The sequence below is a fragment of the Triturus cristatus genome, chromosome 10 (genome assembly GCF_964204655.1).
Source record: "Triturus cristatus chromosome 10, aTriCri1.1, whole genome shotgun sequence".
Taxonomy (NCBI): Eukaryota; Metazoa; Chordata; class Amphibia; order Caudata; family Salamandridae; genus Triturus; species Triturus cristatus.
Genome location: NC_140593.1, coordinates 72,774,437 through 73,351,152, shown reverse-complemented (window position 1 = coordinate 73,351,152; position 576,716 = coordinate 72,774,437). Strand labels below are relative to the sequence as shown.

The 576,716-nt window shown below is 45.9% G+C and overlaps 1 protein-coding gene across 4 annotated transcripts; it reads left to right on the top strand.

The window, feature by feature from the left end:
• The first annotated feature begins 151,867 nt into the window (after positions 1–151,867).
• SATB1 (SATB homeobox 1) lies at positions 151,868–466,196 on the top strand. Of its 4 annotated transcripts, XM_085630449.1 has the most exons (11): positions 151,868–153,474; positions 155,485–155,720; positions 159,138–159,314; positions 160,045–160,171; positions 160,882–161,005; positions 212,130–212,241; positions 220,678–221,132; positions 308,045–308,257; positions 324,303–324,458; positions 455,454–455,657; positions 464,425–466,196. In XM_085630449.1, exons 2-11 carry the CDS (start codon positions 155,510–155,512, stop codon positions 464,971–464,973), a joined length of 2,328 nt encoding a protein of 775 aa, XP_085486575.1. In that variant the 5' UTR covers positions 151,868–153,474; positions 155,485–155,509; the 3' UTR covers positions 464,974–466,196. The 4 variants fall into 4 exon arrangements, with proteins under 4 accessions (XP_085486575.1, XP_085486577.1, XP_085486578.1 ...); XM_085630451.1 differs by lacking the exon at positions 155,485–155,720 and having other exon boundaries at positions 152,152–153,474; XM_085630450.1 differs by lacking the exon at positions 308,045–308,257 and having other exon boundaries at positions 152,250–153,474.
• The last annotated feature ends 110,520 nt before the right edge of the window (positions 466,197–576,716 follow it).

The window sequence follows — 576,716 nt, the reverse complement described above, 5'->3', positions numbered from 1 at the left end:
GGATGTCTAGTTTTCAAAAATGTATAGGTTTGCTAGGTTTCCCAAGGTGCCCGCAGAGCTAGGGTTCAAAAACTACAGCTAGTCATTTTGCCAAAAAAGGGTCATTTTTCACTGCGAAATTGAGGTGTGACCACGTTGCGTTTTGCACCGTTTCCTGTTGCGGGCAATAGGCCGACCCACACAAGTGAGGTACCGTTTTTCTTGTAAGACTTTGGGGAACGCGGGGTGGGTGGAAATTTGTGGATCCACGCAGATTCCGGAACTTTCCACCACAGAAATGTGGGGAAAATGTGTTTTTTTGGACAATTTTTTAGGTGTGCAAGGGATTCTGGGTAACAGACCCTGGTGGGAGGCAGTCAAGTCACCCCATCCTGGATTCCCCTGGGTGTCTAGTTTTCAAAAATGTATAGGTTTGCTAGGTTTCCCAAGGTGCCCACAGAGCTAGCGTTCAAAAACTACAGCTAGTCATTTTGCCAAAAAAGGGTCATTTTTCACTGCGAAATTGAGGTGTGACCACGTTGCGTTTTGCACCGTTTCCTGTCGCGGGCACTAGGCCGACCCACACAAGTGAGGTACCGTTTTTCTCGTAAGACTTTGGGGAACGCGGGGTGGGTGGAAATTTGTGGATCCACGCAGATTCCGGAACTTTCCACCACAGAAATGTGGGGAAAATGTGTTTTTTTAACAATTTTTTAGGTTTGCAAGGGATTCTGGGTAACAGACCCTGGTCGGAGACAGTCAAGTCACTCCATCCTGGATTCCCCTGGGTGTCTAGTTTTCAAAAATGTATAGGTTTGCTAGGTTTCCCAAGGTGCCCGCAGAGCTAGGGTTCAAAAACTACAGCTAGACATTTTGCCAAAAAAGGGTCATTTTTCACTGCGAAATTGAGGTGTGACCACGTTGCGTTTTGCGCCGTTTCCTGTCGCGGGCACTAGGCCGACCCACACAAGTGAGGTACCGTTTTTCTCGTAAGACTTTGGGGAACCCGGGGTGGGTGGAAATTTGTGGATCCACGCAGATTCCGGAGCTTTCCACAACAGAAATGTGGGGAAAATGTGTTTTTTTGACAATTTTTTAGGTTTGCAAGGGATTCTGGGTAACAGACCCTGGTGGGAGGCAGTCAAGTCACCCCATCCTGGATTCCCCTGGATGTCTAGTTTTAAAAAATGTATAGGTTTGCTAGGTTTCCCAAGGTGCCCGCAGAGCTAGGGTTCAAAAACTACAGCTAGTCATTTTGCCAAAAAAGGGTCATTTTTCACTGCGAAATTGAGGTGTGACCACGTTGCGTTTTGCGCCGTTTCCTGTTGCGGGCAATAGGCCGACCCACACAAGTGAGGTACCGTTTTTCTCGTAAGACTTTGGGGAACGCGGGGTGGGTGGAAATTTGTGGATCCACGCAGATTCCGGAACTTTCCACCACAGAAATGTGGGGAAAATGTGTTTTTTTGGACAATTGTTTAGGTGTGCAAGGGATTCTGGGTAACAGACCCTGGTGGGAGGCAGTCAAGTCACCCCATCCTGGATTCCCCTGGGTGTCTAGTTTTCAAAAATGTATAGGTTTGCTAGGTTTCCCAAGGTGCCCGCAGAGCTAGCGTTCAAAAACTACAGCTAGTCATTTTGCCAAAAAAGGGTCATTTTTCACTGCGAAATTGAGGTGTGACCACGTTGCGTTTTGCACCGTTTCCTGTCGCGGGCACTAGGCCGACCCACACAAGTAAGGTACCGTTTTTCTCGTAAGACTTTGGGGAACGCGGGGTGGGTGGAAATTTGTGGATCCACGCAGATTCCGGAACTTTCCACCACAGAAATGTGGGGAAAATGTGTTTTTTTAACAATTTTTTAGGTTTGCAAGGGATTCTGGGTAACCGACCCTGGTCGGAGACAGTCAAGTCACTCCATCCTGGATTCCCCTGGGTGTCTAGTTTTCAAAAATGTATAGGTTTGCTAGGTTTCCCAAGGTGCCCGCAGAGCTAGGGTTCAAAAACTACAGCTAGACATTTTGCCAAAAAAGGGTCATTTTTCACTGCGAAATTGAGGTGTGACCACATTGCGTTTTGCGCCGTTTCCTGTCGCGGGCACTAGGCCGACCCACACAAGTGAGGTACCGTTTTTCTTGTAAGACTTTGGGGAACGCGGGGTGGGTGGAAATTTGTGGATCCACGCAGATTCCGGAACTTTCCACCACAGAAATGTGGGGAAAATGTGTTTTTTTGGACAATTTTTTAGGTTTGCAAGGGATTCTGGGTAACAGACCCTGGTGGGAGGCAGTCAAGTCACCCCATCCTGGATTCCGCTGGGTGTCTAGTTTTCAAAAATGTATAGGTTTGCTAGGTTTCCCAAGGTGCCCGCAGAGCTAGGGTTCAAAAACTACAGCTAGTCATTTTGCCAAAAAAGGGTCATTTTTCACTGCGAAATTGAGGTGTGACCACGTTGCGTTTTGCACCGTTTCCTGTCGCGGGCACTAGGCCGACCCACACAAGTGAGGTACCGTTTTTCTCGTAAGACTTTAGGGAACGTGGGGTGGGTGGAAATTTGTGGATCCACGCAGATTCCAGAACTTTCCACCACAGAAATGTGGGGAAAATGTGTTTTTTTTGACAATTTTTTAGATGTGCAAGGGATTCTGGGTAACAGACCCTGGTGGGAGGCAGTCAAGTCACCCCATCCTGGATTCCCCTGGATGTCTAGTTTTAAAAAAGGTATAGGTTTGCTAGGTTTCCCAAGGTGCCCGCAGAACTAGGGTTCAAAAACTACAGCTAGACATTTTGCCAAAAAAGGGTAATTTTTCACTGCGAAATTGAGGTGTGACCACGTTGCGTTTTGCGCCGTTTCCTGTCGTGGGCACTAGGCTGACCCACACAAGTGAGGTACCGTTTTTCTTGTAAGACTTTGGGGAACGCGGGGTGGGTGGAAATTTGTGGATCCACGCAGATTCCGGAACTTTCCACCACAGAAATGTGGGGAAAATGTGGTTTTTTTGACAATTTTTTAGGTTTGCAAGGGATTCTGGGTAACAGACCCTGGTGGGAGGCAGTCAAGTCACCCCATCCTGGATTTCCCTGGGTGTCTAATTTTAAAAAATGTATAGGTTTGCTAGGTTTCCCAAGGTGCCCGCAGAGCTAGGGTTCAAAAACTACAGCTAGTCATTTTTCCAAAAAAGGATCATTTTTCACTGCGAAATTGAGGTGTGACCACGTTGCGTTTTGCGCCGTTTCCTGTCGCGGGCACTAGGCTGACCCACACAAGTGAGGTACCGTTTTTCTCGTAAGACTTTGGGGAACGCGGGGTGGGTGGAAATCTGTGGATCCACGCAGATTCCGGAACTTTCCACGACAGAACTGTGGGGAAAATGTGTTTCTTTTGACAATGTTTTAGGTTTGCAAGGGATTCTGGGTAACAGATCCTGGTGGGAGGCAGTCAAGTCACCCCATCCTGGATTCCCCTGGGTGTCTAGTTTTCAAAAATGTATAGGTTTGCTACGTTTCCCAAGGTGCCCGCAGAGCTAGGGTTCAAAAACTACAGCTAGACATTTTGCCAAAAAAGGGTAATTTTTCACTGCGAAATTGAAGTGTGACCACGTTGCGTTGTGCGCCGTTTCCTGTCGCGGGCACTAGGCCGACCCACACAAGTGAGGTACCGTTTTTCTTGTAAGACTTTGGGGAACGCGGGGTGGGTGGAAATTTGTGGATCCACGCAGATTCCGGAACTTTCCACCACAGAAATGTGGGGAAAATGTGTTTTTTTGGACAATTTTTTAGGTTTGCAAGGGATTCTGGGTAGCAGACCCTGGTGGGAGGCAGTCAAGTCACCCCATCCTGGATTCCGCTGGGTGTCTAGTTTTCAAAAATGTATAGGTTTGCTAGGTTTCCCAAGGTGCCCGCAGAGCTAGGGTTCAAAAACTACAGCTAGTCATTTTGCCAAAAAAGGGTCATTTTTCACTGCGAAATTGAGGTGTGACCACGTTGCGTTTTGCACCGTTTCCTGTCGCGGGCACTAGGCCGACCCACACAAGTGAGGTACCGTTTTTCTCGTAAGACTTTAGGGAACGTGGGGTGGGTGGAAATTTGTGGATCCACGCAGATTCCAGAACTTTCCACCACAGAAATGTGGGGAAAATGTGTTTTTTTGACAATTTTTTAGGTGTGCAAGGGATTCTGGGTAACAGACCCTGGTGGGAGGCAGTCAAGTCACCCCATCCTGGATTTCCCTGGGTGTCTAGATTTCAAAAATGTATAGGTTTGCTCGGTTTCCCAAGGTGCCCGCAGAGCTAGGGTTCAAAAACTACAGCTAGTCATTTTGCCAAAAAAGGGTCATTTTTCACTGCGAAATTGAGGTGTGACCACGTTGCGTTTTGCACCGTTTCCTGTCGCGGGCACTAGGCCGACCCACACAAGTGAGGTACCGTTTTTCTCGTAAGACTTTGGGGAACGCGGGGTGGGTGGAAATTTGTGGATCCACGCAGATTCCGGAACTTTCCACCACAGAAATGTGGGGAAAATGTGTTTTTTTTGACAATTTTTTAGGTTTGCAAGGGATTCTGGGTAAAAGACCCTGATGGGAGGCAGTCAAGTCACCCCATCCTGGATTCCCCTGGGTGTCTAGTTTTCAAAAATGTATAGGTTTGCTAGGTTTCCCAAGGTGCCCGCAGAGCTAGGGTTCAAAAACTACAGCTAGTCATTTTGCCAAAAAAGGGTCATTTTTCACTGCGAAATTGAGGTGTGACCACGTTGCGTTTTGCACCGTTTCCTGTTGCGGGCAATAGGCCGACCCACACAAGTGAGGTACCGTTTTTCTCGTAAGACTTTGGGGAACGCGGGGTGGGTGGAAATTTGTGGATCCACGCAGATTCCGGAACTTTCCACCACAGAAATGTGGGGAAAATGTGTTTTTTTGGACAATTTTTTAGGTGTGCAAGGGATTCTGGGTAACAGACCCTGGTGGGAGGCAGTCAAGTCACCCCATCCTGGATTCCCCTGGGTGTCTAGTTTTCAAAAATGTATAGGTTTGCTAGGTTTCCCAAGGTGCCCGCAGAGCTAGCGTTCAAAAACTACAGCTACTCATTTTGCCAAAAAAGGGTCATTTTTCACTGCGAAATTGAGGTGTGACCACGTTGCGTTTTGCACCGTTTCCTGTCGCGGGCACTAGGCCGACCCACACAAGTGAGGTACCGTTTTTCTCGTAAGACTTTGGGGAACGCGGGGTGGGTGGAAATTTGTGGATCCACGCAGATTCCGGAACTTTCCACCACAGAAATGTGGGGAAAATGTGTTTTTTTAACAATTTTTTAGGTTTGCAAGGGATTCTGGGTAACAGACCCTGGTCGGAGACAGTCAAGTCACTCCATCCTGGATTCCCCTGGGTGTCTAGTTTTCAAAAATGTATAGGTTTGCTAGGTTTCCCAAGGTGCCCGCAGAGCTAGGGTTCAAAAACTACAGCTAGACATTTTGCCAAAAAAGGGTCATTTTTCACTGCGAAATTGAGGTGTGACCACGTTGCGTTTTGCGCCGTTTCCTGTCGCGGGCACTAGGCCGACCCACACAAGTGAGGTACCGTTTTTCTCGTAAGACTTTGGGGAACCCGGGGTGGGTGGAAATTTGTGGATCCACGCAGATTCCGGAGCTTTCCACAACAGAAATGTGGGGAAAATGTGTTTTTTTGACAATTTTTTAGGTTTGCAAGGGATTCTGGGTAACAGACCCTGGTGGGAGGCAGTCAAGTCACCCCATCCTGGATTCCCCTGGATGTCTAGTTTTCAAAAATGTATAGGTTTGCTAGGTTTCCCAAGGTGCCCGCAGAGCTAGGGTTCAAAAACTACAGCTAGTCATTTTGCCAAAAAAGGGTCATTTTTCACTGCGAAATTGAGGTGTGACCACGTTGCGTTTTGCACCGTTTCCTGTTGCGGGCAATAGGCCGACCCACACAAGTGAGGTACCGTTTTTCTCGTAAGACTTTGGGGAACGCGGGGTGGGTGGAAATTTGTGGATCCACGCAGATTCCGGAACTTTCCACCACAGAAATGTGGGGAAAATGTGTTTTTTTGGACAATTTTTTAGGTGTGCAAGGGATTCTGGGTAACAGACCCTGGTGGGAGGCAGTCAAGTCACCCCATCCTGGATTCCCCTGGGTGTCTAGTTTTCAAAAATGTATAGGTTTGCTAGGTTTCCCAAGGTGCCCGCAGAGCTAGCGTTCAAAAACTACAGCTAGTCATTTTGCCAAAAAAGGGTCATTTTTCACTGCGAAATTGAGGTGTGACCACGTTGCGTTTTGCACCGTTTCCTGTCGCGGGCACTAGGCCGACCCACACAAGTGAGGTACCGTTTTTCTCGTAAGACTTTGGGGAACGCGGGGTGGGTGGAAATTTGTGGATCCACGCAGATTCCGGAACTTTCCACCACAGAAATATGGGGAAAATGTGTTTTTTTAACAATTTTTTAGGTTTGCAAGGGATTCTGGGTAACAGACCCTGGTCGGAGACAGTCAAGTCACTCCATCCTGGATTCCCCTGGGTGTCTAGTTTTCAAAAATGTATAGGTTTGCTAGGTTTCCCAAGGTGCCCGCAGAGCTAGGGTTCAAAAACTACAGCTAGACATTTTGCCAAAAAAGGGTCATTTTTCACTGCGAAATTGAGGTGTGACCACGTTGCGTTTTGCGCCGTTTCCTGTCGCGGGCACTAGGCCGACCCACACAAGTGAGGTACCGTTTTTCTCGTAAGACTTTGGGGAACCCGGGGTGGGTGGAAATTTGTGGATCCACGCAGATTCCGGAGCTTTCCACAACAGAAATGTGGGGAAAATGTGTTTTTTTGACAATTGTTTAGGTTTGCAAGGGATTCTGGGTAACAGACCCTGGTGGGAGGCAGTCAAGTCACCCCATCCTGGATTCCCCTGGATGTCTAGTTTTAAAAAATGTATAGGTTTGCTAGGTTTCCCAAGGTGCCCGCAGAGCTAGGGTTCAAAAACTACAGCTAGTCATTTTGCCAAAAAAGGGTCATTTTTCACTGCGAAATTGAGGTGTGACCACGTTGCGTTTTGCGCCGTTTCCTGTTGCGGGCAATAGGCCGACCCACACAAGTGAGGTACCGTTTTTCTCGTAAGACTTTGGGGAACGCGGGGTGGGTGGAAATTTGTGGATCCACGCAGATTCCGGAACTTTCCACCACAGAAATGTGGGGAAAATGTGTTTTTTTGGACAATTGTTTAGGTGTGCAAGGGATTCTGGGTAACAGACCCTGGTGGGAGGCAGTCAAGTCACCCCATCCTGGATTCCCCTGGGTGTCTAGTTTTCAAAAATGTATAGGTTTGCTAGGTTTCCCAAGGTGCCCGCAGAGCTAGCGTTCAAAAACTACAGCTAGTCATTTTGCCAAAAAAGGGTCATTTTTCACTGCGAAATTGAGGTGTGACCACGTTGCGTTTTGCACCGTTTCCTGTCGCGGGCACTAGGCCGACCCACACAAGTAAGGTACCGTTTTTCTCGTAAGACTTTGGGGAACGCGGGGTGGGTGGAAATTTGTGGATCCACGCAGATTCCGGAACTTTCCACCACAGAAATGTGGGGAAAATGTGTTTTTTTAACAATTTTTTAGGTTTGCAAGGGATTCTGGGTAACCGACCCTGGTCGGAGACAGTCAAGTCACTCCATCCTGGATTCCCCTGGGTGTCTAGTTTTCAAAAATGTATAGGTTTGCTAGGTTTCCCAAGGTGCCCGCAGAGCTAGGGTTCAAAAACTACAGCTAGACATTTTGCCAAAAAAGGGTCATTTTTCACTGCGAAATTGAGGTGTGACCACATTGCGTTTTGCGCCGTTTCCTGTCGCGGGCACTAGGCCGACCCACACAAGTGAGGTACCGTTTTTCTTGTAAGACTTTGGGGAACGCGGGGTGGGTGGAAATTTGTGGATCCACGCAGATTCCGGAACTTTCCACCACAGAAATGTGGGGAAAATGTGTTTTTTTGGACAATTTTTTAGGTTTGCAAGGGATTCTGGGTAACAGACCCTGGTGGGAGGCAGTCAAGTCACCCCATCCTGGATTCCGCTGGGTGTCTAGTTTTCAAAAATGTATAGGTTTGCTAGGTTTCCCAAGGTGCCCGCAGAGCTAGGGTTCAAAAACTACAGCTAGTCATTTTGCCAAAAAAGGGTCATTTTTCACTGCGAAATTGAGGTGTGACCACGTTGCGTTTTGCACCGTTTCCTGTCGCGGGCACTAGGCCGACCCACACAAGTGAGGTACCGTTTTTCTCGTAAGACTTTAGGGAACGTGGGGTGGGTGGAAATTTGTGGATCCACGCAGATTCCAGAACTTTCCACCACAGAAATGTGGGGAAAATGTGTTTTTTTTGACAATTTTTTAGATGTGCAAGGGATTCTGGGTAACAGACCCTGGTGGGAGGCAGTCAAGTCACCCCATCCTGGATTCCCCTGGATGTCTAGTTTTAAAAAAGGTATAGGTTTGCTAGGTTTCCCAAGGTGCCCGCAGAACTAGGGTTCAAAAACTACAGCTAGACATTTTGCCAAAAAAGGGTAATTTTTCACTGCGAAATTGAGGTGTGACCACGTTGCGTTTTGCGCCGTTTCCTGTCATGGGCACTAGGCTGACCCACACAAGTGAGGTACCGTTTTTCTTGTAAGACTTTGGGGAACGCGGGGTGGGTGGAAATTTGTGGATCCACGCAGATTCCGGAACTTTCCACCACAGAAATGTGGGGAAAATGTGGTTTTTTTGACAATTTTTTAGGTTTGCAAGGGATTCTGGGTAACAGACCCTGGTGGGAGGCAGTCAAGTCACCCCATCCTGGATTTCCCTGGGTGTCTAATTTTAAAAAATGTATAGGTTTGCTAGGTTTCCCAAGGTGCCCGCAGAGCTAGGGTTCAAAAACTACAGCTAGTCATTTTTCCAAAAAAGGATCATTTTTCACTGCGAAATTGAGGTGTGACCACGTTGCGTTTTGCGCCGTTTCCTGTCGCGGGCACTAGGCTGACCCACACAAGTGAGGTACCGTTTTTCTCGTAAGACTTTGGGGAACGCGGGGTGGGTGGAAATTTGTGGATCCACGCAGATTCCGGAACTTTCCACGACAGAACTGTGGGGAAAATGTGTTTCTTTTGACAATGTTTTAGGTTTGCAAGGGATTCTGGGTAACAGATCCTGGTGGGAGGCAGTCAAGTCACCCCATCCTGGATTCCCCTGGGTGTCTAGTTTTCAAAAATGTATAGGTTTGCTACGTTTCCCAAGGTGCCCGCAGAGCTAGGGTTCAAAAACTACAGCTAGACATTTTGCCAAAAAAGGGTAATTTTTCACTGCGAAATTGAAGTGTGACCACGTTGCGTTGTGCGCCGTTTCCTGTCGCGGGCACTAGGCCGACCCACACAAGTGAGGTACCGTTTTTCTTGTAAGACTTTGGGGAACGCGGGGTGGGTGGAAATTTGTGGATCCACGCAGATTCCGGAACTTTCCACCACAGAAATGTGGGGAAAATGTGGTTTTTTGGACAATTTTTTAGGTTTGCAAGGGATTCTGGGTAGCAGATCCTGGTGGGAGGCAGTCAAGTCACCCCATCCTGGATTCCGCTGGGTGTCTAGTTTTCAAAAATGTATAGGTTTGCTAGGTTTCCCAAGGTGCCCGCAGAGCTAGGGTTCAAAAACTACAGCTAGTCATTTTGCCAAAAAAGGGTCATTTTTCACTGCGAAATTGAGGTGTGACCACGTTGCGTTTTGCACCGTTTCCTGTCGCGGGCACTAGGCCGACCCACACAAGTGAGGTACCGTTTTTCTCGTAAGACTTTAGGGAACGTGGGGTGGGTGGAAATTTGTGGATCCACGCAGATTCCAGAACTTTCCACCACAGAAATGTGGGGAAAATGTGTTTTTTTGACAATTTTTTAGGTGTGCAAGGGATTCTGGGTAACAGACCCTGGTGGGAGGCAGTCAAGTCACCCCATCCTGGATTTCCCTGGGTGTCTAGATTTCAAAAATGTATAGGTTTGCTCGGTTTCCCAAGGTGCCCGCAGAGCTAGCGTTCAAAAACTACAGCTAGTCATTTTGCCAAAAAAGGGTCATTTTTCACTGCGAAATTGAGGTGTGACCACGTTGCGTTTTGCACCGTTTCCTGTCGCGGGCACTAGGCCGACCCACACAAGTGAGGTACCGTTTTTCTCGTAAGACTTTGGGGAACGCGGGGTGGGTGGAAATCTGTGGATCCACGCAGATTCCGGAACTTTCCACCACAGAAATGTGGGGAAAATGTGTTTTTTTTGACAATGTTTTAGGTTTGCAAGGGATTCTGGGTAACAGACCCTGGTGGGAGGCAGTCAAGTCACCCCATCCTGGATTCCCCTGGGTGTCTAGTTTTCAAAAATGTATAGGTTTGCTACGTTTCCCAAGGTGCCCGCAGAGCTAGGGTTCAAAAACTACAGCTAGACATTTTGCCAAAAAAGGGTCATTTTTCACTGCGAAATTGAGGTGTGACCACGTTGCGTTTTGTACCGTTTCCTGTCGCGGGCACTAGGTTGACCCACACAAGTGAGGTACCGTTTTTCTCGTAAGACTTTGGGGAACGCGGGGTGGGTGGAAATTTGTGGATCCACGCAGATTCCGGAACTTTCCACCACAGAAATGTGGGGAAAATGTGTTTTTTTAAACTATTTTTTAGGTTTGCAAGGGATTCTGGGTAACAGACCCTGGTCGGAGACAGTCAAGTCACCCCATCCTGGATTCCCCTGGGTGTCTAGTTTTCAAAAATGTATAGGTTTGCTAGGTTTCCCAATGTGCCCGCAGAGCTAGGGTTCAAAAACTACAGCTAGTCATTTTGCCAAAAATGGGTCATTTTTCACTGCGAAATTGAGGTGTGACCACATTGCGTTTTGTGCCGTTTCCTGTCGCGGGCATTAGTAGGCCGACCCACACAAGTGAGGTACCGTTTTTCTCGTAAGACTTTGGGGAACGCGGGGTGGGTGGAAATTTTTGGATCCTCGCAGATTCCGGAACTTTCCACCACAGAAATGTGGGGCAAATGTGTTTTTTTTGACAATGTTTTAGGTTTGCAAGGGATTCTGGGTAACAGACCCTGGTGGGAGGCAGTCAAGTCACCCCATCCTGGATTCCCCTGGGTGTCTAGTTTTCAAAAATGTATAGGTTTGCTACGTTTCCCAAGGTGCCCGCAGAGCTAGGGTTCAAAACCTACAGCTAGACATTTTGCCAAAAAAGCGTCATTTTTCACTGCGAAATTGAGGTGTGACCACGTTGCGTTTTGTACCGTTTCCTGTCGCGGGCACTAGGTTGACCCACACAAGTGAGGTACCGTTTTTCTCGTAAGACTTTGGGGAACGCGGGGTGGGTGGAAATTTGTGGATCCACGCAGATTCCGGAACTTTCCACCACAGAAATGTGGGGAAAATGTGTTTTTTTAAACTATTTTTTAGGTTTGCAAGGGATTCTGGGTAACAGACCCTGGTCGGAGACAGTCAAGTCACCCCATCCTGGATTCCCCTGGGTGTCTAGTTTTCAAAAATGTATAGGTTTGCTAGGTTTCCCAAGGTGCCCGCAGAGCAAGGGTTCAAAAACTACAGCTAGTCATTTTGCCAAAAAAGGGTCATTTTCCACTGCGAAATTGAGGTGTGACCACGTTGCGTTTTGCGCCGTTTCCTGTCGCGGGCACTAGGCCGACCCACACAAGTGAGGTACCGTTTTTCTCGTAAGACTTTGGGGAACGCGGGGTGGGTGGAAATTTGTGGATCCACGCATGTTCCGGAACTTTCCACCACAGAAATGTGGGGAAAATGTGTTTTTTAAAATATTTTTTTAGGTTTGCAAGGGATTCTGGGTAACAGACCCTGGTGGGAGGCAGTCAAGTCACCCCATCCTGAATTCCCCTTGGTGTCTAGTGTTCAAAATTTTATAGGTTTGCTAGGTTTCCCAAGGTACCCGCAGAGCTAGGGTTCAAAAACTACAGCTAGTCATTTTCCTAAAAATGGGTCATTTTTCACTGCGAAATTGAGGTGTGACCACATTGCGTTTTGTGCCGTTTCCTGTCGCGGGCACTAGGCCGACCCACACAAGTGAGGTACCGTTTTTCTCGTAAGACTTTGGGGAACGCGGGGTGGGTGGAAATTTTTGGATCCTCGCAGATTCGGGAACTTTCCACCACAGAAATGTGGGGCAAATGTGTTTTTTTGACAATGTTTTAGGTTTGCAAGGGATTCTGGGTAACAGACCCTGGTGGGAGGCAGTCAAGTCACCCCATCCTGGATTCCCCTGGGTGTCTAGTTTTCAAAAATGTATAGGTTTGCTACGTTTCCCAAGGTGCCCGCAGAGCTAGGGTTCAAAAACTACAGCTAGACATTTTGCCAAAAAAGGGTCATTTTTCACTGCGAAATTGAGGTGTGACCACGTTGCGTTTTGTACCGTTTCCTGTCGCGGGCACTAGGTTGACCCACACAAGTGAGGTACCGTTTTTCTCGTAAGACTTTGGGGAACGCGGGGTGGGTGGAAATTTGTGGATCCACGCAGATTCCGGAACTTTCCACCACAGAAATGTGGGGAAAATGTGTTTTTTTAAACTATTTTTTAGGTTTGCAAGGGATTCTGGGTAACAGACCCTGGTCGGAGACAGTCAAGTCACCCCATCCTGGATTCCCCTGGGTGTCTAGTTTTCAAAAATGTATAGGTTTGCTAGGTTTCCCAAGGTGCCCGCAGAGCAAGGGTTCAAAAACTACAGCTAGTCATTTTGCCAAAAAAGGGTCATTTTCCACTGCGAAATTGAGGTGTGACCACGTTGCGTTTTGCGCCGTTTCCTGTCGCGGTCACTAGGCCGACCCACACAAGTGAGGTACCGTTTTTCTCGTAAGACTTTGGGGAACGCGGGGTGGGTGGAAATTTGTGGATCCACGCATGTTCCGGAACATTCCACCACAGAAATGTGGGGAAAATGTGTTTTTTAAAACATTTTTTTAGGTTTGCAAGGGATTCTGGGTAACAGACCCTGGTGGGAGGCAGTCAAGTCACCCCATCCTGAATTCCCCTGGGTGTCTAGTGTTCAAACATTTATAGGTTTGCTAGGTTTCCCAAGGTGCCCGCAGAGCTAGGGTTCAAAAACTACAGCTAGTCATTTTGCCAAAAATGGGTCATTTTTCACTGCGAAATTGAGGTGTGACCACATTGCGTTTTGTGCCGTTTCCTGTCGCGGGCACTAGGCCGACCCACACAAGTGAGGTACCGTTTTTCTCGTAAGACTTTGGGGAACGCGGGGTGGGTGGAAATTTTTGGATCCTCTCAGATTCCGGAACTTTCCACCACAGAAATGTGGGGAAAATGTGGTTTTTTTTACAATTTTTTAGGTTAGCAAGGGATTCTGGGTAACAGGCCCGGGTGGGAGGCAGTCAAGTCACCCCATCCTGGATTCCCCTGGGTGTCTAGTTTTAAAAAACGCATAGGTTTGCTAGGTTTCCCAAGGTGCCCGCAGAGCTAGGGTTCAAAAACTACAGCTAGTCATTTTGCCAAAAAAGGGTCATTTTTCACTGCGAAATTGAGGTGTGACCACGTTGCGTTTTGCGAAGTTTCCTGTTGCGGGCACTAGGCCGACCCACACAAGTGAGGTACCGTTTTTCTCGTAAGACTTTGGGGAGCACGGGGTGGGTGGAAATTTGTGGATCCACATAGATTCCGGAACTTTCCACCACAGAAATGTGGGGAAAATTTGTTTTTTTGACAATTTTTTAGGTTTGCATGGGATTCTGGGTAACAGACCCTGGTGGGAGGCAGTCAAGCCACCCCATCTTGGATTCCCCTGGGTGTCTAGTTTTCAAAAATGTATAGGTTTGCTAGGTTTCCCAAGGTGCCCGCAGAGCTAGGGTTCAAAAACTACAGCTAGACATTTTGCCAAAAAAGAGTCATTTTTCACTGCGAAATTGAGGTGTGACCACGTTGCGTTTTGCGCCGTTTCCTGTCGCGGGCACTAGGTCGACCCACACAAGTGAGGTACCGTTTTTCCCGTAAGACTTTGGGGAACGCGGGGTGGGTGGAAATTTGTGGATCCACGCAGATTCCGGAACTTTCCACGACAGAAATGTGGGGAAAATGTGTTTTTTGACAATTTTTTAGGTTTGCAAGGGATTCTGGGTAACAGACCCTGGTGGGAGGCAGTCAAGTCACCCCATCCTGGATTCCCCTGGGTGTCTAGTTTTCAAAAATGTATATGTTTGCTAGGTTTCCCAAGGTGCTCGCAGAGCTAGGGTTCAAAAACTAGAGCTAGGCACTTTGCCAAAAAAGGGTAAATTTTCACTGCGATATTGAGTTGTGACCACGTTGCGTTTTGCGCCGTTTCCTGTCGCTGGCACTATGCCTACCCACACAAGTGAGTTACCATTTTTATCGGGAGACTTAGGGTAATTCAGATTTGTAAAGGAACTGTTATTATCTATTGACTTTCAATGCATTTCTGCCTTCCAAATGAAAGATATTGTGTAAAAAAGAAAAAATGACTGATAATTCTCATGCTAGTATGAGTATTCCCAATTTCAGAAATGTGCAAATATCTACTGTTTCTAAACTCTATATTTTGTTCCCATTTCAGAAATACATAGGTGTCTCTCATACCGATTTTTCCATGTACACATTTTTACAGAATAATTACTATATACCCGGTACATAATAAAAAAACATTGCAAATTGCTGCTCAGTTTTTGGCTCTGGGTTCGTCAGGTTCTTGGTGAACCTACAAGTCCTATATATCCCCACAACCAGTAATGTCCAGCGGATGCAACGGTATATTGCTTTCAAAGAGATGTCATAATTAGAAGAAGTTACAGGTGAAAACGTTGACACAAAAGGCTGTTTTTTTCAACTAATTTTCAATTTATCCTATATTTAACTGTTTGTTTCTATAAAAAAACCTTGATGGATCTACACAAATGATCCCTTTCTGAATTCAGAATTTTGTCTTCTTCTCGAAAATGTATAGCTGTCCAGGATCCATTATTGCTTTTGTACCCATTTCTGCCATTAACTGGAAGGAGGTCAAAAGCACAAAAAATAGCAAAAATAGGCTCTGTCCCAGAAAAATGCCAAAACTGTGTAAAAATGTTGGGTTTCTGACAAAAGTCTGGTATCCCCGAAAAGCTGGGAAAATGGTGATTTCAACCCCACAAACCCTTTTTTGATAACATTTGCAGGGGAAAACCCAGATGCTTTCATTTGCAGCCCGTTTTTCCAATTTTTCCGAAAAAAAACCAAAATTTTTCTGTATTTTGGCTCATTTCTTTGACCCCTCCAGGGGAATCCACAAACCCTGAGTACCTTTAGAATCCCCATGATGTTGGAAGAAAAGGACGCAAATTTGGCGTGGATACCTAATGTGGTCAAAAAGTTACAGGGGCCTAAGCACGCACTACCCCAAATAGCCAAAAAAAGGCTTGGCACAGGAGGAGGAAAAGGCCTGGCAGCGAAGGGGTTAAGTAAGCTGCAACTGGCGCCATGCATTTTGTGAACACCCTTGGCGCGGATCTGAGGCCGAATGGTAACACTTTGAACTGGTAGTGGCCCCCTGCCACCATGAATCGTAAATACTGCCTGTGTTTGATGTGAATCGGTATATGAAAATAGGCATCTAAGAGATCTAGGGATGCCATGTAATCTCTCCTGCGCAGCATCAGGAGGATTTCGGGAGGGACAGCATACGAAACGATATTTTTCTTATGAATTTGTTCAAGCCTCTCAGGTCCATTACCTGCCTCCATTTGGAGGACTGCTTATTTCGCATCAAGAAAAAATGCGAGTAAAATCCTTTCCCTCGATGTTGAGGCGGAACTTCCTCTATTGCCCCTTTCACAATGAGAGACCAAATTTCTGCCTTGAGGGCTGACAGATGTTGTTGCTCCCTGTGAACAGGTGGTTGATTCAGGGGGTTTTGTGTGAATTCTAGGGTATGGCCCTGAAAGATCACGTACAGTACCCATCTGTCAGTTGTTATTGACAGCCATTTGCGATAAAAAAGAGAGAGGTAATGGTCCTGTTTGAGGTATGACGAGGTGGTTGGTGCCTTTACATCGTCACTGTCTCCAATTGGAGTCTTGTGATTTTCCTCTTGCAGCAGACTTCCTTCTGGACTGCTGCTGGAAGGACGTGTTTGAGGAACGATACTGCTGGTTGCTGGAAAATTGACGGTACCCCTGTTGATTGTAAGGCTGGTACCTGTTGGACTGGTAGGAAGATCTCTGATTACACTGGCCTCTAGATCCTCTTCTACAAAAGGACTGGAACCTATTTTGCTGCAGAGAACCTAACGTTTTCACTGTGTCTGTGTCCGATTTTATTCCTTGCAGGGTATCATCGACGTGTTTACCAAAGAGATTTTCCCCATCAAAGGGCATATCTACAATTCTTGCCTGGACTTCTGACCTAAATGAAGCAGCTTTAAGCCAATATTGTCTGCGGAGTGCCACTGCTCCACCCATCTGTCTGAATGCCACCGACGATATATCCATGGCGATGTCTATGGAGTCGGAGCTGCCCTAGCCACGTCCTGCAAAATGACTGTTGCTTCTTCCTTTTTGTCTTCTGGCAGATGGGATAAGAGTGGTGCGATGTCTGACCACATCTGCCTATTGTATCTGCTGATAAGAGTTAGTGCATTTGACGCTCTAATTGAAGCTGCTGCCATCACTGCAAAGCGCTTTCCTGCGCCATCCATCCTTCTTCCTTCCTTGTCGGGAGGGGCTGAAGTAGCAGGGACCGGATTTTTGGAATGTCTCTGTGCCGCCTGCATTACCACAGATTCAGGGCATGGATGCCCAATCAAGCACGCTGGGGAGGACTCAGGCGCTCGATATTCTGGGTTCTTCATGATCTTTAAACCCTCGTCCCAGATATGACTGATTATTGGAATTGTCCTGATAGACTTCCTGGATGATTCTTTGAAGTCATAGAGGAAACAATCTGTTTCCTGTACTGGCAGAGGAAAATAAAACCTCTTGGAGGTGATGTCGTGGAATCATCCGATGTCCTCCGGCGGGGAGTTTGCCAGGGATGGCGTCGGCGACGGAGTAGTAGGTAAGATATATTGATCCCATTCGTCTCTGTTACATCCTGCTTTTCCTTCTTCTCTGTCCTTCTTCTGTGTTTGTTCTAAGCCCCTCAGCTTGTATCTGTGATGTCACCTAAGAGTTCCTTTTGTGTATGTTTGATTCTACTGCCAGTTAGATCTGAGGCTGAGCAGCAGGGCAGCTGCTCCCGGTGGGGCTTTAACTGGGATTTAACTGGATCCTAACTGGGGCCTTTACTGATTTAAATTCCTGCTTGTATCCTGTACATTGATTCCTGATTAATGAGAATAAACCTACATCTGGATGCAGCAACCCAAGGATTCATCTTTTATTTTTATGAAATGTTACACTGGTGACGATTGGAAGGAAGAAACCACGCGTGATCAAAGAAATTTTACAAGAGAAGCTACAAGAACCTCATGTCCAACCCCTTGATTGCCCCACCGGTGTCTACAACAACTGACAGCCTGAAGTAAGTTGGGTTGGGGACATGTTAAAGTACGCCTAAACATTAGATGTCACCTGCTTTTTTAAATCTACTTTTACATGGAATTTGCACCTTGATTTTGAGACTCACACATCTTAAAAAAGGAGGAGATTTGATTTGATTAACCTTGGATCTTACTGCCACGTGTTTAAAAGGGTGTGTGTTACCTGAAGTCTGTGCACTCTCCTTTAAGTGTTTGTACTTTAATCGACTTTCTGGAGACTTTTACATATCTGGAAAAAGAAAACTGTACCTGCAGCTGGAAAGTCAGTCCTATCTCAACTTTAAATTAAAAGAAAAGGAGAAGACAAACTGCCGGTTTTACACAGGACGTGCGATATTTGTTTGGACGTGTTTGTGCAGTGTTTTCACTATGAATAACTGATAGAAAGTGAACAGTGCTTGATTCACACAGCGGAGGTATTTTTCTAGCACCGGTAAGCTAAAACAGGTGAGACATTATTATTAGTTGAGCTACCTTCAAATTCTACAAACTTTTACTTATCTGGGAACGAGATCGCTCATTTTTATTAAGTGTTCGCAGACAGCATGAAAGAAAGCTTTATTTGGTTTTGAGAACTGTTTGCTATTTCGCTGGTGAGCTCCTCATTTCGGCTGAACTTCCTCAGCACATTTTGGGCAGATTTTGCAACATTTAAAATAAGAACAAAAGAGCATCGCTTGCAGTATATTGAATAAACAATGCTCTTACCTCATGTAGTGACGGTTGTTACATCCGGAGAGAAGATGCATTTTTTGAGTAGTTCCAGCGTTCTGAAAGTTGTCCTGCTCGAGCTCCTCCATGACGTCTTTATTCTTCCTGGAATGCAATTACGTGACTGCACCGCAAGGACTCGTCATCGCGCAAGGTCACACAGCGTGAACTTGCGTAGCAGCCATCTCCTTTTCACTTTTTGTAGTGTTGTTGCCTGGTACCATAGCAACATGATAATTTCGCCCACATTTACTCAAAGAGTGTCTGCCTTTCTCCCGACGTTGGAGGTATTCATTTTGCTTTCGCCAAGGCGAACAGAGCTGTGCATATCATTATGACTTCTTCAAGTATGACTTTACTTTTATCTTCCTGGTGCCACGTATCAGAGGAGTAGCTCTCTCCAAAATTCAGACTACGGTGACTACCTTTATTATTTTAGTTTGTTATGTTTTAAATGTTGTGGATTTCATTATGCATATTTGTTAAGTTATGCAGTGTGTTGTTTGCGCTGTAATTTATGCTTGCGTACAATTTCCAATAATTTTGTGTGATGGGTTTTGAGGGAATTGATTCTATTATTGCGTACTTTTCTGGAGCCACAATTGTGCTCAACCTCGTTGAGGTGCTCATTTGCTTTCATTTTGTGATGCGTTTTGAGATATTTTATTTAATTTAATGTACATGTGTGCGGAGCCAGTTTCATGCTCATTATTTATTGAAGTGCTCCATTTGGTGCATTTATGCGGAACCACATTAGCGCTCAAAGTGTTTTTGAGGTGCGGAGCCACATCGGTGTTCATTTTTGAGGTGCTCCATTATTTTCGACTTTAAAGGTAAAGCTGGAGATTGTTTGCTCCAGTGTTTGGATATGTATTGTCGGAGCCACATTCGGTGCTCAATTTTTTGAGGCGCTCCAAGCTTTCAAGTTTAAAGGTAAAGAGCCATCGTGTGCTCAGTTAAATTCTTGCTCGCTTTCATGAGAGAAGTCTTAGGGCTTCATTTTTTCAAGTTTAAAGGTAAAGAGCCATAGTGTGCTCAGTTATATTCGTGCTCGCTTTCATGTGAGGAGTCTTAGTGCTTCTTTGTTTATATATGAACCACGTATGTGCTCTAATGTTTTAGAGGTGTTCATTTTCAATTGATGAGGAGGTTTTGGGAGCAGTGTTCTTCAATATTTTAAGAAGTTTTGGAACTTGAGTCAGAAATGTTTTATTGGATTTTTCCCAAGTGAGGGGAATGGTGATCATTTCATCTAAATGGTGTTATATTTGAAAATGCTAATCCATTGTGCCATGGTGATTATTTCATCTAAATTGCATTATATTTGATAATGTCGTTATATTTATGAATATATTGTAAATGTTTCCATTTGATCTCTATCCTCTTTCACTTACTTGGGGAAGAGGGTTTTCTTTTATGTGCTGTTTGTTCTATCATTTACTTTTCTTCTTTCTGTCGTTTCCGTATGTCTCCAATTTCTTTTAAAGGTGAAGTTGTGTTAATTTCATCCCTGCTGTATGTTCTATTTCACATCTGTCTCTTATTTCTGTCAAGGAGGGAGATGTGTTACATCCTGCTTTTCCTTCTTCTCTGTCCTTCTTCTGTGTTTGTTCTAAGCCCCTCAGCTTGTATCTGTGATGTCACCTAAGAGTTCCTTTTGTGTATGTTTGATTCTACTGCCAGTTAGATCTGAGGCTGAGCAGCAGGGCAGCTGCTCCCGGTGGGGCTTTAACTGGGATTTAACTGGATCCTAACTGGGGCCTTTACTGATTTAAATTCCTGCTTGTATCCTGTACATTGATTCCTGATTAATGAGAATAAACCTACATCTGGATGCAGCAACCCAAGGATTCATCTTTTATTTTATGAAATGTTACAGTCTCCCACTGGATTCTCCTGAAGAAGTTCCCCTTCTTCTGGTTGTTCCTCCTCATCACTTTGGGCCATATGTAGGTAACCTAGAAATACCGATTCCTAAATACCGAATTTTACCGAATCGGTATTTAGAAATCGGTATTTGCTATGTACCTAATTTTTCGATAACTTTTACCGATTCGGTAAAAATCGGTAAATGTTTACCGATTCTACAATACCGACCGGTGTTTCCGAAACGGTATTTACTGAATCAGTAGATACCGATTAGGTATTTTACGATTCGGTAAATACCGAATCGGAATTTACCGAATCGGTAATTCAAATGAACAGCAATTGAGGAATCAGCCAATCCTGTGCAAACCACACCCCACCCAACCAGGAAGTGGCCACACCCAGGCAGGTGCACACAATCAGCAGACTCTGGAGAGGCTGGGAGTGCAGAGGAGAGCAACAGAGCCAGTGGCTGAACTTGCACAGGAAATCTGACACAATGGCCAGCCAGGACACAGAGAGAGATGGAGGGGAAAGGAAGAGGAAACTCAAATTCAGTCCAAAGGAACTGCAGGTACTTGTGGAGGAGGTGGTGAAGCAGCACAATAAGCTGTTTGGAAAGCAGTCCCTGCAAGTGGCTGAATCAGAGAAAAGACGGATCTGGCTTGGAATCCAGGCGCAGGTAAATGCCATCGGAGTGACCCCCCGGGACATTGATGTGCTGAAGAAGCGGTGGTACGACATCCGTATCATCACAAAGAGGAAGATGGCTGATCTGAAGAAAGAGGCCAGCTGGACAGGAGGAGGAAGGAATAGTGCACCTGCCCTGACTGAACTGGAGGAGCTTGTGGAGTCCACGATTGAGCCCGAAAGTGTCGTTGGGATTGGGGATGCAGACAGCTCTGCCAGAGCTGCTACCAAACAAGGTAAGACGCATGCACAGCAGTGTGCCCCCCCTTCCCCTATCCCAAATCCCCAATTGGGCAATGTGAATCCCACTCCAGTACAGGGGTTTGTGCATACCAGAATTGCATTATTGGAGATGTAGTCTGTGAAACCCCTATCATGACAAGATTCGCACAGAACAACAAGGCATGTGACACACATAAGCGATAAGCAGGCAGAGGACAATGAGATACTGATGCAGAAATTTATTATGATGTAAGCAATGCAGGGCTGCAGGTAAACTGAGCTGATGTTGAATTTCTGTCCACAGGCGATACTTCGCGCAGAACTGCTCAGGAGAAAGGAGAGAGGGCACCCCGGAAGGACAGCACAGAGAAGGCCACCACGATTGCTGGGCAGACAACAGCACCACAGCCAGCATCACCACCACAGCCAGCCACACCACCACAGCCAGCCTCGCCACCACATCCACCCTCGCCACTCCTGCTGGCCTCACCCGCATCAACACCACCTGCATTGGTCAGGTCTAGGAGGCGTGCAGTTGCCAGACTGCATGTGTCAGAGTCCTCATCAGAAGACTCGAGGGGGGAGGAAACATCCACTGTGCCACTGGATGGTAGCAATGCCGGTTTGCCCTCCGCCTCTGAAGGAGCACACACAGGTGCCAGACGCCGCCGCAGGGCTCGGGTGCGCAGTCCACCTCCACAGGGTGAGAGCCATGGTGTGTTCTTAGGGCTGGAGGCCACCATGGTGAAGGTGCAGCGCCTACAAGGCAAGGCAATCCAGTCAGTACAGCGCCAGATGAAGGGCCTAAATGACACAATGGGCAACATTGACAGGGGCATAAGCTCAATGGCTGAGGGCATGAGGGAGATGGCTGCGGGCATGCGGGACATGTCCCAGTCCGTCATGCTGCTGTGCACAAAATTCGATGAGGACAGAGCAACACGGCGGAGGGAGAGGCAGAAAATTGATCACCACACAAGGGCAGTGAACCGCCTAGCAACTGCCACTTCTCTGCTCTGCAGGCGCTCCGTGGCAATGCAGGAGGGTCTTGCGCACTGCAGCAATGATGTGTCAAGGGGGCTGGTGAGGGTGACCAGTGCACTTGAGGGGCTGCTTACAAGCCACTCTGCCACCACTGGTGCTGTGGATGCTGGGGACAGCGAGGACACCACCAGTAGGAGCAGCATTACCCCCCCTGTCACAGACACACGGAGGAGCATCAGACCGCATGGGGCTGCCACTGGTCCCACAGCCAGTGAGGACACTCAATCACTGGCATCCCGCACTGTAGTGCGTGGGCGCAGACGCTGATGCAGCACACAATTACAGGACACAGTTGGGTGAAGGAACCCTTGACTTCCAACTATGGATGTCACCAATTTGTTAGGCCAGTTGTGCCGTTGTGGTGTGGCGTAGTGCCGCATAATTAAAACTACGTCATAGCATCCAACTACTGGCTGTGTCCCCTTACTTACTTAGAAATAGTTGCATGTGATCTCTGCCCGTCTCACTCTCCCATCTCTTACTGCTGCCACTCCTGCTGCGTTGGGCTCTGGCTGTGCAAACTCATCATCATTGTCCTCAAAATCTGTTATTTCCACCTCTGTACCTGTCTTCGTGGCAAGGTTGTGCAGCATTGCACAAGTGGCAATGATCTTGCAGCAGATGATGGGTGTGTACTGGCGTGCGCCTCCGCTTTTGTGGAGGCAGCGGAACCTGCTTTTCAATAGTCCAAACGTGCGCTCCACCACGTTGCGTCTTGATTTGTGTGCCACATTATATCGTCTCTCACTCAGGGTTGATGGGTGTAGGTAAGGAGTGAGGATGAATGACCGCACGGCATATGCACTATCACCTAGGTGAGTAAGAGAGTACCATTAGTCACATACCTCAATACACATTCATATGCGGTAAGTTTTAGGGAGTGTCACAGTGATTTACCTAGCAGGTATCCTTCTCCAAATTCTCCGGCAACCAGGCGTGTGTAGATCCCACTGTTCTGGAAGATGTAGGAGTCGTGGGTGCTCCCAGGAAACTTAGCTACGATATCAGTGATTATGTTGCCTGCATCGCAGATTACCTGCACATTTATGGAGTGGGTGGACTTTCTGTTCCTGTAGATGTGCTCAGTGGCTGCTGGTGGGCAGATTGGAATGTGTGTGCCATCAATACAGCCTATGACATGCGGGAACTGTGCCATCTGGTAAAAGTCGGTCTTTGTTTTCAGCAGTTCAGCCTGTGTGTTTGGGAAGCTAATGTAGTGTTGCATTCTCTGCAACATGGCATCCAGGAACTTCCTGAAGAAACGGGACAGGCAACTCTGGGATACCCCGCCTACCGCAGCTATCACCCCCTGGTAACTGCCAGATGCGAGTAGATGCAGGCTACAGAGCACCTGCACATGTGGTGGTATGGCATGCGCCCTTGTTGTTGGATGGTCCAGGAGTGGGTGCAGGTCCCTTATCAGGTCCATGATGGTTTGGGGGTGTAGCCTATACCTTTCATGTATCTCAGCCTCAGTCTGTTGTAAGAGTGTGATGCGCTGTCTGTAAATGCGTTCCTCCCGTCTCCAAATCCTCCTCAGACCTGCTGCTTGTAGACGTAGGCGCCTTGCAATCACATACAGAGCCGCCATGGTGTTCACGCTGTTGCATTTTGGGATTGCTTATATGCACTGTGGCTGATTACCACCTGCTTTCACTCAGTGTTAATTACGACTCTTAAATACCGAATTTGATGGAATTCGGTAATACCGAATTTACCTACATCTCTTTTCTCGTTTTACCATTTCATATTTACCGAATCGGTAAATATGAATTCGGTAAATATGCATCGGTAATTTAGAATTCGGTAAAGATGAATCGGTATTTACTGATTCATAATTACCGAATCCTTCTTTTTGGACTCCTACATCTCACTTGGCTAAATACCGGTCGGTAACGGGATATTTACCGAATTTCGCCCGTTACCGACCGGTATTTAGCTACTTACATATGGCCCTTTCTGCGAAGTCATCTCTGATTGTAATTGTTGGAGGGGTGCGCAGTTTCTGGACCGAAGGTGGAGGCTGAACCACCGAAGGCTGAGCCGCAGATTGCGACCCACCTGAGGTGTCTGTGGTCGGGGCGTTAGCATCCGGGAAACGACGATAATAGTCATTAATCATGTGTCATAAGTTAGACACTAGCGAAAGAGGCATAGACATTGTCTCTTCTCTCACATTAGGATTTGTGTCTTCTTACTCCTCATAATCATACGATTGTTGGAAAGACTCATACCTATTGTAGCCGGATACTGGGCGGTCTTTAACAGAAAACTCTCATTGAATTTCTTGACCTTCATCCTCATCTGTATCTTGGCTTTTAATCTGCAATTGTGATGGGCTATAGGCCACTCCATATGGTCCTTCATCTTCCGACTCTTGTATCTCCAGCAGATTTGAAGGAGGAAACGGTGAGATTTTTGTCCATGAGGTAAATTCCGTGTTCTTCTTGTCCATCGATGAGCCCATCGATGGCGGAAACCTTTTTATAGAGATCGTCGTCAGCGATCTTGCCATAGGAGACTTGAAAGCCGTCATCAACAGAGCTGCCGTCGTTGACAAAGCTCGTAGATGGAGTAAACAGCATGGTCGTCATCGAGGTCTGAATACTCGTTGTCATCGGTGCCGTCGACAATTTTCCCGTCGATGGGGTCTTCGTCGATCCTGCCTTTGACAACATCGTCTTCATAGATGTCGTCGACGACGTTGCCGACGAGGTCGTTGACGTTCTCGTAGTCACAAGGTCCGGAGACGCTCCAGTTTTCGTCGACAGTGCGGACGACACAGCTCTAGTTTCTGAGGGCTTTTTAAGAGGCGTATGAGGCAGAGAATAGGAAGATGACTCCTTGTCTTTTATCTTCTCCTTTTTTGTATCCACTTTCTCCTCAGATGTTTCTGTTTTCTGTTTTTTAGAGGAGCGTGCCTTAGAATCATCCTCTGAATCAGTCTCTGAGGTGGCCTTGTTTTTCTGAAGCAACAACAGTAAACGAGCCTCTCCATCCTTAAGAGTCTTTGCAGAGAAGGTTCGATAATGCTTGCACTCTTTAGGTACATGCTTGGGATGAAGGCAATACAAACAGTCTTTGTGGGGGTCTTCAGAATATAATATGGCCTTCCCACAGGACCTGCAAGGTCTGAAAAGCCTCTTTTTAGAGCTTTCAGACATTTTGTGACAAGAGAAGTAAAGAATACCTCAAATCCAGTTGAAAGACTGCAGTGAGAAAGTTCAAAAGTACACCAGGGAACAAACTGAGCAAGGCTCAGGGAGACTCCTTCTCACACGACAGAGGTTGGAAATCTGAGGTATGGTGGCTCTACTGGGGAGTGTGATATCAGGGCTGGCAGCTGATTGGATGGCATTTGGACCACATAATACTGATGACAGGCTACCAGAATCTTTACTTCCCTATGGGTTTCTATGCAGTTTTTTCTTCGCCTGCTATTGTTATTAATTTACCGTGAGTCTCTCACCATGACGACGGGGAAGATACAAGCATCTATGAAAGATTCAATACTGGAAAAAAACCATGTACGGTTCCTTGGAACAGAGCGCCTGAATCTCGCTCACTCTACGAGCTGAAATAATCGCCACCAAAAAGACTGCTTACCATGTAAGGTGCTGAAGGGTCGCTTTGTGAAAAGGCTCAAAGGGGGGACCATCAGCTTAGAAAGAACCAGGTTCAACTCCCAAGGAGGTGAAGGAGGCCGTACAGGGGAAAAAACTTTCTTTAAACCCTGAAGGAAATCCTTAACCACCTGGAGCCGGAAGAAAGAAGGTTGATTTGGAGACTTTCTGTATGCCATAAAGGCAGCCAGGTATACTTTTATGGAATCAAATTTAAGACCTGACTTGGCTAAATGGAGGAGATAGGGCAAAATTACCTCCTCTTGCCCCTTGGTAGGTTGGAAACCATTACCTACACACCACAAATAAAACCTTTGCCATTTAAAAGAATAGGAATGTCTTGTGGACGGTCTTCTGGACTCCCTCAAAATGTGCATCCTGCGGAAAAGTTGAGGTGGCTGTCCTGGAGGACCTCAGGAGCCATGCTGCTAAGTTCAACGAGGGAAGGTTGGGATGATGAATCCTCCCGTTCATTTTGGCCGGAAAGTCCGGTCTGCATGGAAGCCTCCTGTGTGGACACTCCGAGAGATGCCGAGGGCCGGGTACCACCACTGCTGTGGCCAATCTGCTGCTATTAAAATCATCCTCATCCTGGAAAGTGCGAGTTTGGTTAAGACCTTCGGGATGAGAGGAAGAGGCGGAAAAGCATAAACAAAGGTTCCTGACCAGTCGATGATAAGGGCATTCCCTATCGATCCTGGTCGGTAAAACCTTGACGAGAAGGCGTGGCATTTTTCGTTTGACTCGTCCGCAAAGAGATCGATGGTTGGACGATCCCAATTGTTGAAAAATGTCTGCCACCACTTCGTCGTGTAGAAAGCAGTCTTGTTGATCGTCGAAGTGAAGACTTAGAGAGTCCGCCTGAGAATTTTGCCCCCTGGCAGATGGACTGCTGTGATTGAGAGCTACCTGGCCAGGAGCTAATGACAGATCGCTTGAGCCTGCTGCAACAGTGGGCAAGAGCTAGTTCCCCCTGCTTGTTTAGACAGTACATGGTGGTTGTGTTGTCCATCTGTACTAGTATGGACTTGGACTGTATGGACAGATAGAACGCCTTGAGGGCTAGATGCACTGCCCGTAGCTCCAGCATGTTTATGTGATATGATTGTCTTTGCTCATCCACCTGCCCTGAGTCTGAAGAAGACCCATGTGTGCTCCCCATCCCTGAAGTGAGGCGTCTGGGATCAAAGATTGTGTCAGAGGAGGTTGGTGGAAGGTACTACCACCAAGTAGTGAATTCTTTGAGTGGGCTGAGGGATTGATTTCTCCCAAACGTTGTTGCAAGCAGATTCGATAGTGGTCTTTCACCGTTTGAGGAGATGAGCTCTTTAGAAGCCAGTCGTCGAGGTATGGATAGACGAACAGACCTTGGTGACATCAAGCAGCGGCTACTACTGCCATGCATTTCATGAATACTCGAGGTGCAGATTTTAGGACTCTGTACTGATAATGCTTGGAGCTTACCATGACGCACAGAAACTTCAGGTGTCGTGGAGTCGTGGAGCAATTGGAACATGAAAGTACGCGTAGTGGAGGTCTATCGAGCACATCCAAATTCCTTTCTAAAGATGGAGATATATTTGATGGAGCGCCAGCATACGAAACCTTTCTTTTAGAATGACTTTGTTGAGGAAACGAAGATCCAGAATAGGTCTGAAACTCACTTTTTGACCCTTTTTTTGTACCAGGAAGTATCCGGAGCACACTCCTTTTCCTCGTTGTGATTTAGGAACCTCTTCTATGGCTAATTTTTGTAAGAGAGTGGCTACCTCGTGATGCAACAATGCCAGTTGGTGAACTCTTGTCTTTACTGGAGGAGTGCACTTTGGAGGAGAACGAAAACTTAGCGCATATCCATTTTGCAGTATATTCAGCACCCATTGATCGTTTGTAATGCTACGCCACTCTTCTTCATGGCCGGCGATACTTCCTCCCACCGGAATGGGTAACGGCGATAGAGGAAGTGAATGTTCATTGTTTGCCAGTATTCTTGGCCATGAAAGAGGGCTGTCGGGAAGCACCTCTACCCCTGGAAGGTCGACGTCCCTGATAGTGAGACTTGGACTGGTGGTACTGCCTCTGGGACCAATGAGGGGCTTGAACCCTCTGATGGAATGGTCTACGATCATAAGGCCTGTACCGGCATCTGAATTCCTTCATTTTTTCCAAACCCACAGCCTTAAGAGTGTCCAGGTCCGATTTCATCCTGGCCATCTGTTCATCTGTGTGAGAACCAAAAAGAAAATTTCCAGAAAATGGAAGGTTCAAGATGCGCTGTTGGGCTTCCGGCTTTAAGGCTGTAAGCCATAACCAGGAGGATCTTCTTGCACATATGCCATGCGAGTACGAGTGGGCAGCAAGAGATGCTCCATCAGCTGCCGCACTGATCATTTGATTCGCAACGAGGGCTCTCTCCTGGAGGATCTCCCCTAAATCCTGGCGGTCCTCCTTGGGTAGTTTTTCTTTGAAGCGCTCTAGTGAATCCCACAAAGCCCAATCATAACGTCCCGAAAGGGCTGCAGCACTAGACACTTTCAAAGATGCAGCTACAGAGCCACAAGCTTTCCTCCCTAATGAATCATGGGGGCCTCTTCCTCTTCCACGACGGGCCTCTTCCTCTTCCTCGAGGACCGTCGAGGAAAAGGCTACTGCATGGGTCTCCTTTGCAGCAGCAATAATCACTGAATCTGGTGGGGGGGTCTGACCTGAACAAGGGATCTTGCTCTGCTGGTCTATATATGTTTTTAAATCCTTGCCAGAGCCGTTCTGAGCGGCCATGACTGGTTGCAAGAGCCCAGGAACCAATGGCAGCAGAGGCTTCGACACAGACCTCTGATGCAGAGTCTCAAAAATGACACACGTAGACGTCTGAGGTGCGGACAACTCAATGTTCAACGTTTGTGCCCCTCTTGCCAGCACATCATAAAACATGTTAATGTCGTCCACAGGTGACATTCTGGAGGGTGGACTGTCCATTATTGTGGGTGAGTAATCCCTCTTGGAGGTATGAGTGGAGGATGACGACCAAAAAGGTGATCTTCTTCTCCTGTGACGGCCATAGGAGGTGGATTTACGACCTGATGGAGGTGGAGACCTGTCCCTTTGGCGACCCCTGGATGGAGTAGTAGGTGAACAATCCACTGCCTGCACCAGACGAGCCAAAGGAGATCTATGGAGAGTACTTGAATAATCCAAAGGCTGTTGTACCTGTGCAGATGTCGTTTTCTACCACGATGGACTGGGAGGAGCCGCCTGGGAGAAAGAGGAACAGAAGGAGATCTGTGGTCTTCTCCTCGTTGTGTAGGAGGAACAGTGATCTGTGGAGTGGATTTTTGCACTTTCCATTTTTGAGACAGAGAAGAGGAGCTTCTCGACGTAGTAATAACCTGTGGAGATCCTGCCCTTGACACTGAAGGCTCAGAGAGGCCCTTTGATGCAGAGCGGTGCCTCACCGAGGTCAAGTGATGTGTCGACATCGAAGCTGAGAGTGTCCCGACATGGAGCGTCTATGCGCCACTAAGACCTGTGAGTCCACCAACGGAGATCTTGGCATTGTGTAGACTCTTGTTTCGACGTCAGCCGATGTCCGGATAGACGGAGTGTGGTCGGGAACCCTCGGTCGTCCCTTACTCCCTCCCCTCCTTGTCCTTAAAGTAGTCCCAGGCAGAGAACGATATGCGAGTTTTTTTGTTTATTTCCTGATTCAAGAAACTAGTCAATAGACAGTCAACAGTGCGGGACAACAATGCAGGTGTGGGACCCTTCACGTCCGACTACTCGTCTCTCTTCTCTGGCTCTGCTCCCAGCTCCGTTTTGCGATAGGCGAGCGTGGACCCAAAACAAAAACAGAACAAAAACTGGTTTTAGGCTTCTGTATGTGTGAAGCAACATATACAGGGGGGGCAAGTGTACCGTCACCAGTCCCTAGTGTTTGTGCCTAACGTGGGGGAAACAACAAGTGGTGACCTTTAGTGACGCCCCTTTAAGCGAGCCCACAGCCCCTGAATAAGTCCCGACTGAGTTGTAGGTACTTGCCTCCTTCCACGACCCTCCAGGGCCGTGGCGTTGGGAGACCAAGGCTCCTTCTCGTCGGGGAGTGCAGTGGTCCCGGATGCAGTGCTCCTGGAGCTGTTATCCCTCGCTGTCTCCTCGGTGCTGGGTTCTGGGTCAGTTCCTCCGGCTTCCAGCTCCTCTGCTTCTCCCGTCGTTCTCCTCGTCGTCGGGATCCTCCGGTCTTTCTGTTCGGCTTCGGTCGCGTCCTCCTCCAACTCCGATTCTCCTGTGGCCCCCTTCACCTGTGTTACGAGCCTTTTCACCGCCTCGTTCGCGCGGTTTCGATCAGACGCTAGAGCGTCGACTTCGCTTCCGGTTTGTGCTTCGGCGGTGGCCATCTTGGAACGGTCGGCACCGCTGTCGAAGGGAGGTTCGTCACACGGAGACTTGTGCTTCGACGTCAGGAGAGGAGTACCCAACGGAGTACCAAGCCTCGACGTCGTACGAGTAGAAGGTGATGGTTAGAGTCTTCGTGACATCGAACCTCTTGACACCATCGACCTAGGCCTCGACTTTGAGCACTGTCTTGTGGGCTGTAACGGAGGAGTCTGCCTCGACGTCCTACCCCTTCTCAACGTTGCAGACGATCTGGGCCTCGACATTGAGTGCCGTCTAGTGGGCTGCAATGGAGGAGTCTGCTTCCATGTTGAACCCCTTTTCGACATCGTAGATGATCATGGCCTTGACACTGACCGCCGTCTGGTTGACGGCAATGGAGGACTGCGCCTCAACATCGAACGCCATAACGACGGCGACAACAGGGAGCAGTGTCTCAATTTTGGGCGATGAACCCGCACCAACAGAGAACAACTCCTCGATGGCAACCGTCGCCGAGTTTGACGGTGGAGGAGGATTCGACGCTGAACTTGACGTACCTCTGTGCTTGGAAGTCTTTGAAGATGACCGATATTCTCTTAACGGTGATACCGCCGCCAAAGGGTTTGTCATCGTCGTTTTCTTCGCCGGAGGAGGCATTTTGGACGCCAAGCCCGACGCCAAGGAAGAACAGACCGGTACTTTGCTTCTGGAAATCGACCTGGGCCTCTTCTTCTGTCTCACAGGAGACCTGCCTCTAGAGGTAAAAGTTTTCCTTTTCTCAGAGAGACCAAAAAGATGAATCCTCTCTCTGTCCTTGAGAGTGCGTCTTGATAAAGTTTGGCAGTGTTGACAGGTCTCTGGAACATGAGAATCTGGAAGGCAGAGAATACAAACAGAGTGAGAATCTGTTTTAGCTTCTTTTTGCCAGAGGAAGGGCAAGGATCAAACAGAGAAGGCATCTCTGAGAGGAACAAAATGCCAAACTGCCAGATAAAATGTAATATCTTACTCCAACAGGTGTTAAATGTCGAAGTAAATGAATTTTAGCAAAAAAGTAGAAGACCAACTGACCACCACCCTCGCCCAGAACCCACCTATCAACCCCACCTTCCCTGACGCCGCAGCCCGCAACCTCAGACAGTGGATCGACGACTGCGCCAACACCCTCGCCCCACTCAAGAGACCATCCAACAGCCACGCCAGCAGGAGAGCCACCTGGTTCACTGACGAGCTCCTGACCCCCAAATGCGCCTGCCGTAAGCTGGAGAAGAAATGGCTCTACAAACGAATGCCAGAAAACCACGCAGCCCACAAGGACGCCACTCGCAGACATCACCACCTCATCAGACTTGCCAAGAGATCCTCCTTCAAAGACCGCCTGGATAACAACGCACACGACAGCAAAGAGCTCTTCCGCATCGTGAAAGAACTCTCCAATCCCGACGCCAGCGCCAACGACATCCCGCCCTCACAAGAACTGTGTGACTCACTGGCCATCTTCTTCCACCGCAAGATCGCTGACATCCACGACAGCTTCAACTCCACGACCGCAACAACGATGCACGACTCCTCCCGCCCCGCGATCACCAACAGCGCCAACCGCCTGACCTCCTGGGCCAACACCAACGACGACGAGACACGCAAGATCATGAACTCCATCCACTCAGGATCTCCGTCAGACCCATGCCCACACCACGTATTCAACAAAGCAGATGTGGCCATCGCACCCCAACTACGGAAGGTCATCAACATCTCCTTCAAAAAAGCGACATTTCCGGAAAGCTGGAAGCACGCTGAAATCAACGCCTTCCTCAAAAAGCCCAAGGCGGACCCCACGGACCTCAAGAACTTCCGACCCATCTCCCTGCTCCCGTTCCCGGCAAAGGTCATCGAGAAAATCGTCAACATTCAACTGACCCGCCACCTCGAAGACAACAACATCCTGGACCCGTCCCAATCCGGATTCAGACGTAACCACAGCACCGAGACAGCCCTCATCGCTGCCACAGACGACATCAGATGCCAACTGGACAACGGCGAAACATCAGCCCTCATCCTCCTGGGCCTGTCAGCTGCATTCGACACGGTCTGCCACCGCACCCTACAGACACGCCTCCAAGAAGCCGGAATCCAAGAGAAGGCCCTTGACTGGACCACGTCCTTCCTCTCCGGCAGAACACAGAGCGTCCGCCTCCCACCTTTCCGGTCAGAAGCCACCGACATCATCTGCGGCGTCCCCCAGGGCTCATCCCTCAGCCCGACGCTGTTCAACATCTACATGGCCCCCCTCGCACAAGTGGCCCGCCACCACAACCTCAACATCATCTCCTACGCCGACGACACCCAGCTCATCCTCTCCCTCACCAAGGACCCTCACACCGCCAAAACCAACATTCACGAGGGCATGAAGGCCATCGCCGACTGGATGAGGAGCAGCCGTCTGAAACTGAACTCGGACAAGACGGAGGTCCTCATCCTCGGACCCACCCCCTCAGCCTGGGACGACTCCTGGTGGCCGACCGCCCTGGGGACAGCACTGATACCAACCGACCACGCACGCAACCTAGGATTCATCCTCGACTCCTCCCTCTCCATGTCCAAGCACGTCAACGCTGTCTTCTCCTCCTGCTACAACACTCTACGCATGCTCCGCCGGATCTACAAATGGATCCCGACCGAAACAAGAAGAACAGTGACACAGGCCCTCGTCAGCAGCAGACTGGACTACGGCAACGCACTCTACGCAGGAATCCCAGCCAAACACCAACGGCGGCTACAACGCATCCAAAACGCCTCCGCCCGACTGATTGTCAACGCCCCCCGCCGCAGCCACATCATCCCCGTCCTGAGAGACCTGCACTGGCTCCCCATCGACAAGAGGATCACCTTCAAGCTCCTCACCCACGCACACAAAGCACTCCACAACGCCGGACCAGCCTACCTGAACAGCAGACTCAGCTTCTACACCCCCACCCACCAGCTCCGCTCCGCCAACCTCACCCTCGCAGATGTCCCCCGCATCCAACGTACGACCGCCGGCGGCAGATACTTACCTCGCCGCCAAAACCTGGAACACCCTCCCAACCTACCTACGACAGACCCAAGACCTACTCGCCTTCAGAAGACTCCTCAAGACCTGGCTCTTCGAGCAGTAGCGGCACCCCCCCCCCCCCCCCCACCCCTCAGCGCCTTGGGACCCTCACGGGTAAGTAGCGCGCTTTACAAGTACCCTGATTGATTAATTGATTGATTTTTCTGACAAACACAAGGAGTTGCCATGGGGGCCAGCTTCTCCCCCAGCTATGCCTGCCTATTCATGGGTTGGTGGGAGGAGCTGGTCCTCATGAGGCGACATGAACATACATTTTCAACGCAGATTGTTAGCTGGTTAAGATTTATTGACTATTTATTTATCATATGGAAAGGAACTGAACAAAGTGCTATGGATTTTATCAAACAATTGAATGTGAATGAAGTCAATCTTAAACTTACATATGTCATAAGTAAAACTGAAGTTACATTTTTAGATCTGTGGAGCTGATTAACCAGGATCCTGACTGAAGGAACCGGATAGAACAACTGACCTAACTGTCACCCCTGAGGCATGATGGGAAGCTAGGGGTCATGGCTGCCTTAAAGGCACGGTGCCAGTTTTTGGGTTTCTACATTTGCTTTCAGTTTCTATGCTGTTGAAGTTCCAATGCAGCCTATGGGCTAACAATGCCTGCCTGTTTCTTTGCAGGGCTACTTTTCTGCTGTTCATTAAAAGCAGTTCAAGTGTCTTTTGGTCTTCTGGGTTGGTTTGTGTATGTGCAAAGACAAGGTCTCACAGCGCTGCTTAGCCTATTAAGTGTTTTTTTTGGGGGGGGAGGCTGCATTGATTGGTTAAAAAATTATTATATGTATATATATATATATATATATATATTTATAGAGCTGTATATATATGTTTTCATATATAATTTTTATATAATTTCCGGGGTCCCCGCACATGGGCGGGAATATTCAAGTGCTTATGACTATTGATGAGGATCACCTGGAAGAGAACAACATGTTACTTATCTTCGGGAACGCTTTTTCTGGTGGATACAGTATGTGCCTGTGGATTCTTCACCTTATGAATTACCCCATGCACAGCATTCCACTGTAACCTTTCTCTATAGATCTCCCACGTCGACGAGGATGTCACAATGGAACGGCTCTGCATGCAACTCAGCGTAACGTCATCGGAGCCATAAGAAGACCTCGTTGGCGCGCTGATGTCAGTTCAACCCATTTTTTCCGTGCCTTCGAGGCAAGCGGGTGAACCGACAACATTTCCACAAGTATACACAGAATACAGAAACCAAGAAAGAAACTGGAAATTCTAAAATATAGACATTTCCTAGTGACAAATATCACATTATTTCAAATAAACCATAATAAAATATATAAATGACATGTCAATTGTTTTTCAGTGTAAACTGGCAGGCAACGGGGAGGCGGGTGGGTCAGTGAGGAATCCACAGGCAGATACTGTATCCACCAGAAAAAGCGGTACCGAAGGTAAGTAACTTGTTCTTCTGATGGATACATATGCCTGTCGATTCCTCACCTTATGAATTAAATCCCCAAGCAGTCCCACCCATGGAAGAGGGTGCCTACCTATACCAAAAAATCTTGCAGCACAGGGCATGCAAAGTTGCTGTCCCTCCTCTCCTCCGAGTCTAAGCAATAACGCTTCGCAAAAGTGTGGAGGAAGGCCCAAGTTGCCGTCTTGCAGATGTCTACAACAGATACAACTCTAGCTAGAGCTGAAGAAAAAGACTTAGCTCCGGTGAAATGAGCTCGAATACCTCCAGGAAGCTCCTTCTTGGCCAAGGCGTATCAGATCTTGATGCAGAGGCTGATCCACCTGGACAGCGTTTTCTTGTGGACAGCCTTGACCTTCATTTTGCCAACATATTCAATTAAGAGTTGATTGTCCAACCTGAAGTCTTTAGCCCTGTTCAGCTAGAAGCTGACCACCCTATTGGGGTCAATGTGGTGAAGTCTCTCCTCCTCCTTAGAAGGATGAGGGGGAGGATGGAAAGGAGTGACCACCTTAGGCAGCACAGCAGCTCTGGTCCTAAGAACCATCGTATCCACATGAAATGAGGTAAAAGGGGGCTTGGAGCTAAGGGCCTGCAGCTCACTAACCCAAGGACATCTATGCAAGGGTTAAAAGGAAGACCCCATTAAAAAAGTAAGAACTACATTCAAATCCCACTGAGGCATGATAAAGGGAGTGGGAGGAAACGTATTAGTGAGACTCTTAATTAAACTCATGACTATGGGAGATTTAAATGAAGAGGGTTGGCCTGTCAAACAGAGAAAAGCCAACAAGGCAGACAAGTAGTCTTTAACAGTAGCAGGGAAAGAGAGAAACTCAGATTATCACACCACTTTACAAACTTGGCACACCCACCAGTATAGAGAGATTTGGTGGAGTGTCTTCTGGCCGATAAAATAACATCCACCACATCCAGCGGGAGAGAAAAAAGAACTCAGGTTGCCCCATTCAATCTCCAGGCATAAAAGTGCAAGCTCTGGAAGTGGGGGTGTAGAACCTGCGACTGCGAGAGGTGGTCTGCCCTGAGAGGGAGATGGAACGAAGGGTGCTATGAGAGGTAAAAGAGGTTTGTGTACCACACCCTTCTTGGCCAATCCGGGGCGATCAATATGACTTGGGCCCAGTCTTGATGAATCTTCCTCAGAACCGGAGGAATCAAGTGTATGGGGGAAATGCGTAAAGAACCTCTGAGCCCCAATCCAACTGAAATGCATCCCCCAACACTCCCTGCATCGGATACTGGAGACTGCAGAACAATGGGCAGTGCGAGTTCTCGTTAGTGGCTATTAGATCCAACCGAGGAAACCCCTACATCCTCAAAATGCGATGAACCACCTTCTGATGGAGTCACCACTTGTGATCGGCCGAGTACTGCCAACTGAGACTGTCGGCACGCACATTCAGCACTCCGGCCAGATGATTTGCAATCACGCAAATTTGATGGACCTGAGCCCATGACCAGAGTCGCAGAGCCTCTCTACAGAGACAATACAACCCTCCTCCCTATTTGTTGAATCGCAGTAGTGTTGACCATCAGGACCTGAACCAACTGACCGCGAAGGGAAGGAAGGAAAGCCTTGAGCGCCAAACGTATTGCACGCAATTCCAGAAGATTGATGTGAAACAATCTTTCCTCTGGAGACCAAAGGCCTTTGACCTCCAGGTCTCCCAGATGAGCTCCCCACCCTAGAGTGGAGGTATCCAATATCATTGTGGCCACTGGAGAAGTAGGTTGAAACGGCTTCCCTGGAGACAGGTTGTCCGAAACACTCCACCATAACAGTTCGGCTGCAGTGTCTCTGGAGCTTCTGACCACCTTCCTGAGATCTCTGTTGTGTTGAAACCACTGGCTCCACAGGAATAGTCGAAGATGCTACGGCGATACCGAGTTGGAGCCGGAGCTGGACAGAGCCGGAGAAGACCCATCCAAAGGCACTCTTCCCTCCAGGGATTAAACCGGTGTCAAGTGCCTCGGCGTCGGGAGAGGCCAACTCCCGGGGGTCATTGGCCTGAAGGACATGAAAGGTGCCTGTGCAAAGTGAGGTGGCAAACCTCCAAGGTAGTATGAAAATGGTCCCATGGGGCCAACAGGCGCACCAGCAGGATTAGCCGCTCTGGCAAATTTCGCATTCAAGAAATGCGAAGGATCCATACCTGGAGCTGGAAAGGGTGGGTATGGATCTGGTACCTCAGGTTCAGAGCCCGCTTGAGGAGGCAGTCTGACTGGCTCCGGTTGCGGTGCTGGAGTTACTGGAGCCAGGTGGGGAGTTCTATGTGTATGAGAAAGGGTTCCCCTAGTTGCTTTTAGGTCCAAGAGGAGGGGAGAAAAACAAGTAAAGGAAAAACCTCTTATCTGACCTATTTTATTTATGCAGTAGTAGTCTCTTATATTTTAAGAAGTCCCCAGAGTACAATATCATTTCAAAAACAGCTTACTTTTTCATCTTTCTATTGTTTTCTTTTTTATAACAAAACATTCATATGCTTTCTTTTAGTATGTACTTTATATATAATTTGTACAGTTCCACAAAGATGTTTCCACATTAAATTGGATTACAACAATTTGTAAAGTTAAGAGACAAAACAGTTTAAAGAGACATTAGAGCGAGACCCCCAAGGAAAACCATCACACTGTCATTCTCACCTGTCATTCTACTCTTACATACCATCTGTCATTCCACAAAAAAGGGTTTGTTTTAATTAAAAATGAGAACCACATCTGGTGTGGGATCCTGCTTGTGTTATGATCCAAAAGTTAGTAGAGTTCTTGAAAAATCATGGAGTGTTTTAGTCAGAACATTGACATATGATTCTTCTATGGATCTCCCAGATGTATGGTTATTGGTCTACGCACGTTTTGGAGACTACATACAGATTTCACGTCTCCTTCATCAGGACCAGTAAATTTTTAGAAATGTCTTTATCGTCTGAGCGGCGATAAGCAGGGGTTCTCTCTAAATGTAATAAAGAAATTACATATAAAAAGCTGTATATACAAAAAACTGGGGAATATCAAACAAATGTTTTTAATTGTAACTTTTATGTGGGTGCTCATACTAAATTAGAGCTCCTGCAGCCAAAAACAAATTTAAATAGCATAATTTTGTCATTTCCAATAGCAGTATTTCAAGCAAAAAGAGGGATAGTGCCCAAGATTTGAATAATCCGAATGTGCTCCAAGAAAAAAGGGGCAGTGCCATGTAAGAAGCCAAACTTTTAACCCCTTCAGTGCCCATGACGAGATAGTCTCGTCATGGAGCGCGGTTGCGCTGTGCCCATGACGAGACTATCTCGTCATGAACCCCGCCCGCTAATTCAACGCCCGGCACAGGGCGTGGAAAGGGCGGGGCACTGAAGAGGTTAACGGACTGCTCAAAGAGAGTTACCCGTAAGTTCTTGGAATAAAGCTTGCACAGAATCAAAAGAAAAAAAGAGAGTATTAAAATAGAATTTGCCTACATGTGTAATATGTCGTGGGATGCCCTCTAATTGCAAAGGCACCTGATCCGTGTTTCAACTTGCGTCATATAAATAGACACTTCTAGGGATTAACTCTGTTGTTAAAAATAGAGAGAGAGTTTAGTATTCTGTATGTAGTTTTTTTAAATATTATTTTTAAACTTACTTCAAAGAGGAGAGGATTAATAATGTCTTACCCTCTATTGGATTAGCAAATACTGAGAGTTATATGTCCTGATCTGTTGGACATTTGATTATTCTTATATTCTTTTTACTATTTCAAAAGAGAAGAAAGAAGGAGGGCCACACTTTCTAGAGCACTATTCTGATTCCATCTGAAAACAAACAAATTAGACAATGTTTTTGTCAAGGGTCAAATAATACGATGATCATTGGACATTGTTTATTTTAGGTTGCCTCTAGGGTCTTACCTAGATGGTTTGAATATGTGATTCCACAGAGGGATAGGCTTCGTCTTTTCCTCTACAGGAAAAACCAGTGTGGAGACGTGCAATGTTCAAATTTTCATTCTGTAGTGGAGAAAACCAAAACCTAGTCATTCAAACTTGATGGATTATAGGTGGCAACCATATACATATATCCAATAGACATTGTGGATGTCAATAGATTTAGTGTGCACATTTTGATAATACAAGCAGTGTATTAAGTTGTCATATCTTATCACAGATGTCATAGGGCTAGTATAAAAATAATCTGAAGCATTAGACAGCTATTTCTATTGTGCATCTGTGAACACAAAGTATTTTCACGCCGAGATTGTGAATGCGAGGGATATATTTAGTACGTCTATTCAAAGCATTCTTCTCACAGTGTTGGGCAAAATTAGTGCCAGAAGTGCTACTACCTTTAGATAGTGAAAGCGTAATTGTTCTATATGCCTTGCTGTGGGTGGGGAGTTGCCAGAGGCAAAGTCATCAGTTCTCTGGGCACCGGTGAGACTCTCAGAGCTGGAGAGTGTACCGGAGTCACCTGAGGCAAAGGGGAAGGAGAGACTTCATCCTTGCGGTGACATCGGAGTACCGGGGACCCCGACTTCGGTGTTTCATCCTTCGGCGACCGACATCTGGATCCATGGTGCTGCTTCTTCTTGTGCTTCCTCAACGACTTCGAGCTATGCGGGGTCGGTGACTTGGACTTGGATGTCATCCTCCTCTGGCCCCTTTTCTGTTTCCCTGGCCATAAACAGCTTTTCCTCCCTCTCTTTCAAGGCCTTCGGATTCATGTGCCTGCATGACGAACACCCCTCGACATCGTGGTCTGATGAGAGGCCCCATAAACAATCCTCATGGGGTCAATGATAGACATAGGACCCCCGCATTCTCTGCAAGGCTTAAAACTGGACTTGTTCTGGGTAGCCACGACTGCTACAATTTCAGGAAGAATCTGCAACAATGAAACTCCAGAAATGGAAAGCCCTGGAAAAAAAATGGCACGTGTCGACAGCAAGTAAAAAAGGGAACTGATGTCAGCACGCCTACGAGGTCTACTTATGGCTCCGATGATGTCACACGGAGTTGCATGCAGAGCCGTTCCATTGTGAAGTCCTAGTCGATGTGGGAGAGCTATGGAGAAAAGTTTCCGTGGAATGCTGTGCATGGGGTAATTCATAAGGTGAGGAATCCACAGGCAGATGTATCCATGTCCCTAAGCCTACGCAAAGGGGCATCTGCATGGGCACCAAACAAATGAACACGATCAAACGGCATGTCACTTAAAACTGAATGGACTGCCTCTGAAAATCCAATACAACAAAGCCAAGCTCACCGTCGTAATGCCACAGGAGAAGCCGTGGCTCGACTAATTGAATCAGAGTTGTCCATTCCACACCTAATGATTAATTTAGCCCCATGTTGTACATGACGAAATCAACTGACTCAGTTTGTTCCTAATGGCCCCCGGAAACAATGGCAATACCTCGTATAACGAATCCCATAAGGCATGAGAAAAACGTCCAAAGATGCAGGTTCTGTTAATGGCTCTGCGCTTCTAGCATGGAAGGTCGTGACAGAACTGATGTCAGCGCGCAGGGGCGGAGTATAAGTAGGCACCGTGACGTCATTCCAGCGACCACGATGACGGACGCAGAGTCGACCGATGCCACCTACCGATGCGCAGGGATACTGCTGAGGAAAACATTCTCTGGATCCAGTCTGATGCCTGGGGGTAATTCTGAGGTAAGGAATCTATAACTAATAGTCTCTTTCAGATCATATGTTTTCCATAAGAGTCTTGCTTTTGAGAATCGTTGTCAATCGGAGTATGAGGAAGACTATCCACATTGTGGAAAGCTGTAGCGGCCTGAACCATGAAACTGTGGTGTGTTGATTGACGAAGAAGGCAAGCAGGATCAGCTGGGGGCAAGGCGGTGCTTGTGGGCAATAGTACTGTCTACAGAAGCACCAGTATCAGGTCCAGCCCTTGCTCCCAGTAAAATATCATATAATGCCTCACAAAATGGTAGCACTGGCTCAATCCTTGACTGACCCCTATGAAGAACCTTCAATGAGGGGGGTCTGTAGATTTCTCCACTAAGGCAGAGTCAAATGTAGAATATCAGCTACCCTTCTTAACATGTCCGACAAGGAAGAGCTGGCTTTCAAGGCAAGGCCATGAGGAGATAGTAGGCCGGAAACCGGGGATGATTCTAACCTGCTTGCTTCGCCTAACTCAGAAATCCAGCTATCCATCATAGAAGGATGTGTAGGCACTGGTTGCACAAAAAGAACCCCTTCTTTATTTCCTTCCAAAAACTGTTCTTGTGAAGCTTCCACCGAACCATAAAATATTGGATCTGTAAATTATGCCGATTGATGTCAACATGGCGCTGTATGGACCTCGGGATGAGAAAGTGGAAGGGTGTAAGATGGCGCCGACGGCGATGGTAACAAAACAAGTCCAGGGGATGTTGACGCCTCAAGACTCTCAGCGAGGTCATGCACCGACTCCGGTTCAGAGCCTTCAGACGCCATCGGAACATATCCCGTAGGAACAACCGACATTGCTCCGGAGTCAGTCGGCACCACAGGTGTAAAGCCACAAGGGCTACGCACCGGCGTCACTGTGTCTAAGGGCCTAAATGCAGCTGAGGATAAATCAGTCAGCGAGGACGCAGTCGGTGCACCCATCATCTCCTTGGAGATCGGAGGCGCTCCTGGGGAAGGTGATGACCGAAATATAATATGAAGGACATCATAATGCTCTTTCATCTGGGCCCGAGTTGCCTCGGCTCCAAGAAAAGTGGGAAAGATTAGAAGCGACTCTTGTGCGGAGTCCGCTGCACGAGGGCATGAGGAGCTGCTTGAAACCACGGCATGAGTCGAAGAAGGCCCGGAATGCTGCGACTTCAATCGCTTACAATAATGTTTACTGTGGGATGTGGATGGGGACTTGGACAGCTTCCGGCATTCACTGGCCGATGCCCACAAGAACGGCCTCTGGAGTGGCTCCGTTGCCGAACCAATGCTTAAGAGAACTGGAAGTCGTCGACAACCGTGCCATCAGGAGCTTCATTTGTCGCTCCCGCATCGCCCTTGGTTTCAGCTGTTGGCAGGGGTCGCAGTCTTCGGTGTCGTGGTGCTTGCCAAGGCACCACATGCATATGGAATGAAGATCCGTACCCGACATCTGTTGAGCACAAGATGCACACGATTTAAACCCAGAAGGCATAGAGAGCTGGCACCCTGTTTCAGATGGAAAATTGTCACAGCAGGATGAAAAACGGGCAGAGATACACTTCTACGGAACCGCGTTACAGCGTGGAAAAGAAGAAACTGCCGTCCACGCACGAGAGGAGACTTATATGGCTCCACTAATGTCACAACTGGAGTCGGCATCATCACGGAGCCGTAAGATGCCGTCCCCCGGAGCGCAAAGCAACTGCAGAAAAATGTCCGGATCCAGTCTGATGCCTGGGGAGAATTCAAAAGTTAAGGAATCTGTGGCTAGATGTCTTTATCAGATGTGCTGGACAATCCTCCAAGTGTTGAGGAGGATACACTGCTTTTGGATGAGTCGGGTCTTTGCAACTGTCGAGATTCCAGCAGTCAGGCGGGGCTTGTTCTAAGTTCAGGGTAGGTCCTCAGTTCTTGCGGTGACGGCTCTTCTCAGTCCTCCTGAATCAGTCTCTCTGGTGTCGGGGGTTCCCTAAATACTCTATTTAGGGGCGTTTAGGGAAGTATATGGTAGAAGCCAATGGTATACCTACCACGAACGAGACTACACCCCCTATATGACCACTTCCTTGGGGAGTGGGCATAACCATGACCCAGAATTCTCTAAATTTACCAAAACAAGATGGTGAAACCCTTCTCTGGCTGTCCAGTTCAGATAGCTCACCTTAGGGTTATGACTAGCCTGTAAGTGAAATACGCCTCCTGAAAATCTAATTTCCCACCTGCTCTGGTGCCAAATGGGCCTCAGGGCAGGTGGTGACGTTCATCAGGCCTGAGGGGAAGCCGTGGTCACATATCAAAGGCGGCATTGGTTTTGAAGCCTCTGTCCTTGATATCCTAAATTCTTTAGCCATCCTGCTGGAGGCGGTGTAAACACCTCCTACAGAGCAGGTATTGGTCCTGTCCTCTGAGAGCACGGGCTCTCACCTGCAAGCTGGATGATACCAGTCGGCCAACACAATGCCACGGATCTCCTAACTTTCAGGAAGGACCTAAAAACCTGGCTATTTGCAAAATAAATACTCTTTCCTTCCGTTTCTTGACCTAAGGAGTTGTAACCGTTGCGCTTTAAAAATATCATTAACATAACATAACACTGACTAGTAAGGTGCCCTCTGAGTGCATGTCTCAATAAATCTGACACCGGCATCAGTACAGATTTATTAACACAAGATGTTTAATACCAAACATCAGTATTTTCAGTGAAGTCAGTATGTAGCTGGGTAACTCTTAATGACCAGTGCCCAGTACATACCTTTAAAATGGCGTCCTAATCACTTGCAATGTCTCGCAAGGGACCTAGACATCACAGAGGCACATCTACTCAAGCAGACGTGACCTGTAATAATAATGCACCCTGCCTTAAGACTCCAAGACCTGCTGTAGGGGTGACTTACATACAATACATACGGTATACTTGGGCACTGCACACAAGGAGCAAACAATGCCGTGATTTCGAAATGGCTTGTACCATTTCACACATCCTGCCAATGCTGCAATGGCAGCCTGCATGCAGTTTGTGTGTGGGTCCCTGTGGGTGGCATAACGCATGCTGTAGTCCTTAGGGACCCTCTTTAGTACCCATGCCCTGGGTACAAGGGATACCATTTACCAGGGACTTACAAAGGGTGTAAAGTCCTTGCCCATTGGGTTATAATTAAGCATTTGTCTTGTTTTTAGGGAAAGAGCACTGACACTGGGGCCTGGTTAGCAGGTACTCAGTGCACTACCAATCAAGCGCATCAGCACCAGTGAGCAAAAAGTGGTGGTGACCATGTGAAAAAGTTACACTTTCCTACACCCAGATGAAGTGGCCCCCGCATGAGTAATTCCTAGCCAAAGATAGGATACTTATGTACCATCATCTGGTCAGAAACTGGAGGTGGTAAAGAAGACACAAGATGGTCAACAGGGATATTGCACAGAGACTCGGCCAGAATGTGAGCAGTGACTCTGCCACTACCAACCACATGCCTCAGGTGGCCTTGATAGGAATCTCAGTGGTGTGACAATGTGATTGGAGAGAATCAGACAACATCACACTGATTAAGCCAAGTCTTAACATAATCTGACAATACTTGTTTCCATTGCTTGGCTACAAATTTCAAAGGAAAGTAGGCTGAATCAGATAGATTCATTAAGAACTGCTTGAGCAACATTTTCAGTGTCTGCTTTTAGAACAGCTTCTGAACTCAATAAGGCCCTCCGGAAGGCCAAGACAAGTGAATGTATAGCATGCACTGTATCTTTAAGTTGGCAGTCAGTCAAAGGATTACGAGGGAATCCAAATGGCGGGCACTTGGCTAAAAGGAGTCCAATTTATCCATCCATAAGAAGGAAGAGATGGTCGAGGTCTAAGGACTAGGAAGGCTGTTCCAATTGAAAAGTGCTTCAGAGTTATCAGAAACCAATGAGTGGCATATCAAAAGGCACAGTTATGCCACTTTTCCTGGAGGGAAAAGAGTTCTTATCACAGATCAATTGTGATGGATTCATGCAATTGAAAATAATTCATGGTTAACCAGCTCAACTACGACAAAAGAGGGTTCTTTCTGACCATAAAAATGTTATTATTATTTTGTGTTTCTCTGCCAATTTAACACATAGCCATAAACTTTAAGTGTGATATGAAAGTGAAACTTGTGGGAAACAATTTTCTCTGTTAATCCTTCCTGAACACCAGGAAGATGATGACTTTAGAGCAGAAAACCTTTTATTAATGCCATTTTAAGAAAAAAAGACACTTTTTCCCCAAAAGCCTAAAAATAAAGCGATATTTTACCCTTTTTCTCAGTCCCCTCCACGGGAATTCACAAACCATGGGTACCTTTAGAATTCCCAGGATATTGGGAAAAAGGACAAACATTTGGTGTGGATGCCTTATCTGGAAAAAACGTAATGGAAGCCTAAGCACAAAGTAGACCAAATAGTTAAAAAAAAAAGCTCAGTACATGAAAAAAAGCCTCAGCAGTTAATGGGTTATTAACTACTGTTTTCATTTTTGTGTACCAAATTGACCAAAGCATAAAGTGTGCACCTGTGAGCAACAGGATTTGCCCAAATTACGAAACCTAATTCTGCTTCTGAATTCTGCAACTGGGTTAACTAGAAAATGAAACTGTACAAACCTGTATCTGATTCTAGCAGCATACTTCCTATAAGTACTTTTGTGTCTTGCCCTCATTTCATATAGCGCCCAGATATTTATTTTTTTAAGTAAGCAAGATGTTTTAGATCCCCAATGTTGGACTTGGCCCTCTCTGCAGGGTCACCCCAAACCTTTTGTCTTCATCCCTCCTGCTTTCTGAATATGTTTCTGTTGACATTAGGACACTTGCCCTCTACCACTGCTAACCAGTGCTAAAGTGCTCTCTCCCCAAAGCATGAGAAAATTTGCCTACACCTGATTGACACATTTATTTTACTTATACGTCCCTAGTACATTGTACAACATGGTAATCAGGGCCTTAAATTAAATGCTACTAGAGGGTCTGCAGCACTCATTGTGCCACCCACTGAAGTAGTACTTTAACACTTATCTCAGACTGGCACTACAGCCTGTAGTGCAGTTTCAAACTGCCATATCCTAATGGAGAAATAAACCTGCCTACATGCATTTAAGTCACTCCTAACGTAAGTCCTAAAGGCCCACAGGGTAAGGTGTATTGTATTTAAAAAACAGGACATATGAGTTTAAGTTTTACATGTCCCGGTAGTGAAAACTCCCTAATTCATTTTTCACTACTCTAAGGCCTATCTCTCCCATTAGATACTGTTTAAACTAAAATAAATTGTAATTTCAAATCAAATCAAAATATCTTTTTTTGGTTTTATGAAGGAAACCATACAAGTCCTCAAAAAAACATACAAATTCTGTCTTACATTTAAAAGTTTGATGCTTAAGAACAAAATCACGTATCTCAATACCCTCTCCTGATGGCTAATAAGAGTTAGTTTAAATATACTAACACAGACTATATAAATCCATTATACTCTTGATTGTTCCGGGCATTTCATATCTAATAATGTAATAGTGAAACCATAAAGATTAAGAAAGATAAAACATTAAGAACAATTCATCCTTTATAAATATTACAAAATTACTTTTCTTGCAGCCAGATGTTAAAACTCTATACTTGAATTCTTTCTAAATTGTAATCTCTAACGACAGTCGCAGCCTCACATGTTTTAAATAGAATGCATAGTTCTGCGTGATCGGACAGCAGCAAAAGAAAGCGAATTAGAGCAACACATGTTTCATCGTTTGAGATACCTTGCAATGCAAGAATGGTTTGGGCACAATATCTTATGTTTCTCGCTCTCATTAGTGGGACCAAAAAGCTTTTAGAGCATATAAATAAATTAATTTCCACTGCCTTCCCCTTCTCCGCAATCACTTTAAGTACGTCTGCGAAACAACAAATAAATTGGACAAACTTCCAAGGTTATGAAAATGCATACACATACAGAACTACATGGCTTCTTCTTGCTTGAACATTTAAAGGAAGGCACCATTCCTTAGGGCCTTCAAGTAAAGAACACTCCAGTTATCTTCACAGACGACCCATAACATAAGAAAGGCTTCAGCTTTATAAACATGAAATGCAGTTGAGATCTTATGGTTCATTCCATAAAAACAGCGCAAAAGGATCAGTAGGAAACATGCAGAAGAAATATAAGAACAAATTCAGGCTATAAAAGGCAACCCATACAACATCATAAATTAAGACTTTTGGAAAAAATAGATAATGACATGTCTACATTTAAGGACAACACTATAAATTTCAAATTGACCAAATTTTAAAAGGACAATTTTTTTTAACATTGAGTCTGTTTATCCATATCTCAAAGATGACTTATATCAAAACTGACTCAAGGAGAGTACTATCGGAATATCAGGGAAGATCCAAAACTAGATTTTAGACATTTTCGCAAACCTCATCATCTGATTCCACTGCTGATTCAAACCTAGGAGAAGGACCCTATAATCAAAACCAACAGAGGCAGAGTTCTTTTTTAGACAGAGGCCAGCAAAAAAGTACAGTACGGTTCAAACCCCAACCGTGGGAGATGCGTACAAGGCACCAGTTTTACAAAAACTAGCTGCACCCTCTATAGTAAATCTGTCCACAAAAACAGTTTTGGAACTAGGACTAAAATTCGTACCCAACAATCATACTGATTTTGTCAAACTAAATATCGAGAACATGAAATTCTTCTTAAAAATTCAACTAAAAGCATTCTTTTTCACAAAGTAAATTAGCTTGACTAAAGAGCCATCAGGGTTATGCAATAAATCAATGTTTCTCTCTCCTGCCCACATCATTCCTGAAGAAATAATTGCATTCGAGCAGGTGGTCCTTTCTTCCCTACATCAATTGGTGATGAAAAAAACGTATATTATGAACAAAATAACATCACAACAAAGAAAGGCTATTCAAGATCTAAAAATAGTCAACTCAATAGTCATCAAGCTGGCCGACAAAGGTGGTGAAGAAGTTATCTGGTCGAAGGAATCCTACTTGACGGAATGAAAAGTCAGGTGTATAATCAGACTTGGAGTCGACAAATTACCAATGATCCAACTAAAGGAGGACATAGTTAAGATCCTAAAGGAAGCATTCAAAGCAGGTATTCTTAGCCTGAAGGAATTGGAATATTTGATTTTAAAAAATCCAAGGATTCAATTCATTTACTTTTTGCCAAAAATTCATTAAAAAAGAAAAACAACCCCTGGGATGGCCGATTGTGTCAGGATGTGACTCATTAATGGAATCCATTTCTCAATATGTGGATATTTTCCTAAAACCCTTCCTAGAAAGAGTCCCCTCGTATTAACGAGACACCATGGATTTTATAAACAAAGTTGAAGGTCACCAATTTAATTCCTCTGAACATTGGTTAGTAACGTTGGACATAGTCTCACTCTATACACAGATTCCTCAGGATGAAGCACTTCAAGCCACTGAGTTCCATTTGGAAAGCAGAACATGACCACGTCAAGTTTCCAACTGATTTCATTCTAAAACTAACCTCTATAGCACTAAAAAACTTTTTTTTCAAATTCGAGAATACATTTTTCTTTCAAATAAAAGGGACTACTATGGGATATCCCTTTACGCCAGAAATGGCAGCACTCTTCACGGCCAGATTGGAAGATAAGGTCATTCACACTGACAATCCATCTGCAGAACACCTGGTACAGTGGTACCGTTACATTGACGATATATGGTGCCTGTCGAATGGTACTGAAGGAGACCTTGTGACATTTCACGACTGGCTAAACAACAGACATCCAATCCAATTCAGTCTGATGAAAGGCAAAACAAACCTTATGTTTCTAGATGGTGAAGTAAGAACTTTTGAAAATGAACTGATTACAACACTGTATAGAAAGCCCACAGACAAGAATACTGTACTTCATTATACGAGCTTCATCCTCACAATCTGAAAGATCATTTGCCCTATGGACAATTTCTAAGAATAAGACGGAATTGCTCTCAGAAAGAAGATTATGAGCTACATGCATGAACATTGAGGGATGAACTAAAAGAAAGATGATATCCAAATAAATTACTGAAACACTCCATGGTACACACCTAGGGATCATCTCCTTGTAAAAAAAAGAAAAACAGCCAATGGACAAACTAGATTGTGTTTTCACATATGGTTCCCATACTTATACATTTCGACAAATCATTTGCAACGATTGGCACCTTATAAAAAATTCAGAATGTACCCTAGAAGCACCATTATTTGTGTTGAAGAAAAATGCTAGTAATGGACAACAGATCGTAAGGGCTAATGTTTTCCAGGAAAATAAACCTATCAACTTAAGTCTCAATGGAATTTCAAACCTATAGAAGGCCACCATAAGTGCGGATATTACTCTGTTTGTAGCTGCACGATTGAAGGTTCTCAAATCACGAACAGCAACGTTACATGGAAACATAAAATGAATTTTCAAATTGTAAAACAAAAAACCTGGTTTATGCCATCATTTGCTAATGTCAAAAATTGTACATTGGGAAAACTAACCTTGAGGTCAAACAGCGTGTGGTGCAACATCGGTTTATAAAAACAAAGATTACATCTGCGCCAATGGTTAGCCACTGCATATAAAAGAACCACACTGAAAAAGATCTACAATGGACTGTTTTGAATGTGCGCAAATTCAACCCAAGAGGTGGCGACCTTGAGGCTGCCCGTATGAAGAGTGAAGCCTACTTAATTCTTAAATTTAACAGTACTATGAGAGGCTTGAATGAAATGTCAGAGCTAGGCAGATTCTGAAAATAATAAAATATAATGAACCTATTTTATAATTGAATGTTCGAATTGAGCAAACTCCAATGAGATGGAACTGTCATGACACTGAAAACAGTTTTATTACAGTGGTGTCTTGTTTTGGTTGATGTGTTTATTCTGCAGTCACCAAACCTCTTATTGGCCCATACATGATAGAATGACCATGCCTAGGCTACTGGGGTCTCCATATGCAGCAATTAATCCAGGGACCCCCCGCAGATTCAGCAGAAACTATTCCAAAATGACAGCCGGGAAAACATTAAAAGTGCTATCCTGAAACTTTAATGGGTTGGGAAACAGAGTGAAAAGAGAGATTGTTTAGCAATACCTCAAAAGACAGGTCACAGATGCTGTCATGCTACAAGAAACCCAACTGAAGGGCAATCATTGTAAAGTGTTAGACAGATATGGCTACAAAATATTACCCACTCAGGATACCCCACTAACTCGAGATTAGGGCTCTTATTAAAAAAAAGTCACTCTAATTTGTCTCTCAACAGACATGGCTAGACCAACAAGATAGATATGTGTTGTGGACGTAGCACTGAGAGGGCCTCACGATAAACCTATATTCTACATCCCACCCCAACTGCAAGCATTCACCGTCCCAGAGATAGGTTCCCATCTGTTACAGGTCAATCAATCAATGACACTAGTAAAGAGCTCAGCTGCTTCTGCAGAAGCGTCCCGGTGCTCAAAAGCAGAGACTGAGAATGTGTTTTAACTAACACATCTAATTTGGTTCAAAGAGCCAGGTTTTTAATTCTTTCCTGAAGCATTGCTTGGACACAGCCATGCAAAGTTTGTCAAGGAATTCCATAGCTTTGCTGTTAGTGCTGTAAATGACGTACCTCCATGACAAATTTTAGCAAACCTGGGCATACGTATAAGTAGAGGTGGTTGGTCTCAAGGATCTCTCTTGTTGGTACCTGGCAAGTATGCTTCTCAAGTAGCGGGGACCTTTGCCCTTCAAGGCTCTAAAGGCCAAAGTGAGAGCCTTATAATCAATCCTTTTTGCTACAGCGAGCCAGTGTAGCTGATTAAGATGCTGGACAAATATGTTGACAGAAAGGGACCTGCAGGAGTAGCATAACAGCTGCATTCTGTATGATCTGAAGTCTATGGATCAAAAAAGCAAGAAGACCTGGGTAGAGGCTGCTGGCATAATCCAGGCAAGATGTCACAAGGGCATGAATTACTGTTTTGAAGGTCTCTTCCGGAAGCAGATGTAACAGCGTCCTAATTGACTTAAGCTTCAGAAAGCAGATTGAAGGGATCTGCAAAGGAGAGATCAGAGTCAAACAGTTATGCCAGGGTTCCTCCTGGTTAACACGTGCACCGGAGGTGGATTCGGTTCAGTCAGCTACCAGAGATTTGCCGGACAGGTGGGTGTGGAGGGTGAAGAGGAGGAGGGTTGAGAAGTTCTGGCTGGAAGCTACCTGTAGGTAGCTGGCTCTCTATAAAGTGTACTAAAAAGAAGTACACTGTGCAGAGAGTCCAGAGAATCCCCAAATAGTACACAGGGGTAAAAGCAGATATTTCTAATGCTCTTTTTGCGGTTGTGTGGGCGAGAAGTTAGGCTTATCAGAGGGTAGTGTTAAGCATTTGTTGTACTCACTGAGTCAATAAATGAGACACACACTGAGGAATAAATCTGAGATTTTTATGTACTTTTTAAGACCAAGACCACAGTTCTAAGGTAAGTACTTTCAGAGTCACGATTTTTCAAAGTTCGTAAAATTTTGTGCCCAAATACGCACCATAAGAAACATTGGGAAAAAGGAGGAAAATGGCATATAAAATCAGGCAATGCTTTCATGGAGTTCACCTTATTCTGTTAGGTTAATGTTGGGTCCAGGTCCAAAGTTCAAGCAGGAGAAGTTCGGAAGCGTCATGGATCGGGCGGGAGCGCTGAGGGTCTTGGAAAATGGTGCACAAAGACAAAGGGGGCCACTTGAAAATGCACTGCACAGGTGGACTTACAGGTAAGTCTGATAGGTCTCCTTAGAGGGAGGAGGTAGTAAGGGCCTTGGGACCACAGGAGCAGAGCTGGTTAGTTGGTGCTGGGAACAGAGGGGCTGGGTGCAGAGCAAAGAGGTCAGCCGGGCATTGTATGTCTTTAGGGTCCTTGCAGTCAGAAGCAGGCAACTTAGAGAGGCGATCTCCTCCTCATCGAACTAATTTTCTTACCTTTCCTCCCACCAAAAGTGGAGCAGGAAATGGGGGCTTTCCTCCCGCACCATCTGGGGGTTCCTGGGTTGGATTTCAAAGGCGGTATTGCCTTAGAAGCTTCCCGCCTGGGAAGGCCATCCAGTCCTGGACGGGGTGTGAAACACCCTGCCCAGAGCAGGTATTATTTCTGCCCTCTGAGAGCACTGGCTCTCACCACATGAGCTCAAAAACATGTCTGGTGGTGACAGGCAGGTGAAGGCCGGCCAGAGACCTCACTATTGTTTGGGTAAGGTTCAGGTGACTCTCTAAAAGGGTCTCCTTTGTGAAGTTATTAATAAATCCAACACTGGCATCAGTGAGGATTTATTAAGATGTCTGGAACCAAACATCTTAGAAATCAGTGAACCCATCATGGAGCTACGAAACTTGTGTTGACAGGTATCCAGCACATGTATGCTTTATGGCTTCCCTGTTCACTTATAGCATCACAGAATGGACTGGACATTTTAGAGGCATATCTGCTCATACTGATCTGCCAACACATAGGATATAGTGCACCCTGCCTTAGAGCTGAAGGCCTGCAGTAGGGGTGACTTACCTGTATCTTATGCAGTGCTTGAAAAGCATGGCACACAGGGCTGTGTGCCATGTTGAGTCTTCCAATTTTGCTGCACCAAGACACACAGTGCATAGCCTTGCTAAGGGGGCCCTGTGGCACAACCAGTGCTGCAGCCTCAGAGGACCCTTTTCAGTACCCATGCCTAGGCTACCATGGAGTACCACTTACTAGGGACTTATAGGGGTAGCTGAAGTTGTGCCAATTATGGTACAGTGTTTTTGGAAAGAGATCTGGCACTGGGGACCTGGTTAGCAGGGATCTAGTACACTAACAGTTTGAAATCACCTCAGGCAAAAAGTGGGGGTCGGCCATGCAAAAAGATGCACTATCCTACACTACTCCTGGGAATACTGGTTTTGGGGGGTGACTTTAACATTTGGTAGTGGTAGTCAACAAAACTAAGACAGAAAGTCCACTGGAGTGACTCGTAGATCGCCTGGTCCATTGTCTTCCTTCCTCGTGGCTCTCTGGCTGATAGATCTAAGGCATACAAACATATGGCAAAAACAATACACCTTCTACTGAACAGCACACCAAAGGTTCTCCCATGTTGATTATCTTCTGATGCAACACCCACACATGGACAGATTTGTAGGTACTAGACAATTTGCAATGGGAATCTCAGACCACTCCCCAGTGTGGGTAGAAATATAGGGCAGAGCAGAAGGGAAGGAAAAACCCTGGCTCATAGACCCATGGTACCTAAAGACAAGGGCATAATGGCAAAACAGAAATAAAGACACGTAGGCTCCACAGTCATGCTCTAGGAAGCCTATGAAACAGTAAAAAGGGAAGAAGTCATATCATTGATAGTTGGTGTTGGACATGGCCCTTCTTAGGGTGGTTTCCCTAAAACCTTTAGCTTTTTGTTCTCCAGGTTTTTGCAGACTCTCTTTTAGGACTCTGGGCTCTTTCCTTGTGTGCTGCAGCAGGATTGTGTGTGGGCCCCTCCTACAAATGCTAGGATAGGGTGTGCACTAGATTAGTTTAGGTGTTGTACCTGTAAGTACTCAGGAAAGAGGTACACCACATACTCAAGGCGGGATCTGCACTGGCTAGTAGTGGGACGCAGCACTGATTGTGAAGCCCACCGGAATAGCCTGTCAAACATGTCTCGTGCTCAGGTTGGCCTTTCTCAGTTAGTAGCCAACCCTGAAGGAGACTTTCACTACCACCAGAGAAGTTCTATGGTCAATTCTGAGGGGTGGAGCTTGGGTGAGTGGCCGGGTAGGTACACCTGCGTGTTCACCGCCAAGGTGGGGACGAACCCCCATGTGAATGGTCCCTACCTGGGGTGTCGGCTCCCCCCATGGGACACCTCCCGGTTGCTGTTGATTTTCTTGTTGTGGTATTAGGGCCTGGGGCACTTTCCCACTGTAAATGCAGTGTGAAAATACACACGCCATTCCTTTATAGATTAGGAAGTGGTGCTTACTAGTGGCCTGAGCATAGGTCAGGTCTGCCATTGCAGACCCATGTGTACGCACTTGCACCTATGATGTTTAAAACCTGTGGTGGTTGTAAACCACTGTCCAGCCTACCATTGCAGGCTGGTGTGCACACTTGCACCTATGATGTTTAAAACCTGTGACCAGCCTGCTGTTGCAGACCACTCTGTGCACTTCCACCAATAATGTGCTTGAACATGTGTCCAGCCTGCCATTGCAGGCCGGTCTGCGCGCTTATACCAATGATGTTTCTAAAGATTGGTTAGGCCTGCCATTGCAGGCCTATGTGTTTGCACTTCCACCTATGATGTTTTTAAACTGGTGTCAAGCCTGCTCTTGCACTTGCACCAATGGTGTTTCTAAACATGTCTCCGGCCTGCCCCTTGTAGGTCTGTGTGTGCGCAATTGATCTTCGGCTCAGGCTGGCATTTTTAAATCACTAGCCAGCCTGAGAGGACCATTCACTACCACGGGAGCACCCCGAAGGTACGTTTTAAGGGGTGAGCAAGTGGTAGGTGAAAGACAGGGCAGGTACATATGCGTGTTCCCTGTCCTGATAGTGAGGAAACCCATGTGTTTTCAGTAGCTATGAGGTCTGCTCTTCCCATAGGCTAACATGGGGGAATGGTTGAAATTACTTCAGGCTGCAATAAGCCTCATAATTATCCGACTATTGGATTTGCAATGACGAACCCTTTCCAGTGGTAAAGGTGGTTTTGGCATGATTAGCGTAGAAATGGCACTACTAGAAAGTGGACATTTCTCTACTCTAAATCTCTTTGTGAGCCTTTCAGTTTGGCGGCAGTCTACACTGGAGGCTGGGAAAGCACATCTGGGCATTCCCCAGTAACAGCTATAAAACATTGGGCATGCAACTGGAACGCCATTTGCGGGCCTAGCTGAGTTGATTGATGGAAGAGGTTTTGACACTAGGCCTCTGGAGCCAAATTATGGCTCCACTAAAGATTAAGATCTGCGTTTCATGGCCTCATGTCAGACAGGACTGAAATTTAGCTATGACATCTGTGGTTCAAAGGGAGTCCCTTTGAACCACCCCCAACTTCAAAAGCACACTACAGCATAACTACGGTGGCATACTTCATCAAGGCAGAGATACACTGGTCGCAACATGGAAGAGGCCTCTGATCGACGTGTACTTGACGGGGTGCCTCCTTCTTCTGAAAGACTTTCCTGCTACATTCCCCATTCATTGACTGCTCCCTGTTTGGCTCTCAGTGCGGCGGACCAGCAGCCCTCTCCTTACCCGGCCCAAGACGACATTGTGTTGCCAGGTAACATTGTCTGCTCAGGCCTCGATGGTGTGAGTGATTGACTGGCTGGAGGAACGCTTCTGAGAACGATCAGCAGAGTGTCAAGAGACTATGTTACCCCCTCTGTGCTTCTTAGAATCGGGCTGGTGCCGGAAGGCCCTTGTGGAACCCTTTGGTGTGACCGACTACTGCCCTCAGCCTGCTTCTGCTCCGCATCCTGTGGGTGAATTTCCAAAGTGGTGGCCAATCTTCATATGATGGCTGCCTCCTAATTAGTCCTGCTATCTACCCCACCTACTTCCCTAGGACCCTGACTAAGTGTGACTTCAATGGCATCCGGCCTAGTGTCCACAGGGAGGACTGGTTATCTCCAATCTGTGGGTGTAGGATAATTGAAGTGAGTTGGAGGGAGGCCTGGAACCACAGGGTCTGCAGTGTGTTATCAATTGACCTGCTGGGTATCAGTGCACAGCATTAGGGTGCTAAGTGCGTATGTGTGTGAGCGCATTCCGTACAGACCTGCCTGCCATCCTCTGCACTGTGTATCGGTGCGGAGTGAGTGTGTGTGTGTGTAGGAGTGACAGTCTGCAGACCACCGGTGATTCACGACGCTGGCTGGCGGTGTTGCCTTACACGTTGGTTTCTTGTCAGAAGAATATTACTTTAGACATTGGTTTTACCCGTGTGGCCTAGGCCAGTGATGCAGTAAAATGTGTTATAATTCCATGTATGTACATATTTCTGATATTTTTGTGACCCCGGCTTCACCCTGTAACTGTGTGGTATTGAATTATAAGAATTGCTAGAGTGGGCATGGGTGGACGTATTGCACTGTATAAGGGTGCAGGGGGGTATAGATTAGGATCTTTTCCAAGTGTCCATATTACTGATGTCATTTTAACATGGTTGGGCCTAGTACTGCTAGTAATAATTCCAAGTGTAATTTATGCCCAGAAATACATCATATTCATGTTATGTTGATTATTGTGTGTGTTGAAATCAAATGTTAGTTACATACATCACATGTGAGATCAGTTTTGTGACGCTTAGTTTATTCATCGTGAGTGCTGTGCCAATGCTTTACACATTTCCTCTGTGATATGGCTGATTGCTCAGTGCCAACCTACCCAAGTGTGAGTGCAGGTTATACAGTTGTGTGTAATCACCTGCCCCTGATGGGAGTAGTAGGTTCTGCCTGGTTAGGGCATCGCCTCAGCCAACCAGAAAGTGCCAGTTACAACAGTGGGCGATAGGAAGGAAAAGAAATCTCAACTGGACATACTATTTTCTTTTTTAATTATTTCATTCATAACTTTTAGACAGCAAAGCCAGTATAAATAGTATGGCAACAGAGAAAGTATAGCAAGATGACTGGATTACATATTCACAGAAATAACCATCTCACTGCACTCAGTAATTGTCGAAAAGCATGTCTGGGTTGCAGTGGCCACCAACAAATCCTACATTTAGCAAAAGCACATCGCCCCCTCAAAGCAGAAGAACCCAATACATATCCAAATGAAAAATGTTATACATCCAGGAGCCATAATTTATTGTGGAGGAACACACCCGTTCTGATCCAGGTTTAATTTTGCCAGATAAACTCTCAATGGATCCCAGAAGTCTCACAGACAAGACGAAGGTGGACAAAGATTTTGCATATGTCTTTGCATATGTCCCGCCCACTCCTCACACAATTGGATATCTTTCATCCAATCTTGAAACTTGAAATCTTGAAACTTAGGGGAAAAATTACTACCCCATCTCATAGCCACTCTGCGTTTCCCCAGAAGCAAACCCATAGCAGTGAACTTTCTATATGTTTTCGGAATCTTCTTGACATATCCTAACAAAACCGTAATGGGAGTGAGACGATAGGTATGGTATGTCATTTTATGGAGAACCGACATGAGTCAAGACCACAAAGTGGCCACCTCTTTGCAGGTCCACGCAAGATGAAAAAAGTCTGCACTCATAGTGCCACAATGCCTACAACTAGTATCAACATCTGAATAAAATCGTGTAAGAGTCAGTGGCAAAAGGTGCACTCTATGTAAAAACTTATAGTGAATCAATCAATACCTGCCGTTTGGAAGATACCTCTCTGGTTTGCTAGTAGCAATATTGCCATTGTTCTACTGGTATTTTCAGTCCCAGGTCACCCACCCATTCCCAGCGAGCCTTACGATGTTCCAAAGTCAAGCAGTCAATGACTGCAGTGTACAGTGATGAGATAAGTCTATGTGATTGTGGATTAGTCAGTAGAATGCGCAGCACAGGCCATTTCGGGGGTTCCTATGGGAACTTGTCAAAGAGGTGTCAAGCTTCATGTGAGAGATTATTATAGGTGATAACATCCAACATGGTAGACGGTTACTCATCCACATATTCACTAAATGTTTTGAAAGTATGTGCTACAAATAAATTTACTAGTGCTGTGATATGTCTCTTCCCCACCGACCGCACAGCCCCAAAATTGAAATATAATTGGAGCAGGCGATATTGCGCAATGGGTATGTGCGGAGAGTATGGGATGGATACATTACACAGAGCTGCCAATCTATTCCAAGCCCAGATGGCGCAGCACACCATGTGTATTTCTTGAGTAGGCCTTGGGAACTGAGTAAAGGGGCTGATGGGAGTTGGGACACCAGGCCCGTTTAATCACAACATGCGGGCCTGCTATTATGGAACCAGTGATGAATAAATTATACTTGCACCACTAAATACCAGGCTTCAAAGCTGGGGGCCTCGAATCTGCTTTTGTGATATAGAAGCTGCAATATACGCCAGCTGATCCTAGTTTGGGCAGGACTACCATTTTAATTAAAGCGATCTTACTGACCAGAGATAGCTGGAGGTAATCCACTTGCCTACAGCGGATTGAGGGGTCAACATATACTGCCCATAATTCACCCTGATCAAGCTTGCAATATCCATATGATACAGAACACCCAGATATCTGATGGGTTCAGTTTGCTATTGTAACTGATAGGGCATTTCCGACCTAGTTCGACACCAGTCAGGGGGACCAGGATTGATTTGGTCCAATTAATTTTGAGTCCAGACCAAAATCCAAACTTAATAAGTTAGCGTAACATGAGAGTCAGGTTTACTGAATGGTCCTTTACAATTAACATTGCATCATCCGCCTACAGTAGAATGGCACAATGCAGTTGCGCAGAGTAGTGCAGAATAGAGTATAGTGGCATAGAGTTGCGTGGTTTAGAGTACAGTGGCATAGAGTGGAGTGCTGCAGACTGCAGTGGCATAGAGTGTAGCGATGCAGAGTAGAGTGGCATAGAGTGCAGTGATGCAGAGTAGAGTGGTATAGAGTTCAGGGGCAGAGAGTACGGAGTTGCTGAGTATAGTGTCATAGAGTGCAGTGGTGTAGAGTGGCGTAGAGTGCTTTGGCATAGAGTGCAGTGGCGTACAGTAGTGTGATGTAGAGAGAAGTTGCGTACACTTCAGTGGTACAGAGTAGAGTGGCATAAAGTGCATTGGTGTAAAATGCAAATGGCAAAGAGTGCAGTGGTTTAGAGTAAAGTGGCGTAAAGTGCAGTGGCACAGAGTGGAGTAGAGTAGCAAAGAGTGCAGTGTCATAGAGTAGATTGTTTCACAGCAGAGTGAACTGGCGTAGAGTGGAGTGGTGCAGGGTAGAGTGTAGTGGCATAGAGTGTGATAGCAAAGAGTAAAGCGGTGTAAAGTGCAGTGGCATAGAGTGCAGTGGTGCAGAGTAGATTAAACTGGCGTTCAGTGGATTGGCCTAGAGTGCAGCGACACTGAGTGGAGTAGAGTGATGTAGAGTGCAGTGGTGTAGAGTAGATTGTTTCAGAGTAGAGTGAAGTGGCGTAGAGTGGAGTGGTGAAGGATAGAGTGTAATGGCATAGGGTAAAGTGCTTTAGAGTCCAGTGGCACAGAGTAGATTAGAGTGGCGTAGTGTGGCACAGAGTAGATTAGAGTGGCGTACAGTGGATTGGCATAGAGTGAAGGGGCATAGAGTGGAGGGGTACCAAGTATACTGCATTGGCTTAGAGTGTATTGGCACTGAGTGCAGTGGCATACAGTGCAGTGCAAACACAAGGAGATGATGGATGGAGTGCTGAAACGTTTCAGGCACAGATCTGGGTTGAATCCATCATAGTTCTTTGGCTCTCTTCGCCACCCCAGTTTGGACCCAGCCATATGCAAATCAGTCTTGACCCTGTGCCTCATGGGAATAGTCCAGCCCAAACTGCCAGGCCAAGTCCTCCCTGGGACGGAAACAAGCATCCTGGGACCGGCTTTGGGGTAACACCCCTCATCAGCCAGGCTAGCTTGAATCCAGTGGCAAAGTGAGCAAGGCACCCACGTGTGGGCATACCCTGCCAAAGTAGGCAAACAAACCAAACACAAAGAGATGATGGACGGAGTGCTGAAAATTTTCAGACACTCACCCACAGTCACAGATCTGAGTTGAGTCCATCATTGTTCTTTAGCTCACTTTCCCACCCCATTTTGGACCCATCCATGTGCAAATCAGTCTTGACCCTGTGCCTCATCGGAACAGTCCAGCGCGAACTGCCAGGCCAAGTCCTCCCTGGACCGGAAACAAGCATTCTGGGACCGGTTTCAGGGTAACACCCCTCATCAGCCAGGCTAGCTTGAATCCAGTGGAAAAGTGAGCAAGGGATCCACGTCCGGGCATACCCTGCCAACTTGGGGCAAACAAAGCAAACACAAGGAGATGATGGATGGAGTGCTGAAACTTTTCAGACACTCATCCCCAGTCACAGATCTGGGTTGAATCCATCATCGTTCTTTAGCTCACTTCGCCACCCAGTTTGGACCCAGCCATATGCAAATCAGTCTTGACCCTGTGCCTCATGGGAATAGTCCAGTCCAAAACTGCCAGGCCAAGTCCTCCCTGAACCGGAAACAAGCATTCTGGGACCAGTTTCAGGGTAACACTCCTCATCAGCCAGGCTAGCTTGAATCCAGTAGCAACATGAGCAAGTGCAGTGCTGCAGAGTGGCGTAGAGTGGAGTTATGGAGAGTAGAGTAGAGTGGCCTAGATTGAAGTGGTGTAGAGTACAGTTGCGAAGAGTGCAGTGGTGTAGAATGCATTGCATATAGTAAGATGGTTCAGGGTTGAGTGTCATTGAGTACAGTGGCATAGAGTACAGTGGTGCAGAGTAGAGTGCAGTGGTGCAGAGTAGAGTTGCATTGAGTGCAATGGGTAGCATAGAGTGATGCAGAGTAGAGTAGAATGGAGAGTAGAATAGAGGTGTAGAGTGAAGTGGAATAGAGTACAGTTCATAGAGTGGAGTGGTGCAGAGTGGAGTGGCCCAAAATGCAATGGTGTGGAGTGGTGTAAAGTGGAGTGGTGCATAGTAGAGTGCAGTGGTGTGGGTTGCTGAAGAGTAGAGTGGAGTGGCGTAGAGTGGTGTATGCATTGTGTGGTAGCACACTGCCATTACAGACAACACATTTTCAATTGAAATTACCATTTCATTTACACATACAATTTTACCAATAAAACTATACACCACACCACCTACAAGGACGCCATGACAGACTACCACAACCAGATCAGAGCCACCAAGAGGAACTTCATCCACAACAATATCCTGGCCGACTCCAAGGAACTTTTCAGTGTGATTCAAGAATTCACCAACCCACGCAGTGAAGTCACAGACATCACTCCATCCCAAGACCTCTGTGGCAAGCTTGGAACCAATTTCCACCTCAAGATCAAAAACCTCTACGACAACTTCATCGACCATCCACCAAGTGCCACAGACGGCACCCCGGACCCCAGAAACACCAGCCAGACCACCATCTCCAACTGGACACCGATCACGGCCGAAGACACCACCTCGACCATGAAAAGCATCCACTCGGGGGCCCCCAATAACCCCTGCCCCCCTCACATCTATCACAGAGCCGTAGCGCGCAGAAGTCCGACCCCTGCTCAAGAAGCCCACAGCTGACCCCACCAACTTCTAGAACTATCAGCCAATCTTGCTCCTCCCCATCGCAGCCAAAGTAGTAGAGAAAACAGTCAACAGGAAACTGGCATGATTCATTGAAGAGAACGCCGTCCTTGACACGTCCCAATCCGGATTCCAAAGCAACCACAGCACAGAGACCGCCCTACTCGCCGCCACAGACAACATCCACACCCTCCTGGACCAAGGCCACTCCGCAGCACTCATCCTACTCGACCTATCAGCAGCCTTCGACACCGTCTCCCACCGCACACTAGTCGCCAGACTACACAACGCAGGCATACAAGAAACAGCCCTGGACTGGATCCTATCATTCCTCACTGGAAGAAGCCAAAGGATCAGACTCCCACCCTTCCTCCCCAACCCCATGAAAATCACCTGCGGAATCCCACAGGGTTCATCCCTGAGCCCCACCCTCTTCAACATCTACATGGCCCCCCTCGCAGCTATCATCCGACAACACGGCCTCAACATCGTGTCCTACGCCGAAAACACCCAGCTCATCCTCTCCCTCACCACAGACCCCGCCACTGTCAAAATCAACTTCCAGAAAGGAATGCAAGACGCTGCAGTCTGGATGACCAACAGCTGCCTGAAGCTCAACGCCAAGAAGACAGAAGTCCTCGTCCTCAGTACCACCCCTTCTGCATGGGACAGCACCTGGTGGCCGACCGCCCTCGAAAGCCCACCTACTCCCTCAGACCACTCCAAGAACCTTGGCATTGTACTTGTCTCATCACTCACCATGAACCGACAGGTCAACGCCGTCACATCCAGCTGCTTCAACACCCTCCGCAAGACCTTCAAGTGGATCCCCCCTGAGTCAAGGAAGACAGTCAACGAAGCACTCATCACCAGCAGACTAGACTATGGAAACGCAATCTATGCCGGCATCAACAAGTCCCTACTCCGCAAACTCCAGACAATACAGATCACCGCCGCCAGACTCGTCCTCGGCATCCCCCGATACGAACACATCAGCCAACACCTACGAAGTCTCCACTGACTCCCCATGTAGAAAAGAGTCACTTTCAAAATCCTCACTCACGCCTACAAATGCCTACACAACAACGCACCCAAATACCTCAACGACAAAATCAACTTCCACGTACCCAAATGAAACCTCCGATCTTCCAACCTCGCACTGGCCGAAACCCCAAGCATCCACTGAGCAAGAGAAGGTGGAAGATCCTTCTCTCACATTGCAGCCAAGACATGGAGTGAGCTACCGGCAGACATCAGATGCACTCCCTCCCTGAACACCTTGAGGAAGACCCTCAAGACCTGGCTGTTCGGCTAAAAAGATCTGCGGATCCCCCTCTCAGCGCCTTGAGACCCTCACGGGTGAGTAGTACACTTACAATTCCCTGCTTGATTGATTGAAACGATAATGTGTGGAAATGGCATCACCTAGTTTATTAATTTGATTTGATCATATTAAAGTATTTGTTTCCAAAACACTTAAATGTGCATCATTTACATACAAATTCTGATATAATATGAAATACTTGCACAGTTCATTTAAATGTTGCTGGGTGCTTGAAAAACAAGGGTGTGTATTAGCCCTGGCTCTTTTTAACCTGCCGATGTGCCATTTGTACCAGCGTTGTATTCAGTAATTAGCCAGCCCCAAAACTGGCAAACCAACATATCACTTCTTTCATCTATGAAGACATTTTCCTTTTAGTCAAACGCCGATAGGGCTACAAAATCTGATCACTGTTTTATACAACCTTTGCAGCTCAAATGTTGTGATATATGGCAGGAAAAAGAAACAAAACGGTGCCTAGTTGTTAAACAAACATCACCTGTCTCAAATAAACACAAATACTTGGGGTTCTGGTTGGACGACAAGGGAGGTCACAAAACACATCTTAACTTATTAAAACCAAAATCTACTTCACTACAATTCTTCTTTCAAACCATATTCGAAAGTATAAACAAGTCCACTCTCGAACCATTGCTGAAAATATTTAATGCTAAACTGATCCTGATTCTGGCATATGGTGCAGAAGCTTTGCTAGGCAAGCTTGGCGTCTTTTTGAACAATGCCCAGAGCACCGTCTTCAGGTCACTGTTTAAACTCCTGCATAACTCCTTACCATCTCAGATCAGGATGGATTGTAAGCTGAGTGATCAACATCTTATGTAAAGAGCCAGTATACTGAAATATATGACTCAGCACAGGTCGTTAAAAAGGTTCTTTGAAAAATCTCATTTGGCTTGAAGCTGCACTTTCAAATAGTCTCAAGTCCCTGACCGCTTGGTCAAACGCTCTTAAGGATGCCTTGAAGCTCAAAGGAGCAGCAGCTTTATTAAATTTAAATCTGCCTTATCAGCAGTTCAAAGTAGCCCTAGATAAAGAGGTCTATATGGATTCCTACACAATTGACCATTGAACTTTCAGGGAAAGAAAGCACGCAGATTTGGTAATCGAGAAATACTCTAACAGAGGGGTCCAAAAATATATCACTAAAACGTTGTCACTGTACTATACAGTGTAGTTATGCCACCTTCGGATGAGTTGCTACTCATCAGCGGTTAAAAGATTAAGGATCTTAGCCATTGCTCCAAGCCCCCTGAGTGCTTCTGCCTCACTGCTTGGATATAAAAAATGGGGCTATGCAGCAAGCAAAGGACTTTCATTTCTATCTGGATATCCCTCAAAATATTAATATAAACTATTTGATAGCTTAATGGGACATAATTGTTAATGATTCTTACTGCACTGTCGGTGGCGCAACGAGGGAGAATGGTTAGAGTTGCTCTTGGGGCCTTGAAAATTCATCGTTTTAATCACGCTGATTTGCACTTTAAAAAAAAATTGTTGAAACTTCATACCTTTTAAAATTTATTGCTGATTTGCACATCTGCCCTTTTACTGTCCGTGGTGGCACGAAGGAACCAACCCCAGGTACAAGCTGTGTTCAATGCTCGGCGGGCAGGAAGGTCTCGTGCACCACTTCCGGCTGTAGTGCTTCAGACGCACGGGGCAGCGGTCTAGTTGCTGCACCCGGGGTCGGAAGAAGACGCATAAATTTAGTCCCTGACGCGATCGCCGAGGCTGACTGCACTGTCGGTGGCGCAACGAGGGAGAACGGTTAGAGTTGCTCTTGGGGCCTTGAAAATTCATTGTTTTAATTGCGCTGATTTGCACTTTTTAAAAAAGTTTTGTTGACACTTCATACCTTTTAAAATGTATTGCTGATTTGCACATCTGTCCTTTTACTGTCCGTGGTGACACGAAGTAACCAACCCCCAGTACGAGTTGTGTTCAATGCTCGGCGGGCAGGAAGGTCTCGTACACCACTTCCGGCTGTAGCGCTTCAGACTCATGGGGCAGCGGTCTATTTGCTGCACCCGGCGTCGGAAGAAGACGCAAAAATGTAGTCCCTGACGCGATCGCCAAGGCTGACTGCACTGTCGGTGGCGCAACGAGGGAGAACGGTTAGAATTGCTCTTGGGGCCTTAAAAATTCATTGTTTTAATCGCGCTGATTTGCAGTTTAAAAAAACGTTTTGTTGACACTTCATAACTTTTAAAATGTATTGCTGATTTGCACATCTGTCCTTTTACTGTCCGTGGTGGCACGAAGGAACCAACCCCCGGTACGAGCTGTGTTCAATGCTCGGCGGGCAGGAAGGTCTCGTGCACCACTTCCGGCTGTAGCGCTTCAGACGCACGGGGCAGCGGTCTAGTTGCTGCACCCGGCGTCGGAAGAACACGCATAAATTTAGTCCCTGACGTGATCGCTGAGGCTGACTGCACTGTCGGTGGCGCAACGAGGGAGAACGGTTAGATTTGCTCTTGGGGCCTTGAAAATTGATCGTTTTAATCACGCTGATTTGCACTTTAAAAAAAAGGTTTTGTTGACACTTCATACCTTTTAAAATGTATTGCTGATTTGCACATCTGCCCTTTTACTGTCCGTGGTGGCACGAAGGAACCAACCCCCGGTACAAGCTGTGTTCAATGCTCGGCGGGCAGGAAGGTCTCGTACACCACTTCCGGCTGTAGCGCTTCAGACGCACAGGGCAGCGGTCTAGTTGCTGCACCCGGGGTCGGAAGAAGACGCATAAATTTAGTCCCTGACGCGATCGCCGAGGCTGACTGCACTGTCGGTGGCGCAATGAGGGAGAACGGTTAGAGTTGTTCTTGGGGCCTTGAAAATTCATTGTTTTAATCGCGCTGATTTGCACTTTTAAAAAAAGTTTCGTTGACGCTTCATACCTTTTAAAATGTATTGCTGATTTGCACATCTGTCCTTTTACTGTCCGTGGTGACACGAAGGAACCAACCCCCAGTACGAGCTGTGTTCAATGCTCGGCGGGCAGGAAGGTCTCGTACACCACTTCCGGCTGTAGCGCTTCAGACTCACGGGGCAGCGGTCTACTTGCTGCACCCGGCGTCGGAAGAAGACGCAAAAATGTAGTCCCTGACGCGATCGCCGAGGCTGACTGCACTGTCGGTGGCGCAACGAGGGAGAACGGTTAGAGTTGCTCTTGGGGCCTTGAAAATTCATTGTTTTAATCGCGCTGATTTGCACTTTTTAAAAAGGTTTTGTTGACGCTTCATACCTTTTAAAAGGTATTGCTGATTTGCACATCTGTCCTTTTACTGTCCGTGGTGACACGAAGGAACCAACCCCCAGTACGAGCTGTGTTCAATGCTCGGCGGGCAGGAAGGTCTCGTACACCACTTCCGGCTGTAGCGCTTCAGACTCACGGGGCAGCGGTCTACTTGCTGCACCCGGCGTCGGAAGAAGACGCAAAAATGTAGTCCCTGACGCGATCGCCGAGGCTGACTGCACTGTCGGTGGCGCAACGAGGGAGAACGGTTAGAATTGCTCTTGGGGCCTTGAAAATTCATTGTTTTAATCGCGCTGATTTGCAGTTTAAAAAAAAGTTTTGTTGACACTTCATACCTTTTAAAATGTATTGCTGATTTGCACATCAGTCCTTTTACTGTCCGTGGTGGCACAAAGGAACCAACCCCCGGTACGAGCTGTGTTCAATGCTCGGCGGGCAGGAAGGTCTCGTGCACCACTTCCGGCTGTAGCGCTTCAGACGCACGGGGCAGCGGTCTAGTTGCTGCACCCGGCGTCGGAAGAACACGCATAAATTTAGTCCCTGACGTGATCGCTGAGGCTGACTGCACTGTCGGTGGCGCAACGAGGGAGAACGGTTAGAGTTGCTCTTGGGGCCTTGAAAATTCATCGTTTTAATCACGCTGATTTGCACTTTTAAAAAAAGGTTTTGTTGACACTTCATACCTTTTAAAATGTATTGCTGATTTGCACATCTGCCCTTTTACTGTCCGTGGTGGCACGAAGGAACCAACCCCCGGTACAAGCTGTGTTCAATGCTCGGCGGGCAGGAAGGTCTCGTGCACCACTTCCGGCTGTAGCGCTTCAGACGCACAGGGCAGCGGTCTAGTTGCTGCACCCGGGGTCGGAAGAAGACGCATAAATTTAGTCCCTGACGCGATCGCCGAGGCTGACTGCACTGTCGGTGGCGCAATGAGGGAGAACGGTTAGAGTTGTTCTTGGGGCCTTGAAAATTCATTGTTTTAATCGCGCTGATTTGCACTTTTTAAAAAGGTTTTGTTGACGCTTCATACCTTTTAAAATGTATTGCTGATTTGCACATCTGTCCTTTTACTGTCCGTGGTGACACGAAGGAACCAACCCCCAGTACGAGCTGTGTTCAATGCTCGGCGGGCAGGAAGGTCTCGTACACCACTTCCGGCTGTAGCGCTTCAGACTCACGGGGCAGCGGTCTACTTGCTGCACCCGGCGTCGGAAGAAGACGCAAAAATGTAGTCCCTGACGCGATCGCCGAGGCTGACTGCACTGTCGGTGGCGCAACGAGGGAGAACGGTTAAAATTGCTCTTGGGGCCTTGAAAATTCATTGTTTTAATCGCGCTGATTTGCAGTTTAAAAAAAAGTTTTGTTGACACTTCATACCGTTTAAAATGTATGGCTGATTTGCACATCAGTCCTTTTACTGTCCGTGGTGGCACGAAGGAACCAACCCCCGGTACGAGCTGTGTTCAATGCTCGGCGGGCAGGAAGGTCTCGTGCACCATTTCCGGCTGTAGCGCTTCAGACGCACGGGGCAGCGGTCTAGTTGCTGCACCCGGCGTCGGAAGAACACGCATAAATTTAGTCCCTGACGTGATCGCTGAGGCTGACTGCACTGTCGGTGGCGCAACGAGGGAGAACGGTTAGAGTTGCTCTTGGGGCCTTGAAAATTCATCGTTTTAATCACGCTGATTTGCACTTTTTAAAAAGGTTTTGTTGACGCTTCATACCTTTTAAAATGTATTGCTGATTTGCACATCTGTCCTTTTACTGTCCGTGGTGACACGAAGGAACCAACCCCCAGTACGAGCTATGTTCAATGCTCGGCGGGCAGGAAGGTCTCGTACACCACTTCCGGCTGTAGCGCTTCAGACTCACGGGGCAGCGGTCTAGTTGCTGCACCCGGCGTCGGAAGAACACGCATAAATTTAGTCCCTGACGTGATCGGTGAGGCTGACTGCACTGTCGGTGGCGCAACGAGGGAGAACGGTTAGAGTTGCTCTTGGGGCCTTGAAAATTCATCGTTTTAATCACGCTGATTTGCACTTTAAAAAAAAGGTTTTGTTGACACTTCATACCTTTTAAAATGTATTGCTGATTTGCACATCTGCCCTTTTACTGTCCGTGGTGGCACGAAGGAACCAACCCCCGGTACAAGCTGTGTTCAATGCTCGGCGGGCAGGAAGGTCTCGTGCACCACTTCCGGCTGTAGCGCTTCAGACGCACAGGGCAGCGGTCTAGTTGCTGCACCCGGGGTCGGAAGAAGACGCATAAATTTAGTCCCTGACGTGATCGCCGAGGCTGACTGCACTGTCGGTGGCGCAATGAGGGAGAACGGTTAGAATTGCTCTTGGGGCCTTGAAAATTCATTGTTTTAATCGCGCTGATTTGCAGTTTACAAAAAAGTTTTGTTGACACTTCATACCTTTTAAAATGTATTGCTGATTGGGACATCTGTCCTTTTACTTTCCGTGGTGGCACGAAGGAACCAACCCCCGGTACGAGCTGTGTTCAATGCTCGGCGGGCAGGAAGGTCTCGTGCACCACTTCCGGCTGTAGCGCTTCAGACGCACGGGGCAGCGGTCTAGTTGCTGCACCCGGCGTCGGAAGAAGACGCATAAATTTAGTCCCTGACGTGATCGCCGAGGCTGACTACACTGTCGGTGGCGCAACGAGGGAGAACGGTTAGAGTTGCTCTTGGGGCCTTGAAAATTCATTGTTTTAATCGCGCTGATTTGCAGTTTAAAAAAAAGTTTTGTTGACACTTCATACCGTTTAAAATGTATGGCTGATTTGCACATCAGTCCTTTTACTGTCCGTGGTGGCACGAAGGAACCAACCCCCGGTACGAGCTGTGTTCAATGCTCGGCGGGCAGGAAGGTCTCGTGCACCACTTCCGGCTGTAGCGCTTCAGACGCACGGGGCAGCGGTCTAGTTGCTGCACCCGGCGTCGGAAGAACACGCATAAATTTAGTCTCTGACGTGATCGCTGAGGCTGACTGCACTGTCGGTGGCGCAACGAGGGAGAACGGTTAGAGTTGCTCTTGGGGCCTTGAAAATTCATCGTTTTAATCACGCTGATTTGCACTTTAAAAAAAAGGTTTTGTTGACACTTCATACCTTTTAAAATGTATTGCTGATTTGCACATCTGCCCTTTTACTGTCCGTGGTGGCACGAAGGAACCAACCCCCGGTACAAGCTGTGTTCAATGCTCGGCGGGCAGGAAGGTCTCGTGCACCACTTCCGGCTGTAGCGCTTCAGACGCACAGGGCAGCGGTCTAGTTGCTGCACCCGGGATCGGAAGAAGACGCATAAATTTAGTCCCTGACGCGATCGCCGAGGCTGACTGCACTGTCGGTGGCGCAATGAGGGAGAACGGTTAGAGTTGCTCTTGGGGCCTTGAAAATTCATTGTTTTAATCGCGCTGATTTGCACTTTTTAAAAAGGTTTTGTTGACGCTTCATACCTTTTAAAATGTATTGCTGATTTGCACATCTGTCCTTTTACTGTCCGTGGTGACACGAAGGAACCAACCCCCAGTACGAGCTGTGTTCAATGCTCGGCGGGCAGGAAGGTCTCGTACACCACTTCCGGCTGTAGCGCTTCAGACTCACGGGGCAGCGGTCTACTTGCTGCACCCGGCGTCGGAAGAAGACGCAAAAATTTAGTCCCTGACGCGATCGCCGAGGCTGACTGCACTGTCGGTGGCGCAACGAGGGAGAACGGTTAGAATTGCTCTTGGGGCCTTGAAAATTCATTGTTTTAATCGCGCTGATTTGCAGTTTAAAAAAAAGTTTTCTTGACACTTCATACCTTTTAAAATGTATTGCTGATTTGCACATCTGCCCTTTTACTGTCCATGGTGGCACGAAGGAACCAACCCCCGGTACAAGCTGTGTTCAATGCTCGGCGGGCAGGAAGGTCTCGTGCACCACTTCCGGCTGTAGCGCTTCAGACGCACAGGGCAGCGGTCTAGTTGCTGCACCCGGGATCGGAAGAAGACGCATACATTTAGTACCTGACGCGATCGCCGAGGCTGACTGCACTGTCGGTGGCGCAATGAGGGAGAACGGTTAGAGTTGCTCTTGGGGCCTTGAAAATTCATTGTTTTAATCGCGCTGATTTGCACTTTTTAAAAAAGTTTTGTTGACGCTTCATACCTTTTAAAATGTATTGCTGATTTGCACATCTGTCCTTTTACTGTCCGTGGTGACACGAAGGAACCAACCCCCAGTACGAGCTGTGTTCAATGCTCGGCGGGCAGGAAGGTCTCGTACACCACTACCGGCTGTAGCGCTTCAGACTCACGGGGCAGTGGTCTACTTGCTGCACCCGGCGTCGGAAGAAGACGCAAAAATTTAGTCCCTGACGCGATCGCCGAGGCTGACTACACTGTCGGTGGCGCAACGAGGGAGAACGGTTAGAATTGCTCTTGGGGCCTTGAAAATTCATTGTTTTAATCGCGCTGATTTGCAGTTTAAAAAAAAGTTTTGTTGACACTTCATACCTTTTAAAATGTATTGCTGATTTGCACATCTGTCGTTTTACTGTCCGTGGTGGCACGAAGGAACCAACCCCCGGTACGAGCTGTGTTCAATGCTCGGCGGGCAGGAATGTCTTGTGCACCACTTTCGGCTGTAGCGCTTCAGACGCACGGGCAGCGGTCTAGTTGCTGCACCCGGCGTCGGAAGAAGACGCATAAATTTAGTCCCTGACGCGATCGCTGAGGCTGACTACACTGTCGGTGGCGCAACGAGGGAGAACGGTTAGAATTGCTCTTGGGGCCTTGAAAATTCATTGTTTTAATCGCGCTGATTTGCAGTTTAAAAAAAAGTTTTGTTGACACTTCATACCTTTTAAAATGTATTGCTGATTTGCACATCTGTCGTTTTACTGTCCGTGGTGGCACGAAGGAACCAACCCCCGGTACGAGCTGTGTTCAATGCTCGGCGGGCAGGAAGGTCTTGTGCACCACTTCCGGCTGTAGCGCTTCAGACGCACGGGCAGCGGTCTAGTTGCTGCACCCGGCGTCGGAAGAAGACGCATAAATTTAGTCCCTGACGTGATCGCCGAGGCTGACTGCACTGTCGATGGCGCACCGAGGGAGAACGGTTAGAGTTGCTCTTGGGGCCTTGAAAATTCATTGTTTTAATCGCGCTGATTTGCAGTTTAAAAAACAAGTTTTCTTGACACTTCATACCTTTTAAAATGTATTGCTGATTTGCACATCTGCCCTTTTACTGTCCGTGGTGGCACGAAGGAACCAACCCCCGGTACAAGCTGTGTTCAATGCTCGGCGGGCAGGAAGGTCTCGTGCACCACTTCCGGCTGTAGCGCTTCAGACGCACAGGGCAGCGGTCTAGTTGCTGCACCCGGGGTCGGAAGAAGACGCATAAATTTAGTCCCTGACGCGATCGCCGAGGCTGACTGCACTGTCGGTGGCGCAATGAGGGAGAACGGTTAGAGTTGTTCTTGGGGCCTTGAAAATTCATTGTTTTAATCGCGCTGATTTGCACTTTTTAAAAAGGTTTTGTTGACGCTTCATACCTTTTAAAATGTATTGCTGATTTGCACATCTGTCCTTTTACTGTCCGTGGTGGCACGAAGGAACCAACCCCCGGTACGAGCTGTGTTCAATGCTCGGCGGGCAGGAAGGTCTCGTGCACCACTTCCGGCTGTAGCGCTTCAGACGCACGGGGCAGCGGTCTAGTTGCTGCACCCGGCGTCGGAAGAACACGCATAAATTTAGTCCCTGACGTGATCGCTGAGGCTGACTGCACTGTCGGTGGCGCAACGAGGGAGAACGGTTAGAGTTGCTCTTGGGGCCTTGAAAATTCATCGTTTTAATCACGCTGATTTGCACTTTTAAAAAAAGGTTTTGTTGACACTTCATACCTTTTAAAATGTATTGCTGATTTGCACATCTGCCCTTTTACTGTCCGTGGTGGCACGAAGGAACCAACCCCCGGTACAAGCTGTGTTCAATGCTCGGCGGGCAGGAAGGTCTCGTGCACCACTTCCGGCTGTAGCGCTTCAGACGCACAGGGCAGCGGTCTAGTTGCTGCACCCGGGATCGGAAGAAGACGCATAAATTTAGTCCCTGACGCGATCGCCGAGGCTGACTGCACTGTCTGTGGCGCAATGAGGGAGAACGGTTAGAGTTGCTCTTGGGGCCTTGAAAATTCATTGTTTTAATCGCGCTGATTTGCACTTTTTAAAAAGGTTTTGTTGACGCTTCATACCTTTTAAAGTGTATTGCTGATTTGCACATCTGTCCTTTTACTGTCCGTGGTGACACGAAGGAACCAACCCCCAGTACGAGCTATGTTCAATGCTCGGCGGGCAGGAAGGTCTCGTACACCACTTCCGGCTGTAGCGCTTCAGACTCACGGGGCAGCGGTCTAGTTGCTGCACCCGGCGTCGGAAGAACACGCATAAATTTAGTCCCTGACGTGATCGGTGAGGCTGACTGCACTGTCGGTGGCGCAACGAGGGAGAACGGTTAGAGTTGCTCTTGGGGCCTTGAAAATTCATCGTTTTAATCACGCTGATTTGCACTTTAAAAAAAAGGTTTTGTTGACACTTCATACCTTTTAAAATGTATTGCTGATTTGCACATCTGCCCTTTTACTGTCCGTGGTGGCACGAAGGAACCAACCCCCGGTACAAGCTGTGTTCAATGCTCGGCGGGCAGGAAGGTCTCGTGCACCACTTCCGGCTGTAGCGCTTCAGACGCACAGGGCAGCGGTCTAGTTGCTGCACCCGGGGTCGGAAGAAGACGCAAAAATGTAGTCCCTGACGCGATCGCCGAGGCTGACTGCACTGTCGGTGGCGCAACGAGGGAGAACGGTTAAAATTGCTCTTGGGGCCTTGAAAATTCATTGTTTTAATCGCGCTGATTTGCAGTTTAAAAAAAAGTTTTGTTGACACTTCATACCGTTTAAAATGTATGGCTGATTTGCACATCAGTCCTTTTACTGTCCGTGGTGGCACGAAGGAACCAACCCCCGGTACGAGCTGTGTTCAATGCTCGGCGGGCAGGAAGGTCTCGTGCACCATTTCCGGCTGTAGCGCTTCAGACGCACGGGGCAGCGGTCTAGTTGCTGCACCCGGCGTCGGAAGAACACGCATAAATTTAGTCCCTGACGTGATCGCTGAGGCTGACTGCACTGTCGGTGGCGCAACGAGGGAGAACGGTTAGAGTTGCTCTTGGGGCCTTGAAAATTCATCGTTTTAATCACGCTGATTTGCACTTTTTAAAAAGGTTTTGTTGACGCTTCATACCTTTTAAAATGTATTGCTGATTTGCACATCTGTCCTTTTACTGTCCGTGGTGACACGAAGGAACCAACCCCCAGTACGAGCTATGTTCAATGCTCGGCGGGCAGGAAGGTCTCGTACACCACTTCCGGCTGTAGCGCTTCAGACTCACGGGGCAGCGGTCTAGTTGCTGCACCCGGCGTCGGAAGAACACGCATAAATTTAGTCTCTGACGTGATCGCTGAGGCTGACTGCACTGTCGGTGGCGCAACGAGGGAGAACGGTTAGAGTTGCTCTTGGGGCCTTGAAAATTCATCGTTTTAATCACGCTGATTTGCACTTTAAAAAAAAGGTTTTGTTGACACTTCATACCTTTTAAAATGTATTGCTGATTTGCACATCTGCCCTTTTACTGTCCGTGGTGGCACGAAGGAACCAACCCCCGGTACAAGCTGTGTTCAATGCTCGGCGGGCAGGAAGGTCTCGTGCACCACTTCCGGCTGTAGCGCTTCAGACGCACAGGGCAGCGGTCTAGTTGCTGCACCCGGGATCGGAAGAAGACGCATAAATTTAGTCCCTGACGCGATCGCCGAGGCTGACTGCACTGTCGGTGGCGCAATGAGGGAGAACGGTTAGAGTTGCTCTTGGGGCCTTGAAAATTCATTGTTTTAATCGCGCTGATTTGCACTTTTTAAAAAGGTTTTGTTGACGCTTCATACCTTTTAAAATGTATTGCTGATTTGCACATCTGTCCTTTTACTGTCCGTGGTGACACGAAGGAACCAACCCCCAGTACGAGCTGTGTTCAATGCTCGGCGGGCAGGAAGGTCTCGTACACCACTTCCGGCTGTAGCGCTTCAGACTCACGGGGCAGCGGTCTACTTGCTGCACCCGGCGTCGGAAGAAGACGCAAAAATTTAGTCCCTGACGCGATCGCCGAGGCTGACTGCACTGTCGGTGGCGCAACGAGGGAGAACGGTTAGAATTGCTCTTGGGGCCTTGAAAATTCATTGTTTTAATCGCGCTGATTTGCAGTTTAAAAAAAAGTTTTCTTGACACTTCATACCTTTTAAAATGTATTGCTGATTTGCACATCTGCCCTTTTACTGTCCATGGTGGCACGAAGGAACCAACCCCCGGTACAAGCTGTGTTCAATGCTCGGCGGGCAGGAAGGTCTCGTGCACCACTTCCGGCTGTAGCGCTTCAGACGCACAGGGCAGCGGTCTAGTTGCTGCACCCGGGATCGGAAGAAGACGCATACATTTAGTACCTGACGCGATCGCCGAGGCTGACTGCACTGTCGGTGGCGCAATGAGGGAGAACGGTTAGAGTTGCTCTTGGGGCCTTGAAAATTCATTGTTTTAATCGCGCTGATTTGCACTTTTTAAAAAAGTTTTGTTGACGCTTCATACCTTTTAAAATGTATTGCTGATTTGCACATCTGTCCTTTTACTGTCCGTGGTGACACGAAGGAACCAACCCCCAGTACGAGCTGTGTTCAATGCTCGGCGGGCAGGAAGGTCTCGTACACCACTACCGGCTGTAGCGCTTCAGACTCACGGGGCAGTGGTCTACTTGCTGCACCCGGCGTCGGAAGAAGACGCAAAAATTTAGTCCCTGACGCGATCGCCGAGGCTGACTACACTGTCGGTGGCGCAACGAGGGAGAACGGTTAGAATTGCTCTTGGGGCCTTGAAAATTCATTGTTTTAATCGCGCTGATTTGCAGTTTAAAAAAAAGTTTTGTTGACACTTCATACCTTTTAAAATGTATTGCTGATTTGCACATCTGTCGTTTTACTGTCCGTGGTGGCACGAAGGAACCAACCCCCGGTACGAGCTGTGTTCAATGCTCGGCGGGCAGGAATGTCTTGTGCACCACTTTCGGCTGTAGCGCTTCAGACGCACGGGCAGCGGTCTAGTTGCTGCACCCGGCGTCGGAAGAAGACGCATAAATTTAGTCCCTGACGCGATCGCTGAGGCTGACTACACTGTCGGTGGCGCAACGAGGGAGAACGGTTAGAATTGCTCTTGGGGCCTTGAAAATTCATTGTTTTAATCGCGCTGATTTGCAGTTTAAAAAAAAGTTTTGTTGACACTTCATACCTTTTAAAATGTATTGCTGATTTGCACATCTGTCGTTTTACTGTCCGTGGTGGCACGAAGGAACCAACCCCCGGTACGAGCTGTGTTCAATGCTCGGCGGGCAGGAAGGTCTTGTGCACCACTTCCGGCTGTAGCGCTTCAGACGCACGGGCAGCGGTCTAGTTGCTGCACCCGGCGTCGGAAGAAGACGCATAAATTTAGTCCCTGACGTGATCGCCGAGGCTGACTGCACTGTCGATGGCGCACCGAGGGAGAACGGTTAGAGTTGCTCTTGGGGCCTTGAAAATTCATTGTTTTAATCGCGCTGATTTGCAGTTTAAAAAACAAGTTTTCTTGACACTTCATACCTTTTAAAATGTATTGCTGATTTGCACATCTGCCCTTTTACTGTCCGTGGTGGCACGAAGGAACCAACCCCCGGTACAAGCTGTGTTCAATGCTCGGCGGGCAGGAAGGTCTCGTGCACCACTTCCGGCTGTAGCGCTTCAGACGCACAGGGCAGCGGTCTAGTTGCTGCACCCGGGGTCGGAAGAAGACGCATAAATTTAGTCCCTGACGCGATCGCCGAGGCTGACTGCACTGTCGGTGGCGCAATGAGGGAGAACGGTTAGAGTTGTTCTTGGGGCCTTGAAAATTCATTGTTTTAATCGCGCTGATTTGCACTTTTTAAAAAGGTTTTGTTGACGCTTCATACCTTTTAAAATGTATTGCTGATTTGCACATCTGTCCTTTTACTGTCCGTGGTGGCACGAAGGAACCAACCCCCGGTACGAGCTGTGTTCAATGCTCGGCGGGCAGGAAGGTCTCGTGCACCACTTCCGGCTGTAGCGCTTCAGACGCACGGGGCAGCGGTCTAGTTGCTGCACCCGGCGTCGGAAGAACACGCATAAATTTAGTCCCTGACGTGATCGCTGAGGCTGACTGCACTGTCGGTGGCGCAACGAGGGAGAACGGTTAGAGTTGCTCTTGGGGCCTTGAAAATTCATCGTTTTAATCACGCTGATTTGCACTTTTAAAAAAAGGTTTTGTTGACACTTCATACCTTTTAAAATGTATTGCTGATTTGCACATCTGCCCTTTTACTGTCCGTGGTGGCACGAAGGAACCAACCCCCGGTACAAGCTGTGTTCAATGCTCGGCGGGCAGGAAGGTCTCGTGCACCACTTCCGGCTGTAGCGCTTCAGACGCACAGGGCAGCGGTCTAGTTGCTGCACCCGGGGTCGGAAGAAGACGCAAAAATGTAGTCCCTGACGCGATCGCCGAGGCTGACTGCACTGTCGGTGGCGCAACGAGGGAGAACGGTTAAAATTGCTCTTGGGGCCTTGAAAATTCATTGTTTTAATCGCGCTGATTTGCAGTTTAAAAAAAAGTTTTGTTGACACTTCATACCGTTTAAAATGTATGGCTGATTTGCACATCAGTCCTTTTACTGTCCGTGGTGGCACGAAGGAACCAACCCCCGGTACGAGCTGTGTTCAATGCTCGGCGGGCAGGAAGGTCTCGTGCACCATTTCCGGCTGTAGCGCTTCAGACGCACGGGGCAGCGGTCTAGTTGCTGCACCCGGCGTCGGAAGAACACGCATAAATTTAGTCCCTGACGTGATCGCTGAGGCTGACTGCACTGTCGGTGGCGCAACGAGGGAGAACGGTTAGAGTTGCTCTTGGGGCCTTGAAAATTCATCGTTTTAATCACGCTGATTTGCACTTTTTAAAAAGGTTTTGTTGACGCTTCATACCTTTTAAAATGTATTGCTGATTTGCACATCTGTCCTTTTACTGTCCGTGGTGACACGAAGGAACCAACCCCCAGTACGAGCTATGTTCAATGCTCGGCGGGCAGGAAGGTCTCGTACACCACTTCCGGCTGTAGCGCTTCAGACTCACGGGGCAGCGGTCTAGTTGCTGCACCCGGCGTCGGAAGAACACGCATAAATTTAGTCCCTGACGTGATCGGTGAGGCTGACTGCACTGTCGGTGGCGCAACGAGGGAGAACGGTTAGAGTTGCTCTTGGGGCCTTGAAAATTCATCGTTTTAATCACGCTGATTTGCACTTTAAAAAAAAGGTTTTGTTGACACTTCATACCTTTTAAAATGTATTGCTGATTTGCACATCTGCCCTTTTACTGTCCGTGGTGGCACGAAGGAACCAACCCCCGGTACAAGCTGTGTTCAATGCTCGGCGGGCAGGAAGGTCTCGTGCACCACTTCCGGCTGTAGCGCTTCAGACGCACAGGGCAGCGGTCTAGTTGCTGCACCCGGGGTCGGAAGAAGACGCATAAATTTAGTCCCTGACGTGATCGCCGAGGCTGACTGCACTGTCGGTGGCGCAATGAGGGAGAACGGTTAGAATTGCTCTTGGGGCCTTGAAAATTCATTGTTTTAATCGCGCTGATTTGCAGTTTACAAAAAAGTTTTGTTGACACTTCATACCTTTTAAAATGTATTGCTGATTGGGACATCTGTCCTTTTACTGTCCGTGGTGGCACGAAGGAACCAACCCCCGGTACGAGCTGTGTTCAATGCTCGGCGGGCAGGAAGGTCTCGTGCACCACTTCCGGCTGTAGCGCTTCAGACGCACGGGGCAGCGGTCTAGTTGCTGCACCCGGCGTCGGAAGAAGACGCATAAATTTAGTCCCTGACGTGATCGCCGAGGCTGACTACACTGTCGGTGGCGCAACGAGGGAGAACGGTTAGAGTTGCTCTTGGGGCCTTGAAAATTCATTGTTTTAATCGCGCTGATTTGCAGTTTAAAAAAAAGTTTTGTTGACACTTCATACCGTTTAAAATGTATGGCTGATTTGCACATCAGTCCTTTTACTGTCCGTGGTGGCACGAAGGAACCAACCCCCGGTACGAGCTGTGTTCAATGCTCGGCGGGCAGGAAGGTCTCGTGCACCACTTCCGGCTGTAGCGCTTCAGACGCACGGGGCAGCGGTCTAGTTGCTGCACCCGGCGTCGGAAGAACACGCATAAATTTAGTCTCTGACGTGATCGCTGAGGCTGACTGCACTGTCGGTGGCGCAACGAGGGAGAACGGTTAGAGTTGCTCTTGGGGCCTTGAAAATTCATCGTTTTAATCACGCTGATTTGCACTTTAAAAAAAAGGTTTTGTTGACACTTCATACCTTTTAAAATGTATTGCTGATTTGCACATCTGCCCTTTTACTGTCCGTGGTGGCACGAAGGAACCAACCCCCGGTACAAGCTGTGTTCAATGCTCGGCGGGCAGGAAGGTCTCGTGCACCACTTCCGGCTGTAGCGCTTCAGACGCACAGGGCAGCGGTCTAGTTGCTGCACCCGGGATCGGAAGAAGACGCATAAATTTAGTCCCTGACGCGATCGCCGAGGCTGACTGCACTGTCGGTGGCGCAATGAGGGAGAACGGTTAGAGTTGCTCTTGGGGCCTTGAAAATTCATTGTTTTAATCGCGCTGATTTGCACTTTTTAAAAAGGTTTTGTTGACGCTTCATACCTTTTAAAATGTATTGCTGATTTGCACATCTGTCCTTTTACTGTCCGTGGTGACACGAAGGAACCAACCCCCAGTACGAGCTGTGTTCAATGCTCGGCGGGCAGGAAGGTCTCGTACACCACTTCCGGCTGTAGCGCTTCAGACTCACGGGGCAGCGGTCTACTTGCTGCACCCGGCGTCGGAAGAAGACGCAAAAATTTAGTCCCTGACGCGATCGCCGAGGCTGACTGCACTGTCGGTGGCGCAACGAGGGAGAACGGTTAGAATTGCTCTTGGGGCCTTGAAAATTCATTGTTTTAATCGCGCTGATTTGCAGTTTAAAAAAAAGTTTTCTTGACACTTCATACCTTTTAAAATGTATTGCTGATTTGCACATCTGCCCTTTTACTGTCCATGGTGGCACGAAGGAACCAACCCCCGGTACAAGCTGTGTTCAATGCTCGGCGGGCAGGAAGGTCTCGTGCACCACTTCCGGCTGTAGCGCTTCAGACGCACAGGGCAGCGGTCTAGTTGCTGCACCCGGGATCGGAAGAAGACGCATAAATTTAGTCCCTGACGCGATCGCCGAGGCTGACTGCACTGTCGGTGGCGCAATGAGGGAGAACGGTTAGAGTTGCTCTTGGGGCCTTGAAAATTCATTGTTTTAATCGCGCTGATTTGCACTTTTTAAAAAGGTTTTGTTGACGCTTCATACCTTTTAAAATGTATTGCTGATTTGCACATCTGTCCTTTTACTGTCCGTGGTGACACGAAGGAACCAACCCCCGGTACGAGCTGTGTTCAATGCTCGGCGGGCAGGAAGGTCTCGTACACCACTTCCGGCTGTAGCGCTTGAGACTCACGGGGCAGCGGTCTACTTGCTGCACCCGGCGTCGGAAGACGACGCAAAAATTTAGTCCCTGACGCGATCGCCGAGGCTGACTGCACTGTTGGTGGCGCAACGAGGATGAACGGTTAGAATTGCTCTTGGGGCCTTGAAAATTAATTGTTTTAATCGCGCTGATTTGCAGTTTAAAAAAAAGTTTTGTTGACACTTCATACCTTTTAAAATGTATTGCTGATTTGCACATCAGTCCTTTTACTGTCCGTGTTGGCACGAAGGAACCAACCCCCGGTACGAGCTGTGTTCAATGCTCGGCGGGCAGGAAGGTCTCGTGCACCACTTCCGGCTGTAGCGCTTCAGACGCACAGGGCAGCGGTCTAGTTTCTGCACCCGGGATCGGAAGAAGAAACATAAATTTAGTCCCTGACGCGATCGCCGAGGCTGACTGCACTGTCGGTGGCGCAATGAGGGAGAACGGTTAGAGTTGCTCTTGGGGCCTTGAAAATTCATTGTTTTAATCGCGCTGATTTGCACTTTTTAAAAAAGTTTTGTTGACGCTTCATACCTTTTAAAATGTATTGCTGATTTGCACATCTGTCCTTTTACTGTCCGTGGTGACACGAAGGAACCAACCCCCAGTACGAGCTGTGTTCAATGCTCGGCGGGCAGGAAGGTCTCATACACCACTACCGGCTGTAGCGCTTCAGACTCACGGGGCAGTGGTCTACTTGCTGCACCCGGCGTCGGAAGAAGACGCAAAAATTTAGTCCCTGACGCGATCGCTGAGGCTGACTACACTGTCGGTGGCGCAACGAGGGAGAACGGTTAGAATTGCTCTTGGGGCCTTGAAAATTCATTGTTTTAATCGCGCTGATTTGCAGTTTAAAAAAAAGTTTTGTTGACACATCATACCTTTTAAAATGTATTGCTGATTTGCACATCTGTCGTTTTACTGTCCGTGGTGGCACGAAGGAACCAACCCCCGGTACGAGCTGTGTTCAATGCTCGGCGGGCAGGAAGGTCTTGTGCACCACTTCCGGCTGTAGCGCTTCAGACGCACGGGCAGCGGTCTAGTTGCTGCACCCGGCGTCGGAAGAAGACGCATAAATTTAGTCCCTGACGTGATCGCCGAGGCTGACTGCACTGTCGATGGCGCACCGAGGGAGAACGGTTAGAGTTGCTCTTGGGGCCTTAAAAATTCATTGTTTTAATCGCGCTGATTTGCACTTTTTAAAAAGGTTTTGTTGACGCTTCATACCTTTTAAAATGTATTGCTGATTTGCACATCTGTCCTTTTACTGTCCGTGGTGACACGAAGGAACCAACCCCCGGTACGAGCTGTGTTCAATGCTCGGCGGGCAGGAAGGTCTCGTACACCACTTCCGGCTGTAGCGCTTCAGACTCACGGGGCAGCGGTCTACTTGCTGCACCCGGCGTCGGAAGACGATGCAAAAATTTAGTCCCTGACGCGATCGCCGAGGCTGACTGCACTGTTGGTGGCGCAACGAGGATGAACGGTTAGAATTGCTCTTGGGGCCTTGAAAATTAATTGTTTTAATCGCGCTGATTTGCAGTTTAAAAAAAAGTTTTGTTGACACTTCATACCTTTTAAAATGTATTGCTGATTTGCACATCAGTCCTTTTACTGTCCGTGGTGGCACGAAGGAACCAACCCCCGGTACGAGCTGTGTTCAATGCTCGGCGGGCAGGAAGGTCTCGTGCACCACTTCCGGCTGTAGCGCTTCAGACGCACAGGGCAGCGGTCTAGTTGCTGCACCCGGGATCGGAAGAAGACGCATAAATTTAGTACCTGACGCGATCGCCGAGGCTGACTGCACTGTCGGTGGCGCAATGAGGGAGAACGGTTAGAGTTGCTCTTGGGGCCTTGAAAATTCATTGTTTTAATCGCGCTGATTTGCACTTTTTAAAAAAGTTTTGTTGACGCTTCATACCTTTTAAAATGTATTGCTGATTTGCACATCTGTCCTTTTACTGTCCGTGGTGACACGAAGGAACCAACCCCCAGTACGAGCTGTGTTCAATGCTCGGCGGGCAGGAAGGTCTCGTACACCACTACCGGCTGTAGCGCTTCAGACTCACGGGGCAGTGGTCTACTTGCTGCACCCGGCGTCGGAAGAAGACGCAAAAATTTAGTCCCTGACGCGATCGCCGAGGCTGACTACACTGTCGGTGGCGCAACGAGGGAGAACGGTTAGAATTGCTCTTGGGGCCTTGAAAATTCATTGTTTTAATCGCGCTGATTTGCAGTTTAAAAAAAAGTTTTGTTGACACTTCATACCTTTTAAAATGTATTGCTGATTTGCACATCTGTCGTTTTACTGTCCGTGGTGGCACGAAGGAACCAACCCCCGGTACGAGCTGTGTTCAATGCTCGGCGGGCAGGAATGTCTTGTGCACCACTTTCGGCTGTAGCGCTTCAGACGCACGGGCAGCGGTCTAGTTGCTGCACCCGGCGTCGGAAGAAGACGCATAAATTTAGTCCCTGACGCGATCGCTGAGGCTGACTACACTGTCGGTGGCGCAACGAGGGAGAACGGTTAGAATTGCTCTTGGGGCCTTGAAAATTCATTGTTTTAATCGCGCTGATTTGCAGTTTAAAAAAAAGTTTTGTTGACACTTCATACCTTTTAAAATGTATTGCTGATTTGCACATCTGTCGTTTTACTGTCCGTGGTGGCACGAAGGAACCAACCCCCGGTACGAGCTGTGTTCAATGCTCGGCGGGCAGGAAGGTCTTGTGCACCACTTCCGGCTGTAGCGCTTCAGACGCACGGGCAGCGGTCTAGTTGCTGCACCCGGCGTCGGAAGAAGACGCATAAATTTAGTCCCTGACGTGATCGCCGAGGCTGACTGCACTGTCGATGGCGCACCGAGGGAGAACGGTTAGAGTTGCTCTTGGGGCCTTGAAAATTCATTGTTTTAATCGCGCTGATTTGCAGTTTAAAAAACAAGTTTTCTTGACACTTCATACCTTTTAAAATGTATTGCTGATTTGCACATCTGCCCTTTTACTGTCCGTGGTGGCACGAAGGAACCAACCCCCGGTACAAGCTGTGTTCAATGCTCGGCGGGCAGGAAGGTCTCGTGCACCACTTCCGGCTGTAGCGCTTCAGACGCACAGGGCAGCGGTCTAGTTGCTGCACCCGGGGTCGGAAGAAGACGCATAAATTTAGTCCCTGGCGCGATCGCCGAGGCTGACTGCACTGTCGGTGGCGCAATGAGGGAGAACGGTTAGAGTTGTTCTTGGGGCCTTGAAAATTCATTGTTTTAATCGCGCTGATTTGCACTTTTTAAAAAGGTTTTGTTGACGCTTGTGGTAAATATTTCTCCTTTACCGGGACTGAATTTGATACAGGAACATTATAAAGTAGCTCAGTAAAATGAGAGGCAGAATCCGTGATATTAGAGTTTCAGAATGGGCTTTATTCCAATAAGCGATTATAATCGGATGCTTCAAGTTCCATCACCACGGGAGTTCAGGAAGTGAAGTACATACTTTATTGACAAGCAGTAACTTTTATAATACATACATCATAATGAAGTGAATACAGTAGGCGTAACAATTGATAAGGACATTGACGTTTGGTTTTACGTAACCGAAAATGGGTGTAATAATGAGTAAAAAGGAACATGATTGGCTATGATGTAATACATAGGTGGATCTATAAGATAATACTTGGCATTGATGCGCGCGCAGCAGTCTGACGTGTAATTGACGTGTAACTAGGGGGTGACGGGGACTTGACATTTAGCTCTACATGTGGAGACAAGAAGTCTGGGGGGTCAAGTCAACCTAATCCCAAATCATATCTAACATCCTATGTTTAAAGAACTATGTTATCCACAAAAGAAGGACTCTCGGACAGAATCTATTCTATACTGACTGTGCGTGCGTGTACAAGCGTCTAGGTGTCTACACTGAATGCGAGGGGGTAGGAATATTCCATGGTAACAGGGCTATGAATTACTTGCATGAGGACAGAGAAGATGGGCCTTTTTGCTTGGTAACTGGAAGAATGTTTACTTAAGCTACTAGGCAGGAATGCATCGGCTGAGGGGGAAGCAGATAATTCGAAGGTGAAATACAGTTCTTGGCAGAGAATAGGCTGATGTCAGGCTTCGTGAGCCGCGCAGAGAATGAGACAAAGTTCATGGTCACAGATGCAGGCTTGAACTGGAGCTTTCAGAGGCAGAAGGCAAGAGGAGTTCGATGACAGAATCAGGGCCTACTTGCCTGGACTGTAAAATGGCATAAGTGAACCATATAAAGCCGGTGGCCTTTCATATTTAGGAATGGAATATCCAGCCCATTTATGGCGGATCTGACAGAGGACATGTTGACGGTGGACGCACATGTGTTTGCGTCATCATTACTGGAACGGGAGGGAGCATACATGTACTTGTGACATGCACATAGAGCCGTTGGGGTCCAAGATAGGGGACATAACTGACCAGAAAAATCCATATTTCCACATTCCCTCCTTGTCCCCTTCTTGCCCTTCAAGAGATATCAATCTTCATCAATCCATTGATCTGTTCATATAGCATCATTTGTTCTTCTTTCTTCTTCCGGGATCTTGAATGAAAATCTTGATGTGGGATGCACGATGTGGCACATAGACCACAAATTGCTGGTCCACATTGCAGACATAGACAGCAACTGAATAGTATGAGAAGGCCAATACCTAGGAAGGATAAAACTCTCCATCCCCAGGCTGATATCGTATTCCAAAACCAACTGGACCAAGTCCAAGTACCTGGGTTCTGGTGTATCTGGCTTACTATCTTATGAAGGCGAGTGATGGCTTTATATACGGATGGCGAATTTTCTGGTATGAATACGCAGCAGCTTGATCCGATGACCCTACAAGCTCCGCCTCTATCAGCCAGGATGACGTCAAGGACAAGACGATTTTGAAGCACAACAATCCGCATAGCAGACTGTTCTTCTGTTAAATTGCCTAAGGCGGAAATAGTTTCATTCACTACTGCTTCAAGGGTTCTAGTTAATCTACGTATTAGCTTACTATTAGTAACAGTACCTATATAGGGAAAGATGCCTTTATTAAAATCTACATACTTGTCCCATGCCGTCTCAGTGTAATCGACAATGGGGAGATCTCTCCGTTCTCTGTTGTGTACCAAATGAATATTTCTGTAATAATCAGGAGGAGCTAGGAAAACAGGTGGCAAAAGGAATGCTATGTAGCAGGTACCATCCCAATCTAGAGGTAGACGCATATATGCAGTCTGACCACATATAAAGTAGGAGTGGCGAGAAGCTCTGAATGAAGATTTGCCTTGATCACTGAATTCTACTGTAGTAGTGCATTTACTATGGCCCATATGTATAGAACCAACCTTTCTTACACACAATTCACCTTTCGCTGGGAATACTGACATGGTGGGTAAGACTAGCTCAACTTCGGATACGACATTTAGAATCATGAGATTAGGTGTAAAATTACCTAATCCATATACTTCATTTTCTAGATCAGTTCCTGTTCTTTTGGGGCGACCCTCCTTGTCAGGGTAGCAGACTTTGAGTAAAACTAGGTTCAGGTTTCCCCATATCCAATGGTCTTGGTAAACTGCGGTGTCTGAGTCTATGGAATTAATTAAACTAAACCATGCTCCACAGGAGCCATCATGTGTAAATGGATGCGGAAAGAAAGGCAGGACTCCTTCATAATTCTGATAGGGAGGGAGTCGGCCACACACCCAACAATTGGTGGCGTTACTAGTCTGATGGGAATGATGTAACATACTAATGAAAGTGTTATTGCGCAGCGCAAGTCTATAAGACAATTCATGTGGAGGTAAGTCACTAAAAGAATGTTCAGCAGCAACATTATAAACATGTCTAGAAATAGGGTAATATATGTGCAACAACATACTTGTAATAATTATTAAAAGACTCAATAAAAACAAAATTAATAATGTCACTATGCAGTGGCTACGCAGTGATTTACAATACGCCTGTCGTTTCAACATTTTCCCGGTATTTCCTCTACTTAGGTCCAGGGGATACATGTCAGAGACAATTCAACCGCTTCACCTTGGAGAGGACTTAAACAATCAAATTGCTCGACTTGGTGGGCCTAAGCTTTAGTTTGTAATTTTCAGATTTGTTAGGTTCAACAAAAGGGAGTTTTGTATCAGTCCGGGAGGGAGTGCAGGGCACAGTGTCTATATCCGAAGGTAGTCCATGAAATTTTTTTATGTGACTTGAATGAATCCAGCCCTTGCGGCCCTCGATCTTCACGGCTGTTCTTGTGGTCAACAGGACCAACTTGGGTGCTTTCCACCTGGGCTCCAGTTGAGTTTTCCTGTCGAAATTTCTCACAAAGACAAGATTACCCGGAACAACGTCATGGGGTTTCACCTCAGTGTTGTCGGGAAAGGCTGCAGCTACCTGTGAACGAGAAGATTGTAGTGCAGACATCAAGGAAGCCAAGTAATCTGTCAGCATATTACAGTCAATATCAGTTATTTTGCGTGGTATGGGCGTCCCCCACATATTCGGTGGTCTACCGAAGATCACCTCATACGGGGATAGCCCTGTTCTAGAGTGTGCTACCATTCTCATGTAAAAGAGTGCAACTGGTAATGCTACTATCCAGTCGACCCCTTTCTCTCTGCATATTTTGGACAGTCTGATTTTCAGTATCTGGTTATGTCTTTCTACGAGACCTGCTGCCTCGGGATGTCGGACACAGTGGAATTTCCACTGATAACCTAACAGAAGTGAAACGTGTTTCATTAATTCGGATGAGAACGGCTGGCCGTTATCTGAGTGAACAACACGTGGTAAACCGTATCGTGGGAAGAATTCTCGAACTAACTGTTTGGCAGTAGTCGGGGCAGTGTAATCTGAAACCGGGTACGCCTCTGTCCAACGGGACAGAGCGCAGACAACTACGAGAACATACTTGAATCCTCGACATCGTTCCATCTGGATATAATCCATCTGGAGGACTTCAAAAGGGTGATCAGGAGGCTGAAATCCACCCTGTTCTACGGGAACACTTTTTCCTGGGTTGAACTGGCAACAGATCATACAGGTACGGACCTTTTGTTTGGCTGCTGCTCGTAAATGTTTATTGAACCAAATGTGTTGAATGCTGTCTAGCATAGCTTTTTCTCCTAGATGTGCTGGACTATGTATAGTGTTAATTATGACTTGGACCATTGAATCAGGAAGGAACCATACAGATCTTTCCTTCATCATCCATCCTTGGTCCGTTTGGATCCCTCCTAACTCAGTCCATTTCTTTATTTCGTCTGGTGTAGCATGTGTCTGTATGTCAATTACGTCAAGAGTAGGATCTTTAACTGTCATACAATGTGTCGGTGTCGGGACTATTGTCTTTGTCATATCGGGGGTTTGAGTTTGAGCAGTCAGTTTAGCTGTTCTGTCGGCTAGATCATTGCCTTGGGAAATGGTATCAGTAACCTTTGTATGGGCTTTACATTTCATAATTGATATTGCAGTGGGTAGATGTATTGCATCTAATAAGGCATGAATGAGGGGTCCGTGCTGAATGTGGGCACCGTGAGAAGTTAAATAACCTCTCTCTCGCCACAGCACGCCGAAGTCATGTACAACTCCGAATGCATAACGTGAATCAGTGTATATGTTGACTTTTTTATTCGTGGCTTGAATACAGGCTTGTGTCAGAGCGATGAGCTCTGCGGCTTGAGCTGACAAAGTATTTATACGATTAGTTTCAATGACTTCAGTATCTGTTGTGACTGCATAAGCGGCCACTAACTCTCCTGTACTTGTTCTCATGCATGAACCATCGACATAAAATGTCAGGTCTGGATCTGACAATGGAACATCGGTCAAGTCTTGTCTGGGTTTTGTCGTTACAGTAATAACTTCAATACAGTCATGGGCTAGTGGGTCTGTTCCGGTTACTGGCAAAAGTGTGGCAGGATTCAATGTGTTACAGCGTCTTATTTCTATATGTGGCTGAAACAATGTAAGTTCATACCCTGTAAGTCGTGCTACGGTCAAGTGTTGTGTTTGTGTTCTATTTACAAGAACCTCTACTGCGTGTGGTACTTGAACTGTTAATGGATGTCCTAACACTATGGCATCGCTTTGTCTGATTGCTAAGGCTGTTGCTGCCACTGATTTCAGACATGCAGGCAAAGCCTGAGCTACGGGATCTAATGTACTAGAAAAATAAGCACATGGTTTGTGTGCTCCTGCTTGTTCCTGTGTGAGTACTGACAAAGCAGTACCTTCGCGTTCTGTAACAAAGAGTGTAAACTGTTTTCTGTAACATGGTGTTGCTAAAACTGGTGCTTGACATAAAGCTTTCTTTAGTTTTTCAAAAGCTTGTGTGTGTTCCTGAGTCCAAGGGAGAACAGTCGATGTGGCTGCCTCCTGGGTTGTCAACTGAATGAGTGGTTTTGCTAGGAATGCATATTGCGGGATCCACTGTCTACAGTATGAAGTGAGGCCTATGAAAGCCCGCACCTCCTTTTGTGTCTTGGGTATTGGCATGTTAGCTATTAACTGAATGCGGTCGGGTGTAAGCTGCCTTCCCTCCTTGTCCAGCGAGTGTCCAAGATAAACAACTCGCTGGACACAGAATTGCAGCTTAGAAGGGGACACCTTGTGCCCTTTTTCTGCTAGAAATTGTAAAACTGTCAGTGATGCTTTCTCACATTCAGGTTCACTTCTTGCGGTGATCAGCAGATCATCGACGTATTGAAACAGAGCCGTGTTAACTGGCATGTGGATACTGTCAAGTTCTCGTTTCAATGCTTGGCTATAGATGCTGGGGCTTTCTGTAAATCCTTGAGGTGCGCGTGAGAATTTAAAGCTACGTCCATTTAAACTAAATCCGAACAAATATTGGCTTTCCGGATCTATTGGGACACTGAAGAAGGCATTCTTGAGATCGATTACAGTGAAGAATGTCGCTTCGGAATCAATAGCTGTCAGTAATGACGAGATATCTGGGACCACAGGGAATTGTGGCACAATGCATTTGTTTAACTCGCGCAGATCAATAACCAATCGATATACTGGCGGGGCCTTCGGATCTGTTCGTTTAAGAATCGGTATTATCGGTGAATTACATATATTGGAGTCTGTTTCCACAACTACTCCTTGGGCAATGAGCTCGTCAATGATTTGTAGTAAAGCCACTACAGCATCTGGTGGTAACTTGTATTGTCGCATTCGTGGTAGCACCACTCCTGCCTTTAGTGTGACTCGATATGGTGTAATATTCATGCAACCAACATCAGTAGGGCCTTGTGCCCATAGATGTGTAGGTAAAGTCTGTAGTCGGGGATCCATGTCTCTGGATACATAGTGACCTTTAAAATCACGTAAAAACAATCTTACTCCTTCCGGAGAACAACATATTATGGCTCCTAGAGCTTTTAACGTTTTTATTCCTAATAAATTTTCTGGACATGATTTAGTAAGCAGTAAATCTGTAGTTCGGGTCAGAGGTCCTATCGTAAGTGGAAGAGGTTGTGACACTTCATTAACAATAGGTTTTCCTGAAAAACCAAGGGAAATATTCTGTGAGCCTGAGAGGGGTGCCCCTGGAACTTCACTACGTTTTATTGTTGTTCGACTTGCCCCTGTATCGAGTAAAAATTTTCTATCTTGACCTAATAATTTACTATGTACATAAGGTCCTTCTTGATCTACAGGAATCTCGATAAGGGGTAAGTCAACTTCCCTCTCTAGGCTAGTTCATGCGTAACGCTGATACTCGGGATATTCATACTGTGCGGTCTGATACATTTGTCGTGTTGTTGTCTGTGTGGCAGCAACAGGCAATGGGGGTGCAGCTGGCACAAACTGTATTGGCTGTTGTGCGGCTGGCATTGCCTGGGCATTCGGTATAGCTCCTTGTTCATTCTGGTCTTGTCTGAGTGGCCGTGATCTTTCTTGTGTTTTACCTATGGCGATATTATGTTTTAAAACTGGACAATCGTGTACGTAATGGCCTGGCTTTTTACAATAATTGCATGTCCCTTTTATAGGTCCTGCTGAATCGGAATGTGTCATACCCTTTTTATGTCCTTCAGCTGGAACTGTCTGGGAAACTAGCATTTTCATTTTTGTGTCTTTCATGCGTCTGTGTTCATGTTCTTGTTCCTCTTTAATTCTATTGTGGTGGTACTGTAACATTTGTAACATTTGTGTTGGAGTGTTACCTTGCCAGGTACTTTCGAATTTTAATACTCTATTCTTTACTGGAGGCAGAGCATTTTCTACTAATTTTGTTACAAACAGATGTGGATAGGATTCGCTACTTGCTTTTATGCCACTATTTATACCAAAACATTTTTCAAAACGGGCATAGTAATCACTAGTGTCTTCATCTTGCTTCTGTTTACAGGCTGAAATTGTACCCCAATCTTCCTTTTTCGTGGTTAATAAACGTGGCAGTACCTGTACTAGTAGTCCTGGTAATGCCTTAGTTTTGTCCCCAAGCCCCGAACCTGGACCTCGGGCTCTTTCTTCTGCTTCTAATGCTGACCATTCTATCTTTTGATCACCTACCTCCCACTCTTTTTCTTTGAGTTTCTCATAAATGCCAGCAGGCATCAACACCTTTAATATTGTCATAATGTCGGGGTAGGTATACTCTCCCATGAGTAACATGTCTTTAATTTCTCGGTGAAACCCCGCTGGGTCCTTGTCATGACTGGGTACTACTTTCTTCATTTCTAATAATTCTATTTTCGATATAGGCGTATATACAAATACGCGTTTAAACTCATTGTCCTCACCCTTTATTGGGTGCACTTCTCGTAAGGGATTCTGTCTATCTATGTGATACGTAGTTCTTTTCTTGACGGACAATGGAACATGTTCTGAACATACGAAAAGAATATACTGCTTTCTTGATTCTAGAATTTCTTTAATTAATTCAGTACCTGGACCTCTCCATTTATTCATAAGTAATTCACTCAGTATGTCAGGCAAGGGACCAGGGTCCGAATGCTGACTCCGATATAGTATAATGAGTTGTTGGACCATATAAATCCCAGCTAACCTTTGTTCATCTGGGGTAAGATTCAAAAATGTGCGTACTACTGTATCATCACTATATTTTCCGGGACTGTCCACCCAATGGACAGCTGCCCTGGCTAAATCTTGTTCATCCATAGAATCGAGGAAATGATAACCCCTTCGTTCTCGGAGTAGTTTGTCGGCGGTTTGGAACGAATGCTCGTTAGACCTTATATTAATTATAGGTATTTGAAAATTCCTGTTATTATCTGGACATGTCGGATGTATTGAGTCAGTATGATATCTAGTCTGATTCCTATTACAAGATCTTCCTCTACCTACATAGGCTATGGTGTCTGACTGTCCTGTGGGCAGTCCTGGCCCTTCTTCCTCGTTTTGTTCGAACTCGTCTGTCTCTAATCTCTCTTCGTGTAGGCGTTCTATTTCTTTACGGATCTTTCGGCACATGGCTATTATACAATTTTGTTTATCATGTCTCCCTTCTGATATATTCTGGCTCCATCTTGTAAGAATTCTCATGGCTTCCGGGTCTACCCCCGGTCGGTCTTGATTTCTGATCACACAGTTTATGAGGAAACGTAACAGTTCCCCCTGTATCTCTACTTTCTGGTATTCCATAGCTCTGTAAATACATTCTGGATCTCGCCCTGTTTGGACAAAATGATATATATTATCTAGATGCGCAGTCATTCCTGGTAACTTCGCTAAATACACTGCGGCTCGTCTGATACGCAATGATGCTAGGGTCATTTCGTCCTCTTTTCCAGGCACCGGGTCATATCTACAATCTATAAGAAGTTCCTTAAGCGTACGGGTACTAAGGAGTTTGGGTGTACGTGAATGCGCTGACTCTTGAAAAGTAAGCTTATTTATTCTGGGTGGCGTAGAAAAGACATTGGTAGCTCCTCCCGCGGCCCCATCTGTGGCGTCGGGTGTAAAAGGATTCGTTGAACGTGACACAGCAACTACAGGTGTGGACACAGCCATAGAAGTAGCTGTAGGAGCGGATACAGAAACAGATGTGCTTGCCGGAACTTGTGACTCGATTTGTTGCTGTAGGGATACGGGTACTGGATCTTGGCGTTGAACCTCCCTGGTATGCGGTCTATGTGGGGCGGAATTGGCATACTCGGGAGCTGCGTCATCTAAATATGAGGAAAGAAAAACATCTTCTGCGGTTCTAGGATGCCCCTTAGGATGTACCTTTATGGGGAACAATGGGGTTGGCAAGTCTTTTGGCGTTTCCGGAGTAGCCTTAGGTAATCCTTCGGCCAGAAGGGGATACATACCATTCATAAGGGCATTTCTTTGTCTGTCTACTTGTTCTGATTTCACTCGGATACCTTCCTCAATTAATAGATTCTCTCGAACTTTATTGGAACTCTCTTTACTCTTCTCCTCCTGTCTACGTGCTTTTTCTGTTCGTCTATGTGATTCTTTACGCCATAATTCAATGGCGTCTTTCTGTGACTGTCTGACTTTCCTTTTCCATAACTCTTCCTCGACTTTCATGATGCACTCTGCATCCCAGGTCCCCGCTGTGGGCCACCTCTGACTTTCTGGTAATCCCTTGGTATAGTCTACCCATAAGTCAAGAAATAATATAGCGTCTAAGCCATGTTTGTGATACATAAAATGCCCTGGAGTGTCCCTAGGAGGAATAGGGATGGCTTCTTCGAGAACCCCTTTTCTGGTAGTGATCTGTCTTAATTTCGAAAAGAGCGGCATATTGAGAACTGACCTTATACTTGATTTTGACCTGATACTTGAATTTGAACAGACTTAATACAATAAACACGATAATGAACAGTCATTCATACCACGATATACTTAAACACTTCAAACATTAAACATTAACCCTTTAACTGAAACAACAATGATGATCGTCTGCATAACTAATCACCAAGCTTAATTCTCGACAATAACTAGATAAATAACTAGACACTTCGGAATACTTCGGAATACTTGATATACTGCTAAACAGTACAGATACACTGCTAAAACAGTGCAGACCGGATTTGTGTACCCAAACCCGTCTTGACCGGCACAACCTATGTGCACGTCAGAAATGCCTCCCCAGCAATGGTACTCACCGGGTAGCTTCGGAAACGGAAGGCCTCAGTAACTTGAACTTGACTCGGATTGGACTGGACTCGACTCGACTCGTCGGACACTGGGCTTGACGTCGGACTGGTGGGTCTCTGTATACCTCGGATCTTGCTCTCTCAGCTAGGCTCTGGTCGGGATACTTCGCACTTCTCACCGCCTCGTCTGGGTGTTGATTGCAGTCTCAGTCGCCCCCGCTTGACCGGAGGGAGATACAGGAAATCCTGCTGGTACGCGTTATTGTCCGTCCAGCTGTGGCAGGAGACCGGGCCTGCAACGCACCGCCGGCGCGTGAGATGAGAAAGTGTCCCTGTTCGGGCGCCATCATGTGGTAAATATTTCTCCTTTACCGGGACTGAATTTGATACAGGAACATTATAAAGTAGCTCAGTAAAATGAGAGGCAGAATCCGTGATATTAGAGTTTCAGAATGGGCTTTATTCCAATAAGCGATTATAATCGGATGCTTCAAGTTCCATCACCACGGGAGTTCAGGAAGTGAAGTACATACTTTATTGACAAGCAGTAACTTTTATAATACATACATCATAATGAAGTGAATACAGTAGGCGTAACAATTGATAAGGACATTGACGTTTGGTTTTACGTAACCGAAAATGGGTGTAATAATGAGTAAAAAGGAACATGATTGGCTATGATGTAATACATAGGTGGATCTATAAGATAATACTTGGCATTGATGCGCGCGCAGCAGTCTGACGTGTAATTGACGTGTAACTAGGGGGTGACGGGGACTTGACATTTAGCTCTACATGTGGAGACAAGAAGTCTGGGGGGTCAAGTCAACCTAATCCCAAATCATATCTAACATCCTATGTTTAAAGAACTATGTTATCCACAAAAGAAGGACTCTCGGACAGAATCTATTCTATACTGACTGTGCGTGCGTGTACAAGCGTCTAGGTGTCTACACTGAATGCGAGGGGGTAGGAATATTCCATGGTAACAGGGCTATGAATTACTTGCATGAGGACAGAGAAGATGGGCCTTTTTGCTTGGTAACTGGAAGAATGTTTACTTAAGCTACTAGGCAGGAATGCATCGGCTGAGGGGGAAGCAGATAATTCGAAGGTGAAATACAGTTCTTGGCAGAGAATAGGCTGATGTCAGGCTTCGTGAGCCGCGCAGAGAATGAGACAAAGTTCATGGTCACAGATGCAGGCTTGAACTGGAGCTTTCAGAGGCAGAAGGCAAGAGGAGTTCGATGACAGAATCAGGGCCTACTTGCCTGGACTGTAAAATGGCATAAGTGAACCATATAAAGCCGGTGGCCTTTCATATTTAGGAATGGAATATCCAGCCCATTTATGGCGGATCTGACAGAGGACATGTTGACGGTGGACGCACATGTGTTTGCGTCATCATTACTGGAACGGGAGGGAGCATACATGTACTTGTGACATGCACATAGAGCCGTTGGGGTCCAAGATAGGGGACATAACTGACCAGAAAAATCCATATTTCCACACGCTTCATACCTTTTAAAATGTATTGCTGATTTGCACATCTGTCCTTTTACTGTCCGTGGTGGCACGAAGGAACCAACCCCCGGTACGAGCTGTGTTCAATGCTCGGCGGGCAGGAAGGTCTCGTGCACCACTTCCGGCTGTAGCGCTTCAGACGCACGGGGCAGCGGTCTAGTTGCTGCACCCGGCGTCGGAAGAACACGCATAAATTTAGTCCCTGACGTGATCGCTGAGGCTGACTGCACTGTCGGTGGCGCAACGAGGGAGAACGGTTAGAGTTGCTCTTGGGGCCTTGAAAATTCATCGTTTTAATCACGCTGATTTGCACTTTTAAAAAAAGGTTTTGTTGACACTTCATACCTTTTAAAATGTATTGCTGATTTGCACATCTGCCCTTTTACTGTCCGTGGTGGCACGAAGGAACCAACCCCCGGTACAAGCTGTGTTCAATGCTCGGCGGGCAGGAAGGTCTCGTGCACCACTTCCGGCTGTAGCGCTTCAGACGCACAGGGCAGCGGTCTAGTTGCTGCACCCGGGATCGGAAGAAGACGCATAAATTTAGTCCCTGACGCGATCGCCGAGGCTGACTGCACTGTCTGTGGCGCAATGAGGGAGAACGGTTAGAGTTGCTCTTGGGGCCTTGAAAATTCATTGTTTTAATCGCGCTGATTTGCACTTTTTAAAAAGGTTTTGTTGACGCTTCATACCTTTTAAAGTGTATTGCTGATTTGCACATCTGTCCTTTTACTGTCCGTGGTGACACGAAGGAACCAACCCCCAGTACGAGCTATGTTCAATGCTCGGCGGGCAGGAAGGTCTCGTACACCACTTCCGGCTGTAGCGCTTCAGACTCACGGGGCAGCGGTCTAGTTGCTGCACCCGGCGTCGGAAGAACACGCATAAATTTAGTCCCTGACGTGATCGGTGAGGCTGACTGCACTGTCGGTGGCGCAACGAGGGAGAACGGTTAGAGTTGCTCTTGGGGCCTTGAAAATTCATCGTTTTAATCACGCTGATTTGCACTTTAAAAAAAAGGTTTTGTTGACACTTCATACCTTTTAAAATGTATTGCTGATTTGCACATCTGCCCTTTTACTGTCCGTGGTGGCACGAAGGAACCAACCCCAGGTACAAGCTGTGTTCAATGCTCGGCGGGCAGGAAGGTCTCGTGCACCACTTCCGGCTGTAGCGCTTCAGACGCACAGGGCAGCGGTCTAGTTGCTGCACCCGGGGTCGGAAGAAGACGCATAAATTTAGTCCCTGACGTGATCGCCGAGGCTGACTGCACTGTCGGTGGCGCAATGAGGGAGAACGGTTAGAGTTGTTCTTGGGGCCTTGAAAATTCATTGTTTTAATCGCGCTGATTTGCAGTTTACAAAAAAGTTTTGTTGACACTTCATACCTTTTAAAATGTATTGCTGATTGGGACATCTGTCCTTTTACTGTCCGTGGTGGCACGAAGGAACCAACCCCCGGTACGAGCTGTGTTCAATGCTCGGCGGGCAGGAAGGTCTCGTGCACCACTTCCGGCTGTAGCGCTTCAGACGCACGGGGCAGCGGTCTAGTTGCTGCACCCGGCGTCGGAAGAAGACGCATAAATTTAGTCCCTGACGTGATCGCCGAGGCTGACTACACTGTCGGTGGCGCAACGAGGGAGAACGGTTAGAGTTGCTCTTGGGGCCTTGAAAATTCATTGTTTTAATCGCGCTGATTTGCAGTTTAAAAAAAAGTTTTGTTGACACTTCATACCGTTTAAAATGTATGGCTGATTTGCACATCAGTCCTTTTACTGTCCGTGGTGGCACGAAGGAACCAACCCCCGGTACGAGCTGTGTTCAATGCTCGGCGGGCAGGAAGGTCTCGTGCACCACTTCCGGCTGTAGCGCTTCAGACGCACGGGGCAGCGGTCTAGTTGCTGCAACCGGCGTCGGAAGAACACGCATAAATTTAGTCCCTGACGTGATCGCTGAGGCTGACTGCACTGTCGGTGGCGCAACGAGGGAGAACGGTTAGAGTTGCTCTTGGGGCCTTGAAAATTCATCGTTTTAATCACGCTGATTTGCACTTTAAAAAAAAGGTTTTGTTGACACTTCATACCTTTTAAAATGTATTGCTGATTTGCACATCTGCCCTTTTACTGTCCGTGGTGGCACGAAGGAACCAACCCCCGGTACAAGCTGTGTTCAATGCTCGGCGGGCAGGAAGGTCTCGTGCACCACTTCCGGCTGTAGCGCTTCAGACGCACAGGGCAGCGGTCTAGTTGCTGCACCCGGGATCGGAAGAAGACGCATAAATGTAGTCCCTGACGCGATCGCCGAGGCTGACTGCACTGTCGGTGGCGCAATGAGGGAGAACGGTTAGAGTTGCTCTTGGGGCCTTGAAAATTCATTGTTTTAATCGCGCTGATTTGCACTTTTTAAAAAGGTTTTGTTGACGCTTCATACCTTTTAAAATGTATTGCTGATTTGCACATCTGTCCTTTTACTGTCCGTGGTGACACGAAGGAACCAACCCCCAGTACGAGCTGTGTTCAATGCTCGGCGGGCAGGAAGGTCTCGTACACCACTTCCGGCTGTAGCGCTTCAGACTCACGGGGCAGCGGTCTACTTGCTGCACCCGGCGTCGGAAGAAGACGCAAAAATTTAGTCCCTGACGCGATCGCCGAGGCTGACTGCACTGTCGGTGGCGCAACGAGGGAGAACGGTTAGAATTGCTCTTGGGGCCTTGAAAATTCATTGTTTTAATCGCGCTGATTTGCAGTTTAAAAAAAAGTTTTCTTGACACTTCATACCTTTTAAAATGTATTGCTGATTTGCACATCTGCCCTTTTACTGTCCATGGTGGCACGAAGGAACCAACCCCCGGTACAAGCTGTGTTCAATGCTCGGCGGGCAGGAAGGTCTCGTGCACCACTTCCGGCTGTAGCGCTTCAGACGCACAGGGCAGCGGTCTAGTTGCTGCACCCGGGATCGGAAGAAGACACATAAATTTAGTCCCTGACGCGATCGCCGAGGCTGACTGCACTGTCGGTGGCGCAATGAGGGAGAACGGTTAGAGTTGCTCTTGGGGCCTTGAAAATTCATTGTTTTAATCGCGCTGATTTGCACTTTTTAAAAAGGTTTTGTTGACGCTTCATACCTTTTAAAATGTATTGCTGATTTGCACATCTGTCCTTTTACTGTCCGTGGTGACACGAAGGAACCAACCCCCGGTACGAGCTGTGTTCAATGCTCGGCGGGCAGGAAGGTCTCGTACACCACTTCCGGCTGTAGCGCTTGAGACTCACGGGGCAGCGGTCTACTTGCTGCACCCGGCGTCGGAAGACGACGCAAAAATTTAGTCCCTGACGCGATCGCCGAGGCTGACTGCACTGTTGGTGGCGCAACGAGGATGAACGGTTAGAATTGCTCTTGGGGCCTTGAAAATTAATTGTTTTAATCGCGCTGATTTGCAGTTTAAAAAAAAGTTTTGTTGACACTTCATACCTTTTAAAATGTATTGCTGATTTGCACATCAGTCCTTTTACTGTCCGTGGTGGCACGAAGGAACCAACCCCCGGTACGAGCTGTGTTCAATGCTCGGCGGGCAGGAAGGTCTCGTGCACCACTTCCGGCTGTAGCGCTTCAGACGCACAGGGCAGCGGTCTAGTTTCTGCACCCGGGATCGGAAGAAGACGCATAAATTTAGTCCCTGACGCGATCGCCGAGGCTGACTGCACTGTCGGTGGCGCAATGAGGGAGAACGGTTAGAGTTGCTCTTGGGGCCTTGAAAATTCATTGTTTTAATCGCGCTGATTTGCACTTTTTAAAAAAGTTTTGTTGACGCTTCATACCTTTTAAAATGTATTGCTGATTTGCACATCTGTCCTTTTACTGTCCGTGGTGACACGAAGGAACCAACCCCCAGTACGAGCTGTGTTCAATGCTCGGCGGGCAGGAAGGTCTCGTACACCACTACCGGCTGTAGCGCTTCAGACTCACGGGGCAGTGGTCTACTTGCTGCACCCGGCGTCGGAAGAAGACGCAAAAATTTAGTCCCTGACGCGATCGCTGAGGCTGACTACACTGTCGGTGGCGCAACGAGGGAGAACGGTTAGAATTGCTCTTGGGGCCTTGAAAATTCATTGTTTTAATCGCGCTGATTTGCAGTTTAAAAAAAAGTTTTGTTGACACTTCATACCTTTTAAAATGTATTGCTGATTTGCACATCTGTCGTTTTACTGTCCGTGGTGGCACGAAGGAACCAACCCCCGGTACGAGCTGTGTTCAATGCTCGGCGGGCAGGAAGGTCTTGTGCACCACTTCCGGCTGTAGCGCTTCAGACGCACGGGCAGCGGTCTAGTTGCTGCACCCGGCGTCGGAAGAAGACGCATAAATTTAGTCCCTGACGTGATCGCCGAGGCTGACTGCACTGTCGATGGCGCACCGAGGGAGAACGGTTAGAGTTGCTCTTGGGGCCTTGAAAATTCATTGTTTTAATCGCGCTGATTTGCAGTTTAAAAAACAAGTTTTCTTGACACTTCATACCTTTTAAAATGTATTGCTGATTTGCACATCTGCCCTTTTACTGTCCGTGGTGGCACGAAGGAACCAACCCCCGGTACAAGCTGTGTTCAATGCTCGGCGGGCAGGAAGGTCTCGTGCACCACTTCCGGCTGTAGCGCTTCAGACGCACAGGGCAGCGGTTTAGTTGCTGCACCCGGGATCGGAAGAAGACGCATAAATTTAGTCCCTGACGCGATCGCCGAGGCTGACTGCACTGTCGGTGGCGCAATGAGGGAGAACGGTTAGAGTTGCTCTTGGGGCCTTGAAAATTCATTGTTTTAATCGCGCTGATTTGCACTTTTTAAAAAGGTTTTGTTGACGCTTCATACCTTTTAAAATGTATTGCTGATTTGCACATCTGTCCTTTTACTGTCCGTGGTGACACGAAGGAACCAACCCCCAGTACGAGCTGTGTTCAATGCTCGGCGGGCAGGAAGGTCTCGTACACCACTTCCGGCTGTAGCGCTTCAGACTCACGGGGCAGCGGTCTACTTGCTGCACCCGGCGTCGGAAGAAGACGCAAAAATTTAGTCCCTGACGCGATCGCCGAGGCTGACTGCACTGTCGGTGGCGCAACGAGGGAGAACGGTTAGAATTGCTCTTGGGGCCTTGAAAATTCATTGTTTTAATCGCGCTGATTTGCAGTTTAAAAAAAAGTTTTCTTGACACTTCATACCTTTTAAAATGTATTGCTGATTTGCACATCTGCCCTTTTACTGTCCATGGTGGCACGAAGGAACCAACCCCCGGTACGAGCTGTGTTCAATGCTCGGCGGGCAGGAAGGTCTCGTGCACCACTTCCGGCTGTAGCGCTTCAGACGCACAGGGCAGCGGTCTAGTTTCTGCACCCGGGATCGGAAGAAGACGCATAAATTTAGTCCCTGACGCGATCGCCGAGGCTGACTGCACTGTCGGTGGCGCAATGAGGGAGAACGGTTAGAGTTGCTCTTGGGGCCTTGAAAATTCATTGTTTTAATCGCGCTGATTTGCACTTTTTAAAAAAGTTTTGTTGACGCTTCATACCTTTTAAAATGTATTGCTGATTTGCACATCTGTCCTTTTACTGTCCGTGGTGACACGAAGGAACCAACCCCCAGTACGAGCTGTGTTCAATGCTCGGCGGGCAGGAAGGTCTCGTACACCACTACCGGCTGTAGCGCTTCAGACTCACGGGGCAGTGGTCTACTTGCTGCACCCGGCGTCGGAAGAAGACGCAAAAATTTAGTCCCTGACGCGATCGCCGAGGCTGACTGCACTGTTGGTGGCGCAACGAGGATGAACGGTTAGAATTGCTCTTGGGGCCTTGAAAGTTAATTGTTTTAATCGCGCTGATTTGCAGTTTAAAAAAAAGTTTTGTTGACACTTCATACCTTTTAAAATGTATTGCTGATTTGCACATCAGTCCTTTTACTGTCCGTGGTGGCACGAAGGAACCAACCCCCGGTACGAGCTGTGTTCAATGCTCGGCGGGCAGGAAGGTCTCGTGCACCACTTCCGGCTGTAGCGCTTCAGACGCACAGGGCAGCGGTCTAGTTGCTGCACCCGGGATCGGAAGAAGACGCATAAATTTAGTCCCTGACGCGATCGCCGAGGCTGACTGCACTGTCGGTGGCGCAATGAGGGAGAACGGTTAGAGTTGCTCTTGGGGCCTTGAAAATTCATTGTTTTAATCGCGCTGATTTGCACTTTTTAAAAAAGTTTTGTTGACGCTTCATACCTTTTAAAATGTATTGCTGATTTGCACATCTGTCCTTTTACTGTCCGTGGTGACACGAAGGAACCAACCCCCAGTACGAGCTGTGTTCAATGCTCGGCGGGCAGGAAGGTCTCGTACACCACTACCGGCTGTAGCGCTTCAGACTCACGGGGCAGTGGTCTACTTGCTGCACCCGGCGTCGGAAGAAGACGCAAAAATTTAGTCCCTGACGCGATCGCCGAGGCTGACTACACTGTCGGTGGCGCAACGAGGGAGAACGGTTAGAATTGCTCTTGGGGCCTTGAAAATTCATTGTTTTAATCGCGCTGATTTGCAGTTTAAAAAAAAGTTTTGTTGACACTTCATACCTTTTAAAATGTATTGCTGATTTGCACATCTGTCGTTTTACTGTCCGTGGTGGCACGAAGGAACCAACCCCCGGTACGAGCTGTGTTCAATGCTCGGCGGGCAGGAATGTCTTGTGCACCACTTTCGGCTGTAGCGCTTCAGACGCACGGGCAGCGGTCTAGTTGCTGCACCCGGCGTCGGAAGAAGACGCATAAATTTAGTCCCTGACGCGATCGCTGAGGCCGACTACACTGTCGGTGGCGCAACGAGGGAGAACGGTTAGAATTGCTCTTGGGGCCTTGAAAATTCATTGTTTTAATCGCGCTGATTTGCAGTTTAAAAAAAAGTTTTGTTGACACTTCATACCTTTTAAAATGTATTGCTGATTTGCACATCTGTCGTTTTACTGTCCGTGGTGGCACGAAGGAACCAACCCCCGGTACGAGCTGTGTTCAATGCTCGGCGGGCAGGAAGGTCTTGTGCACCACTTCCGGCTGTAGCGCTTCAGACGCACGGGCAGCGGTCTAGTTGCTGCACCCGGCGTCGGAAGAAGACGCATAAATTTAGTCCCTGACGTGATCGCCGAGGCTGACTGCACTGTCGATGGCGCACCGAGGGAGAACGGTTAGAGTTGCTCTTGGGGCCTTGAAAATTCATTGTTTTAATCGCGCTGATTTGCAGTTTAAAAAACAAGTTTTCTTGACACTTCATACCTTTTAAAATGTATTGCTGATTTGCACATCTGCCCTTTTACTGTCCGTGGTGGCACGAAGGAACCAACCCCCGGTACAAGCTGTGTTCAATGCTCGGCGGGCAGGAAGGTCTCGTGCACCACTTCCGGCTGTAGCGCTTCAGACGCACAGGGCAGCGGTCTAGTTGCTGCACCCGGGATCGGAAGAAGACGCATAAATTTAGTCCCTGACGCGATTGCCGAGGCTGACTGCACTGTCGGTGGCGCAATGAGGGAGAACGGTTAGAGTTGCTCTTGGGGCCTTCAAAATTCATTGTTTTAATCGCGCTGATTTGCACTTTTTAAAAAGGTTTTGTTGACGCTTCATACCTTTTAAAATGTACTGCTGATTTGCACATCTGTCCTTTTACTGTCCGTGGTGACACGAAGGAACCAACCCCCGGTACGAGCTGTGTTCAATGCTCGGCGGGCAGGAAGGTCTCGTACACCACTTCCGGCTGTAGCGCTTCAGACTCACGGGGCAGCGGTCTACTTGCTGCACCCGGCGTCGGAAGACGATGCAAAAATTTAGTCCCTGACGCGATCGCCGAGGCTGACTGCACTGTTGGTGGCGCAACGAGGATGAACGGTTAGAATTGCTCTTGGGGCCTTGAAAATTAATTGTTTTAATCGCTCTGATTTGCAGTTTAAAAAAAAGTTTTGTTGACACTTCATACCTTTTAAAATGTATTGCTGATTTGCACATCAGTCCTTTTACTGTCCGTGGTGGCACGAAGGAACCAACCCCCGGTACGAGCTGTGTTCAATGCTCGGCGGGCAGGAAGGTCTCGTGCACCACTTCCGGCTGTAGCGCTTCAGACGCACAGGGCAGCGGTCTAGTTGCTGCACCCGGGATTGGAAGAAGACGCATAAATTTAGTCCCTGACGCGATCGCCGAGGCTGACTGCACTGTCGGTGGCGCAATGAGGGAGAACGGTTAGAGTTGCTCTTGGGGCCTTGAAAATTCATTGTTTTAATCGCGCTGATTTGCACTTTTTAAAAAAGTTTTGTTGACGCTTCATACCTTTTAAAATGTATTGCTGATTTGCACATCTGTCCTTTTACTGTCCGTGGTGACACGAAGGAACCAACCCCCAGTACGAGCTGTGTTCAATGCTCGGCGGGCAGGAAGGTCTCGTACACCACTACCGGCTGTAGCGCTTCAGACTCACGGGGCAGTGGTCTACTTGCTGCACCCGGCGTCGGAAGAAGACGCAAAAATTTAGTCCCTGACGCGATCGCCGAGGCTGACTACACTGTCGGTGGCGCAACGAGGGAGAACGGTTAGAATTGCTCTTGGGGCCTTGAAAATTCATTGTTTTAATCGCGCTGATTTGCAGTTTAAAAAAAAGTTTTGTTGACACTTCATACCTTTTAAAATGTATTGCTGATTTGCACATCTGTCGTTTTACTGTCCGTGGTGGCACGAAGGAACCAACCCCCGGTACGAGCTGTGTTCAATGCTCGGCGGGCAGGAATGTCTTGTGCACCACTTTCGGCTGTAGCGCTTCAGACGCACGGGCAGCGGTCTAGTTGCTGCACCCGGCGTCGGAAGAAGACGCATAAATTTAGTCCCTGACGCGATCGCTGAGGCCGACTACACTGTCGGTGGCGCAACGAGGGAGAACGGTTAGAATTGCTCTTGGGGCCTTGAAAATTCATTGTTTTAATCGCGCTGATTTGCAGTTTAAAAAAAAGTTTTGTTGACACTTCATACCTTTTAAAATGTATTGCTGATTTGCACATCTGTCGTTTTACTGTCCGTGGTGGCACGAAGGAACCAACCCCCGGTACGAGCTGTGTTCAATGCTCGGCGGGCAGGAAGGTCTTGTGCACCACTTCCGGCTGTAGCGCTTCAGACGCACGGGCAGCGGTCTAGTTGCTGCACCCGGCGTCGGAAGAAGACGCATAAATTTAGTCCCTGACGTGATCGCCGAGGCTGACTGCACTGTCGATGGCGCACCGAGGGAGAACGGTTAGAGTTGCTCTTGGGGCCTTGAAAATTCATTGTTTTAATCGCGCTGATTTGCAGTTTAAAAAACAAGTTTTCTTGACACTTCATACCTTTTAAAATGTATTGCTGATTTGCACATCTGCCCTTTTACTGTCCGTGGTGGCACGAAGGAACCAACCCCCGGTACAAGCTGTGTTCAATGCTCGGCGGGCAGGAAGGTCTCGTGCACCACTTCCGGCTGTAGCGCTTCAGACGCACAGGGCAGCGGTCTAGTTGCTGCACCCGGGATCGGAAGAAGACGCATAAATTTAGTCCCTGACGCGATCGCCGAGGCTGACTGCACTGTCGGTGGCGCAATGAGGGAGAACGGTTAGAGTTGCTCTTGGGGCCTTCAAAATTCATTGTTTTAATCGCGCTGATTTGCACTTTTTAAAAAGGTTTTGTTGACGCTTCATACCTTTTAAAATGTACTGCTGATTTGCACATCTGTCCTTTTACTGTCCGTGGTGACACGAAGGAACCAACCCCCGGTACGAGCTGTGTTCAATGCTCGGCGGGCAGGAAGGTCTCGTACACCACTTCCGGCTGTAGCGCTTCAGACTCACGGGGCAGCGGTCTACTTGCTGCACCCGGCGTCGGAAGACGATGCAAAAATTTAGTCCCTGACGCGATCGCCGAGGCTGACTGCACTGTTGGTGGCGCAACGAGGATGAACGGTTAGAATTGCTCTTGGGGCCTTGAAAATTAATTGTTTTAATCGCTCTGATTTGCAGTTTAAAAAAAAGTTTTGTTGACACTTCATACCTTTTAAAATGTATTGCTGATTTGCACATCAGTCCTTTTACTGTCCGTGGTGGCACGAAGGAACCAACCCCCGGTACGAGCTGTGTTCAATGCTCGGCGGGCAGGAAGGTCTCGTGCACCACTTCCGGCTGTAGCGCTTCAGACGCACAGGGCAGCGGTCTAGTTGCTGCACCCGGGATTGGAAGAAGACGCATAAATTTAGTCCCTGACGCGATCGCCGAGGCTGACTGCACTGTCGGTGGCGCAATGAGGGAGAACGGTTAGAGTTGCTCTTGGGGCCTTGAAAATTCATTGTTTTAATCGCGCTGATTTGCACTTTTTAAAAAAGTTTTGTTGACGCTTCATACCTTTTAAAATGTATTGCTGATTTGCACATCTGTCCTTTTACTGTCCGTGGTGACACGAAGGAACCAACCCCCAGTACGAGCTGTGTTCAATGCTCGGCGGGCAGGAAGGTCTCGTACACCACTACCGGCTGTAGCGCTTCAGACTCACGGGGCAGTGGTCTACTTGCTGCACCCGGCGTCGGAAGAAGACGCAAAAATGTAGTCCCTGACGCGATCGCCGAGGCTGACTACACTGTCGGTGGCGCAACGAGGGAGAACGGTTAGAATTGCTCTTGGGGCCTTGAAAATTCATTGTTTTAATCGCGCTGATTTGCAGTTTAAAAAAAAGTTTTGTTGACACTTCATACCTTTTAAAATGTATTGCTGATTTGCACATCTGTCGTTTTACTGTCCGTGGTGGCACGAAGGAACCAACCCCCGGTACGAGCTGTGTTCAATGCTCGGCGGGCAGGAATGTCTTGTGCACCACTTTCGGCTGTAGCGCTTCAGACGCACGGGCAGCGGTCTAGTTGCTGCACCCGGCGTCGGAAGAAGACGCATAAATTTAGTCCCTGACGCGATCGCTGAGGCCGACTACACTGTCGGTGGCGCAACGAGGGAGAACGGTTAGAATTGCTCTTGGGGCCTTGAAAATTCATTGTTTTAATCGCGCTGATTTGCAGTTTAAAAAAAAGTTTTGTTGACACTTCATACCTTTTAAAATGTATTGCTGATTTGCACATCTGTCGTTTTACTGTCCGTGGTGGCACGAAGGAACCAACCCCCGGTACGAGCTGTGTTCAATGCTCGGCGGGCAGGAAGGTCTTGTGCACCACTTCCGGCTGTAGCGCTTCAGACGCACGGGCAGCGGTCTAGTTGCTGCACCCGGCGTCGGAAGAAGACGCATAAATTTAGTCCCTGACGTGATCGCCGAGGCTGACTGCACTGTCGATGGCGCACCGAGGGAGAACGGTTAGAGTTGCTCTTGGGGCCTTGAAAATTCATTGTTTTAATCGCGCTGATTTGCAGTTTAAAAAACAAGTTTTCTTGACACTTCATACCTTTTAAAATGTATTGCTGATTTGCACATCTGCCCTTTTACTGTCCGTGGTGGCACGAAGGAACCAACCCCCGGTACAAGCTGTGTTCAATGCTCGGCGGGCAGGAAGGTCTCGTGCACCACTTCCGGCTGTAGCGCTTCAGACGCACAGGGCAGCGGTCTAGTTGCTGCACCCGGGATCGGAAGAAGACGCATAAATTTAGTCCCTGACGCGATCGCCGAGGCTGACTGCACTGTCGGTGGCGCAATGAGGGAGAACGGTTAGAGTTGCTCTTGGGGCCTTCAAAATTCATTGTTTTAATCGCGCTGATTTGCACTTTTTAAAAAGGTTTTGTTGACGCTTCATACCTTTTAAAATGTATTGCTGATTTGCACATCTGTCCTTTTACTGTCCGTGGTGACACGAAGGAACCAACCCCCGGTACGAGCTGTGTTCAATGCTCGGCGGGCAGGAAGGTCTCGTACACCACTTCCGGCTGTAGCGCTTCAGACTCACGGGGCAGCGGTCTACTTGCTGCACCCGGCGTCGGAAGACGATGCAAAAATTTAGTCCCTGACGCGATCGCCGAGGCTGACTGCACTGTTGGTGGCGCAACGAGGATGAACGGTTAGAATTGCTCTTGGGGCCTTGAAAATTAATTGTTTTAATCGCTCTGATTTGCAGTTTAAAAAAAGGTTTTGTTGACACTTCATACCTTTTAAAATGTATTGCTGATTTGCACATCAGTCCTTTTACTGTCCGTGGTGGCACGAAGGAACCAACCCCCGGTACGAGCTGTGTTCAATGCTCGGCGGGCAGGAAGGTCTCGTGCACCACTCCCGGCTGTAGCGCTTCAGACGCACAGGGCAGCGGTCTAGTTGCTGCACCCGGGATTGGAAGAAGACGCATAAATTTAGTCCCTGACGCGATCGCCGAGGCTGACTGCACTGTCGGTGGCGCAATGAGGGAGAACGGTTAGAGTTGCTCTTGGGGCCTTGAAAATTCATTGTTTTAATCGCGCTGATTTGCACTTTTTAAAAAAGTTTTGTTGACGCTTCATACCTTTTAAAATGTATTGCTGATTTGCACATCTGTCCTTTTACTGTCCGTGGTGACACGAAGGAACCAACCCCCAGTACGAGCTGTGTTCAATGCTCGGCGGGCAGGAAGGTCTCGTACACCACTACCGGCTGTAGCGCTTCAGACTCACGGGGCAGTGGTCTACTTGCTGCACCCGGCGTCGGAAGAAGACGCAAAAATTTAGTCCCTGACGCGATCGCCGAGGCTGACTACACTGTCGGTGGTGCAACGAGGGAGAACGGTTAGAATTGCTCTTGGGGCCTTGAAAATTCATTGTTTTAATCGCGCTGATTTGCAGTTTAAAAAAAAGTTTTGTTGACACTTCATACCTTTTAAAATGTATTGCTGATTTGCACATCTGTCGTTTTACTGTCCGTGGTGGCACGAAGGAACCAACCCCCGGTACGAGCTGTGTTCAATGCTCGGCGGGCAGGAATGTCTTGTGCACCACTTTCGGCTGTAGCGCTTCAGACGCACGGGCAGCGGTCTAGTTGCTGCACCCGGCGTCGGAAGAAGACGCATAAATTTAGTCCCTGACGTGATCGCCGAGGCTGACTGCACTGTCGATGGCGCACCGAGGGAGAACGGTTAGAGTTGCTCTTGGGGCCTTGAAAATTCATTGTTTTAATCGCGCTGATTTGCACTTTTTAAAAAGGTTTTGTTGACACTTCATACCTTTTAAAATTTATTGCTGATTTGCACATCTGACCTTTTACTGTCCGTGGTAGCACGAAAGAACCAACCCCCGGTACAAACTGTGTTCAATGCTCGGCGGGCAGGAAGGTCTTGTGCACCACTTCCGGCTGTAGCGCTTCAGACGCACGGGGCAGCGGTCTAGTTGCTGCACCCGGCGTAGGAAGAAGACGCATAAATTTAGTCCCTGACGTGATCGCTGAGGCTGACTGCACTGTCGGTGGCGCAACGAGGGAGAACGGTTAGAGTTGCTCTTGGGGCCTTGAAAATTCATCGTTTTAATCACGCTGATTTGCACTTTAAAAAAAAGGTTTTGTTGACACTTCATACCTTTTAAAATGTATTGCTGATTTGCACATCTGCCCCTTTACTGTCCGTGGTGGCACGAAGGAACCACCCCCGGTACAAGCTGTGTTCAATGCTCGGCGGGCAGGAAGGTCTCGTGCACCACTTCCGGCTGTAGCGCTTCAGACGCACAGGGCAGCGGTCTAGTTGCTGCACCCGGGATCGGAAGAAGACGCATAAATTTAGTCCCTGACGCGATCGCCGAGGCTGACTGCACTGTCGGTGGCGCAACGAGGGAGAACGGTTAGAGTTGCTCTTGGGGCCTTGAAAATTCATTGTTTTAATCGTGCTGATTTGCACTTTAAAAAAAAGTTTTGTTGGCACGTCATACCTTTTAAAATTTATTGCTGATTTGCACATCTGTCCTTTTACTGTCCGTGGTGGCATGAAGGAAACAACCCCCGGTACGAGCTGTGTTCAATGCTCGGCGGGCAGGAAGGTCTTGTGCACCACTTCCGGCTGTAGCGCTTCAGACGCACGGGGCAGCGGTCTAGTTGCTGCACCCGGCGTAGGAAGAAGACGCATAAATTTAGTCCCTGACGTGATCGCTGAGGCTGACTGCACTGTCGGTGGCGCAACGAGGGAGAACGGTTAGAGTTGCTCTTGGGGCCTTGAAAATTCATCGTTTTAATCACGCTGATTTGCACTTTAAAAAAAAGGTTTTGTTGACACTTCATACCTTTTAAAATGTATTGCTGATTTGCACATCTGCCCCTTTACTGTCCGTGGTGGCACGAAGGAACCAACCCCCGGTACAAGCTGTGTTCAATGCTCGGCGGGCAGGAAGGTCTCGTGCACCACTTCCGGCTGTAGCGCTTCAGACGCACAGGGCAGCGGTCTAGTTGCTGCACCCGGGATCGGAAGAAGACGCATAAATTTAGTCCCTGACGCGATCGCCGAGGCTGACTGCACTGTCGGTGGCGCAACGAGGGAGAACGGTTAAAGTTGCTCTTGGGGCCTTGAAAATTCATTGTTTTAATCGTGCTGATTTGCACTTTAAAAAAAAGTTTTGTTGGCACGTCATACCTTTTAAAATTTATTGCTGATTTGCACATCTGTCCTTTTACTGTCGGTGGTGGCATGAAGGAAACAACCCCCGGTACGAGCTGTGTTCAATGCTCGGCGGGCAGGAAGGTCTCGTGCACCACTTCCGGCTGTAGCGCTTCAGACGCACAGGGCAGCGGTCTAGTTGCTGCACCCGGGATCGGAAGAAGACGCATAAATTTAGTCCCTGACGCGATCGCCGAGGCTGACTGCACTGTCGGTGGCGCAATGAGGGAGAACGGTTAGAGTTGCTCTTGGGGCCTTGAAAATTCATTGTTCTATTCGCGCTGATTTGCACTTTTTAAAAAAGTTTTGTTGACGCTTCATACCTTTTAAAATGTATTGCTGATTTGCACATCTGTCCTTTTACTGTCCGTGGTGACACGAAGGAACCAACCCCCAGTACGAGCTGTGTTCAATGCTCGGCGGGCAGGAAGGTCTCGTACACCACTACCGGCTGTAGCGCTTCAGACTCACGGGGCAGTGGTCTACTTGCTGCACCCGGCGTCGGAAGAAGACGCAAAAATTTAGTCCCTGACGCGATCGCCGAGGCTGACTACACTGTCGGTGGCGCAACGAGGGAGAACGGTTAGAATTGCTCTTGGGGCCTTGAAAATTCATCGTTTTAATCACGCTGATTTGCACTTTAAAAAAAAGGTTTTGTTGACACTTCATACCTTTTAAAATGTATTGCTGATTTGCACATCTGCCCCTTTACTGTCCGTGGTGGCACGAAGGAACCAACCCCCGGTACAAGCTGTGTTCAATGCTCGGCGGGCAGGAAGGTCTCGTGCACCACTTCCGGCTGTAGCGCTTCAGACGCACAGGGCAGCGGTCTAGTTGCTGCACCCGGGATCGGAAGAAGACGCATAAATTTAGTCCCTGACGCGATCGCCGAGGCTGACTGCACTGTCGGTGGCGCAATGAGGGAGAACGGTTAGAGTTGCTCTTGGGGCCTTGAAAATTCATTGTTCTATTCGCGCTGATTTGCACTTTTTAAAAAAGTTTTGTTGACGCTTCATACCTTTTAAAATGTATTGCTGATTTGCACATCTGTCCTTTTACTGTCCGTGGTGACACGAAGGAACCAACCCCCAGTACGAGCTGTGTTCAATGCTCGGCGGGCAGGAAGGTCTCGTACACCACTACCGGCTGTAGCGCTTCAGACTCACGGGGCAGTGGTCTACTTGCTGCACCCGGCGTCGGAAGAAGACGCAAAAATTTAGTCCCTGACGCGATCGCCGAGGCTGACTACACTGTCGGTGGCGCAATGAGGGAGAACGGTTAGAATTGCTCTTGGGGCCTTGAAAATTCATTGTTTTAATCGCGCTGATTTGCAGTTTAAAAAAAAGTTTTGTTGACACTTCATACCTTTTAAAATGTATTGCTGATTTGCACATCTGTCCTTTTACTGTCCGTGGTGGCACAAAGGAACCAACCCCCGGTACGAGCTGTGTTCAATGCTCGGCGGGCAGGAAGGTCTTGTGCACCACTTCCGGCTGTAGCGCTTCAGACGCACGGGCAGCGGTCTAGTTGCTGCACCCGGCGTCGGAAGAAGACGCATAAATTTAGTCCCTGACGTGATCGCCGAGGCTGACTGCACTGTCGGTGGCGCACCGAGGGAGAACGGTTAGAGTTGCTCTTGGGGCCTTGAAAATTCATTGTTTTAATCGTGCTGATTTGCACTTTAAAAAAAAGTTTTGTTGACACGTCATACCTTTTAAAATTTATTGCTGATTTGCTCATCTGCCCTTTTACTGTCCGTGGTGGCATGAAGGAAACAACCCCCGGTACGAGCTGTGTTCAATGCTCGGCGGGCAGGAAGGTCTCGTGCACCACTTCCGGCTGTAGGGCTTCAGACGCACGGGGCAGCGGTCTAGTTGCTGCACCCGGCGTAGGAAGAAGACGCATAAATTTAGTCCCTGACGCGATCGCCGAGGCTGACTGCACTGTCGGTGGCGCAACGAGGGAGAATGGTTAGAGTTGCTCTTGGGGCCTTGAAAATTCATTGTTTTATTCGTGCTGATTTGCAGTTTAAAAAAAAGTTTTGTTGACACTTCATACCTTTTAAAATGTATTGCTGATTTGCACATCAGTCCTTTTACTGTCCGTGGTGGCACGAAGGAACCAACCCCCGGTACGAGCTGTGTTCAATGCTCGGCGGGCAGGAAGGTCTCGTGCACCACTTCCGGCTGTAGCGCTTCAGATGCACGGGGCAGCGGTCTAGTTGCTGCACCCGGCATCGGAAGAACACGCATAAATTTAGTCCCTGACGTGATCGCTGAGGCTGACTGCACTGTCGGTGGCGCAACAAGGGAGAACGGTTAGAGTTGCTCTTGGGGCCTTGAAAATTCATCGTTTTAATCACGCTGATTTGCACTTTTAAAAAAAGGTTTTGTTGACACTTCATACCTTTTAAAATGTATTGCTGATTTGCACATCTGCCCTTTTACTGTCCGTGGTGACACGAAGGAACCAACCCCCGGTACGAGCTGTGTTCAATGCTCGGCGGGCAGGAAGGTCTCGTACACCACTTCCGGCTGTAGCTCTTCAGACTCACGGGGCAGCGGTCTACTTGCTGCACCCGGCGTCGGAAGAAGACGCAAAAATGTAGTCCCTGACGCGATCGCCGAGGCTGACTGCACTGTCGGTGGCGCAACGAGGGAGAACGGTTAGAATTGCTCTTGGGGCCTTGAAAATTCATTGTTTTAATCGCGCTGATTTGTAGTTTAAAAAAAAGTTTTGTTGACACTTCATACCTTTTAATATGTATTGCTGATTTGCACATCAGTCCTTTTACTGTCCGTGGTGGCACGAAGGAACCAACCCCCGGTACGAGCTGTGTTCAATGCTCGGCGGGCAGGAAGGTCTCGTGCACCACTTCCGGCTGTAGCGCTTCAGACGCACGGGGCAGCGGTCTAGTTGCTGCACCCGGCGTCGGAAGAACACGCATAAATTTAGTCCCTGACGTGATCGCTGAGGCTGACTGCACTGTCGGTGGCGCAACGAGGGAGAACGGTTAGAGTTGCTCTTGGGGCCTTGAAAATTCATCGTTTTAATCACGCTGATTTGCACTTTTTAAAAAAGTTTTGTTGACGCTTCATACCTTTTAAAATGTATTGCTGATTTGCATATCTGTCCTTTTACTGTCCGTGGTGACACGAAGGAACCAACCCCCAGTACGAGCTGTGTTCAATGCTCGGCGGGCAGGAAGGTCTCGTACACCACTACCGGCTGTAGCGCTTCAGACTCACGGGGCAGTGGTCTACTTGCTGCACCGGGCGTCATAAGAAGACGCAAACATTTAGTCCCTGACGCGATCGCCGAGGCTGACTACACTGTCGGTGGCGCAACGAGGGAGAACAGTTAGAATTGCTCTTGGGGCCTTGAAAATTCATTGTTTTAATCGCGCTGATTTACAGTTTAAAAAAAAGTTTTGTTGACACTTCATACCTTTTAAAATGTATTGCTGATTTGCACATCTGTCCTTTTACTGTCCGTGGTGGCACGAAGGAACCAACCCCCGGTACGAGCTGTGTTCAATGCTCGGCGGGCAGGAAGGTCTTGTGCACCACTTCCGGCTGTAGCGCTTCAGACGCACGGGCAGCGGTCTAGTTGCTGCACCCGGCGTCGGAAGAAGACGCATAAATTTAGTCCCTGACGTGATCGCCGAGGCTGACTGCACTGTCGGTGGCGCACCGAGGGAGAACGGTTAGAGTTGCTCTTGGGGCCTTGAAAATTCTTTGTTTTAATCGCGCTGATTTGCACTTTTTAAAAAGGTTTTGTTGACACTTCATACCTTTTAAAATTTATTGCTGATTTGCACATCTGACCTTTTACTGTCCGTGGTGGCACGAAGGAACCAACCCCCGGTACGAACTGTGTTCAATGCTCGGCGGGCAGGAAGGTCTTGTGCACCACTTCCGGCTGTAGCGCTTCAGACGCACGGGGCAGCGGTCTAGTTGCTGCACCCGGCGTAGGAAGAAGACGCATAAATTTAGTCCCTGACGCGATCGCCGAGGCTGACTGCACTTGCGGTGGCGCAACGAGGGAGAACGGTTAGAGTTGCTCTTGGGGCCTTGAAAATTCATTGTTTTAATCGTGCTGATTTGCACTTTAAAAAAAAGTTTTGTTGACACGTCATACCTTTTAAAATTTATTGCTGATTTGCACATCTGCCCTTTTACTGTCCGTGGTGGCATGAAGGAACCAACCCCCGGTACGAGCTGTGTTCAATGCTCGGCGGGCAGGAAGGTCTCGTGCACCACTTCCGGCTGTAGGGCTTCAGACGCACGGGGCAGCGGTCTAGTTGCTGCACCCGGCGTCAGAAGAAGACGCATAAATTGAACACATGACGCGGCCGCTTTGTTCGCCATAAGTTGGCAGGGTATGCTCAGACGTGAGTCCCTTGCTCACTTTGCCACTGGATTCAAGCAAGCCTGGGTGAAGACGGCTGAAATGCCAGAAACCGGTCCTAGGAAGCTTGTTTCCGGTCCAGGGAAGGCATGGCTTGGCAGTTCGGGCTAGACTGTTCCCATGAGGCACAGGGTCAGACTGATTTGCATATGGCCATGTCTGAACTGGGTTGGCAGAGTGGGCTAAAGAACGGTGATGGATCAAACCCAGATCTGTTGACTGGGTGTGAGTGTTTGATTGGTTCTGATGCTCCGTCCATCACCACCCCCTTTTGTACCGCTCTGTTCACCATAAGTTGCAGGGTATGCTCAGACGTGAGTCCCTTGCTCATTTTGCCACTGGATTCAAGCAAGCCTGGCTGAAGACGGCTGAAATGCCAGAAACCGGTCCTAGGAAGCTTGTTTACGGTCCAGGGAAGACATGGCTTGCAGTTCGGGCTGGACTGTTCCCATGAGGCTCAGGGTCAGACTGATTTGCATATGGCCATGTCCGAACTGGGGTGGCAGAGTGGGCTAAAGAACGGTGATGGATCAAACCCAGATCTGTTGACTGGGTGTGAGTGTTTGATTGGGTCTGATGCTCCGTCCATCACCACCCCCTTTTGTAACGGCGTGCCAAAGGCGCGCCTAAGGCAAGCCCGTCAGTGCCCGTCCGCGCCCGACCAGGGCCTGGGGCCAGAACCCTTGCACCTCTTCCCCCAGGACGACTTAGGTATTCTAGTGCACAACTGCTGCAGCTAAATCACCACCCTAGGGTTAACTGTCTTCATTGTAGGAGAGTAGGGTCTGCAATCCTATGATCACCCAGATTTTTTGCTTTTGCTTCATTGGTTTACGACTTTCCCCGGCTGTGGGCCTGCCAATCAGACCCACAGCCTAGCTGTTCTCTCTCGAAATTAACACACATGTACATTAGGTGCATCCACTAATTGGAACTGGGCCGCCTTGTCAGTCCCTGTCTCAGCATACCACAGGTATCCAGGGCATCGGTGTACCCAGGGCCTACCAGGGGCTGCAGCATGTATTATGCCACCCCTGGATGGCCGCCCAAATCTGACACAACTGGCTGCACGACAGCTGGGGCAAAGTGGTGTAATCACCCGTTGCTGTAGGTGTAGTATTCCTACACCTAACCCTAAAATGGACACATGGATTCCTATCAGTCACTCCTATGGCAGGCCTTATCAATCCTGAAGGCAGAGTGCAGGGAATCATGTGGGACGGTGCTCTGGCGCGAGCTGAGCCCGTCGACGGCTTGCGGAACCAAGTCCTAATAGCCGTTCCATGGTGACGCGGGCCAACTCCTTTGACATGCATTATAATCCTTGCGGTTATTTGCTAACTTTGGCATCGCATCACCGACACATGTCGAGTAAGGTGTCATACGAATTGGAATACGAACCCCCTCGCCAGTTCTGGCGACGGGGTTAGCATTCCCCCCTTTTAGAGGGGCACGACATGGAAGTAACCTTGAACCCCGGTTAAAGTTGACTCAAGCCTCAGCATCACAAAATGGATGCTGCCACCAGACACAAGTCTGACCTCCTGCTGCTGGGAGACCTTCCAGCGAGGGGAGCTTGGACAAAGGGTTTCCTGTCGAGGGCGGTGTTAGCACCATCCCAGACAGGGTTTGTGTATCCCAGGTAGGCAGGGCTGAAAGGAAGGTGATCACTGTGCATAGCCCGGCTCAAACCAGTTTCGGGGGCACACCAGCCCCTGAGCCGGGGCGAAGCCGGACAAAGGATAGGGGTGTAACCACCCCCTCCTGGCTCCACCCATAGGTAGGACCTAGTCACGGGCCAGCCCCTTTTCTTAGAATAAAGGTAGGAGCGAGTCCCCTTCCCAAATTGGATAATTCTGAATCTTGAACTACTTTCCACGAAAGGAACTCTTGACTATTTCTGAAGACTCTCCCTTGTGGCTAAGGAGTAGCCACCCTGCACCAGCAGGCACCACCTAAGCGCTTGCGGTTTGCTGTAAGTCTCTCCTACGGATCAAGACTGCCCAGCTCGACGAGACCCGAGTTCCCTGCCATCTCTGACCTCTACCTACATCATCAGCCCAGCTGAGAGTCGTAGGTGTGACGAGACCTGCGGGACCGGCCACCTTCAGAACCCGCACGACGCTTATCTAGCACGCCCACCGAGGGACCCTCGAGTGAGTGCACCTAGGGTTTGAGAAGCCCTAACCCTGAGCAGCTCCAGCACCGAAGTCTGCCTCCCCAGCATCCACGAGATCTGCGTGGGGGCCCTTCCGCTCCTTGCTGTTCACCGCGTTGTCCGACCACTTGCCGACCGGCTTGTGGCCCTCTTCACGACGCACCACGATTGTTTCATCACTAGTCTGGTTGCTCCAGACTGGCTCTTGCTCCCCTTCAACAGAGGAGTACCTCGGACCCTCCTGGTCCACTCCAGACGCCATCTTGACTCCCCCGCTTGGGTTGCCACTGCCAAGATCCGCTGCCCCCTTCCTGGGCCCAGCATCATCGACAGCAGACACCTTCGTGGGACAGCTCGCCCTCCATCCTGGTCGCCGCCGCGCCTCCTGGTCCAAGGAACAGCCGAGTCCGACGTCATCCACTCACCTGGTCGAGGTGACTTCAGCCGGTACCCTCCTGGTGCCCACACGATCGCTGGCTAGCGGTTGAGAACTGAGTCCCCTCTGCTTTCAGGTTTCCTTCATCACCGATCCAGGCTTGGATCTCGCTGAACATCGTCACTGGTCGCCTGCCAGCAACTCTTCTTTCAGGCTCCTGAGACTACAACGAGGACTTCCGACATCTTGCCGAACCTCCCGCAGCCGCAGCCTCTGGGCTAGGTAACTCGAGCATTTCGGTGCTCCATCGCAGGTTCGCTTTACAAGTGTCCAGTTCCTTTTTCGTTTAGTCCCGCTGATCGGATCACTCCGGAATCAGTAACTCCAGACTCTAACCATTCGCATTTCACTGTTAGTGTATATGGTTTCTCGTGCCCCTCGGGCATTTGTGTAAATTGTGCAACCAGAAGTATTTTCCTAAGAGTTTTGTAGTGTGCTTAGCTCCCTGACTCATAAAGAGCCAGGGTAGTCTTGTTATAAATAAATATCCTTTATTTTCATAACAACTTGTGTGGTGTCCTTTCACTTGGTGTTCAAGGCGTATATGTGATGGTAAACAGCTGGCTTAACACGCCCTCTAGAGTTTAGCCTAAGACTGCTCGTATCCACGCTACTAGGATAGCTGGTCTATAAGGTTGACTTACAACCAATCATCAATAAGGGTCGTTTGGAATGATACACAGTGATCACTAGAATAGTGAGCACTACATATCAGGCCAACTTCTCACATTGGTGAGCAGCGGTTGGGATTTGAGCTTGCTGTTGTTTTACCACACACGTATCCTAAGAATATCGAAGTGAAAGATCACATAAGTACCCAGGTATATATAACTTAACTTAGAATACTCCGAGTTCTACTGAACCGGCTGTTGTAGTGTAACAGGGCTTAGCACACCCTGACTACAACTCTTAGCAAGGGATCAGTAGGTAAACACATAGTGTAGGTAGGTGCATCACTTACACCTCACTAGAAAAGCATGTCGGTACACGGAGAGTCTGCGGAGACTCCCTTAGTGGTCAGTGACCCTCCACAGGTCGTGTCACGATATGCAGCTCTTAGCTTCAAGGAGATGAGACAACTGTGTGCCTCCAGGAAGCTAAACCAGGGTTCTAACCCTACCATCGCAATTCTGATAGGTCTCTTAGAGGCGTACGATGCTAGGAGGTCCTCTAACACAGGTCCCCCCAGTGCTGATGGGAACATGCCTCCCTTAGAGGGAACCCTCGGTGACCCAGACCTCGACCTCCACACAGAGGAGGAGGACGAGGAGGAGTTAACAGAAGACGAGGCAGACAAAGGTCCAGTGGTAGTCAGCAGGCTTACAAGGACCAACTTAAGCAGGCATGAGAATGGAACTGGGGGAGCCCCGGGCCCACGCTCAAGCAGGCCTAACCTTGGGAACGGACGAGCTAGGTCTCTCTCCAGAGGCTCTGGCAGATCGGTTCATACACATGTCTCTCAGGCATCTTCTCAGAGAGGAATGACGTCCCCTCAGAGAACGGAGCATGAAGCGAAGATGAGGGAAGTCAATCTGAGGATCGAGCGGGAAGAACTTGCCCTCGCCAAAGAAAGACTTGCCCTGGCCCGAGAGCAGAAGTTAAGTGGGTTAGATCCCACTGGTGGCAGCATTCTCAATAGAGAGAAAGACAGGGGTATAGACACTAGACACCTGAGTAAAATAGTGCCCCCCTTTAAACAAGGGGACGACATCCACAAGTGGATAACTGCTTTGGAGAGGGCCTGCACTGTCCAGTGCGTCCCCCCAAGTCAGTGGGCAGCTATACTGTGGCTTTCCTTTGAAGGTAAAGGAAGGGACAAGCTCCTCACTACGAGAGCTGAGGATGCTAACAACTACCAAGTCCTGAAGAACACACTGATTGATGGGTTCGGCTTAACCACGGAACAGTACCGGGTGCTGTTCCGGGACACCCAGAAAATTCAGTCTCAGGATTGGACTGACTTTGTCGATTGTGCCACTAAGGCTTTGGAAGGCTGGTTGCTGGGTAGCAAGGTTACTGATTACACAGGATTGTACAATCTTATCATGCGAGAACAGATTTTAAACAACTGTCAGAACCAATTGTTGCATCAGCACTTTGTGGACTCGGATCTGACCTCTCCCCAAGAATTGGGAAAGAAGGCAGACAGATGGGTCAGAACAAGGGTCAAGCAGAACCAGAACCAGAACCAGGGTGGTCAGAAGAAAGCAGACCAAAAGGGTAGTAACAAGAACGAACAAAAGGACCAGAAGTCTTCGACAGGTCCCCAACAAACCAAAGAGGGTGGGGGTCAGGCTTCACAGAAGAAGAAGACTCAAGAAGGCCAGTCAAAAAGGTGGTGCCAATACTGTAAAAGTAAGACTCACTGGTTTAGTGAGTGCACCAAGAAAGGAGGGCAAACTCCTGCCACTGCAGCCCCTAAGGCACCTGCACCCCCTAGTACAGTCAGCAGTGGTAGTGCGCCTCCCAAGGCATTAGTTGGGTTACCTTGGGAACCGAGGGGAGTGACGACTTAGTCAGCACGCTCACTCAGGCCGTCCTTGTCTGTACAGGGGATATGGACATGTCCCCTGATGCCAGTCCCAATACTTTGGGCAAATACAGACAGACACCTTTGATCAATGGAAAAATGGCTCAGGCCTACAGGGACACTTGTGCCAGTGTCACTATGGTGACGCCTAACTTTGTGGACCCTGGACAGATCATGCTAGGTACCGATTACCTAGTGACCAATGCCAGCAACGTCACTACCAATCACAGTATGGCAGTTGTTGATTTCTCCTGGGGAGGGGTAAGTGGCCCGAAAAAGGTTGTGGTTAGTTCAGACCTCCCCGTAGAATGTCTGTTGGGCAATGATTTGGAAACGTCACAATGGTCAGAAGTAGAGCAGAGGACTCACATGGAAATGTTAGGCTTGCCAGCACATGTCCTTGCTGTGACCAGGTCACAGGCCAAAAGATGCCCCACTGAACAGGTACTGGATCCTGGAAGAACGGACCAGACACCTTCCAAGAAGAGGAGCAGTAAGGGTAAGGCTTCGCCTTCCCCCTTGCCCCAGGTCGTGGATCAAGTCTCTGAGGAGGCTGACCTTAAAGAACTGAGGGAAATTGAGCCGAAAGAGCTTGAACCTGGTCAGGTTGAGTTTCTGGGCTCAGGGGGACCCTCCAGGGAAGACCTGGGGAACGCACAGTTAGACTGCCCCTCGCTTGAACCCCTCAGACAACAGGCTGCTGCTGAGGCTGCAGGGAACGCCACAGGTACCCACAAAGTGTACTGGGACGATGGACTCCTGTACTCCGAGGCAAGAGACCCCAAACCTGGCGCGACCAGGAGGCTGGTCATCCCCTTGTCTCTGAGAGGTTTCCTTCTTACCTTGGCCCACGAGATTCCCCTTGCAGGTCACTTAGGCCAGAATAAGACTTGGGACAGAATTGTTCCACACTTTCACTGGCCCCACATGTCCGAAGATACAAAGGAGTTTTGCCGCTCCTGTGTCACTTGCCAAGCCAGTGGTAAGTCAGGTGGCACGACAAAGGCCCCCCTCATACCACTACCGGTGGTGGGGGTACCCTTTGAACGAGTGGGGATCGACATTGTCGGACCAATGGAACCCCAGACAGCATCAGGGCACAAGTTTATACTGGTGGTGGTGGACCACGCCACTAGGTATCCTGAAGCTATTCCACTTAGGACCACTACAGCACCTGTGGTGGCACGGGCCCTACTTGGAGTGTTCTCCAGAGTGGGCTTCCCTAAGGAGGTCGTCTCAGACAGAGGTGCAAACTTCATGTCGGGATATCTGACTGCAATGTGGAAGGAGTGTGGTGTCAACTACAAGTTCACCACACCCTATCACCCACAATGTAATGGGCTTGTTGAGAGATTCAACAGGACCCTAAAAGGGATGATTCACGGACTACCTGAAAAGCTTCGGCGGAGATGGGATGTCCTGATACCCTGCCTCTTGTTCGCCTACAGAGAGGTCCCGCAGAAGGGGGTTGGCTACAGCCCTTTTGAGCTTCTGTTCGGACATCCTGTAAGGGGACCCCTTTGTTTGGTAAAGGAAGGATGGGAGAGACCTCTCAGAAAGCCGGCATCAAACATTGTGGACTATGTGCTCGGTCTCCGCTCGCGGATGGCGGAGTACATGGAAAAGGCGTCTAAAAACCTTGAGGCGAGCCAAGAATTACAGAAAGCTTGGCACGACCAAAAGGCTGTCCTGACTGTCTACCAGCCTGGACAGAAGGTGTGGGTGCTGGAGCCAGTGGCCCCAGCAGCACTCAAAGACAAATGGTCTGGGCCCCACACGATCATTGAGCAAAAGGGAGAGGTCACCTACTTGGTAGACCTGGGAACTCCCCGGAGCCCCCACAGGGTGCTCCATGTAAACAGGCTCAAGGCATATGTCGACAGGGAGGGCATGGGCTTGCTCATGGCCATAGATGAGGGACAGGAGGAGGAGAGTGACCCTCTCCCGGACCTGCTCTCTCAGAACCCTGACGATGGGTCAGTAGATGGTGTTGTCTTTTGTGGCAGCCTCTCTGGACATCAACAAAAGGATTGTAAACAGGTTCTTCAATCCTTTCGACATATGTTCTCTCTGACGCCCAGTCAGACCAATTGGTGTACCCATGAGGTCGACACTGGGGACAGTCTGCCCGTAAAGAGTAAAATCTATCGGCAACCTGATCATGTCAGAGACTGCATCAAGACGGAGGTGCAGAAAATGTTGGAGCTGGGAGTCATTGAGCCCTCGGACAGCCCCTGGGATAGTCCCGTAGTTCTCGTGCCGAAACCTTACACCCAGGGCGGTAAGAAAGAGATGAGGTTTTGCGTGGACTACAGAGGTCTCAATGCAGTCACTAAGACTGACGCCTACCCAATACCAAGAGCAGACGAACTTATCGACCGGTTGGCTTCGGCCAGCTACTTAAGTACGTTTGACCTGACAGCTGGGTATTGGCAAATCAGGTTAGCTGAGGAGGCCAAGCCCAAAACAGCATTTTCTACCCCGGGTGGGCATTATCAGTTCGTGGTAATGCCCTTTGGTTTGAAAAATGCACCTGCCACCTTCCAAAGGCTGGTGAATCGAGTTCTCACTGGGTTGGACGACTTCTGCGCGGCGTATCTGGACGATATCGCTGTCTTTAGCTCCACTTGGGAGGATCACCTGGTCCACCTGAGGAAAGTGTTAGAGGCCCTGCAAAAGGCAGGCCTCACTATCAAGGCCACTAAGTGCCAGATAGGGCAGACACAGGTTGTATACCTGGGCCACCTTGTAGGTGGAGGCCAGGTTCAGCCATTGGAGAGCAAAATACAGGCCATCCAGGACTGGGCTCCTCCAACCACCCAGACTCAGGTTCGAGCTTTCTTGGGCCTGACTGGTTATTACCGGAAATTTGTCAGAAATTATGGATCCATTGTGACCCCGCTAAACGACCTGACAAGTAAAAAGATGCCAAAAAAAGTTCAGTGGACAGCAAGCTGTCAGAAGGCATTCGATGACCTAAAGCAGGCCATGTGCACAGCACCTATCCTAAAGAGTCCAGACTACTCCAAACCATTCATTGTCCAAACAGACGCTTCGGTGCTGGGTGTGGGAGCTGTTCTATCTCAACTGAATTTTGATGGTCATGACCAGCCCATAGCTTTTATTAGCAGGAGGCTGACCCCCAGAGAGAAGAATTGGTCAGCTATTGAGAGGGAGGCCTTTGCTGTGGTTTGGGCCCTGAAGAAGTTGAGGCCATACTTGTTTGGCACTCACTTCAAGATTCAGACCGACCATAAGCCCCTCTTGTGGCTAAATCAAATGAAGGGTGAAAACCCCAAACTACTTAGGTGGTCCATTTCCCTACAGGGGATGGACTTCACAGTGGAGCATAGACCTGGCACTGATCATGGCAATGCAGATGGGCTCTCCAGGTATTTTCACTTAGAGCAAGAAGACTCACCTGGTCAAGGTTAGCTTATTGTCCCAAAGTTTGGGGGGGGGGGTCATGTAGGAGAGTAGGGTCTGCAATCCTATGATCACCCAGATTTTTTGCTTTTGCTTCATTGGTTTACGACTTTCCCCGGCTGTGGGCCTGCCAATCAGACCCACAGCCTAGCTGTTCTCTCTCGAAATTAACACACATGTACATTAGGTGCATCCACTAATTGGAACTGGGCCGCCTTGTCAGTCCCTGTCTCAGCATACCACAGGTATCCAGGGCATCGGTGTACCCAGGGCCTACCAGGGGCTGCAGCATGTATTATGCCACCCCTGGATGGCCGCCCAAATCTGATACAACTGGCTGCACGACAGCTGGGGCAAAGTGGTGTAATCACCCGTTGCTGTAGGTGTAGTATTCCTACACCTAACCCTAAAATGGACACATGGATTCCTATCAGTCACTCCTATGGCAGGCCTTATCAATCCTGAAGGCAGAGTGCAGGGAATCATGTGGGACGGTGCTCTGGCGCGAGCTGAGCCCGTCGACGGCTTGCGGAACCAAGTCCTAATAGCCGTTCCATGGTGACGCGGGCCAACTCCTTTGACATGCATTATAATCCTTGCGGTTATTTGCTAACTTTGGCATCGCATCACCGACACATGTCGAGTAAGGTGTCATACGAATTGGAATACGAACCCCTCGCCAGTTCTGGCGACGGGGTTAGCATTCCCCCCTTTTAGAGGGGCACGACATGGAAGTAACCTTGAACCCCGGTTAAAGTTGACTCAAGCCTCAGCATCACAAAATGGATGCTGCCACCAGACACAAGTCTGACCTCCTGCTGCTGGGAGACCTTCCAGCGAGGGGAGCTTGGACAAAGGGTTTCCTGTCGAGGGCGGTGTTAGCACCATCCCAGACAGGGTTTGTGTATCCCAGGTAGGCAGGGCTGAAAGGAAGGTGATTGCAAGTGGCACCCCGGTACTCACTGTGCATAGCCCGGCTCAAACCAGTTTCGGGGGCACACCAGCCCCTGAGCCGGGGCGAAGCCGGACAAAGGATAGGGGTGTAACCACCCCCCTCCTGGCTCCACCCATAGGTAGGACCTAGTCACGGGCCAGCCCCTTTTCTTAGAATAAAGGTAGGAGCGAGTCCCCTTCCCAAATTGGATAATTCTGAATCTTGAACTACTTTCCACGAAAGGAACTCTTGACTATTTCTGAAGACTCTCCCTTGTGGCTAAGGAGTAGCCACCCTGCACCAGCAGGCACCACCTAAGCGCTTGCGGTTTGCTGTAAGTCTCTCCTACGGATCAAGACTGCCCAGCTCGACGAGACCCGAGTTCCCTGCCATCTCTGACCTCTACCTACATCATCAGCCCAGCTGAGAGTCGTAGGTGTGACGAGACCTGCGGGACCGGCCACCTTCAGAACCCGCACGACGCTTATCTAGCACGCCCACCGAGGGACCCTCGAGTGAGTGCACCTAGGGTTTGAGAAGCCCTAACCCTGAGCAGCTCCAGCACCGAAGTCTGCCTCCCCAGCATCCACGAGATCTGCGTGGGGGCCCTTCCGCTCCTTGCTGTTCACCGCGTTGTCCGACCACTTGCCGACCGGCTTGTGGCCCTCTTCACGACGCACCACGATTGTTTCATCACTAGTCTGGTTGCTCCAGACTGGCTCTTGCTCCCCTTCAACAGAGGAGTACCTCGGACCCTCCTGGTCCACTCCAGACGCCATCTTGACTCCCCCGCTTGGGTTGCCACTGCCAAGATCCGCTGCCCCCTTCCTGGGCCCAGCATCATCGACAGCAGACACCTTCGTGGGACAGCTCGCCGTCCATCCTGGTCGCCGCCGCGCCTCCTGGTCCAAGGAACAGCCGAGTCCGACGTCATCCACTCACCTGGTCGAGGTGACTTCAGCCGGTACCCTCCTGGTGCCCACACGATCGCTGGCTAGCGGTTGAGAACTGAGTCCCCTCTGCTTTCAGGTTTCCTTCATCACCGATCCAGGCTTGGATCTCGCTGAACATCGTCACTGGTCGCCTGCCAGCAACTCTTCTTTCAGGCTCCTGAGACTACAACGAGGACTTCCGACATCTTGCCGAACCTCCCGCAGCCGCAGCCTCTGGGCTAGGTAACTCGAGCATTTCGGTGCTCCATCACAGGTTCGCTTTACAAGTGTCCAGTTCCTTTTTCGTTTAGTGCCGCTGATCGGATCACTCCGGAATCAGTAACTCCAGACTCTAACCATTCGCATTTCACTGTTAGTGTATATGGTTTCTCGTGCCCCTCGGGCATTTGTGTAAATTGTGCAACCAGAAGTATTTTCCTAAGAGTTTTGTAGTGTGCTTAGCTCCCTGACTCATAAAGAGCCAGGGTAGTCTTGTTATAAATAAATATCCTTTATTTTCATAACAACTTGTGTGGTGTCCTTTCACTTGGTGTTCAAGGGGTATATGTGATGGTAAACAGCTGGCTTAACACGCCCTCTAGAGTTTAGCCTAAGACTGCTCGTATCCACGCTACTAGGATAGCTGGTCTATAAGGTTGACTTACAACCAATCATCAATAAGGGTCGTTTGGAATGATACACAGTGATCACTAGAATAGTGAGCACCACATATCAGGCCAACTTCTCACATTCATCATCTATGTGCAGACAACCCGAGCTCCAAATCCCCTCACTGCCCCGTCACATTTCTCTCCCATTCCCGCCCACCCCCCTCCTCAAGCCCTGCTTATAGTATCTTCCTTTTAAATTGTGGATCCCTTCCCAAGCACTCCACGGAAATCTTGTTCCTCTTACAAGATTCCTCCCCTGAGGTGCTTTTTTTAACTGAAACCTGGCTCAGCGCTTGCTCTGATCCGGATATAGTACAAACTCTGCCCCAGGGGTATGCGATTCAAAGAATAGATAGAACATCAGGCAAAGGCGGGGGAATCGCGATTATCTATAAGGACCACATTACCTGTCGCCTACTCGGCAGTCCTCTCCTGGACTGCGAGAATGTTCGCTTCTCATTAGAACTCTCCCCTCTCCTCTCACTCTCAGGCATATTGATCTATTACCCACTGGACGCAGTAGGTTCCTTTTGTAACTCCCTGGTAGAAACTACCATCAATTCAGCTAGCACTTAAGCGAACTTTACGCTTCTGGGTGATCTCAATCTTCACTTTGATGATCCTAGATCCACAGTAGCAGCTGAACTAGCAAAGGACCTTGCGTCTATCCAGTTGGTGCAAAAAGTTCTTCTTCCTACACACTCGCAGGGACACTGCCTTGACCCAGTGTTCTCTAATCTTGAGACTCTCCAGGGAAATGATCCTATCCCAATCCCCTGGTCCGACCACCTTTTGGTGCCCCTCTCCTGGCACCCTCAAACTCCTACCTCCCGCAGTTCATCCTCTTCGGACCCTCACATGCCCCTGGTCCAAACTCCCCCAGGAGAATTGGATCCATGAACTCGAAAACAATAGACCGCAGTTGGTCCCCTGTCCAGTCACAATGTATAACAATCTCTGCAGCTGGATAGATGACTCACTGAATCAGGTCCTCCCTAAAGTACAGATCACCAAAAAGTATGGCTCACTTAAATCACCTTGGTACTCAGCTGAACTGCGCATCGTGAAGCAGAGATATAAAATTCTAGAAAGGAACTGGAGGAAAGATTTTGTAGCCGATAGCAAGCTCACCTATAGGAACGCTATACGCATATACAGAGAGAAAATAAAGAAAGCTCAGGCAGCCTACTACGAGGAAAAAATTCAGCTAGCCGCCAATTCCCCCAGAGAGACCTTTGTCATCATTAAAAGGCTCCTAAAAATCCTGGTCCCCCCCCCGTCCCCACGGACCCCCTTGGAACTCACTGCGAAAAGCAGGCTGAGTTCTTGGATAACAAAATTCAGAACATTATAAAAATTCTCCCCCAAATCGACCCTGTATCGATGAGCTCCCCAGTAGACTGCCCCCCCATCACTCACCCACTAGAATGCTTCCCCCTCTCTCCTTGGAAACTTTCCTGACACTTATGCCTACAGTAAAAAGCGGTTCACCAAGAGACCCAGCGCCCATACACATCTTAACCAAAGCTGCATCCATTATCGGCCCTACTATCACCCACACTATCAATGCCTCACTTTGCACAGGAATAGTTCCCCCACTTTGGAAGGAAGCAATGGTTAAGACCCTTCTCAAGAAGCCACACCATGACCCCTCAGATCTGGGCAACTACCGCCCCATCCTCTCTTCTACCTGGGATCTCAAAAATCGCCAAAAAATATGTCAATCAGACCCTCTCTAATTTCCTGGAAACCTCCAACTTGCTACATCCATCCAAAACAGGCTTCCGGCCCAGGCACAGTATGGAGACTGCTCTGCTGGTAGTTGTGGAGGAAACCAGGAAAATTCTAGATGCAGGAGGTGCGGCAGCCATCATCCTTTTGGACTTGAGTGCAGCCTTCGATACGGTAAACCACCAGGTCCTCATACACCGTTTCGACAATCTGGGAGTAGTTGGAACCGCCCTGAGTTGGCTGCGCTCCTTCCTGAAAGGACGCTCATTTCAGGTTTTTGAAGAGGGCATAAGCTCCAAACCCTGGCCCCTCCAGTGTGGCATACCTCAGGGCTCATCCCTGAGTCCTACACTTTTTAACGCATATACGGTCCCGTTGGCATCAATCGTGGCTCCATTTGGGATCCATATGGTCACCTCGCCGACGACACCCAACTGGTCATAGCCCTAAACCAATCTTCTCCATACTCTACGACCCTGAAAGCCTGTCTTTCGGAGGTGGTAAAATGGATGGGGTCCTCCCACCTGAAATTAAATGGAGGAAAGACCGAGGTCATGACCCTAGGCAATTTCGACAACACGTCACTCAGAACCTGCTGGCCAGCATGCATGGGCCCAGCTCCAACCCCTAAGCATGAAATTAAGAATCTGGGCATCTGGCTAGATCATAACCTGACATTTCACGAGCAGGCCTGCAAGACGGTGGCAATCTGCTTTGGCCTGCTCAGAATGGCAAGGAAGGCCCTCCCCCTGCTCCGTCCCCAAGCCAGGAAAATCATGGTCCAGTCTATTGTGCTCTCTAGACTGGATTATGGCAATGCGCTCTATCTGGGAGCCCCTACCTCAGTGATCAATAAACTACAGATCATCCAGAACTATGCAGCCAGACTGCTGACAGGAACACCCAAATTTCTCTCCGCAAAACCAGCCCTTCGTCTCCTACACTGGCTCCCCATGAAAGAGCGAATTGGCTTCAAATCCCTCTGTATTGTCCATAGATCCTACAGGGGATAGGCCCTCCCGTGATCTCAGCCATAGTTCATCCATACAAAGCAAGGAGAAATCTTCGCTCGGATGACCTCCACCTTATCGAGATCCCCAGAATCAAACGAGCTAGAAGTGGTGGCAGACTCTTCTCTTTGAATGCAGGCAGACTTTGGAATGCTCCGGAAAGAGGCCTGTCATGGCGCCTTCAGGAAACACCTCAAAACCTTTCTATTCCCCTAAATCAATTCATCCTGTCGCGCCCACCCATTAACCAGTCACGCCTAGCGCTGGGAGGCCTCCGGGTAGCCATGCGCTCTACAAGTGTACCTTTCATTTCATTTCATTCTCCATTCCTTGGTATCTTAACTTCAGGTCTTCTGAGTAGTGTCAGCAACTAATTGAGAATGCACTCTGTGGTTTCTAGAGAGCTGAACAGACACTGTGAGGTTACCTCTTCTCCCATTGTGGGTCGGCCTAGTGCCCGCGACAGGAAACGGCGCAAAACACAACATGGTCAAACCTCAATTTCGCAGTCAACATTGCCTAGCCAAAAAAATGTTTGGGCCCTTGCCTGTCGCGGGTACTTGGGCCTCCCACACAAGTGAGGCACCATTTTTACCGGGTGACCCAGGGGAGCGCTGGGAGGTGGGAAATTTGAGTGAGCCCGGTGATGCCACAACTTTCCCACACAAAAATGTGTGAAAAAAGTGATTTCTTCAGCTTAAATTGAGGTTTGCAGGGGATTCTGGGTAAGGAAACGTTGGGGGATCCACGCAAGCCATACCTCCCTGGAAGCCCCCGGGTGTCTAGTTTTCAGAAATGTATGGGTTTGGTAGGTTTCCCTAGATGGCCGCCGAGCACCGGGCCAAAAACCCAGGTGACCCCCCTTGCAAAACCAGGTGGTTTTGAGATAGGCAATTTTGATGTCACCTCACTACGTTTTGTGCCCTTGCCTGTCGCGGGTACTTGGGCCTCCCACACAAGTGAGGCACCATTTTTACCGGGAGACCCAGGGGAACGCTGGGAGGTGGGAATTTTGAGTGAGCCCGGTGATGCCACAACTTTCCCACACAAAAATGTGTGAAAAAAGTGATTTTTTCAGCTAAAATTGAGGTTTGCAGGGGATTCTGGGTAAGAAAACGCTGGGGGATCTACGCAAGCCATACCTCCCTGGAAGCCCCCGGGTGTCTAGTTTTCAGAAATGTATGGGTTTGGTAGGTTTCCCTAGATGGCCGCCGAGCACGGGCCAAAAAGACAGTTGACCCCCTTGCAAAACCAGATCGTTTTGACATTGTTTGTTTATAAAGCGTGAACATTTCGGCACAATATTGCAAGGAAAATGTGACAGACATTTTGAGGTTTGCAGGACATTGTGGATAAAATACCTTTTTGGAATTCCCAAGAGAGACATCACCATGAACTCCCGTGGGTTTACGACAATATCTACAGTTGGTGGGTTATTCTTACATGGAACATACACCTTGGCAGAAAAACTAAAAAGACAAAGATTCCTGCACAGCCACCTATTCCTCAAACGTACACACAAACTGGTTGGATTTGGCACGAGGGCGAGTGATGGTTCAGTATATTAAATTTTATTAACAAGAGATTTCACAAAAATGAAATGCACTGTCAATAATTAAATGGAGAAAAAACTGAACCAATGACTCGCAGCTCGTGAGCTGTAAAGCCACGTCAAGGCACCGACCGCTTTACAGGCCATTCACACACCTTTCATACGTGATACACACAAGACCATTCGCACCACCAGGCACAAAAACATCACATTACAAAATTCACAAAAGGGACAAGGTACACGCTGCTTCAGAAAGGCAAATATTACTGCACAACCATCTAATCCTCAAGCACACACACATACTGGTTGGATTTGGCACGAGGGTGAGTGATGGTTCAGTATATACAATTGTATTGGCAAGTGATTTCACAAAAATGAAATGCACTGTTAATAATTGAAAGGGCGAGAAACTGAACCATTGACTCACAGCTCGTGCTCTAAAGCCACGACAAGGCACCAACCTCTTTACAGGCCATTCATACACCTTTCATACGTGTGAGACAAAACCATTCACACCGCCAGCCGCGGGCCCATCACATAACAAAACTCACACCAGCACACAGCGCCATTCAAGGGCCCATCACTTTCACACGCCCACATTCCTGACACAGCAACTACACAAGCTGATGGATTGCGTGGAGTGGCACTCAGCTAGCAATGTGTGTAGTGACCAGCAGAAAGTCACTACTCACACACCGCCAGCCAAGCACCATTCCACGCACACCGCCAACCAAGTGCCAGTCCACACACACCGCCAACACATTTAGGATTTTTTTTCGACAAAAATAAAAACACAAACAAATCGCAAATAGATGCAAATCTACAAACACAAAATCAGAAACTAAATACATTGCACTAACGCCAACCTTGAAACAGAATCAAATTTTTCAAAGAATACAGACCCGGCAGTTCACTTTACCACTCATGAATGCTCCCAAAAATTATTTTGCGTGTGGTACGCTCTAAAACAAGCAGGGACACACAGCCCAGGTTTAGAAGGACAGTCGGGGCAGTACATACAAATCTCCTTCCGCGTACCTCTTCGCCAACAGACTCTACATCTCCTACAGGGAAAATCTTTTGAGGGTGTGGGAGGAATGAGATCAGGAAAGTCGCGATCTTTCAATCGAACCACATCCTCCACCACTCCAAATCTAGGAACACTTGTCTGTTCCACAACAACAAGGCTAGCTATCACAGAGTGCTGAAACTGAAGAAATGTCAAGTTTGACGCAGGAGAACACTCCTTGAACACAATAAAAGCATTGAAATTTGCTAATTCGAAGAAATGGATGTCCAACTTCTTATACCAAACATAAGCCTTCCGAATAGCAGAGTAAGGTTCCAACCTCTGATCTACTCTGTCAAAACCACCCATGTGCTTATTGTAGTCTAGAATGCACACAGGTTTGCGCACTTCAGCAACCTGACCCCAAACAGTTACAGGTGAAGTACTCTCATCATGGATGGTAGTCAGCATGTACACATCCCTCCTGTCCACAAATTTTACAGCAAGTAGTTCATCACTACGCAAGGAACTGCACTGCCCCCTCTGAAGTTTTTTGCAAACAAGCTCTTTCGGATAACCTTTACGGTTAGAGCGGATTGTGCCACATGCAAAAGTGTCCACTTTATACAATTCCTTAAATAAATGCACAGCAGTATAGAAGTGATCAAGGTACAAATGGTGGCCTCTGTTAAATAGTCTTCTTGCAAGATCCCACACAATTTTCTCTGAAACTCCAAAAGTGGACGGACAACCTGGGGGTTCAATAGTAGAATCTCTACCAGTGTACACACAAAAATTAAAAACATATCCTGTCCTACTCTCAGACAACATATACAGCTTAATTCCATAGCGTGCCCTCTTGCTAGGGATGTACTGCCTAAAATCCAAACGGCCCTTGAACAAGACCAAAGACTCATCAATAGATATTTCTTTCCCTGGAGTATAGATCTCAGAAAATCGATCTACAAAGTGATCAAGAACGGGCCGAATCTTAAAAAGACGGTCACAGTCAGGATGATCTCGTGGCAACGCCATAGAATTATCAACAAAATGCAGCATACGTAGCAAAAGTAAATACCGATTACGAGTCATAACTGCAGGAAATATGGCAGTTGCCAACAAGGGGCTAGTAGACCAATATGAAGCCAAGGTTGGCTTCCTTAACACACCCATCAATAAAGTCAAACCCAAAAACTTCTTAATCTCTTCCAGATATGTGGGAGTCCAACGGGTAGCTCTAGACTGGGGCCTAAGTTTGTCACTGTTGTCCCTCAAAAACTGTTCAGCATACAAATTCGTCTGCTCAACAATCTCACCCAAAAATACATCATCCATAAACAACTGAAAAAACTGTATAGGCAAAAAGTGTTCACAATCCACTGTACACCCTGCATCACCGCTAAAGGCAGGCAACACCGGCTGCACCATGTTTGGATCAACCCAAAGTCCAGCACTTCCAGTAGGAAGCCTAGCAGCCTCTGACTGCAATCCAGATGCCTCTTGCACCATCGGCACAGCAGTTTCCTCCTCTAAAACAGGCACTTCATCCGCACTGAGAGTTGCTTCATCCACACCAAGAGTACCTTCATCTGCACTGAGAGTACCTTCATCATCCGATGATTCCATGTGGAGAGAAAACTCACTGCCAGAATCTTCCCCTCCCTCCTCTCCCTCAGATGCACTGTCAGTCTCATAATCATGCTCAGAGGAAGATTCAAGAAGCATACCAACCACCTGTTGAGCAGTCATTCTACGGCTAGCCATAATGCTTACTAAAAAAGGTAACTTGTCAAACAAGTCAACAACAACAAACACTTTGTAAAATAAGTAATAAACAAAAAGCACCTTTATCAAAAATACATATATACTCCCAAACAATACCACTCACTTGCCAGAGGCAGCTAAACTACTCACCATCACCTACTCTGCACAGACACAGTATGGATCAACAATATCCCACTAAAAAAGAAAGAGAATAGAAATTACACATAAGACTATGCAAAACACATCGCAAAGAATTTCATGCTCAAACCACTAACTAAATATGCTGCCATTATGACATCACTTACAAAAAAATTCATTCAAACATTACAATATTACTCATTTGGAGTAAATAGAACAACAACAAAATTCTTACCAAAACAATGCAACTACACAAAACTGCAGAACAACCACTGTCAAAACAGGAATCAAAAGCTTTAGGCAAGAATAAAAATGAGAAAAAACATTAATGTCACATATACATATAATGCTTTAGACCATCACGTACTGCGCAAAATTTATTGCTTGACCCTCCCACTTTCAAGAAGGAAAGATCGATGGCCCAATCCTTTACAGGAAACGCGGCGAGAATCTGGAACTCAGCCTCAGCTCCGGACCACCCCCTTTTCCCAGTCCTTCAAAACTGACCTCAAAGTTCTCCTCCTGCAAAGACACTTCAAAACTTAATTCACGCCCTCTCTATTGTCTGAAGGAAGTCTTTATATTATAGGAAATTCTGTTCTCCATGCCTATAGAAGTGCCTTCCCAGTGTGTTCCTGTGTTTTGAGTGTCTGCCATTTATTGCAGTATTTTACCTCTACTTGTATTTTGTAGTCTTTTGTAACATACACACATCACTTTTTCCTCTTGTAACGTATCTTCTGCTACCTCTTTGATTTTGTTTGCACTTTAAAATATTTAAAAAATAATGTGGCCATAAGGGGAGCGACCCTTGACTAAGGCGCCGCTCCCACAAACAACCCCAAACCTAAAAAACGAAGAAAAAAAAACTGGCGCTAGTGGCCATTCCTGCTGCACGATCGTGCAGCAGGAATGCATAAAAGAGACATTGGGGGCAGAGGCGTAGCTAGAGCTTGTGGCGCCCGGGGCTATCTCGCAGATTGCCGCCCCTGGGGAGGGGGGGTTGCTGGGGAAAAAAGACAGCGACCACTTGAAAGAGGTCCGAGAGACACGTAGTATCGCCGTTAATAGTTACCTCGATCATGCAAGTTACATGCACATACATGACACGGTCCAAGGCTACACAGTTGAATACACCGGTGACTGGCAGTACAAAAGAGAACACACAGACTGCATGATCTATCCAGGGGCTCAGAAAAACCACATGTGACATCCATCAGAGAGCTGCGTGAATAATTACCTGGTAATCCCCTCAGCACAATGCAAACATGCACATACATGACACTGTTCAGGGATCTATCATCTACAGCGGACATTTAATGACCATTCATCATGGTCCCCCCATTAAAGCAGTGCACTTTGTGGTCTGCATGGTACATGTTCTTTGCAGCGGGCACATTAACCCTCTGTGCTACCTTTCCAGGAGTCAACCCTTCCACTAGACAAAACTCCATCTCTCTCTAGGAAGAACATTAATCACCAAAGTTATCATTACATTTTTATTGTTTCTGAAAATTGCTGGAGGCCAGGAAGGAGGCAGCAATTTTTTTTCAAAACATAATATACTTGCAAACACTACGCACCCACCCAAAATAGGTACCCAGTGAGGTCACACCGTTCGCATCGCCCTAATCTGCTCAAGGTTCATGTGACCTCAGTGACAGAGTCACAGCGACTGGATCACTGTTGCTCTAGAGTGTGCTGCTTTGTAGGCCTGCCCGCAAGACTGGAGATGGATTGTGGTGGACAGGCCTTCAAGGTTAACCCACAATAGACACCACTAGGGTACACCTGCTTGTGCTAAGACATCAAGCCTTCTAAGGTCTAGTGGGGCCTTCTACGGTCTAGCATGGGAATGTGCTCCCTCAGTAGAGTGGTCTGGTGGACTGGTCATGAAGGCTGAACCCGGTGCCCCAGTTCCAAATTCGACAGCTCTGGCCATAGTGCCACATCCTCTCCCCCACTGAACACCATACTTCCCCACTGAGAGAAACTTGGGCGTGGCTCAAAACAAATTATGCACTTGATAAGAGTAATATTCTGCCTAAAAAAAAGTAAAAGCAACCACTCATAGGGAATGCAAGATTAAGTAAAGCATGTGAAATGTAAGCAGAAACAACATGGTTACCTTAACGATCTCTCACTCACTATTCAGAAATCAGCGAGTGGTTTCACCTGAAAAGTTATGGACATGACTAGAGGGCCCTGAAGGGAACAGTTTCAATGTCCATTGCTTATATCCTTACAAAACGTAAGCAGTATGGTATAAAAAGACCACATCTATAAACACAGAGCCATGGTACACATTGTGGGCCCAATTCACAGAATTAACTTAAGACAAAATCCTAAACTTACTACTTTTGGTATTCACAGAATGCACTTACTACTTTTGGTATTCACAGAATACACTTACAACTTTTGGTATTCACAGAATGCACTTACTACTTTTGGTATTCACAGAATGGATTTACGACTACTAACTTTACGTCCGCACTCGGGCCGGAAATTCTGGCCCAGAGGCGGAGCTTCCGGGCCGGAGGTGGAGCTTCCGGGACGGAGGCGGGGCTTCTGGGCCTGAGGCGGGGCTTCCGGGCCGGAGGCGGAGCTTCCGGCCCGGAGGTGGAGATTTTGGCCATGGCTAAATCTCCGCCACTGGCCGGAATCCCCACCTCCGGCCCGGAAGCTCCGCCTCCGGGCCAGAAGCCCCGCCTCTGGCCCGGAAGCCCCGCCTCTGGGCCGGAAGCTCTGCCTCCCGGCCGGAAGCTCCGGCCCGGAATTTCTGGCCCGAGTGCGGACGTAAAGTTAGTAGTCGTAAATCCATTCTGTGAATACCAAAAGTAGTAAGTGCATTCTGTGAATACCAAAAGTTGTAAGTGTATTCTGTGAATACCAAAAGTAGTAAGTTTAGGATTTTGTCTTAAGTTAATTCTGTGAATCGGGCCCACGATTTCCAATCCAACCAACAACCAGGTATTGCAGTACCTCCAGGAATGGTACACTCTCCCAACCTGGGAACAACAATGCTGTTCAAAGAAAGAAGAGAAAACAAAAGTAGCGCTTCACTGGCAAACTCTGTGATGCTGGTGTATTTGGATGTAAATAAAATCAATCTGGCCACTTTGCAACCCCTCTGTCTTACTTTATTTCGCCCCCCCCACCTCCCTTTCCCACGCTAGCAGCACCCCTCAGAGAGAAAACAAGAGAAAAAGGGCATCTCTCGCAAGCGTGTGTTTCTTTTTTGGATCCATTTCACATGGAAGCAACTGCAATTAGCACGAACCAAGCGCACGAACCAAGCGGAGCCTAAAATAAAACATTTCTCCTCCCCCCAACATTGTGCCCCCACCCTACCTAACCCCCCGATCGCAAAATACCCCCCTCCCCAGCCCCAAAACTCACCTTTCCTCTCCGACGCGCAGGAAGCAAATGGCTTCCTGCGCCTCGGAGAACAAAGTGGAAACCTCCATGACGTCAGCGCGGCTCGCGCGCTGACGTCATTGATGACGCGGGGTTGGGGGGCGGGGGGAGGCAGGGGAAGGTCTTCCCCTGCCTTCCCAGTAAAAATAAAAAAATCGAGCACTCACGGGGGGAGCGCCAGCGCTTCCCCCGTGGGTGGGTGTCATGACGTGCTGGACACGTCATGGGCACAGCGCGACTGTGCTCCATGACGTGTCCAGCACGTCATGGGCACACAAGGGGTTAAGACAACAAGGCCTTAAGATATTTCCGTATCTGGACGATTGGCTAATAAAGGGCGCATCATACCAAGACACCCTGTACTCCCTACAATGCTGCATGTACCTCTTCAAAAACCTAGGCCTACGGATAAATATGAATAAATCTTCTCTCATCCCAGCGCAGTCTCTTCAATTCTTGGGAGCCAGGCTCCAGCCGAAGGAAGCAAAAGCGTATCCTTCAAAAGAACGCATTAAAAAAATCTTAAGTCTGGCATCACAATTACAAACAAAAAGGTCCACTTCAATGAGAATCTTCAAATTATTATTGGAGATGATGTCTTCCTGCATCCCATTAGTTTCCAATTGCCGGCAACACATGCGGCCCCTTCAAGAGCTACTCGACTTGCAATGGGTACAATGCCAAGGGTCCTTTGAGGATCGAATCATCATCACCCCGCAAATACAAGCAGCGCTGTCATGGTGGAGGATCAGAAACAACTTATCAAAGGGTCTGCTCTTCGAACCTCAATGTCCCACTTATCTCATGACGACAGACGCATCACTACAAGGTTGGGGAGCACACCTCCAAGAACTCGAAATGCAAGGCCATAGGTCCATTCAAGAAGCGCAGCTACATATCAACTTGTTAGAGCTGAAAGCAGTGTTCTTGGGCCTACAGGCTTTCCTTCCCAGGATCCACGATTCACCGGTACTGGTCAAAGCCCTTATCGGCACAAGCTCAACAAATTTGGAACTGGCTCCTAATGCACAACATCTCTCTGTAGGTTCAGCACGTTCCGGGAGTGCACAACCAAAGGACAGACATACTAAGCAGATCAGCCACTGTTTCCCACGAATAGGAGTTAGCTCAAGATCAACTCCTGAGAATATTTCGTCTATGGGGCACACCATCTCTGGATCTGTTTGCAAACCAACACAACAAGAAATGCAATCATTTTGCAAACAGGTTCCTTCAAGCGAAATCTTGGGGAAATGCTCTACATCTCCGCTGGACAGGAATGTTTGCGTATGCATTCCCTCCATTCCCTCTGATACCAAAGGTAAATCAGAAAATGAGGTTGGAACCGTGCCACCTGATTCTAATAACCCTGGCATGGCCGAGACAATTTTGGTTTTTGGAGCTTCTCCAGTTGTCGGTTGCCCCCAGAGTGAAGTTTCCTCTGATTCCAGATCTAATTTCAATGAACGAAGGAAAAGTTCTTCACCCACAGTTGACATCACTGAACTTGTCAGCCTGGAACCTCATGAGCACAAATTTAGTTCCTTAAATATCTCTCAGGAATGTAGAGATATTCTCCCTCAATCTTGGGCAGTTACAACGAACAAAACTTACACAGTAAAATGGAAGAGATTTTGCCAGTGGTGCTTCACGCAAGCTGTGCACCCTTTTCAATCGTCTACAGAGCAAATTCTTCCTTACCTTTTACATTTAGCCAAAGCAGGACTCTCCCATGCATCGGTCAAAGTACATCTTGCGGCTATTTCAAGATAACGCAGAACACCTAATGGCCCTTCTCTTTGGTCTCGAAGGGTGATTAAGGAATTTCTGAAAGGACTCTTCAGAGTGTTCCCTCCAATTAAGCATCCGTCAATCCCATGGCAGCTTAACACAGTCCTGACGCAACTCATGAAGCCGCCATTCGAGCCAATTCACAAAGCTGAATTACAGTTCGTTTCTTGGAAGGTGGCTTTGATACTAGCCCTCACTTCAGCAAGGAGGGTTAGTGAGATCCAGGCTTTCTCGATCACAGAACCATTTCTTCAATTCAAACAAGATAAAGTCATACTTAGGACAAATCCTAAGTTAATTCCCAAAGTCCCTTCGGCTTTTCACCTTAATTAACCCATTGTATTGCCTACATATTTTAAAAACCCATCTTCAGAAACCGGAAAAATCTCTGCATACACTGGATATCAAAAGATGCCTCAAATTCTATATCGACAAAACGAAATCTTTTCGAAAGACAAACCAACTGTTCGGGGCCTTTGCTGGACCCAGAAAAAGCTTGGCTCTGTCAAGGTCTAGTATTTCTAGATGGATAACCTCTGCTATTTCTTTATTCCATGAGAAAGCCGGAAAGCCTCTGCAATCCAGAGTTTGCGCGCATTCAGCGAGGAAGATGGCAACTTCAGCGGCATTGTTTGCGGGAGTATCGCTCCCGGACATCTGCAGAGCGGCAACATGGACAAATGCACACACATTTACCAGGCATTACTGTCTGGACACAGCGTGGAAAGCGGACTCAGCGGTGGGACAAGCAGTTCTACGGCACCTGTTTCACTAAGGTACTTCTCAGACCATATTTAACATACTATGTTATTTTCTTGTTAAATTTTTTCTCTTATGTGTGCCATTAGATGGTCTTTCCATGCATGGTTGGTATTTCAGGTATCATGTTTCCAATGTGATATGCGTTGAAACGTACAAACGTTTTTCTTCTTTATAATTCATTATGGTATTCTGGTAATAAGTAGCAGAGCCCTAAGACAAAAGGGTTCTATCCTGGAAACGTGACAAAGTATAAGTACTGCTCTCTACTCTGATACAAGCATGTGAATCTATGAATGGCTCACTTTGCCACTGGATTCAAGCAAGCCTGGCTGAAGACGGCTGAAATGCCAGAAACCGGTCCCAGGAAGCTTGTTTCCGGTCCAGGGAAGACATGGCTTGGCAGTTCGGGCTGGACTGTTCCCATGAGGCACAGGGTCAGACTGATTTGCATATGGCCATGTCTGAACTGGGGTGGCAGAGTGGGCTAAAAAACGGTGATGGATTAAACCCAGATCAGTTGACTGGGGGTGAGTGCTTGCAATGTTCAACACTCCGTCCATCATTTCCTTTGGTTTTTGCTTTGTTCGCCATAAGTTGGCAGGGTATGCTCAGACGTGAGTCCCTTGCTCACTTTGCCACTGGATTCAAGCAAGCCTGGCTGAAGACGGCTGAAATGCCAGAAACCGGTCCTAGGAAGCTTGTTTCCGGTCCAGGGAAGACATGGCTTGGCAGTTCGGGCTGGACTGTTCCTATGAGGCACAGGGTCAGACTGATTTGCATATGGCCATGTCTGAACTGGGGTGGCAGAGTGGGCTAAAGAATGGTGATGGATTAAACCCAGATCAGTTGACTGGGGGTGAGTGCTTGCAATGTTCAACACTCCGTCCATCATTTCCTTTGGTTTTTGATCAATACTGGAGAACCATAGTGTACAGGTAAGTAACTCGTTTTTTCCCACAACAAAGTTGTTTTATGAACCCCTCCCTCCTTCCTTCCGAAGGTGCTGTCGGATTTTCACGTCAATCAGACCATTTCACTACCTTCTTTCTTTCCCAATTCCTCTACGCCAGCAGAAAGGTCTCTCCATTCCCTAGACCTTAAAAGAGTTCTGAAATTCTACTTAGATAGGTCTCAGACTATTAGGAAGTCTGACCGGTTATTTTAAACTATGGTTCCATCAGAACAAGTTTCCCAGCCTCCGAGCGTTCCATTTCCAGATGGATAGTGTCTTGCATCAAGTTGGCTTACCAATTGGCAAATAAACCCCTTCTGGCTTCACCCAAAGCGCATTCCACTAGGGGGAAGGCAACTACAATAGCTTTTCTGCAGAATGTCCCAATGGCTGAAATCTGCAATGCTGCCACTTGGAAATCGGTACATACTTTCACAAGACACTATTGTCTCAACTGATTCCAGAACAGAAACTCAAGTGTGCCAAGCCTCCTTCAATGCTAAAGTCATTTGAAGTGATTCTTTGATGTTACTGTCATTTATGGCAGTCATTTGCCCGCAGGAAGAGGGGGTGGGCTTGCTCCTCGATTTAAGTGCTTATGACTATTGATGAGGATCCCCTGGAAGCGGATACAATACTTACCTGTAATCCTAGCTCTCTGCCTGGGGTATCCTCATCAAAGTCACAAGCAACCTTCCAACCTCCCCGGGCAAATTATTCAAAATTATGTCATCTCTTTGTGCCCTGACCGACGGGTCTCCGAAAAGAACAACTGACCTAACTGACACCCCTGAGGCATCATGGGAAGCTAGGTTTCATGGCTGCCTTAAAGGCACTGTGCCAGTTTTTGGGTTTCTACGTTTGCTTTCAGTTTCTAAGCTGTTGAAGTTCCAATGCAGCCTATGGGCCAACAATGCCTGTCTGTTTCTTTGCAGGACTACTTTTCTTCTGTTCATTAAAAGCTGTTCCAGTGTCTTTTGGTCTTCTTGGTTGGTTTGTGTATGTGTAAAGACAAGGTCTCACAGCATTGCTTAGCCTAATGGGTGTTTTTTATTCCGAGGCTGCATTGATTGAAAATATAATATGCATATATATTTATATATATAGAGCTGTATATATATGTTTTCATATATAATTTTTATATATTTTCCGGGGTCCCCGCACGTGGGCGGGAATATTCAAGTGCTTATTACTTTGATGAGAATATCCCTGGAAGAGAACTAGGATTACAGGTAAGTAACTTATCCTTCTGACCCTTAACCCTATTACCTTCTTTCAATTTTTGTTATATTTTAAGGGAGATGTTCCTCTGCAGAAGGTTCCTCTTGGTTTGTAATTTGGCTCAAAACTGCATTATGGTATGCTTTTTGCAGTGTAACGTCACCAGATGTGGTGTTTCTGCCTTTGCAAGCCTTAATTCTTAGGGTTATTCTTGCTGCCAATGACAGGTTGTTTTCCTTTGAGGCCCTACATGTTTTTATTTTCCTACCAGTAGATACGTTTATTTGGTGATCTCTGCTGAGGAGATCCTCACTCAAGATATTTGGTTCACTTGTTTCTTTCTCATGTGAAATTGATTACCTGCTTATAGAAGCTTTTGCAGTAGGCTGATTGCCTTTTCTTTCCACTAAGTATGGGCCTCTGTTGGTACAGGACCTGACCTGTTATTTAATTGGAACTTTTGTTTCTTGGATCACGGTTTTCTTTCGGTAACGTCTTGCCTTATTTCAGCAAGTTGCATCCCTTAGATTCGAAGGTACACAGCATTTAGTTCCCTCCTTTTGGAGTGTTTTTTCCTCCGCTTGTTTCGGGGGTGTATTCTTCAATTGTTGCAGATTGCGAGATATTTATTTTTTATACCTTCCACTGTATGGCATCAAGGTATTTTTATTCCTGCAGGTTTACCATGCTCCACCGGTAGGATAAAGGGTGTATCCATTAATGTGGATTTTTGGTGTCTCTAACACCTATGTTGTTTGTGTTTCATTTTTGTGGTTTTCTTTTACAAGAAACATCTTTTCTAGTGTTCTTCCTTTGAGAGCACATTACACTTATCACTCATGAGGTAATAAGGTTAGGTTGGGATGTGCTGCCAATTACTGTTTTTAAGGGTGGCAGGGTTTTTCCCCTTCCTTCTTTGAGTGATCCTCATCTGATTTACTGACGGGCTAAAGCTATATAGTCATTTGAAGGAAGTGCTATTTTCGGTCCCTCCCTTCAGTGTTCTGTTATGTCCTGTTGTGGAGCTCCAACTCCTTTCTATTTGGGACTGGGTATTTCTATTATGTACAGGCAGATTTTCTAGTTGTACATTTCGGATATAATTCTTCTCTTTGTAAGGGTACAGATTATGTAGCAAAAATAAATGTTTGCTTGTCTCTGGTTAGGAGACAGTGAATGTCTTCTTCAGTGGTCCTTACTTATATGTATGGAGTCCGTATATTGATGCACACAATTATTGGACAATGAATATGCAGTTTTGCATAGGTTTTTTCTATTTTGTGGATACACATATTTATGGCATATGTATATCTGTATAATTGTTACCTTTCTGTTGGAAGACACTTGGTATTGGACTTTAAGTGCATCTTTTCTAGCTAGCAGCTTATTTATATGCTGTTGTTCTTACATGCTAGGTGAGCCTTGCAGTTAACTCTGGCTGTTATTCTTTTTATTCAAGGAGAGGTCTTGATTTTAGCAGTCCCTGTTCTTATTTTGTCATACAGACATTTTCATGGATACTCCTTTATCCATGTTCCACTATAACCTTGTTTAGAAATCCCTTGTTTGAGGGTCTTTCAGGCTCATGGCCCTTTTATTCTGTCAGTGAGTGTTACATATCACAAAATACGATTATCCATCTGCAGCTGTGATTCAGAGGGTACTTTAATTAGGACACATTTTAGCGACAGACACCACTGTCATCCTTTTTTTTTAATGACTATGGCGTCTTTCCCTTTTTTCATTTTGTTCCAGCTGATTTCCCTCTAGATCAGGGGTCCGTTGTGAGTTCTTAATTCTCACTATCTTGCTATCGAGAACTTTAGATTGGATTGGCATTCTTTTCCCGTTCGGTCTTCCTAATCCATGTTTCACTTCATCCTTGGGGTCATGTACTTGTTGGTATGACGGATGATTGTGTTTGGATGAAGTTTATTCTACTTCTCTGGAGTCACATTTTGCTATGCCTACAGGAGGTTGCACTTTACTTTCCTCTGGTCCTTGCCACAGTTCATTTAAATGGTCTTTCCTACATGTGCCTGGTCTCTTTTTAGTTTAGACCAGCTGGTCCTCTCTGAGACCTTTTGTAGGATTTAGTATCTTCTGGCAAGAGTTTGTCCTGTTTCCCTTGAAGCTTTGGTTTTTTCTGTGCCTGCGGGCTTGTTTCTTATTTACATTGTTCATGGGCATTGCCACGATTTTTATAAGAAGCCATGCTCTTTTCCATCTGATTCCTATGTATGTCTGGTCTGTGGCTAATTTTGACCAGCAGTTCTTTTTCGGAACTTTTGTAGGATTGGTTTGCAGGCCCACCTCTTGGTTGGGTACATCTATTATACTCAATTCAAAATTTAAGGACTCTGCGTCTTTATGTCTCTATCAGATGAAAAAGTTTTTTAGCTTCTGTAACGATGTATAGAGACATAGTCTAGACGCAGATTCCTTAACGCCCTGCCCATCCTCCCTGCTCTGCGAACAAATTATAGTGTAGGGATTATTCTCCTTTTCAATAGTGGTTTTATACTCCAGTGATCACTGTTTCGTGTAGTGGTACTACGTAGTCTTGCCTCATAGGTCTTGTTCTGGTATTACCATAACATTAATTTCCATTTGTGAGTGACTGGTCGGGTGAGAGGCGTTTTATTTTGCAAGTCTGCTTTATACACCAGTGCGCAGGGTTTCATGTAGCTTGTTTTCTGTGATTCATGTGGTCTTTCTCGTAAAGTCCTTGGCTGATGTTGGCATACCATTTATTGCACTTTCTAATTATTGTTTCAAGGATTTCTTGATCTTTTTGGCCCACTGCTTCCACAGCCAGTTTGTATTGTGGATCCGCGTTCTGGTGCGGAAGGTTTCACAGAAGAAACTGATGTCCGCGAGCCAGACTGGACTTATATGGTTACACTGACGTCACAACCGAGTCGACATCATCCCGGAGTAGTACAACCCGTCCCCCAGTATGCAGAATTGCTGCTGAAAAATTTCTGGATCCAGTCTAACACCTGTGGAGAATTCAGAAGTTAAGGAATCAGCGGCTAGACTGTCTCTCTACCAGATACATTGTTACCGAAGGTAAGTAAGTTTTCCTTCGCCAACCATCTAGCATCTCCTTTGGGGTGGAGGAGCCACACCCCTGCATAGGCAGGCACTGACCACTCTTGTCCCATACACCATGTTGTTGACCATCGGGCCCACAGAGTGAGCAGAGCAGCACATCAGAAGAATGTTGTCGTGACTCTAGGAGGTCAGCCCCAGCTCTCTGCTGAGTTTCAAGACTTTAGACTCTATGAGCCCCCTGCACCAATACCATGATTACCGGGGCACTTGCATCAACCAAGACATGTTTGTGCCCAGCTTGGACACCAGCAATGGGGAAACTGACCTGCACGAAGAGGAACTTCAGGACTGATGAGACCCATGACGAAAGTGGCCCTGTCTTGTTTTTCCTCCCCTCTGCAGGTGACTCGAGAACCACAAGAGCCTCAAACACAAGTGGACAGTGAGCAAAACACCTCTGCATCCTAGCCACACAGCCCAGGTTCACGACTCCTGACTGCATCCCCTTGGCCTAGGGGTCCTCATAACCAGACCCACCCTTTCGGTTTGCCCAGACTTGACCCAAAGTCCCCCCTTGCAGGCTCTTTGTTTCGAGTACCATTGACTTTACCGGTGTAGCACTTGAGGCTACCATCTTGACCAGCACCTCTGCCACCAGACAGCCCATGGCTTGTAAGCCCAAACTGCTGGTGGTTTTTGGACCTTGGCCCCTAAGCATCTTAAGAACACAGACTGCAAGTATGTGTATGTTTTTCCTCCCGTAGGATAACATTACCGCATTTGAGGCTTATACCTCAAAAAACGTTATTTGAGCATTTTTACTGTTTTGTAAAATCGATAACTCTGAAAGTGCTTACCTGGTTCCGAAGATTTTGGTGTCTAAATTCATATAAAAATAAGTGCTATTTTTATAAATTGGTCTCGGATTTCTTCTTGAGTGTGTGTCTCATTTATTGACTCGGTGTGTACAACAAATGCTTAACACTCCCCTCTGGTAAGCCTAAACTGCTCGACCACACTACCACAAATAGAGCACTTGGGATTATTAACGTAATCCCCAGTAAACCAATAAGGGTCGTCTGGACTTTTTACGTGGTGTACCCTTACATTGGCCCACTACATAAAAAGCCAGCTTCCTACACTGGGTTTTCCATTTATAATAAGATAGATTGCACAATGTCTGTAATTATTCATGGACTCTAAACTTGCCTCAAACTATCATCTGCCTCCGCACTACAAGTCCTTAGGTACAGCAGTGCTTTCTCAAATACAACGGTTTAGATATCAATAGGTTTCAACAGCACTTCTGGGAAGAAAACCCAGGTTTTAAGTCTTTCAACGATGTCATAACCCAATATCATTTGTTTCATAGTACATGCAATGATCGATCAAAAAATGTCCATTGGATTTTTGTGATAGTCCCAAAAACGTTACAATGTACACCGATTTAAATCTAGATTTACTTCCAAATTGATCAACAATTCACATTCTAAAATTATTTTTGATACAAAAAATATTTCTAAAGTGGATCTCTCGTCAATGTTCCTCATGAAGTCATTTACACAACCAATCAACGAAGACGTTTGCTACGTAGAGTTGGCAGTCGCAACAAGAATTGCAGAATTCAACAAACTGAATTATGTGCATAATTCTTCATTTTGGGGTATAAAATTAAGGTTTATAATTGCCCTTTCGAATAATTTGCCAAATTTTGCATCAGTTTGTTTGAAATGGTGCATAGTCGGACCCCTTGTGCTATGAAACCTAAAAAAAGAGATTGATGCAATGCAGTTCTAATAGTTTAAGAAGGTCTGATGCAGAAAGTAAATCTGCGATTCTTCAGTACTTTGCCTAACCTCCCATTCTCTTTGTTGCATCCTTCTAATTTGTTGAGTCGCATTCTCTCCTGCGACTCCCTTGTTCACCTGCATGTATGTTTTTTGTTTTTTTTTACACTAGTGTTTTATGCTAAGTCGAAGTTGATGTATTACGGCACGCGGGAACCCGTGATGTAATGAACAGTTGTTGTTGATTTGGAAACTAATAAAAAATGTTTCAACAAAAAAAGTCGAAGTTGATGTATACAGTATTGCAATCTTTTCTGTCCTGTGTAGTCTGTTGCACTGGGTTTCCTTTTACATGCAGCAGGTGTTTCCTTTTGTGGGAGGTAGGGGAACCTCATGAGTACATTTGCTGAAGCTGTAAACTTCTCGACTCCCATCTGACCAGTCACATGACAGCTTGGGCTACAGAGCGCTGCCCTGGATACTACTTCCGTGTTTACTAGCCCGAGACCTTCTGACTGGGTTGCACGTGTTCAAAATACCTTGCCTCTTTTGGCGTGGGGATTGAAAAGGTCAACTGTAGCATTCTTTAAGTGTGTCCAGATAAGTCGCTATTGCCTCAAGATTTTAGTTTTTAACGTGGGGGGGCATGCATGCAAGTGCGCGAGTGTACGTGCCCCGGGTATAGTATGTGGGATTGAGCTGTGCCTTCTAAGTGTGTGCAGTGAAAACTGTGTAAAGAGAGGACACTCTTGGCGGATGACCCCTTACCTCCCATGTGTGCCTCGGGTACAGTATGTGGAATTGAGCTGTCTAAGTGTGTGGCCCCTCACCCCCCATGTGTGCCTCGGGTACAGTATGTGGGATTGAGCTGTCTTCTAAGTGTATAGCCCCTCGCCCCGCATGTGTGCCTTGGGTAAAGTATGTGGGACCGAGCTGTCTTCTATGTGTGTGGCCCTTCACCACCAATGTGTGCCTCGGGTACATTATGTGGCATTGAGCTGTCTTCTAAGTGCGTGGCCCCTCGCCCCCATGTGTGCCTGGGGCACAGTATGTGGTTTGAGCTGTCTTCTAAGTGTGTGGCCACTCGCCCCCATGTGTGCCTCGGGTACTATATGGGATTGAGCAGTCTCCTAAGTGTGTGGCCCCTCGCCTCCCATGTGTGCCCCAGGTACAATATGTGGGATTGAGCTGTGCTTTTCAAGTGTTTGGCCCCTCGCCTCCCATGTGTGCCTCAGGTACAGTATGTGGGGTTGAGCTGTGCCTTCTAAGTGTGTGGCCCCTTGCTTCTCATGTGTCCCTTGGGTACAGTATGTGGGATTGAGCTGTGCCTTCTAAGTGGGTGACCCCTTGCCTCCCATATGTGCCTCGGGTACAGTATGTATGTGGGATTGAGCTGTCTCTTCTGAGTGTGTGGCCCCCAGCCTCCTATGTGTGCTTTGGGTACAGTATGTGGGATTGAGCTGTGCATTTTAAGTGTGGGGCCCCTTGCCTCACATGTGTGCCACGAGTACAGTATGTGGGATTGAGCTGCGCCTTCTCAGGTAGGTCCCGTCGCCTACCATGTGTGCTTGGGTACAGTATGTACGATTGAGCAGTGTCTTCTAAGTGTGTGTCCCCTCGCCTCCCATGTGTGCCTCTGGTACGGTATGTGGGGTTGAGCTGCGCCTTGTAAGCGTGTGGCCCCTCGCCTCCATGTGTGCCTCCAGTACAGTATGTGGGAGTGAGCTGCGCCTTCTAAGCATAAGTCCCCCCGCCTCCCATGTGTGCCTCGGGTACAGCATGTGGGAATGAGCTGTGCCTTCTAAGCGTGTGGTCCCTCGCATCCCATGTGTGCCTCGGGTACAGTATGTGGGATTGAGCTGTGTCTTCTAGGTGTGTGGTCCTTTGCCTCCCATTTGTGCCTCGGGTACAGTATGTGGGATTGAGCTGTGCCTTTTAAGTGTGTGGCCTCTCGCCTCGCATGTATGCCTCAGGTACAGTATGTGGGATTGAGCTGTGCCTTTTAGGTGTATGGCCCCTTGCCTCCCATGTGTGCCTCGTTTACAGTATGTGTTGCTTGAGCTGCACCTTCTAAGTGTGTGGCCCCTTGCCTCCGTGTGCCTCGGGTGCAGTATGTGGGATTGAGCTGTCTTCTTCTAAGTGTGTGGCCCTTTGCCTCCCATATGTGCCTCTGGTACAGTATGTGAGATTGAGCTGTCCTCTACGTGGGTGGCCCCTCGCCTCCCATGTGTGCCTCAGGTACAGTATGTGAGATTGAGCTGCGCCTTGTAAACGTGTGGCCCCTCGCCTCCCATGTGTGTCTCGAGTACGGTACGTGGGATTGAGCTGTGCCTTTTAAGTGTGTGGCCCCTCGCCTCCCATGTGTGCCTCTGGTACAGTATGTGGGACTGAGCTGTGCCTTTCAAGTGTGTGTCCCCTCGCCTCCCATGTGTGCCTCGGGTACAGTATGTGGGATTGAGCAGTGCATTTTAAGTGTGTGGCCCCTCGCCTACCATATGTGCTTGGGTACAGTATGTACGATTAAGCAGTGTCTTCTAAGTGTGTGGCTCCTCGCCTCCCATGTGTGCCTCTGGTACGGTATGTGGGGTTGAGCTGCGCCTTTTAACCGTGTGGCCCCTCACCTCCCATGTGTGCCTCGAGTACAGTATGTGGGATTGAGCTGTGCCTTCTAAGCGTGTAGTCCCTCGCCTCCCATGTGTGCCTCGGGTACAGCATGTGGATTGAGCTGTGTCTTCTAGGTGTGTGGCCCTTTGCCTCCCATGTGTGCCTCGGGTACAGTATGTGGGATTGAGCTGTACCTTTTAAGTGTATGGCCCCTCGCCTCCCATGTGTGCCTCGTTTACAGTATGTGTGGATTGAACTGCGCCTTCTAAATGTGTGGCCCCTTGCCTCCGTGTGCCTTAGGTGCAGTATGTGGGATTGAGCTGTCTTCTAAGTGTGTGGACCTTTGCCTCCCATATGTGCCTCTAGTACAGTATGTGGGATTGAGCTGTCCTCTACATGTGTGGCGCCTCACCTCCCATGTGTGCCTCAGGTACACTATGTGAGATTGAGCTGCGCCTTGTAAACGTGTGGCCTCTCGCCTCCCATGTGTGCCTCGAGTACGGTACGTGGGATTGAGCTGTGCCTTTTAAGTGTGTGGCCCCTCGCCTCCCATGTGTGCCTCGAGTACAGTATGTGGGACTGAGCTGTGCCTTTCAAGTGTGTGGCCCGTCGCCTCCCATGTGTGCCTCAGGTACAGTATGTGGGATTGAGCTATGCCTTTTAAGTGTGTGGCCCCTTGTCTCCCATGTGTGCCTCGGGTACAGTATGTGGGATTGAGCTGTGCCTTCTAAGCGAGTGGCCCCTCGCCTCCCATGTGTGCCTCGGGTACAGTATGTGGGATTGAGCTGTGCCTTATAAGTGTGTGGCCCCTCGTCTCCCATGTGTGCCTCGGGTACAGTGTGTGGGATTGAGGTGTGCCTTCTAAGCGATTGGCCCCTCGCCTCCCATGTGTGCCTCGGGTACAGTATGTGGGATTGAGCTGTGCCTTTTAAGTGTGTGGCCCCTCGCCTCCCATGTGTGCCTTGGGTACAAAATGTGTAACTGAGCTGTGCCTTTAAAGTGTGTGGCCACCTCGCCTCCCATGTGTGCCTCTGGTACGGTATGAGGGGTTGAGCTGCGCCTTGTAAATGTGTGGCCCCTCGCCTCCCGTGTGTGCCTCGAGTACAGTATGTGGGACTGTGCTGTGCCTTCTAAGCATAAGTCCCCTCACCACCCATGTGTGCCTTGGGTACAGTGTGTGGGAGTGAGCTGTTCCTTTCAATTGTGTAGCCCCTCACCTCCCATGTGTGCCTCGGGTACAGTATGTGGGAGTGAGCTGTGTGTCTTTCAAGTGTGAGGCCCCTCGGGTCCCATGTGTGCCTCGGGTACAGTCTGTGGGATTGAGCTGTGCCTTTTAAGTGTGTGGCCCCTCGCCTTCCATGTGTGCCTTGGGTACAGTGTGTGGGAGTGAGATGTATCTTTTAAATGTATGGCCCCTCGCCTCCCATGTGTGCCTCATTTACAGTATGTGTGGATTGAACTGCTCCCTCTAAGTGTGTGGCCCCTTGCCTCTGTGTGCCTTGGGTGCAATATGTGGGATTGAGCTGTCTTCTTCTAAGTGTGTGGCCCTTTGCCTCCCATATGTTCCTCTGGTACAGTATGTGGTATTGAGCTGTCCTCGACGTGTGTGGCCCCTCGCCTCCCATGTGTGCCTCAGGTACAGTATGTGAGATTGAGCTGGGCCTTGTAATCGTGTGGCCCCTCGCCTCCCATGTCTGCCTCGGGTACAGAGTGTGGGATTGAGCTGTGCCTTCTAAGCGGGTCGCCCCTCGCCTCCCATGTGTGCCTCGGGTACAGTATGTGGGATTGAGCTGTGCCTTTTAAGTGTGTGGCCCCTCATCTCCCATGTGTGCCTCGGGTACAGTATGTGGGATTGAGCTGTGACTTTTAAGTGTGTGGCCCCTCGTCTCCCATGTGTGCCTCGAGTACAGTATGTGGGAGTGAGCTATGTGTCTTCCAAGTGTGAGGCCCCTCGGCTCTCATGTGTGCCTCGAGTACAGTATGTGGGAGTGAGCTGTGTGTCTTTCAAGTGCGAGGCCCCTCGGCTCCCATGTGTGCCTCGGGTACAGTATGTGGGATTGAGCTGTACCTTTCAAGTGTGTGGCCCCTCGCTTCCCATGTGTGCCTCGGGTACAATATGAGGGTTTGAGCTGTGCCTTGAAAACGTGTGGCCCCTCACCTCCCTTGTGTGCCTCGGGTACAGCATATGGGATTGAACTGTGCCTTTTTTAGTTTGTGGCCCCTCGCCTCCTATGTGTGCCTCGGGTACAGTATGTGAGAGTGAGCTATGTGTCTTCCAAGTGTGAGGCCACTCATCTCCCATGTGTGCCTCGGGTACAGTATGTGGGATTGAGCTGCGCCTTCTAAGCATAAGTCCCCTCGCCTCCCATGTGTGCCTTGAGTACAGTATGTGGGATTGAGCTGTGCCTTCTAAGCATAAGTCCCCTCGCCTCCCATGTGTGCCTCAGGTACAGTTTGTGAGAGTGAGCTGTACCTTTCAAGTGTGAGGCCCCTCGCCTCCCATGTGTGCCTCGGGAACAGTAATTGGGAGTGAGCTGTGTGTCTTCCCAGTGTGAGGCCCCTTGGCTCCCATGTGTGCCTCGGGTACAGTATGTGGGATTGAGCTGCGTCTTCTAAGTGTGTGGCCCCTCGCCTCCCATGTATGCCTCGGGTACGGTATGAGGGGTTGAGCTGCGCCCTGTAAACATGTGGCCATCCGCCTCTCATGTATGCCTCGGGTACAGTATGTGGTATTGAGCTGTGCCTTCTAACCATAAGTCCCCTCGCCTCCCATGTGTGCCTCGGGTACAGTGTGTGGGATTGAGCTGTGCCTTTTAAGTGTGTGGCCCCTTGCCGCCCATGTGTGCCTCGGGTACAGTGTGTGGGAGTGAGTTGTACCTTTTAGGTGTATGGCCCCTTGCCTCCCATGTGTGCCTCGTTTGCAGTATGTGGGAGTGAGCTATGTGTCTTCCAAGTGTGAGGCCCCTTGCCTCCCTTGTGTGCCTCGGGTACAGTATGTGGAATTGAGCTGTGTCTTCTAAGTGTGTGCCCCGCGCCTCCCATGTGTGCCTCGGGTACGGTCTATGGGATTGAGCTGTGCCTTTTAAGTGTGTGTCCCCTCGCCTCCCATGTGTGCCTCGGGAACAGTGTGTGGGAGTGAGCTGTACCTTTTAGGTGTATGGCCCCTTGCCTCCCATGTGTGCCTCGTTTACAGTATGTGGGAGTGAGCTATGTGTCTTCCAAGTGTGAGGCCCCTCGGCTCACATGTGTGCCTCGGGTACAGTATGTGGGATTAAGCTGCGCCTTCTAAGCATAAGTCCCCTCGCCTCCCGTGTGTGCCTCAGGTACAGCATGTGGGAGTGAGCTGTACCTTTCAAGTGTGTGGCCCCTCGCCTCCCATGTGTGCCTCGGGAACAGTATGTGGGAGTGAGCTGTGTGTCTTCCAAGTGTGAGGCCCCACGCCTCCCTTGTGTGCCTCAGGTACAGTATGTGGAATTGAGCTGTGTCTTCTAAGTGTGTGCCCCGCGCCTCCCATGTGTGCCTCGGGTACGGTATGAGGGGTTGAGCTGCGCCCTGTAAATGTGTGGCCCCTCGCCTCTTATGTGTGCCTCGGGTACAGTATGTGGGAGTGAGCTGTATGTCTTCCAAGTGTGAGGCCCCTCGACTCCCATGTGTGCCTCGGGTACAGTATGTGGGATCGAGCTGCGTCTTCTAAGTGTGTGGCCCCTTGCCTCTCATGTGTGCCTTGGCTACAGTGTGTGGGATTGAGCTGTGCCTTCTAAGCGAGTGGCCCCTCGCCTCCCATGTGTGCCTCGAGTACGGTACGTGGGAGTGAGCTGTGTGTCTTCCAAGTGTGAGGCCCCTCGGCTCCCATGTGTGCCTCGGGTACAGTATGTGGGATTGAGATGTGCCTTCTAAGTGAATGGCCCCTCGCCTCCCATGTGTGAGGGATTGAGCTGTGCCTTCTAAGTGTGTGGCCCCTCGCCTCTCATGTGTGCCCCGGGTACAGTGTGTGGGATTGAGCTGTGCCTTCTAAGTGTGTAGCCCCTCGGCTCCCATGTGTGCCTCGGGTACAGTATGTGGGATTGAGCTTCGCCTTCTAAGCATAAGTCCCCTCGCCTCCCATGTGTGCCTCGAGTACAGTGTGTGGGAGTGAGCTGTACCATTTAGGTGTATGGCCCCTCACCTCCCATGTGTGCCTCGTTTACAGTATGTGTGGATTGAGCTGCCCTAAGTGTGTGGCCCTTTGCCTCCCATATGCGCCTCTGGTACAGTATGTGGGATTGAGCTATCCTCTACGTGTGTGGCCCCTCGGCTCCCATGTGTGCCTCAGGTACAGTATGTGAGATTGAGATGCGCCTTGTAAACGTGTGGCCCCTCGCCTCCCATTTGTGCCTCGGGTACAGTGTGTGGGATTGAGCTGTGCCTTCTAAGCGAGTGGCCCCTCGCCTCCCATGTGTGCCTCGGGTACAGTATGTGGGATTGAGCTGTCCTCTACGTGTGTGGCCCCTCGCCTCCCATGTGTGCCTCAGGTACAGTATGTGAGATTGAGCTGCGCCTTGTAAACGTGTGGCCCCTCGCCTTCCATGTGTTACTCGGGTGCAGTGTGTGGGATTGAGCTGTGCCTTCTAAGCGAGTGGCCCCTTGCCTCCCATGTGTGCCTCGGGTACAGTATGTCGGATTGAGCTGTGCCTTTAAAGTGTGTGGCCCCTCGCCTCTCATGTGTGCCCCGGGTACAGTGTGTGGGATTGAGCTGTGCCTTCTAAGCATAAGTCCCCTCGCCTCCCATGTGTGCCTTGGGTACAATGTGTGGGATTGAACTGTGCCTTTTAAGTGTGTGGCCCCGTGCCTCCCATGTGTGCCTCGGGTACAGTGTGTGGGAGTGAGCTGTACCTTTCAAGTGTGTAGCCCCTCGCCTCCCATGTGTGCCTCGGGTACAGTATGTGGGAGTGAGCTGTGTGTCTTCCATGTGTGAGGCCCCTCGGCTCCCATGTGTGCCTCGGGTACAGTATGTGGGATTGAGCTGCATCTTCTAAGTGTGTGGCCCCTCGCCTCCCATGTGTCCCTCGGGTACAGTATGAGGGGTTGAGCTGCGCCCTGTAACCGTGTGGCCCCTCTCCTCTCATGTGTGCCTCGGGTACAGTATGTGGGATTGAGCTGTGCCTTCGAAGCATAAGTCCCCTCGCCTCCCATGTGTGCCTCGGGTACAGTGTGTGGGATTTAGCTGTGCCTTTTAAGTGTGTGGCCCCTCGCCTCCCATGTGTGCCTCAGGTACAGTGTGTGGGAGTGAGTTGTGTGTCTTCCAAGTGTGAGGCCCCTCGGCTCCCATGTGTGCCTCGGGTACAGTATGTGGGATTGAGCTGTGCCTTCTAAGTGTGTGCAGTGAACACTGTAAAGAGAGGGCACCTGACAGATCGCCCCTCGCCTCCAATGTGTGACTCCATTCAGCTTGCTGACAGCGGACACCTGTTCGGCCTCCTGGGGGTCACCTGGGCTGCGGCCTCTGCGTGGGCAGCAGGTGGCGACCGGCATCGGGCCTGTGCGCCCGCAGGTGTCCGCGGGAGTGGAGCAGGGGGTTTAGCGGCTCCCCCGGCTCCTGCCCCTCGCTCTGCGGCCGGTGCAGGGAGGCTGCCCACCGGTGGCTGTGGTGCCGCTGCTGTGGGCTCGCTGGTCTCCCGGCGCGACAGCTGCTGCTGTTCCGCCTTCCTGCCGCCGTCCTCCCCGGTGCTGCCTCTTATTCTGGGTATTGTGTGCAATAGATGCAGAGCCGCCTCACTCTAATCAAGCTGATTAGAGATTCCTGCGCGCCTGGCCGGAAATAGCATCCCCCGTCTCCCTGCCCCCATCAGTGCCCGCCTCCCCCTCCTGTGCCGGTGCCCCCCTCCTCCCCGACCGGGCCCGGCCCTCTCCCGCCCGCCCCATCCCAGGACTCCTGGCTGATGATCCGGGCCCCGCCGCCGCCGCCGGGGAAGGGCTGCGGGGCGGCTGCGTCCTGGCGCTGGGGGTGCGCTCACAACCCCTGCCCTCCCCGGGTTTATTTTCTATTAAAATGAGGAGGAGGAAGAAGAAGCAGCAGCAGGGCTCGCAGCAATAGAGAGACGAAGGAGATCCGGGCACGGCGGCGGCAGCAGCAGGAGGAGGAGGAGTGATGAGTCAATACAACTAATAATTTAATGGGGACACAGAAAGAGGCAGGGAGGGGAGACACACACACACACAGAGCCACGCACCAACCCGGCCGTGAGCGCACACTGCACGCAGCGCGCCGGATCCCGGCAGCACGCACCCGCCCGCGCTCCTCCTCACAACTTTGGGCTCCCCGTCCCCTCGCTTCCAGGGTGTTTGGTGCCCGCGGACAGCCGCCTCCCTCCTCCTCCCGCCGCCGCTCGCCCTGCTCGTCTCTCCCTTTTGTGCATCTGTTTTCCTGCCTCGGCACAGCCTGCGGGGGTCGCGCAGATACATGGGGAGGGACAGGTACTCCCTACTCTTGTTGCAGGCGGCCAGGGCGGAACTAAAAGTGGCATTTTCGCTCCTTTGCTCCGGGATGCGGTGCCTTTCTGTTGCTTCCGCATAAATATCTGGGGCTGTACTGGAAAGTTTCGGGTGCCTCGAGTGTCCATTGCTCGAGCCTGCTGTTGGTATTTTCAGCTCCCGGCTGCTGGATAGCCGAGCGGGCTGTACCCAAGTGTACTTCTGGTGTGCCCCTGCCCGTCCCTTCCGTGAAATGCCCCTCGGAGCATAGGCACACCGACGATGCTACTACTTCCATAGCGCTCACGCCTCAGGTTTCTCACCCGCTCGTCCCTCCAGCTCAAGTTCCAGCAAGCACTGACTCCTCATCCCTCGCTGATTCTGTTTTCATACATTTTCTTTACATTAACACGCCAGTCTAGATTCTCATACCGTGGTCACCCCGCCTCTCGTTTATATCTGCCTCCCCCTCCCCCAGCCCCGGCACATAAACAAAACAGAAGCGAAAGCGCACACATTGTCAGGGGAAGTGTCGCCTCCAGGTCTGCTGTCAGGAAGGAGGACCGCGGACCCGGCTGGACTCCCTCCCCCGCGGCTGCACAGGGCGCCGACACTCCATGTACATGCTGTCACGTTTGGAAGGGGTGAGTTGGCGAATTTCACTTCAAACTGCAGCCTGTCTCATTTGTTGTCTTCCACATGAACTCGCACTTTGCCTTTGTGTTGTCTCTTTAAAAGGTCAGTAGCAAAGCCTGGCCTGGAGTGCTTTTATGCGAGCCGTACGGACTGGCTAACAACAGGAACCTCGATTATTGCCCATTGATTTTTTAGTTTTTTGTATTGAGCGTTGAACGTGGGTCTGTAAAGGGGTGGATGTCCGCACAGTTTGATTCTACACGTTGCACATGGCTGGGGATAATGTGGCACCCCGCAGTTTAGAAAGATGGCACGCATTTCACTCCACCGTGCTGGACCAACGGTGCACTTGTCTGGCGTGGGAACTTGGGCGCCTGAAGGGGGGTCCTGCGTGTTCCAGGCGATGGGGGTTTAAAAGGCAATGACGCCGAGTGCGCTGATCTTCCTGTCACCCTGGCAGGCCATGCCGGCGTCACTTCATCACTGCACAAGGGCTGCTGAACTTTACCCTGGCACACAGTTTACACGAGCACTTTAGCTGTATTCTGTGCATTTTGTGTATGTTGCTAAGCTTAGTACAAAACCCGCACGAACAAAGCCCTCACCTGCTGATAACAGCAGTTTATTTCTGCAAATCGGGGTTTTCCAGAATTGGTATTTCTTTATCTGACCGATGCACCTGCGTTCCTCCTCGTAAACTGGTATGAGGTGTTTGTCTGCACTTGCTTGACTCTCTTGCAGTTATTGTGTTTTTAACGTATTCAAAAGTACGTCTGTGACATGCATCGGTTTGGAATGGTAGCGTTCTGAAAGAGAATATAGTTTTTCCGAGGGAGGTGCGCGTTGGTTTACCTTTACATTGTCAGACGTTTCATGCATGTGCGCCTGGTTCGGCGCTTTACTTTATGTTCAGCCTTCCGAAGCTGTAATGAAAAGAAGGGGACCCTCCTGGCTAAAAGTGCTGTGAAGTCGCCCAGTTCTGGCTCACGCCGCCCAGGCGGCCGCAGGTGCCACCTGCGGCCGCAGCGAGCAGAGTGCCGAGCCGTGTGGCCAGCAGGCCGTGGCTCTTATGTACAGCTTTGGGAAACTTTTCCAGCCCTTTACTTACTTGTCTTGGTTGGCAATTAAAATGTGCCAGTGGACGCCGGGTCATAAAGAGTATAGGAAACAACCCGTCTTTAAATGTGCTGTCAGAGCTAAAATAACTTAAGTGCAATCCAATGCCCTCAGTGTGTGCAGAAATACGAGGCCGTTTGAAGAAGGTATTTCCTAAAGGTAGTACCTAGAGAATTAGTCACCATGCCAAACCACACAGTTACTAGGTCTCTGTACGAGCCACCATACATTACCAAAAGGGTAGGGGGTCATGGGGACCTGTTGTATGGTCTCCATGTACCCGTCGTCACTTGGGGGTTTTATTACACGAGAGATTATAGTTGGTCACGCCTTTGGTCTAAGATGCAAGTGCTCATTTTCCCCGTTATGTACGAAAACCCATTTAAAACTTCCACGCGCTTGACCCTCCTGCTGTTTCCTTATTTCCATTGTGCAGGGCATGCTTGTAACCGGGCACCCTCACATGGAGGTAATAATGACGCCTTTTAATGATGCTTCCTGTGTTAGTGAAGTCACATACACCCAAAACTAAGGGATGGCTGCAACATTCCGGTTGTGCACCTAGCATGGCCTGGCTGCTACTGATCGGGGTTCAAGTATTGTTGATTTTGTATTTGTGATTTCTTTATGAAAGTGTCACACGTTGTTTACTGCAGCAGCATACTTTTATGTTTAAATCTGTGCCTTGCTTGCAGTTTTTAAAATAGTGGCATTCTGACCATGAGGCCTCACAGTTCACTATCAGCTTTGGAAATTTGAGATAAGCTAAGTGAAGATAATGAGTGAAACAAACACAAAGTGCCCAGGTGTACTAAATGCCCGCACACAGTGTGTACTATGAGCAATGTGTATGTACTCTACACACTCCCTCTCTCACTCTCACTTTTTTTTAATCGTGGCAGGTGATCTTTAGAGGCGGGACCAAGTATGGAGCATTCGAACGATGCCACTCAGGGGATAGAACATTCAGAAATGTCTAACAATGTAAGCGATCCGCAGGCTCCTCCAGCCAAAATTGCCCGCTTGGAGCAGAATGGGAGTCCATTAGGAAGAGGAAGACTTGGGAGCGCAGGCGCTAAAATGCAAGGGGTGCCCCTAAAGCACTCCGCGCACATGATGAAGACGCACATTAGAAAAGGTAACCTTCTTAAGCTCCTTCACTGTGGGCAGCTCTGACACTTGATTATTGTGCACCTTTGAAAACGCTGTTATTGAGCCGCAAGAGTGGACAAAGTCGTTTTTACTATTTTCTTCAGTGAGTCTTAAGAGTGTATTTGTATTCTGGGGGTGATAGAACTCGTGCTTAGACAGATACACTGCGTGTCTGGGGGGGCATCCTTTTTTCTTAGGGTGGAGTTTGACCTATTTTTCGAGGGTAAAATTACAACTTTGTTTTTCAAGTCCTGCTTTGCCCCGTGGACACCGTGTTAAACACCCTGCGCAGCATAGGTGGCCCTCCTGCGTATCTGTGCAGAATCTTGGTGTGTTGTGCAGTAGCCAGTGCTCGACTTCTTGGCTTATCTTAAATAAGATATACTAAGGAAATTATGTTTCAGAGGTGTGGAGCCTTTGGTGTCTCAGTTCCTCATAATGTACATTCTTGCTGTTTCACTGTTGAAGTGCACACTCGCTGATCAAAAGTTCGCCCCCATTGTAGACTTCAGTGACTTATTGTCATGTTACATGATATACATTCACATAGAAGAACACATTTAAACCATTTTCTATCTTACGGTTTCTTCTTTTACATTTTACAGACTTGATGTTTTAAAAACATTAAAAATGCAATCAAGTGATTACTAGGTTTTCATTCGTGTCTATATTACTACAGATTATTCAGAATTACCTTCTCTTTGCAGTTTAATGTTCAGAATAAAACATTTAAGCCGTTGAAAATATTAGGCATGCAAAGATTAAATGCTGAGGAATTTCATTGTGTGAGAGGAACAACATTTATCCCACTGTCATTTACTTTTTCTTCTCTTTGGTGGAAACAAAGCATATATTGATCCCGAAATGAACAGACACAGCAGTCCATATTGTTAGATCTTTATCTATTAAAAATGGAAAAACAGCACTTCAGCACATTCTTTGGCCTCTGTGCATGATTACTTCTCCTATTGATTGTTTGCCAAGAATGTATGCATCCTAAGAAAGCCAGGGGAAGAGCATTAAAAAATATAATTTATTACAGCTTTTCAAGCAGAGTGCATTAATATTGCACCGTGCAGCACCAGGGCTCTATAAAAAGACGTTCTGACGGCTCCAAACGTATAAGTGCAATAAATTCCTAAATAGGTGATTTCAGCTGTCTCTGGTATTATGTGATATTTACACAGTAAACTGGAATGCCAGGACAGTTTGAGACAAGGAGTCTAAAGACTTCGCTGCTCCTTATAGCAGACGTGTTGTGTGCAGACTCCAAACCCCGGGCCAAGGTGCTCCACAGAGCTTTCAGCTTGAAATCACTTTGTATTTTTAGCGCTGAGCATTGCTCCCCTTTCAATGCTGGTCGGTTATGAAGTTGCTGCAGTTGGAGGTCTTGCCAAGTATTAACCAACTCAGACCAGCCAGCTGAAGAGTGCTTCTGTGTACCATCATTGTCTGGAACGGGATGCTTCTAATGACAGCATGCTCCACGATTTAGCATTAAGATGTGCTGCCTTATGATAGCGCATCACGTTATCAACGTTCATCTTGTAATCCGTCCATTCATGTTTAGCAAAAGCTACTTAGCGAGAGAGACATCACTGTTATTGTGAAGAGCATCCAGTCACAATTACAAACTTCACTACACACTTTAAAGGACTTTATAGGTGCTTATCACCAAAATGTACCGTACTCTAGAAAAGGTCTGGTAGGCTTGAAATAGTGGAATTAAAATTTACACGTTTGAGTAAGATAATGTTTGCGAAGTTGTTTCATATATAGCGCTCACATATGTGCTGACTGTGGTAGAAGTACACCTGAAAGAGCTTTTTTGGGAGATGGTTCGCATTGTGGTGACCAATGACATATATTTCTGCTTGATTTGTCTCACAAGGATTCGTTTTCGACCTGTGCCTGAAAACTAGGGTAAACGCAGCAGGAAGCACTTTCTAAAATTGTTTCTTTGAAAACCTTTACATGATTTTCTTCTTGGCTTTTTTTTTATAACTTGAAACCTTGAAAAGCCTTTTTGAAATGGGCTTTCGAGACTTTTTGGATATGTGGCAGAGTTGGTAAAAAAGTAGATTTCACATATATATGTTTCATCCGCAATAAGTATATAGGAGTTGAGGATTTTATGATCTGCGCTTTAGTTGTAGTTGTTTTATTTAAAGGTGTTGTGTGCCTGACAGAGATGCTGCTTTTTAAAAGCTTGAGGTGCTGCTAGAAGTTTCCAGCTGAGGGACTAATGTCTTCCCCGTAAAAATCTTCTGTTCATCACGTTTCTAAAGAAGCTACCCACATGGCTGTTTGTCAAAATATTGGTGGCGCAAAGCAGGGGCTTTTTCAGGGTTTAAAAAAAATTGTGGGTGTAAGTCTATGTCTTGCCTTTAGACCGGTGATTTGGCCATACAAGTACCTAGAGTTTTTTTTAATTGTGAATTGCATACTTGGTTTGCATACTTTTCATTTTTATGCCTGCCGATTTTGCTTAATCCTGTTACATGTAGGCCCTTAATGGAAGATCCTTTAAGCCTGCCAGGTGTGGTCACAAGACGTTAACACGCATAAACAATTGCGGTATCAAAAAGAAAATGAGCACACTGCTCTAGTTCGTAAACATCTGTAGTTTGAGATTGTTGATAAACATTACAATGGAAATATTAATTGAAGACGTTGAATTGAAGCACTTGCTAGAAAGTGATGGGTTCATTTCCATTGCAATGATATAATTCAGCATATCGCGAAATAGCAATACAGGTTAAAAGTGGCATTTTTAGCGTTTATGTTTCCAATTTAGAGATGGGGCCAGGCTTTCCCTCTTTGGCTCTTTAGTTTTATCCAAGTAAAAAGTACCATTTGGTAGAGAATCTTGCCCTCTGGCCTATTTATACTGTGTTTATGGTAAATGTGGAATACGTTGAAGCATTGAAAAAAATATATTTTACATTTTGGATGGATCTCTGTTTTTTTACTGAAGTTACTCACACGAAGAGGTCCTATCATGCAGGAATCACTACATAGTACTTACTCTGAGGGTGTTTGCGGTGTGTGGATTCATGTCACCTACTTCCCACCAGTGAGGCAAAAAGTCGCCTAGCAACTTATTCTATCAGAGACCGTGTATAATTATTGCATCTGTAATTGCTTTTAGATTTCAGGTCAGGGCACTCACTTCCACCTTTGGTTTTAATGTTTGATATTGGGTTAAAGTTTGTTATGCATCTTTTGTATTCTTTTCTTAAGGTTCTGTTGGATTTGTGCATGTCAGTAAAAACGTGAACATTATAAACATTTCATATTTTTTATTATGTATCCTGTGTTTTTTTCTTCTTAAGGTTCTGTTGGATTTTTGTATGTCAGTGAAAACGTGAAAACTATGAACATTGTATATTTTGTATTATAGGAAACATGCTGCCTGTCTTCTGTGTGGTGGAGCATTATGAAAATTCTATCGAGTATGATTGTAAGGAAGAGCACGCAGAATTTGTGCTGGTAAGAAAAGATATGCTGTTCAACCAGCTGATTGAGATGGCATTGCTTTCCCTGGGATATTCTCACAGCTCTGCTGCCCAGGCAAAAGGTAAATAGGAGACAAGACAGACGTGTTTGTCTCTTTTCTTTTTCCATACCTCTACGTGTCTATAGTTAAACCTTTTTTCCCTCTCTGGTTTATATCATCTTCTTACCTGGCTGTAGATTGGAACTTCGAAAAGTTACTTTACCGTTATTTCAGTGTTCTATTCTAGCAATCCGGATTTGTTACAGAAAATATGCTTTCAGTCAATCATTAGCATGCCTACTGACTTTAATAATGTGCTCCATTGAGAGTCCATTGCGAAGTGCAGAGCCTATCTCAGCTGGTGGAATATTGAGAATCAGTTTATATTTGTGACTGAATACCTTATGTGCTTTTATAGCAATTATTTTTTCTGACACTAGTATTCCTATTCCTTCCATCAAGGCTTTCTTTTTCCATACACAGCATTTGCATTCCTTACCTTTCACACATTGCTTTTAATCATTAAGTAATCTTAAGAAAGTTACAAAACTATCTTCTTTCTTTGTTGAGGTTGTACTGGGAGATAGAATGGGGTCAGATAGCAAGATCTTCAGTATGTATTTTGGCTATATAGTTTTATGCATCCCTTGTTTGTTACCAAAATGCAAACCATCTTCCCTTCTGAAGGACGACCTTTTCCTATGCCGTCCCGTGAGCTCGAGAGTTTAGGTGTTGTTCTTTATTGCTATCTCATAACTTCATACACATTTTGGCTGTGTCTATCGTACGTCTCTACTTTCTATTGAAATAGGGCTTATTCAAGTTGGAAAATGGAATCCAGTCCCCCTTTCCTTTGTGACCGATGCTCCCGATGCCACAGTAGCCGATATGTTGCAGGATGTCTTTCATGTGGTCACACTGAAAATTCAGCTACACAGGTGAGTCAGAAAACAGACTCTCGGCTCAGTTGCTGTTTAGTTTTAAATCAGCTGCAGTCCGCCACATTATTAAGCTTATGAGCTTCCTGCAAAATAGTCCATTTTGTTTTTTTGTGGTTGTTTCGTTAAAATACAATATCATCGAATATTGTTTTTCTTTTGCCTTATAATGCATGGCTGTTTCCATCCCATTAGGAATATATTGTTTTGTTCTCAACCAATAGAATTATTCACATGTATTCCAAAGAGGTACTTTACATAAAATTTGCTTGAGCGAAAATATTTTTGCATATCATGAACTGCGCCATCTGTGTACATTCGGAAAAAAGAATTGACTTTGCCAGTATTAATGTATTTTATCTATGCCGGATTCATTTTTAAAAAGCTAAACAGCTAATATAAGACATTTTTTTATGACAAGTTGCAAGAAGGCATTACACCTTAAATTGTTTTACCAAGCGCATCAGAGCAGGAAGGTAGAAGTAACATGAAAAAACTAGTCGCCGCATGCAGCTGATGTATAATTCATGCATCAATACAGCAGATGTGTTGTATAAAGTAATTAACTAATCGGAACAATCAGGAGACCGAGAGCAATCTCCAGATGCATCTGCTTGATGCGCAGAATGAAATCTGTCTGTCTTTAAGGCGCGTTTCTGCAGCAGAATGCCATCTTGTCATAATCCCTTTTCTAACCTGTGTCTCAATAGTTGCCCGAAACTAGAAGACTTGCCTCCGGAGCAGTGGTCTCACACAACAGTACGAAATGCTCTGAAGGACTTACTGAAAGATATGAACCAGAGCTCATTGGCCAAGGAATGCCCCCTTTCCCAGGTACTGCTCATCTGTGCAATGAAAGACTAATATTCTCATGGGAGTTGGGGCAGCTATTGACAACAAACAAAGCACTGAAACAAACCAGCCTACATGGCATGATTTCCAAAGGTGCGCAGACACACACACATGCACACCTGCAGGCCAGTCACACAATTGTGGGCACATTGTAATCTGCACGATTGTTGTGATGTATCTACTGTACACGTGTCATTAAGATTGCCCCCACTGTGACCCTATCGCTAGAGATGTCATTCCATGGTTGCGGGCACATTATGATGTACTGTGGCATGTTGGTGGGAGTCGGTGAGACAGAAGTAAAGGCGCTGGAACAGAAGCAGCTTGCATCTTTTGATCTCTTATGTGCTGAGGTCTTTATTGGACAATAAAAGTACATTTCTTGCTACATATCATCGCATGTCCGTTACTACAATGATGTACAGTGTGGTCGACCAGGAATTAGCGGAGAGGGTAAATTGAAGTAACATTTGCTCCTCACAAGAACCAAGCTTGCTGATTTTCCTTTCCTGCCTCTTTAGTTGTAAAATATTCGTGACTTTTTTGTTTCAATTACTTGTCAACGTATTTCACACTCCCTGCGTCTGGTTGTTTTGATTCTGATGGTTGGTAGGGAGTTTTTATGACTACTGTAAAGGTGTGTGATGCAGAGGAATTTCCTTTAGCATGGTCTCAAATGACTAAGACTGGTTGCCTTGTTTAATTTCTAAAAGACCAACTGTAAAGATTTTTGGGATTTTTTAAATGAATGAATGAAAATGCTTGTGAAATTATAAAAAATGGCATTTGACAATCCTTTCTCCAATGATGAATGTTTAGGAGTTCGAAAGGTGTTGTGATGGTTTGACGCTGCTTTGGATTTAAGCTTGCTTCTATTTCATTCACATATGTAAACACAGACATCAATGATCTGTGGATAGGATTGCTATTTTTATTTAAAGAGCGGTTGAGTGTCATTGTGGAGTGGTGAACACATATAAGGAAAATTCAGCATCGGACGTTGTTGTTTTCGTTTTAGAATATTGATATTAATAAAACTTTGATTACACGGTGCAAAATATTTTACATATCTTTGATAAAATCTTTTGGTTAGATTGCTTGAATTATTTGTGTTTGGCACTTCAGAACTATTGCTGTACTCAGGCAGTCTTGTACCTTTACGGAATTGTTCATCTTCATAAAATCATTGCCTCTGGTCAGTTGAATTTCATGTTTGTTGCATGCGTTGTACATGCTCCTGGTGATATGACCATGTTTCCAAGGTACGTTTCTTCCCTTCAAACATAGATCAGTGAATGGAGCAGTGTAAAATGTCCCCAGTCTTGTATAAGCTTCTTTATACAGTTTAAAACAGAGCGTATTTCAGTGTACCTCATCAGGAAAGCGTGCTTCCGGAAACTCACCCTTGTTCCAGATTTATAAATGTCTTCTTCAAATAGTACTCTACCTGATAATATAAAATGTGATCCTTCCCTAATACATTTCCTCTAATTTAACTCTTTTAACGATGAGGTAGTCTTATCCATGTATGTGTTTGTGGTGATTTTTAGTTCTTTTAGTGATATGGCTTCAATTCAATATTCCTTGCAGTGGGAATAATCAAATCAATCTTTTCTGCTTGCAAACCATTCTGGTAATGTGTTTGCAAAGATGCCTTATTCGTGCATTCTGCATAAGCGTGCAAGGGGTGCTTCTGTGTATTCACAAAGAATACAGGTCATTTAGATGGTGCTTAGTATTGATCAGCCAAATTCACTCCTTATTTGAAAGCAGCGGAGAACAAAATACCGACAGAATGCATTTTGTCAAGTCGGCTAATGAATTCCTAAATCAACAATTAGCATGTTTCTTGGCACAATTTCTTTTTCCTCAGTACGTAGCATGTTATGTCGTATTGAATATTAAAAAAAGATATTGAAATTCAGTTTAAAGGATGTTTTGAGTGCTTGAGGGTAAGCTGGGTACATTTGTATTATGATATTTTTGAAATCCCCTACCATGTGTTTAGGGGGATGCATAGTTGCAGATTAACACCCTCAGAAGAGTACAATGCAATAATAACCTGCTTGTAATTTTATGCTACTTGTTTATGTTATGCGTTCTGGGCATAGGAAATTGAAATTAGAACTAAATTGGGTCTTTTCATACAGAAGAAAATGGCATCTGAGGGAAAATCCGTTTCTCTGTGGATTAATATATATCTTTGATTGTGGCTCCAACTCAGTGTGTGTACCTCTTTTTTTTTCAACATAATTATCTATGCACCCTTCAGTATCCCTGCATCTCAATGGGTGTATCATTGTATTACTTGCATCTTTTTCTTGAAGAAAGATCTGTTCTTTCAGACAGTGCACTCATCTGCCATTGATGGCATTGAATATGTAAATACTTGGCCACATCTAGATGTGAACAGATTACTTTAGGAATAGCACCTAGGAGATGTTGTTGCCTACATTTTTTTCTATGTAAGCACAACGTTCAGGGGCAAAGACGATGCATAACATTTCAAGGAAACGCAGTATTTGGCAAGTTAGCAATAGCTACAGTTTTCAAAATACGTCACAGCCCTACCTGAGCAACCTCGTTGGGGCTATTAATTTAATTTGTTCAAAAGACTTTGCCGCATATATGTAAGAAATGCAATTTGTTATCATCTGACAAACATAAAAACCAGATCTAAAAAACAGTACTTTGCTGCCTATAGTGCGCCATTCATATTTCTTTTCTGCGGCTCTTACAATAGAGTTTACCCCTCCTACTGTGCCATCCGTAAGTGGTCAGTGTTACATTATTCAATTTGTGAACGCTGATTGGGCCATCATACTTACACCCTGCAACCTACGCGGGGCCCCAGTCCCGACAATGCATCACATACAGAGCCACCAGCACACACAAAAGATGGTCTACATGGAAGACAAGCTCTTCTTCCCTTGTTGTATCCTCAGCACCTGCAACACAAAACAGCTCATTCTAGAAATGCTCAAATCATAAAAGGAAAAAACTAAAGAGCAAGTATACTCCTGCTTTCTGCCCACCCTCCGGAGCATTCTCATCCCTCACCAGAGGAAGGCACCCTCTCTCATGTTCTTAAGGAAATAACTCTATGAAGCACTTAGATACCCTTAGCTGCAGGTCTCAGCGATATAAGTACCCCATAGATAAAATAAAAATGAACAGTGTAACCTACCATAAGACTTCTTTCAGGTAGCCCCCAAAACACTCAAGGCGTAGGTGTTCATACATAATCCCACTCGACTATGAATGCCTACCTGTCCTATCACTGCTTCCTTTTCTTGTCACTGCCACATCTCCTGCCCTCCCCTCTTTGTCTCTTTCCTGCCCTTTCCTCTTTGTCCCGCTCACTGTTCTCATTTGTCCTCCTTTACTTCCCCTCTACTATAGTTCCATGTTCATCTTTCCTACCTCTTCCTTATTTTATGTTAAAGCCCATCTTCCCTATGACTGCTCTTCTTTTCAGTTAGTGTCACTGCCGACTGTCACAAGGAGGGAAAAGATATCACCCGCCTTAAATTAGGATGGGCGCGAAAAACGTCTCTAAATAAATTCAGAAAATAAATTTCCAATTAAAGAATAGAGATTGTCAACAGCTAGTGGAATGTTTGTAAAACATTTTTTAAACATTTTATTATATTCAACATTAGAAACCATTCTTTGATTTAGTATGGACATAATGTATTTTACACATCTACATCGTATTCTTTTGAAAAACAAATAGCAATCAATGCAATGATAATCCCACCCCCAAGTAGCTCATCATCAATCCTTAAAAGACATCAACAAAAGAAGTGTCACAGTCAAACACTCTATCACCCACGCTTCAGTCATACACATTCAACTAGCATGCTCAAAATACAAAAAGGTTCAAATCGTGAACATGGACAGGAACAACCAAGAGATTTGCGAATGGAGACCCTAAGTGGAAATGTTCGAACATTAACTAGTCCAAGAAATAGAAAAAAGGTGTTTTTCGGTTGACATAATCACACTGCATTACATCCTTCTTACAGTATTTAGATACGTTTTCTTTATACAAAAAATTGTTTTCCTATTGTACACAAACAAAAATATATTTCTTTTTTTGTATTTTTGATATACATAACATATTCCAATATGTTTTTTAAAATTAGATACACACTCAGCAATTCCTGTCGCAATGTGTGCCTGTCAAGCCTCCATCTCCCACCAATACCCTTATTTAAATGAAGTATTTTACTCAAATTCGTAGCAGGGCAAAGGTGTAGATAAGGTATCTGTCTGCATCCCCTTATGACTTTCTTCCATCCTCCTACTTCTCTGTTCGACATTTCCCCAATCTCTGCTGTGTGAACCAGTGAGCACTCACAAAGAAAAACGTCATCATGTAAGAAGGACAATCATCGCTAAGAGAAAACCCAAAACAAGCATAACCTCCCCAAGGACAGCATTAATCCTCTCGTCCTCATTGTGTGGGTTAAGCTTGTATTGGGCTTCATTTTAAAAGCAGTGTTACTTGTTTTACTGACAGTTGTTGACTTTCAGGAAGCAGCCAGCCAGTTTCTCTTCGTGGGGCTGACAGTCCCGTGAATGTGCCTTCAGCCCCTTCATACCTGTGTTGCACGCACCCGTTTTAGACCATTGACCTAGAGTCTTTAGACAAAAGAAGAACATAAATTAATCAACAGAACAGGAAAAGAATGCTGGTGTTATGCTGGTGTGCCAAGACCTCTGTTAATGGAAAGCAAGTGCAGATTCTACCAGACAGTAACCAACGACAGTAGAAGCAGGTGGAAATGACAGGGGCTAATCACATTGTTAAATTTACACATGAGTAAATTTACACATGCAAGTTAACTCTTACGCATTATTGTAAATGTACTACTTTTGACTATTCACCCTTTACAAGTGTACATTTATTACAAATTATAGACCTATGTGTCTTCACCCCCTGAAATCGGGTGTGGAGCCAAATTTGAGTGTAAAGTTACTGCTGGTCAATTTTTACATGTGGGCAGAGAGCTCCGCCACTGGGACGAAGAGCTCCCTATGGAAAGTAAAGGAAAATTGTAAAAGGTTTATTAGCCTTAACAAATACTAAAGTTTATGTTGCATGTTATTGTAAATTAATTTGATATATTTATTTTAAATGTAGAACACGTTTAAAAATCTACATTACTCTTAACGTTTTTTAAAGTAATATTTCATTAATTCAAATATATTACATTAAATGGAAAATATATTTTAAAGAATTATTAAGAAACACCTAATGTAAAATGTGTATTTATTATGTGTTAAAACATTCTAAAAGTTATGTACAGAAATAATTTAGAGAAAATAAAGTAAAATTAATTTTCAAATTACAAAAGGTTGTTACAGTGTTTTAATAGTAAAAGAAGAATTATTTTTATTCCTAAAAAAATGAACATTTAATTACATTTATATTTTTAAAAAGTCGAAATAAATGTCTTCTAACATTATTACTTATAGTGTCTTATTTTAAGTCCATGGGTATATTATTGCCTTTTGTAAGGTGTTGTAGTACCAGTTGTTAGAAATGTGTGCTGCTGGACGTACTCCAGGTGTGGACTGGAGTACATTTAATATTGTATTGGGTTCTTTATGGGTGTAGTAACTTTAGAAGCACAATTTGCGAATAGGAAAGGGCTAACTATTTTGGGTGGTTGCTTGTCTCTCCCTAAACCACTCACTTATCTCCTTCTTACTCACCCCTAACCACCTCCCATTTAATAGTAATTATTTCCCATGTTCCAGCTACTCTGCTATGCCCCTCTCACATTTGTTACTAAAACATAGGCATACGTGCACTATTGTAGTACTACTAAACATACTACAAATTAGAGGTGGGCAGGTCAACAAATTAACAGAGAGAGCTGAGACAAGGATCTGGCTGGTCTCAATGAACTCATTTACTGAAGATATTCAGCATCTAAATCATATAACAAACACCATGTAAAAATACAATAAAGTTTCTTCAAATTTCAAGAAATTTTAGTTCTTAAAAATATGAAAGATTTTTACCTTAGTACATCGGATTATGTCACCGCACTGATAGGTATTTATTAAAAGTAATACTTTTTAAACAATCTTGCCCGCTCACCCCACCCAGACAGCAATGCCATTGGTGAACTAAGAGGCAAGTTACCTGTCATGTGTAGGCTGTAATATGTGGTCTACATTCATAGCTGGAGCAACCTAATTACTACATTATAATCTATTAAATAAAACACAGGATATTTTCGTGCAGCACACATCCTATCCTCCATATTTGAAAGTGCTCTCATATGTGGTAACTAAAAAAAAAAGGAGGCTCAATAACTTAAAATATTTGTGAAGAATCACACAATTTTGTAAAGCAGGGAATCAGGTATTGATCCCAGGTTTTCTAGTTCCACATCGTACAAGAGATCCACTAAAAGAATATCTCTCTTGCCCATTTTACATCAAAGTTTGCTACTTTGTCTTTAATTCATGGTGCATCAGGGTAGAGCATAGGATCAGGTGGATGACACATAAAAGCTCGGCTTGGTTTAGGCTTGAGGGTCCAAGTGAACCTCGATCTGATCCAGAGCCTGGTGTCATGCTTGAGCCTGGCTCAAGCTTTCAGTGGCTCGCCCTCTTCTACTACAAAATACAGTTTGTGAAAAGGCTCCTATATTTGTGGCCCCTAAAGTAGAAGCTGGAACATGTTTGGTCATGGTCACTGAACGTCAGCTGTTCTTAACATCTTGCAGCAGACGTCCAAATCCAAGCAAGAAAAAATGACATCAGTGGAAGCTCAGCTAGTTAGTAGTCGATATTACCCTTGGGGATAGGACTGAGAGATTTTTTAGCACACAAATATACAGAATGCAAACGTAATGCGTCCTGGTTTTCAGTGGACGCTTCTCAATAAGTGGCTTTGGTCATGAAATAAGTGTCAGAACTGTCTCTTAGATTTTCTTCTTCCCATACACGTCATACAACTGATGCAGACTGTTTAGGAGGTTTGTACTTCCGTGACTTACATACTACTTTCCTCGGACATTCATATTACCCTAGTCTGCTCTACCTACCCTAGAACCCTCAGATGCTCTGCTCAATTAGGCCAGACTGAGGAGCAATGGAGGTAAATGAACCTGCTAGATTAACAATCGACATCCAACCTGGCAGCTTTTTTCCTAGTGTAACCTTCCTCTTGATTGATTGAAAATGTTCTGCGAAGATATTGGTATGGATTTAAATTATATCCTCTGGTGCTGTTTTGCATTAATATTCGAGTTATATATTTGGACTCCAGTATATACATTTGGCTATTATTTCATATGAAAAAGTCCTGCATATTTTTTCTTTTTACAACCCCGCATTAAAGGTCCAGTGTGAAGACAGTCATGGGGACCACTCAATATGAATACTTGCCATCTCTTTAGAAATTGAGGCCCACACATGATTGTGATTTCGGAATCCTTACTTCAAACGCTGCAGAAATTGTTATTCTAATTTGTGTACAAAGCAATTTGTGTCATAGAAGGGCAGCCCTTAGAATTTTTCACACAAAGGTGTTCTTAGGCTTCACGTGGTTTCTTGCTTAACGTTTTGAATTTCGAAGTAGCCAAATTAGTCTATTTCCTAAATTGCCAGAGTTTTTAGTCATATTCTAAAAGGCTCTGCAACCAATACCTTTACGACCAAAATCTTCCCTCGTAGGTGGCTGTGGCTAAATGTAAAGCTGTTTTAAGTAAGGCTTGTCCAAGTGGATAGTGTCTTGTGGTAGACAATGCAACTAAAGTTCTTTGGACTACCTATGAAAGGTGAGACTTCAATAGCAGCCTTGTTGGGCAGGTTGCTACCTTTATGTCAACGGCAGCACACATTCATTAGGCACTATTTTTTGCAAATTGATTTGGTGACCCGTTTTGCTCATAGACATTTCTCTTGGTGAAATCAAATATTTTTGGGCACCCCACTCTTTAAATAGACCCTACATTGAACTTTTTCAAAGAGGATTGTGAACCAAAATAAAATATTTTGTTAGAAAAAATATTGGTTTTCTATAATAGTATGTCTCCTTCTTACAGATGCAACTCTTTCTTATTTCATTTCTTTTTAAAAGATAAACAGTTTCAGTGCATTTCAGAATTGATTGTTATTAATAATTCTATGTATGTAATTTCTCCAGTATCTTTCATAGATGCACATATTTGAAGCATCCCTGTCACTGAAGCTGGAGTCCTGCAGTAAATCTTTTAAGTAAGCGATGTAATGCTAGATTGAGTTTTAAAAAGTTAAAGAGACCCCTCCCATTCCACCCCTATTCACAGGAAACTAGAGCCCCTGAATAGTGACTATCGTGGTTGTCAGCTACTACAACCTGGTGGACTGCATTAGGGACTACCTGCTCAGAGGACACCAGATCACACCTGACATTTGTCATGCTGGCTCCTGTGTCTCTTGGAGCCTTCACGCTCTGCCCATTGATGATGACCCACTGCCCGTATTTCCTGATATCTGCCACCACGGGTCAATATGGTAACCTCTGCGCTACCCCCCATACTAACTAGTGCCATTTCACCAAATGCTACACCAGAAAACCCCAGATGTCTACATACCAGTGGGGGACTGTGCCTGCTTGGGACACTTGGCTTTACCTTTGAGGTGCCCAAACTGATGACGCTCATAGCACTTAGGGAAAAACTTCCCTAAGGATTTATGGTCAAGGATCTTACTCTTCTTCTGTCCTGGCGGGGATTGCGAATCCTCCCCTGTGGAGCAATTTTGGAGACCTTTAAGGAACTCCTTGTTTTTATTTTTATCTCCCTCTTCTTCTGGTGGGAACCCTGCTCACCCTAGTGGTGATATCCTCCTCCCCTCCCCCCATATGAGTTTTTGGACCCTGGTTCTGAGCCAACAGTCCGCCTCCTTGGCAAGCTCTCCGGGCTCAGTCAGCTTGTCATCATTCAGGTGCTGCCACAGCTCTGCAAAACAAAGACTGAACATGTGTTCTGTGGCCACCAAATTGTACACCCCTGGTAATCTTTTACTGCACTGCCCTTCATCCAACCATCCAGTGCTTTGCAAAAGTAATCCACATTTATCCACCCAGGACCAATGGGACAGCAGAACATCTGCCTATAATTTTCTGGGGTGAGGCCATACTTCCTGGGAAGGGTGCCCTTCATGGGGGGATACCTCATCCTGCCCCCTCTTCTCCTGGGCCAGCAGGGCATCACTCCTTTCACTAGGTATGTGCCTCCTCTGCACCTGCTCAGGGACCGTATTCATAGCAACCTCATAGAATTCAAACCACTTGTCGATGTCCTTTTACACAAGAAAGTTAGGTACCAGATACTTTGGAATGTGGCCCCTCCTGTCTCCAGAGGGCACTGGGGGTAAGCTGCCACCATTATTCTGCACTTGACCTGCCTGGCTCTTATGTCCATCCCTCTGAGGCTCTGTTCATGAGACAGTCACTCCACAACCTGTTTTTCCTCTTTGGCCAGTTTCTTTTCAGCTTAGGCTCTCTCAGTCTCAGCCTTTCTCTCTTCTGCTTCCAACCTGAGCTTAGCCAGCTGCAGTGCGAACTCTCGCTCAGCCTTCCTGTCCTGCAGCTTCTCTAGGGATAGGCTGTTGGAAGGAATACTGCTCTCCAGCCTGAGAGGGATACCACTCCTGTGGGTGTATTAACCCCTCACTCGGGGTGATGAAACTCAAGACCTGTGTCCAGGTCCTCTCCTTACCCTCCACATCCTCCTTATCATCCTGGTCCTCTATGTTTGCCTGTACTTGGTGAGCCTCCGTCCAGGACCTCAAGGCCTTCTGGAGTTCCAGTTTCCCTGTATTCCTCTTGACTGGAAGCCTTCTCCTTGCAGAGTTCCTTGAGCCAGACACAGTGTAGACATCCATGCTAGCAAGCTCAGACTCCATCCATGCAGGCATGACTAAAGCCACAGACACTCGGGTAGAATGAAGGTGAATTTGAAAAAAGCAAAATGCCAATCAATGGGAATTTGAAGGAAACTCCAAATGGTATGAAATTGTTTATCTGGGACTTTAATGCAGCACAAAATCACTGTATGGCACTGCACAACACAAATCCTCACCCCTAAACATCAATGTAGGAAATTGGGTTACTGGTTGAGGGGTCTGAAACTCTTCTCAAGCAGCTACCGCAATTCCTGCAGTGGTGAAGTCACAAGCAACCCCCAAATTAACCTGCGTGTAGGCCTCTGGTAACTTGGCACAACTCATTCAAGCTTAACTTAGAGGCAGTGTGTAAAGTATTTAGGCAGCACTTCAGACAGTAATAAAGTGGAAAAGACAAGATCAGAAAAATCCCAAAACAATTTGCAAAAACAGAATAAAATTAACAAAAGTATTTGAGACCAAAACAACAAAAATCCAATTAATACAACGTTGAAATTACATATCTCCAGTTCTAAGTTAAAAATAGTTCCTAGAAGCACAAACTGCAAAGTGTGGTTATCTGGTCGTGCCGGACTTGGGCAAAGTCACAAGTTGAGGCTGACTGCGATGTAGCAAATTATGCCTGCTGAACAAAGTGCCTAAACAAAGAACCTTAAATCAGGTTTGCGGAGCGTTGCGTGATCGCACGTGGAGGATGCGTTGTGCAGTGGGGCTTCCGATCGGCTGTGGGCTGCGATGTGCGGTCCTATGTTTAGGACGCTTTGCGCAGCAGTAATTCTTGGGAGCTGTGGGGTGTGATGCAAGGTGTCTTGTGTTGAGGACGTGGCCAGCAGTGGTGGTTTTGAGTAGTTGTGGGCTTTGATGCAAGCTCCTATGCCGAGAAGGTGGTGCACAGCAGCGGTCCGAAGAGCTGGGTCTTGTGTTGGGGATGTGTCATGCAGCTGAGATTCTGTTGCATAGCTGTGAGGCAATGTTTTATACTGTGTCGGTTCTGCTTGGACCACAGCTGGGTTGGCAGAGCCACTTGAGATCCACTTACAAAGTTCCAGGACTGGGCTGGCAGCACAAGGGATAAGAATCATAGCAGACAAAGTCCAAGTGCTAGATTTAAGGGTGTTATAGTCTTTTCTGTCCCTGAGGTTCAGTCAGGAGGTCAGCTACCTAGCCCTTGGAGCCACTCTGGTGGTCCTGGGTTCAAGATACAGGTCCAGTCCTTCTCACTCGGGCAGCAGGGCAACAGAGTAGCAGTCCTTCTTGCAGACCTTTACAGCATTGAGTCTTCCACAGGTCCAGAGGTGTAGTGAAGAGTTGGATCTGAGGGTTTATTATTTATACCTCGTGCCCACTTTGAAGAAGGAGAAGGTTCTAGAGGGTTTAACCCACTGAAATGTTTGGAATTTCCTGGCTCCCTGTCCTGGTCCCTGCGTGTCTGGGATCACAAAAGACTTTTTTTAAACCCTTTGTGAGTATGCTCAGGCAGAGGATTTGTGGTGTGCAATTGTGATAGGTGACAGGTCCTCCCCTTCATCAAGTCAGAGATTGCCCATCCTGCCACTATCTTTCCTCCTTTGACTCACTGCCTGAAAGCAATACACAAAGACAAACTGCCAACTAACCCTACACATGTGACCCAGGATACATGCTGCAGGCACCAAATAGGTGGGACAAGAAAATGCCAACTTTCTAAAGTGCCATTTTCAGAACTGCGACTTAAAAGCCAACTTTACTATTAAAGAGGGTTTAAATTACAATTTTTAGACACCAAACTTGACATTCCCGCCTGCTCCCAATTGAAAGTTATCACTTAATAAATGTAATAGGTTAACCCAATGGTATCCTGTGGGACAGGCAAGCCTTGAAGTAGTGAAAAACGAATTTAAGAGTTTTTCACGACCAGGACATATAAAAGTTGAAAGTTCATGACTAACAATCTAAATATACTGCACCCTGGCTTATGGGCTATTTAGGGTCTACCCCAGGAGTGACCTCTATGTATTAAAAAGGAAGGTTTAAACCCAGCTAACTATTTATTTTGCCAGTGTGAAATGTCAGTTTAAAACCGCACGCACAGGCTGCAATGGCAGGCACAAGACATCTTTAAAAAGCTACTTAAGTGAGTGGCACAATGAGTGCTGCAGGAACATTAGTAGCATTTAATTTACAGGCCCTAGGTGCATGTAATACCACTTTACTAGGGACTTATAAGTAAATTAAATGTGGCAATTGGGTTTGAGCTCATGTTTCCATGTTTAAAGGAGAGAGCACAAGCCCTTTAGCACTGGTTAGCAGTGGTAAAGTGTGCCAAGTCCTAATGCCAGCAAAACGAAGACAGGAAAAACAGAAGGCTAGAAGGCAAAAAGTTGGAAAACCATGCCAAGGATGTCAGGTACGACAGTTGATCACTATTTCCTGCAACATGAATGGTGAGTGTTTTCTTAAAAAATATTGCTGATGCTCCTAAAACTGTTTTTTCTGACCGTATGGCTCTTGTGTGTGAGAAATTAAGATCCCCCACAAGGAATGTGTTTACCTCCTTTATCCCAGACTCAAGAACAAGGAATGCAGCATTTGTCACACCTTCTCTGCAAAGACTGATAGACAGAGAAGCTAGATTATTAATAGGGCTACAAAAGATCAAACTCAAGGAAGGTATGGCAACAATCTCCAAAAGGCTCACAAAAAAGACCATTCTGTTGAACATTATCCTAATCATTCTTCACATGGGAAATCATCTGGTGATCCTATGAGGAAAAGGAATAGGGGCACAGAGTTGACACTCTCCACCAGAATCATCTACTCAACCAATGTCACCAAGGCCTCAGACTTCGGACATCAACACCTCGAACCCTGAGAATAATACCTTCTTTAGGCAGTCCAAAAATGCCACCTAAATCTATTGATCCTCCACTGTCAAAGCCTATTGTTTCCCCAAAATCATGAGGATATGTATTCTTATGAGGACCAGGAGGAGAGTCATATTCCTGAGGGTACCCAAAGAGCATGGGTTCCGAATGGGATAATTATGTGGTACCATTACCTGCTCCACCTACTCTGCCTGCAGCATATTCTCCATCTGAGGACCCGGGAGGATTTCATGCATTGCCAGAAAGAACTTTGATGAGGTTTGACATACCTCTACCCATAAAACAATCAGAATGCGTTCGATACAACTTAGAAAAACAAGCTCGAAAATGAGTTAAGGCTATCTCCTTTTATCTGTATGGAAGGTATTCAAATAATGAAAATTCCAACAACTGTGGCAACCGTTGTCTACGCCTGGACAAGAAAAACAAGGCTCCTGACAACTCTCCATCCTGCCTCAAAAGCTCCATTGTGGTGCAACCAGCAGAGAGAAGCTCTAGGAATCATTCTACTTCTTGCTCTATTCCATCTGACAGGGAGGGTAGAAGGTAATACAATGTAGGAAAACCTTTTTTCGGCAATGGCTGCTACCACCATTAAGCCATCCAATTTCTTGGCAATTTAGGTAAGATATGGCAGGCAAATGTGGTCTGACCTCAGTTCAATAATTGAATTCCTCCCAGAAGACAAACTAAATGAAGCAATGTCTATTCTTCTAGAAGGAGAGAGAACATTCTCTTAACTCATCAACACAGCCATGGACATAGCATTTGGGGTGGTGGGGGTTATCTCCTTGCAGTCCCAGCTGTTCTTGGGTACAAACAAATATTCTTGGCATGACTTATGATTGGGAAGCTTTGTTTGGGAAGCACTTCGATGACAAAATTTCCATCCTCGACATTATAGAACTGGCCTCACTTTCTTCTCATACCATAGGCGGGCCCTAGAGTTGGTGCGCAATGGACAAACCATAAAATAAGTTCACATATCTCCTACAAATCATCCTTTAAGAGGTCTTTTTAACATCTTAGCTAGTTGCAATTAGAGATGAATTTGCTGCATCGAAAGGCAGCAATAAAACAGGTACTTTACTCCCAAGAAAACACAGATTTCTATTTGAATTTTTTCCTTTTAAGAGCGAAATCAGGAGGAGTTAGACCGATTTTCGATCTACAACAGCTAGTCAAATTCTTAAAGAAACAATCATTTTGCATGATTACACTCTAAGAAATTCTTCAGCTACTAAACCAAGTGATTACATCACATCCTGGAACTCCCAGATGTGTATTTACATATTCCTGTGAATCCTACTTACAGAAAATATTTAAGTTTCAAAGTGGCATATAGCCATTATCAGTTCAGAGTCCTACCCTTTGGACTCGAATCTGTCCCACGTATTTTCACCAAATACATAGCCCCAGTGGCAGCTTTTCTCAGAATAACAGGAATCCCACCAAATTGTACCATATCTTGATGAGTGGTTAATGAAAGATCCATCCTTTTGAGACAGCAGGAACTCTACAAGGGTTTGCCTTCAACACCCTAGAAGTAACACTCAACAAAGACAAATCCTTCAAACCAAGCAAGAAAATGAGTTTTATTGGAGCAGTTCTTAACATGTAACAAAGCAAGGCTTTTACAGAAAAAGAAAGAGCAATGAAGAGTTTTACTCTTGCCCACAAGCTCCTAAAAAGAGAAGAATATGCGTTGGTAGGACTAACATCCTCAACTCATCTCCCAGATTTGTGATGACTACTGCGTCCCTTGAAGGCTGGGGAGCTCACCTCCAAGATTAGGAGGTCACTTAAAGGTAATCACCTTAAGAGTCCCAAATGCGTAACAACCTTTTGAAGTTACCAGCAGTGACATATGACCTTCAATCCTTCCTGACGACTATTGCAGGGTCATCAGTACTGGTACGTATGCATGGACAGTACAGTGAACATGTAATGCATAAACAAACAAGGATGAACAAGACTGTGCCTACTTTCCATGGAAGCACTGAAGATTTGGAGTTGTACAATTAGGTTACTTTGAGAGCTGAATATATATCCTCATCCAATGGGCCTACCCTCTGAGCAGAACGACAAAGAAGTGTCATGAATGGGAGATGAATGAACACCTATAGAGAACTATCTTCCAGAGGTGAAGAACTACAAATCTAGATCAGTTTGCAAACAACCAGAACCACAAACGCCGAATCTACGCAAGCAAATTCCTATAGAAGGCATCATGGAAAAATGGCTCCCAGATAGCATGATCAGGAATTTTCACCTATGTCTTTTTCCCGCTTCTGGTAATACCAAAAGTCATAAGAAAGATGAAATGAGAGCCATGCTGTCTCATTCCAATAGCGCCAGCGTGGCCCAGAACATTTTGATTCAAAAAGCTACTTTTCCTTTCAGAGCAAACCCACATTCCCCTTAGGCCACTAACCCAATTCTTGACTCTGCACAGGGGCTAGGTACTTCATCCAAAACCAAAATTGCTCATTTTATCAGCTTGCTCCTGAAGACAATGAATATTATCTCCTAAATATTCCAGAAGATTGCAGAGTAATACTCGCCAAACCAAGTGCAGAATCAACAAATAAGACATATGTAAGGAAATGGAAACACTTATTTTTCTGATGGAGACATTTAGCATCAGATTTCTCACCATTTGAATATTCCCCAGGCGTCGGACTAGATCCGGAACCTTTTTAGCAGTACCTATGTGCTCAGGTAGGTGGCGCTGCGCAGCGCAGCACTGACGCTGTTCTGCTCTGGATATGATGTGCTGGGCGGTTTAGGCGCCACTCCCGTGTGCTGGCATCAGTTCTTTTCTTTTCATGCCATCAGGCTCTGATCCTAAGGTACCTCTCGTCTCTTTTCGACTTTTACCTTGCTCAAATAATGTTTCACAATTTGCAAGTTACATGCCACCTCAAAAACCGCATTTTTTAAGCCCTGTATAGACTGTCGCAAACACATTTTTGTTACAGATCTTCACCAAATTTTCCTGTGGTGCCTGGGGTCGAGCCACGACTTCAAGGCCTGCAGTGACCGGCGCATCGATGAACCCGAATGTCTTTCAAAACCCCGAAGCAAAACTCTTCATCACCAAGCCGGATGACCCGGTTATGAGACTGGTCTAAGTCGACAGTTTTGTTGCTGATCCTATTCGTGATCCAGAAGTCGTCGGAGTTGTTACTGGGGTCGATCTTCCTCTTGATCCAAATCCTTGGGTGAGTCGAAGAAAAAAACACAAAATATTAAGTGGGACTCAGCCTCTTCCAGCCATTCACACTCCTCTGAGAAGGTGTGGGAGTGGCACGATACATCTAAATCTTGCTCCTAAAGTCATTTGACTTCTGAGCCCATGCCGCAACTTGTGCCGGCGCAACCTGAGTTTCCGAGGCCGTCCACCACTCCTAAGTGGATCAAAAGGTTCCATGCAGCCTTACTTCTACTCTTCGGATCCTTGCAGACTCTTTCTCACACGCCAGTGTGGCCCCACTGAGCCAAGAGGTTCTGCCGCTTCATTACCGCTGGAGGGTTCGGTCTCGGCACCATCTCGACCCTCCCAAGCACCTAACAGGACCGCCCCGGGCTCCACTCTTGACTTCACCTCCGAAGCCATGGTCCACACCTGATCCCGACACATCAACTCTGAATCTGTCGACACTGGACAACTCGGCTCTAGTTGTCCTCTCTGATGTTGAGTCAGCGCTGGTTTCACCTAGATCTAAGTCACACCCAGCTGCAATTGAGTCTCCATTTTCCTCACTTGATCTGCCTTCACAATAACAACAGCAAACCCTGCATTCTCTGTTTTGGCATGTATTCGGATAGCGATTATAAATTGAGTGATGAGATTGGCCACGCTTATCTGGTATAACAACCTTTTAGTACGCTTGTGTTGTTAATGCTTGACTTCCAGCTATCCACTTTGGTGGTCTGCACATCTACTGAGCCACTCATTCCTTTTAACGAGGCCCTTATGAATACTTTGTTGGGGGCATGTGCCAAAACTTGCTCTGCCCCACCCCTCTCCCCGGTCAACCGCCAAGATACACAACGCCACCGCCCAGCCCTGCACTGAGCACTCCTCAACTGAAGGTTTGGTGGTGCAGGCGTCTGCAAGCAAGACTAATTCCAACACATTCCCAACGACTCCCCACTATAGTCTAAATGGGTGTAGATGTTAGGGAAGAATATTTTCTCTTCCACCAGCTTGGCGCTCAGGTCAACGAATACCAGTTGCCTGAGGGAAGGTATTCATACATATTTTGGGACTTGGTGGCTCAAGTACTCCCAAATACCCCTGACAATCTCACCCCCATCGGTCAAGGTCAGCAGGCCACGCTGTCAACTTCCTGCCCTGAATCCCTACCTGCTAAGCCTCTTTACCTTGCCTGTGGAGCACAGTCACCTGGTGGGAGTCAGTGACCGACAACTATTGCCGGGTTGGCACGCATAACATCAGACAGGTAGGTCCTGTAAATTGTGCGGGAGGACGCGTCTATTGTGCAAACTAGAAGTTTTTATCATGGAGTCTATGACATAGTCTGGAGCTCAGATCAATGCTGGGATTCTGTAAGATAGTGAAGTTTGTATTCAGCGGATTAAGTAATAAAGGTGGAAAAGGGAAGCTTGGAATGGGTGTGTAATTAACAGATGCTGACTGTGAAATTAACCCATTTTGCTTCTGAGACCCACGGAGAATTTAAAGAGCCAGATCTGCATGGGTATGTTGACATGTTTTGTGTGAACGTTGTAGTTTAGCTTTAGATGTTTTTTTGCGCCCATATATCAGTAAAATAAATATCTAGTTTATGCAAGTAACCTGCCCAAATAATGATTTCATTTCAGATTGAAAAGGAACGTTCCTATCTGGGAGGTTCTGAAACTTATATCAAAACTTACCTTGAGCTATGTGAGATACTTAACCTATTCTATAACCTATACACTGCAATTCAAAATGCCCTTCAGTATTCTACTAGCCCTTGGCACTTTTTCTTTCTCTTTAGGCCCTTTGGAAAAAATAAGTTCTGCTCATGAGAATTAAATATGCTCCCTGCTCAACTCTTGATCCTTAAGTTTAAAAAAAATATTTGGCAGCATTGGTCAATTCTGCTCAGTACCACATACTTGCCATTTCATAGTCCGAGGTATAAGCAAGTCGTCCTCATTAACGTTTAAAAAAAGCCTTGTTGGAGTTCCAGGCCTATTTTACTGCTTGAAGTAACAACCAAATAAATGGAGCGCACAAATATAGTACCACTAATTACCTACATTCAGGTCAGGGAAAGTCTTGACTATATTCAGGCAGGCTTTTTGCTGACCTGGGATATAGAATTAGTATTGGTCCTCCAACATTGAATATTTGGATTTACATGCTCTAGAATTCCCCATTGTCAGATGAGAACTCTCTGTAGTTCATGTCAATATAACAGTGTCTCATACATTTCAAATCATGTTGAAAAAACCACAGGCTATATGTGGTCCATTCCCCTCTTTATGCTACCCAAACTTTGGTTAGTGGGGTGAAAGGACTCAGAGCTCCAATTCCACAAGGAGGTTGAGCTGCTCATGTTTTCTACCATGGCCAAGCTCACAGAAACAGGATCCTCAGAGCTCTCTGCTCTTCACTGTAGATTTGCAACATATTTATTCATTTTGGCATTCAGACCTGTTCATTAGGATTCCTCCCTCTACCGTCTTTAGGACGTAAATATTTTGTTTCTGGACGTTTTGGTGTTTGGCTAGCTGGGCCCTAGGAACTCCTTCAGATGGCTGACACCTCTCTTAAGGCCAAAGTTTTAATGTATCGGAGTATATGGGTAGGAAACCAAAGGGAGTTGACATTTGCTCATGACAGTATCTCACACTGTAAAGGTTTATTTTTTAATTTTGTAGGCATACTTAAATAGGCATTATTTTTGCAGTCATACTTAGATAGGCATTGCGGAACCTATCATGTTTTGGCTTTCTCAATAACTCCCACAGATATCAGCCAACTATTGCTCTATCCATGTTGAGCCAATGTTTATTCGTCTCTGGAGGCGATAACGTGCATTTTTTGCTGCCCTGTAGGAGACTGAAATATGGGAGGGCCAGTCCTCTAGCTGACCTTACTGCTCTTAAAATGTTTGTAAGAAAGCCTATCTGGCTTTCTCTGTCAAATACATTTTAGGGTCAGTTGCTTAAGGGCCATAAAGAATTCCCTCCAAACCAGAATCAGCAAAGGCTGAAATAAGTATAACATCCTAAGCAAGACGCTCATTTTAACAGAACTTATCCTGCCCAGCCATGAGAGGCATAGTTGTGACCATCTCTGAATATTTCTGAGTAATGCAGGTAGTAGGAGGGGAAAATTAGCCATGTAGAAATCTTTTGAGTGGGTACTGACTAAATCCCCAAATAATTGCTCAAGGTCCCAGTCCACCTAAAAGGAGGCGATGGATATTTCATATTCAGTTTGACCAAAGGGAATTCCCTCTGCGTCCGTATCAGTTGTAAAGTATGCTACCAGAAGCTCTATTCTGAGAACAAATAGGAGCGGAGACAAGAGGCAACCCTACCTTGTGTTTCGAGAGAAAAAGGGTGCAGATGCCTACCATTTACAATAACCTTGGTGCTTAGTAGCTAGCCATCACCATTGCTATGTACTCTGGGCCAAACCTGTGTAAAGTCTTCTATAGGAAGGACCAGTCCACCTGATCAAAGCCTTTTTCAGCAGCTAAAGATAGTAAAATAGCTGAGATATTCTTCTTTTTACCTTTCTCTATCAGGTGTACAGCCGTACATATTTTGTCATGTTTATCAGCCTTCGATGAATGCCTATTGTTACAGGTGTAATAGGTCTGGCAATAGGAAGTCTATTCTGTTGGCGTTTATATTATAGTGTCTAATTTCGATAAAGAAATTGGTGTATATGAGGCACATTGTGTGGGATCTATCCCTGGCTAGAGAATAGGAGATAAGGACCTCACACATTGTAGGGGGGACATCCTCCTGTCTAACGCTACCTGATTGAAGAGAGAGTTGTGACCTGTGTAGTTAGGAGCAAGGAAAAAGTCTTATAGAAACTGCTAGTCTATCCATCTGGACCTTGAGCCTTATTTTGCTTGATTGTTTAATCACTATCTTCACTTCCTGTCTGTAATATAGGCCTCTACAACGTTGTGGTGAAAAGGGGACAGTCTAGGCAACTTAACGTTCTCCAGAAATGCTGCCTTAGAATCCACCTAGGTGTTCTCCCCCAGTGTATAGACTTAAATAAAAGGCACAAAATGCCTTTGCTTCTCCGTCTTAGAGATCAGTTTGGGTGCGGATTTTGCTAATATAGTTCTGCTCTCTTTTTTGGTGAAGCTACCTAGCTGAGGTGTCCCCACTTTGTTCCTTTCATCACATGAAGTAGTTCTCTCCTTAAGCAAAGGGCCTGTTCTGCTTTATTAGTTAAAATCACATTTAATTATACTCATAGTCTCATTACCTTCTTGTGGAGATGTCTAGATGGATTTGCATTCTGGTCCTTTTCTGCTGCCAGCAGCTTGGTCTCCAACAGAGAGTATCCTTATACATGTGCCTCGTGTAGCCGTCAGAAGGCATTCCAGTTACAAGAACTAGTATCTTCAGGCTGATTCAGTTCAAAGTATTCAATAATATGCTTATGTAGTTCCTCTTGTTGTACTCTGCCACTGAACGAGGTATTATTAAGGATCCAGCAACCACAAATGATGCCTCCACCGGGGCTTGGTCTGAAGATGTAATGGCATGTATCTTAGAAAATGTCAGTAGGGGTATGAGCACTTGACTGATCAATATATAGTTAATTCTAGAGTAGCTCCTGTGAGAGTGCGAGAAAAATGTGCAATCTTTTTGGATGGGAAGTTGTCTTCCCCATGCATCTAAGAGGCCAAGTGTTTTTAAAACCGTCTTTACTCAGGCTACATTAAATTCCCCAGTCAAAATGATTCCCACTTATGCTAATTGCTGCCTTAGTATTAAGAAAGGCTAAGAGGTACATTTCTTGGCCTGAGTTGGTGTAAACCATAGCAAATTTGATCATCTTGCCCTGTAATTGCCCCGACACAGTAACATAGTAACCTTCTTTATCAGACTTACATTCTACTGGTTGAAATCTCAGTGATCTATGTAAAACTACAGTCACTTCAATGTGTTTTGTTCTTGCTGAATAATGGTATCCCATGGGAAAGTGTTTGTGAAGTAGGAGGTGCTCATTTTCCCTTTGCAAATGGGCCTCCTATAGGGCAATCACCTCTAAGTAACCCTCTGGAATTTAACAACACAGTTTAGCATGTTTGTTTGGTGCATTGAGCCCTTTGGTGTTAGGGGAGGTTAGCATGAAGAAGTTTGAAGAAAATAATGGTCCTTGGAGCGTACTTCTAATTAGAAGGACCATAGTAACCCCAATGAGCTTCAAAATGCTTCTGTCCTCGGGAGATGCTCGCAGTTTTATAACTGCCCCTCCCCACCCCACAATACATAAAAAGGCCTTGAAATAACTGGATCTTGGAACAATAACAATGTAAACATTAAAAAGGTATAGGTCACTATATATCCAAATATGTCCCCAAAAAAGGGCTGTAGTGTATATCCGGCCTAGGGTGAAATGAACATTATGGCGAAGACCACCTTAACTATTATTTAAGTTTGCCTTTGGAAATTAACAGATTGTAAGCGTATGCTTGACTAATCCGAAGCTTAAATGTAAGAGAGAACAAATAGAGCCCTATGTATACATCACATGAACTGCAATGCACCTAAGAGGTTCAATGGAGCCTCTTTAAGTTTAATCTATGGCGACACTTCAGTGCTCAAAGTAGGAAATAAATCATCATAGGTTCTAGCTTGAAATGATCAATCATGTTTTTATTTTGCTTGCCATTGCATGCTTTTACCCTCCCAATGGTTTCGGCACCTCCGAGTCTTCCACTGCGGGATTTCATTTTGCTCTTCTTGTCTATTGGTTGTATTATCTCCAGTTGGGGTGTCGGTGTTAGCGAAAGGGACCTTTATAACGTTCCCAGGAAATTAGCTGCCGTATGGGATTTCAAAAAATGTTGCGATTTCTCTTTGTAGTTGAAAGCGATAGCAAAGGGATATGTCTATCGATTCGTACGTGGTCGGCCCTCAGCCTATCGATGTTAGGTCTAAATTGCTGTCTCATCAAAAGGTGGAAAAAGTAACCTCTTGATACAAGGGGCATGTCACGTCCTGAAATGACAGACAGTACATACCCCTTGCCTGGGCCAAGATAGCTTAATTTGTTTTAAAGAGGTTTAGCTTAACCAGGACATCTTTAAGTCACTTCATCCCTGCTGTCTCATGGGGTCAGCTCTGTCGATGTGGACATCAGGAAGATTGTCACCCAACAGCATAGAGAAAAGCACAACCAGAAAGACCCCTATGTCCGTCCGCTCCACACCCTTCTTCAGATCGTAAACTCAAATGTTGTCCCTCCTTGATTGATTTTCCAAATCCTCACCTTTGATAATTGTCACTCTTAGGCGATTTTTTTTATGGTCAACAGTTTCTCGTTGAGTCTCCTGTCTCTTTTGCAGGGAGTTGAGGCTGGACTCTGCCTCTAGAGTTCATACACTCACTGAGCCCACATCTTTCCTGAAGGAGTCAGTCTTATTTGCCAGTTCTGCCTTTATGTCATTAAGAGTTTGTCATATCGACTTTCAGTTCTTCTTGGAGCTCTTTCTTAAGTTGTTGCAAGCTGGACAACAGTTCATCTCTTGTAAGGGCCATAGTGCTTGGGCCGGACGGATCTGCTACAGATAAAGCTTTTCCTGAGTGAGGCTGCACACTCGCCGCAGTCAATAATCAGACACTTGGTTGTGGTGTTGGTGTTTGGGCGGCATGTGCCTGAAGAGCAAACAGAGGTGTCTTTCTTCTCTGTGTTGTTTCAAGAGATAACCAAAAAGGATCAGTGTTCCTAAATACTGCAACAGTGGAGTGTCCATCACAGGAGGTACATGAGGAATTCGGACTTCCACCAACACTCATGCGGAGGAAGGTTCATACCTGAAGCTGTTGGTGCTGTATTGAGAGAAAATATATAGATGCCTGGATCACTTAATGACTACCACTGTCGGCTCCCTATCCTTTAGGTGAGAGAGACACCTAAAGGCATCAATAGAGCTCCAGATCGTAGCTTTACAAAGGCCTCTGCCCACCACAAATCTCCTACACAAGACTGGTGCGATCCTTTGACCACAGAGGTGACGCTATTAGACATTCAGCTATGTCCATCATGGGAGCAAGCTACATCAGTGCTGCTGTTTCCGAGTCCCCCAGTATTAGGCAGAGATTGGCTCCAACCAGCACAGTGCAGCTTACCCTCCCAGCCGCACCTTTGCCCTGGTCTGTCCATCTCCAGAGGCTGTGAGGCTAAAGCGCTGCCGCACGGCCAGTGTTGTTGTCAGCAAAGATCTGTCCCACAACACCAGTGCATCCCACCTCCTCCAGCTTCAAGGCTGCCTTCATTCAATGTGCAGGTGCCCAGTAGATCAGAAGGCAGAGACACAAAACCAGCTTTCCATGCTCATGTTCTTCCGTACGGTAAAGCTACAAGAGGCGCAGGTGGTCCCCACCAGCCACCATTTTGACTGAGGCGAGTTGGCCACTGGTGTTAGGCCTCCGAGCCTTAAAGCTGTCCTCAATCGAAACGGAGACCCTTTTTCACTCACAAGGTTTCTAAGTCAGCTCTGATGCTTTATTCCGACGTAGTCGATCGTCAAGCATGGATGGTTTATTCACTTTGTGTTACATATACAAAGACCTTAGTTGAGCGGTAAAGAACAGCGTCCTTCCGGCCATGTTGGCGAGCTAAGACACCCAGCAAAGATCTTTTTGAGCTCCAAGTCGAGCAGTCTTTGAAGAGATTTCTTTTTTCTCAGAGGAGAAATTGGCATCTTGGCTAAAACTTCCCGTGGCCAAGTATACAAAACACCCTGAAACAGTTCACTATGACTCAGAGGCTGAAGCTGGGTCAGGGTAGGCAAGAAGGTGTGTTCTGATTTTTTGAGTTAAATGTAGCATATAGAGCAGAACTTTTAGCTATCATGGATTGTAGGTGCATTCATATAATTGGCTAACATTTTGGTACTGTTCAGTGAGGTGAATGCACAACTAAAATATTGTTCTTGGGCCTATTGCCATTTAACTTAGTTTGCTGCTGAATTGTAATACCAGGGATTCCCAGCCTAGTGATGGGGGATAATTCAAGCATGAGAATTTATAAAATTTACAAGTGTTGGAAAACTATAGCTAAAGGTAAGTAACTTATTTCTTCTTTGAGTACTCGGCCAGGCAGGGGAGCCATCACAGAGATCACACTGACAATCTTAGAGAAACCTTGGTCAGAGAACAATCAGAGACAATCAGTACAGAGTCAGAAGAATAAAGCGCTCATCGATTTCCATAGAATAAAAAAAAAAAAAGAAATTCTATAACATTTAAAATTGATCACGATTTATAAACTGAGCTTGTTGTGTACAATATATCACATACACAGCAAAATAACTTAGTTAGTTTTGAGTGCTTCTGCCTCGACCTCTAGGTACCAGCCAGCCAGTGTCAGGATAGGAAATTACTTCTTCAGCTGTTCATCAGAGCTTTCCGCACCACACTTCTTTGCTTGCAGCCTACACCGGCACACCCTCCTTCTATGTATATGTGCACTCTTCATAATTATTAAAAGTGATGTATAGAATTAATTACAATTCATTTAAATATATTTTGAAATACAATTTGTTACATTCTCTTTTAATTCAAACTAGATTAAAATATTTTAAAAATTATTAATTATGTACTATTTTAATATTTTTTGCATTTATTTATTTATTTTGTTATTTATTTCAAACAATTTAATCCAATTCAACATTATTTTCTATGTGTTTTAATTCAATTCCCCACCCTGCATTATTTTCTATGGGCTCATGTTGCAATACCAGCGGTTGGCCATGTGTTGTGCTGGACTTACTACTGTTGTGATTTTTTTTGTGGTAACTTACACTCAGAGTTTGTGAATACCGAGAAGTAGTTAGTATAAACTCATTCAAAAGTATAGGTTATCTTTGTGACTCAGGCTCTCTGTCTCTTGACATGCCCATGTGTATGTAATTGTTATTTGTTGCCTATCATAAGAAGAATAGGGAGATTAGCAAAATAGTACAGTGGACAGGGTAGCATCACCATCTAAGAAAAGACGATACACCTCATAAAAGAGGTGGGGACAGATCTCCAAAAAGTTGTTTGTGCCCATAAGGCGGATACTGCCGTGGTGAGATTACCATCTAGGATGTCCAGATCTCTGTGGTATATCCTAATTCCCAAGAAGACAAAGGAGACACCTTCCTATGTGATCAGTCCATGACCCATATGAAGACATCAGGGTGCAACTGGAAAAGGCAGGATTAGACCAATTAACCTTCAGCCCAAAAACTGAGCCCAACTGCTGAAGGGTTCGGGCTATGCCCCCGTCATCACCCCCAGCATCAGTGATGTAGACTATGATGTCATCAGTGTACAAGGACACTGCATGACTACTGTCGGCTAACTGGATGCCCCTCCGACCTCAACTTAAAAGCCAACCTCCATAGCAAATGCAAAGAGGATAGAAGACACCTCTGTCGGGTGCCACTTCGAACCTAAAAAGAGGTGGAGATCTACTTGCCCGCCCAAAACCTGGCAGTATGGCTTGTACAGAGCAGCTTGATCATTGTTATAATATACCCTGCAAAGCTGTATCTGGCCAGTATTGCGAATAGATACTCCTAGTCTAGAGTATCCAGCACTGACTTCAGATTGCGGACCAAGAAACCTGACCAAGGCCACACTGATGGACCCGCTTCCGTGATTCTACACAGTACCCTAATGCTCATGGACATGTTCTTCCAGGACTATAAACCTTTCTGGTCTAGGCAGCCAAGTTTGACATTTTCTTAACCATTTAGCCCGCTAAAAGTTTGCTAAGTATTTTGTAGTCAAGAGTTCAGGTTAGCTATCAATTATTATCATACATATGCATTAGAGAACGTGCTCAAGTCGGACTCGCCGCGCAGACTAATCACACACATTTTTAACCAAATGCAAAACTCAGCTCCCCTGGTGCGACGTAGGACACTCCAGGCGTGGAATGAGGAAATGCAAACCACAATCACGAAGGATCATTGGGCCTACTGTTGTACTCACCTCACAGCTCTATCTCCCAATGATAAGCTCAGTTTGATACACTTTAAGTATCTTCACAGGTTCTATAGGACCCCCTCCCACTTACACCGCATGGGAATCAAGGAAGATGATAGCTGCTGGAGATGTGGCTTCGCCTTGGCTACGTTTCTGCACATGGCATGGAGCTGTCCACAGGTGATATTATTTTGTTCTAATATATTCACCACAATCCATTACATAATTGGCACGATAGACGACCCAAACCCCTTACAGGGCTTACTAGTATATGTCAAAGACACGCCAGTTAAAGTTCGTAAACTTCATGCTATGCGCCTCCTGTTTGCTAAGCGCCGGGTGGCCATGCATTGGGGGAGGTGGGGGGGCTCCCTCCATGAAAGAATGGATCCAAGATGTAGCATTTAGCCACACGCAATTGACCACCTTTTGGGAATTGATGCCGTTGGCAGCCAGGCCTAGGATCATATGGGAGCCTTTCTTGGTATGAGGATCTCCGGAGACTTCTGTGGCTTTGTAGACAAGTACATGAAGGCCTGGGTGTGGATGGTGTATTGAAATGGAAGGATACTGCACACTGGTCAGTTTTTACATGGGTAGGACTAGCAAGATTTACACAGACTGGTTGTTGAGGTATAGTGGACTCTAAACTGTTACCCTTATGTTATATGATGTACAGTAATTTGATGGATATCACCCCTATTATTATTTATACAGATGGATGTGCACGATTGAAAGAATATCTGTAATTATACTGGTATGCATATGGATGGACAATGATGTAACTATTAGCAACTGACTTGTTGTTTGTAATGTTTGCAGCATTGTTTAAAATGCCAATAAATAAAATAAAAAAATAAAAATTATAATCGTACATATGAGGAGTGAGCCAAGGGGCTGTGGCAAGGTTTTGGTATCAAGACTGTCAGGGCCTCTCTGAAGAGGCACCTTACACTTGTCAACTACTGCCTCAAACAAACAGGCCAAATTTCATGCTAAAGCCTCAGCATAGATGTGATGGAATTCTGAAAAGGTCAATAGAAACCCAACAGTTCCTGGTGTTTTTGCCAGTAGTTCGGTTGCGGATGGCCTTTCTATTATCTCGGACTGAGATAAGAGGATCAATTTCCTCTTTCAATTCAGGGAGGAGTCTGGGCAATGGCAGCTCTCCTAAAAAAAGCCTCTATTGATGAAATTTCACTCCTTGCTTTGCCCTGTTAGAGCACCCAATAGTGTTTGTAAAAACCTGCATGAATTTCTTGTCAAGTACGCAGGCCAGAACCCGACACAGTCTGGAGTGATAAGATAGATGCATGCACCTTATCGCAGTTGATGAGCCATGCCAATATCCTGTTAGCACTCTCCCCTTGGTATGATACCTTACAGTGTAAGCTGTATAATCTAAAAAAAGCAGCTGCTCTGATAGAACACCTCGTAGACAGGCCTAAGGGAGTTAAGGAAAGCTGCGCCCCCAACTGCCTTACGTTGGGAGTCTTCAGCTGTTTGCATTTCTCTCTCGAGGCTCTTCCATGTAGTAACCACAGCATGAATGCAATGCCCTCCCTTGACCACTTTGAAGGCCTCCCACTCAGTTATTGAGGAGGTTGCTGTGCCCTCGTTCTCCTCAAAACTTTCAAAAACTCCAGGTCTTCCAACATGGAGCCCTGATGGCGTTACAAGGATAATTGGAGGATAGACCCTGTTCCAGGTCAGGCCCTCCAACAACGGATTGTGGTTCGAAATGGTTGGGCCCAGATAATCAGTGATGGAGGACAAACGGGCAGAGTGAGGTAATGCAGATTACTTGGTCTAGTCGCGCATATAGGTTGTGTGGGGGTAGTAAAAGAAAAACAGACCAAGGTTGTAGAACCTCCACTCATCTGCCATGGGCCATTGTGCCAGCCAGTGTAACTGTGCCTTTACCTTGTCTTAGCCTGCAGTAGCCGTAGATGTGATCTGTCTAGCACTATGTCTAATATACAGTTAAAGTCTCCCCTTAAGATCCATGGGATGTGAACCCACTTGGTCAGCTGTTGAGAAGTAAATGTGTGTTGTTCTGTTTTAGGAATGTAAAAACTTCTTCACAACACTGGGGTCTCATACAGCCTTCCCTCCACCAAGACACATCAGTCCTATCTGTCCGCCTGCTCCGTTCCCGGGTTGAAAGGGACCCCTGACTTTGGATGCCAGCCTCTTGGCTTTGTCAATGCCTGTTTACGTATGGTTTCTCAAAACGTTATTGTTGGAAGGGCTGCCGTGGCTTCATCAGTCTAAGAGAAAAATAATGGCTAAAAGCAATAATATTATTTTGGTCTCAAAACACTTACATTGCCATAGCAGTCCTTGATTCTGAACAAATACTAATATGTGTTTGTATATGCGCCTTTTGTAAGGGCAGAATGGGTACACTCACAGTAAAGTTAGCCAGTAGCTGAAGTGGGCTGACCTAGTGCCCCATGCTAGCTAGTTTAGTGGACAGAAGAAAATCTGAATGACACAGTAACAGACCAATGAATGAAGAAGGGTGGATGAAAGCCCCTATTATTATGTATGTTAAACAGATAATTTTAGCATAATCAAATGGTCTTGGCTAGCGCCGGACCTAAAACTACTGTCTAAACATCAATTTGTATTCAAAGATTTTTGTGAATTGAAAAATGTTTGAGCAGAGATCAACTATTGCTTGTGTGTGAGAGGGATAGGAATATTCTAAAAGGACCTGTGATTGCTGATTAATGAGTTCAACTCCTAATGTGAAGTGTGTTGTGAACAGTGAAGAATCATGTTGACGTATTTTATCACGAGTGGTGCACTGCTTGAGGCGTCCGTGTGGTAGACTATATCTGAGCGTCACAACAAGCCTGATGAAAATCAGGTTTAACATGGGCAAGAGCAATATTTGGATTTGAACATTTCTTGCCACTGGGAATCTTATTTTGACATGGGATACCCTGGCGTGTTTATCATTTTGAAAGTGTCGCCACAGAGAAAATACATTTGTGACTGTTTTGCTATATTTTGTGCCTTTTCGGGTACAGGTATAGTTATGAGTCGCACCAAATGTGTTTGTTTTTTCCAATCAATAATGCTTTGACTGTTGTTCTTTAAAGAATGGGCTTTCGACAGTGTACAAACCTCTTACATGTATAAGCGGAAGGAGGACTGGGTTGATTTGGTGTAATATGAGGGGATGACGCTTCACGCATCCTGAACTACTTGCATGTGAAAAGGGGCTTGGTTAATGCAAAACATGCACTTGGCACGATGGTTGGAGGGGCTCTCTTTTAAGCACTTGATCTTGAGGAGGCATCAGCTAGACATCTGGGGCCTTTCTGGTGGTTTACTTTATCCTGTTTTGCTGATCTGTCTTTGAAGTTTTGCTCTCTGAAAATGGACGTTAGTTCTTATCAAAATGGGAATAGCTTGAATTTCCTATCTGATGTGATGTTGAGTTTTTTAGGTCCTTTTCTGAATGAATTGGTTTTTCTGAAGGTCTCTGTTAAACCTCAAGTTGTAGGACTGTGTGCGTGGACATTCTGGTGTGCTAGGCACAGGTGGGTAGTTGTTGTATCTGCAGTCCATGCTTCCAAACTGCTGTGCTTATCAATTGGAGTTCTTGTGCTAGAAAACGCCTTTCACTGTTGCAGTGCAGATGGTACATTGAATGTACATAATTTAAAGGTACGAATTAATGCCAACTATGTATCATTTGAAACCTCTTCTTGAAATATTTCACTTTTGCATATTCGCAGTAAAACAACCTGATAAGGAGCGGTATTCCAACTGTTTTCAAATACCACCTCATCGCCCAGACCAAAAAGACTCACCATGTCAGTTTAAATTCTTTGTTACAAGGGGTTGGGCCTACACTTGCATCCAAACTAGGCCACAATATTACTAGGAAAAGAGAGATTGGTTTGGACGTGCATTGATAATTGATAGATTCGTAAATGACCACCTTAAATTCTGAACTGGTTATGGTGCTTTTATTCCACCTTTTCTTATTTCATTTAAGTACAAACATGATCAACATTTAATTCATGCCTTGGAGAAAAATACTGCACAATACAATTCAGCACAGAAATAATAACGACATATTATACATTTCACAAAAACATCAGAGGCAAACAAATGCTTACAAATAACACAATATGACAGAGAACAACAGACCAGTCCTTATTTGGAAGGCAGTGCAAATGATTATTGTTTTTCAAGAATGCGACATGCCATATACAGCTAGACCACACAAAGATTACAGCAGGCTAAATGTCCTGTTTGTATACAGTGTTATTCCATGAACTAGTAGTGGCTACTGCTAGCTGGGTGGGGTTGACGCGTTTCAGAACCCTTTTCTATTTCAGGGTTCTCCTCAGGACCAGGACGTGGTCAAACACATCTATGATAGAGGAATCCGTGTAAGAATTAGTGGGCGGACAATACCGCATGGAGTCACAGTTTTTGAAAGATTTTCTCGTGTATGTAGCTTCTTGCGCTTAACGGCGGTTAATGATTTCTCATTCGAGTGATGTGGTCAGTGTTCGGATATACATACTTGTGGCAAATCGATCGTCAGTGGGACGCCATATTGATTGTGAAGACTCTTGGGTTTTGCCTCAATGGGCTGGTGTGATCATACATTTTTTTGGGAGTACAGCAGCAGCGTATTTGGGGACGTTTTGGTATTAACAGTTGGTCGAATTCCGACCCTTAGTCTGCGGGTTAGTACCCAGCATTTCTCTCTCACCTCGTCTTTCCGGCATCACAGGAATGCGGAAGTGATGAATGTATCAATTATCAATGCACGTCCAAACCACTCTCTCTTTTCCTAGTTTAAATTCTCCAGCAGAGATTTACATAGTTGATATCTGTCGTGAGGCTTGCAATATTCAGTATATTTAACACACTTGTATTAAAGACATATCTTTAAAGCGTGCTGTGTGAAGCCCATCCGCCTGAGCCTGGGCCTGCCTTGCAGCCAGAGATGTGGAAAAGCTTAATATCCACCGGCTTGTGACACACTTGAGGCCCAGATGATCTGCGCCTGCCTCACATTGCTCTCATTGTGTTAGATCTGTCCTCCACATTTGACATTGTCTACCAAGAAGGGCTGAGTGCTATCCTCTACAGCTTCAACTGGTTCATTTCTGTCATTTCTTTCGGACCACACATCTTGTAATGTCCCTGTGCGTACCTTTTAGTTCTTTGAGGCTTCTTTTTGCCCTTATCTGCTCCTGTTGCTCTCAACTATGCGCCTATGCAGGTGACACTAATTTAGTTTGGGCTTAATGGCTGACCTGCTGGTTATGTGGCACTATCAGAGTACATTTTAGGGAGTCAGGCATTGACTCGTACTTAATGTAGACCAAATGGGGGTTCTGGTGTCGGGGGCAGCACCCTGCGAAGCTCTGCTTTCTGTGAAAAAAAATATTAAAAACCTTTTTGTTTAAGATTTCTGTCTAGTACTCTAGTATGTTTTCCTAGAACACTTACCAACTAATCCTACCTACTTACCCCTAAGGTACACTGTGGATTAGCTCACTGCTCTGAAAGCCCTTTTGTAATATAACATCTTGATGATCTTTTATTTAGCTCTACTCTTTCAATATTTACTGTTTATGTTCTATTTTCTACAGATAATCTGCTACAGTACATTACCCACTGACCTTTCAGATAAGATCCATTCTAAAGGAGCGTATTCCTCCTGGTAGACTCCCTCTCCCCCAGTAGCAGCCCCACTGGGCTCCTCTTTTTAGGAACGCTGTTTAGGTACCCAGAGTACAGGAGGATTTATTGCTCCATCCAGCCCATATATTTAATTTTTTGTCACCATGGCTGAAGACCCCAACAACTAGGAGATTCCTCCTCAGGCCATGCTAAAGAAGGAGGTATAAAAAGTGTGTTTTGCTGGCATATCATACACATTCCTCGTCAAGACTGTTGCATTTCCTGATAATTTTTTCAGCAAAATATTAAAGAAGAGACCAGTAAAATAGCTGATTATGGCAAGTGGTCATCACTTTCTCCAGACACTCAAGCAGCCGTGATCCATGCAGGTAACAGCGGTGGGGCCGGGTAAGGGGGTATTTCGAGGGGCGATGCTGAGAGAAAATTAATTATTTATTTAATTTTCCCTCAGCATCGTCCCTAGAAATCCCCACTTATCTGGCCCCACCATTGTTGCCTGCACGGACCGCGGCTGCACTCAGAACTTGGCTGCCTGCACTGTGCTAGGTCCTGCTCATGACTAAGCCTGATGGAATCTTTCAGTTCGTTTTACATGAGGATTATGCTAAAGCTTCACACTGAGCTTTTAAGGACTTGTATGCAGTTTTGTCACATGGGCAGCCATCCTCATGCTCCTGATTTGCTTATTTGTCTTCCAATGGTGACTCTTTGAATAAGCTCTGCCTGTTTGTCCTGCTGATGACCGCATCATAAATTAGACATCGTGGGTCGAAACATTGGCACCCCTCTCTACAGATGATAAAACTCATTCCAATAGTCTTACCAATATATAACTTTTTTTAAAACTGAATATAAGGGGTGCTTTAGTGATGGTTTTGCTAAGCCCTCTAGTGGGCCGCTGACCCATCTGCCACATTTTAGATCTCCACCTGAGCCTGCTCATTATCTAGGCTTCTCTTTCAATGAAGGACATTTATGAGTAGAGCTGCACCGAGTGATCGTCTTTTCGGCATTCACTTCTTCCCCAAATAGGCTAGGTTCGTATAGTTATATACTTTGTAAAGCATGCAGCAACTAAAGACTCCAGCAAGAACCATCAGGTTAAAGACACACACAATTTACAAGTCACTTCTGGGGGCATTGTTATATTCCACCCCTCCCACCCCCAGTTCCACAATGCACGCTTCAAGCAATCCCAGTTTAAGAACAGCTAGACTGAAAGTGGCATCAAACAGCTGACCACTGAGACGATGAGGTCCGAGTAACAGGCACCATTAAAAGAGCTAGCCAATGAATGATGTCACAGACATCTCAAAGCCCCAGCTGACATTCTTACACAAAACAAAATTATAGATTGCCCATTGTTGGTGATAGTTAGAGATGCAGGAATGGGAAATGGGCAAAAATAACTGTTTGTTCTTTACACTGGTAGGCTTTTTTAAGTGGGCAATCAAATATACAAATCTGACTCTGAGGATACCCTTCCAGGGCCATAAGTATGACTTGTCATTACTGTGGATGCACCCTTAAACTGATCAGGTGTAGATCTACAACTGCACATACACCTGCTAGAGCTGTCAGCCATACGCCTCACCCTTACGCCTTTTTCCTCTTGAGGCATTCTGCTGTAAATGTTTGAACAGACAAGTCGATGTCCATGATTTACTTCAGAATGAAAGAGGCACGTGGTCCCACATACAGTACATTGAGTCCCAGATTATATGTTGTCTGCGATTCTTCCTGATGTGTCCATATTTATAGAGTTACTGCCCAGCCTATGAAACTTCTTGACCGACTGACTTATCACAAACGAGGTCTAGCTTCGGGTGGGAGACAGCCTCAGTATATTTTCCACAAATTGTAACTTTCCAGGGATAGTTTTACCACTGCAAGCGCCAAGAAATTACAATGTTTCACCAGAAAGTGCTGGAAAGTGGATACTTAAGAGTGCATATTTTTCATGAATTTGCCAGTAATCTTTGATTACACTTTTCTGCCTTTTATCCGTTTTTATCTCGTCCTTAATTCTTCCTGTTCAGACATATGTGCATAATAGGTATTTTATATTTTTTGTAAGTGCTCTGATTTTGAATCACTTAAAGGCAGGTTGGTTTACAGCTATCAGTCATCCATAAATTTTTCTCCTCGACTCAGTTTAAAGATACATTTCATATAGAAAAGTGATGTCTCAAACGGTATGATTTTGTGTAGCTGTGTATACATTAACTTAAAACATTAGTATCAGTTTTCATTTAACTGGAAAGCCCTAATGGAAGTGAAATTGTTCTTTGAAATTGCAGCTGTATCCATCACACCTGTATCCATAAGATGTTCAATTGCGACAATCCCGCCAACAACTTCCAGTAGTTTTTTGATTAACAGGCCATTTGAGTATCGAATAAACTACCAGCTAAACACATTTCATTTTATTTTGTAATTTGTCAAGTGTGCCAGAGTGACGAGCATGGCATAAGCCGTGTCTCAAAGCTTCTGTGAAAAGTGTTTAGCGCAGTATCGGTCTGCTGTGGAAATGTGTGTTTGCTGTGCGGTTAAAGACATCTTGTTTTTATTGGTTTGTTTCAAAAGTGGTATCTCGTAACTAATGTCTGTCTCTGCTTCAAGCCATGTGTGGGCCCAATTCGCTATTAGGCACTCTTATCACGTGCACTGGTACTGTTGCTTTTAAAAGAATAGGACGGACCGATTGTTGGTTCATACACAGTAATCTTAGTATAAATCCATAAGCCATGCTGGCCATCAACAACGTAGCAAACAGTAAATTGAATGTGAAAATGAGCTGGTGTGCTACCAGCAGTAATTCTTTCTTCCAGAGGAGAGTACTGCTGAAAGGAAATCTTTATCAGCATCCTCAGATATTAAGTTGGTGATGTCTGGAGTTGTTTGAGTTGCATACGTTGTCAGTAAAAGTTATTGTTAGAAAAATAAAAGACGTAAAAACAGGCTTAGAACCTGCCCATTACTTACCAATACCATTGGTTTGCGTCCACTAGACTTTTTTTTCCTTGCTTCTTACTGGTCACACCTCCTGCATCCTGCCGGCTGCTCGCCTACTGCAGTCTTCTACAGGCTTTTGTCCAATCCATGGGGCATTGACTCAACACAGCTTCCTGTTTGCGGCCAGTGTTCTTCCACTAGCCGTGCTCTCCTGAATGTACTTTTTATTTTTTTTATTTTTGGCCAGGCACTCTATAAGAGTGCACGGCACTGTACGATCGTCCTACCCCCCGCCGCCCGTTTACCACCGCTCCCACTCCTGCAGTTTTACTTCACTGTCACCCCCAACACCCCCTCCATCTGTTCTCACCCTCACCCACCCCTCCACCCTCCTCTGCTCTGCATTGGTTTTTTTCCTCACCCTCTTCTGCTCGCCGATGTTCCTCATTCCTCTTCCCGCTTGCTGTTCTCACACCCCACCCGCCTCTTTTTTAAAAACTTATCGTATCACTTTCAAATACCAAAACAAACATATCAGTATATTGACAATTTTCGAATTTGGATATACAGTTTGACCTATGTCAACCTGCAATTCAAGAATAATATATCCCGAAGGCTGATACACTTAATATACTGAATAGATGGGTTGCATTTGGCACTCTAAACTGCTTGAAAACTCGAAAGACCAACAGCCAGTGGCACATGGTACCACCAACAGCAAATATGTCCCAACAATTTTGAGGAGCACACCAAAGAAGAAATCCCATTCAACATAGCAAAAACACAATTTCTCCACAAATGTTGTGACAAACATACTTAATAACTATGTACTTTGGGTAAAACACTGAGGAAAACAAAATAGTGATAGCATGGGTAGATTGCTTGACTTAGTCTCAGCCACTGATAATTACTCTGACCTGAACTGTGTGAAGTCCTCCCTGAACGGGAGCAAAAGCAACCCCAGACCGGTTTCAGACTATTGGACCTCATAAATAGGGTGCAGATTGATTTGTTCAGTACAGTGAGCAAGGGCCTCATGCCTAGGCATACCAGGCACACACAGCAAAAGAATCCCGGGTGGGATTCTTGAATTAATCTAAACCCCTGGTAATTACTCTGGACTGCCATGTAGTCCATCAGGTTTTTGCCCACCATGCCACCTCAGATGCAGCCATACACAAATCAGCCTTGGCCCTGCTTCAATAGTAACAGTCCAGTCGAACTGCCACTGGCTGAGATTAATTGAAACATTCCTTCCATCATCTTGTTTATTGCAGTTGATGGCCTAAGTACAGCATGTTTGCTCAAACGTGTGTCCTTGCTCACTGTGCCACAGGACTCAAACTGCATCTCACAGACAAAGCTAAAGTAGGTCAACAGTGATCCGGGGTTGCATGTGCTTGCATCTGGAGGGGACATTGCATGGCATTTCCGGCTGGGTTGTTCATATAGCCGGCAGGAACATTGATTTGCCTATGGCAGGTCCCCTTCTAGAGTGGTATAGTGTGTGAAAGACGGTGGCCTGTAATGCCTCGATTGCCAGTGGCAGATCAATTTAAGCATTCCTTCAAAAAAACATCACGTTGTCTGTTGCAGTTAAAAAAAAAATACCCTTGTATTCTGGCTTAGTCATAACTAAGCGATCAAATGTGAAGTAGCAGTTGGACATGATTGGTTAATTTAGTAATGTAATCGAAGCCTTGGGTGTTGTTTGTGGCGAAATACTCTTGCAGAAATCTATTTTATGGTGTAAACTGTTTATAAGCCTCTAGTGTGTTAATAGTGCTTGCAGCCTGCAAATTCTTCAGTCAATGCAATGATTTCCTTTACTGTAATACTGTTAAAATAAATCAGTCCAAGTTATCAAGAAATTCACATATTTTAGCACTTGATTTTACCAGTTGATAAATTCCGTGAGTATAGCTCCGAACACGCCCAAGAGAGATTTTATTTTGGTATACAGAGATTAGTCACATCTTTGTCACTTGCAGTGGGCCAAGCAGGTTAATCTTTGCCACCGAAAAGGTCAAAACTTCACCTGCCTTTGCCAATAGATGCTTTTCCTAACTTTGCCAGTGAACTTTATGTTTAAATCCTTTTATTAGGTGATTAGTACAAAAACAGCAGTATGATATCCCAGTATGAACCTCAAACCAAAGATTTCAGATCAAAGCATCTAGCAGACTGTAAACTTCAGAACACCTTTTCCATATACATTCTAATCACGGTTTCAATCCGCAGTACAGACACAGCCTACCTGGAGTAGATGAATAGGAAGAACGGTTGAGGAGAAGGATTGAAAAAATGGACTTTGATCAATTCACTATCAAATCATCGTTGCCACCTTCAAAAGAATCAGTCTCATCCAATCCCCTCTAGAAGGGAGGAGACCTTCAGGCCCATCCCCTACAATCAACATCCCGAGTATAGTTTTAGCAGCCAGAATAGGTCTCAGCACCACGTTCTGTCAGTGCTGCAGTGTTTATTCTAGAGCCAATGCGTTGCAGTTTTGCTTCAGGATTGGGAAACACATATGTCTTTGCTTTATCATAGACTCCGAGCCTGTCTGGCAGCCACAGAGGCCGCCAGTCCAAGAGTGCTCTTTGTTAATTGTTTTCAAGTCATGTCTTGTTGCGTCTCCTTTTGGCCTTACAAAGTTCCTGAAAAATATGTACCTTGGTGTCACTCACCAGTATCTTGTACTTTATAGACGCCGCTCTGGTAATGTGGTCTGTGCCTTGCTTTAGCTTACTATACCAGTACTCTCCCCATGGCCTGCCAAATATTTGGTGACTAAATGGGAAGCCTTTAGGATTAGCAATGCCATTTCAAGTTTTTCCATCCAGTATGACTGCTCTCGTGAATTTTTGAAATTCATGAAAACTTCAATATTTTAATCTAATTGCCCTGTGAAAACTGGGAACCCCAAAATGTGAGTTTTCTCTTAACATAGTTCTACAGACGTAGTTCTACAGACGTTCCAGTGTGTATTCTAGTTTTAGAGTGGATTGGAATGTACAAACCTCAGGGGGTATTTCTGTGCCATTTCACCCAGTTCTTCCTCTCGTCTTTCAGTTGTCACCATCTGGTGCTTGAGAGAGCCCACTTTTACTTCCATGGACGACCTATCTTTTTTCCATCTTTCCCTCCAGTGCTGTCAGGTATGACTGTATATGTGCCCTTTGCAAGTTTTTTAAGGGCAGCCAGTGCCATTGACCTGCCTCATGAAAGACCAGCCACTTCCCTCCACCTCGATCGGGGTCCTCTTCTCAGACATCGTTTGAGGTACCAGCCTTTAGAGGATTAAAAAACCCTGTTCCTCACCTTGGTTTTCTTTCATCGCCATCCAGAGAGACCACTTTTCCTTCCATGGAAGACACATCTTTTTTCCACTGTTGCCTCCAGTACTGTCCGGCATGACTCTATCTGTGCCCTTCACAAGTCTTTTAGGGTAGCCCGTATCATAGTCTCCTCTTGAAAAACCAGCCTCTTCCTCCCTACCTCGATTGGGGTCCTCTTTCCAGATGCCATTAGGAGCATGGGCCCTTAGAGGGGAAAATAACTCAGTGTTCTTTTAGACAGTTGTTCTCTTTGGGCAGCTTGTATACACCAGGGACATAGCACTTCCTCCAGAGCTTTCAGGCCAAGATAACTGTCGCCACGCTGCAGAGGGAATATCGTTTCATCTGCTAGACTCCACCTTCTCCCTTTGGAGTAGTCCTCTTCACTCGCTGCAGCTGAAGAGGGAACTGGGTGACACTCCCTAGGGTCTGGTTATTCTGGAATCAATCAATCAATCAGGGAATTGTGAAGCGCACTACTCACCCGTTAGGTCTCAAGGCGCTGGAATGATCTCAGTCTGTGAATCTTGCCCTCCGGCAAGTTCAATTTGGGACCCAACACCTGCAGATGAGGAAATCCAGCCCTCCCGTTTTTATGATACCACCATGTCTCAGAATGGGTGACTCCATTACCCTGGAATTGCGAGCCCTCAGACGTCTCCCACACACTGCATAAACAGACACCCCAGGGTACGTGCACCATCTGATGCTGGAAACAGGGCCAGCCTCTGCCCTGAGAAGTCCTCTTACATCCCAATGATCGAAGCTTCAGCAGAGCTCTGTAAGACCATGGATGTGTTAAAGTTCACATAGCTCTGCCTCCTCACAGAGAACTCCTAAACATTGCTTGTTCTTAAATGCTGGATTCACTCCCATAGCTTCTTCTTTGATATTTCTCTTAAAAAAGAAACTCCAAAATTGCAGTCTTCTTTGATCTTATGGAATAGGCATTATTGAAGCCGGTACAGTTCGAACACTATAGCACATTCATGATTTGAAATTATTTATAAAGAAGGCCTCCTTTGGGCCCTATGTAACAAAAAGCCTGCAGAAAGGAGAAACCCCTTGATATTCCATGCTTTGTCTCAGAGTAGATGACAGACCAAACTAAAAGGGTATGACATTGGACACCTATGGGAGAAAGTAACTACATCATTGTTACAGGGCAGCTAACTCCTTGAGACAACTTTCCAGATGTAGTAGAAATATTGATCTCAAAACGAAGTTATTCATCCAGTGTTTGAGAGGAGTTGGCCTAACAGTTAGGGCGCTCGACCTTGCACCTGGGGGAACTGGGTTCGAGTCTCGGTAACGACGCTAAAACATCCTTTGCTTCTGGGCAAATCACTTAATCTCCCCGTGCCTAAAAAATAAAATGAATGTGTGTCCTCATGTAATGTAACTGGTGCTATATAAAGCGCTTTGATACCTGATTGGATTCGGGTCAAGTTCGCGCTATATAAAACTCTGCAAAGAAAAAATATATATATATATACCAGAGGAGACAAAAGCCATGTTGCAGTATGGACATTTAGGTGCCCGTTGAGCCATTAAAACAAATGTTAAAATGGCAGAATCCCACTTTCCTTAAATTGTGAATAGAGCAATTCTTCTGGTCCATAGAACCACCACCTACAGAACTGAGGTATGTATTTTTGAAATTTCTTGACCCGATCTCTTATTATATATCTTATATTCGAGCTATTGAAACGGAAATTGAAACATTTGAAAACCTTGGCTGCATAAACCCAACAAAAGACACAGCAAACCTTTCAGGCCTTTCATTTCTCTCATTATTCTTTGTAGCTTTCTGCAAATATTAAACAATTCTTTACATCTTATCAGCAATAGATTCAGTTCTTATGTTCCTCTCAAGTTACAGCCACTTGGTCAACAACAATACTGGTGATCCCTTGAGAGAGAAAGGGAAGAATCTGGTCAAACTATGGCAAAAATTCTAAGCAGGCCTGTTGCCTTCCTCAGACATTTCACATCCTGGTGTTTACAAAAATTGACGGGTGTTAAGTTTATCATGGAAACAGCATACTTTTGACTTCATTGTGAAACCTCTAATATTATTTTCCGAAAAGAAGCATTTGAAGATCTAGAAATGCTATTGCATGAGGTTCAGCAGCGGCTAGACAAAAGAGTAGTTAAATGACCTGTCACAGCAGACTGTTGGAGTTCTCAGTAGTGTTTACACTGTCCTTCTCTCACTTTTGCTTGAGCAACTTTGAATGGTGTAGGGAACCACCAAACCTACCCTGAAGTGGTTTTCTTCTTCTTTAGAAGGCCGCTCCAGTGTGAATGGATGGTATCTTTTCTTTCATGTCCTCCAAGATTTAATTGTCTTGAATTGAATGAAGGGAAAATAGATGCGATGCTGAAGGGCCTGAATACTACACTACTTTGCTTCGCACTGCTTCAGTTCGCACATCTTCGTAGAGGTCCAGTTTAAATTTTCAGACACAATGAAATATATGGGAATATTTTGGGACACTGACCTGTCCCGCGGGCCCTATGTCAATCAACAAAATGTTTAAGGACTATTGGGTTCAACTAGGATATCTCCACTGAGACTTTACTTTTTCCCAGTATATTTCCACTCACTGGTTGTCACGGCCTGAATCGGTTGCAAACTGGACTACAGGGAAGTCCTTCTACTAGTCTTTTCCAAATATCAACTAACACAACTTCAGTGGGTCCATAATGCTGCAGTTCCTTTATTTTTGGTATATGATAATATAACACATTTTTCTCTTTTCGAGGCAGGCCTTACAGTGGCTGTAAATTTAAAAGTGGAACATAAGATCTTGATGATGGTCCAGGGCATTGCCCTAATTCCATTCTATTTTCTGGAGACCTTCAGTGCCAACTGTCACTAGAATTTATTGTCGTTCTTATTGATTCTGGAGTTCATAAATGTTGGGATTAAAACACTTTAATACCCTATGGATTCAACTTAGAAATTCCATTGCTTTACATTTCTAGAAACATGCTAAAATGTTAGTTTGTCTTATAATTTATGGTTCCATGATGTGCCTGTGGTGAATCTTAAATCACTGCTAGATGTGTTTCAGTTTGTTGTGTGCACAAATTAAAGCGCCCTCTGCTATGAGGAAACAGAGGAATTGTATACGGGCACTTTCTGGTCAAAAGGAATCGGGATCTTAGAATTATATATTGGACTTTTCGAGCTTGAGCAATTTTTTAGCTTTAGCATTGAGCCCTTAACTCACAGCTCGAGCTCCTCCACAACGCTCCTGCCTGTGGTTGACCTTTGTCAAGTTTCCTCAGCGCATAGATGTCCTTTAGTTATACCTATGTATGGAAAGGGCAGCTCCAATTTTTTTGTTTTTACTTTATTCACTCTTCCTCGGCTTCGTAACTATTACGGAACACCAGTGGCAGTTACACAGTTTGTTTCTGTACGGGCTGATCTGTGGACGCTGCATTCTTCTGACAAGCTTTCTATTACAGATGGCGGACTACACACCAGAAAAGGTGGATTTCCTTCTCCTCCTCCCATTGCTCTACCTCACAGGGGACGTCCCTTTCATTCTTGTTCTGTTTGCATTTCACCAAAATAAAGGTAGCATTTGTGGCGTTCTCCACTCATCTGATGTGATGCTGATAGCTACGTATTGCTTGTCAGGGACTTGAGATAACAATGCGTGTCAGAGACATGATGGAACAGAACGAGCCCCATCCCACCATGGTATCACCCAGTGCAGCATAAACTTTTGATCACAGGTAATGTCCACGTTTGGTATGACGTGACTAGGCTGTCGATCGCTTATAAGCAATGCAGATAAAAGAGTAATCATGCTAAAAATGATATTTGGTGTGCAGCAGGACTTTTAGATTTGTTCTCTGTTTTCTTCTAGGGTTCAAGTGATATTTTCCCCAGATCTTTTGATGTTTGTATGTCTGGCCTAGAGACGGCTTTATTTATTTCGCTAGCCTCATGTGTCCCCACCCCCCCCCTAGCAAATCCACAAAAAATACATATTTATTTGCATAGAGTGGCTTTTGGTCAGTTCACTTCATCCATTGTTCTGTTTAAGTCAGTCCCTTTTTTTGCTTCTGCCCACCACAAACTACAGCATGGGGCACTGGGTCAGCCCACTTCAGCCATTAGCTGTCTTTACTGTGAGAGAATGCATTTTGTTCTCGCACATATGATTTCCACTTAGACAATAGTCTATTCAGTACCAGGGTTGGTAGGTTATTCTCTACTTTCATTTCTGCTATCTTTTCATGTTGTTTATTTTTGCGATTTGTTATTTATTACTTTTTACTTTTTTTCAAATATATGCACAACACGTTTTGACATCAGCAGTTTTGCATTTTTTTGCAAAAAAAATAAATAATACAGGCTTGTCAAGCAAGGTCAAGCCAATCGGCTTTTCCGATGCTTGCTTTAATTGTCATGCTATTGAACACAACTTTCTCAAGGTCTATAGCATCAAATATAATATTTTCTTAGGAAAAGTTCCCAATTTTGCTGCCTTGCCTTTTCCTTAATGACAAGTAGGCTGCTGTAGGAAACAATGCAAAGTGCATAGCGTTTTTTACTGTAATAGTCCATGTGCTCCCCTGAAAGTTATTTGGTTTGTTGGGTTCAATGAATTGGCATGTGGAGTACGAGGCGTTCTTTTGTATTCACGAGGGCTCTGTTCGAAATAACATTTCAAGGTGGCAGAAATGTGTTGGAACACACAGATGCGAAGAAAGGGGAAAACACATATTTTTCGGGGTCTGAAAGAAACGACAAACATTGCATTTTGTATGTTTATGACTTCTTTGTGTGAACAGTTTTTGGCATCTGTCTTTCTAGTTTTTGAGAGAAAGTCTTTGCTACAAGTGCCATTTTAAGTTCCATTCTCCATTTCAGGCTCCCTTTACCTGTGTTATGAAAGCAGATGGTCTGCATGTCTTCTGAATATGTATGACGATCAGAAACAATCTCCTGTATTCACCCTTAGGCTTATGAGATGTCAGCACTGTTCTGGTTGGAGAAAAAAACCATCGGGGATGTTTACAGAGAGGGGATTACATTAAGCCGGAGTGACTATACATTTTGCAGTTTAATATTTGTCCATCAGCTGCCTAATCGTATTTAGATAATTGTGTAAATAAGTTGTTGCTGCCCTTGCCCTCCCCATTGATCAAGCTTAAGAGCTTTAAACATTGATAATCAGTTCTTTAAACACATACTGTTTTTGCCGGTTAACAATCCAGAGAAGGCCAAATACGTTTCGCTCACTACAGATCAAAATAGCGATATGTGTTGGATGTAGGCGCTAAGCAGGTGTTACTTTCATACCATACCCCTTTATGGCGGTTCATACGTTTGTCAATTACCTACATTTTTTACATATCCACGTATTTGTTTCCCGCCAGCTTTATGACTATTTTGCTGTGTATTCTCTAAACTCTTGTATCCTACTCTAACAGATGCCCCTCCCTTCAGACTTTGCCCGTGTTTTCATCCATGGAAATCCAGGCATCTACTTTTTGGCAGTATCCATTTTACAGATTTGAGGAGATTGTACATGGAAGTGGACGTTGAATGTTTTTTTTTTAGCCAAAGGCTGAGCAATCATTGATAACAGTTTTTTTCCGGGTGGCTGATCTGGAAGAAGAGCCCATACAGTTTTGATTGAGCTGGAATTAACATGATTAGCTTTCATCTTTGTGTGTTTGTTTGGCAAATGTTCTCTTAAAATGTGCTCACCAGCTCTTATGTAGGCTGGTGGAGAATTATAAACGATCAGCAAAGGGGACGTCCTTTCGTCTTTCTGCATACCATCACCCTCTTTGTGTGCTGCCATCTTTTCACATCAGTTTCCATCTTTCCCTAAGCGAAGATGTCCTTCCGAATGTTATTCGCTAATTCTGCGTGGAAATCTCTGCCTAGCAGTAGGATTTACCAGTCTCTACTCCCTCATGTGAGGGAGATCCAGCCCAAAAGAAATTATGATCATAAAGTTACTACCAGTCAATTTACTGTCAGATTCATACTATACACCTGTTCGTGAAGAGCCCCGCTGCCAGGGGATGGGCAAAACACCAGGCACATGAAACAAATCTGAAACACCTGATACACAACTCTCTAATTACATAAATACACATCACACCCTAGACTCGGCCCTTGTCCACTTGAACGGCCTTACTAACGGTGCTCCACACAGCACCTACAGATTCCAAGATGCAAAGACCACACTCAAGTGGAATAGGAACTTCACTGAGTAGGAGACAGGCCTTGTAGTTACCTCTTGTGGTTGTTTATTACAAGAACTGCATGTCTACCTCCATACACACTCCGTGGAATGGAGAAGGTGGGTGTGTGGTTGGAGAAAGAAAACTTTTCCAAGAATCAGATGGCAACGACTGTTCCTGTGAGTGGACATACATTTTATCTCTGTCACACATCTTCTGCATGAGTGTGTCCTCACTACCATGCACTCTGATCAGCTATACAGCTTGCCTGTTCCAGGGAACCCCAGTGTAAGGCTAGGTAAGACTCTACATCCCTCTGTCACAGCTGGTGCTTGTATTACCACTCATACTACTCTGTCCCCTCATACCATTCACAGATAGGCAGACAACACATGTCCCTCATACACAGCCTCTAACGTCCCCCTTTTCAGAGAGTAAACTTAAAATTATTCTCAACTTACTCTACCTTTCTTAAATAAAGTTCCTTATCTGCTGCTTTGTTAGCAGAAGGTGAATCCATCTGTGGTAGGATGATAAACCGGTACGCTCAGACAATGATGTATCACAGTGCCTCTAACAAGCATCGTGAATAGTGTGCTTGTGAGATGGTCATGGTGTCTCCACTGACCCTCTGGAAAGATCCAGAGGCTAGGTAGTGGAGTACAGCCATTATTTTGACATGGGTCCTTTGAGGGACTCTTATGTCCTGGGATCAGGTTGTATGTGAACCTAGTTCCTTCTTCCAATCTGCAACCATGTCATGGATTGGTGAGAAGTGGTGTCCCACAATTAATGCTTCTCTAGAAATGCCTGGATATTGATTCCCTACCTGTAAATTCTCTCTCTTCCTAAGGTAATGAACCCTCAAAACGAGGGGCAAGGCAACAAAAATATTTTCTTACACTGTGAAAGCATTTTCTTTTGTCTGTGTTTTGCTTATATGAGCAGACTGTGGGAGATTGGTTGATGTTGTAATGAGTTTCACCAGCCGTTGCCTGTGCTGATATGAGCGGTGGGGCGGAGTGGGTTGGGGTGGGGCGGGATTTCGACAGACGATGACAAGGGGAAATTAAATAAATAGTTTTCCCTTATCATCGTCCATCAAAATCCCCCTCACCCGGCCCCTCTGCCCCACTGCTCTTACCTGCAAGGCCCACAGATGCGTTTCACCAGTGGATGGGTGTGCTGGAGTCTTGACTATTCACTTATTAAACTATTCACCTCCAGCCTCTTAAAGTAGCTTGTGTATTGCATGTGTTTGATGGCTTGTTGGAATACATGTTTTTTTATATATCCTAAAGCTAAAATTAATATTGTTTTTAACTTTGATTTTTCATTTCATAAATACATAAATAGTTTCCTTTGTTACCCTATATTTTCCTATGTGGTCTTAGTGTTTTTCCTTCCCTCCATTAATTTCAATAAGTGTTTTGCAGTACCTGTGATAAGCAATGTGTGGTGCGTGACTTACTTGTATTTTTGGGTGGAGTAAATTTGAGCCTATTTTGTCACTAGTACTACTATAGTAGATACCACTGTAACTTATGTGAAAATCAATTGTCTTACTATTAGGTGTGTTTTAGTAACTGCATGTCCTTCTATGAACCCCTCCTTAAATTTCCCTTAACTCCACACCTTAATAGTCAATGAATATTATACATTTTCTAACCTCTCCCTTTGTGCTTCCCAAATTAACTACAAAAGTGTGTACCACCAAGTGCGAAAATCTCCGCACTTGCAATGGAGATCGACGCATATCAGAGATAGGGCAGGTGTAGGTAAAGATATCCGGCCAGATGTTTGGCAATAGCAGTGTTGAGTATGTGAAGTAGTATCTCTAGAGCACTACTTCCTGTACTCAAAAATGCATTTCAAAATAGGTCCTCATGTCTCTAATATTTTGGTTCTGCAGATTTGCTAATAATTTCGAAGTGCATAGAGTGCAAACCTTACTTGTCAGTCCAAAAATACACTATGCTTGGGAGCACAGTACTATATCAGCCATGCTCCTGTGTCTCGTTCTGTAAGGTCTGGAACAGATTTGATTTTAAGAACGCTTTCATGAACGTGTTTTTGTTAAGCATCTCCTACGCACTATAATGAACCCTGCTTGTTCCGTTATCTTCGAGGCTTAGGAGCAATGGGAACACTCTTATAGTTTTAGAAAGAATTGCCGACAACTCTTAAACAGTACAGCCGTGCTTTGCCTCACCAAGTTTAACCACCTTCCCGGGGCTATGTCGTGCACACAGCGGGAGTGCTGAGAGGTCTTTGGAGGTCATTCCTTCTTTCTCCACCACTCTGCAAATGCGCCTTCTAGCACAATACTGGTTGGGGAATCAAGTCGCCTTGGATGCCGAAGGTATTTGGTGGCCAAGAACCCCTTCTGTTGCCTCCAGTAAGTCCCACACAGCACAATTGTTGTGAGCTGGTTGGAAGCCCCTTCCCCTTTCTACATCACTCTGCAAATGCGCCTCCTGACGCACTACTGGTTGGGGATAAAGTCCACTTGGATGCTGAGTGTCTTTGAGAGCCGAGAACCCCTCCTGTTACCTCCAATAAGTCCCACACAGTGGGATTCCTGAGAGCTGATTGGAGGCCCGCCCTGTTTCTCCACCACTCTGCATACACGACTACCAGTTAAAAAACCATAGGAATTCACTTAAAAAACAAAAGGTTACAGGGACGTTATAGTTAGGATATAGAATTTAAACAACCTTAGAAACTCACTGAAAAAAACAAAGGTTATAGAGACGTTAGAGTGTGGCCCAGATTTCACTCGTACAAACCATAGAAATTCGGCCATTATAGTTACCAGAGCTAATTATAACTTACACCCCACCAGGCACAGCTTATGACCTCACATATTACATCACTCATGACATGGTCAATGACATCACTGGTGATATCACTGATAACATCATCCACAGAACCATTCACACATGAGTGATGTAATATGTGAGTTCATAAGCAGTGTATAAGTTATGGTTAGCTCAGGTAACTATAACTGCTGAATGGTTGCGTATGAGTGAAATCTGAGCCTAAGTATAACATCCCTGTAACCTTTAGTTTTTTCAGTGAATATATATATTTGTTTCGGGGTGACCCCCAGTCCTTTCTTTTTATTTATTTTTGGGGGAACCCTCCAACTCACCCTTTTTAATACACTAATCCCCCTTTACTTCTACTTGCCCCAAACCCTAAAAAAAACGTACCCCCTTACCTCTTCCGACCCCTAAACCCTAAAAATCCCCTATCACCTTTACCTCTACCCACCCAAACCCTAAAACACCCTTACCCCCTTTACCCACCCTTGAACCCTAAATATCACTTACTTCCCTTCAACTCAGCCTTTACTCGAACCCTAAAAAACCCTTACCTCTCTTTACCTCTAAGCACCCTTGTACGCTAAAAAAGCCTTACCCCACTTTACCTTTACATGCCCTTAACCCTAAAAACATGTAACCTAAAAACGTGCACATGCACCCTAAAAAAAGTGAGTTCCCTTTCCCCTAAACCCTAATACCTTACCTTCCTTTACTTTTGCCCTCCATTTACCACAGGGTAAAGTACCTCTAGACTAGAGTAATGTCCTGCAGGGTAAAGACTGCATACCTTCAAAGTACCACAGGGTAAATTACCTCTGGAGTAATATCTTGCGGGGTAACGACTGCAGGGTAAAGACTGCTTACCTTCAAAGAACCACGGGGTAAAGTACCTCTGGAGTAATATCCTTCAGGGTAAAGATTGCAGGGAAAAGCCTGCATACCTTCAAAGTAGCATGGGGTAAAGGACCTCTAGAGTAATGTCCTGCGGGGTAAAAGGTGCATACCTTCAGCGTCTGGCCTCTGGCTGGACCTGACTCTGTTGGGATTTCTGTAATTCCTATCAAGGAGAGACTGTGTGGATATAAAGAACTTAACTCTATTGCTATGGTTAATGTATGCAACTTGTGGAACACATGAACAACATGATGATCATCAAGCCTCTTCTTTGAAAACATGAGCAACTGCTAGGCGTGGCTCCTCCGTTGGAGCGGAGGACCGTCGCCCCACTTAAATTCCCCCCAAAGCCCCTGAGATGAAAAATAAAATGGTAATGTATTACCATTGTTTTCATCTCCCGAATAGAGCACCTGGACGGGGGCGGGCTGCTGCTGACTGATAGCAGCAGGAGGAGGGGGGGGCTGTGTGTGCACATTTCAAAGTACGCTTGTCTCTTTGGCCGGCCGTCTTGCGACCAACCTGACATGCGCACTTTGAAACCTCTAACCCAGCTGTCTTGTGACAGCTGGGTTAGAGTAAATGCAGGCCTCTAGGGCGCTGTGGAGCGCCGAGTGAGGCTGCTTCCACCAATCCTGGCGCTGCTCTCAAAGCATGATAGCAGCACCAGGATTGGGTAAGGGAGTTCCAGCATCCAATTCCTGTGGGTGTCGGAGAAAGAAGAGCTCCTGAGCCGAGGACATCGCAAGGTAAGTCTTTTTAATCTAATGTTGCGAGCGCATCCACCCGCCTCCTCCTCCCAGTTGATGCCAGCCGACACTGGTAATTTCCCTTTATTTGAATGTATCTGAGGTTATAATACCATAGACTGGATCCTGATGCGTTTTGGGGGATTTCCGACATGCACTGGATCTGATTTATTATATTCAAAATTAGAAATACCTCCAATTCATGGTAGAGTGCCAATTAGCCTGGTTGTGAACTAACATCATAGCATACGCATATATGCAAACCAGCTAATATTGAGGGTTGTGATGACCAGTTCATTCAACAACTCAGTTCTCTGCACAGAATGAAAGATTAGCTTGTCAAACCTGTGATGAAATCTTGTTATAAAAACTGCAGAAGGAGGCCACAAACGATATATACGCTTGATTAAAGGGCACTGTAAGTTGTGCTAGGCTTATGAGCACGTGCTGAAGAAATCTTACCACGATGTAACTGTAAAAGCGTATAGCTTATGACTTAAACAAGGACTGCTGGAAGGGAAGAGCGATTGCTCTGCATCCTGATAAACCTGTAGCTCATTTTCTGTCTTCCCTTTGGTTAAAAGTATTTGCTCATGCCTTGTCGTTTAGAACACTTTGGGCCCAGTTCACATAGGCAGGATCTCTGCACTGCAGTTTCTCATTGCGGAGATGCCACCACGACTGCAGAGGCCCTTTGTGAATCAGGCCGTCAGTGTATTGATGTGCACATTTAGTTAATGTTGTCAGTGTATATCTAAAAATGCTCTTTATGTCTTGTTTGCAATTGCATTGTGTCGTTGTTGTCCATTATTTGGCTGTTAATATTTCTTGCCCTGTATTTGTGGTTCTCTTCAAAAACATGCGTAGGTCTGATTCGTTTATTTTTTTAAAAAATATTTCTTTATTGGGTTTTTGTTAATATACCACAAAAAACAGAGCCAACACAGTACACTTAGCATTTACAACAATTTTTAAGCATTCAAGCAGTTTGGCATATACATTTATAATCCTGGCATCCACCAATCACAAATAAACAGTCCAAGACATGAGTGCTACAAACCCTACATGTTTCATTCTTTGTTATGTTTGTTTTTAAGTGATTTGAACAAGGCTATGGGAACGTGATGTATTGTCTTATGTTGTATTCATACCACTGAGTGAGGGCGAGTTAAGGTTGACACTTGGTTTCTTTGTTTAAGCTAATTCATAGTTACAGGCTAAGTGTGTTGGAACTGATTGTGATTGCTTAATGTATATATATAAATGTTGTGCAGTTATTTACTAGCTGTCTGAAGCAGTGCACACATCATTATATTTTATTTGTTTGGTGTGTTAGATTTGTGTCTTGTGACGTATAGGATGCTAAGTGTTGCATTGCACTTATTGACTGTACGGCGTAATGTTGTACATATTATATGTTGGAGTGTGCGTAATTATGTATCTATTCAGTATGTATGACAATTGATTTTTAGATTTTGTGTGTGCAGCAACACCCACAATTTAAAAATCATGCTAGTACATGCCGATGTTCATTTATTTGGCATACATTGGATTGATGATGTGTATTAATCATCATTGATTACTGGATTCAGTAAACATTTTAGTTGATCCTGCAACATACTTGAAATTTGCCAAGAGGTGCGTTGCATTCCACGACACACTGTGCGCACGTCCTGCCCTCCAGATATTGACAACATTTATAAAATTTGTGACTTAAGACAGTACTGCACCTATGGTCTTCCTGCACCTCTCCTGTCGCAAATATTAGTTGGATGGATCTGCGCACGCCCAAATTCTAAACTGAACTGGACTATGTTTAACGTTCTTTAGTTTGAAAATCGATGAATCATTTAACATAATTTTTTAAGTGCTCACTAGCGAGTTCCAGGTTTATGTGCAGCTTGGTATAAATTAATGCGTGCTATTTTCAACTTTTACATGTTTTGTGTGTTTTATATAGAAGCCTGTGTTAAAACTATGCTCTAAAATTGATTTAGGGTTTTGTTTTTCAAATAAAATGATGAATTTTAAGTCATGCTCACCAAACTTCACAAAACTATGTACGTGATTTCTTAGAGGATCCTCAAAATGTGTTAACTATTGTATATATTGCATATGTTATGTTGGAAAAATGAATTTGGAATTTGTATGTTCAACGCAGTCTTAATAATACCACTGCGTACTGCCAAAATATGATTTTGACTTCAAACAACATATACCAGAGTTCAGACAAGAATTATTCATGAATATCCATGGATTTGTTGCATCTCGATTATTGATTGTGTATTATCTCTATTTAGAGTTGATAAATGAGTTTCAGAAATTCACACAAGTTAGGCTCAAAGACAATATAAACCAGGGTTTGTGCAAATGTAGAAATAAAGTGAACTGTCTTGGATGCAGGATAAGCTGTGTAATACAGATCTTTATTTTCCTTCATGCAGAGCATGATTTCTTCCATTGTGAACAGCACTTACTATGCAAATGTCTCAGCTGCGAAATGTCAGGAATTTGGAAGGTGGTATAAACATTTCAAAAAGACAAAAGATACAATGGGTAAGTAAGATATCATCCCCAAGTAGCAGTGGTTCTACCATTATGTGTCAAAGCCCGTTTCAGTTGCTTATTATATCAGATCTTGTTCTTTTCCATTTAGAAATTACTTTGGCTTGTGTTTTTTGTATAGGAAAGATTTCTAAATACAGTAAATATTTGTGTTTGCGTAAGCAGAGCTGACTTGCATGTCAGGCATGCAGAAAATATTAGGTAGAGGAGAAGAATCTGTCAGTTTGTTAACATTGAAGCCCTTAGAAGGTATAGAATCGCAGGTTGGAATATTGCTGATTGTAGTGGCAGTTTCATAGAAAAGATAATTGTCTCTTGGAAAACATGTTATCAAAAGAAAAAACGGTGCCATTGTTCCTTCCCACTTTTGCTAGAATAAAAGAGAAAATATGTACATTTTTCAATTATGCAAGTGGAAGATCATGTAAATGAAGTTTGTATTGGTTTATTTGGAAAGGAACATGCTGCGTGATTGCTTTATAATTCATTGCTCAAAGGGAGCTATATATATACATTTCAGCCTATGGTATTATTGTCTTCTTATAAAATAATAATCGTCCACAGGTTTTAAAGCGGAAGAGAATTAGACTAATTTTATCTGAAAGTTTTAGTGTGTTTTAGCTTTTAGTATTTGAAGGAAAAGCATCCATCTACTCCAACCGATTTCTAGCCTTTTATAGCTTTCCGCTGTAATGAAGACAGTGCATCACTTCTATGATAATTGCTTGAATTATTCCTGCGGAATGGCTCACTGGGGTTAATCTCTGTGTTCATGTGTGGCAAAGTACTGATTCCCTCCCTTGTACCTCTTAGTACTGTCTGTACAGCAGTCTTCGTTTTGTGCTTGATTGCAAAAAACTGATAAGGAAATAAATATGGTACCTATCACAATAACAAAACCGTCTTTCTTCAGGTTGCGTACAGCTGAGTACATAAAACCCTGCTGTATACATACCTCTGCCTTCTAGAATATACCAGAGCTTTGTTCTTTTGACACAATTGACTGCTATAGTTCGATCCATAAGCGCTAAACATAAAGAATATTCCTAGACCATTGTATATTTAGGGAGCAGGACTTTGTTACATTGATCTACACTGCCCAAGCTGTGTTTAAAACCACATTGGGCATTTGATAAAGTATGGTTGCCTAAATCGTGAGGCTGCAGGTGAGCTACAACGATCGTATGTCCCACTTTCACTTAGAAATCAAGAAAAGAATACTGTTAAGTAACACTTGTGATTCCCACTGCCACCTTTTTTTGGAACCATTATGCATTCATGTGATAAGTTGTAAGTAGTTTTTCTGGTGACTACATTGAAAGCTACTGTAAGTACAGGTGCCCCGAGTTCAGTATTGTATTAGAATACCTTCATGGGCATACTGTCAGGAGGTGGCTCTTCGCTTTTTAGACTCAACATGATTGCTTCAGTGACTTCTAGGAGTTAAAAATAATGGGTTTCTAGATTTAATAAGTGCCTTAGAGGTAATAACGGTGGGAGGTTGACTGTATAGACCTCTGAAATGGGTGACCCACTTACAGGCAGACATATTGCCCTTCAGGAATCTATTGACAGTAGTCTGTAGGGAAGTTCTGTTAAGCAACTTTCTAGAGTAAAGCCGAAGCTTTAGTTCCATAAGAGTCCCTACGTTTCTCCAAGGCTTCTTCCTTACATTTTTTTGTTCCCCTGGTGCAATTTTTAAATGAATCGCTGCAGTATGAGACTGCCTTTAGCAGTGCAACGAGAGGATGTGCTCGAGGACTTCATGAAAATACTTTTTTGCTTTGCTGCATTGCCCATCAAACAACTAGGTTTTTGGGTTAGGTCAAAGCCTATCATTCGACACAGTGCTGGTGCTTGATGATAGGTCAGTATGAGCAGGCAATATATTGTTATCTGATACACCTTCTTCAAGACAAATGTTTATTTACCTCCGAGGCCTTGACAACCTGTTCACTTACTTGAAGCAGGTCTTTTCTCCCACTTTGTCTTCTGCCATTAAATTCTAATATTTCTTTGATATCTAAAATCAGTTCAGGTTTACAGCAGAAAAATAGAGAACGGATAGAGCCTTCCAAGAGATTATGATGTAAATTGTGGGAAATTACTTTAATGTCAGTGATTCTGTCATACAGTTCTATAGATAGTAATATGTAATTAACTGTTAAAGAGATTCTTGCTGAATACGTTACTTTCTGTATAGTATCTCCCTAAAAGCATTTGTGTTTTACAAACTCTGTTGGCGTTGTATATGATGGAGGTATCTCACCTTGCATGTGCGTCAGAAACTCTACTGTCAGCATCCCAGTTCACCTATTGTTAGCATTGAAATCACAAGTGAGCCAAATCCTAGACCCAAAACGTTTTCATATGTATCACTAATACATATGACACCTTGAAGGTAATTTGACATTTGCGTAACGATGTTCCTCAGCAATTATTATATAAATTTACTCTAATGATTTTTATGTCCTGTTAATTCTAGGATCTGTGTGTTTTGGCTGCAGGTGAAATAAGACCAAACTATTTAGGGAAGTTTTGCTTCTAACCAAATGAATAGCCAGCCTTTAAATCTTCTGAGGTTGATGATGTTGCTGGTACCATAATTGACTGATACGCATCAAAGTAAAAATGTGTGGCGGACCTGTGTCTTGTTGAAGAATATCTTACATTGTTCAATTAAAAGGGTCCTACTGTGTTATCCAACTTCCCTGAGATCTACTGCATTCCAAGAGATGAATTGAATATAGGTATTGATCTGCTCCATCTCATCTTTACTGTGAAAAGTAGCACATTTGTCCTTTATAGGACTTGAAGTGGGGAAACACATACAATCTGCAGGTAAAGGGAGAAGGCCCATCAGTATTTATCTTCCAGAAGTGAGGAGACTATTTCTGGTAGAGATACAAAATTAAGACTATGCAGTAGATTGCGCTACTATGCCGATTGGGACTGTTTGATTACCCATGTTATCAGGTTTATGCACAGCAAAACTGTGTCCCGTCCCAGGAAAAATCCCAAAGCACAACTCCATTTCAGTTCTTGAGCTGCAATTGTTATTTCCATGTTGTGGATGCATGTTATTGGAATATGAATGCAGACACAACTCATAAAGTCTACATTTCAACCCAACCAGAGTTGTACCTTTTTAGATGAAGGTTTGGTGTATTTATTTATTTATGCACTTTTGTATGGCATGGAGATGATTCGAGGGGCAAAAATGTATGAAACGTTGATACATATACAGAAGATGACAAATTTCAGCATAGTTATAAAAAATAATAAAATACATGTAAGTTTGGGGGTACTCTATAATACAATGATTATGAAGATTAACTAGGTGGCAGGTACTGTTAAGAACATGATGAAGGGACCTACCACATATATTTCAATGTAGTACTGAGGAAGCACAATATCATAGTGGGCAAATAAGTAAATATTAGAGAGGTGAAGACATGGCAATAGAATACAGTGGAGGAAAATTGTTATAGTAGGGAAATGAGTAAATATTAGAGAAGGGAAGAAATGCTAAACATGCAAAACCAAGAGTAGGTGCTAGGTGTGTCTATGCATATGGAATCCCATTTAGATAAGTCCTGGAAGAAAATATCTACGGAAAAGAAGAAGCTTGAGATGTTTCTTGAAATGAGCCAGGGACTTGGTGGTGCATAAAGGTGCAGGAGGGAGTTCCAGATTCTACTGTTGGTGCTTGAGAAAGAGTGACCTAGTGTGTTCTCTTACCTGAATGTGGAAGTTCTAGGATAAGTGTTTGTGCTGCAAAGAGAGTGTTGGACACCTGACAGGATCCGTTTGTTAGTCAAGTATCGAAGAGTAGCTGCATAGGCAACCCTGTATATGATGCATGCTGTCTTATGCAGGGATCTAGCTTCAATGGAGAGCCTTTCAAACATAAGTACGATCTATGCGTTATGGTCAAATGTATTGCTTCCAGTGACAAAATGAGCTGTTGTGAACATCATTGCTTCAAGAGGTGCAATGTGAGCTTTGAGAAGTGCATACAGAAAGGAGTTACTGTAGTCTGTTCTAGACAATACCAGTGACTCGACTAGTTAGATCTTCGACTGAGATGAGCTGAAGGTTTCTTGTCTTTAGGAATTCAACTGGGACAAACTGACTGTTCTACCAAAAAGTCCCAATTCAAGCTGTGCACTCAGCATAATGTTGACAGAAGTTTGCAGAGTGCTCCAAGAGATTCTAACTATAGCGTGAATAGAGTTAGAGCCAGCATTGAACCTTCCGGAACACCATGTTACCCTGTTATAAGGGGATTGAGCTTTAGATATAGTTGCCAAGTTTGACAGTTGGGATTGTTGGTGAAACAGGAAATTAATCTATTAAGGAAAATGCCATTGATTCCCATATGTTCTCTGCGAATGTTAAAAATCGTGGAATTAAAAACAGTATGGAAAGTGGCAGAGGCATCAAGTAGTTCAAGAAGACACAAATTACCGGAATTATCAGTACGGAAAACGTCAACTGCAACTACCAACAAGGCTATTCCAGTGCTACATACCTAATTGAAGCCTGATTGTCAGTCATATAGTAGATCATTTTCAGCAATATGTTGACAGAGTTGTGTGGGACCCATTATTCACTAATCTTAGGTAAGGAAGCTCCAAAGTTGCTCCTTAATTATGACATTGCTTTGCGTCAGTGGTGGGTTTCTTCAGAAATTGCTTGATTTGGCCCATTGTGAGGCAGTTTGGAAGAACTCTTTGAGCAAGGGATCAGTTTGCTAGACTAGTACAGTAGGGTAAAGTGTTGGTAGCCAGCACTTTAGAGATGTTAGCCGTAATCGGGTCTGTAAACTGCTTAGAGAGATTCACATTAACAGTAGTGTTTTAATAGACTATCATCTGAGACCATATCAAATTGAAGCCAGTTGACACTATTTTGCTAATATAGTTCAACTGTTTCTTTGAGGCATGGTTTTGATGAAGGGATAGTTTGATTAACGACTAGGCACATTGCATAGATTGTTAATACGAGGAGTGACACGTCCCCCCTCACCTACCTACCATTGTTGCTCAGTAATGCATTACTGGAGATGTCCTCTCCGCTACCCAACTCACCCCTGAATTATGCTCCTAATATACCACTGGGGACCTGCATACTCCTGTGGGTACACTCACATCGACCAGGTTGGGGCCTTGAGAGATCGGAGGGATCACAACAGTTGGGTACCTCTTCACAGATGGTGCCTTGATGATCCATCAAAATTTTACACATCTGCATGGTTTGCCAGACTCCCTTTTCTTAACACACACCAACCTTCTTTGCTGTGTTCGCATCTTTAAGACAAGAATGAGGTCGGAAACTGAGACTTGCACACTGTTACAAACAGTATATGAGATGGGTAATGGCAGATATTTAATTAAATGGCTGTAGAAGGGTTTAGATGCTCATTTACATACCTCTACGGGCTAAATGGGAAGAGGATCTAAATCGAGCCTTACATGATGAGAAATTGAACTTTATCCTCGAATACCTAAGCAGGGTCTCTCTCAATTCGCGTTTTAAATTTATTCAATTCTCCCTCTTACATAGGGCATATTTAACACCATTAAAACTTCATAAAACCTTCGCCACAGCCTTGCCCAATTGCCCTAGATGTCGAGCGTACTCTGCGGATCTGCTGCATATGTTATGGGCTTGCCCTCTACTGATATCTTATTGGGCTGACATAAAAAGGGCACTTTTGGTGCTCAAGGAGGCTCCCCACTGAGACGATGTTGAGCATTGTCTCTTGGGGCTATACCGGAACCTAAATCTTTTTTAACCGTGACGCGGTTTGTGGCCCTGCCGATTCTGCTAGCCAAGCAACAGATTACCAGTTGATGGAAATCCCCTAAAGCACAACTTATGTCTTGCTGGCAGGTTGAGATCATTCTTTGGGGTAGCAGAAAGTTATACATTGCGCATGGAGGAACATCGAGGTTTACGTAAACGACCTTATGCACTTGTCTGGGTTGACCTGCTGGGGACATTTGAATCCCAAGAGGGCGATGAATAATGAACACTGTTTACACGGAGCTCATAGCCCTTCCATGCCACTGACACCTGACTTTCACCAAGGCTCACTTACACATAGTACCATGGCTCTCTATAGACCTCTAGGAACATGTGTGGTCTCACTTTATTATATGCTTTCGAGAGTCGTGGATTCACCATGGCAGTTTGAGGATTGGGTGGTGGATGGAGTGTCTTTTCTAATGTTTTAGGTTTGGTTTTATTTTGTTATTACTTGCTTTTTTTTAACATATAAATCTATAATCATTCCTGGAATTTCTCCGTTACGTTACAGTTTACATAAGATTGCTTGTAGCAGATACTTGTTACGTTTCCTTGAGTTCTTTCAGCGCATTAAATGGCTTTATTCGTATTATATGTTCTCTTCCTTTCTTTTGTTTAAAGAAAGACGCAAATAAAATTGTTATAAAAAAAATGCATTACATTTTTCCACTTTAGTGACGGGGTCTTCAGAGATGTGAGAATGAGGAGGACTGCAAGGAGGTTTGACTGTTTCAAAGAGTTGTTTTGGCTGAGATTTAGCGCAGTCAATAAGATATTTGATAGAATGAGCCTTCACATCAAACATATGACCCTTGTATGGCTTCTTGGCAGCTCTGGGCTTAAATAGTTCGAGGGCAGCGGGAGAAGGTTTCCAGTTCTACTAAAGTGGACAGAGTTATCTGGAGAACAGGGGAAGAGGATCTTAATCTTTTTCTTTTAATTTTGAGCGGAGCTACTTCTGATGAATTCAACAATGCATTTAAAATAGTTTGACCGATAGAGGTTGGCATCTTGTTTGACCGCGATGGAAGAAATGACAATAGGGAGATGATACTGAGGTTGTTAGTGTTGCAGGGCGCAGTTACCTCCTTTTTGTCTTGGCCAAATATTATTCTTTGTTATAATACAGAAAAAGAGAGAGAAATGTGAGCCTGGTGAAGACCTGAGCAGTTTACCAGCATTAGGTCGTCGACAAGGAGCAGGTCTCCCTTGATTACACCCACAATAGTGTCTTCAATGGTAGTGTGATCATTGCTGGAAATGAGGCTCGAACATTAGCAGCAGGGTCCCTAGAGCTGCCCCTCGAAGGTTATATTGTCAGTTCTGTAAATGCATCTGGTATAGGGAAGTTTGAATTCTTCTTTCACATTTTAGAGCATTAACAATGTTGCATGGCTTCAGTTTTACCCATGAGCTGTACCATTATACCCGATCCTTCGTTCGGTGCTCATCCGATGTGAGACGGCCTTTCCGTGAAATCATTTGCTCACAGAAGCTTCAATATGTACCTGAAAAATGACGAGCGTAATACAGATTGACTTTGAAATAGTTATATACACTAAGATATACAGACTCCTAGTGCACCCGGTTCAGCCGGAATTTTTTACCGAATACTGAAACTGAATTTCTAATTTAGTAATGATTTCTTCATTGAGGTATGGTTTCTTTACTGACTCCAAACCTTCCACATCATAGTTTCATTTAGTCTGCTTCTTGGGGGCTTTAAAAGAGGACGACGGGAATGTGATGATGAAACATATAAGCGTTTTAATTTTGCAATAGTGCTAATGTGAGAAATTGTCCATTTGCTACTTGTACAAAAGAGATGTGGCCTACGTTTTCAGGATTGGAGCCCTGGTAGAAGAGGTTTGTCGGAACCTAGAATGGGAAGCAAAATGCTAGGCCCAGTACACTGCTTATAGCCTGGCATAATGTCATAGGCTTTGTAGGATGAAATAATGCCTAATATCTGGTTACAGTGAAGTCACACAACCCTGTTTTGTGGAAACGTGTGCTTGCGACATCCAAAGAGCATAAGGGTGCAACATAGATGCGTCCAAAAGGCACTTGCAAATGGGAAAAAAAGCTATTTACTCGGAGAGTCTGTGGATTGCAAACTGCACTCCTTGGACCAGATGTGTTTTTATGACATCCTGATGCACCTATGGTGGCATAAAAATCTTCATGATCTGCAGGCCATGTTAGATGTTCGTTAACCCTTCCCAAAGTCCCAAATGTATGTGGTCGAGACTGCCCAGACTTGGGCGGGAAAGCAGGCACAGGGAGTAGACACAGGCTAAGTCAGGCTCAAAAATGTGGGTTGATTGTGGTCAAGGTACAGTGCACATCAATACTGGGCTCAGGGCACAGGACATGTCCTGGCATCCAAAGTGCATGGTAACATGGATTAGTGACTTTGTTTAGGTTTTGCATTGTAATTATAATGCCCTTTGCACATAAGGTTTTTAATTACTGTAAGACGTTTTCTTTATCGTAGATTGGCATGTGATTCTAATAACTCATCCGCATATTGTCTCCTGAGAGGCGTTTTTTCAAGATTTTTGTATAAGTAAATAGATTTTTCTCTTAGTTTTCTTTTTTATTTTACTGTAGTTGAAATGGAAAACATCTCTGAAATATTCCAGCAAGGCAACAACCATGTTGGTTATGGTCAACAGCCCCTGCAAGGGAACGCAACTGAACAGCCCCCATCGCCTGTGCAGCTTTCTCATAGCAGCCAACCACCAGTGCGAACACCGATTTCAAACATGCACCCGGGACTTGTATCCTCTCCTATTAGCCCTCAACTGGTAAACCAGCAGCTGGTGATGGCTCAGTTATTAAACCAGCAGTATGCAGTAAACAGACTTTTAGCTCACCAGTCCTTAAATCAACAGTACTTGAACCATCCTCCTCCTGTCAGTAGAACTATTAACAAGCCATTGGAGCAACAAATTTCAACCAACACAGAGGTGTCTTCCGATATCTACCAGTGGGTACGCGATGAGCTGAAGAGGGCAGGAATCTCACAGGCGGTGTTTGCACGTGTGGCTTTTAACAGAACTCAGGTAAGATTTCTCTTGCGTGTCGGGTGTCTGTCTGTATAGGATAGTCGCATGTCTGCTCAGGACTGTGCACCAGTGTACAACCTGCGGAATTTGAAACTAATCGATTATCCGTGTGCCATTAATATAGAATGTAAAATACGTCCCTTCGAATTCTTGGGGTGCACATTTACCATTGATTTCTGAAATCTGCCATATTTTAAGTATTTGTGAATTGATATTTCAAGAATGGGCTTTAAAATGTATGTGTATATGCTATCTCTGGCAGCATTACGCTGCCAGATGCTTTCTAAAGCCTGAGGTCAATTGAAACTCCATGCCCACTTGTAGCATTCCATTTTCAACACCTAGCTAAGTCCAGCTTCTACTTGTTTTTTGCCAGGACGAATAAAGCATGTAATGTTTGTCTTCAGCTGACATCCTCCGATCCTAACTGGCGTGCCTGTGAAGTGTGGCCAGGAGTACTCTTGGAGCATTTACGCTCTGCATGGGTTTGTTCTTATTCAGTTGTAGTTGTTTTCTTTTGAGGTAGTTGTAATGCTGAAGGTAAATCTATTACACCACCTCTCTTCTTTTTCTGTGTTTCCTGTGTACTTAAATATGGGAATACAGTAGAAAAAAGAGACGAGTGCTTTGAAACAACTCACATTGAAGAAAAATACGCTCGACATATGTGTCTTATGGAATGATTTACAGCACCATTGTATAGTCATGAGCGAAACAGTCTCCCTCCTCAGCTTCCACTGGGTCCAGTAACTAATTAGTTGGAGAAGTGAGCAAAGCTGCACTCACTGAAACTGGTTATATTTAATATAAACACTTAAGTGCTGGTGAATCTTTTATCTTGCGCACGTTGTAGGGCTTTATTGCATGCATATAGTGTGTGGATCGGAAATAAACGTTGTCATGTTCAATAACTGTCCAAATAATGTTGTTCTGGTATGTCCAGACTAAAGACCCATGATCAGTTCGACTTGGTGGTATTTGACCAAGTCAAGAGGCATAATAACATTACTATAGGTTGCAAAGTCTGATGCTTACCGAGTGGTAGATATTTTTATATCATGTTCCCTTCCACCCAAAAGTGTGGGTTCTTAATTGTCTGCAAAGGGTATATTTTTCATACAGAAATATTATGGTAAGAAGAGTAATGAAAAAGAAAACCTAGTTAATTCCAACGATTGTGTTACAGTGCAGCACTAAAGTTTGTGCATTTAGCAGTCATAAATGCAGAAGAAAGTTCTAGACAAGTTGAGTGTGCACGAGAGACAAAAAACATACTTTTTCTCAACATTATCTCCAGGTTTTTGTAGGCATTTTTTTCTTGTGTGTCGACGGTAGTACTTGCAAGGCTTAATTGAACACGAGTATAATTGGACGATTCTTCAGTTAAAAATATTGTAGTGGATGCAAGCTTTCTCATAAAGATGCATGTATATCTTACAATCACTTCTGGAAAGCATAAATAAAGTTTCACCAGAAATTTAGTACACAAGAAAAGAATCACTTAACAAAACGTAACAAAAGTGCAAGTGTCCTACTCAAGGAGGATATGAACTTCAGATGGCTATCAATCAAACCTACCTAGCAACCATAACCCTTGCCCCACCTGAATAATAGGCACAGTCACATTAACATCTATCTCGCGCTTTAATTTATTCCATTCTAGGAACAGGTTCTGTTACAGGAGAAGAGCAACCTGCTATTAATCTGCAGAATGCCACAACGCTTCCCACAGGAAGTACACTCACAACCCACACCCTTCTAATCTAAGCAAAATCCTTATCACTCCACTATAAATGTAAGCATTAAAGTAGATGACAGGATAAGAACACCGCTGGTCCATCAAACATGACACCAATGTACTTCCCACATAGGCCGCACAACTAACACCCTTCCAGCTGAACACGACCTATGGTGTAGTGGTGTTCCTCATACGACTCATGCACTTCTGCATCTCATCAGGTAGATGAGGCAGTTAATTGCAACTACAATATAATACAATTAGTCTCAAAGTGGTTATGGGCTGTCTAGTTCAAAATTGTGGTTAAGCCCTCTCTTAAGTGATTTCAGCCCCATGGCACTTTCAAGTGGACAGTTTCCCAGTGCTCATTTATATTCCAGAACCATCCAAATACTATTTATTTATCCCTTCTCCTTCACATACCTTTGCTCAACTTCATTCGTCCCATATTACATCAAGCTGATCAGTTTCCGAAATGCATATCTAATACCAAACTATGAGGATTTTATATTTGCATCTTAAATATTTTTTCATCAAAGGGCTGTTCTGATTGTAATGCTTCGTTGATCACCTTAAGATACTGACATTCTGAGAGGCATTTAACAAGAAGAATTACCTTCGATTATAGTGTCTATTTGAATGGAGAAAATGTCTTTGTCTCATTGTATGCAAAAGTGGTAGTAGTGGGAAGAGCCTGCTTACGAGCGCTGTTTATGGTACTATCTGTTGGTCCTGGTGAAACTCTGTTGTGGATCCCGTACAGATTGTTCTATCACTTATCATGGTTTCTGGGAGTTAAAGGGCAATTGTGTCAGAAAGAGGAAACGGAGTCTATTCCATCCTTTTTTCTTGTGCAGAAGGCCAATGGAGAGAACAGGCTGGTAGTCAACCAAAGGGGAACAAATCTCTGGATGAAGACCATTCACTTCAAAATACTCTACTTGTAGCAGGTTATTTCTTTGGTGTCTAAAAACTACTTTTTCTCTACAATAGAATTTCAGGACACCTTTATCCATATCCCTAAATAGAGCCGGCATCAAAAAGTCCTGCAGTTGGTTCCGATCATTTTTGGTCCGAGTTCTGTCCTTCAGCCTAAAGTTGGCACCCATGGTGTTTACCCAAGTTCTATCACCTCTAGTAGGCGAGCTGCGTCGGGAGAGCATTGCTATTCTTCCTTATCTGATGACTGTTTGGTGACCTCGTCCTCTTATCACAATCCTTTGACAAGATCAATGTTTAGGACCATCTAAGAGCAGCAGCATGGCTGCAGGTGCCGGGCAATCTACCAGCAACCATCTTTTTATTGTCATGGGCCAGGTTTCACCTGAACAAGTTTGTAAGGCACATTTTGGCTCATTGGTAACAGTCATCTGAGCACTTATCTCTAAATATTCCTGTGACAGCAGAAATGAGAAAGGAACCGTCATGGTGGATGCAATCATCGAACATCCAGAAAGGAGTCCAGTTGTCACCTCAGCAGCTGCTTATACTGACAGATGCCAGTGCAAGAGGGTATGGCACCTGTATGGGATATCAGCAGGTCCAACAATTGAGGTCCTCCAACTGGAGAGAATTGGAAGCAATTCTGCTGGCAATTCTGGCATTTGCTTCTCTTCTGGTGGACAAAATAGATTTTGTTGAAACCGACAATAACACATCCAAATCCACCCTCCACAAACAGGAAGGTACGAGGTCCCCTGCATTGTCTAGGACCTCAGATCAGATCTTCATCTGTACACAGGACAAGATCTTAGATTTGAGGACTATCTACAATCACAGGACATCAAATGTCAGAGCAGATAGGCTGAGAATAGAGTCCTTCTTTACTGGAGTTGTGTGTGAGCAGGCAGGCATTTGCCAGGATTTGTCAAAGCTGGTTACCTCCAAGGGTGGATATGTTTGTGTCAGCACAGAACACCCTGCATTTTCTACTCTAGTCAAGGATAAGAGAGGAGAAGGCGTGGGCAGTGGATTCCCTTTCTTGCCCTTGGCTGGAGGGAGTGCTTTATTCCTTTCTGCTCTTCCTTCTTTTTAGGTTTCTAATCAGGTTGAGGTGGGAGAGGTCTGTAGTAAACTTGATAGTGCCAACATGGCCCTTCTCTGCGTATTTACATCTGATCATGACAATGAGGATCAGCAAGGGGTTTCTTCTTCCTGTGCTCATGTCTCCCCCAGTGTTTCCCTGTCTTCAGACAAGACTTTGAGAACCCATAGGATAACTGCCTAGAGATTGAGAAAGCAGAGCTGATTAAGAAGGGGGTCTTGGAAAGGGTGGCTTCCTTTATTCAGGCTTCTAGAATGGCTTCCACTTTTTCTTCAACACAAGGCATTGGAAATTGTTTCAAAGATGGTGTGAGTCCAGACACTTAATTTCGCTGTATGTTGAGCTGGTTAGGATGTTCGATTTTATTCGGGATAGGTTTGCTCTGGGATTTAGGGTTTCTATCAGTAAGACTCAATAGACAGCCATTAGGGCCTTTAGATCCTCTTGGGGTAATTATTCAGGATGATGGTGGTCTCTTTCAGAGGTTAATTAAGGAGTTCCTTAATCTGAGGCCTTTGTCTAGACTGGTTTACCCATCTTGGGATCGTTGCTTGATGTCTTAAAACAGTCTTCTCGTGAACCTTTTGAAAAGGGTGAGCTAAGGGTGCTTAACTTGAAAGCATTCTTCCTAGTAGTGATTACTTCAGTAAAAAGGTTGGAAGAGTTGGTCTTGTCTCGCCCAGGGACAGCTTTTAGTTGTCTGTTGTCAAAGACCTATTGTAGACAATACCACTACGTATAGTGGGCTTTGGGTCAGCCAATTGCTTACGATTGCTCGGCCATCTTTTCAGTCTCATTTGTCTGCTTCTTATTTGATGACTTTACTTCTTCTGCTTGTGTTTGTCCGTTCCATAGAGCATAGCTTCTTAACTGTTCTAGTCCCTTATTTCCCCAAAAAACATTGGCAGTGGCAAGCTCTCAGAATTGGAAAAAATCTAAAAACAGGCACTTAGTGGCTTTGCCAATGTTTACTTTGTCATTGGAATTTCCCCAATTCAAAATTGTGCATATAGCTCAATTCAGTGCCTTGTGGTAAGCCAACGCATTTATGCAGAGGGTGTAGTCTTACCGTAGGCACCACAAGGCACTGACAGAACGAGGTTCTCACCTTGCACAACCATCCTCTTGTTTTGCATCTCCTGTTCACCCTGGAAATGGTTTTACTCTGACTCTCACACTATTTACATTTCTAATCATTTCCTGGATGGTAAGGGAATGGATATGTGTTTTTGAATGTGCAAAAGCTTACATGATTGTAGACTTTCAGGGACCACTCTTTACATGAAGTACTATTCTGTGTAAGTACAAAAAATCTACTCCAGTAATGTTACCTTTTGTTGTTTTGTTGTAGTCCTAAATCTAACCGTTTGTTTGCATGAATCAGATTTACAACAGAAGACAGAGAGACTGTATCTTTAACTTGTAACGCTAAGCTTGTCATTATGAAAGTTAATGTTGGCAGTGTGAACACTTTTGCACAAGATCTGAAAAAACTAACCTATGCTTTGCCTAACATGGGGATCACTTAGTGGACTCTCACAGGTCGCTGGTTGTTGCTATGACCTTTTATCTCTGCTAAATACTATAACTATTACAGCTATTACCATAGGAACTGGGAGAGTGCTTTATAGGTGGTGCAACACTTGGCTAGAGCCCATAGGTAAGATTATAGTATCCTTTTGCTGACTTGTCATTGTGTGTGGTGTTTCGGTTTGCTTTGTCATTAAAGCACTTTTCTATTTATTAAGACAAGCACTAGGCTGTACCTAAATTACTGTCAGTTGATTGACTCAAGTGTTCTGAATTTGTGCGGCCACACAACCTATCTCAGAAGTGTGTTGTCCCAGTTTGCAGAGCCATAGTAGGATGGATATCTGAAGAAAATGACTCCCAACTATCATGGCTGTGGCACAGTTGTCTATTTTCCTAGAAAGATCACTTCATTCACCATATAATTAATGGTGACCGGCTAGAAAACTCCCCAATTTGATAGTCTTATCAAATATGCAGAATAGTTGTACCACCAACTGCAGATGTCACAAGTTTGAAGTCTTTCAAGACCTGGTGCTTGTTTCAGAGGGAATAGTCAAAGTAGCAGAGGGTCAGAAATACATATACCAGAATCCTTTCGTCTGGGCGAGTGTGTTTTGGCGGTTTGAAATTGCGATGTAGGACAGAAATGCATCCCAAGGCGCATTCAGCATGTAGTCACAACAGCCAAATGCCCAGTGATGGACCGACATAGCCATGCAACCTGTCTATCCAAGATGAGATAGGGCTGGGCTTGCCCAGCCACCTAATACTAAACTCCAGTTAGATTGTCAGTCAAACCAAGGCATATGTAAAATACCTGCTCTCAAATTCATCATATGTAAAATGTCCTTGTTTGGATGGGAATGTCCCCTCCATGGTATACAGTTGAGTCCTCTTACCGGTGTGCCCAAACTCTATTACTTGGCTTACATTGGGCTCTAGAATTGCCCTGGACCTGGTGGGGTGCACTAAGTGAGTCCTCATTGTCACTGCAGGACTACTGTCCCTGGTTTCACATATGCGGTGTGGTGGCGGCGGCAGGATAATGTGCTATGTAGTAGTTATAGTCTGCCGTGGCCACTTTACCTCTGTGATGCAAATGGTAACCTACTGGCCCTTTCACCCCAATTCCTCTGCAAACGGTGAACCCAGAATCTTAGCGCCAAGAAACTGTGCTCTTCAACATATGCATGTATGCTATGGGAGTTTGGTATGCAGTGTGAGTGCTTGAGTGAACCATAGTGACACAGGTGTGTGGGTCGCGTTTTGGAAACCTCTGGCCTGCTCTTGTACACAAGATGGAGGTGTCGTAGTTTACCAAGACAGTGGAAGTGTATTGCTGATGTTCCTGTGATTGGAGGAGTGAAGGAGGAGCTGGGTCCCTATTAGAAAGTCAATGAGGTCCTTTCTGATACAGAGTGCTCTAATTAGTCATCCTGGTACAGCCATTTGGTGGATCACAGGGGTGAAGAATGGGACCGCTGTGTCTGTGTCAGGCTGTGAAGGGTCTTTTAGAAGGGAGCAGTCCTTTTCCTCTGTTCATGATCACTGTCACGTGCAGCTGTTGATAGTCAAGGTGCATACTCCTCATGCCTCTTTATGCCCCTGTTGTGGGTGTCCAGCCTGGAGTCAGTCCTGCTGTGTAGGGGATCACTCACGAAAAAGGCGGGGTCTTGTAAACAGAGAATTACACATCACATTGGAGCTGACTCAAACTGGTTCTGCAAAGAATCCACATCTATCTGCTTACACCCTATAAACGTGGGAGTTGCTGACCCAGTTGTTGTTCTAGTTCTGAGTTCTTTTCAACCAAGGAGGGAGTGTTCCTCAGAGTACCCAGTGGACTACTGTGCAACTAATGTTGCAACCAGTGATGCTCTGAGTTTGAACTAAAGTAACAAATGTAGTAGATAAATAGAACGGAGTCATTTATAGGTCTCGCCTGACCCAGCGCATGCGCTGGTCTGGCGAGACTTATTGAGAGGGCTCCAAAAAGTGCTACCAGGCAAGCCTAGAGCTACATTGCATGTGCGCGCGTGCGCCACGCTTGACCGCGATTACTTTCACTTTCGCGGCCGCACAGCCGCTTTGATGTTTGATCGCGATCACTTTCATGGCAGCACGGCCGCTTGGCATAGCCAATAGGTCTCGCTTTTGGGACCTTATAAGTATTTAGTTATGCAACTGTTGCATGGCTAAACACTTATAAGGTCCCAAAGGCGAGACCTATTGGCTATGCCAATGCTTGTTATGAATAAGTCATTTGTATTTGTTGTTTCCAGGAATAAGGTGCTAAACGTCATTTGAAAGAGTCATGACGCTTATTCCTGCCCTCTATGACAAACAAGTTAATACAGGGTTCACTTTCAAGTTATGAATGATCTGTTTTTCACTTTCTTCATTTCTCCCCATCTCAGTCTTTAGTTAGTGATTTTTGTCTATTTGTTTTAGCTTCTATATGCCGACAAACTATATTTCATTTAAGTAATACAAGAGAAAAAGAGAACTTGTATGTTCTCATTTTCTCCTGGGCAACTAAGAGGATTCTGAAATCGTTAAAATATATAAATGGAATATTATAAATTGAATCGACAATGTATTTATTTTCTTTTGCATAGTACAAGCATGAAGCCTTGTGGCCATTTTAGAGCCCTTTGCTCACAGAGCTACTAACTATTTTTCCCAGTGCCTCAAATTGTAAATCTGTTTAATGTAATAATTGAAAACTCAATTGTACAGTGTGCTGTCTAGCATTGCCCAGTGCCCTCTCCTCTCACCCTTGCAGCCTGAATTCTTTAATCTGCCTTTGCTGGATCCTTCATACATCACGATCTTCTGTGTAAAGCATTTGATGCTGAAGACGCTTCTGCTACAGTATAAATGTTCTCTGCCAAGCGTCCTATTACTCATTAGAACTATGGCTTAGCTGTGGGTCGATGATCAGAGTCTCGTCAGGATGTGAGATTGATCCTCTGTCTTCTTTCCATAACTTCTTGTGTTGTTAGACTGTCTGCCATGGAGAAAGTGCACTTAGAGCTGGGCCAGGATGCCAGGTTGGTCCGCTTGTCTGCAGTCAGTCTAAGACCGTTTGGCATTGGTCGTACGTTACTGAAGTTGGAATTGTTATATGTGTATTGTGAGGGGTAGTAGGTTTGGAGGTTGCAGGCAGTTTTCCTCAATTCAGGGTCTGAAGGGCGTGCATTGGGTTCAGCCCGATGTCCCCTAACCACGCCTTCTGGCAATATTATTTGCCTGTGTTGGGCTTTCTTGAAACAGGCAGTTTTCAGGATCCTCTGTAAAGCAGGTTGGGTGGGTTTGCTTTGAGGATTGAGATGAGAGCCTTCCAGTGTCATATCTACCTGATCCCTATTTTACAGATTGTGCGCATATTAACCTGTTGAAAGTTCCCGTTTGGCACACATGGGGAAGAAGGAAAGTTTGTTGCAATAGCTCGAATACTAGCCTTAATAGGACGTGTATGCAGGGAGGTTTACAATTTATGCCAGACCCCAATGGTATTCTGTATAGGGCAGGCCTATCTATGTATGTGTGGAGTTCTTCTCCCGCACTGTAGAGTCTGCACACTCCTAAACTTACTATTAAAATGCAGTTTTGTGAATACTGAAAAAGCTTAAACTTAAACGTGTAAGTTTACGTTTGTGAATTGGGTCTTATGTTTATAAATGATATTTAGGACGCAATATTTTAGTCAGACAATCTCTTTGCTCACATCTTTCGACACACAGGCCTGTTATGGCAACTCAGCTCCGGTGTACCTTTATGAACCGTTTTTGAGCACAGCCAGCCAACTTTCTGTTCAAAGTTAAGCTTTTTCACTCCATAGGGGTACAGGACTGGCTCTCGTTATTCAAAAAGATATGTCACTCCTATGCACTTAGATACCTGTGGTGTCACATCTCCCATCTGTCTCACTCTACCCCTTTAGTAAGCCAAACAATTGACCCAAAGTACAGGTCTTTTTAGGTCTCGCCTGACCCAGCGCATGCGCTGGTCTGGCGAGACTTATTGAGAGGGCTCCAAAAAGTGCTACCAGGCCAGCCTAGAGCTACAGTGCATGTGCGCGGGCGCCGCGCTTTACCGCGATTACTTCTACTTTCGCGGCCACTTTGATTGTTTGATCGCGATCAGTTTCACTTTCGCGGCCTAACGGCCGCTTGGCATAGCCAATAGATCTCGCTTTTGAGACCTTATAAGTATTTAGTTATGCAACTAAACACTTATAAGGTCCCAAAGGCGAGACCTATTGGCTATGCCAATGCTTGTTTTTAATGTGACTGAATGTGTCTCCTTGATGCTGCCATCACTGTATCAAGTTGTTAAATTCCATAGGCAAGAGAAGTGCAACGAAAGTGTTTCATATCTTCTCCAAAATGCATATACTAGTTTAATTGGTCTAGAAAGACAAACTATGGAAATGTTACTCTTAATTTGACAGTCTCCCTCCAGAAAGGCAATAAGCGTTCCTGCATGTGGATACTTCAGTAATTGGCACGTCCAGATCGTTGGGTTTATGCTTGATGACTCATCTGTGCCCATCCTGCTTTATCTTGGTAAATCAAGTAAAGCGTTTTAATTTTCACCCTTATGAAAAGGAGCTTTTTTACACCACCAATGATTAACTTTGTATGACTAGTTAGTGAGGGCTGGTTACTACTAAATGCCTTGTAATCACTATTTTGATTTTATTGTATTATTCATCACCAAGTGAAAATGAAGGGATATACCCTTCCCTTCAAAATACTAAGATAATTCGTAGCAGAGTAATTTAGTGAAGGAGTATCGAGCAATACCAGTTGGCGTGATGAATTCTTGTTTTTAAAATATGAACGTCCTCACCCACTGAGGGTTAGCACGCTTCATGAAGGCCCCTCCTCACATTGGTAGAGTTATTCTATCAATGTGGGCTACAACCTTGGAACACTTGAGGTGGAAGTGACATCCACAATGTGGTTTTACAGTGCCAAGGTTTTCTGGTGAGGAAGGGGGGAGGGAATTGTGAAATATACGTACTATTAGACTAACACTTTGTTCAAATGAAGGGGATTTCACTCTGCATCTCACATTATGTTTTCCCCACGCCAGTAGATTCAGATACTCCGCCACCACATTGTGATTGATAACTTCCACCTCAGGTGCTTTCCTGTTGTCCAGGGTTTAGTCCACAGTGACAGAATGACAGAGTGACAGAATGACCAATGTGAGGAGGAACCCGATGATGAAGCATGCCACGCCTTGATGGGTGAGGGTTTTCTTTTTTTTAAATCAAGAATTAATCACACCACCTGATACTGCTCATGACTCCTTCTCTAATAACCTGGGCACTTATTGTTTATGTTTGGTATCTGATAGAGACATCAAGCTGCTGATTCCTTACCTTAGAATTTCTCAGGCGTAAGGCTGAATCCAGAAGACTTTTACTCGAGCAATACCCTTGTGCGTCAGTAGGTGGTGTCGGTTGGCCCCACGTGACATCATCTGTGCCGGAAGTGATGTCCGCGTCACCTATATAGGCGTAACATTGGAGCGCTGAAACAGTTCTTTTCTATCTGCACCAACTAGCGGAGATCTGTGAAGAGAGCTACCCTCTGTCACTTGTTGACAGGCTTTTTTCGATGTTTTGTCGACTTTTTTTAGTGTGTAGATATTTTCTTAATGTCAATGAAGGCTTCTGGGTTCAAACCGTGCAGCACCTGCCATCGCGCCATGTTAGTGATGGATCTGCACTTAATTTGTCTCTGTTGCCTGGATTGCGACCGCGACTCAAAGTTGTGCTCCGACTGCCAGGCCATGGCTCCAAAGGCTTTGAGAGTGCAGTCCCTAAAGTTGCTTGTGTGCCGGCGTTCAATTCTATGCTGTTCAACCTGAAGGTTTCATTATCAGTCGTCAGGAAGGTCCGGTACCGCTCAAAAGTCCTACACCCTCATCCTCCCGCTCTAAGTCTTCGGGCTAGTCAGGTAAAAGGCATAAGATACACAAGAAGTCGAAGTGCACTTCAACTTCTCCCTGTCCGTCGGCCAATGGGACAGATGTGTCTCAACGCTTCAGAACTCGTTCTGCTGAACCTGTGCCTGGGTTGGCTCCACGCTTCCCTGCCTTTCCAGGAGCAGAAGCGACCCCCACCCAGCTTAAAGAATTCTTTGACAACAAGTGCATCATATTTGGGCGACCTGACTCTCCCGGCGTACCTTCGGGCCCCAGCGGTTCACAGGGGGCTCCATTGGGTTCCACGTCGGCGGCTTCGGACCTACCCCGGTGCCGATGTCCCCCAATGGATCTAGTGGTGGTCGTGCCCCTGCGACCTTCCCCGGCGCCGGCTTCCCTTATCGACATTCCGTTTGATGAGACCTGTTTCTTCGGGGACCAGGTAGACATGGCCCTGTTGCGCTTTAGGGACTCCCGGGCTACGGCCAAGTCTCTGGGCCTTTCGGTAAACCATCAATCCCAGTTTGCTTTTCACCCTTATCATGGCCACTGAAGGGGCTTTCAGCCACACCAACCATATCATGGTTACAAGACTGCGCAAGTTCAGCAACCTCTGTGTTGCAGTTGACGCGGCTCCGTTTGACCCAATGGGTCTGGCGTCCAGAGGTCCACTCAGTCCACTCCTCCCTCTGCAGCCTCTAAACCTTCCTAGTCCGGTCCTTCAAGATCACAAGTGGCTGGTCTGCCTTCTTGAGGCTGCCAGACCCACCCTCTTTATTGAAATCCCCTGCCCCGTTCATCATGCCTCAGTAGGACCTTAATTTGATTCTCACCTTCCTGGTATGTGCTCCGTTTGACCCCTCCCCCCCGGCTGCTATCCATCAAAACAACCTTTTTAGTGACGATAATTTCTGCCAGGAGGGTGAGCGAATTTTAGGCTCTGTCATCAGGCCTCCTTACCTGACCATCTTCCCTTATAAGTTGTTGCTACGCACTAGGGCATCTTACTTACCGAAAGTGGTAACACCATTCCATGTGGGAAATCAGCCACCTTGCCCACTCTCTATGCTCCTCCGCACCCCTCTAAAGAGGAGGAGCAACTCCATCTGGATCCAAGAAGAGTGTTGTCGTTCTACCTTGACCGCACTAAAGGGTTATGGGTGGATGATCAACTCTTCATGGGATACGTTGGATCAAAGAAAGGTTGCGCATTGCAGAAGAGGACTGTCTTGTGAGAGGTCGTCCTCTGCATCAAAATTTGCTACTCTCTGGCCAAGAAACATCCTCCTGAAGCCTTAAGAGCTCATTCCACCAGAGCGAAGGCTGCGACCACAGTGACATTTGTTAGGCAGTAACGTGGGCATCACTGCACTCGTTCAATAAGCACTACTGCCTGGACAGTCAAGCCAGAATTTCCTGGTCTAAACTTGTCCGCAGTCCCTCATGCAGGGATGGTATTGCTTGGGTATCCATTCTAAAGTAAGGAATCTGCGGCTACATGTCTCTATCGGATGGAGAAGTTGCTTACCTTCGGTAACGCCTTATCTGGTAGAGACACAATCTAGTTGCAGATTCCTTAACGACCCACCCATCGTTCCCACACTACAGACAGGTTTTTAGAGTCAGGGCAGATCCCTTTCAGGGCCCTAGTTGTTCTAAACACGCCACTGTCAGTGCATTTTATGGCTCCATGTTCCTGGCATGGAAAGTCATGAAAAGTAATTGTCGTCAGCGCACCAAGGTGTCGCCTATATAGGTGACGTGCATGTCACTTCCGGTGCTGACAACGTCACGTGGAGCTGACCGATGCCACCTACTAGCGTGCAAGGGTATTGCTCGAGCAAAAGTCTACTGGATCCAGCGTGACACCTTGGAAATTCTAAGGAGAGGAATCTGCGTCTAGATTACGTCTCTACCAGATAAGGCGTTGCTGAATGTAAGTGACTTGTCTTTTAATATTCTACAGTGCACCAACACCAACTGGTAGCTTCATGTTGCTAGAGATTAGACAAAGTCCTACTCATTACCTGATCTGGATCAAAACTAAAGGACCACATAGCAACAATTCGTTAATGCCTTTCTGAAAGCCAAGTACTATCAGGTCTGTCTTAACTTCCACCAGTAGCTTGTTCCAAATATTGACATCAAGTTACCTGAGGGAGAGTCTACTAAATTTTTCCTTCACGACAAGTAGGACTAAAGAAGGGATAAACTGTCAAGTGCAGTGATTGAGATTCATTGTAATGCTGCAAATGTCTAGCTCTCCCTGAAATGGTCTTCCCAAAGTACAATTGTGACTGAGAAACGGGCATTCACATTGTATCTTCTGTTCTGTTATCAGCGAGGTCAAGCAACTGTGTCAATGAGACACATGGTCAGTTTTTATGCAGGCCCAACACGATTAATAGAGCAGCATTTTTGACCTTTTGCAATATGTTGAGTGCATAACTTGGGAGGCTGCAATAAATACCAACAGTCAAGAAGAGATACTATAAACAAGTCAACTAGCATAGCGTGGCTGTACTTGGAGAGAAATGGTAGCATTTTCCTGCTAGAATGAAAGCGATGGAAGTAGGAGCAACTCACTGTATTGAACTGTGCCATAGGGGAAAGGTCCGGTTCTAGAACTACTTTCAGGAACCTCACCTTTGCTGCTGGTGAGGAGGGTATAGGAAATCCGCCTTTTTTGCGTGGTCATCTCTGATTTTTTTGCCTATTGCTGGACCCTATGCTTTTGCTGGCTTTAGATCTGCTAACCAGTGATAAAGTGCCACTACTCTCCCTTTAGACATGGTTACACTGGCTTATTCCTAATTTGGCATTTTTAACTTGCCATTAGTTTCCTAGTATATAGTGTAGTAAGTGCACCCAGGGTCTGGAAGTTAAAATGCCAGTTGTGGACTGCAGCACCTGCAGTGCCAGTGCAAGCATGACTTCAGGCCTACCCTGTGTAGCCTGACTGCTGCAGTGTAGAACCTGCAATGCAACCCTATTAGAGATGTCATCAGTAATGTCACTGACCATGTCATCAGTGATGTAATATGTGAGCTCATAAGCAGTGCATTGCAGGGGTGAAAGCTATAGTTAGCTCAGGTAACTATAACTGCTGAATTTCTATGGTTTTGTTCGAGTGAAATCTGAGCCTAGCTATAACGTCTCCATAACCTTTGTTTTTTCGAAGAATTTATACGTTTTTAAAATTTTATTTCCTAACTATAGCGTCCCAGTAACCTTTGTTTTTTTGGCAGTGAATATATATATATATATATATATATATATATATATATATATATATATATATATATATATATATATATATATATATATATATATATATATATATATATATATATATTCACTGAAAAAACCATAGGTTTCACACACGTTATAGTTAGGAATTAGCATTTAAAAAACCTTGCAAATTCAGTGAAAAAACCATAGGTTTCACACATGTTATAGTTAGCTGGACATTTTACTGATAAAAAACCATTGAAATTCCCCCGTTATAGTTAGTGCAGGCAACTATAACTCACGCGACCGCAATCCTCTGCTGATGCTAATACTGTATTTAGACACTTATTTGCCCATGTCTTCTTCCATGAAATTTTAGCTATACATATATTACAAATATTTTTTTTTCATAAAGACACATATGTCATCAGCAGAGGATTGCGGTCGCGTGAGTTATAGTTGCCTGCACTAACTATAACGGGGGAATTTCAATGGTTTTTTATCAGTAAAATGTCCAGCTAACTATAACATGTGTGAAACCTATGGTTTTTTCACTGAATTTGCAAGGTTTTTTAAATGCTAATTCCTAACTATAACGTGTGTGAAACCTATGGTTTTTTCAGTGAATTTGTACGTTTTTTTTAAATGCTAAGTTACTTTACGCCATTCGTGGCGTGCGCGCCCACTTAACGCAGTTCGTTCCGTGCGCGCACGGTGCGCTTCGTGCACCGTGCGCGCACAGTGAGCACGCGGTGCGCTTCGCGCACCCACTTTACGCAGTTAGTGCCGTGCACGCACGGTGGGCACGCGGTGCGCTACGCGCACCGCGTGCCCACGTTACGCTAGATGGGCCATGTACGCACGATGCGCTTCGCGCACCGTGCGCACATGGAGGACATATGATGCGCTTCGTTGTGAAAGGTAATATTTTAATTTTTAAGTAATATCATATGCCATGCACAAATGGTGCACTTCGGGAACCATTTGCACACGGGTTGGGGAGAGTATGGATAATTTTTTTTTTTTTTTAATAATTTTTACCGTACGCGTAATCGGCGAAATTATCGAAAAAATTAAAATTCCCTTTTTGGCCTTGGGGGATCTTTGGGGACTCCCTCAACATGGCTAGGTGCTTAGGAGCTGTCTAAACAGCCCCTTTACATGTTTTTGGCCTTTGTTTTTCAACCCCCTCTCAGAGTGCGAGAGAGAAAATGGCGGACGCAACTTCCTGGTTTCGACCGATTCGAATGTTTACTAAGATCTAACAGCCAATCAGATTCGCGCTCGCGCACGGCACCGTACGCGTACGATAAGCTTACCGTAAGCGCACCGTAAGCTGTCACAGATATATATATTGATTTAAATGCTATTTTCTCAGGAACTACTGAACAGATTTACACCAGACCTACAAAAGGCACTTCCTTGACCTGAGGACTACCTCTCTGCCAAATTTCAAGTAACTCTGTTCAGCCGTTCGGGCTGTAGCTGTGTCTAAAGGTCCTATGGAAAAATGCATGGGAAAAACGCGTTTTGGGACCCCCCTTTTTTCTCAGCCCCCGCTTGACGAATCCCCCCGAGACTTTCAGGGTAGGAGCGGAGCGTAGCGCCCCACCTATTTTGAAAATTTCGCGAGGATTCGTCGACCGGCGCCAAAGTTATTCCAAATAGAATGTTGCGGTTTTCCTATGGAAACAGGGTCCTAACTATAACTACCTACTGGCGACCGCCAGTAGGTAATATATATATATATATATGTATGTTTTTGGGTGGCAAGGGAATTTTTAGGGTGGGTGTGGGTTTTTGCCTGGCAAGGGAATTTTTAGGGTTTGGTGTGGGTGTGGGTTTTTGGCTTGCAATGGTATTTTTAGGGTTTAGGGTGGTTGCGGAATGTTGGCTTGCAAGGGTATTTTTAGGGTATAGGGTGGGCGTGGGGTTTTGCTGGGGAAGGGAATTTTTAGGGTGGGTATGGGTTTTTTGCTGGCAAGGGAATTTTTAGGGTAGATATGGGTTTTTTAGGGTTTAGGGTGGGAATGGGTTTTTGTTTTTTTCGATGGCAAGAGATTTCTTTAGGGTTTAGGGTGGGTGTGGGTTTTTCGGTGGCAAGGGAATTGTTAGGGTTTAGGGTGGGTGTGGGTTTTTGGATGGCAATGGAATTTTTAAGGTTGAAGGTGAGTGCAGGTTTTTGAGTGGCAAGGGTTACTTTAGAGTGGGTGGGTTTAGGGGTTGTTGGGTTAAAAAGGTAAGACATATTTATATATATGTGTATGATATATTTATATATATATAAATACACGCACACATATACATGTGTGTATATGTGTGTGTATATATATATGTGTGTGTGTGTATGTATATGTATGTATATATATATTCACTGAAAAAACCATAGGTTTCACACATGTTATAGTTAGCTGGACATTTCACTCGTAAAAAACCATTGAAATTCCCCCGTTATAGTTAGTTCAGCTAAATATGACTCGCGCGACCGCAATCCACTGCTGATGATGTCCCATATTACATCACTGTATTCACTAAGATACTATTAATAAGTCAGTTATAGAATTAATTTTACAAAAAAAACCATCCATTTAGACACTTATTTACCCATTTATTCTTCCATTAACCTTTAGATATACATATATAAAAAATATTTATTTTTCAGAAAGACACATATTCACTGGATGATGTCATGAGTGATGTAATCAGTGATGTCATTTGAGATGTCATCAGTGATGTCATGAGTGATGTCACTGACCATGTCATGAGTGATGTGATATGTGACGTCATCATCAGTGGATTGCGGTCGTGCGAGTTATATTTAGCTGAACTAACTATAACGGGGGAATTTCAATGGTTTTTTACGAGTGAAATGTCCAGCTAACTATAACGTGTGAAACCTATGTTTTTTTCAGTGAATTTGCAAGGTTTTTTAAATGCTAATTCCTAACTATAACGTGTGTGAAACCTATGGTTTTTTAAGTGAATTTGCAAGGTTTTTTAAATGCTAATTTCTAACTATAACGTGTGTGAAACCTATGTTTTTTTTAGTGAATTTGTAAGGTTTTTTAAATGCTAATTTATGTATGTATTATTATATTTTTTATATATTTATTTTACAATAAACTACCTATGTATATAGTTATAGATTGACTGTATCCTGTAATATGGAATGGCTCGTTTAAAATGTTTTAAAAATTTTTTTTAAAGGGTTTTTCACCGTGCGCGCACCCCGCGATTTTTTGAAAAAAAATAAAATGTTTTTTTCACCCTTCGGGGTCCTTCCTGACAAAGGCTAGGGGGTCAGGAACTCTCTACCCTGCCCCCTTTTCACGTTCTCCACCTTTCTTTTTTACTGCCACAAACAAAATGGCGTCCGACACTTCCTGATTTCGACCGATTCGAATGTTGACTGACATCTAACCACCAATCAGAATTACGCTCGCGCACGGCACCGTGCGCGCACGGTGCGCGCATGTAGATATTTATGTACTTTTCACTGCAATTTTCTCAGGAACTACTGAACAGATTGACACCATATATGCAAAAGGCACATCCCTGACCTGAGGACTACCTCTTTGGCAAATTTCAAGTAATTCTGTTCAGCCGTTCGGGCTGTACCTTCGACTAAAGGTCCTATGGGAAAATGCATGGGGAAAACGCGTTTTGGCACCCCCCTTTTTTCTCAGCCCCCGCTTGACGAATCACCCAGAGAGTTTCAGGGTAGGAACTGCGCGGAGCGCCCCATTATTTTTGAAAATTTCGCGAGGATTCGTCAACCGACGCCAAAGTTATTCAAAATAGAATTTTCAGATTTCCTATGGGAACTCGGTCCTAACTATAACTATCTACTGGCGACCGCCAGTAGATAATATATATATATATATATATATATATATATATATATATATATATATATATATATATACATATAATAAGGTGAGTGCAGGTTTTTGAGTGGCAAGGGTAACTTTAGAGTGGGTAGGTTTAGGGGTTGTGGGTTAAAAAGGTAAGACATATTTATATATATGTGTATGATATATTTATATATATATACACGCACACGTGTGTATATGTGTGTGTATATATGTGTATGTATATGTGTATATATATATATATATATATATATATATATATTGCTCCTCCTCACTCGAGTAACTGCCGCCGCACGCCAAACCAGAGGGTGCGTCGTCTAACGCGAACTACTCCAGCAAAGTTCGCCAATTATCCACCAAACCTCTGCCAGCAGCCAAAGGATGACGACGCCGTGTCTGAGCTCGATAAAGTTTTATTCAATCAGCCGATTTGTACGCGTTTCGCCTGCCCAGCAGGCTTGATCACCAACAATTCAACTGAACTCGAGTGCCTTATTTACATAGTTTCTTGTGCTCGTGACACGTCACATGATATGACTACAACTCCAGTGCATTAGAAAACAGACTCGTAGTCCAACGGTACAAAGACGCTTTGCTTACTAGAGCCTGAGCAAACATAAACAATATAATATTAATCGATTAATGCATAATCATGCAGCATCTTGACAATTCCATAACATGCCAAACTTCAATAGTTGCTACATTTTAACATTGCAAAAAATTGCCTGTTTGCCACGTGTACCACGTTTAGCGTTTGAAGCCCAAGTGGGCATTCGTTAATTACCAGTAGGACGTATCTTGCTATAAACTATAACAAAAATTTGCATAAAAAGAAAAGAAAAGAGAATTTATGTGTGTGCACACCATAAAAATCAAAACCAAAAAGCAACAAAGAAACACTTTTAACAAATTTTAAAACACAGTCGAGGGGGATTGCTGCTTCCATTTCCTTTGACTTCTAAACAGATCATATTATAGGTGTGTAATAAGATCTTCCTCAATGTTGAGACCTGTGGGGGAACGGGTATTGAGAGCCAAGATGTAAGTTGACTCCAATCTCCTCAATTGCCTTTCCCTATTGCCCCCTCTCACATTACGCGGAACACAATCGATGACAAAGTAAGAAAGTCCCTTCTCGTTCTTCTCATGATGAGACTCAAAGTGGCGGGCCACGGGATATGACCTGTCCCCGTTCTTGATGGCCCTCAAATGCTGCAAAATCCTTTTATGGGCAGGATGGATTGTGCTGCCCACGTACCGCAAGCCACAAGGGCATTGCAGGACGTAGACAGCGTAATCCGTCTTACAGGAAAGGCTCCCTTTTATTTTTTTGATTCGTTTAGAGAGGCCTAATGTGTAAGAAGTCGTGTTTTTGCCATGGCTGCAGGCCTTGCATTTGTTGCATTTTATAAAGCCCGCTTTTCTCACCAGCCAGGCACTGCCCATGGGCAGCTGCTTTTTGGATGTAATCATATTAGACACCAGCATCTGCTTGAACGAGCGTGCCTTCCTGAAGGACAACAGTGGTCTTTTCTGTACCAATTTCCCTAATAAGGGATCGTTGCGGATCAGATGCCAGTGTTTGGAGAGGATACCCCTGATCTGCTTATGGCTTTTGTTAAACGTGGTGATCATCCGTAATTCATTGATGTTACCTCTTTTGCGATTAATTTGACCACGACTCTCATTGAACAGAATGTCTTCCCGGGTTCTCTTTTTGGCTTTCGTGATCGCTTGCTCGATCACATCTGTTGCATAACCTCTAGCTTTAAAACGGTTTTGCAAACACGAAAGCTCTTTCTCAATCACCGGACTCTCACTGCAATTCCGGATAGTTCTGATACTCTCCCCGTACGGAATGCTTTTAATAAGGCTAAAGGGATGGAAACTCTTAGCATGTAACAGTGTGTTAGTCGAGGTAGGTTTCCTGAATAGTTTAGTCTGTACTTTACCCTCACTGATGTAGACCGTGAGATCAAGGAAATTTACCTCGGTTTTACTGATTGAACTGGTGAAGCTAAGGTTCAAGTTGTTATTTTGTAGCCTTTTAATGAAGTCTTGCGCTGCTATCTCCGACCCCTTCCATATTATGAAAAGGTCGTCGATATAGCGACTCCAAAGTAGCACATTCTCCTCCCATTCTCTCTGATGGCTAACCTTGACCACCTGCTCCTCCCACCAGCCCATATGCAAATTAGCATAGCTGGGGGCGAAGCAGGTGCCCATCGCTGTACCGCAGATCTGATGGTACAGCTGGTCGTTGAAGAGGAAGAAATTATTCTTCAGACAGGTAGAGATCTTGGAAAGCAGCATTTGTGTATGTGACCACAGTTTAATAGGTCGGTTGCCCAAAAAGTGCCTAACAGCTTGGAGGCCGTCCTCATGCCTAATGCTGGTATACAATGCAGCCACATCTATTGTAACCAACAGCAAATCTTCCTCCCAAGGGAGGTCATAAATCTTTTTCAGAAAATCGCCAGTATCCTGGATAAAGGCTGGTAGATTTCTCACCAAGGGACATAGAAAAGAATCTAAAAATCTCGAAGTGTTCTCAAACGCCCCTCCTATGGCCGAGATAATAGGCCTCCCGGGGGGGTTTTGTTTGCTCTTATGGACCTTGGGGATCAGGTAAAAAACTGGTACAACCGGATTCACAATCTTCAAAAATGATAATTCATCACGTGTCAACAGACTTTGACTGTACCATATATAAAGTTGATCATTAAACATTTTATAGCTTGACTGCATGACATTTTCTTTGATTTTCGCATAATTATTGATATTATTAAGTTGTTTATGCGCGTCGTCATCCTTTGGCTGCTGGCAGAGGTTTGGTGGATATATATATATATATATATAATTACATACTGGCGGTTGCCAGTAGGTAGTTATATTTATTACCAGCGCCGACTGATCGAGATCGCCCAATCCTAGATTTCATAACCTCCATTTGATTCTGAATAGCGATGGACGTACAAGTTACGATTGGATAATTACATAACCCATCCACTCATTCATCCAGTCACCCACTCACTCACCTGTTCATTCTCCCACTCATTTACTTACTTACCTAGCTTCTCATTCGTTCAATCTCTCACCCATCTGTTTGATCAGGAGTTATCCTGGGCAGGGTAGAGAACAAGGTTCGCAGATTGAAAGCTGTGGAGCGATGGGGGATAAAACCGGATTGTGCCGGAGATATTATGAATTCCATTAAGAGGGAGAGACGACTTGCGAGTACTTTGGCCAGAATTTTGTAGTCTAGGTTCAATAACGAAAGGGGCCGATGCGAGCCACAGAGCAGGGGATCTTTGCCAGGTTTGGGGAGGAGATTATAACCGCTTCTCGGAGAGTGGGTGGCAGAACTTGTCTCTCCAAGGCCTCCGCATATACCTCCAGGAGTTGATGTACCAGCAAGTCCTTAAAGGCCTTGTAAAATTCGCCCGTGAAGCCGTCTAGGCCAGGGGCCGAGGATGACCTCAGAGCGGTTATGGCTTCGATAATGTCCGCCTCCGCGATGTGTTCCGCCGAGAAGTCTTGCATATGCTTCTCGAGGTAAACAAGCGCAATCTCCGATAAATAAGTCTCCTGCTCGGAGTGGTCATGCCTAACTCTAGAGTTGTATAAGGCCTTAAAATGGGACAAAAATTCCTTCTGGATTTAAAGTGTGTCTGTAAGTTGTGGCCCCATCGATGTCTGCAAAGCGGGAACATATGCCTTACTGTATGGAGGTCTGATCATCTGTGCTAACACATGCCCCGGACGCTCGCCCTCGCATATTGTCTTGCATTGTGGTATTTCCCCATGAATAGGATCTCTCGCTCAGCAGTATCTCTGTATTCTGCGAGCAGGGTCATCCGTTGTTTGTCGAAATCGGTGTTTTGCGGGAGCAACCGCCCGGAGTCTAATATTGTGAGTTTGCGTTATAATCGGGCCAACGTTCTTCGTAAATCTCGCAGCACTCCGGAGTGTTTGGATATGCATACACCTCTTATGAATGCTTTAAAGCCCTCCCATAACATTGCTACAGAGTCTACTGAGCCAGTGTTTATGGCTAAATATTCCTCAATAGATTCCCGAATTTCGTGTTGGAATAAATCATCGTCTAAGGCACGACTAGGGAACCACCATTACCGTTCGAAGCCCTCATGGCGGGGGATTTTCAATGCTAATAATACAGGGGAGTGATCAGAATATGTCAGTGGGAACGTCTGGATGGAGTGACACCAGCCAGATATAGTGCGGGAGGAAAACTAATAATCAATCCTCGTACATGTGTTGTGACAACTGGTATAATGTGTGTAGTCGGTGTGCTGTGGGTCATGTGCTCTACCTATGTCTATTATTGATAGCTGCTCGCGCAAGGACTGTAGAGCCCTACGCGCGCGTGGCTTGGGATCGGGCGCCCGTGAAGTGCTGTCCAATGCCTGATCCAGGGTAATGTTGAAATCACCTCCCATCAGAAAAGTTACGGGGCCAAGCTTCAACAGCTGGAAGAGCATGGAATAATAAAAGTCAGGGTAATCGCTGTTAGGGCCATACACACACAACATCGCTATTTTATGTCCCATTAACGTGCCAACTGCAAGTATATATCTACCTTCAGTAGCACGAATAATGGAGTGGAGTCCGAATGGGATCCTTTTGTGTATGAGACCGGCAGTGCCTCTAGTGTTGTTGCTAAAATTCGCAAAATATCTATGGGCTCCCCAGCTAGTGGCAAAGCTGGCTTGATCAGTTGTGGGCAAATGTGTCTTTTGTAGGAAGGCTATGTCCACCCTATGGCAGAGTAAATAATGCACTGCCTGTCTCCTCTTGCGTGTATCATTTAGGCCTCGGACATTCCATGTCATTAACCGACAAATCTGAGGGGCCAGAGTTGTGTCCTATCCGGGCCATGTGGATAACAAAGGACGAAGCTTGACATGAAGCAAACGTGTATTCTTGCTATTCATGACTGCATACAAATGCAAAGCTGACCAAGTGTATCTTAACAAAAAAGCAAAAAAAAAAACTCCACCCCCCCCCAGCCTCCACGCCCATCCAGAGAGACAATACCAACAATATCGAAGAAAACCATAGTACCAATTAAATCATCAGGATAATGCGAAAAGCCCAAACAAGGTACATTCGTAATTCACAGAACAGATTCACAGTATACACCAATAGGGGGGTGGCAGCACCCTTACCGCCGGATGGCAACTAGTAAATATGTATGTAATAAACTAAATCCCAACGTTATCAGTCATCTATGGGAGGCAAGGCCTAAGTAGTAATTCAACCAGTTCCTGATCCGGAGAAAAGCTCCATACTCGCATTTGAGCCACTTTGCGGGGGAGAGAGTCTACTTTCGTCACGAGGCTGCTTGTTGTTTAACTTGTATGTGTGGCAGAACTCCTGCACCTCCATAGGATTGTCGAAAATATGGGCCCGCCCATTGATCTTGACTCTCAAACAAGCGGGATATAGCATGCCATATTTCAGGCCGAGATTCCTGAGCGTGGCCTCGGCTCCGTTGTATTTGCGCCGGGCCTCCTGAACCATGATGGTGAAGTTTGGGTATAGTGACACTTGGAGCCCTGCCAGATGGTTTCGCCACGTTCATGAGCCAGGCGGGAAGCAGTGTCCCGGTCCCTGAAGTTCATGAGGCGAGTGATGAGGGGCCTGGGTGGGCAACCTGGATTGGGCCTGGGCTCCAACAACCGATGAGCACGTTCCACCACAAAACCAGGGGTGAAGGAGTCTCTACCAAAGAGGTCAATCAGAATCGTCTCTACAAAAGTGTCTATGCGGCCAGTGGCTGTGGATTAGGGCACGCCTATGATACGAACGTTGTTTCGGCGGCTGCGCGCTTCCAAATCTTCATTCTTGATGGCGACATCTTTGAGGATACGTTCTAAGCGTTCGAGTCGCTTAAGCGATTGAGCCGTTCCGTCTTCCAAGTCAGAGGTGCGGGACTCCACCACATCGAGACGCCGGTCGTGTGCCTGGATCTTGGAGCGCATATCCGCTATATGTTTGTGAAGCGTATCAAAGCGTACATCAAGTGCCTTGAATCCCGCTCTCATCTCGTGCAGAAGAGAGCCTATTTGGCTAGTGCTGTCCTCCGATTGAGCCACCCTTTGTCCGCCATCCACCATAGTGATAGATTCCTCTGTGGCAGTCTCTGTAACATTTTCAAAGGGAAGGAGCCATTGTTTTGGGTCTTTGTGGCCCATGCCGCAGTTTCAGCAAGATAGCCCAAAAAAAATTGGGATTAGGTGGGGGTACCTATGACTAGCAGGCAAAAGTGGGTAGAGTTGCACTCTGTGTGGCAAGCTGGGCAAACACAATGTCTACGTTGCAAGTTGGCACCCCGGGGCCTAACTGCTGCCAGCACTGACCAGGAGCATGTGGCGTTGTCAGTCAGTAGGGGACCAGCATGTCTAGCAAACAGATTGGTGAAATAGCTGACTTCTCTTAGCAGAAGGCAGGCGAGCTGTAGGACTTCAGGTCACTGGACTGATGGTCATAAGCAGGGATCTTCCATATTGGCGCCTGATGGTGAAATATCCGTGCTATGAGGGAGGCGGCAAGCATGCGTCAGTGTCCCAGTGAGTCAGGAAGAGCCCACCGGTTTGATCAGCATCGGGGGGAAGGGTGGGGAGCTGCAGGGTGGCGGCCAGGAGCAAGCAGGACTAGGACTGGAGCAACCCCCGTGGGCGGTTACCGTGCTGAGTATGGGAGCCCCGGGGGCCGTTACCAGCTCGTGCACGCCGGCCCTGTCCCTGTGTGCTCTGATGCGCCCCTGGGGGGAAGCTCACTGCGCAGTCTGCCGGAGGCCGAACGGGCCTCCGGCCGGTATCGTGCTGCGCTCAACTTGCGAGGCAGCGTCGCTCCGCCGTTTCCCCGATCGCCTACGCCGCCGCCATTATGGTTCCGGGGTCGACTGGCCTTGGTCGCATATCTCCGGACTCAGCGCTCGGATTTTGACACTGCGGGGCTCATCTGGATCCGGAACCGCTCACCAGACCATCGGATTCAAGTTCTTGATTAGTGGCCGTACTATCGTGTGGGAAATTTTATGATTGCCTGGGCGGCCGACGGAGCTTCAGAGCCACACGACCATCTTGGTCCACAGCTTGGCCACACCCCCCCCTTGATGGATATACATAATTCAAAGTTTTCTGAGAGAAAATATATCAAAGAAGCCCATCAATCTGGCTGTTTTAGGTAAAAATATGTTATTCAATTGTCCAATTTTCGATACAGTTCCACTTCTGTATTCTTTCAGTTGTTTGCACAAATATTCCATGACTCAAAAAAGTAGATATCTAGCCATCACTTCTTTGTCAATTTAATCATTTCTACAGGGCTGTCAATCAACATAAAATATAGGTGCACTGAAAACTAAATTCATTGTAAACAAGCATTTGCAATGCAATAGGTCTCTCATTACTGATAGATTGAGGTATTGGCATTGCAAATATTAATGCAACACCAATAGCTTATACTTTCAGTAATGCGAGACCTAGTGCATTGCAAATGGTTGCGTAGGAACTAGCGATGTATGTCTCAAAGAGACAGCGCAATCGCTGCCTAGGCGAGACCTAAAAATCACAATCAACAATTGTGTACTTTACTTAAATTTCTATTCTGAGCATCTTAATTTCCATTAATCGCAGCGTTACATAATAATGTATAGAGAAACCAATTCTGTGCCTGAAATCCTGTAAAGAAGTAACTGACATATGTATTATGTTGTGTAGTTCCTTAAATTTCAAAATATCTCATTTAAAAAAAAAGTATTTTGATTGGCATTTTGTAATATGTGACATACGAAGTATAAATTAGCAAACATCACAAGTAGAAACAATTTGCATAAGGACGGCAGCACAGCTCAGAGGTGTACAACTCAATGTCCAAGAACAGAACCAGGAACTGGTTCTAGCTATGTATCTCGCAGTCCATGTACCGATCAGATTACATTCCAATAATTGTCCATCATAGTACTGTTCGCTACAAGTGACGCTTGTCTTTCCTAGTACATGTTTCACTAAAGTTAGTCCGCAATAAATTGCATGTGGGGGGTTTCCACCAACAATCCGTGATACAAATATAACATTCGGAATTATCAAAGTGCTACTTCCTTTATTAAGAACAAACAATATAAGAGAAAGGAAAGAAGAAAAAAATAACTAACGCAACTCGACCAGTAAAGGAATAAATAAACCGTGTGCAGAGGGGTGAAATATATTCCAGCTGATATAGCAGATGCATGGGGTAAGCGCAGCATAGCTGGGCCTCCTAGTAGGGACAGGAAAGAGGGGAGGGGGAGGAGCTCCTGATTAATGTCGAAGCTACCATATCCAGGCTGCAGGCCTCTATCGTTTATTACCCCATAGTCAACAGCCAGTTTACTCAGTGCCCAGAGCTGTCTAAAGGACCAGTGGGGCCCTCGCGCTGCATGCTCTCTGGGCAGGACCCCTGACCAGGATCAGAGCCCGCCACATCAATCGTCGGGTCCTCATGGGTTTCCTATGTTGCCATCACCTCCCTCCATTGCCCGGCTATTGGATGTTTTCTAATGCCCTTGGACTCTTCCCAGCTGAGTGCTCTGCCTTCTGCCCTAGCCCACATGATAACATCTCTATTCCAGGTCTCGAACAGGGGCCCTCTAGGGGATTTCCATTCTATCGCAATTCTGCGCTTAGCCAGTCCCAATGTGAGGTCTATCAACCTGTTCCCGACTTTACGCTTTGGGGGTCTGGGAAAAAGGCCCAGTAAGCAAGCCTGCACTGCGAGAGACAGCGCTCTACCTAGCACTTCAGTGAGTTTTTCAAGCACAGACTCCCAAAAGGGCCGCATGCTCGGACAATCCCAAATCATATGGGCAAAATCCGCATCCGGGGGCATGCATCTGGGGCATAGACAGACGTCTCGACGCCCATAGGTCACATTTAGGCGGTGAGGCATCATGTAGGCCATATGTGTGTAATTGAATTGTTTATACTTTAAGCGCTTATTGCGGGAAATCTTTTTCAGATAATGCAGGATCCTGCGCCATTCCGCATCTGTGAATGCTCTGCCCCCAATTCTATCCCATTTTGCCCTTAGTCTACTTAGGGGTCCCACTGCTGCCGATTGCAGCGCAACATAGAACCATTTCACTGGATGTCTTGCCGTCCCTAGTGTAAACAGAGCATGCAACACTGGGTGTGTCTCGGGCTCGTCTTTTCCCTTATTCCATAACTGCGCGAATGATTGTACTAGGACCTCATATCGCAGGAACTGACATGAAGGTAGACCACACTCCTCTATGAGCCCCTCAAACTGGATCGGAGATTTGTCCAGGAAGCAGTCCCCGACATTCTCTAAACCTGCCTCTGTCCAGCGGGCCATTTTCTCGCACGTGAATAGGGTCTGTGGGTCGCCATGCGGCAATCTCACAAGTGCTAGCGTAGGGGTGTACTTGGTGGTTCGCCGCTCCGAGCCCTGGCATCGCCTCCAAGTTTGGAACGCTGTACGCTGCCACAAGGATCTAGAACCCTGACCCTTGGTCAGAGATCAGCTCTCCCCCCGCAGCTCTGCCTGACATCGCTCGGCTTTGGTCCAGACAAGGCATGGTTCGATCCTTCTCCCTGCTGGGTCCCGATCTTGGCTTGGATTGGATCTTGGTCTTAACTCTTTTTTCTTACCTGCTCCCCCGCTTCCCTTAACGCTCATCCTGCGTTAATTTTTCCCGCCGCTTCCAGCCCGCCTCTCAGCCGCAAGCCACTCCCCTACTTATATGGCGACCGCTACGGGGAGCACGAGCTAGACCTCTGACCCTCGGTCAGAGATCAGCTCTCCTCCCGCAGTTCTGCCTGACAGTGCTCGGCTTTGGTCCAGACAAGGCAGGGTTCGAGCCTTCTCCCTGCTGGGTCCCGATCTTGGCTTAGCTTGGATCTTGGCCTTATCTCTTTTTTCTCACCTGCTCCCCCGCTGCCCTTAACGCTTATCCTGTGTTAATTTTCCTGCCGCTTCCAGCCCGCTCCCGCCTCCCAACCGCAAGCCCCTCCCCTACTTATATGGCGACCACTGCGGGGAGCGCGATCTAGACCCCTGTCCCTCGGTCAGAGATCAGCTCTCCCCTTGCAGCTCCACCTGACAGCGCTCGGCTTTGGTCCAGACAAGGCAGGGTTCGAGCCTTCTCCCTGATGGGTTCCGATCTTGGCTTGGATCTTGGTCTTATCTCTTTTTTCTCGCCTGCTCCCCCGTTGCCCTTAACACTCATCCTGCGTTAATTTTTCCCACCGCTTCTAGCCCCGCTCCCGCCTCCCAGCCACAAGCCCCTCCCCCCTCCCCTACTTATATGGCGACCGCTGCAGGGAGCGCGACCTAGACCCCTGACCCTCGGTCAGAGATCAGCTCTCCCCCTGCAACTCCACCTGACAGCGCTCGGCTTTGGTCCAGAAAAGGCAGGGTTCGAGCCTTCTCCCTGCTGGGTCCTGATCTTGCCTTGGCTTGGATCTTGGTCTTATCTCTTTTTTCTCGCCTGCTCCCCCGGTGCCCTTAACGCTCATCCTGCGTTAATTTTCCGCCGCATCCAGCCCCGCTCCCGCTTCAACAAAGCAAGCTCCATCATCGCACCCCAACTCCGTAAGATCTTCAACAGCTCATTCGAGACCGCCACCTTCCCAGAAAGCTGGAAACACGCAGAGATCAACGCCCTGCTCAAGAAACCCAAGGCAGACCCATTTTCGATACAGTTCCACTTCTGTATTCTTTCAGTTGTTTGCACAAATATTCCATGACTCAAAAAAGTAGATATCTAGCCATCACTTCTTTGTCAATTTAATCATTTCTACAGGGCTGTCAATCAACATAAAATATAGGTGCACTGAAAACTAAATTCATTGTAAACAAGCATTTGCAATGCAATAGGTCTCTCATTACTGATAGATTGAGGTATTGGCATTGCAAATATTAATGCAACACCAATAGCTTATACTTTCAGTAATGCGAGACCTAGTGCATTGCAAATGGTTGCGTAGGAACTAGCGATGTATGTCTCAAAGAGACAGCGCAATCGCTGCCTAGGCGAGACCTAAAAATCACAATCAACAATTGTGTACTTTACTTAAATTTCTATTCTGAGCATCTTAATTTCCATTAATCGCAGCGTTACATAATAATGTATAGAGAAACCAATTCTGTGCCTGAAATCCTGTAAAGAAGTAACTGACATATGTATTATGTTGTGTAGTTCCTTAAATTTCAAAATATCTCATTTAAAAAAAAAGTATTTTGATTGGCATTTTGTAATATGTGACATACGAAGTATAAATTAGCAAACATCACAAGTAGAAACAATTTGCATAAGGACGGCAGCACAGCTCAGAGGTGTACAACTCAATGTCCAAGAACAGAACCAGGAACTGGTTCTAGCTATGTATCTCGCAGTCCATGTACCGATCAGATTACATTCCAATAATTGTCCATCATAGTACTGTTCGCTACAAGTGACGCTTGTCTTTCCTAGTACATGTTTCACTAAAGTTAGTCCGCAATAAATTGCATGTGGGGGGTTTCCACCAACAATCCGTGATACAAATATAACATTCGGAATTATCAAAGTGCTACTTCCTTTATTAAGAACAAACAATATAAGAGAAAGGAAAGAAGAAAAAAATAACTAACGCAACTCGACCAGTAAAGGAATAAATAAACCGTGTGCAGAGGGGTGAAATATATTCCAGCTGATATAGCAGATGCATGGGGTAAGCGCAGCATAGCTGGGCCTCCTAGTAGGGACAGGAAAGAGGGGAGGGGGAGGAGCTCCTGATTAATGTCGAAGCTACCATATCCAGGCTGCAGGCCTCTATCGTTTATTACCCCATAGTCAACAGCCAGTTTACTCAGTGCCCAGAGCTGTCTAAAGGACCAGTGGGGCCCTCGCGCTGCATGCTCTCTGGGCAGGACCCCTGACCAGGATCAGAGCCCGCCACATCAATCGTCGGGTCCTCATGGGTTTCCTATGTTGCCATCACCTCCCTCCATTGCCCGGCTATTGGATGTTTTCTAATGCCCTTGGACTCTTCCCAGCTGAGTGCTCTGCCTTCTGCCCTAGCCCACATGATAACATCTCTATTCCAGGTCTCGAACAGGGGCCCTCTAGGGGATTTCCATTCTATCGCAATTCTGCGCTTAGCCAGTCCCAATGTGAGGTCTATCAACCTGTTCCCGACTTTACGCTTTGGGGGTCTGGGAAAAAGGCCCAGTAAGCAAGCCTGCACTGCGAGAGACAGCGCTCTACCTAGCACTTCAGTGAGTTTTTCAAGCACAGACTCCCAAAAGGGCCGCATGCTCGGACAATCCCAAATCATATGGGCAAAATCCGCATCCGGGGGCATGCATCTGGGGCATAGACAGACGTCTCGACGCCCATAGGTCACATTTAGGCGGTGAGGCATCATGTAGGCCATATGTGTGTAATTGAATTGTTTATACTTTAAGCGCTTATTGCGGGAAATCTTTTTCAGATAATGCAGGATCCTGCGCCATTCCGCATCTGTGAATGCTCTGCCCCCAATTCTATCCCATTTTGCCCTTAGTCTACTTAGGGGTCCCACTGCTGCCGATTGCAGCGCAACATAGAACCATTTCACTGGATGTCTTGCCGTCCCTAGTGTAAACAGAGCATGCAACACTGGGTGTGTCTCGGGCTCGTCTTTTCCCTTATTCCATAACTGCGCGAATGATTGTACTAGGACCTCATATCGCAGGAACTGACATGAAGGTAGACCACACTCCTCTATGAGCCCCTCAAACTGGATCGGAGATTTGTCCAGGAAGCAGTCCCCGACATTCTCTAAACCTGCCTCTGTCCAGCGGGCCATTTTCTCGCACGTGAATAGGGTCTGTGGGTCGCCATGCGGCAATCTCACAAGTGCTAGCGTAGGGGTGTACTTGGTGGTTCGCCGCTCCGAGCCCTGGCATCGCCTCCAAGTTTGGAACGCTGTACGCTGCCACAAGGATCTAGAACCCTGACCCTTGGTCAGAGATCAGCTCTCCCCCCGCAGCTCTGCCTGACATCGCTCGGCTTTGGTCCAGACAAGGCATGGTTCGATCCTTCTCCCTGCTGGGTCCCGATCTTGGCTTGGATTGGATCTTGGTCTTAACTCTTTTTTCTTACCTGCTCCCCCGCTTCCCTTAACGCTCATCCTGCGTTAATTTTTCCCGCCGCTTCCAGCCCGCCTCTCAGCCGCAAGCCACTCCCCTACTTATATGGCGACCGCTACGGGGAGCACGAGCTAGACCTCTGACCCTCGGTCAGAGATCAGCTCTCCTCCCGCAGTTCTGCCTGACAGTGCTCGGCTTTGGTCCAGACAAGGCAGGGTTCGAGCCTTCTCCCTGCTGGGTCCCGATCTTGGCTTAGCTTGGATCTTGGCCTTATCTCTTTTTTCTCACCTGCTCCCCCGCTGCCCTTAACGCTTATCCTGTGTTAATTTTCCTGCCGCTTCCAGCCCGCTCCCGCCTCCCAACCGCAAGCCCCTCCCCTACTTATATGGCGACCACTGCGGGGAGCGCGATCTAGACCCCTGTCCCTCGGTCAGAGATCAGCTCTCCCCTTGCAGCTCCACCTGACAGCGCTCGGCTTTGGTCCAGACAAGGCAGGGTTCGAGCCTTCTCCCTGATGGGTTCCGATCTTGGCTTGGATCTTGGTCTTATCTCTTTTTTCTCGCCTGCTCCCCCGTTGCCCTTAACACTCATCCTGCGTTAATTTTTCCCACCGCTTCTAGCCCCGCTCCCGCCTCCCAGCCACAAGCCCCTCCCCCCTCCCCTACTTATATGGCGACCGCTGCAGGGAGCGCGACCTAGACCCCTGACCCTCGGTCAGAGATCAGCTCTCCCCCTGCAACTCCACCTGACAGCGCTCGGCTTTGGTCCAGAAAAGGCAGGGTTCGAGCCTTCTCCCTGCTGGGTCCTGATCTTGCCTTGGCTTGGATCTTGGTCTTATCTCTTTTTTCTCGCCTGCTCCCCCGGTGCCCTTAACGCTCATCCTGCGTTAATTTTCCGCCGCATCCAGCCCCGCTCCCGCTTCAACAAAGCAAGCTCCATCATCGCACCCCAACTCCGTAAGATCTTCAACAGCTCATTCGAGACCGCCACCTTCCCAGAAAGCTGGAAACACGCAGAGATCAACGCCCTGCTCAAGAAACCCAAGGCAGACCCAAAGGACCTCAAGAACTTATGGCCCATCTCCCTGCTCCCATTCCTGGCGAAAGTCATCGAGAAGATAGTCAACAGACAACTGACCCAATTCCTCGAAGAGAACAACACCTTGGACTCGTCTCAATCCGGATTCCGCAGCAACCACAGCACCGAAACTTCCCTCATCGCCGCCACTGACGACATCAGGGCCCAGCTGGACAACCGCGAAACCGCAGCCCTCATCCTCCTGGACCTCTCGGGCGCCTTTGACACCGTCTGCCCCCACACCCTCTGCACACGCCTCTACAACGCAGTGATCCATGACTAAACCCTGGACTGGATCACCTCCTTCCTCACCGACAGAACCCAGAGAGTCTGCCTCCCTCCATGTCGATCCGAAGCCATCAAGATCACCTGCGGCGTACCCCAGGGATCATCCCTCAGCCCGACCCTCTTCAACGTCTACATGACACTGCCCGCCAACATCGTCCAATTGCACGACCTCAACATAGCCTCATATGTCGACGACACCCAGCTGATCCTCTCCCTCACCAAAGACCCAGCCACCGCCAAAACCAACTTCCAAAAAGGGAAGAAGGCCGTCCCGGAGTGGATGAAGAGCAGCCGCCTGAAACTGAACTCGGACAAGACAGGGGTACTCATCCTCGGCTCCACCCCCATCCGCCTGGGACGACTCCTTGGTGGCCGGTCTCGCTGGGAACTGCGCCGACACCCACCGACCACGCACGCAACCTGGGGTTCATCCTGGACTCCTCTCTGTCAATGACCCAACAAGTCAACGCCGTCTCTTCCTCCTGCTTCAACACCCTCCGCATGCTTCGCAAGATCTACAGATGGATCCCCACCGGAACCAGAAGAACGGTCACCCAGCCCCTCGTCACCAGCAAGCTGGACTACGGCAACGCCCTCTACGCGGGAACCACGGCCAAACTCCAGAAGAGACTCCCACGCATACAGAATGCCTCCCTCATCCTCGACATCCCCCACCACAGCCACATCACCGCCCATCTGAGGGACCTGCACTGGCTCCCTGTCAACAAGAGGATCACCTTCAACCTCTTCACCCACGCTCACAAGGAACTCCACAACACCGGACTAGCTTACCTCAACAACCGACTCTACTTCTACACCCCGAACCGCCATCTCCTCTCCGCCGATCTCGCCCTTGCCACCGTCCCACGCATCTGCAGATCGACCACCGGCAACAGATCATTCTCCCACCTCGCCGCCAAGACATGGAACACCCTCCCCACCCACCTACGACAGACCCAGGACCTGCTGACCTTCAGGAGACTCCTCAAGACCTGGCTGTTCGATCAGTAGCTGCTCCACCCCCGCCTCCCCCCACCCCCCCCCAGCGCCTTGAGACCCTCACAGGTGAGTAGCGCACTTTACAAGTGTTTGATTGATTGTACGGGTTGAGAGTTGTCGGTATTAGTATTTTCGCCATAACTAGTTTAGGGTCATATTCTGGATGTGAGAGATACGTACCATCTCCGTTCACCCCCTCCACCCATTGCGTCAGCCATTGCAGTTGAGCAGCGAACATAAAGAATTCGAAATTCAGTACCCCAGGCCCACCCTCAGACATAGGACATTGCAGTGTTTGGAGAGACACCCTAGGACACCCATCGCCCCACACCAGATCTCGTAGCAGGGCGTTCAAGGGACGAAACCAGCTGCTTGGCATAAGGACCGGGAGATTGACAAAAAAGTACAGCAAGCGCGGGAGTATGACCATTTTAGATAAGGAGATCCGAGCCATGACAGGTAGTTAGAGTGTACACCAGAAGTGTACGCAGGAACGTAGCGAGCGCAGCCCTCTCCCCAAATTGCCTTCCTTTAAATCATCCAGTGAGTGAAATATATGATTGCCAAAATATTTAAAGGAATTCTGTGCCCATAAAATATCAGACCTCAGTGCATCCGGCCTAAGCGTTAGGCCTGCTATAAGGAAGAGATATGTCTTAGATTTATTGACTCGGAGGCCCGAGAGGCACACAAAATCATCAAGAATTTGTATGGCCGCTGAGGTGCCTGCGACTGCATCCGACAAGTATAGTAACAAGCCGTCAGCGTAGAGGGAGACATGGTGTATCCTCCCTCCGATCGGCAGCCTGATCCCATCACCTCCCTGACGGAATCTCTCCGCAAGAGGCTCGATGGCCAAGCAAACAGGAGGGGAGAAAGCAGACACCCCTGTCTAGTCCCCAGAGATACTTTATACTGCCTGGAGATTGTTCTGCCCGTTTTAACCCTCGCTGTAGGGGCAGCATTCAGTAGCAGCACCCACTGCACCCATTCCTCTCCCAGGCCCATGCGCAGCATCACCTCATATAGATAGTCCCACCCCATTGTGTCGAAAGCCTTTTCTAGACCAACAGAAAGCACTGCCGCTTGGTGTTTGGCCGAGGCCTCAACATGGTAAAGAATGGAGTAGAGCCTACGGAGATTATAAGAGTTGTTGCGAGAGGGGATCATGTGTGGAATTAACCTACCTGCCACCACTTTACTTAAAATCTTAAAATGCATGTTTAGCATGGAGAGGGGCCTGTAATCCTCGACACCTGCCTCCGTCTTTTTAGTTTTCGGGAGGGGGATCACTAGGGCGTACAACCGGACTAGTTGCGGCGCTAGCAGGTCCGCGAATTGTTGGTAAATTCCGCCGGGAGGCCATCAGGCCCCGGTGTTTTACCAGGTGCTAATGCATTAATGGCGGCTTTAATTTCTTGCAAATGTATTTGCTTTCCCAGCACTTCCCGTTCTTCCTCCTCCAGCACGCGGAGGGACAGGGGTTCCAGATATTCTCGTATATGTAACCGGGAGGCCTCAGTCGGGCCGTGTACAATCGCTCGTAATATGTTGGGAAGGAGTCATTAATCGCGTCCAGGTCGGACACCGCTTCCCCGGTTTCCAAGCTAATATGGGTGATTGGTGATCCCCCTAATTCAGGTCTAATTAATCTCGCTAATAGTCGGCCTGCCTTTCCTTCCTCCCTTTGCACTTTGACTAAATAGTCTTCGTGGTTATAGCATCGCAGCCGCCCCAGGGCATCATTATATTTGGCCCGTACAGCCTGCAGTGCCACACGTGCAGCGCCATCTGTACCCTGAATATTATCTAAACTACGGATGCTCCTCTCCAGGTCTAATATTTCCTGACGGAGCTCCCTATGGGCCCCCGCAGCCTGCCCTATGCAATGGCCCCGTAGCACCACCTTAAACGCCTCCCACTCCACTTGAGAGGAGGATGCTGTGTTGGCATTAACGGGGAAGTACGTGAGTAGGAGTGTGTACAATGCTGTGCGAAAAGAATGTATGACGTTACAACGCATATATTTACAATGCATGCCTCTACAACATACTTTTTACATCGCAACATCCTTTACAATGCATTATTTTACATCGCATGCCATTACATCGCATTTTCAGAAACTACCTTTACAACGCATTCCATTACATTGCATTATACCTTTACAATGCATACCATTACAATGCATACCATTACATTGCATTTAAGGTAAGTGTTGGATAGTATAGGGGTAATAATTACTATTCTAACTCCAGTGAGTGCAACAGTAGGGTAAGTGTTGGATAGTGTAGGGGTAAAAATTACTACCCTAACTCCAGTGAGTGCAACAGTAGGGTAATTGTTGGATAGTGTAGGGGTAAAAATTACTACCCTAACTCCAGTGAGTGCAACAGTAGGGCAAGTGTTGGATAGTGTAAGGGTACTTTGCATTGTAATGGTATGCATTGTAATGACTTGCGATGTAATGCCTGCGTTGTAGTGACATGCGTTGTAATGACATGCATTGTAGTGACATGCGATGTAATGGCTGCATTGTAATGACATGCGATGTAAAGGATGTTGCGATGTAATGACTGCTATGCAAAGGCAGTGCGATGTAATGACTGCATTGTAAAGGTTGTTTCCCATGCGAAAAGGGGCATCATCAAGCAGTGCCGGATTGAGTCTCCGAATAGAGATTGGAGGACACCGTCCCGGAGGCAGATGTAATTTTCAATGGGCTATGATCTGTCAGTGTACACCCCACATATTTGGTATGTTTAATAGAGCTATTAAAGGTAGGGGAGCACAAGAACGTATCAAGCCGTGTATGCACTTGGTGCACCGGCGAAAAGAAAGAGAACTTCCTATCTGGATTGTGTTGCAACCTACAGGTGTCCTCAAGGCCCCAATGTGCGATCCATGTACGAAACCCAAGGGCTGTGCGGCGTGGCTGAGACCCTTCAGAAGAGGGTGCGAACGGTCAGTGACAACGTCCGCAACACAGTTAAAATCTCCCCCTAATATCAAGTCGCTCCGTAGGTTATCAGCCAAGACAGTGTAGAAGGAGTCCAGAAAGCCAATCTGGTCTTGGTTAGGAGGATAAACGTTGTCTAGAGTGACCTCCTGACCTGCCAGTCTCCCCTTGACCAGTGCGTACCGGCCTCCTGCATCCAACCACGACCACTCAAGGGCAAAAGGCACCCCCTGTTTATTCCATATCAGTACCCCTCTGGCAAAAGCCAAACAGGTGGTCGCAAAGACCTGGCCTCTCCAGCGTCTTTTCAGCTTCCCAGCTTCCCCGCCATTCAAATGGGTTTCTTGAAGGAGTGCGATATGTATGTCTCTGTGCCTCAGGTATGAATAAATATTATGGAACTTTGCAATAGACCCCATTCCTCTGATTTTCCACGTGAGGAACCGTATAACGCTACGAGTGTCCGCCATTCATAGTAAGTAGCACACAGCGCCTTATAAAAGGAAGTCCTCCCCTGTCACCCCCCCAGTCCCATGCCATCCCTCTCCCCTGCAAACGTCAAAACATAAAAAGCAAACAAAAGGACCTATATGGTGGTCAACTCCCTGACCCAAGGGCAGTCCACCAACGGTCGACCGCCTAAACATCATGTGAAACAGTTAGTAGTAAATGAGGCCCTAACCTAGTACGGCACTCAATAGGGGTTAGCCAAAAAAAGCTTAGAACAGGACGTTCCCACCAAATAGAGTGCACCAGCCCCATATAAAGTGAAGCAGCTCGGGACCTGGAACAGGCAACTGTGAGACAACACCCTTCTGAGTGGCACAGTTATCTCTTCTTACCAAGTTCTTTAGATAATATCATCTGCAGTGTTAGGCGGAACCATCAGCATTTTCACACTGTCGCTGTGAGAGGTGTCCGTTTCATTATCCGCAGTCTTTCTCGATGAGCCGGCCTCCGCCTCCGGGGTAGGGCTCCGACCCTGCATGAGCACCGCCACAGCCTGCAGTGCTTCGACCCTCTCCCTTTAGGTCTGTGATGAAGATGGTTTCTTCGAGGTCTCCCTGCGAGGCCGTCGTCTCAGGCATTTCCCAAGCTCAGTGGCCTTCCACTCGGGAGCTCCGGGGCCCCTGTCTCTTGGTGTCTCACATTTGTAGGCCTCCAGCCAATCCCATGCATCCTTAGGACAGTCATAGTAGTGAGTGTTCCCCTCAAGGATTATACGCAACCGAGCCAGGAACATCAGAGTATTGGAGGCCTTCCTCTCTCAATGCCTTTTTAACCTCAAGATAAGAGGCTCGCTTCCTCTGCACATCCAATGTGTAGTCTGGAAGAAGGGAGACCTTACTGTTATCCACAGCGAAAGGGCCCTCTGATCTCGCCTTCTGCAGGAGGAGGTCTCTGTTCTGGAAGTGAAGCAATCGGGCCACCACAGGCCGTGGAGGCATCCCGGGGGCCAGTGGTCTGGCCGGCACCCTATGAGCCCTCTCCAGCGTATAAAAGGTGGACAAGCCCTCCGGTGCCACCACTCCCCTGATCCATTGCTCTAAGAAAGGCACCATATCATTGCCATTCAACCCTTCCGGCAGACCCAGAACTCTGATGTTGTTCCTTCTGTTACGCCATTCAGCATCTTCGGCCCTATGTTCTAACACGCACACTCTGTCTGTAAGGGCCCCCATCTGCTGCTCCAATGCCTTTTGCGCTGGTGCCAGTTCCGCAACATTAGACTCAGTCTCTTTAACCCTTTCCGCCAATTTCTTGTGTTCTTCTCGTAGTAGGCCGAACCCCACCACAACAATGCTAATGTCTTGATAGAGGGTAGCCTTCGTGTCCGCAATGGCCGCCAGTATTTTGTTAAATTGTTGTTGCACCGGGTCTTCCGGGGTAGAGTGCGGTTGTTCCTGGGCACTATCTTCCAGGTCCTGAAGGGCCCACGTCTGGCGACGTCTAGGCTTGCCCATGGCGTCAGGGCCACGCAAGGCCGAGCCTGCGTCCACCACTGGTGAAGTTCAGCAATTTCAAGGCACTTGGCAAGCGACCTGCCCAAATGCGATTGCGGTAACGTCCCAACCAGGTCACCTGGTTATGACCCAACTCCATGCAGGTTCCGCTCCACTGACCTCCAAGGTTTGGACAACCCCCACCAACGCTGCCTGCCTCACAAGCCGCAGTGGTAGGCAAGGGAAATGCTGCTCCGGCCGACTTCAACCAGCTCTACAACACTCAGGGCACAGTGTCCGACATCGACCACAGGCTGGGGCTGGGGAGGGCACCACTCCATCCAGCACCACATCTTGGCTCGGCTCTCAGAGACTCGGCCAGTTGGCCCACCACCAGAACCACCAGGAGTATCTCGGGCTCCAGCTCGCCGACTCCGGCCAGGGCCACAATCCCAACTTCTCCCCTCCCAGGACATTCAGGCACCACACCAGCTTTGGAAGGCAGCCCAGTCCCGTAGAGGGCGCTCTATCGTTGAAGCGCAGCCAGGCAGGACTCCAGTCGCTCCGTAGTAATTCGGCTCTGCAGTGGGGGCCCTCCTGCGTCCCCAATGATAGTGTTAGGCTCACCCCAGAACCACAGCGTCCACCCCGCACTCAAGGGCCGCAACCGCGCCTCTCTCTACAAGTCTTATTGATGCGCCACAGTGCTCAGAGGCGGCAGCGGCCGCCCACTCTGGGCTAGTCACGCCACGCCCCTAAGTGGGAGGTTCGCACTGCGACAGCAGTGCTCAAACCCACCTCAGGGCCACATCGCTCCACTCCCTGCAGTCACCGATCCTTTTTGCAGCCCGGGGGGCTGAGTATTAGGACCTCCAGGCCAGTTCACGGACTCCCGCTGTCCTAGCCTCGCTAGCTCACACCTTGGTTCTTCTCTAGGCAGCTCTGCCCAACTCTACTGCGCTCCTGCCAGCTCGGCCCGCAGAGAGTATAGTTCAGGGCAGGGAAGGCCACTGTAATGGCCCGCGCCACTTCAAGGCTCTTCCCACAGGGGCTTCGGTCAGACGCACCTCCCCTAATCCTGCGAGCAAGTTCCAGACGGCGGCGCTCCGTTCCAGGCCGGGACCACAGGCTCAAATGGTCCCCTCTCAGTGCATACAGTCTGGTACGTTGGACCCGGGGAGAAGTCCAGTACCGCAGAGGGCGCTTCACGACGAAGATCCGGCCAAGCAGTCCGCCAGACTCTCCACGCTCCCGGCCAGCAGGATCGTCAGGCAGAGTCTCACTGCGTCACACCAACGTCTTTAAAAGTTTGCCGCGAGGCCACAGCCTCAGCCCTGTGTTCGGGGACTTCTGCATCTCTCACCGACTGGCCGTACTGCCCACCACGATGCACCGTGATAGCAGCGTTCGCCCACCTAGGGCACAGCAGCACTCTCGGAGAAGCTCACGGGCATCGCAACGCTCTACACGGCCGCCATTGCATCGGCTTCCGCAGCACGCTCCACCCAGTAGATCGCTTTCAGATGGAGCCTCCAACGATCTCCATTCTCCCTTTGGATGCATCTCTCGGATACATGGACCACTGAGGAGCAATCGAGCACTGTTCAGGCCGCCCCGGCCGCTGGTTTTATGAGGATTAACTGCGGGCTGGTGCGGAGCTCTCGTCTTACGCGTCCTCCGTGATCCTCGGCTAAGCCACGCCCCCAAATTTTGCAACATCTGATATTGTTAAATCCCAGTGTGCTAAAAATACAAAAAAATATACCTAATGATGACATTTCAAATGCAGTTTATGATGATACTTATTATAAATGAGGATAATAATTAGTCCCAATCTAATTAGCAAATTGTTTAGAACTCATAATTCTGTTTAAACTCACTGTCAATAACTTAAACTAATCCTCAATCATAATATTTAAGAAATCTATTGAATATGCTGATTTCATATATCAATTTGATCAAATAATGTGTTCCATGTATTATAATACAAAGTATTTGTTGAGGGTAAATTTAAACCCAATTCATTCATGAATAAGAATCTCATGAAGTGTTATTCAGTTGTCAATATGCTTATCCATATATAACTGGCACTGCTCCCAATCCATATCCTAATAGATTTTGCTTAGATCACAATTATTTGACACTCATAATTGGTATATACCATTTCAAACATAGTATTTGATACGATGTTCACATGAAACAATTATTTGCTTGTATTTACTCGTCATTATCATCTTCTAGAATTCCCACCCCAAAAGCAACAGAATTCTCTTACGAGTGTTATATTTCAGATGTACATTAATTTATCAAAGATCATGCATCAAAAGTCAACATCCCATCAAGGGTCTCAATTCCTAGTTAAGAGACCTTCAACGTCCAATTCCTCCACAGTGTTCCACCTTATAATTATTCTACTGTAGCTAAGTGGAAGACAGCAATCATTCCCCTACAAGGTGGGATACAGCTGGTATGTGATATGGTTTTGAATGTAAATTAACTATATGCAGATGTCCTTGGCATAACTTGATTAGCATTGGCCTAATTTATGTCCTTGTAAATATCACAGACATCACAATTGTTACTCAACCATCACCAAATTGTAACATCTTTAAATCGCGTACCTAATGTCACAGATTTGCCACTGGTACTCAACCTCTCTGATCACCGTCACAATTCAACTTGAAAACAGTAGACCAGATCTCACAATATTATTATTTGAAATGTATTTAAATCAGAACACGACACACACTAACTACATCACAGGTTTCCTTTTTGAAACAACCATACCTAATTAATCCCAACAGAACACACAATCCAAAGTTTCCAAAGTAGTCACCAATGCCCCATAATAAGAGTATCTGAAGTCAAATAATATGGTGCGAAAGATCAGTAAAATGTAACTACAGAAACTACATCCAAAAGACCCTTTGGATTCTCCCAGCAAAATATCTCTTTACTGCAACACCACAGGCCCAATTCTGGTAGCAAGAGGCCCCTCCGACTCCCTTCCTATAAATACTTGAAATGCAGCCAAAATTCAAATTCAAGCTGTTCTTAACTCCAATGTCCAATTAGAATCTTCAACAATTCCTTACTGAATCCAAACATGCTGATCCAATTCAGATTATTTTAAATTCATCTTTACTTTAAATACCAATAATCCATGTCTAGCAAACCTTTGAGTAATTGAACTAAATAATTAAAAGATTGTGATAATCCTCATTTTTTTTAACGTCTACATAAAAATATAAGACAAAATGACTATCCTAGACTAGGTTCGAACCCTAGTTAGCCACAATTATAACTGTCTCAATAACACAGTGTGCCACAGCATATAAACTCAAGTTACCGCAAAATAATTTGCCTAAGAGACTAATTGAAATACATACACAAGTCCATACATGTCTAAATTGATAAGAATATCCATTACCTATAATGATCTTCAACAGGGACTTGACCTCCCTCGTACAACTCCCAAGATTCCGCACCACCAAAATGAGCCCTCTCATACAAATCTAATATCTTACCTAGTTGCATGCCACAATTATTCTGCTTAAAACAAGGCCCAAGAACAAAAGAAAATGTATAGTTGTATTCTATACATATAAACATAAATTAATCCAAGGTCAAAAATGTTTTATTAACATCCTCATGGGGGTCTCAAACCCCACTCTGAAAACCTCCAAAATCTCACACCTTCAGTGTGTCCCCTTGTAGTTACAGTATCATGCCTGGTTAAATGAATATAACCATTCTACTTCAAAGTAAAGGTCAACAAATCTCTTACATAAGTTTGTTTTAAATTCTGCTTAAAACGTTAATAAATTCCAGGCCCAAGAAACACAAAAAACTCATAATTGTATTCAATTCATGTATGCATAAATGTAACCAAGTTCACAAATACATCATAGATTAGCACCCTTATCGAGGTCTCAAACCTCAGTCAGAGAATTTCCAAAGCCTCACACCTCCACAGTGTGTCACCTTGTAATCGCAACGCCGTGACTAATTAAATAACTATCATCATTCTACTTCAAAGGAAGTCTATAAATGTGTTTTATGTGTTTGTACAAAATTGCGTACTAATTATCATATACACTCAATGTAACTAAGTATCCTATGAAACCTCACTATTATTGACAGTTCAAAAATGCACTATTATTTGTTACAGTAGAGTATTCAATATTAATACCACTTTCAACTGTTCTTAATTAGTTAATTCAAGAGGCTTCTCGTACTCTGACCCTGGCTTCAGTATCACCTTCTCTCCTATTATGTATATGTTTAATCAAGGTAAACAAAATAGGAGAGTGAGAAAATGAGATGAGCTTGTTTCTCTTCCCCTTATCAACATAGCAAACAAAAAAAACAAGCTTGCTACCATTCAAATGTAATGTCACGACTGCCTTTCACTCATGTATCTAGAAAATCGATTAGGTTTTTTAAAAGAATCCTCACCCACCTACCTAGTTTGTGGCATGCTTCATCATCGGGTTTCCACCCAAGACGTCTAATGCATCTCGGGTGTGTTGCAAAACCTGATTACAGCAGAGTTGTTTTTTATGAATTTGTAGGTGAATTAAAACTGCTTCAAAGTGATCTGTCTCTTAGGAAGTTTTAATCGCGGATCCCTTGTGTAGAATTGTAAACGGTGATGGTGGATGTGAAGTGACATAATAATGGTCTCTCATATCTTAGTGTGAGGTCGACATGTTTCAGCTAAATATGTATACTTTTTGAGTCACAGTGGCTTTCTTCTGGACCAGGTTGCTAGGGAGGCTCTAGTCAGTGGTTCCATGCGTGCTAAGGCAATGCCTTAGCTCCTCCCTAGCCACCTGTTCTGGAAGTAAGCCACTGTGACTCAAACAGCGTTCCTATTTGGCTGAAACATGTTGACCTAACAGTAGGATGTGAGAGACCATTATTATCTCAAAAGAGTTCTCAAAATCGGTGCACTTTTATAGGTTGTGAAACACAATTGTTTTGGAAGGAATTGTACAATATTTGGATCTAATTTAAGAACATCTCAATATATTTTAAGACTTTTGAAAACGATGGCACTACCCATTACCATTGCTAAATGTAGTGATAAATCTCATTGCATCCAGATCCTTAGCTGTACGTTTTGGTTTATCTTTCAATAATTCTTCTATACTGATTTTCTTAACTCTTGGTTTTGTAGCATCCAAAATCTTGGAGTCCTAACCCCTCTGTAGAAAAGTATTAGTAATATTGGCTTCTTCCTGCTGATAATCAATGGCCATGCTGCAGTTCCTCTTGTGACGTAAAAACTTACCAAACTAAATATTTTTTTTTTGCCTGTGTGGATGTCCCAATCTAGCGCGGAAAACCAAATTAAATGCTGTTGGTTTCCTGAAAATCTTACTGGCCAAAATATTTCCTGTTACATAAGGTTCCAAATCTTAAAAGCAAATAGACTCTTTATTATATTTAAGCCTTAGAGTAACAATGTTTAGGTTTTTATGATATTCCTTAAGTTCTTGAATCATACAAATTATCTTCCCCATTAAACTCATTTTTCAGGGTAATATATCGGCTGTACACAAGCATTCTTCCCCACATACTGACCCATAAGCAGGTTTGCACAAGAGGGAGCACACCTAGAACCCATTGCAGTTCCAATTTCTGCTGGTACAACGTATTTTGTTATAAGAAAAAATTGTTAGTCAGCACAAATTCTGTGAAATCAATTACAATTTTGGAGTGCTGCAAAAAAACTAGTTGATTTGGTAAAAAGGAAAGTATTGATTGCATTCAATCCTTTGTTTAATGATTCAGTCAATCAATCAAAGTCATTTGTAAAGTGCATCACTGCCTCAACTGAGGTGTCCCGGCACTCAAAAGCAGAGACTGAAGAACGAGACCGGCCAAAGTACTTGGATTTTCTAAGTCTGATTCATTGCTGCTCAGGCACCCGCTAGACATACGGTCAAGCGGACGTTATCTACTCCACTAGCTAAATCACTAGACATTTGGGTTTTAGCTTTCTTAACTGTGCCATCACATATAGCATAAGTGAAAACCCTCCCATGTTTCTTGTCTCTTTCACCCCACAAGAATGTTGATTTCTTTCTATAGAAATAGAACAATTCTTCTGAGCGTTTTCAGGACAGTTTAAGAGATCAATCTCTTTCTTAATCTTCTCTATTTGCTTTCCTAATATTAATCTTTTCGATTCTGCAAAGTCAGTTAACATTTCCATAGGTTCTCTGGAAGTCTGATTTAATTTTGCTTGCCACCAAGCAGCAGAAGATTTTAAACTAGGTATAGCTGACTTGGCTAATTGGACGAAAAACAGCTGTCTGAGATTAAACTCTAATAAAACTAACATCTTAGTGGTGGGGAAGCAACCATCTATCTGGTCTTCGATCTGGTGGCTCAGTGAGTTGGGTCCTCTGCCTTCCCCAACCACAAAGTAAAAAGTCTCGGAGTATGGTTTGATTCTACTCTATCTTTCATTGACCAAATCTCCACAGGTATCTGTTTTGGGGTCCAGAAAATGATTGGGATGACCTTGGGGCTCATTCCGGATTACACAAAAAGAACAGCAGTCCAGGCCCTTGTGGTATCAAGACTGGACTATTGTAACATCCTTTATCTGGGGGCCACTAAGAGGAGCATCCTAATTCTTCAGAGAGTGCAAAAGGCAGCAGCACTTATCCTGCTGAACATTCCCAAACTTGCCTCCACAGGGCGGGCTTTGGACATACTTTACTGGCTCCCCATAAAGGAGAGGATATCTTTTAAAGCCATGTGTTATGTTCACAAAATACTGCAGGGTAAAGATCCGAGTTATCTTCTTCCTCTGATCTTACCATACCACCCACAGCGCTGCTTAAGCTAAGCTGTAACAGGACTGGTCAGCGTTCCCAAATTCTAGAGAAAGCGCCTTGGTGGTAGCTCTTTTAGGTTCCTGGCAGCCAAACATTGAAACCTACTTCCTTTGCATATCAGACTTTTAGCTTTCAGAAGTGTCCTTTTGAAAACACCTAAAAAATTGGTTCTTTAGGAGAAGCTTAAACCAAAAATAGGGGTAGACTTGGTCACCCTCTTGGTATTTCGGAATTCAGCTCGGGGGCACTCCGAAATTGGAGTAACCACGCGCTCTATAAAATGGTAACATAGCATAACCTCTCTGCCTTTTCATTATCGAAATGTTCCACAATTGGATATATGTCAGTACGAAGTCCCTTAAGTATTCTAAATATTTCTTCAACGTCATGGCATCCCACCATTAAGATTGATTGACATACCTGTCAACAGCTCCCATCTCTTTGATGAGAAGCTAGATTTGTTCTAGGGCATTTTTGGGATAACGGAGCTACAGCACGATCTTTGGGTCTTTCAGTTATAGTCTGACAATACTGTCCAAACAAAAAAATGTCACCCCTTTTAGGGATATTCTAGAGGCATGGCATGCCAATGGCATCAGGCTCTACCACTCACAAAGCAGGCCTTTAGAAGTATGGTTGTCCGGCCAACGGACAACAACCTGGCCACCAGGGACAGAATTCATATCAAGCTTCCTCCTCCTCTGGCCACAACTTCCAACCCCTATAGTGTGCCCTTACCAGTGTGCAGCCTTCCAGTAGGAGGCAGGATCAGCGACTTTCTGCAGTTGTGGCAACACAATACATCCGTCAAATGTGTTCTGTAAATTGTCCAACCGGGCTGTACCTGGCGATTATATTTGTTCCACCATACCTGCCACGTACATCAGATTACTTTTTAGAGGAGCATGTGATGTGGATACTGGCCTCAGACGTAGGCACTGAATTCTATTCATGCTACTGCTTGTAACAAAAAAGGACATAGGCCTCCACCTTAACCTAGATCTTCAACCTCTCAAGGCCTTTCTGCGCAAGGACAAATTCAAAATGCTCATACTGACCCAGGTTCTCTCTGCAATGGATCTCGGACACTAGATGGTGGCATTGAACCTGCAGGATGCTTATTTTCCCTTTCCCATCCTGCAGGCCCACAGATGCTACCTGCAGTTCAAGGTTGACCACAAGCACCTTCAGTTTTCCGTACTCCTTTTCAGCCTCACCACTGGCCCTTGAATGTCCACCAATGTGATGGTGGTGGTCGCTGCTCATCTACTGAGGTCAGGGTACCACTTTTTTCCTGACTAGATGACTGACTGTTAAAGGTGGGCTTGCCACAATTAGTCACAGACCTCCTTCAGATGACGGCAGAACTCTTGACATCATTGGGTTTACAGTCAACCTCCCAAAGCCACATCTGACTTCTTTGCAGAGCCTCACCTTCATTGGAGCCAAATTGGATACAGTGTGCTTTTAAGTTGTTACTCCGGATCAATGAGTCCAGGACATTTGGGCTATGATTCTGATGTTTCAGCCCTTGCCCTGGATATCAGGCAGGATGGATCTGAGGATTCTTAGCCAATTATCTTCCTGAATCCTGCTTGCTGACCCTGTCACATGGCACATGCAAGCTTTGCAGTGGAACCTGTAGTCTTGGTAAGCCTAGCACCAAGTAACCTGTTTGATTCCATCCAGGTGTCCGAGGTGATAGCAAAGGATCTGCAGTGCCTTGACCACATTTGGACCAGTGCCAGACCCCTCTCCCTACCCCACCCAGAGCTAATAGTGGTGACGGATGCTTTGTTACTGGATCGGGAGGTCATCTGGGAGAGGTGGAGATCAGAGGACCCTGGTCTCTGGCAGCCCCTCCACTTCTAATTGCTGTAGTTGCACGTGATTGGTTTGAAGTTGAAATTCTTCATTCTCACCATCAAGGGTTGGCTGGTGCAGGTTCTCAAAGACTATTCCACCACCATGCAGTAGTGCAATAAGCAGGGTGAGACGGGGTCCTGGTCCTTTGCTAAGAGGCTCTATCCTTCTGGAGCTGGCTGGTCAGGAGATTTGCTTGGTGGTACACCTCCTGGCGGTGTCTTGAAAGGGTAGGGTGGATAGATTTAGCTGGCTGCGCCTAGCGGATCATGATTGATAGTGACATCCAGAGGTGGTACAGTGCAACTTCCGACAAGGGGGAGAAACCTGACTCCATCCCTTCTACCACCGGCAAAAACATGCAATGTCAGCACTGCCACTACCTCTCCTGTCCCAAGTTCTGAAAAAATCAGGAACGACTGAGCCCAAGGGCTGATTTTTGGCGTATGTAGTAGTCACCGTTGGCCTGCCGTAGGACGTTACGTCTGCCAGGCCAAATTTATAAAGGCAGTAATATATAAAGGCATTGGCAGGAGCTGCCGTCATGGCGGTTCTTGGCAATGCATTTTAATGTTTGTTAAAAACAGTAATCTTTTTTTTCTTTTAAAAATAAATAAATCCTGAAACGAGATTTTCTTTTTGTAAAGAAAAAAAGTAATGTTTTTATTGTTCCTTACCGCCAAGTTTTACCTAGTGATTAGAAACAGTAATAAATTACATGTCCACCCATTCAAATTGGGTGGGCTGCCATGTAGTAATTTCTTAAATGGCCCTTGCTCCCCACCGACGTCGGAGGGGTTAATCCTGGCAGAGACAGAGTAGTCTCCATCGTGATAAACCCAGAGTTACACCCGCATTTAAATGCAGTGGGCGGGCTGCCTTCTTGGCGGTAAGGATACTCCATCTCCGTTGCAATCTTACCCCCAAGAATTAAATCTGTCCCCAAGTCCTTCTAGTTACACCTGATTGAGTCAGGGTAGTTTGTTACTGGGAACTTCTGGGTTTGAGCATAAGTCGTCTTATCAGGCTGCTACTTTGAGAGGTCTGCCTGTCGCAGCACCCAACAGTTCAACTGTAGATTCCTTTATCAATACCCAGGTGCTCAGCGACACATGGTTACCCCATTACCACATCTTGTCGCTGCAGGAGGGCAGGGTCCTGTACAAGAGCCTGCGCAACCTGCACCTCCATGCCTGGAGAGTGGGTGGTGACAGTTATTCCGCTTGTTCTTCCTGCCAAGGCCATTGATTTCTTTTTCACGGTCAGTCATCCTTCAACGAAATCTGTGTATGCAGGGCACTAAGACGTATTAATGGCTTGGTGTGGTACCCGCCAGTTAGACTCGTTGCAGTCAAAACTGTCAGATGTTGTTTCCTTATTTTTGGCCCAGCTTGGTCTTAATTTGGATTTAGTTGAAGGTTACCTGTCAGCCATTATATTTGATAGATCAACCATCTTTGTTTATATCACCAGTTATGGTGTGTTCCCTAAAAGGTTTACAGGCTGTTTCACCTAAATATTTTATGATGTCACAGTGGGACTTAAATCTGGTTCTCATGTTTCTAATGTGTAACCTTTTTGACCCAGTGCACAGTTGTCCATTGCACCTACTCACTACAAAACGGTCCTTCTGGTTGCGATTTGTGGGGTTCTCTCAGGTGAAGAAGGGCAAGGCAGCAAAAAACTAACCATGTGTTGGTTGTAGGAAGGTAGGATCCTTCTAACATGTTTACCCCCACTTTTTGCTTGGTGTCAGTATGTTTTTGACCTAGTCTGACTGGGATCCTGCTAATCAGGACCCCAGTCACTGTGCTTTCTCCCTAATTGACCATGGTAAGTACTTTTGTACATCCACAATTGGCTACTAGTGTACCCTTCTAAGTCCCTAGTATATGGACCTATGTCACCCAGGGCATAGGACACCAGGAGGCGCCCATGAGCTGCAGCATGTACTGTGCCACCCATGGGAATCCACTTAAACTGTGACTACAGACCCGCCATTGCAGCCTTTGTGAGTTGGTGCTTGCACCTCTCACAACACTTATATTTTCCTTATATCTGAGGTCACTGCCCTTAAAGCCTATAAGTCACCCCTGTGGCAGGCTCTTCAGTCCTGAGGGCAGGGTGCTTGGTTATAAGTGTGAGGGTGCCCCTGCAAGATTTGAACACCCCTACAAACCCCAGAGTCGATTTCTCCAGGCTTTGTAAGTTCGGTCAGCCATTTTAATACATATAGTGGACATCAATCATTACGAGATGTCTAACTGTATAGTGGCTGCACAGAATCTGGTCATGTTTGGTATCATACCTCGGTGTCGGAAGTATGATCCAATGTACTGGGGGCTCCGTTGGGGTACCCCCCTGTACCTCGGGTAACAGCCTTTCAGGGTCTGACAGCAAGTTGGTGCTGCTGCTGACCACAGACATGATTCTGCCCTCCTGCTGCCGAGCCAACCTTGAGCATGGGAAGGTTGAACAATAGGTTTCCTGTCACCGGTAGGTGTGACCACCTCCCAGACTGGACTTGCTGTATTGGGCTGGAGTGGGGGTGCTTGCCAGCGCCACCAGACTGCTTTGAAGTGGACATTTGGTGCCCTCCTTGCATACTCCAGTTTGAGCCAGTTCAGGGAGCCCTTGGCTCTCGCTCCGGTGCGAATCTGTCCAGCCCCTCCTCTGGGAGGGTCCCTTGAGTTGGGTACTTAAGAGCTTACCTGTAGGTGGGTCCTGAGATTCCTCGTGGGGCAAGACTAGAGACTGAAACTACGGCACTATTCAACCATCTGAACTTTGCCTGGAAACGAGACTGCACCAAGTAAGACTCCTGCTGCTCTGGGTCTCACTGTTCTGAAAGTCTTCTTCGTCGTCCCTGTCTGTGCTTCTTCCAGGTTCTTCAACAGACCTGTGGGCATCCAGGACACCTAAAGAAATGTTCCTTGGAGTGAAGGAGTCCGTCCCCTGCATCTGCAGGCACTGAAATAAAGCGGACCGGTCTGCTGCTCCTGTCGTCCTTCCGACTTCCCGAGGCTCAGCAACACAGGTGGTGGTTCTGCAACTCCCTCGAGGCTTGACCTATCCTCCCTGCAATTTTGAGGCCAGTATCCCTCGTCAGAACCACTGGGATCGAACCCCTGTGCACTGCGTCGCTTGCTGTTGCCAAGGCTTGTTGGCTCTGCACTCCAGAGATCTTCGGGCTACAATAAGCTCTGACCTTCAGCATCTCTTCCCTCCAAGCTCAGCGTCCTCACACATCCTCTGCAGTGTGGGCCTTCGTTCTTGGTGAACTGCTCGAGGTCCTCTTGTGACTCCTGTGCCTTTGACCTGTGGGTCCTTCTGAGGGTCTTCTGCTTCAGTTGCCTCCCCTGTTGCTCAGGGCCTGCTCTTACTCTCCTGCTGTTGGAGAGTCCCTTGGCCCTTGCTGGTCCCAACGTTGCTCCTTCTTCGTTCTCCACGCATTTGCAGCTACCAAGTCTTCTTAGTTCTCCTGCCAGACACGGTGCACCTAGTCACCGACATCCAATATGGGACAGCTCGTGTAAGACTCCTGGTCTTCCTCAGTGTCGCCTGGTCCTCACAGCTGCAGCAACAAAGTCACTGTCGACTCTTCAGAACATTCTAACCTCGGTGGGCATTGTGTGTTCGTGCCCCCTGGTCACTCCAGAGTTGTATAGATTCTGTCCTCTTTGTTTGCGGGTTGTTCACTTCCAGAATCCACCCTTGGATTTCACCGGACTTCTACACCTTCTTTTCCAGAGGCATTTTCTTCTAAGTCTTCCATTGAGATCTCCTGAGATTTCCGACATCCCTTTACCCCTATGCACCTGGCTTCTCTGGTATAGGTAATCTGCTTCCGGGACATCCACGAGTGGGGTGGCTCTCCTACTTTCTGTCTTCTAATGGAATTCTTTGGGGACCTCTGGGAAGGGTCCTTCTTCTGCAAAACTGCAACCATGACTTCTCCATTGACTTCCATTGGTCACGCGGCTGTGTTCCCACTTTGCACACTGCCTCTGTGGGGTTCCTGGGTCCTTACCTTAGGTGGTTCCTTTTGTCCCCTGCTCCTCTAGGTCTCCTGGTCCAAATCCCGTCCTCCTTTGCAGTTCGCATTCCACTTTCTTAGTATATGGTTTGGTCTCTCCCTGGAGACCACTGTATTTTGTGCTACTTACCTTACTGCATTTGAAGTACTTTGGTGTATTGTGTTGATATCTCTTGGTAGGAGATATACCAATGTGTTAAAGAGTACTGTGTAATAAATAGAAGTATTTTTATATAAACACTGTGTGGTTCTTTTTCATTTAACATACACTGTATGATTAAACTGGTAAAACAAGCTGCTTAACACTCCGTAAAGATAAGCCTGCAGGCTGCTCTCCACAACTACCACTTTGAGAGCTTTCTATAGTTATTAAAGACAACTAAAATGACCATAAGGGTTGCCTGAATTAGTGCAAGGTGCATCACTTAAGTGTGCACCATATACTAAGCCAGCCTCCTACACAAGTCACCGGCATTAAAATGTACTACACATTGGCTAAGAAGCATCCTCCGTAAGGCTTAAGAGCCATCACTGCTATCACTGTGTTGGTACACAAAGTGCCTTCCTGGATACCTGTCAGGCAGCTACTTGGGCATCAGTGCACACATTCTCGAAGCACAACTCCCTCGATAGTGAGGTCTGTCAAGATATGCCTTTTGCCTTCTCGCCCTGCAAGACTTTTTATTCTGAGCCATTCCACAGACCTACCACTTTGAGAAGTAGTGCTTTGATAGCTATTCGCAAGGTAAGGAATCTGCGGGTTAGAAGTAACCATCAAAAGAGCATGTTACTAACCTATATTTTCCTCACAGCCCTCCCACTCCCCATTCTGTTGAATGGTTTCCTTTCTATCTAAAAAGGTGCCAGTTTAGGAATCTGCACACTGGTTCTCTCGATTCAAAGGTGGGTTCTGTGTCTGAAGGTGTGAACTGTTCGTGAATGGTGCTTATATGCAGTGACGCCTATCCCTTCTAGAGCAAAACAGTGTCAATGCAGAGTCACATGGCACCACCTACCTGTACCCAGGAGCACAGCGTTTGAGTTTTCCGGATCCAGTATGGTGCTCTGGGAAATTCACAAGGTAAAGAAACTGCAGTTAGAGTATCCACCAGAAAGAGCATTACCGAAGGTAAGTTACTTGTTCTTCTGTAATTTAAACCAGGATCAACTTTCGCAACATTCTCTTTTGTTGAATTTGCATAGTTATGACTTCCAGGTGAGGTGAATAGCAGTTTGCACAGTTGTGTATTTTTTACTACTACATTATGCAATGTTATTTTCTTGACCGGAGATTCAACAGGATGCAGGGCTAATAATGGGTTGGAAATCTGAGGGTTACCATTAACAGAATGAGGCTGGCTAGACCAAGCCGAATATGAACAATAAACAAGCCATTAGCTTTCTACACTCAATGCCCAGGGTCTAAACTTCTGCGTAAAGAGAAAGAAATTGTTTCAACGGTTCCACATGAAAGGAGTGGATCTCTTGGCAGTAGACATATGAAGAATGAGGTTTCGGTTCTATCCCTTCAAGTTCGGTTCCATCCCTTCAAGTTCCACTACGCAAATGTACTATGTGTACCACTGCTTATAAAATCTGGCTGTTCGAGAAATAGAAGCTACATCTCAGCAGTTAGGAATTTAGAAGTAACTATGCAAACAACGGACTGAGAAATAGCAGACACATTTAAGCAATTATATCACAATCTCTATAAGAAGGAATGCTGTGGTACAGGATTGCAGGATGTTTATTTAAGAGAGATTCACTTTCTTGAAATTCCTTCTGAGATCCAGGTGGGACTAGAAAAATTGATTTCTGAGCATAAAGTGAGACAGGCTCCATGACCGTACGAATTTTTGAACTTTTTCTAAAAGGTCTTTGTTTACATCTTAGCACCACCGCTGACTATTGTGTTTAACTAATTTCTGGAAATAGGCAAAGTCTTGTTGAGCCCTTATGGAATCAACGCTCACCCTAATAATAAAGCCATATAAATCCTGAGCTATGCATATCATTGACTGGGACAGTCTCAACACAAAGCCAGCCTAGACCCAAGGATAAGTCTTTCATTTTAGCTTAATTTTGTCTGTCCCCTGATACAAGAATAGTGAAAGATCAATTATCAGACACAATAACACTGATGAGGGGAACAAGGCAGGGGTGCCGGCTCTCAACTTCTCTTTTTGTGCTAAGTTTGGATGACTCTTACAAACATTAATGTCCAATTACAAAATCAAAGTCTTACCTAAAAAATAGGCAGGAACAGATGGCACTTTTTGAGGCGATGTCCTCTGCTTGTTGACTGACCCAACCCCTTCCCTCAAAGCATTGAAAGAAGAAGTTTATACATTTCAAACTGTGTTGGGCTTTAAGATAAATTACCCAAGGCGTGGGAGATGGGTGTGTGGCTGCTGAAACTAGGACCATTGCAGTAAGGAACAGCTTTGACTACCTGGTCAAATTCTTCCTCCAGCTATACAACTTCTCTCTGATGAGAACATTCGACCCTTGCTGGAAGTTCTTTATAAGGATTTATACAGTTGGGGAAGGCTAGAGATATTGTTGATTGGGGGAATTAACTGGGTGAATGTGAATATCTTGCCGAAACTAGTTTATGTGCAAGAGTGCTGCCTATCAGATATTGCGAAAAAAATATTCAGAGAAGGCTGTGGTTCTTTTGAATAATAAAGCACCACAAGTATCTAAACAGATTCTCTACAAAATCCCCACACAAGCATGGATTGGGCGCCAGAGGTTGCAATATACATCCAGCAGCTTAAATCATGCCTGTCCTCTCCTGGTTCTTCCCTTATCGGGGAGTCCATGAATGACATTGGAGCAGGGGGTATGAAAAATCCCATTAGCACCTCATGTGGCTCCAACCAAAGACACATATAAAATGAGGTCCCCTCCTGCATTCTGTGAAAACAACATTTCCCTATTGGAACGACTGATCCCTCACCCTTCACCCCTATCATAGGAAACACAGATTTTGAGTCTGGCATGACTGACGTGACTTTTTACTGTGGCATAAGAGACCACTCTTAACACTCAGAGTCCACTGTGACGAAGATGCTGTCAAAAGTAGGGACCAATGCACCAAAGACTTCCAGCTGAGAAGAAATTGCATTTTTAGAATAACACAGTTATTGCATTGGGCATAACAACCTTTACTTATTGCAGGAGGAACTAGAGAGACATCAAAAATAGAAGACCTATTCAGTGAAGGTGACATGACAAGGGTATTGTTTAGAAGGTATCCTACCCCTGCATTTGTTTCATTACATAACCAAATGGGCAGCTAATTTGAATACTGACATATTATAAAGCCAATGAATAACATTCTGGCCCAGAACAGCAAAGTTGTCCATCGATACTTGGTTTAACGAGAGCTCCTACAAAGTTACGTTACCATGGTATTTTATACTAACACGATTTAAATTATTGCATGAGGGGGCCCGACGTTTGTTGGAGGTGTTGTGATATTCAGGGAGCTCACTTGCATAGCTTGTGGGAATGTTTGAGTACAAGAGATTTTTGGGAGAAAGAACTGTCTCAGATACAGTATATGTTGTATATTTGAAAATGGATTGCTTGACCGTGCTGTTGGGTGCTGTTGACAAGGAGGCAATGCATCCTCTTAATTCTTCTGCAGCTGGACTCATCTCACATTTGCTACTAGAAGCCAGATTCTCCAGTATTGGGGTGTCTTTCATAGATTCACATGCTTGAATATTCCCCGTCGTCGGAGTGGGAGTCCCACGGTAAATAATATAGCAATATATACAGCCATAATATATATATATATACATATATATATATATATACATATACATAAGTAATCATATAAAAACAGTGATAACATCAAGAATGTCCCTATATGGAATCTCCATAGAGATACATGGAAAGAGAAAAAAGACATTCATAGTCTATCTCTGTCATTATGTTAGTCCAAACTACGGCCAATCAGGCGCCAGCTCCTCTCTAGAACCTTCTCCTCAGAGCTCCTCACCTCAGATTTTCTACCGCACGTCGTGTGACAGGGAGTCTCCCTGAGCTCTGCTCAGTTTTTGTCAGTCAGAATGTCTTCAAGTAAGAAATCTTTGTTTAGACCATGTTCTTCGTGTGGAAAGCTGCGTTTATTTTCTGAGGACCCACACAGTAAGTGTATTTACTGTTTGTACCCAGATCATGAAGTGGCAAAATGTAAGTTTTGTAGAACTTTTTCTACAAAGACTTTAAAGGACAGAGAAGGCCGTCTCTTAATATGGCTACAGAGACTGAAGGATAAAGATGACCCAGTGTCTGATATGGAAAGTCTTCTTTCTGGCCGTTCTCAGTCAGCCTCTAAGCGCAGTAGTGTGCAGGAGTTACCATCTCCTTTCCTCAAGAAAAAGAAACTGTCTTTGACTCTGACAGCTGCCACTTCTGCGGTCTCACCTACTGTTTTGTCGCCTTCGGGACATAGTTCTCAGGCTGTAGAGGCGTCTACTTCCCAGTCCTCAGGAAAAAGACTGTCCGCCTCGTCGACGATGCTGCCGACGACGAGATCTGCTGTATCTGGCTCGTCGACGGTGACTCTGACGACGACATCGGCTGCTTCGTCGTCGACGAGTGTTCTGTCGACGTTATCCTCGTCGACGGTGACCATCAGTACGTCGAGGGCGGTGACTTCTATTTTGCCCATTACATCGTCGTTGACGAAGAAGGTAAAGGTACCGTCGACGCAACCCGTGTCGTCGACGAAGACGTCGTCGATCTCGTCGGCGTCCACTTCGTCGACGAAGAAAAAGAAGATCTCGTCGACGGGATCGTCGACGGTGGCTTCGACGACGGCGGCTTCGTCGACTAAAGCCTCGTCGTCGACGGCTCCGTCGACGGCGGCTCCGTCGACGACGAATTCGTTGGCACAGATTCCGCCGACGATTATTCCGTCGACCAGCGGTCCATTATCAACAGCTCCGTCGACGAGGCCTTCGCTGAAGACGTCCACAGTGCATACCATGCAGTAGTCGACGGCAGGTTCTATCATAAAGATAAAGGTGAACAGGATATCGTCTGCCCAAAGGTCAAGGAGGGAACAGCTACCTCATACAACTTCAGCGTCGCTTTCATCATTCACTGAGGTTCCTTTGACACCATTACCAACTGGTGCTAGCCTCGATAGGCAGGAAGAGATTATTCCTGTAGGGGATGCGCAGCCTCCCTCCCCTTTATTTGCTACGGATTCTGATCAGGAGTCCGAGGGTTTACCGGAGTCCTTTGGAACGGCGCAAAGCCCATCCGACTTGATAATTAAATGCCAGGATGACAGCAGTGAGGGTGAAGACCCAGTTTACATACAGCAGGTGCCTGCGAAACATGCAACGGCGACTCTTCCATTGTCGCTCATAACTAATCTCCAACGCATGTTGGACGACTACAATCAACGCTTTCCTCTATCTCCACAGCGTTCTGAGGTCCCGTTAACTCCTGTGGTTCCAACGCCACCGATACCAAATGTAAATCCTTTACCTCTGCTACCGTCTGCACCACCAAGGCAGGTCCCAGAGAGATTGTTGCCTCACTATGAGCCTCCGCAGGAAGTCCCTCAAGAAACAGAAGAGGGTGAAATCCCAGATGATAGTGGGGATGTGGATAACGATGACGATGATATGGCGGAGTGGGACAATTACCAAGCACAAACTCCATCCCCCTCTCAGATAGTAACAGGGGATTCACCTCCAGTGGACATAGCGAACTTTCACCAACTAATGGAGAGGGCGGCGCAACGTTTTAAACTGACAACGGAGCGCAGAGAGGAAGATTGTTTCCTGTATGATTTTAAGAGTCAACCTTTTAAACAGACTCATGCCATTCCTATTGTGGAATTTATTTGGGAAGAAGGCAAGAAGTTGATGCAAACACCGAATACCTTGCCGGCACAGGTGCCTCGATTAGAGAAGAAATATAAGGCACCAATAGGAACCCCAGCATTCCTCACGGGACAGGCTAAACCTGAGTCAGTCGTTACGCAGGCAGCGCAACGTAAGGCAAAAAATCCGGCGTCGACTGTCACCGCACCACCGGATCGTGACGGACGTCGAATGGATGCCATAGGGCGTAAGTTCTCTTCAATGGCCTCTACTGTGGTTAGAGCAGCTAATGCCTTGGCCATTTTGGGTCGCTATGACCGACAAGTGTGGGCTGATATTTCAGATGTGCTGCAAGAGTTGCCGGAGCCATCTAAGGCAGAAGCAATGAAGTTGCTTCAAGAGGGAGAAGCAGCATCGGCGGAGATAATTGATTGTGCAGTAGACATCGCCTGCACGGGGTTCCGTCAGCTTGCCGGAGCGGCTGTTCTGCGCAGGCAAGGATGGTTAAGATCAACATCCTTTCGTCAGGAGGTACAGTCCATGATCCTTAACATGGCTTACGACGGCGAGGCGTTATTTGGAAGTCACGTTGATGAGGCGCTCCAGTCCATAAAGAAGGATACTGAAACAGCTAGATCCTTAGGAAACCTACAATTTCAAAGGCAAAATTTTCGTGGTGCACGCGGACGCGGCACCTCCTCCAATTTTCGAAGGGGTAGTAATCAATACAGACCCTATAATCAAGGATCCAACCGATATTCAAATGGCCAGCAACAGCAATCTTCACGACAGCAGGCCTCCAAGTCGTATAGAGGGAAATCCTCATACAGAGGAAACTCATCTAAAAGACAGTGACTCTTTCCGGACATGCAAGGTTGGAGGTCGAATCTCTCTGTTCTTTTCTCAATGGTCCTCCATCACAAGGGACCGTTGGGTTTTGGACATTGTGAAAAAAGGACATGCCTTAGAATTCACCAAATTCCCTCCTTCCACACCACCCTCCGGACCACCACCTGCTCACATGAAAGAACTTTTGCATCAAGTTCGACTTCTAAAGCAGAAGGGAGCTGTAGAATTGGTGCCAGTATCTCAAAGGGGAAAGGGTTTTTATTCCCGATTCTTTCTGATCACAAAGAAGAACGGAGAGTGGAGGCCCATCCTCGATCTAAGGGCACTAAACAAATACCTAAAGAGCCACTCCTTTCGTATGATGACGCTAGTAGACATCTTGCGTCTACTCTCGCAGGAAGATTTCATGGCAACTATAGATCTCCAGGATGCCTATTTTCATATTCCTATATTACAAAGGCATCGCAAGTTCCTGCGCTTTCGAGTGGGTCAACACGATTACCAATTCAAAGTGTTACCGTTTGGTCTGCGCTCGGCCCCTTGTGTGTTCACGAAGGTGCTAGCTCCAGTAATAGCGTTTCTGCGACTCCAGGGAGTGCAAATTTTTCCATATCTGGACGATTTTCTCCTGAAATCTCAGTCAAGCACTCACCTAAGACAACACATACTTCTATGCCAGAACGTGTTTCGCTCATTAGGTCTGTCCATAAATGCAGCGAAATCCCAACCTCATCCTGCTCAGCAAAGGGATTTTCTGGGAGCAACTCTGGAAACGGTATCAGCAAGAACGTTTCTTTCCCAAGAGCGTCTGCAAAAGATTCTACGGCTGGTGGCTTTGATCAAGTCAAAAGAGTCAGTTTCTGTGAGATTGTTAAAATCGTTTCTGGGGATGGCGTCATCCTCCATTGCCTTAGTTCCCCATTGCAGGTTGAGAACACGTCCTATTCAGGAAGCACTGGATGTTCAGTGGCGTCAAGTAACGGGTTCTTTCCACGACATGGTACGTGTCACAGATCAAATGAGGTCAGCACTCGCATGGTGGACAAATCCAGCCAACTTGACAGAAGGCACGTCTTTTCTGTTGGTGCCGCCGGACTGGACAATCACGACAGACGCCTCATTAGAGGGATGGGGTGCACATTTGGAGGATCTCTCAGTAAAAGGGAGATGGTCAACACACCAAAGAACTTGGCACATCAACAGGTTGGAGTTGATGGCGATTTATCTCGCTCTAAAGTCCTTTCTGCCCTTGATCCAAGGAGAGTCAGTGCTAATACAGACAGACAACACAACCTGTATGCACTATGTGAACAAACAGGGCGAAACAAAATCCCCAAGTCTGTCCAGGTTAGCTCAAAGAATTTGGGACTGGTCTCTCAGTCATCAAATCATGCTTACAGCAGTACACCTGCCAGGAGTATCCAATGTCCTAGCGGATTCCCTGAGCAGGTCCTCCTCGTCGACCCACGAGTGGGAATTACACCAACCCACTCTAGAGAGGATATTCCAACTATGGGGTCGTCCGCAACTGGATCTCTTTGCTACGCCGGAGAACCGGAAATGCCGGAATTATGCAAGCTGGCATCCCCACAAGGAGTCGCTGGGGAATGCCCTTTTGATAAACTGGTGCAATCTATTTGCGTACGCCTTTCCTCCAATTCCCCTCATACCTCGGGTCCTTTGGAAGATGAAGAGACAGCCTTGCCACCTGATTCTAATAGCCCCACGCTGGCCCCGACAAGCGTGGTTCTCAGAACTGCTCCTGATGTCCCAATGTCAACCAATCCTCCTGCAACATCGGACAGATCTCCTCACAATGAGCGAAGGGAGAATTTGTCATCCAAATCCCTCCTCACTGAGCTTATCGGCCTGGAACCTGAACACTATGAGTTCGCCCATCTAGACATCCCGCAGGATTGTAGGGATATTTTGGCCCAAGCAAGAGCACCCTCTACAATCAGGACGTACAAGTTCAAATGGAAAAGATTCTGCCACTGGTGTGCTTCTAACGGAGTCCACCCGATACACTCCACGGCGCACCAATTACTACCTTTCTTCTTGCACCTAGCTAATTCTGGACTGTCTCATGCAACCTTACGGGTTTTCCTAGCAGCAATTTCCCGTTTCCGGCAGGATGGATCAAATTCCCTTTGTTCCTCAAGAATAATCCGCCAATTCTTTAAAGGCTTATTCCGAAAATTTCCGCCAGTACGGCGCCCTCCTCCGTTGTGGCATCTTAACGTTGTGTTGGCGCAATTGATGAGACCTCCGTTCGAGCCCATTCACAAGGCCGACTTAAAATATCTAACTTGGAAGGTCGCACTACTTCTGGCATTAACGTCTTCACATCGTGTCAGTGACATTCATGCTTTTACCGTCAAACCTCCGTTCCTGCAGTTCAAACCGGATGCTGTAGTGTTACGCACCAATCCATCATTCCTACCCAAGGTGCCTACTGATTTTCATATTAATGAACCAGTAATATTAAAGACCTTCTTTGCCAATCCTCAGACACCTGCAGAGCAAAGATTGCACTCTTTGGACGTGAAGCGATGCCTAAAATTCTACATCAGTAGGACAAGTTCGTTTCGAAAATCCGATCGAATTTTTATAGCATATGGACGTTGTCATAAGGGACGTCAGGTTACTAAGCCGACGATTGCACGCTGGATTTCGGCAGCTATTGTTTTCTGCCACCAAAAGGCAAATAAACCCCTACAGTCTTCAGTGAGAGCGCACTCCACTAGGGTAGTATCATCATCTACTGCCTTATTTGCTGGAGTACCTTTGCAACACATCTGCAGAGCAGCTACGTGGTCGACCAGACACACGTTTACTAAGCACTACTGCTTGGCAACATTAAGCGAGGAGGACGCTGCAGTAGGACAAGCAGTGCTACGCAATCTTTTTAAATAAGGTGAGCCTCTTCCTCCCGCCTCCATTTTGTTTCCATTTATAATTGACATATGATGCATTTATACTATTACAGTTATTCAGTACTGTCATATGCATAAGAAGATTGATTGTCATTACAATTTCGAAGCTGTGTGATCATGGAAACAATGATGATTGTTACTGCTAGCTATTCTATATTCAAGCATGTGAATCTATGAAAGACACCCCAATACTGGAGAAGAACAATTGTTACTTACCTGTAAACAGGTGGTTCTCCAGTATTGGTGTCTTTCATAGATTCACATGCGACCCTCCCTCCTCCCTTCAGAGGCTCTCTTCTCCTCATACACTCTAAAGGTCACTTTGGTGCTACGAAAATCTGAGGTGAGGAGCTCTGAGGAGAAGGTTCTAGAGAGGAGCTGGCGCCTGATTGGCCGTAGTTTGGACTAACATAATGACAGAGATAGACTACGAATGTCTTTTTTCTCTTTCCATGTATCTCTATGGAGATTCCATATAGGGACATTCTTGATGTTATCACTTACTTATATCTCTGTTTTTATATGATTACTTATGTATATGTATATATATATATATTATGGCTGTATATATTGCTATATTATTTACCGTGGGACTCCCACTCCGACGACGGGGAATATTCAAGCATGTGAATCTATGAAAGACACCAATACTGGAGAACCACCTGTTTACAGGTAAGTAACAATTGTTCTTAACGATTGCTCAGATGTGAAAGGCGTCGGATTTAGCCAATATGATTATATGTTGGACTTAGTGGCCGATTCCGATCTCGGTCGGAAGAGCACCGAATCGGGTTCGGCCGTAGCGGATCCGATTCCGATGCTTCTTTTCCGACCGATCCGTACACGGGTCCGGACGACAAAGTACGATGCGAAGATGCGCGAATTCTCCAACCGACTCGTTCCCGGCTACGACCCGTTCCGTCCGACTCGGTCGCACGCAAACCGACACGCGCAATGGAGACGATTCTCGACCAAACGAGTGCGATGCTCGAATTGGACCGCTCGACCAAGTCGGAGCGTCCGGCTCGCAAAAGCTCCCTGAGTCGGTCCTCGGGGGTCCGCGTCGACACCTGCAGCCGTACGACTCGCACACAGGGGTCTCCCCCACACAGGCATGTATGGCGCGGATGGCACAGACGCATACCCACTGTAGGGGGCGCACTTGTTCGAGACGTACCCATTCAGTCAATGGGAGCCCATGTACGCGTCATACAACTGGCTCCCATTGACTTCTATGGGAGTCAGACCGAACCGAGTCCGACAGCATACGTGCGCATCGTACTCGCTCGTCGGACTGTAGGGTTCCGGCTCGGTCGATAAACTCTCCGGATCCGACTCGGTCGGAGTGCTTTCCGACCCGAATCGGAATCGGCACCTAAGTTGTGGAATCTCTACACCGTGGAAAGACTGGAAGCTACTGTATACAACAGATTGCTTTGGTTCGAAAGAACATCGTCACATACCATCACAAGCCTGCATAACAAGAATTGTTCCACCTCAAGGTCTGCTACACATAGGGCATCTGGCTTTATCTCCAGACAGGGGTCTGTTGCCTAATGTATCAGGAGTGGACCTCCAGTCTATTGAAGTATATTGTACGTTATAGATATAAAAACAAATGAAACTAGATGATGGCACTGGAGGAATTAAAAGAGATTCTGGCACATGCATCAACAATGCCATTTGCGATTCCTTATTAGCGAAAAATAAGGATTCGCTAATAAGGAATAGCAAAAGGCTATGCATGTAGAAATCGCTTACAAAATAGCGATTTCTAAACATTCCTTAATTGCGACTCGCAAATTGCGAGTCGCAATTAAGGAATACCTCCCCATTCATTCCTATGGGCCTAGAGGCCCATAGGATTGAATGGGAAGACTTTCTCAATTTGTGATTCTCAATTAGAGATTCGCAAATTGCTTATGCAATTTCAAGGGTGCAAGGGTGTCAAAAGGACACCCTGTTGCACCCCTGAAATCTGCATATGAGTACATCTTGCACACACACATGCCCCAAGGGCATGTGTGTGTGTAAAATGGAACTTTGAAAAATGCACTTTAGTGCAGTTTTCAAAGTTTTTGCAAATTACCATGAAGTTCAACTTCATGGTAATTTGCTCCCCCTATTAGCGAAATCGCTAATATTTTTACTTTAATGCATTGCATTTAAGGAATCTCAAATTGAGATTCCTTAAATGCAATCGCAATTTAAGTAATCGCAATTTAGAGATTACTTAAATTGCGATTTTTGCATTTGGGATGATGCATCCCAAATGCAAAAATACCGGTTGCAAAGGGGCAGATTCTGAGAATCTGCCCGTTTGCGACCGGTTTTTGCTTTGTTGCATGTGGGCCTTAGTGTCATAATACTGGGAAATGAATAAAGGTGGAAGCTTTATCAGAAGTTGTGTATCGTTTAAGAAGAGAATTTTTTAGCTATCAAGAAAATGCATGCCTCTTATTGTTTTCCTGGGCGCTGTAAAATCCTGTAATTCACTGGTCATAAAACTTTACATAAAGTTTGTTTAAAATAGAGAAAGGGATGGGAATGTGTTCATGCTACTATATAGTGAAGAAAAAAGGACTGATGAACGAATTCAGACCCATTCTAGATCTCAAGACAACAAACAGATGGATTTGCAAAGAAAAATTCTGGATGTTGCCACTGCATCAGATTTACCCCCAACCCCATCAGCAGGATTGGGTATGTCCCATAGACTTCAAGGTGCTTGTTTTCGTACATCAATAGAAAAGAAAACATTGAGCATTGCTTTGAATTACAGTGTAATGCGACCATTATCAGTTCAAGATGTTTCCTTTTTAGGCCTCGGCTAGACAGCGCATGTGCTGTCTCAAAGAAACGTGTTGTGTTCTACCTATGGGCTTACAGGCCACCCATCTCCTACCATTGGTAAACTTCAGCCTCGCTCTCATTTTATTTTATGCCATTTGTCATGGCATCCGGGCATCATGCCCTCTTCTTGTGTTTGGTTCTCCCATAGCGCATGTACCAAGTACTTGTCTCCTTGCACTGCTCCCGGTTTGCAGAGCTATTTTATTCTTTGTTTTCAAGCACTCCATAGGAGTACTTGTGTTTTCAGGCATTCTCCCTTGTATCCATACACACATACCACTAAAATGCATGATCTGATGGTATTGGCACCCTTGTTCCATCCCCCATCTTGCCATAGTGCTAACACCAGCTGATGGTTTAGAGCACGTTAAAGTGTTCACCAGTTACATTACACAATGACACATTCATTGTCGTAGGCAAGGGAAGTGTAAGTGATCTGCCCAGAATCACAAATTGTTAGCTGACCCCGAGATACTAACCTGGTACCCCAGTTCACCTGATGACTGCTCTGGCCGTGCCACCACGCTCTTCTTCACTTCAAAGTTCAACTGTTTCTCACTATTGCTTCCACATATGTTCAGCAAGACCCCATCAACGCTGAACAAGCATTGGCAAAGCCAATAAATCTCGGCAATGCCCGAGCTGTTGGCCTTGTCAATGTGAATGTCGTTTAGCCATGTTGTCTAGTAGCACAGGCAGGAACAGGGAAGTAACCTGCCCACTTAATGCCCTCCAGCTCCTTCACGTACAGGACATGCAAACAGCTGCTTTGATGGGCTGGGCAGGCTAGTTCATCAGGCCGGCACTGGGCATTTTCAGAGAGATGCTGCTGCCTGCCTGTGGTGCTGTGTGCTTGGCCTGGCTGGGAGCGATGGCACAACTGGCACATGTGCAGTTGGATGGCACTACACAGGTGTGAACCTGATGGAGTGTTGCTTGTGTGACCTCACCGCTGAGTGTCACTCACTAACTCACTAAAATGCCTGGCTACTGGATGGGGTGGTGGCAGGCTTCAGTAGTATGAATCCTTCCTTTTTTCTTGCATGATGGTGGGTGGTGACCCAGTGGGCGTGGTGCATCAGTGCCTGTTCCCAGAAATGAATGACTGTGGCCGCTCTAGTTAACCACTTCCTACACCGCACAAACAGAAACACTCTGAAGATAAATCAGAACAGTCCCCTTTCTTGCGCGCAGATTAGAATTAACCATTTGATGTCCAACAAGGTGGGCAGGCATAGGCCTCTCTAAAACCTTAGGCTTGCCTCCTAGTTAGTAGTGGAATGAGGAAGTGGTGACTTGGTGTAATAGTTGTGCGACATAAATATTACTGGTCCTTTTATGTTTCCAAGGGAGATACGCTTAGACCCAAACATAAATACCTATGCTTTTTTTAGCTGAGCTGATAAATTCAATTGAGATTCATACATAATAGGGTATTTTTTTACTAAGTTCACCTGCAGAATGTGACAAGGTGTTCATTAGTCTTTGTTGATACTAGAAACGGACACTTGGGTGTTCCATGAAATTTGCATTGTATGAATCTGTGTTTAGCAAGTCACCCTGCTTAAAAATAACTGCTTAATTGCTATTCTGCTTGTGTAATGTTTTGTGGTGTAATTTAAGATTAAACTTGGTATCTATATCATTATTTAGTAAAAGGTAAAAAGGTGCTATTACACTGTCATGACAACTATTCTTTTTGCTACCAGGCGATGTAGAAAAATGTCTGCTCTAAATTACTTGGCAGCAATCCAATCAGGTGGGTGGAGCCCAGAGGATCATCGCCCACCTAGGCATGTCATCTCAGTGTGCAGCAGTGGAGGACGGCTGCTTGTTTTAAGGAATGTCTGCTTTTATAACATTATTTGGAGAAACCTGTTCAGCACCGTGTGCTTGTAACTGGCAGCGTGGTAGCCCAACAGGTTGTCCATTCTAAGCCATCGCATTGATTTTTAGATTTGGTGTTAACCAAGACAGTTTGATTTTACTAAATATATATATATATATATATATATATATATATATATATATATATATATATATATATATATATATATGTATATATATATATATATATCTATCTATCACATATATATATATATATATATATATCACTTACAGGGGCTTTCAGTCAGCCCTCCTCATTGATTGGTTGCTTATTCTGTCATTCACATTATTCTTCCACCCAGTACAACATGGGGCACTTGGTAAGCCCACTTCAATCATTGGCTGTTTTCACTGTTGTTGCCTCACCTGTTGCATCCAAAGACGGACAAACAGGGGTGATCATGTAGAAATCAGTTACTGATGTCTGATGGTGGGAAACTACAGCCTATTTGCCCGACTTTTTATAAGGTTATTAGTGGAGTGTCCAGTTTACATGTTCTGTGGGCCGAAAAGTTAGTACATTACCGGTAAATGACCCTACTAGTGAATACTTCACTTCCAGTACACGTGTTCGCTTCTGATCAAAAGCTTTCTGTCACAGTCAATTCCTCTTTTCATTTTTAGATGGACGAGGCAAATGTGTTAGTTAGTAGTAAGGGCGTGTGACTCGCTATAAGTATCATTTGTAATCGAAAGACACCATACAAGCAATTTGTTTGTATTCATATTCATTGACCTTCACACATTTATGGGTAGCAGCAGGCAAAGAAGTCTTCATCTATGTATTGTAACTTTTGTTACAAAGCAAACCTTAGATTAGACGACTCTGAAGAAGGCACTTTTTTCTTTAACAAAAGAAGAGACTTTAATTTTACGCTCACGAATGGCAAGAGTTTCAGGAACCTGTACTACTGTTTAATAAACAGTCTTATGTTATGTTAGCTCTTATTTATATAGCGTACGGCTACTCCATGGAGTGTCTCGGCGCTGGAAGAAACATAGACCACATAACGATGAACAGAGCTAGTCAATTCAAAGGGAAATCATAACTGGAAGATCCACTTTTTGAGACTCTTCCTGAAGGAAAGGAGGTCAGGGCTCTGTCTGACGGATAAAGGAAGGTAGTTCCACAGCCGAGAGGCCACTGAAGATCCTTGTAGTCCACAGGTGTCTGAACTTGACCTCAGATAGCGTACCATACACAACTGCTCATTCGGGGCCTTAAAGCACTCATAGTGCAAGCCTGTCTTACAGCAGGGGGCCATACAAGGCAGCTGCTGCATTGTCTTTTCGCACAAGGAGTCCAAACATGTTTTACACTGGGGTGCCCTAGAAGGCAGCTGCTGCGTTGTCTTGTAGCATGTAAAGTGTAAACCTGTCTTATACTAGGGTGCCATAGAAGGCAGCTGCTGCATAGTCTTGTAGCATGTAAAGTGTAAACATGTTTTACACTGGGGTGCCATAGAAGGCAGCTGCAGCGTAGTCTTGTATCACTTAAAGTGTAAACCTGTCTTACAGTAGGGTGCCATAGAAAGCAGCTGCTGCGTAGTCTTGTAGCCCGTAAAGTGTAAACCTGTTTACACTGGGGTGCCATAGAAAGCTGCTGCTGCGTAGTCTTGTAGCACGTAAAGTTTAAACCTGTCTTACACTAGGGTGCCGTAGAAAGCAGCTGCTGCACAGTCTTGTAGCACATAAAGTGTAAACCTGTCTTAAAACTGGGGTGCCATAGAAGGCAGCTGCTGTGCAGTCTTGTAGCACGTAAAGTGCAAACCTGTCTTGTAGCACGTAAAGTGTAAACCTGTTTTGCACTGGGGTGCCATAGAAGGCAGCTGCTGCGTAGTCTTTTAGCACATGAAGTGTAAACATGTCTTTCACTCGGGTGCCATAGAAGGCAGCTGCTGCGTAGTCTTGTAGCACGAAAAGTGTAAACTTGTCTTACACTGGGGTGCCACAGAAGGCAGCTGCTGCGTAGTCTTATAGCATGTAGAGTGTAAACCTGTCTTGCACTAGGATTCCAAAGAAGGCAGCTGCTGCGTAGTCTTGTAGCACGTAAAGTGTAAACCTGTCTTAAACTGGGGTGCCATAGAAGGCAGCTGCTGCGTAGTCTTGCAACAAGTAAATTGTAAACCTGTCTTACACTAGGGTGCCATAGAAAGCAGCTGCTGTGTAGTCTTGTAGCCCGTAAAGTGTAAACCTGTTTACACTGGGGTGCCATAGAAAGCTGCTGCTGCGTAGTCTTGTAGCACGTAAAGTTTAAACCTGTCTTACACTAGGGTGCCGTAGAAAGCAGCTGCTGCACAGTCTTGTAGCACATAAAGTGTAAACCTGTCTTAAAACTGGGGTGCCATAGAAGGCAGCTGCTGTGCAGTCTTGTAGCACGTAAAGTGCAAACCTGTCTTGTAGCACGTAAAGTGTAAACCTGTTTTGCACTGGGGTGCCATAGAAGGCAGCTGCTGCGTAGTCTTTTAGCACATGAAGTGTAAACATGTCTTTCACTCGGGTGCCATAGAAGGCAGCTGCTGCGTAGTCTTGTAGCACGAAAAGTGTAAACTTGTCTTACACTGGGGTGCCACAGAAGGCAGCTGCTGCGTAGTCTTATAGCATGTAGAGTGTAAACCTGTCTTGCACTAGGATTCCAAAGAAGGCAGCTGCTGCGTAGTCTTGTAGCACGTAAAGTGTAAACCTGTCTTAAACTGGGTGCCTTTGAAGGCAGCTGCTGTGTAGTCTAGTAGCACGTAAAGTGTAAACCCGTCTTAAACTGGGGTGCCATAGAAGGCAGCTGCTGCATAGTCTTGTAGCGCGTCAAGTGTAAACATGTCTTACACTAAGGTGCCATAGAGAGCATTTGCTGCGTAGTCTTATAGCACATAAAGTGTAAACCTGTCGTACACTAGGGTGCCATAGGAAGCAACAGCTGCGCAGTCTTGTAGCACATAAAGTGTAAACCTGTCTTACACTGAGGTGCCACAGAAGGCAGCTGCTGCGTAGTCTTATAGCACGTAAAGTGTAAACCTGTCTTACACTGGGGTGCCATAGAAGGCAGCTGCTGCGTAGTCTTGTAGCACATAAAGTGTAAACCTGTCTTAAAACTGGGGTGCCATAGAAGGCAGCTGCTGTGCAGTCTTGTAGCACGTAAAGTGCAAACCTGTCTTGTAGCACGTAAAGTGTAAACCTGTTTTGCACTGTGGTGCCATAGAAGGCAGCTGCTGCGTAGTCTTTTAGCACATGAAGTGTAAACATGTCTTTCACTCGGGTGCCATAGAAGGCAGCTGCTGCGTAGTCTTGTAGCACGAAAAGTGTAAACTTGTCTTACACTGGGGTGCCACAGAAGGCAGCTGCTGCGTAGTCTTATAGCATGTAGAGTGTAAACCTGTCTTGCACTAGGATTCCAAAGAAGGCAGCTGCTGCGTAGTCTTGTAGCACGTAAAGTGTAAACCTGTCTTAAACTGGGGTGCCATAGAAGGCAGCTGCTGCGTAGTCTTGCAACAAGTAAATTGTAAACCTGTCTTACACTAGGGTGCCATAGAAAGCAGCTGCTGTGTAGTCTTGTAGCCCGTAAAGTGTAAACCTGTTTACACTGGGGTGCCATAGAAAGCTGCTGCTGCGTAGTCTTGTAGCACGTAAAGTGTAAACCTGTCTTACACTAGGGTGCCGTAGAAAGCAGCTGCTGCACAGTCTTGTAGCACATAAAGTGTAAACCTGTCTTAAAACTGGGGTGCCATAGAAGGCAGCTGCTGTGCAGTCTTGTAGCACGTAAAGTGCAAACCTGTCTTGTAGCACGTAAAGAGTAAACCTGTTTTGCACTGGGGTGCCATAGAAGGCAGCTGCTGCGTAGTCTTTTAGCACATGAAGTGTAAACATGTCTTTCACTCGGGTGCCATAGAAGGCAGCTGCTGCGTAGTCTTGTAGCACGAAAAGTGTAAACTTGTCTTACACTGGGGTGCCACAGAAGGCAGCTGCTGCGTAGTCTTATAGCATGTAGAGTGTAAACCTGTCTTGCACTAGGATTCCAAAGAAGGCAGCTGCTGCGTAGTCTTGTAGCACGTAAAGTGTAAACCTGTCTTAAACTGGGTGCCTTTGAAGGCAGCTGCTGTGTAGTCTAGTAGCACGTAAAGTGTAAACCCGTCTTAAACTGGGGTGCCATAGAAGGCAGCTGCTGCATAGTCTTGTAGCACGTCAAGTGTAAACATGTCTTACACTAGGGTGCCATAGAGAGCATTTGCTGCGTAGTCTTGTAGCACATAAAGTCTAAACCTGTCGTACACTAGGGTGCCATAGGAAGCAACAGCTGTGCAGTCTTGTAGCACATAAAGTGTAAACCTGTCTTACACTGAGGTGCCACAGAAGGCAGCTGCTGCGTAGTCTTATAGCACGTAAAGTGTAAACCTGTCTTACACTGGGGTGCCATAGAAGGCAGCTGCTGCGTAGTCTTGTAGCACATAAAGTGTAAACCTGTCTTAAAACTGGGGTGCCATAGAAGGCAGCTGCTGTGCAGTCTTGTAGCACGTAAAGTGCAAACCTGTCTTGTAGCACGTAAAGTGTAAACCTGTTTTGCACTGGGGTGCCATAGAAGGCAGCTGCTGCGTAGTCTTTTAGCACATGAAGTGTAAACATGTCTTTCACTCGGGTGCCATAGAAGGCAGCTGCTGCGTAGTCTTGTAGCACGAAATGTGTAAACTTGTCTTACACTGGGGTGCCACAGAAGGCAGCTGCTGCGTAGTCTTATAGCATGTAGAGTGTAAACCTGTCTTGCACTAGGATTCCAAAGAAGGCAGCTGCTGCGTAGTCTTGTAGCACGTAAAGTGTAAACCTGTCTTAAACTGGGGTGCCATAGAAGGCAGCTGCTGCGTAGTCTTGCAACAAGTAAATTGTAAACCTGTCTTACACTAGGGTGCCATAGAAAGCAGCTGCTGTGTAGTCTTGTAGCCCGTAAAGTGTAAACCTGTTTACACTGGGGTGCCATAGAAAGCTGCTGCTGCGTAGTCTTGTAGCACGTAAAGTTTAAACCTGTCTTACACTAGGGTGCCGTAGAAAGCAGCTGCTGCACAGTCTTGTAGCACATAAAGTGTAAACCTGTCTTAAAACTGGGGTGCCATAGAAGGCAGCTGCTGTGCAGTCTTGTAGCACGTAAAGTGCAAACCTGTCTTGTAGCACGTAAAGTGTAAACCTGTTTTGCACTGGGGTGCCATAGAAGGCAGCTGCTGCGTAGTCTTTTAGCACATGAAGTGTAAACATGTCTTTCACTCGGGTGCCATAGAAGGCAGCTGCTGCGCAGTCTTGTAGCACGAAAAGTGTAAACTTGTCTTACACTGGGGTGCCACAGAAGGCAGCTGCTGCGTAGTCTTATAGCATGTAGAGTGTAAACCTGTCTTGCACTAGGATTCCAAAGAAGGCAGCTGCTGCGTAGTCTTGTAGCACGTAAAGTTTAAACCTGTCTTAAACTGGGTGCCTTTGAAGGCAGCTGCTGTGTAGTCTAGTAGCACGTAAAGTGTAAACCCGTCTTAAACTGGGGTGCCATAGAAGGCAGCTGCTGCATAGTCTTGTAGCACGTCAAGTGTAAACATGTCTTACACTAGGGTGCCATAGAGAGCATTTGCTGCGTAGTCTTGTAGCACATAAAGTGTAAACCTGTCGTACACTAGGGTGCCATAGGAAGCAACAGCTGCGCAGTCTTGTAGCACATAAAGTGTAAACCTGTCTTACACTGAGGTGCCACAGAAGGCAGCTGCTGCGTAGTCTTATAGCACGTAAAGTGTAAACCTGTCTTACACTGGGGTGCCATAGAAGGCAGCTGCTGCGTAGTCTTGTAGCACATAAAGTGTAAACCTGTCTTAAAACTGGGGTGCCATAGAAGGCAGCTGCTGTGCAGTCTTGTAGCACGTAAAGTGCAAACCTGTCTTGTAGCACGTAAAGTGTAAACCTGTTTTGCACTGGGGTGCCATAGAAGGCAGCTGCTGCGTAGTCTTTTAGCACATGAAGTGTAAACATGTCTTTCACTCGGGTGCCATAGAAGGCAGCTGCTGCGTAGTCTTGTAGCACGAAAAGTGTAAACTTGTCTTACACTGGGGTGCCACAGAAGGCAGCTGCTGCGTAGTCTTATAGCATGTAGAGTGTAAACCTGTCTTGCACTAGGATTCCAAAGAAGGCAGCTGCTGCGTAGTCTTGTAGCACGTAAAGTGTAAACCTGTCTTAAACTGGGGTGCCATAGAAGGCAGCTGCTGCGTAGTCTTGCAACAAGTAAATTGTAAACCTGTCTTACACTAGGGTGCCATAGAAAGCAGCTGCTGTGTAGTCTTGTAGCCCGTAAAGTGTAAACCTGTTTACACTGGGGTGCCATAGAAAGCTGCTGCTGCGTAGTCTTGTAGCACGTAAAGTTTAAACCTGTCTTACACTAGGGTGCCGTAGAAAGCAGCTGCTGCACAGTCTTGTAGCACATAAAGTGTAAACCTGTCTTAAAACTGGGGTGCCATAGAAGGCAGCTGCTGTGCAGTCTTGTAGCACGTAAAGTGCAAACCTGTCTTGTAGCACGTAAAGTGTAAACCTGTTTTGCACTGGGGTGCCATAGAAGGCAGCTGCTGCGTAGTTTTTAGCACATGAAGTGTAAACATGTCTTTCACTCGGGTGCCATAGAAGGCAGCTGCTGCGTAGTCTTGTAGCACGAAAAGTGTAAACTTGTCTTACACTGGGGTGCCACAGAAGGCAGCTGCTGCGTAGTCTTATAGCATGTAGAGTGTAAACCTGTCTTGCACTAGGATTCCAAAGAAGGCAGCTGCTGCGTAGTCTTGTAGCACGTAAAGTGTAAACCTGTCTTAAACTGGGTGCCTTTGAAGGCAGCTGCTGTGTAGTCTAGTAGCACGTAAAGTGTAAACCCGTCTTAAACTGGGGTGCCATAGAAGGCAGCTGCTGCATAGTCTTGTAGCACGTCAAGTGTAAACATGTCTTACACTAGGGTGCCATAGAGAGCATTTGCTGCGTAGTCTTGTAGCACATAAAGTGTAAACCTGTCGTACACTAGGGTGCCATAGGAAGCAACAGCTGCGCAGTCCTGTAGCACATAAAGTGTAAACCTGTCTTACACTGAGGTGCCACAGAAGGCAGCTGCTGCGTAGTCTTATAGCACGTAAAGTGTAAACCTGTCTTACACTGGGGTGCCATAGAAGGCAGCTGCTGCGTAGTCTTGTAGCACATAAAGTATAAACCTGTCTTACACTGGGGTTCCATAGAAGGCAGCTGCTGCATAGTCTTGTAGCACATAAAGTGTAAACCTGTCGTACTCTAGGGTGCCACAGAAGGCAGCTGCTTCGTAGTCTTATAGCACGTAAAGTGTAGACTTGTCTTACACTGGGGTGCCACAGAAGGCAGCTGCTCTGTAGTCTTGTAGCACGTAAAGTGTAAACCTGTCGTACTCTAGGGTGCCACAAAAGGCAGCTGCTGCGTAGTCATGCAGCAAGTAATTTGTAAACCTGTCTTTCCCTGGGGTGCAATAGCAGCTGCTGCGTAGTTTTGTAGCACGTAAAGTGTAAACTTGTCTTAAACTGGGGTGCCAAAGAAGGCAGCTGCTGCGTAGTCTTGTAGCATGTAAAGTGTAAACCTGTCTTAAACTGGGGTGCCTTTGAAGGCAGCTGCTGCGTAGTCTAGTAGCACGTAAAGTTTAAACACGTCTTAAACTGGGGTGCCATAGAAGGCAGCTGCTGCGTAGTCTTGTAGCACGTAAAGTGTAAACCTGTCTTAAACTGGTGTGCCTTAGAAGGCAGCTGCTGTGTAGTCTAGTAGTATGTAAAGTGTAAACCCGTCTTAAACTGGGGTGCTATAGAAGGCAGCTGCTACGTAGTCTTGTAGCACGTCAAGTGTAAACATGTCTTACAATGGGATGCCATGCAAGGCAGCTGCTGCATTGTCTTTTCGCACAAGGAGTCTAAACATGTCTTACACTGGGGTGCCCTAGAAGGCAGCTGCTGCGTAGTCTTGTAGCACGTAAAGTGTAAACCTGTCTTACACTGGGGGGGCCACAGAAGGCAGCTGCTGCATAGTCTTGTAGCACGTAAAGTGTAAACCTGTCTTACACTGGGGTGCCACAGAAGGCATCTGCTGCGTAGTCTTATTACACATAAAGTGTAAACCTGTCTTACACTGGGGTGTCATAGAAGGCAGCTGCTGCGTAGTCTTGTAGCACGTAGAGTGTAAACCTGTCGTACACTAGGGTGCCACAGAAGGCAGCTGCTGCGTAGTCTTATGCACATAAAGTGTAAACCTGTCTTACACTGGGGAGCCACAGAAGGCAGCTGTTGCGTAGTCTTATAGCACGTAAAGTGTAAACCTGTTTTACACTGGGGTGCCATAGAAGGCAGCTGCTGCGTAGTCTTGTGGCAGGTAAAGTGTAAACCTGTCTTACACTGGGGTGCCATAGAAAGCAGCTGCTGCGTAGTCTTGTAGCACGTAAAGTGTAAACCTGTCTTACACTGGGATGCCATAAAAGGCAGCTGCCGCGCAGTCTTGTAGCACGTAAAGTGTAAACCTGTCTTACACTGGGGTGCCATAGAAGGCAGCTGCTGCGTAGTCTTGTAGCACGTAAAGTGTAAACCTGTCTTACACTGGGGTGCCATAGAAGGCAGCTGCTGCGTAGTCTTGTAGCACGTCAAGTGTAAACATGTCTTACACTAGGGTGCCATAGAGAGCATTTGCTGCGTAGTCTTGTAGCACATAAAGTGTAAACCTGTCGTACACTAGGGTGCCATAGGAAGCAACAGCTGCGCAGTCCTGTAGCACATAAAGTGTAAACCTGTCTTACACTGAGGTGCCATAGAAGGCAGCTGCTGCGTAGTCTTATAGCACGTAAAGTGTAAACCTGTCTTACACTGGGGTGCCATAGAAGGCAGCTGCTGCGTAGTCTTGTAGCACATAAAGTATAAACCTGTCTTACACTGGGGTTCCATAGAAGGCAGCTGCTGCATAGTCTTGTAGCACATAAAGTGTAAACCTGTCGTACTCTAGGGTGCCACAGAAGGCAGCTGCTTCGTAGTCTTATAGCACGTAAAGTGTAGACTTGTCTTACACTGGGGTGCCACAGAAGGCAGCTGCTCTGTAGTCTTGTAGCACGTAAAGTGTAAACCTGTCGTACTCTAGGGTGCCACAAAAGGCAGCTGCTGCGTAGTCATGCAGCAAGTAATTTGTAAACCTGTCTTTCCCTGGGGTGCAATAGCAGCTGCTGCGTAGTTTTGTAGCACGTAAAGTGTAAACTTGTCTTAAACTGGGGTGCCAAAGAAGGCAGCTGCTGCGTAGTCTTGTAGCATGTAAAGTGTAAACCTGTCTTAAACTGGGGTGCCTTTGAAGGCAGCTGCTGCGTAGTCTAGTAGCACGTAAAGTTTAAACACGTCTTAAACTGGGGTGCCATAGAAGGCAGCTGCTGCGTAGTCTTGTAGCACGTAAAGTGTAAACCTGTCTTAAACTGGTGTGCCTTAGAAGGCAGCTGCTGTGTAGTCTAGTAGTATGTAAAGTGTAAACCCGTCTTAAACTGGGGTGCTATAGAAGGCAGCTGCTACGTAGTCTTGTAGCACGTCAAGTGTAAACATGTCTTACAATGGGATGCCATGCAAGGCAGCTGCTGCATTGTCTTTTCGCACAAGGAGTCTAAACATGTCTGGGGTGCCCTAGAAGGCAGCTGCTGCGTAGTCTTGTAGCACGTAAAGTGTAAACCTGTCTTACACTGGGGGGGCCACAGAAGGCAGCTGCTGCATAGTCTTGTAGCACGTAAAGTGTAAACCTGTCTTACACTGGGGTGCCACAGAAGGCATCTGCTGCGTAGTCTTATTACACATAAAGTGTAAACCTGTCTTACACTGGGGTGTCATAGAAGGCAGCTGCTGCGTAGTCTTGTAGCACGTAAAGTGTAAACCTGTCGTACACTAGGGTGCCACAGAAGGCAGCTGCTGCGTAGTCTTATGCACATAAAGTGTAAACCTGTCTTACACTGGGGAGCCACAGAAGGCAGCTGTTGCGTAGTCTTATAGCACGTAAAGTGTAAACCTGTTTTACACTGGGGTGCCATAGAAGGCAGCTGCTGCGTAGTCTTGTGGCAGGTAAAGTGTAAACCTGTCTTACACTGGGGTGCCATAGAAAGCAGCTGCTGCGTAGTCTTGTAGCACGTAAAGTGTAAACCTGTCTTACACTGGGATGCCATAAAAGGCAGCTGCCGCGCAGTCTTGTAGCACGTAAAGTGTAAACCTGTCTTACACTGGGGTGCCATAGAAGGCAGCTGCTGCGTAGTCTTGTAGCACGTAAAGTGTAAACCTGTCTTACACTGGGGTGCCATAGAAGGCAGCTGCTGCGTAGTCTTGTAGCGCGTAAAGTGTAAACCTGTCTTACACTGGGGAGCTACAGAAGACAGCTGCTGCGTAGTCTTGTGGCAGGTAAAGTGTAGACCTGTCTTACACTGGGGTGCCACAGAAGGCAGCTGCTGTGTAGTCTTGTAGCACGTAAAGTGTAAACCTGTCTTACACTGGGGTGCCATAGAAGGCAGCTGCTGCGTAGTCTTGTAGCACGTAAAGTGTAAACCTGTCTTACACTGGGGTGCCATAGAAGGCAGCTGCTGCGTAGTCTTGTAGCGCATAAAGTGTAAACCTGTCTTACACTGGGGAGCCACAGAAGGCAGCTGCTGCGTAGTCTTGTGGCAGGTAAAGTGTAGACCTGTCTTACACTGGGGTGCCACAGAAGGCAGCTGCTGCGTAGTCTTGTAACACGTAAAGTGTAAACCTGTCTTACACTGGGGAGCCACAGAAGGCAGCTGCTGCGTAGTCTTATATCACGTAAAGTGTAAACCTGTCTTACACTGGGGTGCAATAAAAGGCAGCTGCTGCGTAGTCTTGTGGCAGGTAAAGTGTAAACCTGTCTTGCACTAGGGTGCCATAGAAGGCAGCTGCTGCTTAGTCTTGTAGCACTTGAAGTGTAGACCTGTCTTAGACTGGGGTGCCATAGAAGGCAGCTGCTGCGTAGTCTTGTAGCGCGTAAAGTGTAAACCTCTCTTACACTGGGGAGCCACAGAAGGCAGTTGCTGCGTAGTCTTGTGGCAGGTAAAGTGTAGACCTGTCTCACACTGGGGTGCCACAGAAGGCAGCTGCTGCATAGTCTTGTAGCACGTAAAGTGTAAACCTGTCTTACACTGGGGAGCCACAGAAGGCAGCTGCTGCGTAGTCTTGTGGCAGGTAAAGTGTAAACCTGTCTTGCACTAGGATGCCATAGAAGGCAGCTGCTGCTTAGTCTTGTAGCACTTAAAGTGTAGACCTGTCGTACACTGGGGAGCCACAGAAGGCAGCTGCTGCGTAGTCTTGTAGCGCGTAAAGTGTAAACCTGTCTTACACTGGGGAGCCACAGAAGGCAGCTGCTGCGTAGTCTTGTGGCAGGTAAAGTGTAAACCTGTCTTGCACTAGGGTGCCATAGAAGGCAGATGCTGCGTAGTCTTGTGGCAGGTAAAGTGTAGACCTGTCGTACACTAGGGTGCCACAGAAGGCAGCTGCTGCGTAGTCTTGTAGCACATAAAGTGTAAACCTGTCTTACACTAGGGTGCCACAGAAGGCAGCTGCTGCGTAGTCTTGTGGCACGTAAAGTGTAAACCCGTCTTACACTGGGGTGCCATAGAAGGCAGCTGCTGCGTAGTCTTGTGGCAGGTAAAGTGTAAACCTGTCGTACACTAGGGTGCCACAGAAGGCAGCTGCTGCGTAGTCTTGTAGCACATAAAGTGTAAACCTGTCTTACACTAGGGTGCCACAGAAGACAGCTGCTGCGTAGTCTTGTAGCACATAAAGTGTAGACCTGTCTTACACTGGGGAGCCACAGAAGGCAGCTGCTGCGTAGTCTTTTCGCACAAGGAGTCTAAACATGTCTTACACTGGGGTGCCCTAGAAGGCAGCTGCTGCGTAGTCTTGTGGCAGGTAAAGTGTAGACCTGTCTTACACTGGGGTGCCACAGAAGGCAGCTGCTGCGTAGTCTTGTAGCACGTAAAGTGTAAACCCGTCTTACACTGGGGTGCCACAGAAGGCAGCTGCTGTGCAGTCTTGTAGCACGTAAAGTGTAGACCTGTCTTACACTGGGGAGCCACAGAAGGCAGCTGCTGCGTAGTCTTATAGCACGTAAAGTGCAGACCTGTTTTGCACTGGGGTGCCATAGAAGGCAGCTGCTGCGTAGTCTTATAGCACGTAAAGTGTAGACCTGTCTTGTGGCACGTAAAGTGAAGACCTGTCTTAGACTGGGGTGCCACAGAAGGCAGCTGCTGCATAGCCTTGCAACACACAGAGCTCATATCTGGCTTAAAGTGGGGTGCCATAGAAGACAGGCCCTGCAGAACCATATAACCCCAAGGGGGTTTACCCGTCTTGGGCGAGGGCACCATACAAGGCATATGATTCTGAGCCTTGTAGCCCCGAAGGTAGGAACCAGGCTTGTAATGGGGCGCCATATAAGGCGGGTGTTCCAGAGCTATGCTACCCTATGAGATAAAAATCTGCCCTGTGTTGCAGAGCCCTGGAAGCCCGAGGTATATGATAGGGCCCTGTTTAGACAGCATTAATGCACAATCATGAGCTTCGTCGTATGTCCCCGTGATAACTTCCCAGATGTCCAGAGGTGTGCTCAGAAAGGAATGCAGGTGGAACAGACAAACCTAACCGTGTTCTGTATGTAAACTCCTGCTTGCTTTCCGTTGTTTACCGCGGGCAGGCGCACATTGTGGAGCACGGCGTGCTTTGCATTTGAAAATGAACCGAGTTTATTACAAGGGCCCTGTGAGACTGCAAGGAGCCTGTAAGGATCTTAAAAGTGGTATTATGGAAGCCTTCTAGAGAGTGGATGAAAGCGTGGGGTTAGGTGAACACGCTGGCAGTAGTTAATACCGAAATGGAGTCACCTAGAAAGAAAGGCGAATGAGAAATCCCAATAACTGCACATCCAATCAGGACAATTTACGGGAAATTTTAGTTGTGCATCGGCCCAGAGTCTGACCGAGCGATTCGAAGAAAAATCCTAAAAAAGCAGACCGATTCTGATGTCTGTGCCCCGCTCCCAAGTAATGCAGCGAGAGGGACCCAGCGACGTGTAACCCTCTTTGCTCTTAGTCTGAGAGCCTGGGTGTGGACGCTGCCTGGTCTCTCTTCACCTCATGAAGTCGGACAGCTTCATCGGGGACCCTTCAGGGCCCCCAAGGCGAAGCAGCCCAGCGAAGGAGGTGCGCGGTTTGGAAGTAACACAAATAGAACGCGTTTAGTGCATGCACTGGGACTATGAGGAACCTTAACAAAGTCTCCGAAAGCCCTTCACAACTTTGATCTTTGCATTCACTTGTGGACGGTGGTATTCTAGCAATCAGACTCCTGGTGCACAGCTGCAGAACAAAGGTGCCGCCACCTCGTCGTGAGAGCAGGCTGTGACAAGTGTCTTCTGCTGCTCGAGAGCAGAGCTGATTATTTCCGAGTGCTGCTGATACATTAGCATGTCGAAACCATGGTTTTCTTTTAATTCTTTGTGTGTGAGAAAGGGAGGGGGAGAGAGAAAGGCTGGCGGTTTCTGCTTTAACACGCTCGATGTTACATTTGTCTTAACACCAGAACTCTTTGTTGTCTGTTTAGAGAGACAGGGGCCCTGAGCTCATTTCTTTGTAATATAAAAGAGTACTAAAAAGATGCCCAAATAGTGAAGAACATTCTGAGGCTTCTTTTAATCATCGTTTAACACCTCGGCGTAAACTACAGATGCAGAGGAGGTTTCTTTCAACTGGTAGTGAAAACCGTACAATTGATGCTCGTAGGAGCAAGTGTACCTCACTGAAAAACTAATGTACTCCCTTCTAGATTCTAGGAAGCCCCATAAACGGTGTGCTTCTGTGGATTGCATATCACAAAACGTGCTTGGGTCTGTGTCCTGGCGCTAATACAGCATAGAATGATATCCCTAACTCAATATTTGAGGGGTTGCCTCAGCCGCACCTGCTCGTGGCATGCTTCATCATAGGCGGCCCCCCACACTTAAGTAAGCCAGTGCCTCGACCACAAATTGGGAGTTCTTGGATATATTTTGAAACAGGACAAGAGGGGTCCATATAACATTAAAAATACCTAAGGGTATACCCCATGCGCCAAAGCCAGGCAGAAACCACCACTCTAGTCAGGGCAACGGAGTTACACGCTGACGATAACCTCTGCTCTCACCCCCTTGGTAGCTTGGCACGAGCAGTCAGGCTTATCCCAGAGGCAATGTGTAAAGCGTTTGTGCCACACTCTCACATAGCAGCAACACACTAGGCAAACCAAAAAAGAAACTCCACACAAGGTTATATAAAAAAATAGCCATTGAATATTCAAAACACATTAGAATCATAATCACACATATACACTGTGCCACCTGGCACCAGGTAACAATTTACAGGAGATTAAATACAGGACAGGGCCAATTGGGTTGCTGTCATAACCTTCAAAACAAGTAAATAATGAAACAACCAGTAACTATTGGTACAGACACTTTTGCATAAATCACATTAGGCATCATCCTAAAACATTATAGCATGACATAAGGCATAAAACACAGTATGCATCTTATCAGGCATAAACCACATTATGCACTAGCATTAGGCATCACCTTAGGCCTAAACACAGAAATGACCCCAGGCCAACTGGCCTCTCGAAGGGGGCCCCAATGCCCTCTGTCCAGAAAATCAGGGCTTAGCTGCCACTGCAGCTAAAGCGCCTGGGGTGTAGGGTGTATCTCACTCCTTCCTTAATATCACTTAAGAAATGATCCCAAACATTGCAGCTGCCCGCGCTCCTGCGGCGCAGCTGAGAAAGGCAAAACAGGCACTGGCACCGTCGTGCCTCGTGAGCCCCGCTCTGGGACTCGGTACACAAAACTTGCCCCATGTTGCAGCTGCCTGCAACTGCGGTGCAGCTGTGTACACCCGAGATAGCACTGGCACCGTTGTGCCTCGGGGGCCTCAGGCACCAACAATGTGCCTCGCAAAAACGGCTCTGGGGCGGGAAGTGACTCAAGGCAGCTGCCCACTACCATCCGGGGCAGCTGCTACCGCAGGGAAAATATAGCCACACTTTTTCCCACTAACACGGGAGCCCAGCCTCAATGCTGGCAGCTTTTTCCTGCGTCCCACTCGGCCATGACTCGTATCCGTATATGCGGGGCTCCCACCAGCTCATGGGAGCCCTGCTCGGGCCTGAGTTCCTCTCGGCCGGCCGGCCATGCCCCCAACCAGGCAGCCTCTGCCTGACTTCTGGCTTGGGACGCGGCGGTGCACGGTTAATCCTCTGAGCGTCGGCAATGCGGGGTGTGCTCCCACTTCCCCACAATGCGGGGTGGGCTCCCGCCAGAAAGTGGCATAAACGCGGCGTCGGCTCCCGCTTGGCCCTACAGCAGCACGGGGGGTCCCTACGCCGGGATTCCCCCAGCAGTCTTCGCAGCAGCATGCTGCCAGGCACCGGCGCTCCTTGTGGGCTGGCAATAAAAAGATAACGATCACGAGGCGCTAGAGTCCTTAAAGGTTCAAGGGGCACAGCTGGGCCCAGGCAGGCCAGCACACAGGGCCCTCCATCAGGGAGGCAGTCCCTCATGGCGGTTCCTCCTGGGGCCCATCAGCAGCACGTCCAAGTAAGCACAGGAAAAGCCCTCACATGGGGTCACAGTCCCAATATTTATATTCCCAATCCTTTGATCTCCCAGGCAGAGAGTGTCTGTGTCCGGCTAGAACCAGTTCTGCCTTCTCTGGTGTGACTTCCTGGCAGGAGGTGGAGACGGCAGGGTCAGAGGCAGACCAGGCCCTTTGAGGTGCAAGGAAATCACCTCCCCCTTCCTCAGTTGCAGCCCTGGCCTATTCAGCCCTTTCCTGACCCCCTTAGACTATCTGGAGCCACTCCTGCTCCCCAGCCGTCTGTCATCCAAAACCCAGACAAGCAATCTACATTCCAGCAGAGGCACACGGGATGACGGAGCAAGAAAATACCTTCTTTTTAATAGAGGTATTTTCAAACACAGAATGTAAAAATTACCTTCACGAAAAGATGCATCTTTAAATTCTGAGTTCAGGCATACTAAACTCTACCACGCTGCTCCTCTTATATCAGGAATTACCACTAAAAAACCTATCAGGGAATCCCCAATGCATCCCTATAAGAGGGCAGCCTCACAGCAGTGAGAAACCAAAATGGCTGTTTGTCACTACTAAGACATGTCACACACTTAAGGTGCATGTCCTATCTTTTACCTACAATGCACCCTGCCCATAGGGTTAGCTAGGGCCTACCTTAGGGGTGACTGACATGCAGTAAAAGAGGGGTCACAGACATGGCGCACACTTGAGGTGCCACGTCACAGCGGCAGTAACACTGTGCGCACAGGCCATGAAATGGCAGAGGCCTGAGACAGGTTTGAAAGGCTACTTTGGTGGGTGGTGCAATCAGCGCTGCAAGCCCACCAGTAGCATTTAATTTACCGGCCCTAGGTATCTGAGATACCACTTTACCAGGAACTGACAGGTAAATTAAATATGCCAAACAGGTGTAGACCAATCTTACCATGTTTACCACAGAGAGCACATACACTTTACACTGAACAGCAGTGCTAAAGTGCCCAGAGTCCATAATCCACCAACACCATGTCAGAAAAAAGGCTAGGAGGAAGGCAAAAAGTTCAGGGATGACCCTGCAAAAAGGGCCAAGTCCAACAGAGGGCTTCCCCTGTAGCCATTTATTCATCAAGGGTGAAGCTTAGCCAGAATACCTATGACGTCCCTCCACCTCTGTATAGTGTATGCCGCTTCTGTGGGTTTGCTTGAAATATTGACAAATCACATTTATGAAGCGACTTAATCGAGGATCGAGGTGGAATTACCTCAAACACCCAAAAGTATAGTGTAGACTGCAATAAGTCATCTCAAGGAACGGGTGACATCCTAGAACATTTGTATGCGCACCTGTTCATCAGATTACATTTCTGAAGACATAACGTGACTGACGTTTGAGAGATAGCTGCCTCGCTTGACTAGATGATGAAGGGGATATGAGTGGCAGGACTCTGACCTGATCACACTGTGAATGTCAGGCATCTGTATGCCTTTAGAAACAAGCATTGGCATTTGGGACCTTGTAAGTATTTAGTTATGCAGCACAATATCCTTGGTGCAATAACATCAACTGTTGCATGGCTAAGCACTTATAAGGTCCCAAAGGCTAGACCTATTGGCTATGCCAATGCTTGTTTTTAGTGTGCCGTAGCAGGGCGGTGGCTGCTGCTTGGCTGGTCCGAAGATCCCTGGCGCCCTCTTCCATTGGGAGTGAAAGCGAAAGAATGGGGGAGGGGTGGCCCACCTATGCCTATGTTCATGTGTGTGGTGTACACAGTCCATAAAGCTGGTGCTGTGTGGTAGGCTGCACCAACTAAGGTCCAGAGATGGGGGCTGGGAGAGAGCGAAACTTTGCTGACACAGCTGGGGCCACATAAAACTTCTGGGGGGGGGGGGGGTCGTTGGCTTCAAGGGTATGCTGCGTGTCCAGGCCTGCGCCAGTGCGCAATGACTCAGACAGACACCAAGGATCGTAGCTGGTGCAGAACAATCGATTGTGCTGCTCCGCTCCTTTTATTAAACTCCTGCGGTCATGTGACTTTTGGTTAACCCAAAACTTAATAACAGCCTGGGGGTGCTGAGGTGAGCACCCCTAGGTCGACATTACAACCCAAACTAGACTGTGATGTGATTGAGTGAGCCGGCGTTAAGCCGATAGGGAGAAGCCCTGCAAGCATAATGGGCAAAAGTTAGCTATGTCAATAAAAATTAGAAAATACACATTAACAGATGAAATGTGATACATAAAGATAATGGGGCTTATCAGCTGCTGTGAGCAGCAAAGAAAGAGGAAGAGATTACGACAGAAGCATTTTATATGTTACTAGTGTTGTGTGTAGACATTTTTCATTGCGTGTTTTGTTGTTTGTTACACATTCCTACTAGGTATTGCTGTTCGTGTTTTTATTGGCTGGTGAGCAAACAGAAAAGAAAATCCAGCGTAATCAGAGCCTCAGGTTCTGAAAAGATATTGGGCAATAATAGCTGCAAAACTAGTGATTCTAAGCATGGAGCCAGAAATGAGCACGTTCACGGTGCTAAATTGCTACTCTAGACTTTTCTTACAGCGAGGATTTTGTCACTCACAAAGAATTACCTAAAATAACGCATGCGTGTGGCCAGAGCTACCGACTTTGGAGGTGGGGAAACTAGGTTCGAGCCTCGGCGTCGACTCAACGACAGAATCCTGTAATTCTGGGCAAATCATGTAATCTCCTCGTGCCTAGTACAAAATGAATGTGTCCTTGCGTAACTTAATTGGTGCTCATGTAAAGCGATCCAATACGGGTCGAGATCGCGCTATATGAAACTACAAATAAAATAAAATAAATTGAGAGCGTAGCTGGTTAGAACTATCAAAGAAGCTTTATTGAGAACTTGGGGTGAGGGCGTGCCTTAAACGAGGAAAGAGGTGGGCGTTAAGAAACAATTAAATTAGCGTCCATATTATATCTTTCAAAGGTACCCCCGGGGCAAAACAGCAGTGCCCCTATGAAGTTTATTTGTATAGCTATGAAGTTCATTTGTATAGTGCCCCAGGTGTGCCAATTGAAACGCGATTAGTCTGGTTTTTAGACGCGAACTCAGTGGCGCGTTTGAGAAGTGAAGGGGGCGGGTTGTGAGCATGGAAGTTGTTGCAGGCAAGTTAACTTTCTCTGTCTGTACCTGTGGACTTCTTAGAAAAGGTGAGAGTGGATATAATTGAGAAACTAGATTCCGCTGTATGCTTGTGCTGGAATGCCTGCTATCTCGCTCTCCTGTTGGCCGAGGCACTAAAAAGAGGTAGGATGCACAAAGAGATTGAAGAAATTGTCTTAGTATGGTAAAACCAAACCTATTGCCTTTGCCAGTTCAAGTATCCAAGTGGACACAGCGGAGTATATCACATGTTAGAACCAGATCAGACAAGCCATGCTCTCACGAGTTCTGCACTCTGGTGCATGGTTGTGGCTGGAAAGGGATTTCTTCAGCTCGTTTGTAGGTACCGTTCGCCATGGTTGTGGTGAATGGCATACAATATTAAAAAGTTGTCTGTCTCCAGTGCGGCCGCGAGACGCGCTCTGTGGTGGGGGAGGGGCGTTGAAGCGATAAAGGCGTGTGGCCGATTTCGCAAGACGCATGGCCACGAGACGCGCTCTGTGGTGGGGGAGGGGCGAGCAAGACAGAGAGGCAGAGCAAGGTGCGTGCGCAGGAGAGCAAGAGGAAAGACAGATGGCACCTCTGCTCGTGCCCGTGCGCGTAACCGCACGCAGAATACCACACAAAAAGCTGTGGTAGGACTTTTAAAAGCCCACTAACTAAATGTCTCGCCAGGTCAGCGCATGCACTGGCTCAGGCGATACCTAAAAAGGGAGCTTTCCTTTCTTTATCTGACAATAAATGTGAACGTTGAGTGTATTTCTTACCTTTTGTTATGGGGAATGCCGAGGTTGACTGGCACAGTTACTGCCTCAACCAGATAATGGAAGTGACTGGAGAACAGGAGGGTTATGACAGCTCTCTGACCGTCTCAGATGGTGTATAAGGAGCAGGGGATACATTCGATAATGTAATGAGAGATGGAGGCAGTTGGCGTACTTCATTGGATGATGTTTGAGAAGGGGGGGGGGCAGCTCTATGAGTTCATCAGTTAATATTTAGAAAGAATAAACTATTTAGGAGATGGTTTATTGGAAATACCCCCTAATTTATCAGATCATGTTTTGGAAAGAATTAAAGACCGCTCATCAACTTCAGGCGATGTTTAGGAAGAATGAAACATTTGCCGTATTTTAATCAGATGATTTCTGATAAAGAATGAGGGATAGTGCGCCTACTTTATTAGGCAGTGTTTAGAAACAACAAAACCTCTCTCATATTTTAACTGTTGGTTTGGGGGAAGAATTTGAGAGAGAAATATCTCCTTCTTCGTCAGATGATATTTAGAAATAAAAAAGCAGATTCTTTTTTTATCAATTGTTTAGGGGAAGATTGAGAGACAGTCTCATATGTCATTAAATGATGTTTGGGAAGACATCCTGAAATGTTGAGGGAAAAGTGAGACTTCTCTACAACTTCATCAGATGTTGTTTGAGAACAATGAGACAGCCCCGTTACATTATTAAAAATGAATGTGAAAGATAAGACAGATGTACATTTTCAAATGTTGTGTGGGAATGATTTGAGGGATGTATCTTCGCTGCATGAGCTAAAGATTATTATTTATCTGGATATTTGTCCCGAAAATATTGTATTATTAAATCTGTTCTGAGCGGCAAAGAGCCGAGTTGTGCAGTCACTCTTTAAATCAGGGGTCCCCACATAGCAGCTCAGCCCACAAGCAGTTCTGTGAGCTGGCGGGATATTTATGGAGTCATTCTACTGTTAACAATTGCACGTCGCAGTTGGTGGTCAATTATTCATCATAGAATTAAGGTAAAATACTGAGTTAGGTTACATGGCAGTATTTATCACCTCAACTGTTTCCCGGGTGGTTCGGGGGGGGGCGCATTTGTGAAGCGTTCATGGAGCACAGTTTACTTAATGTTACTTGTTTTCTGTAATGAATTGACGCTTTGTTTCTTTCGCTGCTGAGTGCCATCACAACAAACAGACTAGTGCTGCTCAGGGAGGCTTTGGTAGCACATAAACTCACATATTTGTCAGCTTTTTTCGAAATCATGGCAGGGTAGACAGCCACATGGAAAGGGCACACCCGGTTCGTGTAGCGTTAAAGCAAAGGGCTGCTGACAGCAAGAGTAGAGTTGGGTGCTTGGCTCCACTGATATATTCCTGCGCAGAATGACTGTTCATGTTCTAAAGGTAGTCTAGAGCGGGTGAGAAGAGATAGTCAGCAATGGCTCTGCAGGGCGCATTTGACAAAGGTGGTCCAGCCCAATTCTTCTGTGGTCCCTTTCACACAGGGCTTGCTCTCGGAAATCCTCCGAAAGGAAGAGGACCCCAAGGTAGCATCACAGTCTCTACTGGTGAACCTCCGGGCAATGCAGAATTTCTTGCAGCTGCCTGAAGCCAAGCGAGACAACATTTACCAGGATGAAAGGGAGCGGAGCCTGAACGCAGCGTCGGCCATGAGCCCAGCGCCTCTGATAAGCACACCGCCCAGCCGCCCTCCGCAGGTAAGGCAGCTTCATTGCTTTCACTGTCAGGGCTGCTTCTTTTCACCCACTACTCACTTTCATGACGTCACCTCTGCACTTACCAAAGCTGGGAGTGCCCCCGAAGTCAACGCCCACTCCCCTACCAATCCCCAGTACCTTAGCAGCATTCGCTATACCTACATGTCCTATATGATGGGAGGCTAATGGTAAAGGACGTTAGACCTTTAAATACAACATTTCTCACGTTCCTTGGTGATTCGTCCTAAGTGTGGGTGCCCGCAAAAAGTTCCCAACTCATAGTCAAGGGGGTCAAACGGTCAGGAAGTCCAATAATGTCCTAAGTGCTTCAACATGGAATGTTAGGAAATCGGCTTCCAAAGCCAGCCTCTCCTGCTGCATGCCACCCCATGATGCCTCTTCTTCCCCATGCCCACATAATGTTATCAATCTTCGGCGTTGAAGAAACCCCTATATTACATAGTTGATTTTTTGACAAATTCATAGCTGTAATGCAAGCTTAACTAGTTTGAAAGGGGATTTCTAGAAGAGCTCACAATAAATCCGTAGATAAATTCCACTATATACATTTGTTAAATGCATAAGGGAAAATAATACAATTGTTACTAATTTTGTATTTTCTAAACTAACAAGCATTGGCAAACGCAATAGGTTTGATTCTCATACTCCATCACCAACAAAAACAATACATAATGTCTTCTGCAGCGAAAAACAAAAGCATTGGTTTGTGCATAGAATGCATTAATGAGATAACAAATTAAATATGTGATAACAGAGGGTACTTCTAGATGTAAAATAGTCCCTCATGCATTCTAACGAATGCAGAAGAATACACCCAAACACTCAATAGAAAGATGACACTAAAAAACTCCCATGGGCTGTTGCATGATGTGCCTGATAGTCTAAAAAGCCAATAGCTGAAGGCGGCTGAACCAAAGCTACGTTTGTTATGTACCGGATACAGTATGTATGCCGTGACAGGTGTAATGGGCATTACACGTCCGCTCTAAAAAGGACCAAATTGAGATTTTGTCACAAAAGCTTTGAAAAGAATCAAATAAATTTTTCTCTTCTGTTTATATGGAAAACATAGGTGGGAAATGTGTTTGCTTTAAACCTTACTTTAACAAGCAGCAGAAACTAAACAAGTTCAATCAGTTCTCTTTACCCGATGAAAAATGGGAAAATCCCAATAAAGTTTTCATGTACCCTAATTGTTATTTATGTCAGGAGCCAAGATGGTGGTGTTGAAGGACACAAAGCTTTTTTGTTCTGTGGCCCCAGGCAACAGAATGTACCCCTGTTGCTGGGGCCAGAAACCCAGCCCTCTTGGATCGGAGATCGGGAAGTCGCCTCAGCCCCTCAGACTGTGAAGCAGGTAATAAGACTCCGTCCCTGTCCCGAATCAAGAAGGAGCGGTCCTAAACGGTGGATGGGGCTTGAAATAAAGAGTGGCAGCAGAGCCTACAGGGAGCAGCATAAACTGCAGGTGGTGAAAGAGTCTGCGTAGCCTCCGTCCCTCTCCCCTGGGAAAATTAATTACAGTGCCCTTGGAGGACTGCTGGAACCCAGTGACCCAAAGATTGGTGCCCTGAGCCTACAGCTTTAGACTGACCAGCAACAGGAGGAGAACAGCTCTTTGGGAGAAGGCCTCTGACCCGGGGGCGCAGGCCCAGCTTAAACTACAGAGACGGCGGTGGAGGAGAGCTTCTCCTCCACCCCTTGGATTCAACTAGGGACTGGAGGGGGATATCCATTACACTTGTGGGGGGTGGGAGGGCGAGAGTTAGAGATTGTGGGGGTGCCATTATTGCCCCAAATGAACAAAATAAGCAGAAACCTGTGGCACCCATTTGCCTCCCAACCCATAGAACAAAGCAACTTCAGAGCCTGGACAAGAGCCGACCTCTGGCAGATGAGGACCCATAATGATCCTGGAACCGGGGGTTTGCCTCCTATCCTTCCTCCAAAAGTAACCTTAAGTGAATCCTAGTGATGGGTATTAGCAACCTACTCGAACTGCACCTACTCACCGACTGGGGACAAGCTTCAAGGGAAGCCTTTGAGTTCCCTCCCCCTCCTAGAACAGAGTTATCCGAGTGGTCCCCTTGGCAGAGTATTTTCCATCCTGTCGAGGTGATCTGCACTGTGGGATCCCCCTGCCGAAATAGCACTGATGACCTTGATCACTGGAAAGGAGGAGAATAGCCTCAATGACATATGGACCAAGAATCCCCAGGCAGACGATGAGAGGATCTAGAAAGCCAAACAGGTTCCCTTCTAAACCAACATGAACACAATGGAAGATACGGCACTGGAAGATGCACCTGTCTCTCATCGGTATTTGGAGTCCTTGTTCACGGGCCTCGGAGAAGACTGGGTAGGCCTACGTGCAGACATTTATAGAGAACTATCAGACCTCAAAAAAATAACTCAATGAATAAGGGGAACATGTCTTCTTGCTAGAAGAGAACAAAGGTTGTGCAGGAAGAGAAGCATGAATAAATCAAGCAGAAAATACTATTACAGGGCTAAACGGAGAGCTCCAGGGTAAACTAGAAGAATTTGAAAATAGGACCCGCTGTAACAACATTGGAAGGTGTGGGTTGCTTTCATCCATAATTGAGGATTGCCTTGAAAAGGTCATCCTCTCGCTCTTTTGGGACCAATTGGGTTCTGAGGCCCCCAAACATATCAAACTTGGCAGAACACACCAGTTTGGCCCACCACAAAGCCGCAACAAGCCCCTACCTGATGTCATAACAAGAGTTTACTGCTATCTTTTAAAATAAAAGATTGTTCCTCTGGCACAAAGGAGTAGAGAACTCAATGTAGATGGCACCAAAATGGAAGTTTTCCGTGATTTGTCCACAGTAACTCTTTAGAAGGGACTAGATTTTAAACCACTAACAGCCCACCTGTAGAAAGAAATAATCAAGTACTGCTTGAGGCATCTTTTCCACCTCATGTTTATGTGGAAGGCAAAATGAGATCAATTTGCTCTTGGGCGGAAGCTAAAGGAACTGGTGCGACTGAATCATTGCACTAAAGAGTAGACGCAACTGGAGAGATGCCTGATCAGCCAAACAAATAATCATTCAAGAGAACACTGCAGTTGTGTTAGCTGCAAGCTGAGAGAGCTGAGACCCTCCCCAGAAGACACTGAGAAGAAAAGGAGAGACCTAATCAGCAGCCTTATATCAGCCAGCAAATGACCCACTGGGGTGGAGGACCCATCAGAATGTGAGGGCCCAGTTCTGAATTAGACCTAATTACTTCAGGACCATGGCAGGCCCTACTCAACGGGGGAGACATCCGTGGATTGAGAGCTGCGGTACGAGTGGTAAAAGGAGCAACAGAGCCTGGAAGTACTTTGGTATCTCAGCCGCATTGGGTGAAATGGTTCCACTGTTGGTTATATGTTTTTTTAGCTTTCTTTGCAGTTTTCCATAGGACAAACTCGACTCAGAGGTATTGGAGCGCTTTACATGAGCACCAGTTACATTACACAAGGACACCATCGTTTTTTGGTACGCATGGCAAGAGTAAGTGATTTGCCCAGAATCACAGGATGCTGGTCCAACGCCGAGATTCAACCCTGGTTCCCCTTCTTCAAGGTCCGCAGCTCTGGCCATCCTCTCCCTGTTGATTGTTTGGCGCTTTTTAAGGTTTGATTTGGCCTCCCAAGTTACACCTAAGGGTGGCCTAAATATTCTGTTCTGCCGGCAGAATTTTGCCGATTCCGCGTTACTCTTGTAACGCTTAGTTCCGGTCAAATTCTGCCAATCACCGCGTGGCGTAATTTATTCTCGCGTATGACTCCAGAATAGTGAGCTGGCGAGCATGAGCGAGATTTGCCATCCCCTGGTGCGGTTTCCAATCGCTAGGACATCCAGCAAGATTTTTCTAGTACGGGCGGTTGCGACCATTCACAGCTAGAAGGCTGCCCCTCGAGTACAAAATCTACTCGAGCTCCAACAAAATCAGCTTGAATAGCTGTGCCCTTTGGGGCGCCATGTGGTGTTGTTTGCGCTGACATGGTCCCATCACTAAATCACAGCACCAGCAGCGACGCAACTTTTTCCGCCCATGGGGGAAACTCCGCAGAATCTCGCTGATTTTTTTTGTGTAACTCTGCGTAATTCTGCAGAGTTAAATTCCACTCATTCGGCCCACCACTTTAAGAGGCAGTTCCTCGTATTTACCAGTACTTTCAAGATGCTCGCATTTAACATTTAGGGGGTTAAACGTTCCCATCCCATCAAAAAATAACTAGCAATATGTTCAGAAGCATGATCTTCACCTTATTTTCCTTCAGGAAACTCATTTGCTGCGCAGAGACCTCTTTTGAATGAAAAATTGTAAATATCTAATTAAATACTGACCATCAGCACATGCTAAGAGGGAAGGGGTGGCAGTCCTAGGAAAGAATAAAGTGAAGGTGTGGAAGGTCACATGCTTAGAAATCTGGGGGAGGGTGTTGCTGAATGCAGAGATTTGGGGACACGGTTAATCTTCTACATTTATAAACATGTGTTCTCCAAATGCTAGACAGGACCAATATCTGAAGGTCACTTTGGAAAAGCTCGTGGAGGATCTTGGGGAGGAGGCGATAGGGGGAAGGGGAAGAAGAGTGGAGGAATTTTAACCTAGCTCGGAAACCTAGCCTGGATAGCGGTAGTTCTGGAGGACATACAACAGGAATCTTATATGGTCTTGAAACGCCTCTTGGCACTGTGGAGACTTGAGGATGTCTGGCTTACTTTACACCCAGATAACAGAAACTTCTCGTTCTTTTCCCTTGTGCATACTTCCTAGTAGAGGATTCCTTATGTCTCACCCTCTAATGCGTAGAACACTAGATGCAGCTATCTCAGACATCTCATCTGACCATGCCCATGTCGAAGTTACCTGGAGCAAAGGGCCTCTTGTGGCTCCTGGAACCCACTGGTGAATCTCCCCAGACATATTTAGGGACCAGGTGATAAAACAAGAACTGGCCTAGTTGATCAGGATTTGTTTTTTTAATTAGAGGAGATACCCCATTAACAACTTGATGGGACGACAGTAAGAGGGGAGTCAGAGACAATGATGCCTACTAAAAGAGCGGAGAAAAAACTGATGAAAGACCAATTGATCTAAGAGTTAGATACGCAAAACTCTTCTATTAAAGCCAGAGGCAACTGGCAAAGCTGAGGGGTTAATTGAATGTCTTACGGATAAATAGGGCCCAGAGGTCACTACTGAAGTTGGGCCAGATCTTAAATGAAAAAAACAATAAGGTAGGCATTCTATTAGTGTGCCAACTACATGTTCAGACTGCTAGACGATACACAAGAGAGGAAAAATAGGACCTTTGTGACCAAGGAGGCAGTGAAAGGGTTAGAGTTTAAAAGATTACTTGGATAATGCCGCCGAAATTGAAGATTACTTACAGCATTGCAACATGGTGTTGCTAGATGCCCTTTGGAGGGAGGAACTGGAGCAGCCTATTGATGTTTTACAAGTTAATACGTCTTTGGGAGAGATGTGTCTTATTAAATCATCAGAGCTAGGCAGCTTCACAGTACTATTTTACAACGCTTATATCTAGTATTTGGCAGAACCCTTAACTGCTCTGCACAATTCCTATATGGTTATTTTGTAGCTACCCAGTCTAGCAGTGCACGGGCATTTCCCTGGTCCACAAAGTAGGTAAGGACCCAGAAACCTGTGTCACCTACAGACCGATTGCACTGTTTAATGTAAATTTAGAGGTTTTCACTAACACCCTGACAAATAGACTGACTCCACATCAGCCTTTGATTGATGTGAACCAGTTAGGACTTATGAAGGATATACAGCATATTAATAACGTCAGAAAAGTTGCTCACCTGGTTGAAAATATTCTGGTCATCCTTCTCAGCCTTGATGGGAAAAAGGCATTTGGTAGATGTAGCTGACTATATCTAAAAGCCCTGCTGACCAGATTGCATTCTGGTCCTAAATTAACAGGTTGGAGTTAGGTATTTATCAACATTCCCAAGCAAAGATCACAGGTAATGACATTCCCTCACAAGCCTGCAATCTTGACAAGGACTCGAAACAGGGTTACTCCCGTCCTCTCTCCTACTTGACTTGGGGCCTTTGTGAACACTCTAGGACGAAATGAGAAAGTCTGCGGCATTACATTTTTGGGACAGCAAAATAAGGTCTGCATGTTTTTGGATGATGTCCTGGTAATACCTACAGACCCAGAGGTTTCACTTTCCGCTGTGGTGTCCATCTTGACTTTATTTGAAGCAGTCTTGAACTCGAAGGTTAACCAGAGGAATTCAGAAATCTTGAACTTGACATTGCAGGGTGATGGGTGGCCTGGCCAGGTAATGGCACTGAGTTTTTTTCGATGGGTGTCCAGCTCACTCAGATACCTAGGCCTAAACATCACTAAGACGGTGGAGTCTTGGTATGGGTGATCAGCCTCACCTGAAAGAGCAAATTATGTCTGACGTCCACAGAATGATTTCCATGCACATATCCTGTACAGGTAGAATGAAAGTTCTCAAAATGAATATCCTCCCACGTTTGCTACATCTGTTCCAGTCCCTCCTGGTCCCTCTCCCCAAGAGAGAGCTTGAGTCTCTTCAGTGAGACTTAACTATCTTCATATGAGCAGGTAAGAGGACCAGAGTCAGCGGGAAATAACTACATTCTCCCCGTAGTACAAGCCTCCTGGCATGCCCACATGTTATTGGGAGAGGTGTGGCGCAGTGGCCAGAGCAGCTGACTCCCGAGCACAGGGTTCACAATTTGATCCCCAGCGGCAGCTCAGCATCATGTGACTCTGGGCAGTAGTTTACTTAATCTCCCCGACGACCCTCAGCGCCTTAAAACCTTTAAGGAAATTATATGTTCGTGCCTTAGAAATAGGAATTATTATTATTATAGGGTTGTCCATTTGAGAAATACTCTCGAATGGCCAGCAGTGGAAGCTAAAAACAAGTTACTGTTTATGGATAGAGCCTCTGAAATCTTTCATGGCTGGAAAATCACCACAGATCCCACCTATCGTATCTATCCACAGCCATCATAGCAGTGCTGGAGGGCATGGGAAAGGGTCTTTAGAGATGCGAAAATAACTATGTACCCTTCCCCGAATACACCAGTGCATGCAAATCCAGATATCATCCACACTATGCAAGGGAATGGTTACAAACTCTAAGAGAAGAGAGCGTGCAGAATACTTTCAGACATGTTCCAATGGCGGAGGGATCCTATTATTTGCCCAATGTAGGAAAGACTACAGCATCCCTGAAAAGAGTAGGCTACAATACTTCCAAATGCACCCTATGAACAAACCAGTAGCCACTAGAGATTTGACTCCTGTGGAAAGATTTGTAAGAACTCCCTAAGGCACCCGGAGAATGATCTTGGGAATATTCAAAATTCTGCAAAAAGCCTCTTGTCAAAATGTCTAGCAATTCCAAGATTGATGGGCCTTAGATCTCAAAAAAGATATTTCGAAAGAGAACTGGAAGGGGCTGTGTACAATTATTTACAGGGCTTATAGAAGTCTCCCCCTAACTAGGCAACGTATAAGCTGCTTCATTAATGGTACTTAACGACTGCACATGTGCATCAATTTTATCCTAATGTACTGGATGTTTGCTGGTGATGCAGTCTAGTAAAGGGGACTTTAATGGATAGCTGGTGGAAGTGTTCTGGAATAACACTCTCCTGGAAAATATTCTGAGCCATATTAAGGCAACTATGGGAAGGGATGTGCCCACGCGCCCTGGGGTTGTTGTTTGGGCTTCAAGGCGGAACTTTTAGAACTTGGTACATTTAGTGACTTAACACTGCTTTGGAATTTATTTGGAGCTAGAACTCTTAATAGCTACCTATTCGAACTACAAAGCAGCTCTCTGCTGCGTCTCCAGAGACCTCCAAACTCATAGGTGTACTTTTTAGGAGTAAATGTGGCACAATGGTTTGCGACTTTAAGCTCTTCAAAAACAACCTGAACTATAAGGAAAAGAAATGTATCACCACATGCTCATGGCCTTACTGGGATTAGAAGCCATCCCTGGCAACCAGCTCGAATGGCCTTGGTGAGGGATGGGGTGTGGGGGGTTTGAGGTGCGAATGGGAAGCACCACTCCCGCTCTTGTTACATGTAGCCCATATTGCTGCACTGCTGCAAAACCGGCCCCCTGTAACAGAACCAGCTCCCACAGGTCCAAAACCGGCCCCTGTCCTTCTGGCCCACCAGGAAAACGCCCAGTACCCACTAGGGCCAGTCTGGCCCTGCACATTGTCCCTCCTGATACAGTTCTGCGCAAGACTGGATCACCCACATTTTGCACTTGCTCCACCTAAACTCAAGGCCTTGCAATTTGTCATGTAATATGATGATACGTATACCACATTTGACCCAATCTGTATACTCTTTGGGAAGTGGAAGTGTTGAAAGAGAGCTACTAATGAACGGACTACATATACATATGAATATTTATATACATGTTGTTTTCTTGTGATCCTTAATTTTCATGTGTATGCGTATATATGTATATGTATGTATGTATGTATATGTATATATATACATATGTGTGTATATAGATGAATATAGGTATGTATGTATATATATATATATATATATATATACATAGATATGTGTGTGTGTGTGTGTGTGTGTGTGTATATATATATATGTGCATGTGTACCTGAGAGGGTGGCAAAGTGGACATTTGTCTGGTTCCGTGGGAAGGGGGTAGACAATGTTATAGTTGACACCATCGTTCGGTGTCTGTCACTACATCTTACTATATCTTGTTGAAATACCGATAAAAAGATTTACATTAAATAATATAATTTGATATTTTAAGTAAATTGCTTTAACTCTTGAGGTTTCTAGCTAACATCCCATTATACAATACTACAAGGGAGATGATGTGGCGCAGCGGTCAGAGCTCCGGAGCAGGGGATCCAGGTTCGTGCCTTGGCGTCAGCTCAACATCCTGTGATTCTGGGCAAATCACTTAATCGCCCCATGCCTATTGACAGTTCCTGGATACCCTCACGGGTAATAAGCTGTGCTATATAAATCTACACATTTTTGTAATTCATCCACTCAGAGACATGAGAGTATTGCGTACATTACCATTATGCACTTGCTTCAGCCACACACTTTGTGCTTGCTGCTAAGAATGGATTTAAATCCTATGGATGAACTAAGACAAGTTGTACATGGACACAGAGGGAACATACTCTGCTAATAGTCTGCACTGACATTAATGGAAGTACAATAACTTTGAAAAGCTTTTAGAGATGGGAAAAGAGATAAGGACCTATTTGCAAAGCGTTATGCTCGTAGAGTTATGGTGGTGGAATAACCATAAGGTGTCTGGATGGGAGTTCTTGGAGATAGAGCAGCAGTGCAGCCTTATCTAAATATCATTTCTAGGGTCCCAAGATCTTTGTTTGCCCTAAGAGGAGATTATGGGACAATCACTTGTGAACATGCAGTGTTGGAATGTCATGTGTCCCAGTTAGGCCTGGAGGGTAACACTGTAATTTTACACATATGTGGTTCTTTCCTAAAGTTGCCTTCTCTTTTACACAATGAATTCTGACATCCATTTGCATCTGTGACAGTCTGGATTAGTTTCTTGGAAACTATACTTGCTTACAGTATCAACTTCGCAAAAACACTATCATGCTACCTTGACACCATGTACAAGGTTTATACATACGTTGTGCAAACGTGCTTGTTGTTTTTGTACATGTGGCGACAAAGCTATCCATAACACACAAATAATGGCAGCCTGATTAAGATCATGGCCCAAGGCAAGAATGCCTTTTGTTATAAATTAACATCCGTTTCCGGGTGTTGGAGCGCTTTGCTGTCATTTGTGAGGTCTCTACATGCTGATGCTTGGGCCCAGCAGCCTGCTGATATCTTTACATGGGTTGTCCAGCTCCTGACCACGACGTAGTCCTACATTCTTTCCCTTCAGGTAACGGGGACTGGATAATCCAGTATGAGGATTCTTGGCAGAACACACACCCTAGACACTTAGGTTAGGGGACACATAGTAGGAGTACGAAATATTTCTATATTGTTTTATATACTTGCATATATACATTGTCTCAACATGATGGTTGAAGTTTGATTCTGGTCACTGTCCTATTACTTCTAATAACTTTCATTTGCTTCTGTCTGTTGATCATCGCAGCACATATATTTTATACAAGAATCACGTTCAATAAATATTGACAAAGTCCCACTGTTTATTCCTTGTTCATTTCTCTGAGAGAAAGAGTGCACGAGTGACTTAGCAAAAGGGTTCTAGATCTGTTGCCACAATTCCTGGCAGATCAGGGTTGTCATGTTGAACCATTTTCTACCCACCTGGGGTTAGGGGGGCTTATGGTGGCACTGTGAGCTAGCTGGCCTATAAGACTACATATCCCAAGGGGGTGCATGGAATCAGTCTGGCACCATCACCAAGGTTATGCTGTCAACATACGTGCAGTTCCTACCGTAGGGTGGAAACCACACAACAGGAAGATATGTCTGATGGCTTTTAACATATAAGTCTAATGAAAAGGAAGAGTACTTTATCCAGGCTTTTTGTTTTTCTTATTTGTTTTTAGAACAAGAGACAGGATTCCCACTGCAGAGAAGCCTTGTATGTTCTTTCTTGAAGAAATCATGCAATATTTTGCTGTAGCTGTTTTGTGTGCATTATCATTACTTTGAAACGACAGACTCTACTTTCAGTACCTAAATATGGGAAATGTTTGTGGTCCAAAAAAATCAGATGTAATTTATAAAACTTGCATCTATTGTGTTAGGAACACACTAGCTGGAAACATGACCGTACATCTTTTCATCTTTTTTCTTTCAGTGATTTATTGAGTTTTACTTCTTGTCGCAAGTGTAGTCTTCTTTCCTGGTAAACAGAAGTCTTCCATTTGTCTACCAAGCTGCCCAACAGAGTCAGTGCCCACCGACTCTGTTGTGGAAGGACTGTTTCAGACCGGTGTGAGGAGACCACAGGGCACACCAAAAAGACTGCCCTTTGTCCACATGGGGACACCTACTGATGGCAAAGAAGAACTCATCATCGTGCAGAGGGTTAATGTGCCTGCTGCAAAGAGCGTGTCCCATTCAGATCACAGAGTGCATGCACTATAAAGAGGTCAATGGGTCATCGCTTTTGTCAGAGATCTCATTCTGTTACTTGCAGTTTAAAAGTTAAAATCCTAATATAGAGCAGTGAGCTGTGAACTATCGTCAAAGAACTGCATGCAAACTGCAAGGAATAGATTACAGCTACATGTCTTTTGTCCAGTCTTTCCTTATTCTAATATTGCATAAAGGGTTCATTTGAGTACAAATCAATTCTTATTAATAAAGAGCACCCCTAACAACGGTGTTAAATTTACATTCTGAATTTGTGATTTTCCAGACCAGGGGCTCTTAAACTTTACTCAAAGCCAATTTGGATGACATATGACTCCTACACCTTGTAGGCCTCTGTCTTATATAACATTTCCTATTCACTGATTTACACGTGTTTGATTGTCGTGCAATGTGTGTGATGTAAAGTTTTCTGATACCTTAAACTGGTATAAATGAATATAAGATATAGTGGTAATGGAGACTTGGGGGGCATTGTCAAATGGCAGTAGTGAGCGAATCCGTGGTGAGGTGGTCATGGGGGGGCGCAAACATTATCGCACAGGGCGCCACCAGTTCTAAAGCCGGCCCTGTCGGCGACTCTTATTATGGGTAACTTTGTGCATGGCAAGTGAGCCCTAAATCAGAAGCCCTTTTCAGCTCTTCAGAAAATGACCTACATGCACCCCGAGCCCTGTTTTTTTATCTAAAAAAGTCAGATAGGAAGTTGCCAGAATGTTAACTACGGGTGCTCGTCGGTCTGCTCTTTCCATGTCCCACAAGACAAGACCTGTCCAGTGTCAATGCCGGGGCTGCAGGGCCTGTCTCATCCTGTCTGTGACTCCGCTGCAGTTCACAGGAGCCTCTTAACTGTTCTCTCATTGTGTGTGAACGGCTGCAACACCAGATTAAAGAGAATGATTTGAATAGTAATATGGAAACATGAACGGTTTAGAGAATGGAACTGCCTCCTCGTTGCTCAGTAGAGCCTTCTTGCCATACCCGAGCATAGCTTTGAAATGGCCACCACCAGACTCGTCTTACAACGAAGCACAGCGCCAGGAAGGGAAGGCGCCTCTCTGAGAGTGGCAGCCTTGGAAGCCGAGGGGGGAGTGAAGTGCATGGCAGGCCTGCCCAGGTGTGTGTCTTGGGCGGCCCGTGGTCTGAATTGATGCGCAAGAATTACAAAAAGCCTATCGTGTTCAATGTCCTTTAGTGGTAAAGACAAACAAGTGTTGGCATAGCCAATAGGTCTCGCTTTTGGGACCTTTTAAGTATTTAGTTATGCAGCACAATATCCTTGGTGCAACAACATCAAATGTTGCATAGCTAAGCACTTATAAGGTCCCAAAGGCGAGACCTATTGGCTATGCCAATGCTTGTTAAACTTGGTAACACTGCCTGGACATTGGTTGCACCGCATTAGTAGTTTCAAGTTCATTTATGTATGATCTTGGAACTCCAAAGAGAGCCACATAATCTGAAAGGCCAACAACATATATAAGGAAAAAAATTGTGCAGCATAATTTCTACAATCAGAAGCAAAAGCTGACAATAAAAAATCTCCAAATACAAAACATTAGAATTTTTTATAGAATGGGAAATAGTTAAATTATCCTTTATGCCCTTAATACTGTATAACAACAGGTTACCTCATTAGTACCAGTGTAACAATGAAATACAGCAATAAGCAACAGAAAGGTGACCTGTCCAGCTTTGCAAACGCCTTTCACTGAGCCGCAAGATGTGTTGTTGCATTTTTTGTAACTTTTGGAGCTGGAATTTATTTTTGTTGTTGCTAATATCTGCCAATTATGCAGAAGATGATGGATTATGTGGCAAATGTGACAAATCTATAATTATGCGAAAATGGCTGCAGGCGCATAATTTCAGTGGCCCTGGCCTGATTATAAGATACCGCAATAATCATGGTTCAGTGTGCATCTCAGGCCTCTGGGCCTCGGTGCCACTGCACCTCCTGCACAAATGGAAGCAACGTCCCTGCCTCCTTTGAGAGAAACGGGATTTGTATGGCATTCTGCCCTGGCCGCTTTGGTATCACCAAGTAATTGACCTTTAGGGTTTTAAATGACATTACTATAGGCCAGAAGTCTTTGCCTGGCGCCCTGGTCACCACAGCTGGTCAGTCATTCGTTACAAAAGACACACCAATAGTACCCATTGACACCGAAATATAATACCAGTTTGACGATATTGGAGACCCCTGAAGGGTTTGGTTCTTAGAGCTAAGCCTTCCCTCCGACTCGACTGTGACTAGTGTCTCTCTATGAATTTGTTGTCTGACCGCTGACACTTAGTCCACCGCATCCCACGTAGACGCTGCAGCCATCTTTTGAGAGAGGTAGAGAGAGAGAGGTAGAGAGAGAGGTAGAGAGAGAGGTAGTAGAGAGGTAGAGAGAGGTAGAGAGAGAGAGGTAAAGAGAGGTAGAAAGGTAGAGAGAGAGAGGAAGAGAGAGGTAGAGAGGTAGAGGTAGAGAGAGGTAGTAGAGAGGTAGAGAGGTAGAGAGGGAGATAGAGGTAGATGTAGAGAGATAGAGAGAGGTAGAGAGGTAGAGCGGTAGAGAGAGGTAGAGAGGTAGCGAGGTAGAGAGAGGTAGAGGTAGAGAGAGGTGTAGAGAGGTAGAGGTAGAGAGAGGTAGAGAGGTAGAGAGAGGTAGAGAGGTGTAGAGAGGTAGAGAGGTAGCGAGAGAGGTAGAGAGGTAGAGAGACATAGTCCGTATGGCCCTGCTTGTTAGGTCTGAGATCATAGGAAGGATAGATACCTAAGCAGTGACCCCACCATGAAAGAGTGTCGTCACCAGGTGAGCAGAGGGCAGTGTTTCTCCAGGGTGCCTCCTAGTGCTGAAGAATGCCTCGCTGGGGGGTGAGGGTGCGACCTCCAGGAGGTGTGCACTTATGGTAGTTACTCCAAAGGTCTGACGACCACATTGGGAGGGGTACTTTTGGAAGTTCAGTTACTGACACAAACCAAAGTGAAATATAGCCTCCCTCGGGAGAATGCCCAGTGGTGCCCCATTAACGTGATGGCAGTAACTACTGGGGAGAGCTGGAACTAGACCATACCCCGGGAAGTGCATAGGGCATGCTGGGACATTGCAATACTGCTCACTTAAAGGTGCCAGCTGCGGCCCGCTAAGGAGAGGTCCCGGCGGTAAGTGCTTCTTCATGCACCTCGCTTAGTTTTAGGATTCCTTCCTTAAAGCAGGAAGTGCAAATCCATAAAGAAGAAAGAAAGACACAACGGAGGGCAGAAGATTGAAAGAGGGGACGTGTTCGAGGTGCGCATTGTAAATGTATGCTAACAGCGTCCACACCTTGTCAGCTGTAGAGTCTAGAGAGGGAGTTCAGGAGCCTGGAAGCCCCCTGGGAGGGAAGGGGGCAGTCAGACGCTCCATAAATCCTCCTAAAATAACAAATCGGATTACTGGGCTCCTTAGGAAGAAGGGGTTGCCATCAGGCGGCATTTACAGCAAACCCAACACACGTGAGAGTCAAGCTGCGCTCTTACCTGGAACTAGAGAAGGGTTCTTCTTCTGTGCACCAAGCCGATCAAATGTCCGATTGACTATGAATGCAGAGGGTGTGGCTTAATGGCTACGACGGCTGACTTTAAAGCTGGAGAATCAGGTTCGAGTCTGGAGGGAGGCTCGAACATTATGTGATTTTGAGCAAATCACTTAATCTACCCGTGCCTAAAACGAATGTGTCCATCTGTAATGCAACTCGCGCTTGAGTAAAGCGCTCTGATACCTTCGGTCGAGCTCATGCCTATGTAAAACTGCAAAAAATAAATGTGTACAGGATCGCAATTTGGAAGGTGCTTTGTCTCGTTAATCCACAGATGCACATTGGCGGGGGTGCTGACAAAAGCATGAGATGCAGCAACGGGTGGTAGGTGGTGTAGGGACGGCGAGCGAGCTGAAGCAAAACAAACAAGCGGCCGTGCGGCCGCGAAAGTGATCGCATCGCGATCAAACATCAAAGTGACAGTAATTGCGTCAAGCGTGCGGCCGCGCACATGCACTGTAGGTCTAGGCTGGCCTGGTAGCACTTTTTGGAGCCCTCTCAAAAAGTCTCGCCTGACCAGCGCATGTGCTGGGTCAGGCGAGACCTAAAAACGGCCCTGATATCTTTAGAAAAAAGAATTTTCAAACAAGAGAATATAAATGAAATCTTAACTACAAAATACAGTATTTGTGTTTTTCTCTCTCTGCTGTGTTGGTAAGAGTATATTTTTCTCATGTGACTTCACCAATTGATTTGAAAAGCAACAGCTTGTTACGGTTTCCCCCTGTTTGGCTCCTCCAAAATAAAAGACGTCAGGACCGTTTTCCAGCGCATGCGCTGGTCTGGCGAGACTTTTTGAGTGGGCTCCAAAAAGTGCTACCAGGCCAGTCTAGAGCTACAGTGCATGCGCATGCGCCGCGCTTGACCGCGATTACTTTCACTTTCGCGGCCGCACGGCCGCTTGGCATAGCCAATCGGTCTCGCTTTTGGGACCTTATAAGTATTTAGTTATGCAACTGTTGCATGGCTAAACACTTATAAGGTCCCAAAGGCGAGACCTATTGGCTATGCCAGTGCTTGTTGTGTTTACCACATTGTACCCTGACCCTTTGACGTAATTTGGGTTACCCCCCTAGTGTGTAATCATTGCCCTTTAGCGGCATGTTCAGCGCTCCCTGGCAGCAGCACTGCCATGGCATGCAGCATGGCCGATGCACACAGCTGGGCCCGCTCTGGGATTCCGGGCCCAAGGAGGAATGTGAAAGGAAGTGACGCTCATATAAAGTTAAAACCTCGTCTCTGTGCGCCCAGGCTCGTCTTTCCATCACTGAACAAGTGTGTCATGTTTTCCAGGTGAAGCCGGCGACGATTGCGACAGAACGGAACGGGAAACCGGAGAACTGCCCCATGAACATTAACGCTTCCATATATGACGAGATCCAGCAGGAAATGAAGCGGGCGAAGGTGTCGCAGGCGCTCTTCGCCAAGGTGGCAGCTACCAAAAGCCAGGTAAGGCCGCGGTGCTCGGCTGCCCCTCTCCTGTGCTCAGTGTAATGTTGTCTTCTGCACATCTGGCCAAGGTTAGAAGGGCAACATTTGGAGGGCGGTCCCTTTCATACAATGCGGCTAAATTGTGGAGCTGCCTTCCGCTCTCTTTGCAAGCTACACAAAAGGACTTCCTCCCCGAAACTATTTGTCATGGCTCTTTCACAATAAATAGCTCCCTTTAATAAAAATTACCTTCAGCGATCTGTGGCGCACAATTGGCCCTGGGATGCCTACGGGTAGCTATGCGCTCTACAAGAATTGTGTTCTAATCCTCTTGTTTCGGGAGATCGCTTTATGCACACATTAAAACAAAGACAGTGTTCATTAATAGCAGAGGAGGTAGCACTGTGCGTGGATTCATTTACAGAGCATTGGACGGTGACGTCGTAAACACAGACTTATTTTCTGTTGCGCAGTCTCCAGTCGGCTTGTTTTCAAGTAATAAGTGAGCGCAACATTTGATTCACGTTTCTACCCTAATTTGCAACGCTCCAGTCCTGAAACAAGCTAATGAATAGTTCTAAAAAAATCATGTTTCTTTATTGCAAATACCTTAATGTAGCAAAAAAAGATTTTCATATAACTGAATGCATACATTTAAAATCCATCATTTCCTCTTATCCACTGTATGTTTTGTGTGCGTGGCCTGTAAAGTGGAATCTGTAGTTATTTCCACCTTTACAGCCTTTATTACTGGCATGAATTTCATCCTGAAAATGTCACTGAATATCCTAGGACTGTAAAGATGTTATAAGCCCTGATAGTTTTGACAACAGTTAAACGTGCATCTGCGTAGTTTGTTTGAATGCTTTTTTAACCAAATCTGCATCGACATGTAGTCTTATATTCAAAACGTTCACAATGAATCCCATTTAGATTCTCATTTTCCACTAAAACTAATAAAACAAACCCTATTAATGAAGCAGGTAAACTTCAATGTGACTTAGATACATTTTGTAGCAAATGTGTCTCTGCTGGGATGCTTCTGCGGGCTCTTCCTATCTAGACTAGCACTGGGGCTGAGAAACATTAGGGGCCAGAGGTACGACCCTCTTTTGCGGCCACAAACGGGAGATCCTCCTGTTTGCGGCTCCAAAAAAGGGTAATAGCATGTACAAATGATATTTTGCGAGTCACTGACTCGCAAAAAATAGCATTTGCGACTCTCGCTATTAGGAAGGGGCGTCCCTTCCTGATAGCGAGTCCACATGCTATGTACTAATGTTTTGCAGCTTCATTTGCGGCCGCAAAACACTCGCAGTTTACCACCTACTCCAAGTAGGTGGTAAACCACTCGCAAAGGGGAAGGGGCCCTTGGGGACCCCTTCCCCTTTGTAAGTATGTGGGAAAATCCCAGAGACCACTGCCTGCCCTGAGTTTTCGTTTTCTTTTTTAAATGCATCCTGTTTTCCTTTAAGGAAAATGGGCTGCATTTAAAAAAAAAAAGGGCTTTATTAAAAAAGCACTCACAGGTATGGTGGTCTGCCCACCCCAGCAGGCCACCATCCCTGGGAATGCTAGCCATTCCTAAAGGGGTCGCAAATTGCGCCTGCCTCATTAATATTACTGAGACATGCAATTTGCGACCCCATTAGGAATCGCAAACAGTGTCTGAGACGGGAAGCAGTGTTAATAATTTGATAATACCACGCGGATAGGTTACAACGCGAACGTTACATTGTCCGTGTTGTTACCACGCATGGCATTACATCGCTAGATGGCGCGCAACACCAGGGAATGTGTTGGATTTTAAGTCCAGCACATCCCCTGCTGTTGCGCTAACTGGAGTAGGAATAGTAATTTATACTATTCCTAAGTCCAGCGCGCCATCTAGTGCAAGTCGTAGAAACGACTTGCCATGTAAAGCCATTTTGGTAACAACGTGTACGATGTAAAGTCCGCGTTGTAACCTACTGCGGGGTAATGGATGGCGTAGTAATGTCATACATTCGTCTGAGAAACGGTTGTGCATTCCAATTAGCAAGTCGCAAATTGCAAGTTGCAAATGCGCCGCAATTTGTGACTCACTAATTGGTGGGTCGTACATCTGTCCCTAGGCCCGATTTACAGAGGTAAAATGAGACGAAAGTCTAACTTTACGACTTTCCGTATTCACAAAGGGCATTTAATACTCGTTAATGCTCTTTGTGAATACCAAAATAAGAACTTTACAACTTTTGGTATTCACAGAGGGCATTTACGTCCCTCTGTGAATACGGAAAGTCGTAAAGTTAGACCGTCGTCTCATTTTACCTTTGTGAATCAGGCCCACTGTCCCTATGTTTACTCACAGAACATTTGTACCAAAGCCAAGGTTGTTTATATCCTTCGAGGCCCTTCACCAAAAACTGAATAGCTTAAATAATAACGGGCGATACTTTCGGTGTTTGCACTGCTGAGAGCAATTAAACAGTTAGCTCCATAAATAATAAAAAAAAAAACCAGGTGGTTATCTTAATCCAATCTGTTTCTAGTGAGTTTTCATAGAAAATTTCATAGAAAATGTGCTGGGACACTCTGGATATTGCTTTTTATTTGTACTAGATATCCGTCGATTTTTCAAGCAGCATTACATTTGCATTTCCCACTCAACATATTTTTTTTTGTTTATGGCAAATTTATCTCAAGAAAATGAGTATTATATTTTTGGATCTGACATAAGCCGATATCTTTTGATTTGACAGAAATTACATGTGTAATGTACTTAATTTATAGAGTCTTTATGACAACCGTTCTCGTCATTTTGTCTGTTATTGCTTCATTCAGTTTTCTGTCGCCCACTACAGTATACAGTATGGGAAGATGGTTCATCCCATCTCAGTCATTGGCTGTCTGCACCAGTGACAGCAGTCTGCCCTTTCACAAGGAGCACATTCATAAAGCGGTTGCCTTTAGTGCCTGGTACATCTGTGGCAGAGGTCGATTTTTGAGACCCAAAATATTTTTGCTTTTATCTTTTATTTATTTATTTTCGTTGATGGGAGCCCAGCAACTTCCCCAAAAAGTTTTGCAAAAGCCATGATAAAACAACCACTGGCAAAACCTAAAGTCAACCTTTGGATTAGATTCCAAATCCACATGTAGCCCAGCTGAAAGGCATTGGAGCATCTCTTTGAGATGCAGTCCGCAGTGCCATTCCCAGTCACTTTTGTTGATTAGCACATGGCATTTTGCATGAAGTGGTACAGTGGAAACTAGTTTCAGATCAAAAGTTCCAGTTACAGGACATAAATGTGAAATGTCTTCTTGATTTCCATTGGTTGGTGTTGCATGCTGCGTCCACATGATCTGTACATATACTTACAGCTAAATGTTCTGTGTCAACATTAAGTCACTTTTCATGATCACTAATGTTGTCAAGGGGTGGTCTGAGGAAAGAAAATCATTCTGCGGTAAGCAATAGCATTTTTTTGGTATAAATCTGCAAATCCCACTGATATTCTTCCACTTGTCCCAGAAGGAATCAAAAATATAGAAGGCAAGCTAGTAGTCTCACCACTGTCAGATTGCCAATGTGCCCATCTCTGTCAGACACAAAATAGTCTGTGACTGGATGGTGAACAGCTACAGATTCGAGCAGTTGCAGGCAGCTATTAGCCAATATGACAGTTCTCACCATTTTTTAATTTACTCGGTTCTGATTGGTTGCCATCAACCAGTCACTAAGGTCTGTGTGGTTAGCCCCTTCTGATTGGCAGATGGCTGCAAATCCAGAAACTGGTTTGGCAGTCCATGATTCCTAACGGTTTTGCAGCTTGGGGAGGTGCAGGACATGCAAACACAAGTGTTTTTCTTGTTTTGCTGGAGGTACCCCCTATTTCTTCATCTTTGCCTGAAATCAGATGTAGGTGTTTTATTTGCCACTGATCTACTTAGCAAACCAAAAAATATATTTGTATTCTGCCTTTTTTGCATTCCTGCAAACAATTTTGCCTACGCATAGTCTAAGGACATCAACTATTGAATCTACCTGCCTTTCTTCCATGATGGCTGGTTCTTTTTATGTTTTATTGTGATATAGCCCTCCCCAAATGGGCAAAAGGTCACAAAGGCAACTTCTTACACACGTTAAATTATATTAGAAGGTTAATGTATGTATTTTATGTAAAACTTGAGACATAGCCATTTCAGTACAGTGTATGTAATTACATGAGGTAAGTAGAATATGCGTGGATATAGATACACATGCTCTGCATGCTCCTGCCATCTAGTGTTGGGCTCAGTTGTTTGCAACTTGATTTTCTTCCAAAGAAGTCTCTCAGTTCATGACAGATAGTGACTTCTCCCTTAGTGGACAGTGCGCCTGGGCATCGGCTCCATTGTTAGATTTTTTATCTTAACCATCGGGTTTAGATATGTACAGATTGGACTCTGTGTTCGGCACCTAACATTGTTTACCGCCAGGCTCACTCGGACAATTGACTCCTGCGCTCACAGCAGAGCTCACTGCAACAGATTATCTATCCCGTTTCTTTTCTTGTCTCTACTTGACTAACACTGAAAATCAGGCATCTCACGAATTTGGACTCAGCCCCCTTCCATGGCCCTCCAAGAGAATACAAGGTCAGTGATGGAAAGAACACCCTTCCATTACTGTCCCTAGTACCATTCCAAGTTCCCCTGGACAGACTGTCATCAAGTCAGCAATCTCTGCCTCTCCCCTGAGAACAACAACACCATATGCCAGTCCTAACTCACCTTCCAATCGAAGAAGACTCTTCGGTACCAACTTGAGTGGAGGTGGGCCTATTGAGGAATGCAAAGGCAGGAGTACAGCAACACCCCCAATATCTTCAGGGAAACAAATTCAAGGCAGAGGAAGAAGTAAGTCCCTCAAAGGCACATCCCTCAAAGGCACGTCTGGTACAGTTCAGTTTGGAAGCGAGCTCCAAGTCTGAGGGAGAGCAACAGCAACACCCTGAGGCTTCACAATCATTGAAGACTGTCCGTGAGTTTGGTCGGCACCCACATACAAACCTGGCCACGCAGCAACCATGTGTGTAGGCAGAGCACCACCCAATGGGGGGTCAGGTGTCGAGCCCAGATTCTCAAGAACAGCCTGCAGGGCCACCACTGCCATGGCCGGCTCCGACCGAAGTCTTCAGAGCAGACAACGCTCCCTTCTCCAGCCACAAAATCTCGTGTAAGCCTTGGCAGGGTCTTTGGTTCTGGCACTAAAGACAGCATCGGCACCAAAGCGCACATCAGCGGCGAAAACGGAATCCACGTAGAAGGCTCTCTTGATGCCGAAAACTCTGTTGAAGGCAAACTCCAAAGATTTAGAGTAACTTTTTACCAACACCTGCAAGAAGAGCTAGATGTTTGCCAGAAACGTCTTTTAATTCTCCTGCAGACGGTAAAATGTCCACAAAGCTGCTGCCAAACCACAGGACTCTTGCAAGGAAGATGAAATTGAACTATGAGGAGCAGATCACTTTGGAGTCTTCTCCACCTCCATAGCATAAGAGACATAAGGACAGGAGCACTAGCCCCCTTCCTGCTCAACCTCCTCCTTCTTATCCTTCACCACCACTTCTTCTATCATCACCTCATGCCCCACCGCCTTCATATTCACCGAAGTGGTCACCACATGAAGAGGCATGCAGAGAGAGCATCCCACTCCGTCTGGTTAATCCCTACAATGCACACTATGACCTGACCCTAGGGATGACCTGTCGGACGACTGTGATGTTGATCTCCTGAGTGATACAGACCCAAATCTGTGCCCAGCAAGCATTTTCCCTGATGACACTACTACATACAACCAGTTCATACGCAGGGCGGCTAGATATCATAAAGCTGATATGTGTGATGTCCAGGAAGACGATGACGTCATGTTCGAAATATTATCCAAGACTCAACTCACCCTTGAGTTTCTTCTTCTGCTTAAGGGGGTGCTCTAGACCACACCTGACACTTTTAAAGATCCAATCAAGGCAAGGTTTATTACGCCTCTTTTATATTAAAAATAAAATTTAAACCCTTACTCAACGAACCTATCTATGTCTGCACTGCTGCCTCACGACAAGGGGTGTACTCTTTAGTTTTTAATCCCCAAAAAGGACGAGTCTCCAAGACCCATACTGGTCCCCAGGCCCCTCAACAAGAACATCCTCTGAGAACATTTCCACATGGTTGTTCTGCAGGATGTCATCCCGCTCTTTCAGCAAGGCGACTTGATGACTGCACTCTTTCTGAAGGACTCGGTCTTCCAAATACCCATCCATCACACTTTTAGGGGCCAGCACCCATCGCTGTCTGCAGTAGTGGAACAGCAACAATCTGTTTCAGGACTGGCCCTTCACGGACCCTGTTCCACAGGTGACCATTAACATGGACGCCTCTATTTCAGGATGGAGAGCACATGTTCAACAAGTAACTATCCTGGGCATTTGGTCACCACAACAAAGGGGTCTCCACATCAGTTAGCCCGAGCTCCTGGCCATCCATTTAGCTCTTGAGACTTTTTTTCCAGGCGGTTCAGCACAGAGTAGTCTTCATGAAGACAGACAACATGACCGCCATGTATTACCTCCAAAAGCAAAGCGGACACACTTGCCGCAGTTATCAACCCTAGAGCAAAGCATTTGACTTTTGGCACTTCACCATTGAATACACCTACTGTTGTATTACATTCAGGGAGTGGACAACAACTTTGCAAACCTGCTGAACAGGATAGGGCAACAGGTCCACGAGTAGGAACTCCACCCGCTGGTCCTACTACTGTACTCCAGCTGTTGGAGGGTCCCTGAGGTCAGCCCCTTTGCCACTGCATAAAGTGCACAATGCCCAAACTTCGCCTCTAGGTTCCCACACCCACAGTTCATGGCAATGCTCTATAGATGAATTGGCCATGTATCTTTGCCAATTCTTATTCTTCTTTCTCTTTCCTTCCGTATGTGGCCCAGGGACTTCAGCAAACATCTCTCACCCTCATCTTAGTGGCTCCGACATAGGCCAGACAAACCTGGCTCTCGACCCTGTTCGAGATGTTCACTGTCCCCAATGTGAAGCTCCTCAACAGGCTGGACTTTCTCACTCAGAACCAAGGCACCATTGGGCACCCCAACCCCAGGCAGTTCAATGTAGCATTATTCTCCTGAGGTCCTAGAGTTCAGTTGTTACAATCTCCCTAAAGAGTGCATGGGCATCCTAAAAGGAGCACGCAGACCCACTATGCAATACTGGTTTATTTATTTATTTATCTATTTGTATAGTGCCAGAATCGACCCCCGGAGGGGTATCTCTGCGCATAAGCAGACTGTGAGGAGAAGCAGCGGATCCTGGCAGGATTAACAGATACTGAATAGGAAGGTCTTAAGCAACTTTCTGAATTTCAGATGTTCGCAGCACTGTCTTAGAGAGAGAGGGAGCGTATTCCAAAGGCGGGGCCGAGGTAGGAGAGAGCTTTCCCTCCTAGTCTAACCTTTCTTATACGGGGTACCACCAGAAGATGTTTCACACTTGAACGGAGAGATCTTGGGGGCGTATAGGGCAGGAATTTTTCCGAAAGGTAGGAAGGGCCTAGGTTGTGCAATGCCTTGTGGATAGTGCATAGTGCAGCACGTTTTAAATTCTATCCGTTGGCGGATAGGAAGCCAGTGCAGCTTTACAAGGAGGGGGAGGGAAGGGGTCCTAGGTGGAACATTCAGTACCAGCCATGCTGCCGTATTCTGAACTACCTGCAGTCTGCTGAGTGAGGCATCATTGGCCGAGATCAGCAGGCCGTTACACTAGTCCAGGCGGCTTAATACCAGGGCCTGGACTAGAGGTTTGCTGGTAGAATCAGGGAGCAAAGGAAAGACCCGGCGGAGTAGGCCTATTGCATGAACACAGGAACCAGCTGTTTGGGCAACATGCTCCTTCATGCTAAGGGCCTGATCTAGGCGAATGCCCAGATTTTTAACTAAAAGCTTAGGAGCAGGATGAAGGCCCAGATCAGTTGGCCACCAATCAGGTGTCCATAGAAGGGGGGCCTTTCCAAAGAGCATTACTTCTGTCTTTCCCACGTTGCATTGTAAGAAATTATTTACCATCCATTGAGATATGGCCCTCATCCCATTGGAGAAGGCCAACTGGACTACAGTTGTAAATTTGTTAAATGGGAAAAGAAGCTGAGTATCGTCGGCATATGATATGGGCATAAACCCATATGTCCTCAGAAGATTGGCCAAGGGAGCAACATGGATGTTAAACAATGTTGGGCTCAAACATGAGCCCTGAGGTACTCCCTTGGTCAGTTCCATGGGGGCCGAACGATACGAGCCGAGGTTTACAACCTGAGAGCGATCAGACAGAAAACTCTTCATCCATAGCAAGGCTTATTCTCTTAGTCCCACCTCTTCCAATATTTTGAGCAAAACACTATGAGAAATTGTGTCGAACGCTGCGGATAGGTCCAACAGCACCAGAATCATAGAATGGCCCTTGTCCAGGGACATTCTGATGGTTATCTGTAACTGCAAGTAATGCAGATTCGATGCTGTATTTGGGCCTAAAACCGGACTGGGAATGATCTAAACATCCTGTTAGTTCGACATAGTTGGAAAGATGGGTATTAACATTTTTCTCCAGTAGTTTACTCAAGAATGGAAGAAGTGAGATGGGGCGAAGATTGGAAAGGTCCGTCCACGGAGTTTTAGAGTTCTTACGGATAGGTCTGACCTGGGCGACCTTCCACTCCCGTGGGACTTGACCCTCTGTAAGGGAGAGATTAATGAGAGGTTGTATCGCGGGGGAAAGCTGTTTAGCCAGAGAAGGAATAACTTTGGCTGGGATATGGTCGAAAGGGGATCCAGACTTTATCTTATGGATCAGTATTTCTACCTCAGCCAAAGAGATGATGGGAAAGTTCTTTAGTAACTGAGGGTTAGCCACTATAGGTTGATCCAAGTTCATAGGACTCTGCTGCAGATTGCCTGCTGCCGTGATTTTACCATAGATGAGCTCTATCTTTTGAGTAAAATGGAGGGCGATGTCATCGCACAACTGTTGGGAGGGGGCCTTGAGGCTTTCACAAGCCTTGGGGTTGATAAAGGACTGGAGAATACGATACAAGGTTTTCGAAGAGTTACCAGCCCGTGTTAACTGAAATGTTATATGCGTTTTGCGTGCAGTCTTTATATTTCTGTGATAGCTGGTCAGAGTGGAATGATATTGATCTCTGTCCATCTCATTATGTGTGGTACGCCATATTCTTTCCAGCTTTCCACAGAGTTGTTTTTGAGCTCGCAACTGATCTGTAAACCAGACAGCCTGTGGGCGATTAGGGCGGCTCACACAAGATTTCATAGGGGCAATGTGGTCAATGGCTTTTACAATAGCTGAGTTGTACTTAGATAATGCTTCCTCAACATTGTCAGATACAGCATAATGTGGACTCGCGAAAACATTTTGGAAGTTCTCAGCAGAGACTTTCTGGCACTGCCTACGCAAATAGGATGTGGCTGAATTAGAGATTTTAGGATCTGTAAGGTCCTGAATATAAAATTCAATAGCTGAGTGATCTGACCACTTAAGTTGTTGGGGGGGTTTCGCACTTGATCTTAGAAGAATTTGAGAATATAATGTCCAAAGTATGGCCAGCTACATGAGTTGGACCTTCATTAAGCCGGGATAGGCCTAGTAGAGACAGATCCGCCAGGAGGGTCTGAGCATCTAGATTGGCATGGCATTCACTATGGACATTAACATCTCCTAATAGTAGGAAATTATTACCTACATTCATGTGGGGGGCTAGTAGTTCGACCAATTGCAACGAAAAGTTTGCTATGGGACCTGGGGGGCGATAGATTAGTGCAGCTTTCCAGCTAACATGCAAGGGGAAATCTATCCTGAAGACCAGCACTTCCATAGTGGCATCACTACGTTGGTCTAGGACTGAGATGTTAATTCCATCTTTATATAAACGATGGCGATACCACCCCCAGTTTTTTTGGGCCTATCCAATCTAATCATTTTATATCCATCTGGTATACCTAAAGTGATGGCCGGCACAGAGTGGGGCTTTAGCCAAGTTTCAGTAAGAAAGCCCAGTTCAGGTTGAGTTGAGGACACAAGGTCCCATACCTCAGTTGAATGTTTGGGCAGGGATCGAATGTTGCACAACAGGTTTTTCCAACCCCTCTGTGAGATGTTCCCGGGGGAGTTACTAGCTCGACCTGGAAAGATAGAGGATGCCTGAAACTGGCATGTTCGACAAGAAAACGAGCCTTCTATACATGGTCAGGACTCCGTTTGACAAATAAGGGGTACCTTGGTCTGCAAATTAAGAATTTCTTATCTGGTATAGCTTACTTGCAAAGGAGGGCTATAGTTTATGGGAAATTGGCCAGAATCTCAGGCTCCTGGCGGCGTCCTGGCGTGGACGGGCGCAGACAGGCTTGCCTTTGGCGCGCCACTGGCGCACGTCCGCTGCGCGCTCCTTTCTGCATGGATATTTATAATGTGATTGAGCTGAGCACTAGACCGCCAACCGGACATGAGTACTTTCCTCCACTCAATCGGGACTGAAGACCCGCGGTGGAACGGGGAAGAAAGCCGGAGGTATGGCCACGCAGGAAACAGCAAAAAGGTAAATGATTCACTCGTGATTTAAAACAACAGATTCGGTGCACAGAAAAGAATACTTTTTAAAATGTCATTAATATTAGCAGTATTAGCATAAAAGCGTCAACAACTAGCGCTGGGCAGTAATGAATAGTTTGTGGCCAAGGGGAAAATGTTTGTCCATCACTGCATTTCCAAGCACCTGGACCATTTTAAACCTCATGTCCAGAATATTATCTGTTACCTCATACGCCTGCAAAAATCGGGCATAGCTTAAACTTCTGTAACGTCTTCACTTAGCCTCTCTTGCAACCTACATTCTGAACAGGGAACACTCGTCTTTATTCATGGTCCGTATGATCAAGGCTTTCATGGAAGGACTCAAGCGAGGTATCCTCTCCAGGGTACTCCCTGCCCCGTCTGGAACCTTAACGTTGTCCTTACCAGACTCATGGGACCTCCATATGAACCACTACGCTCATGCCCTTTACAATTCCTCTCCTGGAAGGTCGCCTTCTTTGCTGCTATTACATCCTTAACACATGTTAACAAGCTTCAAGCACTCACGTTAGAGGAGCCTCTCTTCCAGGTTCATAACCACAGGGTTGTCCCCAGGACTAATCCTAAGTTCCTTCCCAAGGTGGCGTTCCCCTTCCCCCTTAACCAGACCATAGAACTCCCTGTCTTTTTCCTTCTGCCAGACTAGGCAGCGTAGATAGCCATTCACACCTTTGATGTCAAGCTTGCCCTCATGTACTACATTTACGGGACTAAATCGTTTCGGAAAACATTGCAACTTTTTGTTGCATTTGCAACCTGACATAGGGCTTGCTCTGTCAAAGACTGGCATAATAAGATGAACTGTCTGGCTAAGATAACTTTGCCTAGCCCGACCAGGCCACATTCCACATGGAAAAAAGGTGCCGCTATGACTTTGCTTGGAAACATACCCATAGCTGACATTCGTACAGCGGCTTTATGGTCCATTCCACACACTTTTGCCAACCACTACTGTGTGGATGTCCTAGGATGCCAACAAGCTAGAGTTGGTCAGCCTGTTCTAAGAACTTTGTTGCAATCTTCTGGAACATCCAACTGCTAACCACCACAAAGGGAAGTACTGCTTTGCAATCTATGCAGAGCATGTGTAGCTACAGCCACATATGCTATGAACAAAATATGTTACTTACCCTGTAAGCATCTGTTCATAGTGTGTAGTGCTGTAGATTCACATGTGCCCACCCGCCTCCTCTGAAGCCTTTGGTTGTTGCAGATGTGCACTTCTTCACTCATATAGTTACATTCTTTGTATACAACCTCTTATATGGTCACCCAACTGTCCTATCTACTGCTCCATCTCTACGCTCACCCGCTTTGCTGCAAACAGTCATGAACAATGGAGCCAGTGCCTACGTGCATTGCCAACTAAGGGAGGAATCACTATACCTTGTGACTCAAAAGACTACTCTGAAGAAAAAAAAGGTCCAAATGTCCGAGCCCAACACTAGATGGCAGGAGTATGCAGGGCATGTGACTCTACAGCACTACATGCTATGAACAGATGCTTATGAGGTAAGTAACATTCCTTTTATTGTGTGTAGTAGAGTTTCTATTTCTGGGGCATCTTTACGTAAATACTACCACCGTTCGGTCGGCTGCTAGTGTACAGACTCAACAACGAGTAAATTAAAAACGGTTACCCCTAACCATTCCTGTTATCATAGTGATGGGGCAGGAACACTTCAGCAATCAATACTGTTCTACCTATTCCCCAGAGAACATGGAGGAGACAGTGTCTTCCTTTGAACTGCCAACCCTTTTATGGTGTCCCAAAAAAACCTCAATAGCTTGGTCTGTATGTCAAGTCCTGTGTTGCGCCTACCCAAAGAGCACATGGATAAGCTTCCTTATACGGAATGTGTTCCTTTTGTTACCCTGGAGGAACAGTACATTACAGTTCACCAGGTCTTAAGAACTAATCATCATTTCATAGGTCTGTTGGGTGTTTTTTAGCACTCATCCTAACGAAAGACCTTTTGTATTTCCGTATGAAGCAAGAAATAAACAACATTGATGCAATTGGAGCTCTCCTTTGAGTAATTATATCCAGTGTTTTTAATCAACCAGACATGACCTGCACCCACAGAATAGTCGAATTCTCACCACTGTACTATAGACAAGATCAGCGACATACTTTTAAAAGGCAAACAAATATCTATACCTTTTCGCCCTCAGGCCATCTTTCTCCTACTGTGTTTTTAGCGCTGAAAATCCTTCCTTCATGTTAAGGCCCACTTTGGCCCAAACTATGCGAGTCATCATGCAGCCCTCAACTTTTACCTTAAATCTGCACACATCATCCCAGGGTAACCTTCTTGCATCAATAGAAGGCTCTCTTACACCCATACCTTGACAACTCTCTCTATCAAGTGGTGATCAAGGAGGGTACAGAGCCTGTATTCATCTTAGTATGACAGACCGTTTACTAGCTTGTCATCTCAGTGAACCACCCAAAATCTTTCCCCATCCCCTTTGCAAGGATTAATTTAGGGTTGATTCTTAGCTCCAGCTATCAAAGTTGTTGTCTTCTCCAGATAGTTTAATGACCATCTAACCAGGCAGTAAGTCATGCATTGACCAACAGGACTATTGTAATAACCTATTGGTTGCAGTGACGCCTGGAACTCTAGTTGTTCTGCAAAGTAGTGATATTTCTAGCTTCAGCTGCACTTGCAGCTTCATCTGGCAAAGTTAGTTGCGAGAAGACCAGTCCAATCACATCATGGTCCACCGATTCGTAGAATGGTGGTGACATATTTAAAGTCTATAAGTTAAATAAATAAGTAACAAACTATTTACATAATTAGCAATAAATTATATAATTAATTAGCAATTAAAAGCAAATTAGCAATAAATTACATTTTGTATAGCTTCATTAAATTGCCATCCTATACCCCTACAAACCCAACAACCCGCTACTAAAATATTATTTAACTTTCTATAAGTAATAATAAAGCTATATTAAAAATTATAAATTAAAATGCTAAATTTAAAATATAACACTAAAATAATGTAATAATTAATAGTCAATTAAAAAATAAATTACCAATTAAAAATAAATCAACAGTAAATCAAACATATTTATAATTTAAATAACTTCCCACCCTATCCGCCTACAAACCCATCAGCCCACTACACAATAAATCACTAATAACATTAAAATAAAAACATCACTTAAAATTACAAAATACATTAAAAACAATTAATAACAATTATGCCAACAATACTAACAAGTAAAAGTAATCTTACTAAAACTCATTATTATCATTAAAAAACGATATTGTGTACAACTATATCACTGAAAAAGATATAAAACAATGATATTCTTAAAAACGATATTACTTACCAAAAAAATCGATATCCTCGACAACAATATTGTATTTCATGATATTTTTGCTTCACAATTTTTTTTCCCGATATTTTAGTGTTCTGATATTTCACATTAGATATTTTGTCCAATCACTTCTGGCCTAGCCTCAACTGGTTTGGGACTCAGACCTACTCCTTCTTCCAAGGAGAGGCTATGTCTGCCTCACAGGAAAGCATGATCTACAGCCCATTGTTTTGTGGCTCATCTGGGCCTGATGGCTCAGTGTTCTAATGCATACACTGCAGGGATCTGTATTTGACCCCTTGGTCAAAGTTTAATATCCTGTGAAGGCCACTGTGCCTTTCAGTCGATAAAAACAATACTATTAAGTTGAGTAACGATAAACATCTGCTAATCAGCACACACATGTTGAGGGGTGAGGATGCACTTTACTGATTTACGTGCTATAGAGGGAGAGAGCGAACACTTCTTGCTACCCTCTCTCACATGAGCTCTGGATTCTAGAGAGATGACTTACATGTCTTGCAACATCTAGGAATTTTCATAGAGAACCTTGAGTGGCAGTGGTTATGTCATTTGGTGCTAACAAAAATCATTATTCTGCTTACATGCACAGTTGATGATGTTCATTATTTTTCAAGCCTTGTGGCCTAAACAAGAATGCAGGTACATAGCTGCAAGATCTACTTTGTGGTTAGCGGAACCTAAATTAATGGGCACAAAAAGTAATTCTTCCTAGCTCAGGAAGCAATTTAGAGACATATGATGGGCCTAATCCTCTGATAGAGTAACACCCTGTCTCTTAGAACCTTCCTTTTGGTTCTCAACTTTTCATCAAACTAATGCATGAGCCATTTACGCTGGTGGTATCCTGTGACAATTTGTTTTGGTAGGCGATGGCTAACCCTTGTACACGTTCAGCTGACGATACACTGTAGAGGCATATTCCATAGTGAGGCACAATTTAGCATGGAAATGCTGCAAATTATCTTTGCCTAGGCCAAAGATTTCTGTTGCTGTCTTCTGACTCCTCCTCCCTCCCTCCTCCTCAATTGATGTGGAATTTCCCCAGAATATCACAATGGAGGCAGAACTAGAGATTAGAATACAAATACTCTAAAGGTGATTTTGTTGCTCCTAGTCCTTCAGCTCTTTCCTGTGATTAGTTTCTAAACAAATTGATGGAAACTGGTGAGGGAGGACATACCTGCGTTGACAGGTGCCTGCCATGTATGGCTTATGCATGCACATGATGTATTGGCTTGAAAAGCTATGTATGTAAACAGTTGTAGAAGCAATGTATGGTTCCACTATGAGGTGGATAGTGGAAAGTAATGCTATCCTTTCAAAACACCACTCTCAACATTCCACTCCAAGTAGTAAGACTTTTTATTTTATCCAGAATAAAATGGTGAAAAGGTTCTCAGACATTTAAAAAGCATGTTAATATATTTTTTGCGTTTCTGGTCAAAAGTAGGCCTGGGCGAAATTTAAATTAGGCCAGCGTTTCTGGTCAAAACTAGGCCTGGGCGAAATTTAAATTAGGCCAGCTTATTTCATGTAATTTTGGGATTTGTATATGATGCAAAATTGCATCATTACGCCACTTTGCATAATTATGCATCATTTGTGGTCAAAATTTGCAGTGAATGGTGAAATTGTCTATAAGTCACTGTAACCGCGAACACACAGGGACGAGCGGCTGCTCTTGTTTATATGCATCCTCACTGCAAAAATTGGCTCGAATGGTTTTGGCACAAAAATGAATCTCAGAATGATGGATTTGCATTTTGAGTAATTTTGCATAGTTTTGCTCAGTGAACACATTTCTCACACCCCTAGTCAAAAGAAAAGGTTCACATGAGGAATTTAAACCTATATTAAATGTCAAGGTGGCAAATGTATCACAATAGAAAAAAAGGTTCCATTCTTTGCATCAAATGTTCCCCCAATTACAGCTGCTTGATTAGCTGTACTCTTTCTTAACATCTTTATTTATAGTTTTTCAAACAACATTTAATAACACAATATTTTCTTTTTCTATTAAAGCAACGAGAGACTCCGTGTACTCAGTCTGCACCTAATTGTTCTTCTATATTTATACAAAACATCTGCACAATTTCCTTTCTTTATTTGCTTTCCCCATTTTCACCTCTGCCCGCTTTTCTGTGCTTCTGCTTCCCTACTCAAGCTGGTCCGACCCCTGGTATCTCCCCACGTCAGCTGGGTGCCACTCTGCCCGTGTCAGTGCTCCTGTTGGGTACTGGCCCCTGTCTTGTGAATCCTCTCTCAGAGTATCACTTATATTACACTCCATTTCCGCCCATTCCAACAAATCCTATGCTACCTCTCATCAGCTATAATTTCCCTCATTTGCTTTTCCTTTGTGAGGGTCCTGTCCCTCATGTCTTGTCTCTCAAGTCTTCCTGGTGGATTTCCTTTCCTAGCCCCAGTGTATCGCTATACAGCTGTTTGCCAACAACAAACTCAATTCTGTGTTGTATCTTTCTGCCTGATCGTTGCCTCCAATTTTATACCAGTTGTGGAGTGAAGTTTTGGTACAATTATAGCACAGGTCCTGTTCACATACATCTGCAGCAACATGTCGAAATCCTGTATTCTCCTAATGTTTGTTAAAATCCTAACAAAACTATATCTCCTTGCATGAGTTTGATTATGCAAATATTTACATCTAGTTTGGCATGGTAGTATATATTTTTTTTGTTCTGCATTTACGTACACATCTTGATTATTATTTGTATAGCCTAATTTCTCCCATTTCATTTATGCATTTTTTGGAGCTTTTTCCTGTAAGTTTCTTAACTTGCTCAAAAAATTCTCCATCAATTCCAGATAAAAACAGTTTACACTATTTGAACCTTGTTCACCTGTGGAATTTTCATTTTCTTAAATAAATGACTCTTCTTGCAAAGCACAGTACTTCGCCATCTGATCAGCATACGTGCTTCTTACGGTAACTAAATCCTTGCCAGCCTTATGAGCCTGACACTTTACAACTGCCACTTCCTTTGGTTTTTTAAGTGAATTTAATAAATCCACTATGTTTTTTATTGGAACACTGAAGATGTCATATATCCTCTCTGTGGCCTTAGTTGCCCATAATCATGAAAAGCACCAAAAACATGCTGGCTGTCAGTTAAAATAGTTACATACAAATTCTCTGACAAACAGCATGCTTTTGTTAAAGCATTCAGTCCTGCTGCTTGTGCTAATGTCAAATCTGGTCCAAGGAGGATGCCTCTAAAGTCGCTGTAACAGAGCACACTGCATAAGCAGCGCTCAACCCTCCATATTGGTCTCTCCACTATGTTAAGTCTGATGATTCTAATGGAGCTTCTTTTATGTCTGGTCTTGTTTTTTTGCATAATTTGGTCACTTCAAAACAATCATGCTCCAATTTGTCAGTAATTTGATTATCCCTGTCCTAACTTATCTTTGAAATTGGTAAGTGATGCTGGATTCAAAATATTTGCATCTCCGTATAGAAATATTCTCTGCTCCAAGAATTACTTGCTCATATTGTGTAAACCTGCTGTTTGTTAAGTGTTGCGTTTTTGCTCTTGTCAAAAGAATTTCAACTGAATGTGGGACATACACAATTAAAGTATGGCCCATCACAGTGTTCCCTTCACTTTGTTCAATTGCCATACAAACTGCTGCAACCGATGTTAGACAACCGGTAAGACTTACAGCAACTGGATCCAACATTCCTGAAAAATTTGCAACTGGGCGCACGTTTCTGTGAAAGGATTAAAAGTGCACATCCATCTTTTTCATGATAGAACAAGTAGAACATCATATTATACTCGGCATCCTGAATGCAGGTGCATGACAAAAACTCTTTACATTTTTTTAGTGCATCAAGGCACTCATCATCAAATGGCATCAGATCTTGTACATCATTACACGTTAACCTTGATAAGGGCTTTGCATTCAGAAAAAAGGTTGGGATCCATTGTCTGCAATACCCAACACTTCCAAGAAACATCCAAACCTCTCTCTGGGTGTCCAGTGGATTCAGTTTCAAAATAATTGAAACAAGTTCTTTTGAAAGTTTTTGCACATCCTTTTCAGTATAGTGTCCGAGAGAAAATATGTTTTTCACAATACTGCATCTTTGTTGGGGAAACTTTATGTCCATTTTCAGCCAAATATTTCATCAATGCAATGGTATCAAGTTCAAAATCCCTTTTTGTTTTGGATGCAATTAAAAGATTGTATATGTACTGGGCTGGAATTGAGTTACATGGCAACTTTAAAATTGTCAGATCTTTCTTCAATATTTGTGAGAAAATTGTTAGATTCTATACCCATGTAGCATCCTACTCCACACAAGAATGCTATTCAAACATTGAGAATCCTCATTCAATGGAATGGAAAAGAACGCCTGGCACAAATCAGTAACTGTTTACTATTCCGCCTCAGTTGGAATCTAAAATATGTTTACTGCTGGATTCTGTACCACTGGACAAGAAGGAACCACAATTTTATTTAATATCCGGAGGTCTTGTACGATCCTCCATTTGCCATTCGGCTTTTTAATTCCCATTACAGGATTATTGCAAGGGCTACCTAACACTTCTCGAAGTTTCCCTGCACAGTCATTTTCTGTATTAGTCTGTACTGTTTACTTCTGAGAAAACAAATCGCATCTGGTTTCACCTTAATTTGCACTGGCTCGGCTGTTTTGATCAGCCCAATTTATTTCCCGGTAAAATCCCATACTTCTTCTCTAACTGAATGTTTAAAATCTGGTGGCAGGTCTTCTTGTGCCAAAACTGGGTACATTTCTAGCTGCTGTCTCCAAGTTTAATTTGAACACTGTGTCTTTATCCTGCCTTTTCACTGCAGCACCATCCGGTGTGCATTAAATAACGTAGTTTTTCTTGCAAAGAAGATGCCTTCCAAGCAAGTTTACTGCCAAGAGCCATAAAAACCATAGTGTAACATCTCCAGTACAGCAAACCTTGGAAGGCTCTTCAGTGATGGTAAAGACTTTTTGAGGGCTGGTGTTATTTGAAGATAGTGGGCAATGGGCCCAAACCTTAAATTTGCCAAGAGGGAGTTGGAGGTTCTCTTAGTTTTTTTAAGGGGGGGGGGGTAAATAGTGCATTTTCCTTAACAATATCATTAATACATTTCAAGAATCAATATCCTTTGCAGTAATTTTCAAAGGAAGACCTACTGCCCATTTCATAGAATTCTCAGTTTGCCAACTCCTGGGTAGAGCCGGAGCAACCAGGTCTCCCAGGAGTGTTGGCACAGGGCAAGAGTGTTAAGGTTTGGGCTAACCCCGATTATACTTTTGGTATAGTAAGAAGGATGGAGCCATGAATCCCACATCAACCAGCCGCAACTGGCTCACACAATCTGAAGAATGACTAATTGGCTTGGGTGCTAAACAGTTGTGGACCTCCTTCATCTTAGGGGAATTGCTGCAGTCAGAATTGGTACAGAAATTGATGGAAGCCACTTTTGAGGCGCACCTTTGCTGCAGTAACTTGATTGAACGGCATTGCCTATAATTCCGCTTGTATTCATTCACATAAAGTTGTGCAGGTAGTTTAGACAGCTGGCTTTGCTAGATGCCCTTTCTGTAATTCACAAATTAAATGATAACATACGTCTACATAATGAGTCTACCATAGACCCACTGTCCGACGCCAGCACCACTTGGATGGCCCCCACATTGGGGAAACTACACTCTGCTGTTTGTAAGCATTGTGATAACATTTTTTGCAGGCCCTGATGAATAAACTGGATTTTATTTTAAACCTAGTAAGAAATGAGTCATATAGCAAGATATGCTGGGAGGAAATGTAAATAATAATATTGCTGCATGTTCAGAGACCCTATGGTAAGACACCAGGCGTAAGCTCTTGGCGTAACCTCATGAGGGTCTCCAGTAATTTAAGGCTTGTGTTTTTCCTGTCTTGGGATTCCAAAACCTATTCCTTACATTCTCAAAAACATGAATTTTGGTGTTCAATACTGAGCACTACATCTGGACCCAGAGAGTTTTTGTTGCGGCTGTGACTTAGGGGCCAATTATGATGGTGGAAGTCCCGCCACCGCCAGCCGTTCAGTGGCAGGCCCTCTGCCATCGGACGTCGATTTCCCCCCGCCAAATCAGGATGGCAGGGGAACTCAGCCTGCGACTGTTGCATGCGGTAAGACCGCCCGCCACTCTTCCACCAGAGGCAATTTGCCCCGAATGCCTGGTGGACGGTCCACGATGCGTAAAATGGCGGCGGGGCCTAGCAGGCACCGTCCGCCAATTTACAATGTGGGCTATAGTCAGCGTTTCCATGGCAGTGGAACCGCCATGGAAAGGTTGGCGGGAATTGGTTTTGGGGGCCCGTTGCGGGCCCCCCTTGGTTTGGGGTGAGGTAGTTGGGCACTGGGGCGTTACCCATGGTACCCCCCGACATTTCCATGCACAAGTTGGCAAGCACCGCGTGGTGCCTGCCACGTTGTGCATGGAAATGCACGACATGGCCATTTAGCAGTGTGGCGGGTACTGCAGCTAGCAGCACCCGCCGCAATGTTAAATTGCTGGATGCGACCGCCCCGGTGGCAGTCGCATCGTAATTAGGGGTGCGACACCGCGGCCTTACAGGCGGGTGGTCCCGAGCTCGCTACAATGGTGGGCAGACATCGTAATCAGCCCCATAGTTCTTTTATGTGTAAGATCCTGCTAGTACTGGTAGCACATGGACAGTGAGATTGTGTTCCAGCATCGGATATTGTCTGTGTTCTATTGGCTGAGTTTACTCTTCATATATATGGTGGCTCAGCAGATTGAACTCCTTTTTTTCCATTACTAGAAATATATTTTGTGCAACTCATTGTCTGCACATCTAAGCTATTGAAATATGCAGCTAGGAAAAACGTTTACTTCCTTTGAAAGCGGAAAATGAAAATAAGTTTCAACGTCATAAACAGCAGATATTTTTAGTTGAAAATTAAACCTGGTAGGTTTCATCCAGGTTGTCAGAATATTGAATATACGTCAGCTGTCATGTTTCTAACCGTGGGCGTTCATTTAACAAATTATTGCATCCTCTAATTTCCTTCAATCGGGGCTTGAAGTGGGACGGGTCCTGCCGGTGCTGAGCACCTGCAGTTCTAAAAAACATTTTTCGAGACGGGTCCCTATCGGGCTCTCCATTTTTGCCATCACCCTCTGGGTGAAAAAAATATCTTAACTCTGCAGCAGTGCCACCCTTCACTGCCTTTAGGGTAACAACAAAGAAACTCGTTACAGTTCTTTCACAGTCTCATAGTTTCAGAACTGAAGGATTGTCATATTATATTCAACGAAGTCATAGGTGTTGCTCATGCAACTAACGACCATTGAGAAAGCCAATAGTTTTGGCTCGCTGCAGGTGTAATATTACTTGTTGTATTATATATCTGAATGCAATGACAGAAGCAGCAAAATACCAGTTGGGCGGCACACTATGCTAAGCACGGATTTTTTTCTTAGTGTTTTAAGCCACGCCCTTAATTCCATTGACCCCCAACCCCAGTTTTTTCATCCCACTTAAAGCCCTGCCTTCAATTAAGCCAGTTTGAGATAATACATTTGATGACGATTCATATAAAGACAACCCAAGATTGGGTGTATGGTGCGCAGTATATAAAGAGCAATTTGTCAGTCCCTAACGTGTGAGAGACACAGATATTACATTGCAGTGCAACTTGAGTATGGTTAGAGCAAAGAGGCCAAGAATGGGCATGGCGAGAGCTTCGTGCTGTCTCTACCAGTGATCATTCCAATGATCGCCATTGCGACTGACCCAGCAGAAGCAACACACCCACACATCAGCTCCATGCAGGGTGGATGGCAGAGCCTCCTCTCCCAGAAGCCAGCCACTCACACCACACCAGACTCACCCATTGTGCCCACAGCACCCCACACATCAGCTCCACGCAGGGCGGATGGCAGAGCCCCCTCTCCCAGACACCAGCCGCTCACACCGCACCAGACTCACCCATTGTGCCCACAGAACCCCACACATCAGCTCCACGCAGGGCGGATGGCAGAGCCCCCTCTCCCAGACACCAGCCGCTCACACCGCACCAGACTCACCCATTGTGCCCACAGAACCCCACACATCAGCTCCACGCAGGGCGGATGGCAGAGCCCCCTCTCCCAGAAACCAGCCGCTCACACCGCACCAGACTTACCCATTGTGCCCACTGAACCCCACACATCAGCTCCACGCAGGGCAGATGGCAGAGCCCCCACTCACCAGCCGCTCACACTGCACCAGACTCACCCATTGTGCCCACAGAATCCCACACATCAGCTCCACGCAGGGCGGATGGCAGATACCCCTCTCCCAGACACCAGCCGCTCACACCGCACCAGACTTACCCATTGTGCCCACAGAACCCCACACATCAGCTCCACGCAGGGCGGATGGCAGAGCCCCCTCTCCCAGACACCAGCCGCTCACACCGCACCAGACTCACCCATTGTGCCCACAGAACCCCACACATCAGCTCCACGCAGGGCGGATGGCAGAGCCCCCTCTCCCAGACACCAGCCGCTCACAACGCACCAGACTTACCCATTGTGCCCACAGAACCCCACACATCAGCTCCACGCAGGGCGGATGGCAGAGCCCCCTCTCCCAGACACCAGCCGCTCACACCGCACCAGACTCACCCATTGTGCCCACAGAACCCCACACATCAGCTCCACGCAGGGCGGATGGCAGAGCCCCCTCTCCCAGAAACCAGCCGCTCACACCGCACCAGACTTACCCATTGTGCCCACTGAACCCCACACATCAGCTCCACGCAGGGCAGATGGCAGAGCCCCCACTCACCAGCCGCTCACACTGCACCAGACTCACCCATTGTGCCCACAGAATCCCACACATCAGCTCCACGCAGGGCGGATGGCAGATACCCCTCTCCCAGACACCAGCCGCTCACACCGCACCAGACTTACCCATTGTACCCACAGAATCCCACACATCAGCTCCACGCAGGGCGGATGGCAGAGCCCCCTCTCTCAGACACCAGCCGCTCACACTGCACCAGACTTACCCATTGTGCCCACTGAACCCCACACATCAGCTCCATGCAGGGCGGATGGCAGATACCCCTCTCCCAGACACCAGCCGCTCACACCGCACCAGACTCACCCATTGTGCCCACAGAACCCCACACATCAGCTCCACGCAGGGTGGATGGCAGAGCCCCCTCTCCCAGACACCAGCCGCTCACACCGCACCAGACTCACCCATTGTGCCCACAGAACCCCACACATCAGCTCCACGCAGGGCGGATGGCAGAGCCCCCTCTCCCAGAAACCAGCCGCTCACACCGCACCAGACTTACCCATTGTGCCCACTGAACCCCACACATCAGCTCCACGCAGGGCAGATGGCAGAGCCCCCACTCACCAGCCGCTCACACTGCACCAGACTCACCCATTGTGCCCACAGAATCCCACACATCAGCTCCACGCAGGGCGGATGGCAGATACCCCTCTCCCAGACACCAGCCGCTCACACCGCACCAGACTTACCCATTGTACCCACAGAATCCCACACATCAGCTCCACGCAGGGCGGATGGCAGAGCCCCCTCTCCCAGACACCAGCCGCTCACACCGCACCAGACTCACCCATTGTGCCCACAGAATCCCACACATCAGCTCCACGCAGGGCGGATGGCAGATACCCCTCTCCCAGACACCAGCCGCTCACACCGCACCAGACTTACCCATTGTGCCCACAGAATCCCACACATCAGCTCCACGCAGGGCAGATGGCAGAGCCCCCTCTCCCAGACACCAGCCGCTCACACCGCACCAGACTCACCCATTGTACCCACAGAACCCCACACATCAGCTCCATGCAGGGCGGATGGCAGAGCCCCCTCTCCCAGACACCAGCCGCGCACACTGCACCAGACTCACCCATTGTCCGACAGAAACCTGACTGTGGATAAACACAGAACTGTAGACAACCGGCACCAAAGCGCCAAGAAACCAAGACTCTGTGACAGTGCGTTGTATCAAAAGCTTGTGTCATTACTTGGCATTGTAATGTATTAATTGTATGCAAATGTATTCGCCCTGGCTATCCTGAACATCTGGCTTGGATACGGCCCGGTGCAACACCTTTGGCCACCCCTGTACTATAAGAAGAGAACAGGACGGCTTCTCGGTTAAGAGTCGCTTCTTTCTGGCAAGTACATGCATGCTTCACGCCCTGCCCACGCCTGCTCGCTCACCTAGGTAACTACCACGAACCTACCGTCAGGGTAGGTTAATGTTGTGAAATGTTTGCATGTCGCGCACACACTGAAAAACATTTCGAATTTACCAAATGAATGTTTTAGAAAATATTACATACACATGATTAAACGCGAGTCTTGGAGTGTGAAATGATAGCTTTACAGGACGTGTCTGCCTAACCCGCAATCAGCGTCAGAAGGATCACGTCGACAATAATATGCCCCTTCTTCTAAACACCAGGCGCTGTGAGCGGCATTGTTTATATTGAGGCACTGCGTGACGTGTCATACATCAGCTACCGTAATTCCTCCTGCAACCTACAATTCTGCCTTGAATCAAAGCTGCTGTACCAGAAATTACAGTCATTTTGATTGGAAATTATAGGGTTGTTGAAATGTTTCTAATTATGATACAATGTTGCAAATGCATGAAACCTGGGTGCTCCTTCAGATGTCTGTATTTACACGAAAGACTATTTATTAAAAAGATATTTTTGCTCCACCCACAACAACCTTTGAAAAATGTGTGTATATATTTACGCATATTTTAGGTAAATTACAGCGCTCCCATGTAAATGCATTTTATTATTGCTTACACTTCCATCATATATTACTTTGAGCTGGGCCAATCATTTGAATTGTTTCCCTTTGCCAGATTATTTAAGATGCTTTTGTCTTGGAGTCTTCGGATACCATCATGAAAATGTAACTTAAGAGCTGCGCATTATAAGCAGTTGGATAACCGTGGTGTGCAGTGACATGTCTGCCCTTACATTTCCTTTCACAATTATTGTCGATATGATGGCACTGTATGGGGCATACTGTGCAGTGGCGCCAGTGCTGCTCCAGTTTAGACAAGGGATGAAGATGTAGGTTCTTAAAAACACGGCTCCACAAACCAGCGACCTCCCCTATAACACGTTTACTTTATGCTTGTCTTTGACCTTTTACAGTCCACTGCCTGTTGTCTAGGTTTGCGCTATAGAAATACCACATACCATAGATGCCTGCCTGTGAGATCAACCACATTCTTTGTAATTCTATGGAGGTTTCTTGCACAGACATCTTAGATTTGATATCTAAACACTAAGTGACCTGCTCGATTCTAGAACTTAACTCAAGATGCTTCTGCTATTTGATGTCTAATCAAATGTGTCAACTTTGCTTCTAAGATGGTCACTGAGGGAGATACGACTCTACATTACGGCCATCATGGCTGTCATTACAACTTGACCCCTTGCTGTCAGATTTCCATTTTGCCCAATGGTGCACTGTGGATCCTTAATTTCAGTGGTGGTTGTAGGCTGATGTGGCTAGCACTGAGCACACTCACAGATCACAGCACTCTACTGAAGCATCCTGCCCAAGTGGCCAGTCTCAGTCACTCCCCTATGAGATGAACACTCAATTCTTTGTAACTGTTCTTTAAAAAAGAAAGCTGTAAAGATGCATGTCTGTTTTTTCTCTGTGGTGAATGTGTTCTATTTTAAGGTACAATTCTACACCCACTTATCCTTAATACTAATGCTTAGCCATAAAAGAAAGTAATTAGCGCGAACAATCTGTTTTTTACTTTTGTGCTACCAACACATTCATGTATCAGTGTGTCACTGGTGAAGTAATTCAGTAATTAACACTTTAATAATGCTTAGCTCAAGTTTAAGATCTTGGCGTCAAAGTTCTAAAGGCCCTAGACCCCCCCCCCCTCCCCCCCCCCATCTTTTTATGGAGGTATCCTTTTGTGGCCACAACATGTTGGCAGTTAATGACAAAAAATTGTTTGAAATATTGACTCACATTAACATCCACTGTTGTTCTTTAAATCCTACCCTATGTGCCAGATTAATAAAGGGAGTCTTCTGGATTTACGCAGATGTAGTTTTAGGATAAAATCTGAACCCCCTCGACTAACTAGAAGCAATTTATCTTGTTCTCCCTTTTAGTAAGGTTTAGACCACTGTGTTGCCATTGTCCCCACATGGTGGGATGGACTGGCTGATGATCAATTATGCCACGAAAATGTGGGTGAGGTCTTTCTGCCTATCGTCTTTAGATTTTGGGCTCCTAACACTGTGATTTTTGTGGGGTGGGGAATTTAGCTGCTATACCTATTGTATGTTAGTTGTGGAGGGTGTAGGGCAGTTAGTTTGAGAGAATCCTCTTTTTCTTCCTTTTGTGTGATATCCTGAAGGTGCTCTGGCAGCCCATCTGTGGATCCAGCAGAACCGAAGCATCTCATCTGCTGTGCGTTTCAACCCTGAGCAGAACCGACGCATCACTTCTAGCCTTGTGTATCCTCTTCAACCCGACTACCAGGTGCTATATTTGGGCCTGTAGTGGAACCTCCAGTTTCATTGGCTCCAGCATCAAGGATGCCTCTCCAACTTCATCCAGATCTCACAGGAGATGGCTCAGGATGTTCTGTGATTGCAGACAAGCACCAACCTGACCTGCTGGCGGCCACTGTCCTTTCCCCCTCCGACTTTATGGTTGTTACAGATCTTTCAGTGCTGGGTTGGGGGGGAGCACCTAGAAGAGGTGAAGATCAGAGGCTTCTTATCTCCAGAGGAGAACAAACACCTCATCGACCTTTTGCTGCTTTGGGCAATCCATCTGGCCCTAAAAGCCTCCCTGTCATCCATCAAGTAGAGGCTTATACAGGTCCTCAGAGGCAACACAACCACCATGAGGTACTGCAAATAGCAGGGCAGAGTGGGGAGCTGAAACCTGTGCCAAGAGGCTCTCTTGAGGTGGCTGGACCAACAGAACATCTTTTAGGGAGCCAACTATCTAGCAGAATCTCTGAATGCCAGAGCAGACTAGTTAAGCAGGCAATGTCTGCGGTTCATGAGTTGCATCTCCATCCTGAGGAGGAAAAGGACATCTTCAATTAGTGGGGCAAGCCCTGGTTGGCTCTGTTTCCCAATCCAAGAATACACAGTGTCAAAACTACTGCTCACTGGAGCTTCCTCCACATAAATCATTGGGAGATGCATTTTGACTGTGATTGGACATGATCCTTCTGTAGGCATTCCCACCTGGGCCAGGAGAGTATAGCTCCGGAGCATGAGCGTTTGCCCTCTGATGTGGCTATTGTTTCAGGGAGGGCCTCCTATCTCAGTCACAAGGGAGGTTCCTGCACCAAGTCTCTGCAATACACACCTTAATGCCTGGAGATGGAGCCTTGGCAGTTATTTAGGTTTGGTAAGCAGCTTGATGCCCTTTGATAAAGTCAATCGATACTGGGAGAAATTAGTTGTATGGCTCATCATACCGACCCTCTGCAGGCCAAACCTTCAAATGTATTATTGTTTGTTCTGTCGTTGGACCAAGAAGGCCTTGCAGTGGGCACAGCTACAGGTTATCTGGCAGCCCTTTTGGCCTTTTTGAGTTTACTTGATAAACTTCTATTTCAAGTCAAGTCAAGTCAAAACAGTCTTTATTTTGATCATTATGATCATAAAAGACACAAGTATTTACAACATTACATCGTGACTAACCTTTGGTATATCTATACATGCAAATGTTTAAAAAATAGTTAATACATTAGATGATAATCAATATGGATCAAGTTTGTACAATGCGTTGTAACAAGAATTTATCAAACATACATTTAAAATATTAAAAGATTAATAAAATCGATAAAATAATTTCTACGGTTTAATACTGCGTTAAACACATCACTATCGACTTGGCTTTACTGCCAATGGTATATTTGTTTGATATTTAACATTGCGCTCAAGTAGTCTACAGAGATTAGAGATGCTTAACCTAAATAACTATCGGGCATAGCTCAGTAATACACGATTATGTACAACCGATGTGATTACAATCTTCATTAAATGTGATCACCAAACCTTATATCTTAGGTTATCATAGTTTTGGCTCGAATACCCCACATCCAGCTCAAAAATTTAGCCGTGGATGTCACTATGGTCTCTTTTGTGTTTGTCTTCAGTATTCGAAGCACTACGGCACTGGATCTGGTGCCCGGATTGGAACACATTGGTTTTAACCATCTGTCCCTGGGTGGCTTATACGCTGGGCAAACAAATAAGATATGGGGAATTGTCTCTATCTGGTCAGGGCAGGAACCACATTTATTGTCCAATGGACTATGCCAGTTGTGTGTAAACGATCTGACAGGGAGCGTACCCACCCTAAATTGGTGGTATAGCTTCGTGTCACATGGTTTGGATATAAAATCCCAATAATCCTCAAACAAAGTATCGTATTTGTGCTCCACAAAAATGCACGCCAGGGAGCTACTCTTGACGGAACTCAGACTGTTTGTTTTAACCATGCTCCAGTACACCTCCTTAAAGACTTTCTTAGATGGAAAGGGACTGGCCACCGGGTCATCCCACAAGTGTCGCTGGCCCATCTTTCCCAATGTACACTTTATCTTTTGTAACCAGGGAATCTTATTCGATAAGTCTACCCCTTTGACATCCTTTAATGCATCAGCATAAAATGACAACTCCGGAGTGGAGCAGAGCCTTCTCCGGTTTGCTAGGGGTCTATAGCGTGCTATATCTTCAATGGTACAACAACTCAAGTCTAGATATAGGGGCTTGAGTGGGGTGGATTGCGGGAGAAAAGTCACAGCTCTCACAAATGTGTTCTGGCCTGAAGCAAGAGATGTTAAGTTATCGAAGCCCCAAAGCTGAGCACCATACAATTTTGAGGCCCTGACCTTTGTATCGTATATTTTTTGTGCAGGACTAACTGGCTTAGTTTGTGACAGTCTCTGTTCTTTCAATAGGGCCCATGCCAGTTGTGCATGTTTAAGGGCCGGTATATCTATTTGGGCCTTCCAATTTAGCTTCCTGCCCAGTGTAACCCCCAAATACGTGAATACATCGGTCTGTTCAAGTTGAACCATATTCATAAACACTCTCTCTTTGATCTCTTTACATTTGTGGAAAACCATGAACTTAGTTTTTTCCACATTTACCACCAGCTTGTGGTCTCCACAAAATTCCTCAAATGTATTTAATACACACTGTAACCCTTTCTGTGTTTTTGAAATAATGAGGGTATCATCGGCAAGCATGAGTATTGGTACCTTCATGCCAGCCAATGTGGGAGCGTCGGTTGGGTTGCTGGTAAAGTAGTTGACAACCCTATTAATGAATAACGAAAATAGGTTTGGCGCCAGGACGCACCCTTGGCGTACCCCCGTAGTTACTGAAAATCTTTCTGTGACATTACCCTGGGTGCCCCACCGTACCTGTGCAAAATTTGACTCGTGCAGCTTGACTACCAGAGAGAGTAATTCTGGTGGCATCCCTAGATCATTAAGAGCCCCCATAACTTGTTGCGGGGGACTAGGTTGAATGCAGATTTTAGATCAATTAATGCTGCATAAATGGTTCCTCCCCCGATGATAACAACTCTCCAGTAAATTAATATGAACCTGAAGACCTGATCGATAGTGCTAACGTGTTGGCGGAAGTCTGCCTCTAGTGGTGTTAGAATGTCGTTATCTTTTATCCAGGTCTGGATTCTGCTCAACACTAGCCTGGCCATGATTTTTTGCATTGAATCTATTAGGCTTATTGGCCTACAGTTACTAAGGCAGGAGTGGTCCCCTTTTATGTAAATCAGGAGTATTTCCGCGCCACGCCATGTTTCTGGAATGGGGGCTCCACTGGCTACCGCATTGGCGAGTTGCTGGATATATGTTAGCCAATTACCTTTGTCTTATAGAAACAAGTCTGCCGGGATGCAGTCAAGGCCAGGATCCCTTCCTCTTGGGATTGCATTCAGGGCGGATTCAACCTCTCCCCTATCAAAGAACACAACAATGTCAGGCTTAGGTAGTTGAAGGTTTTCTGTACTGTTGCATGTGGCAGCGAATTGGGCCGCAAAATGAGCAACCCACAATTCGGGGGCTACGTTGTTATTAGGGGTTTGTTGACAATCACCACTGCTCCATTTTACCATCTGCCAAAATCTTTGCATGGTTTTTTCTTTGCTTGCTTGGAGGAGGTCTTGCCAACGTTGTTCGTCCCACTCCTCCTTAGCTATGTATTGGGTTCTTTTATACATCTTCCGAGCATTTTTAATATCGTCCATTATTTTAGATTTTATAGCTAGGGAAAGCCTCTTGTAGTCTTCTCTACAAGTCTTATTATACCAGTTAGCTGATCTAGGAGTAGCCCTTCTTTTTGGTTTTTGGGTTTCATGGATATGCATTATATTGTCATTTATGTCCCCCTCAGTGTCTAGATTTTGCAGGGCTACTATTGTACCCTCCACCATTTCCTTCATCTGCTCTAGCGAGGAAACATTTTCAATAACCATGGCCCATTTTACTCTTCTCATGTCATTGCATAAAACAGCATTCCCTGTTTCCCATTCAGTTGCCGGCGGCTGCGCTTACGGTGACCCCAGTCCCTGCAGTGTCATCAACTGGGGGTTATGGTCACTTTCACATCTTTCTAGAGCCACCATATCTGTAAGGGAGGACCATAGTTACAAATTGATGAAAATGTAGTCGATGCGGCTACTTCTATTCCCATTACAGAATGTGTGTGCGCCCTTTCTATCGGAGGGAGACCTCCCATTTACTGCCCTAATACCCCTTTCCAAGCATAGGCCTTTTAGCTGAAGTGCGGCCTCAGTCCATTTTCTTATTGGGGCTAAATCTAGGGGTGGAATATTCCATTGGGCAGCCTCCTCTGCGCTAAGACCACCATCTTCTTGGTCTTGGATGCTCAAACGAGCAGTTGAAATCACCTGCTATTATCAAATTACTTCTGCCCCTGTTAGAATTGATAACGCTTTCGAGTTGCGAGACTGTGTTGGATAGTTTACCACCCACCATCCCTCTTGCGTATACATTTATTACCAAAATATCTGGGGAATGTTTCTGGCATAGAAGTATGGCCAGAATATCGGGAGAATCGATTGGTATTCCCTCAACCCTGTAGCCAGAATGCTGCCTGACCCATAGTGTAAGCCCTCCCGATGGTCTGCCTCTTCGTCCACCCAGGGCCGGTTTAGAGAAGTTTAAATACCCAGTGTGATAGATTTGATCCAATGACCAGGTTTCTTGAAAAGCCCAGATATCATGGTCCTCTATAAATGCTGACCAGTCTGCTGAAGCTGTTTTTGTGTACAGTCCCGCAATATTCCAGGAGGCAAAAGCCAGCCTGGTCGGAGATGGTGCAGGGATGATGGGTTGAGTAACTGCCTGACTGCAGTTTTTCGTGGTTTGATAATAACTCTCCCAGATAAGTATTCACGGGACAAAAATTGTGGCTATCATTAGGATTTTCTAAGGGCCCAACCATCCCATCCTCTACCCCTGGACCCCCAAGGCTGGTTCTTAAAATAGCCCTGGTTTGATTAGGTGTTTCTCCCCCTTGCAATTTGTTTCTGTTGTTATGAAGTGGCATGGGGGATTTTCTTAAACATCAATCTATCTTGTCTGAGGGGGAGCTATCATTATTGCCTTGGGTTGTAACGATTATTACTATTATTGGCTTCAGGAGGATTGTATTTTATCCTAATGTTAGGAGGTTAGGTGGGAAGTCCTTAGGTCAAATGCAACTAGATTATCGACCATGTATACAGATTTAAGTGTAAATCGCCTCATTCTATTTCAATCACCTATTGTTATGCGTTTTATCAAAACGTGTTGAGCATAAGTCTGGATGCTGCGGGCAAGGCAGCAATCATCCGCTTTTCGGATCTTGCGGCAAGTCTTCCTGAAACCAGAACCCAGTCTCGGGCGCTTCTGTGTGCAGGTGCTTAAATTGATGCAATTCTCTGCTTCCACGAGTCGCAACCCACTTTGTTCAGTGTTGCACACTGATCCAGTGTGATGATTTTTCTTTTCATCACTTGGCATACGGGGGTTGCAAACAGCTCACTCAGGGTGATAGATCTCTGCGTCACAGCATTGCACAGGGTGACAGCGACATTCCTATAACAGCGATACACCAGGGCGACGGACCTTATCTACACCACGACCCCCACCTGGCATACAGGGGTTACAAACAGCAGCACTTAGGTGATGGTCTGATGGGTGCAGTGGTCCTCAACGCTGGCCTAGATCTCTGCTTCAGCAATCCACTTTACAGAATCCCCACTGAACCTCGCTCTTTCCAGGGACTCTCCTTTGCCTTTCAGGGTCCACTGGTCTCTCAGGCAGGCAGGCAGATGCTGGTACTCACAGGCGGGCAGTCTTGATTTTCCTGGATAATGTCCCTTCACCTATCATGGAGACTAGCAGACCTCAGTGCCCAGTCCTGGTAACAAAAAGGCAGAAGTCGTTCTGAGCTACTCCACGCTGATGTACATCTCCAGTCTGACAATTTTTGTAGGCTCTAGCTCCACTTTTTATAATCTGCATCCAGACTCAGATGTGATTTTGTGTCTTAGTCTTTAAAGTTCATGTTGTGGGGGTGCCCACTTTGAAGTACCCACTACTGTCCTATTCGAGTCCACTCTCAATAGCCCCACAGTACAAGCCATGGATACTACCTGAATGTCAGTCCCACTGATGTGAATATCAAAAAGTTATAAAAGCCTGTAACCCTATTGTTTTATGACTCCCTTATCAGCCCCACCTTCATCCTGAGATGTGCCCAGGCCAACACTGGCCAGTGACCTATTTCTGAATCAAAGAACCCCTTTGAAGTGCAGAAGGAAGCCTGGCTGTTACTTCCTCCAGTGTGTGTATGTATCCCACAAATATGTCTGGGATGACTGCTCCACTTCCTCAACCCCTTGGGCTTCCAGTACCGAACCCACAAGCCTCCACTCCACTCATAGGCACACATACTTCATAGCATGCTCAGGCTCACACGTGTGGTGCACAGCGGTACATGCTGATACTATGTAGGTCAAGCATGAGTTAAGCACACAGCAGAACATTACATGAGTTGCCCGGTAGGCCTCACTCCAGTGACACAGGTAAAAAGGCTTGTTCACACTACTGATCTCTTACAAAAGCATGGAATGTTGCCACCACTGTGATCATGATACTTAACTCTTTAGTAAGGACAGTAGCCCCTTTACCACTTATGAGGGTAGTGCTTTGGGCGCCTCGCCCGGTCTAAGCCCACAAGACAGGCCTAGGTCACGGGGCACACACATGATCCTTGTTTGCTCATAAGTAAAAATCAACTCCAGGGATTCAGATATTGTTGCAGCTGGTGAACTCAGGGCAGCGGTTCACATCTGTCACCGTGGGAGGGACTTTACCCCCCCAACAGAAGGTATTCAGATTGATGCTGTTGCGAGGAAAAGAGGAGTAGAAACTGAAGCTCCTGGGTCTATACCACACCTTTTCAGATCTGGACCATGATGGGCTTTCTATAGTGTAGGAGGGGGACTACAAAAAATGACAGCAACTGTTCAATAATAACAAGTGAAGGAGTCAAATGAAAATCTTCTGCATTATCTCAGTATTCTGCCTAGTACTCAATGGAAATGTCATTATTTTCACAGACACAATATGACAGCTTTGTCTTACTTCAGAAAATAGGGCACTAATTTGTCCTGCCTCTTTCAGCCCACATGGAAGGCACGGGTATTGGCATGTGCCAAAGATGCATCTCTGATTGCGTCCATGTAGCAGGGACCCAGAAGATGCAGATGGGTCATGTTACTTACTACCTTAATAGTCTCAAAGTGTGCACGGGTTGGTTAGTTGTGTTCTGCATCTTGTAGACTTTCAGAGAGCAGCCATTCAATGTCAGCTGCCAGCTGCAGCTCAAAATGCATCTTGTCCCCTTTCATGGACGGACAGAAGCTCGTGGACTCTCTAATGCTGGACTGAGCTAGGCGCATTCTTTTAGTGCCTCCCCTGTCCTGTACTCCAGTTCATTGTTATTCATTGGTGCCTGGAAAGGAAGGTTGGGTTGTGGCATGGTTTTTCCTTGTGAATTCTGTCAGTTGATGTACTTCTGTACAGTTTCCAGTGGTCGATGTGCACTTCGGTAACACCGCTTCTACAATGCCACCCATGGTATCGCTCTGTGAAGAAACGGACCGGACTGTCCATTTCCTCTCAAGGAACCATTCCCACCCACTCTCCTTTTCAAAGAGCTGCTTCAAGAGAGGTTCTCCAACTGACATTGTCCGTTGCATAGACAACCTGAGGATGTATGCCTCAGGAGCAAAAGGCACATTAAAGCATGGAGAGGCGAGACTTCCAAGATGAGCAACAAAAATGCACCCAAGCACTCTGATACTTAGTAGGAAAGTGCTGTGGCGCATCTAAGAGAAGGTGTTCTGTATGGCCAGCTAAATGTCACCTGTGGCTCGAGTCATAAGGAAACATTTTCATATTAGTATCTTTTTTCATGTGTTTTCTGTTTGTTTGCCCTGAATCAAGATGGAGGATTGTTTTAGGATCCAGAGTTCTTCCATAAAGTGGTGATAAAAAAAAGAAGCTGGATAGTGCAGGTGAATATTCCAGCCATGATATCATCAGCACAGTGATGCTGCAGTGGTGTCGTTACTCGGGAGGGGTTTGCGATGCTCCATACATCTGTGTATTGACCCTCTTGAAGTGGATGCCGGACCCTGCCAGCAGTGACTAGGACTGAATGACGAGTTCAGGGTGATGAGAGAGCTCACTCCCGGCCTAGGACCAGTGGGAGATCTGTTGTCGCTGACTCCTAGTTAGCTTGTCTTCACTGAGAGCTGTGAGGATGAAATGCTGCATTATAAGCTTTTTCTTCAAAGTTATTAAAACAGGTCAGTCCTTTTTGCGTGCCAAAGTGTATATTTCAAACAGCCGCTGAAAGTCCATAGCCTGTAGGTCTGTCATGCAGTCTCAGGATGGGTTGGACCCGAAGTGTGCATGCAGTTGTGACTTTTGCTCTACCACAAACCAAGCCCTGAGAAGATGGTGCAGAGCCGTTTAAGGGCATGCATTCCCAGCCCCCTGCTCTTCATCCGAATTAGAGCTCCGTCTGCAGTGATGCCATAATTCACTTTTGGGCGAGCATCTGTGAAGAGAACCTAGGAGACTAATAAGATAAGGCAAATAATCTAAATAGCATGATGTAATTTGTGAGCAGATCAATGAATAAGTGCAAAGTGGCGCAAGAAAGAAGTATGGATGCTCGGAATTATTTTCTCAGCTTTGGGCAGTTTGATCGTTACTGTTAACTCCAACACTAGAGCGAAAAACGAGAAGAAAAGCAAATGAATCTTTGGAAACAGTGTCGGAGCTTTTTAAGGATTTAAACTTGACTAATCGAAAAATAGCGCCTCGTCTTATTTGTTCTCCAATATAGAGTAAAAACGAACAAACATTACAGCAGCTGATAGGGTCTGAAGGATGGACAACCATCTTTGCTCCACTTGCAGGCATAAGCTGCCAGATGTTTCACCGCATGTCAGTGTGGAGGTAACTCGCAGTAGCTCTAATGCAGCTCTTTGGGAAAAAAATGTGTAGAAATGTTTTCCAGATTACAGCGTCCTATTCTACATTGAAACTTTCCTCGCGTCAGCAGTGGCTGAGAAAACATCCAAGAAATCTCTTTTCAAGAGAAATGGAAAATGTTGTTGAGTAAAACATACGGGCACGACAGACATGCCCACTGTGTATCATAAATTACGATGCAAGACGTGATATTTGCTTAGAAAGGCTCTAAGGGAGACAAAAAGATGTTTGCCATCGGCCTCCCTGCACGACCAAGCAGGTCTGCGCCTTCCAATCCTGGGTATTTGAAACATGTAGGGAGACCTTTCTCCAGAGTACTCAGCAGGTACTAAAACATTCTTCGAGAAGACATCTTCTGCAGAGCATAGACCCTCTGAGCTTTCCTTGAAGGTTCAAACTATTAGTTGCCCACAAAAGGAAGAGGAAACGCAAAAAAGATGGATAGAAGAGAAGGAGACTTTGAAAATCTTTCTTTCTCACACAAGGCCAGACCTCTGAAACACTCCCTAAAGATTAAACATTTCTCACTGAAATCCTACATTGTACTCAGGAAAGCTAAGGTGTTACTGTCTCCAGAGGTGACACCAGCTCCGTTAACTGTTTTGTTCACAAAGAAATGACATCTAGCTACGATGACGTCTGCTCCATTGGTTGCTTCATCGACGGCAAGTGTGCCAAAGCCCACAAGCGCTTTATCCAACCATAAACATGTGCTATCTGATGGAGTCTTCTAGCCACAGATTCCTTACTGTAGAATATTCCCCAGGCATCAGACTGGAGCTGGAACATCTTGAGCAGTACCTATGCTGGGCCATAACTCCCAAGGCCTGCCCCAAAGTCTGAGCGAGGAACCCTAAGGCGATTCGAGAGTGCTCAATGAAGCTCTTGGTTGCCCGATGCCAGTCGATCCTGCGATGCTCCCATCACTAGGGAGATCCCAGCTGTTCCCAATGGTCATTGTCACGCTCGAAGTTATCGTTGGAGAAGTGACTCAAATAGTCGAAGTGCTCTTCGACTTCAACGCAAAGGTTTGACTAATTGGAGACGGTGCGGGAACGACTGCACAAATCTAGGCCACGCTTCAGCCGTGGAGCCCGAGTCTGGTTCTGCTACGCACCTCCCGGAAATTCCTGGAGCCGGAATGCCCCGTGCCCACCTAAAGGAGTTTTGAGACCATGCACCTCATATTTGGGTGGGCCAAGCTCTCTGGAGCGCCTTGGGACCCCATGGGTTCTGCAGATGCCCTGGCAGGTTCAACCTTGGTGCCAGTCCTGCCCTTCTGATCTGTTCCTGGATCGGCTTCAGTCACAAGACCATGACCATCCCCGGAACCCCTTTCAGTGGTGTCATTCCTGGTGCCACCGACCCCATTGTTCTACCTAGCTCCGCTACGGAACAGGATCAATGACGCCTAATGTCAACTCCTGCACTGGATGAAACACAGACCTCTGAGTCAGAGACAGTTCCTCCTTTTACTGTTTGGCCCTGTAGGGAATACATAGGGGCAGATCTGAAGATCCTTTTGGTTATCCCGATTCTATGGAAGAACCTGAGGATAACTGTTAGGAGGAACTGGGGGGATGCCAATGATCTGGACATCTCTACAGGGATTGGCCTAGTCTGTCCTCTTATTGTGGCTACGGGAAAAGGAGGAGAGCGACTGAGGTCCAGGACCTTGTGCTGCTCTCGGCTTCAGTCAAGATGAACATCTTGACAGAGGTTCTTCAACCAGGAGTTGCCCCCACAGAACCTCTTCTCCCCTTTGATAAAGCCCTCACTGATGTCCTGCTCGGACATTGGCCAAGCCCTGCACACAGACTCCTGTGCACTGGGCGATTGCCTGCCGCCATTGGCCCTCTCACGGGGCCCAGCTCTCCTCACCCAGCACTCCACTCTGGAGAGTCTGGTTGCCCAGACTTGCACATCCAAAGTAAACCCGGGCGTGTTCCCTCCAACCCCACTGGATAGGGAATCTAAAAGACTGGATTTTATCTTCGGTAAGAGATTTTTTTCTTCCACCATCCTAGCACTGGGGCCAGTAAACACTGCGTGCCTTTGGGGCTGATAATTCCACACAGTTTGTGATTCGATGGCACCAGTGCTGCCCATGATCTCAAGGAGGCCCGAGCCATCCTGTCCTAATTTATTGCCAATGAGAGGGATGCAGCAAAGTTCACTATACTCTACTAACTGGATACAACCGACTCGCTAGGCAGAGTGACTGCTTCATCAGTGGCACTCTGTTGCCACACCTGGTTGAGGTCTACTGGCTTTTCAGGGTTTGTCTAGGCATCCCTTATGGACATGGCCTTCGAAGACACTCACCTGTTTGGCGATTAGGCAGATTCTGCACTCAAGTGCTTTAAGGACAGGAGGGCCACTGTCCAGTCTCAGAGGCTCTCCACAGCCCTGCGCCAACCTCACTCTACCTTTCGCCCCTTCTGTGCTATTTGCAGCTACTCTCTGGTACCAAAAAAGGACAGACCTCTGCCCTGTACTAGACCTGCACCCTCTTAACTACTTCCTGAAAAAGGAAAAATTGGAAACGCTCACATTGGCTCAGATCTTGTCTGCCCTGGACACGAGTGATAGCGTTGGACTTGCAGGACGCCTATTTCCACATAACTGTCCTGCCAGCCCACAGGCATTACCTGCAGTTCATGGTCGGTCACAAGCATTTTCAGTTTGCTGTGATCCTCTTGGGCCCTACCCATGCTCTTTGGGTGTTCACAAAGTTGATTGCTGTGGTAGCTGCTCCTCCTCAGGTTCAAGGGTTCCAGTCTTCCCCTACTTCGATAACAGGCTGTTAAAAGCAGACTCGCCCAAGGCAGTAGTTACCCACATTCAGACTATAGCCAACCTACTGCATTAGCTGGGGTGCCCACCCAACGTACTGAAGTCACAACTGTGTCCATCTCAGACATTTCCTGCTATCCGAGCCATTGTGGACACAGTGAAGTTTTGTGCATATCCTCCCGAACGTTGAGTCCAAGATATTTAGGCTATGATTCTAATGTTTTAGCCTCTTTCCTGTATTTTGGTGAGATTGATTCTGAGGCTGCTGGGCCTCATTGCCTCCTGCATCCTGCTGCTTACACATGCTCACTGGCATATATGGGCTCTGTAATGGGACCTGAAGTGCCAGTAGGCGCAGCATCAGGGACATCTCTCTAACTTAGTCCAGATATTGAAGGGTGCTGCAGTGGTGGCTGACAAACTGTGATTGGGTCAGCAACAGACCCTTCTCTCTTCCCCTCCCAGAGCTCACAATGGTGACAAATGCGTCAGTCCTTTGGTGGGCCATCTGTCTGGGAAAGGTGGAGATCCGAGGACTTTGGTCTCTGGCGGAGTCTCAGCTCCACCTCAACTTGGAGGTGAGAGCGCTCCTTTTGGCATTGTAAGCATTCCTCCCTTCCATCAATGGAAGGCTAGTTCAGGTTTTCATAGACAACACCACTGCCATGTAGCACTTCAACAAAGAGGACCGGGTGGGATTGTTGATCATGTGCCAGGCAGCTTGATGCGTTTTGACATGGATGGACAGCAAGACATGTTCCTGGTCATACAACACCCGGAGGGCTCTCTGAACAACAGAGTAGACCAATTTAGCTGTCAATGCCTCATGGATCACCAATGGCACCTCCATCCGGAGCTGGTGCAAGGTCTCTTCCACAACTGAGGAGAACCTTTGTTAGCTCTATTAGCCACCACTGGAAACGTGCCATGCCAGCACTTCTGCGCATTTGAGTTTCCTTGCTCGGAGACGCATTTCTTCTCAAATTCAGGCCTCCAGTGCACCTTCCAGTCAATACTACTCCTAGCCAGAGTTTTCAAGAAGATGTGGAACGACCTGGCCCAAGTCTTCCTTGTGGTTCTGGATTGGACACTGAGAGTATAGCACCATGAACTCCCGAGCATGACTGATCATCCTGCCTTTTTGTGAGAATCTACTGTTGCAGGAACAGGACAGAGTCATGCTCTAAAACCTGTGCATGCTCTTCCTTCATGCATGCAGATTGAGTTGCGGCAGCTGACAGTTTTAATATACAAAAGTCAGATGGAAAATGTAGATTCACAGTCTAAAACTGTGGAACTATTTTAGGGTGGTTCTCCTTTTCAGTGTACTTTCCAGGCTGTTCTCCATAAACAGCATGCATGCAGAGGGTTGCTTCTCACAGTAGGCTAATCTCCATCCACGAGCACTTGTAACAGAGATACTAGGAGGTGTGGTGTTTCTGTATCTGGCCATCACCAGCCGAACTGAAGGAGTATTCAGGGAAAGACAAAAGGCCAGACCTCACCTAAGGATTGTCAGACCTTGCACAGAAGAATTAGCTGTCCCACCCCTACCATCCATCAAAGGACAGTGTTACGGAAGCCTAATCAGCATGCTCCTTTTTAATCAAAAGGACCGAATTGAATATCTAGAGATGTCCTGTCTCCACTCCCCTCAATTTAGTGACTAGGTATCCTCCGTACAGCTTCAGGAATATGAAAAATTCACTTCCGCTGTCTAGGAACAAAGCCTCCCCTCCATCTCGTGCAAAGCCAGGCCAGTGGTCTCCAAAATGAATCCCACTGGCCTCCATTACTCTGATTCACTCACACACCGTGCCAGCAGCACCAGGCTACACACATCAACACACACTCTGGATGTTAGCGCAAGGGACTGGGTAATTGCAGCGGAGCACATTTTTAGAAGAGCGGGCCAGTAGACATTTGTTCCAGTGATTCACATCAAAAGGTCTGATCACCCTATGGATTTTCAAAACATGCTATGCTGCCACCACTGCTTTATATGCTATCCATGACGGGACGAGAGACCACTGTCAGTAACTGAGGGAATGCTTTGTGTGCATTTCCAAGTCCTAGGGCAAGTCAAGGACCTACTCAGGGATAGGCTGATGTTTCTCTGCCCACATGCTGGATTAGTGGGAAGTTAGGACCAAAAATCAAAAGTCAACATCCCATATACACACAGTTGGACACTAAGGGTTGGGAAATTAGATATGGATAAAACTTGAATTCTTATATATTGGCATAAGTGATAATATCCTTATGGCCTATTCTCGCTTTTCCCTTTACATCGATATATATATTCTTTCCTCCTATTAATGTGATTGATACACCTTTTTAGCACTGAGACTCCAGCTGAAAAATCTAAAATTATAACTATTTTCATATGATTGCATATAATGCATAATGAGTAAACATAGTAAATCATTTTAATATCGACCTGTCTCCCCTTTTTTAAAAAAAATCTCACTTTTAAATCTCACTTGCCTTCTCATTTTCTTCCTCTTCCCAATTTTTTCTTCCACCTCCCCTTTTTATGTATATTTCATTTTGTCCTATCTTCTTCTCTCTGTCTTTATGGAGTACTTTACTGATATAAGAGTTGAAAAAATTGCTGCAATGTCGCCTAAAGTTGATCAAGAAATGTATCTTTGTTTGAATAGCTGGCCAAAAGAAATATGAGTGTAAAAAACAAAAGTTTGAAAAATGATAACATTGATATAAAAAAGATAAAAAAGTAACTTCTGTCATTCCATAAATTGAGGTCAAATAGTCATCAACAAGAAAATGTAATTGGAAATTCTCAATGCACTTTACAGACAGCAGTAGCAAGAAATGAATTGTTTTCAAATGGTGGATGTCAATTGACAACGTTGTGCCAAACTATGCAGTCAAGTTGTTTTTAATGAAGGAAAAGTGATGATTGACTATAGTTGAGGGCACCTTTAAAAAGACTATCTAGACAGACTCTATGGTCCTATGGAAAGCAAATGCCGAAACGCGATGACTGTCCATTTTTGTATGCACTGTTAGAAGAAAATAAAAGCCTCATACCAAATACCTGTGGTGCCATGTGATTCCTAATGTAGAAAGACTTCGAAATAATGGAATTATTGGTCAATATATAAAAAGAAAATATATATATTTATATATATACATATATATATATATATATGCAAAACAGGAAGCAGAACATTCTGGGTAGTTCTCAAATTTTGGTGGAAAGCACCCCCAGTGTAGAGCACCATGCAACACCAGTGACACTCTGAATCTTCTCACCTCAAATCTCTGTTTTTATAGCAAAGTATTTAAGCGTAGGATTAACACAGTGCTATCCATTCTGAGCTAAAAAGTGACAAAGCCTTTTGCCATTTATACAGCAAAGTCTTTAAGCATAGAATTAGCAACGTACCATCCATGGCAAGCTGTGACAATAAGATATATATATATATATATATTGATATATATATATATATATCAATAGTCCTTGCCTTAACTCCTTCTGTTGCCGGAAAGCTAGAGCAGACCCAGATTCGTCTGAAAACGATGTTTATTAGTTCACCACCATGTCGCCATGACGCGTTTCGGCCGGATACACCGACCTTGATCACACAAAATCAAGGCCGCAGTCTGGCTGCCGAAACGCGTCATTTGGACATGATGTTGCAATAAAGAAAAGAATCCTGTTTTTCAATCACCAGTGTGAGTTTTGTGCTATACATAAACTCCTATTAGGCCTTACTCTGGCGGTGGACAGAATACTTTGTCTTCCTTTGAGCTCGGTCTTGAAGGACAGTACATTTTCAGAAGCATTATTTAAAAGTTATTAAATAGAAAGTATTGCAGGTGTCACTTTCACAGGACTTTGTTTATTTACAAAATGTCAAATTCTGTGGGCGTAAGCATCCTGTGGGCGAAAATCCTCCATCCTTATGCAGGCATTACTTATATTCAGAGTAATGACGTATTTATGATGTTCCGATGGGATCGACTTCCAGAACTGAATTGTACAAGGTGGGTTTTGAAAGATGTAGGCTGTGTGTGCTCGATGTTGAATCCACAGTACATAGAAAATCAGTGCAGAAGGCTGAGGGGTGTTTATCTGTTGATGAACTGATGCAAAAAAGGCGCAATGGATGGGTTAAGGTACTTTGTTACGTGTAGCTCATATAGGTATATGTATATATTACTGCTGCTATTTCAAAACACTCGCATAAATTGCCTTAATGTTTCAATAATGTATTGTTTTGGGGGATATATCGTTTCTCTGTAGTTTTAGGGCTAAGTATTCTCATTATAGTGTTTAGATTTTAATTTGGAGCGTGAAATCTGTCTTGGTTGTCGAGTAGGAAACGAGATCTAGGTATCGTATCTGCTTCATGCAGACGCCTACGTGTTTGCACTGCTTCCCTGCGCCTGCGCTCCCAGCTTTGGAGCAGCCGATGCTGTGCCGCATGTCGCCGCATAATAAGGTGTCTGGTACTTATTACCAGTTGGTTGATGGCCGCGCTCCTTAACATTGACCATTGCAGCACATGGCCTCCCTGAAGCCGGCTGTGATCATTAATGTCAATGTCACAGATCCTGTACTGAGCGTCGAGAACCAGCACTAGGGATGGGAGCTGTCAGCGGCGCCATCTGTGCCTGCGGCGGGCTTCGCGGCGCAGCATGAGGCTGTGCTCGGCTGAGGTTCCACCCAAGCGCCTCTTCAGAGGGTCCTTCCGTGCGTCCACGGCGCGGCGCGAGCCTGCGTTGACCTCATTGTTTCAGCAGTGCGCGTGATTCCACCCACATTAAACAGATGCTTCCACCCTGCGCTGCTCTTCCCGGGGAAGAGGCAGAACAGATACTCGAACCGGATTTACCGAGGAAGAGAGGTGTGTGCTTCTGATAAGAAACGTGGGATGGATGAGGGCAGCCCGGATTCACCCCTCCCCTCCGGGGGCAGCAGCTAGGACTGCAGTCTCCGCGCTGCTTACCATTCCAGAACCGGCTCTGCTGCCTTTTGATTTCCTCCTCCTCTGGCAGACCACACAGGGCTTTTTCTGAAGAACATTTTCACTAATCTGATCAGGCAGCCAAATACGCCGGGAAAACTGCTTTAATGATCCCGCTAATTACCTCAAGTCAATATGAACTGTATTATTAGACTGAGGGAAAATATTCCATTAGGTGCCCCTCTGGGGAGTTCCTGCGCTTTGTGATGTCACCGGAGCCTTCGCCCTCTCGCTTGTAATTAATTTTATTTACACACGCCAGCACGCACAAGGTCACACCTGCACAACCGGGGCTGGCCGGGGAGCCGGTGGCACTCGGGCTTAATCAGATCTGTCATAATTACCATTCTGCGTGCTGCCGACGCACGCTGTGAAATATTTCAATTTAACTGCCGCTACCAGCACAACCAGATGTAGTGCGAGTGTGGCTGCATCGGAAATATTATTCCTCGGGATAAACTCTCTCCTCCTCCCACCCAGCGCCCCCTCTGCAGCTAATGTGGCACAGAAGCCGATGCATCCTGTAAATCTCGAATGCAGTGCTAGGCTGATAACAGCCAATTAGACAGTTTAACCACAAACAGCTTGTTCATTTTTCACAAATGGAAACCACATGTGGTGAAACTGGAATGCTCAGGCTTGTTAGTTATGGTATGGCTTGGGGTGGGTCGTGCTGTGCCTTTGTAAGCGTGCCTCGGTGTACAGTGGTGCATGCAGACAGTCGCTCTTTGTAGAGAACAGAAGGCGTGTTTTCTGTGTGTTACAGACAATGACGGCGATGCTCTCGGTCAGTCCATACTGCCAGGGGCCTCGGACATGCGTCCACCGCTGGTTAGGCGCGTGCGCATTACCTTCACCTCAGCCATCCATGCACATCAGCTGACTTGGGTTATGTTAACAGAGATATTTATAGTGCTGCATTGGCCATAGTATGGCCTTGTAGCGCCGTCAGGTTCCTGAGCTTCACACCGTGGCCCAGAGGATTCCGTCACAGACAGTCAAACAATCACCCGGTACTTGTAGAGCACGGCTAATCACCCATGAGGGTATCCAGGTGCTGGGTTGCTGGGCTTAGTCAATAAGCCAGGTCCTGAGTCTCTTCCTGAAGTCCGCCAGTGAGGGTGATGTTCGTAGGTGGAGAGGAAGGGCATTCCAGGACTTGGCGGCAAGTGGGAGAAAGAGCGGCCTCCACTGTGGCTCCGGTGGATGTGCAAAGTCTGTGCGAGGGCGATGGTGGCCGAGCAGAGGTGTATGAATGGTTTGTGGAAGTTTGTGCGGTGGTTCATGTATGCTGGTCCTTGGTCATGGAGGGCTTTGTTGGCGTGTGTCAACATCTGGGATTGGCCTCTTCTTTACACGGGGAGCCTGTGGAGGTTGCTCAGGTGTTGGGTGATGTGGGTCCATTTGTCCCTCTTTAACTTGAATTATCAGCAGGTTCACTGAAATTATGTGACACCGAAGGAGCATATTATGTATGTAGCAAGGTTGACTAAATTATGTGACAAGTAAAGGCAAATTATAAGGCGTAATGCAGTGTGCTTCTTTAGTTTGACTTCTTTCACATGTTAACACAGTCTGGGGAAAGGTTCACCCCATTAGTACCAGTTTAACACCCATATACAGCATTAAGCAATTGAAAGGTGAGCAGTCAACCTTTGCAACGGGTCTTCTGCTATGCAGCAAAATGTGTCGCCGTGTTTCTAGTAGCTTTTGATCCATTTGAGCTAGAAACTTTTTTTTGGGTAAAATATGCAAACTATGGAACATTGATGGCTTACGTAGGAAGTCCAACAAATCTTCAATTATGCAGAAACGCAGCGGCTGCAGACTTATCATTTCAGCGGCCCTGATTATCAATGACATGGATGTGGTTCGTATATCATCTATGTGTTCAGTTGTGCTCTTTCGTGTGTCTAGCTCGAGATCTTTACCAATTGGGGTCATCATATCTGAAGGACTGTTAAGTGCACTACGTTACTTGAGGTATATTGATTATGGTGTCCTTTTAGACTCTACAGGACTCCATTTTCTGTGTTTTACATATTAAGTGCGCTTGATACCAATGCCCATTGACACTGATGAGTAATGAACAGCACTGAAGCTTGGAGTAACTGGCTGAAAAGCACAGGCTGAACAAGAGAATGATCATGTGTAGCTGGCGGTCGGAGGCCATCCGGGGCAACTTACCTACATCTGGCAGTTGTCCAGATATGGGAATGCATGTGCACTTGATCTGTGGAGATTTTCTATGATCACAGCTGGGGCCTTGGTAAAGAGTCGAGGGTCAACATAAGACCAAAAGAGAGAGCCCAAATTGCCAGTGGTTTGACCATCCCAACCACCCCTCGCCTCCCACAATGAACCTTAAGTGCCTCCTGTGGCACAGTAGGATAGAGATCTGAAAAAGAGTGTCCTGAAAGTCCAGAGGCACACTTCGGTCCCGAAGGTCCAGGGCCAGACGAACCTGGCCCAATGAGAGCACCTTGAATCACTCTTCAGTCCCGAAGGTCCAGGGACTGAAGAAACCTGGCTCAATGAGAGCACCTTGAGTCGCTCTTCAGTCCCGAGGTCCAGGGCCTGAGGAACCTGGCTAAATGAGAGCACCTTCAATCACTATTCAGTCCTCAAGGTCCAGGGACTGAAGAACGTGGCTCAAAGAGAGCACCTTCAATCACTATTCAGTCCTCAAGATCCAGGGACTGAGGAACGTAGCTCAAAGAGAACACCTTCAATCACTATTCAGTCCTGAAGGTCCAGGGACTGAAGAATCTTGCTCGATTAGAGCATCTTGGATCACTCTTCAGTCCCGAAGGTCCAGGGACTGACAAACCTGGCTTGACAAGAGCACCTTGAATCACTGATCTGTCCTGAAGGTCCAAGGCCTGATGAACCTGGCTCAGTGAGAGCACCTTGTATCACTCTTCAGTCCCGAAAGTCCGGGGCCTGACATACCTTGCTCAATGAGAGCACCTTGAATCACTCTTCAGTCCGAAGCTCCGGGGCCTAAATAACCTTGCTCAACAAGAGCACTTTGATTCACTATTCAGTCCCGAAGGTCCAGGGCCTGAAGAACCCCGCTCAACGAGAGCACCTTGAATTACTATTCAGTCCTGAAGGTCCAGGGACTGAAGAACCTGGCTGGATGAGAGCATCTTGGATCACTCTTCAGTCCCGAAAGTCCAGGGACTGAGGAACCTGGCTCAACGAGAGTACCTTGAATGCCTGACGAACCTTGCTCAGTGAGAGCACCTTGAATCACTCTTCAGTCCCGAAGGTCCGGGGCCTGAAGAACCTAGCTCAATGAGAACACCTTGAATTTAACCTTCGGCATGAAGGAATTGCGGGTCTGAGATCTTCTATACAGTGAAGACCCTGATCTTTCTTGGTGACCAGACGGTAGTAGAAGTAGAATTCCTGCCACGTTATGTCCTACGGTACCCTTTCTACTGCGCGCGTGATGAGGAAGACCAAGACTCCCTTGAATTAATCAGCCATAGCAGAGAAGAAAATGTGCCGAAGAGAGAGCAGAGACTCCCAGAAGGGGACAACATGTCTGTGTTGATGTTTGGCTGACCCATCGGTCCAAATTCACAGTCCTTTCCAACCCTGACACTGCCCCCTGCCCACTATGGGGGTCGGGGGGTGATGTGTTCAGTAGAGACCAAATTAAAGTGGTTTTGTTTTGGTGAATGAGGAAGATTGCTGCTGTTGATGACATCTCCCTTTAGACCCTCCTTGCCTCTGCAGCCATGACAAAATGTCTGCGGCAGCTCGATCAGTTACGATGGCTGCTGCTGCCGAAATGACTACGGCCTGGAGTGGTAGCTACCAGAAGTATAATTCTTTATAAACTTAATTTATCTGGCTAAATATCTGTTTCTTTTCCACTCCTCTCCCCATATACTATTTATCGATGTAGAATCAAAACTGACGACCATTAAATTAAAACGCGCTCCTTAGTATCTTGCCTTCAAATCTACCCACACGTTATTTTCATGGTCCCTAGACCATATGAACAAAAGTTCTACTTAGTTTATTTAGTTGTATGAATGATTGTATTTCTAATGTTCCATTTGCGTTCATGAACATGCATGCTCGAATGCAAATGTGTGCTCTTCTTTTGACTAGGTCAAAACTCTTTTTTTCATGTACAGCCCGACCTAAAAGGAAGCCAGAAAGAGACTAAAGACAAAAACAGCGGAATAATTAGCCAGGGACACAATATCATGATTCAATTCTGTCTTGATGTTCAGAACACATGGATTATGCCGGGTTACTTCGTTTTTATACAGCATGACATGCTGAGCTAGAGCCATCCAGAGTTGCGTTTCTCCTTTTTAGGTGAATAGATGTGGTTTCGTGCGAGCTGCATTTGTGCTTCTGAGAATGGTGGTTAATTATGCACCGACTCACAATTTTGTCCCAGTCTCATAATGCTCTGGTGTGCAGAAGTGTACATTTTGACACATTTAGGGCATGCTTTTTGCGGTCCTTTCCTACGCAGAGGACTGTGACTTTCCTGACTTTTTTAGGTTCTTCTTCTACGAGTAGTTGTGCTTCATACCATGGTGGTGGTGCCTCTGATGGGCTAGGACCTTGGAGTAGATGGCTCTCTAGACGGATGCTCTATGCCTGTCCCCCGAGCACAGTGCTGCGTTATTCTTGGAATGGGGAAGATGGCAGCGAGCCATACTTGACTCACCAAAGACTGTTTGCAAGAATATATTTTAGCTTTTGATTAGTCCTTTAAAGAACGAAAATGGTTTCTGAATGTTTTCTGCAAGAGCGGGGGTGGGGGTGAATTTCCTGGCTTTGTTTTGGAAGGTAGCAGGGAAGATGAAAGATTAATGGGTAGCAGTAATGGGATTCCCCAGCCCTTGTTGATGGCTCCCCATTGCATGTCTCTGGAACTACCACAATTGTGATTGGCTGTTCAGTATATCATAGTTCAGAATGCGAGTTGAGTTCATTGGCTACTCTTACCCAACTTCCTAATTTTTACATCTTAGCTCCTGATTTAAATGCTAAAAAAGCTAATAAGGCTAGGAAGCTTTCCATCAGGAAGACATATTGTCATATACTTGTTTTAGAAAATATTGCAGCCATTAATTAAATTATTTTTCAGTATACTGCCTGCATGCATCTCTTTAGGCATTGTAGTTCGTTTAACATTGCCATTGTTAATTGGAGAGCTTTCCTTAGATATAGAAAATGTCAGGACAGCTATCAAGTTCAAGTTCAAAAGACCTTTATTCGAATTTCATAAAATCCATAAAAGTACAACAATAAGAACAATTCATATTCGCAATAAATCGAAATACAATTTCATAATTATTAAAAACCGATACAGCTCTCATCAATCTATCGGTTTTTAATAATTATGAAATTGTATTTCGATTTATTGCGAATATGAATTGTTCTTATTGTTGTACTTTTATGGATTTTATGAAATTCGAATAAAGGTCTTTTGAACAGGACAGCTATCAGTTACTGCTTTCTGCTCGTGAAATTTCGAGGACAGAAGAGCTTTTCCACGTATCACGAGGACTCTACCTGGTTTAAGTGTCAACATACAACTTGTATACCCGTTGGCAAATATAATGGAAATAGTTTTTTACATAACAGCTAGTAAAATGAAATTATTTTGCTCTGTTATTTCACTCATCCATTCCCTTCATATACAGTTTTCACCTGCATAAGCCCTTGAAACACATGTGCGCTTCTTTACTAAGATGGGTTATTATTTCAACCCAGTACTTTTGCTTGTCATCATAGATACAGACCAACATAAAAGCTTCACGTGCTGGGTTCCAAGGACCTTCAAGACTAAAGTCAGTTGGCCAAGAACGTAATAAATTGGGAAATATAAAACAATTGCTCAAGAGAATAGTCCCAAATTAATTTTTCTCAGATTTCGAATGACTGCCTTTTAGCAAAACAATCCCCAATACCATTTTGCGATTTTCAGAAATATTATTGTGGTGGAAATCTGCAGGGGGGTCCCTTTGAAAAACTCTGTGCACGTTCACCTAACATTGAAAGAGTGCGAATGGACACCGGTGCCTGTATTGTACAGTTGTATCCTTCTGCCCTCACTGGGCTTAGCTAAACGGGGATATGCTGCTCTATGAACTTACTTCTTGGGAGGCTGATGCCTGTGCATGTAATGTACAGTTTTATACGGCTTTCCTCACTGCTCTTAACTAAACGGAGATATGCTGCTCTATGAACGTACCTCTCTGGAGTGTCCTAGTTCTTTACACCTCACAAAGCTCACCTGATTTATTCTAGATCCCTATTTTTCCTACATGTCTGCTGGAGGCATTTCTCTAATGTAGTTTCATATACTTGTCTATGTTAAGTACTCAGACGTCATTTCGGACTATGAGCCTGATCTAGATTTTGGCGGACGGGTGACTCTGTCACAATAGTGTTGGATGTCCTATCTGTTGAAATATAAATCTGATTACATCCTATGGGAGTTATATTTCGTCAGACGGGATACCCGTCACCGCTGTGACGGAGTAACCCTTCCGCCAAGATCTAATCAAGCCTTATGTCAGTGGTGCAGGACAAAAGTGAAATAAAAAGGTTTGGCAGACAGGCCGTTATAAATATTTTTATGTAGCTTTATATGCTTTTTTTTTTTACATCTTTCTGAACCTGGCTGTTAGTGTTATTACTGCTCGTTATCTAGGTTATTAATGAATTGCTGCGTTCTAGGTGGGAATTTTATATTTAATCTGAGATTAGACTATTTCAATGATTCATGAGGACATGGGTGTAGCAGTGATGCTGCTACTTTTGATTCCTTTCAAAGTGCCAGTCGCTTTCTGACAAGAAGAGTCCAAGATGTGACCAATGGCATCTCTAGAAGTGGTTGTAGGAGGGGCACACACTGGGCCACAAATAAAACTGGTGGGGGAACCTACATAGGGCAATAGTAAAGCATGGGTGCGCAAAAGTGTGTGTGCGCGTATGTATAGGTGTATATTTTGCTTAAAAAGTTTTAAATCTGATTTTGTATGGATATGTGTATGTCTTTTTAAAAATATGTATTTATACACATGCACGTACAAACATACATAGAAAGTCAGATTTAAATGTTTGAAGAAACCATGTAGACTCGTGTATTGCCTCAAACAAATACTGATGATTTGCAATGAAAAGGAGATGAACAAATACATGTGCATGGAAAGGTGCAGTGTCATTTGTACCTGTGTTGCCTCTGCATCTTCAGCAGCTTCGGTGATGAGGACTAAGGTAGTCTTGCTAAGTAGTAGGTGAACCTTTCCAAGTCATGGGTGCCTGTCCTTCTAGTGTAATACCAGCCATCAAACAGTCAGGCAGAGACCACTCATGATGGCAAAATAGTCTTTACATCTTTAGGGCTTATTACGAGTCTGGTGGTCCACGGACCGCCAGACTCCCGGGGACGTAGCGGTGGCAGTCTTCCGCTTACCCTATTATGACCAGAGCTGTCAGGCCACACTGGGACCATCACAACTGCCAGGGATCAGAGATCCCTGGCGATGGCGCGGCGGTCTTGAGGCCGCAATATGCTTGGCGAGGCGGTTGTGGCCCCCGCCAAGCATATCACAAGTTTCCTCACCCCCACACTTTTCATGGTGGCGCGGCCACCATTCAAAGTGTGGCTGTTAGGAAACATAGGGGTCCTACAGGGCCCCTGGGTGCCTCTGCATCATGGGGTGCCAGCAGGGGGGCGGCATGCACCCTCATGTTCCTGCACGGAACGAAATACACAACATTCTGCATTGCAGTCTGTGCAGGAACATGCTTTGAAGTTCACATTGCGATGCCTATTTAAAGGCACCGCCGTGGGAGCGCCAAAGAACTGGCCACCAGCTAATTAAAAAGTCGGAATCTGGCGGGCGGGCAGTCTGTTTTGGCTTTGGCGATGTGGGAGTGGGGCGGCAGCGTGGCGGCCTTGTGCCAACACCACCAAGATCATAATAAGCTTTGATACCCGTAAATGCTGCAGCAGTTTGCGAGTCTCCAGTTTGCTGGAAGCAGCTAATGAAACAGAGGTTGATTCTTTGAATGATGGACAGACTGAAGCATTGCGTCACCTGGATGATAGTATGTACTTACTGTAGGGTCTAGTCTGGGATCTGTTTCTTTCGTGTATAGGGAGTTTGCCTCGATGTACCACGAAAATGTTAGGTGTTTCTAATGTAGGAAAATGATCTTGTAACAAAGTTAGAAGTTCAAAAAGACTTCATGGTCTTTAGAACTTCTAGTTGTCCATCATCTATTTTATACTGCTCATTATTTGATAACACCCTTATATTTTGTAGTGCCGATTGACCACAGACTAATGGTGTTCTTTTCTGTATTGTACTGACTAATCTTGGACTGGTGAGCCCTGCAGCTAGTTAAATCTGGAGTCTTACATTCTAAGTTTCACTTCAGACAATCTAACCGGAGAGAAAACGCACAGAGTGACATAGATATAGAATGGATGTGGTACTACAAGAATAATGAAATGTGGAGTTTTCCCCCGAATACTTTATTGTCTTTAAAAGGTATATGGAAACGTTTAGGCGCATTTTAGGTCTCTTAACATTTGAAGCGTGTTGCCCCAACTCTGCCACACAGCCTCTGACCCATGTATACACACCAGAAAAGACACATGCCATAGATTGGTGCCAACGAGCAGAAGAAACGGTGTATACAAGTAGAGGATGCTTAAAGAAATGGGAGAAAATACGGTCCCCATGGCGTAACTGCAGAAGTGCATAGAGAGGGATAATGCCCCCTCTCACACTGACACGCCTGCTCTGGATTGAACAGTATCTAGTTTGCTCCATTTCACTTCCCTGCTTTTAGGCAGAATGGTTAATCCAGCCTTATGATCATTCATATGCTGTGCATGATGGTATAACCCCTCCTAAGCGGTACACTTGTTATTAACTCTAACTAGTTGTATGCATGTGCATATATTCAATCCTGTAATGTCTTATGAGCGTGTTTAATAAAAATAATTTTAAAAAAAGAAAGAAAAGATACGTGGGAACTGGGCTGGGGCAATTGGTGACTCTCAGTTGGAGGGTGGGGATAATTCTGCACTCGAAGAGACGCTTGTACTGGATCCCCAGAAAACATGAAGGGGATAGTTTTTCAGGGGGAAACACTCCCCCCCCCCCCTCACTTTAGAGCAGAGATAGAATGAAGTAATCGTTTCCTTTCCTGCTGACAAGCAGAGGCCTTAGGAAACGTGTTCCCGCTGTCTTGGGACAGGAGAGTAGTGCACCTGGGCAGAATGTTGCAGGGGTGGCATTCAGCACTGTGCCTCCCAAACCTTGTAGGGCTACAACCCACGTTTTAGCATGACAAACGTTTGCGACCCTCCTAGTTTTCATGGACACGAGGCAGGCAATAACTAAAGCATTGTGTGGCGGCGACCTGTCATTTACAGACACATTTCCCATTGAAATTGCTACCAAGTTTACATAGACACACAGGTTTATTGACAGTATGTGGAAATCGGGCTTCGGTGAGTTTCATTCGCGAATCACGAAGTAAGAGTCTTGCTTTTAAAAACTGTTTCCATCACACTTCAGCATTGCAAAAATGTGCCTCATTGCTGAACGGTTAATTTTCAGGTATTTACATGTTATGTGTTATAAAAAAAAAGGCATCCTACAGCCTTTCCCTTCACACTCTGTGTCCCAGCAAGATCGTCGCATAATTCACTTTAATCTTCTTAGTCTGACTGCAAAGTGAGAGGATTTATGAACAGCAATCCATCCCCTTGTTGAAAAAAACCATAAGCAGCAATTTGTCTGAAGGCAGCCTGACGTTTGACCTACGTCATTGAAGGGCAGGAAATGTGACAAGGTGAATTATATCCGTATTTATTGCTTGGACTTTCACGGCCCACCCTGGTGGGTCACACGCCATGCTTTGGAAAACACTGCTTTAGTGTGTAAGGGCTTGTGCCATTCTGCCCCCTTCTGTGTGCTGTATATGCGGGGCCTTAAGTGCTCGCTGTGAAGCTGCGTGGTGGACGAACGATGTAAGGATCATTCCGTTTTTGAATGAGAATTAAAACAGGAGCAGATTTTATTTCTCTGGGCCCTTCGTCATCACTAAAAACTCAAAAGTGTGCCTCTGTTGTCGGAAGGATTCATTGTTTCCAAGAAAATTAGCAAACTACTTACAGAGTATAAGTAGAGAGTTGAAAGGTCAGCAAAGACAACAATCTAAAGAGAGAGGGCACACTGGAATTGGGTAGGGTGGGTGGGGGTGAGGGGCAGAGGGTGCAGCTAGACGGGCTTTTGATGCAGATGGCTGGGTCAAAACTGGAATGGCATGGTCAGCAAAAAAAACGATGGATTTAGGCCCAAATCTCTGTACTGGGTTGAATGTACGGCATTGTTCTGCATTCTGTCCATCAATTGTTATTTTTGCGCAGATCAAGAAAGAGCATACATCTGGGTGATGGAGGAAAGATAAGGAGTAAGTCCATGGATGCACATTTCATTGCCAGACATGCGAAACGAAAGTAAAACTGAAAGGAAAGGAGTCAATGCAGAAATAAGGAGTGAAATGGGGGCAGCAGGAGGGAGGTTGGTGACAAGACATTTGAACGCGGAATTAAATATAGGGGTGTGCAAAATGGGCTTCATTTGCTTGTGTGTAATTACTCAACATTTTGGCAAATTAACACGTATTACATGAAATGTGAATGTCCTTTCATGATATATTTTAGTGCAAAAAGCGCCCTCGCGCCAGTTTTTGACACGAGGACGCATTTGAACAAAGTACCCCGAACAACTGCTGCTCGCGTTCTGTTGTTCTCATGCGTGAACAGTAAATGTTTACTGTTTATGGCCCCATTCACTTTAAATGTTTATTGTGAATGGCGCTTAATTATGTAAAGGGGCATAGTGACATCATTTAGGGAACTGTGCACATTTCTAGAATTATATGAATTAGGCCAGTATAGTTTAAATTTGACCCCCGGCTGATTAAATAAAGTGGGCATGGGCGGCAATGAGTAGGTTAAAAAAAAGGTTTAAAAAAACAAATTGTATATACGTTCTACATGTGAATGTGAGAAAATGTGGACATTTGGTGAGTAAATGAAATAATAGACTCAAAGATAATGCCTAGATTGTGGTTTGAAGATGACCAGAGTGACATGAGTTTAAGGTAAGACGTTTGAAGAAGGCTGTGTTAAAGAATAGGATATGTGGCAGGAAAGTAGAGCGTCCGTGTTGCTGTAATACAATGCTGGAGAAGATTTAGCATTCATAGATGTGTTACTGGGAGAGATGTCACGTGGATAAACATTGTGATCACAATTATAGAATTCATGTGAAAGGTTGAAAGAGGAGATGATTGGGGAGAAATAAAACAGGATGATTGAGAAAAATAGGGGGGAATGCTCAAAACGGTGAGGGACGCCATACATAAACAGAAATCAGAAAGGCAAGAAGTACTCCCATGGCATGGATCAGAACATATTTGAACTATTGGGAGAGAACCAGTAGAGAATGGTCCCAGAGAGAGCAAAATCAAAAATATAAAGAAAATGAAAGGGTGATCCCTTGTATCAAATAAGAAGTATGAGAAGGTTGGAAAAACTCTTATGGTGAGCAGAGTGGAGGACGTTGGGGACTGTGAGCAATGTATCCTGCTTGAGGGCTCAGGACAGAAACCTGAGTGCAAGCAAGAGAGAAGCAAATATGAATTTAAAAAGTGGATATTCGGTGGTGTACAGTGCAATCCAAGAGATTCGAAAGTTAAGGCTGAAAATAACAATGTGCCTATGAGAATTAGGATAGAGCCTGGGGTAAGATGCAGATTAATCAGCAAGGTTTGTGATATAACCTCGAAGGATGTGTGCTCTTTCTCTCTCTTCTTTCTCTCACACACTCACTATCTCTCTCTCTTTCTTGTGCTGCATTGTACACTTTCTGTATTTTGAGAGAGGAGAACAAAGTAAGAATGACTAAAACAGAGTTAAATTGGTCACCCAGGAGCCATGAGGCTAATTAGAGCTGGGATTTTTCTCTTCACTTCCAAGACAGAGGCTCATGTATAAATCAGTCAGTGGATTGGTCCTAGAAAGAAACACAATCTGTGAATGGTTCTTAGTCTGTGGAGGACAGATAAAGGGAAAGAAAAAAGGAGCAGAGGAAACTTGCTCTCTATTAGCACCAACTTCACCATAACTTTTTCTTCAAAAGAGCTCAAAATAAAAGTATTTGATAGCATTTGTAAATTTAACTGGAAACTGGATTTCAACAGCTTTGCAAAGAGTGTAACATATTTCTTCAAAATGTCAGCCTCTGTTCGTGGATGGTTTTGATGCACACTTGAAAGTAAGATGTAGGGTACAGATATTTAGCTGTGGTGACGTCTTCAGTTATTGCCTCTCAAGAAAAGGATTGTAAAGTTCTTTAGTGCATGCATTTCAGTGTAACCAGTAGTGAGTGCAGTGGGGCAGACTTATTGCAATACTTCATATAAAGAGCTGCTCCTGATGGTCAATGGGGGGTTTTCCATCTATTATTTTGTAGCACATTCACATACATTCTGCATCTTTCTGAATGGGATCTCCTGATCATGACCAAGAAATGGCCATGGAAGTTGACTGGCAATACTTGCAGAATCAAGACTTAAATGACGACCAAGGTTAGGTTCAGAGTTTGGTACTATCTGTCCTACTTCATCGCTCAGACAATGAAAGTGAAAACGTTCAGCAGCATCTGGAGGCTGAACTAGTTTCTTCTCCTGGGTCACAGTTCTTGTATTATACTTAAAATAGACACATATTTTAAAAACATTTGCAATGGCATTACGTTTTAAAATTCAATTTTCATACAGCTGATTTGCATCTTAAGTCTAATTCCTTGGACGAAAGAGGGGTTATTACAGCAAGGTGAGCTGTAGCCACAATGCACTATTTTGTGGTTTGAAATATTCTTGTAATGAAATCATCGTGTCAGGCAAATCCCGACTGTAGAATTAATGTCCCTACCTTGTGAGACCAGGTCTGACTGTCAGTGACCCGAGATAGGTTGTTCAAACCTTGGGTGTTTAGTTTGCAGTTTCGTTCTGGGATCTGCCTAAGGATAGCTTAGGGTAACATATATATTGACCAACACATGTGGAATCTAACATTTGTTGCTCTTTGTTTGCAGTACCTAGTTTTTGTTTTATTTTCAATATTGACCTCGAGTTTTCACTAAAGATCCCTCACATTCGAAACGTTCAACATTTAACAACTCACTTTTCCCACTCATGGGCTCACGCTTAAAGATTTTTTCACGTATAAGTGTGATTTACTGCTATAAAATATCATTTAGCCTTGTCTACTTTATAAAGGAAGTTCAAAGTCAGAAACACATAATTTGTATATAATTTACTTGTGCAATGAATAACTTGTGCATAAATAGGATGCGAGAAGATTCAGTAGGTGCAACAGTGAAAAAAGGACATTGTCAGAAGAGAGGTCATTTGGACATAATTCTAATTGTGTGCGTGCCAGCAAAGTAATGGGCATTCACAAAAGTATTGAAATGTACTAATAGCAGTTTTAGAAACACCTCTCTTGTACCTTCATGGGCTTCTTGTGAATTTAGTTGATATTTCGTCAGCTGTTACGTTGCACATATGTAGATTAGACCTGGGCTAAAATTCCGTTCCGCTCGCGGAAATTGCGATAATTTGACATTTTCGCGTTCCGCGGAGAGCAGGAAAATGTCAAAATTTCCGCAATCCGCATTTTAACGGAAATTTTTTGCTTGCTCGCGCTGTAAAATAATACATTCTGGCGTGCGCGCAATTGCCTTACCTGAATCCCCGCGTTCGCCAACAAGTTTTCCCGATTCGGTCGCGTTCTCCACGAGATGTTGGATTGTTGGTAGCCATTTGCGCTGTCTCGTGACAGTTCGCGCCCGCAGTAACGTCATTCGTCGCACGATCACGTTTTTCTTCTCGCGATCATGCACCGCGAAACAATTGAAAACAAGATGGCCGCGGCCGCGACCAACCGCATGGGTAAGTTGGCGAGCCACGACCACGCAGAAAATACCGCGAATGGGCGGGGAAAAAACTTCTGCATCTTTGCAATATTTCCGCGTGTTTGCGGAGACTTTTAACTTTTTCACGATAATTTGCGAAAGTGAATTTCGCAAATTCCGCCCACCCCTAATGTAGATGCGAATTCAGTTGGTATTTATAGAGCTCAGCTCTCACCCAGGAAGTGTTTCTTGGCTTTGATAAGGATTATTGTTCCTGGTGAACTTGGATTGTAAAGAAAGCTTTTGAATGCGTTTATTAAATTTGGGATGAGAGAAGCATTGCATTGCAAGTTAAATGGAAGAGAGTTTCAACATCTCACTGCATCAATTGAGAATGATCTGTTCCCATTTCTGGTGGTGAGCGATTTTGGAATATCTAACAAAAATTGCTGTGCCGATCCTAACGCTCCATGGTGATTATGCCAGGAGACTCTGTGGGTCATACAAGTGGCAAAATGATCAAGTATTGGTTTATAGACTATATTAATGGATTTGAAAATGATTCCGGAGTGGACTGGCAGCCAGTGAAGAGATTTCCTAGCATTGGAGACCGGTGCAAACCTACACAGGCCGCAAATGCAGTGAGCATAATTTATTAAATGTAGTTGTCTAATATGTTTCTTTTTAGCTATTGCCAGAAGAAACGTATTGCATAATTCAGCTGAGACTAAATAATGTAATTGACTGCCACAATTTAAAGTTTTGAATAGATAAAGCAAAATATCTGGCATAGCATCTTCATGTGATAAAAATAAGATTTTTATACAGATGCTACATGAGAATCCAAGAACAGGTAACAGTGTAGAAGAATCCCTAGATTTTGGACATTAGTGGATTGGGGGGAGAACCGATACAAAAAGGCCAACAACTGTCCTATGATGTCACTTTTAGGAAGGTGAGCAGAAGCTCCATCATCTTTGGATTCAGTTTAAGGTATTTTGTGCCATCCACCAACTTGTGATGGACAAGCTATTGGCTAGAAGAGAACTAGCCAGAGGTAGAATATTCTTCTGTTTGTTATCATGTTTCCACTGTGAATTCAACAATAACCTAACATACTTCTAGGTCTGGGTCTCCGGTTAAACATTAAGCAATACAAGCAGGAAAACCCCATTTGACCTGTATTTCATCTACATTACATTTTCACTAATCTTATCATCTATGGTTTGACAAAAAGCAGTATTTATTCAGAAAAACGTTTTGTTAGCAACTCCTAAATTTATTTTCCAAACATTTGTACTTCTTCACCAAATCATTAGAAAGACAGCATTGTCCAAATCAATTTGTTTTAGAATATAATACAATACATATTTTCAACTTCATTGGACATAATAAGACTATAGTGGTAACAAATATTAAGGCAGTAACCCCCTTACCAAACCTAACTCCACTCATTCATCCATACACACCTTCAGACTCATTCACAACCTCAGATTAAAAACAAGTAACCCGGATTTTTAACACAATCCAGAGAGTTTGCCATCAAGCAAAAATAATATGTATATTCATCAATTGAAACAAATTTCAGATGAAATAATTGGCCCTGTGCCCCCAACTTCTGATGCTAAGACCATACATTTTTCGTCCTGAAGATAGTAACAATAAGAATGAAGAGCCACCAAAACATGCTTAGACTACATATTTAAACCCACTGGACACTAATCAAAAGTGAAGAAGCGTGCCCGAAGAAAACTCTCTTGATCGTATTAAAAGTCTGGAGTCACTTCTTTTTAATTGCTTAATGTTTTTGGGCTGAAGCACCAAATATTATTTATGCATTGTCAGCATACATCAATCAATCAATCATAGAATTTGTAGAGCGCACTACTTACCCGCGAGGGTTTCAAGGCTCTGGGGAAAAAAGGGGGGGGGGGTGTCGCTACTGGTCGAACAGTCAGGTCTTGAGTAGCCTCCTGAAGGTCAGCAGGTCTTGGACCTGTCGTAGGCTGAGTGGGAGGGTGTTCCAGGTCTTGGCGGCGAGGTGGGAGAAGGATCTGCCGCCAGTGGTTGTTCTTCAGATGCGCGGGACGGTGGCGAGGGAGAGGTCGGCGGAGCGGAGCTGGAGGTTAGGGACATAGAAGAGGAGTCGTCTGTTGAGGTAGGCTGGGCTGGTCTTGTGCAGTGCCTTGTGTGCGTGGATGAGGAGTTTGGAGGAGATTCTCATGCCGACAGCAGGAGCCAGTGCAGGCTTCTCAGGTGGGGGGTGATGTGGCTGTGGCGTGGTACGTCGCGGATGAGGCATACAGAGGCGTTTTGAATGCGTTGCAGTCGTTTTCTGAGCTTGGCCGGGGCTCCCGCGTAGAGGGCGTTTCTATAGTCGAGTCTGCTGCTGACGAAGGCCTGGGTGACTGTTCTTCTTGTATCTGTTGGGATCCACCTGTAGATCCTGCGGAGCATGCTGAGGGTGCTGAAGCAGGAGGAGGAGACGGCGTTGACTTGCTTGGTCATGGAGAGCGTTGAGTCGAGGATGACTCTCAGGTTGCGTGCCTGGTCGGTGGGTGTCGGGGTTGCCCCAGTGCCGATGGCCACCAGGAGTCCTCCCAGGCTGATGGGTTGGAGCCGAGGATGAGGACTTCCGTCTTGTCCGTGTTCAGCTTTAGTCGCCTGCTCTTCATCCAGTCGGCGAAGGCCTTCATGGAGGTTGGGTTTGGCGGTGAGGGGGTCCTTGTTGAGGGAGATGATCAGTTGAGTGTCGTCGGCGTAGGAGATTATGTTGAGGTCGTGCTGTCGGGCGATGCGTGCGAGCGGGGCCATGTAAATGTTGAACAGTGTCGGGCTGAGGGAAGAACCCTGGGGTACGCCGCAGATGATCTTGGAGGCTTCGGATCGGAATGGGAGGAGGCGGACTATTTGGGTTCTGCCGGAGATGAAGGAGGTAGTCCATTCCAGGGCCTTGTCTTGGATCCCTGCGTCATGGAGGCGTGCGCGTAGGGTACGGTGGCAGACCGTGTCGAAGGCGGCGGAGAGGTGCAGCAGGATGAGGGCTGCGGTCTCGACGTTGTCCATCAGGGTCCTGATGTCATCGGTGGCCGCGATGAGGGCAGTCTCTGTGCTGTAGTTGCTGCGGAACCCTGACTGGGATGGGTCCAGGATGCTGTTTTCTTCAAGGTATCGGGTTAGCTGTCTGTTGACTATCTTCTCGATGACCTTGGCTGGGAACGGGAGCAGGGAGATGGGCCGGAAGTTCTTGAGGTCCCTCGGGTCCACCTTGGGTTTTTTGAGTAGGGCGTTGATCTCGGCGTGCTTCCCGCTCTCTGGGAAGGTCGCGGTCTCGAAGGAAAGGTTGATGACGTTGCGTAGGTGGGGAGCGATGGAGCTGCTGGCTTTGTTGAAGATGTGGTGCAGGAAAGGATCTGACGGGGAGCCGGTGTGGATTGTGCTCATGGTCTTGATGGTGTCATCGATGTTCACGTTGGTCCATGCTGTCAGGGGGTCGTGGTCGATGGTGGGCGGCGAGTCCGGTGTGTCGGTGTCTGTTGGGACTGTCTGGGTGTTGACGCTGTCGTGGATGTCGGCGATCTTGCGGTGGAAGAAGGTGACGAGGGAGTCGCACAGGGCTTGCGACGGCGGGATGCCGTTGGTGTTGGAGCTGGGTTTGGAGAGTTCCTTCACGATGTTGAAGAGCTCCTTGCTGTTGTGTGCGTTGTTGTCAAGGCGGTCTTTGAAGGAGATCCTCTTGGCGGACCTGATGAGGTGATGGTGGTTGCGGACGGCGTCTTTGTGGGCTGCGTGGCTGTCCGGTGTCTTTTCGCTGTGCCATTTTTTCTCTAGTTTCCGGCAGGTATGCTTGGATGCTAGGCGTTCCGGGGCTGGCTCTCTTGCTGGTGTTTCTGTAAGTGTGTTTTTTCAGCGGGGCGAGGGTGTTGGCACAGTCGTCTAGCCATCGTCTGAGGTTTTGGGCAGCGTCGTCGGTGTTGGAGGGGTCAGTGGGTGGGCTGAGAGCGAGGTTTGCCTGTAGTTGGTCTTCGTGACGTGGGATCTGTTGGGTGCGGTGGTGTGTGGTGGGTTTCTGGAAGGTGAAGTGGATGCAGCGGTGGTCGGTCCAGGGGAGTTTGGTGGTGTGGCTGAAGGAGACGTGGGAGCTTGAGGAGAAGACGGGGTCTAGCGTGTGGCTGGCGGAATGGGTCAGCGTTGTGACAAGCTGTCTTAGTCTGAGGTTGTCGATCAGAGTGGTGGAGTTGCTGTCGTTGTTGTTCTCCAGGTGAAAATTCAGGTCTCCGAGGAGGATGTAGTCGGTGGAGGTCAGGGCGTGCGTGCTGATGAAGTCGGCGATGGAGTCGCTGAATTGGGGTCCGGGGGGTCTGTAGACGAGGGTGCCTCTAAGGGTGGTGTTTGGGTCCGTGTGGATCTGGAAGTGCAAGTGTTTGGCGGTGCAGAGAGTGTCGTCGGTGCTGGTCGAGACCCTGATGGTGTTCTTGTGGACGATGGCGATTCCTCCTCCTACTCCGTTGCGGTCTCTGCGGGTGATCTTATAGCCGTCTGGGATGGCTATGGCGATGTCGGGTGCGGAGGAGTCGTTCATCCAGGTCTCTGTTAGGAAGGCGACGTCCGGTGATGCTGTGTCGAGCAGGTCCCAGAGCTCAACGGCGTGTTTGCGTGCGGAGCGGGTGTTCAATAGGATGCATCGGAGGAGGTTGAGGTCCTTCTTGGCGCGTGCTTCGACGGCTCTGAGGCTGGTGTAGCTGCAGTTCCGGCAGGTGAAGGGACCATGGGCGTATTTCGGGGCGGCCTTGAAGCAGGTGTGGGTCCATCCGGGTTTGAGTGCGTGGAGTGTGCTGGCATCATAGCGGTGGTGGTCATCGTCGGGGCGCGAGGACCAGGGGTTCTGGCGCAGGGCGCAGTCCAGGCACGGACGGGCGCAGACGGGGTTGCCTTAGGCGCGCCCGTTGCACACGTCCGCTGCGCGGAAGCGCAGCTGCCGCCATATATGGGGAGGTGGGAGGGAGGAGCAGCTGGCAGGCAGGGGCAGCAGCGAATGGTCAGTGAGGGGGGTCGGGGCCACAGGGGACACAGCGGCGGGAATCGGGAGTGGTGAGGTTGCCGGGGGCAACCGGGCAAGAATCAGGGCACGGAAGGTAACGGGGCACAGAAGGCAAAAGCGGAGTACAGAAGGCAAAAGTGGGGCACAGGAGGCAAACGGGGCACATAAGGCAAAAACGGGGCACAGAAGACAAAAGCGAGGCACAGAAGGCAAAAAACGGGGCACAGAAGGCAAACGGGGCACAGAAGGCAAAAGCGGGGCACAGAAGGCAAAAGTGGGGTACAGAAGGCAAAAGTGGGGCACAGAAGGCAAAAGCAGGGCACAGAAGGCAAAAACGGCACAAAAGGCAAAAACGGGGTACAGAAGGCAAAAGCGGGGCACAGAGAGAGCAGGCAGAGGGGGAGCTTACCAGCAGCAGCAGCGGGCAGGATAACACAGGCGGAGCTGTGTAGTTGGGGAGCGACCTACCTGGCAAGAATTTTGAGCCCAGTTTGGGCAACAATGTCACCAAAGGGCGGATTTAAATAATGAACAATAATGGCGACGAACCCAATGTTTTAAAAGGAAGAACTGAAGAGTGAGGAAAAAATTCTTTTGAATCCTACCCAAAAGGAAGATCTTTAGCCCCGACAGTGCCAAGCCTTTAATTTCCATTTTTGTGAGGCTGTCATGCATGACTTTATGATCAGTTGTATCGAACACCACAAAGGGGTCAAGAAGCACTGAGGCATTAATCATCCTGTTTAAATCGTCTGAGACTGTAATAGCTGTGAGTTCAGTGCTGTAACCTGGACAAAATTCTGCTTGTGTTAATCCAATAAGGAGATGGATTCTGCAAAGTCTCACAGCTGGGAAAAAAATATTTTCTGAACGATCTGGGACAGAAAGTGTTGAAGAGAAATGGACTTAAAATTGGAGGGGATAGTTGCGTCCAAGGTTGGTTTCTTCAGCTATGTCCTCAACATGTGCTCTTTCCAGAATAGAGGTACAGACAATGAAAAAAATGAGAGTTCGAAAATCTGTCGGATATAAGAGATGATAAAACAGGTCATGTGTTGGAAATATTGGACTGAGCATATATATCTGATGGTGAACCTGTGGGCGAGACTGTTGAATTAAAGACAACAAATCTGTACAGATGGGAGGAAGAAGTGATCGAAAGTCACAGTGTCCATTAGGACAACCTGACTTACAGGTGCAGGCATAATGTATTCATTAAGGAAATTAAAACAATTTAGCAAGGTCTCAGTGCCAAACCTAAATTCATCTCCCTTTGAATCCTCATCGCCTTTTCTGGTCCTGCACATGTCTGATAAATCCCTGGAGACCATGAGGCTTGCAGTGTGCTCCTGGCATACGTGTATTAATCCCGATAGAAACGCACAATTGAATGGGTTCAGTCATTAGGGCACGGTATTCAGCATTTGTACTTTTGTGAATTAAGCTACTAAAATAATGCATTTTTGCCGGACATTTTTAAACTTGGGTTTGAAGTTTCTTGTAGTCCATGTACACAGTTATGTCTGAGGGAACTAATACATGTAGCCAGATTTGGACTAACAAGAAGATTTAAGCTAAAAATACAGTTCTTCCATCCTTCAACATTCCTGCCCGCAGCATTGTGTCAGCTGGACACATCCGGGCCAAGGCATCAAAGACTGATCTCACAATGACAGTGTGACCATATGGGAATCGTGTAGGCCTGTGTAAGCATTTACTTCAAATGATCCCTTTAAAGAACCAGGTGTGTTAATGTACATATGCAGATAGAAGTCTAGTTGTGACAACACATTCTTTCTCTCCTTACTTACATTGTTCATAATAAATTAAAACAAGCATTTGCAATGCAATAGGTCTCGCATTTACGAGTGTTTGAGCTATTGCCATTATAAATGTCAATGCCTTTTATTTATGTGTTGTTTTTAAAACGGATAAATGAAAGACATTGTCATTTACAATGCCAATAGCTTAAACTCATGCAAATGCGAGACCTATTGCACTGCAAATGCTATTTTTTGTAACAGCGCCCTATACCGCGCTTTCATTTTAATGGTGGCCGTGCCCCTTTCTTTAGGGGAACTCGTCTAAAGAAAGGGGCACAGCCACCATAAAAGTGAAAGCACAGTATGGGCCGCTTTTACAAAAAAAAAGCATTCTTTGCCGCGGTTTCACTCATATAGCGGCCGCAGAACTTTCTTTAGACGCGGTTCGTCTAAAGAAAGGGGCGCGGCAGCCATAAATATGAAAGCGCAGCATGGGGCATTTGTAAACAAAAGAAAAAGTTAAAAAATAGGGAAAAAGCATGTGACGGCATTCGGCATCGCCAATAAACCAAAGGCACAGCCGCCACTGTATCAGCGTGGCATGCCATGCTATGAAAAAATTGCGGGAGAGCGTGCCCTTCCTGCAACAGTACGCATTTGAAAACCATTTAACAAAATATGGCTTGAAGGCTGTAATTAAAGCCTACCAAGTAAAAAAAGATGTAACAGGTTTGTTCTCATGGGCAGTTACAAAATGAGACATGGCGGTACTAAGGAGGGACTACTAAGCCTATTGATCTGGATGGAGGTGTCACTACTCAATGGCCCACCCAACACCACTCTGTGGCCCCTGCCACTGGACGCCTTATCAGAGGCTTGAAAAATTCAGCCACATCAGCACAAACTAATGGAATTACACTGTCTTCCACAGCAGGCCTGTATCATTTTCGGGACTGGCAGCATCACTTACAAGGCAGTCAGAAACTGTAAATCAAAAATCTTCAGTGATTTCGATGCTGATGATTTTTCATGATGCCTCAGTGTCGAACCTGAAGGGGAAATGCTAGAAATTCTCAATGCCAATGGCAGTATTGATGGCGAATAGCTAATGGATCTTGTCATCGACGGAGGTTCTTGATGTTAACAATTGCCTTGCCATCAAATGATGCTTCAATATTGAACATATCAGTGATGTTGATACCATATCTATCTTTGACGTCATGGATCTTGACTTCTAGCAGGAGTGACACTGTTTTCTTTGTGGATATCTCTCTTTTGATCTCTTTCTCTCTCTCTCTGGAAGTCTCTAGAGAGTATAGGAGAAGTTATGGTAGAAAGCCACCCAAACTCCTCGACCCTCAGATGTTCCTGAAGTGGACTCTCGTAGCCTCTTCTGTGGGTCATGAAGCATGGTCTTTTGGAGCCCACATGTATATCGTCTAACAGTGGCGTTAGTCATCAGGTGGATATTCTTCAGGCAGGCGTACAATAGAGAGATCATGAGGGTCTGAATGGTCCTTCAAGAAGGGCACTGAACAAAAAGTGAAAGCATTTTGTAGAAAGTAAAGCTAGTTTGTTAGAAAATTGTTGAAAAACTAATTGAAAGGCATTGAGTGAAATAAAAAGCCGAACTCAATACTCCAGGATAGTGTTTCCAGGAGCCAAAAAAAAGATCTGACCTAATTATCACCTGTAGGGCATCTTGAGACCACCAGGAGAGGGGGATTCCTTAAACATACTGAGAGTTTTTCAGCATATATCTATGGCAGCCCATCTGTGAGTATTGACTTGCTTTTCCTCTCAAAAAAGGTTTGTGAAAGATGTTTGTAGTCACTTTTTTAATAGATTTTGACTATTTGGATATTACGGATTCCTTTTTTATAAATCCCTATCCAGGCGATGGTTAATCGAGGCTGCAATGTTGGAGAAAGCCCTGAATCTTTTCAGTATGGTTTCAGAAATGTTTTGTTGATTGGGACTTCAACACAACCACAAGACGTAGACTGCTGTTACAGTTTTAACAATACACTACTTCGGCACAATTCCGGAAACTCAGGCCGCAAGAGTGTATTCTTCGGAAGAGAGGCTGTGAAATGTCCAAATGAAGTGTCATAATCTACTCTAAACTCCTCATCCAATGGCATGCCTGATATCATCTGTACTTGAGTTCGTCGCCACTTTCATTGGCCTGGCTTTCGATGCTAGGGTCCACATAACATCTATTCATCATTGCCTGCAGGACAATGCGGACAACAATCTGGCAGATGGGAAGACAGACCCACTCTGTCCCATACTGCAATTCAGGCATTGCCATACTTATTCCATTCTCAAAACGGTTTCTATTTATCACTGAATTCTGATACAGACAAATGTTATAGGAGCCTCTCTTCCAGGGTGGGATGCTCACATTTACCATCTTCAATGAACATCGTTTGAAAAGGAAAGCCCTAGCTATATCAAGCTACTGGAATTGAGAGAAGTTAGTTGATCTCCAAGGCCTTTACTTCCATCCTTCAAGACAAAGTACCTCCTTGTACATACGAACGCAACAACAACATTCAACAAGCAGTGCAGGATGCTTTCCAGATCACTCTCTCGAAGCACAAACGATCAGGAAATGGCTCAAGTAAGGGGCTTCCAGATCACAGCTGTTTATTTGCGAAGTTCTAAAAATCTTCCTTCATGATGTGGACTTTCTTCTGGATTCATAGATTCGTGAAATACGAAATGCCTGGGCTTAACTTTCCGGCGCTATGAATGAAGGTCGAAGGGTAATGCCTTTTGATAGATTGGTCAGCATGATTTCTTCATGCATTTCTTCCAATCCCTTTGATCATGGCACTATTCTTGAGAGTCCAAAGGTCATGCCTTTTGTTAAATTGGTCAGCCTGGTTTCTTTAAGCATCTCATCAGATCCATTTGATACTGACAGTGCTGACAAAACTGCCCCACTTCAAGGCAAGGATGAGCCACGTAGCTCCGGTGTGGCCATGCCAATGAGGAGTTACACATCTTCTGCACCCCTTGGAAAGTTTATTTAGGAGACTGCTATGCAGGCAGCATCTCTTTTACAAGCTCAGGGGCCAGATACTGCATCCCAGCCTTCCATCATAGAACTTAGCGTCCTAGTTCCTGAATTCATGCAATACGGGCATATGAACCTGCAATAAGACTTTATGGACGTTTTGAAAGAGTGAAATCATCTTTCCACCAGAATATCGACACCTGGTGCATCCAAAGCAATTTTTATCTCTACAGATATCAAGAAGTGGTAGTCCGAAATGTCCTGCATTTAGCAAGTTATGGGTAGCACTTTTTCTCAAATAAGGCCTTGCATTGATCATTGCCTTCAGGAAATCATCTTCAAAAACCTCTTTCTTCAAAATAGGTCGAGGGTGGAAGGGCCTACTGTGACATTTTGTCATCTTCAGCGCTTCCAGCAGTTGCATCTAAAGTCGTCCTCTTCGTCTCCCCGCCGGTGGAGTTAGTAGGATAGTGTCTTTGGTTCTGTAGTAGGGGATCTCTGTGTATAGTCATAATCTAGTGAATAGTCCCGCCCATGTGCGCGGACCCCGGAGCAATAAAAAATAATCTCTAAAAGGTGACAAATCATGCAGACCTGCATACACCTTTAAGAGAGAATTTAATATAAAGACAGATAATGCAGCCTATACCCACAGGCTACACTGTCCAGTACTTCAACTAGAATTCCACCAAAATCCACAAACAGCACTGCCTGTCCAGTTTTTCTCCACATAGGAAAAAACCCTGCCTCTACCAGCAAAAGCCACTGGAATGATAGAGAGGAAGGAGTGGACAGACAAGCCCCATAGGCTGCCATTATGTGGCTTGGAACAGGATACTGTGCCTTTAAGAAAACTTTCCAGTTTTCCAGAACTTTCCCCAGTATCCCAGAATGCCCAGCAGGTCCCATTTACTTTCAGTTCTTTTTTCCGGCTCCTGCTAGCAGGACCCTGGAGCATTGAGCTCTACCTTTTTCAAGGTTTTTCATTGAGATTTTGGCAATTTTTGTCACTTTTTCTTGTGTTTAGTAGCTGGTACTGTCAACATGCCTGGCTTGTTCGACAAGTGCCCGGAATGTGGTCGAAAGAAGGCTAAAACTGACCCACACGAGGTGTGCATAGCTTGCCTTCCCCAGTCCCACGTGCCTGAAAGCTGTACCATCTGCCACTCGTTTTCAGCAAGAACCCTAAGGGACAGGATGAAGAGCAGGCTTCAAGCTCTGGAGGAGCGAAGACTGAAGGCACCAGGTGGGTCTGGAGGGGCTGATTTGGCCCATGCTGAGGCCTCTGGGGGGCTCCCCAGGGGCAGGAAGACCAGTAAGCGCTCCCGCTCCCCGTCGACGTCGAGGGCGTCGACGGCGACGTCGAGGAGGATGACCACCGTCTGCTCGCCGTCTCCCCAGGGCTCTGGGGAGAAACGGCGTCGACGATCGCCGTCGAGGGACCTGAATAGGCCGCCGTCGACTACATCGGCGTCGTCGGCGACGACGCCGTCTTCGACTGCGTCCAGCGGTCGACGTCGAGAGAGGACCCGGCGTCGGCGTTCGGCGTCAAGGGATCGCAGCTCGCCGTCGATGAAGAGAAGGAGATCGACGTCGAGAAAGCGAAGATCGCCGTCGAGGCGAAGATCACCGTCGAGGCGGAGGTCGCCGTCGAGGCGGAGGTCGCCGTCGAGGCGGAGGTCGCCGTCAAGGCGAAGGTCGCCGTCGAGGCGAAGGTCGCCGTCGAGGCGAAGGTCGCCGTCGAGGCGGAGGTCGCCGTCGAGGCGAAGGTCGCCATCGAGGCGGAGGTCGCCGTCGAGGCGAAGGTCGCCGTCGAGACATAAGTCGACGCCGAGGAAGAGATCGACGCCGAGAAGATCGCCGTCGAGGCACAGGTCGACGTCGAGGCACACGTCGACGTCGAGGAAGAGAGAGTCGCCGGGATCGGTGTACTCAGTGGTGTATACCCCGCCTCGGAGGTCTCCGTCGCCTCCTCCTCTCCCACCTCTGCCACCGCCTCCTCCACCACCACCACCACCGCCACCTCCTCCACCACCGTCTCCACTTCCTCCACCGCCGCCTCCGCGGCCGCGGACTCTGTCTCCGCCACCCCGGCCTCTGTTGCTGCCAAGCACTCCTGCGGTGCCGCCGCCGGTCCCCCCGAGGTCGGTTTCCCTTCCACGGTACCCGACTCCGCCGCAAGGGACCCCGAAGCCACGACGCCCACGGTCGCCTGGACCAGCGAGACCGGCGGACAGGCCTAAGCCGAAGAGGTCGCGCTCCCGTTCTCACAGGAGGCGACGATCGCGGAGCCGAGGGCGATCCTCGTCAGACTCTAGACGACGCCGCAGAAGGTATAGGTCCAGGTCGCGCTCCTCGGGCAGGGACCTTTCCCCGACGCTGTCGGACTCCCCGGGGACTAGGGTGTCGCCGGTGGACGACTTGGTCTCGTTCCAGGAGGTGCTGTTGCGAGGGGCTGCGAAGCTGAATATCACGGTGACGGTTCCAACACCCACGACGTCCGTGATATTTGAGACGCTTCATAAAAGACACTTGTCTCGCCCCCTCCTGCCTCTCGTGCCTGGACTGGTGGAACCAGCTTTGGAACTGTTCCTCACTCCCGCAACAGCGAAGGCCGCTCCGTCCAGGCTCATGAAGAAATATAGGGCCCCGGAGTCGGATCCGTCATTCTTGAGAGGGGACCCGAAACCGGATTCGGTTATCGTGACGGCGGCGAGAAAACAACATGCGACCGCCCCGGCCTCCACGGTGCCACCGGACAAGGAAAGCCGCTGGCTGGACTCTGCGGGCAGGAAGGTGTGTGGTACCGCCGCCACCACGATGAAGGCGGCGAGTGCAGGGGCGTTGTTGGGCCGTTACGACTGGGCCCTGTGGGAATCCCTGCAGCAATATGCGGACCTCCTGCCACGAGACAAGAAGGAGGACTTCTTGGAGACGGTGCGCGAAGGCATGCTGGTTTCTAACCAAACGATCAGCGCAGCAGCGGATATATCGCTATTGGCCGCCCACGCCTACTGTCATGGCGTCCACCAGCGGCGCCATTCCTGGTTGCGCCTGACGTCCCTCAAGCCGGAGGCGCAGCAGAGAGTGGCCAACCTGCCCTTCTCGGGGGAAACCCTGTTCGGGAAGCATGCGGACGATGAAATGGCCCGCATGAAGGCTGAAGCGGAAACCCTGACGGCCGTCGGGTTAGAGAAGGCCGAGAAAAAGAAACGACCGTTCCAGAGGAGGTTCGGGTCGTCGGGCCGAGGGCGTGGGCAGGGCTCGGGACAGCAGCAGCCACAACAGCAGCAGTTCCGCAAGCCCTTCCAGAAGCGCCAGAGGGGTAGAGGTGGCCAGCAGGCTACTACCACAAACAAGGGCCCGGCCGGGTCTCGGCCCTGAGCTGTTACTTCCCCCTCAACCGTTACCCACTCCAGTGGGGGGAAGCATTCGATTTTTTCCGGCAGAGTGGAGAAAAATTACTCAGGACAAGTGGGTGCTGAATATTGTTTGCAATGGATACAGTCTTCGGTTCATCAGCCCGCCTCCAGCGATTCCGCCGGTCAGCTCTCGCTTCCAGCTGAGGGAGTTCCAGGCGGAGGCAGACATCTTGTTGAGAAAAAAGGCGGTAGAAGAAGTACCTTTGTCTCAAAGGGGAAGAGGTCTGTACTCTCGGTTCTTCCTCGTTCGCAAGAAGGACAAGAACGAGTTCAGGCCCATTCTGGATTTGCGACAAGCAAACAAGTGGATTCGCAGAGAAAAGTTTCGCATGCTATCGTTGCACCAGATTTACCCTCAGCTGCAACGGGGAGACTGGCTCTGTGCCATAGATCTACAGGATGTGTACTTCCATGTGCCCATAGCACAGAAGCACAGGAAGTTCCTGCGATTCCAAGTCGGCGCCAATCACTATCAATACACAGTACTGCCATTCGGGCTAAAGTCTGCTCCCAGGACTTTTTCGAAGTGCATGGCGGTGGTGGCGGCACACCTGCGGAGGAACAAGGTGTTTGTCTACCCGTATCTGGACGATTGGCTGATCAAGGCGTCATCCTTCGAGGAAGCGCAAGAACACTTCCGTTGGACGTGCGAGCTCTTGAACAAGCTGGGGTTACACGTCAACATGTCCAAATCGGTCCCATCTCCGGTACAGTGCATACAGTACCTGGGGGCCTCCATAGATACGCGGTCAGCAAGCGTGTCTCCTTCGGAGGAGAGACGGTTATCACTCCTTCGGAAGGCTCAGGACCTCAGGACTGCTCCATCGACGACTGTGAGGAAGGTGTCGTCTCTACTGGGATCGATGGCCTCCTGTATCTTCCTCACTCCGCACGCACGTCTACAGATGCGACCACTGCAGGAGTGCTTGGAGGATCAGTGGGATCAGAAGACAGGCTCTTGGGACGACAAGATCCGACTGTCTCTACATGCTCGTCAGTCTCTGAAGTGGTGGTGTTCGGCGGAAAACCTCCTCAAGGGGGTTCCCTTCCACAAGGACATTCCCACGACGAATGTGGTGACGGATGCTTCTCTCCAGGGCTGGGGTGCGCATTCCGGGGACCTGCAGATTCAGGGGAAGTGGTCTCCTGTGGAATCGACGTACCACATCAATTTCCTGGAACTCAGAGCTGTCTTCCTGGCACTGAAGGCTTTCCTTCCGTCCTTCCAGACCAACTCGCTGCTGATACAGACGGACAATACAACCACGATGTATTACCTCAACAAGCAGGGGGGGGTCGAGATCGCGCACTCTGTCGCAGGAGGCGCAGGCGATCTGGCGCTGGCTGCTGGCCCGAGGATTGACTATCACGGCCACGCATCTGCCAGGGGTGCAGAATGCTCAGGCGGACGCCTTGAGCAGGCTGATTCAGGAAAACCACGAATGGGTCATAAACGACGAAGTACTAGGAGAAGTCTTCGCAAGGTGGGGGACTCCAGACGTAGATCTGTTCGCCACCGCCGAAAACAGCAAATGCCGAGACTTCGCATCCAGGTACTACCAGCGGGGGACGCTGGGGAATGCGCTATGGATCGATTGGTCGAACAGCTTTCTGTACGCTTTTCCACCCATTCCCCTGATTCCGGCGGTGCTCATCAAGCTGTCCCAGTCCAGGGCGCGGATGATCCTGATCGCCCCGGAGTGGCCCAGGCAGTGGTGGTTCACGGACCTTCTTCACCGGTCTCTCCTTCCTCACATGCGGTTGCCGTGCAGGCCGGACCTTCTCACGAAGTTCGGGGGGCGGATGGTGCACCCCAACCTCTCGTCTTTGAGTTTGGCGGCATGGCTCCTGAAATAGTGCAATACGGTCATCTGAATCTACCAGACGATTGTATGGACATTCTGAAGGAGTCTAAGCGACCTTCCACTAGGACATCCTATGCTTACAAGTGGAAGAGGTTCTGTATCTGGTGTAAGTCCAAGAACTTTGATCCGACAACATGTAAGGAAGATGTCATCCTTCCATACCTTTTGCATCTGGCGCAGTCTGGCCTTAATTTCCATTCCATTAAGGTTCATCTGGCTGCTTTGACTGCTTACAGGAAGTGCCCTTCACAGACGTCCTTCTTTCAGATTCCTGTGGTCAAGGATTTTTTGGAAGGCTTGAAGAAGGTGTTCCCTCCTGTCAGACTTCCCTCGCCTTCTTGGGACTTGAATGTGGTGCTGTCCAGACTGATGAGAGAGCCTTTTGAACCAATTCACAAGGCTTCCTTGCAGCACCTATCCTGGAAGGCGGCGTTCCTGGTGGCCATTACATCGGCCCGCAGGGTGAGTGAACTTCAGGCATTATGTTGTCAAGAACCTTATACTGTGTTTCATGCTGCTAAGGTTGTGATGCGTACTCACCCTAAGTTCCTTCCTAAGGTTATCTCTGACTTTCATGTCAATCAGACCATAACTTTACCTACGTTCTTTCAGAATCCCTCTTCACCAGCGGAAAGGGCTCTCCATTCCCTGGATGTCCGAAGGGTGTTGAAATTTTATCTGGATAAGACCAAGGATATTCGTAGGTATGACCAATTGTTTGTTAATTATGGCTCAGTCAGGACTGGTCTTGCGACCTCTAAGCAGTCCATCTCTCGGTGGATTGTGTCCTGCATACAGTTGTGTTATCAAAAGGCTAATAAGACCTTAGGGGGTAAACCTAAGGCTCATTCCACCAGGGGCAAAGCTGCCACGACGGCTTTGCTGCGTAATGTTCCGATTGCGGAAATCTGTAAGGCGGCCACTTGGAAGTCGGTCCATACCTTTGCTGCGCATTACTGTCTGGACTCGGATGCCAGGGCAGATGCTCAGGTTGGGCAGGCTTCGCTGCGAAATTTGTTCGCACAGTAGTGGTTGTGTCTTATGTGTTCTCCACCGCTTTTGTTGTGTGGGGATGGGCTTGCCATTCTATTCACTAGATTATGACTATACACAGAGATCCCCTACTACAGAAGGAGTAGTTTCTTTTCTGTAACTCCAGTTCTGTAGTAGGGGTATCTCTGTTATAGTCATAAGCGCCCGCCCTCCGCCCCGGTGGAGAGATACTTATTCATATGGAGAATGCTACAGGTCTGGCGTGCTACGCCTTCAAAAAGAACTGAAAGTAAATGGGACCTGCTGGGCATTCTGGGATACTGGGGAAAGTTCTGGAAAACTGGAAAGTTTTCTTAAAGGCACAGTATCCTGTTCCAAGCCACATAATGGCAGCCTATGGGGCTTGTCTGTCCACTCCTTCCTCTCTATCATTCCAGTGGCTTTTGCTGGTAGAGGCAGGGTTTTTTCCTATGTGGAGAAAAACTGGACAGGCAGTGCTGTTTGTGGATTTTGGTGGAATTCTAGTTGAAGTACTGGACAGTGTAGCCTGTGGGTATAGGCTGCATTATCTGTCTTTATATTAAATTCTCTCTTAAAGGTGTATGCAGGTCTGCATGATTTGTCACCTTTTAGAGATTATTTTTTATTGCTCCGGGGTCCGCGCACATGGGCGGGACTATTCACTAGATTATGACTATAACAGAGATACCCCTACTACAGAACTGGAGTTACAGAAAAGAAACTACTCCATATTACTCACACTTTAGTACTACACTACACGGCGTTTTTATTCTCACCCCTGGTCCTCTAGTGGTTATCGTTGCATACACATAGTGTAGCAAGGTAGAGCCCATTTCTTCTCGCGGTCCTGACGAATGCTATGTACCCTTCAGGGACACTAAGCAGAAATATGTTGATCTTACTTACGGTGAGGGGATAATGACTTCCCATATCAGCGTCCACTTCTTTTACTACCATACATTTGACCTTTAATTAAAATTGCCTATAGACAAATGTAATGGTTTTTAGATCACTTTTCACCAAAATCACGTGCCACCACTTAGTTTTAGAAGTGCATCCCTGTCTCCAGGTGTAGGCCCGCCCTCCATCAAACTGAGTTTTTAGAGGGCGAGGACAGCCTATGATGAAGCATTACACCAGGTGGTGTGTGAGGCCAGTCCTTCACATTTTGTGAGATGCCCCCATCGGATTTGCATCTCTAGAGACCCTGTAGGAACCTGTAGGAACCTTCACTAGGGGCAGCCCTGTTTTGTGTTTACATTGTATATTTATATATGCATACATATACATATATATATATATATATATATATATATATATATATATATACATATATATATATATATATATATATACATATATATATATTACCTACTGGCGGTCGCCAGTAGGTAGTTATAGTTAGGACCCCTTTGCCATAGGAAATCCGCAACATTCTATTTTGAATAACTTTGGCGCCGGTCGATGAATCCTCGCGAATTTCTCAAAATAGGTGGGGCGCTACGCTCCGCTCCTACCCTGAAAGTCTCGGGGGGATTCGTCAAGCGGGGGCTGAGATAAAAGGGGGGTCCCAAAACGCGTTTTTCCCATGCATTTTTCCATAGGACCTTTAGACAGAGCTACAGCCCGAACGGCTGAACAGAATTACTAGAAATTTGGCAGAGAGGTAGTCCCTATGTCAAGGAAGTGCCTTTTGTAGGTTTGGTGTAAATCTGTTCAGTAGATTCTGAGAAAATAGCCTTTAAATCAATATATATATCTGAGCCCGCTTACGGTACGCTTACCGTACGCTTACCGTACGCGTACGGTGGCGTGCGCGAGCGCGAGCGCGATTCTGATTGGCTCTTAGATCTTAGTAAACATTCGAATTGGCCGAAACCAGGAAGCGGCGTCCGCCATTTTGTCTCTCGCACTGAGTGTTATTTATCAAACATGATGCCCAAAAACATGTTACGGGGCTGTTTTGACAACTCCCTCCCACATAGTCATGTTGAGGGAGTCCCCAAACATCCCCCAAGAGCAAAAACGGTTTTATTTTTTTTTCGGCAATTTCGCCGAGTACGCTTACCGTACGCTTACCGTAAGCGTACGGTAAAAAATAGAAATAAAAAAAACACTATCCACACTTACCCCACCCCCTGTGCTTTTGGTGGCCGTAGGCCACCAAATATACAGGGCTTATTACATCAGTAAAAAAACGATATTTTGGCAACATGAAATTATAAAATCGAAATAAAAAAAACACTATCCACATTGACCCCACCCCCTGTGCTTTTGGTGGCCGAAGGCCACCAAATGTACAGGGCTTATTAAAGTTGATAAAAACCGTGCACGGAACGCACTGCGTTAAGTGGGCGCGCACGCCTCGAATGGCGTAAAGTAACTTAGCATTTAAAAAACCGTACAAATTCACTGAAAAAACCATAGGTTTCACACACGTTATAGTTAGGAATTAGCATTTAAAAAACCTTGCAAATTCACTGAAAAAACCATAGGTTTCACACATGTTATAGTTAGCGGAAATTTTACTGATAAAAAACCAATGAAATTGCCCCGTTATAGTTAGTGCTGGCAACTATAACTCACGCGACCGCAATCTTCTGCTGATGACATATGTGTCTTTTTAAAAAAAAATATTTGTAATATATGTATAGCTAAAAATGTATGGAAGAAGACATGGGCAAATAGGTGTCTAAATACAGTATTAGCATCAGCAGAGGATTGCGGTCGAGTGAGTTATAGTTGCCAGCACTAACTATAACGGGGCAATTTCATTGGTTTTTTATCAGTAAAATTTCCGCTAACTATAACATGTGTGAAACCTATGGTTTTTTCAGTGAATATATATATATATATATATATATATATATATATATATATATATATATATATATATACATACACACACACACACACACACTCATCACTCTAAAGAGCCCTTTGGTATCTGATATGCCCAAAATGTAGCTACAATAAAAACAAGGTGATGGACAGAATGCTTGAAATAATTTCAGCACTCGGGACGCATCCCAATCTGTTGTTTTTTGCCCACCGTGCCTCCTCAGTGTGAACCTAGCCATATGCAAATCAGTTTTAACCCTAACCCAGTGGTAACAGTCCAACTTGAACTGCCAAACCAGGCTCTACGCGAACCAGAATACAAGCACCCTAGGACCAGTTTCGCACCAATAGGGGCTCATCAGCCAGACATAGCTTGATTCCGGTGGCACAGTGAGCACTGGACCTGTGTCTGGGCATACCCGTCACGCTTGGGGCATCAACTGCAACAACATGATAAATGGAATGCTTGACTTGATGTCAGTCACCGGCGATCGCTCGGGCCGCATCCCAGTCCATTGTTTTTCCTCCACCATGCCATTTCAGTTTGGACCCAGATATAAAAAAATCATTCTTGATCCTGCTCCAAAAGTAAATCGTCCTGCCTGAACTGCGAACCAGAAACACGCATCCTAGGACCAGTTTTGCCCTAATAAGGGTTCATCAGTCATGTATAGCTTGATTTCAGTGGCACAGTGGGCATGTGACCCACTTCTGGGCATACCCATTGCACTTATGGCGTCATTTGGAACAAGGTGATGGATGGAATGCTTGACTTAATCTCAGCCACAGTCAATTCTTCGGGCTGCATCCAAATCCAGCATTTTTTGCCCAACATGCCATCCCGGTTTGGATCCAGCCTTATGCATATCCGTCTTAAACCTGGTCTAATGAGAACTGTCCATCCCGAATTGCCAAGCCAGGTCCTCCTTGATCCAGAACGCAAGCAACGAGGACGCAAATCCCACTGGTTGTCTCTAGGGTCCTGCCACTGCTGCCTTCTCGGCACTCCATGTCCGCTGCCGGAGGTGCGGGAGCACGGGATGGACCTGGCTCCGAGGCCTCGCTGCCTCACCCTGATCTCCTGCGCCCCGTTGTAGTGTGAGAAGGAGAGGATGAATCGAACATTCGGTGGTAGGGAGAGCCCTCCTGGTGCCCTCCCCTGGTGCTGCTGGATGCCAGCGGACCACCGTCAGCACCGCTGCTCCTGCTCACCCCGGTGGAGGAGGGAATTCAGGTCAGGGCTTACTGTAAGGGTACATGGACACTGTCTCCCCAATCCCCTGGAGTCTGCTGCTTGCCAGAGAGGGGGAGATTGAGGCAGCCATGTTTGAGCCGGTCTCTCTTGTCTATGTGGAAGGTGGAGGTCAGGAGAGTGAGCAGCAGTGGAGTGGCATGTGTCCATGGGTCAGAGCTGCAGTCAGCGGGAGAGTCACGTCTTGGAGTCTGTGCCGGAGTGAGCTGCGAGGTCACACGGATGCTGTCTGTCCAGTCACCAAGATGCCTGCGACCTGCCAGAGCAGGGCTGCAAGGATTAGGGAGGCCATGTTGGTGCAGAGTGGGAATAGAGTGCTCCAGTGCATGGAGCTGCCGCCAGCGTAGAAGCAGCGAGAGCAGGGTAACAAAAGGAACAATGCACTGAAGAATCATGACACAGGCACGCGCTAACCGGTACTCGGGTCTATTAAAGTACTGCGGGTATCATAATGCTATGCTAAATAATATTATTATGCTATTTCTATATTGTGTGTGTTCACTTCCCGCCAGTATCGGCAGATTACATCTGCGCTGTTAGTTTAAATCGCACATCTCTTGTACACACTTGTGTACCGTTTTCTATTTGTGTTTAGACGCATGTATCTGTTTTGTATTTTATATGGAATTCATGTACTCTGAAGTCCTTATGTAATGTAAGTAGTTCTATTGTAAAGCGCCCTGACACGTTCGGGTTAAGTATGCGCTATGTAAAACGCATAAATAAATACATTTATGAGGGTGATATACACAGCTGTAAGAACTTGTATTGCAGTAGGAAAGAAACAATTCGAAGATCGGAGCAATTGACATCGCCTAAAGTAAATTAAAAATATATCTAAAAGCAGGGATATTGTCGCTGCTTCTGTTGTCAGTTTGGAGGGTGAAATGCAGGACTGGATGAAGCATGGAAACCACGTCACTTCCTATTAGATTTAATTCGGCACGTTATGTGCGGATGGCTATTCCCACCCATCCGAGGAGATTCCCAAGAGCTGCAGTGATATTTAAATTGGGAAATAATTATAGAGAAACCGTGATTTCCGGCAACCCGACACCTCGAGGAGCTCGTAGTATCGAGGGTAAGTGCTTGACCCTGTCTGTCCGCCCCTGGGGAGGCGAGGGTGGGGGTCTTTGGTGGCGCTCGTCTCTCCTCTCCCGGGGTAGCGGCGGGGGGGTCGCGCTTTAATCTCTCACATCTACACGTAGCTGCCATCACGGCTTGTGTCCTCTGGGTTTGCGGCGGATTAGTACTATCTCTCTGCGCAGGGTACCCGGACAATGTATTAGCACCATTTGACTATATCTTGCATTTGCAGCCACACGCGACTATCGGAGGATCTATGATAGCGCGGCACTTGCAATACAGACCCCGTCCGTAGCACACACTTCCGTGCTGTGGCACGATTAATTTCGTTATAAGGACTGTTTACATCATGTGGCATATCGTCATCTACAGCCATTAAGGGGGTCATTGTAGCAGTGATCACATCGAGGTGGAGCTTTCCCAGGCACCCTTTTACATTAATCAAACCTTGGACTGGCAGGAGCAACTTGTATTTCACAAGGGGAACAGTACTCACGCATTTAGCGGATATTGCACTCGGGTGTAGTGCACATGGAAGAAGAGGAGGAACGCAGGGCGGCTGCCCTGGCGATATTTGCCAAGAAACCCAAAAGCATGACAATCAACAAACCAGGAACAACCACGATGGTATCCACAGACGACAAAATGAATAAACTTGAGAAACTCAAAAGAACAGAAATCTCAAAATGGTGGGAGGCCATTTCACTCCAGAACTACATTGACCAGGAAATGGTGCCCAGGGGTCTAAGAATTTTTACAACACCGACCTATGAAGCACCCAATCCAGCCATGCTCAAAGAATGGTCTGAGAACTCAGCCACAAGCTCCAGGCGCATGCTTGAGATTTTAGTAAAATACGCTTGGATTGACAGAGAGACAATTCTGAAACAAATACAGGAAATCACTGCAGAATTGAGAAATATCGTAGACAAAGAGACCATAGAGAAATCTCTACAGAGCATGAAAGAACGGCTGAAAAAACATGAAGAAGAGATTAAAGCACGGAAGGAGAGAAAGATGAACAGGGACTACAATGATTATGAGTCTGGCAGAATTCTCACTTTTAGCCGCAAGTATGACCATCTGTACGAGCATAAAGATAAACCACCATCCACGAGTGAGGACAGAGACACGGAACCAACACCATCTACGTCCACAGCCAGTGACATTGAATCTGACATCTCCACGGAAGAAACTAACAGCCTGGAGACATCAACACGGCAAGTGAATTTTTTAGAGGAGTATCGTCACCTGCGCCGGAGCAGACGGACGACGAAGGAGGCTCCGGCGAAGACAACACCAGGATGGAGGGGACGAGGTCGAGGACGTGGAAGGGGACGAGGAAACGAAGGAATAGAAGAAAGAGAATCCACCAACGATGGGAGGAGAGGCAGAGGAAGGGGCGGCATGGGAAGCTACAGAACCCGCTCCAGAAGGATGCGATAATGGACATGACTATGGTAAACAAAACTGTAATCAATCTGTCTAACAGGGTCATGAGTGATTTAGAGAAAAAAACTCTCTGCCTGGGTCTGTCCTTCTGCCCTTCCAGATCTTTTAACTTCACTGAGACCAGGATTGATCTGTTTAAGTTCACTCGCAAATTAAAACTGAAAAAATGGCATGCCCTCAAAAGATTGGGCAATACTGTTGGTACGAAACCATTCATCCCAAAACGCCAGAATGAGATGTCCACAGGAGATATGGATGCTTTGATCAGTCTCATTGAACTAGAACGAGAAGCAACGAGTGCCACTGATGTGAACATCCACAATGTGACCAATGGGGATGATATTTCTGTGTCGACCAGCAATACTCAGACCCTTATTGATTGTGGGGTCGTCATGGATGACAGTGCATCATCAGGTTTTAAACCAAAATCCACATTTCTCCCTTCCCTTCCACATGACAACATAGACACGTTCCATGACTGTGTGGCCAAAGCCCTATGTACTTACAGAACAAACAAAAAGAAAAACAACTCCAAATATAACAATCTATCCTTTGATCAGAGGCAGGCTCTTCTTGAGCTTGCCAATGACTCCAATGTGGTAGTACGCCCTGCTGACAAGGGCGGCAATGTTGTTATTCTCAGTCGTGATAAGTATGTAGCAGAAGCTCTCAGACAGCTTGGTGATTCCCAGAGCTACATCTCTGTCTCTATGGAGATATACAATCTCAGCATTATAGATCTTTGGGACAAACTTCTTGTTTGGAAAGATAAAGGGATATTAGAATGGGAGGAGTACAGATACCTCAAAAACGATCATCCGGTGCTCCCTGTACTATACCTTTTGCCCAAGCTACACAAAAACCCCATAGATCCCCCAGGACGCCCCATTGTGTCATCGAGAGGGAGTGTCACGGAACATGTCTCCAAATACGTGGACCATTTCCTTAGAGAGTTTGTCATGGAACTTCCCAGCTATGTGAGGGACACGAAAGATTTCCTCACCAAGATCCAAGACATCCAGTGGGATGAGAAATTCTTTCTCATCACACTGGATGTACAATCCCTCTATACGATCATTGAACATAGACAAGGTTTGAGGGCCTGTGAACATTTTCTCAACGCAAGACCTCTCAGACTCAGGGAACACAGCAGGATGTTGTCGGGGATGATGGAATTCTGTCTCGCCAACAACATTTTTCTGTTTGATGGTACACTTTACAGGCAAACAACAGGTACCGCGATGGGATCTTGCTTTGCCCCCAGTTTTGCCAACCTTTTTATGGGTCACTGGGAGGAGACCATACGGGCAAAGCAAGACCTTGCCCATCATTTCGCGCATGTCATTAAATGGCTGCGTTATATCGATGACCTTTTTATTGTCTGGGATGGTGACGAGGAGGCAGCTCTGGCTTTCATCGAGTGCCTGAATCAAAACTCCAGCAATATTGTTCTTACGGGGAATGTCAGCAGTACAAGGGCAGAATATCTGGATGTCAGAATTGACATCCTTGACAACCAATTACACACCACTCTCTTTAGAAAGGCAACAGCTGGCAACAGCATCTTGCATGCGTTGAGCAGCCACCCAGAGGTGCGGGAGCACGGGATGGACCTGGCCCCGAGGCCTCGCTGCCTCACCCTGATCTCCTGCGCCCCGTTGTAGTGTGAGAAGGAGAGGATGAATCGAACATTCGGTGGTAGGGAGAGCCCTCCTGGTGCCCTCCCCTGGTGCTGCTGGATGCCAGCGGACCACCGTCAGCACCGCTGCTCCTGCTCACCCCGGTGGAGGAGGGAATTCAGGTCAGGGCTTACTGTAAGGGTACATGGACACTGTCTCCCCAATCCCCTGGAGTCTGCTGCTTGCCAGAGAGGGGGAGATTGAGGCAGCCATGTTTGAGCCGGTCTCTCTTGTCTATGTGGAAGGTGGAGGTCAGGAGAGTGAGCAGCAGTGGAGTGGCATGTGTCCATGGGTCAGAGCTGCAGTCAGCGGGAGAGTCACGTCTTGGAGTCTGTGCCGGAGTGAGCTGCGAGGTCACACGGATGCTGTCTGTCCAGTCACCAAGATGCCTGCGACCTGCCAGAGCAGGGCTGCAAGGATTAGGGAGGCCATGTTGGTGCAGAGTGGGAATAGAGTGCTCCAGTGCATGGAGCTGCCGCCAGCGTAGAAGCAGCGAGAGCAGGGTAACAAAAGGAACAATGCAGTGAAGAATCATGACACAGGCACGCGCTAACCGGTACTCGGGTCTATTAAAGTACTGCGGGTATCATAATGCTATGCTAAATAATATTATTATGCTATTTCTATATTGTGTGTGTTCACTTCCCGCCAGTATCGGCAGATTACATCTGCGCTGTTAGTTTAAATCGCACATCTCTTGTACACACTTGTGTACCGTTTTCTATTTGTGTTTAGACGCATGTATCTGTTTTGTATTTTATATGGAATTCATGTACTCTGAAGTCCTTATGTAATGTAAGTAGTTCTATTGTAAAGCGCCCTGACACGTTCGGGTTAAGTATGCGCTATGTAAAACGCATAAATAAATACATTTATGAGGGTGATATACACAGCTGTAAGAACTTGTATTGCAGTAGGAAAGAAACAATTCGAAGATCGGAGCAATTGACATCGCCTAAAGTAAATTAAAAATATATCTAAAAGCAGGGATATTGTCGCTGCTTCTGTTGTCAGTTTGGAGGGTGAAATGCAGGACTGGATGAAGCATGGAAACCACGTCACTTCCTATTAGATTTAATTCGGCACGTTATGTGCGGATGGCTATTCCCACCCATCCGAGGAGATTCCCAAGAGCTGCAGTGATATTTAAATTGGGAAATAATTATTTGCCTTCTCCGTACGCGGCACTGAGACCGCTGCCAATATGCAGACGCGAGTTCAGAGGAATACACGGTAAACAGCGCGCAAGCGTCGTGCTGTGGGGACCGTTACGTCGTTGTGCATCCGAGGAGCAGGGCAGCGGGATGCTGGGGCACGAGAGGGGTCTGTGGAGACGGCTAGTATGGGCTGGAGAGGGGTCGGTGGAGACGGCTGTGGGCTGGAGAGGGGTCGGTGGAGACGGTTGTGAGCTGTAAACGGATCACTTTTACTGTGGCTCCCTGGACCCAAGCGAACTGTGGCTCTGATCATAGCGCAGTCACTCGCAGCTTCAACCACGCGCATGCGCATCAATTGTGCCATGCCGCTCGGCCTATGAGAGGGTTGGCATCCCTGTGGCTGCTCGGATCATGATTGACTTTGTTGCCACACATGTCTGAAATGTGTACTTTCCTATCTGCCTTGAACGCTATTTCACTTTACAGGGCGTTCATCGCATCATTTGCACTCGTTTCATCCCCTTTTGTACAAAATTGCAAAGCTGGCTAATGGCCCAAGCCCCTTGCACAGTGCGCCTTTGACTTTCCACTGAACGGCACGTCCGATCCGGTCCTAACGTGGCAAATATAGACTCCGAGATCCCAACATGCCAAGTGCTGCTGCTTAAAAGCCAAGGCTGGGTGTAGGCGCGCTTCTTCACTCTACTCGTAATTAGTAGTATTTTGATGAATTTCAGTCTCAGAAGAAGATAAGAAGGCATGGTTGGGAAGTACACCACACAGAAGATTGTCCCGAATTCTGTTTACCTTAATAGCATGGCGAGCATGAAGTTATTGACTTTATCAGGGTTTGTTTCATGTCTTTTAACTTAGTCGAAAGGAGTTTACTTTGTGTTAAAAGGCTTGCCTTTCGTAAAGACACATTTCAAATTACAAGGACCTAAGCTGTCTACAAAACAAATGGCGTTAACACCTTTTGCACCTAATTCGAAGACAATGCATAGGATTGTTTGTATCCAACTCATACAAATATTTTTTTAACTATTGGAACTCAGTAAATCTATTTATTGCTGTCTCTCATACCTCTCTGTGGATCAATAATTCTGAAATCTCATCTTCCAGACTAAAAGACTCCAGTCAGCATACAGCAGGCTAAAAGACACAAGCACGCATCATCCTTTGCTTAGGCTGCAGAGTCATGTCACTGATAGTGCCATAACTGAATTGTTTTCTACCTTAGATTTCAGATTTTCTGTTCTCCTGGTGGCTTTTACGCTCCACACATCCGCAGTCAGACCTGTATCACCCTTAAAGAAACGACACTACTGCAGTCTCTCTATCACTTAAGGTGGAAGGCCACACTGGTGTTATGTTGTTTGGGTTTGTAAAGCTGACATCACCCGAAGGGTGTCCAGGCAGTGGAGCAGGTGTGTAGGTCATCTGCCGGGAGGTAGAAGAAGAGCCAGATCTTCAACTTCTTGCAGAATTCCAGAAGCGAAGAAGAGGTCCTAATGTGTAGAGGGAGTTTGTTCCAAGTTTGAGTGCAATGTAAGAGAAGGCTAGGACTGCTGCTCTGGTGTGCGAGAGAGAGTGAGGCAGAGTGTAGCAGTCTGGTGGGATGTGGAGGTGGAGGCAGCAGTTGAGGTAAGCTGGGCCACTGTTGTGCAGTGGCTTGGATGCATGCGTGAGGAGTTTAAATTGGCAGCACTTGTGTATCGGCAGCCAGTGGAGTTCTCTGAGGTATGGCGTGATGTGGGTGCGCTGTGGGAGTTCCAGGATGAGTCTAGCTGCGGCGTTCTGGATGGTGGAGGAGGTGGTTGAGGATGCCGGCATAGAGTACATTGCCGTAGTCTAGTCTGCTGGAGACCAGCGCTTGAGTGACAGTACGCCTGGTGCTCTTGTAGATCCATCTGAAGGTTTTTGAGGATGCGTGGTATGTGGAAGCAGTAGAAGCAGCATTGGCGCTGTTTCTGCAAGTCCCAGTACTATTTTCTCACATTCATATAAATCTCGCTCATCCAAGAATGACTGCAGAAGTATCCGAAAGCCATGAACTTGGTGTGACCATTTAAAGGACATGGCTTCCGGATTTTGAATGGCACATCCCTACTATGCACCCATCAGTGGGGTCAGTGGACACGTACCTACATTGCTGTCCAGGCTTTCTTGGGAGAAACCCCTTTTGAAATGCAGGCTTCGGTTTGATGCTGCTTCTGAACCTTCAGTAAGCTACAGAAGTTTACCCTTCATTATTTGTAACGCAATCCACTGCCCCTGCCATAGTCGCTGCTTATTTATCTAATGCAACTAACAGCCATTGACAAAGCCAATAGTCTTGACTTGTTGTAGGTATGATGTTACTTGTTGCATCATATATCTGGATGCAATGAGAGAAACAGCAAAATATAAGTAGGGCGGCACACTATGCTAAGCACAGATTTTTAGCTTACATGTTTTTAGGCCACATCCTTAATTACATTGGGCACGCCCCTTTGAGAGACCTCCCCCCCCCCCCCCCCCCCCCAGTTTTTTCATCCCACTTAAAGACCTGGGTATGGCATAGCATGCTGTTTAATACAACAGATTATTTTCCTCATGTTAAGTTTCTGTGCAAGCAGTTCTGCCCATGGACCTACGTTCAGGTCATTAGGGTGGGATACCTAAAATGGGCCTGTTCCAGAGTGTTCGACTTCTCAGTCTTCAAAACGTTTGTGTGGAAAAGGTGGCTTTATTGAGACACTAGATTGTGTGGAAAAAACAAACTATTAAGAACACCACTAATGGGTAAACCTATCAAATTCTTTATGGTGCATTTGTTTAAAACGACCTGTCTGTGATTTCTGCATTATTCCGTTTGTTTCTACATTACCCGGTACGTGTTGCCTTATTTGAGATTTCTGATACTAAATGCTCTTTTAAAAATTTATCACAGTCTCCTCTTACACAACCAGCGGTTCTATGTCTAAATTCACTTTGAACACTGCCTCAATGGGTAAGGCTCACGGCATCGCATCTGCTTGACTCCAACCATCTAACTCACTCTCATCACACCCCGGACAGTATTCCTGCACATAGTTTATGAACCTGCAGAACGACTACCGCATGCCTTCCAGTGCATTGCTCAGTGCATACATTCACATGTGTGTATACGGACACCAACAGCTTGTCTGGCAGCGGCAAACTTTTTCACATATTCACACATTTGCAGATTGGTGCAAATCCATGTTTTTGTTCTCTCTAACGCTGACGTTGATACTTAAGCTGCTGCCTTAGTCTGTATTTGTATTTTCCCGCATGATAACATGTCCAGTCGGGCCAAGGGCTCCTCGTCTGTCCGTGGGGGGATGAATGAGGGACGGCCTTTGCTAGCCTCTTTTTCAACTGACTGCACCAAACGGTAAACGTTTCTCTATTATAGATTAAGCCATATCCTTAGGGTATCCATATTTCTGACGGTGTATGGCGTTTGCCTAATGGAAGGCAAAGATTATATGATATCTTTAACGTGTAGCTTAACTGGTCCCTAGCTGTGTGGTGGTCTAGCCAGAATCACTTGGGGTTCTGCTACAGTTACAAACTACTGTGCAGCAGACTGTGTTTTGTTATGACTTCTTCACAGCCACACATTGTCATTATAGGACTGTGTATGTGCATGTGTGTGTGTGTGTATGCCCATGTGTTAGGTGAAAGTGTGTGTGCTCACATGTTAGGTGGAGGGGTGTGTATGTGTGTGCGTGTGCCCGTGTGTTAGGTGGAGGGGTGTAAGCATGTGTATGTGTCCATGTGTTAGACAAAGGTCTGTATGTGTGACCATGTGTTAGTTGGAGGGGTATGTGCATGTGTGTGCCCATGTGTTAGGTGGAGGGGTGTGTGCATGTGTGTGCGCCCATGTGTTAGGTGGAGGGGTGTGTGCATGTGTGTGTGCCCATGTGTTAGGTGGAGGGGTGTGGGTGTGTGTGCCCATGTGTTAAGGGGAAGGGTGTGTGCATGCATGTATTCCCATGTGTTAGGTGGAGATGTGTGTGCCCATGTGTTTGGTGGAGGGATGTGTGCACGTGCCCATTCCCATGTGTTCGGTGGAGGGGTGTGTGTGTGCCCATGCGATATGTGGAGGGATGTGTGTATGTGCACAATTGTTAGGTAGAGGTGTGTGTGCCCATGTTTTAGGTGGAGGGGTGTTTGTGTGTGCCCAAGTGTTAGGTGGAGGGGTGTGTGCATGTGCCCATGTGTTAGGTGGAGGGGTGTGTGTGCTACCATGTGTTAGACGGAGAGAGGTGTGTGTGCCCATGTGTTAATGGAGATGTATGTGTGCCCATGTGTTAAGTGGAGGGGTGTGTGTGCCCATGTGTTTGGTGGAGGGGTGTGTGCACATGCCCATTCCCATGTGTTCGGTGGAGGGGTGTGTGTGTGCCCATGTGATACGTGGAGGGATGTGTGCATGTGCCCAAGTGTTAGCTGGAGGTGTGTGTGCCCATGTTTTAGGTGGAGGGGTGTTTGTGTTTGCGTGTGCCCAAGTGTTAGGTGGAGGGGTGTGTGCATGTGCCCATGTGTTGGGTGGAGGGGTGTGTGTGCCCATGTGTTAGGTGGAGGGGTGTGTGTACCCATGTGTTAGGTGGAGGGGTGTGTGTGCCCATGTGTTAGGTGGAAAGGTGTGTGTGTGCCCATGTGTTAATGGAGATGTATGTGTGCCCATGTGTTAGGTGGAGGGGTGTGTGTGCCCATGTGTTAGGTGGAAAGGTGTGTGTGTGCCCATGTGTTAATAGAGATGTATGTGTGCCCATGTGTTAGGTGGAGGGGGATGTGCATGCTCATGTGCCCATTTGTCAGGTGGAGGTGTGTGTGCCCATGTTTTAGGTGGAAGGGTGTGTGTATGTGCCCATGTGTTAGGTGGAGGGGTGTGTCTGCCCATGTGTTAGGTGGAGAATGGTGTGTGTGCCCATGTGTTAGGTGGAAGAGGTGTGTGTGTGCCCATGTGTTAGGGGGATGTGCATGCTCATGTTCCCATTTGTCATGTGGAGGTGTGTGTGCCCATGTTTTAGGTGGAAGGGTGTGCGTGTGTGCCCATGGGGGTGTGTGTGACGGTGTATGAGTACATGAATGATGCTGATTAATGGTATGTGTAATATCTAGTTGCATATACTCATCGTTCACATAAGCCTAAATACCCACACATAAGGGAATGTCACAACTGATGTTTTTAATACAGTTTCTGCTCCTTAAATAGGAAATGTCTTTCATTTGCTGAGGCCAGGGCTTTACTCGTTGCATTATATAATACCATGCCTTGTCATGAACACCACCTAAGATCTTTGCAACGTTTAAAGGTTATGCTAGGCGAAGAGAAGTCTCGCAAACATTTTTACTATGGAAAATAAAGGGGTGTTTCATATTAGATTACACTAAGAATTGAAGGCGAGAAAGAATTGGAGTGCATCTGTTATTGCCCTCTACGTTAATGCCTTTAATCAAATAATGACCTTCTTGAAATAGTTAATTTTAAGCTTTTGAAAAGATCGATAGCACTTTGCCACCAAAAATGGACACGATGATGAGATCTGATGTATTTAAAGTACCATTTCACCCTCTTAACCTAGTAAATAATTTAAAATGCTTTCAGTACCTCTGCTATCATTATGTAGTTCGTTCCATCCTTTCATTTATTTTTCAAATGCAACTTTGCTTCTCAGTGCACAAGCTGTAGGGTTTACATTTAAAAAAGGGGCGCAGTTAAAATACAATGCTGGTTAACTGGAAGTATGTGGCACATAATGCGCTGCAATAATCCTTTGATCGTTATAGAGCTTATTTCCAAGTGTCTGTCGTCCCAAACTTTGGTTTTCGGATTATTCGGAACACTTCTGTGGGAGGAGCCGAGGGTGGAAGTTGAATGATAACCTACACCAATACTTTCTGGGAGGTAATGGGTGTGATGGTCTCTAAGGCCTCAGTATAATTTGTATTCCAAGGGGACGGGGTACTAGTGAAGTGGTGTGCATGCAGGAAGAAGATGAGATAAGTCCGAATGTTGTCCTCCTGTAATGTTTTGTCACAAAAAGTTGGACTGACATGCCAGAGTGTCTTAGAATGCCTATGACCATAGGGTGGTTCTTAGTGGGCATGATTTGAGGTACTTTAAGGATTTTGACATAGTAGTGAACCACAGCTCTTTCCTGGACTTTAAGGCTTACAGTGTCTAAGAAGATGTTTGGGTTTATCATTGCGAGAATGTCTTTTTTAAAGACTATTTCATGTCATGTAATGTATCTGTCCTTTTCAGGGAGACATGAATGCATTAGGCCATAGGTAGGATGATGATGTCTGCAAATGCTTCATGGCAGGAGAGGTCCAATTATTTCTTTGACTTCAGGTGGCCCAATACCGAGGATACTTTTATTCACGATGTGAATGTGAATTCATGCGGCTGGACTGGGAAAAAGGGAGCTATATTTTGACAAAGGTTGCAAAGTGACGTGCTGTGTCAGAGAGGACAGCCGCATATTAAATTTTGTGAACTTTGACTATGAAGATCGAAGACAAGTTATACAGTTGGGCTTGGGGAATGGAGCCATAGTTTAATGAGTTGTCATTAATTTATATGCGGTTTTGAGCATGACTTGGCTGTTTGTGTCCTGGAGGATTTTGAGAGAGCAACATTCTTGGTTAAAATGAAGACTGCAGGGGGGAATGCATGTGATGTTGATTTCTTGTTTAGTTAAGTGGTCTGAGACTTTGCACCTGGCAGTTTCTAACCAGCATTATTTCGGTTTAAAAGCGGAAAGGGAGCATGTGTTGTTTTGTAGGTTTCATATTTGTTTCTGCAAGAAATCACATTTGGTGAACACTTTGGTCATGATTTCTGTGAGAGTCTTCAGTATTGTTTTAAGATGAGATCTTGTAAAATGAGCAACGAATAGCTTTTTGTTGGAAAGAGATGTTAGATGGTTAATCTAGGTTTGTGTTCTCTGGTAGTTAAAGGTTTGGCCTTAATGAGGAGAAATGGAAGTGATTTGACCCGGTTATTGGAATATTGGCCTATGAGTGGAAGTGGAACCTATCTTGGTCTTCAGTGTCCAGAGAATCAGGTCTTTTGTGGGAAGGGGTTTTGACTGTTATTCCTAGGTTGACGTGGTCAATTGCAAAAGATTTTGGGCAAGAGGACACAAACATATTCCTGTAATAACAAAGGCCCTCATTACGATGGCGGTAGGACCGCCACCATCAGTCCATTGGTGGCGGTCCCACCGCCATCGGACCATGCACAATCGCCTGCAGCATTATGATGTTTGCCGGCCGTTTCATGGCGGTGAACTGCCATAAAAAAAAGGGGGGGGAAGTGACTTGGTGGCCCGTAGTGGCCCCCCTTACCCCCTGGCCCTCGGCTATGGGCCCTAGGGGGCACTTAAAGTGCTCCCCTACATATCCCTGCACCATGTGGCAGGCACCTTCTGGTGCCTGCCACATGGTGCAGGGATATCTGCAATGTGTTTATATTGGACAACAGTGTGGGCTGCAGCCCGCAGCACATGCCGCAATACAAAATATACAAATCCCGGCTGCCTTGATGGCAGTCGCATCCTAATACCGATGGCAGGACTCCCGACAGCTAGTCGGGCGGTCCAGTTCCCAACAGGATGGTGGTCGGACGCTTGTCTCACCGCCATCATAATTGGGGCCCTAAGTCTCTAAAAAATTCAGAAGGTTTGGAAGAGTCATGTGAGAAGTGTGGTCTCTTGGGGCATTTCGAGACACGACTCCATGGAGCATTTTCTTAAGGGAAAATTGTGTAGAGGCATGTGTCTGACAAACTGATTCAGCTGGTATGAATACACAATTTCCAAAAAACCCTTTAGTTCCACCGAAAGTGTTTGCTTACAGTTAAATATTATTTACTTCTAGTTGAATATTGTCTGCTCTTCTTAGGAAGCCCAATTCTGTCCTTCAGCTGCTGGTTTAAGATGGTCTCTTGGCCTTGCTTTAAGCTACAAAACATTTACCCAGTACCAGTGACAATAGAATTTCAGTTCTCATGCAGCACCCAGGCAAGAAGACAACAAACATATAGACAAGCAGCTTCGGTGGGGGGGGGGGGGGGGGTTGGGAGAGCTAGATTTGTGGGCACGAGGTAGGTGGAGGGTTGGGGTGAAAAGCTTGATAAAAATGGATCCAAGTATGCAGTTGTTTAGTTCAAGCATTAAGAATGGCTGAGTAGAATGTTAACCTTGTTTAAAGGGAGCAGCAACCACCAAATGCACCTTCTCATTAGTTTATTCCAAGACAAAGATGGGGCTAAAGGGTGGGATCGAGTTTTTACTTGTATTAAAGGCTGGTAAATGGGTGGAGCAACTCTGGTACGCGGGTATGGGAGGGGGGTTAGTAAAACAATATTTTTCCTTAAAGGCTATTCTAGAATAGACTATCAGTGTGAGTAACTCCCTGAAGGAGTGCGACCGATACACAACTTTAGTTTCCTTTAACACACATGGCCTTAATAATGCTAAGAAACTACAAGCTATAGAAAGTTGGATTCTAGCCGAAAATCCAGCAGTGATTTTGGTTCAAGAGACTCATATCCCGACAGAAAAGATGTCAGGATTTTTGTTGTTCAAAAACTGGGCAGCACATAGAGGGTTTTCGTCTTCCCAAGCCGCCCACTGTGGCACGGCTATTTTTTGGGGAAAAGGGCTGGGTGCTGAAGTGGTAAACAGTGCCAGCGATAAAGCAGGTCGCTGGTGCTGGGTGAGATGCTCGGTATGGTCAAAGCTTATAACATGTGCTTGTTTTCATGCCCCAGTTGAAGATAATATTACATCATACAAGGACATGCTCCAATTGCTATTAAAAAATTCTGGTGAATTTATAATCGGGATGGGGGGTAGGATTTTAATCTGCTGCAGTACCCAAAAGTGGACTCCTCGGTTAAGGCAAAAAACACACAGAACCAAAATCCTTGAAAGTCCTTAGGAACTTCCAGGAAATATTGCTTTAGTTGACTCCTTGAGGGCAGCTTGTCCTGCAAAAATCAAATATCCCTGCTTTTCAGGGAGATGTCACTCTCTTCACGTATAGATTTTTAAAAAATCTCCAGAGCCTTGAACTATAAATCCCAAAGTACTATACCTAATGGATTCTCAGATCATGCAATGATCATTCTTGAGATAGTAGTGGGTAATGCCCCATGTGTCAGAGATGGTGGGTGCTCAATAAACAATATCTGCAGGAGGAAGGGTGGGTGAAAATTCTCAAAGAGGAGATAAGGGAATTTTTGATGATTAATTATAAGACATCACCACCAGGCATTGTATGGGATGCCATGAAGGCATTTATTAGAGGGAAAGTTATAAGCAAGAATTCAGAAAATAGTTTAGAGCTAAAAAACAAAAACAAATTTTAGAACAAAAGGTACAGCAGAGATACAACAGGTTTTTGAAGAACTCATCTAGGGCTAATCAAAAAGCGTTCGACATTTCTACAGAGGCAATGAGCGGAGCATATTATGCAAAGTGTGCTGCTCTGAGTCGGTCCCATTTTCAAAAGGTTTATGAGGAAAGCAACTTCACTGGAAATTCCTAGCCTGGCAGGCACATGAACAAGCAGCCAACCTCGGGAATTATGAGTAACGAACCAGAGAAGGTGGAAGAAATTAAGTTAGAGCATTATAGACAGATATATACACAAACCCAGACGATTGACATACTCTCCCTTGGCAGATTTTTAACAGACGGCAACATTCCAACATTAACTAGAGAAGAGGGGGCTGACATGTCCCGATCCTTCTCTAAATAAGAATTGTTAGAGGTTATCCAGAATCTTCCGAATGGCAAAGCTTGTGGCCCGCATGGATTATCCGGGGAATTATTCAAACTTTTTCATATGTTCTAACCGATTATCTTTTATCACTCGCTAATTTAATGCTACAAGGGGGTGCAATACCGCCTGCTTTTTTTTAATATGAATGTTGTGAGTTTCTTGAAGAAAGGTAAAGATGCAGAGGATTCAAACTCGTATCCCCCATCACATTACTAAATACAGATTATAAAATCATCACAAAGCTGCTTTCTAAGAGATTTAACTCAAAAGCCTCTTGATTGATCCATACACATCAGAATGGTTAATCCCTCTCTTCCTGCTTTTTAAAACTCAGTCGATCTGAAAATGATGGTTTGTTTATTTTGTATTTTTTGTTTTTTTGTCTTTGTATTTATATTTAACTGTTTATTGGCGTAATAAAAAAGAAAAAAAAAGAATGGTTTCATAGCAGGCCAGCAGTTAGGGACAAATACACACTATCTGGCGGAAGCTTTGGATTATCTTGCAGTTAATGACATACAAGCTCTGGTGTTTCTACTAGATGCGTGGTAAAAGCTTTTGACCTCTTGGTCTGGGAAACCCTATTTAATATCTTGACCAGATTTGGTATTCCATCCCAGATCACAGGGCTCATATATAAAATGTACTGTAAAGTTGAAGTCGGTATTATTATCAACTCAGTAGAAGTGGGCCAAATAAAGATATTGCATGGCACAAGGCAGGGGTGCCCGCTATCCCCTATTTTATTTGCCTTTTTCATTGAGCCATTAGCCAGAGCGATCCAAGGAAATAACAGTATCCATCTCCCACTTCCACAGATGGATAAGATAAAACTATATGCCGATGATTTCATGTTAATTTTGGATAGTATGAAGGATACCCAAGAAAGGGATCTTGAGATTTTTGCTCAATATAAGGAGCCGGGAGGGTATAAAATTAACAAGAAGACAGAAATAATATTGTGTGGTTGTAATTCAATTCACATCCGAATCGATATTCAGGCATAAGGTTCTAATCTGAGATTAAGGATATGTATGCCCTTAATTTCACTCCCCCCCTTTTAAAAGTTCAAAATCTATTTTATCAGTGGTACTCCCTCCCGTTGACTATTCTAGGGAAGAGTTTCCCTGATTGAAATGTCGGTCCTTCCATTATTCAAACATGTGTTCTTGGCTATTCTGTGTGTTTGATCTGCCTCTTTTTTTAAATCTGGAGAGTCCATGTTTTCACAATTTGTAAAAAATCGTCCAGAGGTGCACTAAGCACTTTATATGAACTGGGGGTGAATGCAGGGTTGGCGCTACCTAATCTTAAAGATTATTATTTTGCCTATTTAGCACAATCAATATCTAGGTTTAATTCAAAGCTGCACAAGGGTTTTTTATGAATCATTTTATGCAGTTGATTTCTAAAGAGTTTCATATTCTGGACATGATAATGTCTGTTAAGTTACCCAAAAGAGTTTGCTATAAGAGCTTGAAGTGGTTCTTTTGGAAGCGTGGGGATCTTTATAGGAGATATTCCATTCCCCAAATCAATGCAGCGACACCCTTGGCTGTAGCAGATATTGAATCTGGGGTGACGCTTGCATCCTTAAGAGTTCAAAAGTGGGGAAAAGCGGGATATAGGAACATTTCAGATTTCCTGTTGGGGGATAGTTAGCAAAACGTAGCAGAAGTCTGACAGCATATACAGGACGACTTTTTGCTCCTGGATTCATTTAGAATATGCAATAAAATATTGTCTAATTTAGATTTAGGCCAGATCCTCTGCAGCAGAAAAGCGGTTTTCGCTCCAATTGATGATGGAGCACTGGAAAATCTGGAGGAATAAATAAGAATGCTCTCCGCTATTAAAGGCCCCGACCTCGCCCCAAAAGCTGTAAATAAATAGGACAAATATGAAGGCCTGGAAATGACAAATAAGATGTGGAAGGGAGTTAATATACTGAACTTTAGTATGTTGAGGGGTGCTAATTGGTGTGGAACGTTTATTTTCTCCAAATAGCTCCTCTTACGTTTTTTAACACACATTTAATCCCAGTCTTCCAGGCAACTGTTTTCGATGTATAGGCCAATCTCCTGCGAATTGGACACATGTTATCGGTCATTGCCCATCCATTCAGGGATTTTGGGTTGAAATATTCCAGTATCTTGCAAGTGAATGGAAGGTAAATTTGTCTTTGACCACTTGGCTGATAATTTTGGGTTATGCTACGGCACTAGGTCTGCCCGATGAATGATTAAAATGAGTATATATAGCAACAGCTGTACCTTTTACTTCAAAAATAGCGAACTCAGTTGATCCGAGCAATGAAGGACTGGCTACAGAAAATGAGGCGAGTTATACCTAGCGAACAGCCATAGGCTTTAGGCATTACGAACTGGGGGAGTGAAGAAATTTGAAAAAATCTGGGGACAATCTTTCCTATCTGAAGATCCAGGGTTAATTTAAAGTCATTGACAAATCATTTGGGCTCTTCTCTCTCATTTCGTTCTTAAGCACTTTATGAGCTATTTTTCTATCTGTTTTTTAAACATAAGACATGTATAGTATTAATTGCCTTTATGCCCTGTTGATAACTGCTTAATGTAATTTGGTATATCTTACGCATCTACTAAGTTGTATAATATGGAATATGTATTTATATCTATATTTATTACACATATGCTGAGTTTATGATGAATATTACCTGGAATATATATTTATGTTAATGCAATGTTGGGATCCTAATAAAAATATATATTTTAAAACATGTACACAAGTCTGGAAAATTCAGAGATTCTCAAAACATTTAGCAATGCTATCTTGCCATTCAGAAGAAAAATAGTGAATAGTACTGAAGGGAAAATATTTTATTACACTACAGAGTAAGGAGCCGTGGTCAGCCATGCCAGGGTTACTTGAGGTTTAAAAAAAAAGATTCCGAAACAATTAATACGTAGCTCTCAGGCTCCAGCGTACTCCACCTTAAAGAAGATTTAACCTTTTAATGTATTTTCCAAATGTGCAAAACAATATTTTGTATTCTATCAGGATATAGGCTAGCCGCAGAGAAAAGGTAAATAGGCTTTCACTGGAGAGAAACTAAAGCTTCAGCAAGTACTCATACATTGAAACTCTGTAATGTCCCTTGGTTGGGGTGAAAGCCTCTCACTGCCAAGTAAATCCATAATATGACATCCTACAACAAAATGATGTTAAAAATATTTAGAAAATGAAGAATGAGCAATAGATTGGGGCCAGGAGCTCTGTATCATGGTGAATGTTGCCATGTGCGGTTCTGTTTCTCCAACCAATGGGGAACAATAGACATGGACAAAGAATAGCTGTCCCAGATTGCATATTTGCTCAAATGTACAGACCTCAGTACGCTGCAGTGCTTTAGGCAGAAGGGAGGGCTACTTCATGCAGTGGCGTGATGATGCCCTGTGGCAGCCGCTCATGGTCTAAACTGCGGCCTGCGAACTCCTGGGGATCTGCGCCTACAAATGTGAAGGAAATTGACATTGGGATTTAGCAATTAAGTTTGCATCCTTATCCCGATTCGTGAGAGCAGTGCAAGTGCAGCGAATAGAATCTAGTGTGGCCGATGGGTGGCCTCAATTGAAGCAGCACTGGTATGCACCGACAAAAAGAGAGCATGGACCAGGAGCAAAAAAGGCAAAGTGATATGTTAGAGCCTGGCAAATCACGGTGGCTTTTAGAAATGAAACTACATTTTGACAAGCTTCAACCTGCCATTAAAATTAACATTTCAATTTTCACCTTTTTGTTGGTGAATTAAATATGTCATAATATGTGTATTTGTTTAAGGTTTACTTGTTTCTGTATTTTGATTCAGTGGGGAAAGGTTGAGAACCTTTGTTTTAAATGGTGAAGCAGTCTGATTGAAGGGTGCCCAAGTGGGATTACTCGATGAATCCTCTTCTTGAGTGTGAATTTTTTGTATTCGCTAAATTTTCGAGACATGGCTGCTGTTCTGCACTTGCCCTGAATTGTCAAGTAAATAGACCCTCACATTTAAGGTACTGTATCGAAAAAAGGGGTTTGGATGTCATACCTTTAGGTGTTGACTATTGAGCTTAAAAAAAAAATCTGCACATACTAAAAGAAAATCTTTCTTTTTAAACCTAAACTTTTCACCCTGACTCCTAACCTTTGAAGGCATAGGGACTTTTCCAGTCTATGAAAGCGACCCCTCAGTTATGTTCCGTGAATTTTTCTTTTTTCACATTTTTTTTGTGTTGCATGGTTCCTTTAAATGCTGGTCTCCCCCTATGCCACAAGCTTCAAACATGTCAGTTGTAAATATCTGAGTTATAACTCTGTGTCTAGAATTGCAGTTTACTTTCCTGGGTTTTCTTGTGTTCTTACCTGAGGGGTCCTCGCCTGACAGCTATTGCTGTACTTTTACTATCGGAGCGGGACCATGACCGTTGGGGAGTGGTAAGCAGGAGAAACAAACAAACAAGCATTTGCAATACAATAGGTCTCACATTAATACAAATGTGAGCTATTGGTGTTGCTAATAATAATGCAACGCCAAGAGCTCAAACATTCATAAATGCGAGACCTATTGCATTGCAAATGCTTTTATTTTTAATTTTTTTGCCGGTGATAGGGCCCGTGGCTGGAGCACAGTGCCGGTATCGAAAAATACGTGATGTGGGTGGCACAAATTACGCACTGCGCCCTCCACAGGACACTGGGTATTCTGTTCATGTAATCCGAAAGCACACTCTGTTTGGATTTACAATAGTGCATGCTTTCAGAGTACACGCGCAAATGGTGCTCCCCTCAAACCCCCCCTCCCCACCCCCCCACCCACTCCCCACCCCCCCACTCACCCAAACCTGGCACCCGGAACACTTACTGAGGGAAAGGTATGCAGAGAGTGAGACTAGAGAGCCCACGGACGGTCGCAAAGTGGTGCCCATCAGTGACCTAAGCAAGGGTGTGTCAAGAACCCCCTCACCGAGAGTGAAAGAAAGGTGATGGAAATGCAGCCTTCTACCGTAACAAAGTGGGGCAGAGTAAACCAGGAAGTGACACCACACATTGCACGCCGCCACAGCCCTATGTAGTTGTGTGTTTTCTAAACGGATTCTGGAGAGCCGCCATTAAAGTGAAAGCACAGCATTGAGGCTCTTTAATGAAGCAAAGCCACTATAAATAAAGGCAGTGAACACCATTAAAGTTAAACTGTGGCATTGGGTCGCTTTAACGAGAAAAAAAATCCTGTGTTAATGTAAATACAGGGAGGGCGAACCGCCTTTTAAGTGAAAGCGCAGCATGGGGGCGCTTTAACAAAGCCCCCCAAAAAATACTTTGCTAGGTTAAATAGGGCGAGCCACACATAAAGAAAGACATGCGGTTAAAAGAAACAAGCAGTTTCTGGAGAGCATGTCCAGCCTGCAAGGGTAGGCAGGAGAAAGTAATTTAAGAAATAGTGCTTAGAAGCTGTAATTAATAGGTACTGAGTAACAACACATGTAACGGGGGTGTCCTCATGGTAGGTTGAAAGAAGAGAAAAGGCGGTACTAAGGAGGGACTACTAAGCCTATTGACGAATAAAAAGCCACCATTTACAAAGGACAGTAACATGAGCCAACTAAAAAGATGGACAGAAAGTGGGCAGGGCGTAATGCCCTTATCCTGAATACAGCATGTCCCATAGAGACAGCACAAGTTCTACCTAGGCAAGACCTAAAAATGATGGCTTGGAATGTGGCCCTAATTAAATGCCAGTGGCTGGGTTGATTTCAGCATTCCACCTATCGCTTTTTCAGATTTGTTTCCAAGCACTGCAGTGTGCCTCTAGCGTTGATATTTTCCTAAGAGGTTTGTGAACCCACACTTGATTTGGCAGAAGGCTTGTGGGACTCTCCTACAGTGTGTTAATATGTATTGACAAGAGATTCAAGTTTCTTTTTAGATGTTAGCTTGAGGGAAGTGTGTACTTTAATGCAATATTCTGCAGTTTGCACTGTGGTAGCCACATGGTTTCCCAAATGTCTACTTTTCACAACTGTATAGTGTTTCACTGATAGCTGAGATGCCTAAAGCTAAAATCTGGAGATGGGTGACTGTAGAATTCAATTAAGTGTGTGCCCTAAATACTTTCACATATGGTTCCAGCTTAGATTTGTACCTATAAATCGACCTATGTCAGTCCACACCATCCCAAACTCTGTGCCACATGTCCCTTGTGTTGGCTCTACAGTTAGCCTTTTCTCTTGAGGCATTTCACACAATTAGGACAGAAAGTAGACCAGGGTACCAAAATAAGTGTTCCCACATAGCAAATCAGATAGTTAAAAAAGGGACCAACATTCAGTAAATAGGGCAGTTTTGATCTTGTAAAGCATGCTGTATAAGTGTTTTGCAGGGTATGGATTACTGCATGCATTTGTGCTTGCCGCAGGCAATGTTAGTGGTATTCTGGGGGAAATCAAAAATACAAGTCGACCAACCGGGATTTAACATAGGCACACAAAGAGCAAAAAACGGGCAAACACACTGGCCTGTTAGACCAGCCCTTCTGGCACTGCTGAATAGCCCTATAGGCCAGTCTGGCCCTTGCTGCACCGTCTCCATTTGGAACAGTGGGAGGACAGCATCGTATGACAGTCTTTCTTGGCACGATTTGGTGCGAATTTAGAGATACTAAATGAAATGAAAGTGTTCTCTGAAATGTGAGCCCTTTAACAGTCAGAGGATCTTGGCACTGCCTGCTTTTTGACAAATTGGCATGGGCGTTCCAATGGTATCACCACGGGTCGCAGCTGTGTCCCCTGGCTTACCCCTTGCGGCTCCTGCCTCTGCCTTTATGACCCCTGCCTCAGAGGTAGCAAAAACACTGCCTAGATGACATGGATAGCTCATCTTAATGGGCATCGGGCTCCACCCACCTTATGTCTGGAGCTGGAAAGAGACCTATAGTGGCAGGTAATGTAAGTAGAAAAAAATGAAATGTATGCTGTGTATTTGTATGTGAGTGTGTATTTGTTAATATGTGTGAGTGCAAGTGAGTGAGAGTCAGTGATAGGTAATGAGTGAGAAAGAGAGATTGAGTGCAGTATGTGAGTATAATGAGTCAGAGTGAGACTGAGTGCAGGTGAGTGAGAATCAAGGAGTGTGGGGTGAGTGAGAATGTGTGTGAGTGACAGAATGTGAGCATGAGTGAGAATGTGGTGTCCTGCTTGCACGTTTGCCAGTGGCTCTGGCATACTGAAGGTGATTCTTGGCTTATAGAGGGATCTGTGCAAAATACCGCGGCTGGCATATTGGAGGGAATTGTGAGCAAGGTGGCACCTGTGACACTGGCACTGGTACGCTGGAGTCAACTCTTGTCATAATAGGCATCCATGGTAAAGTACTGATGCTGGCGCACCGGAGGTACTTTATTTATTTTTGTAATTATTTTATTGTGTTTCAAATTTTAATGGTAACATCTATCATTTCACCAACAGACAGCTCCTTAAAAATTTGACATAATCCGAAGTTTCATGCTTCCAGATTCCATCGCAAGTATTCTTGCCGATCACCAAACATTGCTTCCGCCAGGAGGATATATATCTCATCTATGTGCATAGTTCCACCAGTTCCCCCATATTTTTCCATGCTTTTTACTCGCACCCCGGTCCTTATAGATCAACTCCTCTAATTTAGCGCAGAAATCCATGCCTCTCGTCCCTTCCTTCACCAACGGCAGGTAATTATTAGAATACAGAGCGCCTGTAGAAAATTGCAGGCACTTGCGTACTCAAGGAAATTGTTGACTTAGAGGGCACATGTGGCAAAATGCTGGTGCTATCTTACTGGAGGTAATTCTTGCAATGAAGGAGAAAACTCTGACATACGGGAGGAGGAGCAAGCATGACAAAATACTGGTACTGACTTACTAGAGATCATTTTGATATAAGGATCCTTATGTGGAGGGAACGAATGGCAAAATGCTGACATATTGTATGTGATTTTTGGCATGAGGGTGTATTCATAACGCTGGTGGCCCTCGCATAATTGAGGTAATGTTTGACATATGGAGTACTCGTAGCACATTTTGAAAACTATGAGGTCAACTCCTGGGGAGCAACAGGTTTTATTAGCTTGGCACACCATCTTCTTTCGCATTTTCATACTCCGCACAATCAAAAACAGCTGCTTCTGGAACAGTGTCCCTGTGCTGGGTGAAAAAATAAAATAGCAGAACGACTACCCAGAAATGGGCTGTCACATGAAAGACCCATACCCTGGATCAGAATGGTGTGGCCTAGATTATATTATGAAACAGAATATCATGAAGAGATTTCAATATTTATTGAGTGCCCTTTCAGAGCCTTTGGCTTTTTAGCAAATTTATGTTAAAATGGTGCCATTAAATGCACTATTTGACCCCATTCCTTTTTTCAAAATTTTCTCTGGGGGAAAAAAGCACCCCCCTGCCCCCCTCTCCAGCCCTCATAGAAGAGGTTTGGTTCAGTCGTTCGCCACAGTTCAGGCAGGTATTACGCCCCATCAATTTCAAAGATCATGTCAGCACCCAAAGATAGTTGATATCTTAAATGGACATTTTTCTGTGTTGTGTTATATTAATGAAGGAGTTATTGTGGAACTCCATCAATGTCCATGAGTTTGATGTCTTCCGAGTTAAGGTCATGTGAGATCAATTCCTGTGATGCCATTAAGGTAAAAGGGTGTGTAATGTCACTTCTGCTAACCCTGACATTTTGGTGAATTGACATCCACGCAATTTGTGTGTTGAATGCCAAGGAAGGACAGGAAAACATACACTGATTGTTTTCAACATTGCACGTTATAATTTCAGCTGCACATATGTTGCATGATATTTTATTTCAATCTATTTTTATTATTTTGGGGATTTTCATATGCCTTTGAGTGGGTAAATTATGGGTAAAATCACAGAAACTACATGCTAATTTCAGATTGTTAATTTTTTAGAACTGTGAGTTGTTTGAGTCCTTTATTATTTTGCTATTCTTGTCACTGACTCATTGTAAACATGTATTAACTGTTAAAATGCACATTACATTTTTTAATGATAATTGAACGTATTGGGTTTGTAAATGCCTATTTAATCGTCACACGGTTATAATATTTAATGACGTTCTGTATTCATCACCACACCTTGTATTACTAAAATGGCCGTTATAAGCAGTCAATAAAATGTCTAATGCTTACTCAATAGTAATAAAGAGCAAGAATGAAGAAATAATTGTGAAATCTCTATTTTGTAAAAGCAGCCTTTAAGGCGAGATCGGAAGACCGAAAATGTAAAACGCTAAACCGATTGTCTGTTTGCTAATCAGCAAACAAACCTTTCAGAAAGTGAAAGGGAAAACCACATATGCAGGGAAACTTTGCATTTTCCTTTTTTAGGACAAAATGACCCTAATATTTCTGGGTTCTAGTTGATGAAAAGTTATGAAGACTTGAGGGATAGCATTTGAGTTCGTCAGGAAAGAAATGTACGACTGGGGTGGAAGCCTTCTCCAGTTCCACCATTAATAGTTGTACCAATGCATTCCCTAATTTTCAGAAGCTTCCTAACTTCCCGGCCTAACTCTGTGCGCATGCTGTTTGGGTGTCACTCTCTTCTACGTTACCCAGTTGGGCCATACCACACGACAAAGCGATTGGTAGATAATTACCTGTAAACTCTTTAAGAATATCCGAGGGCAATTAACGAGCAGTGCTCAGCTGCACATTGTCCGTGATACTACGGGGTCAGTAACTTACCCTTTGAAATAGGTCTGCCAATGTCACGTGATTCCTTTTAATGCACTCTATGAATGCCATGGTTTTAGAAATGTGTATTCAAGAGGTGACCTGGCCGTCAGGGAGTTTGACTAAGCAGGAATTTGCAGCACATTTTACACAGAGGCTGATAGGAGCTGAGAAGCTATTGGCAGATGGTAACCTTCACTCGTCCATGTTCAAATGTTTTTATAAATCCAGTTCACATGTCTTTTTCCTTACTGTTGGCTTTTGAGACACATGTTTCAGAACATTGAAAACAAAATTGTGATAGTCCTTCTGACCACAAATGACAAAACACTTGTGTTATATGAACGTAGAGCAGTGGTAGCACTGTCGACCAATTCCCAAGACGAAATTTGCTCCTTTTACTGGGTTTATTTGTGAGTTCAGTTTTTCTTTTTGTGAAACGATTTGTAGAGCATGCAGGACCGGCCTGTGCTCAGATAGAGGCCTGGGCGAGACCTAACTGGGTGCCCTTAGTCGTCCTCCTCGGCTCTGCTCCACCCGAGCCACCTAATGGAAACGAGTCCAGTTGCTGCACTGTTTCTTCTTTTTCTGCCTGACACTGTTGTACCCGTTGTGGAAGCAAAAGTTAAATATTACCTGTTGCTGTCCTGGCTGTTGATAGCATTGTCCTCATCACTGGTATAAAACCATACACCCCTTTCCTTACTACGATGCAGACCTAGAAGCTGCCCACCAGTGGAGTGAGCCTTGAGGACAGCGGTGTGGGGTGGTATAATGTTACGGTAGAAGCTTGTAAAGAGGATGGTTACTCCAATTCCGAGTGTACCAACACTAGGTTTTCTCCTTTAGAAATCAGTGTGCCAGCCGTGGCAGTTAATTTACCATCGATTGCCTGAAGAACCAGGTCTTTAGTTTTGTGCGAAACCGAATTTCAGATGGTTGCATTCTAAGGTCAACAGGGAGGAGATTCCACATCTTTGCTGCCAGGAAGCTGAAATAGCTACCACCCAAACAAATTCTGTGCGTTTTGGGTTTCATAAGCCTGGCCATACCTGAAGATCTTAGGCAACGGTTTAGCGGGTAACGTTTGATCAAGGGGGAAGGATATCGAGGACCCCTTTGATTTAATATTCTGTGGCAAAAACATAGAGCTTTAAATGCTACTCTTGCCTGAATAGGAAGCGAGGGGAGCTTGGCAAGGACAGGACCCAAAGAAGAACATCTTGGGATATTCAGAAGCATTCTTGCGGCTCCGTTCTGTGCCCTCGGCAACATTCTTGTTCTGCCTTTGGAAATACCAAGATAGAGTACATTACAATAATCCAAGTGTGACACTACAAGGGCTTAGATGACCGTTTCTCTTGCCGAATCTGGCAGAGGAGCTAAAATTGTTCAAACCATCTTCAAGATGCCAAAGCAGGTACCAGCAAGAGCAGAAATCTGGTAATCGAGGGTTAGCAGGGAGTCAAACCAGATCCCAACATTTTTTATCTTGGGTATTGGAGCAGGTACTGGTGCTAATTCAGATGGCCACGATGTAGAGGTCCCTATAGACACTTGCATGTCTGCCACAGGGACCTCAGTCTTTCCTGCATTGAGTGTGAGGAAGCTGGAGTCCCTCCATTCTGCCTAGTCGACCAGAAATAATTTGAAGTTGGAAGCAGCTTTCCCTTTGTCCTGTGCCGAGGTGATAATCAGTTGAGTGCCATCAGCATAAGACACCATCTTTACCCCGTGACTCTCAACTACACCCGCCAGGGAGTGCATGTAAATATTAAACAGGGTTGGGCTCAAAGCTTATCCCTGAGGCACCCTTTGCTGCAGGGGGCATATCTCTGAGGTGAATGATTGCTGTCAGACCTGGAAGGTGCAATCCTAGAGGAAAGCCATAATCCAGCCAAGTGCCCAACCCCCCACCACCAAGACTACAAAGTTGTTCAAGCAGGAGGCCATGGGACATGATGTCGAAGACTGCGCTCAGGTTCAGCATAATCAAGGTCGCTGTCTTGCCCTCATTAGCTGTTAAACTAAGGGATTCGGAGGCCAGGAGCAGAGCAGATTCAGTGCTGAACATAGGTCTGAACCCCAATTGGGTCTCCCGAAGAAGATCGTTTTCTTCGATAAACTGCGTCAGCTGAGAATTTAAATATTTTTCAGCAACCTTGGCAAAGAGTGGGAGCAGTGAGATAAGTCTCAAATTCTCAGGAAGGGAGGGTTCCAGGGAATGCTTCTTTATCAGAAGAACCACCATTGCGTGTTTCCAGTCTAAGAGGACCTGGCCAAAGGGGAAAGATAGGTTCAGTAGTTTGCAGAGCAATGGAATGATGGCTTCCTTCCCACGCTCCAGTCTGCCAGTCTCAGAGACAGTTAGGGTTTTAAGGTTAGAAAACCCCTCTGAGGGCCATGGTTGCTCTGGTGGAGTACATTTTAATTTCCTAATGGGTTCAGGAAAAAAAGCATAGATATTATCTATCTTCTCAAAAAATATTGGGCCACTAAGATGCAGTATCCAGCTGATGGAGGCGTGGTCTCTGATGCTCACTCAAGGGAAGTGAGGCACTTGACTTTATGAAAGTTGTCTCTAAGTGAGCTCTTAAAAAACTCAATCTTATGAGTACAAATTTCGTGTGTGATCTTTTAATTTGTTTTTGATAGTTTTTTAGTGCCTCAAGATATATTATTTTGTCATCTGATTTATAGCTCTTCCTCCATAGGCGCTCCAAAGGGGTGATGCTGATGGCTGGTGACAGAGAATTAGGGAAGGTCTGCTTTTTCAACATTCACTGCAACTTACCTTATCTCATTCGCTCTGCTCCTGCTGTGATCTCTCTGGGAGCCCATCTGTGTTCATGGGTCAAGTCATGCGAACACAGTTCTCACCCTCCACCCCTCACCTGAGTCACTCGTGCTCCAGCCATACCGAGCTTCTTAGCACTGGCACACATTTAGGAAGTGAGAGCCCAGGGGAGGACAGAAAGGGAAGCTACAGGGAAAGACACTGGAGTCTCCGGCAGACTTGATTAAAATCTTTTTTTTTTTTTTAAGTTTGCTATGTAAGATGAATGATCCCCTCTGATGCTAGGCATCTTGGGTTAAGGCCCAGGGCACCCATGCCAAGAGCATCAGTCTCCTGTGCCACCACTAACAATCCTTATGTCCAACTGGCTATTTATTATTGTGGTCCTTTCCAGGATCAGCCCTGATAGGGCGTCATTTTTCATTTCTGTGACCCCCCTACATACACACCTCGCTGCTTGAGAGAAACTGCTGGGGTTGTTTGATAGAAGCTGACTGCAATCACTTCTCCGCCTTGAAGACGCAGCTGCCCTTTAATGGAAACTGCCTGGAAGCTGTCCAGGCCATGGTCGGACTGGGGCAAAAAAAATAGGCCCGATCACCAAAATAAAAGCAGCCCCTATTTGCGAATCATATAGCTAAAGAAGTGGCCCACACTACTCCCCAGGACCTACTTAATGGAGGCCGCAGCGTGACCCCATTGAGCAGGTCTCAGATCCCCCTGCGATGGTACCCCTGTCCAGCTTGCCCCCAGTCCACTACCCTCTGCTGCCTTTGGTTTTGTGCCTCTTCTGCTCGTTTACTGCTTGTTTTTTGCTTGCTCCTACCCTCTATTTTGCCTCTTTCTGCCTGCTATTTTGACTCTTTGTGCTAATTTCTGACCTTTATTCTGCTCGTTTCTGCCCTTTATTTTGCCTCTTTCGGCTCGTTTCTGACTTTTATTCTGACGTTGCATCCACAGCGCCCAGATACTCCTAGGGGTGACAGTGCTGCGCTATACAAATGCTGATTGATTGATGGTACCGTCATTTTTGGGATCCTTATGTACACGGGAGTAACATTCCTTTGTTTTCAGGCTTTTACCTGTGACGTCCGGTTTCGGCAGTGTTTTGTTCTATTGATTTGTATAGCACACTAATCAGCTGACAGGATGTCCAGGCAGTGCAGTTCATATTCGTCATACAGTACCTTAACATCCCAAGTAATCGGGTTTAAAGGTGAAGTTTGGTGAGAATGTATTATTTCAACCCGGGAGACCAATATGAACCTACACTTATGTTGATGCACCTTCGTCATAAAAAAGTATGTCTTCTGTTTGCATTTTTGTGGCAAGATCAGAAACGACCGTTGTCCGGAAAGATATATTTATAGATGTTACCCATTAAATGTGGAAATCTATTCAATAAATGATGGATTGCCTGGCTGCAGCTTGATAGTTGCTGACAGTACATTCCGTTCATTCAGCATGCTCTTTGTGTTTTAGTTTAAAACACAGCACTGCATGGAGTTTGTAGTTAAATTTTTATGGCTGATGCAAAGTCCAGTTCAGGCATACTGCTTTTTGATTTATTAAAAAAAGTGTGGAAAAGATGAAAAAAGAAAGCAAAAGAATTCGAGCTAAAATATTCGGGCACTCTTCTACTGCTGCACTGTCTTTGTTACATCCAAAACATAGGTTTCTTGCATTTTTAAAAGACCGCTTCATTTTAGGTCTGGCCTATAGATAACTTTAGTTCTATTCCCAACCCCAAGTAAAAAAAAAATAGTAATACAAATACATACATTCATAATTAGTTAGATAGCAGGCTTTCGGCCTGCCGTTTTCATCTACTGGTCTCTTCAAATTTTATTTCTCATTTTGCTTCTGCCCATCGTAGCATACTGCTTGAGGAATGGGCTTGGCCCACTTCAACCACCGGTTCTCTTCACTGTGAGTGATGGGATTTTGCTTAGGTACATGTGTTCATCAACCTAAACATGAGTCCACTTCACTCACTGCAAGGGCTCATAGATGAATCTTTTCATGTTATGGATGAAATGTATTTGTAGCCTGTCGTTTTTTACTATTTTTTTTGCAAACATATTCATGCCACCTTTAAAATGCTTTATCTTGAACTTTTATTCCTTTTAATGTCAAACCCATTTCTTTGCAAAAATGAACATGAAAAATGTAGAATTGCCAAGTCCAGGCTGACTGACTTTGCTAATGCTTGTTTCTGTTCAGTGTCAGAATGTTGGTGATAAAGACATAAGTAGATGTCGGTGGAAGTGTTGCTTTCTACTATTGATCATTTTTTCCCTTTTGCACAAGACTGTGCAAACGATACCTTGACCAAATAACTCAACTGTGGTGATGAGGTATATCGCCATGTCTTAACGTGTGTTTGATGTAAGGCCAATGTTTCACTTTCGGACCGTGATCCTTTGTAATTGGCATTTCAAGCATCGAGGTGCACATATTGATGTAAAAAAAGTATTACCCCTTCCCCGCTCATGACGGAACCACTCCGTCATGAGCCACGGTTGCGCTGTGCTCATGACGGAGTGGTTCCGTCATGCTGCGGCCGTTGGCCGCCGCACCGCCCACGCGGCGCTAATTCCCCGCCTGTGCTGGCGATTAGCGCAGTGGGCGGAGACGTGACGGAACCACTCCGTCATGAGCACAGCTCAACCGTGGCTCGTGACGGAGCGGTTCCGTCACGAGCACAGCGCCACCGCGCTGCCCCCAAACCCCCCCCCAGCGCCGCGGCGGAATTCCTGCCGCGGCGAAGGGGTTAAGAAGTATCAGCTCCAATGTGTAAATAGCAGCAACATTCAATATATAGCCCAACACGTCGGCTTCAGCATTGGAAAGGTATTCAGAAACATACCACAAGTTTTCTCATATAGGACTGTTGATGTGGAATAACAGGTCACATTTTACAATAGTACTTTAATGAATTCAAAGCTAAGAAGTGACAGAAATGTAAAGCTTTTAAAAAAATGTTTTAGTTACTTATATCTGTTTAGGAATTCTGTTATATTTTCATGCTTAATCATTTGTTTTCAATTTTGATTTAACAATAGAGACTGGAACTCCGGTTCTTTGCTAATCACATTACCTTCACGTTCCTCAAACTGTGTTTATATATAACAATAACTGCACAGTGTGCTTTGTGGTGCTGTACATAGTCCTCTTACCACTCACATCCTAGGTTCTGTACCCAGTCTCAACTGGACTGCTCAAACTACACATTTGCATGTACAGCAGCTCACATCATAACGTGTATTTATAAAATGCACATTTATCCCTTGGGCATTATGGTGCAGAGTAGTGGATTCTTTATTATTACCAAGCTCAATGATATTCATGTTATCTACTTAAGAAAGATGAAGGCTAGATGGACCTTCTGGGAATCGAACCTGTGACCAAGACTTCAAACAGATTCCTAGAGTGAATGCACAATCCCTCTGGCCAATGTCATCTGCGCACATAACGTCAACATCCTCTCCTATGCCAGCAACACCCAACGCATACTCTCCATCACACATAAGACCGTCAACAAAAGATATATGTTTACTGCCTGCATGACTGAAGTTGTTTACTGGATGAAAGCCAACTCTCTCAAGCTCAACCCCAACAAAACAGAACTAGTGATCTTCGGTTAGAACACCTCACCGTGGGACTCCAGTTGGTGGCTGGTCAAATTCAGACCCATGTGAAGAATCTCTGAATAATCATCAATAGCAAAGTGGACATGACTGCTCAAGTCAGCGCCGTCTTTAAATCCAGCTTCCAAACCATGAAGATGCTGAGGAAGATCTTCAAATGGCTCCCAAGCAATACTATAAAACTGTCACTAACACTGTAGTCACCAGCAAGTTGAACTACGGGAACAACGTCTGCCCGGGATAACCAAGCAACTCACTAAAAGGCTACAAACCATCCAGAACTTGGCAGCCAGACTCGTCCCCAAGCTCCCACACATAGCTCACATCATAACACCCCTCAGGGGACTCCTCTGGCTCCTGATACACAAACATGCTAATTTAAAACTCATCACACACACATTCAAGGCACTACAGAACCTCGGCCCCACCTACCTAAACATTCATATCTCCTTCCACCGCCCACCCAAGACCTCGGCTCTGCAGTTCTCCTTCTCGCACACATCCCTTGCATACCAGGACCAGATCAGGAGTTTCCCTTACATCGCTCATAAAGCGTGGAACGGTCTCCCACTCCAAATCTGAGCCTCCTCCACTCTGCTTGATTTCCGCAAGAAGCTGAAGACCAGGCTTTTCAATGAACCATTCTACCATAGGCTGGGCTAGGCGCACACCTGCACAGAACCAGGATAACCTCGCCGGTAATAGTGCGATTTGCATATACACATAACATAACAAGGGTGGGATGAAATCTGCGTTTAATGCACTGTTAAAGATGCTTTTCACCTGGATAACTCAGCACTGTATTACAGCAGCAATACAAAGCCATTAGGATCACCAAATTTAAAAACTTGGGTTCCTTACAAACGAAATTGAAATTGAATGAGGACCTGATAGAGGATCTCACAGACTCTGAACAGGCCCGTGCCCTGCAGCATGTCCATCAGCCCTCTCAAAATGCCCGGTTCATGCTACTACAGTTCAGTAATGCTCATCGGACATACTTGAACCCGGCACTCTGTTGTTCAAATACCCGAGTACACCATTTGTTTATTCCAGATGTAAAGTGGAGGGGGCTGCTTTAGACCACACGGCGTGTCTTGTGAAGTACTTAGCACTGGTAGGCCGCGTTTATAAAGCATACCTCGGACTGGACTGGGAAGTGCACTTTAAGTGTGCCCTACGTGTGCTCGCTGGGGCTTATGCCACAGCACAAAGCAGGTAGATCAAATAGCAAATTCATAAGCCTGGCACTGATTCTGTCAAAAAGATAAATTACTGAACTGAAGATCCCCATCATCCCCAGATCTTGGTAGGGGGAAAGCTGATTTAAATAGATTTGCCAGAGCGCAAATGGATGCAAGTGCCCACCAGATTAGTGGGGCACCTCGATCAAAGTTGACACTGGACTGAAAGCCATTACAGTGGGCCATCAGTCCCAAACTAGACTATAAACTGCCTTAGACGATGAACCCCTCAGATATGCACAATCATCGATGACAACCTTCAAATACATTACAAGAAACAGTCTATATCGGAGAAAGTTCGCTTGTGTTCATGGTTGCGGGCACTTGCGCCAGTAGTCCCAACATAGGTATATCTGAATAGAGGATTGATGGTAGCGTCACAAGGTGAGAGGGTGGCAGTAGGGTTTTCTAGTTGTCTCAATTTTTGTTTTGTTTACTGAACAATATGTTGCCAAGTAAGATCTTTTACATTTGAATGCATGCTATGCTGTTATCCTCAAGTGTCTTTCTTCAAAAACACGGATATGAGAGAGATAATATTGCAATACACCATTCTAGATACCTGCCGAGTTCTGTGAAAGTCTATGGAAAACAATAAGTATAAGCTCACTGAACTACCTTACAGTAATTAGAAACTTGTAACCTATGCAACTGAGCCTGTGCCCAAAGGCTGCACCCAGGTTTCTTCATCAGGGACATTAAGCACCCGTGTTACCTTTCCAGCATAGCGCCAAGAGCATAGATCTCTGTTGCAGGTGCAGTACTCCCTTAGCTCTAATAAAATGCAGCCTGTTCCTGCCCTATTAAGTTAGCCAAACCAGCTTTACTATCACTTCTTATGTTAGCAGTTTTATCGGATGTAATTTATGAGAAGGAATGCCGATGCTTCCGGTCATTAATTCTGTTCTTGATGGCACTATCCCTCAGGACACCGACCCCCAATACTCCTACCCCTAATATGTAAGTTAATTTTGTATTTTATTAATTAATTAATGATGTATCAATTCCAATCACTTTATACGGTACTCCAAATGACAGCTTTCCTCCAAAAAAATCTGCGGCAGCCAGTTACAAGTTGACCAAAAAAACATTCCCAAACTGTCAGTATTCCTTATTCCACCATGGTTTCCTGTATGCATGTTATCACGCTACCAGTGTGCATTAAACTCTGCAGAATGTCAAGGGCTCTGAAGCGATGTTCTGGGTGATTGTCACTGTGCATGTGATGCAAGAAAATTAATCTGTTTTTCTAGGCCTTACTCAACATCGCGTTTGTCTGCATCAGTGCCTAATTTAAAAAAAAAAAAAAATTAGAATGATGTGCCATGGCCCTGTTCGGAAGGCCGCTACAGTCTGCATAGCCTGTAACCTGCCAGCACAGCCAATAGCAGTACCAACAAAACACGTAATCATCGCATTACTACAAGTGTGACAATTCAGACTATATAAGGCCACATACCGCTATAATAATGGCATGAGAGGCCGATCTACTTCATTTTCAATGTATATTGACCTAATAATCATGGTTGTTGTGCTCTTCTCAAAATTAAAAAGACCGCTCCACCATGTGGCGGGTTGTCATTAGAGCCGGTGCTGACAATTCAGTGCCGGTGACAAGCACCGGAAACTCCCCGCACAAATTAAGCAGTGGTCTGCATGACATGTTGTTGCCAGTTGTATAAAATACACATCGGGTTGGCTTTCGCTGTGCCCAGAGCAGTATTTCTCTCATACAACATGCTATTGGCTGTTTTGTGTATTATTCCTCATTGCAAGGAGTGCTTGCATTGCAAAGAATGAGGGAATATTTACCATTCACAAAGTACTTTTAATGATCACACGTTGTATTCTTTAGCTCAGAGAGACACTGTATGCTAAAAACAGTCGTTTTTTTAATTTTATATTTAGGTAAAATACTTTACTCAGAAGGAGATGAGGCATAACAGCTAGGGTTGGTGACTTTGGAACTGGGGAAGTTCAAGTCGCAGTGATGGTTCAGCATCACTTAATCTCCCCATGTAATCTGGTGGTGATGTGAAGCGCTGTAATGCACTTGGGCCAAGTTCACGCTATATACAAATACAAAAATATATAAATAAGAAAGAAAGCCAGACCTATTAGCTTTGCCAATGCTTTTCAGCCTATTTTCTGCACTGTGCGGTTAAGTGATTACAGGGTCATTTAGACCGTTGTGTAGAGTATTAAAATATGTACAAATTTTATTTACACCTTTTTTTTTAATTCATGCCTTTTCTTTTAACAGCAGTACGTTAATAATTGGACATGATTTTCATTGGACATGATTTTCAAAGTTTTCACACAAATTCAGCTTTTTTTGTTTTGTGTTTGTAAACAACTGGAAGAATTTGCTCAGCAAAACACGGTCTTAAGGTTAATACTAAGTCATAAGGATGGCTTATTCACATTAAAGGGCTCTAGGTTTATTTATAGGTTTTATATAGCGCTAGATAGATTCGAAGGTATTAGTGCACTCTACATAAAAATGAAAAATAGAATAAAGTAGTTTCCATATAATGCGAGACACTTAGATTCAAGCACAAGCAAAAATAGAGACAAAGAAACTCGTTAGGCAATTAGAGTGGTTACAGTATGCGGACAGCTAGAACAGCATGAGTTAAGGGAGTAAATTACATATTAGAGAACTGAAACAATCAAATAACCGACTATCACAAAGGATCTAGTCCTAGCAAAAGTGAGCTATTGGAAGATAATTCAGTTAGTGTGTGTGTTAAAGTATTTGTTGAGGAGAAAGAGTTTCAGATCCCCTTTGAAGCACGAGAAGGAAAGGTTGCATCAGAGATCTTTAGCGAGTGAGATCCATATGCTGGATGCATTTCCAGAAAAGCGAGTTTGGGTGGATTTCCTTTTCAGTTTGGGAAATATGAGAAGAAGTAAGTTGAAGCTTTTCAGAGTTCTGGTTCTTCTTGCTTTCATAGGTTTGTTGTCTAGATAGTTGGGGGTATGTGTGTGAAAGGGTTTGTGGGTTATGCAAACAGTCTTGTAAATATATCTTCCTTCGACAGGAAGCCAGTTAAGGATTTTGAGGGCTGGTGTAATGTGTTGAAACCATTTAACAGCTATTAAGAGCCAGGCTGACATGTTTAGAACTGATCTAAGGTGGGGTGAGGTGAATTTTTAGCGTCCCTGTGAAGATGGTGTACCCATAGTCCAGTTTAGAGAGGACATAAGATTGTACTACCGTCTTGAAATCATTGGGGAATGTCTGGTTTAATTTTCTTGAGGTGTTTTAGTGTGTAAAGCACTCCTTTGGCTGAGTTTTTGATGTGATCCTTCATTGACATGTTTTTGTCCAGGGTGATGCCTAAGGACTTTACGGAGTTGGAGTGAGAGAGCAATTCAGGGCATCCAGGTTCATGAGCCAGTCTTGGATTGGTAGGGGGTTTCTTTTAGGGAACAGCAGTATTAGTTCAGTTTTGTTGGGGTTCAACTTTAAGTGGTTGAAATTAAACCAAGTTTGTATCTTGATTAGTGTGGAGTTGAGATGTAGGATGTCATGGGATGATTTGATTTGGTAGTAGAGTTGAGTGTCATCAACATATAGGTGAAATTTGACCCCTGCTTGCTTCAGGATGATTGTAAGGGGTTCCATGAAGAGATTGAAAAGTGAAGGGGGGAGAATTGAGCCTTGGGGTACACCAAGAGTAACTAGTGTGGGTTTGGAGGGACAGGAGTTGATTTTAAATTGTTGCGATTGGTGTTGTAGGTAAATTGTGAACCAGTTTAAGACTGTACCATTGATATCAGAGTGTATCTTAAGTGTCTCAAGTAATGCTGGGTGATTTACGGTATCAAAAACCACTGATAAGTCAAGCAGGATTGTAGGCATGCTCACCTTCGTCTAAGGATCTGTGGATGTCATCTGAGTTATTGAGCATGGCAGTTTCTATGCCACAGCCTTGCCTGCATCCTGATTGGAAAGTGTCATGGAGGTTGAATTCACCTATATGCAGGTTAAGTTGTTGTAGGACACACTTCTCCATAGTTTTGGCTAGAAACAGGAGGCCAGAGATAGGTCTGAGGTTCTTGATCATTGCGGTCTGCCCCTGGTTTTTTGAGTATGGGTGTGATTTGTCCTAGTTGGAGGGAGTCAGGTACACAGCCTGAGGCGAGAGATGTAATGATGATTTTTGTCCAGCACTTGGCAATGATGTCGTTGAGATTTTGTACTATTGTGGGAAGTAGGCTTTAAGTACGCAATTATATTGCAGGCTTCATTTTCTGTCATGGATTTTAAGTCAGACCAATTGGAATTGTTTTTCAGTTGCGTGAGATCATGGTTGCCATTAGTTTTTGTTGAGGCCACTTGGTCATTAGTAAGTTCAGGTGGTGGGGCTACAGGTGAGTCAGTGGGGAAGGTTAGGAGGGATGGCAGATTTGGGACTTGAAAGGAGGATTGCTCAATTATTGCGACTATATCAGTGAAGAAGCCGGCAATTTCTTCACAGCGTTCTTTAGTGGCTGTTATTTTGTGTGGGGATGTGAGGGTGGTTTGTCTTTTAGCAATGTTGAAGAGCTCCCTGGGTCTGTTCTTAGCGCTGTCAAGTTGGTTGTGAAAGAAAGATGCTTTTTCTCTAAAAATGTGCTTCTTGTATGAAAGCTGTGCAGTTGTAAGTAGTGCTAGGTGCATTGTCAAGGGGTTCTTTCTCCATGTCCTTTCTGCCTGTCTGAGTTGTCTCCTCTCGTTGTTAAGATCTGAGTTGAACCAAGATTTGATTGGATTGATCTAAATTGTTTTAGTTTGAGAAGTGCCACTTTGTCAAAAACGTCCGTCATGGCAATATTATAGTGGGCAGTAAAGTCATCAACGGTATGAGTGAGAGGGTGATGCTGTATTTGGGCAAGAATCCTGGATTCCAGTTCAGTTATTGGGGCATGTTTGATGTTCCTGGTCCAGTGCTTATGTTTATCTGCTAAGGCTGGGTGAGGTGGGATCTGAAGTGGGTATTGATATTAAACGATATGAGATAGTGGTTGGACTAGTCAATGGGTGAGATGGCTCTAAGTGCGACTAGCTCAATTTTAGTGATAATCACATCTGGAGTGGATCCTTTAATATGTGTTGGTTCATTGCAGAGCTGTTAAAGGGCGTTTATTTTAAGAAGGTTGGTGAGGTTCCAGACTGTGGTGTCTTCTGAGTTGTTCCAGTGAATATTGAAGTGCCCAAGAACACGTCCTTTATGTCAGTTAGGGAGAACTGTGTTACTAGGTCAGTTAACTCTTCTGCAAACAGGGAGCGGCCACCAGGAACGTGGTAGATGGTGTGTAGTTTGATAGAATAGGAGCCTTTGACTGTAAGTTCAACTCCGAGGTATTGAAAAGTCGAGTATTCTGCATTTTTTAAGATGGAAATATGTATTCCTTCTTTGTGAATGATAGAGGATCCACCACCTGTCTTTTAGGTCTGTCATTTCTAATGATGGTTGTTAGAAATGGGATCTCTGGTTGGCTGGGGCTTGCGCACAAGCCAGGCAGAAACCACCACTCTAGTCAGGGCAAGGGAGTTACACGCTGAAGATAACCCCTTCTCACCCCCTTGGTAGCGTGGCACGAGCAGTCAGGCTTATCCCAGAGGCAATGTGTAAAGTGTTTGCTCAGCACACACTCAGCAGCAACACAATAGGCACACCACAAAAGAAACTCCACTCAAGGTTATATCAAAAATAGCCTTTGTAATATCCAAAACACATTAGAATCATATCACACAATATACACTGTGCCAACTGACACCAGGTAGAAATTCACAGGGGATTATATACATGACAGGGCCAATCGGGCTGCTTTCAGAACCATCACAAATAGCAAATATAAAACACAACCAGTAACTACTGGCAGAATACTGTACTCAGCATTAGCACTAGCAACATAAACGCATTATGTCTGCATCACATTAGGCATAAAACACATTATGCATAAACATCATAAGCATAAATACATTGTGCAATCTCACATTAGTAATGCACCACAGTCACCCTAACACAGTGTATTCACCCTCTTTGCGCTCCCACCAGAACACAAACATGACCCCAGGCCAACTGACCTTCCTCGGGGACCCAATACCCTTTGTCCCAAATGTCAGGGCTCTAACTGGGGCCTTCCACTGGCCTTTTGGCTGCCAATGCAGAAAATGCAATGTGCATAGAAGAAAATAAATGGCCCCACGTTGCAGCTGCCCTCGCTTGCAGCGCAGCTGTGGAACAATTAGGCACCAGCAGAATGCCGCGGGAGACCCTCCTTCCCGTGGCTCTACTTGGGGAAGAAAAACGGCAATTATGGCGCCTTCTACAGACCCCACTCACCGGGGCCTTCTTGTTAGGCATCAAAGGCTACTTCAAGGTAGGCGTGGAGGGGAGACTCCGATTCGGTCTCCCCCTCACCAGGGACAGCCCTAAGACCCAGGCAGCCTCCCAACACGGACGATAGGTGTGAGAGCTCCGTGCTCACTCACCCGCTTTGGAGCTGTCTCCGGTCCCTCTTCTTTGTGCACCTGGGACCCGCGCCGCAATTCAGCTGGGAGCCCTACAAAAGAGTGCAATAGAACCAGTTCCCCTGCACCAACAAAACAAGGGAGTCTACTCCCTCTATTTCCTCATACCAAAAAAGGACGGATCTCTAAGGCCTATTTTAGACCTCAGACCTCTAAACATATACATGCATTCAGACCATTTCCACATGGTCACACTTCAGCAGGTCCTTCCTCTGCTTTCCCAGGGCGACTTCCTTGCTACTCTAGACCTCAAGGACGCCTATTTCCACATTCCCATTCACAGCGCTCACAGAAAATATCTAAGATTCGTAGTGGACGGTCAGCACTATCAATTCAAGGTGCTCCCATTCGGGGTCACCACAGCACCAAGAGTGTTCACCAAGTGCCTAGCAGTAGTGGCAGCACATCTAAGAATACAAAACATACATGTCTTCCCATACCTAGACGACTGGCTCATAAAAGCCAAATCTTACAATCAGTGTGTACAACACACTCACGCCACTATTCAACAACTTCACAACCTGGGATTCACAATAAATCACGCTAAGTCACAGCTCCAACCGTCCCACACGCAACAATACCTCGGTGCCACAATAGACACCTCAAGAGCGCTCGCCTATCCCAGTCCCGCCAGGATAGCAAGCATCCAAGCTCTTCTCACCAGATTCCAACCGCAACACTCTCTTCCAGCTCGAGTGTTCATGCAACTCGTAGGAATGATGGCCTCTTGCATATTCATAGTGCCTCATGCAAGACTCCTGATGCGTCCTCTCCAAGAGTGCTTAGCACGCCAATGGAACCAGGCTCAAGGTCAGCTAACAGATCTGGTGTTGGTAGACGGTCGTACCCATCGCTCTCTGCAGTGGTGGAACACCAAGAACCTTTCCAAAGGGCGACCGTTCCTCGAGCCAGTTCCTCAAATAGTCATGACAGCGGACGCATCGCTCTCCGGCTGGGGAGCTCACCTACTACATCACACCATGCAGGGCAGGAGGACACCTCAACAAAAACTACTCCACATCAACCATTTGGAGTTACTAGCCATCTTCCTAGCCCTAAAAGCATTTCAAAAACATATATCAGGCAAGACTGTCTTAGTCCGCACCGACAACATGACAGCCATGTATTACATCCAGAAACAAGGCAGGACACACTCTCTGCAGCTCTCTCAGCTTGCACAGAGCATATGGAGGTGGGCTATACCTCAGAACATTTTTCTCCTAGCCCAACATGTCCCGGGAGTCCAAAACACAATAGCCGACCTCTTGAGTCGTCAAACAGAACAGATCCACGAGAGGGAACTTCATCCACAAGTTCTTCAACCGTTTTTTCAGACTTGGGGGCAACCACAGATAGACCTTTTCGCCACCCAAGAAAACGCCAAATGCCCAAACTTTGCCACCAGGTATCCTTACCCATTGTCCAAAGGCAATGCGATTTGGATGAACTGGTCAGGCAGATTTGCGTACGTTTTTCCGCCTCTCCCACTCATTCCACTAGTGGTGTGCAAACTACAGCAACACTCATTAACGCTCATCCTTGTTGCTCCAACTTGGGCCAGACAGACATGGTACACCACACTGCTGGAATTCTCAGTAGTTCCGCACCAAAAACTACACCTCTCTCCACGCCTCTTAACCGAGAACCATGGAGAGATCCAACACCCAGACCCAGCTCAGCTCAACCTAGCGATCTGGCTCCTGAAATCCTAGAATTCAGTTACCTTAACCTTCCTCCTGACTGTATGAACGTCATCAAAGAAGCTAGACGGCCTACCACTAGAGCATGCTATGCCGCCAAATGGAAAAGATTTGTGGTATACTGCCATAACAATAACACTAATCCCCTAGATGTGTCTATCCAACACATCATAGGCTACTTACTACACCTCCAAAGATGCAACCTAGCCTATACCTCCATCAGATTGCATCTGGCTGCCATAGCAGCATATCTACAAAATAAACAACACCTCTCACTTTTCAGAGTACCTGCCATAAAGGCCTTTATGGAAGGATGCAAAAGAATAATTCCCCCCAGAGTACCACCTTCCCCTGTGTGGAATTGGAACATCGTTCTCACAAGACTAATGGGGCCTCCATTTGAACCTCTACATAAATGTGAGCTACAATTCTTGACATGGAAAACTGCTTTCCTCGTAGCCATTACTTCTCTACGAAGAGTTAGTGAACTACAAGCACTAACCATTCAAGAACCCTTTCTCCAGATGCATCTTAATAAAGTTGTTCTCCGGACCAATCCTAAATTCCTCCCTAAAGTCATTTCTCCCTTTCACCTCAATCAATCTGTAGAGCTGCCTGTATTCTTCTCGCAGCCGCAAACAGTTGCAGAAAGAGCTCTTCACACCTTAGATGTCAAAAGAGCACTGTTCTGCTACACAGAGAGAACAAAACCCTTTCGGAAGTCCAAACAATTATTCGTGTCTTTCTCACCACTACACAAAGGCAACCCCATATCAAAATCTGGGATAGCTAGGATGATTGTCAAATGCATACAGATTTGTTACCATAAAGCAAAATGTACATTATCTGTTCCGCCTAAAGCCCACTCGACAAGAAAGATAGGGGCTTCAGTGGCATTTTTAAGGAAACATTCCTTTAGATGATATCTGCCGAGCAGCTACATGGTCTACACCGCACACATTCACAAAACACTACTGTGTTGATGTGCAAACTAAACAACAGGCTAGTGTGGGCCAGGCTGTACTCAAAACACTATTTCAAACTACTGCAACAGATACTGGTGGTCGCCGCTAGGGGTGGATACTGCTTTACAATCTATGCACAGTGTGTAATCTGCAGCTCATATGCCTCGAACGGAATATGCTACTTACCAGTATGCATCTGTTCTTGGCATGTAGAGCTGCAGATCTACACACGCCCACCCGCCTCCCCGGCTACCTTTATCTGTTCTAGTATTATCTTACATAGATACACCACACATGGGCTTCTTTCCTGTTTCTAACTAAGCTCCATCATTTCCCTGCTGGCGAAAAACAATCTGAGGATGGAGCCGAATCCCATGCGCACTATGATCCAAAGGAGGAGTCACATACCTCGTGACTTCCAAAGACTTTCCAAGACAAAAACAAGTGCAAACATCCGGGCCCAACACCAGATGGCGATCTATGCACAGTGTGTAGCTCTGCAGCTCTACATGCCAACAACAGATGCATACTGGTAAGTAGCATATTCCTTTTCCACTTTGCAGGACATTTGGAATTGAGGACGAAGTTGGTTTTCTTGTCGCCGTGGGTCACGCCGTGGTAGGTATCGGATATTAGTGTTTCTGGATGCTGTTTCAATAGTCTGTGTTTGAAATTCTTTTTTGTATTATTGGATACATTTTTAGGATACGGGATGCTCCATGAGTTGAGACCATATTGCACGAGTGCAGTGTCAAGCGGTTTGAGGGGGAACATTGTTCGAGGCATTTAAATTATGGTTACAGTTGAACAGCAAGATAAGGGGAAGTAAGGGAGTGCGGAAGCTTGAAGTCTTAGAAGGCTGGGCCGGGCGCAGTGGAGGAGTGACGTTGTACAGTGAGCAATACGTTAGCTTAGTTTGCGCACGTTGATTGTCATTTTAAGCACTCGTTTGAATAGGTACTTGATATCTGGTGCCGATGTTATGTGCACCTGTATTTAGACAAGTCATTCTTTTCTTGAGGTGAGATTTATTTGTTATTTTTTGCAAGTTTATACAGCAAACTCAATCCAAAGGTTTTGGAGCTCTTTACATGACCATCAGTTACTATACATAAGGTTACTTTTTTTTTTTTTTAAAGGCTCTGGGAATTGATTTGCCCAGAATTATAGGCTGCTGAGCCAACTCCGAGTCTCAAACTTGGTTCTCTAGTTCGAAAGTTGGCAGCTCTGCCTGAAACACACATTCTCTCCAGTAGCGGCTCCTCGAGGGAGTGCTGCGGTGGGGTGGGGCGGGGGAGGGTAGTAAACTCCGGCATACGGCCGAACGGAGGTAAGTAAATAAATAAAACAAATTACATTTCACGTGCTGCATCTCCATTTGGCGATGCAGCACGCGCAATGTAATTTGTTTTATTTATTTATTTACTTACCTCCGTTCGGCCGTATGCCGGAGTTTACTACTCCCCACCCTGCCCATCCCCCGCCCCGCAGCACTCCCTCGAGGAGCCGCTACTGATTCTCTCCCACCCACTATGTTATCCAGTGCTTAATTTGAGCTGGTTGTTTCTGGTTTTCAGCATCACCACTTAATTGGCAACAGTCTGCCGCAAGGTTATGCTGTATGGCTGAATTAGAGATGGACCACAACAACAGTTGGTTATTAATTCAATATACATTCAAAATTACTATTACCTGCCGCCCAAGCCATTCTTATAGCTTTGGGGGCTTGTGATAGGCCAAATTGTCACACTTGTAGGAGTGTGATGGGTAGAAGTTGTGTTGTAACTATCCTTAGCAACATGTCAAGGGCAATGTGTGGTGCAAGCTTCTGTGGCCTCCTAACGAGAGCCCTGGCACTTATGTTTTTTTACACGCTAAGCACTGATGCTATTTGCAAGCTAGGGTTCATTTGTCTGCTCGTGCGATCATCCAAGCGCAAGTCTTAGAGCAGCGACACAGGACCTGCGTGTATTAACAAGCGATTGTATGTTTGTTTCTGTATGCTGTATTCGCGCCTGGTCTTGTACCCGCTTTACTTAAATTGTTCTTCAGTTTAAATGTGAATTCAAAACGTGGTACAAGTCAAAAGTATTTTTTCAGAGATGAAAAAATGGTTTTGCTTCGTCTGCTGTTGTTTTCCTGATTACTGTTGCAAGACTTTTGCAGATGCTGCCTGGTTTCCATAAGCACGCTGCCATATTTCTTTGGTGGCAGATGGATTTAAGACCTGTAGTTCTCGATAAATGTAGCTTTACAACACATAACTTTACAGGATTTGTGTTGTATATAGCAGGTTTGAACATATTATCCTCGAATTAATCTGCATGGCATTTTCAGCTTATCCAGGGCCACTGCCAATATTTTAAGTAATGGCGGGGATATTGTGGCGAGGAGCAGCCACGGGCATGATACTGAATAGACACAAAGGCTTTACAACAGAAGGTGTCAAATTAAACTCTGTCAGTTTGAGCGCCAGCAGCATCCTGGAAGTTCGACTCGTTTATTTTCGTGTGGTTTCTGTTTGTGTTTTGCATTGTAGCCTTTTGATATTCAGTGCAATGCTTCTGTCATTCTCTTCCCATGTTGTGCTATAAAATGCAACCTCCAGGCTGTTCCCACACACTTCCTTCCGAATGGATTGAGCTAACTATTGTGCGCTCTCCGAGGGCTGTGATTCAAGTGTTCAGATCCAAACTTGCGCTGCAGAAAAGCAGTCGGTTCAACTTTTACTAATTCCTGAATAAATACTTACCAACCACAGTGAGATGTATTTGAAAGACATGGACCCCTCCCTTAAGAATTTCGAATCGTTTGAATTACTTGCGTTGGCATTGCCATGTAGCACTTGCTGGCAGCATTTTGACATCTGGTAGCACTTTAAATGACACGTTATATTGATAAGCCGCTCATTTGTTCTCTGTAAGCCCTGGAAGAACTTAGGGCGAAGTCGGCTCAGCCAGGATCGAATCTCTCAGTCAGCACTAAAGCTGCGCTGGCCATTTGTAAGTTAGTGACTGTGTTCGCTCGACCATCATGAATGTCTCTATGGCACAGTATTGTTTTTTCCAGCTTAGGTCACAGGACGATACCCCGTTTACACTGTTCCTGCACTGTCTCACTGAGACATCTAACTCTGCTCTATCCTGTGAGGCTGGGATTGAGAATGTTCTGCGCCTGTGGCTGTGACACGAACCGAGTTAGGGTGGTTCCTGGCGGGGCATGCAGCTCATCACGGGCTAGTGCCCTGGCACCCCTCTTTTTCTGTTCTTCATTATAGGTGAATGCAAATCTGCTGGTTTCCCATTTCGATATATTCCATCGATGAGTGCGATAGCAAAGCACACCAAACAAGCATGGTCTGTATCGACTGTGGCTGTCTGCATCCCAAGTCCGGGTGGGGCAGTATCCGAGGATTCTGTTAACCAATCCCTCTTTTCAGTTCCCTCTTGCGGCAGCTGTATGCGGTGCAAATACGTGCAATAGTTCTTCTGAATGGAAAGCACATGCTAGAGACCATAAGAACCGCATTTCCCATCATTCTCTCTCCTTATTTATAATTCTAACACTCTGTTACTACTTTGTGGGCAGCATGTCAAACTCTGCCAAAAAAGCAATCTAGAGAGCTGAGAGATGCATGAATGTGCCTCCTATTTCTCCATCTTTTTGCCCTTGTCCCCGCTTATCATGCCCTGTCCTGGCAGGATAAGCACAGACAAGGGGGTGGACGGGACACACCCGCACACTCACAGCCATGCATTTAAACGCAAACACACACTCACAAACACATCCATTCACAACACTCATTACCAAACGTTCATACAAACACACACGCACCAAACATTAATTAAAAAAAACACACACACTTACCTGCAGCTCTGCCTTGGAGGTCCCAGGAGGCTTGGGATTGGTGCCTTCCCTCATTGGCTGAGAGAAGGCAGCAGTCCCAACATCACCACAGAGTGGTAAGGGGTCAGTGAGACTGCTGACCCCGCCCCCCCCCCCCCCACTCTGTGATGAACTGTCACTGATTGACACTCGACCCTGGGCGCTTCAGGGCTTAAAACCGAAGTATTCAGGTGCAAGGCAATCATTGCCGCCACCCCTTGTCGCTGAGCTGAGGAGGTCACGCCCACAGGAGCTGTGACTTCCTCAGCCCAGCAAAGTTCAGCCCAGGCAGCCAGGAGCCTGCACATTTAGAGCATGTCTGGCTCCTGGCTGCCTGAGCTGAAAATGAACAGTGTCTGTCAGGCTGGCCTTTTTTCAGCCTGACGGACACTGTTCATGAGGGGCAAAGGGTGTGGAGGCGTAACCACTCAGCCCCAATGGACGGCTGTGGCTGGTCCTGCGGCTTTATACCCATTGCTGTTGAATACAGCTGGCGACTCCTGGACAACCTTGTTAATTGCCTGTCAACTTCCAATTTGTGATCTGTAGCTGGTGGCTTACTGTGTGCTTCTACAAACGATTTTCCTCATCTGGCTTCCAGTCACTGTCTCGCATGTCTGCATTCAATCCTGTGTCTTGGTTTACAGGTGGGGGGCCCCAATGAGACCGGTGAGATCTCCAATCAGATAAACGTTATACACCAATAACCATCTAGCAGATTCTGCGAAAAAGGACCCAATGCAAGCCACCATCTTTGAGTTGGAGAATAAAATATTCTCTAGCCGTATTTATTACACCTCATAAACACAACAAACTTTTTAGTTTCCATATTAAGTTACAATATATAGAGAATATAATTAATCATGATTATCACAATTACATGAAATGTTCTAGCAAATACTCAAAAGGAGTCATGGTTGACCACCCCTCAGGCGCTTCAACTGATTCAATTTACTTGGACCTGGCATGAAACTCCACTTTTCCCTCTGTTAAGCTGTCCTCTACAAGGCACACTCTCCTGCCCCCTCAAGACAGGGAGCTTGGGCCAGCATAACAGCTCATCCATCAAAACAACCATGCCAGAACCAACTCAATTGAGGGTCCTGCCTAGCACCCATTGGGAGATCCGCCTTTGGAAAGCGGGCCATACCATGGTCCCTTGGCGCAACCACCATCCCTCAGTATCTCCAGGGCCATGTAATGGAGTTCTGTGTCCAGCTATGGGAAATCGCTGTTGCGGATTTCCTCAGCCTTCCAGTAGAGACCGTAGTGCCCCTGCCCTGATTTGAGCTAAAGGCTTAAAAAAATGATTCAATCTTGAATTCTTTTACACTTATATTCTTGATGCCAAGTTTGTCTACCTGTTTTATTACCAAACACGACTTCTCCCCTGTGACAAGCGATGATCAAAATGGCACGTCACCCAGTGGACTTAATACAAGGACGGGATTCTGGGGAAAAGAAGAACTCTGGTGCTGAACGGGCACGGGGGACATCGGCGATCCCCAGGAGCAGCTAGGTAACAAAGCAGTGATTGGTAGCCTTGCCCAATATTCAACCTGCCCGGCAGTCCCTGACGACGGCCCAGGCTTCTAGCTAATTCTGTGGTAACCAATGGTTGCTGACTGTAGGAGACTGTGACATTCAAAACGCAACACAGACACCATTGGCCACTACTCCATCCGGTTGGATCTGACCCGCATCCATCTCCCTGGCCTGCAAATTTGCACCTTGGGCCCCTTGTCCACAGGTGGGGGGAGCCACAGCAAAAACGGTCCGATTTCAAACCAGACATTATACACCCATAAACTTATAGCAGATACTGCGAAAAAGGACCCAATGCAAGCACCATTCTTGTATTTGATAATATACCATTCTTTTGCCGTATTTATTACACCTCATAGACATGTCTAATATTTTAGTTTTGATATGAAGTTACAATATGTAGAAAATATAATCTTGATTATCAAATGGACATAACTGATACATTACATTTTCTAGCAAATACTCAAAAGGCATCCTGGTTGACGATCTGTCAGGCCCTTGTGGCATCATCTATTTCAATTGACTTGGACTCAGACTGAAACCCCGTTGGTCCCTGCATAAGTTACTTGCCTTTTGCAAGGCAAACTCCCCTGCCCTCCTATGATAGAGGGAGACTAGGCTAGTATAACAGCTGGCCTCGCGAGCAACCATGTCAGAGCCAACCCAATACAAGGGTCCCCCTGGCACCTATTGGGAGATGGGCCTTGGCAACCAAGCCATTGCCTGGTCCCCTGGCACAGCCACCTTCTCCCAGTTTCCCCAGGGTCCTGTAATGGAGTACCCTGTCCAGCTATGGGCAATCACTGCAGCGGATGTCCTCAGCCTTCCAATAGAGACTGTAGTAGCCCTGCCCCAACTTGAGTTAATATTCTTCATGCCAAGACGCCTGACCAGTTCATTAAGGCCCTTAGAGTACTCCACCATGGTAACGGTAATTCCGGCAATAATTAAATCATCCCCAAAGTCTGTGAGTTACGAAATTGGCCACTTCTGCGGTAACGGGGCAGGTAAAAAAAACGTCATTCAAAGATGTAGGAGTAGGTGAGCTAGTGTGGCCAGGAGGGTCATTTTGTCATTTGTTCCTCATGAGAGAACATTGCAGTGTAGTGTGGTGAGAGAATCGATGCAAGGAGGTATAACATAATACTAATACGATGTCGGGAGTGGGTGAAACCCTTGCATCTCTGGTTCCTGTAAATGCTTTGGAACAATAACTGTGTTGAAAAGGCTGCCTTGGGAGAATCTGATACTGGGCTTGAAATATCTTATATTTATGAAGCAGGGATCTGTCCTTTGCCAAAGAAATCCAGCTTTATGAATGATTGTATCTAGATTCCAAAGCTTAGCTGTAAACCACGGGCATCAAGCCTTCGTGCACTTGGGTGGCTGTCAATACTTCCCACCCATGCGTTCTTCTTGCCCTCCATCAGGCACCAGCGGCAGGCCATCTGCAGCCAGTGATCCACGGGTAGCCATCTTTACTTCCTACAACTGAGCCGTCTTCCGCTGCACTAAAACACTTCCCATTGAATATGCGAGTTCCACATTTATTTTAGTTGATGTCGGATCTCTTGAGCAGCGTCTCAGCAGAAGAGGTTGCTATTTATAGGGGTATTGGGAAGAGTCATTGCCACTTGCAACAGAAATAATATGGCAGCCGATCTCTAGAGCAGAGGGCGCACAAGCAGTCCCAGGTATGGTAACACACCTTTTGGCATTCTGGTGCTGGTTAAAAAACCTGGTCGAAATGTTAGATGTTTACACCCACAATGCATTTGAAAAATCCAACCAATGACTGCAGGGTGCAGCCCAAGACTTGTAATATAACACTTGCAGGAGCCCCTCGTCTCGTTCTCGGTGTAACACAAGCACTTGCACTATTTGCTGCGTGTGGACTGTGTGAGGAGGAGACCTGATGAATATTTGTCGGCAGACACATTACTTTAACGATGAATGGTTCTAGTTTAGAATTATTGGTGTTTGTAAGTTTTGCAGTCTCAGGGACGTCTCTCCTGTCAGCAGAATTTAAAGGAACCACCACCTACATGCCTGAATGTACATCTATATTTTTTTAATGTCAAAATCTTCTGACCTGGGACGTGCTTCCTCCTCTAAAAAGGCACAAGGCACCCAACATCTGTGGGGACAGGAGATGTGCATCCTCAGTGCAGAGCCCCCCCCCTCCCGACACATTTCGGAGTAAATGAGAAACTCAAGTTTATGTTCCAGTAGCCAAACATCCTTCAACTCTCACGCTGATTAAATAGATCTCCACTGAGTTGTTTTTCTAATTATTCTTTTATCAGAGTTTACGCCATTAAATTAAGGAAGAGGTGAGTTGCTGTTTACTGGAGCTTTTTACCCTAATCAGCAATGATTAATAAAAAAACACTCTTTAATTAACGAAGCACACTTGCATCAATAAAAGCTCAATGTTTTGTGGCACCTCTGCGGGAAAGTGCCTGGAGTTAAGAGTTTGTGATCCTGATAACTAATAAAGTCACAGGAAAAGGAAGCCTGTTTTGTGTTCTTAACAGCATCAGCTTCAAGAGGAGCTGTCGAAGTCCACATATTAATAGAATCTTGTCTTCTCGTTCACTCCCACAAGGAATGTGAATATTCGCTCCTCTGCCGCACGCCTATGTCACTTTAGTGGGCCTGTGATGAAGTGTCATCTCCTAGTCTATGCTAATAGACATGTTCCTGTTGTATGCCTATACTCCCATGAAAACAGTTTAGTTAGAAACATTATTTTGCTAACTCTTCGTGCATGGCATAAGAAGCTTGCACAGCCGGAGCATCACTTTTTCTGACACTCTAGCGGCGCAAACCTCTCAACCATATCTATGAGTCCATGCAAAGCCCTCATAGATATAGAGTAAGGCAAGGCAGCGCTAGTCGCTGTGTTGCCTTACAGGGCGCCAGGGAGGCATTCCATGGGCGTTGTGGTGGGTTTTCCAGTCGCAACACCCATGGATTTTGATGCTGCCCAAATTTACTTAATCATGTGAACCTGGGGCAGCACCGAAACCTTATGCATCCCCAGATCAGGCGTAACGTGGAGAGAGATTTTGATTTCTCCTTGTTTTTTCCTCTTTCCATGTGTGCTGCAGAATAAAGAGGAACATGCCTCTCTGGATTGTTTTTGTGCAAGAAGGAGGTGGTTTTGAGAATAGCGCTCGTTGTACTCTAGTGTTGAGCGCCCTGGTGCACTTGGGCTCACCTCCTTGAAGCTCTCAACACTCAGGCCGCTTCCTCCTCGGATTCTTTCAGGTCCTTATTTGATGTGATCCAGACCTTCTCCCCATCACAGGCACCTGGCATCTCTCGCTCTCGTATGAAGGGGGTCAGATGAGTGCCATGCCCGAACCTTCATTGCTTCAGTAAATGGTGAGTCGTGCCTCGATCCTCCAATCACTTGCCCCACACCTAGTACACACCTCCAAGTTCACAGAGTAACTCGCCTTTCGAGCATGGACTTCTCAATATCCTGAATAAATGAATGAATACATTTCGAAATTATGAAGCTCACTGTCACTTACAATGGAGCAATTTGGGAAAAAGGGGGTGGTGATGGACAGAGTTTCTGAATGATGCAGAATACTCTTACCAAGTCAAGAGATCATGGTTTTAAACCATGATCTCTTGACTTGGTAAGAGTATTCTGCATCATTCAGAAACTCTGTCCATCACCACCCCCTTTTTCCCAAATCGATTTTATCCACACTCCGTGTGGGAGGGTATGCTCAGACGTGAGTCCCTTGCTCATTGCACCATCAGGATTCAGGCAAGCCGGGCCGACGAAGGCTGTGATGCCAGAAACCGGTCCCCGGAAGCTTGTTTCTTTCCCAGTATAAGAATTGGCTTGGTATTTTGGTTTGCCTTGTTCCCATCATGCACTGGGACAGGTACAGACTAATTTGCATGTAGCCAGGTTCTGAGCTGGGATGGTGCAGTGAGCTAAAAAACGGTGATGGATTAAAACCATGATCTCTTGACTTGGTAAGAGTATTCTGCATCATTCAGAAACTCTGTCCATCACCACCCCCTTTTTCCCAAATCGACTTACAATGGAGCATCCTGGCGCTAGGAGCTGATGGATCCTGGCTAGATAAAGGAGTGGCAGGGGGCATCAGGGGCCAGAAAGAGCCAGGTCTTTGAGCGATTTTTAAAAAGGGCTTCTAATTCAGTAAACCCCAAAGCGCCGGGAAGCGGGTTCCAGCCCTGAGGTCCTAGAACCAAGAAGGAATAAATGCCTCGGGTTTTTAGTCTGTAAAGAGGTGGCATAAGAAGATAAGTGTGGGAGGATCTCAGAGTTGTTGGCGGTGTGTCATGTGTGAATCTGGCACTCAGGTATTTAGGTCCAGTATAAGCATTTTAAAAAGGATCCTTATGGCTACCATATACTGCTTCCATGGGCCTGCCCTGTGGCATGTACTGAAGGGACTTAGCTAGAATGCCCATGTGGGTGGGTGAAGTGAGAGCTCTGCTCTTACGAAGGGAAAGAATCATTCTAAAATGTGAGACTGTAGACTGTTTTAATCAGAGTCCCGCCTGGTGAAGTTTAGAACCTCGCTCAGGAGCGGTAGGAAGAGATGAAAGAGCCCAGCCTTTGAAAGGCTTCCCTCGTCTAACATGGCATTCCAGGATTTCTCTATCGTTGGGCGCACACGAGGCGGCTCTATGAGCGTAGCAGCAGCGTTCAAAGCAGCCTTTACTCCGGATCAAAGAACAAACGCTGGGCAGGCTACCCAGAAAACATGCCCAGGAGCCAGCTCTCGCAGCCTCTGTGAAGGCAGGCTCTGCTTCATTATTCGGGCTATTCACATATTCCAAACAAGGATGTGCAGTTTGTTTGAAGGGATTTCTGTGTTGTGTTTTGTGATGAATGTTTTCTTTCAATTATTACCAGACGATGCACCGATTAATAGTGATAATTTGCATATGTGCGTGGTGTGAAACGGATGTGAAGCTCGCTAGAGATGTATGTTTTAATGCTATGATATTAAATTAAATGCTAAAGAACATAAATTGGAATGAACGCGCACAATATAGACGGAAAATGTATTGCACAATAATGATTGTGAAAAATGCCGGCCTCAAGAGTGGAGTTGTGTAATCATTCTCTCCCTTACAAATGAGGAATGTTAATGCTTCTATAACGATCGAGGACATCCAAGGGGTATAGATTTCTGTTTGTAACATCCATAGTTATTTCATTTTCTCTTTCTGAGCACGTTTCACCTTCTTTTCAGTTAGTTGTCATCGCTGGATTTTGGGTGTGAATTACGCACCCCCACATTTGCGATAGTGTGGGGGTCGCAAATCCAAGCAAGTTGCACATTTATTCCTCCTTTTTGCAAACAGAGCATTTGCGCCCTTTGCGCCAGCAATCTGCGCAAGGTGTACCATAAGCGAATCGCAGGAGCAACCTCCCACATTTTGGCTCTAAGCATAACTTCATTTTTGAGTTGCGGCCTAATTCTGATTGAGGCCCTAAAATATCCTAATTTTCAATTGGAATCATAGCCATTCCTGGTTTGTAGAAGCAAGTGCAAGGGGTTATTCAACAGCTTTTTCAGTAAATAATGTGCTTTTCCACTTCATTGTCATCCCTTCCACCACCTTCCTATTGGTTCTGCACTCTGCTCTCTTAAGATGACAGCTTTTTGTTCATCTGAAGTAGTTTCTTGTCCTTTATGAAATATATGCGTTTGTATTCAGCGCACTGGGTCTCATTGTATCAACCTTGGAAGGATGACATGCTGATTGGCCCTGAAGCAGAGCCCCTGAAATGTATGCATCAGTTCACTGTGCCATATGCCGCAACAGGAAATGTAAGGTAGAAAATGGGTTCCAGCTCAGAAACCAACATAAGCATAGGTTTATTACCATTAAAAAGCGTTACTAATTGAGACTGCCAGCCTTTCGCTTTGTGTGTGGTAAGTTCTGTTTGTGTGGGGCGAGAAAACCGCACTCTTTCTACTGCCCTGAGGTTTATGCAGATGACAGAGCACAGAATGATGCCTGTTCGATCCTTGCTCAATACTGTGATGGCTTCTTTACAGGGGTGGCTCTGTGAACTGCTGCGTTGGAAAGAAGACCCTTCTCCGGAAAACAGGACTCTGTGGGAGAACCTTTCCATGATCCGAAGGTTCCTCAGCCTCCCTCAGTCAGAGCGAGACTCCATCTATGAGCAAGAGAGCAACGGGATCCATCACCATGGCGACAGGCCTCCCCTCATGATCCATGTTCCAGCAGAACAGATCCAGGTGAGTGTACCTCAGCCAGTCACGGCCTCCTTTCAAGAGACCGCTCAACACTGGGCCACTGTACACGTCATTTGTTATGTTATGTTATTCCGTTTTATATAGCGCGGCTAATACCCGTGGGTGTCCTGGCGCTGTCATTCAGCCATGACTGAACAAATCAATGACGACAGCGCCCTCTTTAAGAGCCAGGTGTTATCCTCTTAAGGCAGGCGATGACGTTTCATTGGGCCAGGCGTACAAAGAGTAGGAACAGTGATTTCATCCGCATCGCTATTTGGACATCGCTATTCCTTATGTGTAAATCTTTTTGTTTCATACTTACGATTCTTAGTGGGTCTCAAATAGACCTCCCTCATGAATATTAATGAGGTAGGTCGCAGTTTGCGACCCATGAGGAATCACAGCCATCACAGGGATGGCGGCCTGCTTAGGTCAACAGACCACCATGTCTGTGAGTGCTTTTAAATGAAGAATTTTTTTTTAATGAAGCCTTTTTTCCTAGGAAAACGGAACGCGTTTACAAAGAAAAAAATGAAACTTTGCAGTTTCATTTTCTAAGAGTAGCCAGTAGTCCGTGGGACCACTGCCTGCTCTTAAAAAATATTTGTTTTCCATTCACAAAGTGGAAAGGGTCCCCTGGGCATCCCTTCCCATTTGAGAATGAGTTACCACCTCCTTCATGGAGTGGGTAAAATATGTATGGTTTTCAACCGTAATTCAGTCCCAAACATTCATACATTCCATTGAGTTTCGGTATTTTGAAGGCACTCCCTAAACAAGCCCCTTCCAAATGTCAAACTGAAAACACAAATTGCTATTCGGTAACGTATTAGTGAATCGCAATTTGTGTTTTGTACATATGTAAAAGGGGTTTTTGAGGTCGCAAACGGCCAAACAGGACGTTTCCGATAGCAAAAATGCTTCATTCATGTGACCCTTAGTGTTAGAAACTCATTGAGAAGTTGGCTTTAGCAGGACATCCAGGAGGTTGGCGGATGTCTTCTGTCTGTTCCCCGGCTCATGTTTCTGATGGCAGAGCAACACCAGACAGCAGAGCTGGCCGTGTCTGCGCTATCTGAAACCCAGCCCTTCAGAAGCGAGAAAGCATATAGGTTGGTGGACAGAGTAACTCACAATTTCCGGAGGATGCCCTTTGCTGCCCACCTCTAGATGAGCCCCTTAATCTGTTGCGGGCGTATAACTATATGACTGGTCGCATTGTTGTCCCCCTAGTAACACCTACCCATATTAACCTCAAAACAAGTACCCAAAAATGTAGAATAGGATAATATTTCTTACAGACAAGTATTTAACTACTTTTCAGGTTAGCTAAAGTTACATGAAGCACGATTTTCTCTCTTCTCACATACCCTTACCTATGAGTAAGCAGGTGAGCAGTGCCAGGTTTGTTGCAACACGACATCACCACATGGCAGGATCTCAAACATCTCACTCAACTCTTCCCACATGCATCATACTACTGCCTCCCATTTGTACATGCAAGTCTGTCTGTATTCACTCTGAACAGTTAAGAGTGCCACAGTGCTACACTAGGGACAGATGCACACTGTATAAGTGACAAATAAGATAACTCCAGTAACTTCTGCTTGCATCAGTTTTTCATGAATTACTACCGTGAAAATAGACAGAGCGTTTAAAAGAAAAAAAATAAGTGAAAACGTGCTGTTATGTCCACTCTCTTCCGTCCAACCTGTTATCCCATATGGTTAGGTTTCGAATGCATGCCATAGAACTAAAAACAAGACCCATGCACATAATAATAAATAAACAACAGCTTGTATTTTATGTAGCACCTCTTAGCACACTTCTGCCGTTTGAAGTACTCTAATTAACCAATGTTACTAATGCCCAGCTTAGGATACACAGATACAGATTTTGGTAGGCTAGAATGCTGAGTATGACATGCCGAGATGTAAGCTTGTGACGTGTACATTACTGATTATGGCAGCAGTTGGCACACCACTATCTGAGCCGTATCACTAGCATGCGCCTGCCCATCTCTGAAATGATACGCCTGCTCCACACTTGATATCTACTGGGTTAATGTTTAAAATAATTCCATGGTTTATTTTTATTCCTTGCTTCTGCTCCACACCCAGCCAAACTTCATGGTTTTGTGTGGAATCCAAATCAATCACTCTTTGTTTCTAGAGGCTCCTAAGACTTGTGACCTGATTATGTCAACCATTATGAGGTCAGCAAAGGTTTCACAGAGGTGCAGATGGACCCTTTCCAGTTCTTTTTTCCAGAGGGTCTTACCATTCCAAAGCAATCCAGAGGAAATTGAAAGCCTAGGTCAAAGAATAGAGTTCCATATATTAGCAGTGGTGAGGGACAATGGTCTTTCATCAGAAGTGACAGGTCTGGGTATAGATATGGAACAAAGAGACAGTTGAGCTGACATTTGAACCCTAGGAGGTTCGTGCCAAGTGGGTTTAGAGGCCAAGAAGTGAGGGCAACCTTGGTAAACCGCTCTATCTACGGTGATCATTACCTTAAAAATGACCCTGTTGTGTATTGCAAGCCGATGTAGATGCATAAAAACTGACGAGATATGCTCTGATCATCAGAGTCTTCTGTTGAATAGTGACTGCAGTTTGAATAAGTTGCAGGCATCTAGAGATATTCTCAGGGGCTGCGAGGTAAGTAGCTTTACCACAATCCAGTCTGGATTGGACTAGAGTGTTAACCATTGTAACATGGAGATGTTTAGCAATGAATGGGAAGACGGATCGTACAATCTTCAGGTAGAAGAGATACTTTGGCTGCCAACCTCTCTGGAGCCAAGTTAGTCACGGTAGATGTCCAGATTGTGCATAAAAGATGGAAGGAGAGCCCATGATAGAAGATCACTTGAGTTCTTCCAGACCACAGGATCTAATGAGGACATACATATGCGTCTCATCTTACCACAGCTTCAGGCTCTTGAAGTTAGCAAGGAAGAACAGCAGACGATAGGTGTTTTTATTTTTGATAAGGAAAGGAGTGGTCTCAAATTCTTCACAAATCTCAGTGCTCCACCTAGCCCGACTTAGGGATCTATTCAAAAAACAAAAGGGAAAGTACAGGTTTAGATTTAGACTTGTTCTAAATGAACATAAGTTTTTTTTTTTTAATTCTCCAACATTCCTCATAGTGTGGCTGGTTTCCAGGCATACAATGGGGCTTTCCAGCTGGATCCTATTCTTGCTGTTCATAGTTCAACATAACATACAAATCCCTAGTGCGGGAAGTGAGCCTCCTATATGCATGTTTTTCTCTCCACATTGAAAACCTTTTCTTCTCATGGAGAAATTGCTTCCCCTGATGATCCGCGCCCCTTCCCATCCTGAGTAGTGAATTAGGTGAGTTAGTATATCTCTGACTATTTCCTGGATGGAAAGGGGACGTATCAGAACTTGGGAATGCTTTCCTTTAGGGCCTGATTAGATATGGCGGACCTGTTACTCCGTCACAATGGTGATGGATATCCCGTCCGCTGAAATCTAAATCTCATAGGATATAATAGGATTTATATTTCAGTGGACTGGATTTCTGTCCCCGTTGTGAAGGAGTAACCCATCCGCCAACATCTAAATCAGGCCCATAGTCTCGAAGGCAGCCCACGTCTTGGGATGCCCATTCCCACCTGCACTCGTCCACAGCAGTATATGCATTTGCATCTGTCAGGAGTCCTTTGAAGTAAATTCCTGGCAAATGTAAAAAGATGTGTTTTTGGCAGTAAGCTGATGTTTACCTGCCAAAAAGCCCTTTGTGAATAGGCGCCATACGTTTTATTGTTCCAGATTAATTTTTGAGAAACTGCAAGAGGGGAATGCATGAGGACTGATTAGGCTGAACCAAATTGCTTTCATGGGGTATAATGTAAGTAGTAAATTTGTGACAAAGTCTGTTTGAAGTAGCACCATAAAAGTAGCTGGGAAAGTAGGTGATCACAGCTTTCAACAGTTTGACCAGCTGTAGTGAAGGCTTCTTGTGTGTGCTGCCTATTCCCACCCTCTACCTCCATCCGCTATGTTTTAGCCACTTCTATTATCCAATGAACATTTAGGGATTATTTACCAAAACTATTAGGTAGAGCCTAAAACATTTATTTCACTGGATTCTTGGCAAGACCGGAACACAAGCTACAAAAGGCATATGTTTGCAGCACGTGTTTGTTGTAGATCACATGCTGTACATTGTCCTCCCTTCTAGTGTTGGACTGATATTACAAGTTGTGCTCTTCAAGACTTCATTTTCAAGGATTACTCGTGATCACTTAGCCAAATCCCTAATATGTCAGCATGCAGGCTTCACTTAGGATTTTTTTCAACCATCTGGTTCAGAACAAAAATTTGGTGCCCCGTCTTTGAAGCGACAAGAAAACATGTTTTGTTTTCAACTTGGCAACAAAGAGTGGACAATTCTGAAGATTATCAACAGCTTCTGCAGCGCATCAGACTCTGCTTTGGCTACAAAAAAAATCAAAACCATGCACCGGTAACTGCTGCATCCACAAGAACTCATACTCGCCGTCCAAGTTAAGAATGATTTATTGGCCATGAGTTGGATGGAAACTAGGCCATTTCGATTTTGTCCTTAATGACACACAAACTTGGCACAACCCAACCAGCATCAGGTAGGTAATCTGTGCTTGAAAGTTTTGGGCCTTGAGTAGTTCAAGTGTAAATGCACTGTCTCTAGAGGTCATCATCATAAGTGGGTTTACTGCGCAACCACGGAGTCGAAAGGTCTGCATGAAGATAGCTTCCGGGTGAATGGGGACAAGGACTCCTGAAGTTCTTCAAGGGTAACAAACTTGAAGGATATCACAGTGGATTTCTCTTCCCTATTAATGTAGATTTAATCAGTGGGCCCTCTCTTGTAGGATGTGTTCTCCATAGCGGGAATACATCTTCATAAAAAGTCAGTCTGTCCTGTACTGCACAACAGCACTGGGCTGCGGGATTGTAGACCCAGTCAGCATTAACATAGAATAGGAATCCAAGTGATATCCTTTTTGTAACTTTACATTTATTGTTATGTAGAGATGGACAGTTTGTAGGTAGCCTTTCCTGACAGTACACCATTAAAGGACTTGCCAGCAAACCTAATTTAGAAGACCGTTGAGCTAATCGTATGATAGTCAGTTTTGCTCTCTGGCAAGCTGTCCTCTTTAAACAGTCTGTAATGCCATGACCTGGTCTTCACGCCACTTCTTTCCAAAATAGTATTGACTAGTCTTGGAAAGAGAGCACAATACTAAATATATTGTAGAGCACTGCTGAGCACCTTTTTACTGAGAGGTTTGATGAATCCTTTACTCTTCTCCTGTAGATTGATATGGGTTGGGTTTAACTAAGGAATCTACAGAAGCTGGTATCAATTAATGGAGCAAGTTCTTTGTGTAACATTTTTTTTCTGATAAATACAAATCTCCCACAGTTTCCTTAAACCCTTCCAATTAGCCTGGTCTCCATCCTTTATGTCCTCTGTTGGAGCTCAGAAAACCTAGGATGGAAATTACCTCAACAGTGCTTGTACACCATATACAAGGCCTACTATTCCAATAATGTTACATGGTGTTGTAAAGATTCAAATGGACCCTTCCTAGCCCTGGCAACTAGAACCGGCAGAAACATTTCCAGTTCGATTCTGCTGCCTTGGTAAGAAGTTCATCTAAGGAATCTGCAGAAAGAAAAGGTTACAACCTTGTAGTCCTACTTCTGCATTGTAGGACTCTTCATTGAAGTCATAAACGCTTGAATAATCCCTGCTGCGTGTGCACATCTCGTAACACTTTTTTCAATACTTTTCTTCCATGGAAATAGCATTATAGAACGTCTTTGTCCATGATTTCATTTACACATCTGTGGAATGGAAGCCTAAATGAGGCCTCATTTATTCATGACTGTTCAAAATAACTCTGCAGACTTTCCAAATAGAACTGCATTGCAGCACTCAAATGCTGAGAAACTCAATAGTCCAGCACTACACATGGCCAACTACTGTACCTCAACACCCTCCCATAGAAAATAATGGAGGGAGGCACTTACCACAGAAGTTTAGTTTCTACAAAAGTACGCTTTTTTAATAGCACTTTGTAGTACATTTTGTACTACTACAGTAGTACTTCAAAACATACTACAAAGTGCAGTTTGTAAATCAAGCTCCCAGTATTATTGCAGCCAGGGAGGAGAGGGGGTTCATTTATGACTTCAATGTAGCGTGCTACACGCCGAAAAAGCGCTTCAACGCCTCGTCATGGGCAGTAAGCGCTATATAATTGCAATTACAATACAATACAATACAATGGACATTTCTATGATGCAGAAGCAAGACTCCAGGTACGTAATCTTTTCTTCTGCACAATGGGATCTTCATTGATAGTCATAAATGTTTGAATAGAGTCCTGCAATACTTAAGACACTCCTGTATGCAGAAATCAAATTTAATGTATAGCCTCCCTAACACGTTTCGCCCATAGCCTTGGTAACAGTTTGAGAGGGAAGCATTTTCATGTGCTCGTAATAAACAGTGAAAATTGACTCATGAGAAAATCAGGTAACACACAAAGTTACAGAGAATAGTCGCCATATTGGAACATTTAAAAAATCATGTAAACACATTACATTTAATCAAAATGAAACTCTATAATCCCAGGCCATAGCACCCCTCTGTACGATTAAGGATATCATGAATAGCATGCTCAGCTGGCTCGTACTGCACGGTCTAAACATGTTTCAATCTAAGTGTAAATGACCAAGCGCTGTCATAACGGTCAAATAATCAAAACAAGAAAGAAAAGTTAAAGAAGTTCTGCTTTACATACGGTGGCATGTTCAAATTGTAATCTTGGTGTCAACATAGTAATAACTAGCCACAGGGTCATAATGTATCCTCAGACAGTTGCAGGTATTGTAAAGTGTCCAATAATAAGTGACACGTGTACTGCTTGGTTTATTCTCAGTAAGCGCACTAAAAGTGTGGATACCTGGGTGAAAAAAAAAGATACAAAATTGTGACTAAAATAATCTCAACATAGTACAGCACTCAAACAGTCAGAAGGAAAGAACTAAGATTATCATGTAACACATCATCTCAATCCAAAATTCACTGACATTTGTTTGCTGAATATCAGACCAAGGGGTGTCACTGTGTCAAAAGGAAGAATGTACTTACAATCTAGAACACAATTTATGCTCCCTGTTGCCGCCCCTGATGGCATCAATCACCACAAATCTAAATCGTTTTTAATTGGAAAGTGTGTCTCATTGAATTGTCGTGCCTCCGGGTATTATTTGTCAGTGTGTGTGTATGTATATATATACATATATATACATATATATATATATATATATATATATATATATATATATATATATATATATATTAGATGTATACATTGAGCTGAGAAACAACAAGAAAGCAGCATTATTTAAAAAGAGCCCTAGAGTTTCCTGTCCTGCTTTGCCTCTGTTTGGTATCAAGCTCTAGACAGTAGTGCCTTGTGAATGTATAGACAGATTTCAGAGCTGCGGTTCTACAAATGTCTGCAATAGTTACATTTCTTATCCATCCTATTGTAGCCACCTTCCTCTTGAGGAGTGAAGTCCTGGTAATGACTTGTTTGAAAGCTGGTAACTTATAATCTCTTTGTCCAGATAAAATCCATCGCCGATCCCTCTCAATATCTAACAAGTGGAGAGCCCTCTCGGCTGGTATAGAGGAGTTAGGGCAGAAAGTTGACACGGCAATAGTCTGATTGATGCAGAAATCAAACAGGACTGGGTAAGAATGAAGGATGACTTCTTAAAACAACCCTTTTTGAATGAAAAACAGTAAATGGTTCTGTTGCTAATAAAGCTTGTAACTCACAGACTCTTCTAGCTGATGGGGCAGCGGTTAAAAGGGCAGCTTTCCATGAGTGTTGCTGCAGTGTTGCTATGAATAGGCTTGGAAGGAGAGCTTGTGAATTTCGGAATTATCAGGTTCAGCTCCCATGGAGGAGATGGCTTTTTCACTGAGGAAAAAACTTGAAGTTCATCCAGAAATTCTTAATGACTGCAATCTTGAAAAATTAAACTGCCCGTGACAGCTTTGTATATGCCATGATAGTAGCCAGGTTGACTTTTATAGATGAGATTTATAACTATGATTATGATAAATAAATCAACTAAGGTAGCAGTGCTTCTTCTTGTAACTAAATAGGATCGTGGCCCTTATTGTTGCACCATATTCAGAATTTATTCCATTTAGTGCATAGCATAATTTTGTCGATGGACATTTTTCTCCTTTAAGTTTTCTTGAGGAAGATTTAGATGCCCGTACTGCTTGACAGGAGCCATGTAGCCAAATTCAAGGTCTGCAGACTCTGGTGATGGACTTGGCCTTTAAGCCTTGTCAGTAAATCTGGTTTGCAAGGGAGTCAGTCTCCTGTGGAAAACGAGTGACAGATTTAGATGGTCTGGGTACCACCACTGCCCCGGGCAGTCAAGAGCTATCAGTGATGCCCCTACAATGCAGAACATCTGCATACATCACAAAGTTACCAAAAGTAAGTAACCTGTATTGTCATTAATTCTTCTAACAAAAAAAGTCACTGTTAGCTGTACTGCAATCTGAGAAACGATGCACCATGCATTGTAGCTGTCATTAGAATAACTAATTGTAGTGTGATTGTACATGCCTATAAATTTAAAAAGCCTTGTACTTAGAGAAGAGGACACACTTCGAAGCCAATCTGTTTGATTTTTCATTACAGCAGCAGCAACATCATCAGCAGCAACATCATCAGCAGCAACAACAGCAGCAGCAGCAGCAGCAGCAACAACAACAGCATCAGCAGCATCACCAGCAGCAACCACAGCAGCAACAATCAGGCCCAAGACTACCCCCAAGGCAACCTACAACAGCATCGCCAGCTGAATCAGAGGATGAGAATCGCCAGAAACCTCGTCCCCGAACAAAGATTTCTGTGGAAGCCCTAGGAATACTCCAGAGTTTCATACAAGATGTTGGTCTGTACCCAGATGAAGAATCTATCCATACTCTCTCTGCTCAACTTGACTTACCCAAATACACAATCATCAAGTTCTTTCAGAACCAGCGATACTATGTTAAGCACCATGGGAAATTGAAAGACAATTCAGGCTTGGAGGTGGACGTTGCAGAGTACAAAGAGGAGGAGTTGCTGAAGGACCTGGAATTAAGTGCCCAAGACAAATGTACTAATTCACTTTTTTCAGTAAAACTCGAGGATGAATTAACAAGAGAAGGCAGCAAAGAGATTACTGCTAATTTGGAAGGGTAATTCAAAAGTATTATTACACATTTATTTAAAATCCTCCACTGGTGTTACTTACAAATAAGAGTCCATCCTATGCACTGTCAGTAATCTTTTATACTTGGTTTGGCCAATGAATCTTGAGAAACTTGCACACTAAAATGTGTGATAAGAAGTGAAAACACAGACTTGCACTAAATGTTCCAACCTATTTATGAACTCATGTCCTGCGCTGGACGAAGCATTTGGGATGGATTGATGTTACTGTGTGCTCACTGGAAAAGCCATGGCATACACAAAAAGCATGCTTTTGTTCCAGTGAATTTAATTCTACAACCACAAAGAAGCATTACAAATAATGTGATTTTCCTTTTTTATTTGTATTGTTACCTGAACACTCCACACCTGATTGTTGGAAGCTCACGAAAATATAAAGTAAAGTCTGTTACTTTTGCTCTGTCATACGTTACAGAACAATTATAGACTGTGGAATTAAGTTATAACAGATGACATGCCAACAAATGCCTTGTATGATATGGCACTGCCGTAATTTCGGTTTGTTTTTAGCTTTCTTTTGGAAAACAAAGTCACTGTAAACTTTATTTCACTTTCATTGTTAGATAGTGGGTTTTTAGAAAAATGAAATGGAATTGTTCAACACAGTTTTGTTCATATATTTATTTATTTTGACCTCCTGCATCATCATGTTGTAATTATTTTTGGAGGTGGTTTTTTGTTTCAAGTAATATTTTGCTTCTCATTGTTCTAAAAGTTTTTTTTTATATTTATAAATGTATTTTGATGGGCAGTAAAAACAAAGTGTCTTAAAAGTTTTAAATAGAGAAAATGTGCTTTACAGAGTTGCCTATAAAAAGTGCTCTATGTTATCAAAGCAATTCATACTGTCAGCTTCACTCCTATTGTTGTATGCAATTTTTACTATCATGCAAATAAGCTTAGGTAAATAAAACAAATAGATCACCTTAGAAACTTATGCAATTAATGTGAAACTAATTGATGTTTGCAATGTGTCTTCCTTTGGTTTACAATCAATTTGAAAGCTAACATCTGTATAAATTTTCTGTACAAAGGTGCGTTTTCTTTTTTATGAGTTTCTTGCTATGAAAACACCAGTTATTTTTTACGACTGGTTGTTTCTATAAGTGTTTCACAATTTTCTTTACACAGAAGATGTTCTGACTAGGAGTGGGTATTGACTGTAATTACACAATTAAATTGTTTGTATGGTATGATTAGGCAAAGTGTTGTCTTTTTTATACATCTTTTAAAAGTATTTCAAAAATAATGTTTCAATATTTCAGATGGAAATATTTCTGTATATTTTCACTCTACCTGATAGTACATGTTACTCTATACTTTAACTTCGCTAAGTAACCTATAAGAAAGGTTGTGGTTAAATCTATTGACATTTGTGTACCTTCTATGGAGAGAAAGAAAGAATGAAAGACAAATACAAGTTATGATTGATACTGTGCATGTGTAAGGCAGCTTTGATAGAACTTGAGCGGAACTACTGGCTAAAAAGTAGAAGTTATTTCCTTCATAGATCACATAAAGATCCGCTAGACACTTTAGAGGTTTCCTCTTTCTGCAGTTTAAAAAAGTTATAATTTGAAGAATAAAACTGTATGCACTCATGTACATATAAGAAATACCATATGAGATGAAACTGCTGTACCTTACTTTCTTTGGTTAAACATGATTTAATGCCAACATAAATATTTTAGTGCAATGTAACTTTGCCTTGCAAATTAGTCAATTTTTAGTTCTCAGCCACAGACAGCTTTACCTTTTGGTTTGCCAGACTTATTGTTTCCAATATACATACAGTGGGCTTTGCATGAGCTTCATGCTTGTGTTTTGATGGCTTTGCTGTCTGTCTCATTTGTCTCCTCTTTAGTCAGGGCTCGACTCCCTGTTAACGATTTGTCACCCACAGGAGCATTTTTTGTCAAGAATCTGTAATATGAATACAGAAGACGACCCTGTGCCTCCTTTAGAAGCTGATTACACGTCCTGAATTGTAAATGAGCGTTACACAAATATCTCTTGGTGAAACAAAGAAGAAGAGCGATAAAGGGAGAAACACTGGAGTGACCCTGCGGACTGCAGAGAACATCCCAGTTCTCTCTGGATTTATCCACCACCTATGTCATGGCACAGTAGATGTTAGACACTGAGATATCAGGCGCACCACAATATATAAAATATTGTGCTTCTTGTTGTACTCACCACTATAGGTTGCGGGTGACGGGTCTGGTAGGCTCAGGCGAGATGAAGAGGCGAGCGCTCCAATTACTGGTAAGCAGGATTGGTAGTGACAGGTTACTGGAGTGTTGTTTTAGAAAGACAATCAGGTGGACACGAATGAGAACCAAAATAATAAAGGTGCATAAGGAGTGGATGCCAAGTGCAAACGTTCAGCAATAAAGGAATGCAACCAAAATACACAGTTGCCCGGCAAAGAGCTCTAGGTAGCACACATCCCACTTTAACCTGAAAGTACTACACTCATTTTCAATTGGGGAAGGTATACATACTACAGGTTATCCACAGGTACCATGAAGGATTGGGGAGGACGCTAACCATCTGCTGACACTTTTCAATGTCTTTTGTAATGTATTATTGGTTTCCATGTCCTTTTCAGATATTGTTTGTATCTGGGTGTTTCTCTGGTGATGAAGATTCTGTTATAATCCCGTCAACTTTAGTCTTACAGTATTCTGATTATTTGACTTCAATTCGATTGCATCTTTCCACATCTGGTGTTTCTTGCATTGAGGGAACTCGTTTTTGCTTTTAATTTAAGCACTCCATTGGCGTGTGTGTTTTTACAATTGCTGTTTTTTCCATCACTTCCTCCTCTCCCTTCATTCTCTCTGTTGCTTTCCCCACTTACTCCTCAACTCACAACTGAACCGTAAAACAAAATCCTTACCTCCCTTTGCCTCTACCCACCCCTGAATCCTAAAAAATCATTACTTCCCTTCACTTCAACTCACCTCTGAGCCCTTAAAAAAACGAAAAACGCTTACCTCCCTTTACCTCTACCCTCCTCTAATCATTAAAAACTTGCCCCTATTTACCTCTACCTACCCTGTACTGTGAAAAAAGCCTTACCGCTCTTTTCCTCTACCCGCCCCTAAACCCTAAAAAAACTTTACTTCCACCCACCCCTGAACCCTAAAAAGAATCTTCCCGCACTTTACCTATACCCATCCCTGAAACCTAAAAATACCCTTACCTCCCTTGTCGTCTACCCACCCTAAACCCTAACAAAACATTAACCTCTCTTTACCTCTACTCACCCCTGAACCCTAAAAAAGTCCTTACTTCCCTTTATCTCTACACACTCTTATACCCTAAAAACCCCTTACATCCCTTTACCTCTACCCACCCCTGAGCCCTAAAAAGCCACGTACCTCCTTTTACCTTTACCCACCGCTGAGCCCTAAAAAAAAATGTTTCCTACCTTCTTCACCGTTGTAAAGGCTCATGCATTGTAAAAACCTGTTGTATGTCATTGTAACAGATGCTTTGCAATGGTGACATACAGCAGCAGATTTATGTAGTGTTAACATTTTGAAAACGTTACTTCTTGCTCCATTGGCAGCATTTTGCTGTGTCATACTATTGCTCAACAAAAGTCTCCAGCAAATGTAATGTCTCGATTCCAGTGTCTTCATCCTCCTTTTGCATGCTCAACTACCATTTGGAGGACCTTACAGATCCCAATACGACCAACCTCCTTGAAGACCTGTCTAACCCCGGACTCACCCAGCAAGTGGAAGGTTCCACATTTTCTGCCAGACACCTACTGGACCCAATCTTCACTAGCTTCAACAACATCACAGTTGGGAACTCCACACCTATCACCTGGTCCAACCACACCCTTATCAGTTTCAGCATACCCATCCCACACCACCACAGGAAAACTATCACCAAATGTTCAAAACAGGACTGGAACAAGATCTCAGAAGTATTCTGGTATTCCTAACTCTTACATCGCCGGCCTCAACACAATAAGAACCCCCTCGAATCCTTCTCCAACTACAACCCTTGGATCAGCATCTGCGCAGACACCTTGGCTCCCCACAAAGCCACGACAACCAGACCACGAGCAAGCTGGTACATGGAAGAACTCAGGCTCGCCAATCGCCAAGCAACTTGAACAAGATGGAGACAAAGTCAGAACGACACAGACCAGACAAGAGCAGCTACAAATCCACCTTCAGCCAGTAACTTTCACAAATCCGAACCACCATACATTCCATGATTACCAACTGCATTGAAAGCAGCACCAACAGTGCCAAGGAAATATTTGCACTATTGAAAGACATCACATCTCTGTCAGCAAGCTCCACCAGCGTAGCCCCGCCTTAGGACCTCTGCACCCAGCTGTCCCTATTTTTCAGCGAGAAGATCACAAGAATCTACGAAAACTTTGAGCCCCAACTGGACTCTCCCGCCCTTGCAGCCCTCCTACCAGCACCCAGAGGACCACCCTAACCACCTGGTCCATCATTACCACTCAAGAAACCGCAACAATCATGCAGTCCATACAATGGAGCACCCTAAGACCTCTGCCCTCACCTCCTCGACACCACTCAATCTGGATTCAGGCCCAACCAGAGACTGCCCTCATCATTGGAGGATCATGCACAGAGGCGACAGCTGAGCCCTCATCCTACTAGATCTTTCTGCAGCCTTCAACACTGTCTCTCAGTTCATCATTATCCAACGTGTGCACAAAGACGGAATCCAAGGTCCTGCATTTTGCTGGATTTGCTCCTTCCTCACAGGCTGCATCCAGTCAGTCAGCCTAGCATTCTTCACCTCGAACTGCCATCAACCTCATCTGCAGTGTTCCACAAGGATCCTCAATCTGCCCCACTGTGTGCAATACCTACATGACCCCTCTCACCAGCACCATCCACGCCCACGGAATCACCATTATATCTTATGCTGGTGACACCCAGCTCACACTCTCCCTCCCCAAACACCTGACCAATTTTTCCGCCTGCATTACCAAAGTTGCCAGATGGATGAAAACTAACTGCCTAAAGCTCAACAAAGACAAGACGGAAGTAGTAATCTTCAGCGAAGACACCTCGCTATAGTGGCGTGCCAAACTTGAACTCATTCCCCTTCCGGCAACCCACACAAAGAACCTTAGAATAGTAATCGACAACTGACTAACCATGACCGGCTAAGTGAATGCAGTCTCCAATCTGCTATACACTCAAGATGCTGAAGGAGATCTTCAAATGGCTCCACACCAACAGTCGCAGAACTGTCACCCAAGACCTCATCACCAGCAAGTTGGACTATGGCAACACATTATGCTGGAATCAATGCTGAACTGACCAGAAGTCCCCAGACCAAACAAAACAAGCCCGGCACACCTTTAACCTCCCACTCTACATTCAAAACACCCTACAACTCAAAGAGCTCCACTGGCTCCCAATCCACAAATGAGCACTCTTCTAGTTCCTCATGCACACTTTAAAAGCCTTACACAGCACTGGCCCCACCTACCTCAACAACCACGTGAACATCTACAATCTACCAGACACCTCCACTTAGTCGGACTCCTATTTGCATACACCTCCGAAGACGTAGCTCATCACCAAGCCTGACCCTAGCTCGGCCCATACAGCTTCTGCTCTAGTGCTAGGATACCCTCCTGGGTGAATTGTGCGCTATATAATTACACATAATATAAGTGGCTGGATTTTTTTTAAAAGGTGGAGGGTTTAGTAAACACAAGTTTTGAAAAACAGTTTTTAAGGATTCATAGTAAATGAGCAAACTTTCTTAAAACGAGTGACAGTTAAATGGTTGTCTTGAAATATTAAATCAGACACAACTGAGGGGAAAGAGGTATGTTATGTTATGTTATGTTAAGGTAGCTTATATAGCGCATGGCTACCCCAGCAACGGGGCGTCCCAGCGCTTTGCAGGCGGACTAGATGCTCAACAACCAGGCCAAAAGTAGGGAGAGCCGCAGAGTCGGGCTAGAGGGTGGCAAATAGCCAGGTCTTAATTCTCTTCCTGAAAAACAAATGATTCGTGATAGCGCGAGCTTCGAGCGGGATTGTGTTCCATAGTTTCGGGGCCAAATATCTGAAGGATCGACCTCCTGCTCTACTCCTCCAGATCTTAGGAATGTGGGCCAAAAGCAGATCTGCAGAACGGAGAGCCCGAGTAGGGACATATAGAGAGCTTAGATTATGCAGAATTTTTGGGCCCGAGGAGTAGAGAATTTTATGGGTGAGGCAAAGTGCCTTAAATTGAATGCGCTGCTTTGCAGGCAACCAATGCAGACGATGGAGGATGGGGGAGATATGACAGTTTTTAGGCAGACCGAACAAACTGCGTGCGGCCGCATTCTGCGCTCTTTGAAGTCTGTGAATTGTGGATTGATTGGAGCCCAGCATGAGGACATTGCAATAGTCAATGTTTGACAGCACCGTGGCCTGGATGATCATCTGACGGACTTGGGTTTCGAAAAAACCCAAGATGGGTCTCAGAGACCATAGGCGGCCATAGCACATGCCTGCTACCTTTTTGGCGTGGGAGTCAAGGTCTAGGCGGTTATCGATCATAACACCCAAGTTTTTGACTTCCTTCTTAGGGGTGGGTGCAGGGCCCAATGCAGATGGCCACCACTGATCGTTCCATTTTTGAGGCTCCTTTCCGACCAGTAATACTTCCGTCTTAGATGAATTAAGCTGGAGGCGATTTTCAGTCATCCAGTTTGCAATAGCCGATAGATCTTCCTGAAATTTAGTTTTATCTGCCTCGGTATCACTGGAGAAGGAAAAAATGAACTGTGTATCGTCCGCATAAGATGTTAATTTGATGTTGCGAGCTCTGGCCAATACGGCCAGAGGGAGGACGTATACATTAAATAGCGTGGGGCTAAGTGCGGACCCCTGGGGAACGCCACAGCACTGCGGGAACCTTCCTGATTTATACTCCTACATCAACCTCCTGATCAAGTATCCAAACATATGAAAAGATGTAGGATAGAGAAACATTAAAAATAAGTAGTATTTGGCACATGCTTTGATCTGAAAGAAACACGTTAGTTAGATTCCTCACCTTAGAATATCCCCAGGCGTCGGGCTGGATCCGGAAAGATTTTTGTAGCAATACCCCTTGCGCGTCGCTAGGCGTCGTCTGCGGCTCCGCGTCCGTTGTCGGCGTCGTGCGCCGGAATGACATCGAAGTACTTAGACGCCGCCCTCGCGCGCTGACGTCAGTTCTTCTTTTTTCCGCGCCAGTAAGCGCCAATCCGGGAAAAGCTTACCCCTAGTCATTTTTTGACTAACTTTTTTGACTTCTTTTGGTCTATCGACTCGACTCTGGTGCCGGTAGGATGCCTGGTTTCAAAGCCTGTGACGCCTGTCATTGCCTGATGTCGGTGACGGATCACCATCGCGGTGCCTTTATTGCCTGGGGGCCGACCATGACGCGGAGTCGTGCCTCGATTGCCAGGCCTTGACGTCGAAAGCTAGGCGGGAGCAGTCCCGTAAGCTTCTCGAGCTTCGGCACTCGGCTCCGCGCCGCTCTCGGTCCCAGTCCAGGAGGAGGTCCAAGGACCGATCGCGGAGCCGCAGCCATCGTCATCGCTCGTCGGGGTCTTCGGGTAAGTCGAAGCACTCCAAGAAGTCCAAGAGACGACATCGCCCTTCGGACTCCCCTCGCCGGTCGCGTGACTCGGCTGAGGGTCAGGGTGGTCCCACCCCGGCGGCTCCGTTGGAGCCGCAGGAGCCGCGTCCGTCCCCATACCCGCCGGTCCCTGGGACTGACGCGACTCCGACAGAGGTCAGTGCCTTCCTCACGGCCATGAGGGGCCTGGCTCCGCCGTCGACGCCTGTAGGCGCGCCTTCGGGCCCCGCAGGTTAGACTGGGCGACCTCGCGTGCCGGCGGCGCCGTCGACGGCTCCGGCCCTGACGCCGCAGGTCCCCGAGGGATCCACGTTACAACAAACAAATGATGGACGGAATGCTGACAATGCATACATTCTCCCCCAGTCAAGAGATCTGGGTTAAATCCATCGTTCTTTTGCCCACTACACCACCCCAGTTTAGACATGGCCATATGCAAATCAGTCTTGACTCTGTGCCTCATGGGAACAGTCCAGCCCGAACTGCCAAGCCATGTCTTCCCTGGACCGGAATCAAGCATCCTAGGACCGGTTTCTGGCTATCAGCCATCATCAGCCAGGATAGCTTGACTCCAGTGGCGTAGTGAGCACGGGTCCCACGTCTGGGAATACCCATCCCACTTAGGGCGAAAAGCGTTACAACAAACAAATGATGGACGGAATGCTGACAATGCATACATTCTCCCCCAGTCAAGAGATCTGGGTTAAATCCATCGTTCTTTTGCCCACTACACCACCCCAGTTTAGACATGGCCATATGCAAATCAGTCTTGACCCTGTGCCTCATGGGAACAGTCCAGCCCGAACTGCCAAGCCATGTCTTCCCTGGACCGGAATCAAGCATGCTAGGACCGGTTTCTGGCTATCAGCCATCATCAGCCAGGATAGCTTGACTCCAGTGGCGTAGTGAGCACGGGTCCCACGTCTGGGAATACCCATCCCACTTAGGGCGAAAAGCGTTACAACAAACAAATGATGGACGGAATGCTGACAATGCATACATTCTCCCCCAGTCAAGAGATCTGGGTTAAATCCATCGTTCTTTTGCCCACTACACCACCCCAGTTTAGACATGGCCATATGCAAATCAGTCTTGACCCTGTGCATCATGGGAACAGTCCAGCCCGAACTGCCAAGCCATGTCTTCCCTGGACCGGAATCAAGCATCCTAGGACCGGTTTATGGCTATCAGCCATCATCAGCCAGGATAGCTTGACTCCAGTGGCGTAGTGAGCACGGGTCCCACGTCTGGGAATACCCATCCCACTTAGGGCGAAAAGCGTTACAACAAACAAATGATGGACGGAATGCTGACAATGCATACATTCTCCCCCAGTCAAGAGATCTGGGTTAAATCCATCGTTCTTTTGCCCACTACACCACCCCAGTTTAGACATGGCCATATGCAAATCAGTCTTGACCCTGTGCCTCATGGGAACAGTCCAGCCCGAACTGCCAAGCCATGTCTTCCCTGGACCGGAATCAAGCATCCTAGGACCGGTTTCTGGCTATCAGCCATCATCAGCCAGGATAGCTTGACTCCAGTGGCGTAGTGAGCACGGGTCCCACGTCTGGGAATACCCATCCCACTTAGGGCGAAAAGCGTTACAACAAACAAATGATGGACGGAATGCTGACAATGCATACATTCTCCCCCAGTCAAGAGATCTGGGTTAAATCCATCGTTCTTTTGCCCACTACACCACCCCAGTTTAGACATGGCCATATGCAAATCAGTCTTGACCCTGTGCCTCATGGGAACAGTCCAGCCCGAACTGCCAAGCCATGTCTTCCTTGGACCGGAATCAAGCATCCTAGGACCGGTTTCTGGCTATCAGCCATCATCAAGCCAGGATAGCTTGACTCCAGTGGCGTAGTGAGCACGGGTCCCACGTCTGGGAATACCCATCCCACTTAGGGCGAAAAGCGTTACAACAAACAAATGATGGACGGAATGCTGACAATGCATACATTCTCCCCCAGTCAAGAGATCTGGGTTAAATCCATCGTTCTTTTGCCCACTACACCACCCCAGTTTAGACATGGCCATATGCAAATCAGTCTTGACCCTGTGCCTCATGGGAACAGTCCAGCCCGAACTGCCAAGCCATGTCTTCCCTGGACCGGAATCAAGCATCCTAGGACCGGTTTCTGGCTATCAGCCATCATCAGCCAGGATAGCTTGACTCCAGTGGCGTAGTGAGCACGGGTCCCACGTCTGGGAATACCCATCCCACTTAGGGCGAAAAGCGTTACAACAAACAAATGATGGACGGAATGCTGACAATGCATACATTCTCCCCCAGTCAAGAGATCTGGGTTAAATCCATCGTTCTTTTGCCCACTACACCACCCCAGTTTAGACATGGCCATATGCAAATCAGTCTTGACCCTTTGCCTCATGGGAACAGTCCAGCCCGAACTGCCAAGCCATGTCTTCCCTGGACCGGAATCAAGCATCCTAGGACCGGTTTCTGGCTATCAGCCATCATCAGCCAGGATAGCTTGACTCCAGTAGATCCAGGCCTGGATCACGGTCGGCGCCGGTCGACCTCACAACGCCTCCGACACCGGTTCCGCCCCCGACGCCGTCCCCGGACGACGTCGTTCCCCAGTTTAGCCCCGGTCCGGGTCTGATGCAAGCGCGGCGCCGCTACCGGTGCCGATTGGTGAACGCTTCATCTACTGCCCGGCTCCGATCATTCCTCCTGTTTATCGGGAATCCGATGACGAGGGCGACTGGGAGGGGTCTGAAGACCCTATGGCCGCTCAGGCCCAACTTTCTTAGGACTGGGCAGAGGAATTGGGGGATGCCAGTGGTCTGGATACTTCCCCGGACGCTGGTTTCATCTCCTCCGACTGTGGCCTCGGAGGAGGGTGCAGCTTTTTCAGTGGTGCTGCCCAAGGTGGCCGAAGCCCTAGGGCTGGAGTTGCCTGCTGTGGCCGTGAGGACTAACGTCCTCACAGAGGTCCTTCAACCGACAGCAAGCTCCACTGAGCCTCTGCTGCAGTTTAATGAGGCCCTCATTGACATTCTGCAGGGCACTTGGTCCAAGCCCTCCACAGTCCCTCCTGTGGACCGGAACGTTGCCCGGCGCCACCGCCCTGCTCCGGGCGACCCCAGTTTCCTCTCCCAACACCCCACCCCCGAGAGTCTGGTTATCCAGGCCTCCACTTCCCAATCCTCCTTCCCGTTCGCTCCTCCGGATCGGGAATCCAAGATGTTGGAACAGTTTGGCAAGAAACTGTTCTTGTCCCTGAGTTTGGGACTGCGGTCTTTAAATACCACTTGCCTTTTGGACCGTTATTCCCACTCTCTGTGGGATGCGGTGGAGGACGTGCTGCCCCTGTGTCCGGAGGAGGCCCGGACACGTCTCTCCCAGGCACTTGCTGACGGGCGAGATGCAGCGCGACATGCCATACGGTGTGGACTTGACACCACGGACTCGCTGGGTCGGGCGATTCCCACCACGGTGGCGCTTCGGCGTCACGCCTGGCTGAGGTCCACGTCATTTTCGGGGGATTTCCAGAGTTCCCTCATGGACATGCCCTTTGATGGCACTCGCCTTTTTGGTGAGAAGGCGGACAGTGTGCTGGCTCGGTTCAAGGACTCCCGGGCCACGGCCAAGTCCTCGGGTCTTTCGTCTCTTTCGTGGCCAAGGAAGGGGCGCCTCCTCACGTCCGCCCAGCCACTGGCCGCGGAACCAACCTGCACGCGGTCGCGGACGTGGATTCCGCCGAGGCGGTACTGGAGGTCAATGTGCCGGTCAGTCCACATCCACCCCGGCAGCATCCGCCTCAAAGCCTTCCTAGTCCGAGCTTTCAGGCCCATTCAACGCCAGTGGGCGGCAGGGTTCGCCATCACCTGCTCCACTGGCGCTCCATCACGTCGGACAGGTGGGTGCTGCAAATCGTCCGAAGGGGCTACTCCCTCCCCTTCGAGACGACCCCTCCAGCCATGCCACTGCTGAACCACCGTATGTCGGGAGATCATTTGCATCTTCTACGAGAGGAAGTTTCGGCCCTCTTGGCCAAAGAGGCCGTCGAGCACGTTCCTGGTCCAGAAGTAGGTCGTGGTTGTTATTCCCACTACTTTCTGGTTCCCAAGAAGGGCAAAGGGGGCCTACACCCGATCTTGGACCTGAGGAGCGTCAACGCCTTCCTCCGGAAGGACCGGTTCAAGATGCTCACTTTAGCTCAGGTTCTGGCTGCCCTAGACCCTGGAGACAGGATGGTAGCGTTGGACTTGCAGGACGCTTATTTCCACATCCCCGGCCCACCGGCGTTACCTGCGGTTCACGGTGGGTCAGGAGCACTTTCAGTTCACCGTGCTCCCCTTCGGCCTCACCAGCGCCCCTCGGGTGTTCACGAAAGTGATGGCGGTGGTCGCAGCTCATCTGCGCCGATCAGGGGTTCCAGTCTTCCCCTATCTCGACGACTGGCTGTTGAAGGCGGGCTCGCCCCAGCAAGTCGTCTCCCACCTCCAGACTACGGACGACCTCCTGCACTCGCTGGGGTTCTCCCTCAATGTGCCGAAGTCGCACCTGAGTCCCTCCCAGAAACTCATTTTCATTGGGGCGGTTCTCGATTCGGCGCAGTTCCGGGTCTATCCGCCGGAACAGTGGGTCCGGGACATTCAGGCCCTGATTTCCATCTTCCGGCCTCTGTCCTGGGTTTCGGTCAGGTTGGTGCTGCGGCTTCTGGGGCTGATGGCCTCCTGCATCCTGTTGGTACCTCACGCCAGGTGGCGGATGCGGGCTCTGCAGTGGGACCTGAAGTTTCAGTGGGCCCAGCATCGAGGCAACCTGTCCGACCATGTCTTGATCTCGGAGGGCACTGCGAACCAGCTGCAGTGGTTGCTCACGAATCGCGATTGGGTCAGCGGCAGATCACTCTCCCTACCCCAACCGGAGCATGTCGTAGTGACGGATGCGTCCCTCCTGGGATGGTGGGGCCATATTGGAGAGACGGAGATCAGAGGACTCTGGTCTCCGGCGGAGACTCGGCTCCATATCAACCTATTGGAGCTGAGGGCGATCCGACTTGCACTGAAAGCCTTCCTTCCCTCTGTCCGGGGAAGTGTCGTGCAGGTGTTCACGGACAACACCACCGCCATGTGGTATTGCAACAAACAGGGCGGGGTGGGGTCGTGGACCCTTTGTCAGGAGGCTCTACGCCTCTGGACATGGCTGGAACATCAGGGCATCACCCTGGTGGTTCAACATCTGGTGGGCTCTCTGAACGCCAGAGCAGACGAACTCAGCCGCCGGTGCATGATGGATCACGAATGGCGTCTGAACTCGGACGTGGCGAAAGGTCTCTTTCTGCAGTGGGGAGAGCCTTGGTTAGATCTATTCGCCACCGAAGAGAACGCGCAATGTCAGCAGTTCTGCGCGTTGGAATTTCCAAGGCGGCACTCGCTCGGAGACGCTTTTCGCCGCGAGTGGAGTTGCGGTCTGTTGTACGCCTTTCCGCCTATACCACTTCTGCCCAGAGTGCTGAAGAAGATCAGGCGCGACCAGGCCCAAGTCATCTTGGTGGCTCCGGATTGGGCACGAAGGTACTGGTATCCCGAGCTACTCAGTATGTCCATCGATCCCCCGATACGACTGCCTCTTCAGGAGGACCTTCTGTCGCAGCAGCAGGCGAGGGTCCTCCACCCGAACCTGTCCAGCCTCCACCTCCATGCGTGGAGATTGAGCGGCGACAGTTGATGCCATTTGACTTGCCTCCTGAAGTCTGTGATGTCATTCTGGCAGCCAGGCGTCCCTCCACAAAGACGGTATACGCCTGCCGGTGGAACAAATTTGTGGCATGGTGCACAGCAAAGGCTGTGGATCCCCTTTCTGCCCCTCTTTCTGAGGTTCTACTCTTTCTTCTTTCTTTGGCCCAGCAGGGCTCTGCTCTGGGCACCTTGAAGGGTTATCTTGCTGCAATCTCTGCTTTCTTAAGGCTTCCTGATCAGCCTTCTCTTTTCAAGTCCCCTGTTGTCTCACGTTTTCTCAAGGGCATTACTCATATGTTCCCTCCTGTTCCCTTCGTAATGCCTCAGTGGGACTTGAACCTTGTTCTCACTTTTCTGATGTGCGCTCCCTTTGAGTCCCTTCACTACTGTCCCATTCGTCTACTGACTGAAAACTGCCTTCCTGGTGGCTATCACCTCCGCTAGGCGGGTGAGTGAGCTCCAGGCTCTGTCAGCTAAGCCTCCCTTCCTTTCGGTTCATCCGGATAAGGTTGTCCTCCGGACACGTCCTTCTTTTCTTCCTAAAGTCGTGACTCCCTTTCACATCGGGCAATCTGTCACGCTGCCCACCTTCTTACCGCCTCCGCATCCTTCAAAAGATGAAGAGAGGCTCCACCGTCTGGACCCAAAACGTGCGCTGTCATTTTATTTGGACCGCACAAAACAGTTCCGGGTGGACGATCAACTTTTTGTTGGATATGTAGGTGCGAAGAAGGGTAAAGCTGTGCACAAGCGGACCATCTCGCAATGGGTCGTGTTGTGTATTAAACTCTGGTATTCCTTGGTGAAAAAGGTCCCTCCTGTTGGGCTGAGAGCCCATTCCACCCAGGCCACAGCGGCGACAACCCTGGGACGGGGAGTCCCCTTGCAGGACATCTGTCAGGCGGCGACGTGGGCTTCACTGCACACGTTCGCCAAGCACTATTGCCTGGACAGCCAAGTCCGGAGAGATGGCCACTTTGGCCGTTCTGTTCTCCAGGACTTTCTGGTGTGATCTTGGTTCGCAGGCCCACCTCCGGGGTTGGTATTGCTGGGGTATCTATTCTAAGGTGAGGAATCTAACTAACGTGTTTCTTTCAGATGAACCAGTTACTTACCTTCGGTAACGATGTATCTGTAAAAAACATTAGGTTCGAGGCATGTGGGCTGCTGAATTCATATCTGTGCATAGATCGCCGCCTAGTGTTGGGTCCGGATGTTTGCACGTTGTTGTCCTGGAAGAGTCTTCGAAGTATCACGAGATAGGTGACTCCTCCCCTGGACCACAGTGCGCATGGGCATCCTCTCCATCCTTAGATGGTTTTTTTCCGCCATTGGGTTCGGATGTGCTTATCTTAGCTCAAGTTAGGAAAATTCAGTATAAGGTCAAAAGGCCTTTAGTTTTCGTCGGTACTGTTCCCGTTCGGTATCGACTGCTTTCTTTACTAGTTTAGAACCTTCCTCCAGCCTTTCGGATCCGTTTGGTCCGAACATCGAACTTACATCGACGATGGAATCGAGGACTCTATTCAAACGGTGTCCTTTATGCCACGCAAAATACCCACACATCGACGTCCACCCGGTATGCAACAAATGTCTCTCACCGGATCACGATGAGTCGAAATGTATGGCCGGTGCCCGATTCCGATCGAAGAAGACTCTCCAGAATCGACGGGCGGCGAGATTAGAAGCGCAGCAATCGGCGCCTGCCCCGGCCAACATCTTCAGCACCGAGGACGAGGACGCAGAGAGCGTGGAAGAAGTAAACTCCAGCCCCGCTTCCGAACACGATTCCCGATCGGAAGACGACGATGAAGTGCTTTTTCAAAGGGAAGAAGTCATCGACGAGGTAGGAGACTACGATGAGGCCTTTGGGGCCGAACAAGATAGCTCTAGCGAGGAGCCAGGCCCACCCGTCGATACGGAGGCCGTCAAAGTGCGTCATTCTACGGCTCAGGTCGAGGGATCGCCTCCGGGCCTTACCCGAGATCAATCTCAAAGTTCTTCGGCCCCGCCTTCGGGCCCGGCCTCGAACATCCCGCACGAGCCATTATTAACAAAGACGACTGGATTCCCTTCAACGAAACCAAAACCAATCGTCGCACCAGTTCCACCGAAACCAAAAGTGAAACTGGCTGTAATCGGCTCGAAGGCCTCGAAGCCCTCCACTCCTTCGACGCCAGCAAAGGCCGTCGGCTCCGAACGCAGTAAAAGGGATTTCGGCGCCGAACTCACTGCAGCGGATATCGGTACCGACCCGAAGAAAAAGGCCCTCGGTCCCCCCAAAGCGCCTCGGCCTCTGGCACCGAAGCAGTCGGCCCCGACCACCAAAGTCAAAATGGCCGCTCCATCTGAGTCCACGTCGAAGACAGCAGCACACGCCAAGTCGTCGACTCCAACGACCGTTGATACCTGTCTTCGGATCGATCACCCCATGGCTCCAAAGCAGTCGACGCCTACCTCCACGGTGCCGACCGGCTCCAAAGAACCTTCGGCGTTCTCGGTGCAACAAGTCGCGGCGTCGTTGCAACGCATCAGGGAACGGGCAGCCCTCCGATCCACGTCGGGCCCCGACATGCACAAGGCTCCAAAAGCACCCTCGGCGCCAACCAACATCACTTTTGGTTTGCCGCCGTCCACGGCAGCGAAGATGTTCGAGATCCGAACACGTGTCCGCCAGACACAGTCCCCATCTACTGGACACACAGATTCTGAGCCTTCACAGCCACAATTCATCGACGCCGATACTGGTAGACTGATGCTCCGCAAACGGAAGATCACGCCAGAGAGGGGATTGGACTCCTACAGAATACCTCTCAAGCACAAATTGCCAGCGGGGTCGGAACCGGTTCTGTATGAACGCTTACAAACCTCCTATCAGGATCCCCAGTCCTTTTCTCCTATGCCTTCAGAAACGGACGCAGTGGAGGACTACATGGGAGATGATACCACCTACCCTGGGGATGTCGATCCTGATGAGCAGCAGGACCCAGATCAGACATGGGATGACCCTACAGACCAGGGTACCGCGCCAGATACCCAGGACACGCAGCTTTACAGCGCCAAAACATCTCCCACAGAGGACACTGCTGCCTTCAATGCCCTCATAGAACGAGCTGCCGCCAATCATGGAGTACAACTCCATTCTGACACTGTTGAAGAAGACTTCTTAGTGGACACTTTTGCCTCCTCCGAAAGAACTGTCAAAACTCTGCCCATGTTAAAAGGAGTTCTCAAACCTGCAAAGGACATTTTCAAAGAAACAACCAGGGCACGGGTGCTAAACCCCAGAATTGAAAAAAAATACAATCCTGCGCCCGGAGACCCTATGTACATTAGAGGTCAGTTACCTCTGGACTCTATGGTGGTTACTAACGCTCGCAAACGAGCCCATTCGCAAACAACAGGTGATGCTCCTCCCCTAGACAAGGAGTCCAAAGTGCTGGACACATCAGGCAAAAGAATTGCAGCGCAAGCAGCAAACATCTGGCGCATTGCCAATACACAGGCACTCCTGGCCCGTTATGATCGTTCACACTACGACACGCTAGAATCACTACTCCAGCATTTGCCAGATGAATACAAAGAGGCAGCGGAGCTCCTCATCAGAGAGGGACAACTCCTTACCAATGCATCCATTAAGTGCGCCCTGGATGCTGCAGACACAGCAGCAAGGGCGATCAACACCAGCGTCATGTTACGACGACACGCATGGTTGAGAATCTCGGGATTCAAACCAGAGATTCAAAACCACATCCTAAATCAGCCAGTCAACCCCGACTACTTATTCGGCCCCAAAGTTGACACTACCCTCGAAAAAATTAAAAAAGACACTGACACTGCGAATTCAATGGGGGCTCTGCAGACGCAGCAATTTCGTAGTGGCTCCTTTCGTCGCCCCGGGAATAGAGGAGCAGCTAGAGGCCAGGGGTCACAGCAGCAATACACTAAAGGGGGCACACAGAGTACCTACGATAAAACCAACAGAGGTGGATTTCGTGGCTCCAGCACCAAGGGCAGGGGACGTGGTTACGGCAACACCAGGTCCTCCCCCAAAAACAAACAGTGACGCCCTCTCCCTTCCCCCCGACCACATAACACGTGTCGGGGGGAGACTCCAGCGGTTCCTGTCCACGTGGAAAACCATCACCACAGACAGGTGGGTCAGGGACATTATCCAGCATGGTTACTGTCTCGAATTAACCTCCACTCCACCCAACATACCGCCAAATCACCGTCCTATGTCCGTAGAGCACTTAGCATTATTGCAGCAGGAAGTGCTAAGTATGCTGCAAAAAGGTGCAATAGAGGTCGTGCCCGTCAACCAGCAGGGGACAGGGGTGTACTCTCTGTACTTCTTAATCCCAAAAAAGGACGGGTCACTCAGACCTATACTAGACCTGAGACCCCTCAACCACTACATTCTCTCAGAGCATTTCCATATGCTCACCCTACAGCAGGTTCTCCCGCTGCTCAGCCAGGGAGACTTCCTAGCCACACTAGACCTCAAAGATGCGTACTTCCACATACCCATACACCCATCACACAGGAAATATCTCAGGTTCACTATTCAGGAACAGCACTATCAATTCAATGTTCTCCCCTTCGGAGTGACAACAGCACCCAGGGTTTTCACCAAGTGCCTAGCTACAGTGGCTGCACATCTACGGAGACAACACATTCACGTCTACCCTTACCTGGACGACTGGCTTGTTCAAGCAAAGTCAGCCCAGCAATGCGCCAGCCACATGTCCCTCACCATTCACCTTCTTTACAGTCTGGGATTCTCACTAAATTACCCAAAATCACATCTCCAACCCGCACACGTACGACAGTACCTGGGCGCGACCATAAACACTCTGGCAGCCACAGCTCAGCCAAATTTGGTGAGGATCAACAACATGCAACTGCTGATCTCAAAGTTCAAACCTCAACACTCCCTTCCTGCGCGAGTGTTCATGCAGTTGATAGGCATGATGGCCTCCTGCATTTTCATAGTCCCGCACGCGAGACTTCATATGCGCCCGCTTCAGGAGTGCTTGGCACGTCAATGGAATCAGGCTCACGGGCAATTAAAAGACCTAGTGTTGGTGAGCGGTCGGGCATACAACTCTCTGCATTGGTGGAATCCACAAAACCCTTTGCAAGGGCCGACCGTTCCAAGAGCCTGTTCCACAAATAATACTGACGGCGGACGCCTCTCTCCAGGGATGGGGAGCTCATGTACTCAATTACACAGTGCAGGGACTATGGATGACACAACAAAAGAAGATGCACATCAACCTTCTGGAACTGATGGCAATCTTCCTAGCCATGAGGGCATTCAAAGTACACTTGTGCAACAAAGTCGTGTTGATCCGGACGGACAACATGACTGCCATGTACTACATACAGAAGCAGGGAGGAACACACTCTCCACAGTTGTCTCATCTGGCTCAGAGCATGTGGAAGTGGGCCATTCAGAGGAACATATTCCTCATGGCGGAACACCTCCCCGGCAAGGACAACCAGATGGCGGATCTGCTCAGCAGACACAGCCACCAGATGCACGAGTGGGAGCTACATCCGTCCGTTCTCCAACCGTACTTCCAAAAGTGGGGTCATCCAGAGATAGACCTATTCGCCACAAACGAAAACGCAAAATGCCGAAGCTTTGCCGCCAGGTTCCCACATCCACAGTCGCAGGGCAATGCGATATGGATGAACTGGTCCGGCAGATTTGCGTACGCTTTTCTCCCAGCGCCATTAATACCGCTGGTGGCACGCAAATTGCGACAGCACTCACTGACACTCATCCTAGTTGCTCCCACATGGGCGCGCCAGCCATGGTACACCACCTTTCTAGAACTTTCCGTGGTGCCGCATCAAAGGCTGCGGATCAAACCTGCACTCTTAACGCAGAACCATGGCGAAATTCAGCACCCAGATCCGCAACAGCTGAACCTTGCAATCTGGCTCCTGAAGTCTTAGAGTTTGGCTACCTAAACCTGCCACCTGACTGTATGGAGATCATCAAGGAGGCCAGGAGACCCACTACCAGAGCTTGCTATGCGGCTAAATGGAATAGGTTTGTCATTTACTGCAACAACAATGACATTAACCCGCTAGACGCATCCATTCAAAACATAATCTGTTACCTCTTACACCTATACCGATGCAATCTGGCATACACCTCAATACGTATCCATTTAACCGCAATAGCAGCCTATCTCCAAAACAGGCAGCACCTCTCTTTATTCAGAGTGCCTGCCATCAAAGCCTTCTTGGAGGGACTTAAACGAGTAATTCCCCCAAGACACCCACCAGCACCGGTGTGGAACCTCAACTTGGTCCTCACCAGACTGATGGGTCCACCCTTCGAACCTCTCCACTCATGTGAGATTCAATTCCTCACCTGGAAAGTAGCTTTCCTAGTAGCAATCACTTTGTTAAGAAGAGTTAGTGAACTCCAGGCACTAACCATTCAAGAGCCATTCATACAGGTTCACGCAAACAGGGTCGTACTACGTACCAACCCCAAATTCATGCCTAAAGTAATATCGCAGTTCCACATGAATCAAACTATTGAACTGCCTGTTTTCTTTCAAAAGCCACAAAATGTCGCTGAGAGAATGCTCCATACACTAGATGTAAAGAGGGCCCTCATGTACTATATAGACAGAACTAAGGACTTTAGGAAGACAAAACAACTTTTCGTTGCCTTTTCTCCACAACACAAGGGCAACGCCATTTCCAAAGCAGGTATAGCCAGATGGATCGTTAAATGTATTCAAATTTGCTATGAAAAAGCTAAACGCACATTAACGATTCCCCCAAGAGCCCACTCAACACGAAAGTTAGGGGCGTCCATGGCTTTCCTGGGAAACATTCCTTTACAGGAAATATGTAGAGCAGCCACATGGTCCACTATACATACATTTACCAAACACTACTGTGTAGATGTACACTCAAAACAGCAGGCAGCTGTAGGACAGGCTGTTCTCAAAACTCTTTTTCAGACTGCTGCAGCTGGCACTGGTAGCCGCCGCTAATAGGAGGTACTGCTATGTATTCTATGCACAGATATGAATTCAGCAGCCCACATGCCTCGAACTGAATATGCTACTTACCAGTATGCATCTGTTCTTGGCATGTAGGGCTGCTGACATTCATATCGTCCACCCTCCTCCCCGGCGCCTGTAGCAGCTGCAGCCCTCAGAATTACTGTATAGCATGGTCATCACTTACTGTATCTACTCCATCACTGCCACAATGGCGAAAAACAATCTAAGGATGGAGAGGATGCCCATGCGCACTGTGGTCCAGGGGAGGAGTCACCTATCTTGTGATACTTCGAAGACTCTTCCAGGACAACAACGTGCAAACATCCGGACCCAACACTAGGTGGCGATCTATGCACAGATATGAATGTCAGCAGCCCTACATTCCAAGAACAGATGCATACTGGTAAGTAGCATATTCATTAGTTAGATTCCTCACCGACCCACCCAGCCTCCCCGTTCTGCGATCCGACATCTAGGGTTAAGGTTCTCCCTTTCAGGGCCCTATATTTTTTGGCACCAGTGTCGGTCTCTTGCATGGCTCAGCGTCCCTGGCGCGGAAAGCTATGTATAAGAACTGACGTCAGCGCGCGAGGGCGGAGTCTGAGTACTCCGACGACGTCATTCCGGCACACGACGCCGACGACGGACGCGGAGCCGCAGACGACGCCTAGCGACGCGCAAGGGATATTGCTACAAAAATCTTTCCGGCTCCAGCCTGACGCCTGGGGATATTCTAAGGTGAGGAATCTAACTAACTTATGTTTCTTACAGATACATCGTTACCGAAGGTAAGTAACTTGTTCTTCTTAAGTTGTCCTCACCCACAAATTTTGGCATGCTTCATCATTGGGCTTGCTAACAACATCCCTGTGCAGACCAACACCTGGGATGGAGCAAAAGGGAGGGGGAAGACAATATAAACAAGTAATTGTAGGAATCAAGAAAGAAATGTAGTGCAGGGATTAAATTTCAAACTGGCTCAGGAATATCCGCTATATATTTTATTCGTGGACTTCTTGGTCAGGATTAAAATGTATATAGGATGGTGGTGTAGGGGCGGGTTAGTGGCCCCACATCTCTTCTATCTGCATGTCTGTCAACATGTTTAAGCCGATTTGTTTTAGCCCAAAAAGGGTCTTCTGACTTTCGTCAGGACCATCGAGCCCCTGCTTCCCCTACTCTCCAACCTTCCTTTGCCAGTAGATTGAGGTCTGACCCATTCCGGTCTGGGGGCTTGTGTACACACTGCAGTAATACAGAGTTTCACAGATGTAATTGCTCAAATGGTTGTGCTAGCGGGAGCGGCTGCCTGTAGTCGAAACTTTGTCAAGGAGAGACTGCCGCTGCTCAGACTCACTCGACACAGGAAGTCCAGGAATAAAACATGTAGCGGATATTCCTGAGCCAGTTTTAAATCTAATCTTTGTCTTGAAATAGTGTTATATGTATTCGTAAAGTGCACTATCGCCCGTGAGGGTATCCTGGCGCTAAGCAGGCTTGTGTGCCTAGCCATGCATATAATCAGTTGGTTAATTGAAAAGCCAGGTCTTCAGCTTCATGCAAAATTCAAGAAGAGAGGAGGAAGCTCTGCTATGGAGTGGGAGGCTGTTCCATGCTTTCGGAGCGATGTAAGAGAACGCCCGACCTCCTATTCTGGTTGTGTGTGTGCGTGGGAGGTGTGCAAGTATAAGTCCCGCAAAAGGTGACTGGATGGTTGGTGAAATGAGATGCTACTGTTCAAGTAGGTGAGTCCTATGTTGTGTAGTGCCTTGAATGTGTATGTGTGTGACGAGTTTGAAATGAGTGGGTTTATGCATCAGGAGCCAGTGGAACTCGCTGAGGTGTGATGTGAGTTCTGTGTGGGAGGATGAGGATGAGCCTCGCTGCAGAGATCTGAAGGGTTTGCAGTCTTCAAGTGAGTTGCTGGTGATCCTGGTGCAGGGGGTGTTCTCATAGTCCAACTTGCTCGTGACCAGGGTCGGCTGGTGTTAACGGCCAATGCCAACTTGGGGGCAGATAGAGGGTGAAAGGAAGACCAAGCAGGTGGAAGTAAATTACACTTGCTGTTTGGGCACAGACCAGTTTAATTCTGTGTTCTTTCGTAGGGAGGAGGAGGGGTTGGGGAATGCCCTGAGGCTGCTATCTGCACTTGTCACGGCTGGTCAAGGTCTTCCTTGCCTTGGAGGCATACGCCTAACCAGTGACGACAAGTTATGGGCACGGTGGATTTTGCCTTCGAGGCATAAGCTTTCATATGGGTGTTATTTACAATGGCCCAGGGTGGGATTGTAACACTTACATTGAACTAAATGGGCAAGAGCTGGAGTGGCTCATGGGAACAATGAAGGAGTGAGTGTGCCACTGACCTCTGCCTCCTTCACTGCCACCCTGCAGCTTGCTACCCGCCTCAGACTGCAATAGGTGGACTGAGGCGAGGGGAGGAGTCCGTCGAGGCTCTGGGTCAGCGCTAGGCCTGGGCGGCAAATTCCGTTCCGCTCGCGGAATTTGCGGAATTTGTGTAATTTCGCGTTCCGCGGAGAACGCGAAATTGCTCAAAAGTCTGCTTTCCGCGATTTCGCGAAATTTTTGCTTGTTCGCGTTCTCAAAATGCATGTTCGCGAGATATTTCTCCTCGAGCACGCAAACAGCAATTGCGAACAGGAAAAAAGCATCGCGAACAAGCAATTCCGCGTGTTTGCGGAATTTCTGCATGTTCGCGGAGATTTTTTACCGTTTCGCGGAGATTTGCGTAACGCAATTACGCAAATTCCGCCCACCCCTAGTCAGCGCAGAGGTGTTTTACTTTTTCGCGAAATTGCGGGGTCACCCGGGGAGCAACTGCACCCCTTGGCTTTAGAGGTCTCATTCTCCCTCCCTTGTGAATGGCGTGTCCGAAACGCCAACCGTCTACTCCTATATGCCCTCCACCCCCCACACCCACTGGTGTTTCCAAGGAATCTAAAAGACTTAGCCTGAGGCCACATGGGGAAACCAGCAGTCCAGATCAGCCAGCAAGACCGCTGCCTGGGCGGGCCCTGCTGCTCTCTGCCAGGATAGGCCTGCCTCGCACCAGCCTGAACCAGCACTACAGCCAGGGAGGACAACACCTCCGTTTCACGGTATGCAACCTCGGTTTGGCACTTATGCTCCCCGGTCGTTTGCCCAAGGGAAGCACTGCAATTGCTATGTGTGTGTTTCTAAGCTCTACCCTTGGCTGCCCGGTGTGGAGCACTCCTATGCCTCCTGCAGGGTTCGTGCCCTTTTAAACGGTCTAAAAATATAACAAGATTTCTCTCACCTACACTGTAAACTCAGCCTTCAGTAGTTAAAAAAGCGTTATCTTCGATGTCAGAAAGAGATAGGGGTATAGTGGCTGAATAGTGAAATCTAAAACAGGAAAATCGAGGATCAGTCCTGGCTTCCCTGCTAGACCATATTGTGTAATCCTGGGCATATGCAATTAGTTATTTCTCCGTCTCCTGTTGGTTCATTATCACATGCATCTTCAAATATGTGAGTTCAGGACGTGCGCTGTACAAAATCATCTCTCATGTTTGATTTAATAGCCTATAAGTTAAGAATGTAGGCCAAAATATAGTGTACACATGACATATAGTGTACACTTGTCTCTTAGTCATCAGGGCAGAGCAGGAATGATTGTTTCTTAGATCTTGCTTGAAAATGTTCACCTTTAGTAAATACTTCTCAATCCAGATATGCAATGTGATGCACCCGGGTCAAACGCTTCAGTGTGGGAAATACACTTTTGTGAATTTTGAAAACAACGTATCATATTGTAACATGAAGTCTTCTGTATGACTTACATGCTAAATCATTTCAAGGCTCGGACGGTGGATGGGCTTTTAGAGCTGGACACAACTCTTGGCTCAGCTCTCTCTATTCATTTGTTGGCTCGCCCACCTCTCATTAGACAATCATTCTCAAAGTCAACGGGTCTTGCCTATGAGAGATCTTTTGGCTTTAGCAATGTTTTTTTAGTTATGTTGTATGGTTTGGTATGGCGTGTCCTCGTATTGTATGGTATGATTTGGTGTGGCCTGTCCTTTAGTATGGTACGGTGTGGCCTGTCGATGTATAGCATGATATGGTATCATTGTATGTTGTAAGTATTGTATATGGGAAGCGGTGGTGTTAGCGTGCGGTAATAAGAAGAGGAAGGAAGTGGACAGTTCAGGCTCGCTCGCTACGCTCATGTTATGTTATGTTATATTGATTTTGTAAGGCGCAGAGCTACCCAAAAAGGGTTTCCCAGCGCCGGCCAGAAGGAACAAGAGATTCGGAATTACTGATTGAACAACCACGTCTTTAAACATTTACGGAAGTTCACATACATTGTTTCATTCTGGAGCGATATGGGAAGAGAATTCCATAACGTTGGACCGAGACAGGCAAATGAGCGACCACCCATCCATGAGAGTTTAACCCTGGGAACCAAGAATTTTCCCTGAGTAGTAGAGTGCAACAAACGTGGAGGTTGGTAAGCATGCACCAGATCTTGCAAATATCGTGGGGCAGTGCCAGACTTGATCTTAGACATGTAGCTCAAGGCTTTAAATTTAACGCAATTTCTGACCTTGAGCCAATGAAGATCTTGTAAGGAGCCAGAGATGGAAGCAGTTTTGTCAGTTTTGACAAAGTAATCTGGCAGTAGAATTCTGCACCACCTGTAATTTCCGTATCAGCTTCTTGTTAGCCCCCAGATAAAGGACGTTGCCGTAGTCCAGGCTTGAAGTCACAAGCGCTTGGACTACAGTCCTTTGAGTGGAACAGGGAAGCATCCAGATGATTTTTTTTCAACCACTTCAGAATGGTAAAGCAGGTGGCTGCCACCTTCACAGCTTGCTGTCTCTTTGATAATTGGTCATCAATAATGAATCCCAAATTGCGGACTTGGTGGGTAGGCTGGGGTAGGGCACCCATTTCGTCAGGCCAGTGCTGGGGGCCCCAACGGTCTTTATTTTCCCCCAGAATCAGGACCTCAGTCTTCTCACCATTAAGTTTAAGTAAATTGACTTGCATCCATGATGCAATTTTCCTTAAACCAGTCTGATGGTCCGAACATCTCGGCAGAAAGGGAGAAGATGATTTGGGTGTCGTCCGCATAAGAGAAAAGGGACAGCCCGGCCTCCTCAGCAATTGTCGCCAGAGGTCTGATATAAACATTAAATAGTAAAGGGCTAAGAATGGATGTTCAACACTCCGTCCATCATCCCCTTTGGTTTTGCTTTGTTCACCCTAAGTTGGCAGGGTATGCCCAGACGTGGGTCCCTTGTTCACTTTGCCACTGGATTCAAGCTAGCCTGGCTGATGACTGCTGATTAGCCAGAAACCAGTCCCAGAATGCTTGTTTCTGGTCCAGGGAAGACATGGCTTGGTAGTTCGGGATGGGCTGTTCCCATGAGGCACAGGGTCAGACTGATTTGCATATGGCCATGTCTGAACTGAACATGTGGCGGAGTGAGCTAAAGAATGATGATGGATTGAACCCAGATCAGTTGACTGGGGGTGAGTGCTTGCAATGTTTAACACTCGTCCATCATCCCCTTTGGTTTTGCTTTGTTCGCCCTGGGGTACCCCATAAGTAGAGGAATACGTTTTGGAAGTGGCTCTAGAAGAGAAGATTTGGAAAGTCCGATTGGAGAGAAAAGATGTAAGCCAGGCAAGAGCTGGACCAGATATGCCAAGGGACTGTACGGATTTTATCAACACGGTGTGAGACACCATGTCAAACGCAGCACTCAGATCTAGTAATATGAGGGCCACCATGTCCCCGCGGTCCAGGCGTTGTTGCAGCATTTCTGTGACTCCAAGAAGAGTCGTCTCGTCGAAAAACTGACTCTAAAACCGGATTGGGAGGAGTGTAAGAAATTTAGAGGATTCAACAAACAGGGTTAATTGTAAGTTTATGTGCTTTTCCAAAATTTTGGAATAGATCGGAAGTAAGGAGATTGGTCTGAAATTGGATGACTGAGCAGGATCCGCGTTATCCTTTTTCAGGAGCAGGCGGACCATAGCGTGTTTCCACTCAGGCGGAACAATAGCTTCCTATGAGGAAGCATTAGGTAGCTCCATGATTAGCACGAGAGATGGTAATTCAAACTGCTGTAGCACAGTGGTATGTAGAAGGTCACAGGGAGAGCCTGATTTAATGCTACCTAGGATTTTCTTATATGAATTAATGTCTAGGAGTGACCAAGATTCCAGTTTATTAGAGGGTTCAGCCATACAAGTAAACCCAGTGGTGAAGGCTAACTGAGTAGAGTCAACTGACAAAGTATTGCACAATGTAGAGTGAATTTGCTTCACTTTGTTCAGGAAATAATTAGCAAGGTTGTCGCATTGCAGCTTATCTAAGATCGTAGGCGTGGCTGAGTATCAGAAACAGACACCTTTTTGACCATAGTAAACAAGGTGCGGGAACAGTGCTGTGCATTAGAAATAGTAGATGAAACAAAATCCGCGCGAGCTGATTTACAAAGGGGTTGGTAATCTTTTAAGGTTTTTTTGTATTTAAGTTTGGAGTCCGGGGCATAATTCCTCCTCCAACTTCTTTCCAGGGCTTTACATTTAGTTTTTTCAGTTTTTAATTTCTCTGTAAACCAAGGGGCAGGGGGACGGTGATTGTAAGACCTTTTAACTGAGGATGGAAGGCAGTCATTAATTGCTTTAAGAATCCAATTGTGGATTATGCCCTGTGAAGAGGTCGACATTTGATGAATGGCGGGGACACTATTTAACAAGAGTTTATTAAAAAGTTCCATATCTAATTTGCCCCAATTCCTTAATTTTTTCTGAGTTCCAGATACAGCTGTAAGCAGATTCACCGGAATTGTGCAACAGAACTTGACTGCAAAATGGTTTGACCAGCAAACGGGAAGAGCAGGCTGATATTGAATGTTAGGTAAACTGGAAAACATGGGATCCAGTAAATGGCCTGCCGCGTGACTAGGACCGGTGTTACAAAGCAACAAATTCATCGCTGCAAGATCCGATATCAGCGTACTACCGATTGTACATTCAGGGTTATCAAGATGAAGATTAAGGTTGCTCAGAATGGTAAAGTTGGCCCCTTTGAGAAGGTAAGGAGTTATTAAGTCCGGAAATGATGAAGCCCAGGGGCCTGATGACCCAAGAGGACGGTAGGTAAGTATACCCGAAAAAGTAAATTGAGGGGTCAAAGCAAGTTTGAATATTGCCGCCTCACAACCCATAAAAGGCAGCTCCTCCAATTTACATGAATAAGATTTATTAAATATTATAGCAATGCCTCCCCCTTTCCTAAGATTTCTATCCTTCCTGGCTATGGCATAATTAGATGGTAAGGCGGAGGACACATCTATCCTGAACTCGTATGCAGCCACGTTTCAGTCAAGAAGATAACATCTGGCTGTTCACTACTTAGAAGATCAAACATGTCCGCCTTGTGTTTAGGGAGGGAACGGCAATTAATATTCCAAAAAGTAAAAACCTTGTTAGGTGAGTGGCTGCACTGGGGAAAGCGATTACCCTGTGGAAGTTTGGCAGTATCGGAGGTTAAATTCCTATGCTCTCTGAGGGGCGCTAAACAGAAGGTAAAGTTACAGTGAAAGCAGCTTGTACCAGCATCCAAAGAGTAAAGTAGGTTACATTCGGAGTGGCGAATACTCTGATATCTTAACAACTCTTCAGATGTATAACATATTAAGTGTTCTGAATTTTCTCAAATTTGGCCAGCGTTCGTGGCCCCTGGTCCTGTCTGGGCGCAGACGGGCTGGCCTTTGGCATGCCATCGGCACACCCACTGCGCGGGTCCGCTGTGCGTCCACTCGCTGCCCGTTTAAATAGTAAATGAGGCATGGCGGCGTGCAACCACTAGTGTGCTCAATTTCAAAAAACGTTTGGCAAAAAGATGGCCGCCGCGGACGTTCGACCTCGATCGAGTGCCATCAACTGAGTTTACCGCACTCAGAAAAAATCACAACATAAAACAAGTTAAAAACGATATCTTTAGGATTTTTTTAAAAGCGAATTCAGCAGCAAATACAAGAAATCAGTGCAAAATAGCAGTTTATGCAGCAGTCAAAGTGGAACCAGTCACTTACATGCATTATAGTCGCTTCCCAAATTTGTGCCCTACTACTTTTAAAATCTACAAGCCGCCCTTGCTGTTGACTAGGCGAGTGACCATTTTTTAGGTCTTGCCTGACTCAGCGCATGCGCTGGTCTGGCGAGACTTTTTGAGAGGGCTCCAAAAAGTGCTACCAGGCCAGCCTAGAGCTACAGTGCATGTGCGCGGGCGCACTTGACCGCGATTACTTTAACATTCGCGGCCGCGCGGCCGCTTTGATGTTCAATCGCGATCACTTTCAAGGCCGCACGGCCGCTTGGCATAGCCAATAGGTCTCGCTTTTGGGACCTTATAAGTATTTAGTTATGCAACTGTTGCATGGCTAAACACTTATAAGGTCCCAAAGGCGAGACCTATTGGCTATGCCAATGCTTGTCTAGTGATACGTAGGAGCCATTTGAAGATCTTTCTCTGCATCTTCAGGGTGTGGGATTAGGATGCATGGTGGCATTGACGTGTGCTGTCATGTCCATTGTGCAGTTTGCTGTTCAAAGTTAGCTGCTTTGGCTGCTGGGTGTGGGTCTGAGTTTGGCCAGCAACCAGTTGGAGTCCTATGGTGAGGTGTTTTTGCTGACGATCACTACTCTTGTCTTGGTGCTGAGCTTGAGACAGTTGGCTTTCATCCAGATAGCAACTTAGGTCATGCAGGCAGTAAACTTGTTTTTTGCATTGGGGTTCTTATAATCTTTCCGCCTTGTCCTTCCTTTCTTTCCCCCTCTTTCCCATTTTTCTTGGTATGCCCCGTTTAGAACCCCGACATTGAGCGCTTGTGTTAGATTGTTGGGGTCTGTCAGTGGCGAGCCTGGAGGCACCTGTTCAATTGCAATAGGTCAGCTCATGATTTGTTCTCGTTCATTATGACATTTATTGGCGACTGAGGATTAGATCCTGCGTAGGGGGCAGTGTGGTGCCTTCACTCCTCTTGAAATATTCTTGCCTTGAGTTTTCTGCTACTGCAGCTGAAGCATCGATGGAGTGAAGTGGGGTAGATTTTTGTTGAATTCCCTACTGTGCAGGAGCAGGTAGGAGCGAGCTGTAGCGGTCTATGAGCGGGCTGTTGGAGAATAGCGAGGGTTGTAAGAACTCCCAGTCTACCTTCCCTTGCCGGTTCCTCTTCGGCATAGGCAGATCTAGTGTTTTCCGCTGAGAAGTCCAAGGGTTGAGAGAGCGCCCAGCCTGCCTCTCTTTTCTTTGGTTCCTTTTCTGTTTGAGGCATCTGAAGTGTTTCCTGTGGAGGTGGTTCCCTGCGCCGCGACTTCTGTGAAGGTAGGAGGTGCTGGTAGGTGGAGCACATTCAATCTTCCCTGATTTCTCGAATTTCTACGGGCTTTTCTTCATACCCACTCTCCACCCATTAAGGAGATTCTACTTGAACTTGCCCTTTTCTTGCCAATCCTTGTTTTCTGAGTGGCGAGCCTGGAGGCGAGGTAAATTGTTGTCAGACTTCACTCCTGCTGCCTTTCTTTGCCATACATGAGGGAATGTCAAAACCCTCATCTTATCATTAGCAGGCAGTATCTAGGCATATTGCCCCAAACTGAAACTTGACAGCGGGAGCGTTATCTCCTGTAGTGAGTGCCGTCTCTCGCTCTCTCCTGGTTTGCTGAGATTCTTTTGTCTGCTGTTTTCGTACCAAACCATTTTTCCTCATGGTTTAAGTTGGATCTTCTTCATTATTTATGTGCGGTATTTCGGGCTGGAGGAGGTTATTTCTTGTAGTCCGTCATCATACTCGGACTGAATTAGGAAGCTGTTTCCAGTGGGGAAAGGTTTATTCAAACTAAAATGAAGTTTCTTTTCACATGTCTTTGGATATATGGTGAAGTTTTATTATTATTCTGTGGTAATAATTTTTTGCTCTGTAGAATCTTTTTTTGTTTTAGTTAATTAATTTGTCTATACTCCTAAGACGTTTTCAAAGCTTATCATGGCTGCAGCTAGTAGGAACTAGCCTCCTCTGTTTCTAAATGACATAGGGGAAGCGGAGTTGACTTGGCATAGATGGATCAAAACATTCTTTAAAAGTCTTATCTAATTGCCATAGGAGGAGAAAAATGATCATTGATCCGTAAGCACCACATACTACTACATACCCTGGGGTTGCAAGGAAGGAAAGTTTAAGAGGACATAGTACAACATTTCTCAAAGGAAACTAGTGGAGAAGAAGAAGAGGATGAAGAAGAAACAGATGTCTCTTCCATACCACATTTGATAAGTTAGAAAGTCACTTCAAGAAAACAACAAATGTGGTGTTGGAAAGGCTCAAGTTTTTAAAATGGTCTCGAGCAATAAGTGAGAAGGTTTCCATGGATACAGCAGTTCTAAAGGAACTTTCTGCAATTTGGGAATTTGGTGCTGTTACAGATTCCCTCATAAGGGACCAGTTTGTTAGGTGGGCAAATGATCATAAGGTACAGGAATTTTTTTTATCACTAAATCCTTATCTAACTGAAGCTATCAATATAGCGAAAAGCATTGAACATACAGCTTTATGTAAAGGAGATGAAGCTGTCCCCTGATCCTCAAAAAACTAATGGGGATGTGAATATTCTGAAAGAAGATGAATCATTATGTAAAGTGAAAAAAACGGATGCAACACAGCAAAAACAAACAAAGTGGTAAACTAAAGTGATAAGGTACGAGAACAGTAATCATTTAGCCAATAAACCTAGATGTCCTGCAAGTGGGGTCATTTGTGGAAAATGTAACAAAAGGGGTCACTTTGTACCCACTGTCGGAAGGCTGTTACTGAGGATGGATTTAAGGACTGAACCGGGTCTTCAAGGGTGCAGGGACCAGCTGTCATCCTCTGGCACCGAACAAACCCCAAGTTTGGGGGACTGGTCCAAGGATGTTACTCCAAATCATTACCAGGTCCTGGCCACAGAATTGGGTCCTGGTGAGGATCCCTCATGCCCTCCAAGGTATGAGGAAAATGAAACAATCAATGGTGAGGCCAGTAAGGATGTACGATCTCCCCCGGAAAGTCTCATTAAAGAAGACACGTCCATTGCCACTCTTCTTACAACTCTTATGGTGGAAATAAAAAATCGCTTTGAAATTTCAAAGTCTAACCAGAAAGACATCAGAGTTGTCTGTGACAATCTGGAGAAGAAATTTGATGACCGGAGTTCAAGAACTGTGATTCTGGAAGGGGAGATAAGGGTCCTCAAAGAAGTAATAAAGGGCAACGCAGAGGAATTAGAGGCCTTACAAACGAGAGATAGAGAACAACAGGAGAGGCTAGAGAGGTTAAAGAATTTTCAGAGGACAAATAACTTGAAGTTTTTGAAAATTCCAGAAGGCAAGGAAGAGGAGGACATCAAACTTTTTATAGTACATCTGATTAAAAAAGAGCTACTTCTTGAGGAGTCAGAGGAGGAGATCAGTAAGGATATCCAGAGGATACACAGGGATCTTCACAGACCTAACCCAAACAGGGCCAAGCCTAGGAGAATTCTGGCAAACTTCTTGGCATACTCCCTTAAGGAGACGATCCTGTCTCGAGCCTTGTCTAAGAAGGGGATGGAGATAGACGGGGTAAAGTTTGAAGTTAGATCGGACGTTTCAAGTGTAACTTCCAATAGGCAATGGGAGTTAGGGAAGAGAATTGACCCTCTAAGGAAGCTTGGTGCGTCAGTTCAGCTAAAATTCCCAGCTATGCTGAAGGTAATGCTCATTAATAAGATGCATTCCTTCCGTTTCGTTGAAGAAGTGGATAGGTTCATTGAAGGTCTTCAGCCGGGGTGTTAGTAAGGGGAATACCCCTCATTAACGTTGCGGATTATTAAGTATAAGTTCTAAAGAACGGTTCTTTAAGTAGTTTTCCTTTCTACTTTGCTTTCTTTCTTCAAGTTGCAGTTTTTTAGGCGTGTGGTTTGAGGTAACTCTGGGGGAAGGGCACCCATAGGGCTTTCCTATTTTGGTAAGTCAGGAAAGGGTTTTCCAGGGGGAGGGAGGGCTTGTTGGACTTGTTGGGCACAGGGTGGGGAGCATGAAGGGAAAACAAATAAAAATGTCCTCATTTGCCATGTCGCCTTTTTAATCTCCAGTCAACGATCAATTCAAGATGGAATTCATAGGTGATGGCCAAGAAAGTAGCTAATGAGATAAGAATACTCTCTTGGAATGTGAATGGTGTGTGGGTGAGAGCTAGATGAGAGAGAATATTGCAATACCGTAGGGATTGCCAGGCACAAATTATTATTCTGCAGGAGACCCACCTGACAGAGGCTGAGAGTCTTGAGTTTTTTAAAGCTAAAAAATGGATCTCCTGTTCAGTTGTAACAAAGCAGTTGGCGGTTGCTAAAGGCATTGCAATCCTGATAAAAAAGTGAGCAAATATCACTGTCGAAGGTAGTTTTTCAACTATTTTGGGTAGGTGGCTGGTGGCGAAGTTAAAGATCTATGGCCATAACTATACTTTGGTGGGCTATTATGGCCCAAATCAAGATGACCCAGGCCCCCTTGAAGCCTTATAAGCCGAGCTACTGAATTTTCCCGACCCGATTATTATGGCGGGGGATTTTAATGTCGTAATTGACCATAAATTGGATAGATCGCTAAATAGTAGGGCAGTGGTTAACCCTAAAATGTCGACACTGGTACATCATTTGATTAGGCAATTGGGCCTGTGTGATATTTGGCGGCAGAGGGTAGGTCTATACAGAAGCTTTACATTCCACAATAAAAAATATAAGCATCACTCTAGGATTGACTATTTCCTAATTGACAACAGGCTAAGAGACTTGGTATTAGATATTCAACATAGAGGTGCACACCTCTCAGACCATTCAGCTGTATTACTTCAGATAAAATGGGGTCAAGCGAGGGTCCAATCTAGATGGTTATTAGATCGTTAAATTCTGCTGGACACACAGTCTCTTGATATATTGAAACACGAGACAGTAGAGTTTTTTGATAATAGCTGGGGCTCTTCTTCGGTGGGAATAGTTTGAGACTCATACAAGGTGTATCTAAGAGGTAAACTGGGCACTCTCGCAGCAGCCAGGAGAAGATCATATCAGCAGAAGATCTTAAACCTAGAGGAGCAAATTCGGTTGTTGGAGAACAGTCTGATTTGTGTAAGTAACCAGGGAGAACAGGATACCAGGTTGACTGAAATTGAGGTATTAAAGGCAACTCTTTCAGCCACTATCCAAGAAAAGCTCAGGGAAAGATGGAAAACAAGTCGCTTGGCACATTTTAAATATGGGGAGGGATCTAGCAAATTATTAGCCTGGAAAGTTAAGAGTTAAAAATTATAGTTAAAGTTAAAAATACAATTAAAGAGATCAGATGTGAACAATCTGGGGCTCTATTGTATGACAACTAGGCTATTGAATTGGCCTTTCATAAGTATTTTGGGGAAGTTTACCAGAAGGATTTAGCTGTTACCCAAGAAGAAGCGGTCAGTTGGTTGGCTCAAGATCCGGTTGAGCAATTAGCAACAGAGAAGAGTAAGTTTCTGAACGAAAGCATAAATACAGAGGAACTACAGAAAGTAATAAGGGAGGGTAAGAAAGGTAAGGCTCCTGGACCTGATGGTCTTCCTCATGAAGTTTATAAGGCTCTGGCCAATATATTAGTACCGATCCTGATGCATATGTTTAATGAAATCTTTCTGACCGAGTGGGCTTTTTGGATTCGTGGAAAGAGGCCACCATCGCTCTAATTCTGAAACCCGGTAAATCCCCAAAGAATTGCGACTCATACAGGCTAATATCACTTTTAAACTGTGCTTATAATTTATTTGTGAAAATCATAGCAGAAAGGCTGAAAGGGGTTATTCCTTTGGTTGTGCACGAGGATCAAAAGGGTTTTATTCACGATAAAGCATTGAAAGAACAGACATTCAATCTCATTAGAACAATAGACTTGGCCACCACCTATGAGCTCCGCTTAGCAGTTATGGCACTTGATGCCGCCAAAGCATTTGATCATGTCAACTGGGTCTTTTAAAAGCAGTAGTTAAATCTCTCAATCTTGGCCCTAATGTGTGTAGAATTTTGGAGGGTATCTATGCTGTCCCGACAGCTAGGGTTCTAGTTAATGAAGCCCTGACAGAACCGGTTCAGATCACAAGGGGGACAAGACAAGGCTGTCCACTGTCCCCTCTCTTGTTCGATCTATACATTGAGCCATTGGCTAGAAGACTTAGAAGCTCTGCAGAGATTCTACCATTTCAATATAATGGCTGGAGTAAAAAGATTGGACTGTATGTGGATGATATTTGGTTTTTACCAGGGATATAGAGAGTGCATACGAGTCCGTTTTAACAATCACCACCGACTTTGGTAAAATCTCAGGGTATAAGATTAATAAACAAAAAACTGAGGTTATGGCCTGGAACTTAAAAGCGGATGGAATAAGATGCACTAAGGATATGAGATATTTAGGGGTGAAGATCACACAGGATATTGCCAGCCTCACAAAAGAAAATGTTTAGGTAGTTAAGAAGGAAGTGGTTACCCTATTGAAGAACTGGGCGCATCTCCCCTTGACTTTGTTTGGTCGGGTCAATCTTATAAAGGTGGTAATCCTTCCGAAGTTTACTTTTCTTTTTGAGGCTATTCCTCTCCCCTTTTGTAAAGTTTGGTTTTTAAAACTTCATAGTCAGATTAGCTCCTTTATCTGGTCCTCTAAGGTGCCACTAATCTCTTGGAAGAAGTTGAGGAGGAGACTGGAAAAAGGAGGCTTAGCGCTACCTTATTTGCTCTTTTACTCCTGGTCTTTTTTGTTTAAAAATGGAATAATGCTTTTGGCTACACCCTCTAAATCAGAGATGGGCAGACTATTTGAGGTTTAGTTGAGGAGCCAAAATCTGGCGTAAGGAGGTTTTATGTTTAAGTACGCAGACCCAAAATACTTAAAAAAAGTTAGATTGAAAATCTTAAGAGGCATGGCTGAGACATGGTATAGAGTGAGGAAAGCTGTGAAGCTGCCCTATTTTAGTCATTTTGCTCCCATCTGGGATTCGCCGGGCTCCCCCCAATGGACTAAAGGCTGCACCTTTGAGGGAAGCGGGCATAGTAAAATGGAAACATCTCTTACATGAAGATCAGTTGGTCTCCTGGGATTATTACAAACAGAAATCTGATAAAAGAATATCAAGATTTAAATATCTTCAGATTCAGAGTTGGTTTCAAGCTCCAAATACAAACATTTTGGAGTATAACGAATTTGAGGAGAAATTGATTTCCGGACGGGCTCTAAATAAGGAAATTGCACTATGGAATTGGTGGATGGTGAAAATGGAAGACGGGAATTTCGTTCTCCCAGTCGATCTCTGGGGAAGATGCTTGCCGACGGCTACGCTGGAAGATCAATGGCAAGTATCTATGCTTACTTTGTACAAAATAGTAAAACCTGCATACCTGAGAAGGAACCATCTTTTCACCACCCACAGTGCCAATAGGTCTCCCCAAAGGTTATCCAAGTTTGGGAAAGGAGGAGATGTTGCGTGTTCAAAGTGTGGCAGTATGAAGGAAGACGATCTTCACATGTTCTTACTCTGCCCAAAGATCCAGCCCTTTTGGGAGGCCGTGAGTAAAGCGCTATCTGATTCTTTGAAGATTCAAATTAAGGGAAGCGCTTTACTAGTTATTTTTGGGCGGTTGGATTCCCAAACTGTAAGCAATAAGAACTATGCAAACTTGTTTTTTTTATGTGATTCTGATGGCCCGTAGAGAGATCTGTAAATTGTGGGTGCCTCAGATTCCACCAAGGTATGAGGACTGGATATTATCTGTGAGGAGTGGGGCTAATTTAGATATGTCAGTCAAGGGATGTCGAAGGCATGAATTTTGGGCACCCCTTTTGAGTTGGTGAGAGCAACCATTTAATCTATGAGATCAGGGGTCCTTGTGATTAAGCCCTTCTCCGCCTCGGCTGATAGCACTTTTTCAGGTTGGTAGGTCTCCTCCACCTGGTGATGGTGTGTATTGCGTGTCGGATGGTGCGAATCACTACTCCAGGGCGTCTCTTAGTGAATCCACCTCTAGTAACTCATTTCATCATATGAGGTTTTGGACATTTCGGCTGGTAAAACCAAAAACAATAAAGGCACGTCAGCTGAGACGATAAGTGGACCTGTTGGTATGTCAGCTTAGGCAGTAAGTGATCATAATGCTAACATTTCTACGCTTGTCTTGAAAACGTAACATTTTCGATGAAAGAGAAAAGAGTGTCCGAGGACAGATGCAGAATGAAAACAGAGCAGCCTTATACCTAACTATAATGTCCATTAACCATAATGTGCATTAACTATAATGTGCATTATAGTTAGGTATACTAAGACCTTCACTTATATTTAAAAAATACAAACTAGAAATTTACAGAAAAAAAGGTTAAAGTTTTTAAAAACCTATGAAATTTCCCAGTTATAGTTTGCAGAGCTAACTATAACTTTCTCCCCCGCCACACACTTCTAATGACCTCACATATTACATCCCTCATGACAAGGTAAATGAGACTATGTTACTATTTTAAAAAGAGGGGGTTGTTAAGCGGCTAAGAAGATGGACTGGTTGAGTAAACACATGTGTAAAAGGGGTGCTGTACTTATACAAACGTCTCTCTCTCTTACTATTTTTAGCCCCTTTAAAAATACATTATGCTTCCAATTACTGAAATCCCACACCCCCCTTCACATTTTGAATCCTCTGGTTTTACGCCTGCAGTAACATCTTAATGATCGTCTACTTCAGCCTGCTCTTTAGCACAGGCTTTTAATTCAACAGCTCCTATTTTATCCAAACGGCGTTCAGGAGTGCGCCTCTTCTGTCTCGAATACAAAATGTTGGCGCTCTTCTCGTTGACTGGAACTTGGTGGAGATGCTGCCGTTGATTTCTAGGGAGTTAAGTGACAGACCTGCTGCTCTTGTTGGAATTTCATGTTTGACTCTACTCTTAGAATGTTTTACTGAAGTGGATGAGGAAGATTCTCGAGAGCTCATAGAATTTGTGACCTCGTTTTAGGTTTCTAAAGCACGATCCATAGTTTCTAAGGTCAAAATAGCCCCCTTATTTTGTTCACTCCTGGAGGAAATGTTTTAAGTTTTACAGCTCTGATTCCATCAAAATGGCTTCAGGTGTCGACACTCTTGTCATTAATACAGAGTGGCATATTTACAATAACTGGCGCATCCCTGCATATCAGCAGGGATGCGCCAGTAATTGTGCGCCACAGCTCCGCTTCCATCGATACGACGCATTTACAATGCGGCGCACCATAGGGCAAAAACGGCACAGATGCGTGACGCATCTCTGCCGTAAAAGTGGCGCATTGCTGGAGTTGCATCGCAAGCGCGACGCAGCTCCAGCAATGATCTGGGGGCCCCTATCTTTAAAATGCTGCGTCAATCCTTACGCCTGCTTCAGGCAGACGCAGGGTTTTGACGCAGCATGGGCCTAAAAGTGACTGAGTGAAATCTTGTAGATTCCACTAAGCCACTTTTAGGAGGCGTTCCTGCGCCAGAACGCCCCCCCTGCGCAGGAACGCCTACATGTGGCGCAGGGCTTTACAACGTGACGCATCTCCCAGATGCGTCACGTTGTAAGTACCCCACACCATGACGCAGGATTTGCGCCGCCGCTGCATCACAAAAGTGACGCAATGCCGGCGTAAATGAGGCGCAAGGGGCTTGTAAATCTGCCCCAGAATGTTAACGTGCTATTTGTTCATTAGAACGAACACTGATGAAGCTGCAGTAGAATACTGTGGAATCAAGTGAGACGCTGCTGCTGCTGTTGGAAGTACATGTTTTACTCAGAATATCAGTCTTGGTTCTTACATGGCTGAATACAAGGAAAATACCGTGAACATATAGAAACTGTGCTCTCATGTTTGCTCCTGGATCACCTTCCATAACCTCTATGAGAACATCTTAAGAAAAAACTGTTTTCTCTCAAACATGGTTCATCAAATCTCAGCAGAAGAGCAGCATTTTTCAAAGGGCAAAACCACCTTAAAACACACCACAATTCCCACAATCCATATGGTTCCACTAACAAATGACGTATGTTGTGTCTGTAATCTGTTATCCCCCTTTATATGTGCTCCTTTTGCGCCCCCCCTCCCACATGTGACTTGGGTTCAGGGTGTGCTCACCCTGACAATTTAAATTTTTTAAAATTCATTTTCAGGACACAGGGACCATGTCTGAAATTTCAATAATGGCCGCCAAAAAATATTGTTCAGGTTGTGGCCAACCATAGCTGTGTAACTGAAATGTAATTCTTTGTACTAGTGAAAACTCGAATTTTGGCTACTGTTAGGCCTCAGACTCCATCTTGTTTGTGAGGTTTCACTACACTACATGGATAGACTAGTATTTTCATGTCTCAGTGTTGCAGGGATTCTGCACATACACAGAACTATGCGCAGGATTATGGGACCTTGGTGTATAGGGGCTGAGCCTTCCTACCGCCTTAGTACCCACGAGCCCAGGACCGACTAGATATAGTGTCTCACTCACTCTCCTTCACAAACCGAAGAAGCAAATCATTAGAGAACCCAGAACACAACACTCCCAGATCTCTCAGGAATTGTGGTAACAAGACAACCTTTTCGCTCACACTCTCGCTCCTGTCCATAATAAGATCTGACCGAGACACGAATATAATTCAAAATGTTTATTTTAACTAACGTGCTCTAACATGCAGAATCCGTGCCACAACAAGCAGAAAAATGCATAACAGTAATACAGTTAGCATCTCAGCCAGTCCATACATTATAAAGGGAGATGTCATTGTATAAAGACAATGGAGAGAGGACTATAGTGCCTAACCTCCCTCGCCTTGGTAGGAATGAGTATTATTATTATATAATAGAAGATCTCTGGGTTTTGTTAGCAGACCCCATACCTTAGAGCATAGATGGAATTTCTACATCGAAGCTATGTGTTGTTCTTCTCCCTGAAAAGGTCCCTCTCCAAGTTTCTCCATCCTAAACATGTATCCCCATAATATCAAAGTACGACTCTCCAGCAGCAGCTGCAGTGGTATGTTTTGTCTAGGTGCTAGGGCCTGACCAGAACAGAATACCAAGGGGCATTGTTTATTGACCTTGCTCACAATGTTCAGACTAAATTCCAGGAACAGGCAGCGAACGAACACAGCAGACAGTTCTCATGGCAAAGGTATAAACAGAGTCTTGCAAAAATAAAGTTATGTAGTAACATGCGCAAAAACATCATCATGGTTGCACGAGCCATGCTAACTTAGTGATGTCAAACATGTCCCTATCTGCTACGTGACATCAGTAGAATAAAGACTTGAAAGTGCTCCATGCGCAAGGACAGTGCTTTTCTGAGAGACAGTTGCACAAACCCAAGGTTGCACCTAGCTGAAGAATCGCTCACTATGTAACAATTATTGCTCCATCACAGGTGGTGTCAGTGAGGAGCTCCATGTTGAATTATTATGACAAATGTTCTGAATGTATTTAGCTGCAACTGTTTCTCTCTGTTTGATTCTGATTGGCTGATTCCATGTGAACCATGTACAACTGTAGTAAATGTATGAAGCCCTTTTCTTCAGAACCCTATTAATGTGTGTTCTTTTGCATGTTTAACCAGAGTATTTCCCTGCTGACATTTGGAGGCGAATCCATGCCGGTTCACTCTCCCATTTTAGACTTTATATTTTGCTGACCAGAACTTTACTTAGTTCTTGATTGATGTCTGTACCTTAAGTGAGCTTTGCCCTTTGATCTATCGACTATCTGATATTGATTATTCAACTGAATTCTGTATGACTAAATGAAAACTCTTAACGCTTAAGTATTCCCTGCCTGTCATTTGTGTAGGACCAAATGGGTTCTCCATGTTTGTCATTGTCTGTCATAGGGATTGTCCTTTAGAGCGCTTTAATTGAGACTGGTACAGAGGAGAGCATCAAAACCGTATTGGGATTACACCACTCCTGGTCCATCAGTCACACACGATTGGAACCACCTGCAACCTAATCAATCAGGATTGACTCACCCTATAAAATGGCCATTCATAACATATATGGGAACCCACAGTCTAGATATCACTATCTTAATAACCCCTTCATGGCCACCCTGAGCATCTCTTTAAATATGAAGTTTAGTTAGTGTTGTCTGGTTAGCGAGCTGAAAAGAGTGTTTAACGAGGTCCGATACTTATATTAATTTGAAGATGGTGGATAAATGGTAAATGAAAATTATAACTATTACTTTCGAATTGTTAAAGTTTGTGTAGTTTTAACTTGGTTTGCATAGTCAAAATATCTTTATTGCTTGATTATTAAAAACCTTTGCTATACTGTACACAGTAAATGCATTAAAAAACACATATTACAGACATGTGGCATCATCGCCATTGACCTTTAAAAGATTGAAACCCGGGAAGGGACTCACTTCCTGCCCTGTAGATTAAGGTTGAACTAAGGTGGAACGTCTCCAAGCCTGTTAATTTCAATAGTCTCGGCCGGCAGGGGAAATGCATTAAAACTGAAACGTGCCAATAGAGTGGGGCCAGTGTTCTAGGTGAACTCCTCCTGCCCCAAGGCGTTACGGGTTCCCATAATCAGATTTTGTAAACAGTGAACAAGTGAAAGTATGGGTGCAGCAGATAAAGTGCAGTGTGCCTAGGATAAAATAAGAACTGCATCAAGACTGTTGTTGTTAAAAGGTGCATGTGCAAAGGTCTGGGCGTCAAAAGATGTTAGCCGACTGATGGACCTGCGCAAGGGTTAAAGTGCAATGTGTTTAAATTAGAATAATAACTGCATCAAAGCAAAAGGTTATTTAAAGTGCTTAAGCTGTTATAACTACAAAGGTACGAGTACAAGGGTCTAGGCGTCTAAGGGCTTTAGCCGACTGGTGGACCTACATGCGGGAGGTGTTTGAAAGTGTTCAAAGTGATATATATTGAGGGAAAGGAAAGGATAAATACACTGTCTGCGATGGCAAGTCGATAGGCCACTGGAGGCATTATCTTAAAGGTGCAGAAACAGCGAGGTAGGCATGTAAAGTCTTTACCCAGCCTGCGTACATTCATAAAAAAATCAGGAGCGGGGATTTGGGTAGGTTTGTATAGGCGAACATACGTTTTCCTAACTATAACTAAGCTTTAACCTTTGCTTTTTTCATTGAATGTCAATGTTTTTTAAATTTATATAATAAAAATGTGTTTCAAATGATAGAGTCCAGTGTCACAAGTGCAGAGTTGTTATGTGGCATGTCTTACAGTACAGTGGACAAGAGTGTTGTAAAGCCTATTGTCGTGGACTGGAGTATTGTAGATTGGAGTCAAGTGGAATAGAGTGTTGTAGCATATCGTACAGTGTAGTAGAGTATTATATAGTGTTGTGGCATGCTTTCTCATAGTGGAGTCAAGTATCGTAGACTGGAGCAGCTAGTTGTACAGTGGAATAGTGTGTCAAACAGTGGAGTAGAGTATTGTAGACTGTCATAGAATGGAGTAAAGTGTTTTAGAGTGGAATAGGGTGAATAGGGTGAAGTAGAGTGTCATAGAGTGGAGTATTATCAAGTGGAGCATTGTAGAGTACAGTGCAGGAGAGTGTCTTAGAGTGGAGTGCAGTGTCATATAGTGGACTGGCGTATCATAGAGAGAAGTTCAGTGGCGTCTTGTTTGTCTGTCGTACAGTGTAGTACAGTGGCACAGAGTGGGTGGGCATAGAGTAGAGTGTCATAGAGTGGCATAGACTGTAGTACAGTGTTGTAGAGTGGAGTTGCACACAGTAGAGTATAGTGTCGGACAGGGGAGCTGCGTAGAGTGGAGTGTGGTACGGTGGCGTAGAGTGGGATAAAGTATAGTACAGTGAAATGGGATGGATTGGAGTGGATTGGAGTAGGGTAGTGTAGAATGGAGTAAATTGTCATAGACTGTAGTGGTGTGTCATAGACTATACTGGTCGTGTAGTGCAGTACAGCTGAGTGGCGTAGCATACAGTCGAGTACGGAGTGATACATTGGAGTATCGTGTTGCACAGTAGGGTGTAGTGGGGTGTCATACAGTATTGGAAAGTGATTATGACTACAGTAAGAGTAGAGTTGCATACAATCTAGTAGATGCGTGTAGAGTGGAGGGGTGTACAGTACAGTACAGTACAGTGTTGTATACTGTATTGGAATACAGTGTTATAGAGTACAATGGCATTGAGTGGTGTAGATTGGAGAAGTAGAGTAGATGTAGTACTGCATCAGACTAGAGTGAAGTGGTAAGCAGTGGCATACAAAGAGTTGCATACTGTTTCGTATAGTTGACTACAGTATCATAGAGTAGAGTGGAGTACAGTGTTGTACAGTGGCATACAGTATAGTGCGGTGTTGTGCAGTGGAGTGAAGTGGTATAGACAGGAGTCTAGGAGAGTGGCATGCAGTGTTGTAGAGTGGAATTGCATAGAGTACAGTAGTTTGTGAAACAGTGGAGCTAAGTGGAGTGGAGTAGAGTTGTAAAATAGAGTGTACGGGCATAGAGTCAAGTTCAAATTTGGACAGTGGATTGAACGGGGATAGGGTGGAGTAGAGTCTAGAACAGTAGTATAGAGTGTAGTAGAGTTTTGTAGAGTAGAGTTATATAGAGTAGAGGAGAGTACACTGGAGTGACGTAGAGTAGAGTAGGCTATGGTGGAGTCCCATAAAGTGATTAGTGTAGAGTGGAGTAGCATAGACTGGAGTGGTGTAAAGTACAGTTGCATAGAGTGCAATAACGTATAGTGTAGTAGAGTACAGTGGAGTGGCGTAAAGTGTGATAGCGTATAGTGTAGCAGCATACAGTGGAGTGGCATACAATGTAGTGGTTTAAACAGGATTTGTATATGGTGGGGTAGATTTTAATAGCATACAGTGAAGTGGCGTACAGTGGAGTGGGGGATAGTGTGGAATACCATACAGTAGAAGGGCAAAGATTGAAGTTGCGTACAGTGTAATAGCGTAGAATGGATTTGCGTACAGTGGAATAGCATAGAGTGGAGTACTGTGGACTAGTGTAGAGACGAACACCATAGAGTGGAACAGCGTAGTGTAGAATAGAGTAGAGCGGAGTGGTATAACATGGAGTAGTATACAGTGGAGTGGGGCAGAGTGAAATAGCATATATTGGATGGCTTAGACTGGAGTGGAGTCCCATGGACTGGTGTAGAATGGAGTGGAGTGGTGTATCGTATAGTGGGGTGACATACAGTGGAACAGTGTAGCGTTGACTGGTGTACAGTAGACTGGAGTAGATTGGAATAGCGTAAAGTGGAGTAGTGCACTGTGAAGTGGTGTAGACTGGAGTGGCTTACACTTGAATGGGGAAGAGTGTAATAGCAAACAGGGGAGTGGCGTCCAATGAAATAACGTAGAATGGAGTGGGGTACAGTGGAGTGGCATAAAGTGGAATATCACAGAGTGGAGTAGCGTAGACTGGAGTGGCGTACGGTGGAGTGGCGTAGAACACAATACCGTATAGAGTAGTAGTGTACAGTGGAGTGCCATAAAGTGAAATAGTGTATAGTGTAGTAGCATACAGTGGAGTGGAGCACAGTGAAGTGGTTTAGACTGGAGTGGTGTATTGTGGGGTGGGGTATAATGTAATAGCATACAGTTGAGTGGGGTAGACTGGAATACCATACAGTGGAGGGGCAAAGATTGATGCTACGAGCAGCGTAACTGGGTAGAAAGGAGAGGCGTACAGTGGAAGAGCGTAGAGTGCATTACAGTGGAATAATGAAGATTGGAATAGCGTAGAGTGGAGTAGCATAGAGTGGAGTGACGTACAGTGGTATAGACTGAAGTAATGTACAGTGGAGTGGGCTAGAGTTAATTGCATATAGTGGAGTGGATTAGTGTGAAGTGGCGTCCAATGGACTAGCGTAAAATTGAGTGGCTTCGAGTGGAGTACACTGGAGTGGCATAGCGTATAGTGGAGTGGCATACAGTGGAATCGGGTAGAGTAGAGTGGTGTACAGTAGAGTGGTGTAGACTGGAATAGCTTATAGTGGAGTAGCATAAAGTGCAGTGACGCACAGTGAAGTGGTGTAGACCGAAATTGCATACACTGGATTGGGTTAGTGTGTCATAACATACAGTGGAGTGGTATCCAACGGAATAGCATACAATGGAGTGGGTGCAGCGTGAAGTGGCATACACTGGATTGACGTAGAGTGGAGTAGCATAAAGTGGAGTGGCATACAGTGAAATAGTAGAAGAGTAGAGAAGCATAAAGAAGAATGATGTGGATTGGAGTAACATATACTGGAGTAGCATATAGTGGAGTGGCATAAAGTGGAGTGGCGTACACTGAAGAGGCGTAGAATGGATTTCCATACAGTGTAATATGGAAGAGAGGAATGGCCTAGGGTGGAGCTGTGTACAATTTAATAGCCTAGAGTGGAGTGGTGCAAAGCGGAGTGTTGTAAAGTGGAGTTATGTAGAGTATAATAATTTAAAGTGAAGTGGTGTACAGTGGAGTGGCGTATAATGGAGTGGTGTAGAATGGAGTGGCGTACATTGCCGGGGGGTAGAGTGTAATGGCGTACAGTGGAACAGTGCACATTGCAGTGGGGTCCAATTGAATATTGTAGAATGAAGTGGCATAGAATGGAGTGCCATACACTGGAGTGATATAGAGTGCAGTAGCATATATTTGCGTGTCATACAATGGAATAGCGTAGAGTGGAGTGGCATACAGTGGAATGGCATTGAGTAGAATAACATATTCCTGAGTAGCGTATAGAAGGGTTACTTACAGTGGAGTGGCGTACACTAAAGAGACGTAGGGTGGAATAGCACACAGAGTAATAGGTTAGAGTGGACTGGCATAGAGTGGAGTTCTGAATAATGTAATAGTGTAGAGTGGAGTGCCATACAGCGTAGTGACATAAAGTGTAATAGTGTGCAGTGGAGAGACGTACAGTGGAGTGGCACATAATGGTGTGGTGTAGACTGGAGTGGCGTACAGTGGCTTGAGGTAGAGTGTAGTATCTTACAGTGGAGTGTCGTATATTGGAGTGGGGTCCAACTGAATAGTGTAGAATGAAGTGGCGTGGAGGAGCATACAATGGAGTAGCATACAGTTGAATAGCGGGCAGTGAAGTGTTGTAGAGTGGATTGGCTACAGTGGAATAAAGTAGAGTGGAGAGGCGTACAGTAGAATGGATTAGAGTAGAATAGTGTAAAGTGGAGTAGCGTCTAGTATAGTGGTGTACAGTGGCGTGATTTAGGCTTGAGTGGCATACAGTGGTGTTGCGTACAGTGTAATAGTGTAGATATTTAGGTGGCCTTGCGTTGCTTTGGCATGCTGACTTAAGTATTGCATTGCCCATGTGACACCATGCGTGACACAAGTGTACCACAATCCAATAATACAGCTAGGTCTTAGTGATATTTAGAGCCATGGTATACACTAGTAACTTTGCAGTGTACCGTGCTACATGGCGATGGCAAGCCAGTATATAATTGGGTAATGGCAGCTTTTCGAGAATCAAAAGGCAGCCATATTTTTTTTACTACACTTTGGCTGTGTTAAGGCCTTAGATAAAGGTAAGTAATAGGTCCCTACCTATTGCCACTGTAGGTAGGGAAATGTATTACATTTAAAAATATATAGTTTAAATATGTTTATGGCAATGTACTATGGTAGTTTCATGAAATGTTGTCAAATTTCTCAATAATACTGTGGTGAAAGATATCACTCAGTTTAAATGCCCTATAACTTAAAAAATACTCACCCTACTTAACTGCAGGACCCAAAAAACATCATCTGTGCACCATATTGTATAATCCTGACAAATTGCATGTAAATCCGTTCTGCAATTTTCACGCCACATCAAATACAGTAGTCTATGGTAAATGCATTGGTGGAAAATTGTGTTTTGGGACCCTACTTTCATCTGTGCACCCCCTTAATGATTCACCCCAAAAATGTACATCATCTCAAAATGCAGAAAATGTTATATGCCTGGAAAGTTTTGTGGTGATTCGTCAAACGGGTACAGAGTTATCTGAGGGCTAAAATCTGAAGAATTACCAGCTCTGGGAATACTAACCATAACTACAGAGTGGCAAATAGATTTAATATGATTTCTTTCTTTTTTTTTCTATTGTATTTGCTATGTATTTGTTTACTGGTTTACATAATGATGTGACCATAAATGTGTCTATTAGTTTTTCATGTAGTAATTCTCAAACTTTATAGGACTTATTTATGAGAGGCTTGTGCCGCTGAAGCGTCACTTTATTTAATGCTCCGGCGGCGTAAGCTCCGCAAAACTCTGCGAGGCTTTGCCTGGCCTCATATAAATGTAGTAGGACAAAGCAGCGCAAGTCGCTGCCTCGCCTTACTCTGCATCAAGGAGACATATAATGGGCATTGTGGTGGGTTTTCCCACGCAGTACCCATGGAATTTGACGCTGCCCCAGATTTACTTCATTACATAAACCTAGGGCAGCAGCAAAACCTTATGCCTCCCCAGAACAGGTGTAACGAGGAGAAATATTTTTTATTTCTCCCTGCTTTTTCCGCTTTCCATGTGTGCTGCATGCTGCAGCCCCCATGAAAAGAGGAAAACGCCTCTCGAGATTGTTTTTGTGAAGGAAGGTGCCCCTTCCTGCACAAAAAAAATTCTGCCTGCAACAGAGGTACCCTTGCACCATGGTGCACGGGTGCCTACTTTGGTGCTAGGCAGCAAATTGTGCTCCTGTGCAGGGGGAAAGGACAGGAATCTATTATATTTCATAAATACGGTGCATTCCTGCCCTTTCAAATTGGCGTAGGGCAGTGCTGCACGAAGGCTTACGGTGCTGCCCTGCACCAATTCCTCATAAATGAGGCTCTACATATGCAGTCCAGTTTATGTTTTGGGCTTCCTTGCTACTTTTGGCAGGAATTGGTTATTTATGAATCAGAAAGTGAATGGAAGACATTCATTATTGTTTTTATAAAAATGTTGATTTTTATCTTTTTTCCTAGTGGCCAATTTTCATTTCCTCCAAATAGTAGTTTGTGTAGCTCACTGCGAGGTCACTTTTTCATTTTGTTGCACCAGGGTACATAAGGAAGATGATTTTTGTTTGGCCTGTTCAGCACAGTTATATTTTGTGACCTAGAGAACGTGCACAGAAGACTTCTGTAGATTGAGATGTATTCTATTTATTATGTATTTGGTCAGAGATTTCCATTCCCTTGTGACCATAAATCGGACTTTCAGTTGTTTATGTCGTAATTCTGAAACTTTGCATATGCAATCTAGTTTATTTTTCGGGCTTCCTTACTACCTTAGGTAGTATTGTGCTACACAGATACCTCTAGGTGGTTGACCCTTATAACTTCATAACTACTTCATAACATCACTTGCATCTACCTAGTCTAATGCACATTGCAGTTAAATTTCATTATAATCCGTTCAGCCGTTTTGCTGCTATGTGAAATACAAATATTTATGTAAAACGCATTGGAGTGCAAGTGTGCTTTGGGACACCTTTTTTTTCTTTACACCCCCTCGACCAAACACAGCCAAACTTATAATTCTTCACCAATATAGCGAATGCAATAGGTCTTAAAAGTTTTCCGAAGATTCGTAAAACTGGTGCATAGTCATTAAAGGACAAAAATCAGAGGAAGTCCTAGTTCTGGTAAAAATAACTATAACTTCAGCATATAACTCTGATACATACATATAAACCCCGTTTGTGTCCTCTGCCTGCTCTTTGGAGGAGGTGTTTTGTGATATATATATATATATATATATATATATATATATACATAGATAGATAGATATACACACACATGTATATATGCACATATATATAGATATTTGTTGACATATATACATATATATATAGGTATATATATATATATATTCACTGAAAAAACCATAGGTTTTACAGACGCTATAGTTAGGAATTAGCATTTTAAAAACCTTAGAAATTCACTAAAAAAACATAGGAAATAATTCCTTTAGGCACTTGTAAATGCATTCATTCTTCAATACACCTTGGCATATATATAAAACATATTTACATTTTATAGAAACACACATTCACTGGATGATGTCATGAGTGATGTCATGAGTGATGTCATTTGAGATGTCATGAGTGATGTCATGAGTGATGTCACTGACCATGTCATGAGTGATGTAATATGTGACATCATCAGCAGTGCATTGCGGGCGCGCGAGTTATAGTTAGCTCAACTAACTATAACAGGCAAATCTCTCTGGTTTTATATGAGCTACATGTTCAACTAATTAAAACGTCCCTGAAACCTATGTTTTTTTTAGTGAATTTCTAAGGTTTTTTAAATGCGAATTCCTAACTATAACGTCTGTAAAACCTATGGTTTTTTCAGTGAATTTCGAAGGATGTTTAAATGTTAATTTCATATTTTAATGTTTATAAAACCTATATTTTTTCTATTATATTTTTAAATATTTTGGAACTCTATTATACTTCTTATTTTTAACTTTAAAAATCATGTAACATTTTATATCTTCCCCAAAAAATATGTATATTTTTTTTTGGGGGGAGAAAACTGCACTCCCATACCGGTAGCGTACCAAGCTCCATCACCACACGAATCCTATCCGCCATATTGCTAAACTCGTAAATGATGCGCTTTTCGTATCCGACGAGTTCGTGGCACCGCGTCCCGCATAACATCATATACGCATGAAGTCACCCCAGGTACTACTTTGGTATCCGACGGGTACGCAGTACCAAGCCACGCGTTACGACATGTACTTATGGGGTCGCGCCTGCTGCGCGTTGCGTATTCGACGAGTACACGCTGCCAGACCCTGTGTTACCTCATAGACGTATAGTATCGCGCCGGGTACGCCATTCCCTTTTTTTTCTGTCTCAAAAGTTTATTTAAATAACTTTAAACAGTATATGAGAGCACGCGAAAATCTACATTATTTTAAACATTTATATATTTCTAACTGTAATAAACTTGTATTATGATAAATATATTTTGTCAAAATCGCATCGGTGCGGCCTCCTTGCGCGCTCGGTGCGCGATTGCCATGTGACCTTAAAAAAAAGCATTTGATTGGGTCATAACATTTCCCATTGTAACAGTTGTACGACCCCACCCATTTTACTCATTCTCTCTACAGCGTTTGATGAGAGACACCACTTCTGTTTAGAAAGCTTTTTTGAAAAGTGTTTTCCTGTATACACATATCTTACACTACACACAACATACAACGATCATCTTGATCAATATTCATGCTCTGTACATTAGCCTCCCACGTGTGATTGCCATGCATCTCAAACGTTCCATCAAAAAACAAATATGTGTTACACGATGCCCCTGGTGTGTGTGTCTGCACATTATTGTGCTGCCTTTTGGCCTGGGTATTGCTGGCTCTAAAGAGCATCATCAGCCACGGGCAGACTGCACATCCTAGATCACATGCCATCTCATTAACGATAGTTTCCGCCCTCCCGACACATGCTACACTAATCTAAATTGCACACTCTGCAAGGTCAAAACTACAAAAGAAACACACATAAGTACACTTCCTGGCCAGCCCAAGTCCCCGGAATAATTATTCACACCCCTACGCTGGCCTGGTGTACGCAAGCCCAGCCCACTTTGCATACGTATAAATAGGATAACCACGACGCCACACATCCCTCTTCTTCCACACTACCTCAAATGATTTGCCGCATCTACCTCGCACATCACAATGCGCAGTAAAAAAAAGAAATGGATCCATGAGGTGTACCCAATCCTGGCAATCAACACGGGCTCTAAATTGTGAGCCCTACTGCCCGTCGTCTACGAAAGGGATCCATGAGGTGTACACTCTCCTGCAATCAACACTCCATCTGAATTGTGAGCACTTCTGCCCGTACTGTTTGCTCACACAACAATGACAGCAAGTAAGCAGAGCAGCCTGGGTGCACAGGGCCTCCAATTGAGTGCACTGCGGCGAGAGGGATGGGGTGCTTCAGCCTAGCTGCATAGGTCCGAACAAACGATATTGCCATGTGTTATGATGTGATCTTTGACCTCATTCAGTCACATCTCTGTCTCATTTTAAAGACCTGCTGGACTGTACTGTAGGCCTGAGCCAGCGGGCAGCGCTGCCCTACAGACACCTCTTCAGCGCGGTGCTGTGGGAGGGATGGGATGCATCAGCCAGACTGCGCACGTGCGACTAAGCGATATTGCCATGTGTTATCATTTGATCTTTGACCTCATTCAGTCACATCTCTATCTCATTTTAAAGATCTGCTATACCATAAGGTAGGCCTGAACCTACGGGCAGCGCTGCCCTACAGACACCTGTTGAGGGCGGCTCTGCGGGAGGGGTGAGCATCATTCCCACAGAAGCCCAGGTTCACACCAGAACCTGGGATTCTAAGGGAATTCACAAGGGCATATTATCAACCCCTTATCGCCGCTTTAGCGGCAGTTTCCTGCCGCTAAAGCGGCGATAATGTTATCACCCTTCCTTCATAATATGGTCCATAATCTCTGGCCTCATGTATTTAATTTTAAGGACTTGCTGAACCACACTCTTTCTCGCAGGCCCCAGCGTCCTAGACAAACTGGTGACGGAGGGTAAACACTAAGGGCTGGGTGCAATAGGTCGACGCTCTGTCTCCTCCTCTCTCTCTTCTTTTGACTCTCCCTCCCCTTCTCCCTTCCACCCACTCCCCCTCCCTTCCATTCTCACTATGGTCCTTTCATTCGGACTACCTTTCTTTACCTCTTCCACATAGCACACATACTTATGTTTCATTTTTGTCTTGCAGGTTTCCTACGCTGCTTCCACTGGAGTCCAACCCACGTTTTTTAAATTATACTGTTCTATTAAAGTTACATTTCTATTTATTTCTAAATAAAGGTTAGTTATCTTTTCAAATTAATAACTGAGTGTATAGGTCTTCTTATTCTGACGACACTTGTCTATTGTTTATTGTGAAAATCATCTGTTTATAGGAGATTTTAAGGACAACATTATTTAATATTAGAGTTCACCTACCAAAACATAATCTAATTGACTATTAGACAAATGAAACCTGGGTAATTGTACAACTGCAAGAGTTCTATGAGTGTATCACTTTATAACACCATAAGTACTGCCCGTGTGATTACAGAACAAATAAGGCACTGCCTAGGACCACCGAGGCTTCAGGGACTGCCGAGGCCCACCCTGCATATTTAAATAAAGACCCGGAGTGTGGCGATCCCCAAACTTCAGTTGGCCTCGAACCCCCCGAACAATTAGTAAACAATACCCAGGAAAGTGGCGCTCCCCTAGGCTGCAAAACGTCTCTGTGCCCTTCTGCGCCTAATTTACATGTGACATTAAGATCCCCAGTCCTACAGAGACCCCGCAATATAATAATTGGATTGGCCACTGAACATTACCCACCCACCAGGGGCCTCATTTAAAAGAACGGGTGAGACCCCGCTTTTTTATTTTTGTTCTTTTCTTTCCATTTTTACCATCCGCATCCCCTCTATTACAGCGATACAAGGTTTTCCTCCTCTCGCTTCAAGTAGTCGAAAAAGTATTTGCTATCACAGGGTGGAAGCCATGCACCACCCTCTAATAGCAAACACAAATGTCCAGGGAATGCACACCCCGGGACAATGTATGAGCTGCGCCTGAGAGGTCGCCCTCCCTACTACCATGATGCGTTTGGTAGTATAAATGCATGCTAACACTACTTACACACGTGTAGTGCAGCGGCCAGAATGTAGTGAAGAAGCAGAGGTAGCGCAAAATCTAAAAATATAAATCCTACCAGAATCTGGATGACATAGTTCAATGAGCCGACGACCCTGGCATGAGTAGAAACAGCTACACAAACTAAACGGGTAGAATTACATACTAACATTCTACTATGGCTCACAATGGAATACTACACAGAGCACATGACTTTACAGCGATGAGCTCATAGTTTCATCGACGAGTTTTGACACCGGTAGGGGTAAGACTTTCGCTTCTCACTCCCTATATTGTATTAATGTAAACTAACACTTCTTCCACAAGTATGCTACAGCGCCCAGAGCACATCACTTTACAGCAATGAGCTCACAATTTAGGCTCACGGTTTAATCCCCGAGTCTTCACACCAGTAGGGATGAGTAGTTCGCTTGCCACTCCCTATATACTATAAACGCATACTAGCACTACTTACATACTTATACTACAGCGGCTAATATCCTACGCTGCCCAGAGCCCATCACTTTACAGCAATCAGCTTGGTTTCATCTCCAAGTCTTCACACCGGTAGGCGTAACTACTTCGCTTCCCGCTTCCGGTATACTATCAACACACAGTAGCGGTCAGTAGTTCGCTTCCCACTCCCTATATGGTATAAACGCCTACTAACATTACTTGCAAACGTATGCTACAAACACCAGACCACATCACTTTACAGCAATGACCTCACGGTTTAGACTCTCGGTTTCATACCCGAGTGTAGCACCATATCATATCACCACCATGCCACTCTGAGCAACACCGCACTTTCAGACCGTTAACAGTGATAACTACCTACTGGCGACTGCCAGTAGGTAATCAAGAACAAATTGCAATAGTTCCTTGATTCTTTTAGCTTTCAAAAATTCTCTCGATTACTGTCTTTCTACTTTTCCATCTAAATAGTTTTTTAAATATTCAAGTACACATCGAAGTCGGAAATGCAACGTATTCTATCAATACACTTTCTAGAACATTCTACAACACGTGGAGGTTAAAAGTTCATCAATTTTTTTAAACCTAACGATATTTTTTTGCAAGATTTTCTCGAACATTTAACGGCACGTGCAGGTTAAAAGTTCAGGATTGTTTTAAGTTCGAACAGTGCCTTCCAAATGCAAGTAGCACGTGTGGATGAGTTGAGCAAATTTTATCCTATAATATGTACGTGCGAACTGCTTTTTCTTAACCAATCACAAACATACTTTTCCACAAAACGAATGTGCACCCTACTTTTAAAAAACAATGCTTTTCATCTCCCAATCAGGTACCGTTTTGTATGCGAAAAGAAACTAGTTCCCCATCTTTAAACATATCTCTTATTCTACGAAGGAACTACATGAGCTACAGACATCTTTCCATACCTTCCAGCCATACCTTTAAAATGCTAGTGTGGATCGTAGGACATAGCTATGTTTTCTGGTGCAAGAGGTATGCAGAACAGAGACGTATTGACTTAGACCTAGGTTTACAAAATGAGGACATTAAATGGTCTGGACAGAGAGGATTGAAGTGCACCAATTGTTGCCTTTGGTTAAAACCTGTTTGCATCTCCAACACCCTGACCTCATGATTGTGCACTGTGGTGGAAACGACCTAGGCACATTGACTGGGGTAGATTTGGAAATGCTTATGAAGGACACCTTTGGACAATTGATGTTACTTTTGCCTCAAACTGTCTTTGTATATTCCAATATATGCCAAAGACAGAAGTGAAAATGGTCCAAACAATGTTGTCCTCAGATTGAAAAATCTCGGAAAAAAGTCAACAAAGCTGTCTCTGGATACCTCAGAGACCACAGAATGGGGTCCATATACAACAACATACGTTTTGATATGGCGGATATATACAGAAGTGATGGAGTACACTTCACAGATCAGGGAAACTGAGTTTTCGTGAATAGCTTGAAGCTGTGCATCTGCACTTATATGTAGCTCCAACTAAAGAACACAAGGGATCTTTTTAGAGCCACCCTATAACTTACAAATTAGGCCCCCTATTTTAGGGCCATATAACGCCAACTGCCGCACCCTCGCCAAAATGTATTCTACACACAGCTGTGGCGCAGCGGCTAGACCATCTCACTTTGCAGCGCAGACCTCTCGCTTTGATCCCCAGCTCTACTCACCCATAGGGGTGAGTAGTTTGTGCTCTACAAATACCATATTGATTTACCTTCGCACTCCCTATACAACACCACCTAAGCACCATACACAAGCTACAATGTTCTAAACAAAAGTTCATACAAGTACCTATAACTACATGCTGACACTACTTGCACAGATGTGGCACAGAGGCCAGAGCACATGACTTCACAGCATATGACACACAGTTTGGGCTCACGCCTTAATCCCTGACTCCGGCAGCAGCTCATCTTAGCAACATGCGACTCTAGACAATACCTCACATATATTCCGTACCCCAGTACTTTCATACCAGTACGGGTCAGTAGTTTGTCCTAGTAGTTATAAACGCATCCGGACACTACTTCCACAACTGTAGTGCAGCGGCCACGGCACATGACTTCACAGCATAAGACACACAATATGGGCTCATGCTTTAATCCCCGAGTCCCGCACCAGCTCACCTTACCCCTATCAGACTCTGCCCAATACCTCACTTCATTTCCATAGCCCACCACTTACACAACGGTAGGGGTAAATACTTTGCTTTGCACCCCCTCTATAGCACACCCTAAACACCCCACAGATGTTACAGTGCTCCTACCCTCCTATTTCCCACTTTTCCCCCCTTTTTCCCCCCTTTTTTAACCTTACTCGCTTCAACGGAATCACAAAATGGCGGCCAACACTGCCTAGTTGCAACCGCTCGCAGCCAATCAGCAACAAGCTCGTGCTCGTAATGCCTCAGCCAATCAGATGGCAGAATTCCCAAATATCGATATCTGTAAATTTCGATATTTCTCAAAAACTACTGAACGAATTTACACCAAATAAACAAAAGCGTGCTTTCTAGACCAAGACCCTTCTCCCTGCCAAATTTGGGGTAATTCCGTTCACCCGTTCGACCTGTAACCTTGTCTAAAGTTTCCTATGGAAATTAACATAGAGAAAACACGTTTTGGGACCCCCTTTTTTCTCAGCCCCCCTTGACGAATCACCCCCAAACTTTCAACATAGGAGCTGATCTCAACAAAGAATTGGTTTTATAAATGTTGCGAAGATTCGTCTATCGGCCCCAAAGTTATTGCGAATCGAATGTTGCCATTCTCCTATAGTAACTAGGTCCTAACTAACTACCTACTGGCGACCACCAGTAGTTAATTATATATATATATATATATATATATATATGAATATATTCACAGAAAAAAACATAGGCTTCAGGCACGTTATAGTTAGGAATTAGCATTTAAAAAACCTCAGGAATTCACTGAAAAAACCATAGGTTTCAGGGGTGTTATAGTTAGCTGGACTTTTCACTTGTACAAAACCATTGAAATTCCCCCGTTATAGTTAGTTCAGCTAACTATAACTCGCGCGCCCGCAATGCACTGCTGATGACGTCACATATTACATCACTCATGACATGGTCAGTGACATCACTCATGACATCACTGATGACATCTCAAATGACATCACTGATGACATCATCCAGTGAATGTGTGTTTTTCTGAAAATTAAATATGTTTTATATATGTATATCTCAAGGTCGATGGAAGAATAAATGGGTATATAAGTGTCTAAATGGATGATTTGTGTTTGAAAAATTGATTGTGTAACTGACTGATTAAGTGTATCATAGTGAATACATGGCTTAGTGAGTAATGTTTAAATATGTAAATATCTGTATCAGTCTCTCACTTTGTGTATAAGTGGCTGCATGGGTTGGTGAGTAGCTACATGGGTGTCTATATAGGTTATTAGTTGGTTTTTTGAGTATCAGTCTGAGTGTCTGCATGGTTCGGTGGGGGGTATTACGTAGTGCATAGGTGCATGAATGAGTGACTCACTCTTTGTATGTGTTGAAGACAGCATGTGTGCAGGACTGTATGGGTGGATGAGTGTGTGTATGGGTGTGTTAGTGAGTGAATGACTGTCTCAATAGTGTCTTTATGAGTAACTACATATGTTTTAAACTAGTATATGTGACTATTGGTGTATATAAGTGAGTATATGTGAGAGTGAGAGATTGAAAGAGTTCCTGTATGAATAAGTATGTGTTTCTATAAGTGATTGTTTAAAAGACTAAGTATGTGTAAGTTTCCGTAGAAGTAAGTGTGGTGGTGTGTGTATAACTGTATATGCAAATAAATGTATGTTTGATTCTTTATTAGCATGAGTGACTATGTGTGTGAGTAACTCTATGGATGAGTGGCATTGTGTAACAGGATGTATAGGTGTATGAGTACATATGATGAGTGAATACATGTATGAGTGACTGTATAGGACTGTTGGTGAATGAGTGGATGTGTATGTGGATCTTAGAATTACTGAAGAGGTTGTTGTAACTGGTATTGGTATGTCCATTGTTTTGAAAAGTTTAGTCTCTATTTTTGAATGTGTGTATCAAAGGTTATATTAGGGTGAGAGGAGGTCTGCCACTCTATCACAAGGATGATGTCATCAGTGATGTCATTTGAGATGTCATCAGTGATGTCATGAGTTATGTCACTGACCATGTCATGAGTGATGTAATATGTGACGTCATCAGCAGTGCATTGCGGGCGCGCGAGTTATAGTTAGCTGAACTAACTATAACGGGGGAATTTCAATGGTTTTGTACAAGTGAAAAGTCCAGCTAACTATAACACCCCTGAAACCTATGGTTTTTTCAGTGAATTCCTGAGGTTTTTTAAATGCTAATTCCTAACTATAACGTACTTGAAACCTATGGTTTTTTCTGTGAATTTCAAAGGTTTTTTAAATGCTAATTTCTAACTATGCCTACAGAGATAGGACATGTGAAGAAAGAAGAAAAAATGCACAGAAAGAAAAAAAAGAAGTGCAGAAAGAAGCAACAGAAGTCCTCAAAGATGAAGAAAAGTGCAGGAAGAAGGATAACGTGCAGAAAGAACAAAAAGAAGAGCAGAAAGAAGCCTTGTTGCAAAATCATCCTGTACCCTCAACTTTTTCAGACGGAGACTGGTGGTAACTGAGTCTGACTAACCAGTCCTAGAGCCAGTGCTATGTTAAAAGACACTTAGAATACAGTGAAAACACCTACATACACTAGGGAACATTATGCGTTGGGGTCCCCCTGTGATTAGCATGACCTCCTCTGTAAGCCCCTAGTATATAATAGGGCAGGGGGATTAAAACTACCTCTTAAAACAGGCCACAGGGCGTTTTTGCACACGTTAACTCAGGCCCCGTCCCCTCCCTTCACCACTGTGTAAACACGCCCTGTGTCCGTTTTTAGTTGGGAGATTAAGTTCATTTGAATCCTGAGGGTCCATAGGGTCCAACTAGCCCACTAGGTACCTCCAGTAAGTGCCACAGAGCTGCGTTGCAGAGAGGTGTAAAAAGTGACACGGCCTGGACCACCTCTCTGCAATGCAGCTCAGTGGCGCTTACTGGAAACACTTGGTGGGCTAGTTAGCCCCCAGGGGCCCTCAGTATTGAAGGAAAATTATATCCCCAATTTAAAACGTGCCATAGTGCGTGTTTGCACACGTCACCTCAGGCCCCGTCCCCTCCCTTCACCACTGTGTAAACGCGCCCTGTGGCTGTTCTAAGTTGAGAGATTAAGTCCCCTTGAATCCTAAGGGTCCCTAGGGTCAAACTAGACTACTAGGTACCTCCAGTAAGCGCCACAGAGCTGCGTCGCAGAGAGGTGTAAAAAGGGGCTTGGCCTCAGAACACCTGTCTGCAGCGCAGCTCCCTGGTGCATACTGGAGATGCCTGTTGGGCTAGTTGGCCCTCAGGGACCCTCAGTATTGAAGAGGAATTTATTCCCCAACTTACAACTCGCCAGGGGGCGCGTTTGCAGAGTGCTGCAAGGAGGGGGCGTGGCCTCCGGCACGATGCCAGTCTTTTATTTATTTTAATTTTTTAAGAAGGAGGGCTGTGTGGTTCCCCTTCTTATTCTAATTTATTGGCCCTGATGACCCCATCCCCCAGGGCCTGTCTCCTAATTATATTTTTTTGACCCCCAATCCCCAGGGCCGGCCACTGTTTTTTATTATTTTTAAAAAATATATATTTATAGACACACCTAGGACATGCTGGACAAACCGTACATACCTATCACCATGACGATTTGCGTGATATTCATTAAAAGGCGACTATGCATACAATGAATCCACGTGGAATGTATTTACACCACTAGTGAAGCTCTGACATGTCTGATGCCCTACCGTGCCTAATCCCGGTAGACACCCTTGTCGTTTATTTATACAAACATGGGTAGCTATTGACGGGCACATTTAATATACACACACACCAAGCCATTCAAAGGGGATTCCACAAAAATTCGACCAAAACTATGTAAGAAACCCCCCTCACGGTTAATAAAACACACATCCACTGCCGGATGTGTAATACTTTTTATTTTACTCTCTGGAAAGGGGACGAACATCACTTGAGAGTCACAGCGCGCTCCTGGCAGAGCCCAATGCTGTGTTACACCCACCAGTGCCCGCCGAGTGCCACACACCTCTGTGTTGTATTCCACCAGCTAGTGCGTATGCTATGACACTCTCTAGCCCATGTGCACTGTAACACCACCCCGTGAATATGTCATGCCACACTTGTCTTCGCACGGGTTATATTGCCCCATCTAACGTGCCTTCCTCGATGCCTATGTTATAACGCACAGTGCTATGCCATACATATTACAATCTGGGATCCATATCTTTGTCACAGTGCATATGCAACGTTACACTCCCCAGCACATATTTTATATTACAACTTTAGAGACTAGTTAGGTTACACAACACTGCCCTGTGCATATTACACTCCAAGGCGCATATCGCATAGCACGCGCTAGTGCCTGTGCTATCTCGCGCTCTCCAATGAATCTGTCATTGCGCACAATGTATTGCATATTATATTTCACGCCCGGTACATCTTATATCACACTTTTTGGTGCATAGTTTATACCATACACTATATCTAGTTTTCATTTTCAATCGTGCTCTCGGGACTATGTTCTATATAACACTGTGTTCACCTACCCTTTTCACGGGCATTACATTTTGCGATAGGGGGTGGAGGGTCAGGCGGTGTTTCTGCCAAGTGAGCCCGGAGTCACAGTCACAAACGTCCTCTTCTTCCTGAATAAAAGTAAAATTATGCTGCATACTTGTTCATATTTTAAGTAGTTCGCACAGACACACGTTTTAAAAACAATAAAGTTCCTAATACCCGCCTTCTCTGAACAGTTAGCTTGCTGCCCCATCCCCCTCCTTCCTATCCTCTGTTGTGTGAATCCATGGACTAGCCTCCTCCCACCTGCCATGCATAGTCTGATGTGCTGCCACTGCCCTCAATTTAGTATGATGTACCAGTCCACTCCTCCTGCCCTCCATTGCCCAATTCTATGCCCCATCATTGACCTCCTGCTTAAACTCTGTGCTTAGCTTGCTGCCCCTATTCTCCTTCCCCCTGCCCTCCGATGTCTTTGTGTATGCCCCTGCTCCATCCTTTTTGCCCACCATGTTCCATGGACCTGCCACTCCTATCTACTCTGAGTGTTCTGTTGAGCTGCCACTCCCCTCCCACCTGCCTAGCATTGTCAGATGACTGTAACCTATCCCTGCCACCTCCACCCTGCCTGTCCACATGCCATGCCCCTATCATCTTCCTCCTGTCCTACATGGTCCATTGTACTGCCACACCCTTCTGCACTCCCTGGTCTGTTGTGCTGCAACTGCTCCTCCTGCCTGCCCCGTGCGGTCTGTTGTGAGGCCCCTTCCCCTGAACTTTCTTGTCTGTGCACAGGTCCTGACCCTCCCTTCTATCCTCCATCGTCCTTTGTGCATGCCCCTGCACCCTCCTTCTTGCCCATCATAGACATTGTGCTACCACTAACCCTCCCACTTGCCATGCATGGTCTTCTGTGCTGCCATGGCCCCTCCCACCTTCCCTGTGTGGTCAGTTAGCTGCCCCTGAACCCCTCCCACCTTCCCTCCATGGTCTGTGTGTATGCCATCACAGTCTCACTGTTGCTCTTCATGGTGTGTCTTGCTTCTAGTGCCCATCCTGCCTGACCTCCATGGCTATCTTGCTGCTCCTGCCCTGCCCCCTTGCCCCCAGCCCTCTGTTTACATGTGCAGACCCCTACTCCCTCCCTCCTGGCTTGTCTGTTCCATTGTAATGCCCCTGATCCATCCCTCCTGCCCTTTATGGTCTGTTATGCTGCAGCTTTCTCTCCTGTCTGTCCATTATGGTCCTGCCTCTTGCCCCTCTGTTCTCTGTTGTCCATGTGCATGGTCCTGTCCCCTCCCTCTTGCTTTCTATGGATTGTTGTGCTGCACTCCTGTCCCGCATGCCCTGTGTGGTGTATTGTGCTGCTGCAAACCCTGATACCTGCCCTGCAGGGTCAGTTTGGTGCACCTCTCCATGTCCCTCCTGTCCTCTGTTATCCAAGTCCATGTCCCTACCCCATTTCCTTCCATGATCCAATGTACCATACTTGCGAACATTTTGAACTTGGTAAGAGGGAGATTTTGAAAAAGAACTGGGGTATTGATTTTCCCCTTTGAGTTACATTGAAAAAGAGGAGATTGTAGACAGGAGACAGATAAAATAAAGCCCATTTGAGCTTAAAAACATTGGACGTTTCCTGGCTGAATCGGGTCTGTTGGCATGTATGGTTGTACTACCATTGCCTCTTCCTTCTGCCCACAATGGTCTATTACATTGCCACAGCCTCTCTTGCAAGTCCTGTATTGTTGGTTTGTTGCCCCTGCCCCCCTTTCCACTGCCCTCCATAGTCTGTTGTGCTGCCACGGCCCTTCCTGCCTGCTCAGTGTGGTTAAATTGTTGCCTTTGCACCCTCCTACCTGCCTTCAATTTTCAGAGTCCGTGCCCCTGGCCTCTGCCTCTCAACAGTATCCTAATGAACAACTAGATTGCTAACATTCTATATTTATTACAAAAGTGTGGAACGCCTGACGTCATCTTGATGTAATCAAAACTGTAATACCTAGAGCATTTCCTTTAGAAATTACATATATGAGAGGGTCTTATTGGCATCAAAATTATGGTTAGTGCTCTAAAAGACTAAAATAAGGACATGTTTTCTGAGTTTTCAAATAGTGAGAAAGCACTTTTAAATTATTTGTTACCTTTATGTTTTTTTATCCAGTTGACCACTTGATTAAATGTTGCACTTAGGGGAGAGGATGTGGTGTTACTTCCAGAACTGCAGACTTTGCAACTGGGGAACCAGGTTGGAGTTTCTGCTTCAGCTCGACATTCTGTGATTCTGGTCAAATCACTTAATCTCCCCATGTCTACAACCAAAATGAATTTGTTTTTGTGTGATGTAACCAATGCTCATGTAAAGCACTCCAATACCTGACAAGTCTGCACTATATAACACTGCAAAAACACAAAATAATAAGTGTTTTGCACACTTCTGTCATTGGGCTATATTTGGGCTACATCTGGGTGATTTTGGGCTACATTTGGGCTCTTTTGTCTCCGGTGGCCATCTTGGGAGATTTATTTGTTATGAAGTTTCCTAATTTCCTCATGTACTGCAGTCTCCTCAGTAGGAAATTCTTTCAGTTTTTTACTTTGATTCCATCATGAAGGTATTCAGATATGTCACACATTTGCCATAAATTCTGAATGTTAGCACTCTAGTTGCTCATTAGATCACTGTAGTAAAACTACTGTTCACCATGGAAGTCTGCTCCTGGTATTAAAAGTGCATGTTTCAGTCTGCATGTCAGAATTTTTTAATGAAATAGAAGAGGATTTGAGAAGTCACTCAAAATGTGCCCTCATTTTCTTTCTTCAGCATTAATCATAATTTCTAAGGCAAAATGAACCCCCTCATTGTGTTCCTTTTTACATTAAATGTTTTAAGTGTTACCAGTTTATTCCAATCAAGATGGCTTCAGGTGTGCCATACTTTTGTTATAATGAAGACAGTAAGCGCTCTAGTTGTTTTTAAGAACACTCTGGGACATTCTGTAATTGGGCTATACTTGGGCTACATCTGGGTGATATTTGGACTACATTTGGGCTCTTTTGTCTCTGGTGGCCATCTTGGCAGACTTATTTGTTATGAAGTTTCCTAATTTCCTCATTTACTGCAGTCTCCTCAGTAGGAAATACTTTCAGTTTTTTACTTTGATTCCAAAGGCATTCAGATGTGTCACACATTTGCCATAAATTCAGAATGTTAGCACTCTTTTTGCTCATTAGATCACTGTAGTAAAGCTACTGCTCACTAGGGAAAACTGCTGCTGGTATTGAAAGTGCATGTTTCAGTCTGCATGTCAGAATTTTTTAATGAAATAGAAGAGGATTTGAGAAGTCACTCAAAATGTGCCCTAATTTTTCTTTCTGCAGCACTAATCATACTTTTTATGGAAAAATGAACCCCCTCATTTTGTTCCATTTTAAATTAAATGTTTTAAGAGTTACCACTTTAATCCAAGCAAGATGGCTTCAGGTGTGCCATACGTTTATCATAAGTAGGACTATTAGCGCTCTAGTTGTTCTTTGGAACACTCTGGGAAGCTGCAGTAGAACACAAAGGAATCAACTGACAGTCTCTGCCCTTGTTGGATGTACATGTTTTAATGAGAATGTCAGACTTCATTCTCACATGACTGAGAAAGATAATGTGAATTTACAGAAAATAAGCTCTCAGTTTAGCTTATAGATCACCTTCCAAACCTCTGTGGGAAAAGCATGAGAAAATATTTTTCTCTCAATCATGATAGCCCAGCAGAAGGCTTTTTCACATGGTGAAATCACCTTAGAACATACCACAATTCCTAAAATGAGTATGGTACCATCAACAAATGATTTATAATGTAACTAAAGTCTTAAAACCTTCTATTAACTGCAATGCTTTTTAATGAGTTGCTATCATGTATATTGGTCCCAAGATGGCTGCCAACACTTCTTGGATGAAGTGCTGACAGCCAATCAGATCTCAGGATGAGATGTGTGGTTAGGCTCCGCCCACATATATATATGATTTTACTTTTGATTTTCTCAGGAACTACTGAACAGATTGACACCAGACCTGCAAAAGGCACATCCCTGACCTGAGGACTACCTCTCTGCCAAATTTCAAGTAATTCTGTTCAGCGGTTCGGGCTGTACCTTGGACTAAAGGTCCCTATGGAAAATTGCATGGGGAAAACGCGTTTTGGAACCCCCTTTTTTCTCAGCCCCCGCTTGACGAATCCCCCCCGAGACTTTCAGGGTAGGAGCGGAGCAGAGCGCCCCACCTATTTTGAAAATTTCGCGAGGATTCGTCAACCGGCGCCAAAGTTATTCCAAATAGAATGTTGCGGATTTCCTATGGAAACACGGTCCTAACTATAACTATCTACTGGCGACCGCCAGTAGATAATATATATATATATAACAACGTTATAAATTACTTTATAGTTCGGAAATGGAATAAAATGCATATTGCAGAAGTTAGAGCATGTGAAATTATTGCATTAATAACAACACTTATGACATCTGAAATTATATATTGTGGCAGAATATAATGCATGGTGCAGTGGTGAGTTATAGATTATTGGAGTGTGAAGAGTGAGGGGAGAAGACTGTGTACAGAGGTGCGCGAGTTAAAAGAATATTAAGGTGGTGTGTAGGTATAAATGTGAGTTATGAGAATGACTTATAATAATTTGAAAGTGGTGCAAAAATTATAATTTAGAAAGATAACTAAAACTTTGGAATGTGTAATGTTTTTGTAGTTTAGGTTGGGTTTGTATAGCAAACATAAATAAAGTTTTCCTAACTAAAACCTATCTTTAACCTTTAGGTATTTTTCATAAATTTCAATTGCTTTTCTGTTAGTTACACATTTGGAATATTTGTGCAGTTTAGTTTTGTGGAGTGGAGTGTTATTAAGTGAAGTGTGGTAGAATATGCTGGAGGAGAGTGTTGTAAAGTCTATTTTGATACAGTGTTTTGGGGTATAGTGAAGTAAAGTAGAATCAGGTATACTGGGTTGGCGGACAGTGGAATGGCATACAGTGGAGTGGTGTAGAGTAAATTACAACACAGTACAGTTTCATATATTAGAGTGGCATGGAGTGTAGCGGCGTACACTACAGTAGTTTACAGTGGGATAGCATAGCGTGGGATGTGGTAAAGTAGAGTTACATTTTGTAAATATTATAAAGTGTATTTGAGTCCACTGCTATAGACTGGAGTGGTGTACAGTGTAGGAGCATATATTGGAACACATTGTATATGCTCTGTAATAGCGTACAGTCGATTGCCATGCAGAAAACTCAGGTACAGTTGAGCGGCATAAAGTGGAATAGCGTACACTGGAGTGGAGTACCATACAGTGTAGTGGTGTACAGGTTAGTAGTGTACAGTGGACTTCCGTAAAGTTGAATGTGGTATAGTGTCATTTTCTAAATTAAAATTGCGTAAAGTGCAGTGGGCGTATATTGGAGTGCTGTACAGTGCAGTGGAGCAGAGCAGAATAGCATACAGTATAGTGGGGTACAGTGCAATAGGGTACAGTGCTATGGTGTATACTGAAGCAGCATTAAGTGCACTGCCATACACTAGAGTAGCGTACAATTGAGTAGTGTTTAGTGTAATAATGTTCGCTCTAGTGACGTGAAATCTTGAAACGTATACTGGAGTGGCATATACTGGAGAACCGTACAGTAGAGTGGTGTACAATTATATAGGGTTCATTTTGGAAGCGTAGAGTCTAGTAATATAGATTAAAGTGCCATTTAGTGCCGTGGCGCATAATATAATCTTGTAAAGTGTAATAACATACAGTGGATTGTAGTACAGTACAGTGGCATATACTGCATTTCAGTACAATGGAGTACTGTAGTGTGGAGTAGCATGCAAATAAATAGCATACACTCCAGTACTGTACTATGAAGTGGGGCAGAGTTGAATAGAATATAGTGGAATAGCGTAAAGTAGAGTTGTGTACAGTTGCGAGCAGTACAGTGTAAGAGTGTACAGAAACTATCATACACAAAAATGCAATAGAATACAGTTGTGAACAGTATAATAGCATACAGTATAGTGCCGTAGACTGGAGAGGTGTAGAGTGGAGTTCGGTGGAGTAGAGTGGACTAGCGTACAGGAAATTAGTGTACAATATAGTGGCATATACTGGAGTGGCATGCTTTAAGTAGCGTAAAGTGAATTGTTATACATTGGAGTGGCATAAAGTGGAGTGTGTACATTAATGGAAACTAGGGTAAGGTGTGTTTAAGAATGTCAATTTGATATCTGCAAAATATATACTATAATATGTAAATGTAAATTTTCTGGTTGTAAATGTAGATAGTGTAAGTAATTTTAAACATATACGTTATATAAAACATACTTATATATTATGCTAAAGTGTATCTTGCAACGTTCATGGTATACCATCATACACTGGGCTCACTACTAGATATGTGATTGGTTCATGGCTGTGTTTACCAAAGGATAAAATGAGCCATATCGTTTTTATCACAAATTTCCATTATTGTGTGGTCAGCGTTTTACTTAGTGTATAAAATGTAATTAAGTCTTATGTTTTTTTGTTAATAACAATCTATTACCACTTTATTTCAGTGTTAATAGGTTACCTTTTGTGTTTATAAATGTGTGCATATTATCGACCTCTGGATTTTCAAATATATTCTCCCGTAATAATTTTGGACCCATTTGCCGGATCTCTAATTTTGCATACTTGTTCCTCCCGTTTTACTGTGGAAGGAATAAATGTTATGAGGGGTTCAGTCAAGGGGGTCTAAAAAAAAAGGGGGGGTCCTAAAATATGCTTAATTGCAATGTATTTCACATACACTAATGTATTTTCTGTTCTGCAAAAACTGTCAGTTGCATTTTGTTCCAATGTGATAGTATTACATAGTATCGAGCTCAGATGATTATTTTGGCAAGTAGTGTACCTAATTTATAGGTTTTAAGGTATTTAAAGCTAGTGATACCTGTTGTTGTGGTATTTTAGCAAAATATAGGAGTATTTCATGATAGTACCACAGTACATAGTGATTACAAGTCATTAGCTGATTGTCTAATCATTGGCTTTAGAAATGTTAAACACAGCTATGTTGTTTTTAGGTACACCGTACCCAAGTTCTGCGTTATGCCTTTCAATGTAGGTAAGATTGGGTGTGGCATTTTTGCCCTAACCATTACCACTTTAGTCAAGTGGTAATAGATAGATCAAAATATTGAGAAGTTTATTTATATATATATTTTAAAATATGGAAAACGCATCAGTACCGCAGTACCCCAAAAACATTTTGTACGGTTAGCATTTTTTTTCTCTCTCAATTTTTATAGAAGTGTACTCCAAACTGTGTTTAATATGTAATAATTAGTGCACTACTCTTTTTTGTACATATTTAAATATGTAAATATCTTTTTTTTAAATGTAAAATGCAACTTAGCACACTATATTTGTAAAATATACTGTCTTATAGTTTATTTGCTATTTTTTTCCCAATTATATTTTCATTACCGTGGTACTTCTGTGATACTGCCAATTTTTCAAAAATAATATAAACTTATAAATATTCTTCCTTACCTATTACTACTAGACTAAAGTGGTAATAGGTATGTAAAAAATACCAAACCTCATACTTCCTTACATTAAATGGCATAACACATAGCACAGGGAAACTCAAATCGAAAACACCATGGCCGCCTTTAACTTTTGTAAAGGCAGTCATTAGCCAATCCGCTAATGACTCGTCATTGCCATATACCTCGGGAGTACCTCTGTACTACTGCGGCCACAACTATAGCTCAATTAAAACACATAGGGCCCGATTACGATCTTGTTAGGAAGGCCGCCAGATGAGTACCGAAACGTGCAAATCCGATTCGGAGCCTATGTTTCCGACCGAGTCGTCACCCGCTTTGAACAACCAAGTATGATGCGAAGATCTCGTCTGCGTCGACCGAATCGTTTTTGGAACCCAATCCTGTCTGACCGACTCGTTCGCAGACGAATCGTGACGCTCAATGGAGTCGGATTCCGACCGAGTGAGTATGATGCACCATTTGGTCAGCTGTATCGCCCCGTCTCAGTGAGACAAAACGGCTGTCGAAATTGGACTTCAGGGGGCCATAGCAGGCCCCCCTTCACCCGGACCCCTTTGAATCGGTCATGGGGGGTGCCCATGGGTCCTCCCGATCCAAGCATGCACAATGTGGCGGGCAACATGGGGTGCCCACCACAGGGTGTACGCTTTTCCCCACCCACCCCTTTTTGCTATGGGAGCCTGTGTATGCGTCGGTACACGGGCTCCTAAAGAGTTCAATGGGAGTCCAAGCGAACCGAGTCCGTCAGCTGCATGGAACTTGTTCGGTCGGACTCTCACAGCATGATTCGGATTCGAGTCGTATGCAGGGCTTTCCTAGCAAGATCGTAATCGGGCCCTTAGGATGTATAAAATACTTGCCTTCCTTACCTGCAATACCCCCAAAGAATCATCTGTGCCCTATAATATATATTCCTTCCAAATTTCGTAACAATCCGACTGATTGTTTTCGTGCTAGGTAAAATGCAAAAGTCTGTGAAAAAATGCATTGGATTTTAATTCCGTTTTGGGACCCCTGTTTTCTCTTTGCAGCCCCTTGATGATACGCTGTGAAACTTTCAGGACTCCAAGAATGAAACATGGGCAGTAGGTCTGCAAAGTTTCGCAGACATTCGTCAAACGGGTACAAAATTAATAAGGGGCAAAATAAAAAAAATCGCTATTTACCCAAAAAAGGTTCATGCACCTCAGCTCCTTCCTGGAACGTTTTGGGGTGATCTATCAAGCGGAGGCTGAGAAAAAAAGGAGGTCCCTAAATTTAGGAACCCCATTAAAATTTACATAAGAAAATTGAGCAGTGATACAGTGAAAAGAACTGAACAGAATTACACTAAATTTGGCAGAAAACTAGACTGTGGTCCAGAAAGTGTGCTTTTTGTGATATGGTGTCAGTTTGTTCAGCAGTTTTCAAGAAATTAAGGCACAAAAACATTGTATATCTGGACAGTTGTGTTCAAGAGAGGCTTGTGAGAGTCCCGTGATAACACAACTTAAAAAAACACTAGAGCCGATATGGCTTTTTTCCCATCAGCCACCTACCTCCTGCGGAGTGAGTACTTTTTCAGGAGCTCGTGCTTTGGTTGGCTGGCCACATCATGAAAATAAAAGTTGTAGTGACTATTACAAGACTCGGCGATCTGGTCCTTTGTCCTAAAAAAAATTGAAAAAAAAATGTAATTAGGCCAAGATGGCATCGGTACAGGAGTGCTCTCTATGAGCTCCTGAGGATATGGATAACTATAGAGTTTAAATCCCCGAAATACCCTGCCATCCATCCCTCAACTTTACCGCAACTTCAACAAACCTGAAATACCTTTTTCTCGATGACCAGGTAACATCGCTTGAGGTCCGGGTGACACCGTTGACAAGTTGCAGCCAGGACGGAGGAAACACGACGGCTCGACCTGGGTGGGCTGAGTAGAAGTTTCATAGCAAGCGTATTGACGGCCCGGGCTGAGCTCTGGAGAGCTCTGTGAGGCGAGGATCAGCGGTATGCCGATACTGGATTCTCTTACCCCTGAGGCCGTGGGCCAGACGAGAACCTCTGCCTGCCATCGTCTCCCCTTAGGAGTTTGATTTATTTTGACTAGTCCGATGCAGTCTGACCGCTGGCAATTGACCAACAACCCTCTCAATCTATTCGGTTGAAGGAGATCCGTTAATCTCCACTGTACAATTGGATGGCCTAATTTTTATTTTAAGTGATTTTAATTTTCTATGGCTATATTGTTGATCATTTAAGAGGGGCCAAGTCATCATCTATTGCAATTACGCCACTCAAATCTTCCACATCCCTAGGTCCACCGACAATGGCGCTATAGTGTGCCCTCGTCCTGCTCGCAGCAGCGGTAATTTGTGCCACCCCGTGAGTAATCCTGACTTTTCCCTGCATTTGAGGCACCGCAGGCTGCTTCCGGGTGCTCTCCTCCCTTTCCCCAGACATTTTTCCCCTTAATCAGATAGATGTCAACCAACCGAAGTCCCCACCAGACCACCCCATCATACCCCACCTCTCTCCAACCTTAAACCCCACGGCCCCCACTCCTTCTCCATCACCTACCCACCCAACCTCTCAGCTAACACCACCAGATTCTTCAAACACAGTCTACTCAAGCAACACCCTGAAACACTCATAGCCAACTCCTCCAAAGGCAAGACTAAAACAGACCTCATCTTCTGCACCACTCACTAGGCCAAATGGAGAAATAAACTAGCTAACCACCTGCGAGTTACCAAAACCACTAACATCCCCCACGGCCAAAGACTAATTATCTCCAAGTCTTCTCCCTTCAGAATCAACGCCACCATAACATTATACAGAAATGGCAAAGTCATGGTCCAAGCCAACGACTTCAACCTGCACCAATTTGAAATCGCCTTCCCCAAGCTGCGAAACTCCATCCTGACCACTCCCAACTGCCCCACCCCTTCCCATCTCGCCCCCCAGACCCTGACCCAAAAAAGACCAGCTGTCAACCCTGCCCCAAGCCCTCAACTACCTAACTCCACAGACCTGCCCCCCACCCCTAGGCCAGATTCCCCTCTACCCCCCACTCCCATCCCCCCAACCACACCTCACACCCCGAGACTCCGCTCTCTGCCCCACCCCCTCACCCCTCCCAATACATCTACCCCAATCCCCCTACTCACATAAACACAAACACCCGCCTAACCAACGCCCAACCCTCAGACAAAACTACACCAATACTCTCGAGAAACACGCTCCACAATCCCCCCCACCACCGCCTATCTGAAGATGCATGCCTCTCCACTTCCCCTAACCCTCCCAACCCTCGACCCTCCTGTCCCAACCTACACCCTCAACCAAATCTGCCCCAACCCTTCCCCTCCCCTTACCTTAACCCTCAAACCTCCTGTCCCAACCGACAGCCTCAGTCGAATATGCCCCCCAACCCCACCCCTCCCCCTACCCGTAACCCTGAGACAATGGAGGTAATAACTGAACGCCTTACATGCATAGAAAAACAACTCCACCCCCTCTTACCTATGACCCCGACTCACCTCATAACCATAACTGAAAACCTATCCCTTCTCCACAGCCAAATCAACATAATCACGCAGGCCATAAACTAAATCCTTCTCGACACCACCGCACCCTCCTCCCCCACCCAACACTCAATACTCCCCTCCCTCATAAACACCAGTGAGCCACCTCAACAGCCTAATCACCAGACAACCAGCTGGCACTCCTCCCCTTGCAACACCCAATCTCTCAGACCAAGAAGAACGAATCCTGAGATGTCTCTGAGAGGCAACGACACTCGCTAAAACCTACGACCCCGGAACAACCCAAACCCCCCCTTCCAACATCCAGGTAATCACCGGAATAGGCAGAGACAAGAACCTACCTAGGTCCACACGACTTCCCTCCCAACGCACAACCATTCCCCCCTCCTCCCAAATCCATTCCGACAGCGGCAAGGTAAACTGCATGCTTCTAGACTGCAGATCCGCAGCCAAGAACGCAATAGAGCTGGCTGATGCCATACTGAATCACAACATTGACATCGCGTTCCTCACCGAAACCTGGCTCAATGAAATATCATACCCGCTCCTTGACCCCCTAGTCCCCCCTGGCTTCTCCATCATTAAAAAAGACAGAATAGACCAACGCGGTGGCGGTATTGCCATCATCCATAAGAACATCAATATAGTTTTTTGTTTTTTTTGAGGCTTTTTTTAAAATTTATTTATTTATTTTTTTAATTTCTTTATTTAAATTTGAAAAATAAGACAATACAAAGTGAGCGGCTGTGTGCTCAACAGATATCCAATGGAAAGATACATCACAACACTTTAGTCTCCTAGATGATAAGTACCATAGAAGCAAGGCATCAGACATCAGGTCTACATTTACCAACCCATCATCCCCATCCATCCGACCACAAACAGGAGAATCTCGGACCAAGGGCCCACATCCAGAGGCTTAAAGCCATCCCCATCATCCGCCCACATTCCCGCAGCAGTCAATATTCGTCCAAGCAACATCGCAAGACCCATAGCACGGAGGTCCACCACGTCACCTCCATCCCATGGCCCCCCCACTAGCGGAACTCTGGCGTAACATAGTCTACCCCACTCCTGTGGGAACTATCCCGGAACTTGAGTGTGGTGGGAGTGAGCTAGGCAGGCCTGCGACATATGTTTTATACGCGCTCCAGATGTCCTTTGGTCGCGCTACTGTGGGGAGGAGACTGGAGTAGATCTCGCTATTCGTGCTGCAAAAAGCCATGGAAGTAAGCCACGTCTTGGCCGTGGGAGCCGTCCTACCCCCCCAGCGCTTGGCAATTTCCCGCTTGGCGAGCAGTAGACCCAGAGAGGCAAGCCTGCGAACATTCTTAGGAAAATTTACTGTATAACCCAACAATGCGACCTCAGGAGCGGGAGCCAGTGAAAGCCCCAACATCTCTTCCAGGATCTTGTATACCTGCGTCCAGAATGATTGCAGTCTCGGACACGTCCAGGACATGTGTGCAAAATCAGCATGCGGTGCAGAGCATTTCCAGCATATGTGTGGCCGCGCGGGGTCGATGGAATGGAGCCTATCGGGGGTCATATACCAGCGACGAAGAAATTTGTAATGGAGGAGTTTATGACGACTATTCAATGATATCGTGTTAGTGACCTTGCAGCAAGCTGTCCACTGCTCGTCCTTAATAGTCCTACCCAAGTCAATCTCCCACTCCTCCCGCGCCCGGTCATTCGCACAGGGGACCAAAGCTGCACACGTCTTGTACAGTTTAGAGACAATATGGGCCCCTGTATCTTTATCTATGAGGACAGTGAGGGGTTCAAAGGAAGCCGGCTCTAGGGGGAACCCCTTAATTTCTGCCCTAGCCACGCAGTAGAGCCGGCGAAGAACGAACCTGTCCATGAATGTGGCCTCACTGAAGCGCGCCTCCTCTGACACCGAGAATATGTGCCCTGCAGGGTATAAATCCCCAAACTTGGTAAGATTAAACTTAATTAAAGTTCGCTGCACCAGCGTCTCGCCCGTTCCCGGCAACAACCCTGGGTTGGGAAGCGGGAGAGAAGAAGAATATAGGAGAGGTTGAGCTAAGTAGCGAGAAAGTCTATTCCAGGCCCAGCTGGTGGTGGATACCGTTTGAATATCCACTGGGCTCCTGGGGACCCCCCTGGGCAATACCGCAGCCAAGCGACCAGGGAGAACAAAGTCCGACTCCGGGCGAAGAAACGGGATCCGAGCGTCAGGATGGTACCAGGCATAGGCGTGTGCACACTGAGCGACCAGGTAGTATAAATACAGATCCGGTACTCCGAAGCCGCCCCTATCATGTGGGAGCGTGAGAGTCTTCCAGCAGATCCGGGGGTGTTTCCCACCCCAGACCAGTCTAATCAGGTGGGACCGTAGAGTGGTAAAGAAGGCCCGGGTGAGAGGAACAGGGATATTATTAAAAAGATACAAAAATTTGGGGAGGACGACCATTTTAATAATGGCTATCCTGGCTGACATGGAGAGCGGGAGCCTCAGCCACCCATCCACCTGCGTCTCCAGTTTTGTAATCGCGCGGCCATAATTAAGGCGGACAATTTCGTCCGTGCTCAGATGTATCTGTATGCCCAAGTAACGTACCGACTCAGAGCACCACTCCAACGGGAACTCACACTGCCAAGAGGAGGTGCCGCTAGTCAACGGGAAGATGATGGATTTATGCCAGTTTATGCCCAGTCCCGAGTGGCCACCGAAGCGAAGGATCTCACGAATCAGGGGGGTAAGATTGTCCCGCGGTTCTCTGACATACAGTATAGTGTCGTCAGTATAGAGGGAGGCCAACAAGGGGCCCGTCCGGAACTGGAGCCCCCTGTGGAGGTGCCGCTCCTGGAAATGCCGAATCAAGGGGTCCATGGCCAGAATGAACAGGAGCGGTGAAAGCGGACAGCCCTGTCGCGTACCGCGCGTTAGAGAGAATGGGCGGGATAACGTACCATTGATACGCAAACGGGCCGTGGGGCGACTATAGAGGAGCCGAGTGGTGGCGAGGAAGTTTGCCGGCATACCCATGCGTTCCACAACGGAAAGAAAGAAACGCCATTCTAAGGAATCAAAAGCTTTTTCAGTATCGAGGAGGATCGCCGCAGCAGGTGTGGCCGGATTAATTCTGTGCAGAACCGTGAATAGCGTCCGCAGATTCAAGGACGTCGAGCGACGGGGGACAAAGCCCGATTGCACGGGTGATATAATGAATTCCATCAATTGGGAAAGTCTGTTGGCCACTATTTTGGCCAAGATCTTATAGTCGACGTTTAAGAGGGAGAGGGGTCTATATGACCCACACAGCGCCGGGTCCTTGTTCGGTTTCGGGAGCAGCACTATGACCGCCTCACCAAGGGTAGATGGGAGGGATCCTCGCTCCAAGGCCTCCGCGTACACCTCTATAAGCTTGGGCGCCAGCAGATCAGCGAAGGCCTTGTAAAAATCCCCGGAGAAGCCGTCGAGGCCCGGGGCGGAAGAGCCACGAAGCACCTTAATCGCCCCCGGTACCTCCGCCACCGTTATGGGCTCCGCCATGAACTCCTGCATACCCCTATCCAGGAACACGAGAGCGATTTCTGATAAGTAGGCCTCTCGAGAGGCCGAGGAGTCGCCCAACTTGGTCGTATATAAATCAGTGAAGTAGGCCAGGAATTCGTCCCGGATCTCAGCGGTCGTCGTACGGAGCGTGCCGTCCACGCCCCTCACCTCGGTTATAAGGGACTTACTATACGGCGGCCTCAGGGCCTGCGCCAGTGTGCGCCCCGGCCTATCCCCCTCCCCGTACCTACGAGCAACATGGTATTTCCCCAGATATAAATTCTCCCTGTCCGCGGCCTCCCGGTAGTCAGTCAGCAGGCGCAGTCGCCTGGAAAACACATCGTCAGAAGGCGCACGCTGCGCCTCAGCGTCAATCGAGTCCAGCTGTGTCTCCAATTGTGTGATTGTCGTGCGTAATGCCTTTAGAACCCCAGCATGTTTAGCTATGCAAATCCCCCTGATATAAGCCTTGAACCCCTCCCAGAGCACTGCCATGTGTCCACCGAACCAGTATTGATCGTGAAGTAGTCCTCTATCGCTTCGGAGACCACGTGGACAAACAGGTCGTCCAAAAGCGCTCTCCCGGGGAATCGCCACTGCCGTTCAAAACCCTCAGGCCGGGGAACGTCCAAACACAGTAAGACCGGAGAATGGTCTGAGTATGTTCTGGGGGAAAGTCTTCAGCGCACGGAACCACGGGGACAGACCCGGGGACAGGAGCCAGTAGTCAATCCTGGTCCAAGTGTTGTGTTGCCCCGAGAAGTGGGTATAATCAGTGTTGCCCGGATTGCGCCTGCGCCAGATGTCGGTCAGAGAGAACCGACGGCAGAGGTCTAAGAGTGCGCGCCACGCCCTAGGCTTGGGCAATAGCTTGCTTAATCTCCACATGGGCCCCTCGCGGCGGGATGCCTGGCTTTCACCTTGCGGATGCCCTGCCGGGTTATCTCACAGGGGAATACCAGGACGGGTTCCCTAAGCAAGCGCTTAGAGACCGCTTGGTGATTTGCGCTATATAAATTCCCTTACATTTACATTTACATTTACATTTACATTTACATTTACATTTACATTTAGAATCAGTGGCCCCAGAAGTACTGTCCAGACCCACATCCAGCAATAAGTTAAAATCGCCGCCAAGGAGAAGACTAGCAGGTTCAAGAGTCGCCAGCTGGGCAGCAAGCGCATAAAAAAATTCCGGTGAATCAGTGTTAGGAGCATACACACAGACAAGAGTGACCGCATGACCCATCAATACCCCTCTCACAATACAGTAGCGACCCTCCCTGTCTCCTAGGAACGTCTGGCAGTGAAACGGGACTCTCTTGTGAATCAGCACCGCGGTGCCTCTAGCATAATTACTGAAATTGGAAAAGTAACGGTGACTGCCCCACGAAGCCGCAAAGCGGGCGTCGACCGAGGAGTGTAGGTGTGTCTCTTGAATAAAGGCAATGTCAACTCGGTGCCGATTTAAGTAGTGTAGTATCTGTTTGCATTTACGCTGGTTGTTTAGGCCCCTGACATTCCAAGTCATTAACGATAGGTTGATAGGAGTTACATTCAAGCCTATGTGAGCCATTGATGCCAGTCAGCCAGTAATGAGAACCAGAAAGATGTAGTGTCACCGTGTACCAGTAAAGTCATCACACACACAGCCATGTCAAGAAGATCAACAATGCCAACCCCAACCCCCCTACCCCCACCCAGCCAAATCACGCAAACGTGAGGCAACCCCAAACCTAGAAGAAAAAACATAGCTCCAAATAGTAATACCAAGTGAAAACAAACAGAGAGTAACAGAGCATCATAACCATCAGTAGTCCCAACGGTTTCAACCAAAGGGGGGTGACGACGACCCGCAATCAACCCAGCGCTGCAAAACAGGTATACACCAAGTGTTCCTCAGTCCCCAAATAGCAAGAGTTCAATAGGACAAAGATAAGACACAGGCGTTGTCTCAGCCGACACCGGAGTTCGCAAACAGGTCCTGGCTGACCGCCGATCCACTGCGCGGGGGAGACCGTCCATCCTCATCCCCCCCCCCCGGAGGGCCTCTGCGCGGCTTGTAGGTGCGGCAGAATTCCTGCACCTCAGTGGGATTGTCAAAGAGCCGAGCACGGCCATCGATCTCGACCCGCAGCCGGGCCGGGTAGAGCATGCCATATTTTAGGCCTAGATTTCGGAGCGCAGCCTTAGCCCCCGCGTACTTCCGCCTGGCCTCCTGGACCATGGCGGTAAAGTCAGGGTAGAATGAGAGTCTCGAGCCCTGCCAAGTGACCTCACCCTTCTCTCTAGCCAGCCGCAGGGCCGTATCGCGGTCCCGGAAGTTCATAATACGGGCAATAAGCGGGCGAGGCGGGAGCCCCGGGTTAGGCCTCGGCCCCAGGGAGCGGTGTGCTCTCTCCACCACAAAGCCCGGAGTGAAGGATTCTCTCCCAAAAATGTCCGCCAACAGTTGTTCCACAAAAACATCCAGTCTGCCAGTAGCCGTGGATTCCGGAACCCCAGTGATCCGCACGTTGTTGCGCCGACTGCGCGATTCCAAGTCCTCGTTCTTGATGGCCTCCTCCTTCAATATGCGTTCCACTCTGTCCACCCGCTTGGTGTCCTGCACCGCTCTATCTTCCATGGCCGAGATCCGGGCCTCAGCCTCCACCAAGCGCTTGTCGTGGGCCTGGATCTTGGCCCCCATAGTTTCCAACGTTTTATCCAGGGCATCAAAGCGACCATCGAGGGCTCTGAAGCCAGCACGCATCTCTTGAAGCCAGTCAGGGGATGGGGCACCGGTTGCCGGACCACCGGACGCGCTCTCGGCAGGAGCCGGCATGTCAGGGCGGCACACCGCTGGCTGCTCAGGTATTTTCCGAACGGCAACGTTTTCTGCTTCGGGTCTTTGCGACCCATGCCCCCGACGGCCCGACGGCCACCAGCCCGCTGTTCTTAGTGCAAAGTTGGCCCAATTATGGTGCAGTGACAGCCCGGAGGGGCCGCCTAATCCACGACCTATCAACTCAGATCTCCGGGCGATGCAGTACCCTCCGTGGCACCAGACCGGACTCGGCTCCGCCGCACAGCAGGCCAAGGCCACCGCTATGGTAGGCGCGGCAGCGCGGCGACTCCTCCACCAGTCGGACCGGGGAGCGCCCACATGAGACAGCAGGATCCAGGAGGAACGGAGGAGCAATCTCAGTGACACCACCAGCAGCCGCGGCCCGTCGTTGTATGACAGGGCGAAGGTGGACCGCCAGCCCAGACCGCAGAACACAGGATTCAGCCAGAGAGGGCCCAAAGACAGGGGCAGAGACAGCCCGGGCGCAAGGCCCAGCGCAGAGTCCAACTCGTCCCCCCCCACCGCCAACAGGCCATCCCGCCACCCCCCCCCGGCCCCCCGACCGAAGTGGCCCGGGGCCCCAGGGAGGAAACAGCGAGCGTGGCCGCGCCCGCAGCGCAGGGCAAAAGCCGAGTGCCCGGTCAGCCCCAGTCCCCGCAGCAGCGCCGGGAGAACAGTAGACCCCCGCTAGTCCGCACCCCGGCGCTCCATACCCCCCTCTGCCCCCCCCCCGGGTACCTGTCTCCCAGCCGGCCGCCGTCCACGCACTCGCGTCTCCGATCTCCGAGTCAGTCCGCCATCTTGGGCCTCAGGCCATCGAGTCCTCCGCCGGTCGCCCCAGGTACACGAGGGGCCCGATCTGCATCACGGCTTGCTCTGGGGCCTCGGGAGGATCAGTGGAGGTGTCCGGCGTCCAGCGCCCGCATCAGGAGGGCGGGGAAGGCAGCATAAGCGCCGGGTCGACGGCGGAGCTTCAACGCCGCGCGGCCATCACAGCTCGCGGCTTGGCCACGCCCCCTCAAGAACATCAATATAGTTGAAATCAAAACCCACTCCCTCTCAACCTTTGAATACCTCAACACCAACATAACACGTCAAAACAACAAAGTAACAAAATGCCATCTCATCTACCACCCCCCAGGAAATTCTCCTGCTTTCAGAGAACAAATATCGGACCTACTAACACAGTGCTCCCTAGCCAACTCCGACAACATCATTCTGCGTGACTTCAGCCTCCCCTGGAATAATGAAAAGGACACTGTCATACAGTCACTAAATGAACTCCTTCTAACAAATGAGCTCACCCAACACTGCGAGGGTCAAACCCACAACAAGGGCTCCACCTTAGACGCAATCATAGCCAAAAGCAAAACTATAATCATCAATAACATTCTCCCAACCGACTGGTCAGACCACCACCTCATAATATTCAGCATCAATCAAACAGAAGCTCCACCAATCAATACACAAATTACCCATCAAAGGAGCAGAAACCTCAAGGACATCCCCCTCCCTGTCCTTGAAGAAACCATAACATCACTACTCCCAACTTGTACAGACAACCTCAACACGGTTGAGCTCACTGCACTGTACAACAGGACAATGACAACTGCTCTTGACCAACTAGCCCCCCTGAAACTGAAAAGAGTCAGAGACATCCCCTCCTGAGCCTGGTTCAATAATGACCTCAACTCCAAAAGAAGAAAAGTAAGAGCCGCTGTGCGACTCTGGAGAGGGAAACCATCCACAACCAACCTCTCCCAACTCAGGAAAGAACACTGTTACTACAAAAAACACATAATCAAGGAGAAAGCCTCCTTCTTTCGGAGCGCACTAGACAAAGCCAAAAACCGCCCCAAAGATCTTTTCAACATCATCCAAAAACAGACCTCCAAGCCCACCAAAGCTAAGCCCCCTGCCTCCAAACTTCAGTGTAACAACGTGGCCAAATTCTTCAATGACAAAATCACCAATATCGAGCTCTCCCTAGACCCTCACCCTCAATCCCAACACTGCAAATCCTCACCCTTAATGAAACCTAACCCAACCCCAGCTCACAACATTCTCCCGGAAGCCGAGACCCCTCCTCTGTCTACCCCCAAAATCAGCCCTCTCCCTAGTCCCCCATTTTCCCCCAAGCGGTGGAAGGATTTCAAACCTCTCTCCGAAGAGGACATTTCCAATGTGATTGCCAACTCCAAACCCTGCAACCACTACGCAGACCCTCTACCCGCCTACTTAGCTACGAACCTCAACCTTACCCTAACCCCACTGTGGACAAAGATTATCAACAGCTCCCTAATCAACGGACTGATGCCCGACTGCCTCAAACACGGCCAAGTCATCCCCTTCTAAAAAAACTGATGCTGACCCGAATGACCTCAAAAACTTTAGGCCCATCACCAACCTTCCTTTCCTAGCCAAAACCCTGGAGAAATGTGTTCTCTCCAAACTGAACCACCACCTGGAATCTAACAACCTACTTGACTCACACCAATCCGGGTTCAGGAAGGGATGCAGCACAGAAACCGCTATACTGAGCATAACCGAAGACATTCACAACTCCCTTGACTCCAACAGATGCCGCCTACTTGTCCTCCTCGACCTATCAGCTGCTTTTGACACGGTTGATCACAACCTACTCTTAGACACCCTACAAAAGCGTGTCGGAGCAGATGGCAATGTCCTAAAATGGTTCTCCTAATTTTTACATAACCGCCCCCAACTCATAAAAATCAAAAAATCAATGTCCGACATCTCCCCCTCAAATCGAGGTGTCCCTCAAGGCTCAGTCCTCTCCCCCACACTCTTCAACATATACATGGAACCGCTCACTACCATTCTAAAACAAGCAAGCATCGCCTACCACCTCTATGCTGACGGCACCCAGCTGTACCTTGAGATCTCCTCCATCAATGAAATCCTCCATCTCAACTCCACTCTTTCAAAAGTACAAAACTGGCTAACACTCACCCTCCTCAAACTCAACCAAGAAAAAAACGAAATCCTTGTCTTCTCCAATCACGAACAACCCCCTCAGATCCAAGAATGGATAAACAACCTTGACTCCCTAAACTGCAAACTCACTCCAGCAAACTCAGCTAAATCACTAGGGATCTCTCTCGACCCAAGTCTCAACGTGAGCTTCCACGTTAAATCCACAGCAAAAGGCGCCCTCTACAACCTAAAACTCCTCAACAAAATCAAACCTTTCATATCCCCCAATGACCTAAAAATCTCAACCCAATCTCTAGTTCTGTCCAGACTTGACTATGGAAATGCCACACTAACGGGGACAGCGAAAACACACACAGCACCCATGAGAGCCACCCTAAACGCAGCAGCAAGAATGGTCACAGGTACTAAGAAATACGACCACATCACCCCTGCATTACAGGCCGTAAAATGGCTACCCATCGAAGCACGCTGCGCTTTCAAAACTGCCTGTCTCACCCATAAAGCCTTACACACAGGCAAACCGGACTACCTCACTGCCAAACTCACAAAAGCTGGATAATCAAGAAACCTAAGAAGCTCCAACTCGCTCCTCTTAGTCCCCCAAAAAGACGTAAACAAAAAGCCCTCTCCTGCTCTTTCCCTGGGAATGCCCCAAAAATCTGGAACTCACTCCCTACCCACATCAGGACTAATCCCTCCTTCACGATCATCAAGAGACAACTAAAAGAATTTCTCCTCAACCGTCATCTCTGTGCATCTGGCCAATGACCTCGATCTTTTTGACCTCCAGTACTCTAGATGCGACTCACTGTATTCTAATGTTTATGTTTCTATACATGTATGCTGTAAAGTGCTCTGATACCCCCGGGTCTTGTAAGCGCTATATAAAACTCCAAATAAATAAATAGGGCAGGGTAGGGATACCCTGGGCTTAAAGTCTTTTTTTTTTACCTTGATCCAGCAGTTTTCACATTAAAAAACAAACAAAATGGTGACTATTAATTTTTTTTTTAATTAATGACACCCTGGGTGTGCCAGGGCCCAGGGATCAAAGTGTAGATGGTTACATTTACTAACAGAGAAAAGTTGAGGGAATACCTGATTCCATTTCAAACCTCTTTCACCAATCCATGTTAGTTCAATTGCTTTCAAACCAAAATCATTTTAAACCCCTACTTTCTTAGCACGCTGTCTGGCCCAAAACGGAAACTGTGTCCAACAAACCAAACTCAAGCCATAAGGAAACTGTATCATACCACCAACATAATTTTGAAAGGAGGACACTCATTAGCTCAAATTCAATTTGGGCTACTAATGTAGCACAATACTACCATAACCTAAAGTGACGTAAGAAAATAAACTAGTGTGCAGCAATGATGTTTAACAATTTTTCAAAAGCATTTGAAACACACATTTCTGTTCACATTACAAAGAAAATGAATAGAAAACTAGATAAGAAATAACATTTAGAAGTTAAGCATTATGATATTGGTTAATAATACAAAGTGGCTATGAGCACAGCCCAATACTACTAAATACCACCAACAACCACAGAGACTATGCCGACTGTTGGAAAGCAATTGAGCTCCATTTCAATTCAACACAATGCCAAAAAACAATGGGGCTCATTTACAAGCCCCTTGCACCACTTGTAACATGGGAAATAGTGACAACCAGGTGGCGCATGGGGCTTGTAAATAAGCCCCAATATCTTCACAAGCACAAACAGAAACTATACTACAGAGAGGAGAAAAAGAAGGAGGATGGCCAAACATTAACAGCAGTACTGGTAAGACTACAATAAATGTTTCTAATGTTTCTACACACCCTAGCCAAAGTAGTAAAAGGGTTGATATAAAGCAATCGAGAAAGATAGCACCTTTAACAGTTAGCTATTCCAACAACACACTGCTGCTTATATGGGAATAATATATAATATCACAAAAAGTGACAACATTAGGAGTATAATTGCAAAACACTATTCAACATGTGTCCAAAGAAATCTGCTTCAAACACTTCCTTTGATAAGGAAAAAGACAGAGAAACACATACAGAAACAATATGTTCAACATATCGTTGAAAAAGCATTTCACGTCAAAATAAAACTCTTCATTTTCATAATGGATCAAGTCCAAAGCCTTGACAGTCTAATTTTAACCTATAAAATACATAAAATATGGAAGTAACACTTAACATGACTAAACTTGCGTAACATTTTTCAAGGAACTTGGCGACATACGTAAAGCACTGTACCATACTTTTATGAAGAGAGTTACCCACAACCTAATAATTGTGTGCTTTCAGTCACACATGAAGGGCGGGTGTTGTGAAGACTTAAATGGAAATGTAGCTTGGGAAGAAAAAAAACAAGTGAAACTATTGACAATATCTAGTGAAGACTCACAGAGGGAAAAAAAACATGAATTCTGTATATGAAGGGAAACACTCTTCTGTTTGTGATATCAGACACACCCATTCAGAAGCTAAGGACATTTCTAATGACATATAAGATGTCATCACTACTTCTCCAAAACTTAGAGGTCTGCCCATTTCAGACCATTACTCACCTCTAAAGACATTCTTTAGACTGTTTGAGTTACCACATGTGTGACACCATGTTCCATCATATCAAAATGCTCTGCACACATCATTCTAAGGTAATAAAACCTATACAGACATTATACTTATTGTCAAAACACCAGCATTGAAATTGGAAGCACTAGATTATACTCTACCTTATTCCAGCACATGTCATCAATATTATGGACTATTTCCAATCTGAATACTTTAATGCCCTCTTTGAGAACAACTTTTCTCCAGCCTTTGCCTTTACTCAGAAGAATAAATCATTCCCACTATTTGCTCTCTCCATCATTGAGCTAGATTTGTTAGTTCAGTCGAGCTGAGGTGAGTTCCTGGATGTACCCTATGTCTATATCGTGTCATTTGACATAAGCATATATTTTACAAAGGCTTCTCCTCCTCTATGGCGGAGGAGTGTCGTCTCACCGCTGGTCAGCTGACGAGAAGGAAAAACAAAATTATAATAAAACAGTATTGTTATCTTTTTATTTTTCCCACTTGACAGAACCAAGTCTTTGGGGGCGGGGCCATACCATGACAGGCACAGAAGGGAAGTGGTGAGCAGCACTGCTGTCAGTGCACATGACGGTTTGGCCTGCCGTCTTAGGATGGTCAAACCATCATGCGTATTGACATCTCCCCAACTCCAGCTGCATTGCCTGGTGGAGAGAACAGCAGGCGTAGGCTCCCAGTCCCTTTGGAGTGGAAAACAAGCCCGCAGGCCAATCCCAGCGCTTCTCTCATGCTGCTGCCAGCATGAGAGAAGCACTGGGATTGGCTGTGGGGAGTCTGGGAGCCTCAGCATGTAAACAGCAGGAAGCAGAAGAGTGGCAAAGCAGCTATCGGTGAGAAGTAGGTAAGTTATTTTCTTTTTTTTGTTTATTTTGTTGTCTGTCCGTCCTCCCCGTACCAACCTCCTACCCCACCCGACACTGTGCCTTGAGACCAGCCGCTACTAATATTTGATGTCTTTTAGCAGCCGCACCAATACCCCTCACACCCCACGTCAATATATTAGAGGTGGGCAGTTTTCCATTACCAGGTTTCCCTCACACGCGTCAGGTTTTTAGGTGACTTCCCCATTCCTCAATAAAATCAGTTGGATATCCATGTCTTTGTTTCCGCCACATTCGCCACTACAATCTTCTAGCTTGGTTTATGCTGTGTAACCCAGAACCAATAACATATTGTCCAACTCCCACACTCTGGAGGTGTTCACAACAGATTGTTTCCACCTAAACATATCAACCAAATGACAACAAATCGCAGACTTCACAAAATACCCATTGAAAGAGGGGGTTACAGTCATATATTTTCCGGGTTCAGCCACGCTATGTGTAAATCTGAGGTCTCCTTCAGTAAGGCATAAAAAGCAGCATTTGCTCCCAAGTTACACTGTAAAATGCTTACAGCTCACAGACACACTCTACTCCCTTTCATTAGATAAGAGTGGCCAAAGTAATGGCTGTGATCATTGATCTCTCTTCATCCTCTACTTCAGCCTTTGGCAGGGTAAAAGAGAGGGTATTTTAATAGTGTGTTTTCACTGTGATAAAGTCCCCGCTCTTTCGTTGTACTGCATTAGTATAGTCTAGAAAAATGCTTACTTTGCTTCCATCGATCTGCCATGAGTTTACGATATTTGAAGAATATTACCCCTGAGATTAAGTAACTTGGCCAAAATGGGCCAGGGAGGGGTCCCCGGAGCAGGAGGAATGTTCAACATCCTGTGGACTTGTTCAATAGAGAAGAATTTCAAAAAGCTTCCATTGAGCACTGGCTTGAGAGCCATGCTTCCACAAATAGTTTTGCACTAGTTCCTTCATATGTTTCCAGTATTCCTTATATGCAAATATTATTGCGCTTGGAATGTGCTTCTGTGTCATCCAATCTATCAGTCAACATGTGTATGTCCTTTTGCGTTGCTTTGTGTCAGGTTTGCAGTTCCATAACTGTCGTTCTGGCATTCGCAAATGTGTACTCATTCTCTGCCACTAGCTAAGTCAATTTTCTGTGATTTGCTCTGGGAACTCTGGCATCCAGTGCTACTGTTCCTACCTTGGCCACAACCCTGTTTTAGTCTTTTTTCATATGAGCTAGTCCGTGTGCTCATCCTTGGATGAGTTTATGCTTCTAAATTATTCGGTTTCACACTGCTTGCGGCCCATCATTTCTTTGACAAAATGTGGTCTAGTGTTCTTGGGGAACATCATCTTCAGATGCTTCTAGTCAGGGTCTTTGTTTTCCACTTCTTTCGGCGGCGACATCCTAAATGGCAAAACTAATAAACCTAAACCACACATACTTTACACAAAACATAAAACATTTTATTTTTCAAAACAGTTGTTAAAAAAATTTAAACATTTAACACATGACATGTACTTACCGCCCCTCTGCTGCTCAAACTCTTCCAGCTGAGCAGAGAGGGTCGGCATGGAAGCTTTCAGGGCACTCGAGTACAGTGACATCATGCGGGGGCCTCTATTTCTTTGTGGGTTTTTTTGCATCTTTTATATAGCGCGAACATGACCCGAAGGAATTGGAACGCTGTACATGAGCACCGTATTTACATTACATATTCAGGCACGGGGAGATTAAGTGTTTTGCCCAGAATCACAGGATGCAGACGTGACCCTGAGGCTCGAACCCTGGTTTCCAGCACCAAAGTCGGCAGTCTAGCCGACGGACCACATCCTCTCCCCTTTTAGATTAGCAGAGTGTGTCTAGTAATAAATACATATATATTTGATATATATACCTGTGTGGTGTCCTTTCATTTGGTTATTTAAGAGATTATAAGGTAAAACAAGCTGCTTTAAATTCCTCTGAGACTTAGCCTGAAGGCTGCTCTCCACAGCTACCACTAGGATAGCTTTCTTTAAAAGGTTGTCTTAAACCTATCTACCATAAGAGTCGAATTGGACTGGTGCAAGGTGGCCACTATAACTAGTGACCAGCATATGCCAGGCCAGCTTCTCACATTGGGTCTATAGAGTGGCTAGGAGGACAAACCCATAATGTCCTGTGCCTTAATGCGTGCCCAGCACCGCAGGCCTTCCCAGCGCTTCAGTGACATCATCCTCCGCTGGTTGTGGACACCCACTGTACTGTAGCATGCGGGAATGTCCCTCCATATGGGGGCTCACATTGCATTGCTCAGCTGGTTATCTGGGCCCCCATAAAGGTGAGGGTAATTGGCTCCAACACCCTCACTGATGATGTTTAATTTGGATTCTTTGAAGTGGTGGAGCCTTCTCCTCAAGCCCCTCAGCCATTTTGAGGTTCAGGATTTGTGCAAGAGCAGCAGGATGCATGATGTTTCCCTGAGGTGAGAATAGCTCAGAATGATTTCAAAATGGCAGACTTCCTTTTCTCATATGCAATTTTCTGCCTAATTGCGGTAGGCTGAGTTCTCCACCCCAAAGTTGGTATCTCCACCCGAGTGCAGAAGATAATATCTGAACATGTGGCTGAGGCTCCACATGCAGAATGTAGATACTGTACTTAATATAAAACAGTAAACACACAAATTTAAATTAAAGCTATATTCAATTTAAATAAAAATACAATGATCTAAGACAAAAAACTTTCTATAACAAAAAGGTAGGACCAAAGATAAATACAGTTTATGGACAAGCGAGGTACCATTTTTAACTAATGAACAGTGCTTTTGAATTACATATATTATGCACATTGAAGAGATTTGACTGAGGGTGGTATTCATGCATAGTGTGTTATATGTCTAACTTGCAGCTCAAGCGAAAAAAGAGTTGACTAGTCAATCACTACCTGTATTCCTTGATGTCTGTTCAAGGCAACAACCCAGTTCCCGGATGTGGACATTGCGCAAGGGTTAAGATCTGTCTGCAAGCATTGTCATATTTCAATGTTGTGAAACACACAACAGGCTACAATAATCTTGCACACCACCTCAGGGGAGTACCTCAGCACCAATCCTCCCACCCCCGTAATTGTAAAATCATCTGAATCGTGACTTCAGATTCCCAAAAGTTCATTTTAATAACAGCTCATTTACCTCCTCTGAGATACTGTGGTTAAACGATGGAAGTGTATGAGGATACGGGAAGAAAGAGCATAACCAGCATCACCTGAAAGAACAGAAAAGTATTATTTAAAGACCACTTTATTCTATTGTAATTACATTATGCATCCCTAACTACAAGCTGTGTGTGTCAGAGTCAGGTGTGTTGATTGTGTGAATTAATTTAGTATTCTTGTTAACAAAATTAATCTAAGAACACTGGTCCTTTATGGGGAAATTTTACTTATTAAGAAGCCACCTCACAAAAATCACCAGCATCCAGACGAAGTGCAAAGGGTGACTGACAGAAAATAAATCTGTTGTGTGATCTTCCAGGAAAGGCAGCACCTGCCATCCCACACAGCCTGTGTGTTGATAGAGTGCCGGTGGTGTGTTATGGAAAAGGTATTGCATGTGGTGAGGTGGCTGAAGTCTCATGCGGGTGCAATCAAGGGCACTTTGGATAAGAGGGAAGTTGTCAACTGAATAAAAATGCCAAGACCGGACTGGCCAGCCGGACAAGTGGGCAATGCCCCGGGAGGCTGGAGCCCCAGGAGGCCGGTATTGACACTTGGAGGCCGGATTCAGCCTCTAGGAATGATCGTGCTCATTACAGATCGCGGCCTCAACTTGAAAGAGTTGCTTTTGTTCTAGCGCACATTATCAGCCTCTAGGAATGATCGTGCTCATTACGGATCGCGGCCTCAACTTGAAAGAGTTGCTCTTGTTCTAGCGCACATTATCAGCCTCTAGGAATGATCGTGCTCATCACCGATCGCGGCCTCAACTTGAAAGAGTTGCTCTTGTTCTAGCGCACATTATCAGCCTCTAGGAATGATCGTGCTCATCACCGATCACGGCCTCAACTTGAAAGAGTTGCTCTTGTTCTAGCGCACATTATCAGCCTCTAGGAATGATCGTGCTCATCACCGATCGCAGCCTCAACTTGAAAGAGTTGCTCTTGTTCTAGCGCACATTATCAGCCTCTAGGAATGATCGTGCTCATCACCGATCGCGGCCTCAACTTGAAAGAGTTGCTCTTGTTCTAGCGCACATTATCAGCCTCTAGGAATGATCGTGCTCATCACCGATCGCGGCCTCAACTTGAAAGAGTTGCTCTTGTTCTAGCGCACATTATCAGCCTCTAGGAATGATCGTGCTTATCCCCGATCGCGGCCTCAACTTGAAAGAGTTGCTCTTGTTCTAGCGCACATTAGCACGTCTGCCCATGCGGGCTGAAATGTAAATTTTTGCCAGGGCTGTTTTATGTTTCCAGTCCAGCCCTAAAAAATGCCGAGCCAACCATTGCATTTCAGCCAGTCGCTGTAGCACGGCACTGCACTGGTGCACTCTTCTGTTGATGCCCTTCAGAACCTGAGGCAGGCATTGGGTCTGGCTTGTCTGTGAGATGCCAAGAGTGTCACAGGACATCCTCTGGAAAAGATCCAGTTGCAAAAAAAATGTATTACAGCTACTACTTTCACATATGCTCGGATAGTGTGGGAATGACCTGTAGCTAAATCCAGCTCCTGCTCCCACTCAGTAACTATGTCCAAGATGACATCAGGTGTAAGGAGGCATCAGGAAATAAAAGTTTTCCCGAACATCCTGAAGATGTTGATCCTGTGGCTATAAATCATCTCTATTCTCCTCTTACTTAAAAAATGTCTCCTCAAAAGAAACGGCAAGCCGACAAACACATTCCACAACATGGTGAAGGCAGGAAAGAGTTAGGCCATGTAAAATCCCTTTTTATATGCTCAGGCTATCTGTGATTGGTTGATGGAGAAATGCAGATCTGGTGTAGGTGGGTATTGGATTTGAGAGAAAATACTAATTACATTATCAGGCATGTTGCTGGTGTTGAAAACATTGTTAGATATGAATGTATGACAGCATTCTTCATGCGTTTATCACACATGCCTTCCGTCATTTGAACAAATGCGTCTTTAGCACGCATTTATTCAGCACACAAGTTGTTATAACGACTTGCCTTAAGGGGGCCCTGGATTTTGGAATAGTTTAATTTACTATTACAGCTCTAGTCTGCGCAGCAGTAGGCAAGGTGTTGGACTTAAAATCCAACACCATTCCACCAATGCCCCCCCCCCTTCCCCCTCTGAAGCAAGACGTTGTAAGGACTTGCATGCTGAACAAATGTGTGCAAAGACGCGTTCGTTTTTCTGCCGGCGCTGTGAAACCACAGCGTGGTTCCAGCTTTGTCCTAATGGACGTTTCCTGTTAAATATATGTGTGCAGGATTTTAAAACTTTACTTTTCAAGAAGATAGACATACAATCACATTTAATAGACTAATTTATTACAAAGATTGTGACTAGGCATTTACAATTTGTTATTGCGTTTAAAATTGTCTATTAAGAATTGTGTATTCATGTTTTTCTTACTAAATTTACATTTGAATGTCTATTAAATGAAATGCTTTATATGTATGTATTTATAAATTAACATTATTCCGATTAAAACAAATACTGATTACAAAAATATAGAAATGTATTTGTATGTATTTTTTGTTAGAGAAGTTTGTGACCAGCGGCGGTGTGAACTGCGAACGTGGTTTGTGAATCGCAATTTGTAGTACGTTTTGTACTACTACAAAACATACTACAAAGTGCAGTTTGAGAATCAGACCCATAATATTTATGTCAAGTAAAGTACAGTGGGGTAAAGTACCAAGAAGAGGCCTGTGTGTTACTTACCTGCGCGGTCCTGAGAGCTAACCAACACGGGGTAAAGACTGCATATGGTTTGTGGACTTGTCAGTGTGTTTCTGAATCAGGGTCGCACTGTCACTGTTAGTGCATATCTGTCAGCGTCCCTTTCTTTCTTCTCCCATTCGTGTTTCAGTGTTAATGTCATTGTCCCTATTTTTCAATCCACCCATGTGCCAGTGGCAATGCCTTCATATCAGTTCTTCTATGTACTTGTCCCAGTGCCAATGCCTTCATATCAGTTCTTCTATGTAATTGTCCCAGTGCCAATGCCTTTATATCAGTTCTTCTGTGTAATTGTCCCAGTGCCAATGCCTTCATATCAGTTCTTCTATGTAATTGTCCCAGTGCCAATGCCTTCATATCAGTTCTTCTGTGTAATTGTCCCAGTGCCAATGCCTTCATATCAGTTCTTCTGTGTAATTGTCCCAGTGCCAATGCCTTCATATCAGTTCTTCTATGTAATTGTCCCAGTGCCAATGCCTTTATATCAGTTCTTCTGTGTAATTGTCCCAGTGCCATTGCCTTCATATCAGTTCTTCTGTGTAATTGTCCCAGTGCCAATGCCTTCATATCAGTTCTTCTATGTAATTGTCCCAGTGCCAATGCCTTCATATCAGTTCTTCTGTGTAATTGTCCCAGTGCCAATGCCTTCATATCAGTTCTTCTGTGTAATTGTCCCAGTGCCAATGCCTTCATATCAGTTCTTCTGTGTAATTGTCCCAGTGCCAATGCCTTCATATCAGTTCTTCTATGTAATTGTCCCAGTGCCAATGCCTTTATATCAGTTCTTCTGTGTAATTGTCCCAGTGCCAATGCCTTCATATCAGTTCTTCTGTGTAATTGTCCCAGTGCCAATGCCTTCATATCAGTTCTTCTGTGTAATTGTCCCAGTGCCATTGCCTTCATATCAGTTCTTCTATGTAAGTGTCCCAGTGCTAATGCCTTCATATCAGTTCTTCTATGTAATTGTCCCAGTGCCAATGCCTTCATATCAGTTCTTCTGTGTAATTGTCCCAGTGCCAATGCCTTCATATCAGTTCTTCTGTGTAATTGTCCATGTGCCAATGACAGTTTCTCAATGTAAAGGTCCCTCTGTTCGTTTGGGTGTTTTTGTGTCAGTTGTACAATGCCCCAGAGTCAGTGTCTTTTTACCCATGCATTATTGTTATGGCAGTAATTCTTGACAGTGCTGCAGGTCCTAAAGTCCATGTCACAGAGTCATTATCAATGCCTTAGTCCCTATGTTTGTATCTCCATGTTGGTGTCCCTGTGTGAGTATCACACTGAAGGTAATCCCATGTCGGTAACCCCGGGCCAGTACCCCGATGTTGTGTCAGCGAGACAGTGATCTGTTGGTGTCCCTGCCCTGGTGTTGTGTCCAAACATCAGCATCTTAGTGACAGTTGTTAGATGGTATTGGATTCTTTTTATATTGTGTTTCAGGGCTAGAAATTGATTGGGTTGGTCATATCACAGAGGAATATTATCGACCACATACCTGCAATACGTTGTCTCGCTTTGTGATCAAATGTAAGAACAAATCAAGTCTTTTTTTATATGTTTTAAAGTGTTTCTAATTTTAATAATCATTAATCATGTGTATTTCTTTCTGATAAATTTTTTATCTGGTATAATCACCAATAAATAGACCTATTTTTTTTTATATTTCATTGTGACTTTGAGCTTACTATTATATCTCCCCTGTGTAAATGGTGTATGTGAAGTGATTTAGAGAGTGTATGGTTAAAGCCAAATACGAGTGGACGTGATTAGCAGTTTGTACTTTCCTTATAGGGTAGTCCAAAGGAAATCGTGTTTTTGATGTTGTTATATTGCACCCCATTCCTTTGGTCTCAAGGGGTCCCTCTCTTTTTTATTACAAAGAATAAAATGCCAACATGAGGAAGACAAATCACTTCCACTGGTGGGTCATTGGTCCAACGCGTTTTGGCCCAAGGGTCCTAAGCCAGGTTCATGCCACTCGTTAGGACCCATTCTCTCTTCCTATGCTGCACCGTCCTAGTTACAGTCTACAGGGAAAGTTGCAGTGTACAGAAATGTGACTATGTGGAGCCCTTACTAATTAAGGAGTTCTGGTAAGAAAGGTATTGGAAATGTCCCTTTCTGCATGAACTGTGACAGCCACTTAGCAGGTTACACCCAGTACAGGTTTTTCCGGTTTCCGGCTGATATACTGGAGTGGGGGCTAAATGAAAAAACTTTTTTGATTTGTTGATAACTTTGGCATTTTTGATGTGGCAGCTGGTGACCTTTAAACGTGGTGAGGCATAATCCTTGGATTGAATTTTAATGAGCTTCTCTCAGACTTTCTTGCACTAAAGGGCTTCATTTACAAAGACACGGCATAGGCCAGCACCACAAGTATTTTTGCTGTGCTGCGCTGCCCTACGCCAAATCGAAAAGGCAGAAATGCACAGTAACTACAAGATACAGTGAATTCCTGTCCTTTCAGTCAGTGCCAGCACATTACTTGGTGCCTAGTACCAGCATAGGCACCCTTGTTCTGTATTGTTGGTAAGGATTGTTTTTGTGCAGGAAGGGCCGCCTTCCTGCACAAAAACAATCCATGGAGGTGTCGTACTCGTTCTATGTGTGCTGCAGAATGAAGCACACATGAAAAGAGAAAAAACTAGGAAAAATAAAAACATTGCTCCTTTCAACGCCTGCTCTAGGGAGGTGTAAGGTTTTGGAGCTGCCCCAGGTTTATGTGACTTTGAAAATCTGAAGTAAGGCATCCAGGGCTTTGTTCTGCCTTGTCTTACTCCATATCTATGAGGCCATGCAAAGCCACCCAGGGTGGCTTTGTGCTGCCTCTTAGATATGATTCAGAGGCCTGCGCCACCGAATCGTCTAAAAAAAGTGACGGTCCGGCGGCGCAGACCTCTTGTAAATAACTACCTAAGTTTACTGTCTCACTTTAACTCACTCCGTCTCACTGTCTCACTAATTCACGGTCTCACTTATTCTACTCTGACCCACTCTGTCTCACTCAGCCCCACTCATTCTGAATTACTCACTCTTACTCTGCCTCACACACTGTAACACTCAATTACACTCTGTCATTCTCCCTCACTCATTCACGTTAATTCTCACACATACTCATCTTTATTGTCACTCATTCTCACTCTGACTTACTCCTTCACTGACTCTCTCTCACTTTAACTCACACAGATGGTCACCCAGTGCTGGAATGGCACAGGCACCTTCATGCACCTGTGTCAGCAATCAAGCAATATCACTACCTGGCTTAGTTTGTTGCTGGACCCGAAGAGTGAATAATTGTTCACTCTTGCTACCATAAATATGGACCGCAAAACAGGGAGGGTGTAGTGTAGCTGTGGAGCCCATAAATGAGCGGTGCCAATGGTCCAGGGTTACCCATCCTTCAAATCAAGACATCCACTCAATCATCCATCCTTTCACTTATACCCCCCTCTCACCTATCCATCATTTCAATCATACATCCGTCCTTTCTCTTATCCATCCACCATTTTGCTCCATCGATACATCCTTTCCCTCCCTCCCTCCATCCATCATCCTCCCTTTGACTCATCCATCCATCCACCCTTTTACTCAGCCATCCATTCTTACACCATCCAGCCACCCTTCGCCCCATCCATCCATCCACTCATGCATACCTCCATTTACCCTTTCACTCAGCCATCCATCCTTTCACTCACTCACCCATTCATCTATCCATCAATCCATCAATTTAACCTTTCACTCATTCATCTATTCTTTCATCAAGGCATCCATCTACCCTGCCTTTCACTCATCCATCCATTGTTTTACTCATCCATCTTTACATACATCCTTTCACTCATTCATCCATACTTTCACTTCATCCATTCATCCATCGTTTTACACTTCCACTCATCCATCCATCCTTTCACTCATTCTTCCATCCATCCATCCTTTCACTCATCATCCATCAATCCACCCTTTCCCTCTTCCATCCATCCATCCATCCATCCATCCATCCATCCATCCATCCATCCATCCATCCATCCATCCATCCATCCATCCATTCATCCATCCATCCATCCATTCACCCCCATCCCTTTCACTCATACACTATCTCTCCCTTACACTCTTCCATTCATACATCCACCCTTTCACTCATTCATCCATGCATCCATTCATCCATCCACAAATCCTTTCACTCACTCCCCCTCCCAGGTTCCATTATGAGCCTTTGTCTGCCAAGCTGCAGACAGAAGAGGCCCATCAAGAACCTGACTCTTTCTGTAATTGCTAAAGCAGGGAGGAGGTGTGGTGGGGGAGGGGGTGACGATGCCCCTGAAGCAGAGTCTTAACTGCACACTTGCCTCTTAGTCCTCTGGTGCATTTGCTGTCCGCTGCTGGTTCCTTCCTTCTCTTGGGCTTCTATGGAGAAGATAAGGTGAACTCTGTGTGCTCAGCTCCATAATATTTCATTCAAAGTGAAACCAAAAGAAGTACAAAACAAGTGTTACTGCCAGGAGAGCAGGCCCCTGCATCCCTCCCATAGCCTGCCCCTCTGTGATAATCAACAAATTGTTGCCACCCACTCCCTCCTTGTCCTCATCAGCCTGCCCCACCCCCAACCAATAAAGAGTCATGGAGTTTTGTAACTCCTCTCAGGGCCACTGTCCATGTGCCCCAAAAGCAACCGGATCCATGGCTTTCTAATTCAGAACTCCCTCTCATGTGATGTCACTGGCTGGCATTTGCACAGTAGGACATCTGCAAAGTTCACTAGAGTTCACCCAGGAGACTCAGCACACCGCCTCTGAGAAGTCATTTCTTTTCTGTGTTTATTTTCCTTGTTCTTGCCTCTTCCCAGAGGGTGGCAGGGCAATACCCCTTTTGCCAATGAACACCAGTCGTCCCTGTTCATGGTGTATCCAGTGAGACTATTTCCCTGTCTTCCCATAGGTCTACAAGTGTGCTTAAGTTGATGACGTTCCGCTTTAGGAAACCCTTTAGGTTGCCCAGCTCTGCCCATGCATCACTTTCCCACAGATTTGTCTCTTTGGTGATGTCGTGTAGTTCCTAGGAGTCCCTAGGACCTGCGCGTTTTGGATGACCTAAACTGAGGGCTTGGTGTCCCAACCGCTTCTGGACACCAAGCCCTCAGTTTAGATTATCCTAAATGCAACGGGCCTGGGCTAGTCCTACGAACTACATGACATGTCGCCCAACATGGGCGCCATGGACGCACCGCATTCCTTGTTGACAGTAAGAACTTTTGTTATCAGCGGAGGTGCGTAAACAGTGTTTCCTGCGATGGGGAAACACACGCTGCAGAAGAGACCTATCTTCGGCACTCAGCTTTATCAGCAACAGGTGAGATGCAGCATTTTCAAAATGTGCTTCCAGTAGGTGAGACCGTCTCTGGCAGAATCTTGTGCGATAATCTGGGCGAAGGACATCTCCTGGAAAGTGGTCGAGTGGCAGACTTTGTATACTAAGGGCCAGATTTATCAAACTTTCACACAACACAACACTGCACTGCGTTGAATGAAAGGGAGGGGGAGGAATGTGTCATATTTAACATTATATTGCGCAATCCTGTCCTCCTTGCTCTTGCGCACAATGTACTTCCTTGCCCCAACGCAGGCACCCTTGAGCTGTTTTGCAAGGGTGCCTGCTTTGTAGGCAGGATTGTTTTTGTGCAGAAAGGGACACCTTCCTGCACAAAAACAATCCCCTGAGGTTTTTTTCCTTTTTCTATGTCTGCTCTTTCTACGTCTTTCTCCCTGTGCAGCATGCAGCACACGTAGAAAGAGGAAAAACTAGGGGAAATAAACATATTTCTCCTTGTTACGCCTTCCATGGGAAGGCGTAGCATTTGTATGCATTCCCAGTCATGGTAAATCTCATGGTAAATCTGGAAATGCCCCAAAATTAATGGGTGGATGCATGGAAACACCCACGCTCCACCCATGGAATGCCTCCCTGGCGCAGAGTAACGCAAGGCAGTGACTTGTGCTGCCCTGTTTTACTCCAGATTTACCAAGTACCGCAGGGTCAGGCAAGGTGGCCTTGTGTTGCTTGGTAAACCTGACTTTAGTGTTGCATTATCTTTGCGTTCCCTTGCGTGACTTAAGTGTAGCGCAACGATATGATAAATCTGCCCGCAAATCTTATCATGAATTGGAATGTCTGACGTAGATCATGTGCCTCAAGGAATGAGTTTCCTTACAGACATATAAGGCGAAAGGATGTCAATTAAGACCACACTATGTTTGTTATATGTTTGTATTTGTTTTTATTTGACCTTGAAATGGTGATCAGTAGACACTTGTTCCAGACTGATGTTGCCACAAGTGTTATATATATGTCATTAGTCGAATGACTTGACACTTTTAAAGTTCGTAGAAAGATAAGGTCAGACGACATCTGCATCAAATGTCAGACATGACAGTGATTCTGCATAATTTAAGGAAAAATGCTGACTCCATTACTTAAGATGGCGACTCCCATTACCTAAGATGGTGACTTACATCACCTTTCATCACCTAAACCAGGCTGATGAGGGGTATTACCCCGAAACCGGTCCCAGGATGCTTGTTTCAGGTCCAGGGAGGACCCGTCTTGGCAGTTCGGGGTGGACTGTTCCCATGAGGAGCAGGGTCAAGACTGATTTGCATATGGCTGTGTCCAAACTGGGGTGGCATGGTGAGCAAAAGAAAAATGGATTTAACCCAGATCTCTTGACTGGGGGTGAATGTTTGATTCATTGAGCATTCCGTCCATCATTTGTTGCTAGAGCACTTTTCTTCCTTAGTGGGATGGGTATGCCCAGACAAGGATCTCTTGCTCGCTGTGCCCCTGGATTCAAGCTAGCCTGGCTGGTACGGGGTGTTATCATCTCCATCTCATGATACCCTAATAGTTATACATCATTTACCGCTATTATATTTGAATGATAATCGTTATAAAAACCAATCTTCTAAAACCATAATTCTGACCCAATGTCTGACTATAATATTCACAGCCTCACCTCCAATATCGAAGCAAAGCCCTCCAGCGCATACTGCCGACAAGTATATTTGGCGTGTTGCATCAGTGCCATGTTTACGGCATTATTTATTTCAACTACACCTCGTAAGCAACAAAAGCGGACTTCCCGCTACCTATTGCGCTTTCACTCCTTGTAAATATTCGCCATATTGGAATGGTTAAAAAACTTTTTCGCAAATGCTATTCCCTCACTTAATTATCATCCTCTCAAAGTATTAATCATGAGACTGAACGTCAACTTTATGGCTATGAGATTACCTCATTCAATCATGTACTAACAGAGATTTAAAAACAAAACGCTCAGTGGATGTACATCTCAACAAAGCGATTCATATACCTAGTGAGAACAGGCAGACAAATCAGAGAAAAGATGGCAGTTTGAAAGTCTGTTAACATCAAATTGGTATTATGAAAATAAGAAACACCATATTTGGAGTATGGTGAGTGGATGGAACTATCCTATGATGGAATGAATAAATAAATAATATAAAATCAATGACAATATTAGGACTGGACTTGATAGTAGTTTTGTTCTCCCGTTTTTTATTCATATATAGATTTTATGGTGACATTGATGAATAAAGGAATGTTTATATTGTATATGCTGCTCAAGGTGAGTAGCGTCAATCCGGTAGTTTTTAAGCATGGGGCTATTTGGTGTTTGTCAGATTCATGTTATAGTGCACCTGTGTTTAAATTGAAATCAGGGTGTTGGATAATGATATGATTTTGTTTAAGAAAAATCGTGTTGTATGTACAAAATCTTCTAATTGGTGACTGGTATGTTATATACACAATTTGGGGATACTTTCTATCTCTCGGTTTCCGTTTCTTACTTTTCCCCTTTCGGTGGAGGTTAGGTTTAATCTTTACCGAGAAATGGGGTAGATGGTAATTGGACTGTATATCTGTCTATTACAGCCCTGAGGAAGTCTTTTGGAAATTTACCATAGACGAAACACGTGTTGGCTGTACTATCTGAGAACGGAATTTGTGTTAACAAGTCTTCCAGAGAAACTACGGAATTTGAAAATAAAGATTGTGGACTTATACTGAATAATATCAATTTTTCATGGATTTATGATTGGAAACTTTATTGTATAATACAGGACCATTATCTGAATAAAATGAATGTACTACTCCAGTCGCTACCAGACACTGCAGATCTTTTACTACTGCTAAAACTATAGGAATCGGGAACATGAATCAATTGCCACCAATATATATTTATATTCGTTGGCTGATTGAAGTGGACTAATGTGATTCAGATAAATCACCCATAAAGGGATGTTAGAGATTGTGTTAAATCTGTTTATAGAAAATGGGCCACCAGCAGCGTTACTGTAGCATTGCTACGGTTGCTTTAACTCCTGCATGGGCCGATGCCAATCCCTCATTGGCATCTTTGATTAAATCTAATCTAGACCGACTGTTAGGAATTATTCAGTCTCCCACTCCTGATAGTGTGACTACTGGAATGTTATCTGAATTAGTGGTGTAGGTGTATTTGGGAGGAAAGCCTGCAGTAGGTTTCCGTCCTTGTATGGTTATATTTATGGCAGTTAAGATATATGTGTTGACCTTTGTTTGAGATCTGGTTAGGACTGCTACTCTAGCAGACTGAATTGCAGCTTCACCAGCTAAGTTGGCTGCAAAGTTCCCTTCAGTGTGAATACCATCACGTTGATGGCCCAAAGGGTGCCTCACATGGACCAATGGAAGCTTATCTTGTAAGACAGCCCCCTTTCCACAAAGATGTTTATTCATTATAGGTTTTCCCTTTGAATCTTTGAATCCATTCAATTGCCAATGCTCCAAGTCAACATTGTAACCTTGCACACAGAAGGGTGAGTCAGATATAATAAATGTGGGAACTCGCGAGTCAGCCTTTTGTAATGCATGTAATAGGGCATGTAATTCTGCATGCTGTGCAGTACTGTCACCTAGGATTTTAGTGTATGTACACTGCAGATGGCATTTGCCATCTTTTACTATACCTTGCACTGCCACGCAGCTGCAGAGTACTTGTACTTTGCTACAGCAGCTTGCACTGTTGCACAGCTACAGAGTTCTTGTACTTTGTTCCTAACGATGATTGAGCCATATATGTAGAAAACACTAAGGTAAAAATTGACGGGCAAAGTAGTTGGAGTTGGAGCAACATGTGGTTCATATTGAAGAAAAGCTTGTTTACGAAGAGTATGATCATACTTAAACTTTTAAGCCACTGCACTTAAAGAAGAGGACCACTGCACCCACCTTGGGGTTAGTGCATGAGCATTGAGAATTCTTACCTTGGTGGCCACCTCTAGTGCTGGTACAGGAGAAACAACAATGACATGTTTTTCCTGAGCCAAAGGGCGCTCCTTCAAAATAGCTGTTTTTACAGCTGCAGGGATTCTTTTGGTGGAAGCAATACATGTTTGGGCTAAAGAATACAAGTGAGACTTGAAAGCAATAGGAATGGTCTGTTCTTCATGGTAGGTCACATAGGTGTAACCATAGTGCAGTGGTGTAACGAAACTTGAGGAGGCCCCCCCGCAAAGTACATGGAGGGGGCCCCCTCCCCAACTCCTACCACTTTTGCTGAGGGGGCCACCTGGAGCTCTGGACCCCCACACTGCGGAGGTTATGTAACATCTCTGCTGAAGAAAAATAATCACTGAAGTATTGCCTAAAATACATACAAACGTTGCAGAAAAAATAAATAGGGGCATGCACAATTTACTCTGAATGTGTGGATGCGAAGCACGATTGGATATTTTCAGCACAATGAAAAATTAACATAGTCATATTAACAGAACACCACTCCTCCAGAGGAAGCATGGGATTGAAGACATTTGGGTCTTGCCGTTTGTCCACTGTCATAGTTCCCAGCAGGCTGTAATGGAGAATAGCTGTTGAAATAGCCATTTGTCAAGTTTGTCATGTGCCGCACCCCATCCGGAGACACCGGACCCTCCAATAAAGAAGCATCAATAAATCAAATACACTTTCAGGGCCTCAGGCTGACATCTGCTAAATTTCACGAACGTGAGGCTTATTTTATGATGGGTGAAGGCTCGTGGTGGCTAGAGTCTCGCAAATGGCATGCAAGCAAATCCGGGGCTCAGGTCCCTGAATTAAAGCAGCCCCCACTGCAGATAATTGAAGAGAGAACATAACTCAACTCAACCCTGTGGTCGAAGTGGGGAGAAAAAAGTAGGGGAACTGTGGGCGGAGAATCAGAGGGTGAGGATAACCCAAGGATTGGGTCAGTGGGCGGAGCCAGAGGTGTGGCCAGAAAGAGCAGGACATCCCAATTTCTAGTATTTGTTTAGCAGTTCACTGAGCAGTTACAGCTTATTACATTATTTAATTCAATCAATGGATGCACATGTTTATTAAAGGTTAAATATGAGTTATTGACATTAAAATACATTCGCAAAGTGGGATACATTTCCAATCACAGAATGTCCCACATATGCTCAAAAGTGGAATCACAAACTATCTGTCTCCGAGCCATGCAGTTTCTGTCATCAAAACTTCTCTTGTCCTTTTCCACAAGAGCAGTTCAAACATGAATGGCAAAATATCCTATTTTGCAAATGTATTCCACATAATTATGGCTCTGCCATATTGGTCACATAATACATCATCTGCGACATAATTTGACGATTATAACTAAATATTGTTTGTAGCTCAAACGGATCAAAGGTCACTAAAAATTGTGACTTGTGTTGCTGCGAAGTGGAGGGCCTTTTGCAAAGGTTGACTGCTCACCTTTCTCACTGCTTCATTTGCTTCATTTGCATGTTACACTGAGCGACCACTGCGCCTCCGGCCTGGTTGCCCCCTCGCTGCTCCTCGATCCTGCTCCTGAGACCCTTGCTGCTCCAGTCTCCTTCGACGCCGAGAGCGGCGCCCCAGCCGCCGCAGGGCCGCCCGCCCAACCCGATCCAGTTTCCCGCCGCTTCCTGACCGCGGCTCCGCTCCCTCGCCAGTCCATTGGTGGACGCGACCCCGCCTCCCAGCTGTAACGCCCTGAACGTCTCAGGATCGTTTAACAGACACGACAATGAGGACGCAACCACTTGTGAAGGGTTAGTTCTTTTAATGAAGGCAAATAAAATACAAAGAACAAACAAAAGTTATAGTCACTGGAATCCTCCAGGCTAAGTACGTTACCAGCCCACAGCACGGATGGTCCTAACCGTCCTCTGCATATACGCCGATCCCGGCGTATGCCAACAGAGGGCAGAAATGAAATGGCCGACAATGCCAATCGGTAGGCTGTGAGGGGCACGAAGAGTGTTGGGGAGAATCGAGGAGTCAGGGAAACACCCAGCCGGGGTCTCTACCTGAAGGGAGCAGCCGCTCAACCTCTTCCTCAGACTGCACCGGGACGCGGAGTCACCTCCTGGTGATGCGTCACCGATACCCCAATCACAAGCAAGAAGACTGAACCGAGAGCAGCCGCTCGATCGATCCTGTGGACTTCCGGGTCAGTAACGCGGCAAACACCTCCTGGTGTGCGTTACAGCTGGCAGTCCCTGTGTCTCTGGTCGGGCTGGGAGTTACGACTCCAACCAGCAAAAGCGCCACTGCGCTTGGACTCAGCCGAGTCAAAAAGCGAAGCTCAATGGTTGACCGGTAGAGCTTCCGGGTCCTTCACAGGTGACGATGGGGCAAGACACGGCCCAGGGAGTAACGACTCGACCTACCTCCGTTCTTGCCTTACTGGAGCACCACTCCGGAACACTGCTCTTCACGAAGCAGGTACGTCGGTGTAAACACAATATCCGACAGCCTTGTACCTCCCGGTTCCTCCCTTTATAGGGCGTGTTTTCCTTGAGTTATGTAACAGCTCTCCTGTTTACATAAGGGCGTGTTTCCCTTGAGTTATGTAACAGCTCTCCTGTTTACATAAGGGCGTGTTTCCCTTGAGTTATGTAACAGCTCTCCTGTTTACATAAGGGCGTGTTTCCCTTGAGTTATGTAACAGCTCTCCTGTTTACATAACCTCTCAACCGCTAAGCATCCTGGGAGATGTAGTCCGTTTTCGCTGGTTACCGTTTTCCTCCCCTCGTATGACAGGAATTCTTGACAGTACATCCTCCCTCTCAGCGGCTCCCCACGGGTCCAGCGCTGGCAGGAAAACGCCGATGGAACAAGGAGACCAAGCGCGGAGCATGAACCCCTTCAGCCGGTTCCCATGAATGCTCCTCCGGGCCATAGCCTTTCCACGCAACCAGGTACCACAGCTTCCCCCTGCGCCATTTGGACGCCCGTATGCCCGACACTTCATACTCCACCTCCGACTCCACGCATACCGGCCTAGGTGTCCCAGACGGCTTGGAGGGTGCTGGTTTGAGCAATGATACATGAAAGACAGGGTGTATCCGCAATGACTGGGGCAAGCACACCTTCACGTTCACGGGACCCATACACTTGGTAATTCGATAGGGGCCCATGTACTTGGGATGGAACACACTGTTCTTTCGAAACCTCATGTTTCTTGTGGATATCCAGACGTAGTCTCCAGTGCAGTACAGTGGCCCGGGCCTTCTCTTCCTATCTGCCGCAGCCTTGTATCTTCTCTTGGCCTCTATTAGGACAGCCCTTGAGCGCATCAACGTGTCTTTTATGTGTGCCACCCTGTCCGCTGTGGCGGGAATCCTGTCCTCTCTGAACGGATGTAGAAATGGCAAGAACCTGGGATGTTGGCCATAGTTGCTATAGAACGGAGATGACTGTGTGGAGCTGTGAGTGGCGTTGTTATAGGCTATCTCTGCAACCCATAGCAAGTCGACCCATTCTTCCCTGCCCTGGTCCACAAAACATCGCAGATACTGTTTGAGCGTTTGGTTCAGGCGCTCGGTTTGGCCGTCCGTTTGAGGGTGGTAGCTGGTGGACAGGGCGGTCTTAACATGCAGCGCAGTGCACCAAGTCTTCCAGAATTGCGCAGTAAACTGCGACCCCCGGTCCGACACGATCACCCCAGGTAATCCATGCAGTCGTACCACATTCTTTAGGAGTAGTGACGCCAATTCCCCGGCCGTAGGGACTCTCTTGCAGGGGATGAAGTGCCCCATTTTCGTCAAGTAATCCACCACCACCAGTATTGCCGTCATCCCCTGGTCTACCGGTAGGCCCACCACGAAGTCCAGTGATATGCTATCCCATGGTCTATCCGGGGTCGGAAGTGGATGTAAGAGCCCTTGGGTTCGGCCATGGTCGGCCTTCATGGTAGCACACGTAGGACACTCCTGTCCCCACCTCCTGACATCCACTCTCATGGTTGGCCACCAGAAATGCCGTCCCATGCTAGCCACCGTTTTTTCAAAGCCCAAATGACCTGCGCATGGAGAGTCATGGCACCAGATGAATGCTTGTTTCCTTAGCCTAGGCGTGGGTATCAATAGGCACCTGCCCTTCAGGGGTATCCCGTCCTTCAGCTGCCATTCTCTGTGACTGAGGAGCCACCTCCGCCATGCGAATGACCTGATCCCTCTCTTTATTCCCCTCAGGAAAGTATCCGGTTGGATAACCCCCAATACCATCCTCGGGGAAATGATGGAACGCTCGGTTGCAGGCAATGGTTCCTTAACTGCAGATTGACGGGACAGGGCGTCCGCCTTCCGGTTTTCCGTCCCCGGCCGATATGTGATGCGGAAGTTGAACCCCGCAAAGAAGATCATCCACCGCAGCTGCCTGGGAGAAAGGTGTCTAGTGGCCGTCATGAACTGTAGGTTCCGATGGTCCGTGTACACCGATACCACATGTCTTGCCCCCATCAACCAATGCCTCCATTCGGTGAAGGCGTCCTTGATTGCGAGAAGCTCCTTCTCCGCAATATGGTAGTTGCGTTCGGCGTCGTTGAGTTTGCGGGACATGTACGCAACGGGATGAAGCACCCCTGTGTCGTGGTTGCGTTGGGACAAGATAGCCCCCAGCGCCACATCCGACGCGTCCGCTTCCACCACGTAGGGGAGATCCGGATCGGGGTGAGCCAACACCGGCGCCTTACCAAAGGCGCTTTTCAGGGCCTCAAAGGCTTTGTTCGCTTCAGGGGACCAGACAAACTCCTTGGACTTCCTCAGTAGCTGTGTGATTGGGGCCACCACTCCTGAAAATCCATCTATAAACCGCCTGTAAAAGTTGGCAAAGCCAATGAAACTTTGGACGTCCTTCACGCTTTGGGGCACCGGCCATTCTTTCACCGCCTTGATCTTTCGTTCTGCCATCTCCTGTCCCTCTGGACTCAGCATCACTCCGAGGAATTCCACGGATGTGACGTGGAAGTCACACTTGCTGAGTTTACAAAACAGCATGTTTTCCCTCAGCTTTTGGAGCACAGCTTTGACGTGGTGTACGTGCTCCTCCACACTGGACGAATAGATGAGGATGTCGTCGATATATACGACCACGTAGATATCCAACTCCTCTCTGAATACCTCATTCAAAAAGTACTGAAAGGCTGCCGGGGCGTTGCACAGACCGAACGGCATGACGAGGTACTCAAAAAGGCCGAACCTGGTCTTAAAGGCGGTCTTCCACTCGTCTCCGTCCCTCATGCGCACCAGATGGTATGCCCCTTTCAAATCCAACTTGGTGTAGATACGAGCTTTCTTGACCTGTTCCAGAAGTACACTGATTAGAGGCAAGGGGTACCGATTTTTTATGGTTATCGCATTCAATGCCCTAAAGTCCACACAGGCTCTCAGCTCCCCATTAGCCTTCGGGATGAAGAAGAGTGGCGAGGCGGCCGGAGACTTGGACGGGCGGATGAATCCTAGCTTGAGGAGTTTATCCAGGTACCCCCGGAGATGCACGTTTTCAGGCTCCGTCAGGGCATACAGCCTGCCGCTGGGAACGCTGGCCCCTGGCACCAAGTCGATCTGGCAGTCAAACTGTCTATGTGGTGGTAGCACTTCCGCCTTCACCTCATCAAATACATCCTCAAAACTGTGATAAGCCTGGGGGAGAGCCACATCTTTTTCTGCCGCTGTAGCCACCGTCTGACTCCCGCTCTCATCTGCGTCAAGGGATTCCGTTCTTATTCCACAATGCAGGATGCAATACGGTGACGTCATTTCGATGCGATGTGTTGGCCAATCCACAAAGGGGTTGTGTTTCTGTAGCCACGGCAATCCCAATATGACGCCATATTGGGGCGCTCGGATGATGTTAAAATCGATTTGTTCCAAATGGTTCCTCCCATATCTCATCGGAAGGACCCCCGTGTGCTGTCCGATGGGCCCCGTCACCAATCGCCTTCCGTCTACCGCATAGACGTCTTCGGGTACTGCTTTGGGAAGAAGCACTAGCCCTAGCCTGCATGCCTCGTTGTGGTCCATAAACATGCCAGTGGCCCCTGAATCCACCATGGCCACAACGGGTATCCACTGGTCATGCACTCCCACGTGCACCGTGATAAACAGGTGTCGTTGTCCCTTAGTGACCGAGTTGGAAAGTGAAGGGATGGATGAGTGACTCCGAGACGCCCCTTCTCTGGTCTTGGAGTCCTCTAGTTTTCCGCCGGTATGTCCACCACGGCCGTTACCGACCGGTTGGCCCGATAACGTGACGTCTTCGGTTTGGCAGGGCATTCACGTACGTAGTGGCCTTTTTTGCCACAATATAGGCACAATCCTTGTTTACGGCGTGACTCTTTCTCCGTGGCTGTGAGGCTCGCTCGTATTGCGCTGATGTCCATGGGTTCTCCCTTGGATGCGGTGGAAGTTTCAGGACTTCCCACCGTCACATAGGATGGAAGGGATTTTCCTTTTCTCCCATGATCCCCCTTTCTTTCACTTAGCCTATGTTCCAGCCGTAATACCAGGTTGATAAGGCCCTCACATGTCTTGGGTTGAGGGTCAATATGAGCCACGGCGTCCTTGAGCTCATCGCACAGCCCTTGATGGAAGAGCGCCGTCTGTTTAGCAACAGGCCACTTGGTTTCCGCAACCAGCCTTCGGAACGCGTTGAGATACTGCACCAGGTCGTTGGATCCCTGTCTCAACTCAAGCATTTCACGGTCCGCCGTGTACGAGTCAGCCCTTCTGTCGAAGACCTTCAGGAATTCCTCGCGAAAAGCACCCCAATCACATAAGAGGGGGTCGTCCCTGCTCACCAGAGGTACGGCCCATTGTGCCGCGTTTCCAGCCAAATAGGATATAAGGAAAGCCACACGAGCCTGACTCGTGGGGAACGCCTTTGGTTTGCACGATAAATGTAGCGCCACTTGTGTGAGGAATACCTGCACTGTGTTAGGATCCCCACTGTACCTCTCTGGTGTTGCCAAGGGGATGGCTACCGGCATTTCCACTACTACCGCAGGGGTCTGGTTCGTGAGGGAGGTGCTGGGCGTGAGCGGGTCCAATTGGATAGCATCCAGTCTGGCTTTTACATCGGCTGTTTCTTGCCTAGAGGCAGCCACTTCAACTTGCATGGCCGCTAAAGCAGCCAGCACATCATCAAGTGTTGCCATGTCTGTTATCGACCGGGAGACAGTTAGTGTTATTAAGGTCGGATATTTTGTAACGCCCTGAACGTCTCAGGATCGTTTAACAGACACGACAATGAGGACGCAACCACTTGTGAAGGGTTAGTTCTTTTAATGAAGGCAAATAAAATACAAAGAACAAACAAAAGTTATAGTCACTGGAATCCTCCAGGCTAAGTACGTTACCAGCCCACAGCACGGATGGTCCTAACCGTCCTCTGCATATACGCCGATCCCGGCGTATGCCAACAGAGGGCAGAAATGAAATGGCCGACAATGCCAATCGGTAGGCTGTGAGGGGCACGAAGAGTGTTGGGGAGAATCGAGGAGTCAGGGAAACACCCAGCCGGGGTCTCTACCTGAAGGGAGCAGCCGCTCAACCTCTTCCTCAGACTGCACCGGGACGCGGAGTCACCTCCTGGTGATGCGTCACCGATACCCCAATCACAAGCAAGAAGACTGAACCGAGAGCAGCCGCTCGATCGATCCTGTGGACTTCCGGGTCAGTAACGCGGCAAACACCTCCTGGTGTGCGTTACAGCTGGCAGTCCCTGTGTCTCTGGTCGGGCTGGGAGTTACGACTCCAACCAGCAAAAGCGCCACTGCGCTTGGACTCAGCCGAGTCAAAAAGCGAAGCTCAATGGTTGACCGGTAGAGCTTCCGGGTCCTTCACAGGTGACGATGGGGCAAGACACGGCCCAGGGAGTAACGACTCGACCTACCTCCGTTCTTGCCTTACTGGAGCACCACTCCGGAACACTGCTCTTCACGAAGCAGGTACGTCGGTGTAAACACAATATCCGACAGCCTTGTACCTCCCGGTTCCTCCCTTTATAGGGCGTGTTTTCCTTGAGTTATGTAACAGCTCTCCTGTTTACATAAGGGCGTGTTTCCCTTGAGTTATGTAACAGCTCTCCTGTTTACATAAGGGCGTGTTTCCCTTGAGTTATGTAACAGCTCTCCTGTTTACATAAGGGCGTGTTTCCCTTGAGTTATGTAACAGCTCTCCTGTTTACATAAGGGCGTGTTTCCCTTGAGTTATGTAACAGCTCTCCTGTTTACATAACCTCTCAACCGCTAAGCATCCTGGGAGATGTAGTCCGTTTTCGCTGGTTACCGTTTTCCTCCCCTCGTATGACAGGAATTCTTGACACCAGCTGACCCGCCCTCCCGACTCCCCTCTTATGTCGACCCCTCAGCTACCGCGCAGCGGACGCGCGCAGCGGGAGCACCGAATGAGCGCCGAAGGTGCGCCAAAGGTAAGCCCGTCTGCGCCCGTCCGCGCCTGGACCGCACCCAGCGCCAGAACCCCTGGCCCCCGCAGAGGCCAACCCCCCCACCGGACTTACGATGCCGCCACCCTCAACGCACTCAACACCGGCCGAACCCCCGGGTGCTACCGAGCCACTCCGAGATGCACCTACGGACCCTTCAGCTGCCGCACCTGCAAGTTCACCTGCATCCGGACCCGCCCCACACCAGCACCCGCCAAGCCGAACACCAGCAGCAACCACCTCAAGTGCATCCTGCTCAACACCCGCTCCGTCCACAGACACGCCGTTCAACTCTGGAACCTCCTCGACACCACAGCTCCTGACGTTGCCTTCCTCACGGAAACCTGGATGAACGACTCCTCAGCGCCCGACATCGCCATCGCCATCCCAGAGGGCTACAAGATCATCCGGAGAGACCGCGACAACCAGACTGGAGGAGGCATCGCCATCATCCACAGGGACACCATCCGTATCTCGACCAACGCCGACAACACCCTGACAACCGCCGAACACCTGCACTTCCAGATCCACACCGACCCCAAGACCACCCTCAGAGGCACCCTGATCTACCGACCCCCGGAACCACGCACTCAATTCAGCGAAGACATCGCCGACTTCATCAGCCCGCACGCCCTCCCCTCTGCTGACTACATCCTCCTCGGGGACATCAACTTCCACCTGGAGAACAACAACGACCGCAACACCACCACCCTGCTTGACAACCTCGCCACCCTCGGACTCAAGCAGCTGGTGACCACCCCCACCCACCTCGCCGGACACACACTCGACGCCGTCTTCTCGTCCAGCAAAGACATCTCCTTCAGCCACGCCACTGGACTCCACTGGACGGACCACAGCTGCATCCACTTCACCTTCAAAAGAACCACGGTCCACCACCACCAGCAACAGGCTGCACGAAGAAGCTGGAACAAGATCACAGCCGAACAACTCGCCGCATCCCTGAGCCAGCACCCTCCTGCCAGCTCACCGAACCCCAGCCAAGCCGCCGACAACCTCACGAAATGGATCTCCACCTGCGCGGACGAGCTCGCCCCTCTGAGGACCCCGCCCAGCAGACCCGGAAGCAAGAAGGCTCCGTGGTTCACCGACGAACTCAAGAGCTCCAAGAAGAACTGCTGAGCCCTCGAGAAAGGCTGGAGAAGAGACCCAACGCCGGACAACATGACTACCCTCAAGCTCGCCACCCGAATGCACCATCAACTGATCCACGCCACCAAGAAAACAGCATTCAAGGACCGGCTGGACAACAACGCACACAACAGCAAGGAACTCTTCAACATCGTCAGAGAGCTCTCCAACCCCAACGCCGGAACCAACGACATCACCCCATCGCAAGACCTCTGCAACTCCCTCGCCTCCTACTTCCACAACAAGATCGCTGACATACACAACAGCTTCAGAACACAACCAATGCTCCCCACGACCAAACCAACGCCCCCCACCACCACCCTCAACGCCTGGACACCGATCAACCTCGAAGACACCATCAGCACGATGAACTCCATCCACTCCGGATCCCCAACCGACCCCTGCCCTCACCACATCTTCAACAAGGCCGACGCTGTCATCGCACCCCACCTGCGGGACATCATCAACACCTCCCTCGACACCGCCACCTTCCCTGAGAGCTGGAAGCACGCCGAACTCAACGCTCTACTAAAGAAACCAACGGCGGACCCCACCGAACTCAAGAACTACCGCCCCATCTCGCTCCTCCCGTTTCCAGCCAAAGTCATCGAGAAGACCATCAACAAGCAACTGGCAGCCTTCCTCGAGACGACCGGTTCCCTCGACCCTTCCCAGTCAGGCTTCCGGGCCAACCACAGCACTGAGACCGCCCTCATCGCTGCCACCGACGACATCCGAACCCTGCTGGACAACGGAGAAACAGCGGCCCTCATCCTCCTAGACCTCTCCGCGGCATTCGACACAGTCTGCCACCGCACCCTAGTGCAGCGCCTCAACAACATCGGAATCCAGGAGAAGGCACTGGATTGGATCATCTCCTTCCTCACCGGAAGGACACAGAGAGTCCGCCTGCCCCCGTTCAGATCAGAAGCCACGGAAGTCATCTGCGGCGTCCCTCAGGGCTCCTCGCTCAGCCCCACCCTCTTCAATGTCTACATGAGCCCCCTCGCGGCCATCGCACGCCAACACAACCTGAACATCATCTCCTACGCCGATGACACCCAGCTGATCCTCTCCCAGACCAACGACCCCGCCACCGCCAGAGCCAACCTACACGAAGGGATGAAAAACGTGGCCGAGTGGATGACGACCAGCCGCCTGAAACTGAACACAGACAAGACGGAAGTCCTCATCCTGGGCTCCTCACCCTCCGCCTGGGACGACTCCTGGTGGCCCCCCGCCCTGGGCAACGCACCCAAACCGACAGACCACGCACGCAACCTGGGCTTCATCCTGGACTCCTCCCTCTCCATGACCAGACAAGTCAACGCCGTCTCCTCGTCCTGTTTCAACATCCTGCGCATGCTACGTAAGATCTTCCGGTGGATCCCCACCGAGACCAGGAAGACGGTCACCCAGGCCCTCGTCACCAGTCGATTGGACTACGGCAACGCCCTCTACGCCGGTACCACCGCCAAGCTCCAGAAGAGACTCCAGCGGATCCAGAACGCCTCGGCGAGACTCATCCTCGACGTCCCCAGACGAACTCACATCTCCAGACACCTGAGAGACCTGCACTGGCTCCCGATCAACAAAAGAATCACCTTCCGGCTCCTCACCCACGCACACAAAGCCCTACACAACCAAGGCCCGACCTACCTCAACAGCCGCCTCAACTTCTACGCTCCCAAACGCCACCTCCACGCGACCAGTCACGCCCTCGCAGCCGTCCCCCGCATCCACAGAGCGACAACAGGAGGAAGATCCTTCTCCCACCTGGCCGCCAAGACTTGGAACGCCCTCCCGACCGACCTACGCCTGACCCAAGACCACCTCTCCTTCAGGAAGAAGCTCAAGACCTGGTTGTTCGAGCAGTAGCGGACCCCCCCCCCAGCGCCTTGAGACCCTCCGGGTGAGTAGTGCGCTTTATAAATGCCTATGATTGATTGATTGATTGATTGATTGACTGATACTAATGAGGCACAATCTTTGCAAAGACAGTTAGTATGTGTAAAAGTCAAAATAATAAAATATACAGCCTTACGCTGCAGCCGTTTCTTTGCTGCATAATTTAGTAAACACTGCGGCATCATTTTGTCCCCATAGCTGTATAATTTCAGTGGCCCCAAAGCAGGCAGCACATGGTAAAAGTGCTCATGCATGAAGCAGAGAGACAGTGAAGTTTGCAAACATAGTTTGGCGTGTGATCAAATCCTGCATTGCCGATCCCTGGTGAGTTGCCCTACTACTGTTGTAACAAGGCCAATGGAGGTACCAATGCGTGAGGCTGACTGGTTTCAAGGGTCCTGTGACCTCAGTGAAAGAGTCACTGTTGCTCTAGGGTGTGCTGCTTCGTAGGCCTGCCCGCAAGACTGAAGGTGAACTGCAGTATGGATTGTGGTGGACAGGCCTTCAAAGTTAACACACACTTGTCAGCACTAGGGTCGACCTGCTGGTGCTATGACACGAGGGCTTCTAAGGTCTTGCGGTGCCTTCTTAGGTCTAGCGTGGGAATGTGCTCCCTCAGGAGAGTGATCTGGTGGACTGGTCATGAAGGTTGAACCTGGTTCGCCAGTGCCAAAATTGGCAGCTGTGGCCATAGTGCCACATCCTCGCCCCCACTGAATCAATCAATCAATCAATCAATCAGGGTCTTGTAAAGCGCGCTACTCACCCGTGAGGGTCTCAAGGCGCTGGGGGTGTGTGGGGGGGCAGCTCCCGATCAGCCTAAAAGCCAGGTCTTGAGGTCCTTCCTGAATGTGTGCAGGGTCGGGGAGCGTCTGATGTTCACCAGGAGCTCATTCTAGGTCCTGGCTGCGATGTAGGAGAAGGCTTTCCTGCCTGTTCTAATTCTGCGGATGCGGTGGACCTCTGCCAGGGCGAGGTCGGCAGAGTCTGAACACCAGACTGCTACACTGAGAGAAACTTGCACTACCTTCAGCTACAACCAAATGGTGTCGTGCTATAAACACCTGGATGTGACTCAATTCAAATAATGCACTAGACAAGAGTAATATGCTGCCTGAAGAAAAAAAGGTAACAACATACTTGAAAAAGCAAGCACTCATAAGAAATGCAAGATTAAGTAAAGGATGTGAACTGTAAGCAGGAACAACATAGTTACCTTACACTCATTACTCAAAAATCAATGAGTGTTTTTGCTTGAAAAGTTAAGGACATGACTACAGGGCCTAGAAGTGAACCGTTTCAATGTCCATTGCTTATATCATCACAAAACGTAGGCATTATTAAAGACCACATCCCTGGAAGCAGATAAACTAAAATAAGGAAAACAGCTGATAATGAACCCATTAAACGTTTTTCACTCTACACATTAACTAGGCCTTGCAGTCCCTTCAGGAATGCTACACTTCCCCAACTAAGGAAAACAATGCTGTTCAAAGAAAGACGAGAAATCTAAAGTAGTGCTTCACTGGCAAACTTTGTAAAGTGGCGCTAAAGTGTGGGAGTGTGAATAAAACCGATCTGGCCACTTTGAGACCACTATGTCTTGCTTTATTTAGCTATTTTTTTGTTGTATTTGTAACCTTTTTTTTCTTTCCATCCCGAGGCTGCACTTTGGAATAGAAAAATGTCAGAAAAAGAGGACATTTCCAGCAAGTGTTTT

What these genes read in the sequence shown, in the direction of transcription:
- SATB1 (XM_085630449.1), top strand. Translation starts at nt 155,510, where the DNA reads ATGGAGCATTCGAACGATGCCACTCAGGGGATAGAACATTCAGAAATG. An exon ending in TGGCTTTTAACAGAACTCAG is followed by an intron (nt 221,133 to 308,044) that starts GTAAGATTTCTC and finishes CCTTTCACACAG; the next exon opens with GGCTTGCTCTCGGAAATCCT. An exon ending in TGGCAGCTACCAAAAGCCAG is followed by an intron (nt 324,459 to 455,453) that starts GTAAGGCCGCGG and finishes GCTTCTTTACAG; the next exon opens with GGGTGGCTCTGTGAACTGCT.